The sequence below is a fragment of the Phyllostomus hastatus genome, unplaced genomic scaffold (genome assembly GCF_019186645.2).
Source record: "Phyllostomus hastatus isolate PE091 unplaced genomic scaffold, TTU_PhHast_1.1 phas_contig_40, whole genome shotgun sequence".
NCBI classification, from domain to species: Eukaryota; Metazoa; Chordata; class Mammalia; order Chiroptera; family Phyllostomidae; genus Phyllostomus; species Phyllostomus hastatus.
Window position 1 is genome coordinate 91,606,313 of NW_025333872.1, and position 504,611 is coordinate 92,110,923.

At 46.6% G+C, this 504,611-nt stretch overlaps 4 protein-coding genes and 1 pseudogene across 18 annotated transcripts; 3 read left to right on the forward strand and 2 right to left on the reverse strand.

The window, feature by feature from the left end:
* The first annotated feature begins 18,864 nt into the window (after nt 1-18,864).
* SCAF8 (SR-related CTD associated factor 8) lies at nt 18,865-210,602 on the forward strand. Of its 7 annotated transcripts, XR_006786131.1 has the most exons (24): nt 18,865-19,356; nt 24,988-25,051; nt 52,016-52,099; nt 56,402-56,446; nt 62,361-62,522; nt 64,919-65,072; nt 65,930-66,060; nt 68,963-69,139; nt 70,211-70,290; nt 71,995-72,112; nt 74,350-74,481; nt 74,789-74,901; nt 76,579-76,772; nt 80,299-80,399; nt 83,598-83,711; nt 84,655-84,811; nt 86,641-86,774; nt 88,356-88,500; nt 90,283-90,351; nt 93,075-93,290; nt 94,244-95,708; nt 188,865-188,950; nt 205,735-205,936; nt 209,116-210,602. XR_006786131.1 is itself a non-coding variant. In XM_045842990.1 (21 exons), the coding sequence occupies exons 1-20, from the start codon at nt 19,327-19,329 to the stop codon at nt 95,692-95,694; spliced, it is 3,807 nt and encodes a 1,268-aa protein (XP_045698946.1). In that variant the 5' UTR covers nt 18,866-19,326; the 3' UTR covers nt 95,695-95,708; nt 156,885-157,970. The 7 variants fall into 7 exon arrangements, 2 of the variants coding, with proteins under 2 accessions (XP_045698946.1, XP_045698947.1); XR_006786130.1 differs by lacking the exon at nt 24,988-25,051 and having other exon boundaries at nt 70,214-70,290; XR_006786129.1 differs by lacking the exon at nt 24,988-25,051 and having other exon boundaries at nt 18,866-19,356; nt 205,732-205,936.
* On the reverse strand, nt 40,288-41,095 carry LOC123821539 (annotated as a pseudogene).
* A 3,575-nt stretch (nt 210,603-214,177) lies between the features above and the next one.
* On the forward strand, nt 214,178-416,903 carry TIAM2 (TIAM Rac1 associated GEF 2). Of its 8 annotated transcripts, none has more exons than XM_045842983.1 (27): nt 214,178-214,260; nt 286,174-286,266; nt 315,423-315,532; nt 316,717-317,892; nt 323,285-323,720; nt 329,026-329,198; nt 331,144-331,368; nt 341,459-341,644; nt 342,248-342,394; nt 354,335-354,496; nt 356,117-356,221; nt 356,413-356,491; nt 358,561-358,653; nt 359,279-359,542; nt 380,797-380,900; nt 400,902-401,081; nt 403,597-403,665; nt 404,179-404,304; nt 405,087-405,195; nt 407,886-408,065; nt 409,916-410,034; nt 411,516-411,624; nt 412,227-412,285; nt 412,927-413,032; nt 413,866-413,953; nt 414,299-414,453; nt 415,752-416,903. In XM_045842983.1, exons 4-27 carry the CDS (start codon nt 316,723-316,725, stop codon nt 416,387-416,389), a joined length of 5,082 nt encoding a protein of 1,693 aa, XP_045698939.1. In that variant the 5' UTR covers nt 214,178-214,260; nt 286,174-286,266; nt 315,423-315,532; nt 316,717-316,722; the 3' UTR covers nt 416,390-416,903. The 8 variants fall into 8 exon arrangements, with proteins under 8 accessions (XP_045698939.1, XP_045698937.1, XP_045698940.1 ...); XM_045842981.1 differs by lacking the exon at nt 214,178-214,260 and adding an exon at nt 214,530-214,743; XM_045842984.1 differs by lacking the exon at nt 214,178-214,260 and adding an exon at nt 229,540-229,621.
* On the reverse strand, nt 416,901-473,953 carry TFB1M (transcription factor B1, mitochondrial). Of its 2 annotated transcripts, XM_045842993.1 has the most exons (7): nt 473,765-473,953; nt 470,561-470,712; nt 459,832-459,940; nt 458,280-458,431; nt 449,727-449,846; nt 428,290-428,417; nt 416,901-417,312 (listed from the first exon to the last, which is right to left on the reverse strand). In XM_045842993.1, the coding sequence occupies exons 1-7, from the start codon at nt 473,895-473,897 to the stop codon at nt 417,069-417,071; spliced, it is 1,038 nt and encodes a 345-aa protein (XP_045698949.1). In that variant the 5' UTR covers nt 473,898-473,953; the 3' UTR covers nt 416,901-417,068. The 2 variants fall into 2 exon arrangements, with proteins under 2 accessions (XP_045698949.1, XP_045698950.1); XM_045842994.1 differs by lacking the exon at nt 449,727-449,846.
* On the forward strand, nt 438,140-442,126 carry CLDN20 (claudin 20). Its single transcript, XM_045842995.1, has 2 exons — nt 438,140-438,297; nt 441,179-442,126. The coding sequence occupies exon 2, from the start codon at nt 441,304-441,306 to the stop codon at nt 441,961-441,963; it is 660 nt and encodes a 219-aa protein (XP_045698951.1). The 5' UTR covers nt 438,140-438,297; nt 441,179-441,303; the 3' UTR covers nt 441,964-442,126.
* Nucleotides 473,954-504,611: the final 30,658 nt, after the last annotated feature.

Sequence of the window (504,611 nt, forward strand, 5' to 3'; positions counted from 1 at the left end):
CCCACAGCACTCTCCTTTTAACAAGTGGTGCTGGAATAATGGCCAGGCCCCCAAAATTGAGACCCCCCATAAGAATACACAGGAGAAAATCTTCATGCCTTGGGCTAGGCCAAGAGTTCTTAAACATAATGGCAAAAAATATGATCCATAAAAGAAAAAAATGGACAAATCAGACTTCTGCAAAATTAAAATCTTTTGTGCCTCCACAGATACCTTCAAGGAAAAGACAGACCACTGAGTGGAAGAAAATATTTAAATCACAGATCTGCTAAATCACTAGTATCCATAGTATATAAAAAACATTTACCACTCAATAATATTAAGAAAACAAACAAAGAACACCCAATTGTAAGTGGACCAATCATTTAATTGGATATTTTATCAAAGTAACTATATGAATGACTAATAAACACATGAAAAGATACTCAGCCTCTTTAGTCATTATTTAGTCATTAGGGAAATGCAAGTAAAACCACAATGAGGTATCTCTTCATACAACTATACTCAAAAGATACAAAAACAAGCACTGGCAAGGGTGTGGAAAAGCCGGAGCCCTTGTGCATTGCCGGTAAAAAGTGTTACTGCAACTTTGGAAAACAGTTTGGAAGTTTCTTAAAAAGTTAAACATAATCATGAAAAGGAACTTGCTCCTGGTGCATTACCACGTGGCTAAACTTCAAACACATTAAGCTGGGTGAAAGAAGTTAGATGCAAAAGATTACCTGTTGCATAAGTCTATTTATATAAAATGTGTGGAACAGCACATCTATGGAGAGGAAGCTGTTGCCCGGAGCAGGAGTGGGCAGGACTGAGAATTTACTGCAAATGGTTGAGAGGGATTTTTTTGGAGTGATGAAACTTCTAAAACTGGAGTGTGGTGACAGTTTTACAACGTTGTGACTTTACTAAAAATCATTGACTTTTTTACTTAAGACGAGTGAGTTTCAAAGATATGTAAATCATACCATAAAGTTGTTCATAAAATTATATGGCTTCCAATTTTTAAGGTATCACCCCATATTTTCTAGTATATTCAATATCATCTGAAAAGCCAGTGACAGTCTGATTCATGTTCTTTCAGAATGACCTGGATTGTTCCTTTGCTTTGTTTTAACCTCTGGATATTTGTTTTCTATACTCACTATCCAAAAAATGTATAGACTACGTTTTGCATTTTTAAATACATGTACATTTTAAATACACATCTTAATGTACCACTTTGTAACCTGCTCCCTGCCACAACATTGTATTTGAGAGTTGTCCATGTTGATATATAGTAATTTTAACTATTATGCAACAATCCATTTTTCTATTATAAACAATGTTGCAAAGAATAATCTTGTTTATAGCTCCTTAAGGAAGGTAGCATTTTCTCCAGGGAGTGTATCTACAAATGGATTGTTGAGTCAGTCTGTACGCATCTTCAGAGTGACTAGGAACTGACAAGATGCTCTTCAACGTGATTGTTTCCACACACACTTGCACTGGAGGACAGTGTATGAGAGTTCTGTTTCCTCACCCCCTCACTGTCTCTCTAGACTTTTACATTTGAAAAGAAAAATACATTAGCTGAGTGTGTAGATATGAAAACAATCTCTTTAGCTTCAAGGTTCTGAAACAATGATGCATTTAAGTGTTGGTTTTTGCATTCATTTTGTTGGGCCTCTAACGACCCCTTTAAATCTGAAGAGGTGTATCTTTCAACTCCGGGAAATTCTCATTTCTTCTTCTCTGTTGTTTGTAATCTCTCCCCCCCCCCTTCCTTCCCCCTCCCCCTTCCTCCTCCCCCTCCCCCTCCCCCCTCTCTCTCTCCAAGTCCATGTTGCTTGGCTGTCCCATTGTGAACCGCACAACCTGCACAGTGATAAGCTCACCTGTTGCTGGACCTGCTGAAACCATCCTCTCTGATCCTTATCTTGTTTTTCTGCTCTTTTTGCTCAGCTTCCTAAGAGTTCATTCTCTTTAACTTCCCCCTGCCAGATATTCCATACAATTTTTGTTAGAAATTTTTTCCTTCTTATCTGAGTGTGCTTTTCATCTCAGGATATCCTCTGTTATCCTGAATTCAGGATAGAATTTTAAACAGGCTACTAACTAGAGAAAAACAAAATTATATTCTCTTATGTTCCCTGAGTCATCTGCTTCTTCTCAGGTCAATTTTCCTGCTTGCTATTTTGTGACTCCTCATTCATTTCCATGATCTTTGTTCATCATATCGGAGACAGGAGGACTGGGAAAGTGGGTTGGAAGCTCCCAATTAGGTGAGTTTGTCAACTGGCTGCTTTAGCACGTGTGGACAGGGAGTAAACTGTCCCCAAATGCCAGAATACAAAGCTGCCCTGATTTTACCTAGACTCTTCGTCCTAACTCTCTAGATATGGTCCACTTCATTTAACATATTTTGAAGGAGGGGGGAAATAGTCCTCCATTCTCCTCACACTGATTTCTCTGTTTTCAGCATCACCCACAGTGTCTGGTGTCTGCAAAGTGTGTGTGTGTGTGTCCAAGGCGGTGCACGGGAAATCAACTCTTCTTTTAGCAGGAGCCCTCCGCCGCATGCTGTTTCCAGGTTATAAGTCATCTACTCTGCTTTACGAGCTATTATTTTTTCCCTTATTGTCCACCTTCCCCAAACAAGTTAAAATGATCACCTATGTTTCTTTTCCTTCCTTGTGATGGTTGTATACATTTTTTTCATCATTATACATTTTCAGAGATTCAAAAGGGAAGAGTACAAAAAAAGCATGAACTCCGTTCACCAATTTGAACCAGAATTCTCAAACTTACTTTGAATATTAAAAGGAACTTGGTACCCCAAATTAACGCACTGGGCTATGTTATTTACATAGAATGAAGGTATCATATTGAAACTTGCTCAATTATAATCCATCGTGCACAAGCAAAAATGAATAGTATCTGAACTTTTGTTTGATTTTTTAGAAAATGAAAAGCCAGTAGTGCCTTCAGGAGGGGAACCCTGGAAAAGACACCAGAATTGCTCAGAAAACCGGGGATGGGAAGAAGACAGACAAACTCTCCAACAGCTCCCTTGGGTCTGGTCTCACTGGTTTTCGGTCCTATGGTAATGAGGTCACACTTAGGAAAAATTAGTTTTACATGATTCTGAAGTTTGTTTTTTTTTTTTTGGAAAATATGGAGGTTGCTGAGAACTTACTACTGTTGATTGTCTAATTTCTACTTATTCATAGTATATTTATTGATGACTTAGTATATGCCGAGCCAAGTACAACTGCTCTAGGTACTAAAAACAGTCAGGAAGAAAACTGTCACAGTCTGAACCTGACATTGTTTACAGTCTCATGGTGAAATAGGGAGGTAAACAGACACGTGAACCCAGGAGTATGGAGGGAGGGAGCTCTTCAATTACCTTGAGATGGGGGAGAAGCGCTTATGCTTTAGCTTAGACTTGGAGGCGTAGGAGCGTGCAATAAGCAGGCTGGGCCGGGCACCCCAACCAGCACATGAGAACCACCACGTGCTCAGGGAGTGTGCAGAGACTTACAAGTGCTTTGCTATTTCTGGAGCTCGAAGTGTAAGAAGAGAAGAGTTCTAGGTTGGCACTGCATACAGCACATGCAAATCAGCATGACCTGCACCGTTATGGTCACAAACGTATTTATAAAGAAGGTCGTTACTACATATGCAAAAATACTTTGAAAATAGCAATGAAATGTTTGGCATTTTTTTCTAAGCCAGACTCAAGTTTGAGCTTATTCAAAATCTCATTAGATTGTCTCTTAGCTTCTTCTAACAGATTGCTTCGGGAAGGTTTTCTTCCTCTAGAAATGGACTTTTCTCCCTCCCTTATGTTTAGACAATAAGTTGAAGCGAAAATGAACTCCTCCTACAGCTTTCAGAAGGTCTCGGACGTGTGTCTGCAAATTTCTGGACAGCCCGTTATTTTGTCATTCCAGATCAGATCAATGGTGTATAGAGTAATTAAGCAGAAAACTTTATTTATTCTATTGCAAGTTGGAAAATAAGAGTTATTCACTCCTTTCATATTTTAAGAAACTAGAGATAGCTTCTATCTTATCATTTTCTTCTTCTACAAGGGGCATGTGGATTCGGAAGACAAATGAATTCCCTGAAAGACACCCAGCAGGAAAGTCTTTCAGAGTGAAATGGGAACTCAGGTGGAAGAAGACACATTAGCCATAAATCAATATCTTATCCACTAAACTTTTTGGTTTTGAAACAAAATCGATCATGAAATTTTAAAATGTTTGGCTCTCGTTTCATAGGCCTCATTTTTCATTTCACATTTCCAGCTTACTTAAATATGCATGAAGAATTTTTTATTCTTGATTGTGTTCCAACATCATTGCCTAAATATAGAATCTCTGATGAGTAAGCCCTGAGCCCAGCTTTACCCCTAAACAAGCCAATGTTCCCTTTCTGACTCGTAACATTGAAGTTCCATAATGTATTTGTTCCATTCCTTTCCTAGCCAAATAGAAACATCTTTAAACGAGAAAGTGTTTGTTCTTCATAAGTACTCTTGCTAGGGGCCAGTGTCCCTAATGTGGTGAATCACGTTTAAAAAAACAAAGGTTTGCCAAGGCAACATGCTCACCAGATGATCCATTTATGCAGTGGGAATTTGTAAAGCGTGCACTACCCGCATAATGTGAGGCAGGGAGTCGCAAAGAGAATAAAGATGAATGGGGCCCCTCTACAGCAGGAGCACCATCTTACTGAGGAGAAACACACAGGACACATGTAACAGTAAGAAACCTATTGATGATTACTTAAGCAAAGAGAGCGTGCCGTGTTTGTTTCCCAGACTTTCCGAGCAGAGGTATTGGAGGAGGTTAAGTCTGGGAAGGAATCAAGGAATCTGAATTTACGAGAACCCGGTGTTGATCATTATTAAGATAAAAACAAAAGCACAGTAAACTGGTATGAGCAAGGACTGTTTCATTAAGGAAATGAGCCACCAGCTGAAACTAACAGGATGGAGAGGATTTATTTTGATTTGAGAAGGGGAATGGGTGTGTGTGTGTGTGTGTGTGTGTGTGTGTTATAAAGTATGCTCAATGTTGTCTTTGGCTGGGGACAGAGAACTTGTTTTAGAAGTAGCAAGAATTAGCCCTGACTGGTGTGGCTCAGTTGGTGGGGCGTTGTCCCGCAAAACAGAAGTTTGCCAGGTCGGTTTCTCGTCAGGGCACATACCTGGGTTGTGGGTTCAGTCCCTGGTCAGGGTGCATACAAGAGGCAACTGATGTTTCTTTCCCTGTGTTTCTCCCTCCCTTCTCCTCTCTCTAAAAATTCAACAAGTAAGTATTAAAGAAAAGAAGTAGCAATAATTAAAAGTGATACAGGATTTTATTCAGGCCCAGAAAATGCTCACTTTGTACTCAGTGCAAAGGTATTAGAGCTCAGGTACGACATGATAAAATCAGCTTTTCAGCAGTATGCACCCAGCAGAGGCCTTTAGGATAAAAGTGTGGTGAAAGGCAGGAGACTTAGACTACTCATTCACTCACTCAGCAAGTATGCATTGAGCACCCACATTGTGTGAAATGCCCTGTGTGAAGTAGGTGGAATGCACAGCCATAAGCAGCCACAGCCAGAGGGAAGAACACCAGTCAGGGGAGTCACTTATGCTCAATCTGTTGGGTCACCTCCATGTTTTCTTGTTGCTTGCCTTCATTTAGGACGACCCTAATGGCTTTCAGTGCTGTGTGTATGTGGATTTGCCCAACTGTTTGGAGTTCCTGCATTTGCAATTACATTGTTCTACGTCGTTGTTAGAAAACTACTCTGCAACTGAGATGCACAACAGTTTTATTCCATCCAAAAGGTACTTAAAAGACTGAGAGGGAAAAAATGATTCAAGCCATATTGGTGCATAGCCAGATCCTGAAATATAGACAATGGTTTAAGAAACTGGTTTATTGTTCATGTGTTTATCAGATCAGAGAGGAATCAGGCTGTGTATGTAATAATGAATACTGAAAAAGATGAACAGTTAGAAATATGGTCGATCACAGAGACTTGGGGTCTGGGTTGGTGCTTGGTATATTCGTGTATTTCACTGCAGAACTTTCAGTAAAAGGAAGCACAGCAAGATACCGAAAGTATTATTCATGCTATGAGTTATTGCATCACACACTCCAACCTGAAGAACTAGCAAGTTTATCCATTTTCTCTAAATCAACTTAAATGGCTTTCTGAGAACTCCATCCCACCGAATGATGAACAATTTAATCCAAATTGTCATCTCTGTTCATTGTCAGAAGATATTAAAACCATGTATATAGCAGAGGTCAGAAACTGGGGCCTATTAGCTTGTTCATGTAAGCATATTTTATTGGTCTACAAAGTATATTTTGTAAATAAATATACTTTGTAATGGCTGAAAAGCTATACCAAATTCCTCTGATCTTAGCCTGTAGTCCCCACCTTCCCTTGCAGTTTAAGAAGGCTTAGAGTGTTTTTTTTGCTTCATGTCCAGACAAGGCGGTCTTCAGGGTTCAAAAACAAGTGGTAAGAATGGAACCAAGTTAAAATACATAAAAACCCCTATCTTAAGTTTATTAGAAAACAAATTTTAAAGATTATTCTCAAAATGTGATTAGATAATTTTAAAAGTCATTTAAAATCTATCTGGCCCTGGCTGGTGTCGTTCAGTGGACTGAGTGCAGGCTGTGAACCAAGGGGTTGCCAGTTCGATTCCCAGTCAGGGCACACCCTGGGTTGCAGGCCAGGTCCCAGGTTGCCATGTGAGAGGCAACCACACATTGATGTTTCTCTCCCTTTCTTTCTCCCTCCCTCCCCATCTCTCTAAAAATAAATACATAAAACCTCTAAAATTTATCTGAATTTATTTAAGATTGTATTAAAATAAGAAAGAAGGAGGAAGGGAGGGGAGAGACGCTTGAACAATTTATACTAAAACTGCTTGCCGAAATGAGAAAGATTAAAAAGATTCAGCCTCATTATTGATGCTGACCATTATAGAAGTATGGATTAAATGCTGCTTTTAAAAAAAGGAATTGTCAACACTAAATAGAGTTCAAAACATGATAGAGTAGTATATTCCAATAATGAACACCAAGAAAGTTGATCGAGAACTTTTTGCCAGGCATCGGACGAAGTTCCTGACATGCGTCATCTCTCTCTACTCTCCATAATTGCTTTACGAAGCAGGAACTATGATTATCCCATTTTCCCAGATGAGAAAACTGCAGCTTAAAGGGCATGTTGCACATACACAAACTGATACAGCAAATCATTTGTAGGACAGGAACTAAAAGCCAGATCTGCCTGATTCCAGAGCATGAGCTCATTATGATTCAAATCATATCCTTCTCCCTTCCAAAACATTAGAGAAGCTACAGCAGAGACGACACAGGTCATATGCAAAATTACAGGGAGCAGAACAAAAAATAAAAGGAAGACATAGTCAATCATTTCTTTTCATCAGTATATTTGGGTAAAATTCTCCCGTTAAAAAAGTCAGCAGGCCTGAAACAGATTCTAACTACGTGTTACTTATTGATAAACATATAAAACAAAATGACACAAAATGATTAAAAGGCAACAGTTATGGAAAAAGTATTAGTCGAGTGCAAACCTAACTTTTGTTATCCCTCTGCTGATATCAAAAGATGTACTCTTAAAAAGGGGGCATCGAAAATAAGAATTATTTTCTAAATGGATATATTATTCAATTATAGTATTTATCGAATATATCATGTTATAAAATGGAGACTTTAAGAAAAAATAAAAGTTGTATCCAAATGAAGGTGTCTTTCACAAAAGATTGTAACTTCAGTGAAGTGTTACTAAGTAGCGTTGAATCACAGAGCATAGTATCCATCTAGCTGCAGAGCGACATAGCTGGAAACACTGGGGAAGTCCAGCCCATGCAATGGTGGTTGGAAAATTTAGCAGAGCTTCCTCCCCAGTCTGAGATGGGTGAAAAATAACAAAGAGGATACATTCATTTTTTTTAAAAAGAGGCCTGAAAAAATTATACACATCAATTTAAAAGAACAAATACCCTACAGCAGCAGATTGTATATGCCTTTGAAATATTTACAAAGGGTTATATATTAGGCCAAACAGAGACCCTCACTGTGTAGGCCAAGCTCCCAGTTCCAGAAAAGATGATACAGTAGCTCATCTCTAAGAGCAAATGGAATATTAAAACTAACAATGTAATGAAGACACAGTTTCTAACGCCTTCAGAAACACAGGGGTGGGCAAAAGAAGGTTTTCAGTTGTGAGTCAGCAAAACAGAGGTTATTTCGTATTATTACTTATTAAGTATTATATTATTTATTTGTATTACAATTGCAAACCGACTTTGCCCACCCTGTATATACAAATAGTTGGAAGAATTATAGGGGAAGATTAGATAAATTGACAAACGTAACTGAATATTTTTAACAGATGCTCTCAGAAATATATTGCTAAAGCATGCTAAAAATAAAATACAGAAGCTTTAAGGAATGTGATTAATAAACTCACATAAATAGCTACATAATCAACCAATCAACCAACCAACCAAAAACCAAAAACTGGTTCTCAGCACACATGGAGTGCCCTCAGCAGACTCCTGTCTACCTCTGGCTGTGACTAATCACCCCCACTAGCTGTACAAAGCTTATAAACAAGCATTGGGATTTACCGGCGGCTACTGGAGAGGCAGCAAGGGAGGACGGTATTGGGAATGAAAATGAGTCAGGCAAACTTGACTGTGGGTCACACCTTGGTTCTGTCCTTGTTCTGCTCTACCTTGAATGATCAAGAGCAACCGAATCTAAATATTCAAGTCCCAAGTTTTTCCATTCAAGATTTCAAAGGCATCGCCTGCTTCCAGTGCATTAAAGGTTTATATCTTTCTCTTTCAAGTTCCTCTGCAGTTGTCCTAGTGTTTATTCTGTGAACATTTTTAGCACCTTTATATTTATTTATATTCTTTTGTTCTTCAGTTGAGTGTGACTGTGTCTAGAGTGGGTCTTTTTTTAAAAAAAAGATTTTATTTATTTATTTTTAGAGAGGGAAGGGAGGGAGAAAGAGAGAGAGAGAAACATCAATGTGCGGTTTGCTGGGGGCCGTGGCCTGCAACCCAGGCATGTACCCTGACTGGGAATCAAACCTGCGACACTTTGGTTTGCAGCCCGCGCTCAATCCACTGAGCTATGCCAGCCAGGGCTTAGAGTGGGTCTTTTTAAAAATTTATCCTATTTAGCCCAAGTGAGCCCTTTTAATCTGAAGACTTGAAGTTTTCTTCTATTATTTCTTTCACATTTTCTCCATATTCTTGAGACTTCAATTCCTGGGATAAGTTGACTCCCTTGGGTTGTCTTTCTCTCTTATTTTCTGCTTTACAATTTTGAATCATCTTTTATTCCCTTCTATATCTACTATATCTATAGCCTTTCCACTCAAAGTCTGTTTGTGGCCCAGCAGCACCGGCCTCACCTGGGAGCTTGTTAAAACTGCAGAACTTCGTGCCTCACCTCAAAACTACTGAACTAGAATTGCCATTAATAAGATCCCCAGGCGATTCTCGTGTCCATTAAAGTTTGAAAGGCATTATGGGACTTCCCCGACTTTATCTCTCAGTTCTATTGAAATATTTTTTGTTGTGACATATATATTACCAATTTATAGTAGCCCTTTCTTGTACTTTTTTTAGTCTTTTTTTGTAATGTATATAATATCTTCTTGAGAGAAATTTTATTGTAAACCCTGTCCTGTTTCTTAAATTATCTGTTGACTTTGGGGATTTTTTTCTTGTGTATCTTAGTCTAGCTCTTCCATGTTGCTTCCCCTGTCCCCCAATATATGTGTCGATCCTTGATAGTACCTTTCTATTTAAGAATAAAGAAGCGATGACTTTTTTTTTCATGCAGTTGGAATGAATTTCTCCTATTCCTTCCTGATAAGCTCTTTTCCTAAATAAAGGGTTGTTATATGGACATATTAATGGTGATGTCGTATTTCATCGCTGGTGGCCAAAGAATCAAACCCAGTATTCACCTGGGGAAACTGAGGCCTTCAACACTGTTAAATTTGGGGGGGGGGGGGTGATAAGTTTCTTCTCTTTTGTGGTTCAGCCTCTGGTGGGGCAAGAAAGTTGGGCATGGACTGACACAGCCCTTCTGTTTTTCACCCCACTTTGTACTCCCCCTCTCTCTGATCTGTGGGTTCTGGATGGTATTCCAGAGACACTGCTACCCTACTGAACTATAGTTTGAGTTCCGTCTTATCCATCAACACACATCTGCCCCATTTTGTCTCCCGGAATATGTTTGAAACCTCTTCCCTGCTGACATACGCCCTCAGGATCTACCCTAGCACCACTGTACTTTTCTGTTACTTTTCTCTTCCCGTAGCACCACATCAGAGGAGTCCGAGCAGGGAAGAGAGGCAAACGCACATGCTCCTTCTGCTTTGTGATCTTGAGCCAGGGGCCTCTCAAGCATTTTTGTGGTGCTGGGTTTAAATCATGGAAGTGTGGTCCTTAACTTTAGGCTTAAAGCTATGGTGCCCACCGTGGAGTTGTCCTTTAAGAGGCTTTATGAAAGGAATACTGTAGCACTAATGTAACTGCACTGCAGGATGCTTTTGTAGACAAGCCGGTGCAACGTGGGTGGATTTGTATTCAGCGGAGTAATCAGAAAAGACTGAAGCTGCTCTTTGATGTCAACTTGGGGAAGGACTTTAAAGCTGAAGAGTAGACGCCTCAATAATCAGACCTTTTAAATGGCTATGGATATCATGACATTGAGAGTCTGTTGATTAAACCTTCAGATGAGGTACAGAAAACTAACGGAGTGGATAGAGTCAGGATCAAAGGAGGTACTAGGTTGGAATGATGGGCTTAATCTAAGAGAATGTAGACAGTGTAGTGCTTGATCCAAGAAACCAGGCAGGAGTACAGCTTAAGAGCAGCCAGTGTGATGTGATACAGGAGCTCAAAATAGCAAATGGAATTTTAAGTTATTCAGCTAGAAGTACACTAGAGGCCTCCCTAGGTCTGGTCCTCTCTGGGCTGGGCAGACCTTATCTGTAGTACAACGCTCAGTCAGAGAGCCAACACTTCAGAAGGAAATTACACTCTGGCACAGATCTGAAGACCAGTGAGATGAGCATATGATGAATGATTAGGAGTGGGGAGCAGTGTAGTTGTTCATGTCAAACAGAAAACGTGACAGCTTTTAAAAAATTTTTTTTTTTTTTTGCCCTGGCTGGTGTAGCTCAGTGGATTGAGCTCGGGCCTGCAAACCAAAGATTGCTGGTTCGGTTCCCAGTCAGGGCACATGCCCGGGTTGTGGGCCAGGTCCCCAGTAGGGGGTGTGTGAGACACAGCCACACATTGATGTTTCTCTCCCTCTCTCCTCCCCTTCCCCTTTCTATATAAAAAAAAAAACCTAAAAATAAATAAAACTTAAACAAATGTTTTTTTGAAAGTGTCCTGTGGAGGCGGAGTCAGTTGCACAGCATGGCTCTGGGGCAGGGGCCCAGCACAAGTGGGTGAGATAGAAAGTTACCACTTTCATCTCTTTGATGAAGCCCCTGGTTCCAATCTACTACTTTTTTCTAAATCCTGATTCTGTCTAGTCTATTAGTTTTCTATGTTCACCTCATCTGAAGATTTAATCAGCCTGTTCCCAATGTCATGATATCAATAGCTATTTTTAAAAATGCCCGATTACTAAGGAGTCTGCTCTTCAGCTTTGAAGCCCTTTCCTCAGCGGACGCTGAAGACACCCTCGGTCTTGTCTGGCTACTTCACAGGAGCAGAAACTTTGTCTGACCACTTGTTCGCAGTCCACACAGGACCAAGCATTGATGTCTGCTTACCTTCTCTTCAGCGCTGAGCCTGTATAAACTGTGAGTGAGGAAGAAGGAAATGTAAGCTCGGTGCTTTGGGAAGCTGGAAATGAAAAAAATATCAACTTAGCTATTTCTGAACAGTTGCTCATCAGTGTTCGACAAATCACAGCCTTGTTTTCCGCACAACCTGAACATGTCCTGAACCCTTATGACAGATATTTATATCTGTTATACAGCTATATTTCTGTGCGTTTGATACACAGCTATATGATGGCATACTTCATATTCTAAATTATCTTCTGCCTTACAACTCAATTATTCATTGCTTTTTTGATAGAACTTGGTTTGTTTCTACTAATATAAATAATGCAGCAGCGAACAAATTTAAAGATAATACTTCAAGGTAAAGATTATATTCCATCTTCCACAAATGCAGGTGTATAGATAATATCATACAGACACACACACATTAGAATACACAGGTATCAACATGAATGAATCTTATAAACATTATATTAATGAAAAATGGAGAAATATATTACCTCACTTATATGACATTCAAAATATTGCAAAACCAAAAATAAATTGTATGGGCATACATATTATGTATTATAAATACATAGGGAAAAAGCAAGGGCACGATAAATACTCGTTTATGGCGGCTACTTGGTGGGCACAGGGGAGATGCTTAGGATGCAGAGCAACAGGACTTGGGATGGGTCTGTACAGAGCAGGTCAACAGCAGGCCTGAGACTGCTGGCCTTAGGAAGACCTCCAAGTTTAGACCTTGGCTGGTGTCTGGGAGCTTGGATATGATCTTGGAAGAGCTCCCACCACTGCCTGATAAGCGTGGCTCATCATGCCTAAAATGTTTGCACAAACATTGAGGTTTGTGCCAAACACCTGCTGTCCTTCCGGAAGTCTTGACTTTTCATGTGCGCCTGGCAGAGGGAGCCTGCATGTCCTGCCCCAATAAAACCCCTGGGCGCTGTGTCTCCAGTGAGCTTCCCAGATAGGCAACATTTCATCCGTGTTGTCACAACTCATTGCTGGAAACGTTAAACTCATCCGGGGTGACTCCTGAGGGAGAGGGCTCTTGGAAGCTGGCACCTGGTTTCCTTGTGTCTTTTCCCTTCGCTGATTTTGCTTTGTGTCATTTCACAGAGATAAATCATACTGTGAATATGACTACTTTCTGAGTCTGTGAATCCTCCTAGCTCACTTTGAACCTGGAATTGTCCTTCTGAATCCCTCTCAGAGAAGGCTACACAGGTATTTGTTTTTAATTTTTGTATCATTCTTACACTATAAATATTGTATACATTTATCAGTTAATCAAGAGGAAAACAAACAGATAAATGACTACAAATTATCCAAATAAAATTGAGATGCAATTGTGTAGAAAGCATTCCTGCAAAAAGAAATAGCAAGGCAATGTCTAGAATCAAACAACAGAATATTGCATTTAAGGAACTCAAATTATGGGGGAGGGGAATCAGAGGAAAAGGTGAAACTGAAGAAGCAATCAGAAGTGGCTGTGGCCGTGACCTTCATGAGATGGTGTTCGCCATTACTCCCAACCCCATCCTCTCCCCATGTAAGCTCCTCCTCCTGCTTTCTAACTATGGTGTGCTGCAAGGGTTAGCCACGCCCCCCCCATTGAATTCCCCTTTTTTCTACTGCTATTATTGAAAAGACAGTGAATTACCTTGGCACTGTCGTTGTCGTTGAAAATGAATAAACCATATATGTGTGGGGATATCTATATCTTCCTGGGCTTTCTAGTCTTTTCTATCGACGTTTTATTTATACCCCAACACCACATTGTCCTGAAGCTCTAGCTTTATGATGATATTTTAGATGAGGTGGTATATAAGTCCTTCCAACTTTGTTCAAAGTTGTTGTAGGTATTTGAAATCCTTTTAATCTTCATACAAAATCTGGAGTCAGCCTGTTGTTTTCTACGGGGAAAGAAACACTGCTTACAAAAAAAAATTTCATTGAAACTTTCAGCCAATTGACTTTTTAACAATAATGTCTTCACTCCAGCAATATGGTTATCACTCTTGAGTTGTGATTCAATACAAAGAATACCATATAATCTCTCTAATAAATGGAACAAAGACAAACAAACAAAGAACAAGTTCATAGATACAGAGAACACGTTGCTGGTTGCCAGCAATGAGGCTTGGGGGTTGGGAGAAATGGGTGAAGGGGGTCAAAGGGTCAAAAGAAAAAACAAAACAAAACAGGGCTGTTTGAACACAGAAAAAAAATCAACCATTAATATAGGCAACAGTGTTACAAATAGTAAGCACACAAGGAGTAATTCATGTTTGTATCCACTTGGTTCATTACTTAGGGTTCTTGCCAAGGTTGTTTACCTACTCTGAGACTCCTTTTCATCTTCTTACAAAGGGATGATAATAAGCGCTTCATTTTGTTAGTTGTTTACTGGATACTAGAAACATTTTTTGCAACATATGTAACAGGTAACAGAAATCAGCTCCATACTTACATTGTTACATTTCTTTAGTGTTCTTTCTTTCTTTCTTTCTTTTTGATGAAAGACTATTTAGTTCTTGAAGAATCTGAAAAGAGACCAAACACGGTGAAGACGAAGGGTCGTGGGGATTTGGATTTAGAAGGGAAGAAAATCAATACGGGGGTGGAGGGTGTAGAGAATGCTAGACTGCGGACGCTCTGTGGAGGAGGGCCCACTGTCCATCGAGGGGCAGCTGAGACCCCGATGGACGGGGAGCGCACAGGATCTGTGCCCACCTTCTCTCCCCCTCCCAGTGGCAGGTTTCTCCCGAGGGGTCGCTGTTCCCTCCCATTTGCTCCCTTCCCTTTGGCCGAAGTTTAGTTTTCTAAATCAAATCAATCGAGCTTAATCCCCACATGCCAGATTTTGAAGGGGGAAAAAAAAAAGTGCTCTTAGTATCTCAATAAATGTTTTTTTCATGGTTGGTCCCCTAGGACCAAATGAATACCTCCCAGTTCCATTTTTATGTGGTTTGGGTCAACCACCCTAACAAGCACTTATGTTCCAACCGCTTAGTATCAGTTTGAAAAAAGAATACATAGTAACACGAAGGAAAACTTCCTTTTCAGTCTTAGATGGCGCATTACTTAACCACGGGCACTGAGCAGCTAGCTTCTCCATTCTAGAAATCAGATTGGCCACGTCCGCCCGCATTTCCCGTTCCACAGGGATTTTCCCACAGGCACTTCCTTTTCATCCCAGCAGCACTGCAGGCCCAGCTTGACTGACACAGGCGTGACTGGGTCGGAAGGAATGCGGTGCGACCTAAGGCAGAAGCTGCAAATTCCCTGCGGGCCTTCCTGTGCGCCCTGCGGCGGTGATGTGTTTCCCTGGCTGGCTCAGGTGTCCGTCCTGCGACAGCCCTCTGAGCTCCCCAGCAGCAGTGCTGGCCTCCGGGGCACCTCCGTGCACAGTGTAGGGACCACGGCCGGCCGTGACCCCTTGTTCTCTAACTCATTCCATACTTCTCCTCTCTCCACTCTAAGCCTTTTGAACGAAGTTGTTTGTAAATCTCTGCTCAGCCCACTGCACTCTAAATTTTGCCTGTCACTACACTGAAGCTGTTCTCACCAAAGCCACCAATGGATCCTACTTACTAGATCTAATGGAAACACCTAGACTTCTAACTACCCAATTTTAGGGCAACCGTTAGTACTTTTGATCACCATCTCCTTAATATGCTTTCCTGGCCAAACCTTCACTCTTGGCCTTTCTCTCTTTAGTGTTGCTACTGTGCCTTTTAAAAACACTATTGTCATGTCTTATTCACCGTTTCCCTCCTTTTAAATTAAATTTATTGGAGTTACACTGGTTAAAAAATTATGCAGGTCTCAGGTATACGATTCCACACACACCCTCTGCACACTGTGCTGTGTGCTCAGACCCCAAGTCAAGAAGTCAAGTCTCCTTCCATCACCATTTATCCCCCCTTTACCCTCCTCCACCTCCTTCCACCCGCCCCCTCCTCCAGGTCATCACCTTTGTATGTCCAAAGGTAAGAAGGCATGAAAAGTTGGGCATTTTGCAGGAGCCCAAGGAACATCCTAGAAAACCACTGAAACATCGAATCTCCTCTTCTTGTAAAGACGCCAGTCATGTTGGGTTAGATTCCATCCTAATGAGTTCATTTTTAACTGACTGTCCCTTTCAAGACTTTATCTTCAAATGAGAACCTTGCATTCCTGACTTTGGGTTATAGGGGAAAAACCTGTATTGTAACAGTGAATTCTTTCATGCTTACACGAGCTCGAATGGGTTATGCTGGAAACAGGAATCCTAACCAATATATACATGCATATACTAGAGTATTGGCACTGCTGCATTGTGGAGGTGTGAAGTTGTGCATAAACTATTTGGCCTTTGCTCTGGGAGTCCTGGCTTTCTTTAGCCTCCTCTCACTTTCTCTAATTTTCATCTTGTTTCACTTCCTTGTCACCTTAAGAGTGTGCGTAGGCTGTCCTCTTTTTTCTTTTTCCCTTTCCCCGGTCAACCTATGCCCTCTGCTATCTTTCTGGGTGTGGAAGCTTTACTAAACCAAGTCACATAACCTGTTAACGCCTGATTTTATTTTTTAGCTTGAATTGCATTTGAATTTCCCAGGCTTAAGTAATTCAGTCAACCCTCATTAATGACTGACAGACTGAATAAACAATCCCTCATCTGCCTAAGCAGTGGATGTTGAGAATCTGGCATGAGCAGAACTGAGCAGTGACTTGTGTAAGCCCTAGCATGCTCCTTGAGCAGACTGACCTCCTGCAGGAGGGCAAAAGGATGAGGAGTCAGCTAATGAAAACAACCAAGCGATAGTGCCCCACTGGAGGAAGAGGCACATGCAAGCATCCTCCTAGGTTGGAAAACAAGTTGTCAAGGAACCTAGGAGGCCATGTGGCCAGAATGAGCAAGGGGGAAGACAGTGTGAGCTGAGGTGGCCAGGCTCTGTATGCTAAGAGGTTATGATCGTATCTGAAATACTTTGGGGAAGTTTTGAAGGGATGCAAGCAAGGGATTAAGTCGGTAACCTGTTCTGACTTCTGTCTAAAAATGAAACAAAAAATCCAAAGCCAAACCCCCCAAATTCCTCTGGCTACAGTCTGAAGAATGAACTACAGCCACAAGCCACTTACTGATGGAATCTGTTCTGAGAAAGGTGTTAGGTTCTTTTGTTGGTGCGGGAATGTTGTAGAGAGCACTTACACTAACCTAGATGGTTTAGCCCCCTACCCACCTGGGCTTTGTGGTGTAGCCTGTTGCTCCTAGGCTACAACCTGTAGATCATATGACTATAAAACAACACGAGACTAAGTCAAGCTGAAGAGAAACGATTCATTGAAAACATGCAGCGAACATATGTATGAGGCTGCTGCTGGCAGAACACAGTATACTGTTTTATAAGTAGAAAGAATACACTCTAAAATGATAAAAAGTACAGCAAATAGAAGCCAGTACCATAGTCATTTGTTATTATGTACTGTACATAATTGTACATGCTATAGTTTCATATGACTGGCAGGGTGGTACCTTTTTTTACACCAACATCAACACAATAACACATGAGTAATTCAGTTGTACTACAGTGTTAAGTCCAGCTATGATGTCACTAGGCAATAGGAATTTTTCAGTCTTATGGGACTACTGTGACATATGGTCCTTCGTTAACCAAACAGTCATTAACGTGAGCCATGACTGCATCGGCAGACACACAGGAGACCCATTAGGAGGCGACTGCAATTCCTGGCAAGAGATCATCATGGCTTGGCCTATGAGGATTGGGGGCAAATAGCGATGGAGAACTTTGGGACAGCATTTGAGATTTGAAGGTAGAATTATTAAGTCTTTACTAATGAAGTTACTCTTTTACCTTCTCAGTTGCCAGTCCCAACTTCAAGATGTCAATAAGGTGACTCAAAGACCTTAAAGAGTGAAGGCCTTTGTTTCTGAGTTTCATAGGGCTCTGGGATTCAGCTCTTAGTACCTTGATTCTAACAATCCTCCATGGAACCATTCTACTCTCATTTCCCTCTTTCCTTTGAGTGAATTAAGGAGAAAGGACTGCTGAAAACCACTCTCGAACAAGAGGACAGCAGTGTTTGCGGTTCAATGATACACCTCAACTGTCAATTCTAAATTAAAGTTCACTTTTATTTTGGTACTGGTGATTTTACATTGCACAAAGTGAGAGAGGAGGCATCTTTGCTAGCAGCATCTCCCGTCTCATCGAGGAATATTGTATTCACTCTTACTTCAAACAACCTCGGGCAAAATTCCTCTAGAATAACTCACCTGCCACAAAAATGGGTTCCCTTTCACCTAACCGAAACTTGTGCATCTGAGGCTCCGCTTTCTGGCGCCCAGACAAATGCACCCATTGTCTGTGCCACTCCAGTCCCCGGGATTTTACGAGCTGCACCGCGCTGCTCGCGGGCTGCGAGCGAGCTTCCCCGTCCCTCTGCTCCCGCCCGGCTCCGAGGCTTTTGTTTCTAACGTTTCCTCCCCACGCTATCAAAATGCTTGGGCACATCGTTAGCAAATACATGAATGACTAGGAAGTTTTCTTTCGTCTGCTACCCTCTAAGCCACTGTCCGTTCAAGTTCTCAATAGTAACTAAACCCGGCCACTCTGCGAAAGGGTAAATCCACATGGCAACAAAAAACGTGGACAATGTTATTTCCTAAACTTGAGTTTTTTGGGGGGCGTTTGATTTTTGTTTGGAGCAACGCTTTGCACAGTCCTCCACGGGTCGGCGGGAGGAGCTCCACGGTGTTATTGCGCTCGCCCCCCGCGTGGGCCGGGAGCGGGAAAGGGGCCGGGAGCGGGCGGTCCCGGGGCCGGAGGAGCCGGGCCTCCGGGCGACGACGCTCTGGCCCGCACTCCTCTATGGTTTCCGAGCGGCCGCCCGGGCCTCGCGGTCCAGCCGCCAGGGGGCGCGCTGGCTGGCGCCGCGGATCTCGGAGCTACGCGGCCCGACTCGGTTCCGCCATATTGGATGCCGCAGCCGCTGCTGCCAGCGCTTCCTCCTCCGTCTTCGTCTTGCGCTGCTGGTTCCTGCCGCCCGAGCGGCGGGGAGGTGAAACAGGAGCCTATCGGAGGGAGAGATCGAAGGGGGTGGAGAGTATAGGGGACGGGGCTCTAGCGTGGAAGACTGAGGCGGAGCGGGGCCGAGAAGATAAGGCGCCACGGCCCAGCCCCTCCCCCGCCGCTGCCGACCCGCCCAGGCAGCGCCTGTGTTCCCCAGCCCGGCGCTCCGCCCGCCCCAGCGGCCATGCCCGCGCCTCGCCGCCCCTGAGGGAGCCCTTCCCCGCCAGCGCTTGCCCTTCCACGCCCGACCCGGGGTCGCAGCGGCCCGCTGTCCCGCCAGCGCCGCTTCTCGCAGCTGAGCTGCCGCCTGCGTCTCGCTCTCCCCACCCAGTGCAGTGGCCGCCGCCTCTTCCGCCGCCGGGCTCGGGGCCTCCGCACCGACAACATGGAGGCTGTGAAAATCTTCAACAGCGAGGTTGGTATTGCAGCCTAACCTCCCCTTGTGCCCACTCTCCCCCACCAAACCGGATCCGGGCTTGCAGGGGGAGGGTGGGCACCGGCCTGCAGGGCTTTTCAGAATAGGGCGAGTGGCGGCCTAGCTGTGTCCCCGGTGGGGGGAGGGGTGCCTCTTTGCCCCCGCGCCCCTCCCCCGAATCCGGGGGGGAGGGCGGTCCCAGGGCGGAGGGAGGTTCCGGTGTCTCCTGCGCCCGACTGAGTGGCTGCGGGGTTAGAGGGAGAGCCCCATTGGGCCCCTCCCCCTGAGGCCCCTGGCGGGTCTCTCGGGGTCGGTTCCTCCGAGGCCTGGCCCACCCACCTCTTCCCTGGGCCTGTGGGGTTTGAACTGCACGCTGGGTGGACATTCGCTGCCCAGCCCTCCCCGCGGTCTTTAATGAGTCAGGCGCCGCTGGCGGGTGGTGCAGAAAGAGCCCGGAAGGGGTGCTGATCGCTGCTCACAGTGCACCTAAGTGTGCATAATCGAGATACTGTTGGCTAGGTAACCTGCCAGCTAGGGACTTAGGCTAAGAGGGTGGCTGGCCGGGAAGCGAGGTAATTCGGTGATTTTTTTATTCTTAGCCGACCTCCCTTTCCCTACCTCCCTCACCCCCCATCATCACGACCGAAAGACAGACGGGAGGCAGAGGTCTGTGCTTAGAGACAGGGAAGATGCTGGGGAAGGATTTCCCAAGGGCTCAGTCACGTGTCAGATCGAACGCCACAGTTCTAACCAGCAGGTGTCTAATTTTCACCGTTTAATTGGATTTACTAGTTGGAAGGGAGCTAGGCTTTGATAAAGTATATTTAAAAAACGTTAAAACTCCGACTTAGACGTTAATGCAAACATTAAATAAACACAAGTACTTGCTTACACAACCACAATTATCCTTAACCTGTATGCCTCAGAAAAAAATTTAATGTCATGTTAACTAAATTCACACAAATTCTATGAACTTCCGATGTGGAGGTGCTAATAACCCTGTTCTTTGGTATGATTAACAAAATCTTACTCACCTCTTAAAGTACCAGGCATGTCTTGATAATTTCAAGAGGACAATACCTTTAAAAGTTGCTTTACAGTTTTGTTTCTTTCCTTTCATATTCATCCTCCCTCCCCCTCCCAAGAACTGGCTTTTGGGAAGCAAATTGGCCAGGAGGCTAAAAGTTAGATAACGTTCCTGTGATTTGGACTCTAGGTTAGAGCAGTGACACAGTTGTGTGAAAACAAGCATTTTTTGTACTTTTTTTTTAAAAAAAGTCACTCCTTTATAAATAATTAGCAATAGACTTGAGAATCTTTTCAATTTTATTTATAAATTGATAGCTGATAATTTGGGGCAAATTATAAAATCTGGTTCTACCCCCATAATACAGCGCTTAAAATGTGGAGTAGAAAGTGTTTAATGACACGGTGTCCTAATTTGTTGTTAATAATTGTTTCACACCTGTGCAGGACTGCCCCCCTACCACGCATGTAGCCTTTTCATTTGCTACATAGAGTGCTGCAGCATGAATAGTGTTTATGTTTTTTATTATAAAAAGTCCTTGCTCTTCTACAGTTATTTGATTACCCCACCCCACCACTTTTTGATGGGGTCTCTCATGTTTGTTTAAAAGGTTCTTAATATGTATTCTCTAGGAGGGGTTAAATAGGATCCCTTATGGGGTAGATAAAAACCAGCATCCTGGTTGGTCACAGGAGAGCACAGTGGGAAGACATGTTAGTTGGTTTTTCATTTTAGTATTGACATTAAGTATCAGAGGCCTAACATTTACATGGCATTTAACCTCTTATTTAATCTTTACCAGAACAAGTAGTAGTATTCCCATTTTAACGTGGGTAGCATTCACCTCTCTCCCCTTGTTTCAAATACCTTAAAACATTGTTTTAACTCCCTTGTTACTTAATATGCTCAAATTTCACCATGTTTGAAAGTAGGGTTAGCTAGCCAGCAGGTTGAGGAAAGAAAATACATTTGAAGATTATAAGAATATGCTTAATTTTTTTTTGTTTAAACACAAAATACATGATCTTGTTAGGTTTTTTTTTCTGATTTTGAATATAGTTTCTGTGAATGTCTATAATGCTTGCTGATGTGAAAATTTTGTTGCAAGTAAGCATATACTAGGCAATAGTTTAGTAATAAGTATTTTCTATTAAATTATGTAGTAAAATACAAAAACAAAAAAGTCTGAGTTACAGGATTAGGAGGAAAAGATATTTTAGGTTTACTTATAATGAATTTGGTTTTTAAAAGCATTTATCCTTGGGCTGAGCACTTTGGCACTTTTCTCTGCTACATTTAAACATTTTAGAAGCATTGAATTGTGAAGAAATCCATTTGTTGTCCAGTCCCAGGGGGTCTCACACGCAAGGCAACTGATCTGTGCTTCTCTCCCTCTCGTCTCTCTAAAAAGCATCAATGAGCATGCCATTAAGTGAGGATAAAAAAAAAAAGCTTAAAAAAGAAATGCCATTTGCTTTATGAGGCACCAAAATTCGGTCCTAGGCATAATGATTAAGGTTTGTCAGTGAGGTATTTTGATACTTAAAATATGTAAAATATGAAATGCTTTGCTTCTATGGCTTGCTAATTCTCAGGTGTTTCAAGACTGCCCAGTTGGCTTGAAAACAAGATCATGCTAGAAGTTTTAGTTAAGAATGCAGGTGTTTAGTCTGCACACAACAGATGAGTTCTGGAAACCTGTGACCTTATGCAGGATGTGTTTGCATCATGATTACCCTGCCCCCTTCCCTGTAATTTCTCAAAGGGGTTCTGTGGCCTCCCCAGCTATGTCTTCAAAATCACTGTCAGAAAATCCTTCATGTGGTAAATTCCTCTGAATTAGCATGAGTTAAATGAGATTGAGATTGAGACTCAGGAATTGATATTTAGGTGCCACTGTGCCCGTTGTGTGGGAAAACCTTCATTTCCACTTAAGTGTCATTGTGATGAAAAATTAACCCCACCACCACTATGTTGGTTCTGAAATGAAAGAGAGTTTGTTCAGTTGGGAATGGAAGGATTCCGAAGGGTCAGCTGGGGAATTGTTATCATTAGGAGACACTGTTGTGGCTGCTCTGAGATGGTGGCCTTTCCTTCTTAGGGTTTGGAGTTCTCGCCGCAGTGAAAAGGGTCTCGGTGGTCTGCTTACATCTGTGGACTAGTTTCAAGCTGCAGTTGATGGCTGGATTGCAGCAATTTTATGAGCTGCACAGTTGTGCTATGTCCGGAAGGATGCTGGGGTATTTGGTTATGGTAGAATTTTTGAAAAAAGGGAAGAGAGAATAGCAACGTGTGACCCTTTCTTTAGAAAATTATAACTTAATTGGAGGGGGCACTTTCATAACATAGGAATTCCTAATATATTGAAAATTGTAGAATCTGCTGTGCATTGGTTATGCTTAGATAAGGCGAATGTGGTGGTGGGTTTTCCTTATGTATTGGATAGTATTAATATTTAAAGACTTCACAGAACAGCCCCAATACCATTGTCACACTTCAGAAACTTAGTGACTCTTTAACATAATCAAGTACCAGTCAGTGACCATGTTTTTTTTGAGGTTCTTTGTCTAGCTGGTTGCACTGCCATGGTCGCCCCTACCCTCTGTGGGCCATCCCAGACCCAGTTCTCTTGCTGCTCTGAACAGCTGCGTGGGAAGGGACCAGATGTGTAGGTGTGAGATGTGTCAGGACAATCAGTGCAGTTTAATTTTTGGGTTTACCTTGGTTCATCAATTCTAAGAGGGTTCTAGTACCTTTTATGATTTTTAGGGTACCTGATTTGTTAGTGTTTTTGTGCTCAGGGTCATTCGGTTAGTCAGATAGCTGAACTCTTGAAACGAGTCCGGGATGTAGACTTGCCAGAATCATGGCACAGTTCTCTGTCTTGTCTTGCACACCAGGGGTGAAATCCCATCTTCGTTCTATTCCATTCCCAGTTTTGTATCAAGAATGTTCATGTGCTTAGCTATAGTACTTTGTATATATTCTTTCCACCAATATCTAGTAGTAGACATGGGCTGGTAGAAAAACAGTGGGAAGGAAATAAAAACATGAAAAAAAATTTAATTTGTGCATTTTCCCTTTGCTTATGGTACAGGAAAGGAAATTTATGTGAAGCAGCTATTAAACATTGCATTTTCTTTCATTTTCATCTACCAGGGAATCTTTCTCCTTTTTCTTTCCTGTTTTAACTTTCCAGTGGGAAATTTTGGTTGATTATCCAATCAGGCCACCTTTTCTGTTTCCACCTTGTGAAAATTCCTTGAAGATGTAACATACTAAGTGTTACAGAGGAAGGAAGCCCTCACTAACCCCTCCCTGCCCCCGTGGTCTAGATCAGGCTTTCTCTACTCAGCACTGTTGATAGTTTGGACTGGATAATTATTTGCTGCAAGGAAATTGTTAGGTCGTTAATCAGCAACCCTGGCTTCTGCCCACTGTTGTGACAACCAGAGACGTCTCAAGACATTACCAAATGTCACTTGGAGGGCAAAACTGACCTTGGTTGAGAATCACTGATTTAGGTCTCTTGTCAAACCATCTTAAAGCATTTTGTTCTTTCCCTTCTACTGATTAGTACTACAACTTCAAGTAATTAGTATTTGCTTTTCGCACCAGACCGTAAGTTCCGTGACAGTGACCATGTATTGTCATTGCTTTGTATCTTCGGTACATAGCACAGTGTCCTAATACATAGTGTGCACTAAACACAGATTTCTTGTCTGCATGGGTAGGTGACATACTAGGTAGTTGAGTGACCCTGGACCAGTGTAGGTAACACTTCTGAACATTCGGTTTTCTCCTCTTAAATAAATGACTGATTTGAGATTATATTTAGATTTCCTGTTGGAAGATGCTTAGACCAAATAGAGAATTAATTTTTGAAGGGCTTACTGTGTATAAGCACTATTTTGAAGGTCATTTTATGACACTGTAGGAGTATAGGATGTTGGACGGGAAATTTTAAATCAACTCTGGTGTGTTTATAATTTTCACTTCTTACTAGGGAGACTACTCCATTGAAGCCTCCAGTTAGATTAAAGCCATTCTAAGTTTTATGTTGTAATTATGCTTTTCATTTATTGTTTTTCAGTTTAAAACAACATACAGTAAAAGTTGTGTGTTTTTAAACCAATATTAAAAAAATTTAGATGGATAGTTTTGAGAGTATATGATTTGAGAGTGTTATAGTCTTGATCATTCACGATGAAAAATAAAAATTTGACATGATTGAAATTTATGTGCTATATATAGCTTAACCATTTCTAGGCACGTATTGAGTTTGTTACAGTAATTATGATTGAAATTTAGGGAACATCCATATTGCCCGGTATCTGAATTAGTCATATTTTATGATCACTTGTTCTTATTTTAGAAGTACAGTTGCTTTGAATTAGTGACTGTATTACTACTTGTACATAGAATTTCAGATATCTCTTTCTAGGGCCAATTTTGCTGGTGTTGGACAGCTTCTAACTCATCATGGTATGAGAGAATGTAGTGAACCTTGACCTTGAGCACTGGCTGAGCTCCTAAGCTCTTTAAGTGAGCTCATTTATTCTGGTTTTGTTTTCTCAACATCTTTCTCTACTCCTCTCTCTCAGGATTGTGCCTCTACTTCCTGCTTGTACAGACTGCTTTTCCAGCAGCATGGACACAAGAAGCATAGTAAGATGATTATAATCCGCGTAAGGCAGGCCTTTTGGAAAATAATTAGGTTTAAACTGGTGCTGAAATGATGTCTTGATTATATGGGCCCTATTTGGGACTCAGAAGAAATAGAATATATTAGTAATCTCAAAGAGAACATACAGAGAATAAGATGAATTTCTTCACCAAAAAAATAGGTTTAGAGAAAAAAGTTATTTGCTTTAATAGTGAGCACAAGTTATATATACTCTGGTTGCATTTATTTGCATTCTTCTCCACATAATTTCATTGTATATTTTGTAAAAGAAATATAATACTACCTATTTAATATGAGTAAATTGCAAACCCCTTAATTTGATGGTTGGAAGTAAAATACATCTTATATTTTGAGGAAGTTTTTCAAACTATAAGATGACAAATCATTGACAGATATGCTGTAGGAATGGAGAAACAAAAATGACAAATTTTTATTTTTTAATTATAGAAGAGCAGATTTTGGTGGAGGTACTATTATGAGAAATAAATGCTGATGAGATGTGTTTCTGTAGCCTGTGATTTCTTACCTGAATTAATGCTATCTCAAGTTTGACCGTAAACATGATACATTTGCTCTTTGTGATTTTGATTTTATGCATTTGTCTTTCTAATTCTGCTTTACAAGAGTTTCTGATACACCATATTTTACACTCAGGGAAGGGTATGTGGATGTGTTACGGTATCTATTACTATAGGTTAAGAAATATGTTATGAACTTTGACATTATTTAGTCAGAATGGGGAATATAGGTTGTTGGTTCCTGTTTTTTAAAGGCAGTATGGCTATTAAGTTAACGTATGCCAGATTTGCTTTTTAAATAATTCTGCAACTTAAGGTACTTTATGTGGGCTGACTTGAAAGACCTGGGATTTCATTCTTTCATTCATTTGTTCATTCATTTAACCAGTGCTTAGTGAATGCTAACCAAGTACCAGGCATTCTTCTGTCTGCTGGGGTAGTGGTCAACAAGACAAATGAAAAGCTTTCCCTCTTGGGGCTCTCATTCTTGTAGTCCTTTGTGTGCAGAACCAGTGACTCACGTTGCTTCTTTGCTGGAGATCACTTTGCCTGCCACGCTTCTGTCCAGGCTCACATTTGCCTGGTCTCTTCTCAGCATTTTGCCTTATGAAGTCCGCATTTCTCGTCTGCTATTCCAAATAAAGACTGAGCAACAGATTTATTTAAGGAGCACTGTGATACGATGTTTTCAGCAGTGGTCTAACATGTATTAAAATGCATTTGGCATTTTGGAATCATAACTTAAAAATACAGCTATACTAAGGGCGTTTCGTCAATGAGATATTAGTCTCCACATGCAAATGATTAAAAATACTTTTCTTAAGTGGTGACCAAACCTTTATGAATTTAGAAGGATAAATTAATATTTTTTATCTTTAAAACAAACTTTTCCTTAATTTAAGTGTACACGAGACAATTTGGTCTCTCTCTTTCACATTTTCTGAATTTGATTTGATTCCTCGGGGCTCATTTGAATAGCTTGTAAGTGAAGGATGGAACTGTTTGGATCATGTATTTTACTGTGTAGAACATGGGAAATGATATAAAGATCTTGTTGTGCTGGGTCACAGTTTCTCAAAGTTTGACCTGCGCAGTACACCTGAAACAGATACAGTATTGTTTGTTGGTCATATCTTGACTTTTTAAAAAGTGTTGACCAAGTCCTAGTAAATGGCTTTCTTTAATTTAGTTAATTTTTTGATACTATAAAGTATTTTTTGGCAGAAATAAATATAGTTATTTGAATTTACTGAAATATTTGACATTATATGGCTAAAAAGAATGTTGGAAAAGTTAAAATTTTTACAAACCCAAACATCTCATATAGCAAATGTCTAGTTTCTATAACAGCCATTTGCTGTGCAGAAAAAACTCAGGCACTTTTAAAAATTTTTGGAATAAAAAAACAACTCTGTATTTTTGAAGTACTTTTTCTTTCTCAAACACTTAAAAGTGAGCCACTGTAGCCCTGGCCAGTGTGGCTCAGTTGGTTGGAGTGTTGTCCCATATAAAAGGTTGGGGGTTCAACTCCTAGTCAGGGCACATACCTAGGCTTTGGGTTTGATCCCCAGTTGGGGCGTGTATGAGAGGCACCCCGTCCGTGTTTTTTTCTCTCCCTACCTCCCCCTCTAAGGTCAATAGACATATTTTAAAATTTTTAAGAAAGTTAGCCACTGTAACATAGAGCTTTATAATCTGTGCCTCTTTCCCCCAACCATCATCATATTTTACTGGCTCTTTAGGATAACCTTGTGAGAAAAGTGGGATAGGTGTGATCCCCTTTTCACAAGTGAGGAAACTGAAGCCCATCCTTGCAGTTTTACTCAGGAGCCGCAGCTCTGTGTGTTGGAGCTCAGACTGGAAGGACCTGGGGCTCAAACCCTGGTTGGGATGTTTTTCTTACCCTTCCTGTGTGAAGGAGAACCATTCCTCAGTTTCCCACAGTTCCCTTTTACTAGCATAATGTCCAAATACAGGTTAACTTTATTTTTTCCACTTTGTAAATTTTATTTTACAACTTCAGATTTACAGAAAAATCGAAAGAATGATAAAGAATTTTTTTGTGTACTTCATCCTGATTCCTTTACCTAATTATAACCAAGTTTTCTACACGTGAACTCATGCAAACTTTTTTTTGGAACATTTTAAGAGTAAGTTGCAATTCTTAATACCATTCATTTCTGAATAACTATTTTCTTAAGAGAAGGACGTTCTCTTATATAACCATAATACAATGATCAAAATCAGGAAATTAACACTGATACATTTCCATGGTTGCAGGCCTTATTCAGATTTCACTAATTGTACCAGTAACGTCCATAACAGGAAGTAAATCCTACACTACACCTTGTGCTCACGTGTCTTTAGAGTCCTTCAGTCTGCAGCAGTTGGTTATTACTGTGTCTTTGTGTATTATGACCTTTGAATATATTTGATGACAATAGGCCAGTTATTTTTAGGATTCTCTCAATATGGATTTGCCTGCTGTTGTTTCATGATCAGGTTTAGGTTGTGCATTTTTGGCAGGAGTACTCCAGAAGTGATTGTGTTCTCTAGAAGCACATGATGTCCATTTATTCATTAATGGGGTTGTTAACTTTTTTCCTGCAAGGTTTGTCCGTTGTAAAGTTAGGTTTTCCCCTTGGTAACAAGTATCTTAGGGGGAGATACTTTGGAACTATGCAGATACCTTGTTACTCATCAAACTTGCATCCATTCATAGTTTTTGCCTGAATCAGTTGATTTTTCATTGTTTATGTATCAGTATTAGTTGGTGTTCTTTAAGAGCCTTTCTTTCTTTCCATTTATTTATGTATGTACACATTTTAATTAGTATGAACTTAATGGATTCTTTTTTATCCATTGGGGTTTTGATGCTTAGATTGTCTCTCAGTTTTGACCAGTCCGAGCTCATTCAAGCTGGCTCCTGTGCTTTTTTTTTTTTTAATTTTTAATTTTAATTTTTTTTGACATATGCTCATCGTTTTTTGAGTACCCCATTTCTTGTATGATAAGACATTCCCACTCCATTCCTGGAATCAGCCATTTCTCCAAGGAGCCCTTATAGTTTCTTTTTCTAGTAGATATCTATGAACAGATTGAGCTGGAAATTATATATGTAGGTGAACATGCATATATGTATATATACAGATTTTCATGGTTTTTAAAAATATTTACCTAAAAAGCCATTGAGTTCATCCTGATATTATCAATTCCATTCTAACACCGAAGGGGTCATTCTGGGCTTTCCGCTTTCCTAATCTGTAATTTCTTCCTCTGAGAAAACTGGTTTCTCTTATTCACAATATATTTACTTACTTTGATAAATCCTAAGGTACCCAAGAGTAGTCTCAGAGTTGCTAAACCTTATGGCTGTGAAAACAAACCTTTAACTGGAATTTAGTATTTGTTTATAGTTCATGTTTTATTTAGATTTAAGGTATATAGTGAAAATATTGTATTCAAACATTGCTTGATTAGTTTCTTTTTGTAAATGTAGTTCTATTCATTTAAAATATAATTAAGTTCATTTTTTTCTGTCTGTATTCCATTTTTTTCCTTTTCCTCCATTTTTGTTATTTTTTTTAGTATGCAAAATAGTCTTCAAATCAAATAAGAAGCCAAAAATTCAGAGGTTTAGTTCTAGAGGTCTTAGATTTGTTTCATTTATAGGGGTCAGTAGACTTTTTCTGTAGAGGACGAGATAGTAAATATTTTAGGTTTCGTGGACCATTTAAGGTATTTTTTTTACATGTTCTTGTCTTTCACAAAGTCATTTTGGCTTGGGGACCTACAAGAACAGGGCACAGACCATACTTTGCTGGCCCCTGCTGTAGACTTTAAAACCTAGAACTTGATTTATAGCAAGGATGCTGTTTATAAATCAGAATAAAATTGAGCTGGAAGGTATGTTCCTTATAGGCCTTATTAGGCTTATTTCAACATTAAAAACAAGTAATACAGCTTAAAAGACCAATAGTGAAAATATTAAACAAATATCTTGAGCACGTAACCACCATGTGCAGACACTATTCTAGACTCTAGAAATTTAATAGTGTACAAAACAGATTTAAAAAGCATGCAAAAAAAAAATCTTGTGGCATTTACATTCAGTTTTTGTGGGTGTGTACTGCAAGGGAATGTTTGGTGTGTTTTTTTGTTCATTTAGTGATATTTTATCTACTAAAAGTGTTTTCATGTTAATTGCATAGTGAGCATTCTTTCTTAAAAACTTGAGAAAAATACAGCAAAGGGAGAAAATTTGCTTATTGCTTCCCATTTCCTTTTTTTGTGAAGTGATTTTTATTTGAAAATGATCCACCGTCATGAAGCTTTCAGCGTGCAGCTACACTAACTCGCTAAAAAGGAGGACAATTAAGTAAAACCTCATTAATGGGGACAGAGAACCCAGACTTAATTTCGTGATAAGTACATGTGTATTATAGGATTTTTAAAAAGTATTCAAGTATGTAACAGTAATTCAGCTAATCTTGCCTTAAGTCTTTAATGAATAAAGGAGAATGAGAAGGATTTTCAATACTGTCCATAGTTGAGGACCACTGTGAAAGTAGTTGCTTATGTAGTTTCTTGAAATAGGGAGAAAGAAAATCTCCTGATAATGTTAATATTTATCTAATAAAAGCTCAAAAAGCTATGTGCAGGTTATCTATTTTGTGTAAATATCAACACTGCTGAAAAAAATAATCAAAACGAGTTTTACCATGTTACATGTTTGTTGCTGAAATGACTTTGAGTATTTTTTAAGTGTTTAATAAATGAGTGCCTTTTTATTATTTTTTTTTTGTTAAGCTTTATGGAGATGTGAATAATTTCTTTTGTAAGGATTATTAACATCTTTGGCCTTTTTTTCTTTTTTTAATACTAAGAAAAGTGTTTTTCAGTGCAATAGCAACTAGTGACTGGAAAGAATGCCAGAAAGTATTTGCTGGTGGTTTGAGTTTTATTATTTATGCATTTTTGCCGCCCATCTAGCATTGTGTTCTGCAGAGTGGTTGCCAGCGTTAATTAGATACTGTCTCCTCTTTTTGAGGCAGCTCGTATTCTCACAGGGTGGGGACGGCAGTGGGTCCCCACGGAGTTAGGAGAAGGCGGTGTGACGAATATTATGACACAAAGAATGGCGATACTGCAGTTGTGTACTGTGTGCACACTCTTCTGTGGGTATTGTGATGTACTCAGTGTGCGGGAGGAGGCATTGTGTGAGGCAGAGAATAAAGATCATTTTCTAGGAAGTGTCAGCTTTGGGTAGGGCACAGGACTGGGAGGAGTGACGGAGAATTAGCCAAGGATTTTCCGGTGGAGGGCCTTCATATACTATGCCCAAGACCTCATTTTTAATCAAAAGGGAGTGGAGACTCTGCATGGTTTTACATAAAAGCACAAGTTTTAAATTTGTGTTTTAGAAAGGTGATTAATGTCTCTGTAGTAGCAGGGCAGGGCAATGGAGGGATGGGGTTGTGGGGAGAAGGAAGATATAATTAGTAGAGAAGAGATGAGGGGCTCAATGAGAGTAATAATGGGGAGAAGAGGAAGGGATGGATGCAGGAGAAATTTAATAATAATAGAGAGGTGGGTATGAGGAAGAAGAAGGTGGTGCCAGGGCTGTGGCTAAGTGACCAGGTAGATAAAATGGTATGGCACCAATCACTGAGATGGGCAAACCAGGAGGAGCAAAACATCTTTGAGGAGAAAGAGGGTTGGGTTGGGTGGGGCATAATTTTTCCCACATGGAATAAAAGATCTTAAGCACGGAAGAAGGGTTGAAATCACCCATGTCTCCTTCATCCAGAGACACTTACTGTAGCGTTGTACTGGACTGTTGGGCGTCTGTGGGACGTTACGGTGGAGATACCCCGCTGGATATGTAGGTCAGGCTCGAGATGAAGGTTTAGAAGAGGGGACATTCGTCTGTGGAGGTGATATAGAGAAAGAAGGAAAGAAAGCTTAGAGCAAAATCTTACGGATTATTAAATGTTCTTCAGTTGCTTTTTTTTCTTCCCAGAATCCTTTGGCTCCTTTTTCCTATCATTGTATTTGTGTATACAAGGACATTCAAAAAGCAACTCCGTGAAATATGCTTAACTTTAAATTCTGCTTATACAACCAGGTGTTCTTGTGTGCAAATTAAAATTGCAATAGTAAATTGAATGATCTATATTTATTTTCTATTTTTAACTTATTTTTATTGTTGACACTATTACCGATGCCCCCATTTTCTCCCTCCTAAAATTTTTTTTTGATGTGTGTGTGAGAGAGACAGACAGACATTGATTTGTTGTTCCACCCACTTGGGCATTTGTTGGGTGATTCCTATATGTGCCCTGACTGGGGATTGAACCCGCAACCATGGCACATTGGGATGAAGCTTAAACCAGATGAACTACCCAGCCAGGACTGAATTTTGTTTAATGAGATTTTAATAGGATTTCTTAACATTAAGCCTACTTATATCATTAACATTTTGTTAGCTCCTCATAGTAATGCTTTACCTTAAATCTCTCTATAGTAACCACTTTGTGAACGTGGAATTGTGAATTTAAAGGGTATATCATTAGAAATAGAACCCATATTTATTTGAGAAATTTCAGCTAATGTGGTTTATGGGGATTTGTTACATAGAGGATTTATAAATGAATTATTTTTCCTCTTTTCATTTGGCCATTTGACAGTTACTAGTATTTCTGAAAATAAGGGGAGGTAAATTTTACATGTTTCATTTTGATGTTTGTAAAAGACATAGGTAAGAACTGAAATTAAATAAAGATTATTTTGGACCCCAGGGAAAATTTAAACAGAATAGTTATTTTTATATATGCGTATGTGTGTTTACATGTATGTGTTTTGTTTTCTTATGGAGAATTATTTCAGTTCCTTTTGGTTTCAGAACAGGATAGCTAAAGACCCTTACCAGTTGCATTAGGCGTTGCAGCAATAGGCGTATTTTGAGTTTGTGGTTCCATAGTTGGGTTCCTTGTTTACTTCCATTGCTTTCCAGAAATTACAAATTTTAAATCTGGAAGACGTGTGGATAGTATATCTTTTAACAGACTCAGTTTATGGATGAAGAATCAAGTTTCTGATGAAACTTGTTCAGAATCACAGCTTATCAGAGGCATATGCTCAGCGGCCAAATTAGAAGAAAAATCTGCTCTCTGTGTCTCAGTTCTTTCTCGTTTTCATTTTTTCCATAGGGAATTTTTGAATGATATTTTGGTAGTGTTTACGTGTGTTGGAGGTGGAGGGGGAGTGGGAATTGGTGATTGTTAGTAGATTATAATCATTTCATGCTAACGCTGAGCCAGAATAAGGAGCAAACTACTGTACTGCCACTCCTGTTCATCAAATAGATTGCCCTAGGACAACATACATTCTTTGGCAGGGAGTATTATTGTACAGTGACATTCACTTAGGCAGCAGTTTTCTAACAACTCAGTAAAAACAACCTTTGAGTACAAAGCTTGTGTGTCTTGATCTTTTTTGTAGGAGTGAGTTACTCCATATACTTGTATCCTTAGCATGTTTTTAATATTCACACTGCTATGTGGTGGCTACTTTGTAACTATATCCTTTAGATTTTCATAGATTACTATTAGAATGCTCCTGGTACGGGTATGTTAAAGCATGATAGGGCAACAAAATTAATGTGGTTGCTGTCAAAGTAAGATGTTACAGATTATAGTTGGCAAGAAAGAAGATAGTTGTTTCACCATTTAAAAAATGGGATTAGATAAGATAAGCTCTAGGATGTCTTAAATGTTAACACTAATAATGAACAAGTTTTCCAAAAGTTTTAGTTTACTCATTTTTTAAAAAGAACGTATTTTCATCTGTTTCTGTTTGTTTTTTAAAAATATTTTATTTATTTTTAGAGAGGGAGAGGGAGAAAGAGGGGGAGAGATACCAATGTGTGGTTGCCTCTTGCCCATCTCCTACTGGGGACCTGGCCTGCAACCCAGGCATGTGCCCTAGACTGGGAATGGAATCGGTGGCCCTTTGGTTCACAGGCCAGCACTCGATCCACTGAGCCACACTAACCAGGGCTAATTTACTCATTTTGAAGTTAGGGATAATGATGCCTTCCTTGACTATCTTTCAGAATTGATGTAAGTATTTAAAATAGTGGCTGGTTTTAAAATAATAGAAAAAAATTGGTTGAATACATAAAATTATAAAATAACTTCATAAAGTATTTGGAAAGCTAAAGGATACTAGTTCTAATATCCTTAGCTTTCTAAAATGTTTTTTTTTTCTAAAATGGTTTCCTTAGAGATAACTGAAGAACATGAAGGATAGATAGATAGTTCCCACAACTGGGAACTTTTAGTGTCGTTGTGAAAATCCGTCTCCCTGTAAAGTATCTTCACATTATAACATACTTTATTACTGGATAAAAGTTACGGAGATTATAAGAAAATACTAGGTTATGTTCAGCATATTTTCCAAGTTGGAGAATTTTTTTGAGCAACAGAAAGTAACAAAATACAGACCATGATGTATTTTGGACCAGTGATATTACTGGTTGACATTTATCAGAATTTCATTGTTTTACTAAAGTCAGTAAGACTTTAAGAAAATCAATTTTAAACAGTTATGAGGAGGATAATTTTGCTTCAGAATGTGGAGCTTAAAGTATCTAGTTCATGTGTATACATACATCTACACACATACACATGTATATACACACACATATACACATGTATATACACACCTATATGTATTGTGCATGTGTAGAAATGCTGGAAGGCAGCCTGCCGGCCTTTTTAACAGTGGTTATTTCTTGAGAGAGCAATAGGTGAATAGGGTGCAGTGAATGGGAGCTTTTAATATTTAGAATTTTTCACACTCAGCATTTTATTACCATATTACTTTCGTAATATTTCCCCCAAACCTAAAATACTATGTGTCTTATCTTTTGGGAGAAGGATGGAGTTGGCCTATTTTAATCTTTTGATTGAATTGTTTAGAGAAAGTGAGTTTCTTTATTAAGGGTTGGAAAACTCTGAAACCTGGTTGAGAATTGCTTAAAATTCGTATTTAAATGGAATTTGTTTAGCTGTTACTTGATTAGTAGACATACTGAGCTTCATAATCTGATGTCTTTTGCTTACCGTTCTCTTGGTTATTAACTTGGTTGATGCTGTTAAATGGTGTGTCTCCAGCTGTCTGCTGTCTCACTCCGTGACTCCACTGGGGGTGTGTGTTCAGTTGGTGGCTGGCTGGTGGGCTTTCCTGCCTTGTTTTTGGAAACTGTGTGTCTTGGTAGCCAGAAGAACTGGGTTTGAGACATGGTTTTGTAACTCATTGCAATTTGAATTTAGTTGTCAGCTAAGCTTACACATCTATAAAGTGAGAATAATAAACATTAGTCTTACTGGGCCATTCTGAGGGTAAAAATGGCATAGCATTTATGACAGTACTGAGTAATTGACACTGCTGTAGAGCTGAAAAATAATATTTATTACTCCTTGATCATGCTACTGTGTCTCTCTTTTTAGTCTTCGTATCTTATTTCTGAAATAGTTTTAACCCTAACCCCTAGTAAGCTCTTGTTCTACTTTCTTTCTGGTGTTTGGTTTTCCTTATAGTGGAACCTCAGTTCTTGAACTTAATTCTTTCCAAAAAACTTTGCGAAGCATTTTGAGAACCAAATCTCCTTTGTCTCCTGAGAGCCACGTGACTGATCATATAGGCATCAGCGTGAAAGGGCCGTCAGGTAGAGAGTCGAGACCTGAAGTTTTGTTAGACAACCGAGACGTTTTCTTCTCTGAACAACTTGGTTGAGACCTGAATTGTTTGAGAACCGAGACGTTTGAGACCCGAGGTTTGACTGTTTCATTGTTTCTTCAACTGTCGTCTCTTCAGGAGTGACTTGTTTTTTCGTTTTTCTCTTCTGGGATTCAGTCTCCTGTCTCCTAGGTATTTTGTGTATATGTGCTCATGAAACAGTATTCTAATCACCTCAAATCTTAACTTGTCTTTTTTCCACAAATGTCTTACTTTTAGACTTTCTTTATTGTCAGCAGTAAAGTCGTGTACCCCAAACAGTCAGACTTAAAACTTGTAACTTTCCTGGGTATCTCTCTGTTGTCTATGTATTTTCAGTCACGAAATCCAATGAATTATTTTAAAAAATGTTTTGTATTTTTTCTTTTTTATTCTCAATATTAAAATAATAAAAATAAATGTTAGTGCTTTAGCCTATGTCGAGAGATTTACTGATGAGTGTGTTACAAATGTAAGTGGTGTGAAGGCAGAACCACAGCTGTAACAGGAATGCTGTCTTTTTCCAGCCAGTCCATTTTACTTCCGTTTTCTTGGTTATTAAACCATTATTTGTTTCCAAAGATGCACATTTTATTATATTTGTCTGAATAGCTCCTGCAGAAGCGTTTTTTATTTTGGCACTAAATTATGACATGTGTTCGCTCTGGCCAGGTGGTTCAGTTGGTTGGAGCGTTATTCCATACACCAAAAGGCTACATAAAGGCTACAGGTTTGATTCCCAGTCAGGACAGGTGCCTAGATTGTGGGTTTGATCCCCTGTCGGGCACCTACAGGGAGACAATTGATCAATGTTTTTCTCTCACATTGCTGTTTCTCTCTCTCTCTCTCTTCCCCTCTCCCTCCCTCTCTCCCTTCCTCCCCCTCTCCCCTTACTCGCTCTCTAAAAACAGTGAAAATGTATCCTTGGGTGAGGATTAAAAAAAATTACGATGTGTTCTCGTTTTCATGAGGCCAAGTCTTAAGACCCTCATGGATCGCCCGTGTTTAAGTACCGCTTTAGTATGTTGTTCCTCTGTTAAATGCCACATGGGAACATGAGGGGAGAAAACAGAGACGCTGATCCACTAACAGTTAGGTAAATTGTTCTCCCAAACACCAACTTTTTAATACACACTTGTTTTTGCATTTAATTCTTACATTTATAGTATAAAGTTGTAATTATTGCGTATGTTTTTTATTTGTCATGTAACATATTAGACATTTTCTTTTTTTCTTTTTTTTTTTTAATGGTTTAGAGATGGTGGATACATTTGAGATTTCTGGATTTTTTTTTTTAAGATTTTATTTATTTATTTTTAGAGAGGGAAGGGAGGGAGAGAGAGAGAGAAACATCAATGTGCGGTTGCTGGAACAATGTGCAGAAACATCAATGTGCGGGGCTGTGGCCTGCAACCCAGGCATGTGCCCTAACTGGGAATCAAACCTGTGATGCTTTGGTTCGCAGCCCGCGCTCAATCCACTGAGCTACGCCAGCCAGGGCGACATTTTCTTATTTGTACCTTAGTAATATGTGTATCAGGATAACTATCTCTTAGTATACCTTAAAAAAATCTCTCTTCCTGAACTTTAAAAAAAACTGTCATATAATGTTATATGAAAATAATCATGATTATGAGCACTTGCTTAAAATATTTGAAGTTACTAGAAAAAATTTTATACTTGTGTTTAGCAACATGCTACATTTTTCTTCCAGATACTGTAATTTTTTTCAGTATTGAAAATTTGTTTCAGGGCTAAAATTTTCATTATTTTGGCCATTTCTCTTTTTCTGCTGAAAACTTCTTTGCATTTATTTTAAGGCCTTTTCTCCTTTACTTTATGAGGATGATTGTAACTATAAAGTCTTTGTCTGATAATTCTAACATCAGTGTTGTCTTGGGGTTGGCATTTGTTACCTTTTCCCTTGAACAGTGTGGACAGATTTTCCTGGAGAGAGAGAGAGGGAGAGAGAGGGAGGGAGAGAGGGAGAGAGAAACAAAAACAGAGAGAAAGAAAGAGAGAGGGAGGGGAGATCAAGAAAATTTGGTTTGTCTCCTGGACATTTTTAATTGTAGGACTTGACTAAATCCTCTGAAGAATGTTGACGTTGGGTTTGGCAGGCGATCAGCTTGGTAAGCAGGGTCCAGGATGCAAGTTCTGCCCTGCCTTTTCGTGGTGGTTCCGGTGTCACTTCAGTTTTCAAAGCATTTGTTTTGGTATGTAGGTGTGCGCCCGGCACCTGTGCCACTCCAGGGTTGGTTTCTAGGCACTGGGTTTACACAGGTTTCAGCTCTCAGAGCCTTTGCTGGGCTTCCTGGGGTCTGTTTCCTGAAGGCACCGTTCCAGAAGTGATCCCCGCACTTCAGTTAGTTCACACATGCAATGAGGGCGTCTTCTCCAGCTCTCTCTGGGTTTCCCCACGCTATGTCCAGATCCCAGGGCCTCCTTTGTTTTCTCTTTTTTTTGTTTCTCTGGCCAGAAAGTCTTTTTTTCCAGGTTTAGCCTTCAGAGTGAAGTGGCAAGAGAGAAGAGAGAAAAAAATGCAGACTGCTTATCATGTATTTTTGGATAATTAGGGCCCCTTTTCCTGGTTCCTCTTTCTGGAGGTGGTTCTTCTCTTGGGGTTTTAGGTGCTGTGTGTCAACAGTGGCTGCCCTCCAAGGCTCAGAAGAGCTGGGAAGAGAAGGGAGAGGAGAGGAAAGGAGAGTCCCCTCCCCCACAGCATGAAGGAGCCCTTTTGGCTAGACAAAGGGGGTTTCCTCAAGTGGTTTTGCTTCTTGTATTGGCCAACTGTTCCATTCTGCCAGCTCTGGGATCAAAGCCCAGAGATAATAGAGGAACACAAAACACTATGAAATTTACCTCAACACCCAAACACAGTACCGCCGCATCCCCCCCACCCCTCCCCCAATCACTGGTCTTTATTCAAGTTTGACTCTAGTTTCCAGTTGGCTTGCTGTTTCAGTTTTCAGTCCTCAGGTAGTTAGTTGCTTTTTGTAGTTGGGCGGTTGAGTTGTAATCAGTGAAAGGGAGTCTGTTGTTGGCGGAGTCCGTGTTGGCTCGCTGGAACTCCTGTGTACTTTTCTTTAAAGAATATTTCTTAGCCCCCTTTACTCCAAGCATTTGGAAAAGATGTAAATTTGTGCATTGAATTAGAAGACCATGCAAATAAGTTGGTATGGCTTAAACTTAAGTTTTTAAAATTTCGGGGGGTGGGGGAGAGTCGATTACAATTTTTCTTTGTTATTAACACAATTTTAAACTATAACTTAGATTCTTGAATAATTTCCTTTTTACAGTATTAAAAACTGTAATATTAATCTTAGATACCTGCCATGCTTGAGAAATAGGATATTCTGCTTAATAATAGAAAATGTTAGTTGTTTATGTGCAAAAAACTGCATATAGCCCCCAGGAAAGGGTAATTGGTTATAAAGCAGCTGAATATTTATATTTGTCATAATCTTGTTAGCACTTAACATACATCAAATTCCGGCATCATTTCTTTTTTTTTCTTTCTTTGCCTAGAGAATTTCTTTTTCTTTCCTCAAAACTTGTTATATAGATTTGATCTTACTACACAGATGTTTGCTTACTTCAGATTTATAATTTTAAGAAAACAGACATCATTTCCCCATATATCCTTGTACTTTTAAAGGGGATTCTGGATTTGAGATTCTGAAGATGTACAGTTTTGTGTACTCTTTACCAAATAACATTGTTTATTACCTTCATTGTATACATAACTACATGCTCTGCAAACTATTGGTTTATTACAATGTCATCTGTCTCCAGGAGCACCCCATCTGTTCCGTAACGACGGACACCTATTTGAAATGAGTGATGAATTGTTGGATTATAGAAAATTTTCACTTTCTGTTGTTTGTGCTGTATTGTATTTCCCAATTTTTTGTACTAAAATGTTTTTATAACTAGGAAAAAACTGTATACTCCCCACCCCCCCGAAAAAAGACCGTTATTTCTGTGTTCACTCACTGGTTTTCTTTTAGGTATTATAACACTTCAGATTTTGTGTCCTTTGCGTTTGCAATTATGTATGGCAAGTTTGTTTGTTTGTTTGTTTGTTTGTTTTTGTTCCCCCCCCCCCCAAGAAAATGCATTTGAAACTTTGTTCTGTTTAGTTGGTATAGATTGGGGACTGTGCCTTTGTTAAAAGCCTGATGTGATGTAAGGGGTCCTTGCTGTAACACATCCTTTCGGCCATTGCTCTTTAAAAAGTTGTGATTGCTCAAGAATATTGCTACTTCAGTAGAAGTTAACCCACATTTGTATCTTTAGAGTTTTATTTCAAACATTTTTTACAAAGAAATTTAATTTAAAAGTCTCAGGGAAAAAGTCACTATTATTGTTTCAGAGCAGCAGTCCCCTAACGTTTTCGGTACCAGGGACTGATTTCGTGGAAGACAGTTTTTCCGCGGACTGGGGGTGAAGGGTGGTTTTGGGTTGATTCAGGCACATTACATTTATTGTGCACTTTGTTTCTATTATTATTATGTTGTGATGTATAATGAAATAATCATACAACTCACCATAATGCAGAACAGTGGGAGCCCCGAGCTCGTCTCCCTTCAACGAGGCGGTCCCCCCCTGGAGGTGGTGGGAGGCACGACACCCGAGGGTGCCGCTCCTGCCGGCCCTGCTCTGTGATCTCGTTTGGGCTGGAAATGGGGGTAGGCTTCTCAGTGCTTTTGTGGCAGTCTCGGGGTATTGTGCCTTGACTGACTTATTTATTTACTTATCTTTGCCTGCAACAACCTTTTATTTTAGTTTTTTCCTTTAAGGCTACTGAAAATCTGCATGTAGCCAAGGCAGTTAGTTCTCATAATAAAAGTATCCCCGCCCACATAGCCAAGGTCTCCATCAGAGTCCACGGTAAGCATGCGGTGGGTCACATTCTACTCCACAGGTGCATTTTCTTGTGAGTCTGTGGGTTATGATGAATTCCTCCAGGAAATACTAGCTTCTCGCAGACGGCCTCCTTGACTGGTAAATTCCGTGCTGCTTCACTGGGCTCCATGAAGAAGGAAGGTAGAACATGGGTCAAGTGAGCAGCTTTGCTCTCTCGTGATATATATTCTTGTAGTAATAGGTAGGTCTCGTCGGCCTCATGGTAAAGTCTTGTGTCATTCATTCTGATGAGCACTCCATCAATTCTCATCCCCTCCCCCCCCAAAAAAAGAAAACCCGCAAGAGCAGGAAAAAGCTGTAAGTCATTACTCTAATTTTCACACGTAGATTTGAAACTCCAAGATCATGAAGTTCATCCTCAAAGAGGAGAACCTCAAAGCACTTAATCTGTTCTCTGGCTTTTAATTTCTCTGTATCTCCATGATCTGTTGTAGGTACAACCTTTAACTTGAGTGATCCTCCAAGTAACATTCCCTTTAACCTGTTGTTTAGGTCCAGTCATAGGGTTTATAACCTCCTTGGGGTGTTCCTGCTTTCCTGCCACTCTTCCGCACAGGCTACTTTGAGCATTCCTTGGTAGTTGTTTACCTATCTTAAAGCATCTGTAGCACAGGACGCGATCCCAAAGCCAGAACAGTGCTAGATTCTTAAAACTGTGTTCCCTGACATCATTTTGGGGAGAGATGGCATATGCAACTGATCAGCTAACTTCTCCTTGTCCACCTTGGCAGCCGTCGGCTTCCAGGGCCTGGAGGAGAAGTCCTGGTGACGGACCTGGAAGTTGTGGGTCGTCATGGCTGAGGCAGGGCCCACACGGGCCACACGGGCCAGGATGGGATGGAGCAGCAGTGGGTACTGGCTACCCTGCTCCTGCAGCCCAGCCTTGCCCTAACCCGCGCACCTCCTGCTGTGTGGCCCTGTCCCAACAGGCCAAGGACCACTATAGATGAATGGCCTGGGGTTTAGGGACCCCTTTTTAGAGTGTGCTTTTCTTAATGTTGAATCTGATACAGTTAATTCTGATGTTATTTTCTGGTTACATTTATGTAAAGGGCATCTGATTTTGTATGTTATTTTGTTACATGCTTAGATTGTCCTCTAATAGTTTATATTGTAATCTCCTGCCAAAAATAACGTGGAAGTTGGTGTGATGTGGGAAAGGATAATTTGTATATAATGGAGTGAAAAACTTTGGGTATAGAGAATAGTAACTAGTTTTCGGTTTGTTGAAGTACAATGTGTAATAAGGTGTATTGGTTCTCAGGTACTAAAGTTGGTGAATAATATGGTTTTGTTTTTTTTTTTAAAGAAAGTTGGTTAACATTAATAACAGAATTTTCAGGTGCACAACATTATAACTCGGCATTGCATACTCTGTTGTGTGCTTACCATCTATTACCCTCTGTTTGACCCTCTTTACTCATCCCCCACCTCTTTGTCGCTGGTGACCACCACTCTGTTGTCTGTCTGAGTTTTGGTTTGTTTGTTTGTAATTTTTTGTTTGATATTCCACATAAGAGTGAAATCATGCAGTTTTTGTCCTTTTCCCTCTGACTTATTTCAGTTAAAGTACTACTCTCAAGATTCATCTGTTACTGCAGATGGCAACATTTTATCTTCTTTAGGGCCCAAGGAGTATTCCGCTGTAGAGATACATACTGTCCAGTCATCTGTTGAAGGACATGTAGGTGGTTGCCATGTCTTGGCTGTTGTAACTAATGTAATGAACATGGGCTGCGTGTATCTTTATGAATAAGTGTTTTTTATATTTTTTAGGTGCATATAATATGCTTTTAAAAATTTCTTTATCTGTGAACAAGTCTTATTCCTATATGCAAAATTCTGAATTTCTAGTTCTTTTTAACTTATTTATGAAAAAACAGAGAAATGTTTTTAATATGTTTTATTGATTATGCTATTACAGTTGTCTCATTTCCCCCCTTCACTCCCCTCCTCCCTGCACACCCTCTCCCACCCACATTCCCACCTTTAGTTCATGTCCATGTGTTGTGTGTTCTTTAGCTTCTACATTTCCCATACTATTCTTGCCCTCCCCCTGTCTATTTTCTCCCTACCGTCTATACTACTTATTCTCTGTACCTTTTCCCCCTCTCTCCTCCTCCCACTCCCCTGTTGCTATCCCTCCATGTGATCTCCATTTCTGTGGTTCTCTTCCTGTTCTGGTTGTTTGCTTAGTTTGCTTTTGTTTTAGGTGTGGTTGTTAATAACTGTGAGTTTGTTGTCTTTTTATTGTTCATATTTTTAATTTTCTTTTTCTTAGATAAGTCCCTTTAACATTTCATACAATAAGGGCTTGGTGATGATTAACTCCCTTAACTTGACCTTATCTGAGAAGCACTTTATCTGCCCTTCCATTCTAAATGAACGCTTTGCTGGATAGAGCAATCTGGGATGTAGGTTCTTGCCTTCCATGAGTTGGAATACTTCTTTCCAGTCCCTTCTTGCCTGCAAGGTCTCTTTTGAGAAATCAGCTGACAGTCTGATGGGAACTCTTCTGTAGGTGACTGTCCCCTTATCTCTTGCTAGTTCTAGGATTCTCATCTTCATTTTAATATGGGGTAATGTAATTATGATGTGCCTTGTGTGTTCTTCCTTGGGTCCAACTTCTTTGGGACTCTGAGCTTCCTGGACTTCCTGGAAGTCTCTTTCCTTTGCCAGACTGAGGAAGTTCTCCTTTATTATTTGTTCAAATAAGTTTTCAATTTCTTGCTCTTCCTATTCTCCTTCTGGTTCCGCTATAATTCGGATGTTGGAACACTTCAGGATGTCCTGGAGGTTTCTAAGCCTCTCCTTATTTTTTTTGAATTCTTGTTTCTCCATTCTTTTCTTATTGTATGTCTTTTTCTTCCTTCTGGTCTACTCCATTGATTTGAGACCCAGTTTTCTTTCCATCACTATTGGTTCCCTGTGCATTTTTCTTCATTTCACTTAGGGTAGCCTTCATTTTTTCATCTAATTTGCAACCAAAATCAACCAATTCTGTGAGCATCCTGATTACCAATGCTTTGAAATGTGTGTCTGATAGGTTGGCTATCTCTTGGTCGCTTAAAAGTATTGGCTCTGAAGCTTTGATTTGCTCTTTCATTTGAGCCTTTTTTGGGGGGGGGCGGGGGAGGGGTCTGGTTGCACCTGTTACGTATGAGGGGCAGAGCCTTAGGTGTTCTCCAGGGCAGGGCAGCCAGTTGCTGGGTTGTGATGCTGTATGTGGGGGCAGGATCCGAGAGGAAACAATGGTGTTTGCTCCGCGCTCTCTCCGATTTCAGTTTCCTCTGCAGCTTCCCACAAGCAAATTGGGCCCTTCTGGTGCTGGTTCCCGGGTGGGTGGGCTTGTGTACGTTCTAGGACGCTGTGGGTCTCTCCAGTGAACTCTCCTGTGAGGCTGGGAGTCTCTCCCGGCACCTCAGCCCCCGCAAGTGTTTTCAATCGGTGCTTTTAGGCTTTATTTCCCTGGCTCTGGGGCCCTGGGTAGATCCATCTCTCTTGTTGCCCGTTTTCACCTGGTTTATCTGCACTCGAATGTGTGACTGCGGACAGCCAGCAGCCTTGCGCGCCTCACCGGGTCTGCTCATTGCCTCCCCGAGCCCGTGCCTGGGGTCTGCCACCCGGGTCTGCCAGCCACTGCTCTTTCCTGCGGTGACCCCTCTCCGCTGGCCGCCGACTCTGCCCCTCTTACTGGTCTGGATGAATGGTTGTCGGGACTTCCGTACAGTTCAGTTTTCTGTCTGTTCTGGTTGTTTTTTTGTTCTAAATATTTGTTGTCCTTAATTTTGGTTGTGCGAGGAGGCACAGTGTGTCCACCTACACCTCCATTTTGGCTGCACGTCGAGAAATGTTTTATTTTAAAATTTAATTTCTACTTTGAATTACAAAAATAATTTTCACAGAAGTACTTACGAAAGTTATAAAATCTATATAGTCAGCCCTGGCCGGGTGGCTCAGTTGTTTGGAGTATCTTCCCATACACCGAAAGGTTGTGGGGTTGGTTCCTAGTCAGGGCACACACCTAGGTGGTGGGTGTAATACCCGGTCAGGCTGTGTATGGGAGGCATCCACTCGATGTTTCTCTCTCACACTGATGTTCCTCTCTGTTCCTCTCCCCCTTCCTTTCTCTGTCTAAAATCAATAAACATGTCCCTGGGTGAAGATTAAAATGATAGAGATAATAATAAAAATCTATATAGTCAGGTTAGAAAGTGAAAAATCAGTCGCAGTTTTGTTCTGCTTTATTAGTTTTCTGTTGCCGTGTAATACATTCCCACAAACTTAGCTTGTGGCTTAAAACACCGTATATTTATTTCACCACTTCCATGGGCCAGGATGCAGGCACTGGTTAGCTGGGTCCTCTGCTGATGGTCTCACCAGGCAGCAGAGTATACCCCAGTGGTGCTCTCATTTGAGACATGGGCTTCTCTCCCAAGCTCACTTAGGATGTTCACTGAATACAGTTCTTGGCTGTTGCAGGACTGAGGTCTTTGTTCAGTTTGCTGGCTGTGGCTAGATGTTGCTCGCAGGTCCTAACAGCCACCCTCAGGTCATCGTAGCCATGTGGCTCTTCCCAAATGTGTCCTCACATGGCAGTGAGAGACAGTTTTCTGGTGTCTTTTTTTATATGGACACTAATCCTATGGGTTTGTGTCTCCCCAACTCTTTTTATTATTATTATTATTTTTTTAATTTTTATTTATTTATTTTTTAGAGAGGGAGGGGAGAGAGAGAGAGACACACACACACATCAATGCGCAGTTGCTGGAGGTCATGGCCTGCAACCCAGTCATGTACCCTGACTGGGAATCGAACCTGCGACACTTTGGTTTGCAGCCTGTGCTCAATCCACTGAGCTATGCCAGCCAGGGCTTCCCCAACTCTTATGACCTCATTGAACCTTAATACCTCCATAAAGGCCCTATTTCCAAATAGTCACATTAGGTTTTGGGACTTCTAACATACATTTTGTGGGGAGAGATGTAGAGTAGAGGGCCATTGTTGGCAGCTGGAGTTAGAACAAGATTGTATTAAAATATAATTATGCTTTTTAAAAGATTTTATTCATTTTAGAGAGATGGGGAAGGGAGGGAGAAAGAGAGGGAGTGAAACATCAATGTGTGGTTGCCTCTAGCACACCCCATACTGGGGATATGGCCTGCAACCCAGGCATGTGCCCTGACTGGGAATCAAACTGGTGATGCTTTGGTTCACAGGCCTGTGCTCAATCCACTGAGCTACACCAGGCAGGGCAAAATATAATTATGCTTTTAAAGGTAACAAACACATATAATATGTGTGTACATTTTTTTAAGTACAAAAGATATTTTATTGGGCCCTGACTGGTATGGCTGACTTGGTTGGGCATCATCCTGCAAAGGGAAATTTTGCCAGTTTGATTCCTGGGCAGGCCTCGTAGTCAATCAGCGTTTCTCTCTCACACTGATGTTTCTCTCTCTCTCTCCCCCTCCTTCCCCCTCTCTCTTAAAAAAATGATTTTTATTGTAGGCTCACTCTTCTCATGGTAAAGAGAACAGTGTTTTAGTTCTTCTGATGATTACCTTCATATTATAGTATTAAGCAGGATTTTTACACCAGTTTCTTCAATGGTCCATTTTAACATTAATTATTGAGTTTTTTGCAGTAACAGGCAAAGCATTAACTCACTCGTGTTGGTCATGTCCTCTGTAATACCTTGATTTGAGTGGTGGCCATCTGGAATTCTGCAGGACCAATTCTTTTTCTCTTTGGTTATATCTTCTTTTGTGTGTTAGGTGGCTTAAGTATTCTTTTTTGTTTCATCAGTCACCAATCTTTACCACATTTCTTTTTTTTTTCTGGAAATTTGTGACATTTTGTGTGCTGATTCTACTTTACTCCCCATTCTGCTTTTCATTGTGAGTTGTTATACCTTTTAAAATTTTTATTTATTGTCCTCCCAACAGGAAAGAAAAAGATGTCTGTAGTTAGCGTGCTATCCTGAATGGATAGTGTCAAGATTGTATTGGTTCTAGGAAGTTTTGTGATTTCTGATTTTCTGATTTCTGTGGAGATTTAAGGGATCCTAAGTAGCACTCTCAGGATGCTAAAGGACCATTGTTGGAAAAATGGATTGGGTTGATCACTACTTCAGTTATTTTAGGTTCAACTTGAAAATAGTTCCGTTGTTCATAGAACCAGCAACTTGGAAGGCATAAGACTAGTCTGTAAATGAGAAGATTTCACCCACATTTAATGGTTCTTTGGGGTATGTCAGATATTAAGTTCTTTGTTGGGCTCTTCTAAGGCAATAATAGTATTTATTTAATAGTGCTCAAATGGGGAAAGGCACTGACTTTTTTAAACTGAAGAGTTTACTTGAAGTAACAATCAGTGGAATACATTTTGTTAAGTTTGGGGTAGTGGCCTCACTCAGTACATAGATGAGGGAAGTCATGAGCATGCTTTCCAGGAATAATGAGACTGCAGCATTTATCTCCCCCAGATAGTGCACATTTGTAGAATTGAGAAATATTGCCCAAATTCAGTGCTTGGCCTGCTTTTGTAAAAAAGTTTTCATGGAACACTCCCTGTCCATTTATATACAGCTTGTCCGTGGCTGCTTTCTTGCTGTGGGGGTAGAGATAAGCGGTGTACTGGAGATCACACGGTCTCTGAAGCCTAAAATATTTTCTGTGATGACCTTTGCCTGGTCAGTGATCAACAAACTTAAAAATCTTTATTAGAAATGAAAGTTTTGTTTTTGTTGTTGTTGGAGTAGCTGCCAGCATCTAGTATACCCCAGTTTTAGGTAAAGGATTCCTGAAATCATGATTTGATTTGAAGAAGTTGTTTTCAGATCTAATAATATACATTGGATATCGTGCCTACAAGTGATAGTATAGAAATTTAAAATGTTACTAGTTCAAAGAGCACTTTTCAGTGTATCTTTGGGAAATTGAAACATAAAGGATGTATTAATTAGGCTGAAAACCCAAGCTATTGATTACTATTTTTCCTTTGAATTGGTAAGTCTTGAGTAGCCAGAGGAATGGACAGGTCAAGACTGGGACTTCATTTTGATCACTGGGGTCAGATGTATGTGTTTTTATAAGTAAACATTTGTTCACATGGTATGAGGGGTAAAATCTTGGATTTAGAAAGTAGAGTGTAGACATAGCAGGCACCAGAAGCCCTAGTGAAATTAAAATAGTCTTAATTGAGGGAATAATTTGATGGAAAAAAACTAGCAGGATCAGCAGCCACTTTAGACTCTGGAAAACATGGTAACAGGGATTCAGACTCCGAGACATACTGGTAGATGGAGGGCTTACCGTGTATGTGTGAGAAAACGGAGTATGCAGGAAGCCCAGCCTCGAGAGCAAGCAGCCGTGATCTTCTCACTCAAGCGTAGAGATGAGAGTCATCAGGGAGAGGAAAAGGAAGGTGCCCACATCGACTGTTACTCTTCTCCAGCATTTTCCACTGTAAAACCATGGTGTGTTTTCTGTCCAGATTGAATTTTGAGAATACAGAGAGAATTACATTCCCAGTTCGGGTGGCAGATTGATACATTTGATTAGTATGAAGATGGAATGAAGCTTGGTACTTCCTAATGGCAATGTTGTTGCAGTGTTAATAAGTTATTAGCTGGATAATAATGGTTTATTATTGAACACTGTCTATCAAACGTTCTGTCATGACCTGATTAAACATAATAAGGTCATGTGTCTTTACATTGTATCATGTACAGAGGTTTTTAAAAGCTTTGAAGGGGCTAGAAGCATATATCATCACTATAGTTTTTTTTTCTAAAATACTGAATGTTGTAGTGACATTCATAAAAATTCTCAACAAATAGCCTTTGATGGAGGTCCTAGACGATTTGAGTGTGATGCTGAGGGTTGAGCAACAGTGGAATATATAGAACACTTAAACTTGGATGTGGAACTAGCATAGAGGGAGAACTGGATGACAACACGCTCTCTCTGATGTCATTGCTGGACTCATACTGGTTCATTACATATGTAAATTTATCCTCCACCTACTTCAGAAAGAGCTTGGGGGGGCATCTTAGTAAGGTGAGTCACAGCTGAACACAGGTTTTATTTTTGCATACAACACAGCTAGTTACCTGTTAGTGAAGTAGATGTTAGTAGAGACCTGAGGTGTATATTCGGACTAGTCAACATCAGCAAGGTCCCGACAAGCCGTGCCCTGGAAGGGGAACACGGCACATCATTATTTTTCAATAAAAAATAGACACATGGGAATTAGCTTAGTCATTCTTGTGTTTCTGAATTTAAGGGAAATATATTTTGTGAATTATTAGATAAGGGGCTTTTTTGGGTAGAGATAATTATGTAACAGGTTGGTACAAGATAATTTTTTTAAATCAATCTTTATAAGTTAAGAACTTAATATTAAATTTTAGTTCAGGCATTTGGCAAGGAATTAGATCATCTATGCCTGTATCCTGATGATCAAATTTAATAAAGACATGATACTTCAGGAATCTAGAGAAACTGCGGAAACATATGTATGAAGTGATGCTCTGAAAAGTGCTAAATCATTCAGTATTTCTCTGAGTAGGACCTTAATTTCTACCATAGATGCATTTTTGAAAGGGGTTCTCAGATGAGGGCTGACCTTTCAGACTGTTGAAAATGTTTGACAAGTCTAAATTATATTTTCCCTACCTCATTACCGCCACAACCCTCTGTTTTCCCATTCTCCCCCGCCTGCCCCCCACCCTGCCCCGCTCCCCCGACCAAAAAACGGAAGGCAAGCAAAGCTTTGGTCTTCTAGTGTATGGACTAATGCTTGATTGACACTTCAAGGCTTACTACAGAAAAATGAAAAGTCATGTATTGTCAACCATAGGGAGAACTTGATACATCTTCCTTGCCCTAGTAATATAAGTTACTATAGAGAGGACCTTCAGGTAGCTGTGTGAAGAAATATTTGATCGATTCTTTAATATCATTCATTCAAATAGAGAATACCTACCAAAGAGAAGGATTTTAACAATGGCTAACAGTGCTGAGCTACTTTAGTGTGTTCTAAAAAAGGTTTATATGTAGTGTTTCTGTGAGATCAGTATTATTTTTATTTTGTAGATGAGAATACTAAGCTTCAGGGCTTCAGCAGCTTGTAATAAGATGACTTAGTTGGAATTCAAATCCAGGTCCTACCGCGAAAAACTTGCACAATGCTGTGTCTTGTGTGCATTTGTTCTATTTTAATTTATTCTTAATATCTAATCTCTACACAGAGGATAGTTTGGAGCAAAGGAAACAACCTAAACAGAGGCAAGGTCTTTTTTTTAGAACTTTTTCTCTAGTACAAAGGTGGCAAACACAAGGCCCGAGGGCTGAATCCGGCCCTCCACCTTGTTTCATCCGGCCCAGCACCTTGTTTCTACCCGGCGGCAGTGCCTCGCTTAACGGTTAAGGAGTGGTTACATTTCTACAGTCCTAACATTACATTCGGCCCTTTGAAGACAACCGTAAGGCTGATGTGCCCCTGGTGAAAGTGAGTTTGACCCCCTGCTCTAGTAGAAGAGGGCAGGGTTGGGTCTCCAGTGGGCGGCAGCCTGAGACTAAGAAATTCGTGGCTTTATTTGTGCACCTGGTGAGTAGACTGGCATAAGAGTAGGAAGTGAGGCTGTAGGTATACTAAAATTCCCTGTGAGTTTGACAGAGGTAGCTTCTTAAAGGATCAGATGAGATCCTACCCCTGGTTGGGCGTTATTATCAACAGGTGGACACTTTGTGGACGCTTAAGGGAAGGATGTTTGTATGCTGTACCAGGCTTGATTTCAACTTGGATAACTGTCGGTGTAGAGTTAACCTCTTATTAACTTCAACTGCATTAAGGAACTTACATCCTTTGTCTTTGATTAATACTCAGTCATTAAATCATCACATAAGTAAATTACTGCAGTGAATGCTTTCAAGGTGAGTAACAGTTGAATGAAAGCATGACAAGGAGGTTTTGATTTGGTTGGAGAGGCTAGGGAAGGCTTTCCTCACTCGGGGGTGCTTTAACTGAGAGGGATGAGTGTGCTTTAGCTAGTGAGGCGGTCCTGGTGGGTGGTAGTCCAGATAGAGAACAAACCCTTTTTAAAGGTTTCGTGTTAGGGAACTGGTAAAGATCGGTGTGCCTGGAGCAGAGGGCTGGGAGGGACTCAAGGGGTTAGATGAAACTGGAAAGGCAGGCAGGTGTTAGGTCAGGCAGGGCCTTGTATATGCAGATTGGTGTGTTTTCCCAAAGAATGGGAAGTCATTGACCTTTTTAAGGGGTAGAGAGTGTGGGTGGTGTTAACCACTTAATCAGATTAGTTTCTGTAAAGATAGACAGGCCACATCCATTTAGGTGTTCTCTGTCTGAGAGATGAAGGTAATTTGGAGTTGTGATCATGGTTGGAGGAGGAGAGGAGACAAATATGAAGAAAACTGGGTAAAAATTAATAGAATTCAGTGAAGGATAGGTTATAAGAGGTGCTGGAAGGTTATATAGAAAACTTTGAGATATCTAGTTGATTAACCAACAAATTTGGTTACATTGCTCTTATTGTCTGTACAAGTTGTTCTTGCAGTGTTGTAATGGCCAAAGTTTAGCTTCCTGACTTGTACATAGTATCTTTCAGCATTATTTCAAATTTGAGCATCACTCAATACAATGCAAATTTTAAGCAGTATTCATTTAAGCTTAGTTAATTCTGTTTCCTAATTCCCCACCTTGTCTTTGTTTTCTCTGTAAGCAGTATTATCCTTTGCTCATATAAGAAGCTTCAGAACAAAAAATTTTTTGGTGGGGAGATTATTGTTAAATATTATATCCCTTGATTTCTAAATAGTTTTTTTGAGATGTAATTCACATACCATATAATTAACCAATGTATATAATTCAGTGGTTCTTAGTACAGTTGTACAACCATCACCACATTCAGTTTTAGAATATTTTTTGTTACCCTCAAAAAGAAATGTAGTGCTTATTAGTACTCCTTATTTCTCCCCACCCACCATCCCCCCCTCAGCTGTCAACAGTTACCAATTGATTTGTTTTTTTCTAGACATTTCACATAAGTGTAACCCTGTAACATTTTTTTAATACGGCTTTTTCCTTAAAACTAAGCATAGTATTTTTAAGGTTCCTCTATTTTGTAGCATGTATTACTACATTTCTTTTTCATGACTAATATTTCATTGAATGTTGATAACTTACTGTTTATTCAGTTTTGATCAGTCGATGGACATTTGGGTGATTTTCACTTTTTAAATGAGTTTTTAATAAATAATGTTTTAGTAATCATTTGTGTACATGTTTTTATGTGAACATATATTTACAACTCCTTTGAGTATTATATATCTCATAGTAGAATTGCTGGGCCATGTTATATATTACTGTTTTATTTCTTAAGTAACTGCCAAAGTGTTTTCCTATGCTGCTGTACCATTTTACATTCTCATTAGCAATGTATAAGGGTTCCCCTTTCTCCACATTCTTACTAACACTGTCTTTTGACTATAAGCAAGTGTGACTGATACAATGTTGTTCTGGCTTGCATTTCCCTGGTGGCTAATAATGTTGAACTTGACTTTTAAAAGAAAGCCAGCACTTTGATTTCATTGAGAGTATAAAACTGGAAATGTTTGGTAATTTCATGCAATTGCTTTGAGGCAACTAGCATTGCTGAATTTAAAATTTGGGTTTTTTTTCCCCCATTAGTTATATTCCCTGAATGACTACAAACCACCGATTTCTAAAGCAAAAATGACCCAAATTACTAAGGCAGCCATCAAAGCTATTAAGGTGAGTAATAAATTTTATTCTGGTTTTTAAAAAATAAACTATTTTAATATTTTGTAGTTGGGGCAATTTCTACAGATGGTATGTGTTCTTCCTCTTTACAGAGTTAATGCGTGTTCATGGGGGAAAACACAAAAATAAAAATATGTTACTACGAGCTCTCCTACCTAAAGATAAACACTTAACATTTGGTACACATTCTTCCATAAACTTTGAAGCAGTCATTTTCCCATACTTTTCTCAGGCAGGTAAGATTTTAGATAAAGCCACATTTTGGAGAATATGTTTATTAACACTGCTATTTGGCACACTGACTTTACAGAATCTTGAAATCTTGAATTTAGTAAAATTTCTCTGTTAGTAAAAGTTTTCTAAATAAAAGCTTTTAATGAGTTTTTTCTTATTGGTTATGTTGTAGATTTTAAAATGGGCCGTTATGGAAAACAGTTGAGCCTCGTGTACCCAGGACATTTGAACTGTGGTGAGAGGCTGCAGACGTTGAGCCGTTGCTCTGCCGCGGTGGTCTCGGATGCATGCTGATTCAGGGGTACTAGTGAAAACCTCAGGAGAAAGCCGGACACCCTTTAGAGAAGGGTACAAATCCACTGAATTTCTTGGCTTCGAGGACCTTTTATGCTTAGCCATAGACATCTCTCCAAGGGGGTCCTGTCCCCAAAGCTAAGACTCCCTGGGCTGTTACAATTAAGAACCAGTGCTTCTTTTTAATTATGCAGGTGTTAACCTATGGATGTTTGGTGATGTTCTTTTACTCTGAATAAGGACATCAGCCAGAACCTGAAGCACCTGTTATTTTCATAAATTGTTTCTGAATAAACAGCAGTGTCTACTAATTTAACAAGTTCCTATTTGTTGAGAATTGCCACTAGAGAATATTTATATAATTAGATGATTTTGCAGTGTTCTAGTGGTTAAATCTTAAGTTTTCAGACTAAGATCTGTAGTCATGATCTTAAAGCACCGTAGTTAATATTCTTGTACTTATATGCAGAAAATCGAAGAAGAGACAAGGACAGTCACCAGTGAACACATTTAAGCCAGAGAATTCTTCCAAGTGACTTTTCAGAGCCTGTAATGGGCTTAGTAGAGGGTGTTTAGTATCTTTACTGGTGGTGGTCCGCACTGTGATCCGATTCTTAGGTCCTGGTCCCGAGAGTGTATAGGCCTACATGTTAGTAACTTTCTCCCGTGAACATTAGTAATTGGTGGATTCTACATAATTTCTGTTGAACAGAATATTTTTAAATTACAAAACTCTGTAAAGCATAGGTATTAACATTATTTCCATTTTTTATTATTGGAAGGTCTAAGAGAAATTAAGTAATTTGTAATAGTTGCAATAATACAGTAAAGTTTCTCTCATTCAAGAGTCTAAATATTATGATACACTGTATTTTGTTTTATTGTTAACTGTTTAAAATTTTTAAATTTTGAAAAAATTCAGATTTGTAAAATATTTCTACACGTACTTTTTTTTCACTGAATCGTTTGAGTTTCATGTTTAATTTGTAATCATAGTTTAAATACTTAGATTTGAATTTCCTAAGAACAAAGACATTTTGTAACTAACCTTAACACAGTAATCCCATGAAAGAAATTTCACTTTGATGTACTTTTATCTAATGTGCAGTCCACACTTACATTGACCAGTTGTCTCAGTATTGACTTTAATAGCTGTCCCCTGCGCCCCTGCTTTTTCAGGATTCAGGCAAGATCACATATTATGTTACTTGTCCTGCCACCCACCCTTCCTGTTTTGTTTTTCTTGTTGATGTTTTTGAAGAGTTCAGACTGCTTTTGCAGTACTGTATTATTTTATTTTAAGCACTTTGTTTAATTTTTTATTTCATCCTTACTCGAAGACATGTTTACTGATTTTAGAGAGGGGGGAAGGAAAGGAAAGAGAGGGAGAGAAATATCGATGTGAGAAAGAAACATTGACTAGTTCCCTCTCTTAACATGTCCGGGCCAGGCACCTGATCTGTCAGCCTAGGCGTGCGCCCTGATCAGGAACCAAACCCGTGACCCTTCGGTTTATAGGACAGTAGTGCTCCAACCAGCTGAGCTGCGCTGGCCAGCACTTCAGCACTGCTATAAGAAGGGACGCTCCCAAAGCCCCGGAATTCATTTAAAAAATGTGTGTGTGTATTCTTACATGTTTAAACTTCAGTCACCTTCAAAGTACTCTCCATTTGATGCAACGTACCTATAAGGACATTATTTCCACTGCTCGAACCAGCTTTTGAACTCGTTGATTTTGATGCCTTTTAGTGCTGCTGCTGTTTTTTTGTTTCACCTCTTCCACATCTGCAAAATGTTTCCCTTGGAGGACTTTTTTCACCCGGGAAAACAAAACAGTTGCTTGGGCAAGATTGGGTGAATAGGGAGGGTGGGGCATGGGGTCATGCTGGTTTTGGTCAAGCTGCTAAATACTTAGTGTGGTGTGGGCAGGTGTGCTTATAAATATCCCATCATGAAATGGACAAATGTGTTGACTCTTTGAAAAAATTCTCTGAGGCTGAACACAGCCTCTCACAGCAACGCCAGCTGGAGCACTGATACAGATGGGTTCCTTGAACACTCACCTAGCAGGGGAAGCCTGTGCTACAAGGGGCCACCTGTCCTCCAGAAGATATTTTTAGTGTTTTCGGTTCCCCCTTGTGTTATTTTAAAACTGCACTTAGTACATATATAAATTGAGGTTTGAACTGCTTTTAAATCGTACTTAAATTTAAGGCTGTGTTTTATGTTGAGGTAAGGTGTAATCAGTGTTCAGAGGATTATTTTCATGGGTGCTTCTTAACATGGGACACTCAACAAAACCTCATGGATATTGTGGAAGAAAGACTGTGTGAATTAATATCTTTGAATTATAGTTTAGTAAGTAGTCTTACTCTGAATTACGTACAGTACATAAAGTGACTAGACTCAAGAAGCACTCACTGCTAAGAAAGAAGTTTTCCAGAAGAATTATTACTTAATAAGTATCACTTGGTGAGTAATTATTTAATATTATGTATATTGATTTAAAATTTTTAAGTGCCTAATAGGGCCTAATAACTTTTTAAGTAGTTCTGGTTTTTCACTTAACTTAAATTGCTGCATAAACTATTCTAGTAAGGAAATTTTAGATCTTGATTTGTTGAGTATGAGTAATACTCCAGTACTTTGGAGTTTTATAAATATTGAATTTTATGATGCAGTTTACTTGAATGTTCTTGTCTCTTCAGCCTAAGGGCATATCCCTTAAAAGCATAATTTGTGACAATTCAAAGCATATTTCTATCTTTAAATAGAAATATGTCAGTTATGCAATTGCCATTGAGGTATTAATTACTAAGCAGAAATTCTAGATACTTTTTGTTTAATCTATAATTTCCATTATTTTCCACTTTCAGGTGTATTCATTGTGTTGGTTATAAAACTTAAATCTAAGTTTGCTCATAGTTGATAGTAACCCATTACTAAATTTCAGTCTCTGTGCTCACTTCACGTCTGTTGATTCATTTTGTCTGATCCATTAGAACCTTACACATCTCTAGATATAATTACATATACTTGCAGTTCCATTTTCTAGGAGAAGCAGAGGAGATAATGCAGTTGAAAACAACTCCTTTGCTTACATTCTGTTTTAAAAGATTTTGTTTATTTATTTTTAGAGAGAGGAAGGGAGGGAGAAAGAGAGGTAAAGAAACATCACTGTGTGGTTGCCTCTCACATGACCCCCACTGGGGACCTGGCCCTCAACCCAGGCATGTGCCCTGACTGGGAATTGAACCAGCAACCCCTTGGTTTGCAGCCCATGCTCAATCCTCTGAGCTATACCAGCCAGGCCCCTTGCTTACATTATTCCATTTGTTAACAGTTATTTGATTTTTCTAGTACTGCCCTAATTTAACTGAAAAAATGATGTTATAGGAAATCTTTTCCTTCCACAAAAAATAATACGTATCTGCCAGTGTGCTTATCACAGATACTTTTTGCTGTCATCGCAACTATTTGTGAAAATGTGCTTTCATAAAGGCTGTGACAGTTCTTGTGTATCTTTGTTAATGCGGAACACTTTGGGTATACTGACCACGTACCTACAATACTTCAGGAATCCCTCTATGCATTAGGTATCATAGCTAGTTGTGAAGGTGAGTGACATGAATGGTTGTTTCAGAATTCATGATTAATATTCATTATTTTTATAGATCATTGAAACTATATTAATTCCTTTGTTTAGCAGGAAAATCCTAATCTAAGCAAACAGATTTTAACTCCATGCTTTATTTTTTCTTTTAGTTCTATAAACATGTGGTACAGAGTGTTGAGAAATTCATTCAGAAGGTGAGTATACAGTTTTCCATATATATGCTAAATATAATTATAGATTAATGCCTTGTGCTCTTTTTTAAATTGAATACCAAGTTGACATTGTTTGATGGACTGTTCAAAAATGATTTTCCAGTTAAGAAATAAAATGAAAGTGCTTTTTGGATAATTCTAAGAACAATAGTTTTCAGGCAGATGTTTTTGATAATTCTCATTGCCATCGTGATCATCTGTTCCTTGAAGAAATTGCCATCAGTATGACTGACTTTTTTTTTTCAATCCTTAGCTGAAGATATGTTTAGAGAGGAAGAGAGAGAGAGAGAGACCTTTGTGAAAGAGAAACATTGATCAGTTGTCTTCTGTACACACTCTGACTGGGGATTGAACCCACAACCTTTTGGTGTATGGGACGATGCTCCAACCATCTGAGCCACCTGGCCAGGGCAATATGACTGGGTTCTAATGAAATTTTAAATTCATTCCTTTTTATAGCCTTTAAAGAAATTTTCATTTGTAACTTCAAGCTGAATGCCTAGAGAGCAGCCCTATGTTTAGATTAGGTGGGGATAAAATTACTGCCTACCGGTCACTTCGCCTCTGCTGGTGCATTTGTCTCATCCATTAGGACGTTATTTAGACTTCTCAACATGTCATGATATAGACCAGAAGCCCCATTTTCCAGGGTAAGGAGAGGGAGATAAAGTTGAAAGCTGTATCTTGTGCACATTTGAGGTGACAAGACTATACTTCTTTGCCTTCTTTGTGGTCAGTGTACTATTGGTGTCACAGTTTGGGGCAGGAGTACCTAAGCCTTAAAACTTACAGAAGGATACAATAGGAATTCTGTACTGTCGTTGAATTTAGACTTTCTGCTCCTCCCATGTTCACGTGCCTAGTTCGAAGCAGAGCCAGTTTTGAGCATCAGAGGCATATGGCGTTAAGGTTCAGCAAGGTTGCCGTGTCCTTCTTGAGTGCAAGTAGCCTGGAAAGGGTGCATGGGTCAGAGTGAGAGTCCTGTCACTAGACTGGCTAGGCAACCTAGAGTGAGTGAGTGAGGCAGCCTTTGTGTGGTTTGGTGTTTGCTCTTACAGGTTTTCCAATACTTAAAATATTTTTGTAATGAAATATATTTTGAGATGAACAACTAGTGAATTAAGTCTAAAAATTCACTAGGTAAAAATAAGTATGCTGTGTGTGTTAGGTAAGCCAAAGTATAAAATAAAAATGTTGGCGGTTGGAAACTGTCATCATTCTGAAGCCTTTAAAAGTCTTTTTGAAAAGGTTTGAATGTCTAGAGCAGTGCTGCTTAAACATTTCTGTGCAGAGGAATTACGTAGGGGTTTTACTAAAATGCGGGTTCGGATTCACTAATGTGGGCAGGGGCTGAGATTGCATTTAGGACTGTTCCAAGACAATACCTTTGCTTTCAGTTCTGAAACCCCAGCTTGAGTAGTAAGGGCTTAAAGGATAAATATGAATTTATGGATTAATGTGTTTTGACTGATTTGATTTGCGTTAAGGGCACTTCTAATTAGGTATTTCAGAATCTTAGGAGACCTTGGGTGAGCACAATTATTTTACTCTGAGATAATTATAGAGCCAGTCTGAAGGAGCAAGTCAATATCTGGAAAAAAAAATTTTTTTGAAGTAAAGAAAAGGGGTGGAATTTAATCTTCATTTATAGGACACTGCAACATATGAACTTCCACAGAGAACTAAGAAACCTATTGAGAGGAGCTTTGTATTGTATAATTTGGATCTGTTCAAGTAAAATTTTGTTGGAAAAAATGCTAAAATAACAAACTGTATCCACATTTAAAAAGAGTTTTTAGAGAAGTGGTAAGACAAACTTATACCAAGCATAATACACAGCAAACAAAACTTTATGCCTCAGCTACACAATGTAAAAAGCGTCCTCGGTGGGCCACCCTGAACTTGTAATACGCAACTTTGAGCGGTAGTTTCTGGAACAGCATTTTGATCTTCTTCCTCTAGCAGGGGTGTCCAACCTTTTGGCGTCTCTGGGTCACACTGGAAGAAGAGTTGTCTTGGGCCACACATTAAGTACATAAACGCTAACAAAAACTGATGAGCCAAAAAAAAAAGGTTTTAAGTAAATTTACGATTTTGTGTTGGGCTGTCTGTATTCATAGCCACCCTGGGCTGCGTGTGGCCCCTGGACCACGGGTTGGACTCCCCGCAAGAAATGCTTCTCAGTCCAATATATTTATTATTAATGAGGCTTTACACGCGTTTTCATGGTTTCTACCCCTTTGTAGAGCTTTAATTTTGTCCACACTGCCACATTCTTTTATCATGCTGAGCTTCGCAGTTTCATCTAGTTTGCCAGCAGCCTGAAAGGCATCACTGGAAATGGCACGCAGAATAGTTTCTGTATCCTGCGCAGTTACGGGGCTCCGCTTCAGCAGCAGTTCCGCTGTGCGCAGCCAGCAAGGTGTGCGGTCTGTTCAGCTGTTTCGCCGCCTGTGGAGATGGTGAAGCCCGAACAGCTTCTTTTGCTGTTCTAGAGTTTGCCCTAGAGAGAAGGCCAGAGAGGGGCGACGTTCCTTAGTCATTGTTGGCCAGGGGTGGGGGCGTGGTGGCGGGGATTTAGATGCTTTGTCCCCCTCCCTCCCCATCCCCCCATTTAAATCAGCGATTCAACAGTGAGTTACTGTAACGGTAAATTAGGTTGGAAATGTATATTTTTAGTTAAACTTTGTATTTTGAGATAATTGTAGATTCACATGTAATTTAATCAATAGTAGATTATAGTACAGAGTCTTAGTTAAAGGTTACTTTAAAAATATATTATCCTAATATTACCTGTACTCAAGGAGTTAAAATTGGAACCAGCATCAAAACTTTTTTATCAAGATTTTTTTAGAGTCTTAAGGATGCATCAAATAGAATTTCTATGGTCAAAGGGCAAGAAAGCGTGTAGTGTATTACCAAAACTAAAAAAATATTAGGTTGCTTTATGACTACTGTTGCATTTTTTTTTTCCACAAATTCAGTATATCACATGTAGTTCAGCCTCAGGTATTTTACCAAGCTGTGTATAAAAATTGGAATTGTTCGACTTTGATTCATCAGACACTTTTTTTTTTTTTTTGGCTTGTCATCTCCATTCCCCCGTGGCTGTGCAGCACAGAACGCCGTCACCTCCCATCTCTTCCTCACTGGTGTGACCGAGGTTCTGTGAGCGGGGAGGGGTTAGCGATTCCCCAGTGTCCTCTCCAGCTCCAGTGTTGTGGAAGTAGAATTGCTCCTGTGGGATTTCTGAGGTTCCACACTTTTTGGAAAACTTGAATTGTCTGTGTCTTGAAAATGACATAGAAGTAGTTGAGCTTCAATAGAAAATCCACTTGCTCTTTTCACTTATTTTGTAGTTTTAAGCTACCCAGTTTGATGCTGTTTCTTAAGAAATACCGTATAGATTGGTTCAAAGTTAGCACTGAAGGTCAGTCATCTTGTAGGCTCAGTTAAGAGTATTAGATATGTTTAGTTCTTGTTGAACCTGCCTTCCCAACCAGTGCACCTTTTATTCGCGTGTTAATTGCGTTTCTGAGGATTCCCAGTGCCTGTTGAAGAGCAGTGCCGAGAGGGGCATGCTTACTTGACTGCCAGCCATCCCTGGCCAGAGCGGGCAAACTTCCCGTTTGTCGCTCTTAAGCATCATCTTAGTTGGGTTTTTTATAGAGCCTGTGCCTCTGGGCTGTGAGCTTCACACGTGCTTCTCAGTTTTTCAAAATCCCTCTTCAGTGCAACGGGGTGGCTGGAATGGCTGCAGCCGCACATTTCCTGTCCCCTCACTCTCCCACCCAGGTCACTCGGGCTGGGGTTGAACCCCAGCCGGTGAGGCTCTGGCCAGATAGTTAGTGCAGAGAGCAGGCCTCGTGAAGAACAGAGTGCTGCTGCTGCTGCTGGCTCTCCCAGAACGACTCCCCTTCGGGAAGCACGAGAGGGTTTTCCTCCAGCGTGTGCTGCGAGAACTCGGGAGAGAGCAGGTGTGAGTGCCCCACGATGACAGCTTCTCTCTCTCTCTCCTCACTCGCTGCTGTCAGCCGTCCAGTGCTTTGCAGCCACAGCCGCGGGCTCCTGTTTTTGCCCTTCTAGCTTTGTTTTCTGTAACACAGACTTCTAGTGGCTGAAATGGGCGGTAACAAGTCACTATAGAAAGTTTATTTATATTTTTCAAACTATAGGGTCCAACTCATTTAGAGGATCTTTTGTCAGAAAACTGACTCGTGATGGTATTCAGATAACAACTTGGATAATATCAGAATGAAAGTCACACAAATATGTTTAAAAGTGAATTCTCTCAATTTGTTATTGCTTTCCTCCCTCCAGAAGGGTTATTTCTTTGTCACCTGAGAAATTGGAAATTATTACTATGTAGTCTGAAGGTTGTGTAGCTCAAAATTTAATATGACTTAGCTTTTAAAAAAAATTCTAGGAGTAAAAAAATACCTCATGACATTGGAAAGTCTTAAGAATTCTTGTGTTTTTTCAGTAGTGCTAGAATTGAAGAGAAAATTGAAAAAACATTTTAGGATTTTCTTTACTGAGATGTATTTTTTTGCCCTACTAGGTAGATATTTCTTTGAATATATATTGGTAGTGAAGGGAAATGGCAGTGAAGGGAAAATAGCCTTGGCCAGACACATGAACTGAAGGACAGATATGCTGGATTTGGGGGGAAATTGGGGGCAAACTATTTCAGACTTTGAAAAATGATACATTTCAACAGAGCAGTTATTTCCAAACCTTTATGTAGGTAAAACCTGAGATTTTAATATCCAAATACACAGTCAGACTCTTACAATAGATACTTGTGAGTTGGTGCTAAAGGTCTCTTCCTTTTCTTGATTTAATAAAGACCTTAAGGAGAAAGAAGGTTCTTAAAAAGGATTTGAAGGAACATACGAAATATCCTTTTTTTTTTCAGATTGAAATCACTTATTTTATCAGTTAAATATGCCGTTAGAAATATGTGTTTGTGTGTAGGGGATGGAATGAACATCCTTTTCTTATTGGTATTTGAGTTTCTAAGAAAAGTTTTTCAAGAGCACAATTTTGATTTGGTACCATATGTAATTTCTGGGAAATTACAGTACTTGGGTTGAAATCCCAATTAGACCCAAGAGTCGAACCTTCTCTTTGCAGCCATAATTCTATTTTAATCAACAGTATGTTTGGGAAGCAGGTTTCATTATGCTTCTTGACATGAAGACAAACTAAAAGCAGTGAACATGTTATTAGTAAAAGGTGTCGTTACTGTGCTCACCTAACTAGATAAGCTAGGAAAGCTTCTGGCAAGAAAGGAGGAGACTTTTTTGTTTAGTTTGGGTTGTGGATAAGAAGGTGAGAAACATTTATGATTGGAGTAGCTAAAACAGTGTTTTTGTGGAAGTGTCTTAACAGGTGTGGTATTTGAAAAAGTATGGAAACTTTGGGATCAGTGTATTTATAATGTTATAATTTGCCATTTGGTATTTGTTCTCACGTTAGTACAGAAACCCTTCTGTTACAGGTTTCAAATAAAATCTAAAGCACCTTGGCAATGCTTTTTCTAGAGCTCTTTCCTGGATTTGCTTCTTCCATCCATGTGGTTTTGCAGAATCTTTAAGCAGAATTTTTAATTACAACAGTATCCTATTTATCCTTTTGTTTATTGTTGTTCAAAAGAGTTGTGCAGAACCCTATTTTTGAACTTAGGTGATTGGCAGTTGAATGAGTTTGTAAATTTTAAAGTAGGTACTTTAAAATTACCATTCTAGACAAAGATGGTATGGAATAGTAAATATTTGAATATTCACTACCTCACCATGTTTTGTGTTTGTATAGAATTTGTGATGATTTTCTATCAGGAATTTTACCTTCTCATTTCCTTCCCTTCCCTTCCCACTCTTCTTTTTTTCATCAGTGTAAACCAGAATACAAGGTACCTGGACTTTATGTTATTGACTCCATTGTACGACAATCTCGACATCAGTTTGGTCAAGAAAAGGATGTCTTTGCACCCAGATTTAGTAATAACATCATTAGCACTTTCCAGAATTTATATCGTTGCCCTGGGGATGACAAGGTATGCTTTTTTTTTTTTTTTTTTTAAAGTAGGTAACATTACCCTTTTTGGTCTTAATGAGACTCTTTAGATTATCTTAATTTATAATTGTATGTTTTCTTTACTTTTAGTTATTCCAAATTTGAATATTTAGTTTAGTTACTATACTATCTGTGTTTTTTTTTGTCTTTAGAATCTTCTTAAACAGACTGGAGAGATGTGGTTGATTTTGCTACTTTTTAATTTATTGAAACAATTGGTGTTAAAGAAACTTGCTATCACAAGCTTTTATTCATTCACACACACAACCATTTCAGAATTTATAACATCATTCAGAATTTTGATTATTTGATCTAATTTACCTATTTAGTGTCTGTGAAAAGCAGATTTGTGAAGTGATTAATAGGAAATAACTGTGTGTCAAAATTTTTTGTAATAGTCGTTTATTAGTGCTGGAAACCAGACTACTAGGTCTGCTAGATCTGAATGAGTAAATATTCTGCACCACATAGAATAAAAGGCATTAGACCCTGCAGGAGAATAACAAGGGTTTGTTTACCTTCGTGTATAATCAAAGATATTAGAAGGTTAATTATTTTGGGTGTTGATTTGAAATTTAGTGTGCTCTTCTGACAGGGTTGATTGCAATATAGATTGTGTAGGAAAAGATAAGAATAGATGAAGATTTAATGGTTGCTTTAAAGAAGAACCACAAAACTTAAAAGCTTACCACAAATCTTTTACCTTGTGTAAAGGACAAGACTAGGTAGTTCTTATTTCTAATAATAATAGTCTTTTTTAAAGCATTATTTATTTATTTATTTTTAGAAAGAGGGGAAGGGAAAGAGAAAGAGAGGGAAAGAAACATCAATGTGTGGTTGCTTCTCCCACGCCCCACATTGGGAGCCTGACCCCGACCCACACGCCCAGGCATGCGCCCTGACCAGGAGTGGAACCGGCACCCCTCGGTTCGCAGGCTGACGCTCAGTCTACTGCGCCACACCAGCCAGGGCTGATAATTATAGCCTTTAATTAGAAAAGAACCTTGTTATAATGGATCTGTATGGAGATATTATCATATCATTGTTTTGTAAACTATTCTTGGATATGCTTCTTGAGACAGTTTTTTTTAAAAATTGCTTTGGTACTTTGATAATTCTCTGCAGGCCAAAAGAATGCTAATTTTAAGTTACCTACTAAGTGGTTCTTAAAATAGATACCTTAGAATCCCACTTAAAATAACTCATCTAAAATTTTATGGAAAAATTTTTTAAAGTAAAATACTTCGATTTAGAAATTTCACCAACTTGAACTTGGATTTCTATGTGTGTGATGAACAAATCAGTGTTGAATTTGTAGGCTTCATAATAATAATGTTTCTCATTTATAATAGAGTTTATATGATAGAGGGTTTTTTTAAACCATAGTAGGAAAGATTACATTGATACTGTACTCTCAGTCATAAACTTGAGGCATTGTTTGTATGTAGGTAGATGCATAGAATACTTGTCAGAGACTGGCTAATTTTGAATTACAGGATGAGTGTCTTGGGAACTGGAAGAGTTTTTTCTATAAAGCAAAAAACTGTAAGGTACTTAAAAAGTGCTCACGTCATAGAAAGGACAGTCATTTGAGAAGGTATGAAGCATTCTTTGTGTAATTTTCTGTGCTTCATTTGAAATACAAGAATTTGCATGTTAATTAGTTTGGACATAGTTTGAAATTCATCAGTATAATATTAAAAGGGTTTTGAAGACAAACCAGATGTTTATTCTTAAAATTGCTTCTTTTACTGTTAACAGATATATTTAACAGAAGTCTCTTTTTAATACTTAATCTCAACCTGTCATTTAAATTATTTTCCTAATGGAATAAGTGGTTACAATAGTAACTAACATTTAGTGCTGTTTACAGAACTTTTATATGCTGAACAGTTATGAAAAAATATAAATTTGGTTGAATTCTTCTTTGAGGAACTAACCTTCCCTGTCCTTAGTTTTAAAATGAAACTTGGTCTTGATTTTACTTATTTGTATAAAAGATAAAGTTAAAATTAACTATGACTTGAGTAGTGAAGTGAGTCCTGACCTGCCTCAGCCTCACAGCTCCCCGGCCGGCCACCACCGTGATCCCACTCGACCTCACAGGAAGCTGGAGCCAGGTCCCCATCCCGCCTTCTGCTAAATGTGGCTTTCCTTTACCTCGTGTGTCTGTCGAAGTGAACCTGTTTTTTTCCCTCCCAAGGGAGTTAAGGTTACCAAATGCAAAATTACAGAAATAATTTTAGGGGTGGAAAGCCTGGTAGAAATTATACTAATGTATACTTGCTACCCACTGCCCAAATAGTCTCTATAAAGCGACTGTGCTAAGGTTTGAAAGCAAAAATCAAGATGTCATTTTTCTTTTTTTTCCTCTAGAGTAAAATAGTAAGAGTATTAAACTTATGGCAGAAGAATAACGTATTTAAGAGTGAAATTATTCAGCCTCTTTTGGATATGGCAGCGGGGATCCCACCGCCAGTCGTCACCCCGGTCCTGGCCGGCACCACAGCTGCGATGAGCAACACCCCAGGTACGTGGCTTTGACAGAGACTGGCCGTCCAGGCAGTCCCCGCCTGCCCTCGGGTGATTGATTGTTCCTGTAGACGGGAATGACGGGGCCGGGCAGCAGGATTTACGTTACTGAAAGGGAAAGTGATTTGGAGGAGAAATAAAGTCAGAAATGATATTTGTGTGTAATTTGTTTCTAAAAACTGCGGAGCCGAATACTTTTGGTCCCTAGAAACATAAAGATAAAAGAGTTAGGGAAATTGGTGTGTTAATTAGGTTTTTCCGGATTTAACTGCCTGTAATCCTTTAAACTCACATGCAGATCAACTTGATATTCACAGTATACTAGGGAAACTTAATATTATAAGGAACCTGAAAAAATTATTTAATGGAGCCAAGAATGCTTTAGTGATAATCTCAAAATGTTTCCTCAGTTATTTAATTGACATTTATAATTTTTTTTATCATCCAAGAATTACATTTGGTAACATTTTGGTATGTGTTTAGTTCTTGGTGTGTGTACACACAGATTTTTGAACAAAAAAAGTTTTATACATACTATTTTATAATTTTTCACTGAAGGTTGTATTTTGTGTATTTTCTTATGTCATGAATTTTCTTCTGTAGTAAGATTTGTAGTGATGGCTAAGCCTTGTAGCCACCTTTAAAGTGGTTAATTGAAGACAAGTGTGGATGATCCTTTTGGCACTTTACCCTACCTAATTCTGTAACGGGTTTTCAAAATGGGGACAGTAAAAGGAAAATATTTATGTAAATTTGTATAGATTTTATTAAAGTGGCAGAGCACATTTTTTCTTTTCAAGTGTTTTTTCTTTACTTACATATTTATTGGGGTGGGTGTGATGTCTTTTTAAAAAGGAACTCCTGTGACACCTGTTACTCCAGCCAACGTGGTCCAAGGTTTGCCTGATCCGTGGGTATCCCAGATAGCAAATACAGACACGCTCACAGCTGTGGCTCAGATCTTGCAAAGTCCTCAAGGCCAGCAGGTGAGCAGCTTTTAGTTACGTTGACAATGATTTAGAACTCATTTTTCTAATGGATTGTTTTACCATGTACCACCTAAAGAGTATGTGTTTTTTATTTTATAAAAGTAGTATCACATTATATATTATACTGTGTAATTTGTTTTATTCATTTAGTAATGCATCATGAACACTTTGATCATTAAAGATTGTTTTATGAAAAATTAATTTTATACCAAGATATTGACTTAGTGCACATAGTTTGTGTCAGACATTGTTAGGAGCTACTGTTACTCCAGTAATGAGACAAGGAGCTCTCCTATCTTGGACATGTCTTTCTACTGAGTATCCTTGGGGAAGACTGACAGTGAAAAAGTATAGATAGTAATATATAACTTAAAACAGGGTAAATCTTTAAAAGAACATTTATTTTTTAAATCTTCACCGAGGATATATTTATTGATTTTAGAGAGAGAAGGAGAGAGGGAGATAGAGAAACATTGATGAGAGAGAGACATTGATCAGTTGCCTCTGGTAGGCACCCTAACCAGGGATTGGATTTGCAAGCTAGGTATGTGCCCTGACTAGGGGTTGAACCTGCATCCTTTTGGTGTACGGGATGATGTTCCAACCAACTGAGCCACCTGGCCAGGGCAGGGTAAATCTCGAGAGTAGTAAGCTAGGTTTGGCGGAAAGGGTCAGAATTGTAGAGGGTAGCCAAGATGATGTGTTTTTGAGGAAGTGGCATTTGAATTGGCAGGATATGAGGATAGTTCATCCTTAGCATCTCTTTTTTAACCTTTCCTTTCAAAAGCAAATTAATTATGATCTGTAAAATAAAACTTCTTGAACTCTCTTTTCTTGCATATTCCTGTGATGTAAGGTTTTGTTTAAGTATTACCTCAGTGAGGTCTTCAAACAGCCTTTAAAACTGCAAAATCTACCTTTTATTTCCTTAGGCTCCTTTTCACTATCACCTGCCTTGTTTTTTCCCTTAGTACTTACTACCTTCTGTTACGTTGTATAATTTACTTATTTCGTTTATTCTTTGTCTCTTCCCACTGGAATGTATGCTGTGCGAGGGCAAGGATTTCTAGGGGGGTTTTTTGTTTGTTTTTTTATTTATTTATTTTTGTTCATTGCTGTATCCAGTTTTGAGGGTATAGTAGGTGTTTAGTTTAGTTTAGTTTTGTTTTGTTTTGTAGAATGAATCATGTATATTGGGTATGCAGAAGATACTTTAGGGTTGAGTTGTCTGGAGGATGAGGTGGCCTGTGTATGTCAGTTGTTAGAGACCAAGTTGAAATGGTAGATTCAAGTGGGGGCGGAGCCTGGGCTCACTAGACAGAAATGGAGGAATGAGAAATATAGTATATGCTAAGTAGTGGGGAACTCCAGAGATTTTTATGCAGAATCCACGTAATCTGAACAGTACTTCAGTGAATGGAAGAGGAGAGGAGGTCTGGAGACAGGGAGTATCTTATCTTTCAGTAACAATGATAGTGGAAGGGAAGCAATGACTATGTGAAAAATTGTACAGTTAGGGACTCTCAAAGGACATTTAATCTCAAAAAGGGACTATTCTAGACTTTTAAAAATATAAAAAACAATTTAATTATAGTCATAGATTGGATGCAATTTCTACATTTTTTCAGACGGCTGGGAAACTGAATTGATAACACAAAGTTACTCAGTTACTAATTTTATTTTATAATACTGATATTTTCAAGATAATTCATAAATGTTTCCATTTTTAAAAAATCAATGAAAATAAATATTTAGGCAGGAGAAGGGATTTTCCAGAAGAAAGAGTACATAGAGATCAAGAAGACAGTAATTCGTAGAATATGAAGTTCAGAGTAGAGGAAATGGCAGGATCCTGCAGTGGTTCGAACCTGGGTGACTGGGAAAATAACAGTGCCACTGGGGAACATGGGGGCGTCAGAGGGAGCCGTTAAAATGCATAAGGGAAAGACAAGGCCCTCCCTCCCTCCCTCTCCCCCTCCTTCCTGTCCCCTTTTCCCCCTTTCCCTCCTCCCCCTTCTTCCTCATTCTCCCTGCTTCCGTCCTGTTATGTAGCTAGCTCCCTCAGTGCAGGAACTCAACTATCAAATTTTTAAAAATATTTTCTTTGCTATTAGTAGTTTTTGTTTATAGCTAAACAACTCCTTTGTGTTTTAATGTTGCTATTTTAGATAGGCATGAAATTATTTTACTTACTGTTATCTTGAGTGATGTTTTTACCTTCTTCCACTATAAGTTGTACTTAAAGAGTACAGATGTCTTTTTTAGCAGTAACTTTGCTATTTTTATTTTTCTTTTATTCCAAACCTGATAATTTTTTAGATTTATAACTTGGTTTAGATCTTGATTAGAAAAGTATTAATTACTTCTAAGATGTACTCAGGGTTTACCTAACTATAAAATATCTTCTGTTTTTTAGGAGGGTAGGTGAAGAGAAGGAACAGGGTTTACTTTAAACTCTTGTTGCACTGTTCACCTTTAATTTCTTTAATTTTGAACTCTGCTCCAAGGACAGATTTCAGATGGCAGATCTGAAAGATAGTTGTGGTCGGTGCTTGTTTTTACAGCGATGAAGAAGTTAGTTGAAGAAAGGATGAAAAGCTTAGTGAAAAAGTCCATCTGCTTATGATGAGTTCTTTATCTGGTTTTCATTGAATGGACACTCATTTGTTTAAAATTTTCTGACTTTCCAGAAGCAAGACAGATTTAATAAGGAATGTGCAATCTCTGGCACAGAAAATCTATTTTTTTAAAAATTAACTGTTATTTTGGGTTAGTTCACATTTTTTTTTCAATCTCCAAAGACTAGAATGAGTTTTATGGAGTAGAAGTTTTAGATGGGCATTCTTGTAGATAAAACCCAGCCTCTGTTTGTATTGATTTTCCCTTGTTTCCCTTCCAGTTTCAGCAGTTAATACAGACTTTACAGATACAACAGCAGAAGCCTCAGCCGTCCATTCTGCAGGCCCTGGATGCTGGTCTTGTTGTTCAGCTGCAGGCTCTGACCGCACAGCTCACGGCTGCCGCTGCGGCAGCCAACACCCTCAATCCCTTGGAGCCGGGAGTGTCTTTTAACAAGGTAGGAATGAAGAGACCAAATCTGTTCTATGTGAAGTGTGGGGGTTTATGTATTATCACGTGGGTTCTGATTGCATGCTATCATAGAACTAGTTCCAGATCATATTACCAGTTTTACAAAAGGCTAAACCTTCTGGAAGAAATTGAGTAACTTCATAATTCTGCTCTAAAAACATTTAGAATATTTTTGTTTCTATAAAAATAAAGATTTACCAGCAGTAAAATTGTGAATTCACCATTGAGACAAATTATTATTTTCTGAAATTTTAAATTTCTTTTTTGGATGTTACAACTATATTAATTATGGTGTTCTATAATTTTAACCTGCTATATTCAGACTGTTTAGTGTAAGGTCGAAGAACAGCTTTTCTACAAATTATCAATATTCTATAATACTTTGATAAATTGAAGCCTAATTATATATAGTGTTTTTAAAGTTGAGAACCTTTCATATGTAGTTGTTGGTGTGATACCTTCAGTATTCTTGTTAATTATGGGAATATTAAAATACCTTGGAGGTGTTATCCATATTATTTTTATTTTTGCTACTATTATTTTCAATGGAAAATACTGATTTATTGAGTTACTAGATTTTTTTAGCTAGCAGCCTCCAAGTATAATTTAGTCTGACTTCAAATAGATGACATTAAAATCCTCTAAGTTGATCATTTAGAAAATAGTGGAGAATTCTAAGAAAAGTGTATGAGGAAAAGATCATTGATTATAGTCCTAGATGTTTTTTAATCAAGCTTTATTACCATTGGCAAGCCACTTAATTGTAATTCTAATATTCTCTTATATAGAGTATTAGTGTTTACACTGTGTCATGATTTGTTCTGTTACACAAGGCAGTGTATATCAACATACTTTAAAGAAAAGATTCACTCAAATAAAATGTTTTATTCTAGTGAAACATAAAATGATATGAAACATTTCCATATTGAATGATGCAGATAAATTAGTGGGATGTCATTGACCTTTAAATAAAATAACATTTGTAACATATTTGTGAGAAACACTTTTTAATCTGTCTCTTTTCTCCTTTCACTCTTTTCTCCCCCAACCCCCTTAGAAGTTGATGGATAGGTTTGATTTTGGGGAAGATTCTGAACATAGTGAAGAACCCAAAAAAGAAATTCCAACTTCTCAACTGTGAGTATCATGTTTTTCTTTATAACCATAATTTTTTTCTAATTTTCATAAACATTCGATGGGATGATGCATTCTGAACTACTAGGTATGCTTTGAATAAGTTAGCCTATTATTTCAGAACAGCCTAAATACTTTAACATTTGCTCTAACGTTACGGAATGATGGTAGGGTTGCTGTCTTGTTCTTGTTGCCTTGCTGTATTACTTGTGACTCTCAGATCTTTGCAAATAGTTGGACTACATCAAAAGTCTTTATAGAAATATTGATAGATCTAGTTGTGGTATTCTCTATGTCTGTATTAGCCTTTAAGTTACTTAACTCTTTGTAAGAATATTTGAAATAGTAGGAAAGAAACTTGCTTCTAGTGCTGGGAAGTATACCAGATTGTACGAGTGTATCAGGCTACTCAGAAGTGAGAATTAGGGTTGAGGGATTTTGTTTTTTTTTAAAGAAATTGATTGTATGTTTTTATTTAGATCAGTTATTTTTTTCCCCAAGCAATTCTCCAGAGCCCTAGGTTTTGTTGAGAGTTTGTGAGAGCAGCACTGGAGAGAACTGTCTTGGGGGTGGTGTGGAAGGTGGGGGAAGGGAAGGGGGTGACGAATGGGGAGAGCCTCTGGGAATCTTGTTTCAAATAGGTTATTAGTTTTTTGTATTGAGATAATATATTTAAGGATTTATTTGTATAATATAAAATGCAAATATATTCTTTTGATAAAGAGATCCTACTTGAAAAATTCAAAACTAATATTTTAGATTATTAATTGTGAAGTTAGAAGAAGCATTTGAAATTATGTGTATCAGTTTCTTCCTGGACAATATAAGAGTCATCTTTAACAGTCCTGTTAACAGGGTATTTATCCAGTGTGGTAATGCCTTTCATTCTGAGAGTTTAACTGTGATTGTTATTGTTGTATGTTACTTGATTATTGAATCCTGTTTTGATTTGCTTTCTACACACTCATTTGTTTTGCTTTTTGAAGCAAGGAAACAAATTTGCTTCATTATCTTTTGACATAGCTCTTTAATTTTTGAGGATAGGTGTCATTCTTCCCCTTAGGCTTGTTTGTTCCAGATGCCATACTCTTTTTTTCCAAGACCTCACTGTCCTCATTGTTTTATTTGGGATGTCCTCTTTTTTGTTTGTTTTCCCTGTGGCACACAGAATTCCAGGTGTATTCCAGGTGTGACTTTCCCAGAGCATAGTTAAATTATTTCCTCTTATCTAAATATTGTTTCTGTTAACATACCTAATGTGAACTCTTTTCTAAAGAAGCAAATTTTATGAAGTTTGTGGTCAGTTACAACTGAAGATTTTATATGTACTGATAGAACATTTTCCCCACTACTTCATAGAGAAGTTAAAGTGACAGTGTTTAAACACTGTTTTTAGAAGTGTTTTATTGAACTTTTCTTAAAATATTCTATTGTAAGAAGTACAAATTTATTTATATTTAATAGTGTGAGATAATAATATCAGATCTTCATCCAAGTATCTCTAACATGTCATCTATTGAACTATTGTTGAGTATATTTCTGGTTTAACATACTTCTGAAGTATTCCATTTTCTTGTTAATATTCTAAAAGTAAAAATTATCATAGAGTATATTTCATTTATTTAGCATTGGGGTTTGAATACTCAGTTATTTTTATATTATCTTTACTGGGTTTTAAAATATATTTCCACTTGTTTTCCCTTTTAGTTCTCATGTTTCAGAATCTGTGAACAATTCCATTTTTCATCAGATAGCAGAGCAACTACAGCAGCAAAACCTTGAACATCTCAGGCAGCAGCTCTTGGAACAGCAACAGCCTCAAAAGGTTTGTAACTCCATCTTGTGGTCTTTAGGGGTGTTGCGGTCTACATTCTATAAATGGTTGTGGCTTATGCATGGTGATTTTTTTTTTCTTTCACTATTACTAGGAAGGTCAGTCTTTTTAGGATCTTTACAGTTTTTTCTATAGTCAAAATGTACTCTAGAAACTTATGAATTGATTGAGAACATTGTAGAAATTAATTTCAGTATACTGGAAGTGGAGAACGGAAGACGGAGATGGTGTTTCAGTGCTACAACTTAGTCCCTCTTCATCTAGTTCCCTGTCAAGCGAGGTAATGATGATTTTCCAGTTGTGGATGGTAGTGATGACAGAGTAAATTGCTGCCTTTACTTAGGCTGTTACCATGTGGCAGGAACTTTATTAAGTGTGATTACATTTAATGCTGATGAGATAGGCCTTTTTTTTTAATTTTTAGACTTTATTTATTTATTTTTAGAGAGGGAAGGGAGGGAGAAAGAGAGAGAGAGAGAGAAACATCAATGTGCGGTTGCTGGGGGTTATAGCCTGCAACCCAGGCATGTACCCTGACTGGGAATCGAACCTGCGACACTTTGATTCGCAGCTCGCGCTCAATCCACTGAGCTACACCAGCCAGGAAGATAGGCCTTTTTAACACCCATTTTACACCATAGGAAATTGAAGTTCAGTGAAATGAAACATTTAGTCTGTCTAATATTCAAAACTTTCTGATGAAAATGAATTTAATGTAACATCACAAACATTTAAAAATAAGCATCGTTAGACATATGATATGCACAGAGGTGAACAGAAAAGCGAGACCTCAAGTAACCTTTTCTCTGTTGGGGCACATGTTCCTGTGTGAACGCAGGCAGAATTCTAGTTTCTGTAGCAGGGACAAGTGAAGGACTACGGAAATATGGAGGGGGAGAGTTACTTTAGACCAAAAGGGTAGTAAGCCTTAGGCGCTCGCTGCTCGGGTCTGACCTTGATCTTTTGATGCAAATAGTAAAAATAAAATGACTATTAGTGATACTTGCTAGCCTGGAATGTGTACCTGGAATTATGAGAATGGACTTCCATTCCTTATTTTGCAGAAAAATTCTGATTAGAAGTGTTTGGAGTAGGTACCGTATTTATGTCAGCTACAGATCTGCCTGAGAATTCAGGAAGTTGAAGATAGACAAGAACAACATTTGGATGTTTAAAGAAAAACACAAATTTTAATTCAAGGAAAAGAAACAGGTTGTCAGTGATATACTTTTAAAAAATCACAGCTTTTACAGAGACAAGAGATAGTAGTGATGGAAGGATTTATCCAGACAATTAGGTTTGTTCATGAAAAGGACACTTCTGAATTGCCTCGATTCCACTTTTATTTCACAAGTGTTAGTAGAAGCAGTAAAATCGAGGTAAAACTCATGGCCAGCTTGTAATTAACACCAACGTATTGAAGTGAAAGGTGAAAGTTAATACAAACTTGAGATGAGGAATCTCATTCCACTCCCCCAGACCTCTCAGCTTAGTTAATTGCTCTATACATGATCTCTAAAATTTTAGAAGATAAAGTAATAATACCTCTTGGAAAGGAGTTGGATGTTCTTAAAAGGTCTGTTGTTCAAAAATGAATGATGAAGAGGGAAGTGGTGAGGCAAAACAAGCTTTCTAACGCATCAAATGGATAGTGTTTAAAACAAATTTAGAATTGAGAAGTGTATCCACAGAGCAACAAATTGAATAACTTGTGTAATTGGCTCCACTAATCCAAATGCCCTACTGTATTTAAGATATGGTGAAATAGGCAGAAAAATTAGGCATTTTTACTTACTCGTAAGCTCAATATGGCAGTATAAAAGTTTTTGTGTAGCGTCTTAGGGAAGAGAGGATTTCTTGCGTCACTCTAAACATGGCAGCCCTCACCACACGTGCTGGCTGCCGTTGTGTATCTTGGATGACATAATCCCCTTATTAATTCTTGATCGTTTGTATTTTCCACAACTAGAAATTTATTTGAAGAGCTACTTGATCTTCTCATTCTATTCTAAAATTATAGTCTCACCTTTTATCCTGTTCCATGCTTTAAGCAAATTTGGATTTAAACAGAAGACTAGGGTTAGATTATTGATTATAGAAAAGTAAGCATGGGATTTCTTTATGTGTTGGACTTCTTTTAAAAGATTGTCATTTTTGTGTGCTCTAGTTTTTCTTTGTGATGGTATTCACTGTTTCCCAATGTCTGTGTGCTTGTACGTTCTCAAAAGGCCACCCCTCAGGACAGTCAAGAGGGAACCTTTGGGTCGGAGCACTCCGTGTCCCCGTCGCAGGGGAGCAGTCAGCAGCACTTCCTCGAACCGGAAGCAAATTTGGATGATTCCATAGACATTCAACAGCAGGTAAAAAGTAAATGCTTTTCTGGGCCATAAATTTGTAAACTAATTAGAGAAAAATATTACAGAAGATGCTAATTTTTACTTTAGGTACACTAATTTTTACTTCACTTTACTTTAGGTACTATTTTATTATTTATGTAAAACAATGGTAATGTCTTGAGTGTTTGTCCCCCCCAGCCTGAGCTCTGCACTCCAGCTGTTTTACTGTTAGACATTAATGCTACTGTGGCGACTATTTTGTAAGGCTGAATTGTCACCATGTACTGAATCTCAACCATTTTGTTTGTTTGCCGTTCTTTTGACTTTTCAGGACATGGATATAGATGAAGGGCAAGAGGGAGTGGAAGAGGAGGTCTTTGAACAAGAAGCAAAGAAAGTGGCTGTTCGCTCGAGATCAAGAACGCATTCACGCTCTCGTTCAAGGTTCTACATGATGTTTAAAAATAGTTGTGTGTAAACTTCTAAAATGTTGGCTTTATTTCTTTGCATCAAGATTAAAGGAAATGTTTTTCTTAGAATGACATGTCTCAGAAAAATGATGCAGAAGTAGAAAAACAGAAAATACTTTGTTGGCCCTGGCCAGGTGGCTCAGTTGGTTAGAGCATTGTCCCAGCATGCCAAGGCTGCGGGTTCAGTGCCTAGTCAGGGCACATACAAGAGTCAGCCAATGAATGCATAAATAAGTAGAACAACACTCTTATGTTTCTTTCTTCTCTCTCTCTCTCTCTCTCTCTCTCTCTCTCTCTCTCTCTCAAAACAACAACAATAAAGAGTTCCGTTTTTAATTGGATATATCTGTGGCCATGTATTTGAATAATATACATAAATCACAGCCATATCATGAGACTTTGATTTTGTAGTATACCTGATTGTAGTTAATAATATTTTGATGACCTTCACCTTTTAGGATATTAATGCCTCTGAACCATAGTTAAATCAGGGTATAGAGGAACAGTTTTAGAAATTACTGTACTTCTTACATTCCATTTCATCTCATAACACCAAAAATGATCATAAAGGTAAAACTATATAAATCATTTTTATGAACAGTAAAGCATAATATCAAACTATTATATAACACCCTCCAAATGTTTTTTTGTGTGTATGGGATTTTCAGCATGGCTAAGGCACATTAATGTACATGCTCATTCAAATTTGAGCTGAAGATACTTTGTCTTAACCTGGTACATTTTTGTGTACCAGGTAGGAGACATTGTTTTTGCTGCAAACTATCTTAAAACTGTGTCATTAGTCCTTAACATTTTTTATGCCCTGTGTTTTATACATGGGTACCCTGAAAATACTTACAGTAAATGCTAGAAGAGGAGGCAGTATTTTTTACCACTTCTTCAGTCACTTCCTACTTATTTCAAAATGTTATTTGTATTTACCTCTTATAGATGAGATCCTGTCAATTCAGCTTTCTGTAAATGCACCTCATGTCACTGACTCATCTGGCTAAAGCAGTTACAGTGTCAGTGCTGAAAACTTGGTGGTCGTGTAGCAGCTTCTTTATTTCCTCCTTAGTAATAAGCATTTTGGAGAGAATCAAGTGGCATTTGGTTGACAGGAAAAAAGAAAGACTGTTTCAGTATCACCTTATATTTTAAAGGCAAGCACCATGAAATTTTACGGAAGTCCAAAGCTCATAAGCAGAATTGTATAGTGGCCTGATTCTTTGCTGGAACTACTCTTTGTTTCTTACTTTTAAGAATGTAACATTTTGTCACCTCCTAAAGGATATTTTTATTTTCTTGGGTTTTTCATCCCTGTTTTTGACTCTGAAAAATAAGTTGGAAGACCTAAGAGAACGTGAGCCCTTCCTGGGATCTCACTCTCCTGTTCTTCTTGGTTGTGGATAATAATCCAGACTCAGTAGGGATTATTTAAAAAACAAAACAAAACAATTCATGGCTTGTGTGGCCCTGAGAGCAGGACAGAGATTTGGAAAAATACATATTTGATACTTGATTATACTTAAATCTTTTTTTTTGAGGTAGATAAATGTAAGGCAGTCATTCCCCCCCCCTAAAAAAAGTAAAAATTTGATAGAAAAATAACATCATTAGTCATAACGTTTTTATTTTTTATTTTTTTAAGATCACCCAGAAAACGGAGGTCCAGGTCGCGATCCGGTTCTCGAAAGCGGAAGCACAGAAAGCGGTCGCGCTCGCGCTCGAGAGAGAGAAAGAGGAAGTCCTCGCGCTCGTACTCCAGCGAGAGGAGGGCCCGGGAGCGCGAGAAGGAGCGCCAGAAGAAGGGGCTGCCGCCCATCAGGTCGAAAACGCTGAGTGGTAGGTGACGCACGTGCTTTTAAAAACCGTGGCGGCAGCAGATGCTAAGAAAGTAGTTTTCTGCTTCCGTCTCTACATCTTACTTTAAGACTGAGGGTTTGAAAAGTGTTTTGGCAAATGAGTAATTTTATCCATGGTTTTTATAATGTGATGGGGAGAAAAGAAAAAGGAGCAATTTCTACTTAAATACTAAGGTCAGTGAGAGTTGATTTTTTTTGAAAATGCAAGTTAAACTACAAAATATAAGACTTGAGTAATGATGTATAAAGTGGACCTAGAGCATAGTGCCTAGTACGTGGACACGGTGACTTCTGTGCATAATGTCCTCACTGGTGGACCGTCGGGTTTGTAGGAGTAATTATTATAGGAAGCACATAAATTTTCAGGCTAATTATAAACTTACTGAATCCGTATTGAAGCAGTGATTCCTATTGTATAAACTTCTCCTCCTTTATGTGGTAATCTGTAATACATGATGAAAACAACTTTGATAGTCGTGGGAGTTTATTTTAGGAGAGGGCTGGGGGAGATTCACTTAGTAGGAGTGTGAGGTATAGGAAGGCAGGTTGTAATTAGGGCCAAATTCTGCCCAAAGGATTTGTAGTGGGTTATACGACTTCTGCGGTGAACCAATAGACTGCAGATGGGCAAATTACATAAACTAGAGCAAAGTGTGTTTCTTTGCCAAAAACTGAACATTGATAAGGTTACCTGATTTCCAGAGAGCTCCAAATTCTGTCAAGGAAATAGATAAATAATTGGTATAACTTATAGTAATGCTGAAGCATGTTGGAAGTTCAGGCTTCTAATTAAAGGCAATAAATAAGTAGCCTTCTGCTCACTGAGTTAGGGCACTTTCAGCAAGCTCTGTGGCAATTTTGCCAGAGTCTTATCTGATAATGAGATCCAGTGTTAATCTGATAATGGTGCTCTTCCTCACTCTGAAAGTTTCCGTTTATCTCTCAGGGTGAGGGCCCCTAAAGGACCCCAGGGCGAGACCATAAAATGGACTGTGCCTTGCCCAGAGATTACCGCGAAGACGTTCAGAATCCCCAGTTTTAGGGCTTGGCTTTTACATCCTGTCTCTTTCACTTAGTCCCTCACCTACTTTGTTGTGTTGTTGCTGCCCCCACTTACATAGTTATTGACCATGAGATTTATTTTTCTATTGTTTTATTTTCATGGATAAAACACAATTTTAAAACAACAGAAAGCACATAAAGTATGGTGAAACATTTGTCTGATTTATTACCTCAAAACTCTTCTTACTAAGAGGCAATATTCATTTTATGTGGCTCCGAACACATTTTAAACACACGCAGTAGTGTTTCCCTACCGTTAGTCCTTAGAACACAAGAGTTTTTATGAATCATTCTGGGTATGTGAAACACCCAGCAAACAGTAGCATCCCAGGAGTCAGGTGCCCCCTCCTCATGGGGTGGGAGAGACTCATCATTGCTTTCTGGGAAGAAATGAAGTTATCCATGGGAATGGTTTGCAGAAGGACAACGTTGAAAGAGTATGGGAAACATGGAATAGATTTCGGGGAGATGAAGGCAGCTATGATGTGCAGGACAGAGTAAGAAGAGGTGGGAGCTGTTCAGTGAGAGAGGTCCAGAAAGTTGCTAAGCATTTGTGGAGAGCTGATCAATGGTCCCCCGAAGATGTCCACATCTAAATCACTGTAGCTTGTAAATATGTTATGGTAAAAGGGACTTTGCTGACCTGATTAACAAGCATCTCGATGTGGGGAGACTAACTTGGATTATTCAGGAGGACTCGGTGCAATACATAGATCTTTATAAGCGGGAAACAAGAAGGCCAGAGAGAGAAAGGGTGATGTGAAGATGGAGGGAGAAAGACAGACATTGGTAGATGCTGCGCTGTTGGCTTTGAAGGCGGAGGTCATGACCCAAGGAATGCGGACAGCTTGTAGAAGCTAGCAAAGGCAAAGACACAGATTTTCCCAAGGTGTCTCCAGAAAGAATGCAGCCAGCTCACCCTATTTAGGAACATCAAAACTGTGAAAGTACACATTTTTGTGTGTTTTAAACTAAGTTTCTGGTATTTTGTAATAGTAGCAAAAGAAAACTTGTTCCCTTGAGACTGTTGAATAAATTACATGTGCATAGAGTGAGACTACAAGAGGCAAAGAAGAAATAGTAGGGAAAGAACAATTGCCTGGGATCTTTTAGCTGAACGATTCCCAGACTTTATGCAAACGTGGAAAATGTTTGTGTTCCGACCAGCCAGAGGAGAGACCTGGCTGAAAACACATTCAGTGGGCATCTTATAATAGTTACATTTTCCTGTCGTTCTAAATTAGCTCTAGAGTGAAACCTACTCTAGTCCTGCCCTGTTATAAATCAAAGGTAATCAAAAAGCTGGAAACTTATTCTTTGAAAATGACACTGATGAAAGTTCAAGTGCAGTTTGGTGTTTGACTCTTGTGGGTGTCAGAAGCGCTGACCGCCCCTGCGCCCCGCCCCAGTAGTTGAAAGCCTGCCTGCGACTCGACTGCCTGGAATCTTAGCTACAGTCATCCCTCGGTATCCTTGGGAGATGGGTTCTGTGACCCCCTCAACGACAGTAAACTTCAAGGTCGCTTAAGCCCCTTACATAAAATGACTTAGAACAATGCGTGCATTTGGCTCCCACTTCCTCGAGTTACCCGTGGTGGATTGAAAATACTGTTTTCCGTTTGCGATGGGTTGAATTTTCAGATGTAAAACCTAGGGACATGGAGGGCCGACTTTATGTATTGAGAAAAATTCACATGTAAGCGAACCTGCAGATTTCAAACCCATGTTGTTCAAGGGTCAACTGTACATTAAAACTCTGCAACTGTACTGCCTGTAAATATTTTTAAAGTAAGTGTCTTCAGGAAAAGGAGATGTTAATGGAGGCGGGAACAGTAATAGCTAGCAGTGGTAAGAGGTCTCACGTGTGACGTTTGTTTATTAATGGCATGTGGATTCCATGTCTTTCATTTTAACACTGAAGAAGTTCTAATTCAGCCGTTTACTGTTTGTATCTTCATGCAAATTGTTTTTCTAAGGATAAGATACTGATTTGGGATTTAACTGTTGATTAGGGAGAAATATCCACTAATCTTTCCAGCCTGGAAAAATACTTAAAAGGTATACAGGATTGCAATGAAAAGTGGATTTGAAACTTTGTTGCACATTCAAATTACCCATGGTGTTTTAAAACTCCCAACCCCTACTCCGTTATACTCCATACCATTCACCGTCTTACACAGGGGGGCCCAGGCTCCCACAGGTGATTCAGGTGTGTAGCCAGCTTGAGAACAGGTGACACGACAAAGGTTGACTTGGCATAGATGTGAATGGATGCCTAAGATTTTAGTTGATTTCTAAATATAACAGATAGAAATGTCGTTTAACACCTATTTTAAATATGCTGTCTTAAATTTTAATGTTATTGTTCATAGAGCTTTTTCCTTAGCACCTTGAAAAAAGTAACTGTCAGTGATTTAGGTCATTTGTCTCTTATGTCTTGACAGTCTGCAGTACTACTCTCTGGGTTGGTCAGGTGGACAAGAAGGCAACACAACAGGATTTAACCAACCTTTTTGAAGAGTTTGGACAAATTGAATCCATTAATGTAAGTATCAGTTGTTGAAAAATAAAGTTAAAAAGAATAGGGTTTTCACTCATACAGAGAGTCATTTTGGTTCCTAATTAGTCAGTTGTATCTGCCTTTACTCATCTTTACGAGGATTGTCTGACTTTCTTCAGTTCTGTGTATATTCTGCTGTTGTTTATTGCCTTGCTTAATTAATTTTTAAAATGGAATTCTTAACAAAAATTCCTAGGGGATTTATAGTGGTGTAGTACTTGATTCCTACAAACGTCAAGTGTTTGAGTTGCAGGAACTAGTGTGATCTAGTTTAATTCCTTTTTTAGAAGAAGGAAAGGAGGAAACTAAGCCCCACAGAATTGTACTCCCGTGCACATAAGCATGTAGGTAGTTTGGGGACACAGCTGGACTTGGGGTCCTAGTCTTTGGCCAGCCTCCTCCCTCCGCTTCCGCCCCTCCCTGTCTCTTCCTCTGAAAGCCAGCCTTAGACAGGAGGACCCGTGTGGCCACGGCATCTCCAGTCATTGGAGCTTAACTTTTTCACTCCTCAGCTTAGTTCTTTCAGTGATTCCGCCTCACGTACTGTCCTTTGAGTATTTTCCTCTTCTTGAAAGGTGGTTGTTTTTCCCGGGGGCCAAAACTAAGTAAAGAAATGCTTTTGTATTTGTTTATTTGAGGACACTTAAAATGAACTAACTCTATGATTGTATTTAGTGTTATTATACTATGTCTTGTTATTTACTAGAAAATTAGCTGGTTTTCCTTTCTAGTGTTAGACCCCAACATTCCTTATATGCCCAAACTTGACTTTTCTATATTAATAATAGCATTGTTTATTTTAATTGAGTTTGATCATTTTGTGTTTTGCTTTCAACTGTGTTTGATCTCATAGGAGCCTCACAAGATGTTCGGTTAGTAATTCAAATGTCTTTTAACTTACCAGTGAAGAAACTAAGTGACTTGCCTGAGTTACCCAGATAAGAAGTTGGTGATTGGTTAATAAGTAGGTGATTGGTTGAGTGTTCCAACTAGTTATTTCAGATTCCTCTTTCTACACCATGAGAGGGCTGTAGGTATTTTAAAGTTCACCTGTCAAAACATAACTGTCATTCAGAATCCATGAACATACAACCTCTAAATTTTTTTCTGATTGTTCCCTGCCCTCAAACTAGAGGTTCTCAGCCCTTGCTGCATCTCAGAAAACAAAAAAAACAAAACAAAACAAAACAAAACAGATGCCCATGATCAGTGTCTTTAGAAGCCTATCACAGTGCTGTAAAGCTAGCACCACAGCACTGAACAGATCCTGAATCCAAGTGGCGTTTTGGATTTTCACCTCTTTCGTGGTGTTGGTAGTTTCTTACATCAGCCATTTGGGCATCAGTTTCCCTCCTCTTCTGTGTTACCTTTTAAAAGCATCGTACTGAACTCACCATGTGGTGAAGTTCGGACTAGTCTTACGGAAGATGCAAGGCCACATGGAGCTGGGATAAGCTGTGTAGCCGGGGGCCCTTGCACCCACCAGTCTGCTAACCAACCCCACTGTGGACGAGAGCACCACTGACAGCAGGCGGAGCCAGCTGGCCCCGGTCAGGTGACGTGCACAGTTCCGCTGCAGAGTTGTAAATGGAGTAAAATGGGCCAAGACGCCAGTGAGGGAATAAAGACTCTTAGAAATAAGAGATAATAAACGTGAGCTACATGGAGAAAACATACCAGGTCCACAGGATACCAGGGAGAGCAACTGGACCCTCTGCCTGGTGTGTCTGTCTGTAACAAGCCCAGAGGAAAGTCTGCTTTCTAGGAAGCCTTCCTTGACTACCAGCACTGCTGGGAACCCTCAGTCCTCCAGAGTCCCCTAGATGCATTGACTCGGCACCCCATTTGGCACACGAGGTACTAGCTGGGGCTTACCCAGCAGCTCTCCGTGTACCTCTCGTCTTTCCCAGTTGGAGCCTGGAGGTGGTCAGGGCCTGTCTTCCTTTATTTGTATTTCCCGCCGTGTCAGCAGGAGGACTTTGCTGACTATAGAGACAAAACAAGTATCTGTACATCTGTGTATATATATTTGTACATCTATTATGTTTTGCATATGAATAATAGAACATTTTATATGAAAAAATAAAAGCGTAGGGCTTACAAATAATAGGCACTGAGTTATTTTGTGAACTGAAGTATACCGAATGGCTAGTGATAAAATCTTGGATTTGAAAAATTGATAATAAGATTTAGAAATCTTTTACTTGGTTTTAGGGGAGTTTGAGGACCATTAGGTTTAGCATTTAATAGGTCACTAGAGAGTTTGAAGAAAATACTTTCAGTGGGTTGGTAAGGAGTCGGGTATATATCATAGGAGTTGAAGTATGTAGGGGTTAGGTGGACTTCTCTTTGGAAAGGGTTGGTATTAAAGTGACAGTAGCTTGAAGTGCTAGCAAGACCAAGGGAAAGGTTTTTATTTATTTTGACAAATAGAGCTTATGAGATACTGAGTTATAATAAAGTGATAGAATACCTTTTGAGTTCTTTAAAAGAAATTGAAATGCTGTCTGTTTTTCTGAATTAATACATTAAGGGTATTTTTATGATCTGATAGTCTGTTAAATAGTTAAATGCTTTGTAAATAAAACTCTTAGATCCTTACACTGAGGCTATTTTGGTGTTCATTTTAAAATCTATTTCCAGAAGTACTTGGACAAAATTACGTTTTATAAAATTGAAAGGCTTTATTTTTTATCATTTGTTGTAGATTACAGATTTTGTGTTAGGGATAAGATACCCAAAACAAAAATTCTTCATACATTATTCAATATAACATTTGAAAAAATTGACCTTACACTGTGAATAAATTGTATGCCTTCAAATATGTTGGCCATACAATACTATTTTTCTTTTATTAGGTAGTATTGTATGCAGGTCTTTATACTTTTTAAAATAGTTTTTACTGTGTATCAGAGAAACTTTATAATTTATGTGATTATTTAAAATTTCACATACATCATGGCTTAGAATAAGATCCAACTAATTTTTGAATTTTTGAATTTTTTTAAAACTAAGTAATTAGTTGCACATGAATTGAACCAATAAACAGATAGCTGGAGGAAGAAAAGGGAAAACAATTCAGTATTTGTCAATAGTCAATGTTCTGTTCCATTAAAACCCTAAAATGCCAAAATGAATTGTACTCCATATACCCCTTCTAAAGTAAACTTTTTTTTTAAATAGATGATTCCTCCCCGGGGCTGCGCTTATGTCTGCATGGTTCATCGACAAGATTCCTTTCGGGCGCTTCAGAAGCTTAGTTCTGGGTCGTATAAAATTGGGTCCAAGGTCATTAAGGTGAGGCTGGGGGGGAGGGAAACATGGCTTTCGTTTTATTGGATTATTAGAATGTTTCTGTGTTTAATTCATTTGTTTAATGTTTTGGGCAAACTATGACAAATTTATTATTTCAGTATTGTTGGGTTATAGAAGCAGATATGGTAAAACAATAACCATATTTAGTCAAACAGTTCTTTTAAATCACACGTGGACAGGTCACCATTTTATGAGCAGATCTTTCTAATTTATGTAAGTTTGTCTTTACTTCTCAATGCTCCCTAATCATACCCCTTAATTATAGTATTAATTTCTTCTTCTTAACTTCTTGTCTTATATAACTCAGGCCCTTGTAAAGGGTTTATTTTTATTCTCCTCTTAGTCTTTAAACTGTATTATGTATTTTTCCAATTTTACTTCTATGACTAATTTACACTTCACTTCTATTTGGAGATAATTTATGCCATCAGTGCCTGCAGCTGAATTAGAAACCTTAAGGTAACTGCTTTCAAGGGAGTTAATATGCCCATGCTTTGTCCCTTTATGGCAGAGTCTCTCTTTATAAACTAAAGTGTCTGTCACTGGTCCCTTTCCCGTTTTCTGGAGTACCAACAGCTTATTTAAGTTACAATAACTATTCCAATTATCGGTAATGTAGCTTGACATCTTTATGGTGAAAAGTAGATTTGGATATTGTTTCTGAAAATGTGTTTTAAAGTTACAGTAAGAAGTGGAAATAAATTGCACACCATCGGTGTCTAGTGCAGGACTTATTTTACAGACAAAAGCAGAACATGGAGAAATTTTTCGTGGCTACTGCTCTTTCAGCAGTGATGCTGTACTCGTCCACTGGTTTTTAAAACTAGTTTTATTTGTATTTACATTGTCTACATGTTTTTGAATGTTTTACCTTGTTTTTGCAGTATTTATAAGCTTTCTTTTTTCCTCTTCTCATTCCTGATAGATTGCTTGGGCTTTAAACAAGGGTGTGAAAACAGAATACAAGCAATTCTGGGATGTGGATCTTGGAGTGACATATATACCGTGGGAAAAAGTCAAAGTGGATGACTTGGAAGGTTTTGCAGAAGGAGGCATGATTGACCAGGAAACCGTAAATACTGGTAAGAACCATAAGGGTGCTTTTATTGTTTTAAAAAAGTACACTTAAAAGGTTGTAGTTGATACGAGTTTTTCATGATAGGGCGAATTGTGATTGTTCTAGCTCCTGGATTCTTCCCTCCAAAAGGAGAGAAAAGATGAAACACTACAGTGTTCAATGCACATGCTTGATGGGTTCTGTTTCTTAGTGTCAGCGTGTAGGTGGTGTTTTCAAAGCCTACAAATGTAGCATTTTGCATGCTTGTCTTTTAACAAAATTTTGCTCTCTTAAGAGAGAGTTGCATATTGTATGTATGGAGGTTTTTTTAAACTAAATATTTCAATTCCTTGAGTTTAAATGAGAACTGGAGACTTCAGAAGCTTCTTTGAAAAACTTCCCAGGTTATTTTGATTAGTATCCATGTTGAGAATGGCAGGAATAGACTTTGTTTAGAGAGCTATGGTTCATATGCATGCAATTTGAGAACGCTTATAACAAATGATCTTCTGGCTTGCTCTTTTTAAAAACTTGTCTTTTTTATTTTTAAAAATTTTAGTTAAAAATGATTAGTAATTATAAACAGTAAAAAAACTTAAAAGAATTGAAATATGATACGTTATTTTTTCACATATTTTTAGCATAATGAGCTAATTTTTAGGATATTTTTGTTCTTAGGCCAGTGCATATATTCAGACACTTTTTTTGGTTGTTTTCTTGTCCGTTTCTGTTTTTATTTTGTATGGATGTTCCTCCAGAATATTTATTCACTTAACAAGTATTTTAGTCCTGCTCTTTGCCAGGCATAATTTTAGGGGTTGAGATTACAGCGGCAAGGCGGGCAGGCAGGCAGACGCCCCCTCTCCTGCAGTGCGCACTCGCGCAGAGGGTGGCAGCCTCTGGCCTCCGGGCAGACCTTGCCCGTGTCTGTCCTGTAAGCAGCCGTTTACAGAAACACAGGCGTGCCCACTTGCAGCAGAGGACACACGGCCTGCAAAGTCTAAACTTCTTTAGTGCAGGGCAGTTTGCCAGCCATGCTCTAGTGGAAAGAAAGACCGTGAACAAAAGACATAAACTATACAGCACTTTGTGTTGCCAGGTTTTAGTGAGGTAGAGCAGAGAAGGGGGTAGGCGTTTAGTGTGGAGACAGTTCCGTGTAAGTGGTTGGAGGTCTAATGGAGAGGGCGGTGTTTGAAGGGGTGAGATGTGCAGCCACCTGGGGAAAGAACATCCCGTGTAGTGGTACAGCAAGTGCAAAGTCTATTTAAAAAATCATGAGACCGGCATGGCTTGAGCAAGGTAAGCGAAGAGTTGTGGAAGAGTGTGTGGTAGGAGATGCAGTCAGAGAGAGCGGATGAAGAAGCCGTGTAAAGTCTTGGCCGTCATTATAATGACTCTGCTCCTTTATCTGAGGGAGATGGAGAACCATTGGAGGAACCGTCAAAGCTTCGTTGTTCTAGTTTTGCCTAGCTGTGTATTCAGAAAGATTATTCTGTATCGGGTTAGTATTTGCTACTCTGCCCTTGTGACAAAATATGGAATAAAGTTGGTTCCTCTTGTGTCAGCCAGCCTTTGAGATACATACCTATTAGATTCCTTCTAAGTGTTTTCTCTAGACCAGATATTTCAACATCTTCCATTTTTGGCTTGTGTCATGTTTTGGACTCCTTAGTATCCGAATCAGATTTATCTGGGCAAAACCTAGGTTGGCATCTATAGTTGTGAACACATCTTTAAAGATAGGTGTGCCAGGCAGTTGAAGGAATTAGACAAGCATGGAGTAAATGTATACATAGAAATAAGATTAAAAGTTGCACCTATCTAGAGGAAATCAATTTCAAATGTTTTGTTTAGAGTGGGAAACTGTGAAAAGCTCGGAACCTGTTAAGGAGACCGTCCCGACAACTCAAAGCCCACCTCCAGTTGAGAAGGAGACAGTGGTCACGACCCAGGCAGAGGTTTTTCCTCCACCTGTTGCTATGTTACAGGTTAGTGCTGGGTGTTTTTGTGGTTGAATGTTTTGTTTTACATTTCTGTTTTTACTCATGTATTGACTTTATAAAACTGGGGGCAATTGTCTAAAGTGGAATAAAAATGAGTTACATCAAACATTTCTTTTTTCCAAAAAAATTTTTATAGATGGTCTAATTTATATTTAAGTATTTATTTATTGACTAGATAATTACTAATTGTCTGCTCTGTAACATTTACTGTTTTAGGCACCTGAGATTGGGGTAAATCAGTGGGGGAAAAACAAAATGAAACCCCTGCCCTTTTGGAGCTTTTGTTCTCAAAAAGGGAGACAGAAAATACAAAGTAAATAAAGTTATGAGTTACTATGGAAGGAAAAAGACAGTATAAGGATGATCAGCCTGGGTAGGTGATACAGTCTTAAATCACGTGCTCAAGGTAGATAATTGAGAATGAGACATTTGAGCAACATCTTAAAGTTCCTGAGGGAAGTAACCATTTGGCTATCCAAGGAGAAGGCCCCAGGCCAGGAGCACGCTTGGTGTGTTCCAGGAATAGCAAGTGGGCTGGAGGACAGTGAGTGAGAGGCAGCACTGCAAAAAGGAGACCTAGAAGGACTTTGGTTTTCTCTCTGCCACGTGGAGTCTTTGGAGGGTTTGAAGGAAGAAGTGTCTTGACCTGACTTAAAAGTTTTAAAGGATTTCACTGGATATTGTTTTGCGAATAGGCCAGCGGGCATTGATGAGAGCAGGGCGACCAGTGAAAAGGCAGTCGGAGCAATTCAGATTCGAGGTGGTGATGACTCAGACTGGACTGATAGCGGTGAGGGAATGAGAAGCGGTGGGATATTAGGTGTATTTTGATGGTCTGACCAATGGCATGACTCATGGCAGATTAGATTTTTGAGTTGTGAGAGAAAGCAGAGGCCAGGCTTTTGGTATGAGAAATTGGAAAGAGGGAGTTACTATTATCTGAAAATGGGAAAGTCTGTGGGAAGAGTTCTTTCGGGAAGAACAATTGGGAGTTCAGTTTTGTGTATATCAAGTGTCTTTCAGACAGTGAAGTTAAGATGTTGGATAGACCATTGATACAACAGGAAATTTAGAAGAAAGGTACAACAATAGTGCAGATAAATATTTATTTGGGAATTATTGTACCTAGGATGAGTACAGAGTTTTTATGCCAGTAGTAGAAAATGAATTTATGAGAAATTGGAGTCATTTTAAAGCTGTTATTGACATGCTTCCTGGTGGTAGGTTGCATAACAGTGGTAGGTGTTACAAACTTAGTGGAAAATGGCAATTTAAAATTGAGTCTGATAGGTACTATTGAAATAGGTGCCCATTACTGCACATCACTTGAATGTTAGATTTCACAATTTCTATGTGCACTGTCTGTCAAATAATAATGCCTTTCTTTTACCCCAAGTAGGCTTACTTACAAGTATACAAAAAGGAAAAAGCAAAGCAGCTTAATATAATGGTATTTGTTACCTTCCTAAACAAAAAATAGAAATAATTTACCTTTAGATATTCCAAGATGTAATCATTGCAGATGGATAAAATGATTTATGGACTTTTTATTTTCTACCCACAAAGATTCCAGTAGCACCAGCTGTGCCTACAGTTAGTTTAGTCCCACCAGCATTTCCTGTGTCCATGCCGGTTCCTCCTCCTGGCTTCAGTCCAATCCCTCCACCTCCTTTTCTACGAGCAAGTTTCAACCCTTCACAACCACCTCCTGGTAAGGAAATGTTGTCCTATTAATGGAACTCTATGTAGAATATTACTTAAACTGTTCTTTTTCCAGGCTAAAATGCTGTAGAGCTGTGATTTTCAAACCTAGCTTAGGCTGGAGTCACTTGGAGGGTATGGGAAAGCAGAGATAGCTGGGCCAGCCTCCTTTGCTTCAGTGTGACTAAGGGCGGACAAGACATTGCATTTCTAACAAGCCCACCAGGTGATGCACATTGTCAAAGGACCATACTTTAAGAAGCATTGACAGAGAGAAGAAAAGGAATCTTTAAAATTATTGAAATGCTCTTAAAATAGTATAAACCTTATGTTGAAATTTTTTAAAGTTAATCCTCATACAAGGATATGGTTACTGGTTTCAGTTTTTGTTTTGTTTTTTCTGTTTTGTTTTTTTAGAGACAGAAGGGAAGGGAAAGAGGGGAGAGAGAGAAACAGAAAGAGAAATAAATACATAGATACATACATGCGTGCACGCGCGCACACACACACACACGTGTTTCCTCCCTTACCTGCTGTGACCAGGGATCAAACCTGCAACATTTTGGTGCACAGCACAGTGCTTCAACCAACTGAGCCACCCAGCCAGGGCTAGAAGTAATATCTTAAAATGCTAATTGAATCCATAATACATTTTTTTTATCTAATTGTTGATAAAAGTTGCTTAAATCAGTGTTTCTAGGTAAAAACTATAGTTTATGTAAGTAACATCAATTAAATATAAATAATTGCTTATATAGAATTATTTGCCTATTATAGAAATGAGGTACTATAATTTGATTTTTGTAACTTAAGTTTTTAGCTGTTAAATAGATTTCTTAAAAATATTAACAAGACCAAAAAGTGAATTCATAGTCTGAAAGTGGTTGTAATTTGTCTTATAAAATTTTAAAACTACAGTTTAATATATAACTTGATACAGATTTTAATTAGAACTTTATCTCTGTATATATTACATACTTGATAATTACTCTTGTGAAATGTTTTCTGTATTTGTGATTTTAAAAATAAAAATTTTATTCAGAACATATTTAAATGATTGTTTCAAGCACCATACATACCATGTAGACTTTATAAAGTCATTGTCTAGCATTCAGTTGTTGAAAATCATATATTTTTATTATTTCCTTATTTTCAGCAGCTGTTTCTAATTGGGTTTAATGTTAGCTCCGTACTTTAAAAACGCTAGGAAGCAGGTTTTATAGTTTGAATATTTGATATTTAAAATCATGAAACAGCCAGTATTACATTGAAGATTTATTTTAATCCTGAAAACATAACAACAAAGGTTGATGAAAATATTTGATCTAGTGGGTAAACATCATATATATCAAAGAAATACAATAGCATCTTTTACAGATGATGTTGCATGTAAGATGAGCAAGTAAGATGAGCAACCTGAAATGTAGCATTTAACTCCCCAGGTCATTCACAATGCTAACATATAAGCAGGCTGCCTGGCTTGTATTAATCTTTAATTTTATGGCATTATAGAGAGTGCCACAGCAACAGATGAATGAAAAATAGGATTGCTCAGGATGAGGATCTTTATGCATTACTTAGCTTACTCTGTACTTTACTACGGATCAAATAAGGGAGTATATGTAAAAGTAATTTTTGAAATGGAAGATACCTTCACAAATACGAGGTTGCAGTAATGAAAGACTTTTATAAGGAAGTAGGATTTCACTTAGAGTTATTGAAATCTTTGATTTAAAAGAAGTAACTTTTCCTATACTATTTTATTTGGGGCCTTTTTATTTTTTCAATGTAGGTTTCATGCCGCCTCCAGTCCCGCCACCGGTTGTACCACCACCTACTATCCCACCAGTAGTACCAACACGTGAGTCTTCCGCTTTCGGGTTTTCTTCCTTCCTGGTAGCGTTAATGTGTCATTTCTCATTCTTGTGAATTATTGCTCATTTTTTATGATGAAAGTTTCCATACATGCATTTCTCTTTTTTTGTTAAATTACTCTAGAATGTTAACAGCATCACTTGACAGTCCATGTTCAGATTTACTCTCTTGTCTCAAAATATCTTTTTATGATTAGTTTACTTTAGTCAAAACTCAGAGAAGGGCCTCCCTATCATATGTGTATGCGTGAGCGTGTGTGTGTGTGAAATATCTTAATCTAGAGTAGTACTGCTCAAACCTCTCTTTTTTAATTCTTTAGTTCTTTAACTTGTTGGAGAAACAGTTCACTTCTAATATGCAAGATTCCAAATAATGGGTTTGCTCTTTTTGCTTCTTTGTGGTACTGAATCTGTTCTTCTAACTCTTTGAATTTCCTGTAAATAGGAAGTTTTTAGCACCAAAGACTTGCTTTGATTTCACTTCAACTTTTTTGGTGAGAATTCTTAAAGGTGGGGTACTATCGACCTGATATTACATCATATCAGGAGCTATGCAGTGCCTTCTTTTCCTCCTTAAATGATGTTAAGATGTACCAGAGCATTCAGGTAGTGGAACCTGGTGATTAAAATGTTTCCCTTAAAATTTGCATCTGATGGTTTCATTCATTGATCATTATTACTTGAATCTACTTTTCATTAGTTTCAAAGTGGTCGTTTTTTTATTTTTATAATTCCTTACATATTTCTTAGGTAGAATTTTTCTATAAAGAAAAACTTGCCCTGACTGGTGTGGCTCAGCTGATTGAGCCAGTGGCTTGCGAACCAGAACGTCATAGGTTCGATTCCCAGTCAGGGCACATGCCTAGGTTGCAAGCCAGGTACCCACTTTGGGGCGTGTGAGGGATAGTTGATGGATGTTCCTCTCTCTCTCTTTCTCCCCTCCTTTCCCTCTCTCTAAAAGTAAGTAAATAAAACACACACACACACCTTATTAACCAGTAGTATGTAGTTATCTTGAAATACAGTTGTACAGGTAGATGCTAAATTCTTTCCTGTGAATGCCATTTTTGAGAGCAGTGAGTTAGTTCTAAGGTATTACCAGTCAACAGCTGAGGCTGGGAGAGGGTTCTCTTCTCTTCCTCTTCTCCTTTTCCCTTCACCTCTTTCTCCTTGTTTCCTTTACTGTTGGTAGATTATGCAGTTGCATTCACTTTTCTCTTTGCATTTCAACTTCATCCTTGACTGTGACACATTGTTCTTGTTGCCTCTGTATCTTGTTGAGATGACTACATCAGTTTTTGAGAGTTTCTTAGTGTTTTTAGCCCAATATTGGCCCAGAGGACTTTATTGTAAAAAGGGTGTATATGATAGAGAGTTTCCTTTTTGATAGTACCCATTTTCCTTACATTTTTAAACTGTTTACTCTCCTTTGGTATCTAGAATTCTTTTTTGTTATTGTTGGTTACTACTTAAGTAGGAAGAATTATTTTTTCTAAAAATTGGAAAAGCGTTCACCATTTATAGAGACTCATCCTAGAGCCTCCCTCTCCGTTATTTTTTTCTTAATTTGCTTGTCTTGGGAAATCTGGGATCAATTTAACGGAGAAAGAGAAATGCCACTGTGTTCCAGATACTCTCCTGATACATGGTCCCAGGTGGCTTCACCCCGGCTTTACAGCTTCCTTGTGTGCTCACAGGCTGCCCAGATAGCTGAGAGTTAAATGTGGGGCTAATCCAGTTCCTGAAAATCCCCGAGTAAATGACTTAACAGTTTGTGGTATAAATTGGACTAAAAATCCTAAATATTTAATTGTGATTTTATATTCCTCTAGTTCTATTTTTTAACATGTAAATGATACAGACTTTTCTATATCATTGAGGGGCTTTTCTACCCATTCTTTGAATTTCTAGCCCACTTTATCTCCTCCCATCTGATGATTTCTTACCTGTTTGACAAAAAGTAGTGAATACAAGGACTGTGGTCCATTGTAATTTCAAGGGGATTGGGCAGATTTTTATTCTCGCACATATTTGTCAGTCTGCACAAATTTCTGTATGTTCATACATACATGGACTAGCATCCTTGGAAAACTGGGTTTCGGGGGGGTTTGTATTACTGGGATTTTCTGAAGTTATTGGTCCTTATGTTAGTAAACATCTTTGTGCAAATATTTAAAAAAATTTTGCAGTTTTTTAAAAAGTTTTCTAAATAAAATATATCCTCTTCATGGCGACACATTCATCCTTTTGAGCATCAGTTGTTACACAAAGTGCTGGGTGACACGGAGGTGCTGTAAAATGAAACACTGAGGCTGCTGCTGAAAGTTAGTTTTCATTATAAGTGGAACAGTGGGGTCAGAAGAGAATTCGTATACAGCAGGTCCTCGAATAATGTCGTTGCGTTCAGTGTTGTTTGGTTATAATGTTTCTGAGATGCTGTGGGAACTTAACTCTTATTTATATCAATTAGCCTGTGGTAAAATTGGTTTTGTTGTGCATCATTTTAAAGTCACAGAACCTATCCACAACAGTAGGTGAGGACTTACTGTGTGTCATGTTAATTGAGCAGTCTTAACCAAACACCTGGGGAGAGAGAATAGGAAGTCATTTAAAACTTCGGGAAGGCCATTGTTAGTCATGGTTAATATTAACTTAGCACATGGATTATTAGACAATTGAGTCTGAAAATATTCTCTCCCTCTTTAAACAGCTTTAGTGCAGCCACCATTATCCATGACTCCAGAAACTGTGAAGGAGGTTGGATTTGGTAGCCTAGTTTTACCAGGTGGTCCTGTTGCCGGCAATCTTGCTGCTTCCACTCTGCCAGCCGGAAATGTTTTTAACCCTGCTAAACAAGCAGAGCCTGAAGAAAAAGTACCTCATCTTATAGACCACCAGATTTCTTCTGGTGAAAACACCAGACCAGGTAAATGAAAGTACAAATCCCCACAAATAAATAGTTAAATCATAAGCACTGCTTCTCTGTGGTTGTGTTTTAATTCTGAGGTGCCATGCATTTGTAACCAGTTTAAGGCACAAATGTTGAAATTTGATTTTTCTTTTTTCAACATCCTTACCCAAGGACATGCTTATTGATATTAGAGAGAGAGGGGTCGGGAGGAGGGGGGAGAGGGAGAGAAACACTGATGTGAAAGAGAAACATTGATCAGTTGCCCCTTGTACATGCCCCGACTGGGAACTAAACCTACAACTTAGGCACGAGCCCCGACTGAGAATTAAACCCATGACTGCTCAGTTTATGGGACAGCGCTCCAGCCAGCTGAGCCACACCAGCCATGGTGAAATGTCTGTTAAAAACCAGTTTGGCGTTCTGTTCAGAATGGTGTAGATTTTGACACTTTTCCATTAAGGCCATTCTTCCTCCTTTTTGCTTATTGGGACCGCTTTAATATGTTGTTATCAAAATAAGATTGTACAAACTATTGGATACTTACAGAACAATAAAAATAAACAATTAATAGATATAAATAGCTTCTATAAGGCATTATCTAGCCAGGTCTAGAGATAAATATGGTGTTTAAAAGCAGCAAGTGCCCCCCTTTTTTTTCATGGCACCACTATTAGTAGATTGAGAATTGTGGTTTAGAAAGACTTTTGTGAAAAATGGAGAATCAGTATAAAACCTGGCATTTTCGTTAACTTAAAGATCATGTAAGATTTTAGTCAACACCCCCACTTATGTTTTTATATTTAAATTTCACTGTACACGGTATTGATTTTAGCTTTAATTTTTACTTAATATACTTTGAATCCTGGGAAATAAGTAGCTGATTAATTCTAAGCTAACTATTGGAAATTACAGTGTTAGTTTTCACACCAGAATAATTGTTTTCTCCCCCATCCCCATTTCCATTTTAGTGATTCCAAATGATATTCCAAGTAGCCCTGCGCTTTTAGGGCAGCCGCCAAACATGACAAGCAATGCTGGCATTCTTGGAGTTCAAAGACCAAATGTATCGAGTAATCCTGAAATTCTTGGAGTCCGGCCATCTAACGTTTCCAGTAGTTCTGGGATTATTGGAGTCCAGCCACCAAATATTCTGAATAACTCCGGAATTTTGGGAATACAGCCGCCAAGTGCTTCGAGCAGTTCCGGACTCTTGGGAGTGCTGCCCCCCAGTCTCCCCAACAACTCTGGACTTGTCGGCGTACAGCCACCGAATATCCCCAGCGCGTCTGGACTTTTAGCAACACAGCCACCAGCTGGGCCTCAAAACTTACCCCCTTTGAACCTCTCTAGTCAAAGGATGCCTGTAATGCCCATGTTAGACCTTCGTCCAGGACTGATGCCACAGGCACCTGGACCAAGATTTCCATTGCTACAGCCTGGGATTCCACCCCAGCGAGGAATCCCTCCCCCATCGATACTTGATTCAGCTCTTCATCCACCACCCCGTGGTCCTTTTCCTCCAGGAGATATTTTTAGTCAGCCAGAAAGACCTTTTCTAGTTCCTGGAAGGCAAAGTATAGACAATATTAATAATCCAGAAAAAAGGATACCACTTGGGAATGATAACATTCAACAGGAAGGAGATCGAGATTACCGGTTTCCTCCTATAGAAACCAGGGAAAGCATGAGTAGACCTCCCCCGGTGGATGTTAGGGAGGTGGTTGGACGGCCTGTAGATCCCAGAGAAGGTCCTGGAAGACCCCCACTAGATGGTAGGGATCATTTTGGAAGACCTCCTGTAGATCTTAGAGAAAATCTCGTGAGGCCGGGTCTGGATCATCTTGGTCGAAGAGACCACTTTGGCTTCAATCCGGAGAAACCGTGGGGGCCGAGAGATTTTGATGAGAGAGAGCATCGAGTCCTGCCTGTCTTCACTGGGCCAAAAGGCTTACATGAAGAACGAGCCAGATTCCGGTCGGGAAACTATCGTTTTGACCCCAGAAGTGGTCCTTGGAACAGAGGATTTGGGCAGGAAGTGCACAGAGATTTTGATGACCGCAGAAGACACTGGGAGAGGCAGCGGGACAGGGATGACAGAGATTTTGACTTCTGCAGAGAAATTAACGGAAGTCGTCTTGGAAGAGAACGAATTCAAAACACCTGGGTCCCCCCTCCTCAAGCTCGGGTCTTTGATTTCTTTGAAGGGGCCGCTTCTCAACGAAAAGGGGATAATGTGCCTCAGGTTAATGGTGAAAATGCTGAGAGACATGCTCAACCACCACCTTTGCCGGTGCAGAATGATCCTGAACTTTATGAGAAACTGACATCTTCGAGTGAAATGAACAAGGAGAAGAGTGACACAGTTGCTGATATAGAAAGTGAACCAGTGGTAGAAAGCACAGAAACTGAGGGGACATAATCATCACTCAGTAGGTAAAAGATACCTTTTGTAAAGTTGTCATCTCTCTGTAATAGATTAATGGCTGACTGGACCATAGTTGTTCACTTTTGTCTGCCAGAATTAAGTTAATCTGATGTTCCTGTTCACTTTTCTCTTAAAATAATTGTACAACTGACTTGTATAGACATTGTTCTTAATATGAACATGGTAGGTAAACATTTTTTATTTTTCTGATAAAGTATAAATGTTGCCCCCTGATTCTTTTAACTTCAAGGAAATGAATAACAGCTTGTCAGAGACTTCCTATGGAAGAAAGGAATTTTTAGATACTACCATTAGGTTGGATATGGCAATAGATATATTTCAAAATAGCAAGTCATGGTATATCTTACCCCATATCTTTAGGCTGCTGCAGAATTTTAAGGTAATAGACCAAGCTGTGATATTTTATGCAAAGACTGGCTCTAGGTATTTGAGGAGCACAATACAGAGATTTTAAAAAGTGATTTTGTAAAATCTACACTATGGTCTCTGTTTCTCCAAAGTAAGTGTTTGTGATTTGTTCCTCATACTACAGTGAGTACAAAGAAAAAAGAAAACAACAACGTAAATATTAAAGTACGTTTCAATGTTGGGTGAATTTTGTTTTTAGATGCCAATAAAACTTACTTGTTTGATAACAGTGTTCTAGGAATTGTATTTTTTTAACCTACAAGTTCTTAAACCCTGAATCATTAGCAGCATGTGCTTAGTTGCAAAAGTTTTCTATTACTCTTAATAACAACAAAGAAGAACTGTATGGTGGAAAAAGCATGTACTTTAATATAAAAATCATGCAGTCTCAGTTTGTATGTAATATCTGTGTATATTGTATAAGTCATACAGGGTTTTTGTTTCTCTGTATGTCTATTTTCATTCACATACAGAGAAAAATAGACGTTGATAGTTTAGATAATAAAATATTTTTAAAAACTGGAGAGAAAGGGAAATTTGGCTAATTGATATTGCTCATAGTTAAAGCTCTTAGCCTTTATGAGGGGAAAATAAGAAATACTGTAAATAAATATATTGGCAATTTGGCAATTTTTTTAATGTAGTTAAGCATGAAGCCAGATTGAGTATGGACCCAAACTTCATGTAGATGCTTGCACTGCCTTGTTTTACACTGCATTTACTGTTCTGCATAGATGCGCTAGTACTAAACTTCTTGGCCGGTCACTTGCCTGAAGCGAGCATCTTAATGCACATAGTGAATAGTGGTGTTGATGGATTTAAACACATTAATTTGTATACAAAGTGTCCATCCTGTGTTTCATAGGCTCTGGGGAGCACTCTTCAGATTTATTTCCAAGGTAAACTGAGTAGCAGAAATATTTGGTCTTGGTTTCCTGTTAATTATTTATTTTTATTTTAGTTTTCCTTTATCTGATGTTCACGTCTCCTTTGGGTCTTACATATATACACGTATGTGTAAAACCATTAGTGTTTTTTAATTTCTAACGATGGCTTTCATTTGGTCCTATGAATAGTCATTTAGTTTCCTGTGTATTTCCAACAATGCATCATTTGCTCTATTTATCTAGAATTCTTAAGTTAGATTTGTCCACTCCTTCTCTCTGCATACGGTTATACCATATATTCAAAATGGGAGGCTTTTGCTTACCTTATCTAATGATTTAGAGAGCGCTAGAACTTTGAGGTTCCTGGGCAAAAATAAAGTCTTCTTACAGGTTTTGATAGGAATAGTATGTTCCTTATTTTGTTATTCAGAAAAGTGGGAAGGGGGAATTTGGTGTTTATTTTTAAGGTGATTCAGTTCAGTTCCATAATTGCAGTTGGCTTCTGATCTTTTCCCTAGGGTAACGGGAACGCTGTGACGACAGTGCGGTTTTAACGTCTGGGGAGGGTTTGCCTTGTTTTCAGGGAGATTGTATTGACTACGATTCCTCTCAAACTCTTTTTGTTGCATTTACCATTATTAAAATTACTGGCATTCACTTGGATTAGATAATATGAAAGAATGTGAAACTTTTCACTGACTTTTAATCCCAGGCTTTTTAATCACTCTTTGGGCTTTATGTGCAAACTTGAAAACAAAATATGTTGCAGGTATTGCACTGGTTTAAAGATTGTGGTTGTACGAGTCTCCAAGTGAGATGTCAGCACAGAATCTAGAAACCTATCTTGGAAATGAGTGACACTCCTAGTGTAGCTGAAAAAAAATTGTGTGTACTCGTTCTCATGTTGTCCTTGTTTCGTTGTATAATATTAGAAGGGCTGTTTCATCATTATCATACTGGACTTTCAAAATTGATATTTACATTCATTTTTTAAAATTATGGACAGAAGTGTTGACTGTCTTACTTTTGATAAGTTTGACACAGCACCTCTCACATTTTTGATGCTTTTAATCACAGTGTTGTCACTAGAATGCTGGCAGCTTGAAATAAGCAAGGGGCGCCTTGACCACTTCACTCTAATAACATGATTTAAAGTGCTGCAGGTTAGTATCTGCATTGGACGCTAGGTCACATAGCGTTTTGATTTGTGACTTGTTAGATGATGTGACCGGCAGTCTCAGCAGACTGCAGTATTACTGTACATTCATTGTTAATGTAGAAATGGTTTTTTTATGTCTTCAGACATTTTATCCAACATTGGTTTCTGTTCTTGACACAAGTGCATATTCTGTACTTTGATCATTTATATTATAGATAGAACACATTTTATAGCAAAGTAGTCTTTATCTTGCAGCATACCGTTGGAATGCTCCTTCATTCTGATTTTATATCAGTACATAGGGTGGACAGATACTTAGAAAGCATAGGAAGATGGAATAGTGTAAAATTTTTTGCTTAAAACTCTGGAAATTATATAATAATTAATTGATAAAAGTTGTTATTTACTATATTCTTATCAGAATTGTTTCTTTAGTTCTGGTAATTTAGTTGCTTCATTAAATTTATTGACCATCTTTCACCCATATAAAAGGCTGTAGTTTATGGAACTACACATTTAGGGTTGGTTTGGGTGTGGGGCAGTTGTATTACACTTAAAGAGAAAAAGTTACCTCTTTTAATTGGAAAAAACACTTTTTTATAAACATGTAGTGCACCAGATTTAAGGTGCCATTCAGAATTTTTAAAATGATTCCAGTGTGACATGCCAGTGATTATAAAACCCATCTCTAATTTAGAAATGTCAAGATATAAAAAGTGTCTTATAATCAAAGAATTGTAGTATTCATTATGGAATTTTATAGATGCATTTTAGATGGGCACATCTAAAATTAAGGATAAATTACATTTAGTTAAAATTTCTTACTTTATGTGCCTTTATCATTACTTTATTGGGTGCTATATTAATAAATTGTTTTAAGGGATTTTAACTCAAAGAAAGAAAACATTTTTCTTTTTAAACATTTTACATAATATAGAAAAGGAAAGCATTATCTCTGTATTATTAAGATAGGCAAGATAAAATACTACATTGTGCGTAGCTGCAGTGCGGCAGAGAGTTAGTCTTGTTTTCTTTAATTCATGCTGTGTTTTTGTATAAAACATCTTTTAAAATGTAACCGAAGTTGATTTATACTGAAGAAAAACATCAGGTTACTATAGTTTATAAGAAACTTGAAAGCAAGATACCTTGGCCCAACAAAACTCTCTGGAATTATAATTTAAAATTCTAATTCCCAGATTGTTTTCTTTTGGAGATTGTACTATACAGAGGGGCATGCATGTCAGAAGCTGTTTGAAATACACTATTTCTGTGGTTTCTAGGCAGGAAATATGGAGCTCTTTGAAGATCTGGGGGTTTGGAAGGGCCACCGCAAACACTCTAGTACAGAATCGCCTGGGTGATACATATTTACACACACAGCCCTACCTTCCTGGGTGCGTGTGTGCGTGAACACGCATCCCCCACACACTACCACTGCACATATATTAAAATATGCAAATATTTCCTATTCTGTATACTTGAGATTTGTAAACTACTAAGTAAAATACTTGAGTGATGCACAATTATTTTTAGGGTTTCAATAAAGTAGATACTTATTTATGGCAATTGGTGTTGGAAGATGAATAAAAGAGAAGTACTTTGTCACAGATATTTTGAACTCAAGCATTAATCTAAAAATGAGTTATAGCAAAAAAGGGATGGAAGGAAGCATATGAAATGGTTTCTTTAGGATTTTTTTTTAAGATTTTATTTATTTATTCTTAGAGAGGGAAGGGGGAGAGAGAGAGAGAGAGAGAAACATCAATGTGTGGTTGCTGGGGGTCATGGCCTGCAACCCAGGCATGTGCCCTGACTGGGAATCGAACCTGTGACACTTTGGTTCGCAGCCCGAGCTCAGTCCACTGAGCTACGCCAGCCAGGGCTAGGAATTTTTTTTGACTCAAGTGAAACTTTGTTTAGGATACCTCAGAGAATAATTTGCTTGATAGTGTGTAAATTTTTGATTATAAAAAAAAACCTTTTGGGACGAAATTGAAAACATTGACTTAATCAGGGGCTAGAAGTAGCCTTACTAGTGGTACTACTGAGATGTGCGTTGCACATCAAAAACTAATGCAAACCAGTGTATTGGGCATGAGCTTTGCGCAGACATTTGCTCTCGTGCTACTTAAGTCTTGCCTCTTTCAGGGGACTCTCTTCATCATGTATGTACACTTAGAGCCAACTCTGCCTTGTTGTAATCAAAACAGAGAATAAATGTTCTAAATAATTTTTACACACACACACACACACACACACACACACACGGTGTATCAAGGGGTAGAATTGTGCTCCTAGGCTTAACTTTATGTGGTACAAGAAATATCAGATAGTAGGCTGACCTGTAATGAAGGACGCTGAGAGAGCGCTTATGCACCGAGCTCAATGGTGGGAAAGAGTGAACCTCTGAAACTTGTTTCTTGGAGCCCTGAGAACTAGATGCGTTTAATGAGCATGGCACACTGGCATAACAATAGTGGGTACGCAGCCCTTGGTTGACCTGTGTTGTTGCCCCTGCCCCAGCCCATCACCACCCTGTCCCACCTTGCTCAGCTATCACGGTTTTGTTTTTGCCTTCTCGGAATCTCCTCCTCCTCAGCGTATCACTCCAGCCTTCTTTTTGACCAAGAACTATCCATTGGATTTGTCTGTGTTGAAAGCAGTTTGCTCCCGTTCAGCTTGGGGATTTTTAAGGTTATTTCCAGCATTTAAATACCTTGCATCCATGAGTAAGTTTTCCTTTCTGTAGAAGACCAGTTGAAGGAGCAGGAGAAACAAAGGGAAAGACTGACAATATTGAAACGCTTTATTTTAAAAAATTTTTTAAAAGATTTTATTTATTTACTTTTTAGAGAGGGAAGGGTGGGAGAAAAGAGAGAGAGAGAGAGAGAGAGAGAGAAACATCAATGTGCGGTTGCTGGGGGCCATGGCCTGCAACCCAGGCATGTGCCCTGACTGGGAATCGAACCTGTGACACTTTGGTTTGCAGCCCACGCTCAGTCCACTGAGCTACGCCAGCCAGGGCTGAAACGCTTTTTAAAGAGAGCACAGATTTTACTGCCTTTGGGTTTTCAAAACTGGCTTTTAACATTTGCTAGATGTAACGTCTTTGAACAAAATTACTGCACCTCTAAGCTCTAAGAGTAATCTGCAGGGTTAAATTTTTAAAATTATTGATGAGCTAGTTAATATTCAATGGACATGTGCTATGAGAAGAACTAGAATAATTTTATTATCTGCATAATATAATCCTCATGACAGTCCTGTGAGGTAGTTGTTCTTTTATCTGGTTTGCTAAAGAAAAACCTAAGTCTCAGATTTAAGTGACTTCCTGAGGTCTCATAACTTGTAAATATTTGAGCAAAGATTGACACCCAGGTCTACTAAATTTAAAAATTAGTCCATGCCACCTAATAAGGTGCCAGACATACATCGCAGAGGCTCACCGGCTATTCCTCTTCTCTTTGGAAAAGGCAAATCTGTGCACAAAAGCATAAACTTGAAGAGCCCCCCCAGGCTTTTATCCAAGGCTGCAGTAAACAGCGACGTAAGTTGTGGTTTCGTGGTTGCAAGTGTACGTGGGACTGTCGTCTTTTACTCTGGTGAAACAGTCATTGCAGCTCCATTCTTCTTAGATTCTGTGCTCAGGGTTTGTGTTTCTCCGAAGGTTTTACCATGACATAATATTGTTAACTTTCCTAATAACTTGCCTCTTTAAAGGTATATTTCTGTTGCATTGATATTAAATAAGATTTTTCTTTTTGACTTTTCCCCCAAATTAAATAAGATTTCAAAACTTTTTATCCTTTAAAATTAATACATGTAAAGCAGAGCCAGCGATAGCTTGAAACTTTACATTTTAGGTTGTGGCTTCGGCAGCTTCCTTCCAAAATTTGGGATCTATGCACTGTGTGTCTAGCCAAAACTAGTACCTGTTTTTCTTGTGTATTAAACTCATTTATTAAGAATATTCCATGACATCCATTAAATGAGATATGTAAAGTTACACATAGTGAAAATTCAGTATTAGTCTTTGTTCAGCACTTAGATTTGGAGAGTTCAGAGACTAGCCTTTGTCTTTGGTGGCAGTGGGTAGTTTGCAAGTGTTTACTTTGTTAGAATACATATCCTGAGTCTAGGTTTTCTTTCCTTTCAAATCCTCAGCTAACTAACACATAGGTTTATGGGAGGTTTCATTCACAGCACAGCATGGTCGGCCTCTGATCACCTTTTGCAGAGTCCTTGGACAGATGACTCTAAACATTGTGGCCGTACTGGTGCCTGACCCACACATCAGGGGAACATGCTTATCACATTTGTGAGTTATGTTACTATTTTTCTAATTTTGCCACAGGTAGTTATTATTTTGCTTATGTTATGATCATTACATTAAATAAAATGTTCTTGCATTTGAACAATCATTATTTAATGACATGACTCTTGTTTTTATTACTGAACTTGGGTCAGTGTACACATCAGTAAGAATATTAGTAAAATCAGAATACTTGTATTAAATAAAATATCCTTGAAAATATAACAGGAGAACTTGTTTAAAAATTGATCTTTCCTTCTGTGGTGATGGATATTACATTGAGCCTTTTAGTTGGAGAGGGTAGCACTTCCCACGCCAGAAGGTTCTGAAAAACATCGCCCCTTATGTCACGGTGGTCATACCCAGGTTAAGGATTTAGAGATTTCAGGACTTCATTTATGACTGGATTTTTTAAAAAATAAATAAAATGTATCTAATAATATGTAATATAGCCCTCTCTCTTCAACATACCCCTTTCTGGATTGTTAGAGCGTCTGTGACCACAGGTTGGAAGTTGCCGTCACAGGGAGAGGGGTTTGTGGGTGCAGACACTCAGTGTCTTTTAACCTCTGCGTTACAGACACTTTGCATGATTCATCAGCGTCTTCAGATACCCACTGCTCAGTAGGATTTATCTCTTCTTTGCAAGTGAGAAGCAAACTTGCACTCCATGGTCGCATAGCTTTTGATTCATATAGGCGTTTGAAGCCAGGTTTTGCCGGCTTCAAAGCCATGCTGTACTTAAAAGGTGCTTTTTTGGAAAGATGGATTTTACTGTAAAGTTGGTTTCATCAGTGTCCTAGGTCTGCTGTAACAACATACCAAAAATTGGGTTGCTTGAAACAACAAATGTGTACCCTCTCCCAGTTCCGGAGGCTGGAAGTCTGAAGTCAAGGTGTTGACAGGATCATGCCTTTTCTTAAGGCTCTAGAGGAAGACTCTTCCTTATCCTCCACACTGCTCGCGGTTCTCAGCACTCCGAGGGGTTCTTGGCTTCCAGATGCATCACCTCCGTCTCTGCGTCTGTCATCACACGGCAGTCTCCGTCATGTGTGCTCACGTCACCTTCTCCTCTGTGTCTGTGTCTGAAATTTCCTCCTGTAAGGACACCAGTTATATTTGACCAGTGGTTCACCCCACTTCAGCATGACCTCATCTTAGCTAATGACATCTGCAGTGACCATGTTTCCAAATAAGGTCACATTCTGAGGCTCTGAATATTTTTGGAGAACACCATTCATAACAGCCTGTCCCCTCAAGTTCTGTAACTGTTTAAGAATTAAGTAAATAGACCTTTTACACTTGGGGACACACAGTGGGAAGGTGGTACACATTAGCATGACAGAACACATCTTTACGGAACCCTGTTTTAAATTTGGGCATTACAGCACTCAAATTTGGGTTCCTAACGTTAAGTGTTGTAAACTGTCAAATACAATAGCGCTGCCCAACTTTTTAGAGGAATTGGTAATGCCCATATTCTTAGGTTTTTTGGTAATACTTAAACTAAAGGAATTTTCAAAGGTAATCAATAATATTAGTATTACATAGCAAAGAATCTATTCACTGTTAATTTTCCCTGCATTAAAAAAATAATTCTTTTTTACACGTGGAGGTTTTTTAGACCTTGCTGCCCACAGCTAACCTGAAACAGTGCAACGTGAGTCTTCCCATTTTACTAGCACTGTTTGTCCTTTAAAGTACAAGTGTTAGCGTTTTCCGTTTTGTGTCCTCGTTAGTTTCCTCTTAAGTACGTGCTATGATGATATCATCTTGCCATTTGAATGGTTTATTAGAAGTAGGTTATTTGCCAAGTAAATTACCAGTTCACAATTTATCTAGTATGATTATAACCTTAGTATAGTTCTCTTTTTTATATAGAATTAGCCAGCAAAATCTTTTATGTGATCAAGTAAGCAACAGCCTTGCATCTGACTGAAATTCAAATTACGTGGCTCTATAGACCTTGACTTAAACAGGTGTCTTAACAAGGGCCTCTATAACTTTTATAGACATTTGAACGGAGAATTCTGACTTTTATTTGAAGAGTACCAAAGCACTTAGAACACTGCCTGGCATATAGTACTACACAGATGTCACTATTGATATAATTGTCAATAGTGGGTCATGGTGACTTTTTGGGCGTGCAAATCACTGTTGTATATTAACTGCAAATAATTAAGGGATTATTTGTGAGGATTTGCATGTTAACCCAAACGTGGGGGAGGGAAGAGAAGGGAGCTATGTGGTTCTTGGAGCTTAAGGCATCTTCTCAAGTTTTTCTGCCTCCAGTGCGTAGACAGTTGGAGGTGCCTTGGTGCTTCTGACCCTCAGTGCCACCCTGTAAGCACAGCCATCGGAGCCCCTGGGCTGCTGGCTGCATCCTGCTGGCCCACGGGCTTGCCTGCCTGGACGAATGGTTGATCTAATTTCAGGGAGAACAATTAGAAAGCTTCCTTTGTTAATTATTTATGTCTAATAGTAACAATGTGGTTCTTAAAAATACTATTCCTGATTTTCTTATAGGATGTAGTAGGAACTTAAGTTTTAAGAGTAGGTTGTTTTCCCATGGGACTTGAAAAAAGTTGCTAAGATTTATACTTTGCCCATGTATATATTCATGCTAGAAAAAGTCGTTGCACCAAAATAAACTACTTTCTTGAATGTGTCTGAGTCAAGCCACTGTTTTGGAAACCACGTTTAGAGAAATGATTCAATTTTTTATTAGGCCTTCCTATGTGATACTGAATTTGAGAACATGTACAGAGCCCTTTTATCCCAAAGTACCTAAATCCAATGAAATTTGAGGCCTCAGGAAATTATCTGTTTGGGGAGAGAAGTGAAGTTACTTGACTACTGCTGATTCTGAAATCTCTCTCTGGTCACTCATTGTTGCCACTTTAAGAAGACATAGTAGGGATCTTGGTTCCATTGGAAATCACAAAATGCCCCAATAACCATAGTTATCCGAACTCTCAAATGTAAACCAATGAAAAATAGCAGCTGGATACCTCAGTGGATAATGCAAAATTTAACTGTCACCTTGACTTAAAAAGCTTCATATGAAAGAGGGCCAGTCTTAAACTGTTAAAACTCTGATCTTTCTTTGCCACATCGGTTATTTTAAATGTATGTGTTGGCCTAAAGCTATAGATGTGGGGCTTAATTCGGAGAAGTCTAAGTGCCTAGTATACCTCCGCCCAAACTCACAATTCGAAGCCTGTAATTTAAGCTATGTGTTTATAGTCTTCTTCGTAACCGTTACAGCTTTTATATTCCGGGCAAGTGAAATCAGTAGTCCACATTTTAATCAATGGCAGACTAAGGTTGATTTCTAAACTAATAATCAGCTGTCAAAGGATCAAAAAAGGATCCTCCTCACCCCCAAAGCAGTTCTGCTTAACTGACAGTGGAAGTAGGGAGTGTGGGAATGTTCACGGGGGAAGAACCAGTTCTGCTGGAGTGTTCGCTGGGGAACGGGGAGCAGGGCCCTGGCCGTGCTTCCGTCTGTGAGCTCTGGCCATGTGACGGTCGCTCCAGCTGTCCAGAAGCTGTAGGCAAGGGCATGGCCTGGACTCTTGTTTAAACCACCGAACATAACAGTGAAAATGACTTTAAGAAGATAGAGGAATAGTATAACCAGGTATTAAAAGAAATGCTATATTGGTTCTGAAAATTGAATGAGGCGGACACTTTGTGGCTAGTCCTTTCAGGTGTGATTTATCTGAAATTTTCCAAAGGAATACTTTCCTACTTTCCCTGTATTCTTAGCAGTTGAGACAGCTCTCCATTCCTTTTTGTAGTTCCCCTGGTTGGTGGTCTGGTGTGAAAAGGAAGTGGTTATAGTGCACTCCTTTTTTTCTCAGTTTCTCGTCAAACACCTACTCTGGCGCCTTAAACACAGCACCTGTCCTGGCTGGGCGTGGTTGAGCCAGGTTGGTTTTTCATGTAAACATTTCTCCAGTCGCTTAGTAGTGATCTGACTTCGTGAATTTCGTTTCTCTCTTGGCTATTTCCCTTTTTTTATTTAACATGTCAAAATAGTTTCTAAACCAACACACTCAATTGGAAATACATACGTGTGTGCAAGTGCACATGTATGTGAATGTGTTTGTGTCAGGTACCTTTTTGAAGAACATTCAGCCAGTTTTGGAGATTTTCTTTTGTCCTTTTTATGATGGCACTGTAATATTCTCTCAGGAATAAGACAACTTAAAAGCAATTTTTTTCTCTGTTTGAGTCTATACCTGCTTACCAAGCTTGTATTTAGGTATTAGATCTTTAAAGCCTGATATTTTTCTCATCAGGGCCAGTACAGTCTTCATTACTAAAATGACCCCTTTAAACACTCTAGTGACCAGAAATGAATATGAAATGTGTACTCAGTACGAAATGCATTCTCACAGCATTACGGGTGGGCAAGGGAGAGCTGCCTATAATTTTTAAAGCAGTAATGTTTCTGATCCCTGGCTAAAAAAACGTATTAGCTTCCAATCACTTTGAGTCGACTTTCGTCTTCTCGTGTATCATAGCCTAACAGTACTCTTTACAGTTCCTGTCCAGTGCTCTGAACAGCATCAGCACCGTGTTTCCCTGGGGGGTTTGCTTCAGCTTCTTTCTCTCGAGTGGTTGGGCCCAAAGCTGCCCGAGGTTATCCGGGGCTGACCAGGACCTCAGAGGGCAGACAGATGGGAGCCGGGGCTGAGCGAGGTGCGGTGGACGGGCACGGGCCCCTTGTTGACCTCTGACCGTCTGATAGGCAGTGTTCACGCAAGAAGAAACCTGGCTTTCCTTCTGTGACCTTAAGGTTGGTTTAATGAAATGATCAAACTGATAACTTCAAAGTAAAGTACTTCATTTCATTGAGCCAGAGTGTCTAGGATTGATTCATAGGAATGAAGAGAGAATGGATTATTATATATTAAGAGTACCCATTTGAAGTGCCAAATTTAGGATGATGGTATAAAACATCAAAACACAGACTTTTATCTGGTTTTGGACTTTAGCCCAGGAAAGAAAATCTCTTGGGTGCTCCTGCTCAGATGGACCCCTTTGGGCTGGCCCTCTGCAGCGACTGCTGAGGCCCTAGTACCCTCACTTCTGACTTTCCCGTATCTTCCTGATCTTACAGCTTTCCTGTGTAATTTAAAATCTCTGAAGCCCTAGGAGAAGGACTCACCTATTACAGGGCTTGTTTTCCCTGTAACTTGCACCAAAGAAAGAACCCCAAGCCTGGGGGAAGTGAGCATTGTAATACCCGTGGGTCATAGAATTCCTTGACTTCTTGTGCTACAGAACTCTAGGGCAAGGCTTAAAAATGCGGAAGGTGTACCATCATTTCCCTCCCTTCCCCAAGAGACACGCACACCTGACCCCCACCCCCGTGACAGATACCAGTAGCTGTACCAGAGTCTTTCCTGCCAAGCGCCTGGCTTTCTCCAGGCAGCCACTGCTGGCCACATTTGTTAGCCGATCTGAAACCTCTTCTTCATCCTGGCCCTGAAGCATTTTATCACTTAAAATTGTGTGCCTTTCTTCAGCATTTGTTCCATTGTCCTCCTCCCGTTTTGCATGTACGGTTTTTTAGTTCAGGTGATGATGCCGTTTGTACCGACTCTCCACTGTTGAACACTGTGCTGCTGCAGTCTTTGTCTTCATGGCCTGGAGCTGCAGCCACACACCACCTAATGTAGTCAGCCAAGCGCCTGTTTCCCCGAGTTCTTGTGTTCTTCAAAACAGCGGGACAGACACAGTTACTTACTAGCTCGTAATTTCTGTGAGCTCATAGTTTCATATTTATAATTGACCTTATTTTCAGCCCTTTTTAAAGGGGAAAGGAACCCTAGTGAAGATGTTAAGTGGAGTAATTACTTTGCATTTGCTTTGGGTGACTTGAGCCTTACTGACAAACTTGTTTTGAATCATTATTAGAAACATGAAGGCATGCTGACCTTTGAACCCCACTAATTCTTGTTTCAGATGATGCAAGTTTTACTTTAAAAATAATGTGAAAGGGACAATGATTTGTATTGAACAAGGAAACAAGGGAAAATAACGCAGAAAAAGAGAGGGGGATTAGAACTAGTATCCTTGCATTATTTCTCGAAGAAAATGAAGCAAGAGGCCAATACAAAGATTGTTTAAGAAAAGAGCACCCGCTGTGTAGCATCTAAATATACCAAGATTTCTTTTTGAAGTGAGAAAGTGAAGCTTTATGTGACGTTGCCCCGTTTTTACACCCCGGTGTGTGGGGATAACACAGTCCCAGGTTGTGGGTGGCCGTGGAACTCAGTGCGTGGCCTGCGGACCTTCCGCTGCTCAGTGCCCTGGGAGCGCATCCGTCTGTCTCTGTCAAGGAGAAGGAAAACAGTCTCAGAAGTGACTGTCTTCACTCTGAACCTGACCAAACTCAGGACTTGGAAGTGTCCAGCAGAATCCGATTTGCTTAGCATTGGCTTTGAATGAATTTGCTTTAGTTACTTGCAGCAATAGATACAGAATTGTTTTTCTATCAGTAGCCTAAACTGTGGGCCAGATATTGAAATCCTTAGATTTGCTAACTGTAATTGAATTATTTATGTCTAGACTATTCTTTAACTTTACCTAAATTCTTTGTCTCAGTTCTTATACATTTTAGCAAGTTTCCAGGTCATGTCCAATTTTCATTGCCTTTGGGAGGAAGAGAGACATAATGTAGCAACTTGAGAGATAATCCTGGTTGTGTTGTATGAACCTGTTTTCCTTCAGTAGATTTTTTTTACTCTCTTGGATGTAGGCCAAGGTATTGCTTATAGTCAGCTTTTGGGAAACGTGCGAGGGCTTTTTCTAATGTGCCCATTACCAGAGATCATGTCGAAGCCTCAAGGGTCAGGTTTCAGTTAGAGACATTTGAGTGATGTCACTGTTCGCCTTGGTCTTTAGAATATGGAATTTCAGCTTTTTTTTTTTTTCCTGTCCTTTGATCATTACATGCAGCAGATCTGAATCCAACCTGAATTTTCTTTCTTTGGAAGAGAATTGGTAACATACCCACAGCACTCACTATGCAGTGAACACCTTCGATGGTTGAGGACCCTGCAGGACTTGTGTTGAGCAAGTGAAACTAACCACAGTGCATTTATAACCAGCATTGTGGTTTCTCTCTCATGGGAAAAAGTCCTGTTCTTTTTTTTTTTTTTAGATTTTATTTATTTATTTTTAGAGAGAGGGGAAGGGAGGGAGAAAGAGGGGGAAAGAAACATCAATGTGTGGTTGCCTCTCACGTGGCCCCCTTGGGGATGTGGCCCACAACCCAGGCTTGTACCCTGACTGGGAATTGAACCAGCGACCCTTTAGTTTGCAGGCCCGCACTCAATCCACTGAGCCACACCAGCTGGGGTAATCAAGGGTTGGTTTTAATGGGTATGATTTGTGACAAATAAAATACAGAAACCTTCCTGTTGAAGATGTTACAAAATTAGTAATAAGTTGTATATTTGGGGGTGGGGGGTGGGGAGATCGATTCAGTTTTTACCCTACATTTTTGTTCTGGTAAACAAGAACATGGTTCTTCTAAGAGTAAGAGTGAGAATCTTTTTTTAAGGATGATTCAGTTCCTTAAAATGTTGAGAAAGTTTCGATAGAGACCCTTCCCTGTGTTCCTGCAGCGCAGGCCCTGTAGTGCGCTGTTTCCTAGCGAGCCCGCATTGGGAAAGGCTCCGCCCCTTCAGGCCTAGGAGACTCCGGGTACCCAGGAGGTTAGCTGTCTGCAGTTAGATGCCTCTCCTGTCTCCACGGAAACGTTCCAAAACTTCCTGCTCACCACAAAACACACTGTCTTCTCCCCTCTCGGCAGAGGGCCCTCCTCTTTCTGGCACAACCAGTAGATGCAAGCACTTTGTGTCAGCTGCCTAGCTTACCTCAGATTACCTGGTCTCTGCCTCCAGACCGGTTTTCAGCCAGGGAGATCTGCCCTCCAGCTCCCCCCGAGAGGATATTTGGCGATGTAAGACAGTGTGGTTGTCACGTTTTGGATGGGGTTGGCGGTGCTACTGCGATCCAGTGAGTACTAGGGCCAGGGATGCTGCTGAACCTCCTGTGATGCAGGGCAGCCCCCATGACAAAGAGTTCTGAGTCCCCATGGCTGAGAAGCCTTACTCGAGCTTTAGGAGGGGGTGTGGTTCCTTATCTCTTTCCCGTATTTTTAATCTTTCTCTCTTTGCTGATCCCAGGTTTTCCCATTAAGATGCTTAAGGCTTTCACACTACAGAAAATAAAACATGCCCTTGACCTTTTGTCCTTTTCTAGTTATTGGTCCCTTTATTGCCTTATAGCAAGATCTTTGGGCAGAGTGTTTTCCTTTGTCTTCATTTCTGCTTCCCGCCCCCTCAGTGCGCCGTAGTCTGCGTTTGCCACCACCAATCCACGGAAATTGCTCTTTGTAAAATATCCAGTGACCCGCTGCACTCAGCTCTGTTTCCTTTCCCTGTCTCCTGTCTGATCTCCGCTATAAACATCTCGTGTTCCAGCCGTTTGATAGAACCTGCAGCTCCTCCCGAGTCTTTGACTGCTTGTCTTGCTGTTTCTTCTGCCCGAGATGGGACCCTCATCTTCCCCACAATGCAGACCCCATTGCCTTCAAGACTGCACAAGAGCCCCAGCTGCCGCCCGTTCTGTCCCTGGAAGCAGCATCCTCTCCCCGCTGCACACCCTCACTCGAGTGCCCTGGAGTTACAGTGCAGTCCCTTGCTCTCTGGGGGTCGAGAACACTTCTTATTTATGCTCCTAGTGAAGTGCCTGCCTCATGATGCGTATTTAGGAAACTTTGTTGAATAAGCGAATATTAAAAAAGAAACTAGAACTGCCAACACTCAGTGAGATCTGAAAAACTTCCTCCTTGGCCACACAAAGCCTTAGACCAGCAACTTCATCGTCGCTCGTGGAAGCTTGTTAGAAACCCAGATTTTCCATTTCTAACGCAAAACTGAACCAGGGTCTGCATTTGCAGAAGACCCGCAGGTGCCCGGGAGGAATGACGACATTGGAGAAACAGGTCTCTAGTTCATTTCTCTTTCCCCAGCAAATGTGGGTTTTCCTGTGTTCACATGGGATGTAGACACATAATATTTTCCATATTTGTGAAGATTAGAATAGGTGCTTTTATAAATAGGCTTAAGGGGAAGAAGGAAAAAGGGCAGTACAAATTTCAAGGCAAGGGTCAGTCTAGTAACGCATTCCGTATTCTTTAAAATGACATTTCTCGTCAGACCGCAGCTAGCAGGGGCCCTGTGTGACTCGGGTCTGACCGGGAAGGGGGGCCATTTCTTAACTGGGGGTGCTGCTTGGCATGGCTGAGAGTTTTATTTGATATCGCCTCTGATTATGTTTGTAACAAGAGCCTTGAGTGCATTTTTCATACGAATATTCTTGTTTTGTCTATAGATTGAATTTCATTAAATCTTGAAATGGGGCTATGGATTTGGATTCAGGGGATAAAATCCTAGACTTTTTTTTTTTAATTTAAATTTTTTAAAAGATTTTATTTATTTGTTTTTAGAGAGGGAAGGGAGGGAGAAAGAGAGAGAGAGAGACATCAATGTGCGGTTGCTGGGGGCCATGGCCTGCAACCCAGGCATCTGCTATCACTGGGAATCGAACCTGCGATGCTTTGGTTCGCAGCCCACACTCAATCCACTGAGCTATGCCAGCCAGGGAAAACCCTAGACTTCTTTTGTCCCTTTCTGACTTACGGGGTATATGTCCCAAAGTTTACCTTGGCTTCATTTTACCAGAAAGATACTGGCTCAGTTCCCAAGAGGACTGAATATAATTTAATAAAGTATGAACTTGAAGCTTTTAAAGTTTTAGTAAGCAGGATGACTCAGCTGTGCTTTTAAGATGAACATTTAAAGGTGAATGCTATTTCATGGCACAACTTTTGTGTAATAAATATAGGGTTTGAATTGTAGTATTAAAGTTTCTACAACAATTTCCAAAAATATGGGAAATCTGATTTGTATTGATTCTGGTAAAACTCAAAGTTAACTGTTTTGATCAAACTTTTAAAAAAGTTTTTATTTATTTTTTGAGAGAGAGGGGAAGGGAGGGGGAGAGGGAAACATCAATGTGTGGTTGCCTCTCGTGTACCCCCTACTGGGGACCTGGCCCGCAACCCAGGCGTGTGCCCTGACTGGGAATCGAACCGGCAACCCTTCGGTTCGCAGGCTGATTGATGCTCAGTTCACTGAGCCACATCAGCCAGGGCTGACCAAACATTTACGTTCCAAGTTTCTTGCCAGCTTCTTCGAAACAGTTTATAAAACTTCACTTTGAATTCTTAACTTTAAACTTGGTTTTAAAACTCAAATAGAAATGCTGGCGGGGAGTAGTAAAAATGGGAGAAAACATGTCAACCACATGGGTTTATCACAGGAATGGAGAAGCAAATTCCTAGTAAGTTCAGGAAATACTTATTGAAGGATATATATATATATATATACCCCCCAAGTACTTTGAAAGATAAAAGTTGGTGGTAGGTGATTGAGAAAGATAGTAAGGGATGGACAGTCCCCGCCTTGGAAGAGCTTACCTTTCAGCTGGGAGAGGGCCAGTGTATCATACTGAGATAGAAGCTATATAAACCACTATGTATAAATGTGTGAAAATCAAACCATTCACACATTATTCTGAAATATATAATGTATATTATATGTATTTTATGTATATTATGTGTATTATCAGTGTAATGTGTGAGTGGCTGTAATAGAAGTATATACAAGAAGCTGCTGGAACATAGAGGAAGGGCACTAGCTGCTCCATATCAGTTGTAAGTTGCGTTTTTATTTCAGCAGATTAACTAAGTCTCAACACCCTTACCTATACCATGAAGATTTAAATGTATCTGTCTGGTAGGCTTGTTTTGAGGATCCAGTGAAAATACGTGTACAGTGCTTAGTACAATACCTAAAGCAGACTGCTGCTTAGTAAACGTTAGCGCACTGCTCCTGAGTGGCAGTTACTGCGTGACCGTAGAGAGAGAAGCTTTCCTCTGGCTTTGTGGTTTCTGCTGCCTCCCTTTTTTTCCTTCTTGCATTCATAACCCTGGTTCATGACATGAAGGAAGCCTCTCTAAAATCTTGGAGGGCAGATTTTGATTTCTTTGAGAGTTTATTTTCTCTCATTGTCTCCCCTCCTTCCTCAGTGGGAATAACCCACTTTTTAAGGTTCCCAGAACATTAGTGGTGTGACCATTTAAATTTGTAAAAAATTAAAAAATTCCTTCCTTAATCACACCATCCACACCGAAATGCCCAACGGCCACATTTGGCTTGCGGGTGCCAAAGTGGTCAGCATGGGTGTAGAACATTCAGAAGTCCTGTTCGGTGGCTCTGTTCTAGAACAGTGGCTGCGGAGAGCACGCAGGACCCGGGAGGGGGCTGTGTACCTTAGCAGTTTCCTAGTTCAGCACCCTCTCTTCCCTCGTCACACCTAATGCTTTTTAAATGCTTGTCACCTTTGCTTATTTTCCAGCAAAGAGGTATGGTGCTTGAACGATTTTTGATTCTCATTTTTATAAATATGAACTGGATAGGCCATTGAATTCTCAATATAACACTTCTTTTAAACTATTTGGGTTTTCTTTCCAAAGTACAGCATTTAAAACAACATTTTTAGACAGCCATCTTTAAACTACTATTTCTGATTAGTGATAACAATGTTCGATTGGGTTAAACATATTCAACAAAGTACTATAAATCTCTTCTTGCTCCTTCAGTCTTTTGTATCTTGTATCTGCCCCTGTTTTTTTCCTGAGCGACTCTGCACGTGTCTTCTAAGTACAGTCCTTGTACGGGGCGTCGCATGCTGCCGCCGTCGTTTGCACCCACGTTCCTGTGCACACGCATATGCACTGACAGGTGACTGAGTGAAACAGCAGAAAGAACAAAGGGGTTCTCTACTGCCTCCTGCTGGCAAATCCACAGGGAGCGCAAGTGTTCCGTATACAGACATTTCCAGAGCAGTTCGCCGAGACCCTACGGCCAGTTTCCCCCAGGAGAGTCCTCTCGTGTGCCTCTCGCAGACCTTTTTTAAAAAATTCTATAGCCTTAATATGCCCCTTATTTTCTGGTTTGTTGTAACAAAAACAAATTGGCTTTACAGATGTATGTGTAAATACTAAGTGTTCATACTATAAAATATCACCACGTTACCCAGTTCGATCCATGGGATAGTTTATGATACAAAGCTGTATTCTCGACATTATGTAGAAAGGTCTGTTACAGTGATTGTTCTGAAAGGTTGGCTGTCAGATCAGAGCTGAAGAGTGAGTGGATAACTCCTTAGTGTTTTTACTGTTTTTCATTAATATATGTTTTCAGTCCTCACCCGAGGACACGCTCATTGATCTGAGAGAGAGGGAGAGAAACATCAATGGGTTGCCTCCCATACGCGCCCGTCGATGTGCCAACCAACCCAGCCCCACCAGCCGGTGCACCCCTTACTGTTTGTGAAAAACAAGCTGAAATTACAGCTTGAAAGCACCGTGGAGATCACTGGCTGTAGTTTTATACAAGACAAAGCTTAGATTATGGCTTTACTCACGGCGACGGACCTACGTAGCAATTTTAAATATATGTGTGTGCATACACATGTATTTCATATAAGTTTATATATAATTCACATCGTATTCACAGTTTATAGATCTCCTTAGAAAATTAGTGAACACATTTGAACTCAAGGATTTTAGCGGGCAAGTCAAGTAACTAGCTCTCAGGTTGTGGTGTTCTGTTTTTTTAAACAGAGCTAATTATTGGATCTGACTCAGGTGTTTGCTTTAAGGTCTTAAAAAGTAGTGCATGACACTAATACACGCTACAGTACGGTTAGACCTGGAAAGTAGTATAAGTGAAAGAAGCCAGGCACAGAAGACCACATGTCGTACGGTTTGTGCGCGAGAAATGCCCAGGACAGGCGAGTCCGCAGGGCCGGAAGGAGCCCAGTGGTGGCCGGGGCGGAGGAGAAGGGGGAAGGGAGGGGCCTGCCTACGTGCGCGTTTTCTTTCCCCGGCAGTGGAGACCTTCTGGAATTGCGGGGCGGGGGGTGGGGGCGGGGTTGCGCAGCTTTGTGAACACGCTTGAAACTCCTGAATTGCAGCCTTGGAAAGGGCGCCTTTTGTGGTATGTGAGGTGCACCTCAGTCAGAGAACAAACACCTGTCGTGCGTGTAAAGCACTTAGCAGGCACCTGGTATGTGATTCGCGCTCCAGTAAGATTATATACTACTGTTACTAGGGATGCTTTGTGCATTTTAAGAAACTAATGCAGAAAATCTAGCAAGTGCAACATTCAGTATTTTTTATTTCACCGTCTGAAATTCTCACAAGTTGTTTAACTCCTGAATAGCATATTTTTAGTTATTTTTGTCAACAGTAGCAATGTTTATAATGTGAAAAATGTATTTGCTAACTCTAGTGTCCAAATTCAAATGCTAGCTGTAGCAATTTTTTTTTTTGCTGAGAAGAATCCAGTGTTTTAAGTCGATATTACAGTATCATTTCAGCAGTTTCTAAACAAAAATAAATATCATTAAAATGGTAAATTTTATGATCACATATTTTACCACTATTTAAGAGATAATTAGTACATACCAAATCTAATGGGAGTTGTTCATCCTTAGTCTTTTTTTTAAGATTTTATATATTTATTTTTAGAGAGGGAAGGGAGGGAGAGAGAGAGAGAGAGAGAGAGAAACATCAATGTGCAGTTGCTGGGGGTCATGGCCTTGCAACCCAGGCATGTACCCTGACTGGGAATCGAACCTGCGACACTTTGGTTCACAGCCCACGCTCAATCCACTGAGCTACGCCAGCCAGGGCTCATCCTTAGTCTTTACTTGCCATGTTTCTAGCCCTGTTTATATGTTTATAGTCCTGTCGCTTTACTAATTCAGGAAAGGATACTCATACATTTCTTTCATGATGAGAGGTTGTATGTATTTTCAGTTTGGAGTGTTTAAAATCAAAGTTATTAGCAGCTAACATTTCCTGTTTGTATGTATCAGGTATTGGATAGGGCATACCTTACACTCACCTCACAACGTTAGCAAGATGAGGAGAAGACCCAGTGCTTGGGTCGTGGGTGGGGGAAGGGGAGTGAAGCTCAGGCTTCTCAGTTCAGCTGTAAAATCAGTGTCAGTCACTTAGCAACTAGAAAATTCTCCAGCTTCAGAGTCTGTGATACAGTGCACTACAGAGTGTCATGCAGTGCTGGTAGCAGGGAAAAAAATGATAGTTTTTGTTTTAAGGCTTTACATGAGAGATAGTTGAGGATGAAGACAGTTCACTAGGTGTAGCCCTGGTGCCTAGGAATATATTGCTCCTGATGTATAATGGTTACTCAGATGTTTAATCAATTCCAGGTATTCATTGGGCTACAGTTTGACAATAAATGTATACATTGGGTTAACAACTATTATCAAGCTGATTCACTATGACTAGCGTTTTGTTTGAGCGGGAGTCTTGGTTGGGATGGAGATATCAACAAATACTCAATGTTTTTGTTTGCAAGGAACTCGGGAGGTTATTGGGGGAGGACAGTGTGTGGAGCACCAAGGAACCACGCAGTAGGACCCAGCTGAGTCGAGTCGGGTGCTTCAGTGTTTGGTGAAGACGTGGAATGCTGCAACAGGTAGTTGGAAAGACGACACAGCGGGCACTGAAGTTACGGGGGAAATGAGGTTCAGGGCAGGCCTTGAAGCACTGCCTCAGGTGGAGAGCAGGTGCTAGGCATTCCAGGCGGGGGTGCTGGCCCAGCTCGAGCACAGGAGTAAGCCTGTGAGCCGACCCTTCTGCAGTTGATGAGCTGTGAGGCCCCTCGGGGTGAAGCTGGCAGGGTCGGAGTAAGGCGGCATATGGTTCGATGGCTTATTTTGAGAGCAGGTTCCACAGAACGGAGAATTTTGTATTTCAGCAGGTAGGCAGTGGGGAGCCACTCAGTATGGGTTCTCAAACTGAAAATGGTGTAATGACTTGCTGCCTAAGGAGCGATTCATTTGGTTGTTTTATGCAGGATGGGAGGTGGGGTGGAGAGACCAGTGGGTTTGCTGCGTGGCACCTTTACGTGGGTCGCGTACACGTTCATGTGACACGAAAGTCTGGTTCTTTCTTTTTTTTCCACTTTCTCCTCGCATGTCTCTCTGTTGCTCCCAGTCTCCTCATAGACGCTGGACAATTACAGTGGCTGCTGCTCCTTCAGCTAGTGATTTTGGAGTAATCTCTTTTATTTTACTACGTGGTTTTTGTGAACAGCTTTCCTTCTCAAATTTTTATTAGAGATTCATGATGAAATGGCAGAAAATTCACACTTTGTGAAAGGGAACACCACCTAGTGGAATCACAGTGTGGAAAGGGACCACCTGGAAGGATAGTTCACGTTTTAAGGCCGTGTTTCTCAAAGTGTGGACCGTGTGTGACCTGAATTAGAATTCCCAAAGGGTTTGTTTGAGTGTAGACTGAACCCCTCCCCAAACCTAGTGGGGCTAAAATCTCCGGGCGTAGGTGGGACACTTGCATCTTGAACCAGCAAACCCGGGTCCTCGGCTCATACATGCGTATTCAATTTAGAGAACCGCTGATTAAAGAATTACAGTTTTCGATGGAATTATTCTAGCAAGTAGTCTTAGATTTCATTTCTTGTATTTTAGGTTCGTTCTTAGCAGAACATTTCCAAGTAGACTGATATGTGGCATCTTATGCTCAGGTGGAAGCCAAAAGGAACATTAATTTGGCGGTTTGGGTCCAGTTTTGTTCTTTTCTTACGGTGCAATCGATTTCTTGTTTGTGGTGAAACACAGAGGTCCCTTTGCAGGGTGGGGTGCTGTCAGCACAAGCAGCCCATCCTGTGTCGTTTGTGTCTCTCTAGGTGGGATTCCTTTTCCGAGATCACGGCAGTGTTCCCAGTGCCTGGAGTTGAATGATTCCCGTCCTCCCTGTTAGACTGCTTACTTCACATCCCTTGACATTATTAGGCTCCTCCTTCAAGTGAGACCATTGAAACTGTATTTATAAATTCTAGTAACTAGCCAGCCTTAAAAGGAAAAAAAAAAAGCTGAAACAGGAGTTCCAGAACACTATCTTGGGAGGGCGAAAGGAATTTTCTAAGTAGAGTCTATCGTACTTTTTTGTGTATAATGTGCTCCCAGGTATAATGCATACCCTTGTTTTTGAGCGCATTATACACGGGATTATGATACCCCTGGTGTGTAATCATTATACCCATGTATAATGCTCATCCTTATTTTTCCCTCAAAAATGTGGGCAAAAGGGAGCGTATTATACACGGCAAAAGACAGCACTTCCTGTGTAAAGGTGCAAACACCCCACCTTATAGCCCCCTTTTAGTTGCACCTGGCTTCCCCTTAGCTTCATTGATCTTTGGTCAGTGTTGCCTTTTATCACTTACTTGACTGAGAATTAGCAGATAATTAGGTTTCTTTATATTCATTCCAGGTGGAGTTAGGAGTGGAACCCAGAACTACTCATTTTCCCGTGGCTGTAAACATATAGCATGCTCCCTTTTCATTCCGGTTTCCTGGTAACATTGAAACTGAAACATGTCTTTCTGATGTGTTTAGACTGGTAATCATGCTTAAATATGATTATCATGAAAGAAGTTGTCAAAATATTCATTTGACCAAAAAAAAGTTAGTTACTGTCCTGTTTATTTTTGTTGTTGTTTTGAAAATCACTGATCCCATAATGCCCATTTTCTTCCTACTTTCCACAGAACAGTTGATGTTTTTTTTTTGTCATTCAAAATAGTATTTATCTCGTGATTATTTTTGTGTTATTTTTAAAATAATGCATGTTCATCTAAAAAAATTAATAAGTAGCAGAGGGTATAAAGTAAGAACTTCAAAGCTAGCCAGCCAGCCCGTTCTTGCAGGGGCAGCCGCTGTTAGCAGCCCCGTGTGGGCTTCCAGACACTCCCAGTGCTGCGTGGACGCCTGTGGTTCTTCCTAATCTTGCAGAGCTTCCCACTGCTCGGTGAACCGTGATGTGGTTAGCCCGTCTTCTGCTGGGACGCACTTCCGTGGTTTTCCTGTTTTCTCTTTTATATCCCATTTTGGCAGAGTTCAGATGGTATTTTTGTTTTTTGGGACATTATTTAAGACTACTGCTATGGCTTCAGTATTTACATAGAATTTCTTGCCTTAATGTTTATGGCTTTAAAAGCCACTAGTTTTCTCGGGGAAGTAGAGTTAACTTGTACGAGACTCACTCTGAACGGAGCGAAGCATGGTCCTGTAGGCTGAGAGGAGAGAGGGAGGCAGGCAGGCGAGACCACGGTGCACTCACTCCGGGTCTTTTCTCACTTAGCCCTTCCTACTGTTCCCGGTCTGTTCCATCTGTGGTCCCAGCACATGTTCTGTTGATAACATCTGTTGAAGAGGAGTGTTGTAAAATCTGTTAATATGGACAGGCCTCGAGACAGAAGCCTAATTTTTCCTATCCCATCTCCCCAAATCAGGGCCCTTTAAGTGGCTATAGATATTGTATGGGGTGGGGAGGAGTTGTGCAAAATTTTAGATAGCTTTTTGTGGAAAACTCTGTGTTTGAAGGGCAGATTATTTAAAATGTGTCCTTACAATTATTTGTATAGCAATCCTATTTTCGTTAGCTGCCGATCCCTCAAAAACAAGGGTAGTAGTGCTTTATTCACCCTTTTATTCCTGATCATGCCTTATATATGATACAGTAAATATTGGTTGATAAATTAATACATAGAAATAATGAAGAGAACATGTATTATAGAAATATTTAAATTCCAGTTATCAAAGTTAAATAGAAATATTTTTATTTATCCATTACTTAAGTAATAAGTAACATTTCTTGAAACAACAACTCTATATTTACTCTGTATATATACAGGGTCTGGCAGAAGTAATCCTTACTTGAGTGTGGTTGGTACAGTAATAATATGGGTGTAATAATTATAGTTTTAATTTGAACACTTCACCTAAAATGTCATGTGTGCTTGAGTGCGATATTGTTCTACTACAGAATTACATCCTTATGATTTTGTAATAAAAGCTTTTGTGTCCTGGCTGGTGTGGCTTTAGTGGACTGAGCACCGGCCTGCGATCTGAAAGGCTGCAGGTTCGATTCCCAGTCTAGGGCACGTGCCTGGGTTGTGGGCCAGGGCCCCAGTAGGGGGCGTGCGAGAGGCAACCACACATTGATGTTTCCTTTCCTCCTCCCTCCCTTTCTCTGAAAATACATAAATAAATAAAATCCTTTAAAAAAAACCCTTTTGTAATGAAAAAGGGGCATTATTTGTGCCGGACCCTGTATTTTGTGAAAAACCAACTGACTCACCAATCTGCAACTAGTTTTTATTATGTGTGATTACAAGGAAAGAATATGAGCAAGATTAGAAAGCCGTATTTCCCCATAGTTGAAAGAAATTTGGAGCATTCAGTGAAAAGTATCATTTTGAATTCTTTCCTACTTTATTTTCTGAAGTGGAAAGTTAACGAAAATTAAGTTTCAAGAAAAGTATGTCAGCCTAGAAGAATTAAAATGACACCCACTGGCTTTAGAAAGACGGCTGCTTGGAACTCGGGTGCGTCGCTGCAGCCTCAACCGCATGCGCACGACCGTGCGCAGTGGCGCGCAGGCGCGTGCTGAGGGCGAGCCACGTTTGACTTCTTTCCCACGTGTAGGCAAACTGGGCCCACCGCAAGTTTTTATAAGCTTAATAAACCTATCTACAGCTAATTTTACTTCTGATAACCTTTGAGATTTAAAAGGAAAATAAAAACCAAAGCTGTCTATATTACTTTGAAAACAAGAAAGCAAAACTACTTGTAAGAAAGTGGGCCACTTATATTGGACAACGGAAACTTTCAGAACATTTGAGAATTGTAAACATGTAATTCTGGTTCTGTAGTTGGTGCCTTTAGTAACTTTTGGGGTGTATTAGAGGTATTTCCAAAAAGGTTATTTTTTTATAACAGCTGTGATGCCATGACATATCCTTAGTTCTTGCTGTGACCAGCTGGCTTAAAGTATGTTTAGTTCTTTCCACATTGTGATATTATATATCTGGTCTGTGTTTTAAAAGATTTTATTTATTTGTTTTTAGAGAGAGGGGAAGGGAGGAAGAAAGGTAAAGAAACTTCAATGTGAGAGAGAATCCATTGCCTCTTATAGGTGTTCCAACCAGGGACCCAGGCGTGTCCCCTGATCCTGAATAGAATGGGCGGACGACACCCAACCAGCTGAGCCACACTGGTCAGGGCTATCTGGTCTATTTTAATTGGAATGCTTAATACCTGTGTGTGGGGAGGTTCCATTAAATTTTTTAAAAGATTCCAAAAGAAATGTTCTTAGCGGGGCCTCTGAAAATTCACTTACAGGGAAGATTGCATTTAGGGAATTCTACATTTATACCAGTAGGGGGCACTATGTACCCGTACAGGAAACCCAGTGTTGCTGTCTGGTGGTGGGCTGGCTATCCTAGACCTAGTATTCATCACTGGCATTTCTAGGGACTTAACCAGATTCCTCCCCACCCCAAGGTCACTCACTTGTCATCATCTAAGAGGCATCACTTGTTTTCGTCCATACCTGGAGCACATCCTGCTGGTGTTTAGTGGAGTCACGGCACACCTTCCTATATTGTATTCAGGTGCATGAGTGAACCAGAAATTAACAATTTCACACATAAAATCAGAGAGCTTTATTAGATTCAGCATCTATTATTTTAACATTTAATTTGCTAAATTGAAATAGTCTCTAAGGAATTCTTTTTAGAACAATTTTCTAATTAATAGTGTGGAATTTACTTATTAAAACTGCTTATATCTTTACACCATTGTGGTGTTCATACTACATAGTGTTTTAGTCTTAGAATATATTAGCAAAATATTCATAGGGGAATATTGTTTTAGGAGGTTATCTCCACAGATGTGTCTGCTGATATTAGCAATGGAGTATTCAGGAACTCAACAAATGCTCATTTGTTATAGAACTGCAGTGGTACCCATACCCGATAGTCACAGCTAAGCTGTGACTCTCAAACCAGCTTTGTGCAATGATCCAGGTGATTTTCGAGGTGGATGTCACAGGTACGAGGAGTGCTGTGAAAGGAGCGACCAGGTGGGGATCAGGGAGCACTTCCCCTGACCAGTTGTGGAAGGAGAAGGTGGCGCTGGGTGCTGTGACAGGTTCCTCCCGAGCTAACACCACGGTCCTCGGTGGTCAGCGCACACGGCAGCGGTTAACACTGTGGTCCTGGGGGGTGCGGTGGGATCCTGGCTCTGCCCCACCCTAGTTCTCAGGTTACCTGGTGCTTCCTCTCTCTGTACCTCAGTTTCCTCATCCTTAACATGGCCTTGATAAGCACCTGCAGTATGCACAAAGTACGTAGAATAGCGCCTAGATTCAGTAAGTACAAATCCGCACTGACGCTGCTACTCTTACACACCCTCCCTCTTTCTCAGTAGAACCCACGCTGGGTCATGGTAGCGGAATTCTTAGGTCTTCGTCCATTGTGGACTGCTCCCTGCAGGTTAAAATAGTTTATTCTGTGTTTTCTCTGAATAACCCTCAATTAATGGTCTCTGTGGCAAGGAACTAGATGTGTATATAATTTTTAATGACTTAAGCTTTTTTGTTTTCTTTTTAAAGTTCTTGTATTAATTCAATGACTTTCCTTCTTTTGATCTGATATTTTGCTCTGGAATTTTTCCTGTGGCATATATAATCACACCTCAGTTGCTGTTTTTAATGACTCATATTGACACTGTTTTTTGCATTTGAACGTCCTACTTTCAGTGAAAATCAAAAGAATTTTTTAGCAGAATTTCTAACATTCAAATTTATTAGTGTTTCACATTGAAAATCTATTATGTCATTTATAAGGTATTTGTATTCAATCCAATTAAAATATTTAAAACAGTTATCTGGCTGTTTGTATAAAAGGTCTCTCTATTAACTTTCAAATTCTATATAATAAAAGTTTACTACCTACATACCAGTTCTGCATGAGGGAAACCAATACCCAGCACATAAATATAAAGACACATTTTTAAAGGTATGAATTTGGTCTTGAAAGGTGACACCAGTAAAAACTTTAAATTTTCATTTTCACTATATATTTTTAAGCTCCATGCCCTTAAGCAATTTCCACATAGTCATGGCCTCTTGGTAGGTAGAATAAACCAATTAAAATGAGACATTTTGGTTCCAGTTTGCCACATTCCTTTATGGGTATATGAACTGGGGCCAGTGTGGCGGTGATTATTATCCAAATGTGTTGTGTAATAAACATCTGGCATTTCTTAGGGGAGGGGAGGGAGGCATTCCCTAAAATAGGTAGAGACCACAAACTAGGATGTCTTCTCCTTTGACTTGTAGGGGCCATGTATTTCTTAGGCAAAGGGTTTTTAATAAAAATGTTGACTAAGATATTCCCTAGAAGAATATACTTTATTAACACCCAGATACCTGCACCCAGGCTTTTACATTAGTCATGCATGTAGGTGCCTTTCCCCACCCACAGAGTAAAAAACCATCCTGGTACAGAGCATCGCATAGTACATACACCGACTATTTCTTGTATGCATTTCAACTGTTCTACAAGTCAGCCAGCAGAGGAGGCGGCAGGCCTACTTTCTGCATGTTTCTCCCGCCTGTTTTAGCATCTTCTCTGTGTGATGGATTCGGAATGTTGAATTAATACAATTCATCCCGATGGTCTAATAGCTAGGAGACAGGGAACTTCTACTGGAATATATTACCATCTATTTCGTAAGTCTGAGTTACAGGCTTCTTTCTTTTTTAAGATAAAAGTAATCATTACTTTTCAGTGTTTTCCATGCATTTTACAAGATAGGTGTCTGATAATGTGCTGGTTATGGGATAAAGCCGACAAAAGCTGTAGCTCCTGTTGTGCTGATTCAGAAATAGCATTATTGCACATAAACATGTAAGAAAGGACAGAAAGGAAAAGGGCAGCCCTTCGAGAAGCAACCCAGCAACAAGGACTGGGTGGACAGAGCAATGAGAATGTTCTTTGAGATTGTCAAGGTGCAGAGTTCCAGGCAGAGGTGGGACAAGTCTCCGTGGAGGAGCAGGGGAGGGACGCCCTTGCAGAGGAAGCCAACCTGGCGCTCCAGGAACTGGCTCCAGTGAGGTGGTGCCTTGGAAGCATTTGAGCTGAACCAGCTCCCTGCCTGCGGTCGGACGGGGAAGGCGGTGAGGGATGGCAGGTGACAGACAAGCCCTGACAGGCTCCAGTGGAGTAGACTGTCCGGCAGGGTAAAGTGTAAGGGGCACCAAGCTGTGAGGCTGAGTCTGGGCGTATAGATTCTGCTGGGGGTTTGTGAACAAGTTGGCCTCTGTCATAGATCAAAGAATATGAGAGCCAGAAGGCAGGGGTTATCTAGTCCGTGAATGAGAACTTGGTGCGTCAAATTGGGGAAAGGAGGAGGGAATTTGAAAAGCCCGTTTAAGGTGCTTTGTTCCGTGATGCAAATCAGACCTCCGATCCTCTGGGTTGGGAGAAGGACGTGGTGTGTGACCCGGTGCGAAGGGCTGTGAGGGGCTTAGGTGACGACAGCCCGTGTCCTCTCCGCCGGGGCTTCCCCGTCCACCAGGCAGGAGGGCGGGTTCCAGCTGCTCAGAATGTGCGTCATGGGACATCACGAGGACAGTTCCTTGGGAGTTTGGGGAAACTGAAAAATGGGGTCTCGTAAATGAATGGTGGTGTGGGTTGCACTGCTCGTAGCCACATTCTTAGTCTCTGCGGATGGAAGATGAAACAGAGTCCCCTCGGGCTCCCTTTAGGTGAATTACATGGAGAAGAAAGAGTCCATAGAAATAGAGCAGCCAAGTGCCGGGTTTTGCAAATAAAAATACAGGACACCCGATGGAATTTGAATTTCAGATAAAACAGTGGATGATTTTCTTAATAGAAGTATGTCTGAAATTCAGACCTAACTGGGCCCCCATTTTTGTTGTTGTTGTTGTTGATCTAGAATCTCAGTACAGCCAAGACACTGGCTGATGGCCTGATGGCCTGATGGCCGGGAGTGTGAAGGGGCTTCACCAGTGGTCTTGGCCTCCTTGGCCTTTTCTGTGTACCTAGAAATGATGTCTCCAGCTCTCCTTCCTCTTGCCTCCTTCCTTCTCCTCCTCCCCAGAACGGGGGAGCACACACTTTGAGGGCATCAGTGAGCGCTGTGCGCTTGTCTGTCATTGTAGCATGCTAGTAATGACTGTTCCATATTGGGACATGAATTGTGTATTCCGCGACAATAGGCACTGTTACTGTACTTCCCAGATGAAGTAATTTAGCCTAGTCATGCAGATGATGTGGGCAAAAGAAGAGTTCTAACCGCAGGGCGTCAGATGATAAATCCTGTGCTCTCAACACCCCGCGCTGTGGTTGGGACCGAGGTCTGTAGCCAGCTGCCTGACAGAGTCACTGGGAGCTTGCCTTTCCCTTTGCTGTCTGCGACGTGGCTTTCAGTTTAGAAACCTCGTAGTGTGCTTTCAGGTTCTGTGCTCTGCCACTTTTCAGAGGTAGAGATTTCTTACTTTGCCTAAAATAATATTTTAACTTGCTAATTAAAGTAGTACACTCTGATCCTTTCAGAAATAGATTCCCTCCTCACAGTTGTAGAGTTCAGCGTGAGAAGGATGAATTCCTGGCAGGCGTTACGCGTAACAAAGGCGTATCTGTTCATGAGACACAGCTTTTAAAGTGCGTTATAGCTGGTTAAAGAATGGAAATATATTGTTTGAAAATACTGTATTAAACAAATTATGTTTAAGGGTATTTTATGTTGACTTTGTCACACATGGCTGTCTTTACCTGATTCACTGGGGCCGTGGTCTTAGCCACAGAGACTTTAGGAAGACGACCACGGATTGACTCTGAGTTGTAGAATATTTTTATTCAAGATCATCTGTTTAAGTTGGACAAACAAAAGCGATGTCACGTTTACTCATTTGTGTGATCAGCACCTACCCAGCGAGTTTTTACTCTAGAAAACAGTTCCCCAGTGATGAAGGACTCGGTTCTGGCTCGGCTGAGTCTGCAGGGAGATTTCAGTGGCAGGCACGGGAAGCTCTGTGCGCCCTGGGCCGCGCTCACCGCGTGGGCCCCGTCACCCCGTGGGCCCCGTCACCCCGTCACCCCACACAGCCCTGGCCGGCAGCCCTGTTAGAGGCCCCGAGAGCGCCGTGTGCTCTGTGTCCCGCAAGGCCCCGCCTCTGTCCTCTCGCTCTCTCTGGTCATCTTTCTCGTGTTTTAAGTTGTCTTTGACAGCTGCATGTGACATTTGGATAATTGCTTTCATAATTGCATTTGGGTTTTAGTAGCCAATTTAAATATGTAAGAAAACCACATTAAAAAAAGTATTTTAAGCTGAAGGTATCCATGGGTTCAGTACCTTTTAAATAAGGGAGAAAGTGGGTGAACAGTGACCACAGTAGGGTCCAGGTTTGGGAAGGGTTTTCTGAAGCATTTTGTGCTGAGGGGCCTGGGAAATACCCAAGTGTGGTTCAGCACAGTACTTCAGTATAAACTCAAAATCATAACCATGAGTAGCTGTAAACTTGAATTCTAAGAAATTGAAGTTATGTGCAGTATTTGGTATCGTTTTTGCAGAACCCATTTATACGGGCATTTGTAAGTAGAATGATGTGAACTAATAGTAAATCACTCGTGACAGAAACGATCAGGAGAGGGATTTTGCAAACTAACGGTAGTGGGTCACGTGCAGGAATCCCGCCACGCGCCCTGTCAGTGATTTCGTCAGAGGTTTGCCACGGCCAGACGGGCTTGCTCCTAATGACTTGGCTAGGTAATTCCTACCCGCTGATTACTGTAGGCTCCTGTGTCATTTTGGGAGACTCTTGGAGCCCCTTTTCTCAGTTGGGTTATTGATGTCCACAAACCAGTATTTAGATATTACTGCCACGGAGGTGTGCGACTCTTGGTCTCCAGTGGTCAGGAGAGCGCCCGACCACGTCAGCGTTTGTTGGGTAGAAATTAATGGCTCAGTTGGGGTGCTTACGTTTATTATATCTAACGGAGAAGTGGAAGGATCTTTTCTTCACTGCACTGTATGTATTTCACTGCATACATAGTCCCCTTCCTGTTGAAGAATGTGGGAATAAAAAAATGTGAGGCTCTGAAATATTTCAGTGAACAAGCAAGATAACATTTTTAGAAATACTAATATAATCAGTTGTAAGTAAAGAGGTTTTTTCCTTAAAAAGCATAGAAAACATACTCACCTCTTCATATACAGTCACCTGTAAAAATAAGAAAACAAGGTAAGAGACGTTGGTAAAAAACATAAATGGAGGTATCATAGATATTTAGTTTTTATTCACAAACATATACGTATGTCTATTTTTATCAGTGCCTTTTACATCATTTTCCCATTTTTCTCTGGTGTACTGGTTTTCCGAAACAGGTCTGAGAGAATTCTCTAGGTCGTTTCACGCAGTGTAATGATAAATGTTCTCCCCAGGAGCCCGAACTTTCTGCCATAAAATTTTGCTCTTAAAAGCAAGAACCGTAGAACAGAACTGACTCCGTGCTCCAGCTTCCCTTCGGGCAGCATCATCGGAGGCCACACAGGTGGCGTCTGTCTTCTGGGGCAGGTACCTTGCATCCTCAGGTCCCGTGGCGTAACAGTAAACCCTTGTCCATCCAGCGAAAGACGAGATAAAAGTCATCTCAGCAAACCAGTTTTCTAAATTCCACTCGATCCACGATATTTTTCCAATAAGAGAAATCCCACTTTTATCATTGAAATCAGTTGGGAAAAAATAAATAAAAAGTTGAGGTATAATGGGTTTTGCTAGAATTCATTCCTCTAATAAGAGTTAGACCCATAGAGCAAAATGACAGAACAGGTCCATGCAGTATGCATAAAAACCATGTTGGAAAAGGTGCTTCTGCTCAGAGGTTTTATTTGGTAACTAATAATGTTGAGTACAATTCTCCTGACTTTTTATCTTCCTGTTAATTTAACTGCATTGACGGCACTCCGTGGGGATGATTTTGGCTAAAGGATTCTGGCTCAGGAACCTTGTTTGGTTACTGAGAAAAGTATAAAGTTGTGGGGGATAAATATTGTCATTTAACTCTCTAAAAAATACGGTATACTTCTTACCAGTGCAGATCATTTAATCTGCCAGCATCCCCGTAGCGTAGCAGTGTCCTGAGAGCCTGCCGGTCTCGCTACCTGAAGCATTGGTTCCTGCGATGCTCTAACCCAAACCAGCACAGGCCGCTGCAGTGCCCGTGTTGCACCTGACATCCCTCAGGTCGGTCTGAGGCCCGTGATCTGTAGCTCGAATTCGTTTTGGTTACGTGGAGATGCGTTATCACTCTAGAGGAGCGAGCACATGCCCCAGTGCGCCCCAGTTTGCCCCGGTTCGTGCCTGCTGTCCCGGCGCAGTCATCATCTTGCCTGTTTTCACGCTTGGAAGCGGGTTTCCACGGACAAGAAGTGATGTGGCCATCACGCTTTTAACTAGTGAGATCAGACGAACATGGTACAGCAGTCACAAGTCACACGACCACACACGAAATCTGACTGGGTTAGCACGGAGAGGGGGAGTTGTCGAACTTTGGAAAGGTAGCCTACCACCTGTGAGGTGGAAGGTGGAAAGAGCAACTTTCTGGGGTGTCTGAGAAGGGTCGATGCCAGGTGGCCGATGCCCTGGAATGGGTTTGCACCTCGAGTCAGACGTTTATTGTGACAAACACGTGTCAAGCGCCTACTGTATGCTGATGCCGTGGGCAGCGGTGGGGATACGACAGTGAACGAGAGAGACCTGTCTCCCACGGAACTGGCAGGGATTACCTGGGTTGTCGCTGTGTCCAGCCTGCGTAAACAGGTCACTGGGAAACGTCCCCTTTGCTTTGTGAACTGTGAGCTCTGTATCTGTAGTCGGCAGACTGACTTATGTTCTCCCCAACCTCATACCTTAATGTGCGTCCCTGTCAGGTTCTGAGTTCGGTGTGGTGTTGCGCTGCAGGACCTGTGGCTCGCTGGGTGAGCTCTGCCGTGACACAGACCCGCTTACTAGTATAGCCGTTCCTTCGGAGAGACGGGCCGAGTGTCCGTGGTGGCAGGCCCCTGAGAACAAAGGAAACTGACGGTTTACTTCCCAAACCGTTACATTATCAGGCACTTACAAGGAATCCTGCCATATTTGAGGTTACTTACCTGTGACCTCTCATTGTTCCTTTTTTTAAAGATATATTTTATTGGTTATGCTATTACAGTTGTCCCATTCCCCCCCTTTATTTCCGTCCACCTTGCACACCCCCTCCCACCCGTATCCCCCCATTTAGTTCATGTCCATGGGTTGTACATGTAAGTTCTTTGGCTTCTACATTTCCTATACTATTCTTATCCTCCCCTTGTCTATTTTCTACCTACCATCTATGCTACTTATTCTCCGTACCTTCCCCCCTCTCTCTCTACCCCAATCCCCCACTGATAACCATCCATGCGATCTCCATTTCTGTGGTTCTGTTCCTCTTCTAGTTGTTTGCTTAGGTTTTGTTTTGTTTTGTTTTGTTTTAGGTTCAGTTGTTAATAGCTGTGAGTTTGTTGTCATTTTACTGTTCATATTTTTGGTCTTCTTTTTCTTAGATAAGTCCCTTTAACATTTCATATAATAAAGGCTTGGTGATGATGAACTCCTTTAACTTGACCTTATCTGAGAAGCACTTTATCTTCCCTTCCATTCTAAATGATAGCTTTGCTAGAGAGAGTCATCTTGGATGTAGGTCCTTGCCTTTCATGAGTTCGAATACTTCTTTCCAGCCCCTTCTTGCCTGTAAGGTTTCTTTTGAGAAATCAACTGATATTCTAATGGGAACTCCTTTTTAGGTAACTCTCCTTTCCTCTTGCTGCTTTTAAGATTCTCTCCTCTCTAATCTTGACTAATGTAATTATGAGGTGCCTTGGTGTGTTCCTTATTGGGCCCAACTTATTTGGGACTCTGAGCTTCCTGGGCTTTCTGAAAATCTATTTCCTTTGCCAGATTGGGGAAGTTCTCCTTCATTATTTGTTCAAATGAGTTTTCAATTTCTTGCTCTTCCTATTCTCCTTCTGGCACTCCTATGATTCAGATGTTGGAACATTTAAAGATGTCTTGGAGGTTCCTAATTTTTTAGGAACCATTGTTTCTAATTATTTTAGGAAACATAGAGACCATTGATTTGAGTCCTGGTTTCCTTCCCATCACTGTTGGTTCCCTGTAGATTTTTCTTTTCTTCACGTAATGCAACCTTCATTGCTGCCTGGGTCTTTTTTATGCTGTTGAAGTACCCAGTGAGTTCCTGGAGCATCCTGATAACCAGTGTTTTGAACTGTGCATCTGACAGTTTGGCTATCTCTTTGTAGCTTAGTTGTATTTTTCTGGAGCTCTGAACTGTTCTTTCATTTGGGCCATTTTTTTCTTTCTTTCTTTGGTCTCGGCACACCTGTTACGTAGTAAGGGGCGGAGCCTTAGGTGTTCACCAGGGCGGGGCAACCCACGTGGCTGCGTTGTGATGCCGTGCATGGGGGGAGGGGTCTGAGAGGGAACAGTGCTGCTGCTTCCACTCTCTGCTGGTTTCAGTCCCTTCCCCTGCTTCCCACAAGCAAATTGGGCCCTTCTGGTGCTGATTCCCGGTGGGTGGGCTTGTGTACGTTCTAGGACCCTGTGGGGCTCTCCAGTGAGCTCTCCTGTGAGGCTGGGAGTGCTGCCCCAACCCCCACCGGTGTTTTCAATCAGAGGCTTTGAGGCTTTATTTCCCTGCGCTGGAGCCCTGGGTTGCGAGGTCCTTCTCGCTCCCCAGTTGTTCCTCCCGGTTTATCTGCGTGCAAATGTGGGGTCTCCGCCCCTCCTACCTGTCTGGACGAATGTTTCTTCTTTAACTCCTTGGTTGTCGGGCTTTCAACAGGTTTGATTTTCTGTCAGTCCTGGTTGTTTTTTGTTTTTAAAATTGTCGTTGTCCGTGTTTTGGTTGTGCGAGGAGGCATGGCGTGTCTACCCGCGCCTCCATCTTGGCTGGAAGTCTCATTGTTCGAGAATATCGCTTAGCCATAACCAGGAGGTGAGGATCAGAGGCTCCGGAGTCGCCGAAGCAGTTGTGACACCTCTGTTTGGAGGAAGTGTGCGGGGACTAATGCAGTCGGTCCAGGTGGATGTGGTCGTGCAAGCAGGTGCCAGGTGGTGGTGTTGTCGTTAGGGGCCATCAGGCCCCGTGGGAGTTGGTGGGCGTTCTGTGTGCATTTACAGGCAGACCGAAGGACAGGGTCTGTGGGCCTGGCTTGAATGCGGTTAGGTTTCTCACGAAGCCCGTGAATTCATCAGAGAATCAACTCAGGTTTGTGTCTCTGACCCGCTTGGAGCGTCTTGGTCATCTGGTTTTCTAGTCCACGATGAGAATGGAGATGAGGCTGACCTAGTAGGTACCCTGCAGAGGGAGAAGCTCCCCCATCGCGCCTGGCCCCCAGTCTGGCCTCTGGTGTAGAGCTGGCAGCAGCATGCAGTAACAGCTGGTAGCTTTACGTTGTGAGATAAAGACAGAAACCTTAATAAAGAGCAAGAATAATGAGCCACAGGCCTTGCGTTTTACTGTGTCCAGATGTGCCGCTGCAGATGGAGTTGGATTTATGCTCCGTGTGGCGTCGTAGCTGTGAAAAATTACCTTGTGTGGAACACCCCCTTTCTCGACATTGTACATAACGGATTTAATGGTTCTTGTAGACAACAAGTCATCTGTGTGATTTCCAAGTCAGTCCTTACGTGTAGACAGCTCCGGGAATTCACATCTCACTGTGAAGCCTGATATTTTTTCCTGGTAGATTTTCAGGAAACCTTTTCATTTTTGCTTTTAGGCATGTGAGGGATGTGACCGTGGCCTTGACCTTTTCTGTGCATGTAGGACGTAGAGTACCGTTCTCTTTCCTCTCAGCACCAAATGGCTTTCTGACTGTGCACCGCCTAATCGTCTTTTCCATTTGAAAACACTTTGATGTTCTTCCAGTCTAATTAAGAAAGTTTATTTTTGTTGAATAAAAACAGTAGCCACTCTGTTTTACTTGAAACTAAGTGCAGAGATTGTTTCATGTAAAACAGGCATTATTATGTCATGTTAAAACCGTGGGCCTTTGAGATTGATGGGCTTCCAATCCCGCATGTGCCGTGGATTAGCGCTGAGATGACAGGGAGGACACTTGTCGCCTGAGCCTGGCGCCCCCTGTGTGGAGCAGGCCTGCTCCCCCCACTGAGCGTGTCCCAGGTTTCCCCATGTGGTGTGGTTGCACGAGGTGGTGGAGGTCAGGTCTAGCACAGTGCCTGGTCTGTACCTGAGCACTCATGTCTGTTACTCTTTTCTTCAGATGCTTTTTTCAAAGCCTCCTATACAGAATAGACTTTAAAATCTCTTTAAATAGCCCTGGCCGATGTGACTTGTGGATTGGGTGTCAGCCTGCCAATCAAAGGGTCGCCAGTTCGATTCCCAGTCAGGGCACATGCCTGGGTTGCAGGCCAGGTCCCCAGTAGTAGGGGACATGCGAGAGACAACCACACATTAATGTTTCTCTCCCTCTCTTTCTCCCACCCTTCCCCTCTCTCTAAAAACAAACAAATACAGTCTGTTTTTTTTTTTTAAAAAAAAAAAACCTTTAAATAACATTTTAGGAGACATGCTCCCTCCCTTCCCAGGCACCTTTCACAGCGCGTGCCTACAGGAATCCCCCCCAAGGCTGGCACCACGCCAGAAGTGGGCTGTGACTGAGGGAGGACTAGGGGAGAGTCACCTGTGGGTGTAAGGGGTCTGGCCCACGGGGAAAAGCCGTGGAGTATTTGGGAGAGGTCAGTGATGATAGGAAAAAGCAACGTTTGGCATTACCTGTTCAAGGAAAAGAGCTTGGTTTCTACTTTGGAAGATGATAAACACGAGAGCAAACTTTAATTTCCCCCAAAACGTCGCATCTGACCTCAGGCAAACCTGTCGGGAAGCAGTCACAGGTTCCCCCATCAGTCAGCCTCACACAGCTCTAGCCGACGGTTACTTGGGTGCACGTTTCGTTTTTCCTGTCGTGTCAGCCCCCTGGTGGGTATGTCATGCACGTCCCTGTCTGCGGAGCAAGCAGAGGGCGTCCTGTGCGTTTTGGATTTGATGGCTCTTCGAGAATCTAAAAGGCAACTGGGCGTGGGTTGCATTTTGACCTGCTGCCCTGTCCAAGCGTCCGTGGTCACCAAGCCGGCCGTTCGTGACGGTCATCACTGTCCAGTGGCTGTGCCACGTGCCTCCGCGGGAAGCACCGGGCAGCAACCAGTTTTCCAAAGGCGTGTTTTTGGAAAGCGCTGAACATTCTTTATGTTCTCCGAGGAAATTCTGTCTTGAATCGCCGCTCCTCATTGTATGTAGTTGTAGCTGCAGATACTCCTCACGTGCCATCCCCAGAGCTCAGGCTGCATAGTCACGTGCGTCGGCTGTGTGTGTGCCGTGTCAGGGAGCACCGAGGCAACGCGCGCCTCCCTCTCCTGGAAGTCGCGCTCGGCTGCGGAGGAAGCACTGGGAGGACTGCGTGTTTGTGTTTGGGGGTGGAACGTTTTCTGTTTTTCTAAAAACGGTGTTGCGCCTCCCTTGTGGAATGCAGAAATAGGGCCCAGGGGAGCAGGTTGCAAGGTATGCAGCTGGAGGTACTGAGAAGGAAGGGGTAAAGGGCAGGTAAGGGTGAGGGTCAGCTGTTAGCTGGTGCTGGGGTGGATGCTGCCAGAAGATGCGTAGTGCCTCCTAGTGCCCCTCACCACAGGCGAGGACAGGGTGACGTGCAGCTGAGCAGAGCGGGCGTGTAGGTTCAGAGGTCACTGGGAGAAGGGGAGCGCACAGTGCGATAAAGCCTTGATAGTGCGGGACCGAAGACGGTGGGCACAGGCAGTGGGTGGTTCAATGCTGGTCGGCGGGTTTGTACGTGGCAGTACTGTCTGTGTGTTCTTCCGGCGGAGGGGCCGCGTGGGAAGTGGGGGTGGTGGCGGAGTGACTGAGAATTCTCATTACTGTGTCTGCTTCCCAAATAGTAGTACTTCAGCCACGGTCCCTCTGGTTTGGGGCAAAGAGGTAGTGTGTGAGTTTCCCTAACAGTCAAAAGTAGGGAAGTGGCATTCTGTTTTTTTTTTTTAAGATTTATTTATTTTTCGAGAGGGAAGGGAGGGAGAAAGAGAGAGAGAGAAACATCAATGTGCGGTTGCTGGGGGTCGTGGCCTGCAACCCAGGCATGTACCCTGACTGGGAATCAAACCTGCGACACTGGTTCGCAGCCCGCGCTCAATCCACTGAGCTACGCCAGCCAGGGCCGAAGTGGCATTCTTCGTAACAGACCCAGGTTCTGGATGGCCACTGTGGCTGGGATAGAGTGGAAAGAACATCGGAAGGTTGGGGGGTCCAGTGCCCGGCTCACACACCTGCCTTGGACTGCCCGCATCCCGTGCCTGTTCCTCATACAGAAGGCTACCGTAACACCCGTGTTGCAAAAACGTGAGGATGACAGGTGACCTTGTTCTGGAGTGTGCTCTGCAGTGACCCCCCAGTGGCATCACCTAGGGTGAGGCCATCCTCACCGAGGTTTTGAAACCTAGCCAGCATGTCAGCATTAATCCTCGGCTTGGTGTCATCAGTGTATGACAAGGATGGAACAGCTTTGGCAGCAGAATGAAGAGTACTTCCCTCGTGGCCACCTTAAGTAGCCCCAGAATATTCTAAGTGTTGCGGCCTTAGGAAGAAACCTAGATACTGAGTACCTGCCACGTATTTCAGGCTTTCAGTAAATAGTAGTTCTTCAGTAATGGTAATTAATACACATCCCAACCTAGCGTTCAGGAAGAAGTGAAATTGGCCTAATGATGCCTGTTCAGTACTGGTATGGACGGTGTTAGACAACTTCAGAAACACCAGATCTGGTTAAAAAATGATTACAGTTTTTAACTGCTTGTATATATCTGGCTTCACCCAGTAGCAGTTTCACACTCTTGAGAGCTGTAAACCTCTGGTTGTTGAGTATCCTGGGTACCTGTACCGTCTCCCCACCCATCCTTCCCTCAAGCCACTGCGCTGTTCATGGGGGGCTTGTGGGGGGCCTGCCTGGGTTTGCCAGTAAAAAAGATATACCACTTCCTATTTTTTCTTTCCAAGAGGAAATGCACACACTGTGCTCTTGATTTCCTCTGTATTTCATGGCTTGTACCTGTGCTGATTTTAGTAACAGTCTTTGTGTATACATACATCTCTTTAACTGTGTTTTGTTCTCTCTTCTCCATTCAAGGAAAGTAAAGAACACCCTGCCAGCCTTCTAGCCATTCCCCGAAATGATGACTGGGTGCTTGTACGTGACATTACGCTGGGTGTATAGTTAATAGGGGGTTGAATAAGGCATTAGTTCCATATCCATAAAGCTTCTAATTTTATAGAGCTGATGGTTTGTAAACCAAAAGCTATAGGACAAGGCAGAAGGTGACAGAGTATGAGACTTGCAGTTTTCAAATGAAAAAGTATTAGATTTCCATATTTCCTATTATTTGGAAAAGTACGGAAAAATAGGGAAAAAGTTTTAGCAGTAAAGAATGAGCATGTGTTGGTCATCAGTTTGGCTTGAGGCTCTGTCTTACGTATTTGTTTGCCCAACAGATGGTTGAGTGGCCAGGCACTGTGGTGGGCGCTAGAGAAATTCCATGCTGTCATCCATTTAGAAGCTCCAAGTGTAATAGTAGCAGAAGGCAGGAAAGCATGGAACCCCAGTCTGTGCCCAGTGTTGCACGTGACTCCATGGGACCCGGGTCTGGCAGCTAAGAGGGATTCATCCGAAAGGCTTCCGAAGGAAGGTTGGTCTCATGATTTTTGAAGACGGTAGGGGTGTGCTTTTACAGAAAGACGGCTGGGGGCGGGTGGAGAATTGAAAGCCTAAGAAAACGAAATGAACCTCTTTGGGGGACAGTGAACCTTTGTCAAGTCTGATTCTAAGTTTGCTAAGGGCAAAACACAAGGGAAGTTGCATAATTTTGAGAAAAGGAATGATGTAAATACGATGTGGTGGTGGTTTTCAGTGTTTTTATGGTGGTTTGGAATGTTTTCATCCATTAGGTTCGGAAAGATTAAAGCGTCTCAGTTAAGCTCTTTCGGAAAGTCAAGCAAAACGTTTTTAAAGGCATCTTGTTTATTCACCCTAGATATGAGAGATTTATAAAAGGCAAAAACTATGATGATGCTTCATATAACTAAATCCCAGAAAGTCTTGGCTGTCGTTCTAAAACCTTGAAACAAAATGTTCTCTGGAGCATCCACCGGCAGACAGCGTGCTGTCACGGGATTGTTAGTTTGCAGCAGAAACTCGAAGCTGCCGACACGTGCACCCTGCAGATTTTTAAATCGTGGAATCGCTTCAGCCAGCTGCCAAACCATCGATCTGTATGCTCGTAACTGTTACAGCTGGGGTCTGTGTGTGTAAATAAATGTTCGTAACTGAGCAATAGTGGTCCTCTTTGTCCTGTAAGCTGCAATCATTTGATTTCCGAACTGACTTGCCTTGACTGGAATTAAGCTATTTAAATTAAAGCAGGAGTTTATAAAAAAAAAAAATTCACGTTAGATTCAGTTTTTTAAGAAAAGTTTAGGTTACAGTCCTTGACTTTGCCATGATTAACTTAACCTTGGACAGGTTCCTTAGTGAGCCTGTGAAATGTCCAGGCTCCTTACTGTCACGTTTTCAGATTGTGACTGCAGATCTATCTGTACAGTGCTCACATAGTCAGAATAAGTTGTGCTCACGTAGTTAGTATACGTTGTTACAGTATGTTTGGGAGCGCTCCCCAAGTATTCACAGTAGTGAGTTAACGAATACACTGGGGCATGTGGGCCCAGGCCCCCACTGTCCCTGTGCACAGGAATCACACTGGTTCCCGTGCAGAAGTTGGTTAGGTTGGGGCGGCGAACCGAAGGCCTCGGGAGCCGGGTTCCACTCTAGAGACACCTGCCCGTCACCTCCAAATGGGAGCGCGACGGGAGTGTCGTCACAGACCCCCTGGACCGGGGCGGTGCCGGGGACGGGACCTAAGTTTCTGCAGGCCGCACCCCCCTCCCCAGCCAGCCGACTGGGCCTCTTTAAACAATAAGCAGATGCTTGCATCTCTCCTATTTTTATAATAAAACTCTAGTCATGAAGCCTCTCTATTTTGCAGAACTTCCCTTTTGTGATTTTTTTAAAACTTTGGATAACTATTGTAAAAGAAGAAATAGTTCCTGTCCCGTTAGATAAAATAGGGTTTCAAATATGCAGATTGTTTCTACTTAAAAAACTACAATGAATGCATGCTGTAGAAACAGGTTTCTTAAGTTGCAGGTAAGTGTCATCTGTAGCCCTAAATCTAGGCATTTTTTTTTAATTTTGAAGAATGTGGAAGAATTATTCTGTTTTTCATATAGAATCAAACACTGCAAAGAGGAAGCTTTTTAACTTGAAACTAACACAACGTTATGTCATATATACAGCGTCCTGCAGAAATAAGGCTTGTGTGAGTGTGGTTGGGAGGGGACGTGAATGTCTCGCACGAGACGGACAGCAATTTGAACATTTCACCTAAAATGTCATATTCTGTGCTTGAGTTCGTGATATTGTTATGTTACAGAGTGACATGCTTATGATTTTGTAATAAAAGATTTTGTAATAGACGGGGGCGTTATTTGTGCCAGACCCTGTATATGGATCAAAATGAAAAGTGTGGATCAAAATGAAAAGTTAGGAAAAAGAATGATTACTGTGCACAGACACTGGGAGAGAAGTAGGTAATTGTTCTATTTAAAGAGAGAGAAAGAGTCCTGAACAGTGTTGCTCATTGGCTGGAGTGTTGTCCCGTCAACTGAAAGGTCCAGGGTTCAGTTGCTGGTCTGGGCACATGCCTGGGTTGTGAGTTCGATCCCCTGTGTTTCTCTTCCTTCCTTTTCCTCTCTTGAAGATCAGTAAGCGTGTCCTTGGGCGAGGATAAAAAATAAGTAAGTGAAACTAGAGAGAAAGCGCTTTCCAGAGAGGACGAGACCGTGCAGGGTGGAGGAAGCCACCGATGGGCAGGGCTGGCGTCACCCACGGCTGTGCTTGTTCTGGGTCTGCCGCGTTCTCACGGAGCTGCTTTGGGCTGCAGCGCGGTTACCTCATTTCTCTGAGTGTCTGCACAAGTGAGGGCAATGATGTTTGGTGCAGGTGCGGGTGGGAATTGGCGGCGGAGACATAGTCGAAAATAAGCGGGCAGCTGTTACCGTGGGCACGGGTAACACTAGCCTTGTGTGCTGTAACATTCTTGGAAGACAGGTCTCAAAGGGCTCAGAGATAAATTCTGTGGACAGAGTTTCGGGAAGGGAAGCTAACACTCAAGAGGGATGAGAAACTCAAGAACACGTTCCTGCTGATGTGTGTAAAGTGACACAGAGGTCTCTGTGCAAAACCCTGCTCTGAGAGGGGCCCAACCGGAAGGATGCTCCCAGAAGCGGAAGATGCACAGCCCAGGGGGACTGGAGAAGCAGAGGACAGCACCTCTTTACAAAAGGTTGAAGGTCAAAGGCTAACGGTTGTTTTGAGATGAGGCCTATGTAAAATATTGAAGACAACAGAAGTGTCTTTTTATGAAAAAGAAAGAGGAAGGGGGTAGCCTACTGCATGGGGCCTGTGGCATTCTGTTAACACATTGTTTGCGGGTAGTTTTTATCGAGCGCTCTACTACCAGTCAACATAAAACGTATAAATACGTTTCCCGCATACAATGTGTTAATAGGTAAAGCAGAAACTCTCCATTGGTGGGAATGAGAGCCCAAGAAAGGTGAGAAGCCCAGGAGAAGGCCCTTGTTGTCCTCAGAGGTGCCCTGGCCTTAAAAAATTATGTCCCTGGGAACCAGACGAACTTACAGACTGACCACGTCGGGGGATTGTGGTGTGCAGGACAGGGCTCCTGTGCTTGGAACGAGGCAAGTGTTTTGATCTTCAAGCAAAGAAAAAGGTAGTTTCTTAGAACTGTAGGCTAGTGAACTTGTCGTTATTCCCAGCCTGACGCTGAAAAGAAAGAATTCATTAAAATCCATTAAAACGGGCCTGTCTGCTCCCACAGAAGTGGTATCGGTCCGTGAAGATCAATTCCTGCCAGAAGTAAGGGTGCAGCTTTTAAAGGGGGTTGGTTGCGTGGTGAGTGAAGCCTGGAGATGCCGTGTATCGGGATTGCAGGAAGGTGTTTGAGAAAGGAGCTAAGACTTTCTTGATGAGAGGGATGGAGAAGTGGGGCCCGGGTGGCTGTGCCGCCCGGACAGGGCCGGTTCGTGGGCCAGTGTCGGCCCCGGGAAGTGGGGCTGCGGGGTGGACGGAGGACCCCGCGCATCCTGTGGAGGAGCGGGGCCACACGCTCCCGAATGTGGAGCAGAGGTCAGGGGCCACAGCCCACGTTGTCGGAGGGAGGGAAAAGGAGCCCCAAGACCAGACGAGGGAGGCAAGGGACGAGGACATCCGGGAACCAGGAGTAGCAGGACTGCTGTCCGGGGGCACGCGGATGGGTTCAGAGGTGGCGGCCTTGCCCCAGCGGCTTTCTGTTTGTGCTCAGCTCCTGCAGGTTGCCAGGGGCCCCTTGATCGGGGCCGAAACGGGAGGGAGAAGTTTCTGACCTCGGGCTTGCCTTCTTCCACTCATTTCTTGCTGATTTGAGTGGGCAAATGGATACTGTGTACACTGATTAAATCTCTAGGGGACCCAAAGAAGGAGGAAGAACTAAAATGTTGGCTGAGTGGTGTACCTGGGTCCTGAAAACTTACTTGTTGGGGGCGTGGGGCAGGACATGCTGCTCAGTGGTAGCCAACCCATGAGGCATAGGCCTGGTGTCATTCCAGGCACGTGTGGCTGTCAGTCAGACCCAGGGCAAGCTAAGACCCACAACCGAACGGCGTGGCCCAAGCTGAGATGGGGGCGGTCATCCACACGGCTGTGCTGCTCCCACAGATCAGGGCGCATCTGAAGTTTCCACTCGGTTCCAGTTTCCGTCCACGGAGGAACCCGTTTGGAGTGTGCATGCATGAGACTGACGTGGATTTGGGGAGCCCCGTGGGTGTCAGATGAGGATTTACGTCCTCTCCCTGGACAGCATCTGAGGGGTTTAAGGGCCACCGGCTTAAACTATAAGTGGGGTGCAGTTGAAGGATTGGGCTCACCCTTTGTGGCGGCGGAGGGCATGGATTCAGGCTCCTGGTGCTGCCCAGAAAGAAACGGAAGCTTCCAGAGAAAGGCACCGCCGCAAGAGAGGCTGCCTGGACAAAGGCCACTTTCAGGGAAGTTAGCTCAGGGCGCCAAGTGTCAGCCCGCTTGGACTGGAGACTCTGTGGTTCTCCTCTTCTGCACTCACTCCTGTGTGGCTCTGCTTACCAAAAAGCACCCTGGGCACGTTGGAGTTGCCGCTGTGCAAGGCACACACCCTTGGAGATTGTCTCCTTGTCAGGGGTGTGACTCGGAACTGGAAAGTTGGGGTTGTCCTGTGTGAAAAGGGCATCTATTCCAACCTGCTTCCTTCCGCAGGACCCGGCGTTACCCGGCAGGGTTGAAACGAGAGGCAGGCGCAGAGGGACTGCGGGGCCCCACATGCATGTCCACCCTTCTGGGTGCCAAAGAACAGAGTGATCCTTGGAGGTTGAAGTGAGCAGTGGGTTTTTTCTTAGTTCTTTAAAAAAATGTGTTTGCAGAGAAGCACTGTGTTAAGGATAGACATTTTAGTATATTTTAAAGTTTACTTACTGTAAACTTTATTTCATTTACTTACTGTATATGGAAGAGGAAGTTCTCCCTTCAAACTCAGGTGCAAGCTGCAGGCTCGGTGTCGTCAACTAGGACGGATAGTGATGCCTGGGTTCCTGGTTCTGGTCGGCGCCCTGCGACCACCGCCAGAGGTCAGATCTTCGTCCTGGTCCCTTTCAAGCAGGGAAGGGATTCCGGATCCACGGGACCTTGGTCTCTGACAGGTTCCCGGGTGGAGACAACACCCCACCCACTGCCCCGGTGGGGCGTCCACATCCACATGGTCACTCTGGTCACTCGCTCCTCCCGACTGCAGGTGGATGCGCGGCTGCTGGGAAGGGAGGGCCCTGTGTTCCTGGTCCTGGGGGGCCTTCTTAACACAGCTCCCTGTTGATTCCCCCACGTACGTGGCAGATGGCCGGATGGCCTTAAGTGGAGCGCCATCATCCTTTCTCTCTCTCTCTCTCTCTCACACACACACTTTTCCACACTCCTCATACTCTCACACATTCTCTATGTCATAATTTAGAGAAAGCCTTGAGGAGCAGCTGGTCCACAATAGTGCCCACCCCTAACCCTTGTGACGTTTTCCCACTTGTTGCTTTTATAGCACACTTCCGCCCACTTGTCCATGCCACTCTCACACTCACTTCCGCCCACTTGTTCATGCCAGTCTCTTTCTAAATCAGAGGCAACCCTGTAGTCACCTCTCTGTCTCCAGCTCCTAGAACAGTCCCAGACACACAGCACACTCGCAGTAAGTACCTGAGAAGAGAACTTGTAATGGGGGTATTGCTAAAGTCAGGAAGACGTAGTAAAGGACAAACGCCCTGAAAAACACCTGCAGTTCTCGAGTGCCCGTCGTGCTGGAGAAAGAGGTGAACACAACCCCTCGTGTTAGCTCAGTGTCTCTGAGGCACCCACCTCTGGATTCCCTAGCAGGGGGCTGGGCAGAGCACGGGACGTCCAGTCAGATTGAACTTCAGACACTCACCAAGTAATTTTCAGTATAAGCATGCCCCATGCAGCACTTGGGACATATTTACACTAAAAATTATTTCTTGATTATTTTCATTTGCTAAATTTGGCAACCTTATCCCCCACCCCCTCATTTCCTGATAGATTCCAATTTGCCATGTGTTGGGATGTCTCGACGTTCTCTACATTTGCTGTAAGAGATCAGCTCTCACGCCAGCCCTGCCCCCCCATGCAGAGCACCGCTGGTCAGAGTCAGGGTCCATGCAGAGCCCTCCTTTGGTTGAGATACATACGCAGAGTGACGTAGAAGAAAGAAAGGGAGAGAAACATCAATGTGTGAGAGGCACATTGACTGGCTGCCTCTCATACACCTGCAAGTGGGGACCTGGCCCCGGGCATGTGCTGGATTCAGGCATGTGCCCTGACCGGGAATCGAACCAGCAACCCTTTGGTTTGCAGGCAGGTGCTCAAGCCACTGAACCACACCAGACAGGTGGAGACCTTTGTTTTTGATGGTGCTGGGCCATAGGAGTTCATTTACCTGATCAGTTTACTTCTCAGCCTTCCTCAAATGATAAATGGGACTTACAGCTTAGAGGGTTTTTGCGGCCTATTTATCAGTGTATAGATGATCGGGGAAAGTAGGGAGAGACTTAAAGAGAGAAAACGATTATTTAGAATCAACCATGTTCCTGATATTTTTCCAACACCTAACATGGAATGGAAGAGGTTATTCCCTCTGGGATTATTTCTTGTAAAGTGGATCAAACGTTCCTTTAATACACATAATTTCAGAGAGGAATTTGTTCCCCAGGAGGTATTTCAGCTTCCCAAAATGTGATGCTTCACGTTGACAAGGATCGGACCCTTAAAAGGCCATAAGACATGTTGAAGGGCAATTAGATGCCGATCGAGAAAGTGGCCCCTGAGGCCATGAGAAGAGAGCTTTGTCATGGTGAACTTTGTGAGCGTCCGGGGAAGGTTGCCTTTGCGGTGGCCTCTCTGTGACCTGCTTCATTGAGAGAATGCAAAATCATTTCAGAACAAGCCTTTCCAAACAAAACCCACACGTTAGATCAGTGGGTTTCAAAACGGATCTCTGAGACTGGGGGGTGGGAGCGAGCTGGGTCTCGTGTGGGTCTCGTGTGGGACTGACCGGGCAAACGGGCTTCTGCCCCAGCCGCCCGGCCATCGGGCGCCCTGCACACTGGACTCGCGCGGCTTCAAAGTGGGAGGTGAATTGCAACTCAGTGCTGGGGCCCTCGGTGCCCCTGGCTCCAGCGTGTATGGTTTCAGCGCCTTCCAGCTGCCCCACAGCATGGCAAGGCCTGTCCTCTGGCAAAGGCACAGAGGGCAGCAACCTTGACTGAAAGGCACGTGGGTGGCAGTGTGCCTGCCACTTAGTGGGCGAGTCGGCCCAGTTGACTGCTGTCCTTCATGTGTCTACTTAGCCTTTTTCCACTCATCACCGCATACCTGTTCTTAGGGGGAAATTCCATACTGGAGTGGGATTTGTAGTTCGGGGGTTTGCTCACTCACTTCTGAGATGTGTCCCTCACAAATGTCTGAGATCTGTGAGAGGGCGTGGGGCTCTGGACAGCTGGGTGAGATGCAGGTTTCGTGCCCAGGAGCTCTGAGACGTGTCTCGGGGTGTCCTGTATCAGCTCACGAGTGCGTGAGGACATTCGGGTGGGGTACAGATGGGGTGCCTGTCAGCTCTCAGACACTACAAGTCAAGGGATTTTTCTTACCCCGAAGCCCAGCCAAGGATTCTGAGGATGTGATTACAGGAGGCACCCCATTAAAAAAAAATCATGCCCCGTTCTATAGTGTGCTTTCACATCCACCCCAAGACAGATGTTCCCAAGACAGTGCTGTGTTTGTAGAAAGAGTATCTACTAGTGGTTCATTAACTTGGGTCATGTTTGGAGTTCTCTGTGACCTTGCTAAAATAAGGCACCATGCCTTCCTGAAAACTATTATTCTGTAAAAAAGAAAAGAAAGACATGCAATTCAAGTGGAGTGTGAGTCCCAGACATCAGAGGCATTACTTGGTGTGCTGAGCGACCTCAGTGAAGGCGAGGCAGGTGGCGGCTGCTCGGTGGGCCTCAGTGGGCAGTGTCCCACCTGAGCCCTGTCTGCTCTGTGGTTTAGGAGTAAATACGACCCTGGTCACTGCATCCACTATGACTGCACTGTGCCCGCTGTCGGTGTCACTGTGTGACTGTCCCGATCATTTTGTGAGATCGTGAGAGACTGTGGGAAATGAAGACAAAGGCACGGAACTCAGATAACTTGTCCAAACAGGCTGGACACGTTTACCAGTGACATCCCACCGAACTCACATGAGGAGTGACCGTCTCTCTTTTTTCTTTCAATTTCATGCACTTACCCTCCTGGCTATTCTTTTAAGCAGCCAGTGCCCAGTTTTAAATACTTACTCCAGGTCAGGAAGTGAAGCGCATGCGTACAAAGATCTGATGGAGGCCCGTCTCAGTCCGCCAGGAGGCCAGGCTGGGCCCCGAGCTTCTCTGGCTACCTGTCCCTTCCGACCCTGGGCCTCGCTCCACCCAGGGCTCACTGTCCTGTGGGGTGGGTCTTCCTGTCCAGAGTGCCCCAGTGGTCACCTCTCCTGGGGTTGCATTTTCTGGCATCCAAGATGCGTGGCTTGTCATTTCCTTGACCGAGTCAGGTCAGTTCTCTGCCACTAATTCAGTTTGCACATTCGTTTCTGCAGCTACTTAAAAAAGAAAAAGCATCTGCTCAGCTGAGTGACCATGTCACCCCTCTCCAGTTCAGTTGTGAAGGCAGCGGAGGACACCAGATGGAGTTTACTTTAAGCAAACTGGATATATGAAAATTGAAATTTGAGAAAAAAAAAGGTTTATTTTCGGAAAGGATTTCTTTAAACACCAACTTCTTTCATACTCTAAAAATAAAACATAATTAATGTCCTGGGTTTCTAGAGTGTAATACTTCATGCATGAAGGTGGCATGCCTATAAAAACATTGGAAGTCTGTCAGCGTTGATGTTTAAAATGATCAAAAACCTGTCACCCGATGGGCTCGGTTTGACCGCGTGAATGTTAACCGTTGCAGTGCCTCTTCTTGGAGACCCGGAGCCAGACCTTTTGACCTCTAAGCGAGGAGGGGGACTGCCCACAGCAGGCCGCCCTGTCACATTCCTGAGCACTTGGTGTCCGCCCGCCCCAGCCCCCCGGCCTCTGAGAAGTCGGGGCTCCTGCTGCCAGGGGCACCCGTGTCCCGGGACCGATTTTCATACAGATGGCGTAAAATGATTGCGGGTGTGGCAGGTAGACTTTGCGCCTCCGGGATGACTGTCCAGTGCTACTGCTCTCTCGTTCCTTCGGTCCTTCAGTGAGCGTCCACGGAGAAGCCCCGCAGCAGGGGGTGGGGATTTTGTGAGGGGCAGACCTTGGCTTTGCGCCCTCGGAGCCTGTGGTGTGGTCTGGTCCCCCGTCCAGTTAACGGGGAGGTTGCCTGCTCTTCTCCTTTCTCTTCTGCTTCTCGTCTTCTCTGGCACCACCCCTCCCAGAGTCCAGGGTGTCAGAGTCAGACTTGTCAGGTCCTCTGTGAGTTGTGAACCGAAATTCCTTTTTTTCCTTCTATCTCAACACAGACATAAGCTTTCCCTTGTAAAAATATGTAGAGGCTCTGATGGCTAGTTGCTCGTGGGGATTGTCTCCTGTGACTAGGAATGGCCAAGGCGGGGGTGGGGGGACATTGGAGGTGGAGGCAGCAGGAGTGGGGGGAGTGTGGTTGCTGAGGCTGGGGGGCAGCGTGGAGAAGGGAGGGGTCCTGGCGCCGTGGTGGCCGAGTGGTGTGGAATGTGTGGCAGCAGACTCGCGGATGCCCCGATCCAGAAGGAAGGTGAGGGCTGTGCACTGCTTTCACTCAGGTTTTTAGATCATGGTCCAGGGAAGGAGGGAGAGGGTGATGATGAGACAGGGCTATCTCTGATAGGGGATTGAGGCAGGCTCGTGACTGGGCCTTAGCCATTAGAAAAGGCAGCCATCGAGCAGAGTATTTTCAATGGCCGTCAACACTCTCATCTCAAAGTAGAGAAGAGAGGGGACGGCAAGCCAGGCAGAGGGAACGGCAGACTTCAGCCGTGTTCCTGTAGCCTGAGCATCGATGAGCATCCCTGCCTTGTCTGTGACGGTCACAGCCCTTCTCTCAGTCCCCACAGCTGGCCTGGGCGGTGGGTATTAATTGCCACTTTACAGCTGAGGAAGCTCACAGCAAACGTACCAAGGATTGCACACTCAATCAAGAGCAAAGTCGGAGATGCAGGTCTCAAGGAGTCTGACTGCAGGCTGCACAGCTTTAACCGCTGTGCTGAACTGCTAGCTGTGTTCTACAGGCCCCTGGGCCTCTGGGCCTGCCTCCCCCTGCTCACAGGTGACTGGACTGAAGCACCTGTGAGAACAGCTCAGCCCGTGATGGCCCGGAAGTCCATTATATTTGCGTCATCCAAAAGTCTGTGCTCTATTTGGATCATTCATACCAAATGGCATAATTTTTTCAGGATTTTAATAGCTGAAGTGGTTGAATTAAATGAATAAGGGACATTATAGGACATGCAGTGCAGTGTAGGACAAGATGCCAGATCTTGTAGATTTCCATTCTTGGTGTGCCCATGGGCAGGTGTGAATGCTCCGAGCTTTCGTTTTCCTATGTTTAAAATGAAAATGTTGTGCCCTGTAATTCCTAAGGTGTGTTTTAGCACGAATAAGATTCTTCTTTCCATTCTGTCAGAATGAAGTAGCTCCTTCGGAGAATCTGAGATGGCATGCAGAATCCATGTGTGGTGAGGAAACAGAATTCAATCTCATTTTCACAGAGGAGCCCTCAGTATCCCCCACCATAGAAATAAACTTCCCTAATAGGGAATATTGCCTCTATTCAGTTATCCTTGGTACTTGGGAAGCTCCGACTTCCTAGTGTTGGAATCTAACAGGACGGTGCTCCACACATCCTCAGTGGTTTTTTAACGGTGGAACAATAAATCGGTTAGCAAATGGTGTTGGAACACGTGTGCACACACCAGTCCAGGGTGCTCTACGCCAGCCATCCTGCTCCCCTACGGGCTGACCAAACGGACCAGCTGGGCCAGGCAGATCAGGGTCTGGCAACCGTGAGTCCCTCCAGCACTTCCCTTTCGACGTGGCAGGACCGCTGGCCGAGGCTCAGATCTGAGAGTGCTTGGGAGGCCCTCGTGTTTGGTGCAGCCCCATCACCTCCTTACTTGGCCCACTGGCCATTAACCCCGGAGCGTTAGTGCTGGCACATGCCTCCCCGGGCAGGTTTTCTGTCCGCCAGCCTCACACGTGCCCTCTGAAAGGTTTTCTTAGGCTCCTCCGAGGAAATAAATGCCAATCAGCCACAAAATTAGGCAGTATAGAGCTTTATTTGGGGTTTGTGTGCCCGGGCGAAGTCCCCCACCTCCCCAGTCCACACGGCAGGGGGCCGAGAAAGCCGCGCCCACCGAGCAGGGAAGATGGCAGGGGTTTATTTTGGGTTGGCTCTCCGTGGGAGCTGGGGATTGGTCCATTGTGAACAAAGCAGTGACATATCATTGGTGGTTTCGCTCGTGCCCTGGTTTGACGTCAGCCATCTCTTCCGGGTCGTGGTTCTGCCACCGTGATTGACTGTAGTCCAGAGGGGAGGGGCCAGAGGTCGGCCGTTTCTGGTTCATCAGGGAGGGGCACGTAGGTTTGGGCCTCAATCCAACCTGAAAACGTGTCAACCAAAGTTAAAAGGTAGCGGAATTTTTTGTGGGGAGGTATGTGGGTGAAGTCGATTTGCCAGTCCTGGCCAGGGACATGTCCTTTCACGTGGTGAGTTGGAGACCGGGGTTTAAGGCCTCCCTGGGTTGACGTTTTAGAGCAGACCGAGCATTCAGCATGCACCTGCTTGATGGACCGGAGGATATCTTGGAAGGAGACGAGGGGAGCCAGGAACTTGAACAGAGCCTTGGGGCCCATGTGCAGTGACTGGTGGGTGTCCGAGAGGAGGGGGACAGCCTGCTGCTGGGGAATGGCGAGTTTTCCACTGGGGAAGATTTCACCTCCCCTGCCAGCGTGGCCACCCCGGGCATACAGGAAAGAGTGTTCCTGAGGAGTACAGGAAGGGGGTACCGGGGTGGGCAGGAAGAGTATGGGGGAGGGGGAAGCTCCAGCGGTCAGTCTTCCTGTTGCGCCATTAGCCCGGGCATTGCCCTGGGAGACGGGGTCTCGTGAGGTTTGATGCCCCTTGCAGTGAACAGCTACTTCTGCAGGTAATTCTAAAGCTTGGAGGAGTTCAGAGATTAGAGATGCATGAATGATGCAAGAACCTTTAGATGTGAGAAACCCACGTTCCTTCCAGAGAGTAGAGTGACTGTGAACAATGAGAAAGGCGTATTTGGAGTCTGTGTAGGTGGTTATTTGGTTGTTTTTTGCCAGAGAGAGAGCTCGGGTGAGAGCGATGAGTTTGGCTTTTTTGTGAGGTGGTGCCCTCGGGCAGCGGTTGTGCTTCTAGGGTGGAAGCAAGGACGACCACCGCATAGGCCACCCGCCGCCTTCCGTCAGCCCCACCACAGAACTGCCATCGTCGAACAGAGCGAGGTCAGCACTGGGGAGTGGGATGTCGGACACCCTGTCTAGGGGCTGCCCGAGAACGTCAAGGGCTTCAGGACAAGAGTGAGTGGGTTCAGGGGCGATGGTAGGCGCTGGTAAGAGGGTGACCGGGCTGAGCCGAGGGGAGAGGCGAAGGGATGAAGCGGCACTCTCTATAAACAGAAGGTGCAGCTCTTGGAGGCGTCCAGGGCTCGGGAGTGAGAGGGCCCGGGGTGAGAGCGGGTCAGTCAGGCGGTGGGACGAGAAAACGACCACCGGCCGGCAGAGTCAGCTTGAGGGTGTTCTTGCCTGACTCTGCGGCACTGCCCAGGGCACGGAGACATGGCCGCCACCTCCATGAGGTTGGATCCAGCTGCTTGGAGAGGTAAGCAACCGGACGGTGGGAGGGGCCAACAGGAATAACTTAATTTTCATGACTGGGCTATATGATTAGCTAATTCATAGGCGGTATTAGGTGAAGAGTTAACATGAGCGAAAGGGGTTAAGGGGTAAAATAGAAACATCAGACTGAGGAGTAGCCCCCCTGTGGAGGAGGAGCTTGGGGTCCTCTGCCCGTGCACCGCAGCAGGTGGTGTCATCCCGCCGTCTGAGTCGTCTTCTTTCTGAACAGGAACTTGAGGCCTTCTACCGGCTCACAGGTGCATGTGGGGTCTGGATTCCTCTGCCGGCCGGAGGGGTGATCTGGATCAACAGGAGCCGGCTTTACCCTAGAAATACGAACCCGACCATGCCCAGGAAAGAGTGAAGCTGCCGTTTGGTAGCAGGTGGTGTCAGCTCGGCAATTGTTTTTATTCCTTCTGGTGACAGCTGCCTAGATCCTGGAGTTAAGATGTATCCTAAATAGTTTACTCTCTGCTTGGAAATTTGGGCCTTTTTCTTAGGGACTCGATATCCCCAGCCCCCAAGAAGTTCAGAGTTAGGATAGTGTTGCAGTCGGAGGCTTCCTTCGAGGGGCTACAGGTTAAGATACCGTCTGCATACTGTAAGACTGCTCCTTCTTGCAGCTGTACATCTCTTAGATCCTTCTCTAACACTCCGGCAAATAGATGGGGGCCGTCTCTGAAACCTTGTGGTAGCACCGTCCAGGTATACTGTTGATGGGCCACTGTTTTGGGGTCTGTCCACTCAAATGCAAACAGGTACTGGGAATCTGGGTGGACAGGGATACAAAAGAATGCATCTTTTAGGTCTAAGACTGTTATACCATTGAGTATAGTCCAGCACCTGGGTGAGGATAGTACATGCGTTGGCCACAAGGGGATGTAAGGGGACGACGGCCTCATTAATTAACCTTAAGTCTTGGACTAACCGGTACTCCCCTGTGGGCTTAAGAACGGGGAGGATGGGAGTATTGCAGGGGGATTGACAGGATACCAGCTGCCCGTGTGTAACCAACTTCTCTATGATGGGCTGCAGACCCTCTAAAGCCTCCTGCTCGATGGGATATTGTTTCTTGTGGGGATAAACTACCCCAGGCTTTAGGTGGGTTTGGACTGGTTGGGCAGTGCTGGCCCCGCCAGGAACCCCTTGCGGGTTTTACAAGAGCAGATCTTGTAAAATCTGCTCTCAAATATTATTTTCTTTCTTGTCTTCACAAGCTGGCGTAATTATAAGGACCTTATCTGGGACCTCCTGAAACTGCAAAATAGCTCCTAGTCTGGCTAAGAGGTATCGTCCTAGCAATGGTATAGGGCATTGTGGAATAATCAGAAAATAATGCTTAAAAATTTGGCTTTCACTGACAAGTGATAGGGGGCATGTAAAAACAAGTCTTAGATTTTCCTTCGACTCCCATGATGCTTCTTGAGTTAGAAGAGAGAGGACCAGTGTATGAATTGAGGACAGAGTAAGTGGCCCCAGTATCAACAAGAAAATTAATTTTCTTACCTGCCACATCAGGAGTCACCTGGGGTTCTTCGTTAGAGATGGGGATGCTGGTGTAGGCTGGGGCCAACCTGCTCCACGGGCACCCTCAGTCCTCAAGTGGCCCTAGGAGATGACCCCTTTCCACTCTGGGAATGGGAGCAGTCATCCTTCCAGTGCCAGGGATGAAGGTTTGTTCCTTTGCACTTGGGACATGGCCTTGAGGGTGGCTTAGTGCATTCTTCTGCCCAGTGTCCAGGGCATTTGCACTTAAAGCACATTGGATCCTTGTGCCCTCCACGCCTCTGTGGCTTTCCCAGGTCACCTTGAGGTGGCTGGCTATAGCCAGTGTTGCCACTAAGAGCTAATGCAAGTAGCTTGGCCTGTCTCTTCTCTAAGTCTTGACTGATAAAAATTGAGAAGGCAACATCCATCAGCTGTGCCAAAGTGGTTTGGGGCGCCATTTGTAATTTCTGAAGTTTCTTAGGAATATCAGGGGCTGACTGGGTTATAAAGTGTTGCCCTATTAATACCTGTCCCTCTGGAGATGGCGGGGTCTATATTAGTGTGTTTCTGAAAGGCCTCTATCAGTCTGTTGCGGAAGAGTGCAAGGTTCTCTTCCCTTCCCTGTGTTATTTCCTTAACCTTACCGTAATTCACTGGCTTTTTGATACAGGCCCTCGTTCCAGCCAATAAGCACTGTGTTGTGATGGATTTCCTTCTGTTTCCTCCTGGTGTATCACAGTCCCAGTTGGGCTCGTGATCTGGGACAGCCTCGGCTGCAGGCCTCGCCTTACCGGGGTCTTCAGTGTGCAGCTGACCTGCCTGTTTGCGGGCCCCTTCCCAAATTAGTCGCTTTTCTTCTGGAGAGCAATGCCTAGTTAGAACTATGGAAAGGTCTCTCCAGGCCATAGCAAAGGCAAGGGTTAAAATATGGAAGTTACTGATGAATCGCGAGGGATCCTCAGAAAAGTTCCCTAGCCTTTCCTTGCGCTGCTGCTGGTCAGCTGTTGAGAAAGGTGCGTGTACCTGAACGACACCTTCTGCTCCTGGCACTTCCTGGAGTGGGGGTGGGGGGCCAATACGGGAGTCTGGGGGCTCTGGATTCAGGCGGGAACCAGTATGTGAGCTGACCGGGGAAGAAAGGTCTTCAGAGGGAGGGGGAGAATCCGGTGGGGAGGGGAGGGCCGGGGCTGGAGTAGCCGTTGGCGGGAGCTGATAAGGAGGGGGAGGAGGAGGGGAAGCAAGATCTTCAGGGGAGTCAGAAAAGGAAGAGGGAGGTTCCGGGGCAGAAGGCTTAGGAGGCCAGACGGGTTCAGGGTTCCCTCGGGCGGGGAGAACCTGCGCTGTGGAGCAGTGAGCGCACAGATCCGGGCGGCAGTGCAAAGCCCAAAAGCCCTGAATGTGGGGGACCTCAGACCATTTGCCAGCCCGTCTGCAAAAATGATCTAGGTCAGTAAGGGTAGCAAAATCGAAGGTGCCTTCAGGAGGCCAGGTCTCACGGTTATCGAGCTGATATAACGGCCAGGCCGTAGTGGATAGAAAAATCAGCCGTGTTTGCGTGAGGCCAGGCACCCTAGAGGTGATTCAGGGTCTGGTTTGGACCCCTGACCCCCACCCCGCACTGCATTCCTGGTCCCAAGGACGGAAGATCGGTGACCGAGAATTGGCCGCCCGCAACTCAAGTCACCGACCAAGTGGGACAGAAATGGAGTTCAGGGCGGGGGGACGTCTCCACCCGTTCTTGAATCCCGGAGGGGGGACAGTTTCTCCCGGAAGGGCTACCCCCGACGGAGCGCTACGATTTTCGGCGGGAGAGCAGCCTCTCGGGCGGACGGGGACCGGAGTCGGAGCCCAAGGGCCAGGAAGTTGAGGGACGGCGGCACTCACCCTGGTTCGGTTCCCGGCTCGGACTGGTGGGGTGGCCACGTGGCCGCCTCGGGGATTGGGGAGAGGAGCCGTCTTCAGCAGACAGCAACTCCTCCCGGGTGTCAGCACCACACGAAAGGTTTTCTTAGGCTCCTCCGAGGAAATAAATGCCAACCAGCCACAAGATTAGGCAGTTTCCCCGGTCCGCCCGGTGCAGGGGGCCTGGAAAGCCGTGCAGAGCAGGGGAAATGGCGGGTTCTATTTCGGGTTGGCTCCCCGTGGGAGCTGGGGATTGGTCCCTTGCGAACAAAGCGGCGACATATCATTGGTGGTTCCCCTCACGCCCTGACGTCAGCCCTCTCTTCCGGGTTGTGGTTCCGCCGCCATGATGGGTTGCAGTCCAGCTGCCATCTTGTGCTGCCCCGCCCATCCTGACGCCCCCGCCCTGGGGCCGGTGCCAGCAGGTCAGCTCGGCTGATCCCTGGCAGCTCTGATGACAGGTGCGCTGGGGGGAGGGATGAAGGGGGTCAATTAATTAAAAAGGGATCCAAGCCTCTGTAATCCGGTCTCTCCAGCGTGTCCTCCCTGCCCTGTGTTTCTCACCTGTAATTTAGAAGTGATTCTCCAGGCCGCAGGCAGTTTCTAGCCTGCTAGCAGGTGGTTTGGGAATCAGAACACTTTTACTTAAGGAGGAAAAATGCAAAACAGGTCACAGAAGCCCTTACTCCATGCGGCTGTCCCAACTGGTTGTTTGTCTGAGGAGGCACTGTCTGCCCGGTTCTTATTCCCCCTTCTTCTGTGACCTGTGCAATTAGTGTAGAAACCGGCCACTACTTCTGGAGCCGCGTGTGTGTAAGAAAGGCCATGGCTGCTTTGAAAGCAGTTGGGCCTCCCCCCAGCCCCGGTCTCTGCCAGCCCTCAGCGGCAGGGTCACCGTATGGGGTGGCCGCTTGCATGTCGGGTAGCTCGGGGGTCGCGGGGAACAGCCTGTGACAGGAAAGGCAGATCATTTGGGGGCTCTGGCACACTTAGCCTGAAATCCAGTCTTGACCACGTTCCGGCTGTGTCATCTTGGCTGGGTTATTTAACCTCTTTCAACCTCGTTTTCCTCCTTTGCAACGCGGGATTCATAACTCTCCTTTGCCAGGGCTGTGTGCATGGAGTACGTGAGACCCGTGTGTGTCGGGTACCTGGACCGGGGGCCCCCAGTGAGTTACAGCTGCATAAGGACGGAGTGCCTGTCTCCATGCTGCCTGAGTTTTACCCGTGTTTAAAAAGAATAACTATAACTGCATTTCAAAGTTAAGGACAGTTGCAGCATATATGTCATTTGGCAACTGAAGCTGCCGAAAACTGATTCTAGAACTTTCACAATTACCTCCAGGTATTATTTCCACCTCCAGGCACTGCTACATCTCTGTTATTATTTTTTTTAAGGTCTTATTCTCTGTGCCATGTTCTCCTTGAAAAGTGGGCATTTTGGCCTCCTGCTTTTCATTTCTTATGAAATTATAGCCAGTGTTATGGGGGGCCGGGAGGCACACTGGCACCTGACGACAGAGAGTGATCCCCGAATGACTGATGACAGGGAGTGATCCCCGAAGGAGCGCGGATGTGCTGCTTCCCAAAAACTTTAGCCGTGCAAGGAGTTGGAAGAAGCCACGTTGTCTGGAGTGTCCGCCCAGTGGCAGAGCTCTGCAGCAGGGGGTTTCTTTTCTGACAGTTAAGGTGGGCCTCCGTGGCATGTATGACACTTCTTCTCCGTGGCCCAGCAGCACATACCACAGTGGTGTCCACAGGGGGAGGTGCAGGGGAGGTGAGTTCCAGCTCTGTCATTTGCTGTGGGATGCTGGGTAGAGGGAGGCACGCCTCCAAACCTGAGCTGCTTTGTGGAGACAGTTCTAGTTGTTTCTCAGGGTGCTGGATATCAGGCACCGAATACGTAAGGGGCGGGAGTGATAGTAACAAAACTGTGCGGAACAGATAGGTCATAATAATGAATGATGAATTCACCCCCGTCAGTCTTAGTGGCCACAGGCAGCTTGTGCAGAAGCAAGCAGGCTGGCCCGGGAATCGGAAGACCTGGTCCGCCTTCCCGCTCAGTGCCTCGGCGGCTCGCATACCCGTATGACATGGGACAAGTTGCCGAAGCCCTTCCATCTTTGCTGGCTCGTGTGTAGGCTGGGTCCCCTGTTGGAGGGACCTGAGATTCCTAAATGTGAAGGGGCTTTGAAAACTGAAACTCTCTCCAAATCGAAGCTGTGTGACCATGATGTCCACCTTCTGTGCTGAGTGCTTGATATTTACTGTGAATATCCACCTTCCTCGGTGACGGATCATTTTACGTCCACTGACAGCCCCCCATCAGGATATGCACTAACGTACCCCAGAAAGCCACGGTCACAAAGATGCCTGCCAGAAGTCCACAAGGCGTTTTACTTCCCATTTGTCCATTTCAAGGCCATTTGTCAAGGCAGAAATATTTCTCGTACTTGGCAAGAAAGAAACAAATTTAGTCTGTGTTGGTACACATGGGTGTTCTAGTAGATCATTCTTGGATGTCCCCCACCCCACAATTTGAAAAAATTTGTGTCTTTTTCCTTTTGCTCCGCATTGGGATCTCTGTGCCTTTTGCCACAGGAGCGCTGATTTGCTCTGCACGGCCACCCTGTCCTGTCACATCCGAGCCAGTCCTCTCCAGGTTTCAGAAGGGGGCTCTGTGACTTTAGCGTGAAAGCCGTGGGGTCAGATGACTGAGCTTCTTTGTCGTTTTCTTCTTTGACTGGCTTTTACGTCAGTGTCTGAAGGATGAACTCACTGCAAACACTCATTAGCAAAACGCTTAGATTAATTTAAGCTAATAGATGTTCTCTTGGTGCCAGTTTTGTTTTGTGTGGACCGGCCACACATTTCACCAAGCTGTGTCTCTTCCTTCTGCCAGAACCACAGTCGAAAGATGAAAAAAATTATTCAGCCATTTTACTTGTCATACATCAGAGTCAGGATGCCTTCCAAAATATGTAATATAATACTACTATAGAATAGTATGATATAACAATATAAATAACAAATGGTTATTTTGGGATCATGTAAGTTTTACCAAACACAGAAGCATGGCGATAACATCAAAATTGCTAAATACAGTTTTTCAATTACTGAAGCTTATTATTATATTACTAACGAGAACTAATTGCCCCAAATTTTAAATATTTAACCTAATGTTTGGTTGTACCTTTGGCGGCTGTGAAGGTCACACTAAACTTTCCAGCCCCTATCTGTGGGCAGTTGAACGGGATGTGGTGAGGCAGTGCGGCCCCGTGGTGAGAGCGTCAGTTTCAGGGCCAGAGCCCCTGTTGTCTGGACCCCGCCTGTGCCAGCAGATGTGTGTCTTGGTCAAGTTACTTGGCATGATTACGTAAACTAGTCCAACTAATGGAAGTGTAAGGCTGTGTAGCACGCTCTTACATACTGCTTCCAGGCTCTTCTACCTACTCGTGTGTTTTCAGGTTTTATACAATTATTTCACAATTTAAGAAAACAAGCAAGTACCCAAAAATGCCACACTTAGATCTTAAAACAGTAAAAGATACAGAAATGAGTGTTTTCAGAATTTTACGTCCCTATAACGTCATCACATCATCATTTAAGAAGATTTTAATTGACTTCAGATGCTAATAGATATTTTGAGACTCCCTTGGAAGGTCAGCTGGTTCTAGACGCCAAGCTGAACCGGGACCACAGGCAGCCTGAGCACCGGCTTTGTAAGCTGCACCACTGCCACTGAGGGGGCTGTACCTGGTTGCGCTCTGTAGGGCACTCAGGAGGCAGGACTGCGTGGACCCATAGCGTGGTTGGAGTGGCCTCCCTCTTACGCCTCCTCCACTGAAGTTCCCTTGGCCTCTTGGGAAGGAGCCAAGGCCCAGCGAGGTTAGGTGACATTGTTAGTGCCTGGCGGAATTGCATCTGGAGCCTGGGCATCCTGCCGGCCAGGACAGGGGTCTCTCCTGAACCACTCCAGCACCAGGAGAGAGATGAGCACTGCGTATACTGGAGAAGACGTGGCATTTTAGAGCACAGAAATTCATCAAACATTGAAACATTTGCTGTTGTATTGACACCATCTCTTCTTTAGGAATTATCATGAGAAAAGAAAAAAAAAAAACTAGGAAAAGTTATTCCATTGACCAGTGATGACCAGTTATTGTTCCTTTTGTCAACAGGCAAGATGAATGAAGTTCTGGCAGCTTCCTGTGTCCCAGGCCTTGTAGACATAAGTGAGACGTGCTTCAGAGCTCTAATGTGCACCAGCCACATCGGATCTGGTTTCAGGAAGCGTTAAACGGAACCCGCCGTTGCCTGTGGAGGAGGCTCTGTGCTCTCAGGCATTGTTTCTGCTTGAATCCAGAGGTTGCAAGCATGCCTCCCTATATTACCTGTTGGAGCAGGTTTAATTTTATAAATTTGAAACACAAACTCTATGAGTTTCTAGTTCATAATTGTTCTTTTTGAGGATCCACTCAGATGAACAGTATTGCATCTGTAAGAGATACGCACTTCCACTGGACCAGAATGGATGGGAACGTAATTGGCACCAGACTCCATCTGTATCTGCACCCAGTACCAGTGATGGAAAGGACAGTTTGCAAGGAGACCCCTCCAGGGAAAGAAGGCACATTGTGTTGGAACTACATACGGATTACTAGAACCGTAGCCTTTTTTTTTTTTAACACACCATCCATAGACTGGAGTTCTTGACTGGAGGCTTTCTTCCATTGTTATTTGTTGTCTCCTTGGAGAGTCTCAAATACTGAAAGCCTTAAGCTTTCGTTGAAAAAAAAAATACAGCTTTGAGACAATCCAAGGTTTGCTGTAGTCTTCTGGGTGTGTCACTGCAGCGTCCACATCCTAGTGCGACGCACAGCAGGTACCAGGTGGTGGGGGCGGAAGAGCGCGACAATGAACGGGCATATTGCATTGCGTTGTGAACATACTTTATAAGTACATTTCTTACTGGCTTCTTATTCAGGCAGAGGTCATAAAACTTTGCTCTAAGTATTCAGATCAGGATTTGTGTTTGGGAAATTACCAGTGTCCACAATACCTGCAGGGGAAAAAAAAAACAACTCAAGTATGAGCACTCTTTATACCTAAAAGAATATTTTTATCATTCTTTTGTTTGTTTTGGCTCTGTCACAAATTAAAAGTGCATGGAATGCTGTAGTCTGTGGTCTCTTGACATTCAATCAATGAGAACCTAACACTTTCACAGTATGCTGTCACTTTGGCCATTCATAATAAAAATTGAAACGGACTTTGATTACTAGTCATTTTCTTTGTGCTTCATCTTTGTGTAGCGGCCAAGAAGTCCGCATTGCCGTGCATCTGGGCACAGAGGCGTCCACGGGTCAGGCCTCGCACGGCCTCTTGCCTCGAGTCCCTGTCAGTTTCTGTGTTCGTTATTTTGTTGAAAGGCTGAGATATTTTTGAATGTTACGATCTTTTTTATTATGCATTCTGCAACATGGATAAAATACACCTCCTAAAGATTGCCCCTTAGCTATCTTCATTTTCTGCTTATACTCTGTTTTCTGTTAAATTGAATATAATTCTTTCTGATCATAAGGTTCTTTATTAAATAAGTGGAAGACTGGAGAAAGTCGTGGGTCATGTAGCCACAGCTCTCAGCTTTTCAATGACATCTGTTTCGTTTGACTCTCTGCCCAGTGGGACAGGGTGGTTTTGTGGATTGCACCATATTGTAGTAAGAAATTTAAAAAACTGCAAAGAAATCCAAACATGGGCACCTGTAGGAAACTTAGCCCTTGCTTGACACTCTCACCCCATTTGACATAGAAATAAAAAAGGGTTCTTGCTATTCTTTAGTAACTAAATTGGCATTTGGCAGATTTACAGACGTGACCACTCATCTGACTCCCCCCTCCCACCCCACCTTTTCCCATTCCCCCCGCCCCACCCCCCAAAAAGGAACAGTATAGATCTGAGGATTCACATGGACATCTGGTGTAAAAATGAGCAAATGATTGTGGAACTCTTAAATGAGGGGGGGAAATGGACAGGAGATGCTGGGGTTCTTTTCCATGGATGGGGTGGGAGGAGAAGGAGAAGAGCGAACGAACTTAAGAATAGGACGGTTCCTGCAGAACTGAGTTCCCGGGCAGTCCCCGCACTTCTGATGATCCGGTGCACGGCCTGGGCCCAGCTGGTAGAAGCGTCATCTTTTTAAAAACCCCAAGGCACCGTAGGAAGGGCAGAGGTTGCTGCTTTTGTTCCCTGGGTGCATTCCCCTTTCCGAAGCCTCCACTGCCCTCTGCCCCAGCATCTGGACCAGCTCTTTGTGAAGCAGCATGAATATTTAACAGTCCACACTCCATCGCTGTGGGACAGGAAAGCTTTCTAAAGTCATCGGTCTCTAGGGACTTCCGGCATGTCGAGCTGGTTTTAAAAACAGTATCAGGTGACTTTGACAGACTGAAGCTATTGGGCATTTGCACAATTTGAAAGAATCCTTGATGTGGGCGGTTTGGTCTTGTAAGTAAATTGTGGCCTCTCACTTTGAATTCTAATACTGAGATCTCATTCAAATGAGATGGGTGGCCTTGAGGAATTTTTTTATGTGGTTAATAAATTCTTTAGAGAGGAAGGAAAAAACAAACCCCGAACATCTGCTTCAGAATGGTCTCTGGACGGGAATTGCACGTAGATGACTACTTCTGCCCAAGGCGAGTCATCTTTTGCATGGCTTAGGAGCACGAGCGGTGAAGGAAGCGGCCACGCTGGGTGCTTTAACGGAGAGTCTCTTTCTCCTGGTGACGAGCAGTCACTCTAAATGCGCTATTTCCGAATCCCTGTGTTGAAACGGGCCTGTCGCACACTGTCGTGCAGGCATCAGATCACCGTGGTCACGGCTGGGCTTTCCTTCCCCGGATGGTGGCGTGCCAGGGGCGGGCCTGGCAGGCGGGCTCTAGCTCTGGTTTCGTAGACGCTCCCTGAGCCTTGAGTTTGTGTGCGACATGCTCCGTTTACTCCTGTCGTTCCTCCCAAGGCACACCTCTCTGCCAGGCGGTTTTTAAAACGGCAGAGGGAAAAGGCTCTACCTGTGGCCTACATGGAAGTAAAATGAAGCTCATGTTCACACATTCTTGTGTTATTGCAAAAAGTAAAATTTTTAATCCCCAGATATACAACTAGATCAAACGGCCATTACTATAGACAGTTGAAGAAAGATTATAAACTAGAAACACGTATAGGTACATTTTATTACCTAAACTTGTATATACAAGGTCAAGAACCCAGAAAGATACCATCCATGCGATTCATGCGAATCTTTAGATCCCCCAGAGAAGTCGGTGCGGCTCGCCGACAGCTAAGACGCCGGCTCGCGCACAGTGGGGAAGGAACCTGAGCGTACCTTCGGCCACGTTGCCTGGTTGTCGCGGGCCAGGAGAAGGGTATTACGGAGGAGCAGCGCTTGCCACTCGAAAGATGTTTTTTTTTAATGTATGAAAACTGAGACAAGTTCTGACTTGGTGTCATCAGAAAGGGCCCTCGTGAGGAGGTGCGCTGCCAGGTAGAAGTTCCCGAACGCGCCGTCAGGCAGGCTCAGGAAGGAGGCACAGCAAACACGGGTCCCTCCTCAGAGCTTCCTTCCCGCTCCCAGTGCCGGCAGGGCAGGGAGAAGAAGGGTAAACGAGAAGAAGGAGGGACTTCTTGCCAGAAGCGTCCATGTTTTCGAGAGCTTTATTTTGCCCGTGTAGATGTAAGCACACGCCCGTGCACACACTTCACGGGGCTGGAGTTCATAGCAGAGTGACCAGCATCCACCCAGGTTACAGAGAAGCAAGACTTCCGAAGGTGAGGCCTGGGTGGAGACCCCCACAAAGCAGAGGCCGGCCGGGGGTCCTGCAGTCGGAGCTGGGGCGGGCTGGGCCCCACCTGCGTGCCGTAGGCCTGACTGCAGTCAAAGCCCGTCTCCATGACACCGGTCCCACTCCAGCCCCCAGGTCTGGCTTCTGATGCGAATGTTGTCCATTTGTCTCCAAATACCAATATTCCTCCGTCCAACCCGTATTTATTCACGCTGCTGAGATCAGAGAGGGAGCCGTGGATTAAAATGATGCTTACGCACATCACCGGGGTCTGCATGTTACAGTACACACTGTCTTCAGGTGTGTGTTGCACAGTAAGCAGAGGATGAACTCAAAGGAGGCTCGCACAGGCAGTTAGAAACCAGTTGTTTCCCCAACAACAACTAGTTTTTTGTCAGCTCAGTTTTCCACCAGCTGAAAAAGAAAACCGTTCTTATACAGTGTATCTTTTCTCTTTTCTAGCTAGTGACCAGTTTATTGTGTATTTGGTTTTGAGAATCTAGGGATTCTATTTACTCGACGGGACGAGCCTTTCCTTTTCCAAAGTGTCCTGTTTCCAGGGACTTAATCGGGTTGCTGTCGCCTAGCAGCGAAGTTCCCTGGAGCAGCAGCTCACAAATACCTTCTCCGGGGGGAGCCCCTCTCGGTGGCCCCCTACACAGGACCCCCCTCTTTCTAAGCCCTGAAACTTGGGCAGGGGAACAAGTGCCACCATGAATGCTGCCATTAAATGCAAAGTGAGATGTGACAAGTTTCAGCTGTATGTGGATGGAAGGACAGCCTCGCCCGCTGTCAGGCACAGGGACCTGAGTTTTACAGCCTTTGGAAAATTACCAGTAGAACACGAAGCTACTTCTGCCATTCAACGGCTAGAATTCAAAGTTCCTTGAGAGATCTCTCCTGTTACTTTTTTAAAAATATATGTAATGGAACCAGAATAGACTACAACTCGAGAGCAGGCAGGACACATGGCAAGTTATTCTCAGCTCACATTTTTCCGAAGCGAGTTGTTTAACCTGGTGAAGCTTTGGCTCCCCGTCTCTGGAGGGGAGACAGTCGTGCGGGAGGTCGCCCCTCTGTGCAGCGGAACCGCCCTTGGCGGTCGGCGATTAGGAACAGCGCGTGGAATGCGTTCAGCACGGGAACTGGGGGCCGCCGTTACTTACCTCTAGGCTGAAACACAGCTCAGTCCATTCCTGAGCAAGGACACAGAGCTCGGAGGATTGGGGTGTCAGCTTCGTGAAAGTGAAAACAAGTGGGGTGACTGCCAGGCTTACGGCCCTTGGCAGCCGAATTGTTCCATTCTTGCTGGCTGGTTGGAACCGCGATGGGCCGACACTCAAAGAGATAAGGCCGTTGTGTCCATCTGTTTTCCCAGGGTGGGTGGGGCGGGACGGCCCCGGCTTTGTGACCCGTCCGCTTGGCAGGTCACCCTGAGAAACACTGGCGAGAGCTGGCTTTTGAAAAGGCCAGCTTGACTCCCTGAGCTTGACTCCATGAGCTTGGGGTGGGCACACTTGCCGAGGACAGCTCATCACAGCCGCAAGCACACTCCCAGGGACAGCTGGGACGGGAAGTAAGGGAGTACGGTTGCCGTGGGCTCCCAGGTCCTCTGGCGCATTGGGCTCTGGCACCTGATTATATTTTTAATCCAATAAGTCTCTCCTGCTCCCCCACTCTTTAAAAATGTATCTATTGTTTTGCATGCATCTCAAATAAACAAAAATTAACTTCATTAAGACAAGAAGGTGAAAGTGATCAGAATAGAAAGTCTGTCTTGTTTTGTCCACGGTAGCCCTGGGGGAGTGGTCTTTTATGGAGGAGCGGACATTGGGTGCGAGTTCCCCTCATGATAGAATCACAGAAGGGTAGAACGTCAGGGCTGCAAGGAGCTGGCACAACCCCGGCAACCCCAGGGGTTCTTAACTGGCTGTCAGTATAGGCCACAGCTTAGTGAGTCGAGATGTGCCTTTGATGAGGGCCATGACTTGTCATCATCACATTAGCAAAGAGCTAAGTCACCCTCCAGCACTTACGGACCAACCCTAATTAATAGGGGAGCTGCACAAAGGCGCTGCTCCATGCCCCTAGGCAGGCAGGAGCACAGCGGGGAGGGAAGTCGGGAGGCCACCCTTTCCCCAAGCCCCACTCCCTCAGCTCTGCAGCAAATCTTAAGCATCAACACTGGCTAGGAGCTGTTTAAGCTGTAGGTTCAAGGAACTCGCCCTCTATCCCAGCCCAGGTCAGACCGTGCTGACGTGATACAGAATGCTGTCTCCCGAAGGCACTGAAAGGAAGGTAGAACTGTTGTTCTAGCTGCTGGAAATTCTCAGTATTTTATCCTTTTTATCCTGCACTGGGGAAGCGGCCGCACTCAGGGTCCCAGCGGGAATCCGCAGGCCGGCTCAGGCCCCTCCGTGTGAGAAGCAGGCCTCTCGTCTGCTCGGGCCGCTACCCCAGAAACCCACACCCTGGGAGGCCTACAGACGGCAGACACGTGTGTCCCACAGGCCTGGTGGCCAGGAGGCCCGAGGTCAACGCCCGGACGGTCTGGTGTCTGGTGAGGGCCATCCTCTCCCGGTGTCCACACTTGTGGGAGGGAGGGAAGGCAGCCCTGCGGGGTCTGTTTTGTGAGGACGCCAATCTCGTTCGGGAGGGCTGTGCCCTCGCAACCTCGTTCACTTCCCCAAAGCCTCCAGATGCCATCACAGTGGGGTTAGGGTTTTAGTTTAGGAATTTCCAGGGGATGGGGGCTGGGGGCAGGTGATACAACAAAGGCCTGAAGGAAGAAGGATGCTTTGCATTTTCTTTTTCTTTAGTTTTCACTCGGGCTCTTTGGCCAAACTGGCTTGGCAAAATGAAGGAGTGTGACAGCTCCCTGGGGACTCTCCCCAACGCAGACACCAAGGGTCAGAGGGAAAAGGTCGCCGCCCAGGGCCGCCTGGCTGTCCGAGCTGTGGGTGGAAGGTGTCTGTGGGCTCCATGGCGGGCCCCTCCCAGGAGCAGCACGGCCTGCTGGTTAGCAGGTCAGGCTGTGGAGTCGGCTTGACCTGCACTTAAAGTCCCGGCTCCACCTGGTGCTGGGGCTGGACGGTAGTGCCTTCCTCTGTGGGACTTAGTGTCCCGCCTGTAAAATGGGGACCAGTGTGCCTCCTTCATGCGATTGTTTTCAGGACAACAGGAGACAGTGATTGTGAGTAGATTCTGTACGCAGCGGTTTCACTGGTTGGTTGGGTCAACATCCTCTGCATTGTGACGTCACAGTGTCACTTTCTTTGGCTCTTGTTAAGCACACCGGGAATCAGGCCTGGTCGTTGGAGACCAGAGTCTGTGATGAGGAGAATTCCAGTGCCAGCTTTTCTTTACCTCCCGCTTCAGCCACTGTGTCATACGAGTGGCCTCAGACTTTCCTTTCTTTTTCTGTTTTTTAAGTGCGCAAGTGAGGAAAGAATATATTCTTGTTGTAACTGATTCTAACAGGCATAGAAGTGTATAGGCTAGTTCATATTTCTCTCAGTTACATCAACTTTCTGTGCAAACGGGCCTGGCTGACCCCTCCAGGTGGTAAAACCTAGAAAACGTCTTTGTTGTTCCTTTGCTTTTCCACACGCCCGTCGACCTGGCCTGATGCCCTGGTTTCCAGGTGACACGGGTGTGAGGAGTTTTGCACCAAAGGGGACAGTCATTGTTTTGACAGGAGTATGTACTTGTTCGGGCTGTTTCTGAGCTGCTCTAGCGGTGTTGGGCGCAAGAGGCTGAGCTGGGCGGGAAAGGAAGGCCCTGCCCCACGTGGGGACATGGCAGGAAGGAGAGTGGGGGTTCAGACGGCCCCGGGGCGCGGACTGTCCTCTGGAGGCAGAGGCAGAGAATTCAGTGCTATGGTGCTGGAGACGAGGGGGAGCCCATTCGGGGTGTGTTGCTGGGGACCGAGGCCAGCTGACCCCAGAGAGGACAGGGCTGCTGCTGGCACAGCCTGCACCTTTGTGCAATGGTAGAAGGGGGCCCCCTGGCCTCAGGGGTGCCCGGCGGTGAGAGGAGCACAGCTGGGGCCCAGCCCCTGCACACCCCTCATCGGTGCTCCTGTGTGACAGGCAGCCCGCCCAGCTGTGCCCGGCAGCCCAAGGACAGGCCCGGGAGTTTGACCCCGCGTCCCCAGCCAGGAAGGACAAGGATGGTCCCGAGCAGCCAGGGGCCTGCTACTCTTGCCCTGGCTTCGGAGGGACGGTGGGATGGAGGAGCTGGTGCTGGGAGGCGGAGAGGTTAACGACATTCCTTTTCAGAGCTTGGAGAACATCTCCTTCAAGCTTTTCCAGGGCTCTGTGGCTGGTCTTGGCCTCTCCGATCCCCCTCTCCCCTTCCGACTGGCCGTTCTCTCAAATTCTTCCCCCAGACAGGCTCTGCTCACCTTCCAAGTCCTCCCACTCCCTACCTGCCCCTAGTAACGTGGCTTCAAGGGGCCACAGAGCCAGCTCTCCATGGGTGGGACTGGAAGAAGGTCATCCAGAGGCTGGCACAGGGGACACCACCTCTCAGGCCCTTCTGCCCAGCCTGCTCTGGGCCCTTGGGTATGTGAGGAGTACGTGGAGTTGAGGAACAGTTTGGGGTCCCTCTTGGGGTGCCCGTCTCTGTGTCTGTTCTGTGTGCGTCCCGTTAGTTCCGCAGGGCTGCCTCTGTCCTCACACGGCCACCTCCTCCTCCTCCCTGTGTCTTCCCCCTTCTCTCTGAAGGAGACTTGTCATTAGATTTAGGGCCCACCCAGGATGATTCTAGTTAGAGATCCTTACCTTACGTACGCCTACAGAGACCCCTTTTCCAAATAAGGTCACATTCGCAGGTTTCGGAGTTCAGGACGTGGGTCCACCGTGCAGCCCATACACACGGTGACCCCAAGCCTGAATTACGCCCTAATGTGTTTTTCTGTGTTTCCCTCAGGGTATCCCCGCGGCTTCTTGCCAGCCCTCTGTAGAACAGTAAATACTCTGGAGTATCACTCGAACGATGGTAGGGCACTCTTGTGGGCTGCGGAGCAGACCCTCCGTATCAGAGTCCGTGTAAGGGTCTGTATGAGGGTCCAAGCTGAGGCCCAAGAAGCTGCCTCACGAAAGTCCGGAAGATCCTCCAAATATAGGTGTCCCTCTCACCTCCCTCACGTTCCCCGATTCAGGTGCCCCTTATTTCTTACCTGAGTTATTCCCGAACCTTCCTAACAGGCCCCGCCTTCATGCCTGTCTCCTTCCATGTGCTCTCCACACCCCGTTCCAAAATATAAGTCCGATTGTGCAAACACACGCGTCACACACATCTCGTCCCATCTCTCAAGAAGTAACCCAGAACCCTTACGTGAGCTGCGCAGGCCTGCCGTGCTCTGACTCTGCTGCCTCTCCACCCTCCTCTGCACCCTCCTCTGCACCCTCCTCTCCGCCCTCCTCTCCACCCTCCTCTGCACCCTCCCGCCCTCCAGAACTCAGGCCTCAAAAGTGTTCTCTGGTCCCACTAAGGCGCCATGCCCTGAGGGCTGCAGCAAGCTCTTAGGGGCGTATAGTATTTTTATTTTGAAGACTCCCAACTCATATTCTATCAAATATCATAAAATGCACCCACCTGCCACGTTAAATTTTTTTTTTTTTTGGTGCAGAAGTGTTTTAAAGGTTTTTGTGTTTCAGCATGTGAAGTTATTTGCCAATGAGCACCTCCGTTAAGGGTGCATGTGGTTTCTCAGTCTTCTTCCACGTGCCCGAGGGTCTCGCAGAGGCGGAGCATTGCAACCTGCACGTTTTTAAAAAATATAGGGCAGTATGTGTGGCTCCTAAATCCTGACAGTACAGCTGACAATGTGTCATGTTTTCTTTGAACTGTCTTAAAGAGTAATTTCAGCTTTGCCGTTTCCTTTCGTAGTTTGGAGACAAGATTATTTGTTCAGGACTTAACACTTTTCTCTCATGCGGCCCTCCCAACCCCCGCCCGCCTTAGCCTGGCCAGCTTCCACTCACTCCTCAGGCCTCAACTCCAGTGTGACTGCCCCCGGGAGCCCTCCTGAGCCCTCCTGACCCCTCCTGCCGGGCCAGCCGCTCCTGTCACATCTTGTGGCACTAAGTCACTTTCCCGCAGAGCGCGTCGCCGACTCTGCTTTCAGGACTGTGTGCGTGATGGGTTCCCTTCACCGCTGCGCTTGGGGCCCAAGAGGCCGCCAGCTCCCCGGTCGGAGGCTGCGGCTGGCGATCCCCGCCACCGCCCTCCCAGCACCTCCAGGGAACAGTGGGGGTGCAAAAAGTTGTTGGCAGTGGCTAATGGGATTACCCATTGTAATCTGTTTTGTAATAGATTTGTAAATCTATTAGATTACCCATTGTAATCTAATAGGTTTGTAGCCACAAACCTATTAGTGGCTAATAGGTTTGAAGCGCACAATTTTATAACCTATCGTTTGTACGCTGTATTGTGTGTTCACCAGCCAAAGTCAAGGCTTCCTGCATCACCATGTTTGACCACCTTTCCTTGTGTTTAAACCCAGTCCAGCATTATTCATCATTGTCTCTAGTGACTTCGTCCTAATGGCACGTGATGTGAGAGTCCACGTCAGGGGAATGGGCGACAAGGGACTTACTCGGTCTCAGGTGCCTGGACGTGGACACCTCCTCCGTGGACAGCACTCGTCCCGGTCCTTGCGCTCTCTGCTCTGCGGAGCTCACTGTTTCCCGTCAGTGGTCTCTGTGCCACCTGGACAGTCCCGTCAGGCGGGTGATAGAAGTGGCCATCCTTTGCACAGTTACCTGTGAGGCACACAGCAGGCGCTGCCCGCAGAGCGCACCGCCCGGGCCCCAGACCAGCGAGCATTCGGCGCCCTGCAGCGTTGTTGCTGCCGTGCGGTCAGCGCTGAGACCGTGGGAATGCTGCCGCAGTCTCGGGGCGCGCCCGCTATTCAGTGCCAACCCTGCTCCTGTCACCTGGTACCTCAGGGTCCATGCGCCTCCAGTAAATGCCAGGAGCCTCAGAATGCCACTTTGCCTTTCGATGTGTAACCTGGAGTCTAACCCCATGAAAAATACTGCTCAGCCGTAGACCATTTTGACTGTTTCTAGGAAAAAAAGACAAGACTTAAAAGTGGTTTGGTTAAGTAACCCTGTCCTTGAACCTGGGATGTTCCACGAGGAGTGTCCTGCTCTTCGTCGGAGCTGCGCTCGCCGGTCCTCCCCTGTGGGAGCTGGTGTGCCTGTGCTCTCTTGATTGCGTTCCTTCTGGAAATGTTTATTAAGTTCCTACCCGGCTAACAACCTGCTTGCCACATAAGAGAATGAAACGCTGATGAATAAGGCGCAGGGATCTTGTCCTGGAGATGGTTGGGGAGACCTACATAGAACTTCTATGAGGCAGGATGAGATCGGGGCTTTGACGGAGGGACAGAGAATGCGTGCAGCCCGGAGAAGAGCGGTTCTTCGGAAGGTGGAGGAGAGGCACGGAGCTGGGTTCACAGGGGAGCTGGCCCGCGAGCCGGGCTCGACTATGGATAGGGGGAGTGGCATTCCAAAGTGAGGAAACCCCGGGGCAGAAGCCGCGGGGTGGGGAAATGCGTGGCAGGGGACAGCGAGTAGCTCAAGGCGAGAGGGTGGTGTCCCTGCACGGAAGTCGCAGGAGCTGTGGGTCCGAACCTGAAGGGGCAGGAGCCAAGGAACTTGGGATCCCCCTCTTCTGCCTTCTGTGTCCGTAGCGCAGCATTTTGCTTACTTTAAGGTTTTGACAAATACCTCCATTCATTTAATAGATTACACCTGATATTGGTGGAGCACTGTTTAGTACCAGAAATACAACAATGCGTAGAAAAAAGTCCCTGATTCCATAGATGAGGGGGAAGAAATGGCCAACGTCACTGTAATATCTTGGGTGGTTGCGGGTGCTGCAGAGAGAATGAGGCAGGGTCAGGAGGATAGACTAGAAGGCAGAGGGGACGTGGCTGACATTGTATGTGTCGATGTCGGGGAAGACCTCGCCGAGGAGATGACATTTGCTTGAGTAGAGATCAGAAGGAAGTGAGCCATGGTTGGTTAGTTGAGAATTTAGTGGAAAAATGAGTTGTCTTCTGTTTGACGTGGTCAAGTCAGTTTCAGGGGCTCACGGTAGCACGCCAGTTTTCCTTCCCGTTACCCCAAGATCACCTTACATACATCACTTAGCGTTCAGTCTTTGCGAGGAGGCGGTGCTGGGCTGCAGGAAGCGGTGAGCATGAGTTGCAGGCGTTTCTGGGAAGGCCGTGGCTATCCTGCGAGTCTGGGAGTCTGGAGTCTCTGCACTGACTGGCTCTGTGACCGTGAGCACGTGGTCGACGCTCCTCAAGCCTGCTTTTGCATCTCTACAGTGGAGATAAGTAAGGGGGATACTTATGCAGCGCTCAGCCCGGTGCCTGCCGCAAAGATGTTTTCAACGAATGGTCGGTAATCACGGCAGTCGAAGCGCAGGGAGGGTAGGGCCCAAAGGATGGGCCGTTCTGGTTGTGTTCCTGTCTGGAAGTTTCTCCTTTCCCCACTATTGACCTATGGCCTCTTTCCTTGAATAGATGGTGGCGGTCCCCAAAGGATAATCAATTTTTTAATGGTAACCCTGGATTTCAGTGGTAAAACATCCCTGGCAGGTAGGCCCTGGAAGCATATTTAGCCAAAATGTACCGAGTGGCCAAGCAGAGAGGCAAGGAACAAGCTGCTCTTTGTGATTGACAGCCTCAGCACCCCGCCCCTGCCACTGGCCTGAGTGGGAGTCTTTGCGGCAGAACCGCCAACGTGCGTCTCCCCTTTGACGGTTTTAATTTTCACTTGCATGCAAGGAACGTTGAGATGCTTAGATGAAGGTTGGCGGTCAATGAGAGTTTAAGGCGCCTTATCTTGATGATGATTTTAAAAGCCCCTGAGTCCAGCTCAGGGGCCCTGGACATGAGGGGACAGACGCTGCCTAGCATTACAAGCCCCCCAGCCTGCAGCACGGGGAGGAGAGGGCGCGCGCCGGGCCCCGTGGCTGTGTCTTGAGCGTAGCCTTCAGGGAATCTGAGCGACTGTTCCGTGCCATTGTCCGAACATCTTAGGGTGACGTCCTCTGAGAGTCAGACTGATCGTGTTGCCAAGACTGGGACGAGATTCCGACTGACGGTGAGAGGAACACTGCTCCCTTCTGCACCAGCCAGCAGAACGTCCATAGGAAATGCTGAGCAGAGGCAGTGTTCTCCGTTGTATCGCTGTTTTCCAGCGGGGCGGGGCGGGGGGGGGGAGTGGCTGTGCGGTAGGGTGAATCTGGGGAGCGGCTCCTCCCGCCCCGAAAGTCCCGGTCAGCCCTCTCCTTGCACTGAACAAAGCCTGCTAGTGTGGTAGGGACTGAGGACGGACACGGGTTTGTATAGTCCCTGTGGCATGTTGGAAGACGTTTTAGTCAACATCGAGGAAAAAATGATTCAAACTTTGCATTTTCTTCCTGTATCTACTTACCCTCCAGCGCAGAGAAGGTCTGGGAAGCAGGAAGTGGGCGGAGAGAGCGGGCTGGAACTGTCTGCGCTGGTTCCCTAAGCGCCAGCCAGGCGGCCTTGACGCTTTCTTTGCATGTTTGCTGGGCCCGCACGCACTTGCCTCCCGACAACCTTGACTTAGGAAGTTCCATCTTTAGAGAATCAACATGCTAGGGAGGCAGAGACCGCTGCAGGTTCCAATCCCAAGATGCACATTTAACGCTGCTTTGTTTATGGAGCCAAACTGCTCGAGAGGTCACCCAAGCAAAATCAAGCCCCCCGTCCTCACCCATATCTTTATCAACGGCCTGGGGACAGCAAATGAGGCATGCTGACCAATTCATGGGGACCCTGAGGCTGAGCTCCATGACCCTTCAGAAGACCTTGATAAAATTACAGATGGCCTCCACTAGTTTATAAAATGTTTCCACGAAACCGGAATGAAGTTCTTCGGGTTAAATGCCAGACGGTTGGTGACTTTGAAACAAGGCCCCTCCCTCTCCACTGAGGAAGAGAGCGGGGTAGAGGGTGCAGCTAGAAGGGGACGGTGTTGTGGGGCCACTGAAGGGGACTGAGGTCGACAGAGGACAGCGCCAGGCAAAAACAGGCTCGGGGCCGGAGTTCCCCAGCATCCAGGCTCTTCTGGGCAGCGATGCACCCGCCCCTCCCCCCCCTCCCGCAGGCTTGGCTAGTGACCCCACCCCCCCAGGAATAACTCCTACACTGCGGGGTCCTCTCTAGAAGCCAGGCACCACACCAAGCATTTTAGATATATTTTCTCACTTAATCCTCACAACAGACCTGCAAGGATTCTCTCTCACCTGTGTGGTGGAATTGAGACCCAATGGCAAAGCTAAGCTAATCTAAGTGGTGGGGCTGGAGCTGAACCTGCATCTGTCTGCCGACCTCCCTACCTCCCTATCTGCCAGGATCACCCGGGAAGAGATGGAGAAAGGGCCGGTAAACACGTGCGAGTGTTAGGTGCCCTGCTCACAGCCAGAGGAGGCCAGGAGCCAGGAGAGGGAGAACGGGGCGTTCGTGTGCCCAGGCACGTTCCCGCCGGGCGTTTCGGCGGGCAGTCCAGTGAGGGACGTGATGAATGGGCAGTCGGTAAACATGGCCAAACCCAATGGAGTCATTAGCCGCCCTTGATCGTTCTGTGGCCTCCCACTGCAGGACTGCTGATACCTTGTCACTCCTCTCGTGTCTTGAAGATGCCTTGGCCAGACAGAAGTATGTAGCCCTGGAATTCCTCCCCAGGCTTCAGATGCTGCAGTTCTTGCTCAGGGAGGTGGGAACTGGGAGCCCTAGGTTGCCATCAGGATGTGTGGTCTCAGCCCTCTGGCAGGAGGGCTGTTGGTGGGATGTTTCACTAAAAGCAGGAGAGCTGAAAGGTTGAGGGCAGGATGAGGCAGGTGGGGCAGAATGAAGGGGCAGGGCAAGACCCTTGTACCGGCCAGATCGATCACTCGACCTTCAACCAATAGTCACTGAGACTCGAGGAGGCGGTGATGAGCAAGCCCCTCCCCACCCGGGGCGGGCCGTAGGTTCTGGTGCACGAGGGACATGCAGGGTCTCTCTGTGCTAAGACAGAAAGAGAGCCACCAAAAAATGGCTAAGTAATTCTGGTTGCAGTAAGTACAAGGACCACAGCGAGCGTCCGAAGGCGAGAGTTCGGGGCGGTGGGGAGAGGGAATGACGTGTTGCCAAGGAGAGGCTCTCTCCCAACAGGGGACATTCCAGCTGAGACCAAAATCAGTGTGATGGGCGGCCCCTGAGGAGCCTCACGTGGGGAAAGTTACATTCTGGTCATGCCTCTTCTGCGGCCCCGAGGAGGAAAGAGTGACCGGGGCCCGGTGTGGCGGCAGGGAGACCAGGTCACGGGAGCCGCATGAAGATGAGAGAAGTAGAAGTGAGAGAAGAGGGTGCATGTTTTAGGACACAGCCTCCGTAGGACTTTCTGGGGGGCTGGGTGTGAGGGCGCGTGGGGGAGGGGTCACGGATTTCTGAGTGCATGGCTGTGGTACCATTTTGCTGTCAAACGAAGGGGCACTGCAGTGGTAGTGTGGGGCCTGGAGGAGCCAGGGGGACGAGAGAGCGGGGACACTGTGGGTCCACCAGTCAGGGGTGATGTGGGCGGAAAGCAGAGATGGGAATTCTTGTAAGGGTTAATCCGATGAAGTGTGTTACGTAAAGCCATTAGCACAGTGCTGGGAGCATGGTGGCGACTCAGCACGTGGGAGCTGTCGTTTCCTTAGGACCTGGCCAGATCCCTTGTAGGAGCCAGGACAGGGTAGACCGAGAGGAAAGGACAGGAGTGAGGCATGCGGGGCAAGGCTGGGGGTCCCTATCAGCTATATGTCCTCCGAGGGTCACCCAGGGAAACGTGGGAAGCGCTGTAGGGAGGGAGTGGGTCCCCTGAAAATGCATAGGCATCATTTGGCCCTGGGAGGTTTGTGTGTCCTGCAGGCACAAGGCAGGGGCTGGAAGCTTCTTGATCTCTGCCTCTTGATTTCGACAGCTCCAGCAGCATTGGACCATGGGGCCTTGCCTGGCTCCCTGTGCCCTAGGGCACGTGACCCTTGGCGTTAGCAAACCCGCAAGCAGTTCCCTCCTTCCCAGGGAGGAGAGGGTCCCCTTCAGCCCTTCAGGGGGCTTCTGCTGCTGTCCTCTCCTCTCCTTCCCGACCCCTCCACACTAGCAGTCGGCCAGCCCACCCAGACACAGTGTCGTGAGAATAGCACACGGGGATGCAATGCACAGCTGAGAACTGGGGACCAGCTTTGTGTGTTTCTGTGATCCCAGTTCTTTCCGTACCAAAATATGCACTCAGTTTCTAAATTTGCTTTTTAAAACTTTTTTTAAAAGACTTTATTCATTTATTTATTTTTAGAGAGGGGAAGGGAGGGAGAAAGAGAGAGAGAGAGAAACATCCATGTGTGGTTGCTTCTCACATGGCCCCTACTGGGGACCTGACCTGCAACCCAGGCATGTGCCCTGACTGGGAATTGAACCTGCGACCCTTTGCAGCCTGCACTCAATCCACTGAGCTACACCAGCCAGGACCTGCTTTTTAAAACCTTTAAAGTGAAAGAGGACCTTGATCTGAAGCCGTAACCGTCACATTTGATTTCCACGGACTCTAAGCAGATGTCCGTCCAGAGTAAGCTCGACGGAGTTGACATCACCAGGGAGAAAACTAGTAACAGTAATCGCCATGCCCATCTCCTTAGCAGAAAATCGGGGTCGCTACAGTCACCTGTTCCACAGGACCCGAGCTGGGATGACCGAACGTTCACGGCTTTAAGAAGCAGAACTTGAGGTTTCCTGGCGGGTGCTTTTGAACTGCAGGGCACACACACACAACACACCGTTGTCGCTCCTCATGAGAGGCAGGCCCCCCACAAGCTCCCATGGTCGTCCAGATGCAAGGGCGGCCATGCTGCTGCAGAAACAGAGGTCAGCGTACCAGCTTTAAGCCACATGCTTCTGATTGTCTTTCTTTTTTTTTTTTTTAAGATTTTATTTATTTTTTAGAGAGGGAAGGTGGGGAGAGAGAGAGAGAGAGAGAGAAAGAAACATCAATGTGCGGTTGCTGGGGGCCGTGGCCTGCAACCCAGGCATGTGCCCTGACTGGGAATCGAACCTGCGATGCTTTGATTCGCAGCCCATGCACAATCCACTGAGCTACGCCAGCCAGGGCACGTGCTCCTGATTTTCAAAGCTCCCATGTATCCCCTTCCCTTTTAAGTTTTCCATCTCGGGCATTTCAGGATTAACAAAGATGTCACAGCGAGGCCGTCGGGAACGGCGATGTGCGGCTTCTGTTTTCACAGGCCTTCCCAGGCCTTGGAGCCCTTCCCGCGGGCCCTTCCCAGGCCTTCCCAGGTCCCCGGAGGGAGGTGGGAACCTACACGCTGTCCCTGTCACGGCTCATCCTTCTCAGGAAGGGAAGTCCAGCCCGTCCCTGGGTCCACTCTTCACTCTGCCCTGCTTCCCTGCCAGGCTTCAACGTCGGCCACCTTTAAAGGCTGGGGAACCAGGCTGGGCAGGAGGGTCGGTGGCCTGTCAGGGGAGTCGATCCCCTACAAGGGGCCACAGCTAGAACCTTCCAGAAGGTTCTGCACATCCTCCATGCACATCCATTCCCCAAAGAAAGACTTGCATGTCAGAGGCACCTTGAAGGGTCACCAGGGTGAGCCTGAGAGAGGTTTCACAAAACCATGCCTGGAGCAAGGGGCATTTTCCTAATACTCTTGTACGGCAGCACGTCTTACCTTTTCCCATCTGTGCACCCTTCACGGCAAAGGAGGAAAAGTAAATCCCCACCTGGAGGCCAAGGACATAACACTAGTGAGTCACAAGCACTGAAATGTCTTATTTAATCACCACACTCCTGTTCGAGCATAAAAATGTGTGCAAACTGCACTTTATTCCAACATACAGGTTTGTTGTAATGCGCAAGTCCTAGTTTGTATATCAAACCACTTAGCGCAGTGACTACACCTCCTCCCAGTCTTTAAATACAGTTGAGGCCCTGGGAGGATGCTCAGTGTTTGTCTTAAGGGTCTGGGTGCTCAGACGTCCCCAGTTTGCACTTGTGAAGCCATGGCCCTGTGGCCCAGAGCGAGGTGCTGGCTGCTTGCAAAGTCGTTTCTGCACCAAAGGCTGGGTCTCCCAGGCTCTGACTCCTCCTCCGCCTTCCCAGTCCTCCTCAGCGTTACAGTAATCTGATCTCCAGCACGGAGCTTTTATTATCAGGTGTTTTCCCAGCACCTATTGTTCAGTCTCTTAGAAACTGAGATCATTATCTTTCTGCCTCTCTTTCCTTCTCTTTCTGAAACTATTCAAATCTTACAGACTTTCCTGCTGGGCTTCCAGCTTTGTGAGCTGTTGGAATATGCGGGCAGAGGTGGACATGTAGAACGAGAAAACGAACTAAAACAAATAGACTTGGCACTGATGAAGAAGTTCTCAGCACTGGGGGCCGCGTGTACAAAAAGGCTGGGGCAGAGGGACCGGGAAGCGTCCCTCACGCACTCCAGCGTCGAGTCAGGACGGCAGTCTCCGTGTGTCGGCACCTTTGGGATACGGTGGAAGTCAGGCAGGCGATGTAACCGGCTCTCCACTGACTGACTGTGCCGGTCCAGGTGTCAAACGTACACTGCCTTGTAAACAGTTCAGTTGTTACTGCTTTCGTTTAGCCGACGATGTCTCAAGTAAGGGTGAAAACCCTAGAGACATATTTTTTTCTTAGCTAACAGGGAAAGTGTCCAATAACAAGGGGCCCAAGAAGCATCCTGGTGATTTCTTTCAAAAGCGGTGTCTTGCCCCTCATCTAAGGCCTTATAACTAGAGATGGTGGGAGCACTCCCTGCTAACCTGCATTTCCTGTGGGTTGGGCCCCGTGGCCTCCCCTGCGCAATTCTCTTCGCACTCTCTCAGGTCAGTTCCCTCCTCCCCCTGTTTGGCAGATGCCTTTAGGGGACTGGAAGAATTCCCCAAGGGCACCCATAAGTGGCAGAGTACCCAAGCAAACCCTGTCCCTCTGACTCCAGCCTTGGAGGTCTCCAGCTCCCCCCCCCCGCTGTGGGCCACGCCCCCAGCCACACCCACCACCACGGGGTCTCCGGAGAAAGCTCGCCTCCCTTCCAGAGGAGGAACAGTGTCGGAAAAACTAACAACTCAGACCACAGCTCTGGAACCACTCATCCTTCTGGGCCTTCGCACATTTCCAGCTTTTGTTGTTTTATGTGTGGGGCTTGCATTTAGGGAGGCACTGTTTCCATTTCTGCTAGGTGTCATCTTGTCTTTTAGGGGTTAGAATTACTTCTAAAAAGAAGATAGATTTACATCCATAATTGAGCCAGTATGTCTTCTGGATTCTTTTTTTTTCTTCTCTCTTTTGTTTTAGCTCCTGAAGGGGGAGCTGCTATAATCACTTCACACCAACCCAGTTTCCAACATTTGTATAAAGGCTTCCTCAAGAGGGCACTCCCGGCAAGTCTTAGATTTATTCAGTTTTCTCAGGCCTGAAACTTGGTTTTAAAACATGTTTTCAGAGAATGGATTGCAGGCCTGTGTGAGTAGAGAGGAAACAAAATAGAAGTTCAGGAATTCGCATTCTTAGGATGGAGACCCTGAAGATTCAGGGATTTAGAACGTAAAGAAAAACTTGTCTAATACTTGTAGTGTGTGGAATCATAGTACCAGAAATCTCTTCAGAAGACAGGGAGAATGGTCTTTCCCTATTGATAAGGACTTTGGTGGGGGGGTGGACTGTGGGGGTGGGGGCAGGATTTCGGCCTCCTCCGTAACTGATTACACAGTTTTATGTGCTGATACAGTGTCCTGAAGCAGGGGTGGTAGGTTTTTAAAAATATCTTTGTAAAGGCACATTAGCTCTTCTTTAAAAAATGCATAGAGGCACAGTGAAAAAGGCAGGAGGACTAATTTTAAAAAAATATATTTAATTAGTCCAGAAAAAGGTAAGAGAGGAGGAGCAGAGGAATACAAAGAATAAACAACAAAACACCCAGATGGAACAAACAGAAAACAAATCAGAGTAGCAGACATATATATAACCACATCAATAATTAACATTAAATTTAGACAGACTAAATACTTCAATTTGAAGGTGCAGATTGTTAGACTAAAGAAAAATAAAACTCAAATGGTAGGCTGCCTTTAAATACAAGTACAGGTAGGTCAAAGGTAAAAAAAAATGGATTAAATATGTTGTACGAACAGTACGCTTTAGAAAGCTGGAGTGGCCATATTCACGCGAGATCAAGCAGACTTCAGGATGATGAATGTTACCGGCGATGAAAGAGGCAGTCCTCCCAGAACACATTCATAACAATCTGTATATGCTTAGTAATAGAGCTTAAAACACATGAAGCCAATATTGACAGCATGGAAGGGAGCAACAGGCAAATCTACAGTCATAGCTGGAGATTATAGCATCCGTCTGTCGGTAATTGATAAAACTAGACACAAAGGCATTTCCATTCATCCAGATTGGCCCTCCGCCGGGGACAGAGCTGGTGTCAGCCAATGAGCGCTGTGCTCACGACAGGCTTCTCTTTAATCTTGGCTGATGAAGAAGCAGCTGCCTCAGCAGCCTCTGTTGCCTGAAGGACTCCTGGGAGTGATTGTAATTGCTGGGAGAGAACCCGAGGTCTTCCCCCTGGGGAGGAGGGAGCCGCAGAGGATTCCTCCTTCACTCGCGCACTTGAGATCGACCCTGCCTCGGTCTAGACAGGAGGAGTTTCTAGTGAGCAGAGTAAACTAATTCTGCCCAAATAAGGCGAGGCCTCTTGCTCCGAGGAGCATTTGGCTCCTTCAAGGGCCCTTGTGCTCCAAGTTTGATTCTGTCGACGGGCCCTTGAGCTGGAGATTAGAGTTTTACCTAAGCAAGTAAGTGACGCTCTAATCAAAGACTTTCCGTTACCAGACAGCCGCCTCCGTCCAGGCCAGCTTGTGTTGTGGGAAGAGCTGCTTAACAGGATTGATTCCTGAAGCACGTGGGGCAGCCTTCCCCACCCCGCCACCCAACTTACTGATGATGCCAGGCCTAACCTCCTGCTGAGAGGGGATTTCTCAGGCTCCTCTGGTTTTTCCAGCCTGCAGGAACAATGGGTTTGAAAAGTGTGGATACTTTACTGGGGTAATACAGAATAGTTATTTTGGTCAGAGCATCTTAATGCTTCCATATCAGTTAAGATATGTGTGGTTGTGGAGACCAGACCCTCTGGACTGGTCCAAAAGCAGTTCTTTTTTTAAAAAAAATTTATTTCTTTATTTTTTAGAGAGAGGGGAAGGGAAGAAGAGGGAGAGAAACATCAATGTGTGGCTGCTTCTCATGTGCCCCTTACCGGGGACCTGGCCTGCAACACAGGCATGTGTCCTGACTGGGAATTGAACCTATAACCTTTTGGTTTGCAGGCTGGCCCTCAGTCCACTGAGCCACACCAGCCAGGGCCAAAAGCACTTCTTATTTCTAAGTGAAGAACCTGAAAGAAGGACTTTTTTTTTAAAATATTTTATTTATTTATTTTTTTAGAGAGGGAACGGAGGGAGAAAGAGAGAGAGAGAGAAACATCAATGTGCGGTTGCTGGGGGCCGTGGCCTGCAACCCATGTGCCTGACTGGGAATCGAACCTGCGACACTTTGGTTCGCAGCCCTCGCTCAATCCACTGAGCTACGCCAGCCAGGGCCTGAAAGAAGGACTTTTCACTAAGCTAACTCGTAGTTCAATTTAAGCCTTATTCCCTTATTTTCTAAACTTTAAGAGGAGCTAGAAGATAGATCTACTGCTATACAACTCTAAGAGATGGCATGGGGCATGTGAGCTCATGTTGAACTGAGAGACCAAGTTAAAGACATGCACGTGTTTAGTATTTGGGAGAAAATGTCCAAGATGAAATCATGTATTAAGTTTTCTTGGGCAAAGGGAAGGAGTTCTAAAATGTATTGAATAAATAGGGAGCTGGTTTCCAATGAGCCTTTTTGATCTGCAGACCAGTGACACGTCAAGTCCCACCCAGAGCAGGAGGAGGGCGGAAAGGCAGCAGGGACTAACCCACGGAAAAGAGATAAGACCGGCCCCTCGGGCTCCTCTGTGACTCACTCTGCCCAAAGACGCTGGGGGTGGGGGGGGGCAGTCAGTCTTTTATTTTTAGAGTCAAGACAGCGATGATTACAGTCTTTGTTTCTTTTGTACAGTACGTCTCGCACCTATTGTTCCTTCCATCTGGTTTGCTCTGATAGGTTAGTAACTCTACCTGACGCCAGAGAAAGCCCCTGTGTGTCCCTGAAACCCTCGCTGGTCCCAGCGGCCGGTCCCAGATGGAATGTGGTATTTTTCTGTTCTGTTGGGACATGAAAGAAGGACTTTCGGCTCCAGGCTCCGGAGAGGCCCTACCGTTTCCCCCAAGTTTGATTTCTGCTTAGATCATCAATGGCGGGGGGTATGGTATCATTTCAGAAATAATCCTATGAATCCTCTAAATTAGTTATTTCTCTTCTAATGATTAAACTATATCCTTCAAAGGACAGAAAGACATTTGGAGCCCATTTACTCATATACAAGAGTGAGGAAAAGTAGGTTTGAAGTTGTGATACAAATAAATAATACAATAATGAATAAATGATGATACAAGAATAAACTGTTTCACATACTCACAATTGTAAACCTACTTTTGCCCGTCCCTGTAGAATAATAGATGTAAGACAGGAGAAAAGGGGGAACTTTTTTTTTTACTTTTGCTTTCAAATCGTTTAACAAGTCAGTAAGCATGGCGTTTTCATGGAAGAAAGGGCATAGGACTTGAGTCCAGGAGGGCACTCGTCACTAATTTTGTCACCTCGGCGTCCGAGTGTGTTCTGAGACTGTCTCCTCACCTGCAGACAGGTGAGTCGGGGCCTTCCCTGCATTTGTGTGAGGGGGACACACTGGTACAGGTGAGAGGCCCACGCGGGCGAAGGCTCGGTGGGCGGTGGGGCCGCGGTCAGACAGTCCCGGTTCCAGTGTGTGTCACCCTCCGGAAACCACTACCTTCCCGCCGGGCGGGCCTCCTCCCCGCCTGTGTCCTCGCCCTGGCCTCGGGTGGTTGTTCCCACTAGAGCATCTTCCCGCTTTCATTTTGTCTCTTCCCTGGACTGGCCAGCTCTTCTGTTTTCCATTACTCGCCCTGTCCCCAAGCTTTAAAGAGGAAACATTTGGTCTGTAGTTCTATCTGTAAACATTCCACAATACCTGTTTTAGGGGAGGAGTCCTGGAGCTTCCTTTGCCAGTTTTCTGATCCTTATGTGCCACAGCTTCTTTGTATTTGACCCCGAGAACCAAGGATCTGAGCTCTTGTTTGGGAACTGGATCCGATGGAGACATTGGAAGGCGCTTCTTTCTCCGACCCCCTTTCCCGGGGTCCCTGGTGCCTCCACCCTCGCTCCCCTCCGAGCAGCTTAGCCTGCCTCCTGCCTCCGGCAACAAGCTAATACCCCCTGGACTCCAAAGCTCCCTTTTCGTCACTGTTGTTTTTTAGCTCCCCACGAAAGTCCCTTATTTTAAAGGAATTTTAGGAGCTGACTTGTCAGACATTAAGCTGCAAAGTAGTAGTATCCTGCATTGCTCTTCTACCCGCGTGAGTGAGGGTGGGTGGCCCGGTTCTCCTTCCGAGGATATGTCTCATTGATGTAATTCGAAAACAATTTTAAACCCACAGATGAGGAACATGTGTTTCTTCATGTCCCATGTGAAGAGAGATTTCAACTCATTCTGAAATCTATATTGGAGCATGTCCTAAGGCAACGTCGAGACTCCCCAGCTATATTAGCAGACTACACGAGTCTGCGTGCAGCGACCCGGCGTCAGGCCAGAGGCCCGTCCGACCCCGGACGCCTCCTAACCCTAACCTCCTCCGACAAAGGCCTGAGGGTTTTTGTTGCTGTGCAGGGGAGGGGGGCGGGGGGGGTGCATGTGATAAGGTGGACTGATACGTTTCCCCGCCTCCGCCCCAGAATGTCAGGAATGTTCCTCAGAGGTGGATCTGTCAGCAGGGCCTTTGCGAACCGCTTGGGGAATCCCTTTATATTTTATCAGCTACCTCCTGGGACGCAAGTTTCATATTTCTATTATCTACAGTAGGACAGAACTTCCTCTTTTTGTCCTAAAGTCCCCTCTTTCAAGCTTCAAGGAGTGCCCTCTGTCTGCCTCCAGCATTTGGGAGCGACGATTCCATCCGTATTCGCTGCATTCCGTTCCACTCGAGCCCGGGCTTTGATCGTATCGGCTCAGCCTTTGTGAAGACTAAGAAAGCTAATTTGGGTTGAGAAAATGGAAAGTGTTCAAAGGAGCCTTCCTCCGTGAGAGCCAGACAGTTTTCGAGCCAGGGCGCGGGGGCATCCTTGCGGAACTGCAGGACACACCGTGGTGACCGCTGACAAAGGGTTAAGCAGCACGGACAGCGTCAGTAAAAGCAGAGAACAGGCCCGCTCCAAAACACATAACGTATGCTCCAAAATAAGCCAGGCTCGCCCCTCGTAATGGATCACTGCAGACATGCCAAATTCTACAACCAGGCAATTGTATACATATGGTAAAACTTAGCATACCATTCAGCGTTTGCTGCAATGTGACTTTAATTATGTACAGCTTGGGTACTGGAAGAAAGCGCTGGAATTAAATAGAATAAAGTTAAACACAAGCCCTTTTTATAAACGGCCCTGGCTGAGGTTAGGATGTTTGCAGATGACCACCGAGGCTGTGAGAGGGGTGTGTGGTTTGGGGGGGAGCTCTGGGGGTGGGACAGGACTCGTCTTCAACTGGGGGGCCCCCGTTGTGTATCTGGAAGGGGAGAGTTTACAGAAAGGGAGATTTTGCTCCGTTTGAAGTTGAGGCACGCATGCTGATGCTCTGATGCTGGCCCCTGGCCCCTCCCCTCCTGCCTGGCCCTGGGCAGGGCTGTCCCCGGAAGCCCAGGGCTCACAGGGCAAACACTGCATTCATTGGGCTTGGGGGGCTCCGGGGTCCATACGGCAGGCGGGCAGTTTTGAAACTTTTTTTTTCCCCTAACCAGACTTTATTAGGCCGTGCTCCTTTTTTTTTCCCGAAGTTAATTTTACATAATGACTTTAAAAAGCGGTGCTGTAGACTTCATTCCAGAAAAGAAACAGGGAGCGGCGAGTTTTGCTTCCCAGGGACTGTGGCCGCGCAGGCTCTGGGACAAACTTTTTTCTCAAATGTCCGCAGCACGGCTTTGGTTTGCTCCGTGACTTGCCCCCGGACGGCTGTGCTTTCTGAGTGCCTTCTGGGCGAGCCGCTCTGAATTCCGCTCTCCCCTCTGGGAGATGAAGCTACCCTCCCCAGAGCCACCTCACGGAGGCTGGCCCGAAGGCGTCGGGACGGAGGCCTGGCCAAATGGCAGGCTGCACACGCCGGGCGGGCTGCTGTGGCCTCCCAGGGGACAGGGGATGCAGTTACTGTAATAAGGAGCTGCAGTGACACCTGGGTGTCTGGAGCCTGTCCTGGGATTACTTCAGATCCTTTCAAGGGAGAGGGGAGTGCTAGGAGCTGAATCCAAGGAGCGGGCTGCCGGCTGCGTCAGGCACGGACGGTTTTCCCCCAGTGCCGGTGGAGAAGGCGGCAGAGCGACTGGGGACCCCCGGGTCTTGGGGCATTGGGGTGAGCTGCAGGGTCCCGGTCGGTGGGGAAGAAACCATGCTCCTACCTCTGCTACCTTTGGCTGCGGGGGGGGTGCGGGGCGGCAGCAGTGACTTCCCTCTGCCCTCCAGCCCCTCGGCTGGCCTGGGCAGTGGCCACAGAGGCGGTAAATGCCTGTCCATGTCGCCCAGTCTCTTCGTGTGTGTGAACACTCATGTACAGATGCTCACCTGCAGAGACGCACACGTTGGACTTTGGCTCAGTGATTCTTCTTGGGAAAGTGACCCATTTTAGCCTAGAGAGAGTTATGGGCTAATTAACTAAGGGACTTTGCTCTCGGGGCCTGGTCTTCCCTTGCCGACCTTTACCACTCCCCACGTACTTTCTAACCCAGTTGCGCGCCATGACTCCTCAGCATCCAGGGCTGCCCTCGCTGCAGCAGAAGGCAAGGACCTTGTAACAAGTGAAGCAGGAGGCAAGGGCATTGCAACAAATGAGTGCAGTGCAGTGTAAGAATTTGATACAGCGAAGTATGAAGTGAGACCAGGCACCCCTAAAAAGGGGCACATAATTATACCTGGGAGTGTCGATCGGGGAAGGCCTCACGGGAGTGGGGATACCGGGCAAAGTTTTCAAGGATGGATAGGGACTCGCTGGGCAGGGCTGCAGGAGGATATTCCAAACGCCGGAGATAAAGATACACAGGTATGAAGAACCTGACACATTTGGGGTAGCAAACAGTTCAGCATGGCCGGAATACCAGAAAAACAGGTGAGGGGGCATTTGTGGGACGTGAGACTGATGCACCAGAAGGGGCCACACGGCAGTCACCGCCTCAGTCACACTTATTTATCGGCGTGCCTGTGTCTCCTGCCACAGTGTGTGTGTGTGTGCACACTGAGGTCTGGGAATGGGCTACACTTTCTTTACTCTTCCGGAATCCACCCCGTTTTTAAGAGGGCCCAATGGGTGTCCATGGAGCAGAGGCATGAGCGGATGCTGGTTGGTAGAAAACGTCACGTTAGCCCAGACTGATGATGTGACCGGACTATAAACTGGTCATATGCCACAGCGATGTGTTTGGACTTCATCTGTCTGGGAATATAGAGCCAGTCAAGGTTCTGAAAAGCAGGAGTGATCTAAACTTGTCTGTGTTTGAGGAAGTAATTCTGGCTAGAATGTGGTAGATTGACTGGCTTGGGAGCATGGAAGTGGGAAGGCCAGTTGGAAAACGGGTGTAACGGTCCAGAGGAGGTATGAGAAGGCCCGAGAGGATGGAGACCTGAGGGACAGCTGTGAGGCAGAATAAGAATCCTGCCCAGTTTTCGGTAACCAGTGAAATGGTATGGGGGTTGGGGGGGGAAGAAATCAAAGATCACTATGGACGCAAGTGAAACTAAGTCTGACTTTTCAGGCAGGTTTATCCTCAAAAATTAAGAGGGAAAGAGATCCTAAGCCTTAGGCACTGAACATAATGAATTTATTGATGCTCGTTTAGAATCTTAGCAAATACAAGAATTAACTAACTTACTAATTAACTAACTCAGTTAACTAACTTATTAATTAGCTTATTAACGATAAGACACAGACATATGATAAAAGAAATTGATTTCTGAGTATATAGAATATATAATGTACATATTGCTTTTATAATATACAGAATATGCAGATACACAAATAAAGAGTATATTCTGATGTTACAACGTCGCAGGTTGTACACTGTACAATTCTAGGGGTCGGCACTAATAGTAGCAGTGTCACCCCATAAAACCCCTGTGGGTCCCTCGTATCCACGCAGGTCAGTGTGGGAAGGGACTGTAGAAGGGAGTTTTCCTCCTTCCAAAGGACTCGAGAGGCTGTGCTCTCACACTCCCTTCTGACAGTGATGGGATTGGGGGGAGAGCCCGGCGTTTTGACGGCGGTTCCGTGTTCAGGCTTCCCAGGGCGTAAAGCGCCCCCTGCCGTGGTGCTCGGCGTTTCCGTGTCTCGTTCCAAGCGAGTGATGCAGGATGGTGCGTGGATTTAGCCATTCGAGGAGATGGACTCACAGAAGCCGGTGAGGAAATGCGGCCCCTTGTATTTCACAGCAATCCTACCGATGCTTTGAAATGTATGGGAATTTCGCCCACATGCTTCGGGAGAAGTAGCCTCAACGTGTGACAGCCCGGAAGGGAGGCTTGGCTTGCTCCCAGCTGCGGCCCGACGTGGCCGGGGTTTCAGAATCCGTCACAGCATCCGTCAGTGGCCCCAGACTCAGCGCGGAGGGTGCAGGGGCTCTGCAGGATGCGACAGACAGGGAAGAGCATCTTCCTGCGTGCCGAACTGCCAGGGCCTCGTGGAAGGGAGAGGAGCCTCGCTGGTTTCCCAGCGGCGCAGACAGCTGCTCTGGAGGCCTTCTGCAGCCACTCGGGCCCTGGGGACCCAGTCGCTGCGCCGTGGTCTGGAGTCGGGCCTGGGCGCGGGGCAGGTCGGGCACCGAGCTCCGAGCTGCTCCACACCTCTTCGGCCAGCGGCAGCGCGTCCGGCTGCCTCCTCCAGGGCCGGGCATTTATTTTAAAGAATGTCAGAAAGGAACTGTATGGATTGCCATCTCCCTCCCTCTTTGGGTGTGTTTGTTGTGATTGGACATCCTCCTGGCCCGCGTGGCTGTGGCTCGCCTTTCCCTCTTTGTGCTCCTCTGTTACACGGCCCTCTGTGCCGATGAACAGAAAGGGGCGCGGGTTTTCCTCGGCTGCAGAGAAAGGAGCGAAGCTGGGCTCCGGAGAGCTGGACTCCTGTAACCACGGCCTGTGCCCGTTGAGGTCTGTTCCCACCCCACCCCCCACCCCCGCCCAAGGAGCGAGGCCAGGAGGTATGGTAGAGGCCTCTGCCAGCGCCTGCCCGCGGGAGCACAGCCCACAGCCCCGGGGAGTCTGCAGCAAACGGAGCCGCTGGCCCTGGTGTGTTTGGTGGAATTCACCTGGGGTTCATCTTGACCGTTCCTGTGCGGGGAGGGAATTCTGAGCTGCTCGTAACTCAATTAACAGCTAAAAGCAGAAATAACGCTGAAGAACGTGTGCATTTCGGATGATCATACATTTTAAAATTTAGTCCCAAAGCTAGTAAAGCCTCCATCTGTTGGTACAATAGACTGATTTGCCATGGAAACCGCTTGAGCGCGCACTTAGACGGGCGGAGCCAGAGACTACCTGCGGCCACTCAGTGACAGGAACGGCACCGCCCCACCCCCACCCCGTCCCTGGGCCTGCAGCCCGGCAGAGAGCACTTGGACGGCAAGTGAAGGGGACATGGGCTTTGGTTTTCGTTCTTTTTGTCCAGCTAGACCTGGAAATAACAATTGGTGACTGTACTGTTAGTTCTCTGTTTCAAAGAAAGAATTTTTTTTTCCCCGTGAGAATCTCTTTAGTTTAGTTTAGCCCTGGCTGGTGTGGCTCAGTGGGCTGAGTGCCGGCCTGCGAACCCAAAGGGTTGCTGGTTTGATTCCCAGTCAGGGCACATGTCTGGGTTGTGGGCCAGGTCCCCAGTAGGGGGCACACGAGAGGCGACCACACATTGATGTTTCCCTCTCTTTCTCCCTCCCTTCCCCTCTCTAAAAGCTAAATAAATAAAATCTTAAACAAAAAAGAATCTCTTTAGTTGAAAAGGAAAAAAGCCCTCCAGAGATACAGAAAGCCACACAAATCAAGTGTACAGCTTCATGAATGACTGTAAGGAGAATGCCATTCAAACTGAGAGAGAGAGAGAGAGCTCTGTTACCACCCCTTCCATGGGCCCCGCTCCGATCCGAAGTGTGCGTTACCACCCAACCCTCTGTCCCTAGATTCAAAACTTCAGTCTTGCTCATTTAAAAATGTTTAATGTATCTTTGAATACTTTTAAAAACTGTAGCTACTTTCTCCACCCTTCTATAATTTATCTATTGAACAATCTTTAAGTAGAAATTAAAGTATGTGAATTAAATTCTACCGGCAACACACTCATTTTAGTTACTTTTTCTTGCTGGCTACAATTTTGAGGCTTCTGAGAACAAAGTGGTAGCACCTAATTTTAATTGAAACTTGGTAAAACCTAAAGATAGACATAACTTCAAAGGCTAAGACATTTTTTAAAATCTTCTTTTGAATCTAGACTGGCAGTAGAAAGGATAGTTGTTTTGCTGATGTTCAGGGATAGCTTTTCATTCCGTGATACCCTAGATGTCGTGATGTATGTGCTCAGGATATGTTAACCATCAGATTATGTATAATCATCTACATGCTGGACAAAGAGTAGAAAGCCGCTGGTGGCTCTGTGAGAAAAAGCAACAACCAGACCCACAAGGTAAAATGCAGAGGCCCTGCAGTTACAGGGTCTGCGTGTCTGTTCCGGTTCCCCCGCCGTGTGGTGCTGAGCGAGCCGTTAGCTCCTCTCCTTCCTCCCCTGCACAGTGAATAAGGCCTGTTTATAAAGCAAAGACATCGACTGGAATCTTGACTCAGAAGCCTGAGAAAATATCTCCACGTGGCAGTCTGGTGGATTGCCACAAACCTGACCTGTACCTGTGGTGTTCCAGAACATGTCCGAAGGAAGTGTCATTATTAAAAGAGCAGAAAATGTAACCCTGATTTTATCCCGCTAAGGAGATCACAGTCTGCCATCCCAGAGGAGGTGCCTCTCTCAAGATGAAGGTCGTTTAAAGGGCCCAGGCCTGGCTCCCTGGGTCCTGTTTTCCAGACCCTGCAGGCCGCCCTGAACTCTCAGCAGTGGGACGGTGGGAGTTTGCTGCAGACCCAGCCTTTCTGTTCTTCGTAGACCTACCAGCACCTCCCACACAGCTGGGGACCAGGGCTAGGTTTGAGTTCCATCTTCCTGGGATTTAATCCCCTCTTCTTGAGCCTGTCTTCACTGTGCAAACACAGGAGTGGCGTCACCGCACCTCTCGTGGCTTCACAGGTGCGCACTGTCTTTCCCAGGCTGCAGGAGAAGGGACCCTACTCTTTCCTTCTCTAGTCCCTGAAATTTCATACCGGTTCTTCAGAAGCTCTTTTTAGATGTGAACATTAGGTGCAGGCATCTCATCCTAGAGACCTCTTGTTGGGGAACCCGAAATTGTTTCACTCTGGAGCTAGGTGCTGATTGATTGGTAGACACTCGCTCCTCTTGGCTCTCATCATTTTGTATCAACTTCTAATAGAGCACTTGCCACTTTGTTGTGTAACCGAGAGCTTTCACACTCTTTTGCACCATGACCTACAAAAGGAAATGTATTTTACTTTGCAGACCAGTACCTGCACACTTACATGATTGATACAGGTATATTGACGTATATTGTGAGTTTCCTTGCCTCTGCTGCCTGCAGCTGAGGTTTTCCATTCTGCTCTGTTCTGTTCTACTTTATTGGCTCATTCGTTTATTTGTCACAGTGATCAAGACCCCCTGGCTTGATCTCATGACCTTCTAAGGAGTCACAAGCTTCTGGTTGAACAACACACCACAAATTAATGTGCCTGATGCCCCCTCCCCCACCTCTCACTAGACTGTAGCCTCACTGTGAGCGGGAAGCGAAGCGCACCCATTTCTCCTTTGCATACTGGGCACCCACCTTGTTGCCTGCGTGTAGCAGATGCTCAGATAAAGGTCAGCTGAGCGGAAGAACTCAGCCAAGTCTCCGTGCCCATGCTGGCCTGCGAGTGGCGGTGAGGCCCGCGTGAGATCATGTATTCAGAGCGGAGAACACAGGGCCTGGCACCAGCAGATGCTCGGTGACATACGTTTCTTCGGGTTTCCGAGATCTGGCTCTCCCTTTAATGGACCATCTGCCTGCACTGCAGTTTTTATCAGTGTAATGAGAGGTTTGAACTTCATTAGCCCAAGGCCTCAGCCCGGGCCAGTACTGTAAGACTTTCCACAGTGCTGTGAAGCCAGGGACACATGGATCGCCCTTCAGGGACAGGCTGAAACAGGGGGAGGTCGCCGGGGAGAGTCCTTTTTGTCACACCCTGGCGGGACTCATGTCTCGGGGATGAGTTGAGACTTGAGCTGATTATTAGAATTTCTTTGCAAAAATGAAAATTACTTACACATTTTAAAAAAGATTATAGGATAAGTTTAAAGTCAACATGATATTTAGAGTGTTTGGGGAATCAAAGGTCTTCCTCAGGGCTGTTATTTCAGAAAGAGCCCTGGCTGGTAAACTTCTGATTCCACCAGCAACTGGCCGCTGGATCGAGGTGCTCTATCCTGACGGCATCTCTTTATCTGTGAAAAGAAGAATCCCACCCACCCATCTCCAAAATCCTGTGATCGCAAACAGGCACTCCGGAACCCTTCGTCTTACATTCCCTGGAACAAATTCACCAAAGAGGTCCCTTATCGCAGCTGCAGAGCCTGAATTAAACCCACACCTAAAACCTTTTCTCTCCACAACCTCCCCTTGTAACTGTTCCGCAGACACTTGCCCCGACCCCCGAGAGCCAACGCGAACCGTCAGTCACCTGCGTAGCTGAAGCTTAATCACCTACATAACTAAGTTAACCTCAAAAATGAAGCTTTTGCATGAATCAGCGCAGTCGTTTGTTCTGATTTGTATTTCGTCCTGTCCATGAAATGTGAGCTTTTCGTTTAACGGGGTGTGAGTTGGTAATTCCTCTGTGAGTAGTAGTAACAGGCCCACTTGTTTTTCTCTTCCAGGACAGAACGGTGCCAAAGATGATGGAGCTTCTAAGTCCAGCAGAACCGGAAGCCTTGCCTCCCCAGCTATCCGGATCCAACGTGAGGTCAGTAGTGCGTTCTGTCGGATGCCTGCAGGGCGTCGCCAGTTCTTAAAGAGCGGGCCGGCCTGAAGCGAGCAGGGTCCTTAGGGACGCCTCACCCTGCAACTGCCTGGGTGTGACTTCTGAGATTTTCTTTAGATGCCCAGGAGCAGGCCCGTGCTGGGTGTGGGGAGGTGAGCCGTGCAGCCTTCCGCCACCAGCTCCGTCATGCGGAAGCTTTTCGTTTGCCCCTTCAGGGCACAGCCCCCTGCGGAGATTCTGATGGAAAAGAAAATCAGATGATCCGCGGTTCGGCTTCAAAGGCCAAGCTCCCGCCCTCACACATTAAAAAGCACGCCCTCACCTTTGCTGTTGTCAAAATGAGCATATATTCAGCTACCAGGCAAGGCAGGGGCTGTCACGGCCTGGTGTGTGTGTGGAGAAAAAGAAATTACTGTGATAAATGCTCTTTTTCTGACCCATTTTTTTCTCTCTTGCTCATCTCTCACCCTTTGCATTAACCTCCTGATCCATCTTACGCCTGCCCTGCCGGCGTAAGGCTCTCCCGCCTTCCAGAAAAGAGGCATGTCAAAAAAAAAAAAAAAAAAGCAAAGCCCTGGCCAAGTTGCTCAGTTGGCTGGTTGGACCCTTGTCCTGTTCATCAAAACATTGTGGGTTTGATCCCCAGTCAGGGCACATGCCTAGGTGCCTAGGCTGCGAGTTGCATCCCCGGTCAGGGTGTTTTGGGGAGGCACTGATCGATGTTTCTCTCTCTCTCTCTCTCTCTGCCTCTCTCTCTGTCTCCCCCTTCCTCTCTCTCTCTCAAATCAATAAACATGTCCTGGGGGGGGGATGGGAAGGCGAGGCATGTCTGCCCATGTTGCTTCCCTGGGAATGCTACCCCCATGGCTCCCCATCTCCCTCTGGGTTAAATCCAGCCTCCCAGCCCAGCTTTTGGGGGCTCTGTGGCCCTCCCCAACCGCTGCCTCAGCCTCCCTCTGGATGCCTCCTCCTCTGCCTCGGACCCGTCATCTGTGGGGTCCCTCTGTGTCTTTGCTCCTGCCGTTCTTTGCCTGGCATGGCTCTCTACCCTCCCTCTCGTGTCTCAGCCCCTCTGGGCAGCCTTTCCAGGACCCCCCGCACCAGGCTGCAGGCCTCCCCCGCGTGCCCATGGTCCCTGCACACGCCTCTCCCTGCACTCACCGCATCACATCCATATCGCATGTTTACTCTCCTCTGCCTCCTGCTAGCCTGGGCCCCCTTCTAGGTCAGGGTCTTCCGGGTCTTCCTCATTCTCGAAGCAGTATATAGCACAGTGGTCAGGGGCACAGACCCTAGAGCCTCCTGCCTGGGTTCAAATCCCGGTTCTGTCACTCACAGCCTGTGTTACCTTGGGCCCTATCTTCTCTAATCTCCCTCCCCTATAAAAGGGAGGTAATAAAAGTGCCTACTTTGCAGGGTGTGTGCGTTGAGTTCCTGTGCCTGAAGCACTGCTGACTGCGCCAGGCACATGATCAGAGCTGTCTTGGGTGTTGTTACCTTTAGTGCTCATCTCACCAGGGACCAAGTTCAAGGAAACCAGGCGCCTTTCCCTTGAGGATCAGAGATATGCAAATCACAACAATGATTTGTAGGGAATGGATATTTTCGGGAAAATTTTCATTTCAAGGACATTAGCTGAAGGAAGTTGATTGTAACACTAACACTTCACAAAGTCCTACGGGTTTCTGCAGTCATTCTTGATCAAGTAAAGTCACTCGGCCAGGGAGCCCCACCTCGGTTTTGACCCCAGAGGCTTCCAACCTCGCCCGCCTTTCAGAGGCCTCCGAGGCTCTGGCTACATGGTAGTCTTCCCTGAGGCTGTCCTCATCCGTTCGGGCTGCTGAACAAAAGTACTGGGCCCTGGCTGGCGTAGCTCAGTGGATTGAGCGCGGCCTGCAAACCAAAGCATCGCAGGTTCGATTCCCAGTCAGGGCACACGCCTGGGTTGCAGGCCAAGTCCCCAGGGTGGGGGCTATGTGAGAGGCAACCACACAATGATTCTCTCTCCCTCTCTCCCTCTCTTGCCCTCTCTAAAAATAAAATAAAATAAAAATCTTTAAAAGAAATACTGTAAACTGGGTGGCTTATAAGTAAGATATTTCTCACAGTTCTCGGGGCTAAGTCCAAGGTCACGGCACCGGCAGATTCGGTGTCTGGCACAGCCACTTCTGCATAGGAGGCACCTTCTGGCTGCGTCCTCAGGTGGCAGAAGGGGCAGGCGAGCTCTGCGGGGCGTCTTTCACAAGGGCCATTCACGGGGGCTCCGCCCTCGGGCCCCAGTCACCTCCACCTCCTGGTATGGTCACCTTGGGGGTTAGGATTTCACAATGTGCGTTTGGGGGATTCGTGACCATTCAGACTATGGCAGCTCCCATTCCTGCACCTCTGCAGCATCCATGCCGTGTGAAGACGCAGAGAGGGACCCCACAGCGTCCTCCAGAGTGTGGAGGGGGTCCTGGGGTGGGCAGGCGCCTCTGAGCAGGAGAGCCCTCTAACTCAGGTGGTGGCGGAGTCCGTGTTCCTCACCAGTATTCTCAGCGGAAGCCCTTCGATTCCCCTGGACTCATCCGCGTCCACCCAGAGGTGTGGTCCTCTTGTGGGAAAGCGTGAGGCACACACACAGCCGTTGCCCATCCTGGGATGCGGCTGCTGTGTGCACTGCCCCAGGAGTCCGCAGGCCATCCGCCCTCTGTGCCCAGTCCCCACCGGAGCGCCAGCCTCCCTGGGGCTGCGGGCTGGACCCCAGCACCAGTGTGCGGAGTCCCCGGAAATGCTCCGTGCCCAGGCCTCATGCCCTGCAGCTTCTGCATATGCTCACCAGCAGCAGGTGCTCTCACCGTCGGCTTCCTCGTCTGGGCTCAGCGGGGCTTTGGACACAGAGGAACGGCCCGTCCAGAAATCTGGACCATTTACAGGTGTGCTGCATGGACCTGTCTCCTGGAGAGGAGAGGTGGGGTGCACGCATGCTTCCCATCTGGAGCTTTGATGAGCACGCTCAGCGTGAAGGGTCAGCACAACCGTCCTTAACCCGGCTCCTTGCTGTAGCCAAACGGCCTCCGCAGGCGTCGTCCGCAGCCCCTGTGCCGGGTCCACCCGTTCTTTCTTCTCGTTCTGCCCCCTGCCCCCGGCCTCTGCCCCCACCACTCTGTGAAGCACTGTCTCACTGGCCATCAGTGACCTCCTTTATCTGTGTGGCTATTTTTTGGTATTAAGTCTGTTGAATATCTTCAACAATGCTGCTGTCTGTACGTCCTTCCACAAAAGCGCATTATGGTTCTTCAGTTTATTGCGAACATATCTTTGAAAAGAAAGCCGGCCCCGACGCTGAAGCTGCAGTACAGACGCCTGTTCACTGGCGCTGTGCTGTGACGCCGAGGGAGGAACATCCGCTTCAAACGAGCGCAGGCGTGTGTTGCTCCGGAGCGAGCGCGGCCGCACACGGCCACGGGGGCGGCTTCGCAGCAGATGCCGATTTGCCCGCCTTCAGACGGCAGACGCCGAGTTGCCTGGCCGACCGGCCGCTCCTCGTCGCCCTGGAGAGTCCAGTGGCAGGTGCTGCCGAGAGACCGCCTGGTCACCACCCGGTCACCACCGGGTCTTTGCTCGTGGGCGGCTCCACGGGGTCAGACACCCTCGCCCGTGAGACGCACGGCCCGCGGCAGGCCTCCCCCAAGCCCACCGGATACCAGCGTGCTCTCTGGGACGACTTCTGCTGCCTCTCCCGGCGTGCTGCCGACTTCAGGTGCTGCCGACTTCAGGTGCTGCCTTGCCTTATTTGCTCGTTTCCTAACCTGTCTTTTTGCTCTGTTTACACCTTTTCAACTCTCTTCCCGTCGACCTGCTCACAGCCACTGGGAGCAGCCATCAGCCAGTCGCCCCACCCATCACAGCGCGGGGACCATTGAGCATTTTTTCTGCCGCAGGTCCAGGACTGTGGCCCCAAACACGGTTCCCCCAGGGGTGTCTTCCTGCACGCCCTGTTAGAGCCAGCCCTGTAAGTGAGTCCTCACCCGAGTTCTTGGCGGGGCGGGTCCACGGACGACCTCCTTTAAAGAAGCTGCCGTGGCTTCCCCAGGCCTCAGTCTCCCTCTCCTTTCTCCGAGGCCGTCACTGCTGACGTCCTACTGCCCAGGCCTGACGCCCGCTGGCTTGCCCCCAGCTGGCCTGCCCGAGCCCCGCCCCAGGCCCTTGGCCGCCTTGGTCTGACAGAGCCGCCACACCCGGTGGCTCACCGGATTTCTATTTTTCTTTTCTTTCTTTTTCTTTCTTTCCTCCCTCCCTCCCTCCCTTCCTCCCTCCCTCCCTTCCTCCCTCCCTCCCTTCCTTCCTTTCTGAATTAGCTAGTAGAGTCGAGCAATCACTAGTAATTTTTAATTTATTTTTTAAAGATGTTATTTATTTATTTTTAGAGGGGGGAGGGAGGGAGAAAGAGAGGGAAACATCAATGTGTGGTTGCCTCTCCCGTGGCCCCCACTGGGGACCTGGCCCACAACCCAGGAGTATGCCCTGACTGGGAATCAAACCGGCGACCCTTTGGTTAGCAGCCCGCACTCCATCTATTGTGCTATGCCAGCCAGGGCCGCTGGGTTTCTACTTTTCCTCTGAAGTAGCTCTTCACACTCCCCGCCATGCCCCCCAGGGCCCGCACCTGGAGCGTCTCCCCCAAACCTCCTTGGGTCGTGCACGTGAGCAGAGTGTGTTTGCCCGTGTTCCTCAGTTTTGTAAAGTTTCTTAGAAAATTGAGATATAATTCACTGGTCCAGTTTTTGATTGCTTATGCGTTATATACTGTATTAGTCTGCTGGCGTCGTCACGGACTGGGCAGCTTAAAGAACAGAGATTTGTTTCCTCACGATTCTAGAGGCCAGGAGTGCAAGATCAAGGTGCTGTTGGGGTTGGTTTCTGGTGAGCACGCTCTTCCTGGCCTGTAAACGGCCACCTTCTCATTGTGTCCTCGCCGGGCATCTTCTTGGTGCAGAGAGAGGGAGGGAGAGGGAGAGAGGCGTGTGTGTGAGGGGGATATGTTTCTATAAGGCAGAGAAAGGTGTATGTTTCTTCTCCTCATAAGGATACCAGGTCTGTCAAAGTAAGGCCCCACACCCATCTCCCTACTTCACTTTTATTAAATCTCCTTAAAGCTTCTTCTTTAAATGCAGTCACATTAAGGCTTAGAACTTCATGTATAAATTGGGGGTGGTGCAATTTGGTGCATAACATGTGTATTTTTTTATTAAATTAGTATGTTTGTTTAAAATACCTAAAATATACATTCAAGCACGCCTGGGCACATGCACGCACCATCCTGGAGACTGTGGACCGGGACAATGATGACAGCCTTCTGGTGGCCCCACTGTGGCCCGGCTTCCGCCTCCCCTCCCCTCCCGCTGGCGCGGCCGCTGCGTTAGTCTTTGTGCACCACTGGCTTCTTCTCCCTCCCCAGAAGCCTCTGGTGCTCTGGGTTGCCCAGGAGAGGGCAGGCCGGCCCCCCGCTTGAACTTCAGGGCTCTCTGTGTCCCAACATGACCTCCGCGTCAAGAGTCCTTCCTTCCCTAGGGACCCCTTCCTCTTCCCTGCAGGTGCTGGGCCTCCGCAGCAGCTTCCCTGTCCTGCCGACATGCCCCCCTCTCCCTCCTCGAGGCCCGTCCCATCCTGCAGCAGACGGTCGCCTGCTGCCCCGCAGTGTTACCTGGGCTGCGATGGGTGCCATCTTCTCTCCTCAGCCGAGTTGTGCTCGCCAGGAGCTCGCAGTCCGGGTTTCATGTCCGTGTCCGCGCACAGATTGTGAACCTGTCCGCTGTCCCTGCACCGCCTCTGGGTCCTCCTGCCAGGATGGCGCAGCTGGCTGGGCCCCCTGAGCCCGGTCAGCGGGGGCGGTTGGGCGGAGACGACGGTGGAGGCCTCCGGAGCTCTGTCGGCCGGACTCGCCGACCACGTGTGTGCATGTGTGGGCTGGACGTGCCGGGGGCAGGCCGCCTACGCTGCCGAGCCCCTAAACCTACCGCAGCTCCGCTTCTCGCAAACGGGGTTTCCCAGAAGTTGGTAATATATTCCCCCAGAGGTCTGACAGAAGGACGGTTGGCTGCTTATTGAAAAATACGCTTTCGACTGCCAACTCAGATTACCTTAAGTGAATGTTGATGAATACGAGATTTGTTAGCAAAACATCCATCTCGGGCTGAGGACAGGCGCACGAATCACCGAGATGACCATTTCCCGACCGCGCGCTTGGCATTGAGCTGCCGCAGAGCACTGCGCCTGTCCCCGGACGGCGGAGCCAGGGTGCGGGGGTGACTGGGGGTGATGGACACTCAGGAGCAGAAGGACCCGCGGACACCGAAGTGGCAGCGAGCCTGGCGCTATTTCCGAATCCGAGTTCCCCTGTGGAGCCAGCAGCAGATGCCCACCCGGGAATCTGAGAACGGCGGAGTGAAATGAAGGTGTCCGCTCCCTTCCCGGACTGGAACTCCGCGGCCCTGGGGCTGGGATGCAGCTGAGCAGTTCTCGGGCGCACGTGCGGGGACCAAGCCGCTGTGGGGACCCTCAGCTGAAACCCACTCTTCTTTGTGAGATAAACAGGTGCAGACGGAAAACAAACTTCTCAGTCCACTTTAGGAGGGAATGGTCCAAGAAATTGAATTGTTTAGTATTTAAAATACATATTTTTTTCTTATTTACACGATAGAGTTGGCAGACTCGGTGAATGTCAAAATTGCGTGCAATACCCAGGTCATTTATAGCACATGTTTCAGGTACAATACGGCTCCGTGACCCAAATCAGGATGCCCTTGGCAGCCGCTTTGGGTTTTGCAGTGGCCAAGGCCACCGCCTGACACTGTGGGCCGCTCGGCCCGCACTTCCTCCGCACAGACTATGCAGGTTATGGTCGGGTGGTGTTTTTCAGATTAAGGTGTAATGGCAGCTGCCCTGTGAGGGTTAGTCACGTGTTTTTCTCTGTGTTTCTTCATTCTTTTTCATAGTAACTGGGGACTGAGTTGGAGGGAGGAACAGATGGGAAAAGGCCAGTGCTGTCCCCAGAAATCTCTGCCAGTTGAATGTGTCTTTGAGATTTTTGGTCCTTTTATTTTTACATGAGACCTATAGAGGAAGGGAGGAAAGAAGAGAGGGAGGAAGGGAGGAAGGAAGGAGGGAGGAAGGAGGGAGGGAGGGAGGAAGGAGGGAGGGAGGGGGGAAGGAGGAAGGAGGGAGGGAGGGGGGAAGGAAGGAAGCAGGGAGTAAATCTGCCTGTCCTCGGTCCCACCCAGTTTCCTCTGCGGCCTCCAGGAGCCGAGTTGAGCTCAGGACACACGGCTCCCGCTTCCAGCCTCCACCTTCCACTGTGGCTGTTGGCAGGGGTCCCTGGGACCAGTACAGATGGCACCAGGCAGGGATGCGAGTGCTGGCTTTGACCTCTCTCTTCACGGCGGCCGCCGCCGAGGCCCGTGTGGGGAGCACCCGCGCCGGGTGCCAAGGGAAGCATTTTCGGAGCCTGAGTCACACAGACAGAGCTTGACTCTGTGGACACAGAAGAGGCGAGCAGAGAACAGAAGTGCCCGCCCTGAAAGGCAAGGAAATGGTCACTGTTAAGCGGTGTCCACACACAGGGTGACTCTTCGCGCCGCTGTCTTGTGGTCCTGTTTTGGGGGGAGGGTAATGCAGACTTCTAAGGAGCTGGCAAATATCACCCACTCCAGACTGTTTTCCTTAAACCCTGCTTTGAAGCATAACGGTACAAACCAGTAGGAAGTTTGGAAAGTCTGTGTTCATCCTCAGAGTTTAATTAAAATACACTGAGCCATGCAGAAACTTGTGGTTTCGAGTAATGGAAAATTCAGGAACAGAGACCGATGTGAGGAAGGAGGGTCAGATTTCCTCTCGAGCGCTGGCTGTCTTGCCACCCATTTCCTCCCAGACTTGTCGTTGGTCATTCTCAAACATTTGAGTTGTTATTCTCCTAGTAAAGGATTAGTCCACTTTATAGTTATGAGTATTTGGTATTTATTTATCCAGAGGCATTATCCAAATATTCACACTATTTCATGCCCCTTTGTGTTGGATTCAACCATAAACACATTATCATGCACCTACTACGTGCAAAGCAAGTGTGGGTGCTGGGGATACAACTGTGAGCAAAACTAGACCCTCCTGATCCTTCCAACATGGAGCTCCTTAGGTCTTTGTGGTGCCCCCCTTGGTCTTTCCATCCTGTCAGGAGCATGGCATTTAGCTTGTCTTGAGAGGAGAACTTGATGTTCATAAAGTATCAAAGAGCTAAGAAAACCAAACGATTTCGAATACGGCACTTGTCACCGGCAAGCATAGGTAACCGAAGATGCATTTCAAATGGCGATGACACCACCGCATTCCGCAGGCACGGTGCTCACGCGTCACCTCCACCTGCAGGAGTTCACGCCAAGGACTCCATCTCCAGCGGTGCTGCAGGGAGGCGGGGCTTGCGCTGAGCTAAACGTTTGTTTCTCAGCCTGTACTTTGGGCGTCCAAATCACCTGTTTATGTTGGTAAAAATTCAGATTCCGTAACCTCACTCTACATCAGTAGAGCTAGAATCTCAGGAGTTGAGGTCAAAAATATGCATGTTTAACCTGGCACTGCCTCCAGTCATTTTTGTGAAAAACAGAAATTAAGAACACCATTTTCAGAGTGTTCTGGTCAAAATCAATGCAAAAGCAACCAATTAATGGGTCGAACTCAACAAACCCAACCCCATGTTTGGGGGTGGGCATCTGATACCAGGCGGGTGTATGGTAAGTGTTATTTGGGATCGCGTAGCCCCCCCCCCCCCAGAGGCAGTAGATAATGGTGTGATGTCACTGATGTTCAGAGCCTCTGCCATGGGACCTTAATCAGGCCACTTGGTTTCTAGCTTTCCTCATCCGCACCGTGAGGGGTTGAACCGAACAGCCTTTCAGCGCCTTGTTATTTAACGCGGAGATACTCAGCAGGTCGCTGCAGGAATGGCCACCCTCGCACTCTTTCCTGTCTGGGCCGCCCTCCCACAGGCACACGGCCACCGGCCTGGCGGGGGCTTGGGGCAGAGAGGAAGAAGAAATGGGATTAGAAAACAGAACAAACAGGTCCTAGGTAAATTATACTTTCAGACTCGAATTCTATTTCCTCTTGTCTTTTTCCTTCTGTTGAACAAGGTTCTTCTTTCTTCTGGTACATAGTGATTGAGTTCATCACTTTTAGGTCATCCATTCATGTATTTATTGACTCATTCATTGAACACGCAGGAGTGTCCAGTATGTTTCAGGACAGAACTGGAGACTTGGAAATGTACCAGCAGCTCCAGCTCATTCGGTTTTCCCTCTGCTGCAATCAGTGCATTTTATCCAAGAGTCCGTTCCTGACGCCCTTTTCAGCTCTAGGCAGATCCTCCTGAACGGATGGTGTGGAAAATATTTTAAAAACATAAAGACCAGAAAAAGAGGGCTAGTATTTTTTGTGCCATAGCTAGTTGCTTCCATTTCAAACCTAGCCCTGGCCGGGCTGGGACACTGCCCCACGCACCAAGGGTTGTGGGTTTGATTCCTGGTCAGGGCATATAACCGAGGTTGTGGGTTTGACCCCCGGCTGGGACATGTATCGGAAGCAAGTGATCTATGTTTCTCTCTCACATTGATGTTTATCGCTCTCAAATCAATTTTTTAAAAATTTCAAACTTAAGTTTTTGAAAGACAAATCCTACAACAGTCATATCTTACTCTTGTGCACATGGGTAAAAAAAAAAACAAAAACGAACCACCACCCCCTAAAGAACCCGCCATAACTGTGCCCCATCCTCTCCCACCACCCTTAGTCATGTTTTCTGGTAACAATGTCAAACAGCTGGAAATTTTTCAGTTTTTGAATTTCCAGCAACAGAGGTGCTTGTGCTCATTTTATAACACCTGCTTTATCCCAGGTAATAAATGATTACACTGATTCCTTTCTTATTTTTGTAAGTAACTTTTGAGGATAATAGGGGAGGAAACTTCCTTTCAAAAGATATTTCAAACTACTTCCCCCGTAATCGTACTGGAATGTTCTCAGTGAGGAAACTCACCAGACGGTCATCGTATTTCAGACCCTCTCTCGGCTTGGTCGTGGTTAGATGGAGCTGAGTACGAGGTTACCTGGATTCATGAGTTCCCACCTGTATCTTGGATTGTGGGGGTGGGGGTGGGGGGAGATCTCTGGATTTATCTTCGTGCTCAATTTTATGCTCACAGAGAACGCTGTCACGAGGTTGCTTTGCTTGACTGTTGTTCGTTTCACGTGATTTGAACGTGTTTCTAGTGAAGGCTTACGGGCTGGTCCCCGTGAACACTGCGCAAGCTCACCCTTTTCCCGGAGGAGGCGTCGGCGGAGTCCGCCTGGCTGTGCACCAAGAGGCTGTGGCTGGGTGTGGGCGGCTCTCTGCCCCGCCCCCACGCGTGTGAGGGGCAGGCCTGCGGTGCCCTCCCCCCCCCCAGCCGTCTGAGCCCCCATCACCGAGAGCCTCCTCCGCGGTGACCCCCAGGTTGAAACAGCGAAGACGCTGCTCTCACTTTGTGCGTGTGCGCGGTGACACCCACGGGGCTCCGCGCTGAGCCGGACCAGACCCGAGACAGAGGGGACGGCACGTCCATCTCCCATCCGGCAAGCAGCTCCAGACCTCCCCCGCCCCCCAAGGTCCGCAGGAATGTGCGCCAATAACCCCTTCCTAGGGGGAACTGGGGTGTCTGGGAGGAAGAAACCCCACCGCGGGCACACAACGTAGCATTCGGCCTTCCTGGGCACGGAGCCCCGCGCGGGCGCACAAGGGCCCACTCACGGGCCAGGCTCGCCCACGTTATGACCCACGCTCCCCGTCTCCGGTTTCAGGCCTGTCAGTGAGTTTCCTGCGAAACGGAGATCCTGCCCGACCCTTTCTGCTGCCGTCTTGCTCCAGGGGACACGGCTGATTGCTTATCACTGAGGAAGCTTTTCCCAAGGAAGCTAAAGCTGGACCGCTGGAGAAAGTATACAGACGTGCGGAGGAGATGCATCGGTGTTTAAGGCAGGGAGGCATTTGATTCTCAGAGCGCGCCACACTTCCACGGCGCGAGCTGGGGACCCCGGCGTGCCATGCCCGGCCGCGCAGCTCTTCAAAGCTGGCGCAGCCGGCTTGTTTCTGCGCCAGGGAAACCCCTTCCTGCAGAGCCCCTGAGAATCCTTAAAATTCCTCCTCTACCGTAGATTACAGGTGACACCAATGATCATTTTGGAAGGCTTGCTATTTAAACTGTAATGATGCGAACATATGAAATGCGCGTGTGCCTGTCTCAGGGCACTGTGCTGCATCGCACACAAGTGTGTAATTCTTCACCACGACCCCGTGACGAGGACTGCCCCCCCCCACCCACCACTCGAGGGAACCGAGTCACAGGTAGGCGGAGTGATTCGCCGAAGTCAACGGCTAGGAAGTAGTGGAAGCAGGATTCCCGTCAGCTCCGTTCGACTCCAGAGCTCCTGAGCTTTGGTGTCTATCGACCACCGCCCTGGAAAGGTGCAGACACTCAGCTCTCTTGGTGGTCGACCGTGCAGGTGAGCACGGCTTCCACGCACCGCAGCCCGCATGTTGACTTGGACGGGCACCTTCTGGTGCCGTGTCCAAGTGCCTCTCTTTAGCAAGGACATGAGCAGAGAAGCTAAATGCAGGCCTTTAGTTTGTCCTCTTATTACCTGGAATATTCTCTACTCCTAATGTCTGATTTCCTTGTCCCCGTCTTTCCACAGCCACTGAATTCAACAGCCACATTTGTCCCTTGCACTTAAATAACGTCTATGTATTTTGGGGGGGCGGGGTTATCAGAACACAAAGCTGCACGTTGAAGGTGGTGTTGCAAAATTGGGCTTTGAAACGCAACATAATCTTGTTTCCCTGTGACTGAGGTTATGACTTAGGTGACATCTTACAAAGGATCCCCCTGTCCTTTCTCACGGCGACTCAAACACACCTTCAGATAGAGACGAGCCACTTGGGCGTGAAGTGGAGCTGCATCTGTTCAAAAGCCACCAGGCAGGTGGGGAAGGGGTGACTCCGAACCCCCCGGGCGGGACTTGTTTGCTTTCTTCTTGGCGGGAGGACAGGGGCTCCGCCCCCTCCTGCTCTCAGAGAATGGTCTGGAGTGCAGTTAGCCTTGGCCTCACGGGGGTGCAGACTGGAGCTGCCTCTGAGACAGCAGCCACGCCGGCATGTGCAGGGCCTGTGCTGTGCCTGCACGCTCGGTGCTCGATGAACGAGGAAGAGGTGACTAGGAGACACCGAGCACACGGAAGGTGCAGGGGCTTCTAGCGCTCAGTATCACACTATTTTTGTGAAAATGTCACAGAAGAGTGTTTCAGCTCACAGGCTGGGAACCCACGGGCCAGACTTCCAAGCACAGTCTCCATCAAAGAATTGGAAACTTAGAAGGCTTCCAAGAAAGATTTCTCCATACAAGTAAATTGAAAATGTTGCTTGAATGGGAATCTTTCCAGTGTTTTCCCTGTTACCAAATTCTTGGTACTGTGAGCCGGCCCTGCATCTGTAGCCCTTGCTCTGAAACTGGAGCCCCGGACAGGGGCCACGCTGGGGTGTGTGCCAGACTAGGCGAACTACAGTGCCTGGATGTAAACATGAGGCCTGAATTTCAATGCCGAAGTTTATTGGGCCAGCTTGTCACACTCAAGTGACTCCAGGCCCCATTAGACACATGCAGACGCCGGGAGCTGAGATGGACACCTCTCCCGGACCGGGCAGGCGGGGCGGAACTGGGAAGCAGAGAATGGGTTTGCCCATCGCTGTGTGGGTTTCTGCCCTCTGATTCCTGGGCCTCATCCCTGGGGATGGGGACAAAATAAACAGAGGAGAGTTTGGGGGTTCAGCCCCCAGAGACTTGGGGCCTCTGACAAGCCCTCATCCAGTGAAGCAGCAAAGTGAAAAGAATAGAAAAATCTAATCCAGGGCTGGGCTGAGAAAATGGACAGCTCTCAGGTCCTTCGGACCCCAAGAGCCCAAGTGCAATGGCAGCAATGGACTTCCCAAGTGCAATGGACTTCCAAAGCCTGCCCGTCCCCCAAAGCAAGGCACAGCACTAGGCTGAAGTTGGCCCAGCAGACCGGAAGAAGCCTCCGGGCCGAGATGAGGACACTGCCCACGGTCTGCCTGGCGATGCAGCATTTGCCATAAAGACTAAGGCTGGGGCTCGAGGCCAGGCCAGGTGGACTGAGGGAGGACTGAGGCAACCGCCCACCTGCCGCCCCTCCGGCCAGGCCGGCTGTGCCGTGCTTCTGGTGAGCACCTTGCCTGCCCCCGGCCCGGCCTCCTCCTGGAACTTATCTCATGTCCAGAGAGAGTAAGAAAAGGAGAGGAACAGGGGATGCGGGAGAATCCTAAATTAACAAAGTAAGTGTCCGAAAGAGACTGGAGCTTCAAACTGGATGGAACTGAATTTCTTTGGTGGTGAGATTCAGTATTCCACAGCTCTCAGGGGTTGAATTGTATCTTCTCAAAAGATGCACTGAAGTCCCAACTCCTGTACCTGTGAATATGGCCTCGTTTGGGAATCGGGTCTTTGCGGACGCACTGAGTTCAGATGAAGTCACTAGGTGGGGTCTTATTCCTGTGTGCCTGATGTCCTTATCAGAAGAGACACAGAGACCGGGACCTACAGGAGAGTGCTACGTGACCATGGGGCAGAGATCGGAGGGAGCCGCCTACAAGCTAAGGACGCCGAGGACTGTGGGCAGCCCCTGGAAGCTGAGATGACGGCGTGAAACCTTCTGCCGTGGAGCTGCAGCAGAGATGGGACCCCTGCTCACGCTTGGACTGCAGACCTGCAGACTCCAGAACTATGAGACAGTGCCTTTCTGTAGCTGGAAGCCATCCAGTTCATGGCCGTTGGTGCAGGCAGCCCTAGGACAGGAGTGCAGCCCACCGACCGGAACGGGGGGCTGCCGAGCTGAGCCGGGCCCGACGCTGAGAAAGGAAGACACTGCTGTGCCCGGCCTCACGACGACGTGTGCAGTGCTCTCAGGTTTGAGCCCGTGTTTTCCCCCGGACGCGGTGACCCTCTGCCCTCCGTGTATGGCTCTGCCCCTGCCCAGGTCTGTATCTGCACCAGCGACATTGTCTCATGCACATCGATTCAGCAAGTGGCAGGAGGCTTGTGCTTTTCCTGGTTCTTCTTTCATGGTGCTAGCTAGGCAGGCTTGAATAGTGTTTACAGCCATTTGTACTTTGCAGAAAGAAAACCCCTCGGGCCAAGGTCTCATCAGGCAGGCGGTGACTGAGATTAGCGCCATCGCAATATTTTCTGTGTCCCGTCAGGGCCTGGAAGTCCCCTCCCCGCCCCATCCAAGCTGCACTCGCTGTTTATGAGAGCGCCTGAGATCCCACTGTGTAGTGTGTTCTTTTGGTTCTCAAAGGTGTCATCAGTTTTTCAATTAAAGTGCGAATGTCCCCTGAGAAGGCTCACAGCCTAAGCTCTTAGCGACAGCCAGCTGATGTTTACTGTGTGAGCTCTGTGCTGGGAGCTGCAGGAGACACTGAGGGTGGGCGCCAGGGCCAGCTGCTTCCAGGGTGGCCTGGAGCTGAGTCGTCCTCATCCACAAGCCACATTTGACGAAGGCCCTTGCAGGAGCAGTGACTGTGAACTTGGACATCTCAAACTGTATTTTCAAAACCAGAAAAGCATGCGTTAATAAGGAGTCCTGTCTTCCTGTCCATTCTGAGCCAGCTGGGCACTGGCTCTTGGCCTCGGGCAGGTTGCTTGTCCTTTCTGAGCCTCAGGCTGCTGCTCATCTGTGCAATGAGATGATAGTTACCTCCCTCGTCAGGCGGTTACCAGATACAAACAGGACGCACTGTTGAACGCGCCGAGCCCAGGGCTTGGCACAGAGTGAACAGTACATGTCAGTGTCACCAGTCTGTGAATTTCCTCTCCCTGGGTGAGTGTATGGCCGAATACATCTCTTCACGCAGTGCTGGCTTTGTGCTGAGATCATCTGCGTTGTTCGAGTGAACGCACCTATCAGTCGGTTGCAGAGCAGTAAGACCCTTGTACACAGGGGGGAGAGCCCACACTGTATGCCATGCCGCAAGTGCTCCTCTCTCTAACCACCACCCTGCTGTGAGTGCTCCTCTTTCCAACCAGCACCCTGCACTGTGAGTGCTCCTCTCTCCAACCACCACCCTGCTGTGAGTGCTCCTCTCTCTAACCACCACACTGCTGTGAGTGCTCCTCTCTCCAACCACCACCCTGCACTGTGAGTGCTCCTCTCCAACCACCACCCTGCACTGTGAGTGCTCCTCTCTCCAACCACCACCCTGCTGTGAGTGCTCCTCTCTCTAACCAGCACCCTGCACTGTGAGTGCTCCTCTCCAACCAGCACCCTGCACTGTGAGTGCTCCTCTCTCCAACCACCACCCTGCACTGTGAGTGCTCCTCTCTCCAACCACCACCCTGCAGTGAGTGCTCCTCTCTAACCACCACCCCGCACTGCAAGTGCTCCTCTCTCTCACACACACATGCCTCCCCTTCTGTTAGGGTGACAATCACTTCCTTGGACAGTGTGTGACAGTTGGAGCGCTCTAGACTTTTCCTTGCGTCACCGCCCCTGGAGACGGGTGGCCAGAAGGGGAGGGGACTGGAACTTTGTAAAGTGGAACCTCTGCTAAGAGTGTGACGTTTCTGGGAGGCAGAGCGGGAAAGAGCTGCTGCAGGAAAGAGCCCTGACGAAGGCCCTTCTCCCCCCTGCCCCGCCCCCCAGGAGGGAAGAGCGACCCACAGGGGACAGTGAGGAAGGCTCATCGGTGGCCAGCTCCCAGATGAAATAGCAAAAGAGGAAAAAGGAAATTTTTAGAACCCAGTTACGTTGAACAGGGCCCCAGGGGAGCCTGAGGTGAGAGAGGAAGAAAGAGAAGAGATTCCCACCCCACGGACTGGGTGCTCCCGTGCCGCACCCGGGCAGGGCCTCGCAAAACGCATGCGCCCAGGAGAGATGGACGCGGCTGCGCAGAACACACGGGCGACCCGATCACGTGGCGAGCCAGACTGCCCGTAGTGTTTCAAGTCCTGGGCCAGGCACCGTGATGCCCCGCCCTGCCCGGGGCCCACTGTCTAGTTGGGGAGGGGTGGTGACCTTGAGAGAACACACAGTCGTCTGTACCGCAGCGCAGACCTGGGCCCACCCAGGCAGAGCCCGGGAAGACATTTGCCCACCCAGGCCACTCCTGCAGGTCCCGGGGTCCTGAGGGTTGCCAGGAGGTTGCTGCCCCTGTCCAGGCAGGACTGACGGGAACAGTGGCGGAGAGGAGGAGGTTGGGAACTCCTTAGGAGATAGCGGGGAGAAAGGCTGGGGACCAAGTGGTGGGGGAGCAAAGGTCGCGAGAGACCAAAGGCAGCTCTCAGCAGCTCAGGGAATGGGGATGCTGCTGACTGGGGTGGTGGGAGGGGGGGGCGGTGGTGGGAGAGAGGAGGGGGACAGTATGGGGAGGCATCAGAATGGGGAAGCAAACATGGAGAAAGGTCAAGGTCAGGGGAGTGGGAATCATTCTCATTCTTTCTTGGATTTATTTTTTGTCTTCTCCCCAGGAGTAAGTATTTTTCTACTGATGAAATTGTGTTGGATCGGAACTAAAATAGATGCAAAATGTGACTTTTCTTGGGGGTTGGCAGGTGGGGAGGAGACTGTGGGGTGGGCGGGCCTCTGGGGTGCCCGTCAGCCTCACCTGTTGCTCATTCACTTTTTTTTTTTAGCAGGAGCTGGAACATGGTCAGGCTCACAGCAGGTCCCCGGCCACCACCTGTCAGCCGCCCCTCCCTTCACCCAGCTCTCAGGGCAGTGACGGGGAGGTCCCAAAATGCCTCCAGTGCTTTCTCAGGCGGGCTCGTTTCTCAGGACCTCACTGCAGTGGAAGGAAGATGGACCTCTCCATCCACCCGCTGCTTGCTTCTCCCGGAGGTGAGCGGGGAACCCCTCACCTGGAGGGTTCAGGGTGAGCTAGCCACAGGAGTGCTGCTGGGTGATGATAATCATCAGGGTCAGGTGTGTCACTTCTTTCAATGGCAGGTCCGGGTAGGGCTCCACGCAAAGTAATCCTTTCCCCTTATTATAGAAAATTGTACTTTAACCAGAGATTTTTCTAAAATGTGTGATAAATTGGGTCAACCTCTTTAAAAGGAGCCCAGATTGCTTTATAAATTCTATAAATTCTATCATCGCAGGCTGTGCGCGTGCCGACAGTGCCGACCGAGACTCCTGTTTCTTCCTCCTCGGGGTGGCTGCTGTCAAACCAGCTGTTTTCGTGAGGGGATTCCGCAGGGAAAGTGTGTTTGCCGGCGGCGCTCTCATTCCAGGGCAGGGGACGTCAGACGTGCACACCTGGGCCCCCAGCCCCCTCCGGGGGGGGGGGCGTTGGGAGGGGAGGGGCGCAGGTTATTCCAGAGGCTTCAAGAGTAGCAGCTAATAGCTCAGTTCTTCCCATTCATTCTTTCCCTTTAAAACACGGTAAAATGTATGTCTTTTAAAAACTCAACGCAACAGCAGGGGAAAATTGGGGGCAGCCAGATTCCATTAATCATGTACTTCAGGGAGCCGCTGTAGGTACTGACGGCAGCTTTGTAGGAATCTAGAAGGGAACATTGTAACGTCAAAATGATTTGGAAGTTTCTTATGGGAGCCAATTCTTCACAGCGCAATCATACAAAGCTAACATCTTACAGAAAGGTTTTACTTCTATATAGTCCTGTAGGAAGCTTATCTAATTTAAAAGCCTTAAGGTCCGATTTTAAAGCTTCTGACTGACTTTTGTGTAAAAACCAAACAGTAACTGCGAGTTCAAAGTATTATTGCTCTAACTTGAGATAGGAAAGATCGTTAATTCATGTACCTGCAAATTCAGATAAGTGTTTATATTATGTGTTACATACAAAACTTAAAAATTTTTAAGATTTTTTTCCTTCTGCATGACACCATTTCTATATTCTGTCGCTCACTGAAGTTTGTAAATTCCTTTTTTAAAAATGTAATAGTTCTGCCCCGTCTGGGTAGCTCAGTTAGTTAGAGCGTGGTCCTGATACGCCAAGGTTGTGGGTTCGATTCACGGTCCGGGCACATGCGAGTCAGCCAATGAATGCATGGATAAGTCGAACAACGAGATGGTGTTTCTCACACTTTATCTCTCTCTTTCTCTCTCACAACTCAGTAAATTAAAAAAAAAATTGTTAAAGAAAGGGAGGCCCTGGCCGGATAGCTCAGTTAGTTAAAGTGTCATCCCAACATACCAAGGTTATGGGTTTCATCCTTGGTCAAGGCACCAAAAATAAATATATAAAAAATAACAAAATGTCATAGCACCGCATACAGCTATTAAAAGAATCTGGCAAGTCTATATGCACTGACATTCAATTATATTTATTTTTATGCATGTACATATAAACACGTGAGCCATATGACACACTCAGTGATGATTGCTGTAATCGTTACAGCATACTCTAAGACTCTGTTTTTCTTTCTTTGGAGATATATTGGACTAAGAAGCAATTGGCAAGCATATAAATCCGAGCTCAAGGTCAGGTTTTAGCTCATTTAATACCCCAGCTTTGAAACAGAAACCCCGAAGTTATATATATCACCCAGGCACAACTGTCTCGGGAGGCACGGAACGGTGGACTTGTATCTCTGCTCCCCTGCGCCCAGCCCACCGCGATGAGCATGGCGGCTCCCTGCGTGCGGGGCGAAGGCTGCTGCTTCTGACATCCTGGCCGCGGTCCAGCCTCCACATAATCTAATTTCAGAAATCACTTCCCTCCTGCAGTCCTGTCTCTGCAGCAGATGGCCGCGCGCCAACAGCCCTCAACTGCAAGCGCGGCCTGAGTTATCTTTGTCAGCAGGCAGACGCTGATCTGTTTTTCTCTCCCTTCCTACCCACTTAGAACTGTGACATCCAAACCCCGGAGCTCCATGCTTTCAAGAAGAATAGGCAGCTCAATACTTTCAATAATAATAGGCAGCAGCACTTATGGAACAGAAAGTTCCGGAGACTCTGCCGTCCAGGGCAGAGTGGAAATGACTGAACATCGTGACCAGGGCCGGGAGGAAGTAGAAGGAATCCGGGAAGAGTCCAACCAGAGGGGCGGGGACAAAGTCCAAGAACAAGTTTAATGGGATGAGGGAATTGAAGAAGTGGAACCCAGGGCCATAAAGGGAAATCTGAGAGGAAAGGCGTGCTCATATTTTGCATTTCTGCAAAAATTTATGGGTTTAGCAAACCCATTTCCTACGCGGAGGGCTCCCGCGAAAACAAGTGCTGGCCGCAGAAGCACTGGCCAGCGAGAGCGCACTGGACTCCCTTAAGGCATAGAGCATTGTGATGGGTGCTTTATGTCCCTTCATAAAACATCGACTTTTACGTTTTCAGATATGTTAACCAGACGGACTTTATGGATTATGAAAAAGTGAGAGGGACTTAAAATAACACGAGTTTTGTCAACACAGAACAACCAATGCCACAGGCCGTTGTTTGACGCTCTGTCTTTTGAGGGTGAAGTCCAAGGTTACAGTCTTTCACTGTGCCTTGGAGGGTGTCTGCATCTGGGTTACACGGGAGCCAGCAAGCTGGGCTGCTCCGCTGCAAACGCGCTCTCACAGTTCAGGGCGGCAGGCTTCCAGGGCCCTCCGAGGCCCCTGCCTCCTCCTTGGGGCCGCCTGGAGATGCTTCCCAGCTCAGGGGTGGCGCAGGGCCGGTGTCGCCCCTGACCAAGAGAGTCTCTGTGGGATTAAGCATGGTTCTTAGATCTGCAATCTTGAGCAGTCTTCCAAACAAACATGGACCTTTTATCATCCAGGAGTGATCCTACCAGGCGACCTTTCTTTCACATAGCGTATCCGTCTTCTCCCAAAGACAGATAAGGTGGGCGCCAGGGACTGACCGGTGGGAATGAAAACTGGTCAGATGAATCCAAGGGAAAGAGAGAACCGTCACCCAGGTGCACAGGTGTGTGCTCAGCCTCCAGCTCTACCTGTCACATACACACGTGCAGGTGGTCTGAAGGTGGGTTCAGTGGAGGGGGGATCCGGATGTTTGGGTTGAATGCAGACTTTTGGGATCGTGCTCAGTCCTACCACCTTCTCTCTTTCAGGACTCTGAACAAGGCAGCGAAGTGAATCACGCCAGCCCCTGAGCGGCCCGCTGAGAAACCCGTTCGCATTTGGCTGAGCGGTCTTCAGGAGGGAGAGATGGGGCCTCCCGTGCCAAGGCCATTCCCTGGAGCGATGGCTGGACTTGAGTCACGTGGCCGTCTCCTGGTCGCTAGGTCCCAGGGCGCGGGGAGAGAGCCTGCCTGAGCCGGCGAACGTCACGGGCACGCAGCGATACAAAGGCACTTAGTGGACGTAGCCGTCGCTGGACTCCTGTTCATGCCCGCACAGAGCTGCCCTTGCGCCCGTGGGGACAGGCGTTCCGTAGGCCATTCTGGAGGGACACTGCTATTGTGTGTGTTCCTGGAGTCGTGGGGGATGGGGCCCCGGCCGACTTAATGGGCAGAGTTTACAGGGCAGGAGGAGTCTCTTCTCCCCGGTGCTGGGAAGGAGAGACGAGAGCCACAACTTGAAAAAAAGAATTTTCCAAAAGCAAGAAGGGAATTTTAAGGGACCTCTTTTTCAGGTGGATCTCAGGGTGGCGGGAAGGATGACTTGATTGTCAAAGCCATCAGCTCAATGCCGTGCTACCAGAAGTCCCAGCGAAACACTGCACGGCCCTGCAAAGGTTCTGGAAACAAAATTCAACTCTGGAAACATTGCCGGGCACCTCCTATGTGCCAGGAAATGTGCTGAGTTTCTGGGGGCAGAAAGGTGAAGGCATGATCCTTTCCCTCGAGGAGTTTAGATTTGGGTCATTCTCATAGGAAGATTCTGCAAGAAAATATAACAAAGTGGTTTATTTTATCTCTCATTATTTTTAACTTTTTAGAAGAGAGGAGGGCACTGTAGCTGAACAGTTTTGATGCCTATGCCCCGAGCAGAAATTCCGGTTCATCTTTGGGAGATTTGCTTTCATTGGGCACCTGGTTAGTCAAACAGAGAAGCCAGTCCTCTCTACGGTGAGGGTGACCTGGTGTAACCTCCTGATCATCCCCACGTCCCTGGCTCTCGGTCTCTGTTCCTGTTGCTGACCCACCCCACCTTTCGAGGGTCCTGTCCCTTCTTATTCTACAGTCGTGACCATGGGCGTTTCGGCCATGCTCAGGGCTTGCACATTCTTCCTACACGCCAGTCATGTCTCAGTCTGTCTCTCCGGGTCCAACCTCTGTCCAACCTCTGTTCCGAGCACCAGCTTCCCATATTCTCCCCACACTCTTCCCAGATGTACCCCCCAGTCCATCCTCTGGCCCCCTGGCCAGACTGGTGCTTAAAGCTGCCCAGGGGCTTGGTTCTCTTTGTTCTAAGGATAAAGCCCTCACCGTGCCTGCAGGAGCAGGCATGCCTGGCTCTTGCTTGCTTCTTTGGCCTCATCTCCTGTCACTTCGTTTACTCGTTTTCTTTTGGAAGGGCCCCAAAAGTTCTTTCCCACCTGAGAGCCTCAGATTCACCATTTTATCTGGAATGGTCCAACTCAACTCACCCTCCAGGGCACAGCTCAAATGCTGCTTCCTCTAGGGGATCCTCTCGAGCCCCGGGGCCATGTTAACTGTCGTTGTCATACTCTCTGCATCTTGAGCAGAGACATAAAACAAGAATAACAGTCAGCTGTGGCTGGTGTGGTTCAGTGGCGTGAGCGCCAGCCTGCAAACTGAAAGGTCACCAGATCGATTCCCAGTCAGGGCCCATGCCTGGGTTGCTGGCCAGGTCCCTAGTTGGGGGCGAGCAAGAGGCAACCCATCAATGTTTCTCTTTCACATCGATGTTTCTCTTCTTCTCTTTCTCCCCGCTCTCCTCTCTAAAAATAAATAAATAAAATCTTTAAAACATAACAGTCATGCATTGCCTCACAACGGGGACACGTTCTGAGAAAAGCATCATTCTGGGATTTCATCATTGCGCACACGTCCCGGAGCACCAGCGACACAAACCTAGATGGTCTAGCCCGTGCTAGGCGGGGAGGCACAGCCTGTCGCTCCCAGGCTGAGGCCTGAAGAGCACGTTGCTGTGCCGAACACTGTAAGCAACTGAACGCAGTGGTAAGCGGTGGTGTAAACATGGGAAAGACACAGTCAAAATATGGTATAGAAGATTAAAAATGGCGCACTGTGCAGGGTAGTTAGCAATGAATGGAGCTTGCAGGACTGGAAGTTGCATAAACCATTAACGTAGTTGTTTGTATCATCATCAAGTGTTGTGAGTGTACATGACCAATTGTGTGTGCTGTGTTTGTATACGACAGGCAGCGCAGCAGGCCTGGGGCCACCAGTGTCGCCACAGGCACATGGGTAATGTCTGTGTCACAACATTACAGTGGCTATGACGAGGCTAGGCGAGAGGAATTTTCCACTCCCTTATAATCTATGGGTCCATCGTCACTGACCCAAATGTTACGCAGCAAATGGCTGTATTTGCAAAATCGTTTCTTTACTATCTCCCTCAGGTCATGACAATTAGACAGACTGCATTCCTCCTTCCTGATACAGTGCCAGGTGTGGAGTAGACATTCCACAGATGAATTAATGAATGAGTGAGTTTGTGTGTTGGGAGCTCAATTCCTCCTCCCAAGAAAACGTGAATGTTCATCTCCACCGTAGACAGAGCTGTGTCTCTGCAGGTTATTTTTTTATTTAGTGGAGCGGGACTGAGACTGCAGGTGAGGAGGAACTTTCTCTCTCTTGCTGGACCGTGATGCATTGCAGCCTGGATCTGGGGAGGGCCCTCCGGCTCCCTGTACAGGGCTTGGGCTAAGGAGAGGGACTTCTTGTAGGAAGCCTTGAAGACGGTTTCATGTGCTGGGGACCAACATTTGGTTTTAACTTTTTTCTCTTCTGTGATGCTTTTCTGATTCCCCAAGCCTCCTGTTAGATTGTGTTGCCCCTCACGGCTTGGTTTTAGGGTGCTGGCAGGGACTGGGTAAGGGGAGTCCAGGACTTCACTTGGGCAAAGCTGTGGGTGGGGGTGAGGGGTGGGGAGGGGAGTGCTACGAGACAATTTGCAGTAGGAGTGGCCTTGGGGAGCACAATGGCCGGGGCGGTCAGGGCCAGCAGGGGGAGATTTGTAGGAAAGCTAGTATTCACTTGGAACGTGGAGGTACATCTGGGGAAGGGAACCTGGACAGTGCCTGGACTGGCGGAGGTGACATGCCCTGCCATTCTCAACTCATTGCCAGTCATCTCCGAAGTCACCCTTTGTGCCCTGTCTGTAAAAATGGATCTGAGCCCTTTCTGTCATTCCCTTTGCCAGCTGCCTCCTGTCCAGCTCTGTCAGGAGAGGGCGTGGGGAGATAGTGCAGGGGGACCAGCAAGGTTCTGTCTGTTGGTCGCCATGCTCTGAGTGGGCGGGTGTCCCCAGCGCCGGGACCCTGCAGTGCAGAGCCACCACCGGCCCCCTGTGGCTGTCAGCTTCTCCCGGCACCCAGGTCTTTGGGTGGTATTGCAATGAAGTGCTCCCATGAGATGCTCCCTGTGAGGTGCTCCCCCCACACTCTAGAGGGTAGATTCTCAGCAAGTTCCACTGGCGTGAATTTTCTGCCCCCCCAGGGACGTGGCCATGACCCCCCAGCAGGGTCTGGGGCTCAGCTCGGGGGAGGGGAGGCGGCTCCTTGGGTGCTCCAGCTGGGCCCCGGGGGGCGGCTTCCCTTTACACCCTTATCTCCCTATTTTCTTTTGAGCTCTCTTTACTTACTAGTCAGTCCCTCGTTGCTCCAAATCTCGTAGTTAATTCTTTATATTAAACTTTCCCTGTTTAATTGCTGTGTTGTTTCTCTCTCCTGATTGGACCCAGACTCACACCCATGGGATGGGGGGCTCAGACTAGGGCTATTTGGCTATCAAGGGACCATGTCCCTAGAACACTGGGGACTTGGAGACGTTTGGGCTGTGTTTTTCCAATGTTGTACAATGATCATATTACCTGTGTAATAAGAAAAAAAAACATTTTAGAAGCGTGGAAAAATGCAATACAAGAAGCTGGGGCAATCATAGGAAAAAACCCAGTGTGGTAGGTCTGTGGCAGAAACAGGTAACACGTTAAATGGGAAAGCTACTCAGAGGCGCCCAGGCTTGAACTGAGCATTGAAAGGCTAGAGAAGGGGGAGGCATTCCCGGGGCGGAGCTGAGTGCACCCGCAGATGCAGGGCCAGGGAGAGGCCCCTGACAGGAAGGCACAGTCACCAGCTCGGTGTGCATAGAACCGGTGGCCACGGAAGGTGGGGAGCCAGGCCTGTCTGCTCACAGGAAACCCTGGGGCCTTCATTTAAAAACTGTGTGTGGGGAAATCGATGGCCTGTCTTTTAGACGGGCGGCAGCTGAAGGAATTTTCCTTGCAGATTCCCAATCTTCTCCAGCTCTCTCAGAGCCTAACTGCCCGAGGGCCCTGGCTGCTGCCTCTGAAATTCATCTCCGGGTTTGTGCCCGGGCCACTCTGCCCTCCTGACTGCTCCCAGCCAGTGACTGGCAGAGAGAAACAGACATGGATATGGGGCAGGTGGGTTCCGGGGAGAAGGGGGACCCCTATGAGGGGGAACTTGGACGGCAGGACTGGCAGAGGACCTGCCTTAGGTCAGCCGCAGGTGGGGCCGATTGCTCCCTCCCCCCTTCGCTGGGGGCAGACGTGCAGAAAGCCCGGCTCTGGCCCGGGCTCCCCCCGCGCCCCTCCCACCGAGCTCCACGGCCAGTTCCGCTAAGACAATCCCCACAGCGAGTCCTGCCTTGGCGCCTGCTTCTCGGAGGAGCCGCACGCGCACTGCCTGAGCCTTCCCTTCGCTCTCCCCTCCAGGAAAAGCCTTTGTGGAAGCAAGGGCAGCGGTCCCAGGGACACAGCCCTCGTTCCTGCTCTCCAGGGCCTCCGGGCCCACCTCCGCGCCCCTCCCCGGGCCCGCTGGGTCCCTCAGGTGTCTGCAATAAACCCGCAGCTCCTCCACCTGGAAAGGGCGAATTCTCCAGAACTCTCAGTCTCCACTCAGGTAGCACCTCGACCTCTCTGCGCCGTCTCCTGCCTGCCCACCGGACCTTAGACCCCGCCTGCTTCTGCCCCGGGTGCTCCCCGAGGAAACGTCGTCTCCACTGTGAGCTCTTGGGGGAAGGTCGTGGCTCTGCTTCGCACGCGCGTCCGATGGCAGCAGCAGCAGCAGCGCCCCGCTCAGGGTAGGCGCCGAACCAGTGCTTGCTGAGTTCGTGGCTTTGGTTAGTTGGGATGTCCTGACGAAAACGCAGGAAGCGAGGGTCGGGGGCGCCGGGGGCGCCCCGGGCGCGGCTCCGCGGGCGCGGCGGGGGGCTGGCGCTGGCCGCGGTTGGGGAGGAGGGGGCCCGGGCGAGGTAGCACGGGGTGGGCAGGGCGGAGCGGGGAGGAAGGCGGGCCGAACGGCCGGCCGGGGGGCGGGCTGGGGCCACTCTCGCCGGCACGGGCGCTGCTCGCTGGGCCAGGGGCTGTGTGGCCGCGGTCGCCGGAGGCTCCCCGCGGGCTCCCGAGGCGGACCGAGTGACCCCAGCAACTTCTCCAACTCCGCCCGGGCGCCTCCCACGTTCCATCGGGGCCCCGGCGCTGGGGGCGCGGCGGCGGGGCGGGAGCGGCCGGGTGGCCCGCGGGCGGCGGGTGCCCCGCGCCCGGTGCCCCGCGCGGGAGCGAAGGTAAGGGGCCCAGGGCGTGCGGCGGAGGGCGGGCCCCGGACCTGCCCCGAGCGGGCGCTGCTCCTGCGGCGGCGGCGGCGGCCTCCCCTGCGGGCGGGCCCGGCGCCGGCCGAGTCCCACCTCCTCTCCGCTTTGTTCGCCGCGCTCTCTCCTCCTTTCCTGGGAGGTGCGCGGAGGGTCGCGGCTGCGGAGCGCAGAGCCGGCGCGATCCCCGCGCGGAGTGGCAGCGCCCCGGCGCCTGGCCTGGCGGAGAAGTCGTTTAACACGCGGCGCCCTGCTGCCCACGCCCGCCGGCTCACCCCAGCTCTGCCCCGGCCTCCCGCGTAAGTGGGTCCCCGCCGCCACCCAGGCCGTCGCGGGTGCCGGGGGCGCAGCGCGCGGGGAAGGTGGTCCCGGCCAGGCGGCCGCTCAACTTTCAGAGCCGCGGGGACCCTGCCAAGCCCCCACCCAGCCCGCGGCCCTGCGGGGCGGTGGGACTTTGCGTGGCCCTGGGAAGGGGGAGAAGTCCCGCCGCGGCCGCCCGCCACCGCCCTCCACGGGCCCTGCTGTTGGGGGGTGGGGATGGGGGGCGGTGGTGCCAGGTTTCTGGGAAAGCCGACACGTTGTGTCCCAAATGGATCATATTTACTAAACACAGTTTAGGAAGAAAAGAGTCCATTCTTCCCACCATTGACGGCCGTCGGCCGCCGTCAAGGTGCGGGGGAGTAGGAAGACTGCACCGGGTGGCTTATCTTGAAGAAACGGGGAAACTTAATATGGGTGAGCTTCCCTGCCTCCTCTTTTCATTCAAAGTAGCAAAAACAGGGTGAATTTGCTGAACTGGGGGGAGAGGGGAAGGCGGCGTGGTCTTGAGGATAATGCCATCCACGGGGGATTTTTCCTGCATTTTCTCTGCGGTGGGCCCGGGGACCCTTGTAATCTTCTAGAGAGCCTTGCGTGGGGATGGGACCTTTCTTCACCGTGTGGTGAAGATCTTGGGATTCTCTTCTTACGGTTATTCACCCACCACTCACCTCCTGGTCCTCAGCTGCTGCTGGCATCAGTGTTTTAACGGATCGCACTCAACTGTCTCAATTCCCTCTCCAATAGATTTCAGCCAGACGATGTCTAAAAAAGCGCTTTAAATCGTAAGTCCTCCAGGTTTCTTACAGGTGCAGACCATATGCTCCGTTGGGCCTAGGCTCCGAATACAGGGCGTCAATTACTGCGCTCGTAATTTCAGCATAACCAATAAAACGTGTGTGTATACACGCTTAACGATATTTCCTGACGCTCTTTAAGGTGTTTACTTTCTAAAAGTGCGGTATGGAGATTGGGGTAGGTGTAAAAGCAAACTTCTGTTCTACTAGGAGACGACTTGTTGCTCAGGGGATCAGGTTTTTGTGATTGGAAAATGTGGAAAACGTGGCAAGGCCCGGCTGAAGACCAGTTTGTTATGTACAAAAGAAACACGCCCCCCCCGTGATCTCGGAACCGGGTTCCAACGCCCTCACCTGCGCATGAAATGCTGCTTCATCTGGCCTTGCCTGCCTTTCCAACCCCACTTCCCGAGGCCCCCGGGACGCCCCCCTCCTCTTACCCGTTTGCACAGGCACACACCCGTCAAACGACTTCCAAGCTGTCATTGCCAGACCACTGTCTGGAAGCGAGCGAGCATTCTGCTCACGCTGCTCCTGCTCCACTTGTCCATCTGCCGCCGCGCCGCCCGCCCTTCCTGCGTCAGTCAAATACCTTCCCCAGGCGGCTTGCTTTCCCTACTCTCGGGGCCTTGAAGCGCTCTCCTCCTCTAGTGGTCATTGCCTTTGCTAGAACAGTTTTTTGTTTTTTTTTTTTTTAAACACCTCTGGCCATGCCTCCTTGTACAGTGGTACGAGTTGTTCGCTGCACAAGGTCGTCCTGTCCGATGGAAACGTGGAGGCCGGAATCCACTGGGCACTTTGCTTGCCAAGCCCCTGGTGGCCTCCTCTCCACAGGCGGGGCCCCTTTCCTAATTCACCCAAAGGCATAATGTGGGCTGGAGGTGATCCTGCTGCAGCCTCTCCCCGCAGCTGTGCTCGGCACCCGGCACAGGCTGACAGAGCAGAAACTCATTTGAGCTTCCTTGCATGAGTGAGGAAGGAACTCTGGAGGGAAGCGAGTTTGGAGGCAGAGTCCTCCTGTGTCAGTGTACAGGGATGCGCTGCAGTTTGCTGTGGGCCTGGTGCGTCAGGTGGCTCTCCGATGTCTTCCTGATTGCAGGGGAGAGTCTGGGCGTGCGAATTCCCAGGTGGGCATCGGAGGTGTGCGCCAACAGGTGGTGGGCCTCCTCGCTGATTGCCATGCAGGGCGCTGAGGTTCACCTGTCTCATCGTGATTCGCTGAGGGAGTTGGGGGGGTGCAGGATTCTTGAAAGTAAGGCCATCAAGAGCCTTGCGCACATGGACGTGTGTGAATAAGTTGCTATGTCACATACAAGGCATCCTGGAGTGACATTTCACAGAATTGAAGGAACAGAGGAAGGCTCCGCGTCGGATTCATTTAGGTCCTCCAGTGAGATCAGCATTGAAGATCACGAGTTGTTACACGTGAGAAACGCCGTTATCACGTGGGGGCAATTCGAAAGCTTGATTGGCTGCAAGGTTCTTGCAAATGCTCCAGACTCCTATGTAGTTAAACACATCTGACAATTTGTGGGGGCAATCTGGAGCTATCTTGTTAAGCTACCATCAACATATGGATCATCTCACACAAAATTATAAAGTTGTGATAGAAAATAATATATTGCCATACTTGTGAATGTCAAAGAACTTGCCAGTCATATGAAGTCCTGGAATCCCCAGGATTTGTAACGCACACCAACTTTAAGGATCATGCCAGTTGTCCCATTTTTATGGAAAAGGAGGTTATGTTAGGGGCATAACCAGCACCTCCCAGACCTCCCGGGCCGTAATGCGTTGCTCAGTTTACTCAGGCACCTATGGGAATAGTGTTCTGTATTTTCTGTCGTTGTCCTAAGGTGGGAACTCTTGAAGGGATAGACTGATCATAGTATCTCGGGAGAGGGAAGACTCTTAGCGTCAAACCCAGTGCCCTGTGTGAAGTAAGCCCGTGAAAAAATACTTGCCGAATGCAGACATGAATGAAGGAGCCACTTGATAGCTTACTTATTTAAAGCAATTATTTGATATAGCCCAAACCAAAGTCCTCTGGAGCACATTATGGTGGAATTTGGCCTGTGTGTTTGTATTCCTTAAATGTCATAAAAAGCATAAACTTCATGGGCGAGATGGGTAATTGTGTCCTATAAAAGAAGCCAGAACTCCTCATATGAAGGCATCATAGAGTTAACAGGATTTGGAGTTAACAGGTCTGTCCCCAAACGAGCCCTGATTCTGCAAGACTTAAACATCACCAGCCCCCGTTTCTTCAGGGGGCTGCTTCCTCAAAAGTCTCTGAGTTGCTGGAAGGATCGAATGAGCTCACCTGTGTGAAAGCACCGTGTGAACTCCGGGGACACTGACGGGGGAAACACGGTGTGAGAGACTCTGTGGCAGGAAGTGCATCCCAGGCCCTGGGCAATGCTTGCGCATCACCCCCTGCCTCCCTCTGAACAGAGCCCCACGGCCCTTGTGGAAGGAGGAAGGGACGGAGGCCCCCACAAAGGTCCCTCACCATGGAACAGGTGGTTAGGGAGCCCCTCTGCTGCAGTCAGCACCTCTGATCTCTGAACTTTAGTAAGAGGACTTCGAGGAGAGAAGGCAGGCAAGCGACATAAAAGCATATCGCTTCAGTTTTAGGCAGAGGAGCGATTTGCATTTTAGACCAGCCCCTTTTAGATTGCGGTGGGCGCAGTTAGGAAAGCTAGACTAGCAGAAAGGTCATCAGTGGTAACTTTACAGGTATCGAAGGCTGTGCCGGCAGAGTAGTGGGGACAGGCAAGGGGAAAGGTTCATTTCGGTTTTTTTCCATAACTCCCTAGTAGTGCTTCGTTGTCTTTAACTTCATTCAAAACAATTTTGTTACTGTATTGCGACAGCTGTCATCAGCATGTGTTAAAAAAAAAAAACCCTTATGAAAATTGGTGGACTTTTGTGCAGCCATTTTCATGTTGAAGATGGAAGAAAATATGCAATGTTTTTGGCATATTATACTTTATTATTTCAAGAGAGGTAAAAACACAACTGAAAAGCAAAAAAAAAAAACCCCATGATTTGTGCAGTGGTTAAAGAAGGTGCTGCAACTGATTGAATGTGTCAAATGGTTTGCAAAGTTTCTTGGTACTACTGACATTTTGGGCAAATAATTCTTCTCTGTGGGGCTGTCTCGTGCCCTGGAAGATGTTTAGCAGCAGCCCTGGCCTCTCCCCACTGGAAGCCAATAGCGGGAGATAGGCGACATACTCCAAACACCCAAGTCAAGTTATTGGTGCAAATGGAAACTGTGTCTTTTATTTTATGGAAAAAATTAAACAGACTCTTTGGCCGACCCAATACAGAGGAAGTGGAAAGGACACGGTGAGCGAGAGAATGGGGATGGCAGGGGGGGCTCTGTCCAGTGAAGGATGTTCCCTGACCCCAGCAACAGCGGAGAAGGGTGGGGACCCACGGGAGCCCCTCACCCATTCTCACTCGGTTGTGAGTCCCACAGCGGATGTCAGCCTCAGTTCTTTTTTTTTAAACAAAATATCTGATTTTTTTTATTTTAATTTTTAAAAAAGATTTTATTTATTTATTTTTAGAGAGAGAAGGGAGGGAGAAAGAAAGAGAGGGAGAGAGAGAAACATCAATGTGCGGTTGCTGGGGGTCATGGCCTGCAACCCAGGCATGTGCCCTGACTGGGAATCGAACCTACAACACTTTGGTTCGCAGCCCGCGCTCAGTCCACTTTGGACTCAGTCCTGATTGCACCCTCTGCCCTCCCCTCCGTCCCGTCTCAACTGTTAACACATCTGTAGTTGTAGATGAATCAAGGTTTGTAGTGAAAATCTACAGTTTGAAAGCTTTTACTTTGATGAGCGAGTTCATGATTTTGAGAGATCAAGAAGTACGGGGTCTGAAGCCCCCTTGTGGACCAAGGCCGCGGGGTGGGTGGGGGGCGGCCAGGGACAGGCCGGTGCCCCAGAAGGTTCCCGCCCGCAGAGTGGCATGGGTTTCTTATCTGGGATTCTGTCTGGCCTGGGATCCAGCTTGCTTCTCCACGCCAGGCACTCCACCCAGCTGGGGATCCGTCTGCTTTGTTTCCATTTATGAGGGCTGTAGATTTAGTAACAGGATCTGGTCGGCAGCTTTCATTGTGTTTTCATGGTGTCGGACTACACGGTTTGTCGGACAGCCGTGGTTCGGTTTCTGAATGTGTCTCTCGGACGCGGTCCATCCAGAGTTGCCCTTAGGAAGTGACTCCTGTACACGGGAAACAGGAGGTAAAACGAGAGTGTTGAAGATGCTCCTCTTTAGTAGTTTGGGAAACGGCCCAGGAAATAAGCTTGTAAATCTTCCCTTGGACTGCTCAAAGGTAAGGATTCCCGCTGCCTTTAAAATGGAGGGGCGGGTTTTAGTGCAGTATGTCATGTTGTCATCGTAAAATGCAGGATGGTTTTTGTCCGACACAGAGCACTCTAGGCCTCAGGGTTTTCATCTCGGGAAGGGGGCTGTGACGGCCATGCTTTCCCCAGAGACGATTGTTTGGAGAATCGGAAAAGTAATGAATTAATACCTGCCACAAGGAAAGCATCCGGCAAGTGGTAGTGACGGAGAGTTACCACAGTAACAGATAGTAATCCCATAGGGAGGGACTCTTCCCTCCCGCTCTGTTTGTGATTGGTCTGCTTCAACTTACGTATACAAAGGTGTTCAGCAGGATGGAGCTGTGGGGGGCGGGGGGGAGCAAGATACTCCTTCATTTTTCCCTTCCTTTGCCCTCCGCTCCCTCTGCTGTTCCTTCGCTGGTCCTCCCCCCAGCAGACTCATGGGAGTTTCCTTCCCAGGGCGAGGCCCCCCCTCTGTGCTTCTGGGCCCTCTGTACCTGCACTGTCCCTACCGGTCAGTCACCTGGCACCAGGTGACATCCAGGTGTTGTTGGTGATTTCTGCACCACAGGCAAAGCTTTGTGGGCTGAGCGTGGTGCCTTAGTGAATACTCGTAAACGCTGGCTGGTGGAATGCGTGCAGTATTCACTGACGTTGTTTTCAAAGGCAATATCCTGATTATGAAGTTTGCCAAATATTCAACCCTTGAAGCGGACTCTCAATAATACAATGCCAAGAGTAACATGAAATAAAGGCTTCTCTATCTTGACTAACTGTGAAGTAGTAGCAGGGCCATCGTATTGGGTAGTTATAGAACTGAGTTCTGATCTGAGACATACCTTTTACTCAATTGCCCACCAACTGGAACAATTGAGGGTGTTAGAAAAAGTAAATTTGTTCTGTAACGATTTCCAGGGTCTTCTATAGCTGAGGCATCAACTTCTTATTAACTTCCCTCTTGGGCCTCCTGCTAGGGTGGTGGTTGATAGAATCATGGTCACGCTTACTCTTATCATCCCGGATAACCATGAAGCCGGTTTAACATGGATTTCATTGCGCTTTCAAAAGAGGGCTTTCCTGCGGATGAACAGCAACGGAGGGAAAAAACATCTGGAATGCATTGGAATGAACTAAGTTATCATTTGTGTCAGTGGTGTTTGGAACTGCTGGGATCAGTACCCCCTCTATGAAGACGTGAAGCCTTGATGAACAGTTGCCAGATCAGAAACCAAAATATTTTCCCGCTGCACTGGTGCATCTTGCACTTTCCTCCTGGAAAACCTCAGTCGTTCCACGAAACGGTGGTTTTCAGGAGTAACTCTCCCTGAACAGTTGTCTGTGGAACTCTTTGTGGGAGCGCCCTGCGTGGCACCTGAGCACATAACTGCATTTTACACGGTATTTGGGAGGAAACCAGACATCGCACAGGCTGGACCCGTTCATTTTTGTATACGTCCAGACCCTGCCAGCTGGTCGTTTTCTTTGTGTTCGACGTGAGGGTTCAGTGGTCATGACCGGGAGGTGCTGGTCTCCTCAGCCCTGCAGTCCTCCCTGCAATGCCGTCCTTCCAGAGCTCTGCCGGACCCTTTTCTGACCCCCGTTTTCTCTGGAAAGGGAGCCGTGTCCTCACCGCCGCAGGGCCATCTCCTACACGGCCGTGTGGCCCCTCCGACAGCGTGCCCACCCGGCCCCTCTCCCCCGGACTCCTCCTCCACCACATAAAAGCTGTCCTTCCATGCCGTGCAGTGCTGGCTGTGAGGCTGTGGGCACACGTGACTTCCATCAGCGCCTCTACTCCTCCCGGTTCCGATAGACAGCAGAGGCCGAGCTGTTTGAAAGACACGCGCTTGATTACCTTGTTCTCGGTGTCCGTCTGGTCAGAGGTAGTAGCGACCCAGGCTGGAGCTCTGGCTTTTGGGTGGTTTTTGCCACAAATAGTGGTGTGATCTTGAACGAACGGTGACACTCGCTCTGGGTTTCCGTTTCTTCGTGTGTAACTTCGGTGGTGGATTAAATGGCGTTTGGGGTGTCTTTCAGCTGTGGAGCTCAATGATTCTATGCAGCAATAAGGGTGTAAGAAAGCCAAAGAAAGAACTGTATAAAAATTTAAAGTGCTGTGTTTGGAGTGTGCTGTTGTGCTCAGTGGCTTGTGAGCGTGACTGGGGGACAGGTGACCCTCGTCTGGTGCCAGGCAGGAGGGCGGGGCCGGTGAATGGGCTGGGTTTTGATGAATCCAGATGGAGCAACCAGATATTGCAAGGGGGGGATCTGTGATCTTGGGGGCTGCAGATAATATTATAAACATATAACTAGTGAATGCTAGCAAGGGAAATTTCAGTCAACTTAGAAATAGCTGTTTTGTAATAACTTTTTTTTTTAAACAACTTTATTCTGGACTTGTTCTAATTTTTTTTTAAACATTCTTAAACTGATTTTTTTTAAAGATTTTATTTATTTATTTTTAGAGAGGGAAGGGAGGGAGAAAGAGAGAGAGAGAAACATCAATGTGGGGTTGCTGGGGGTCATGGCCTGCAACCCAGGCATGTACCCTCACTGGGAATTGAACTTGCGACACTTTGGTTCGCAGTCAGCGCTCAATCCACTGAGCTACGCCAGCCAGGGTGTAATAACTTAAAAAAGAAGTCTTTCTAACTCTTTTAACAACAGCCATTTCCTAAGCAATACTCACAGGCCCTTTTTTGCTTTGTTCTGTTACAGCTTTCTGTGTAATTTGCAATTTTAAAATTACCTGTCTTTAAAAATTTAGGGATGTCCCTGAATCCCGCTGTGCCAAGTTCCACCTAATCTCTTGGTCTAAACAGGCAGGGCGAGGAAATTGAGTGCGGAAGGGCGGTTGACAGTTGCAGAAGTCTGGGTGTCTGTTGAGAAGAGGAGGTCACTGCCCTGTGGCGTCTCTGAAGAGCTGTCTGTCACAGAAGCTAGACTCTGAGGGCTCGATAAACCTCATTAGTCAGAAAGTTCCCTAGAGCTTGGCCGGTGCAGACAGAGACGGCAGCCGGCACTTGGCATTCACTGCACATCGATAAGTGGGTAGTTCTGAAAACGGAGGGGCGCACACACATGTTGTTGTCGACATTAAATAACACCGTGTGTAATGTCCTCGTTGTCTAAAGGGAAACCTGTCGGCCTTTATAGAGTGCGTTAAAAATTCTTGATTAACCTCGAGTGCCAAGCGCAGTTAGATTTCTGCGTGCAGGAGATACGACAAACTTTAGAAGGTCTGTGACTGATAGTGGCACGGACGCGAGGGTCTCTGTTCACTCCTACGTGTTCAGAATGCTGTGGCACTGAATCGCAAGCCACGCTCTGTAACTTTAACAGTCGTTATGCATCAGGAAGCATTTTGGAACAGAGTAACCTTTAGAAATCATCTAATTCGACCCATTTTTTTTCAGAAGAGAAGCTTCATGTTTGGGGGAAGGGAAATGACCAGCTCTATTTCCTGTCATAAGAGTTAACAGCAAGCACAGCTAGGACTAGATCCCAGCATCCTTTGCTCTTGACTTTTTTTTCTCTCTCTTGCTTAAAGGGTAGAAAACTATGAGAATCACATCAGAAAGCCAGCAAATGTTTCAGATTTTTCAGTGGGAATGGAAACTAAACCAGTGAATTTTTGGAATTAGCAAAGGCAAGGCCACTTCGCAGCTTGTGGGTGCTGAGAGCTTGCCCCGAGGAAAGCAGGACTTGACGTGCAGACCGTGGGCTGCAAGTGCCGCTTCCCATGTCGGCTAAAGCTGCTGGCGTCCCCTGCCCAGAGACAAATGGGCCTTTTCCGAATTACGTGTGAGTAGGGGGTTGAGGGTACCATATACTGGGTTGGCCAAAAAGTCCATATGCTCTTTTTTTTTCTGTAAAGTAAAAGATAACAGTTTTCATTTTCACCAATAACTTTACTGATTTGGGTATTTTGAGTATGTCAGCTATCTCCCGCTATTGGCTTCTAGTGGGTAGAGGCCAGGGTGCTGCTGAACATCTTCCAGTGCATGAGACAGCCCCACAGCAAAGAGTAATTTGGCCAAAAATGTCAATAGTACCAAGAAACTTCGCAAACCACTTCATTTGACACGTTTGATCAGTCACAGCACCTTCTCCATCCACTACACAAATCTTCCTTTGTGTTTCAGTTGTGTTTTTACCTCTCTTGAAATAATAAAGTGTAATATGCCAAACACATTGCATATTTTCTTCCGTGTTCAACATGAAAATGGCTGCACAAAAATCCACTAATTTTGATAAGGTTTTTTTTAAACACATCCTGATATGATAGCTGTCACAGTAAAATCTAACAAATTGTTTTGATTAAAGTTAAAGACAACTAAGCACTACCAGAACCATCTTACAGAGAAAAAAACCAACAAAACACGACCTTTTAGGCCAACCCAATACACTGTTTGAGCGGAAAAGAATCCTAGAAGCAATCTAGCTCATCCCTTCATTTTGTGTAAGCTTTGTCTTGCCTTTATGTCATAAATATGATGTTTTTGTCAGTAATTGCTTTAAAAAGAAGCAACTGACATCTTCAAAGTCTGTCGACATCTATTAATTATAAACAGAATAATTATAAAGTGAATCTCAAAATACATGTTGTTGTGATTATATCCCAGGCAGCGGAGGTTAGTCACGTGCCCGTAGAGACAGTCATGGGGGCCGTGACTGGGGGTCCGCTGTGAGGCGGTTCTGCGGTGCTCCGCACTGCACCCTCGGTCCTGGGGGCGGCCATGGACGGCCTTGGCAGTGGCAGCAAAGCGACCAAGGAAAGGATGTTTACTGTCTGGTCCTAAAAAAATATCACCCTTCAGCTGCGGTCTGCAGTCTGGTTTTCAAGTTTTGTGTCTTTGTCACTGAATTATGCAGGCTTTTGCAGGTATATGCAAGCAGGTCGGAGCTTGGGTGGGGGGTGGGGGTGATGCTGAGATGAGGAAGGCTTCGCCTACCCAGTTGTCGTTGTCACAGGGTATCCCTCCATCCTCACGCATCCTAAGGGAATGACTGAGCAGAGGCCATGGCCACGTTCACGTTCCCTGCGAGCCACTCACACTACTCACGTTATTCAGTGCAGGAAGTTAGCTAGAAGCTTCTCCCTCATGTGCCCCTCCCACGCCCCACCCCCTTCTCTATCCCTACCCCTGCTTAGGTATATATTTACTTTTCAACATGAAAGTTCACTAGTGAGTGCTTAATAGGGACAGTTTAAAATATTTTACTTCATAAAGGGAAAAAATGCATTGCCAGTTTGGATACATTGATTCAGACAGTAATGCCTCTTAGCTTTAGCTATACAAGCTTGATATTGTCATTGGGCATTCTTTTCTTTCTTTTTCACCCGGGATTCTGGAAACGTGATAAGCTAGCATGAGGCTGAGATGCGGCTTACAGCTAGCAGCTAGCCTGCCTGGGTGGGGCCTCTTCAGTGTTCGCTCTGCAGGTCAGCAAATTCAGCCGTGCAGGTGCCCGACGGGTACCGCCTCCTACCTCACAAAACGGGAGGCGTGGCGGCATTGACCACCGCAGGCTGGAGGGACAAACAGCCGGGGACCTACTTGTTGTTAAGTGTCCAAAGGAGAGGTTTTCCTGGAAGGAGCTGTCTCATAGTTTAATCATCTGCCCACGTTTCCTCTTTGTCTTTTTGTTGCTCTTGGCAGATGATTTTAGTCTCTGACAGTCGGGTGCCAGGATCCTGGGATTCTGGAAGGAAGTTTCAAAGGATGGCTTGTCCATTTGTAGGTTTAATCGCTGAGATATTGGTAAATCCTGTCCTCTGGAATTATTCCTTGAGAACTTGGAAACTTGTATTTGAGCCTTTTGGCCGTGGGTGTTCTTGCTGGGAGAACAGAAATGCATGGATGGCATTACAGCTGGGCCTGCACATCGTCTCCGGGGTCTTCACTGTTTCCGTGGGGGCATCTCTGGCTGGGCTCAGTATTGTGGGGGCACTTGCTTCCTGAGCACCGCAGTGGTGATGTGGGGGCCGGAAGAGGGAGAGCACCATGGGAAAAATAACGGGGATTGTTCCAGAATATAGATTCTCAAAGTTCAGGGCATCAGGATATCCTGGGGGGCTTGTTCAAAGCCAAGGCTCTTGGCCCCACCCCTGCAGGTTCTGATGGACTCTGGGATTGCCTGAGAATTTTTATTTCTGAGACGTTTCTGGGGATGCGTTCCCTATCGGTGAAAGGGCACAATAATGGTAGTTTTCAAACCTTTGAAATGGGAGTTTTTTTTTTTTCCCCAAAACTATATGTCCTATGAAACTTCAAAGTCAAAAGAGATAATAAACTGGGACTGTGCTCGCTAAAGCAGAGGTGCAGGACTAAAGGACTCGTGTCCTTTGTGTTTCTTACTCCCCTGGGGTGGAGATGGGGGAGGTCCCCCTGCCACGCCCCCCTGAAGGACCCAATGCAGTCATGAAGGCAATGGTGGAGATGGTTTCTAAGGCCCCTAGCATTGGTAGCTTTCTCTTTGATTCTGTGCTCTTGAAACTGTTGAAAGAATCTGACCAAAAGACTTCCCTTTCTTTAAAAAAAATTATTTACTTTTAGAGAGAGGGAGTAGGAGAAAGAAAGAGAAACATTGATGTGCAAGAGAAACATCGATCAGTTGCCTCTCACAAGTCCCCAACCGGGGACCTGGCCCGCAACCCCGGCATGCACCCTGACTGGGAATCGATCTGACGAACTTTCGATTCACAGGCCAGCGCTCAACCCACTGAGCCACACCAGCCAGGGCAGTACTTAACTTTTAATATAAAAAACATGTTTAGGATATGTGTGCAGGTAGGAAGTCAATGAGCTTGAGACTTTCATGGTAACATAGAGAATGATAGCACTTTCCAGGCAGAAATGGGAAAACTGTAGGAAGGAAGGAAACTGGGGATGGTTTGGGTGTGCCTTCCTGCCCTGCACTCAGCAGGTGCGCGTAATCGAGTTGCAATAATTTCACCTGTTCTCGCAAGTCTGCTGGTCAAACCTGAGACCGAGTCTCCTAATCCTTCCTGGAATCTTTGTGGGGAAAATGAATCAGAGGGCGGGCGAGCCGGAGGATCAGTGTTTCAGGCAAAGGAATGAAAGATGTCAGTATAAGCCCCACGTGTCCAGACAGTGCCTGCTGGCGGCTCTTGCCTCCTCCTGTCACCGCTTTCAGAAGCCCTGCAATCAGGGAAATTGTAGTTTGCACTTGACTTTGGCACTCAAGGATTCTCCGTTCTGGGTTTTTTGAAAGCTTTAGTTTTGCTCTTCTTTGTTAGCTCACTGTCCTTACAAGGAAACGTCTGAATAGAAGCCACCGAAACACCCATAAACATGGAAGCATCTCTGCGGTATGTCAAGTGAGGAAATTCAGGTGCAGAACATTATTTACTGTGTGCAGCCTTGTGAATAAAGCAGTGCTTTTCAAACTATGAGTCACGGGCAGTGACATCAATTTAGTGGGTCAGGTTAGTGTTTTTTTTGTTCTTAATTCTAGAAGTAGGAAGAAACTTAAAAAATTTAGCTTTTGACTTTTTTTTTTTAACCAAGAACCACACTAAGACACACTCGAGGCAGGCTAGCGGAGCATAACATGGATTAGAGCGCAGGCGGCAAACACATGGCGCGTGCGTGCGCCGAGTCCGGCCCTCCCCCTGTTTATCCGGCCCAGCACCTTGTTTCTACCTGGTGGCAGCACTGAGCTCTCGCTGAACTGTTAAGGAGTGGTTACATTTACACAGTCCTGACATTACATCTGGCCCTTTGAAGGCAACTGCGAGGCTGATGTGGCCCCCGGTGAACATGAGTTTGACACCCCTGGTTTAGAGAGTACCTAAATGTACTGCACGTAGTGAGGATAGTTATTGTTTCTTAAAACTCTTGTTTTCACTTAATACGTATTGATTATATACATATCTCTGAGGTTATGTGTGTATGTGTGTCTATATTGAGTATGGTGTATTAGGGTTCTCCAGAGACAGAGCCAGTTGGATGCGTGGAGGTACAGGAAAAGTTTTTATTACAAGACACTGGCCCGCGTGACTGTGGAGGCTGGCGAGTCCCCTGTCTGCAGTGTGGGCAGACAGCCTCAAGACCCCGGGACAGCGGGTGGCATAGACACGACCTGAAGGCCACCTCCTGGCGACCTCCCTCCCGCTCTGAGCTCAGGCAGGTCCTTTTACTCTGCCCGGGCTTTCAACTGATTTGATGATGCCCGCCTGAGTCTTGGAGGGTGACTTGTTTTACTCAGAGTCCGCTGATTTCCATGTGAATCTCGTCCCCCAAGACCCTCCAAGTTGACAAATGAAATCAGCTACCACAAGAATGCTAAGTTACAAGGCAAAATATGTCTTACATATACATGTGTATCTGTGGATCTGTGTTCCTAGGATGGATGGATGGATGGATAGACACAGACAAACAGACAGACAGACAGACAGATGGCTATCCTGGGATATCTCCCAAGGATACACAAAATGGGCCACAGCCTTAGCTACAGCGGAGGTTCTCCGTCTGGGGAGAGGGGCCCCCTGAGGAGCTTTTCTAAATACGTATGTCTCTGCCCTTCCTTCCTCTTTCCTGCTTCTCCTTCAAGAATGGATTTTACAGCTGGGGGTGGAGGGAGATGGAGAGCAGAGTAGTTTTTGGAAAAGTCTGATGGACCGAAGCAAGAAAAGACAGAAGCTCTGAGCGTGGCATTTGAGGCGTCCGCCAGCGGATGGTGAGCACTGAGCACGTGGGGCCGGTGGGCTTCTCCGAGCTCCTGCGGGGGCACGTGGTACCTGGTGCTCCCGGCAGGGGGCAGACTCTGATGTTTCCTTTGCTCTTCGCCGCACGGAGACCAGCGCCGCTTCACCCACGCTCCACACTTGACCCGGGTGCTGTGATGTGCGTGCTGAGCGATGCAAATCTGTGGGCGCACAGTGCCCGCGGTCGGGGTACCCGACCTGCGCCACGTGCTCCTGGCGCCCCACGACCATCTCTGAAGTTTCACAGATGTGTTTTTTACAAAAGATTTTATTTTTAGAGGGAGAGAAGGGAGGGAGAGGGAGAGGGAGAGGGAGAGAAACATCATCGATGTGAGAGAGAACCACCAATCGGCTGCCTCTCCCACGCATCCCGACCGCGAACCGAGCCCATAACTCAGGCGTGTACCCTGACGGGGAGTGGAACTGGCGACCTTTCACTTTGCGGGATGATGCCCAACCAACCGAGCCACACTGGTTAGGGCTACAAATGTGTTGTTATGACAGATTTGTAAAAATACTATAGACGTGCCCTTTGCATCTCACAGGTGGCCAGCTTTGCTCTGGTGGCATTTTCCTAGAGACAAGGGACTGCTGTGTACATAGTTCAACAGATTGTCCATTTTCTCAAGCCTGGGAGAGAGGTAAAAATTTTTTTTTTGCCCTGGTGGGTAGTCATTTGGTTAGGGCATCATCCCCATACGCCAAGGTTGTGGGTTCAATCCCTAGTCAGGGAACAGACAAGAATCAACCAATGAATGCATAACTAAGTGGAACAGCAAATCGATGTTTCTCTCTCTCCCCCCTCGCCCCTTCCTCTTTCTCTCTAAACTCAATAAATAAAAAAAAATTTTTTAATTTTAAAAATTTAATTTACTTTAAATTAAAAACACCAGCCCTTTTTAATGTTGGGTGAGCACTCTATGTCATGGAGTGACATGAGGAGTGATTCCTTAGATATGTCAGGGAGCCACTTGTAAGGCATGGTTGTCACGAGGAGGGGGGCCGTTGCTCTGCAATTGACATTAGTTACGGGACTTTTGGACAGGTGATCCTTTTGTCTGGGTTTCAGCTTTTGAATGGGAAGCTCTCTCCCTTGGGCCTGCGTCCCAAGAGTGTCTCAAGTTCTAAATCAAACGGACTTGAATGGAGATCATGCGCTCCTCAGAGTTTTACCGTATTAAGATAATTGGGTGTGAAATAATTTACTCTGGACACTGAACACAGCCACTTCCGTTGCTCAGGACTGAACTGAGAAACGCCTTCTCTGTGTCCACTGCCTAGTGACCTGCCCTGCTCCTGGGAGGTGTGTCTGACAGTCGTTTGCTTTATGACGACTATATAATTCAAACATGTGCTCAGCAGAATTTTAGTTCCTTGGGGCTCACCCTCCGTTTTTATGCTTTATCTGGCTCTGAGAGATCCATTTAATTACAGCTATTTTGGTATGCGGCCAACTCACTAAAACCAGTGAACTCTCCCTGGGGAGATAGTAAACTTTTGATGGGCGTACCAGAAAAAAAAATGGAACCGTTTTGCAAATGGACACTTTTTCAGGATTATTCTTGTAATTGCACAGAGACATTGGCAGCCTTTTCAGACGTTTGGAGGGATTCTGGTGGGTACCAAATGGTGCGTAGCTACTGTGTGCTTGGAAAATGTTAACAAGAGGCTCAGCTTCTCTCGATGTGTGTTTTGGCTTTTTGAGATAGCTTCCATGCAGGAAGGGCCTTCTTTTAAAACCAAATGTAGACTCTGGCCCTCTGCCAAGGGAAGTATTGTAAATATATCAAGGCTGATACTGTACCGGATTTCTTTATAGAAAGGAAAAAAGGGGTGGTTAATAAGTAACATACAGTGTTTGAGTGGAGCCTGCACATTCAAAGAGATCACCTTTCCTTCTGGGCAGTTGATCGCAAACTTTTTTTATGTTCAATCCCTGATCTCTCCTGCCCCCTCCCCCACCCCCCACTGCCCAGCACACACATTGTCCGATTCCATTTTACACTGTAGTACACCCCTTCCACTTGGGCCCCGTTTTTCCTTCTGTCCTTTACTCCGAGCTCACTAGAAAGATCAAGTTCACAGAGCAGGAGGAGAAAGATAATCTTTACGTATTTTGGTGGCTCCCCCCTTTTTGAGCTTTTGATGGAATATGATCTTACAAAAATAAAGTCGTTCTACCTTGGTGCTGGGTGGGCGCGAGTGTGGAGAGCAAATGCACCGAGCAAACCCACTGAGCAAAGCCCTTTAAATCACAATTCTGTAATGTACAGAAAGGTATTTCACAGAATTAACCACAGGACAATTTGTGATGCTATTACAGACATACTTTCTCTCACCCAGTTTCTCCTGCCCGCTCAGCACAGACACCACACTAGGGCTTCTGAGTTTCCTTCTGCGGCTCCTCCCACCTCGCTGCCGCCCCTGCCCTGGGTGGGGAGGCCCCCTCCCTCTATACAAACGATGCTTCTCAGGGCACCTGCAGGGCAGCTGGGATTTGAGGTCTGCAGCTTCTTTGGCTTATCTGTGCTTCTGAAGGTGTGTGTGTTTAGGGAACCCAGGGAGCAGGTAAGAAAATTCCTCTCCACTTATTTCTGTGTTTGATGGCCTCTAAACTCCCCTTTTGGCATTGTTGCCTCTGTTGCTTTAAAGGTTTTGCTTTGGAGAACTCTGTATTTGGGAAATGGTGTGCTGGGAGAGGTTGAGGGGCTCAGGGGAAGGGAGGAAAAGCGTGGCTACTGCCATTGACTGCCTTTCAGGTGTCAGCCCTGTGCTAGGTGCTTTTTAAGTGAATGCTCCGCCCTACGACATGGGAAGGGTTTTGGAAATCCGTACTGTAGACAAGGATATTGAGGCAGAGAGTTGGGACTGGATCCCGGTTTGTCTGACTTCACCTCCTTCCTCCCGGCTTTTGCTTGAGAGGGGGCGGGGCGTAAAGCCCTCGCACGCTTTACCAGCCGTCTGGAACCCTGAAGCGCTGCCCGGCCCTGACAGCTGGTTAAATTGTCTGCAGCTCTGCAGCCTGCCATTAGCATGGATGATGGGTCGTTGACACTTCCCATCAGAGGAGGCACGAGTCCCAGTCTGGAGCAGCTCACGGTCTTTCCAAAGTGCTAAGTAACTATGACTGAGCTTGGATCTAACCATTATTGTGAGGCTAGAACACATGAGATACTGTTAGGCAGGCTGTCTTTTTTTTTTTTTTAACAACTTAGGTGGAGCAGAATAATGCATTATTCTGTTTGCCTTGACACATGGCATGTGGGGACCTTTTCCATGTACCAGGGTTCAGAAAATCTGTTTTGACTAACCTCATGCTATTCCTGTTCTGTTTGCATTGACTTTTCTGCCCTTGAAGAGATATTGCTTCATCCCTTATCTTGCTTCCTATAGATGTTTCACCTCTGCAGCCAGTATTTGTACTCCTTGAGGTCATTGACCTTATCTCTTATTTCTTTATTATCTTTCCTCAATTAGGGCAAAGTGTAAACCCTAGGCATCCACTCAGTGTTCATTAAGGAATCATTTTCAGTGTTTCTTCTTCTAGTTCCTGGTTTAAAGAGTTCCTGGAGTATTGTTCCAAGCCGTTTCTGAGTTTCGTCTCTTCCAGTTTTATTTCGTAAGCGAGGTGTAGTTCGCCCTAGTGACTTTTTTCTGTTCTGATGGAACTGGGCTGTCTTGCTGAGCTTTCATGCCAGTGATTTATGAGTATCCGATTTGTGCAGCTCCCTCACGGGGCAGATGTGACCGCAAGACAGTTCTCTGCTGTTTGCATCAGTGGGGGGTGCTTCTGATGGTGGCGGGTGGCGTTCCTGTCCTTCTGTTCATTGTGGTCATTTTGGATATACGTGTACATGTTATCGTAGTTTCTTGTAAGTTTACATTAAGTGATTCACTCATGTGTCCAGTTTTCTTCTATGAACTATTTTTCTTCTTAAAGCTAAGAGGGAAAAAAGGCATTCTTTTGGCAGGGCCAGAGCCGCAGAGAGCATTCCAGGGAACATCTGCTTACTTTTCTTTTTCTTCCCCACACGTTCTCCTGTCGGACAAGCCTCTCCCCGAAGCTGCGGCAGCCAGTGGTGCTCCCGCTGCATTTGGAGCAGGAGGGAGCCGTGGCCGAAAGGCTGGAAAGGCAGGTGGGGACAGAACTGGGAAGGTCTTGAAAGTGTGGTTACGACATATGGGCTCAACGAGGTGTGTAACTGGGAGGTGATGGTGGGTGGGACTGGCAGGGTGGGGGCGTGTGCTGGGGCTGGGGCTGCACCAGGCCATCGCAGGGGTCCTGGTGGTCTGGGGGTGCGGACCGCACCCCGATGGGTATGAGAGAGGCTGGAGAACTACCCAGGCTGGGCAGCTGGGTGGGTGTGGGGGCGAAGTGTAGGGGAGAGTGAATGCTGGCACTGGATGTTCAAACCCGGGTACCTGTGATGAAGGTGATGCTCCTGCCTGAATGGGCGTGGCTCAGCTGGTTGGGCGGCATCCCGTGGAGGAAGAGGTTGCCGGGTTGATTCCAAGCGGGGTCTCCTCGGGGTCTGACACATGCCTGGGTTAAAGGTTCCCTCCTCCTCCTCCTCCCTCCCTTGCCCTCTCTAAAAAGAAATAAATAAAAATCTTTTTAACATAAGGTGGTATTCCTAAGGCTTTGAGCAAGTTAAGAGAAGTTTGGGTTCCATCCTGTTGATTCCTGGTTCTCCGCAGGCTTTTCTGAGAACTGTTGCGTGAAGAGTTAGGCGTCGGGGGCGTGGGGGAGAGGTCTCGGCTGGGCAGACTGGTGTGGCTTCAGCTCCTAGAGCTGATCACTAAACCCTGGGGAAGGATGGAGTTGTCACCGAAGCAGATGCAGAGAGGGAGGGGCAAAGGACCGAGGCACAACTGTCGTTTGCTTAATTTTTGGAAGTAAAAGAAGAAAGACTAGGAGGCAGAGCGGGTGCTCGGGAAAGGGGCTGCCAGAGAAGGGAGTTCATTTCCTGAGTACCACGGAGGGGAGTGGGAGCGGGGGGACGGTTTTCAAAACTTCCCTGTCAGCTTGTCAGCCTGGCGGAAACTTTAGAAGTGACGACAGTGCTTTCTGCTGGCAGGGGCGCTGGGAGGGGCTGCTGTCCTGGCTGGCTGCAGGGCAGCGCCCCGGTGAAAAGAGCGGCTAGTCTATTAAAATGTGAAAGGCACAGAGCCTTTGACCCAGCAATCTGGCCCCTGGGCCTGACCTCACAAAGTGTGTTTGCCCGGGAATATTTATTGCGGCATTGTTGTAGCGGCACAAAACCCGGAACAGAGTGAGCAAGTGCCTTCCACTGGGGAGTGCTTGGGTGGAATGGGGCACAGCCGTTCCCTGAACTTCAGTGCCGCTGGACTTGGAAGGGTTCCCACGAGAAAAGAGGAGGCGGAGAACCGTGGATGCTAGCATCTTGTTTTTATACAATGTAAACTGATAAAAATACAATCTCTGGGTTAATGCTGCCAGGGACAGGGGGCGAGGCATTGGTACTGCTGGAGGAGGCAGATGGGAGGTCAGCGGAACCTGCTTCCAAAAGGACCTGCGCTCCTCTGTCTGCAGACGCAGGGGGAGGGGCGATCTCTAGAATGTGCCAGGTCAGTACGCGGCAGAGTGCGGCGATGCAGCCGACTTCATGGTCTTCCTCATGTCTTTCCTGCATTGGTCGTGAATGAGCAAGAAGAGTCCGTTGCACTGGAAAGTGTTCGGAGAACAGCAGGGAACGGAAGGCCTGTATGGCAAAGTAGACATAAGGAGGACCTGCTTTTTGAAAAGAGGCTCTGAGGGGAAATCTTGGGGAGCCCAAAAGAACAGGGAAATGGTGGCTGAAGACAGGGAAAGGCTCACTCAGTGCAGGGGAAGCTGGGCGAGTTGGGGGGCACAGGAGGACGTGGACAGATCGCGAGGCAGACAGAAGACGCCTGGGGGGTGGGCATGCGGTTCTGTGGGGTCTCCCCGGGCACAGGCGATGGCCCAGGGAAGTGAGACCACCTGAGGCGGGCAGGGGGGCCGGGTGAAGAGAGAGAACAATTTCGGGGTTTAGAGGGAGGGAGTTCAGGGAGCGTGATTTAAATATAATACGAGAGGCAGGATTGTTGGCTGAGCTGACGTGGGCATGTGCGGGAGGTTTGGGATAGCCCCTGCAGGGAGGGATGGGGAAGGATGCCCCAGGAAGAAGAGAAGCTGCAGGGAGGATTCTGGTGAAGGCAGAGAGCTAGAATTCCTGGTCACCCCCCTCCCCCACCCGCCATTAGTAACTCTGACAAGCCATGGGCAGGGGCAGCGGCCAGTCCAGGAGCAGAGATGGAAAGGTGGACTTTGGCATTGACTTCTAATAATAAGGCTTAACCTCAAACACTAAGGGGGCAAGGGGCTTTAGGTCATTAACGATGTCATCGTGGAAGTGGCTGGGCACACATGGTGTCCGGCTGATAGAGGGACACAGGTAGGTCAGAGGGTCGCTCGGTAAAGGGCGGAGGGCTGGTGGGGGAGACCGCAGGAAGGGAATGGAATTAGGGGAGCTGTATCCCTGCGAGTCTGAGATCTTGGAGCCGTAGCTTCCGTGTTCAGTGCTTGACCTGGCCTTACTTCATGCTATTGTCCTAAAATGTCACTGACTTCCTGTGCCCCCCACGCAGATGAAGTCCAAACTTGGCCTGACTTTTTAAAGCCTCTCTCTAGGGTTTCTCATGGAGTCTCTGCTTGCGCCTGATTGGTTTAGTCATTGCCCCTGCAAAAGCCCACTCTGAGTCTGTGCGCCTGGAGACCTGCGTGTGCACATGGGGAGCCACAGGCCACACGTGCCCAGTGCGACTCAGGTGTGCTGATAGTGCAGAATACACACGAGGCAGAAAAACACGAAAAAAACAAATGAACCCACCTTATCAATAGTTTTTTATGTGGTTTACACATTAAAATGATAATCATTTGGACATATTGGCTTAAAACTTATTATTGAAATTAATTTCACTTGTTCCTTTTTTACTTTTCTCAACATAGTTTATTTCTGTTGGGGAGCTCTGTTCTCGAGCTTTGCTGGGGCCGTTTTCTCTGGATCCCTCCTCGGTTTCCATTCATTCATCCACGTCTCATCCCCTTTTAAAGGGGACAGCTCTTCTGCCGTCTGGGACACCTACTGTCTTGACTCTTATCCTTTGTTCCTGGGCTTTGCCTGGAATCACCTTGTCTTGACTCCCTTGCTGGAAGATGAGATTAGCATGGCCCGCCCTCACTAGATTGTAAGCCCCTTGAAGCCAGGACTGAAGCCAGAATGGCTTTTCTCTGGCCTCTGCAGTGTCCCCAAGAGGAGCACAAACGTTTGTTGAATGAATAAATAAACACATGACATATTTGCATGTGCACTGGTCTCAACAAAACATACAGGGCCCGGCAGAAGTAACGCCTGCTTGCATGTGGTTGGCAGGGTAATGAGATGGGTGTAAATAATTCATGGTTTTCATTTGAACATTTCACCTGAAATGTCATCTGGTGTGCTTGAGTGTGATATTAAGTGACAGAATGACATGCTTAAGGTTTTGTAATAAACCAAGGGCGTTATTTGTGCCGGACCCTGTACTCGGAACTCACAAATGGCCCTATTACACTACCTGTATGTTTTCTCTTTCTTCAGCATCCCCTGAATTATGGGGAGTGAAAGCTTACCGAGGTTACCATATGGTGACTGCTTAATCACAGGCTCCCATTAGTGAACATTAGAACGGATGGGGCGTTTTTAGCAAAGCGTTGCCAGGCCTGACTTGTGTGATGTTCTGGGTTTGGTTCTGCAGCTACGGAGATGTACAAAGGGAATTCATTTTCATGCCCATCTTAGGTTTCCTCATGTGGGGCTTCTGTCTTGAAGAAGTGGTTTTTCAAACTAGGGCATTGAGAGGGGAGGAGGAACCCAGTGACCGCCTCCTGCTTTTTTTTTTTCCTGGCAAATGAATTTACTTGATTTTGCAATCTGCCATCCTTTCTTTTTGCTCACGATGTCTGATTGCAACTTGGATCTGCTTACAACCACTTCAGGAAATGGACTCGGGAGCAAACCCGTAGCCAAGGGGACTCTCAGCTACAGACGCTGCCTGTACCTGGCACCTGGCGCAGTCTGGGCCAAGTTTCGGCCTGAAGGAAAATCTGAGGGGCCAAGTTCTGCTGAGATGCAGATTGTTGAGGGGCTTTCATGATCAGAAGCAAAGTTGTTAGGAAAATCTGTAGTTTAACAGCCGAGAGTTTGTCTTTCCACAATGCACCTCTGTCTTCTCGGCTACTTCTGTCCAAGGACCCGTGCTCCGCGAGCGGGAGCTAATGCAGGCTGGCATTGTACCACGTCTGTCCGTGCGTTCTCTGCTGCGTTTGTAGCCCTGAGCTGTTGGGTGGTGTCCTGGCCTGGAACCGGCTGTGAGTGAATGGTCTCAGGTGGCCAAGCAAAGACGAAGAGGTGGTTGAAGTTGTGTAAAGGCAGATGTTATCCATCCTCCTTTGGAGGCTGCTGCTTGTGGACAATGTTGTCATTTCTGTCCACACTCAGCAGTAATGAGGTGGAGCCCCTTCTGCACCAGAATATGTTTGTGCTTTTGTCCATCGCATTTAGAAGTCCTAGCCGGAGCCTTAGAGGAATTGCCGTGCTCCATGAACCACTTACGGAGCTGCAGGTGATTGGGTGGTGCATGGATTTCTCTGGAGAAAGCGTTTCCAGATCCTGCTTCATCATTGGCCATAGCATTATCATCTTGACGCGGAGGAGCCTGCTGACGTCAGGGGCTCTCGCTACCAGGGACTTTCTGAACGCCTCGTTTAACGCTGCGTTTCTCCAGAACCGATTCCCTCTCAGTCTGCAGAGAGGGGCGCAGGGCTCGCGGAGGGAGAGCAGTTCAGCGGTAGAGCTGGGTTTTGACCCAATGTGATTCCAAAGCTCTTCCCCTTTGGACTTCACCACGCTGTTACCTACGGCTTCATGAGTCTGGGAAAAGTACTCATTGCCGCTGTGCTCTGGTTAGAGATAAGCCATTGGAGAACAGAAGTGAATGTTATATCTGCTTTTGGAGAATTGAAAGCAGTCTAGAGTAACTGCTTTTCTAACTGAGATTTAAGTACCGATATCTGAACCAGTGATGATACGAACTAAGAGATTATAAGAGAAGTGAAACAAGAGACGTGATATTTTTAATCTCATGAATTTCCAGACCCCCAAATTTCCTGCAAGAAATTGTGCTTTTCTGAGCATGTCATAGAAGCTGGGGTTAGGCACTGTCTTTTGGTGGCTGATGGACAAATTCTCTTGGATTATTTCAATGTTTTTGCCTTATAGGAAAAGAAGATTCTATTCCTAAACTGCTGTTCTATTTAGGTCTTCAGGGGTGGGATTTTGTAAATTTGCTATTATAGTAGACCAAAACCTATATATAGAGACACTCAAATTAAATGTGGTGTAAATCCATGTCTTAAAAAAAAAAAAAAAGAAAGCAATGACTACGTTTGAAAGCCAAGCTATAAAAAGAAAGTGAAATCATAGGAGAGCCAAGACAGGATTTCATTTTACTAAGCAAATGGCCCACACTTTCCCTTCTGTGTCCGGCAGTGGCAGCATGGGCAATGCAGATGTTTCAAAGTCAGGATCCTAGACATTTCCAGGAGGCCGAACATCGGAGGCCGTCCCTGTAAACGCTCATCCAGTGCAGGAAGGGACAGCTCTGGGAAGGGTGCAGTGTTCGGACACTTGGTGTGTGCTTTGTTAATTGTCATTGTGCTCACTGAGCATCCCATAGAACATGGTTTTTGTTTTTTTTTTTAAGATTTAATGTATTTATTTTTGAAGAGAGGGGAAGGGAGGAGCAAGAGAGGCAGCGAACCATAGATCTGTGAGACAACCATCGATCTGCTGTCCTGGCCTGCCGCCACCCAGGCGTTGCCCTGACTGGGAATCGAACCAGCGATCTTTCGGTCTGTGGGACAATGCCCAACCCACCGAGCCACACCACTCGGGGCTAGAAATCTGGCTTCTTAAAAAGGAGGTTGTTATTCCCTGTGTGCTCATAGGCATTGTGATATTTTCCCTTTAAAGTCAGATTTAATTTTCTTGAAAATGTGCACATATTTGGCCACCAAAGCTAGACGAGTACCCGCCAACTGTGCCGATCACATTTAAAAATTGATTTCCATACACACAACAAAGGCATGTGAGCACCTTCCCCCTCCCCCTGCCCCCACCCATCCCCTCCAGAGCAGAGGAGGAAGGAGAGAACCGGTTTTGGAGCCTGCGGAAGAGTACTTGGCCCTTCCGCTGTGCAGTGGCTGGAAGTGAGCCTGTTCTGGCAGCTCCGAGAGCTACGAACGCGCAGTGTTAACTGGCCCCTACGCCTCCCAGTAACCCCACTGCAGAAATATAATGGGCTCCTTTTACAGTATATATTGCTTGCCCAGAGGTGCCTGGAGCCCTGCGGGAACTCCGATAATGATGGGTTGGATTTCCACGTGGAAACATAAAGCAGCTTCAACCCAGGCAGCTGGTCTCCCGAAAATGCTGCGTGGCTCTGACCGGGTGCAGCACTAGATAAAAACAGAACTTCTCAGGAGAGGAACGTGGAAGACCTGGGTGAGCGGTCACGCCATGAAATGCCAAACAGTATTCCCCTCGGGGCCGTGTTCAGAATTTCAAATGATCAAGGTCTTTGTTTATTCCCCAGCGAATACGAATGACCTTGGTGTTATTTCTGACTCACTTTCCCCAAGTTCTTCCTCCCGAGGTTTCCATGAAGAATCATCCTTGTGCAATGGGAATTGAGTGTTTCTCACTTCCCCCCCGCCCCCTCAGCATGGGGGTAGACTGTTCCAAGGCTGAGCAGTTACTTTTCTTGGCAAAACTCACTGTGGTTAACCGTCGTGCTCCGAAGGGAGCAGAGCGAAGCGCTGGGGGAGGACTGGGGACGCTCTGCTGCAGGCTGGTCGCGGGCTCTGGGAGGGGCTGAGTCATCTGTGACTCAGTGGCAGCCTGTGTGGCCCCTTGGTCCCCGGGCCAGCCTCTGGGTGTGGAGAGGAGGGGCCTGGGCTCTCCCTTGAGAACTTGGACGTTACAATGTACAACTGTGATTCTGACCTGGTTCAAGTGTGGGCTCACTGTGGGTTGGGGACTTGGTGGGAGGCTGTAAGCAACTGACCCACACCTTCTGGCTTTGGTGGCGTCTGTGATTTAGGGGACATGGGAAGCTGTCGACAGAGCAGCGGGCTGGGAAGAAGAAACACCTGGTGGTTCCAACGTCTGTTGTCACTGCGTCCATCTTTTCTCTACTCCCCGGAAATGCCATCTTTGTCGTATTCTAAGTCTCCGTATAACTTGTATCTATTTCTGGACTTTTAATAGTAGCAAACTATTAAACTGTAATTTTTGTGGACTGTTCAGCCATTTGATAGGGTAAATGAACTTTTATTTTTCCTGAAAAAATTACACGTGTATGCGTGTGTGTGTGTGTATTTATTTATTTATGGCTATTCTTTATAAAGTTATTCTTCCAGATGAACTTCAGGATCAGCCTGTCACATTGTTTTAAAAAACCTGTTTGGGACTGAGCTACATGTGCAGCAGCTGAAGGAGAATTGACCTCATATTGATTTCAGTCTTCCTACCAAGTGCCATAGAATGTTTCAGAATTTTTTTTTAGGTCATCTTTATGTCATTTAGTAAAATTTTTATAGTTTTTAAACATAGATATCACACATTATTGTTAATTTCTTCCTATTTAGTATATTTTGCTGGTGATAAAAAGGATTTTTCCTTCAATTTTTTGCATTGGTTATTACTAACATGTAGGAACCTATTGATTTTTGGACGCTCATTATTTGGCCCCATTACTGAATGTGCTTAATAATTTTAACAAATTTTCAGTTGGCTGCCTTTGATTTTCTAAGTGGACATCCTGTCCATTGAAGTAGGAGCAATATTTGTTTCTCGTTTCTTGGTCATTGTATTTGGGTTTGTGAGGTGAATCGGTAAGCTTTTCACCATTTGTCTATACTTGGGAACTACGTGGGGCGCAAAGATTCAAGTGAGGTTTACATTACTTTGCGATAGCCTTCTAAAATCGCAGGGTTTGGGAAAGGAGGGAGAATGAGGGAGTGGAGAGGGGTGAAGGGTCTGGGATGGGAGCGAGGCAGGCCCTGATCCAGAGGGAGAAGGTGACTGTTTTGGAAAGAGGTGGAATGATGCAATCATGTGTGTAAGAGCCTTTGGGGGGTCGGCTGTAATACACGGGTGAAGGGATTATCCAGGGGTGAGCAAAAAGTGCCCCTCCTGCCTCCACCTCCCTGGGGCGGGAACTCCTTTGTCATTAACGCACTTAGCGTGGAGGGGGACGCCCCCTGATTCCTCAGCTACTTCAGGCCAACTTGCCATGTAATTTAGTGCGGGGTTCATCCCCACTCACACCCCACCCACCCCGGAGAAAACAAGAAACAGCTTAGGTTGTTAACGTTAAAACTGGCCTGCCTTCTGTTGTCAGGAACTTGATTTCTAAAAGTCTGGTGATGGCTGCTCACCTTTCGTTACTATAATCCCCTGAAGAGATTCACCTTGAGGAGGAGTGCTAACTAAGGACATGACCGTGGCTAGCTGTAGGAAGAATCAGCGGATGATCCTCTGCTTTTATCCTACTTCAGATCGCCAGGGCCCTGGCATTTCACCCCACTGCTGAGGGGCCGCCCATGAAGCCGCCCAGTGCTGCTGGGAATGCTTGCTGGCCCATGGTTTCCCTGGCTTCCTCACGTCTCTGTAGAAGGAGGTTTTAGTTAAGTTCCCCTTCTGTGGAATAACGCTAGCTTGTCGATCACGAAGAAAGCCGTTTTTCTTTAAGGGTGGACATCTAGTTTCGGATTCTGCCGTTCGCTATACATGTTCTTGATACGTGTGGCCTCTGGGCTTATGTTAGGGCTCATCCAGGGGGATTCCTTGGTTCCAGATCATGAGACTAAACCTCTCATTTGAGCGAGTCCACTGTGTTGGGAGCAAGTTGTCTGCCGCCTCTTGTTAGAAGCCCTGTGAAACGATAGTGAAGAAAGTCTCTGGCTCAGCGATGATGCCTATCAGACTGCTCTAAGCGTTAATACTTTGGGAATGGATTCATGGTTTTTGTAAAAATGGGTCCCCATTTGGGTCATTGTCCTCCATTGCTGTTATTTCTTCTTGTCATACATAGCTAAGAGTTTTTGTGAAATTCCACACAATTGGTGTTCACAGGACACCTAACGTTGAATCCGTTGTCAGTGTGCTGAGAATCCCAATGTGATAATGCCAGAAATACGTCTTGTTGTCAATTAAGTTAGCTGATTAAAAGTGTCACTGAATGGCCCTGTCGATTTTTCTGTTTTTAAAAGGCTAGATACGTATGCGCATTCCTATGTGTTAGGTATATATCAGAATTAGTCAGGTCCAACCCAGGAGTCTTTGTAAGTGATCCAGTCCTCATTGCTGATGTTTTACATAGTGTTTCTCCTATTTTATAGTGTACCTCTATTTTTAAAAATTAGTCATCACAAATTACAAAGGAGTTTGTTTTTGAAAATGAAGAGGCGGTTCATTTGGATATGACTGTGTGTTTTTGGCTTTTAAAACTAAATAAATAGCCCTAGCTGGTGTAGCTCAGTGGACTGAGCACGGGCTGCGAACCAAAGTGTCGCAGGTTTGATTCTCAGTCAGGGCACATGCCTGGGCTGCAGCCCATGACCCCCCAGCAACCACACATTGATGTTTCTCTCTCTCTCTTTCTCCCTCCCTTCCCTCTCTAAAAATAAATAAAAATTAAAAAATCTTTAAAAAAAAACCCCTAAATAAACTGCAGAGCCTATATTAAAATAACTGGAAGTCAATGTGTTGGGAGATTCCTGGGTCATAAACTTACGGATTAAAATGTAATATTATTAATTTGAATGATTTCATTCACTTTTCTTGTATATTTAACCTGAGGGGTCTATGAAAAGTTATTTTAATGCATATTTCGAAGGGGTGTAGGGAGAGACCAGAGGCTATTAATCGAGGTGGGGAAATTCACAGCTCCTGTAAACACTGGAGAAGACAGAAGCGCTTCTCACAACCTCGCACGGACCTTCCGGACTGCAGAGTACGCCGCATGGCAATAGAATGGAAGGTCTGTGAGCGGGAGAAAAGCCGTGTGACTCAGCAGAGAGGCTGCACCCGCGTGAGAAGGGAAACTATGTTTGAGTGGAACCACCTAAGCCATGTTGCCAAAATGTTTTCCTCAGAGCTTCTGTGTGTTGTCTCCTTGGGCATACATACCCTGCCTTCAGCCTGTGCAGCCTTGTTTGTCTGCTAACGGGAATTACAGTTTGCAAAGGTGCCGTATAACCTTTCCCCAGGACCCGCGTGCCACGTGGTGCAGGGAACGGACCGCGCCGTGGGCTTCCTTTGGAAAAAAGACAGACGCGGATAGTGATCTGCATCATTAACCATTAAATCCTTGTTCATACAAGCAAAATGGAATGGAGAAGGGAGGCAGCTGCCGAGATCCTTCCGAGAGAACCCTTGGAGGACGGCGAGGGTCGGTTTTCTTCGTCTCTGCGCTCCGCGCCTCTTCAGTACGCAGGAGGTGGTTAAGTCAAACGTTTCTGTTGTCTGTGGACTAGAGGGATTTCTGGCAAATAAAAGAATTGTTCCCCCTCGTATTTTATGTCTGTACGCAGAAAACAGCTATGTACTAGGTTATCGAAGTTGGGCATTCCAGGGCCCCAGCTCACTTGAATTTCCCGTGTTGGCTGAGTGGGTGCTCGTGCACATGTGACTGTTCAGCTGTATCTGAAATGCACATCTGGCCAAACTGGTTTTGAGTTTCCCTGTTGCCAGGTCTCTGGTTCCCTGCCTGGACATGGGGAATAGGCTACGGCAGGCGGGTCCCCTTTCGAGTATGTGTGTGTTCACTGCCTCAGTAATGGCCTCAGGACCTCTGTAGCCCTGCCGGAGCCCTCAGTGAATGCAGCCCAAAGAGACCAAGTTTTGTGTTGTTACCGCTGGGCCACGTCTGTGGTCTTTCAGGAACCATGGCTAAGTTTTGTGGGACCTTAATTCCCCAAGGGTGGCTGGCTTCTGTCTCTAAGGCAGCAGTTAAGATAAAATACAGCCTTATGCTTTTGAGCAACACTTAATCTGCGGTCTATAACATCTATGGCTTAAAATATCTATTTTACATTATGACATTCCCTAATCTTATAATTGGTGTAGCCCTTTGGTTCTGAAATCCAGAGTAGAAGCAGAGCAAGTGTTTCAGGTTTAAAGATACCCAAGAAGTTTACAAAGAGAAAGGCCTAGCTTTTTATTTAGAAAACAACTGTGCCCGCTTTGAATTACACTCAGAAAAAGAAATGTTGCCCAAGAGATAGTTGCCATGTACATCTTTCTCAGCAGCTCTGCCTGCCTCCTGGAACTTCCTTCTCTTCCTTTCTCCTCCTTGCAGCGTCTGCTGCCATTGGCTTCAGGGCCAGGCCCTTCCTCACAGCTTTCTTCTTCCTTTGCCCGCCATTTCTTTCCTGCTTCACTTTGGGTCCTCCTTTCTCTTCCCACTGTCAAATGATGATGTTCTCCTTGTGGTGCCATCTCAGGTCCTCTTCTGTGGGTGATTGTCTTCTTGCTCCTGCCTTCTACTGCCCTTTATGCATGCCCATTACTGCCCAGGTAATAGCCTTCTACATGGGACCTCTCTTCTGCATCCAGTGTTTTTAGCTTTCAACTGGATGTCTTCATTTAGATGTTTGCTACATTCCTGCAACTCAGTGCATCAGAAAGTGAAAGAGGCCTTTTTGATTCAGAGTTGCTTCTCTTCATGGAGCTTCTGCCTCAGAGCATATGCCTGAAAGTCCAAGAGTCCCATTTTTGAACCCTGACTAGGTTAGTTAACCCCCCTTTTCTTGCCTTATCACATTGGCTAGCACCTTCAAGACGATATTGCCTTGTTCAGTCTTTGCTAGAAAGCATTCAGTTTTCAGCATTAATTATGATGTTAGCCATTAATGTTTTTTGTAGGTGTTCTTTATTATGAAGCTTTTAGTTTAAAAATATTTTATTAGCTAAGTATATATTATTAATATTTTTAATGTTTAGAGGATCACTACTAAAACAGCCAAAACAAGAATCTACCTTAAGTAAAGTTAAGGAAATTTAAAATTGTACTTCAGTGATACTGACTGACATGCATCCAAGAAGTTTTCATAGCCAAAGAGGAAAAGGTAGGAATATGGTTTGAAGGAAATGAGGCTCTTGTTTTGTCTTGTTTAATCATGGTATGTGCTCATTCTTCATCTCCTGGATGGATGTGCATGCGATGTTAATTTGCTTTTGCTAACTTTGTATTCTTAGCATTAACTCTATCTTCCTGCTACTTAAAGTGTTCAGGAGATTCAGAATAATGTTGGAGTTTTGCAAACACCATGTTATTTCTGTGTGTATGTATAATGACCATCATTGTTGAAACTGTAATGCCTAAGCAACTTGGAATTTAATTTAGATTCCCTTTTTCTATAATTAGAAAAATTAAACCTGACTCAGTCCCAGAAATGCCTCTGGAAAAGCCCGAAAGCTCTTGTCCTGATCAGAAAAACATTTGTGAACATCAGAAATTAGTCATGTAAATACAAAGGACCACTTAGTAGACTGTGATTGATTCTGGGACAGGGTCCCACACAGTCCTTGCTTGGTTGATGTAAATGACCCTTGGAAGACTTTGAAGGTAACAGGTTATAACTTGTATTTTATTTATTAAAATTTTGTTTATCTTCACCTGAGGACATACATACTACTTTTAGAGAGAGGGAAAGGGAAGGAGAGGGAGAGAAACATCGATGGGAGAGAGGAACATTGATTGTCGTTCCCATCCCGTCTGATGGCCTCTTGTATGCACCCCAACCAGGGACCAGTGTTCCCTGACCTAGAACCAAACCTGCGACCTTCTGGTTTATGGGACGATGCTCCAACCAGGTGAGTCACACTGGCCAGGGCATAACTCATATTTTTAGATTATATGAACATCTCTATAATTAGACTTTGTTATTTTCTTAGGACTCAGAGCTTGTATTATTCACTTAACTTTATTAGAAATTGTTGACTCATTGCTTTAAAGTAAATATACCCTGGGCAGGTTAAAGGAAAAAAAAAAGAATAACTGAATGCAGATGGAGTATCATTTAGGTCTCTTAGGTAGAAAGCGAAGGGAGATGATTCATTAGAATTTTAAACATGCTTTAGAATATAGTCGTCACTCAGCAAACATTCGTTGACAGAATGTTGAATAAAAAATGAAGGGGGAACATGTCTTCTGTTAAAATATGTTACTGTTTTTTTTCCTCCAAAAATGAGTTGGTCTCAGAGGTCCCCGTTGGCTCTCTAATTCTCACAGTCGGGACATCTACAATCACTAGTTGTTAGGCTCGGGGCTGTGGTCCAGAGGCCTGCCGTCACCGTCGGGCAAGCCTGTCTGCGCAGCTTTCTAGCCCTTCTCGCCTGTTACTTCACAGTTCACCTGTGCTGTTGCCACAGTTCACCTGTGCTGTTGCCACAGTTCACCTGTGCTGTTGTCACAGTTCACTTGTGCTGTTGCCACAGTTTTCCTGTGCTGTTGTCACAGTTTACCTGTCCTGTTGTCACAGTTCACCTGTGCTGCTGTTCCTTCTCCCCAGCTGCCCTGGCTGTCTCGTGGCACATCCTCGGAGGAGCATCATCTTTGGAATTGGGTCTGGTCCAAATGTCTCAGTTAACCATTCATTGTCTAGGGCGGGGCAGGAGTAGATTTATAGTTGTGAGTGCATAAAACTCAGAGTTTATTCTTGTATTCTTATTTATTAATTATGATATTATTTTCCGCAGGAACGACTATAAACTTACCTTTGCCCCACCCTGTATGTACGCCCTTCAGTGCATTTTCTGAGCCTCAACTTGCTCACCCACAGAATGGGCGCAGTGACACACCTGCCTGAGATGAGCCTTAGGTGACGCAAAGAGCTTGGTGCCACTGCCAGCGTACATTAGGTCCTAAGTGAACTGGGACTGTTCCCGCCTTTCCCTTCCCCTGAGTCCAATGGCTCTGCAGTGGTGCTTCTCAAATGATGAAGACGTTGACATTTCTTGGTATCTCAGCTGTTCTGGGAAAAAGGGAAATCACAGCCCACTCCTATCACCCCCAACTAATGCTCTTCCCCCCAGTGCTGTAAGTCAGCACAAATGGGTTTCACTGGGGTCTTCGGGGTTTCTTCCCGGGCTCTTCCTCCTGCTGCGCGTTGCTGTTGTACATCTTTATCGGTGGCTGTGGTTGGCTGGGTCTTTGTTCTTCATCGGATTTTTGCAAAACCTAGCTGACCCTAAGGAATTCCTTGTTTCCCCCATGCTCACTTTTAGGAACTGAAGAGGCAGTCTTTCTCTAGTCATAGGAGAAGAAAAGAGCTTGACTTGGAGAATTTTCTCCCCCGCGGAACTGCCAAATAGGAAGCATTTAAAAAACCTTTTTATTGAACTGGGAGGGGCACACGTCATAGCATGGAGCCTGGAGAATTTTTCTGAACTGAACACACCCCCCTGTAAAAAGGCTCATAGTAAGTTAAAGAAAGTCTCTCACTCCTCCAAGCCTTATTAGGCCTCCTTGCCCACATCACCCTTCAGGTTGCCCACCTGTTGTGAGAGGCATTCAGCCCCCGGATGCCCCCCTGGCCCTCCATCTGCCTAGTGGCTCCGTGCAGACGGACGGGGAGCGGCCTGCCCTGCCTGTCTCTGTCTCTGAGGTGGGAAGCCCGGGGCAACGGAGGCTGGCTCTGTGCTCCCCCTGCCACCTGCATTGGCGTGGGTGGCGCGCAGGGAGACCCAGAATGTCACACTTCCACTTTCCCTTGGGTAGTCTTCCCTTGTGGCTGTGGCTCGAGATGGGATGCGGGATGCTGAGAAAATGCTGACGGAGACACTGACACCGTTTCCTTCGCCTTACCCGCCTCTCCGTTCAGCAAACTAGTGATGGTCTTGAGTAATACAGTGCTGAGAGGAGAAGCTAGTGTGAGAGCACTCCCATGGTGTTCATGATTAAAATTAACAAGTGAAACCGCCTCTGAAGGTGAGTAAATGAAAGAGGCGTGAATGGTGGGAGGGGGCACGTAGGGTCTGCAGAGCGGAGGTCAGAAGGAAGTGGACTTCAGTCAAGGCAGAGGGGTCTTGGTCACATCGTGAAGAACCTCCTCTGGGAGAGGGCGCCGATATATCGATGTATCATCGATGCATCGGAATGTGCGGGTCAGGGTGTTTTGAGTTCTCCCAAGTGGATGGAGGAGTGTGTCCCCAGGAGTCACAAACGTTGGAGAGGACCTCCTTTGATATTAGTACTAAACTATATTTATTATGTAGTTTCCCAGCTGTGATGAAAGACATCAGGAGTTTTCGCTGCCACTTGTTTAATGAGAAGTAATGGATTGTATAGGCATTCTGGTACCGATTAGAGATCTCTCCAGAAGCGGTATGCTACATATTTTCAGACCAAAGGCACGACTTTACGTCCAGCCTCACCACTCAGCAGTTGCGAGAGCACGCGTAAAGGACTGTGGGGCAGACACAGGACGCACGGGGAGAACCTTAGGCATTGCAGAGTGCCGTGCACCTAAGAGCTGTCACACTGCTGGCTGGATTTCCACGTGGACGTGGACCTCACATCTTCTCCACCTTCCGTACAGTGGTTTCCAGGCTGCCTTGTTCCTGGGTGTCCCTTGGGACCCTGCGGAAATCATGTTATTGGTACTCCGCTGTGTGTCCTAGCTCTCAGGGCTTTGCCCGAAGTGGGTAATGCTGCTGAGGTGCAGGGGGGCTCTGGGAGGTGGGAGGTTACATGACCTGAGAGTAAGGAAGCTTGTTGAGAAACTATAGAGTTGGAGGGGGAAGCTAGAGGTAGTGGGACACACAAGCAGGCTGGGAGGGCCCTGCCGGGTGTGGTGAGGGGCATGGGATGCGGCAGGGGGTTGGGCAGAGGGCCACGTCACTGCTGCATGCAACAGCACCTGACCCTCTTGGGAATCGGGACAGAGGCCACCAGCCTACCCCTGTCGTAGGACCGGACATCAGCGTCCTCACTTCTGGATGACGAAGGATATTTCAAAGTCTAAAATGGAAATGTACCCATTACAACACAAGCATTGTGGCTTCATCCTTGTTAAGGTAATTTCTAAAAGTGTTAGTTATCTACTGCTGTGTAATAAATCACCCCAGTACTTGGAGGCTTAAAATGACACACAGTTATTCTCTCACGGTTTCTGTGAGTCAGGAACCTGGGTGCGGCTTACTAGGTACCTCTCGTCCGGGGTGTCACATGAGGTCGCTGTCATCTCGGGGTTTGGCCGGGGGAGAACCTGAGTCTGAGCTCACTCACATGGTTGCCAGTAATTACAGTCATATTGTAAATGATGCAGGAGATCTGTTTGTGTTTAGAAATCCTGATGTAAAGTGGGTACTGGTTTATAATTTTATTTACAGCTGGGCTTTGATACTGGGATTTGCTCAAAGATGGATGTACTTTTAAAGAGATAACTTTTTGGAGGTATATGCATATACTTAAAAAAAATTCTAATTCTGATCGTATTGAGCCAAAGAGAAGGAAAAAAATCTGTGTTCCCAACTGCCTACTCTCATGTGATTATAGCCTTCATTTGTATTGTAGCATTTTTTAGTGTAACAAATTGTCTTAATTGTTAAGCACTTCATATTTGTCATGTTAAATCTTTGAAAGAGTGGCTAACTTTGATGGACAGAGTTTAGAGCACGGATTACCCGAGTGTGCTCTCTGGCGAGGTGTTGCCGAGGGGCCAGAGCGGTTGTTTCCCCCCTTTCTCATGTGCCCACTCACACGTCACATGGTCCCACTTGCTGTCATGTGACACATTAAGGCATTTCATTTACAAGGATGTATATAAAATCTATTATGTATAATGCATATGGCCTATTATATAGTATATGTGGTCTTTATTACACATACCATATATAATCCTCCAGCATATGTAATATATAATTTTACACATAATTGTCTATCATGCAATACAATATGTAATCTTTTAAAAATATTACTGGTGTTTAGAGGCAGAGGAAGGCGGGAGAGAGAGAGAAACATTGATTTGTTGTTCCATTTATTTGTGCCTTCATTGGTCTATTCTTCTATGTGCCCTGTGCCCGGACCGGACATCGAACCCACAACCTTGGCGTGTAGGGACGATGCTCTAACCCACTGAGCTACCTGGCCAGGGCCAATATATAATCTCATTTATATGATCCATTACTTATAATTTATTATGAATAACACTCATTGTATGTATCTTCTATTTACATAAAATCTATCATACTATACATAAAATCTATCACAACCTATTTTATGTGTAATATATATATATAGTCTTCCAGTCAGAAATACAAGCTTATTAAGAGTAGACATCACAAATCGCTTTCATATTCTGAAGTACCTCGTGAAAAGGTTCACAGTCAGCACTCAGCAAACATTGAGAGATTTGCCTGCGGTGGATTACTTTGGTGAACACCGTACTCCGCAGCCATAGGCGACCGGGGAAAACGACAAGTGCAGGCTCTCTGGAAGGTTCTCCTAGGATTAGTGACGCTCAGGAGGAGTGACTGTGGGAAATGCCTGAGTCAGCACGTCTGTGAACTCATTCTGAGGCTCAGTTTGTTGTGACTGGTCTCTGCTCCCAAGTGGGAAGCAGGATACAGTGGGAACCCCCTGCAGCGTCCCGCTCGCTCCCTCTGAGCTTTACGCTCGGATGCAGAAAGATCTGAAAAGCGTGTTCCAGTCATCAGAAGGCCGACCAGGAGCTAGGAAGCCTCGAGGGACCGCAAAGGGTTTGTGCCGTTTGAACTCGCTCTCGACCGTGTTGAATTTAGCCATTTTTTTCAAACTTCAATTTGGCAATAATTTGTCCTGTAATGTAGTATTATAAAATGGCCTTTGACCAAAACCAATTAACTTTAAATTTCTTGCCTGGACTGTTAACGCAATTTCAGAGGCATTTTTTAAAGAAACTGTGTAACATTTCCATGATAATTATGACCTTGAGGTGTTCTCGTGTCCAAGAAGATGCATAATCTGCTTCGGTAATTACTTTCTCGTCTGGGGACCATCCTCTGATTGGTCTTCATATCTGTTCCCTTACTTAGAGGAATACTTCATCCATCAGAGATTAGAACACTCTCATTCCCCGTGGGAATTCCTCTGGGTCACTCCGGCCTTTAATGGAGCTGCTGGGAGCCTTTGCCAATGAGAGCTTCAGTCGGTGACCAGATGGACTCAGCGGCAGGAACTTGGGGGAGGTCAGGCGAGAAGGCGTTTGATGCGGCAGAACACAGGCCGAGGCAGTGATGGTGGGGTCCTGGGTTTCCTGCTGCTTCGTTTTACGTTCAATCACCGCCTACTTCTTCCTACTCCTCCTCCTGCTGTTCCTCCCCCTTCTTGTTGGAGAAATGGAGTTTTCAGAAGTGGAAAAGTGTGTATTTATTGTGCATCATGAAAAGGAAGGTGAAAAAAAAAATCAAAGCATCTGCCACTTGGTTGTGGAGGCTGTTGCGGAACTCATCACGGTGAGGGAGCTCCCTGTTCGCAGCGCCTGGGGCGGCCGGGGCAGGGCCGTTCACTCAGATGCCCCCACCTGGTGCCAAATCCCTGGTTTTCAGATGCGGATTTCAGTGACCGGATTGCCCGTCGTCCAACCCCAGTGGGCTCTGGGAGGCGCTCGCCAAATTCATGGTCACTTCTTGGGCAAAGCCGGAACTGGAATCCCGACTTGAAGGTGGAAAAGCAAGGCCTCAAAACCCATTAAACTCCATTATCCTTCAAGCAGGGTCTTTGTACTATTTCTGGGCAGTTGAATAGTAGAATGTGATTGAAAAAAAATTTAGTTTATTTTTTTCCCCCAGAGATTTGGGGGAAACGTTATAAAACTTGTTCATGTTTGTGTGCAGTGAAGGCTCCTTTGCTTATTTTAGACTTTGGAAAGATGACATGCAATTGAATTCAAAATCTGTTCTTTTAAGCGTGGCAGGCGTTTCCATAGGTTTGAACGTAGCCAAATTGTGTTTGGCTTGATCTGCATGTACTCCAAAGAAAAAGGGTGTGGTGGAAAAAATGATGTTGAGAATGAGTAACACGAGGAGGAATTTTACATTGTTCTGATTTTCTGAGTGTGATTAGTAAAAGAAGGAAGACCTTTTAGAAAGAAGAATGCCAGATTAAAAAGAAAAACAGTTTGTGTATTCGTGTCATAGCTCTGTTTTCAAATGAGTGCCCAAAACTTATAAACGTCATTTCCAGTGGGTACGTGGTACCTAAACACTCTTTAGTCTAAATCCTTGGGACACTTCAGCTAACATATGAACAATTAGGTTTGTTTTAAAATTACTTTCTCCGTACCCTTTCCTTCTTCATCGGAGGTGTTCCCAGTCCCGATGAAGTCAGTTTGGAAATTTTTTATTTTTAGCACGAAAGGAAAATTAGTGGTCTGCTGGCACCGGCTTGCTTTGAAATCCATTAGCAAACAGTCTCAGCTGAAACCGTTTTGTGTTGGGATTTGTTTCCTCGCCCTGGCAGACTGGCCAGGAGCCAGCGTCACAGCTTTATTCTCCTATCCCCTTCGAGTTTTTGTCTGCAGGGCTGGTTCCCTGGGGGAGAGGAAAGCCTTTTCCTGCGGCCTCCTGGTGGGTGTGCCCCCCCCCCCCGTCCTGTTGCTGGCGGCTGCCCTTGCAGGGCTTGGCACTGTGGTATACCCGGCACCCCAACTCACCCCTTAGCAGCCGCCTTGTTAGCAGGTTTAAACTGCAGGCAGGATCCCACCGGCTAACCTATCTCAGCGGGGACCTGAAGATGCCACTGCCCTTTTGATCTCCCTTATCCCTCAGCTGCTTTGTGTACAGAACCGTAATAGTAACAATTACGCTTTGTGGCCACCTACTAAGTGCCTGTTGCCGTAGGCAGGCTCTTCTCTGCTTGCATGATCTTATTTCTGCCTTATGACATTACGGGGGAAGCATCTTCATCCGCATTTACAGGGGAGGAAGGCGAGACTCCACCGTGAGAGACTCACTCCCAGTCACAGGTGCGGGAAGAGGCAGGAGGTCGATTTTTTTTTTTTATAGTAACAATCAGTCTTTTTTAAAAATATTTTATTTATTTATTTTTTTAGAGAGGGAAGGGAGGGAGATAGAGAGAAACATCAATGTGCGGTTGCTGGGGGTTATGGCCTGCAACCCAGGAATGTACCCTGGCTGGGAATCGAACCTAGGACACTTTGGTTCCCAGCCCGCGCTCAATCCATTGAGCTATGCCAGCCGGGGCTAGGAGGTCGATTTAAAGGCAAGTTCTGCGCTCTGCTCTTCCCCTGCACCCCCCCACCCCCGCCTTCCATGGAGCCAGAGGGCCTTTTGGAGAACGTCTCATCCAGAGATATTCTGGACGCATCAACACAGTTGACTACACATTAGTGGCACCTGGGGCATTTACAATGGAGATTTCTCCCTTGGTCTCCTTGCAGGCCAGCCAGTCCGAACCTCTGGCGATGGGGCCCGGGCCCACTAAGTCAGGAGCTCCCCAGGAGATTGAGCTGAGCAGCCAGGGGCCTCCCAGTGGGCTCATCCGACTCCCCAACTTTTCAGAACAGCCTGAAGCCCAGCCCAGCATTCCTCCCAGCACAGTCGGCCAGTTAGTGCCAAGTGGGAAGTTGACCTGGGACCTTCTGATAGAGCCCTTCGGTCTCTCATTATTGCTTTCGGTGCAAATCCTGACAATCGCGTCTAGATACAGGGAACATCACAGGAGATGCTTCTTGGCCCGGAGAACGCGTACCATTATGCACTTCAGTGGTAACAGCTTAGTTTGGAAGGACTATAAAAAATCAGATGGTTGTGACATGGTCCAGTGAGTATCAGCTGATATGCTGGCCCATGTGAAACAATGAATAGGAAGCATACTCAAAATTGTATCTTTGTCTTAATCAGTTCAAGCCGCTATTCCAGAATGCCGTCGATTGGGTGGCTTAACAGTAAACATGTATTTTTCACAGCTCTGGAAGCCAGACGTCTAAGATCGAGGTGCTGGCAGATTGGATGTCTGGTGAGAGCTCACCGCCTGGGCCATAGCTGGCTGCCTTCTTGCTGTGTCTTCACTTAGTGGAGAGAGAGGGAGACGAAGCTCGCTGGCCTCTTCTTGTGAGGGTGCTAACCCCCTTAAGGGGCCCTCGCCCTTATGACCGCATCTGAAACTGATCACTCTCCAAAGGCCCCACTTCCTAATGCCGTCACGGGGTGGTGGTGGGGGGGTAGGGCTTCAACACACGGATTTTGAGGGACACACGCAGTTCTTAACAACCCCTGTATAAGTTACCTAGGAATAATGCTGCTGGTAGCATTTTCTGTCTGTACAACTCTTCTTGCTTGCTAGATGATTGACATTTGTGTTGTTGTCAGCGAAGCCGGGGGAAGTTGCGAGAAGGTGGGCATAGAGGTTGCGTGCCTGCACAATCACACGAGTTGCTCCAGAGCTAAGACCAGAAGCAGGGTGTTCTCGTTCCTGGTTTGGTTCTCGTTCCTGGTTTGGCTCTCATGCCATTGGATCGCACAGCCCCGTCTAGTCTCTGCAGTGCACCCCGAGGCTGGGCTGCGGAGCCCCTTCCCGTGCCGGGAGGGGTGTGGGTGGGGCTGCGCGTGTGTCCCTGGACGGTTTTCATCCGCCGACCTGAGTGCTGTTGGGGCCCTTTCAGCTTGAGGGCTCAGGTCTTTGGTCAGCGGGGGGACACTTTCTTCGTGCTCGGGTTGTTTTCCTTCCCTTTAGTGTCTTGGTTAGCTGCTTCTGAAACTCTTCTTTAAAAAAAAAAACACACTTTTTTTTAATCCTCACCCAACGACATGCTTGTTGATTTTAGAGAGAAGAGAAGGGAGGGAAGGAGAGGAGATGCAGGCATCAGTGGGAGGGAGAAATGTTGATCGGTTGCCTCTACGCGCCCAGGCCAGGGGTTGAACCCACAACCTAGACGAGTGTCCTGACTGGGAATCATGCCCGTGACCTTCTGGCTGGCAGGACAACTCTCCAGCTGACTGACACATCTGCCAGGGCTGGAAGTCCTCTTGGGTGGGCGTCAGACCCCCCCCGTCCCCCCCCCGCCCCGGGCATGTTCTATCCCTGCCTCTCCTTGTTTGGCCCTGTGCTGCTTCTCAATATCCCCTTCCAGCTCTCAGCCCGGATGCTTAACATGGTTCATTTTACCTCTCAGATCCATTGAAGTGTCTTTCTGGCAATTACTTCAAATTTATTTTCCTCTCGTCGAGGGCATTTTTCTCTGAGGGCTGCTTTTATGTAGCTGGCTGATCTTGCTTTGTGCACACAGTATTATTTCAAATCTATCTTGAGATACTTATTAGAATTTTTGTAAAGGTTTCTTTTGTCCCACAAGTTGTGTTTCCTCTGGGGCCAGTTTTTTTTTTCTTGTCGATGATGACCCTTCTCTTGCATATTCTGGGTTTTCCTCAAGTAACTTGGGGCCTCTCTGTTGGGTTGCTATAGCGAATTAACAGCTCCGTTGGTGAGCTGCGAGGGTTGGCTTTGATGTCCTCTGTGGTTGCACGGCTCTCAAAACAGGCCTTTTGTCCACAGCAGGCAGACCCTGCTTCCCTCCATAATGACCAACCAAAGCAGGGGGCGGCCCTAAGAGCACTGAACTGCCTTTTCTGGTGTGGTGGTCCCAGTGACCCTTAACTCTTCTCCCAACACGCATGCTGGGATTTCCCCCAGGTACGGGGCTCATTTCCCGGTTGAGTGAGTGGGTCCCACCCCCTGCTGCAGCTCCCGAAATTAAAGGTGCTGTTTTTGCAGTGGGACAGGGGCTGGGGTGGGCAAGAAGGTCACCGGGGAAGGGCCTGGAGGGCTCAGCGCTTTTGCACGTGCTGGGTGATTCCATCCCCCCTGTGACTGTGGGGGAGGGGGGGCCCTCCTGCGCGTGTCTTTGCCTCCCTGCCTCCAGGCCTCCTGCGGAAAGATGGCTCTCACGTCCAGAAGCACGGAGGGCTTCTTTTCCTCTTGCCAGTGTTGCTGTCTGTTTGATTTCTTTCTTTAAAATAGTATTCCCCTGTCGCTCCAGCACTCCTCCCCGGGGAGGGAGGCAGCCTCTTTGCCATGCTTGCAGCCCAGGGCTGGCAGGTAGACCGACGGGGAGGGTTTGAGGGCAAGGAACCTTCCCACCACTGCTCTTGGGCATTTCCGCCCCCCTGGGAGCTTTCCCCGGACACCGGGCGCCTCTCTGCAGGGTGGGGGGCGCCGGGACCCCCATTACCCACAGCACCTCCCCTCTTCAGTGTCGTGGCCACTCCTCCCAGCAGGTTTGCCACCGGGCAGGTTTGCCACCGGGCCAAATCTGACTTGGATTTGTTGCCGTGGCTTATTCTTGTTGCAGCTGCCTGTGACCCGAGTGATGGCAGCAGGAGTGAGGGGTGTGGGATGCGCCTCTGCAGGTAGTGTTAGTCAGCGTCGCGGGGACGTGTGGGGTGAGGTCAGGAGAAGGAAAGAGGGCAGGAGGATTCTGAGTCTCAGGCTGGTGGTCTGGGGGCCGGGCTCACAGTCTTTCCATTTTCTGTCTGTCCGTCTCTTCGCACGAGCTGCGTGTCCCTCTCTCAGCAATTCCTCACCCACATTCACCCACGAGGCAGCAGTCCCGGGTTGCCCAGCACCCAAAGTCTTTATGCCTGGAACCTGAGCTCAGTGGGGAAGAGAAATCGTTACATTCCACCACCTCTCACTCTTTCTCTCCTTCCTTCTCACGGCCCCCTGAGAAGCCCGTGGAGACGGGAAACTCTCAGTTGAGAGATTCCAGTTAAAGAAAGCACTTTCCCTTCTAAGGCAGAGCGTGGAGGATGTGAGTGAAGACACAGGTTCTCCCACGGTGCTTCCTCTCCAGGTTCGGGGAGGAACACAAAAGCCGCAAACCGGTGAATGTCTCAAGTCAACACACAAACTCATGTTTGGCCTCTGACCCTGCTCATCAGCCAGTGGGGCCGGGCTGAGAGGAATCACTGGCATCAGCATGGCTAAGCCAGGGTGACTGGAACATTCTGATTTTATGATGGGCTACTGTCTTTCGTAGACAGAGCGATTGTTTGCAGGGGACCACACACGGAGAAGAAAACAGCGAGTGAGTGCACAAGAGGGTGGCCATGCGGGGAGAGAGGAGGGGCTCAGAGGAGGGCGCAGGCCAGGACAGCGCAGGCCAGGACAGCGCGTCCTGGGGTACAGCCCTGGGTGGGGGGGCTGGCGGCGTGAGGTCGAGGGGGCCGAGCTGCCCAGACACACTCGGAAGGCCCTGCTGTCTTTGGGAAGGTAGCATGGGCACTGTGGGAGAGTTTTGGCTGGAATGTTCCAGAATGTTTTTATAGCGGGGTAAACAGTGCAACAAACAAATAAACCCAGGGCATGCTGGAACAGAAAGAGATCTCGAAATCCTGCGTCCATGCCAAAGGGAACTTGGCTCCTTGTTCGAGCACAAAAGCAGAGGCTGCTGAACGCACCTACGAACTTGGGACGAGGCCTTGCATCACTTGGACCCGCAGAGATTCTTGTCGCGGAGTCCCGGTGTACCTTGAGTCCCCTTCTTCTGTCTCCCTGTGGAGAGGGACCCACGGGCGACCTGGGCGCCTGGGTGGGAGTGTGTGTTCACCGAAGTTGCTTCACTGGTTGGTTTGCTTCGTGCCTGGATGTTGTTGGGCCTTCGAAAAAATTGCATAATGGAAGGTGGTTTTGTTTACTCTTGGTGTTTTCCTAATTTTTCCCTCCTTAGTTGCTAAGCTTGCTCATTAGCAATGGGTTGTTAGTGCTCTGATAATTGTTACATTTGGCGGCAGCTGGGAGGTTCGTCTGACTTGACCTGCAGCTGAATCCTGGCCTGTCTGTAGCATTAGCCGCTAACCTTACGCTGAGTGTACAGTTTTAACACCTGGTTCTAACTCCAGTTTTACAATCGGTTCACTTATCAGAATGGTTCTAATTTGAAATAGTAGCTGTCATTTCAAAAGAGCATTAATGAAAAAAAATTGGTGTAAAGGTTTGGTTGGAAGGGCAATTAGATGACATGATTTGAGGGCAAGCAAGATCCTTTTCTTTTTAAATTATGAAAAGAAATTTGGTGGCTCGGAAAATGAATGTCGCTTTACAGGGGGAAATGCGTTTTCAATATGCAGGTTCACCGTTGTGGGTGCGTGAGGAGGGCACAGTTGTGTCCTTATATTTCTGTTTATTAACTCGTGTTCTTTTCTGTGTGAAGGGCTGTAAGCCCACCTTTGCTCCACCCTGTGCATCCTGATGGTGGAAATAGTACTGTGATGAGTGTTGGTTTGATTTGGGGAGACGCCGAGTCGTGTTTGACAGTTTTAGTGAGGACACTTTCTCAACCCACAGCTTCCCCTCTGTAGCGGGAAGCAGAAGGTCTCCCGTTGAGATTAAGAGGACTGGAGATGCTGGATGCCACAGACGATGTCTGGGTAGGAGACCCCACCGCAGGCGCAGGTCCACAGCGGGCAGGGAGGCGCCCCGCTGGGCCCCCCTGTCCCGCCCCGCCCCCGTCCCAGGGAGCGGCGCCCACTCAGACCTCTCCCCACTGGTGCCAGTGATGGGGATCAGGCCTCGTTTGTTATTTTTAATCGTTCTCACAATTCCAGTTGGGCTGTATCCTCCAACGTTGTTTTCCTTAGAGAAGGAAAGAATCCGAGGGACCCGCTCAGGGGCAAAAGGCGTTGTGAATAACGAGGGGGCCCCATTCAGACCTGGGTCCAAAGTGCACGTTCTTCCTCCCAGAGCCTTGCGCCGCCCGCCACTCTCCTGGCAGCAGACTTTTGCCCTAAAATGCCCTCTTTTCAGCGATGGTTCTTTTCTATCAGGTGATTTCTGAAATCTCACCTCTTTCAAAGACTTGAGCAAACTGATTTAAAACAAGGTGGCGATTTTCCCCGTACTGTTCTATTTAAAGGTGTAGCTTGCACAGCTCCTTCAGCAGTTGCCACGGAGGGAAGTAGAGTTACTTTTAAAAATGTGACCTGTGGTCTGTCGGGGGGTGTTGGCAGGGGGGTCAGTGGTGGGAAGAGGGGAGGAGGGGGTGGGGGAAGAATGGGCTTACTATATGGTGTTCCTGTACGTGATGAATTAAAATGCAAACACAATGCCGAATGTAATTTAACCCCCTATACTGATTTTACTTTTACCTGTATTATTTTACTTGGGCCATTAAATTAATAATACCAGTGACTGATTTATCTTTCAGGCAGCAAAATAATCTTTCATATTAACATGCTATTTGAAATGATGTACAAGTTACTTGAGCTACTGATTAGTCATAGAAATTGTTGATATTCTAGTTACCCCTTGATTGTGCCTAACACATGTTGACTTTTTGAAGCATTATGAAATTGATAGTATGATATGCAGCATAGGAAAATCTTTATTCTCTATGATCTGATTAGCTATACATTTTATGATCGAAGTAAACCTTAGAAAAAAATATTCTGTAAATTCCGTACTTGCTGGGACCATGTATATTTTGTTGACTGTACATCTAACATCTAGCAGAATGGTGTTTTTAGTATTTGTTGAATAAATGTGTATATAAATGAATGAAATTTACTTCTGAAAACCAGACCCGGAATATATCCTAGTATTACTGCAAGATTATCCCAATCTTGTGTACCTTTTATGGTAAAATAGAATGAGCATGGGTTATTCTCATGACATTGGGTGTACAAGGTACTGAAACATTAAGGAAACGATATTTCAGTTTAGGACGTTCAGATGATGAGCATACAATGTAGTAATCGAGAGCGTCCTCTGACGTCTGTACGTGAAGAGAGCGTGAGAGTGTGCGCCAGTGCGGTTAGGTAGCGCTGCTCGGAAAAACTGGGTCTCTGGGTGGGGGGCAGGTGGGAGTTCTTTCAGTCGGTCTTGCTCCTTTTATGCAGGCTTGAAACCATTTCAAAGCACTTACTACCAACACTTATAACTGTATATTTTGCCATTAGTGAAGCACTAGCAAGTTGGACAGCACTCACAGATGAAAAATTATTCTCATCTTTCTCAGTGACTGAGAAGCAAGGGGAATTCATTGCTCATTAAAAGCTAAAGTATGAAACAGCTCCTAATGGATCAGAGCAGAGAGGTGCAGAAGCACCCGAGAGTGATGGAAAAGCCAATGAGATCGGAGGGTGTAACCTAAGGCTGCTAAGACATCCAGTGAACTTTGAACATTTATGTTTCGTTGGCCATGGGTTGTTGAGGAGGTTGGCTGTATCAGGTCTTGAAGCCTGGTAGCATTGAAATTTCCACTTTATCCATCTAGCCCCCCTTCTTCCGTGTCCAGTTCAGCAAGCCCCCCCCCCCCCCATTATACTTTGTCATCCTGTGTTTGTCTGCTGTGCAAGTCATGCTGATGCAGGGATCCCGCTGTGCTGGAGAGCGACAGTTTTCGTGATCGGTTGCAAGGCTATTGGTCTCCAGGAGGCAGTCCCGCTCTCTGTGTGCTGATGTGACTTGTCCTCTGATCCTTCTCACCTTCTACTTACTGCCTGGTCCTCTGGCCAGTGGGACTTCATCAAGATGATGGGGTGGAAGTCCGTCTGCCTTCCTTGATGATATTCTGATTCTGTTGCTTTTTCCTTTTGACTCATACCACCAAGACTTAATATTCAAGTAAACAATATTAGAAGCCGAGTAATGGGTGTAGACAGCATTCAGATCCACCAGTTTCTCTCTTTTCTTCACTGTAGTGCTATCTGTAGATAGTAGGAAGATAATACACTTGCAAACTGGCCTTGGACAGGCGAAGTCATAGGGCAACCAGCAGAAACAACAACTACGTGAGTTTTACACAGAAAAACAATTTTCTCTGAAGAAAGGCTCATGGTCATAAATTAAAAAGAACATAAGGAAAAAAATCCACTCTGAAGAGGCAAAACAAACAAATAATAATCAGGAGTATTTGTACGGTAAGAACTTAAGATAAAAAAGTTGGAGAGAAATTGTGAAATAAATGTATTAGAGATAATTAAGGTTAAGAATAAAAACAATAGTGCAATGTGAAATGAGACTGGAAAGAGGTGAAAAGGAGCCAAATAAAACTTGTAGAAAAACATTGTACTTATTGCAACTGAAAACACAGAACAGATTAGGCAAAGCTGAAGAAAGAACTGGTAAATGTGAAGATATTGGCTTCGCCAAAAATCCATTAGTTTTTCCAAAAAAATAAAAGATGCATTTTTCATTTTCACCAATAAGTTGATTGCTTTGGGTATTTTGAGTATGTCGGCTATGTCCCGCCATTGGCTTCTAGTGGGGAGAGACCAGGGGTGCTGCTAAACATCTTCCAGTGCATAAGGCAGCCCCACAGCAGAGGATTATTTAGCCAAAATGTCAGTAGCACCAAAAAACTGCACAAACTACTTTTAACATGTTGATCAGTCGCAGCGCCTTCTCCATCCACTGCACAAATCTTTTTTTGCATTTCAGTTGTGATTTTTACCTTTCTTGAAATAATAAAGCATAATATACTGAAAATATCATGTATTTTTTCTGTCTTCAATATTAAAATGGTTACACAGACATTCACCTGTTTTGATCATTTTCTTGCATGCATGCTGCTATGACAGCTGTTACATTGCAGTCTAACAAAGTTGTTTTGAGTGAAGTTAGAGATAAGCAGGCACTACTAGAGCCATCATACAGAAAAAAACTAAATGGACTTTTTGACCAACCCAGTAGATATGAGACAATGACCTCAAGTGTAGCATAGAGCAGTACAGAGACTGAACACCTGTGAGGAATTCAGTGATATTCAGGATAAGATAAGATGGTCCAATATATATAATAGGAGCCTAGAAGAATAGGATAAAATTGTAAAGAGCATTTTCAAAAAGATCATAGCAGATAAACTGATGAAGGACACACCCTTCTATTGGGAGAACCACACTGAATCACGGACAGGAAGTACAAAAGCAAATTCGCCCATAATTCTGTGAAGCCGTAGAACTCCAGAGTGGAAAAACACCTTAAGGGAATCAGCAAAAAAAGATAGGTTACCTCCAAAAACATGTAGTTCTACTGACAACAGATTTACTTGCAATAAAAGAAAGCAGAAATTAATGGAATTATGCTTTCAGCTTCCACGAGGGTAGCTATACCCACTCAAAATTGTCCTTGATCATGAGGGCGAGGCATGTTCAGACTTACAGGACAAGGGAGGGATTGCCATGCACAGCCCTGAAGGAAAGGATGGACTCCAAAGGAAGAGGTGGGGTGCCAGCAGACATGATGAGCATAGACTTTGGGAAACATGTGTACATTTTTATAAGCATCAGATTGTTAGGCTGATTTGGGGATGGTTAAAACCAGATCTCAAATAGTAGGCGGCAATAACATATGGGCCACTGGAATGAAGATACTGGAGCTGAAGTGTCCTAACATCCATGCATAGTTTACGGAAGGGTAAAGATGCAGATTACCTCTGGAGCTTAATCAGTCTGTTGAAATACTGCCTTTCCACGTTATTTTTCTTAGGACATTAATGCTTATTTTTATTTTTATTATTTTTTAAGATTTTATTTTTAGACAGAGGAAGGGAGGGAGAAAAAGAGGGAGAGAAACATCAATGTGTGGTTGCCTCTCACATGCCCCCCACTGGGGACCTGGCCAGCAACCCAGGCATGTGCTCTGACTGGGAATCGAACCACTGATCTTCTGGTTCACAGGCTGTGTTGCTCAATCCACTGAACCACACCAACCAGGGCCCAAGTCCTTTCTCTATGGAATAGTAAGTGTAATGGCTATATTAAGTGAATTTGCTAAATATGACTTTAAGATATTAACAAATCAATGTTAAAATCAAGTTATGATTTACATTTTTTGCGTGTTAAGGTACTATACAAACCCAGCTGTAGCTATATGAACCCAGCTGTAACATGAACAATCACCCTAATTTATCTTATGTTGGGATGTGGATTTTCATGTCCGATCGGTGTATCTTGGCAGTTAGAATACCATAAAAGAGGAAAAATTCATGATCGGTTCTTGATGTCCATCTGGGCATGCTGTGAGGGGGCTACATTCCTGGCAACCCGGGTCTAGAAGGTCTCCAAGGCTTTATTATTATTATTATTTTTTTTATCTCTAGTAACCTACACGTGAAAATACATTTTGTGTGTTTTGCATTTTTAAAAAGCTGTGGCTGTCACCTGGTGCTGCTACTCCTGCTCAGAGACAACCTCAGAAACCAAAGTTAGGCAAGGGGAGAAAAGGAAATTGGGAAGTGTTTTGGAAGTGGCCCACGTAAGTATTGATAGATATAAAAGGCATTTGTATTCCACGAGAGAACAGTGTTTTTTAAATATAACATTGGGATTGTGATATAAAGGATCTGCTGTGGTATCAGCCAATGATTTACTTCACATTGTGTGCAGTTCTTGTAAATGCCTTTTCAGAACACTCCAGAAGCCAGCAGGGCGTTCCTGGTAGCCCGCATGACATTGGTCCAGGTTGGCAGGAATGTGCATGCATCTCAAAGCCTGTGACTTAATCAGAGACACTGGTTTGATTGCTGTGGTCTGGGTACAGACCGAGGAAGGGATGGTGAAGGTTGTTTTCTGCAGTTTTATGTGTGAGGCGGAGGAGAACATTTTGTGACTCCAGGAAGCTCTGGCCCTGGGCCGCTGGCTGAGGAACTGCAGTGCGGGGCCATCTCCTTCGCGAGGGCAGTCATGTTTGGGTGTGTTCCTCATTAGGACAGATCTGTCTGGATCACGGGCCGTCCCAGAACATGTTTTATTAGAACGAGAAAGAAGTGCGCCTTTCTGAGCTGTGTGTGTTTTCTGAACGTTGGCTCATTCCTTTTGTGGCTCAGGCTGAAGGCAAGCTACCTTACTTGAATAGCAGCCTAATCATTCCAAGTTCTGTCATGCGTCAGAAATATTATCATTTTCCCGTGCAGAAGTTTTTCCAAAGAAAACTAACAGGGACATGCTCGTTATCCATGAAGTCCCCGAGGGATCGGTTTTCGGAAGCAAGGTTTTACAAGGCAGAATTAATATACTCGAATACTGTGTTATATGCATCACCAGGTGAGAAAAACAAAACCAGTAAGATACCGGCTTCTTGACTCAAGTTTAGGGGGCCATCTTCCGATATGTGAAAGAGCTTTTGGTTTTATACGTGAGGTTTTTCCCTGCCCATTCTTCCTTAATACACACATTTAATTTGAAAAGGTCTTTTGCACCTGGAGACGGAATAGCTGGGGGTGTTAATGAATGAGCACGTCAGGGAGAGAAGTGTCTGCTGCAGCGTTCGGCCTCTGGAGCAAGAAAAGAATTATTTCTAAATGAACTACTTTCTTCCAGGGCCTGTTTATTTCTCAAAGAGTTTGTTCAGACTCCGTTTTCGTTATTTTTGGGTGCTCTGTGCTCCTGTCGAGCTGGTTCTGATGGATCTCCTTGTTGCTCCTTTCTCGGGTCTCGGGCATCAGTCTTCACGCACACCTTCCCGGGGCGCACGCCTGAGTCGCGCTCTTCTCTGAAACTGTTCGTGACTGTCCAGCACGTCTGCTCGGATTGTTCTCTGAGGACAAGGTAACGGTGGGCCGGCTCTCTCCTCCGCCTAATAACCTCTTTGCTGACCAGTGTTAGAATTATTGCGCAGATCGCGTACACTTCCTGCACAACCCACGCCCAGTTTCCCTGTTGTTAACACCTTATATTACAGTATTGCAACTTTGGTTACAACTACTGGTTGTATCGATATGTTGTTATTCACGATAGCCCTTACCCCATCTAGATTTCTTCTCTTTTTCCTGATGTCTTTTTCCTGTTCCAGGGTCCCATCCAGGGCACCGCGCTACATGTAGTCATCATGTCTCCTCAGCATCCTTTTAGCCGTGACTGTTTTTTCATACTCTTTCTTGTTTTCGATGACCGTGACCGTTTTGCGGAGTAGTGGTCAGACATTTTGTAGACTATCCCACAGTTTTAAAAGATTATTTATTTAGAGGGAGGGAAGTAGGTAGAAAGAGAGGGAGAGAAACACCAGTGTGAGGGAGAAGCAGTGATGGGTTGTTTCTCTCATGTGCCCCAACTGGCCTGCAACCCAGGCATGTGCCCTGACTGAGAATTGAACCAGTGACCTTTCACTTTGTGGGACGATGCCCCGCCAACTGAGCCACGCCGGCCAGGGCTCCCACAGTTTTGATGAGACTGGGCTAATGTGTGTTTGGGAGGGAAACAGCCGCAGCTCAGAGGTGAAGTGCCGTTGTTCTCACATGATATCCAAGGTACGTACCGTCAGTGTGAGTTACCACTGTGGACGTTGTTGACCTTGCAGACCTGGCTGAGGTAGGTTCGTCCGGTTTCTCCACTGGAAAGTTACTCTTTTTGTCTTTGTCTTTCTGTGCTGTGCTCTTTGGAAGAAAGTCACTGCGGATAGCTCTCACTTAAGGAATGGAGTTATGTCCCGCCTCCTGAAATCAAAGAATACATTGGTTATAAATCTGCATGGGAGATTTTTCTATTCTCCCAAATTTACCTGATTATTCAATCCTTTATTTATATCAGTATAGATCCATGAATATTTATTTTGTCCTTTAGGTTATAATCCAGTGCTACTGTATTTACTCTGTTGCTCCAATGATTCCAGCCCTGGCCCCGGGGAGCTCTCCCATTCGGCTCTGGCAGCCCTTTGATGCGCCCCTTGCACGGTGGGTTCTTCCTGCCTCAGTCCTCCAATCAGCCCTGGTTCCTTGCTCTTAGAAGCCAAGATCTGGGGGCTAGGTGTTCTCATTGCCACTGGGATGTCGTTACTTCTGTATACATATATTTTAATGTATATTTTCTGTCCCACTAAGTGGATTAGTGGCTCAACCTGCCACATCTCATACCATCTGAATTTCTGAGGATGAGGCTTGGGCATTAGGACATTGTGAAAGTTCTCCTGGTGATTTTGGTGTGCACACCCAGAAGCAGTTGTAGCCTACAAAGCCCTTGAGAAAAAGGGCTGCTAATACGTGGAGTAGGTATTGGATGACTTTTGTTGATATTAGTAACTTATTAATTCATGTATTTAGCTGACATTTACTGAGTCCTTATTATTTGCCAGTAGCAGCTTTACAAAGCACTGGAATAAAAGGCTTAACCACCTTTATACATTGTTTTATTAAATCCTCCAACAACCCTTTGTCTTATGTCTGTTTTACCCAGTGGGCAAAATGGAAACTCTGAACGATTTAAGTAACTGGCCCAAGGTCACACAGAGAGTCATGGAGTTGGGATTTGAACTGAGATCTGTGAGTCTCCAAACCTCATGACCATAATTGCCCACTCTACTGTCTTCTCAGGAACATCAGTTTGAATGGGAACATAGTTATATTAGAATGGGATACATTTTATTTTAGAGCCCCTGTAGAATGCTAATCAGGGAAAAAACAGTGCAATACTGAATGGGAAGTGCTAAGATAGTAGCACAAAGGAATGGAATCTAACATAACCCAGAGAGAGTGAGTGATCATGGAAGACTTCCTGGAGGAGAAGGCATCTGATCTGTGTTTTAAAAGATTATTAATAGCTGGCTGTGCAACGTGGGGAGAGAGAAGAAATTTCAGGCATCAATACTAGTAATTGAAATACCATTAACTGACTTGCTTTGAGCTTCCCTGCTTCCCCACTAATGTATGTTTTTTGTTCCAAGATCCACTCCGTGATCTGTGTTGCATTTAGTCATAGCTCCTTAGTATTCTCCAACCTGTGACTATTTCTTGGTTTTTCTTTGTCTTTCATGACCTTGACACCTTTTGATGAGTAATGATCAGGAATTTTGTGGAGTTTCCCTCTATTTGTGTTTATCCGATCATTTTTTTATATTGGACTAAGGTTAAGTATTTTTAGGCAGAATAGCATAAAGGTGGGGTGCCCTTCTCTTTGCATCCAATTAGGGGCACAAGATGTCAACATGACTTACTGCTGTGATGATAACTTTGGTCGCGTGGTTACAGTGGGGTCAGCCAGCTTTCTCCACTGTTACAGGTGCTACGTCTCGCTGTCTGTCCTCTCTCAGGAGCAAGTCACCAGGTCCAGCCCACATTCGAGGGAGGGGGTGGATTTAGCTTCAGCTACTGGAGGGAGGACTGTCGAATACTTTGTGGTTATATCTGACAACCAGCACCGTGTTCAGCAAATCCGGGGGATAGTGAACGCTGAGGTGCCACCGATGTCCTGCCTCTGTCGTTTCACCCCCTGAGCTGCTGCTCGTGTGGATCCAGCCCACGGCAGTCGTGACTCTGTGGTCCTCATGACGATTTTCTGTATCGCTCATTCTTTCTACATTTAATCATTGCAGCTCTTTGGTCAGGAAGATTTGTCCCTTATGCTTTATTTGTTTATTCAGTTATTTATTTATAGTGGTATGGACTCACGGCCATTTGTTTTATTATTCTCTGGGTTATAACCAGTGGTATCATGATGTTGCTCAAATTGTTGCATATTTGGCAGTCGGGACCCCTCCCAGTCAGCCCCTGTGTCGCTCTGGCGTCCTGTTGCTGCAGGATGAACCAGGCTCATCTTCAGTGTCTCTGTGCTCCAGCTCCAGAGCCAGCCATTTCTCCAAGGCGCCCTGGACCCTTCCCCATGAGAACGGTACTGAGAAACCCAGGTCTGGGCGCTGGGTGTGCTCAGTGCTGCGGAGCGCTGCTGCTTCCCCAGGCGCTGCCGGTGAGCAGAGAGAGTAGTTGTGTATATGCTAATCCGTGTACGCTCACACCTTTCCTCTTCCTTCTCGCTCTCAAAATACACGTGAGCGCATGCCACGTGAGCGCATGCCGGTATCAGACTCTGCACGCCTATCTGTGTTTCTGTGCCTGTTTACCTGCGTGTGTATTCTTTAGCACCCCAGGATTCATTCTCCCCTTCCTCCCCTCTCTCCCCTTTGTAGCTTCTTTTTTTTCTGACAGTGAAAATCTTGGCTCCCGTTACCTGCAATTTATTTGTGAGTTTGTTCAATCCGAGCATATATGCGAAGTAGTTTCAGATTTGCCAACTTGTCCTCCTGAGAGCAGTAGATGTGCCGACCACAGTACAGTCTTTATGTGCTTTTTGTTACTAGTGTATAGTTAGAGTACTGGGCTCTAAAGTTACTCAGATCAGCTCCTGTGTCCACCCCGCCTCCCCACCACTGCAGTGAAGTATGTCACTCCCTTGTGATGTCGTGACAGTCCTTTCCTATAGTCCGTGTTCCAACCTGAGATCCCCTGACATCCTGGTTGATTTTTTTTTTAATCTGCTTAACAGTTTAGTTCACTCTTTGTGTCGTTCACGTCTGTTGGTTTTGACACACGCATAGAGTCGCGCACCACCACTGCAGTGCCGTACTGGACAGTTCCGTCGTCCAAACGTTTTCTGTGTTGTCTCCTACCTCTGGCACCTTGGCCTTTTCCAGAATGTCATGTAAATGGGGTTATATATAAGATATGTAGCTTTTTTTTTCTTTTTTTCTGATCTCCTTTCAGTTAGCACAATGCATGTAAGATTCATCCAGTTTATTGGATCAATCAACAGATTATTTCTTTCTATTGTTGAGGAGTATTCCTTTGTATGGATATACCACTGTTTGTTAATCATTTGATCATCAAAGGACATCTTGATTATTCCCAATTTTTGGTGATGGTGAATAAACTTTTGTATACAGTATTTTTGTGTGTGAGCATTAAGTGAATTTTATTTCACTTAGATAGATACCTAAGAGTGGGATTGTTAGGTTGTATGGTAGCTGTATGTTTGATTTTATAAGAGACTCTGAAACTGTTTCCCAAAGTGGCTGTATCATTCTGCAAATCCAGCTGTTATTCCGTATCCTCACCATCCTCACCAGCTTTTGTTGTTATCAGTTTTCTTTTTAAATTTAGCCATTTGAATAGCGTATAGTGATCTCTCCTTGTGGTTTTAATTTGCATTTCCCTAGTGACCAATAATGTTGAGCCTCTTTTCATGTGCATATCGGCCATCCATACATCTTCTTTGATGAAGTGTCTGTTCAGATCTTTTGCCCATTTGAAAAGCTGGGTTGTTTATTTTCTTATTGTTGAGTTTTAACAACTTTTTGTGTCTCCTTTGGGTACAAGCCCTTTATTGGATATGTGATTTGCAAATATTTTCTCCCAGCCTGTGACTTGTAACATTTTTTTTAGAAGAAAATAACTGGTTCAGATTTAGTGGTAAGGCAACATGATTTAATAAGAGGGATAGTGACTCAAGACCTAGAAACGCAGTAACAGGATCTCTGCATCAAATTGGAAATGATATACTTTAAATACTTTATTTTTTCCACAGTCGACTAAAAAGCAATGTTTTCACAGTTGATCATATGGCAGTTGAGCCCTCTCCTGTTTATACCACAGCTTTCATGTGACCCCAAGGGTGAAGTGTGCGTGTGCATGCATGTGAGGCTGTGCTGCACACGTGCACAGCCATGAACAATTGTGTGTGCATTTCCTGCAACATAGCTTCATCTGGGGGATAGCTCCATGAGTATATGCACATGTGAAAAGTCATGGAACTGTGTAGTTATGATTTGTGTACTTGATTGCATGTATGTTATAACTGATTAAAAATAATATGCATATGTGGTTGTAAGATGGTGAAGCTTTGGGTAAAGTAATACATAGAAAGAGCAGAAATTATGTAGAAAGAATGGGTGAAAATACATATGGCCAAATAGGCATCTCGAATCCCATTTGAGTGTCCCTCAGAAAACTATGTAGAGAGGCTTGGAAGGCCAGATACAGATGTGTTACAGCTTTGAAAACTGGTTGTTTTCCCTTGGTAAGTGTGAACGAGTAAGTAGCCTAATGTCTTGGATGCAGGGTTTTATTAATGGTCTACCAGTTCTCCTGTAAATTCCTTTTCCGCTCCTTTCCCTGTGTGCTGATTCAGTAGTTACACAGAAGATTTCCTTTCCCAGCGTAGGCATGTGGATGTTGTTGGGGAATGTTAGAATAAAATAATGTGAACGACGATACCTTACTTTGCAGAGCTAGACCTGAAACGTGGCGTCTAGTTTTTACAGCACCAGGACATGCAGATTGTATAACTTGTCGAAAGCAAGGAATCTCATAAACATGGCTGAAAACCTAAAATCCTGATAAGTTGTTGTATCTAGCTTGCTTGTGCTTTAACTGTAAATTGCATCTCCATTTTGGGCCGGAGTTTGAATATTTGACCTCCTCAGAAGTTTGGGTATGGCCCGGGACCAGAGGTAGTATAAGAGCTGGCAGGCGCGGCTGGGAAGCTCTCACCGGAACTGAGTCAGTGAGCCCAGACTCTGTCTCTCTGTGGGGCTGATGCTTTTGAGTGTCTCCAGGTGGAGGCTCAGTAGGACTGGAACATTGAGACTGGATTACATAGTCCTGCTCCATGGCTGGTGTGGCGAAGAGCTGTGTGCAAGCGTATTGAAATAAACAAGGCGTCGTCCTTTGAGGGCAGGCATTCATCTCCAGCTCCAGTTACCACTGTTGTGAAGATGAGTGTCTCCTTCCATCCACCCTTCTCTCCCCTGCCCTCGCCCCATCTTCCTCTCTTCCCTTTCACCTCCTTCCCCTTTCTCCTTTCTCCCTTCTCCTCTGCCCTCCCCTCTCCTCTCCACAGCAGGGTACTGGCAACATTAATTTTTTCCCATATACACACTGTGAAAGCATTTCTTTCTAGTTTTGCTTATATCCACGCAGTGCAAATTCTACTATGAATAAGTCTGTGGAAATCATTGGGCATTTCCTTTCTCCTCGCCTCTCGTGGCCATCTTTGGAAATGAAAATAACCTTTTTTAAAAAATTTGCAACACATAACTTTTTTATGCTCTCATGATTTTTATGAATCAACACAGTGACGAGGTGCAAGGGAGACACAGTTTCTTTTTGGCACGGTGACAGGTGAGAGATCAGGGCGGAAACAGGCCCCGGGGCGACCTGGCTGCCGGTCCTGCTGGGGGTGTGCCCGTCACCCGGGGCTGCAGGCTGACGTGTCCCTCTCGGTATTTCAGAGACGAGGTTTTGGAGGAAGGTCTGACAGTCCTGGCGCTGTTCTTGAGGCCGGGTGGCCTGTACCGTGGGAGCCCCCGGCTGCACCTTGAAGCCGTCTTGGAGCACAGGGCTGGCCGGCACTGCCCGCAGTCACGCTGGGCCCCGCTCCACTTTACAGCGGTCAGTCCCTCCCACCCTCTCCCAGCTCCTGCTCCTGCCCCTGACCCCCAGCCCCTAACCCCCCGCCCACACTTTCAGCATCACTTCCAGGGCTTCTCACTGTCTCTAGTTTTGCGTCTCGGTCAGATTCTTACTTGTTTATCTCATGCCTCATTGATACCTGTCGTCTGATGTTTATGACGCGTGACACGTGAGGCCCCGGGCGGAAAGCAGACCTGTTCCGGGAGTGGGGGGTGGTGTGAGCACAGGCGATTCGGACACCGACGGGGGAGTTTTGCAGCAGGCAGGCTTCGATGTTTTCTGGGGCCTTTGCACCCTGTTTCTGGTGAGTCTTTCCCGTCGGGTCTGAGTTTTCCTTCAGTTTTCAATCCTCGGAAATAGACTTGGGTTTCAGAAATGAGAAGCCCAGCTTTATCAATAAATTAAAAAAAAATGCATTTGCTGAAATTCTTTTTTATAGACTTTCTTGATGTCTGTTACACTGAAATAAAGATGTTTTGATTAGTTCTTGACCGGTATTCCTACTTATGATTTTCCCAACCTGCTGGAGCCGCAGCGATCGGAAAAGGCCCTGCAGAGTGTCCTGGGGACCCCAGGGAGCAGGTCCCTGCAGGCCTGGTGGGCAGTGGGGACTCCCCCTGGACTCGGCAGTGCAGAGGAGGTCAGTTTCTGCCTCGTTGACCTGCTGCGATGTGCTGCTGGGACGTGGAAGGTTATACCCCCCGCCCCCTTCCTAAAGACCCTGGCCCTCCCGCTGCTGGGGATCGCATTGCCACAGGTGCCCAAGGTGCCCAAGGTGCCCAGCCTCGGCTGTGTTACTTCACTTGTCTCTTTCGTAATGTTTGGCATGGAGCTGTCTCCTGGCTCTCTCCATTCCTGGCGTTCTTCTCTGTCAACGGTGGCGAAAGACAAAGGACTCTCTCTTCCTCTAACGTGTGTGTGTGAAAAATCTGGGAGAGGCTTTGAAATTTCTGCCTTTCCCCTCTCCTTCCTTCATCAACCCCTGTAGGTGAAGAGCGGACACGTAGGGATTGCTCTCTGTCCACAGGTGGGAGTTGTTTCCTCTTCAGGAGAGAAGGGCTTGCAGTTAGTCCTGGTTTTAAGTACCATCTGCTCTTCATTCTGCCGTTTTCACTCACGCTGAGGTCCATGTTTCTGACTCGGGTTGTGGGGGATCATTCTTTTAGGGCAGGAACTGGGTTTATTTTTCTTTTTTCTCTGCACAGCCTCAGTGACGGCCTTGTGCGTAATGAACAGTCACTGAATCTTTGTTTAATCCATGAATCTTAAGTAGTAAGAGTGCTTCAAGTTAATAGGTTTGGCTAAACTGAGCTTTGTAAGTAAGCGCCCCATTTTGCCATCTTTCCCTGGTTTCTGATCATCACCTGAAATGGTCTTGAGGGATCTGCAGAAGCTTCAGGATTAGGAAGAGGGTAATACTACTGTCTCACCCAGTTAATTGTCATAAGGCTATTTTTACCTCAGGGTTGACAAGTGTTTTGGATAGAAATATAGTAATATTTGCCTTCCAGTATCTATGGTTTTTGATGCCCTAGAGACAAAAATAATGTTTGGGGATGCATGCCCGAGTTATTAAGTATAGCTAATTATGTTATGAAGCATACAATCTCTTTTCATTGTAGCGCCCCACGATTATTTAAGTAAAGAAAAATGATCAGTAGCGATACTGAAGAAATAAATGGTGTTGCCATTTTTAAGTGGAAATTTGACGGACTTTGGCTGTTTTTTAAGATTCCTATCCCACGTAGTTGATATTTGTTAAAAATGTGCTACTTTAAGCACTTCCTCAGGAATTTCTTTATGGCGAGTTCAACAGGGAAATGATAAATGACTAATGACAAAGGACCCTAAAAAGATTGGGGCAAGTTGATGGTCTGAGTCTTTAAAAGGACAATTTACGTTAGAATGACGATGAGATAGAAGCAGAGGCTCCGTTCCCAAGAAAGCACCTTTATATGTGTTTTCACTGCGGGGCTTGAACACACAAGCATTGTTTTTTAGAAGCGTGTTTCTGCGTTATAGAAACAGAATCGGTACATATTGGCTTTCCAGGCCACGTGGAGGCCTGTCTCTATTAATTTTCATCAAGATAGGAGACACCTGAACCTGAAACAATTTTTGGACTTGTGGATGGTGGAAAGACAGTGGGAGCAGCATTTTAGGGTGGGTGGATTACACATTAGGACCACTGCATTCCGGAACTCGTGCTCACTTATGAAATCACGCATTCACCAAACACTGCCCAGATGGGCTTGCCCCTGCCCCGTGTTAGGGACGCCAAAGGCAGACTCAGAGAACAGCGTGTGTGCCCTAGCGAAGCAGGTGGGCAAAGGAGCAAACCATTTCTGCGTAGCGTGGTGTAAGTGCCCTAAGAGATTTGTACAAGGTGCGGTGATGTGTCTGGAAGGAAAGATGTATTATCCCCCTCATGTGGCACTGGGGAAGACCTCTCAGAAGAAACCATGGGAGTTGGTCTGGAGGATGCGGAGAAAGCTGCTGAGCTGAGAGGAGCCCAGGATGGAGGCGTGGCTGCATCGGGCTACACGGCGGGCTGCGGGCCACAAAGAGTTTGCACTGGTGGCCGGAGGGCCAGGAGCTGGAGGGGTCGGTGGAGGTTTGTATGCCATGCAAAGAAGTGTGGGACTTTTAATTCTAAAGGGTGGGCAATGTGGAAAGGTTTCTGACTGGAGCATAACAGGATCTGATTGGTGTTTTAAAATTTTGCTTTAAAATTTTCCTCTGGCTGTGGTGTGCCAGGGAGATTTGGAGATGGAGAAGGACTGGGAATATTCCAGTAGGAAGCAAGAGAGGCAGCAGTTGGGCCAGCCCTTGGGGCCGGAATGACACAGGGCAGGGAGAGAGAGGGAGGCACCTGGGGAGGAGGTGTGGAGAGGGGATGGAGGATTGGCTGACGCCTGCACCTCACGACCAGGGGGAGGAGAGGTGAGCGTAGGATGATGGGCCAGGTTCTGTCTAGGGAGAGAGGCTGGGTGGAAGGGCCGTTATCCCAGTTTGGGTTCCCAGAACCAGGTGGTCTGGGGGCAGGGTAGGGTCGGAAGCAACTTCAGTTTGAGCCACCTTGGTTTTGAGATGGCACATTCAGTAGGTCGGTAAGTGGGTCTCGAGCTGGGAAGATACCTTTACCTGGAGATGGAGACTTGGTTGTCATCAGGGACACTGAACGTCATGATGCCACCCAGAGAGCAGAGATCAAAGGTGAGGAGACGAGACCAAGCCTGGGGCTGGGGAACCTTCAGAAAGGCGGCAGGGAGCGAAGGAATCCAGTGGAGGGCAGCGGTCTGAGACGTTGCACAGGGAGTAGTTCTTCTTTTAGCCTTTATGGTAGAAGGAAAGTGTTCCTAGAGAAACAACCGTCTACAGTTAGGATTATTGAAATTCATATTTCCTGCAGGGAACGAAGTCAGTTTTATTTTCGGGACCACTTACAAGTTGCTATTTCCCATTCCTAAAATCTGCAGTTTAACGTTAGAAATCAAAGGACAATGAAGACCCTGTGTTAGATTGTGGTGTTGCCCATTCCTAGTTGTCCCTGATCTCTTCCCCGTTTCAGATTGACTAGGTACTTCTGTGGAAGGGCGGACTCCAGAACCAAGCCAAGCCCTGCTTCGTATAATTGCGATATTACACAAATGTTTCCACTTCAGCTGGATTTCCTCTGACTATGAGCAGTGCCACTCATAGGGCCTCTGTGCGCTTCACTGGGACTTACAGAGCCAGACAGGGAGGTTCAAGGTCACACCCACCACGGCAGCTGAGGAGAAATGGGAATCGAAGGGCCTCTGGTCTTTGCTTAGCAGCAGACTGCGCCAACTCTCCGTAATTAAAAGTCTGTCCTAATTCCCACTTCAAACGTAACCGTTTCCTGCCTGCAGTAGACACCAACCTTAGAAGAGGAATTCTGAGCCTTCCCGTCAGTCAGGCTGAGTGGGAGCGCTTCCCCACAAATACTCATTAGCACCTTTCATCCCCAAAGATGAAAGGTCTGTCAGACAGCAGGGATCCCCGCAAACCCCTTTGAGGCTGGTGGGTAGAAGCACACAGTGCGTCTGTGAATCTGGACCGGGGAGGAGACCCGAGGGCGCTTTTTCCCCCGAAGCGGCTGTGAGGGGATCCAAGCGAGAACCGAGATCCTGATTTTATGGTCTGAAAAAAAGACTCACCGCGGGTCCAGCTCTGTGTTGATGACGCGGGTCCTACATAAATCACGTCAACTCGTGCCTGATCAGTAGCGGATACCGGTATCGATTTGCTGATATGGATACAGGGATTCTTACCAAAAGACATATAAAATACATCAACTCAGATGATTTATTTCTGAAGTGAGTTCTTTGCCACATAGTGTACTGGCAGAGAACTACCTATAGTGTAAGGTTTAAGAACTAACTTTGGTGTAAGGCTTAAGCATATTAATCTTATCTAACAAATTGAATATAATGATAAGCTTATTTAGTATATTTTTCAAATTAAACTATTATCAACAGGCCTTTTTGTCCTATGTTCTCCTTGAGGGACTGAGTTCCTCAACCGTGGCACATATGCTTTCTGTGTTCAGAACGAACCCCACTGCTATTTAAAACACAGGGTGGGCGAAGTAAGTTTGCAGCTGCGAGTGCATGAACCACAGAGTTTATTCCTGCAGTAGTAGTATTTGTTGTTGTTTTCCATACGAACAGCGGTGCCCCTACTTTTGCCCTGCCCTGTAGTATTGAGTTGGATGGGGCCACCAGGGTTCCGCTCATGACCAGGGTCTTGGGGAGTTAGAGCATGGAAGGGTGGCTGGAGATGAGTTGGGTGTCAGAGCAGCTCTAGGCACAGACAGCGGGGTGCAGGGTGCAGCTCTGGACGTGGAAGGTGGGGTGCAGGGTGAGACACCAGAAGGCACCAGGTTGGGAATGCGACTTGGGCTCCTCCAGATTGTTCTCTGCATTTCCTGTGGGAAGGGAATTAGTGTTAGGGTGTGAGGGGGTCACTGGGTTGGATTCAGTATTCACACTGACGTGAAAAACAGTTCTCTGGCTAATGAGTACAAAGCAATGACAAAAACATGCTTATTGTCATAGGAATATTTTCAGTGAAGTCAGTTTTGTTATAGAAAAAGGTTAAAGTTAAGCTGCCCTGACAGGTGTGGTTTAGTGGGCTGGGCATCATCGTATTGCAAACCACAGGGTCACAGGTTCGATTCCCCATCAGGGTGGGCACAGGCCTGGGTTGTGGGCCAGGTCCCTGGCTGGGGGTGGGGCATGTGAGAGGTAAGCGATCAGTGTTTCTCCCGCTGGCCTGCCCTTCCTCCCTCCCTCCCCCGTTTCTACAAATAAATAAATAAAATCTTTAAAAAAGTAAAGATAAGCTAAATACAACATAACCCTTTTTGTGTTGCTGCTTTGGGACTAAGGAAAACACAATCCAGCAATTAACTGTTGAAGAAAGCCTTCGCCCTTGGCTTTCTACTGTAGTTATTGTGGGGGCTGAGAATATGACGACTACCTTTCCTTCCTCTGCTGACGGCCACGGGAGAGTTCCCAGGGTTCTGCAGGCAGTGAGAACAAGGCCTGGCAGAGGAATCAGTCTGAAATACCGGGGAAGGAGATAGTACATGTAATTGAGGAGTGGGTACATACAGCAGCGTGATGCTGGATGAGGCTCGGAACCAGCCGGCCAGGTGGGGCAGAGCCTGGGGAGTTCTGACAGCCATTGGGTTGGGCACCAGGCAACAGCATCGAGGGATAGACATACTGGGCTGGTCTAAGAGGTGGAGGGGGCTGGCACATTGTCTCTGGGCCCTGAAATGTTGGCTTGAACTATGTTCATAGCCCACTTCCCTCGACCGCATTTGATGTGCTAAAAACCAGTGAAAAAGCATGCATCACTCCCTGCCCCCTCCTCCTCTCCAGGCACTTTCTAATTGAAGTTTTAGTTACTCGTCCTCCTGAAATACCGGGTAATAAAATGCCCCCGGGAAATAGGCTGCTGAAGTAATTAAAATGAAAGGTCTGCAGTACTTTCCATCTAAGGGAGCTCTGTGATGACAGTTGTTTCGGGATGTGCAAACGATGCAGAGCTAGGAACGGCAACCTGCGTTAATTGGTGCGGTGTCTCTCCAAGAGGTGGAGGCTCCTTGCTGGACGGACCGCCCCAGGAAGAAAGAGCCAAATCCCTATGGAAGTGCGACATGGGGACCCCTTCAGTCGCACCCAGACTTCTCAGTAGTGTTCAAAATTCATCTAGTTCCTTACATTTCTTTTTACGTTGCATACACAGAATTCACCTTTAATAAAGTTGCCGTAATGTATGTTAAGTTTTCAGCAATTCTCCTAGTTTTCTATGCATTGGGCCAAAGGATAGGACGCTGTTTATTCTACAAACTCCTAAAACATGCTTCATACTTTTCGTAGTGGTAGGTAATTTTTCTTCAGAAAATAACAATCTTACAGGCTTCGCTTAGGCAAAATTCAGAAAAAGACCTACAATACCCTGCCCATTCAGAAGGCTCTCTTGCTTGGAGGAGGCCTCGGTGCCCTAATTAATTTAATTGCTATTGATTTTAGAATGTAATGAAAATAGCTTAAAAACATTGCTATATTGCTATATTAAAACAATCTTTAAGTCTAACTGTGCAGGTTTCTCAATTTATATTTTCCCTTGAACATACAGTTTACCTACCTACTCAGTTCCTAGAGAAAAAAATTTTTTTGAGAACCATATTTTTAAGAAACCTTTTACAGCATTTGTTAGTAACGAACATTCAGGCCTTAGCATTACTGAGTATCTTGCTAGCCACGTGCTTGTCAGAAACAACTCAGAGTCCGCATTCGCCCTGGGCACCGTGGGCGAGAGCCTGCATTTCAGGTCAGGGCCCCTGGAAACCAGGGCATGGAGAAGGGAGCTAACATTTATTATTTAGCATTTATTAACGGGGACCTGGCCCTGTGTCAGGTAGTTCAAAGACATTTTCTGTTTTGTGTTCATGCCAGCCTGGGAGGTGGGTGTAATTACATCCATTTTACGTGGAGGGAAGTGTGAGGCTCAGGGAGGCGGGTCGAGGACCCGAGGTCTGGGATCCCCAAGGCATGGAGCAGGGGCGTGCTCTCAGTGCCTCGCCAGGGGCCCCGGCGTTCTCACCAAGGAGCAAATTTTTCTATTTTGCAAAGATACTTACGGACTTGCAGTCAATGTCCATCGTCACTAACAACTTTGCCAGGGATGCTTGTTCAGTGTTGACGGATGGTGGCCGGCGGGTGCCGCTGGGAGGGGCTCATGGACTGCTGGCCGGTGACTCCGGCTTTCAAGGTTGTCTTCTAATGACTGATGCACGAGGGACGGCCTGGACTCGAGGGGCCTCCATCGTGGGCATCCTGACGTGCTTCTCTCTTCCCACTCACTTCATGCCGTGACCTTCACACTTGATGCTTCCCGTGTCGAGTGCGAGTCTCGGGCTTCCTTGGCTCTCTGTCCTCCTTACAAGAATGCGTGGCCTTCCTGGGTCCTCACGTCCAAGTTGGCTCACACCTCGAGGCCCGGTCCACCGGCGAGCCTGTCCTGCTCTGCCCCGCCTGGCGTCACGTCGTCCTTGTCTGAGCACCCCCGGGGCTCCTCCCTGACCCTCGGTGATGCTCTGGCGGGGGTCACTTCTGGGCAGTCCCTCTCCATCCCAGCCTGCTCTTGTGCTGTGGGTGTAGTGTCTGCCTTGATCTCCTCGGAAATAGATTCCCCGAATCTCCCAAGCCCTTGTTTAGAGTTCTATAGTTTGTTCCATTGCAGAGGTTGACGTTAAAACTCTTTAGGTCTGTTTTCTCTTGCCCTTGTAAGCTGGATCCAAACTGTATCTTTTTCCAGTTTAGTTTGATGATCTTAGTGGTTATTGCTCCTGGAAATCTGTTTCAGATAGGTCTACTGGGTCTCCTGTTTTGTGTTTTGGCGGCTTTCTTTTTCTTTTTCTTACCGCGGGCAGTTTCTGCCGTGCTTCACAACGCGTTCCTGCTGTCGTCCCAGACTTGGGTTACAGTGTCTTTCCTCCCCAGCTCTACGCCCTTTCATCAGTCGTGCTGTGCCTGACTCCTTGGGTCGTGCGTTCTTAGTGCCCAGCAATGCCCCTTGCTGTTATTGGGACTAGTGTGTCATTAGATGTACAAGGGGGACCAAAAAAAACCAACCCTGGAATTTATAAAAAATTGTGTATTCGCCCTGGCTGGTGTAGCTCAGTGGATTGAGTGCGGGCTGCGAACCAAAGCATCGCAGGTTCGATTCCCAGTCAGGGCACATGCCTGGGTTGCAGGCCACGGCCCCCAGCAACCACACACTGATGTTTCTCTCTCTCTTTCTCCCTCCCTTCCCTCTCTAAAAATAAATAAATAAAATCTTAAACAAATTAAAATTATTTTAAAAAATTGTGTATTCATTCTTACATGTTTTAACTTTAGTCACCTTCAAAGTGCTCTCCGTTTGATGCAATACACCTACTGAGATTTTTCCCCCCACCTGCTCAGAACAGTTTTTGAACTGGATTTTGATGCCTTTTAGTGCTTCTGCCATTTATGTGTTTCACCTCTTCCACATCTGCAAAATGTTTCCCTTTGAGGCCTTTTTTCATCCAGAGTAACAACAACAACAAAAAAAAGTTGCCTGGGGTGAGATCCAGCGAATAGGGAGTGTGGGCCCGGGGTCATGCTGTTTTTGGTCAAAAACTGCTGAACACTCAGTGCGGTGTGGGCAGGTGTGCTGGTGAATCACCCACCATGAAATGGGCGAACACATTGAAAACACTTTCCAAAAAATCTCACTGCGGCTGAACCCAGCTTCTCACAATGCCAGTTGGTGCACTGATCCAGGTGGGTTCCTAGAACACCCACTGAGTGGGGGAAGCCTGGACTGCAGGGGGCCCACCCTCCAGAAGACAGTTCTGGGGTACTTTGGGTCCCCCTGGTAAAACGACTCCCACATCAGCTGCGGTCAGCGCAGCCAGAGCCTCCCACGGCCGTGGCGTGAAACTGGGCTGCATTGGAATGCACCGGGGCCTTTGCTTCCTTCACAAAGTTCCTGATGTGGGCCTGTTTTTTGCCTGCTTTTGCATTGCTCCAAGACGAAATGAAGCAGCAGCAGCTGTTTGACCTCTGGGAACCCCCCACATGTGCTTCTGTCTGCAGAATGAATTGTTGAACCAAACACCCAAGCAGCCTCCTGCCGAGTGTTTTCCTCACTTTCCCACAGGGCATCACCTGTGCTGTGGCTGCCGCTTCTGTTTGCGTTGTTCACGCCCTGCCCTACCCCTTCCACACTGTCACCCCGAGACTCCCGGGGCGTCTCCGAATGCCGGGGCCTCTTTCCCTCACCGCGCTCCTTGCCAGTGGGAGGACAGCAAAACCTTTGTGAGGCAGTGTGTTTAAAGGAGGTTCTACTCCAAAAGCTACACATTATTTTTAGAAGTAAAATTGCCACATTTTGGGGGGCAGGCATGTGTAAGCACAGGTTGTCTTGTTCCTAAATATCTGACATCCGGCAGAAGTTTGGGTAAACACGACATGGCGTCTTTAAGTGTCAAGTATGGCATCTTTTCAGCCCCGGCGAGGTGGAAGTGTTGCGGAGTCGGCTGCTATAGAGACAGCGTCTGAAATAACGTTTCACAGCCTGACCGACACCCCGGGCTTGGGATCACTGGTTATACTGTCTGTATAAATGAATCATTTGGGTGTTAGCTGGAGACTGGGCTCAGGGCCACTCCTGTGAACTTCCTCAGCGTCTTACCCTCTGGGTCACATCGTCGCCACACGGCGTTGTGACCGATGGCTTGGCGGTCTGTGTGAGACCGTTAGCAGGCTCTTGGCCACCATCGTACTCCCAACTCTTAGCACAGTGCCTTAAGCCCAGTAGAGAGGGGTTCACCAGATACTTCCTGACTTGAACTGAATGAACTGAGTAAATGCCCTGCACGCAGTCTGTACCGTGCCCATGTTCGCATCTGGAGTTTTGTGCCTGGATCCAGGGGCTTCGTGGGAATTCTAAGGAAGACTTCCTCTAGGCAGAAGCCAGCCTAGGGAATACAGCGGCCCACACGGATACACCCTGACCTAGTCCAGCTGTTCAATGAATGTGTGTGTGTGTGTGTGTGTGTTTCACATGTGCTGTTTTAGAACCACAAGGGCCCCGCTGTGCCGTGGTTCATTGTGAGCAATGGACACTGTGCTCCGTGTGTAGAAGCCTATCGTTTGGGGAGGACAGACTGAAACTTCCTATTTTCATTGTAATTAGCCTTTCTTTTATCCCGATTGTCTGACGTTCTGTAGTCTCCCGGGGGACTGGGGAGGCTCCCTTTGTGAAGGGCGGCATCGGATTGCAGCGGTGCTTTGTGCGGGCCAGGGTGTCGGTGGCTGTGAGAGGCCGGGGAAAGCTGTTCTGTGCTGAAGGCGACAGCACGTTGTAGTGACGCCGTCCTACCCGAGGCCCCGGACCGCGCGTCCCAGGGCAGGGTCTGTTCATTCTGTGTCTGAAACCTCCCCATGCCCGAGAGGCTGAGGCAGTCAAGGCTCCACCTGTGAACGGAGACCCTGGGGGGACTCAGCCCGGTGGCGCAGACCCGGGTCGCACGAGGGGTTAAAGGAGACCGGAGTCACATGTCTGCGCCCAGTCCCTTTCTGGCTCTGGGAAAACTTCCCCCTCACTGGATCGTTTTACTGCAGACACTGAGTTGAGTCTCTGATTGATAAGCCGTCTGGGTGATAGCAACGCTGCGGTAAACCCAGATACTCTAAAACATGTTTTGTTTTTTTTCTTTTCAGTGAGGTGGTGACAAAGGGGACTTAAATGGAAGAAGGCGTGGGTGTTAGAAATTTCTCAGTGAGAAGTGCACTCCTTTTACCTGTTTGGAAGGGGGGGCTATTGTAAGGGCACAGGTTCAGGTCGGGGTACCTTTCCCTTCCCCAGCAGTTTCTCCTTGACCCGTGTTCCTAGTTCTGCCGAGTGCTGTGGGCTCTCCCAGGGTCACGGGCAGTTGAAGTGCTGTGAACGCTGGGCCCTCTGAACCTGGTCCAGGGCTTGACAGGAGGCTTCTAGACTGATGATGTAGAGCGTTCTTCAGGTGTGGCCTTCCTTTCCCAACTGGGATGTGGCTGCAGGTCCAATCACATCCAGCTTTCAGGGAAGCCCTGGGGGCCGAAGCTTCAGCATTTGAAGTTGAACAGCTTTTCATCGCAAAACTCAAGGGAGACAATGGAAGGTAGCCCCATCTTTAATTAAAATTATGTCACAGTAGCAGACAAGCTCAGGGGCTCTGGGACGGGCTGGTTTCCAGGCCAAAAAGTGCAGGAGTGAAACCGTGGGTGGATGATTCCGTCCCCACGTGGCACCCGTGTGCTGTCGTAGGTACAAGCACACCCTTGTATAATGACAGAGTTGGTAGAGCTTTATCGGGGGCGTAGTTTACCTTCCACTGCCTTGACTCTCGCAGACGTCAGTAGGCAGCAGGCCCTGGATGACCCCCCTGCAGTCTCGCCTAATAATGCCCAGAGTAGGAGAATAGCTTACCGGTAACGCCCGTGAGAGAGTATCCACGTGCTGAAGGTGGGTCATAGTTCACCCACCAGAAGAGAGTTCCTTGTTTACGTGACCCCGGCACACACATGCAGAGTGGAAAAGGATGTGAAGAGGACACTGGGATCCCGGGGAGAGGACTTTGGCAGCCACTGAGTTGTCACTGGGACAGAAACCACTGTCACCAGTTCTGGAATGGCCGATGTAGTTGTTCAGTGATCAGAGGTTTAGGCCTAGACGTTGGCCACTGTCGATGTGGCGGGACTTTTGTATCCTTTCTGGGCCTCACTTTCTTCATCTGCAAAATGAGCAGGGTTCAAATCAGTGTGCTCTAAATGTGGATGGTCCGTACCCCTGCCTAAAATGGTTTCAATCCAAAGGGATTAGTAGCTGTAGTACTCAGGATTCTCTGGCAGAACCAGAGAAAGGCAGAACCAGCAGGAGCCTGTCTGTCTATTGATGTATCAACTGAGGGATTTTACGGAATTGTGTCCCATTACTGGGGGGCTGGGAAGTGTGAAATCCACAGGGCAGGCCGGCAGACTGGAAGTTCAGATGGAAGTTCGTGCAGCAGCCTGGAGCTCAGGTTCCCCGAGGCAGGAGGAAAGTCAGGTTTCTGTGTGGCCTCCGGCGGCCGAATTCCTTCTTCAAACCTGAGAACAACATCCTGAGAAACCTCCGTGTTTGCCCTTCAGGCCTTCACCTCATTGGCTGAGATCCCCTCCTTCCCTGTGCACCCCCATCCCCCGATAGAGGGTAGTCAGCTTCACTCAGAGTCAGCTGATTTTAAATATTGGTAGCATCCACAAAACGCCTTCCACAGCAACCTCTGGACTGGTGTTTGACTGCACAACTGTGAGCCACAGCCGAGCCAAGTTGGCACATAACATAACCCCTCCCGGTAGTTAAGCTGGAACTCCCGCCTTATTTGTACCGTAAATCACGGTGTTGTGTGTCATGTACATCCTGTGATGGGAAGGCAGCTGGAATAAAGTCATGTCGCACTCGCCATGCGATGCGTCGGGTCTCGTGTGCATCCGTGCGTCCACTCATCGCACGCTTAGGCAGCCCCCACGGGTAAGGCCCTGTGCCACGCATCGGGAAACCAAAGACACGTCAGATAAGCCCTTTCCTGTCAAAGCCCTTAAAATCTGGCTGGAAGACAGACCAGTGAAAAAGAGAGCTGCAGTGCCAGCGCCTGTATTTGGTGGAGGGGTGGGGTGAGGGAGCGAGTGGAAACACTCCGCTCCTTCTCTGTGGGAGGACGGCAGGGGGTCAGGGAAGACCTCACAGACTTACCTGGGTCCTGAGGGATGACGGATGACAGGGGGCTCTGCAGGGAGGCATTCCCAGCAGGGACCGGCACCGGCAGAGGCATGGAGAAGGGAAAACTGTCACCCTCGTGGATGGTGAAATGTTCGGAATGAGTGTTCGGAAAGCTTCCATCACATTATAGGTGCTTGAGCCTTGATATCTGTTATTCTCACTGGAAAAATTCATATGTGGCAGGTCTGATATTTTACATCTGGTTGGTTAGTAAAATACTATCTGTTTTTACTAATCAGTTCGTAAAATACGTCAGCAAAATAGGACAATTCTTGGCTTTTAAAAATGGTCAGGATGAAGGATTTAGACAGAATCCACTGAAGCTTGTTCGGTCGTACATTTTTACCATTTAAGCATGTTTTCTTGTCCAGGCTGGGTTAATCACAAAGTGAGTTAGAGGTCTATGTCTATATAGGATTTAGGATTTATCTCATAAGGCGGGCATTTCTGAGCCCAGTGTGTATCTAACAATGTCCTCTGAACTAGTTACATCGCCTTGGGCCAGTCAGTGTAGCTCTTTTCGCTTTGGATTCTCACCTGCAGTGACAGGGAGTTGGGCTGGAGTGTAAAGGTTAGTCTATGACCCTAGACATGAAAAATGTCTCTGCTGTGCCTAGATCTATAGGTGCATGTCTGTAGCTTGAATCCTTGTGATAAGCAAATATTTCCCAATAGCACCTATTTATAACGAAAGTAATATATCGCTTCTTCGAGCACTTCCTGAACGCTTTATTATTTTATGTGCATTATGTACTAACTACTTAGAATGACCCTGACGAGTCGCCGATATCATTTCCATTTTATAGCCGAGGGAACCAGAGGCTCAGGCCATTTAAATCACCAGGCGGGGCTCACTCACGTGGAAATGGGGGCTGAACCTCGATCTCTGGGCTCTAACGACTGCCTTCTCTATCAAGGCCCTGGCGCCCACGGTGCACGATTATCACCAGAATGTCGTATCTTGTGTCCGTAGCAGAAGTGAAATAGTGTCTTATAAAAAAGACAGGCCTTATTCCCTGAAAGCAGCCTAACATTTGAAACAATTCTGGTATGTGGCTAACGGGGCTGTGATTGTTAACATATCGCTGGAGAGGGTACCAGACAGGAAGAAGGTGGTCTTCTCCACAGGAAGAGAGGATCCAGAAAGCTCCCGCTTAGCGAGGAACAAAACCTGACCCTCCACCTAACCCACTTGCCTTTGGATGCTGTCCCACTGCCCGTGACCCTTGAGCGTGGGTTCTTATCAGGGTCCTGGCTGGTCCCTCTGCTAGGGATCAGAGGTCCCTCTGCTGGGGATCATTTCCCCGACTTTGAAACAGCATTCAGGTCTCAGCCCAGTTGCTGTCTCAGGGAGCTGTGGCCACATGCCACCATCTCATCACCCTGACTCTGCATTGCAGGCATCACTTTAGGGTGTTTTTTTCTTATTTGTTTATTTACCTATTTCAACTGACTCCTCCCTTTTGAATGAAGCTCAGTGAGAGCAGGGATTTTCTTATTCACTGCTGTATCCCCACCTTTGGACTAGTGGTTTGATCAGAGTAGGCTCCGTCTGTGCGTCCGTCCATCCATCCATCCATCCATCCATCCATCTCCATCTCCTCTCTTTCCTCTTCCTTCCTTTCTCCATGTATCTATCTATAAAATGGCTTGGCCATATGAAGTCATAGGATGAAGCAGTAAATTTATTCCAGCTAGGATGTGGGCAGACCCTCCTATTTTCTCTACAGCAGCCTGTGGGCCATGAACCCATATCGGTCCAGACCTGTTAGGACCTGGGCTGCACAGCTGGAGGTGACCTTGGCCACAATGCATTTGAATCATCCTGAAACCATCCCCCTCGACCCCTGGTCTGTGGGAAAATTGTCTTCCACAAAACCAGTCCCTGGTGCCAAAAAAGGTTGGGGACCGCTGCACAGGCAACCCTTGACTTTTCTGTCAGATGCTCCCTCTTGGTATCACACACCAGATGTGGCAGAAGGCTGAGACACTGAGCCTGAGTTACAAAATTCTAATGCTGAGAAGTTGTGTCTCACCCCTTCTGTCTCTGTTTTCTCTTGCCAGGGCTTCGTGCTTGGACTACAAAGACGCCTCTCCAGCCAGCTCATTCGGGATGAGTGAGTGGGTACCCCAGTGCCCTCCACACGTCCTCTAGGGGTAAGTTCCCGGCACTGGCGCGTCTCAAAGGCGGTCACACACGTCAGTCTGTATTTCTTGTGTGTCTGCTTCCCACGTAGCTCTGTCACCTGCCCTGTGTATTTATGTGGCCCTGAGTGGGGAAAGCCAAGACGGGTTCCTCAGGTGCTGGCAACTGAGGTTCCTTCGGGGAATGGGCTGCCAAGGCTGTGTGGCTCATTACAGACGCGCTGTGATCCGGTGATGCTGGGTGATGCCCCCAATGATGTGGACAGTGTGGGAAACCGAGTGCCCGCCCATCCATCCACTCTGGGAGCGGGGGTGAGGAGCAGCAGCCTGAGAAGGGCTCACTTCCATCTCTTAGGTGTTGATTGCCCATAGAGCCCACGCATGAACTCCCAACCCACCAGCACCTCCTGCTAGAGAGCGGGTCTAGAGCCTGTCATTTCTAGCTGGAGCTGTAAGATCAGGCAAGCTCAGGAGGCTTGGACACTAAGAAACCACTGAAGAAGGGTATTGTTTCACCTGCATATTAAGGCTGTCTTGTCCTAACTGAGCCGTTTTTACTTTACGAGTCGCGTGTTGGTGTTGCAGGTTGAGCATTAATGCGGGAAAGCTGGCCAGTTTCCCCCGCCGTGTTTCCCACGCCCCCTGGAAGAGTGTGGGTGTCCGCTGTTCACGCCGGCTTCATTGACACACGGACCCTTGCTTTCGGGCAGTGATCCGACCCGTCTTTCCCGGGCCGCTTCGGGTCCTTTGCTTCTCAACACAGGGTGCTGCTCGCGAGAGACCACCTTGACCACACAAGCTACCGTGGCCATGCAGCCACTGCTACTCCGTCACTGTATTTGAGTTCTCTGCGAAGTGCTGGCTTCTTCCTTGCGTGTGTGTGTCTGCTTGTGGCCTTGACTGGAGCAGACGGGCCACGAGCACGGGATACTTGTCTGCCTCGTTCCCCACGTAGCTCCCCAGCCCAGACCCGTGTCTGATCACAACAGGTATTTCTCCACTGCACGTGTAATGAGTTTAACAGTTAAATGGGGCTGCCATCACGAGTGTAGGCTCATGATGCAGTCTTTCCTCTAAGTCAGCCAGGCAGCGGCTCGGCTGGCTGCCTGCGGAGCAGCCCGGTACCAAGGGATAGACAAGAGCCACACACAATAACTGTGCTCTTCACTCTTCACTCAGCTTTGATTGAGTGCAGGTTCACTCGAAGTAGACCAGCAACATACATTAGTATCCTACTCACGCTCTAACGGTCTAAGAGAAATACAACACACATACACACACAATCAGTGGGGAATAACGGACCCGAGTCCCAGAGTCTCAGTCTGCGGGTCCGGGAGACAGCACAGTGGGCAAGGGAGCTGTCGGTGTCCTGCAAGGAAGGGTCTCTAGAGCCAGGTGGGCAGCAGGGCAGACAAAGTCCTCAGTCCAGCAGGGCAGGGCCTCAGCGGCCGATGCCGAGGGACATCAGCGTGGCGTGGGGCAGCACTCGGGTGTGGAGCTCGGCTGTCCCCGCAGTGTCTGGAGCCTGCCTCAGTTTTATCGTGAAAGTGGTGCACTCCGCCCTTCTGAGTCTTTTTTGATAAATGTCTTGAGCACCCTCTGATGCCAAGTGTAGAATTTGCTGGAAGCCTCATGGGTGGTACATGGCTGTTCTGCTTGACACCCCTGCTGGCAAGTGGGGAATCTCCCCAGGAGCCTAGCTGTGGGTGGTCCCGCTCTGCAGACAGGGCTGCTCTGACCACATGTGCCAGTATCTTAAGTGGGTCTCCTTGCCAGATGTGTCTGCTCTGATTTAAGTAGTTCCCTCTTGAACCAAAGTGTCATAGCTGACTGGGAGTCATCTTGGTTGACATGACTGACTCCACTTTGTTTTATATACTTGATGCTCTCTTGACCAGACCAATGCCATTTTATTGGTCCTGCTCACCACAGAAGCTCACTGTGTAAGATGCTCAGTGTCACATGGTGAGAAATTCACTCACATTGGAGGAATACTGAGGATTCGTTACTTGTTTTAAAATATTTTTCAGGATTTGGTCCCTGGTTGGGGGCGTGGGAGAGGCAACCAATTGCACATCAAGATTTCTCTCCCTCTCTTTCCCCCTCCCTTTCCCACTCTCTATAAAAATAAATAAAACCTTTTTATTGAAAAAAATCAGTTTTCAGGATTTAAGATTTTCCTATTGGCGTTTCATCTGTTTACTAAGTTTTTGAAAATGTGAGTTCCCTCATAGAATTATCAAGTTTAACATTGTGTTCCACATAAAGGGGATGTTTTCTAACATTTCTGGGCTTATCTGCAAATATAGTACATGCTAAAGTTAGAAATTTTGATGACAGTTGTACCTTTGTGTTGACTCACCTCTGTGTCACCTGCATTGGAATATTCAGAAGGAATATCCAGTTAGCCTTGAAAGGGCGAGTCATTTGAACCTTAATGAAGTTCAAAAACCATGACTGAGCTACACCTATTTGAAAAGTCTGAAGTCTAGATTTTTTGGGAGTCAGACTGCCCGAGTTCTTGGAATCCAGTCTCCGTGACACATGCTGGCTCAGGGACCCTCGGGCAGGTTATTTAACCTCTGGTGCCTCAGTTTTTCCTTCTGTAAAATGGGGTCATGAAAGCATTTCCCACACAGAGTAATTGTGATTTTGTTTATATACATGTTATGTAAGTTTGTATTTTATTTAGCATATATTTACATTTTTGTAAAGTAAATGCATCATCTAGGTTTAGAAATAATGTATGGGAAACTGTCAGTAAGGCGGGGACACAGCTTTGAGGATTTGTTTTTGCCTTATCTGGATGCAAACAGTCCACTCCAGAGATCACCGGATGGAATGGACTGGCCTGCGATGATTTATCAGTTTAATAAGTTACAATGATAAAACCTTGTAAATATGCCGTTTCCCACACGTATAGCAATGCTGTTTGTCTCTCTGGCAGCGGACGGACGAGCTTTGGGGTTTCCAGTTGCACTGGTTTTGTGGCCTTCAGCAACCCTGGAGTTTGCTGAGCGTCAGCTCCTTCCTCTGCAAAGCAGCCATGTTCATGCAAATCAGACAGTTGCCTGAGGATTAAATAGGAGAATATATGTAATTGTCCTGGCACAGTGCTTCTTAATCCTGTTCCTGCTTTCTTTCCTTCCAGACCTTAGCTTCAAGAAGGATACTTCTATCCAGAGGAATGTGCTCAAGGTTAGGAGTGTTGGGAGATAGTGTCCTGAGATAATGACGAAGGGAACAAAATATTTAGCATAAAAAGCAGTAAGCTTAGTAGAGGGCCCAGTACCTGTCTTCAAGTACCTGAGAACAGTCACAGTTTTAGGACCAATGAGGAGCAATAAAAGGAAGCCACTTTGCATGGCAGGGAGGACAGTCATAGGTGCTGTGGGAAAATGGGGTGGGTGACTGTGGTAGTGAACTTCCCAGGGCGGATGGCGTGTCCGGAGGCTGGCTGGCTGCCGGTCAGGAGTTCCGTGGGAAGCAGTCTCCCATGCCGCAGGAAGGTGGGTACCGTGGCCCCTTCTGTAGCAAGGGCCCCTCTCCAGAGTCCTGTCTGCACATCCAGTTGTCTGGGCCAAGTTGGTTGTGTAGAGGCTCGTCCCCAGAGACCCGGGATTTAGACTTCAGAAGTCAGGGAGTTGGGACCGCTGATTATTTTCTTTTAAAATACTAGTTAGGATTTCAAATGTTCCTGTGTGCGCTTCATCATAGGCCTCAGAGGTTGCAAACCGGTGGGCTTCTGGCTGGTTCCGGGCTGTGGAGAAGCTTCGTTAGGTGTGCAAATGTGTCCCTTGGAAGCGTTTTAAGGATATCTGGGTTAGGGGTCTTCCTCTAATTGTGGAAAATTTTACATCAAAGCTGTGTTTTCAGTGTGTCTGTGTGTGTGTGTGTTTTTTTTTTTAAGATTTTATTTATTTTAGAGAGGGAAGGGAGGGAGAAAGAGAGAGAGAGAGAGAAACATCAATGTGCGGTTGCTGGGGACCACGGCCTACAACCCAGGCATGTGCCGTGACTAGGAATTGAACCTGCGACACTTTGGTTCGCAGCCTGCACTCAATCCACTGAGCTACGCCAATCAGAGCTCAATGTTTCTTAAAAGTTGTGATTTTCCTGGCAACATAGGGCTCTGCCTTCCCAGGAGGGGCTGGGCGGCTGCTGTCCCCTGGGGACGGCTCACGGACAGTCTGGAGGCTGCAGTCCCCTCCACTTCGTGCAGAGACCACAACACGGAGTTCTTTCACGGACCTAGTTTGTTCTTCTCACAGTGGAGCTAGGAGGAAACCGAAAAAGTTGCATCTACATCTGTATTTGTAGTGGATAAACTAAAGCTGTTTCTGTAGAGCCTCAACTTTCAGGAAAAATAGAACCACGAGGATGTTGTGTGCTGAACACTCGTACAAATTTCATTTGCGAACAAATGGCTTCTGTGTCTTAAGAATACAGAGCTCAGTCCTCCTTCATGTGTCGGTTTAAACAGCCCTGGGGCTTCAGAGTGTGATCCCTACTATGACAGTAAATTTTCTGTGTTCAGGAACATTGTTTTTATTCTAGGCCAGTTTCTCCCTTTCAGCGCCTAAACCCCTGTCCATCCTTAAGATCCGCGGTGGGTGTCCTGGCTCGGTGAAATGGGAACAGTGTGTAATGTGCACACACGTGTGCACTCTCCAGCTGGGTTCCAGTCTAACTGGGGTCCATCCAGTGGACCCCCCATGGTCCCTAGACTTTCTGGCACCAAACAGAGGAGCCTCTGTCACCTCATCTACTCTGAGTGGGAATTCCAGGAGAACCGTGCGTTTAGCCTGCTGGGGCACAGGCCGAAGTCGGAGGAGACTCTGCGCGCGCCGCTGACTTGTGGTGGAGAGCGTGATCCGGTCTCGTGTGTGTGCGGCTTCTGCCTGGCGGGGGTGGTTCTGCCTCCACCCTGAGGATAAACGAAGTGGGGCGGGGGAGGGGTGCGGCACGAGGGCAGGGAAGGACCTGGAAGAAAATGGGCTTCTGTTGTTCGCAGGGCGACGGGCTGATAGAGAGGAGTGGAGTGCGTGTTGATAACATGGGGAGGCTGGACTTAATTAGTGGCAAGGTTTGGGGATGGGGGATCGGAAGCCCCTGATCTGGAGGAGGCCTCCTCCGTTCCACTGTCAGCGGGCCGACAGTGGAATGTGCTCCCGATAGAGCTGGGAACGCCATGGTATCGTGGTGCAGGCAGAGGAGCCAGGCCATCTGCCGGGCTGCGCCGTGGGAGGCTCTCAAACTGGAAGCAAGATGGGGCTGGACGGGTGACCTCTGAGTCTCTTTGAAAACGCAGATTTGATTATTCTGTGCCTTAAACCGATTAGGGACCTTTCAGCTGAAACCGTTTCACTTCAGTCCATGAAAGAAAACATTGTGAGTGGAGTGAGAGGCTGACTATGGCTCTTTCTAGGTACGTTTAGTTCTGGGCAGGAGACTTGTGCGTTCTTGTTAAATGTTCCGATGTCACCCTTCAAAAAGGGTGTGAACGGATGTGTCCAGGGGCAAGGATTTACCGGCCGGGGTTTGACAAGCCTATTTCCTAAACCCTTTTTTTTTCCTACTGAAAATTTTTATTTTACCTTAGGTGAAACTCATTTTGTAGTTTTATTTTTGTTAGCATGATTTTTAATATGAATTTTATCATTATATAAAACTATTACCATTAATTATTATAAATCGCTATTTAATTTCAAAATTTGGTATTTTATACATCGTCAGTAATTGTCAAAATGTGCTTAATGTGGATATAGTGACCTACAGGAAAAAAGTCCCTTTGAAAGAAAACTTTTTAAAAAATATTTTATAAAGTTCCTAAATTTCTTTTTAAAAAATTTTTTAATTTATTTATTTTTAGAGAGGGAAGGGAAGGAGAAAGAGAGAGAGAAACATCAATGTGCAGTTGCTGGGGGCCGTGGCCTGCAACCCAGGCATGTGCTCTGACTGGGAGTCGAACCTGCAATGCTTTGGTTTGCAGCCTGTGCTCAATCCACTGAGCTACGCCAGCCAGGGTGAAAGAAAACTTTTAAGAATTTATTTTAAATCTTCATATTTATGTCCTTTAATACATTCTTGAAAAAGTAGCTGGTCATTTGGGGCTTCCTTGTTATGTAATATAAGGTACCACTTGGACTTTCTAAATATGCCATGAAATCTCTCATTTTCATTAAAAAAAATTTAACACATTCAATGTTTTTGAGGCACTTAGGAAGAGCTTCATGAGCACGCTGTGGAGTTCAGCGCTGCTGTGGCTTCACCGCCGTGCACGCGGTGCCAGTGTTGCGTTTTGCATTACCTTAAACTTGGTGTTGATTTTAAAGATGCACAGCCACGGGCTCTGCCCTCATTTTCTTGAGGCCGAAACACCCTGGCATGGGAACCACGACAGGAGCCCATGGGGATTTTAAGCAGAATCTGTGACAGTTTTGCTCAGTGCTCATCAATAACCCTTGGGGTGGCTGACTTTGAATGAAGGGGCTTCAACACTAAGATGCAGAGTGCAGCAGCCACTGTTCCTCCGCTCACAGTCACCACCACTGCCAATGCCACTGTCATCTGTCGCTCGCTCGCTCACTCACTCACTCACCGGGTGTTTATGGGTCTTTACCACGTGCCAGGTACTGGTTAAAGTAGTAGCTTAATGGTGGACACTTTAAACAAACTCCCTGCCTTATGGAGTTTGCGTTCTCAGGCAGGCCTTGTGTTAAACCGTCTCCCTGTATTATGGTACTTGATTCTTACGACAAACCTGTGGGGCGGATCAAGTGTCCCCATTTTGCAGATTAAGAAACTGAAGAATTCAGTCACTCGTGCGATGTCACATACCAGGGTCTGAGGTCGGGGCACAGGGACTCTTCATGCCTGGCCCCTGAGAACAGTGACTGGGGTGGGGGCGGGGGAGGGCGGAACACTGAATTGCATGTGTCAGTCGTACATCATGTGGGCTTCAGCGTTGCACCTGGGAGGTAAAACCCTCCAACCCTGGCCATTTTCGGTGTGGAGGCCCACCATGCACGCTCACTCTGCGTTCTCGGGGCTAAGTGGGAAGCATCTGGCTGCAGAAACAGACAGGCTGGACACGTGCCTTTTGCTGTGATGGGTGGAACACTCATGCCCCCAGGTCCTGTCCCTGTGGGTTTTAGGAATGCCACAGGAATATTTCTCGTGCTTCATTTTCTTCTGGAACATCTTTCAGTGGTATTGCCCTCAGGTTCCATGTGTTCTGAGCCCACGCTGTCTGAAGTGTTGCCTTTCCGTCAGAAACAGACCAACGCTCTTTCCAGCACAGGTGTGTATTGCTGTCTTTTGCTCGTTTATTACTTCATCGAAGGTGTTCATATTTGTGAGAGATTATTTACTCTTTGGTAATTTTCTTTGGATAAAAGTAATTTATATTTTCAACCTTTATTTGTTCCTTCCTTCCTTCCTTCCCCAAATGAAGCCCTTAGAATTGACTATCAATAAAGAATTATGTCTGGTCAGACATTCTGTCTGTAACTTGCCTATTTGGCCTCAAAAGTGAAGATACATGGGAAGGAGTTGAGCTTGTTGGATTTTAGGCAGAGTGATTATTTCTGACAGCTTATATTACTTCAACTGTATTTTTAATGTCGGTGTTCCTTAGACCTGTTTATAGATTAGTACACTTTTATATTTTTAAGATAGGCATTATTACCACCGATCTCCTTTTACAGTGAAGGTGATGGGATTCAGAAGGCTCCTAAGTTACTAGGAAACAAATTGCTAACGCAGGCCTATTGGTGTGAAGCCTGAGATACCTCCACTACACCTGTGGCCATTTTTAAAATTATGACCCGTGATAGCAGAGTGTGAGATATTCATGTCCTTGGTGACTATCAGGTTAGCCACAATTTTTGCTTGGTCTTTACTAGGTGTGTAGCAAAACATGGTGTTTTTAAAAAATTAGCTTTATTGAGGTATAAAATTATAGACGTTTTAAGTGTACATCATGGAGATTTTATATGTATGTGAGAGCATTTAAGTTCTGTTCTCTTAGCAAATGATATAATAATAGTTTGTCAGCTGTAGCCACCTTGTTTCACATTAGCCCCCAGAGTGCATTCATGTCATAGCTGAAAGCTCCCTTGTGCCAACCTGCCCCTCTTGCGTCCTCCGGGACCTGGCTGCCACTTTCCTGCTCTGTTTCTGTGAGGTCGACTGTGTGTGTGTGTGTGTGTGTTTGTGTGTTCCCCATGTCATTCCTCCCAAAGCTTTTGGTGAGGAAATTTGCAAAAACATAGGAAAGTTGGAGGAATTGTACCATGAATGATAAAGTCACCACTTGAATTTTATCATCCTTAACCGTTTGCTATATTTGTTTTTACACGTGTCCCGTTGCACTGTATGTTTGAGGACAGGATACTTCTGAAGTAGCAATTTACATAATTCTCAGAGGTCATTGCCAAGGAATTTAATTTTAGATGTTAACACGTACGTCCTGTATTATTATCTCAGAATGAAGCATTAGATAAAGTCTAGTTTTACGATTCTGAAATATTCTGGTTTTTGTAATTTTAGGATGGAGTACTAAACTGAGGGCATTTTACTGTAGTTGGGCAAAGGCAAAAGAACTTGAAAAGCCTTGCATGGCTTGAAACCCCAAGTGGCTTTGGGGACTCACAGAACTTGGGTGACCTCAGTGGTGGAGAGCGGGACCAGGCCATGCACACCCCTGCCAGGGTCTGGGGAATGTTGGAGATGATTCCAGCTACAGGCAGTGCTGGAGGAGACATGCGCATGTGAAATGTATCAGAAGGTCAGAATTGCCCTAAAATCTAGAAGCAGGAATAGAACAGGGGCATGCGATGTTTCCATGCAGCCGATTGTTCTCCTGATACTTCTTTTTTTATCTGTAGAAGTCTGTCTCTCGATATTTCCTTCTTCCTTCTGACATAAGTCCTCTCCTCCTTGCATATCAAGGAGTAGCTCTTGGTATATGGAAGAAATACTCTTGTTTTACCCTGGCCGATGTTTTATTTTATTTTTGTCAGTAACGAAAGTGATGTTCCTGGACCTAAAGGAATAGGTGCTCCAATGACTAGAGCATTCTTCCCTCTTCTGTGTTTACCCAGAGTTTTTTTTAAATACCCACGTAGACACACACGTCAGGTTAACATTTTGGGAATTCCCGTGTTTTCTGTTTTGTGACTTGGCTTCCGTGGCAACCTTCTGACTTCAGTCCCGGGGGCTGTGGTTCCTTGGGTGGCATGTCTGGCTTGGCTGCCTGCTGCTGACCAGCTGTGTGACCTCGAGGAAGTCACCTAAGGTCTCTGGTTTCTTACCCATGAAGTGAGAGGATTGGGTTAGGCAGTGTTACAGGTCTATTCCACCAGGACTAAAAAATTCCTTGGTTTTGCATTCACACTGAAATCTTTGTGGAGATGAGGTTAGTTTTTATAATTAGTAGACTGATCTCTTATGGGATGGTTCTTATTATTTGCCAATTAAGATTAGAAAGCATGGCTTCAATCATGTATTAACTACATAGAAACTGTACAGAAAAAAACTTGTGCGGGTGCACACCTATGTGTAGATGTGTGTGTGTGTGTGTGTGTGTGTGTAAGGATTCACTTTCATCAAGACCAGGAATTTAAAGCTTATATGTGTAACGTAGAATCTGATCTTTAACATTAAATAAAAATCTTGTCTGTTGCATATACAGATCCATTCACATTTTTAAAATAATGACAATATTACCTTAAAAAGTTGTCACGTGTTTATTCGGGGCAACTTGAAAACTTCTGCTTAAGCTGTTTTCTTGTATAGAGTATAATTTCAAAAACTGAAACACTGTGGAGATACAATTCTTTCTCTCCCACTCAGCACCTTCTCCCCAATAATGAATGTAACACGATCTGAAAACGTTGCTTTGTCCTTTGGGCAAGCTTTAAACAGACGGTCTTTCATCAAAAGGTGCGGCCAAACTTAAGGACACGTGAACCTCTGGTCTGTCACTTTGTAAAAGGCAACTTCATGCATAGTTTGGATAAACTAGTGGCCCGTTGGGATCATAAGGACTTCCACAGTAGGGCACTGTAGCCCAGCTCACTTAAAAATGGAATAACTCCACCAAGGCACACACAGAGTAAGTGTACACCTGGTATTTCCCAAATCACAAAATTATCCTGGAGGGCTGCTCTTGAGGCAGGCGTTTTCGGACCGTCACATTCCAGCTGTGGTTTTGGAGACAGAATGTTTACTACCGCTTTAAACACGAGGATGGTAGGCGTGTATTCTTACTGCTCAAAGGCTTAAAAAAAAAAAAAAAGGCAGCCGAGGCTCCCTTCAAGTGAGTAAACCTTTATTCGGCGGACTCAGGAGCTGCGTTCCTATGGAACTTCGGTGGTCATGCTGGAATGTGGCTCCAACAGCAGCCCAGTCATGGGCGAGCCTGGCCGCCCTAGGGCCTGGGGGCCGGCACTCCTGGCTACGCGCTGCAGGCAGCCCATGGAAAACCACTTTCTGGTTAAGTCTGCATCATGCCCTTCCACCAATGGAAAAAATTGAACATGATGAGGGTGTGTAGCTAGCAGACAAAAATACATCCAGCCTTGCACAGGGTCTGTTTTTAGCTCCTAACGGCTGAGCGCTGGAAGTGTGAGACGCCGTTTCCTGCCTGACCATGGGCAGACAGAAGAGAGAGTTCATGGATGTGTACAGAGACCTTGACTTGGTGAAACTTTTTCTCCCAATTAAAAGAATCTGAGAAAAACTGGCTCCGTCCAACGGTTTGGCAGAGGTAAGGTGATACGTGTTTATTTCCCTCCTTCTGGAGTTGAGGCCAATTTTTATGTGAGATACGAATGTTTCTTGACACCCCCCTCTCGGCAGTGTTTTCTGGTGCGCTGGTTTTTCTTTGTTTTTTATTATTATTTGGTACTGAGGCTGCACACATTGATGTGTCTAAGGGAGTATGACCTTGAAATTGGAGTGTCTATATGATTTTAAATGCCTGCTGGTGATTTATCGTAGTTGCCCACACCATTTCACTAACCAATTCTCCAAAAGCCGATGACATTGCTTTGTGTGCGTTTATTTTTCCTGGTATCTCAAGAAAGTGTCAGCTCTGAGTCTAATCATGTTCAGACACTAATGACTATGAATGTACTGTGTGCATTTATTTTTTCCTGACGTTTCGTGAAAGTGTCAGCTCTCAGTCTAATCATGTTAAGACATTAAGGGCCATTACCTTATCTTTACCAGGAATGAAGGGAAATGAAAATGTTGGCAGAGTTTGTGTTCTGTAGTTTCCTGGTTGTTACGTAACCTGAGTTTTGAGTTGCGGGAGCTACTTGGTTGCAGTTTCTTTTCAGACGTGTAATCTGAGGTTCACTGTTTGTTAATGTTTGTCCTGAACTACTTTTGTCTCGGACTTTCTGAAGAAAGAAATGGAATCCCTTGTAATATTGAGTTGTGTGCGTGTGTCGGGGGGGGGGGTACTTTGATCAAGTAGTAGCGTGAATGATTGATTCATAACCTAATCCCTCAGAAGCTGCTCATTCATTAGGCATTTGTCTCAACGCGGCGTCTCGGAGTTCAGGAACTTATCGGCGGGGACCGAGGGAGCCTGGCTTGGCACGGTACTGCCTTCGCTTTACTTTTACGTTCATTTGGCCAAGCATGTAATTCTCAGAAAATTGGTAGGTGGAGAGACAGGAATAGGAAGCTTTATTGAAGTCGTTGTAACTTGGAGGGTTATTTATAGAATTTCTGGAAAGTTAAGGGTACAGCCGAACAGCTGCTGGAGGTTTTCCCTAGCACCCTGAGGCATTTCACGGGGTGGCCCTGGAGTGTTCAGCTCCCTTGCAGCAGGAGGAGGGTATGAGTTATTTTGGGGCCGGCAACGCGTGTCCCTCTGCAGTGTCTTCCGGGAGGACACCAGTGTGCTGTGCACCACCGACCCCTCCACGTCCCTCCCAGAAGTGCCCTTTAGGGGTGGAGGAGTAGGAGTGCTGCCCAGGAAGGTTCGAATGAGCAGATCTGTTGGTAACGTTTTCCTTACTGCTTTTCCTTTGGATCTGGAATGTGCCGCTGTAATAGCCGGCGGCCCTCTGGAGCCAGCGCAGAGCAGGCACTGCCTGCCTTCTTAGCTGGTCAGGTTAACACTTGTCAACCTTTGATTTTTCCCAGAGTTCGAAGACAGAGACACTCAAGTCTCTTGAAGGGCGTAATGACTCCGAGCCACGCTGACCAGACCGTGAAGAGTGTTTTGCATGCAAATAGATAACACCTTTGTTACAATAGCTGGCGCAGAAGCAGTGACTTGCAGAGCCCTCTCCTGAGACCAGGCCTACTCCTGGGTGCCTGGATGAGCAAGATAAGGGTCAGGCTCCTGGCCAAGAGATTATGCTTCCAAAGTGGTCCTCCACTTAACCACCAGGTAAAACAGATGAGGCTGTCTTGGTGGTCCAAGATTGTGTTTGAGAAGAGCCACACTTCTTTTTCAGAGATTTAAGCTTAGGGCGGCGGGGGGCATCTTGACAACCTCTTCCAACTGTAGACACCGATTGGATGTGGGAAGAGCGTGGAAGGCAGCCTAGGGGAGCCCGCACGCTGCCACTATCTCCCGGCCCACGTGGCTGTGTCTGCACGTGCCTCTGGGTCTGACCCACTTTGTAAGATTCATTTACGTGGAGGTGATAAGCCACATTAGTAAGACCACTGAACTGTTGGCCTTTTTTTAAAAAAAAATTGTCCTTTTAATGGAATATTTAGAACATATATCTTTTGGACAGTCAAAATAATTTTAAGTGATAATTTGTATTTTTCATTGGACATTAAATGTATCTTAGCTTACAGTCAAGGTAAAAAAGTGGCTTTACTGGTAGGACTTAAAAAATGATTAGGGTCTGGAATTGAAAAGAAATGGCAACATTATTAGATCCAGGAAAACGTAATAATGGTGGCAGAGAAACCCGAATTTCTCACTGGTGGCCCACAAAAGGAGCTAAATGTTGTGTTGATGATCGTTTGAGTTCTGACGGCGATGGGCTGGGGCTGGCTGCCTTTGATGGCTCAGTCCTGTCTGAGACGGGCTGGCAGGCGTCAGGAGGCTTTGACGTCCACACGTGCCCGGGAGATAGTCTGTGCTCGATTTCCAGCTCTGCGTCGACTATGGTATCGCAGAGCTGAAAATGGACCTCAGGCAGCTTCTCAAATGGGAAAACTGAAAAGCTACGGAACCAGAGCGGCTCATCCCAAGTGACTGTGCTGTTCAGTTGTTGATCTGGGATGAGGTACCAGGCACCCTGTTAGCCCTTTCCCAACACTGCCTGTTCTTTCGTTGCAAATACTTTGGCACCTCCTGGTATATCTCTGTAAATGGACAGAGACATGCATGTGTGTACATGTACATGTATGTGTGTACACATGTTCCGGTGTCTGTATGTACACACGTATCTATCCATTTCGTTTCCTCCTTCCCTGCCCTTCCTCCTCCTCCTTTCCTCTACTTACCTACCTACTCACCACACCGGACAGATTTAAACCCCTAATCAGAGACAACACCAAGACTTTCGTTTTTCTTGGATCCTAGTCAAGTTCAAAGCTATGCACCCAGTTGGTGGCCACCCTTCCCCTGGACTGTGGCCAGAGAGCATTCTGGGTGCACGTGTGTTACTCTAACCTCTGGTGATGAGGCCGCTTTGATGATGAGACTTCATCTGCCAATCTGTCCTTGTTTCAGCCTTAGATTAGGAGGTTTATTTGTTTTCCTCTCCACGATCCCATTCCAGTAGAAGACTGTTTAGTTTTCGGTAGTTCCCAGCTTCCTGATAAGAGGTAGGTTATGGAAGGGAACAGAGAAACAGCAGACGGGCTTTTGGTTTTAGTGCCAGGGCAATGTAAGGCGCTTTTGGAAAAATAAACTTCCCATATATAGGGATAGACGGAGTTATCATTTGACTCTAGGAAAGGGGTGTGGTGGGTGCTACAGATAGTGTCAGGAAGAAGTGGATCCAGGGCGTTCCGAGGACTTAAATAAAGGCTTCAAAATCCCGGGTCTCTTTAGGACAACGTTGGAAAGTGAAAAAGATCCTTCCTCTGGTTCCTGACCGTGACACAGCTCCACCGCTGCCGCGCTGTAGTGGGGTTTGCGTAAGGCACGTGTGATGAAGGGCTGTGGAGGAGAGGAGTTCACAGGCTGCGAAAGCCAGAAGTCCATGTGACGGAAGCCAGTTAAAGGAAACTCTGAATGGGCGGAATGAAAACAGACTTGTTTTCAAGCTGCCTGGAGCCACTCCTGAAAGGTGGAAAAAGGCATCACAAAGACAGTTGAAAGGACGCATTACACAGAGACAGCCACAGACCAGGAAAAGCCATCATATTAGGAGGGAAGAGCTTCATGACCAATGTACGTAAATTTATGGAATACATACATGCACTCGTGTATACGTCTATGCATGTATTTCATTGAAAATTGATAGGATAAATAAAAAACAACCACCCAAGTTAAATATAAGACGACAGTAATAGAACCCCAGAAATAACGGGAACCTAGCAAAAACCTCCACTTACCCTTTTATTTTCACATGTGACTTCCAGGGCCAAAACAGAAATTAGGAGAATACACAGTCATGAGCAATTTACTGAGGACTTCCTTGCTGGAGTCGGTCCTGTCTCATGCCTTACCACGTGTGTGTGTTGTCAGTTTCCCCCAAATGTTTCTTCTGAAGTCTCTCTCACAGTGCAGGGTGATTGCTCTCGGGACACTTCTTCCTCACGTGCAAGAGAGTCCTTCCCCCTTGGCTACTCAGGGACAACGCTAGCAGCTGCCCCCTCTTACCTGCCGTGGCGGGTTTTCTCTCCCTGCATTCCCATTGGCACGCTGGGATGTCTGCTGAAGGTTTACACACACAGCAGCAACCACCAACATTTAACAAAATATTCCTTTCTCCTCCCAGCCGTCATCTGACTCCACTGTTCCCGTGTGTAGGGAAACTCCTGGAGCGGGTTGTCTCTGTTCATCATCTTCGCGTTCACTGACCTCACCCTCAGACTCACGCCCGCCCAGCTTCCCCACCCCTGCTCTGCTCTGGTCAAGGTCACAGATAACCTCCAGGGTTCTGTTCTCCGTCTCTCTTGTCTGAACTATCGGCAGCATTTGACTCTTACTGAAAGTTTCCTCTCTGACTTGTTTTTTTTTTTTTTTTTTTTTTGACTGGCTTTAAGGGCAACATGTTCTCTTGGTTATTTTTAATTTATTTTCTGCCTGCTGCTTCTGCCGCCTCGTGTGTTTCTCCTTATTTCTTTGACCTCTTCACGTTGGGGTGCTGCTGCAGCGCTTCTTGGCACCTCTTCTTTGTCCTGGGTTTGCTTGTTCCTGTGGAGAGCTCACCTCATGTATGTTTTAAGGAGCATCTCCCTACGGATTATAGGTTTGTACCGAGGGCCCACCCCTCCTTTCACCTCTAGGTGCCCATGCCTGTATCTACCTGTCCACTCAACGTTGTCTCTGTGACGTCCGACAGACCACTCACACCTGACACGTGCAGAAACCAACTCCTTGTCTCCCCCCCCCCAAGCTGGCTCTGCTTGGCCTCCCCGATTCTCACAGTGGCTTAGACTGCACATGGTGTCACCATCCTTCACCTGTCCCCACACCCTCCCATCCACCTGGGAATCTGGTTGGCTCGCCCTCCAACCCCGTCCAGACTCAGACCACTGGCTGCGCTCCCACCCGACTGCCACCCGCATCACCTCTCACCTGAGTTAGCCTACCAGGCCCCACGGCTCCCGCCTGGCTGCCCACAGTCCAGGCCCACGGGGCAGCCGCAATGAACTCTTTGGAATGTGCCCCGTGATGCGCCGTCTCTAGTCACAGCCCTGTAATCATGACTTTCCATCTCAGTGTGAAAGCCGGAGTCCTTAAAATGTCCCCGAGGGCCGCGCTGTCTGGCTCCCTGTGCCCTCGCTGGCCCCTGCCGCTGCAGCCACGCTGGCTCCCGCCTGTCCTACCTCTCTGGGTGTTCGTGCTTTCTGTCCTCGGTTCGAAGTGCTCTTTCCCCAGAGTCCACATGGTCTGCCCTCCTGCAAGCTCTTGCTTAAGTGTTCCCATTTGGTGAGGCCTTCCTCGAAGTCCCTTCCTAAAATGACAGCGCCCTCCCCTCACATTGCCCATACCTCCCTTCCTTTCCTTATTTTGTTGCTAAAGTAATTATTACTACCATATTTTGCCGTGTATGATGTACACTTTTTTGCCCAAATTTTTGAGGGGGAAATAAGGATGCGCCTTGTACATGGGTGGTACTAATTCCGTATCTCTATATGAATGCTTTTAATTCTTTTATTCATGCTTATGCATTGCAAGTGTAACTCTAGAAGGCAACACTGATATCTGTAATGCAAAACAATGCCCTGAAGTATAATGATCAGTTTTGTTTCTAAATGTAAATAAGTAATTGAATTAAAAAATTAAAATGAAAGATTTTTTTTTCCCCTGAAAGTGGACCAAAAACATGGGTGCACACTATACATGGGAGCGTGTTATACCGGGTAAAATACAGTACTTTCTAACATACTTATTTTCTTTGTTTATTGTTTATCTCCCCCCCCCCCCCCCGCACCCAAGTAATAGAAGCTCCATGAGAGCAGGGATTTTTTGGGGGAGGAGGGTCTTTTTCCTGCTGTATCTCCAGGGCCTGGACCCGTGTATAGCACAGGGTGGCTACTCACTGAACGTGTATTGCATTGATTGGTGAAAGTGTGTCCTATGTCGGACACCGGATGCTGCCACCGGAGCAACCTAATGCAAATGCTGACTCCCACTGGCTGCTGCCTCCAATGGGTAAACCATGTATTTTATAGCGTGTGTGTATCAGGGAAGTGGTTCTTACATTACTTAGCATGAGATACATCGAAGCTTCAGGAAGATGCCCCTTGGCTATTCTGTGTTCTGAGCAACCCCCACCGGGTCGTGGCCATCATGGCTGATGCCCACAGCCTTTGGGAGGTGTACCCTAAGTTATCATTGGTATTTAGGATACTGGCATGAAGCCTAAACTAGCAAGAAAACAAAATTCTCGTTTGGGCAATGTTCTTTGTGCGGCCGTAGGAAAAAAGTGAATACATTTTAATGTGAAGGTCCTTATTAGTTAACAGAAAACTTCAGGGTATTTCATTCTTACTCCCACCCTCTGCGGTGGGAGCCTTTTGCTGGCTGGAAAAAAGACACCTGGAGCGAAGACTTTTTTTCAACTCCTTGTTTACAAAATGGGCACAGGTCACAACTGTTCCACTAAAAGGGGAGCCTAGAAGTTATGCTTTTTTAAAAATATGGAGTAATTTCAGATTAAAAAGCACAGAAAATTTTAAAATTATTTTGATGAACTGTATATGTAAAAGAAAAAAACACCTAGAAAAGAATTCCAGGTTTGAATCTTAGCTTTGCCTGGAGGGATCTTGGTTAAAGCTTCCTTTCCCACGAAACAGGGGTGAGCGTGGACCTTGTGGGTACTTGCGTCCCAGGGCCCTGGACACATCGGCTCAGAATCAGCATCATCCTTCAGTGACTCCTTACCTCTCCCTCCCTCTGCAATGTCCACTGACATTAGGTAGCAATTAAAAAAAATCCTGTAAATGATGAAATTTAAGCTATTCCTACGAATACTTTTATTTTTCTGAAAGTTTCTGTAAAGTGGCTAGCTAGAATCTTAATGAGGTTTGTTGTGAATAATCATGATTTGTGGAAAAATTCAGCAGCGACCAGCTTACTTTTACACGCAGGCCCAACAATAACGTACACTGTTACCTTAAGACAGAGATGCATAGAAATGAACCCTCAAATCGGGCTACCAGCCAAGCCGAGGTAGAAAAGTTATACATTTAGGGGTTCGAGGAAAGCATCTATTTAAAATGAGGGGGAAACGTGTGGTTTAAGCCTGTTCATTTTGTAACTTAAATGGAACAGTGTATAATGCAGAAACATTTTGCCAAGAATAACTTGGTACAATTACCACGGTGCATTGTGGTCGCAGACTGTGAACGGGGTTAGGAGTCCGCGCCTGCCTCTGCTGTGCCTAAGTGTGCGCCCCTACGCCCGGGCCTCCGTGTCCACGGGAAGCTGTGAGGTTGCCGCCTGTGATTCCTGCGGCTCGCAGGGTTCTGGGTTTGCCGTGGGGAGGCGCTGGGGAAGGGCCTACCCATGCCTGGACCCACTTTTTGTGGAATGGCCATGTTCATAAAAGTTAAAAAAAGAGAGGTGATTTAAAAGTCATGCGGACCATTTTGAATCTTGCAAGTCGTTGGTTCCAGCAAGTAGAGCAATTCAAGGTCTATAGAGACCAGGATGTTGGCCAAATTGTGGATGAGACTTGAAACTGGTTTGGGAGAAAAGGGCTGAGTGGGATTGAATATTTGATACATTAAAAAAAAATACATGCTAGGAAGGGGGCGTATAAACGTGTGTGAAATGAATGCACTTTGAGCATTTCTAAAAGAAAAGTAAAATATTTTTATCTTTACCAGGGTTTAAAAATTCTAGACTATCCCCTGGCTGGGTAGCACAATTGGTTAGAGCATCATCTCGATGTGCCAAGGTTGCGAGTTCGATCCCTGGTCAGGACACACACAAGAATCAGCCAATGAGGGTATAAACAAGGAGAACACAAACTGATGTCTGTCTGTCTCTCTCACTCCCCTTCCCTCTCCCCTTCCTCTTCCGCTCCCTCCCTCTCTCCCTTCCTTTCTCTCTCTCATCCTAGACCGTATTAACTGTGTAATTTTGAATGAAAAGGTGATTTAAGAAAACCTGAAATATTTTCAGTTTCTGTGTGATAGCTCAGATATAGCTGGGCCTCTCCACTGCCTGACATTCCAAAAACATACCAGTAATATTTGTGGGATCGTTGGTCTCACCACTCCCCTAAACGCAGTCCTGCTCGGGGTGCCGTGAACTCCCTGTTGATCCTACCAACGCTTTGTGTTCATAATCGCTCCCCGCCTGCGCAGGCTCACTCGCCCTTTGGGGAAGGCATCGCATCATACATCCTGTTTGTTTTCTTGCAGTGTTAGCACACAGGTAGAGGAGGGTCTCCACAAATTCATGTTGGCTTTAGTAAGTGGAACTTACTTCACTCCGGTCCCCCAAGTTTCTGCCAACTTGAAGAAAATTTCCTTCTTTGCCAGCGCCGCCTCCCGCACTGGTCTTTGAGCCATTGGCTACTGTGGATTCCTTCCCAGATGGTATCCCAAAGTGTCCCGAGGAGGGGGGTCACACAGTGGTGCTTCTGAGGACAGCGGGGTGGGGGGGTCATGGGCAAAGGACGGTCCAGGTTCTCCCCGGCCTTCTCTCCCTCACTCTGCCTTCCCCTTCTCCCCCTCCTCTCTAAACTTTGACCCTCCCCCAGGCTCAGCCCCTGCTGCCCTCATCACGTTCCTGAATAAGCGGGGCGGGGGGGGGGGGCTCTCGCCATACAGTTCACGTGTTGATTCAGTCATTCATGGGTTCAGCAGGCGGTATGGAGTGCCATGTCTTTGGACACCCTGTTCCTTGGGAAGGTCCTTCTATCCTTTCTTCGTCTAGCAGAATCCTTCTAATGCATCCTTCAAGATGCAGTTCTCCAGTTAACTTCTTTTGGGGGCTCATTTTTAACTGTCATGGGGAGACTGTGACTGCCCAGTGAGAGTTTCTCTTAGGCTGTAGAACACGAAAGGGTGGGGACCTCCAGCCTCACTGTGGTGCCCAGGCCCGACGTTCTGCCTGTCGCCAGCTGCCGTGTTTGCCCTTGGCAATGAGTTTGAAATGTTCTGAGACTCTCTAGGCTTTGGTTGTCTTCGGGCCTCGTGAGAAAGGATGTGCCATTCTGGTGAAACTGGCGCTTGCGATTTTATGTCATTGCTCTTCAGACTCCTAGGAGCATTGCTCAAGATACGTGCTTTTATTTCACAGCCCAGTCCCAACACAGGCGGATGCATAAACACACACAAGGAGTTGGTGTCATACAACAACGTTTACCCTTACGGGGATGTACTCTTTTCTTTTCTGTTCCATTTTATTATGTTCTGTGCTCTTGTGTTCCTATTCTGTTCTGTTCATTGAAAAATATCGGTACCAAGTCTTTAAGTGAATTTCATGACCCAATAATGGGTCATGACCCGTAGCTGGACAAACACCTCTATAAGCAGTGCTGCTGATGTTCGAGTTCTTCGTAAGACACGTGTGAGTGCTGGGCCCCTGCTTGTGAGAAACGGGCTTACTAAGGTGGTGAACCGTGCAGAAAGCTGGGCTATTGTCTCCCTGGAATTGAGCGCTTCCCCCCTGGAATACCAGCCGTGCCTGCCGCCTGAGCTCCCGTCCCCGGGCATTCCTGGTGCTCGTTTTTACCCATTCCTGTGATAATAAGCGTTTGGAAAGGGTTCTGTGGACTGAAATAGAGCCAATGAGGCTCCACAATGGGTGCCTTGCCTCCCAGGGCCTAGCAGCAGCTTGCTTTCTGCCCACTTTGTGTGTAAGGATTACCCTTCCCGAGCACTGTGCCTGTGGGGAACAGATGTTCTTTCTGCCTGCCTCTTCATACAGACCGGGTTCGAGTCGTCTTCTGATTAGAAACAAGCTCCTCCGAGTCTTGGTATTCAGTTCGTGATTCCGAGTGCAGCTCATGGATGCGAGATGAGAAAAGTGGGCATGGTGACGTTTACAGAGTTGTAAGCTGGGTCCTTGATTTGAATGCTTTCGTAATGGGAAGAGTTGGAGGCACACTTGTTCTGTACCTCAGTGTTTTTAAAGAGACAGGCAACAAAACTGTAAGTCAGGGTGTCTCCACCTCGGTCCTACTGGCACCTGGGGCCAGATGATTATTTGTTGTGGGGGTTGTCCTGGGGGTGACAGAGTTCATCCCTGAACTTGACCCATGGGATGCCAGTAGCATGTCCCCAGTGTGACAACCAAAACATGTACAGGTAGTGCCACGTGTCCCCCGGGGACCACAGTCGCCGTGGTTGAGAATGGCTGCCTTAAGGTGATGCCAGCTGTTCGATTAGCACTTAGGGTATGTTTTTACTTTTTCTAACAGGAGTACCTAATAATACAAGTACAAAGCTGTGTTGTTGTTTTGTTGACATGGTGACTGATGTCTGGCAAGTTAGGTAGTTTTATGTGGCTGTCATAATTTGGGGAATTGATCAAAATCAGACAGGTGCTAACACTGGAACTTGGAAAACCCCACATTTATATTCATACCCACTTATATGTATGTGTACACACATCTGGGGGCCAAAAATAGGTTTACAGTTGTCAGTGCACAAAACACAGTTAATTCTTGTATTATTATTTATTAACTCTAGTATTTTCCATATGAACAACTGTTAATCTACTTTTGTTCCACCCTGGGTATATATAAACATTCAACAATTAATGTAATAGTTAATAAAATGTCTGAAACAATAGACTATTATAAGCTGTAATATTATAGTATATAAAATGGAATTTACAGTTGCAAATTAATAATAGCACTGTAAATTTGTTTTGCATTTCGGTTTTTCTTTTTTGGTTTCACATGCATTTTCACTCTTAAATCTCAATCTATAAGGTAGGTAGGGTAGATATTTTTATCCTCCCATTGCAAATGTGGAAAATGAGATTCAGGTAGTGTGAGTAACTTGCCCAAAGACTCACATGCTGTTTAAACATGGAAGCAGGTCTTAAACCCTGGTTCTCTGACATAAACCAGACTAGGATTCTGAGACTTGTCTCCTTAATGAGTGAAGTTCCCCCCAGCCTCCCACCCGAAAATAAAGGGAGCCTGGTAGATATTGTTATAGCTAATGATGGTTTATCCTATTCTTATCTCTTTCTTGGCTCTTATCGGTATCTGAAAATATTTGCCTTGGACAAGGATGAGGCTTCTACTTCAGTAGAAAACTCCCTGGAATCATGTTAGAAGCCTTGCTGGCATCTCATGATACAGAACTCGAGCTCCCCTCACTGCCTTGCCCGGCCCTAAGTCTGCTTTTGTGCCGGGTCCTCACGTCCTCTGTGCTCCACTCTGTCACCGTGAGCCCCCAGCCCTCCCCGCGGCACCATCTGGGCCTCCAGGGGTTGCCTCCTGTTCCCCTGTGGTCGCTCCATCTGCGCAGCTGGCCCAGGGCCCGAGGCCAGGCAGAGTTGGGGGGATTTCAGAGTCCTTTGCTGTGAACTCCATGCTCCCCGGAAGTGGAGACTTTGGGAACCTGATCCGTCAGTTCAAGGCAACCTGAAGGCACATGGCGAAGAAGGTGACTCGTGAATTTCCTCCTGAAAGACGTGTCGCTCTAGGATTCAGTAGGTTACGGTGGTGGCTGGGACTGTGGTGACGCATTTGCCGAGTCCCTCCACTTCGCAGCACGTTTCTGGGGTGGGTAATTGATGACAATTTAAAAAACCTTCCCTTCTTGTTTATTACTTTAGCTTAAAAAGCTACAGAGCACATTCATATGAATGGGGATTAGAAAGGAATTTGGAGAAGGAAAGACATGGTTTTTTTTTTTTTAGGTTCATGAGATTCCGGTCGATTTTTAAATATTCTAATATTTTATAATTATTCAATAACTTAAAAATAATTATACAATCTTTGCCAAGTATGCATAACCTTAGCACCATATAATGATTTATTTCAGGGAGACTTCACTGGAATTATCTCTGGGTCAGCTCTGGGCTTCTGGGAGCATGAGCATACTTCATGTGTACTATTATTGTAGGTCACTATATCTACTGTGTACATATTTTTTTATATTTAAAGATATGGGAGCTTTGAACTATTTCTTTAAAAAAAAAAAGCCCCCTGGCTGGCATAGCTCAGTGGATTGAGCACGGCCTGCGAACCAAAGTGTCGCAGGTTCGATTCCCAGTCAGGGCACATACCTGGGTTACAGGCCATGGCCCCCAGCAACCGCACATTGATGTTTCTCTCTCTCTTTCTCCCTCCCTTCCCTCTCTAAAAAGAAATAAAAATAAAAATAGCATAATAAAAAAAAAGCTCACAGGAAGTCTGTTGTTTCGATCTTTGTAGCCCCCATCAACAGAAAAAAAAATTAACTTGAATACCATTAAATTCCCTTAGTAAAGGGGTCCAGGGTCATGCATGCTGAAAATCTGACCTGTTCATCATCTTGCTTCCAGACAAAAATCACGGCAGAGGCAGGACAGATAAGTATCAGTTCAACTTGTCAAACTCCTCAGGGACAACGATGGCATCCTTTCCCTCAGAGATGACCCTTCCTGTTAGTCAAGTCCTCATAAATACTCGATACGCTCTTCTTGCCACCGTTCAAGGCTGTTTTCCTTCGGCAGGGCTGGCAGGGATGCCGAACAGCTGGTCAGCATTACCCGTAGGCGAGATGCACCCGGTTATCGCCGCCCCCCCCCCGGCCCCCCCATCACCCCCTTTGCCTTTTCTGGAGGCCGCGCCGTGTTAATCACCAACACCTTTCCCTGTGGGTTTGTCGGTGGGTCTTCCAGGTGGACCCAGGCGGGGCGATTCCTGCCGAAGTCTGTGCCCAAACCGGCCTTCTCACACTCAAGGTGGCTTCCCTTTGGCTCGACAGGTGTTTATTAGATGTGGACGTGAGCCCCCAAGGGGCTGGCCTGCGGTGACCAGTGCCTGACTGCAAAACATAGTCCTGGACCTTATCAGGACTATGTTTTTTGAAGTAAACATAAATTTTAAAAAAAAGATATTAAACTACTTAGTAGTAGTAAAATGAGTTTCGGTTATAACCTGCTGCTGGGGAGGAAGCTTCCAACCCAGAGCCTTCTGTGGCTTTGAATCGGGTCTCTGCGTGTCCCTGAGCGCTGACACACCGACACACCCACACGCTGACACAGCGGGCCGCCCGGGGGCCTTGCACCTTCAGCCTCCCCCCGGGACGTGGTCAGGACAAAGGAACCGACACAGAAAGCCCCTCCGGCCCGCTCATCGGGAGGGGTCTCAATGGCCGCAGCCAAGAGCTCCCGTCCGCTTTCCTTGAGCTCCCCAAGTTCTGAAGTGTGGCTGGGCTCTTGGGGTCAAGCTCACTGTCAGAAATGTCACGGGCCACCTTCTAGAGACGGCTCAGCCGGAGACTTTCCAGTCTATTTTATTTTATGTCTCTTTTTTTTTAAAATGAGGTTATTGGGGTGACACTGGTTCATAAAATCACACAGGCTTCAGGAGCACAGCTCCACGAGGCTTCCTCTGTACACTGTCCTGTGTGTTCACCACCCTGGGGCCAGCCCAGCCTCTCTGGGGTCTGGGAGGGTGGTGGCGGGGCGGGCACCACTGCAGGCCTCGCTAGGTAGCCGCTGGCCTCAGCCTAATGACTCAAATGAGCTGTTAGAGCCCCTGCTGATGCCTAAGTGGGGAATCTCGTGGACATCTTTTTTTTTTTAATTTAAAATGTATGTGTGTGGATAGTCGCAGGCAGACTTGTATTGTTGGCCTCATTGGAGAAACTTGGGTGCGTGCCAGTGTTTCTTTAACCTTCAAACTCACTGAGGACCCCTCCAAAGAAGCTAGCAGGCCGTGAAAAGACGTTCGTGTCACTGATCATCAGGGAAATGCGAATCGAAACCGGGGTAAGATATCACCCCATACCCGGGGGATGGCCGCTTGGAAAAGCAGCCACAGGGAGTAACGTGCGTTGGCGCAGATGCAGACCAAGCAGAACCCGCTGCACTGCTGCCGGGCATGGGAAACGGTGCAGCTGCTGTGGAGACAGCATGGCGGCCCCTCGCAACATGAAAACTAGGACCTGCCGCAGGGCCCGGCAACCCCGCCTCCTCGGGGTGCGTGCTCCAAAGGATGGACAGCACGGTCTCCAAGAGGTTGCACACGCACGTGTAGAGCAGCGTCGCTCGAGATAGCAGGAGGTAGAAGGCGCCCAAGGGTCTGCTGACGGAGGACCGCGTGGCAGATGCATACGATGGCATCTCAGCCAGCCTTTAAAAGCCAGGACATTCCGACCCGTGCGACAACGGGCATGAACCTTGAGGTGAACATCATGCGAAGTGCAATAACCCAGTTCCACAAGCACCAATGATGTACGATTCTACTTGCACGAGGCACCCAGAGCAGGCAAATTCCTGGAGACAGAAAACAGGATGTTGCTGGCCAGGGGCTGGGGGGACGGACGGAGACAGAGGGGCGGGGAGTTGTGTAAGGCAGATGGAGCTTCAGTTTTGCAAGATGAAAAGAGATTTCAAGACCGATCACAAAACAATATGAATGTACGTAACAGTGCTAACTGTACCTTTCAAAACAGTTAAGATCGTACAGTTTATGTGTATTTTACCACAATTGCAAATACTTCTTCAGTTTTATTGTGAAATAACTGATGTACAGCACTGTGTGAGTTTAGCACAAACAGCATGATGATTTGATTATGTGTGTCGTGAAATGATTACCACAGTAATTTCAACTGATGTATCTTCTGAGACACATATACAGTAAAAAGAAAAAAATGAAAAAATTTTATCCTTGTGATGAGGACTCATAGGATTTACTCTTTTAACTTTCCTCTATATCATATGGCACTGTTATAGTCATCACATTGTACATTACAACACAGTACTTATTTATCTTATAACTTGAAGTTTGTACCTTTTGACCATCTTTCTCCAATTTTCCCTCTCCCTACCCTCTGCCTCTGGTAATAAGTCTGATTTCCTTTTCTGTGAGTTTGTATTTTTTTTCCCAGATTCCATATATAAGTGAGATCATACAGTATTGGTCTTTTTTGGACTTAATTCACTTAGCATATGGTCTTCAAGGTTCATCCATATTGTTGCAAATGGTAGGATTTCCTTTTTTTAATGGCTGAGTAATGTTCCGTTGTGTGTGTGTGTGTGTGTGTGTGTGTAACACCTTTATCCATTCATTCGTCAGTGGACACTTAGGTTGTTTCTGTTTCTTGTCTATTGTAAATAATTCTGCTATGAGCGTGGTAGGGCAGGTGTCTTTTCAAGTTAGTGTCTTCATTTCCTCTGGATATACGCCCAGAAGTGGAATTGCTGAATTATATGGTGATTTCATTGTGAATTTTTGAGGATCCTCTGTACCACTTTCCATAGCAGCTGCACCGACTTGCAGTCTCACTAACACTGTACAAGGATTCCCTTGACTCCACACCTGTGCCAGGTATGAGGCGGCTGCTCATCGTGGTTTTAACTTGCATTTCCCTCATGACTAGTGATGTTGACTGAACATCTTCTGTGTATCTGTTGCCCTTTCATATGTCTTTTTGTAGAAGTGTCTGTTCAGGTCTTTTGCCCATTTTTTAATCGGGGTTTTTTTTGGGGGGGTTGTGTGTGTATGTGTTTTTGGATATTGAGCCTATGAGTTCTTCATATATTTTGGATATTAACCCCTTACCAGGAATATAGTTTGCAAATGTTTTCCCCATTCTGTAGGTTGTCTTTTCATTTTGTTGATGGGTTTTCTTGCTGTGCAGAAGTTTTTTAGCTTGATAATGTCCCACTTGTTTATTTTATTTTGTTGCTTGTACTTTTGGTGTCTATCCAAAAAATCATTGTCCAGACCAATGTCAAGGAGCTTCCTACTTATGCTTTCTTCTAGGAATGTCATGGTTTCACATCTTATGTCTTTCATTTTGAGTTTTTGTGATTGGTATAAGATACAGGTCCATTTTTATTCTTTTACATGTGAATATTAATTATTCCAGCACCTTTTATTGAAGACTGTCTTTTCTCCATTGAATATTCTTAGCTACCTTGTCAAATATTAATTGGCCTTACATACCTGGATTCATTTCTGGGCTCCTTGATTCTGTTCCAGTGATTTGTCTGTTTTTATACCAGGATCATATACTAGTTGGTGACTGTAGCTTTATGCTGTACCTTGAAATCAGGAGTTGTGGTGCCTCCTGCCCTGTTCTTCTTTATCAGGATTTCTTTGGTTATTTGGGGTCATTTTTGGTCTCACAGAAATCTCAGGAGTGTTTTTTTCTACTTCTTTAAAAAATGCTGTTGGAATTTTGATAGGGATTGCATCAAATCTATAGATACCTTTTGGTAGTATCAACACTTTAACAATATTAATTCTTCTAGTCCCTGAACACAGGATACCTTTCCATTTACTGGTCTTCATCTATTTCTTTCATCACTGTCTTGTAGTTTTCAGGCTAGAGATCTTCCACTTCTTCAGTGAATTTTATTTTTAAGTATTTTATTGTTTTTGCTGCTATGATAAATTGGATAGATGTCTTCATCTCTTCTTCAGAAAACTTATTAGTGTGTAGAAACACCATGGATTTTTGTATGTAAATTTTGTGTCCTGCAAAATCTAGTAGCTATCTGGTTGAGTCTTTAGGGTTTTCTACGTATGAAATCATGTCATCTGCAAATAGAGACAATTTTACTTCTTCCTTTCCAATTCTGGTCTTTTATTTCTTTTTCTTGCCTGATTGTTTAGCTAGGACTTCTAGCACTCTGTGGAATAGTGGTGGCGAGAGTACCATCTTTTCTTGCTCCTGATCTTAGAGGAAAAACTTCCAGCCATTCACCATTGAGTACGATGTTGGCTGTGGGGTTCTCATATATGGCCCTTATTACGTTGAGACAATATTATTCCTTCTATGCCTAATTTGTTAAGAGTTTTTATCATGAATGGATGTGGAATTTTGTCGAATGCCTTTACTGTGTCTATGGAGATGGTCCCATGGTTCTTGTCTTTTATTCTTTTAATGTGATGTATCACACTGATTGATTTGTATGTGTTGAACCATTCTTTAATCCCAGGGATAATTCTACTTGATTATGGTGTATGATCCTTTTAATGTACTGCCGAGTTTTGTTTGCTAGTATTTTATTAAGAATTTTTGTCCTGGCTGGTGTGGCTCAGTGGATTTGAGTGCTGGCCTGAGAACCAAAGGGTTGCTAGTTTGATTCCCAGTCTGGGCATGTGCCTGGATTGCAGGCCGTGTCCCCAGTGGGGGGGTACTCGAGAGGCAACCACACATTGATGTTTCTCTCCCTTTCTTTCTCCCTCCCTTCCTCCATCTAAAAATAAATAAATGTTAAAAAAAAAGAAATGGTGATTTGAAAAAAAAAAGAACTTTTGCCTCTGTATTATCAAGGATGTTGGCCTGTAGTTGTCTTTTCTAGTTTTTCTGGCTTTGGTATCAGCATAATGCTGGCCTCGTAAAATGAGTTTGGGAATATTCCCTTCTCTTTGACTTTTCTTGGAAGAGTTTGGAAAGGATTGATGTTCATTCTCTTTAAATGCTTGGTAAAATTCACTGGTGAAGCCATCTGGTCCTGGGCTTTTATTTGTTGGAAGATTTTTTCCTACTGATTCAATCTCCTTACTAGTAATTGGTGTATTTCGATTTTCCGTTTCTTCCAGATTCAATCTTGGTAAGTTGTTCATTTCTACAACTTTTCCATTTCTTCCAGGTTGTCCAGTTTGTTGGTGTGTAGTTGTTCCTAATTCCCTTTTTTACTTTAAAGAACAAAAAAATCCACTGTTGAGCCCTCACAGCGCTGCTTTCTATGTGTGCAGAGAAAAGAAAGGCTTTGTGTCCTAGCCGTGATCTCTGCCAGATGGCAGCACCCCCAGCCCGTCCTCTCTCCTCCAAGGCGGGCCTCCTGCCCCTACTCCCTGTGCCGTGTGGCCCAAACATGTGCTCGAGCGAAACTGGTCATCTCATTTATGGGCTCAGCTTCCATAGCGCACGTTATTCTAGCCAAGGACTATTTCTCGGTGTTCCAGCATTCTGGGCTGTGTTTTCACTGCTTCGTCAAATCGAGAACAATGCACTTTCTTGTCATGTTATGACGAAGCTCCCGCGATGTTGTCAGTGCGGTGGTGAGTGTCAGAGTTGTTTTCCTAGCGGTGGTGACAGATGAGCCGTGACTCACCCCAGCGCTTTCACCTGCTCACCCCCGAAACAAAGGCGTGCCTTTCACTGCCGCCCGCGTGCTGAGCTAATGGCCTTTGCAGGATTGGATGGGCCGTTCTGGCTTCCTTTACATCCTCCAAACAACCTGATGAGTTAGGCGGCTCACAGACGTTTCGTTTATTACTTTGACAGTGAATTTGCACACGGCAGTCATTTTCTTTAGGTAACTTACATTAAACCCTTGTTTTTATTTTTTTTTATTTTTGTGGGGGGGAATCTGGTGTAAAATGCTTGACAGAGTTTCTCCTGTTGCTGTTTTTCAGGGTCATTCCATGGACTCACGCCCTGCACCTGTCAACCATGCTGCCTTGCTCTGGGGACCACTCAGAGCCGACTGACCAGTAGCCCCCTCAGAGCACAGACTGGACTGCAGGTAAATCCGGCAGGACGTGTGACGTGGGCTTCGCTGTCCAGCTGCAAGACTGTGACTGAGATAATGACTAAAGGTTTCATGACTTGCTCCAGTTATTATTGTTTTAAAATGTGTTTGGTAGCCACCCGCAAAGACAAGCCAGTCTACTTGACTTTGGTTTTGTGGCTGCATGTGTTCTATATAGAGGAATTAGAATCCTACTACATAGATTTGGAAACATACCCGGAAGCCTCAGCCCCAGCTTTACTAAAGAGGGGGGGACTGTTCGGATCACATTTCACTTTGAGTTTGGCTATACTAATGGACTCATTCAGAAAATCTTTTTTTTAAAGACTTTATTTATTTATTTTTAGAGAGGGAAGGGAGGGAGAGAGAGAGAGAGAAACATCAATGTGCGGTTGCTGGGGGTCATGGCCTGCAACCCAGGCATGTGCCCTGACTGGGAATCGAACCTGCGACACTTTGGTTCGCAGCCCGTGCTCAATCCACTGAGCTACGCCAGCCAGGGCTGAGAAAATCTTTATAGAAGCTTCAGAGATCCGTTTTATTGAAATGTTTTTCTGCCCCAAATGAGAACTTTTATCTCCCGCTCCCTTTTCATCTCAGCCCAGTGTTTGAGGACTTCTAGCCCTTTGTTTTGTGGTATTTCTACTCTGTGGGACATGTGAAAGCTGGAGTTATATTATAAGTGTGATAATTTTTTGGGAGCAGCGATCTCTTATATTGGTATGCAGTATATGCATCATGAAAATCTCTCTCTCTCATCACTGCGAAGTCACTGACAGGGGATAGATATTTCCCCCTCCTATTTCCCTCCAAGAATCATTGATTCAAAACCTCCCAACACCAAGCCTAAATTAGGTCTCTGCTTCATGCTATTTTTTTTTTACGCCAGTTTGATTTCTGGATTAACCTCATACAACAAATTATGTGTCTAAAGTAACTAGCGCATGAGTGAGCGGTTTCGTCTACCTGGCTGACAATGACTTGCGTGTACCACGCAGAGAACCAGTTCAGCGAGTGAGTCTTGCCCCTGCTTCTCTGAGGAGCGTGTCAGGCGCAGGCGGGAGAAGGTGCTGGGTTCCTTCGCAAGGCGGAGATCCTGTTTCTGTTTTTAGAAAGTTCCGTCATCTGGCGTGTGATTTAGGTCATGGCTCCTACTGATGCTGCTGTTCTTAATTTAGGTGGCGATGGGGAACTCCGACAGTCAGTACACATTCCAAGGATCTAAAAGTCATAGCAATACTATTACTGGTGCTAAGCCCAAGCCTTGCTCGCTGAAAATCCGCAGCATCCATGCAAAGGACGACAAGTCGCTGCATGGGTGGGGCCACGGAGGCAGCGGCGCGGGTTACAAGTCCAGGTCCCTGGCCCGTAGCTGCCTTTCTCACTTTAAGACTAACCAGCCTTATGCCGCGAGGCTCGGCGGGCCCTCCTGCAAAGTCTCCAAAGGCAACGCCTACTCCAAGCACAGGACCAACGGCTCAGGAAGTGACTTGCCCGGCACCCACCCCGCATGCTCACCTGAGAACGGGTTCCACTACGTTGGGCAGGAGCGGGCGGAAAGCCACGTGGCCTCGAAGGACTGCAATGGACACCTCCTCAACTGCTACGGGAGGAACGAGAGCATCGCCTCCACGCCCCCGGGCGAGGACCGGAAGAGCCCCAGGGTGCTCATCAGGACGCTGGGGAAGCTGGACGGCTGTCTCCGGGTGGAGTTCCACAACGGCGGGGCCGGCAGCCACGGCAAGGTGGCCCCGGAGGCGGCGGGCGGCCCGGTCCGGCTGCTGCGGTACTCGCCCACCCAGGGCCCGCGCGACCCCTCGCCGCCGCCCAGCCCGCGCCTCTCCCCCGCCGACTCGCGCCCGCGCTCCAGCAAGGGCAGCAGCTCCCTGAGCTCCGAGTCCTCCTGGTACGACTCCCCCTGGGGCCACGCCTGCGAGGGCAGCGAGGCCGAGGGCCCCTTCCCCGCGCCCGGCGCGCTGGACCCCAGCCCGCCCGCCGGCTTCCCGCCCAGGGACACCCCGAAGCCCTTCAACCAAAGCTCTTCCCTGTCCTCGCTCCGGGAGCTCTACCCGGAGGCCCCCCTGGGGAGCCTGGCCCCCTCCGGGATCCGGCTCTCCGACGAGTCCTTCGGGGTCCCCGCCAGCCTCAGCCACCGCGTGTCCTTCGCCTCCGACATGGACGTGCCGTCCAGCGTGGGGCCCAGGGACCCGGGCCAGTACGCGTCCTTCACGCTGCCCTGCAGGAGGTCCAAGGCCCTGACGGAGGACCCTGCGAAGAAGGACACCCTGAAGGCCAGGATGCGCCGCATCAGCGACTGGACCGGGAGCCTCTCCAGAAAGAAACGGAAACTCCAGGTGAGTCCGCCTGGGGGCAGCAGGGAGGTCGCCCCTCGCTCTTCTCCCTGTGAAACGGGAGCGCCGGCAGGAGGGGCTCTGCAGCGGGCTCTGCAGCGGGGTCTGGCCGCGAGGGGCCCGGGCCCCCGCCCCCGCAGTCCTGTTTGCAGCTGTGGGGCGTTGTCTGTCCCCCTCACTTCAGACGTGCGTTTTCACGTGTAACCCACGCCTCCGGTCCCGGAGTCTGCACAGGCTCGCCTCGCGGGCTCTGGTGTGAGCCCACAGCCTCCCCCTGCGTGGTGGCCGCTGGGTCCCTACAAAGTGCAGGCCTGGAGGGAAGGCCACCATGCGATGGGTAACTGAGAATTTTGCTAGGGCGCGTTCTCGAAGCCTGTACAAAAAGGAGGGGTGATCGATTGTTGTTGTTCAGGGAGAAATAACCTTCCTGAATGTGACATTACTCTTCAGAAAATTAAAATTTCTACACTTCAGTTGGTACATCAAAAATTGAAAGGTGATGATCTGTCTATATGTGTATCTCCTTATGGGGATAGCTCACAGTTTTGGAAACATCTTGTCCCTAAGAATGTGTCATAGCAAAAACGTGATCGTGACGATAAAATAAGAATCGCGATGATGAATCGTGTTGCTTTTATCGGTGTGTGAAGTTTGAACAGGGAAACAGAGTGGTTTCACCAGGGAGGAGAAGGTAACAATTTGCCCTTCCAGGTAACCAGTGGCAATTGCTAAGTTTTCAGTTTGTAGCTGTTGTTGGTTTTGTTTTGACTTTCTTTAGAGGAGGGAGAAACTTTTTTCTAAAGGGCTCACTGTAGGTCATTATCGAAGGGAGTTTGGTGGACAGCTGGTCTCTAGAAGAATCCCATTTTAACCATCCTGGACAGATACATGACGATACAATTGTATAGAGCTTTAGGGGAAGAAAATGACATCCCTGCCCCGAGTAGAGGGTTTCAGGTCTGCAACATTGACCACATTTATCGATAGTTATTTCCTCCTTAGGTACAGGTGCCCCCACCCCACGCCTCCCATATTGTTGTACCTTGTCGCTCTTTTGTCCTTTGCAAGGAACGATGGTCACCATCCTGTTACTCACTCGTCATGTCCCTGAATGGAGTCATTTGCTTACTCCTTCATCATTCCCCCTTCAGGCTGAGCCACTTAAGAGTGGAGATGTCTCTGACCTTTCCTCTCAGCTTCCATTTTCCAAACAACTGGCGGCAGTTGGGCATCAGGGGAGAAATAGCGCCCACTTTCTCTGGGGCTGCAGTCCCCTGCAGATAGCCTTCAGGTCTTTCTGAGTCCCGTGTTCTGTCCCCGACTGACATGCTGCTGTTGCCTACTGTGACCCCTAACTGGTACTAGCAGGGAGCCAGTGATCCTGCGTCTCTCATTCGCATAGAGCACGCCCCTCATCTGCACCATGGCCTGGGGTGCACACGGCCCTGCTGTGTCGGGCTCGGTGTCGACTTCAGTTCAGCTGGAAGCAGAACCGCCGTCGCCAGTGTGTGTCGACCCCGCTTGGACCCCGCGAGGGAGAAGGGAGACTCCGTCAGCTCCGTATCACCCCTAGACGTAACTTTGAGTGATTTGTAGGTCTGTGTAGTTGAGCACGGGCTGGTTAGATTCCAAGAATCTGAATTCGAAAGCTAGAAAAGACTCCCCGTCGTTTTAAAAATGAAGACACTAAGATTCAAGGAGCTCAGGGTCCTTCCTGACAACACATGGACAGTGAGGGGAGAAGCTGGGGCCAAAGCCTTAAATTTCAAATGTGTGCTTTTCCCACTCAGCCACGTGACCAATGTGTTTTTTTTGATCCTCACTGGAGGATTTGTTTATTGATCTTTAGAGTGAGAGGAAGGAGGGAGGTAGGGGAGAGAGAGAGAAAGAGAGGTGAGAGAGAAACATCACTTGGTTGATTTCCATACATCCCCCAACCAGGGACTGAGCCCACAACCTAGCTGTGTGCCCTGACCAGGTGTATGGAATGATGCTCCAACCACTTGAGCCACCTGGACAGTGGTCTTGCTGACCGCTAGTAATCACATTAGGTTTACTGAATACTAAGGTAGTAAACTCTTTTTTTGGATTAAGAAAAGTGGCCTACGGAGGCAGCTTTTTAGTTTTGTTTGTGTTCCCGTAACTGATAATCTATAAAGGTGAACAAGACGAACTTTTGGGGGCTAGTATACCACTTCTCTTGGCTGTGCTTTTCTTTTTCTTTCACAATTTAAGGTGAGGAACAAGGTTAGATACTTAAAAGTTAGTGCATTGGAGCAAAGTTTATGGCAATATACTATAGTAAAGCACCCCCCCTCAAAAAAAAGGCATGTTCTCTTACATATAAACTCTTCTGTCTGCTGTAAGGGCTAGGGTTCAGAAAGTCTTCCATGATAGACAAATTTTATTTCTTTAAATGATGAAAATAGAGCAACTCTTTCTTTATAAGGCTTTGCACTACTCTGGGGAGTTGCATCCTGAAAGCAGATTAGTCAGTGAAAACGTGTGCACAACTAGGAGCGGGGGGGGGGGGGAGAGAGAGAGAACAAGAACGACCTTGAAAGGAGTGTGAGCTGAGGCCATAAACCCCCCGCCTCCGTCCTGGGGAGACTTCCAGGTCTGTCCGTCAGGCCAGGCTCCATTATGCTGAGGACACAAAAGGCCCTCCCACCTCTGAGGTTTAGCACAAGACAGGTTTGTCTCTCACCCATGCTGTGATGTGAGCTTCGTCTTCACTGTCCCTCTGGGGCCCCAGGAGCAGTGACTGTCTGGAACATGACCAGCCACTGTGGCCAAGACAGAAGGAAACTCGTGTGTTGGCTCTCAAAGTTCCATTCTGAAGGATCACCTCTTTTCACGTTTAGTGCCTAAAGCAAGTCACGTGACCATGCCTAAGGCGGAGGGAGGGAGTGGGAAGCAGTCCCCCCGACGTGCCCTCGGGAGGGACCGGAAACAGCTGGTGTGCAGCGGGACTGCAGAGCTTGCTGCGGAGGAGATTGGGGGTGCAGACTCTGACTTCTGGACCTCTGAAGTGCAGCCTCTCACGCCCCTTGAGGGCTGCAGTCACTGGGAAAGTCTGCAGAGGCTGGAGAGCCCTCCTCTGTAACGCAGGGAAATGGCATGTGAACCATGACAAGGGGACACTGGTGCTCTTCCCTAGACAGAGAGCGATGGCGATCGGAGTTTTCCTTCGGCTCCCAAGGAGTTGAGTAGCACCTGCAGTCCCTCTCTTCTCTTGGCAGTAGTGCGCTGTGGTCATCGAGTTACGTTATCCATCTTTGAGGGTGGTCTGATGGGGGAAATGGAAGTCAGCCTGCTTGGTGTTCCTGTGTCACATGGCACATCAGTTTCACACCTAAAGCACGTGGTCAGAGAATCCAGCTGAGAGCCTAGTTAGGGACATTCATTCATTCATTCATTCATCCATGCATGCATGCATTCCTATTTGCTGAGAATCAGTCACTGGCTATTAGGATTCTAGATGAAAAGACTCAGAAATGTATTAATAATAAATTTATTAATAAACTGAGAAAGTGTATATCTGGGTATAAGAATCTGTTATAAATACTAAAATGTAATCAATCATTTCCCATTTCTCAAAGAGAAAATTGTGTCTTTGCTACCATCGAACATGTAAAAGTTAACACTACAGCTTAGAGTCCCCCATGAGCTACAGTGTAGAGAAGGTTTGCAGGTTGTGTTTGAGCTTGGCATGGAAGTGCCCTTCTGACACGTGTTGAACTACCCCATTGTAGTTCTTGCGGGGGATCCGAGGCAGCCTCACTGTTCTGGGGCTGTGAGTCAGACAGTCCTATTCACTGCAGGAATCATGTTAATATTGTACGAGCTAAATGCAAAGGATTGCTTCACTTCCGAAGAGTGTTTGCAGAATAACAATGTGACAATTTACCAAGAAATCTTAAACTGTTTTGAAAGTTTCCTAAATGACTCACCGCAGCTGGCTAATTCGCTCTGCTCTTGCATGCGCGTCAGTGTCTAAATAAATGACTGTGGTCCGCAGTGTAAACACAGGCGGGGAATATTTTCTTTAGCGGTAGTTGTGTTTGGGGCTCCGCTGTTTATTGCTCCCGGGTATTTGGAAGTGCTCTTCAGCTGATGATTTTCCTGCAAAAGGGAGCAGGTAACCAGTCGCTCCTTTGCTGCTTGCTTTCTGGGTGGAATTTCGGCAAATAAAACCCCTCTGCACATTGCAATGTTCAAAATAAGGCTGTTAGTTTGTAGTCCCGGATTCAGGTTTCTTTCATTTTTTGTTTTCATGGATAAGGACCTATAGCTGTAAGCCCACTAGCAGATGCGCAGGTGAGTGTGTTTAGCGTCTCCCTGCAGTTACCGTAACCTAAGCTCTAAGTTTGGAATATGAGTATCTTTTGAGTCATAAGTGAACGTCACTCTCTGCTGAAGAATTTAGTTACTGCTATTTACTAATGAATGACCTGTACGGACGACCTTTCTCGCATGACTAGAACTTCTAATCTGGGCTCAAGAGGAAGACACCTTTGTGTTTTTAGCTCTGTGCTGGCCAGTTCGTGTAGTCCTCATAGGGGGTAGCAGTTATTCTAGAAGCACTAATTTTATTTAGAGCTATCTGTCTCTGAGTTTGTGTTGAAGTAAATCTGAAAGCCAAGAGTCATGCGTTGTTACACCAAGTGCCTGGAATAAAACAGATGTTCAAATGAAAGGGCGAGAATGAACGGTGTATTCTTTCCATGAAGGAAATCCCTAAACGAAGTAAAAAATGTTAGTTATGAAGAAAGGGACGGTGACTAGCCACTACCCTCTGTGGATCAGGGATTTCAGGAGCATGGCGTCTCTATCTGAACTGGGGAAATGAGGTGCTAGGGGCCCCCAGCTCCAGACCAGGGCAAGTGGCCAGAAGCAGGAGGCCGTGTTTCCCGTGGGGACAGGCAGAGAAGTCTGCATGTTGCAACACTGAGAATGACTTTCTAATGTAGCTTTAAAGTGTTCAGGAGAAAGAACAGACTGCACGGACATGAGTTTTTTTCACAAGGACTCTGATTCATAGTTAGCAAAAAAAAAAAAAAACAATCAGTCTAGAAGCCTTCACTAATGTGTTTTATATACACTAGTTAATTTCCTGCTGTTAAGCATAAGTTAGGTTGAGGCATGTCCTTGGCATTTTTGTTTATATCTGGAAGCATTGACTCCACTGGCTTTAAATTGGGTTGGGCCACACTATTTCTCCAGTTCTTTCTGGCTTAGAGACTTGATAGTTAAAGATGCACTTTCGTTCAAGGAGTCTTGCTTTGTGGCAACAGTACTAGCAACCAACAATGTCGCACGCACGCAATGTTGGGGGAAGGGGTGATTTGGATGTGCGTGGCCTCTGATGGGTGGTTTTCTACGTTGCCCCCAGGAGCCGAGGCCCAAGGAGGGCAGTGAGTGCTTTGACAGCCGCTCGGACGGACTGAACACAGACATCCAGGGACCCTTCCAGGCGCCTGCCTCACTGTGGTCTGGGGGCTCGGCGCAGCTCCTGTCCCAGCGAAGCGAGTCTGCTCACGCCATCGGCAGCGACCCGCTCCGACAGAACATTTACGAAAACTTCATGCGCGAGCTGGAAATGAGCAGGACCAACACGGAGAACATAGACACGTCCACAGAAACCGCGGAGTCGAGCAGCGAGTCCCTGAGCTCCTTGGAGCAACTGGACCTGCTCTTCGAGAAGGAACAAGGGGTGGTCCGGAAAGCCGGCTGGCTCTTCTTCAAGCCCCTGGTCACTCTGCAGAAGGAGAGGAAGCTGGAGCTGGTGGCTCGGCGGAAGTGGAAGCAGTACTGGGTGACGCTTAAAGGTAAGCAAGCGCCTCGTGGACTGCCGAGGGCCACGGGGGTCTTTGCTCTGCTGGCCCCTTTCCTGGGAATGCCAGTGGGTCCGGCACTAATTTCAGCTCACGTGAAGGGAGCTGACGTAGAATTTACCAGCATGCTTTGGTGCAGTCACTTCCTCAAGCCTGTTTCACGTGGCATATGTGATATTCACATGTATGATTCAGTCTAATTGATTGGCTTTAATAGTGATTGCTTGTTATTTTATAGGCATTTCTGTATCATTCTTTAATACTTTCCCTGCGTGTGGAGGAAAGAAAAAAAAAATACCCCAAGTACGTAAGCAAATGCAGTTTAGTTATTTGCAACGCGGATTCTGAATTTCCTGTTCGGCACACACTCAGAACTCCGAAGAGGTGGAACGAAGAATTTCATCTGGGTTATCTGGCTTGTCGTCGCGCCTTTACGAACTAAGAGGGCCTAATTGTTGTCATCACAAGCAAACGCTTTGTTTCCAACCTCAGGGAAATCGCAGCAAGAATGCGTGAAGATGATGGGAGCTTCCCACCAGTCGTCCTGCTGGGTGTGGGTGGGTAGATTAGAAGGGACCTAAAGGTCCCGAGGAAAAGCGAGGCTCTGTGTCCACACAGTGGTGTTGATTTGTGCAGAGGGAAACAGGAAGAGCAGCTCCGAAGCCCCCCGGCCTTTCCGCTCCGCGGTCCTGTGACTTCTTCGGAGGAGCTGAGTGTGGGGCTCAGAGCCAAACCGCGCATTGCTGGGCGACCCCCTTCCTTGTCACGGGGAGAGCAGACAAGCGGACCGCCTCTGCAGGCGGCGTGCGAGCCTCCACAGGGCTCCTTTCTAGATGTTTTGGGCTCTATTTAGAAATTTGAGCCCTCTGCCTTCCACCTTAGGGTGCTGGTGCCCTTTTATAACGACCCATAAGCCCCCGGGAAAGGTGTGCCCAGAAAGGCCTTTCCTGTTCCGTACCTTTCCCTAGCAAGCTGGAGAGCTTCTGGAGCCCAGGACCCAGCGTCCTACTCATGGCTCCTCTCCTCCCACCCCGGACTTGGGCCCTGTGACGCCCTGGGGCTGAGGAAGGCATCTGGGGAGGCAGGTTCTCCTACCGAGTGACAGAAGGGATTTAGAAAGTTGGAATGATGGGTTGAACCTAGCGAGATAAAACATAAAAGGGATAAGTTATACTTTATGGCTTAATCATCAAAACTCCCTTAGTACGCAGCAGGGAGATGTGGCCGCAAAGTTTGACAAGGGAAGATGATTTGGAGGTTTGATTGGTAGGCCACTCATTGAATGAGTTTCCGTGGGGATGAGGCCAAAGTAAAAGCAAATGTGATTTTTTAAAAATATTTTATTTATTTATTCTTAGGGAAGGGAGGGAGATAGAGAAACATCAATGTGCGGTTGCTGGGGGCCATGGCCTGCAACCCAGGCATGTGCCCTGACTGGGAATCGAACCTGCGACACTTTGGTTCGCAGCCCGTGCTCAATCCACTGAGCTACGCCAGCCAGGGATAGCAAATGTGATTTCAAAGAGTGAAGGGGACGTCTGGCCGCATCATTGGAGATGTCACGTGACCTGCAGCCCTGTTGCCTCTGCTTCCTCTGGCCTGCTCGGAGGTGGTTGTTTCTCTCTCTGGGGCGGGTTCTCTCTTTACTTGTTTGTAAAATGGCTCTCAGAAGGATTCTCCTGCAAGTGGAAGTGGAAAGGAGGGAGCACATGTCCCCTCCAGGGAGCAAGCATCTGGAATTGTTGGTGAATTACAGTCTGAAGCTGCCTCTTATTTGCAAATTTAGAATAGAGGCATTCTGTTTCATAATGTGTCATGTACCTCTTGTTTTTAACGGGAAGTTTGTTTGTTAAAGTTGTTGCCTTGGGAAGTTATTCTCTGCCTGTGTCGTGGCTTTGGAACCCCCTGTCCTGTCTCGCCCCCACCCCCCATGCGTGTCCCAGGGGGTAGTGGCCTGTGATGTGTGTGCATGCGTGTGCGCGTCCATACCCTACTGTGAGAAGCAGGACCTTGGGGGACCCCGGAGGGATTAGAGCTACGCCATATGGAGGATGATGGAAGGATCTTGGAGTATTTAGCTTGGAGGAAAGTGAGCAGCTCTCTCTCAGAGGCGGCACTGAATTTCATTTTTTTCACCAGAGGTCAGGACGGGACTAGTAGATGGAAGACAAGCCGACTCGGAATGTAATGTAAACACCAGCCAAAGGAACAAAAAAACAAGAACAACAACAGGGACTAGGGCTACAGGCAAGTGGAAAGATACCCCCTTCCTGAGTTCCCTGCTGTTGGCAACGTTTGCACAGAGCCCGATTGTCGGAGGCTTCCGGGGTCAGACCCAGGCAGGTGTCATCTCAGGGTTCTTGCATTCCGTCCTGGAAGCGACAGCAGGAGCTTCTGGCTGCTGACTCCAGGGGCAGGGATGGTCCTGAGTCGTCTCGGGTGATTACGAGAGCTGCAGTCCAGCCTGGGCCCGCTGTCTCGGTGCCGGCTTGGGAAACACGTGGAGACCCATGGAGGAAGGGCGCTTTGTAAGTGTGATTGTTATCAAGCGCACATGCCTGCCTTTCCTTTGCAGCCAAGGAAAGTCATGCGATAAAGACATTTTTTCTCCCCAGCATAACCTTTTCTGTGTGGCTTTCTGCATCTCTTTCCTCTGGGAATTCACTAGGTCGAGTTCTGCTTTCTTGGCTTAGAAACCAAATGGTAATATTTGGACTTGAACAATTTGGTTTAATCTTAGTTAAAAAAACATATACATGTGTCTATATGCACATGTGTACACTGAAGCAGAATTTTGAAATTATCTTTGAAGTATGTGAGTACGCAGGTTGGAAACAGTGTTCTGGAAAGAGAAGCTATTAGCCAACCATCTGGTTACCTACCTACATTGAATGTGTAGATGTGCTAAGGGTGCACACATTTTGTGGGGCTTGCAGGATGCAATACATTTTTAACGAGGATGATTCTGCTTCCCATCTGCCTTGTCTGTGGAGTGGATTTTCATGCGGTTCACCAGGGACTTCCTGGGAGAATAGTTAACGCCCCGGCAAGGGCGTTGGTTGAAGACACCCTCGGCACGCACGACAGGTGACTGCGGTCAGCCGAGGGGTCCTCGAGGTGATGATGGGGTGCCAGTGACTCTGCCCCTCGGTGGGTCTGAGCCAAGGAGTGGAGGGATGAGTGTGGGCTGAGAGGATGTCAGCGGAGCGTGGGTGTGGGAGGAGCTGAGAACAGTCGCTCTCCTTCAAAGTGCTGGTGAACGTTTCTGCTAATAGTGTGCCTTCTGTTCTTGTACGTCTGCTGAGGTTCCGGGCTGTTTTCTCCTTCTGCTGCTGTGGCTGGAACTTCCAGGGTCTGCGTGGGGAGCTGACAGCCACAGCGCTGGCGGGGGGTGGGGGTGGGGAGGGGGGCGGGGACCTCACCAACGGCTGGCGGCAGCCCCTTTCCATCCGCCTCAGCACCCAGCATTAGAGACCCAGATTGAGTTAAACTCCATGTGCTAGATTTGCGGTTCATTTCCTGTTCTTTAAATCCGATAGCAACAACCCTCGGCGTATTGTTTTACACCCCGGCCTGGCTCGAAAATGGAACGTCCTGTTTTGGTTTCACGCCGCCACCTCAGGGCTGCATTCTGTCCTCGCTGGGGTGTGAGGTTTGGCAGCAGGCTGGCATCTGCCCAAGGTTGGGTTCGTTTCCCCTGGATGCAGTGATTCCATCACAGCCGCTGGGAGCACAGTGTTGGGGAAACCGGAAAGTCAACGTTAACCCATTGGAAAGAACTTGGACTCGGGGACACCTGGCGTTGTCCTGTCCGTCCCCTTTGTCCTGGTTCCTGGGCCCCAAGGTTACAGCATGTCATACACCACAGTAGTGTCAGACCTGGATGAAAGACTGGGGGGACTGCTTCTCTGTGATTCAGTGGCCGGAGGAAGAGACCTCTTAGCCCTGCAGAAGCGGCTCTGGCCCTGAGCCTCCTGCTACCTCCTCTTGGTCTCAGAGCCCCTGTCGCTTTCGCTTGGCTGAGTTTTGTTTGCCGGGAGAGAAGAGGTTCAGTGCTTCTTGAAATCAGAGCACCGCTGGGGGGCATGGCAGGAGAGGGGTGCTGTTTCCGAGGGCAGAGCGAGAGTGGGCCTCCCGTTCTCCTGCCTTCTGTGCTGCATTATAGACACACATTAAGATTTGTTTTTTAGCCCTGGCTGGTGTAGCTCAGTGGATTGAGCGTGGGCTGTGAACCAGGCATCGCAGGTTTGATTCCCAGTCAGGGCACATGCCTGGGTTGCAGGCCACGGCCCCCAGCAACCACACATTGATGTTTCTCTCTCTCTCTCTCTTTCCCTCTCTCTCTCTCTCTCTCTCTCTCTCTCTCTTCCCTCTCTAAAAATATATAAATAAAATCTTAAAAAAAGATTTGTTTTTAAAGGGAGAAAGACATGACACTGGAGGGGTGAAATAGTTTTTAAATAATAATAATAATTATTATTATTGGACATTCCTCTCTTAATTATCAAAGCAGACCCTTTATAACTTCTACCTATAATACTCGATTATCTTCTTAGGAGAAAGCTATATATTTAGAGGTATATGTGACAGCATTTTTAGAGCGGTGTTTTAAAATTCAGGGATGTTTAGTTTCATTTTTCTCTCAATCTAAATTACCCAGATGATACTAATATTTCCTCTCGCTGTGAAAGAAAAGAATGTATTGAAATTAAGTTATTTTACACAGCATTTGGCACGTTGTCACAAGTAGTGTGAGGTTCCCCGGGTGTACTCGGTTTCACGTTGCCACATGTTCGAGGTGTGGACACTCCCGTAGTTAGCGAATATGGGGTTTCCTTCTGCCTCTTGCAGGTGGCTCTGTCCGGTGCGGTGTTGTGGGTAAGAATGAGGCCCCTGGGGCAGAGGGTCTGGGCTCAGCTGTGGAGCCTGCACAGGTGGCGTGGCCCCGGGTTTCGCATGGGCGGCATGGGTTAGACACACCTGCCTTCTGGGGCTGCTGGGGCAGCTAGGGAGCCTGCGCCTGTGGAGTCCCGAGGGGCGTTCCTGATGGGGAAAAGCAGCAATAAGCAACAATAAATGCGTGATGTCACTCTCACCGATACTTCATTTACACAAACATCTCATTTTCAGTCCCATTGATGCTAATACACCGATGCACGCTTTGGAGACTGGAATTTTCTTTTGTATGTAATAGTTGTCACATTCCATTTTTTTTTCCGTTTAGATGTGCGCCTTCCCTTCTCATTGCTTTCCTAGACCCTGAGCTGGGCCCACATTGGTTTTGCTTCTCTCCTTACAGGATGCACCCTGCTGTTCTACGAGACCTACGGGAAGAACTCCCTGGACCAGAGCGGCGCGCCTCGCTGCGCCCTGTTCGCGGAGGACAGCATCGTGCAGTCCGTGCCGGAGCACCCCAAGAAGGAGAACGTGTTCTGCCTCAGCAACTCCTTCGGAGATGTCTACCTTTTCCAGGTACCGCCGAGCTTTCTGTACGTGGGCTGGAGACCACAGCTCATATACCGGGAGAGGGTGACGGACCCAACTGAGAGGCGCAGCTCAGCCATGACACACAGCCAAAGCTGATCAGGCTTTGGGCTGGGGCCCCCGAGGGCAGTGGCCTCAGTGCAGACCTGTCATTGCTCCAGCAAGCACTTCCTGGGTGCCCATAATGTGCCGCGCTGGCCCATGGGTGCTCCTTATATGAAGGAAAGCTGTGACCCCTGTCCAGAAGCAGGTCGTGATTTAGGGAGTGCAGGGTCTGAAATTCCCAGAGGGGAGGCTCTTTCAACAAAGTCCAGGGAATACGGACGCCAGAGGTTTAGGTTCCTGCTGAGAAGCCCCTTGGCAAGAGGCAGCTTTGGAGAAAGCCCCCCTAGACAAGGGCCGTCAGTAAGGCCTCACCTCCCAGTGGGAGTGGGCTCAGGACGCTAGGACTCAGGTTGTCCGCTGCTAGGATTTTTAGCGGCTTCTTAGCAGATGAGAAGTCACAGAGCGTGGCGGGGCCACGCCACCAGTGTTGGGGGCGGGCGTAGGTGGGAATCCCGGGGCTGTTGCTGAGTACCTGGGTCATCTTCGGGCACTGACTGAACTTTTCTGAGCTTTGGACCCTCCCACCAGGAGGATAAGCATAGCTTCTAGGATTGTTTTGGGTGTAAATGATATAACGTATGTCTGTTAAGTGCTAAAAACTTATTATCATCTAACTATGATTGACTCAAAAAATGTGGGGGTGATACCAAGAAGTAAAACGTGCTTCTCAAATGCCTCCTGACCACACCCCACGATGTGTGTAGATACGGTGTGGACTGTGCCTGGCCGAAGGTTCACGGGAAGCCGCATAGGTCTCGGGTTCAGGTCTCTGATGCACTTGGTCCTGGACGCCCCCAGCAGCTCTGGAGAATGACGTAATGTTCTCTCACTGACCTGGGAGTCTAGAGTTCTTTGAAGTGTTCCCACAATCAGGACCAGGTAAATGCCTTGGTCGCCCACTGCCTTACAAGAGTCAGGGACTGAGATTTGATTTTCCTTTTCTTAACAGAAAGTTGATTCATCTTTCCTAATCTTTAAAGCAAACTAATGAATCGATGTTCCTCTGAATTCCAGGGAAGGTAAATACATCCGATTAAGTCTATAAGGACTTCTTAGGGGCGAGGGTGACATGAATATTTCACTTTGTGATTCAGGCAAAATAAGAGATGAAGAAATGGTCCCAGCAGGCGCACGGGCACGACCCCAGAGAGCGCCGGAGGTGGGCCCGCAGCCCGGAAGAGCGTGGTTATTTCTGGCGAGAGGGCACTGAAGGGCGTCCAGCCTGCTTAGCGCCGTCTCTGCCCGTTCTTGATTCAAACTTTCTTCATTGCTTTTAAAGTGAAGTCTTTTTCTTATCGGACAACGTTAGGGTCTTTGTGTGTGAAGGTACTGAAGGCTAGAGAAAGAAACAATTTTTTTTAACTGACATTTTTCATGATGGAGCCCATCCTACAGATGAAATGACATATCTAGGTTTCAAAATTTCAGTCCTGAGATTTTTCTCATTCTCTTAAAATTAGGATCAGAAGCCACCTTAAGGGAGAGGCCTAACGCACGCTGCGTGGCTGTGCCCTGGTCGTCTCATCACTCCCCGTCGTGGGCGTACAGCTTGGTTCTCGCTTGTCTTCCCGGGGCTGCTAGATGTCTGGGAGTCTGCGGTTCTCTCTGCTCTGCTCTCGACGTTCTCGCAGACCCCTGGGGTCAGAGACGCTTGTGAGCCTGAGTCAAATGGTCGTGTGTGGTTTTGAGATTCAAGTTTCTGAAGTGAAGGCACCCCTTAGGTTTTACTCATCAACGCCCGGCCTGCCACTTGGGGGCGCACTCCGCGGTAAAACAATGCCAACTCGCTTTTTTTTTTTTTTTCCCCTTTACCCTCTCCTACGTTTAGGCCACCAGCCAGACCGACCTGGAAAACTGGGTCACCGCCATACATTCGGCGTGCGCGTCCCTCTTTGCAAAGAAGCGTGGCAAGGAGGACACCGTCCGGCTCCTGAAGAACCAGACCAAAAACCTCGTTCAGAAGATAGACATGGACAGCAAGATGAAGAAGATGGCCGAGCTGCAGCTGTCCGTGGTCAGCGACCCGAAGAACAGGAAGGCCATAGAAAACCAGGTGCTGCTTGTTTGCTTACACGAGTACTTTCTCCCGTGGCTCACGCCGCTCACAGCGCACTCGGGTGGTGCCGGTGGTGTTTCTCCCATCACTGGGGGAACCGTTTCTGCGGCTTCTCATTTCACGTCCTCGGCGGGTGACCTCTTGTGACGTGGGTGATGTCACGTGCTCTCCAGCCTGTGGCTGCTGGGCATGTGCCACGGAATGTTTCCTAATATCGAGCTGCTCCCTCTTGCCTGGCTGATTCCCACATATTGTCAGGACAAAATCTGCACCATGAAACCACTAGAAGGTTGGACAGATAAGACTCTAATACAGAGGATGGCTTTGGTGAGAGCTGTTGGCATGACAGCTGTCCCGGTGTCGGCGGGCCCAAAGACCCCAGCATTTAAAGAAATTGGTTACAGGTGACGTGCTAAGGACAGTGCTCTCTCTGGCCTAATGTCACTTCCGTGTAACAGTCAAACAGGGAGCTTGTGTGCTGCTTGTCTTTTAGAGGAGCAGAAACATCTTTCTGAGCATTTTCTTTGCTCGGACAACCCAACGCTTCGACAAGTGGCAGCGACAGCTGCAGCGTCCCTGTCTTCGTGAGCGCGGTGAAAGCCGCGTCTTTGGCAGATGACCCAGGCAGTGACGTGGAGGGCAGGCTGAAGTGGGACAGTAGCAGGTGGTGACCGGCCCTGCGCTGAACGCTCACAGTTTTGAAGACCTGGGGTGGAGCGACACGGCAGGGGCTTAGTTTATATGGAAAATGAACTTCAGAGCTTTGCTTTCCTCTGCTTTCCTTTCCTCTGCTTTCCTTTCCTATCGTTTCCTTTCCCTTTCCTTTCCCTTTCCTTTCCCTTTCCTTTCCCTTTCCTTTCCTTTCCCTTTCCCTTTCCTTTCCTTTCCTTTCCTTTCCTTTCCTTTTCCTTCTTTTCCCCTTCCTTTTCCCTTTCCCCCCTCCTTTTCCCCTTCCTTTTCCCTTTCTCCCTCCTTTTCCCTTTCCTTTCCTACTTGAAATCTTTTTCTCTGACTCACAAGGCTGTTTTCCAGACATCTTGTCAGCGATGCACCCCGACCTGACACACTCCTGAACTCTCGCGTGTCCAGCAGGCTCAGGGACCTTTCGGCATCTGAGAGAGAGAATTCAGGGAGGGATGCACTATCCCCCCGGAGGTCGGATACTTTAAAGGTTCTCTGAGTCTACAGTTGACTAGTGGACTAACATATAAAATGCTCTTCATCATAAGACTGTCTGATTATATAGGTTAGTAGTAATAAATAATAGTAATTATAATGTCAGGGACACCTTCCCGAGGTGGCATTATTACATATGAAAAATAAAAACTCTCCTTTGGATTCCATGATTCTGGGTTTAAATGTGATTCACTGTTAAATACTTGTGTGATTTTTCCCATATTACCTCAACGCACAGTATGTAATTTCCATAATTTTGTAGAATCTTGAAGATAGTATCCCACATTCCTGAATTGAGCTGTTCCTCAAACAGACTCCGCCACTTATTTAAAGAGTACCTGCCAGCAAACCGCAGACTACAGGACAGTTGTAACAAGGAGCTGAACGGGAAGCCGGAACTGCCTGGGAGCGTGCAGGGAGGGGGAGGGAGTCTGGTGTTTGACTAGAGCACAGACGCTAGACGTGGTGCTGCCAGGGGCTCCGCTGTGTCGTCTCCGCCTGCTTCCGACCTGGGAGCGTGCGGGCCCTCATCTCCTAGCTCGGTCTGTGTGACTTGTAGGATTATGGTGCTAGGTCAAGGTTACGTGATGATTGAAAAGCCAGAGGAGAAGGAGAGAGGGTTATCCTGGAGTTTTCTTGGTACCTTGTCTCACTCGTGGTCCTGAATTTCCAGGATCCAGTATCTTCACTCCGTATCATCAGAGGGGCACTTTGTGAATTCACGTGTCTTGGAGTGTTCAGAATATCACATGGTGCCTTGACCGGCGTGGCTCAGTGGATGGAGTGACGGCCTGTGAACCAAAGGGTCATTGGTTTGATTCCCAGTCAGGGCACATGCCTGGGTTGCAGGCCATGTCCCTGGTTAGGGACGACTGGTTGATGTATCTCTCACACATTGCTGTTTCTCTCCTTCTCTTTCTCCCTCTGTCTGAATAAATCTTTAGGAAAAAATTCTCATAGTGACTGTAATGGGGGAAAGTGTGGTTTTGACTTTTACCGGCTGTCTAAAATGGAACTTCAAAGCCCAACGCCAGTCCCCTGGAAGGGATGCGCAACCTGAAGTTTTCAGATCCTTCTGTATTGGCAACTGTTTAGGTCGAGAGAGAGAAAAGGAGAATTTGGTGATATTGAATGCTCCTGGTTCATTTTTAAATCTTTTTCCCCCTCCCTTTCCCTTTTTATGGCCACAAGACGTCCAAGTCAACATTTGTAGAAATTGAATGTTTTCATTAAATGTCACTTATTCCTTTGCCATAGTTGATAAATACTTCATTCACGATGTCACAATTGGTGGTATTCTCTGAGTGGGAGGTGGGGGGTGACTTTCACATAGACCCCCGCACAAATGCAAGGGTCTGGGGCAGTTGGACAGCCCAAAGAGAAGAAGGTCTTTGGAAGAAGTAGGCTAGTTATCACTTACGGCCCATTATACATGGTTTGACTGAACCATCACTTCAACGATTTTAAGCAACTACTAATTCTTCATTTCAATTCTCCCCGCCCCTCCTTGTTTCCCTCACCCCTCCCACACGTCTCGTGTCAATGCTTGTGAATTTTTGGTAAGAAATAATTTGAGTCGGTCTTCAGAAATTCCACCTGAAAATATTCTCACCACGTTAACAGTTTTTAAGGTGGTGATTTCGTCATGTTTTCCCAGAGGGCTTTGCAGCGGGTAACGTGAACTGTATTTTCTGTGCCCACTGTCTTTAATTCATTTGCAAGCTGGTTGTAAAGAAGCTGTTTGCTCTTTGCTTGCAGACACCAAGTATATGAAACATGAAAGGGGAGCAAGCACATGTTTAGCATTACTTTTACGAGATAGTCTTTGGAGAATATTATGTGACGCCGTGAAGGCACAGGCATTTACGGATCAAGACCAATAAGAACACGATGTCTCGAATATCCCATAAGTATCGTTTTCTCTAAACTACCTTCTGAAAACTCCTTTAAAAGGGCAGTGCTTTACCCACTTACCATGTAAAAATCGCAACTTCACTATATTTTATTTTACATGAAAGAAAATATGGTTTACATAGTGCTTCCCCCCCAAAGACCCCCACGGACCTCAGATAGAGTCAGTCACAGCTGAGTCATCATTGCAGTTTCAGGGCGCTTTATGTCACGCGAGAGAAAAATCTCTGCACAGGTTTGAAGTCCTCGGGTGGAAAAGGTCATTGCCAATGGCTTTTTCGAATAAAAAGACACTGTGACAGCAGTAATGGCTGGACTTCATACTGTTGTTGTCTCATGACCACGGGCCTTCGGGGTCCGGGTGGGGCGGGAGGACGCCGCTCCCATCTGTGCTTGTCCAGCCGGGGGCCGACCACGCGGCCTGTCCCCGGGCCGGCTTCCTTTTGAAGCTCTGAGGCAGGAAGCCCTATGAATTCAGTCCAGTGAGGACTTCATTTTCCTCTCTGTTTATTATTTTAAACAAGCAAACAGGGACACATCCTCACCACCCTTAGGCGGCCGTGGCCTCCTCCCAGATGGTTTTCCCGTCCTTCCCCCACCCCAACCTGCTCTGTGCCCGTCTCCCTGTCCGGTGGGTGCATTGGCCGGGAGGGAGAGGCCGGCGGCGGCGGGGGGCTGATGCAGGCAGAGCTCCAGCACAGTTGGTGGGCTTGCGGCTGCTCTGGGTCAGGGACACGTGGGCGTCATCGTAAATATTTACTTAAGTTTTAAAATCGTGAAGAGATGGGAGTGAATGGATACAGTTGGAAACTGGCGAAGGGAACAAAGTGAACAAAGCCTTGAGGGGAATAGGAGACAGGGTGTGGGGGGCGGGTGAGGACGCAACTCGGGGAGGGGGCGTTGGAGGGTCGGTGAAGGGGAGTGAGGGCGACAGGGCCTGAGTCCAGAGGGGCTGGCCCGCAACCTGGGCCTTGTTCCGGAGGCGGCAGGGCGGTGCTGGGAGGATGGGGGGGGCGGGGGGGGTGACCTTTCAGTTTCACCCAGTGAGTGCTTCTTGACTGCGAACTCTGGGCTGGCCTGGCAAGTGTGGCCAGACGGGGGTCCCCGTCACTGCTCCCGCCACATTGTTTTATAATTACCTCCTGGTGTCAAGGTTGCTCCTTGTATAAAGTATGACCTCCTGAAGGATCCGTAACTTTCCAGGTCTGTCCCCCTGGCACTTGGCTTGAGCTGGCCAGAGAACAGACCTGTGTCTCCTTTCCTCTTGACGGAGCGCTTGGAGTCCTCCTCTGTCCCCGCTCCTCACCAGCTCTGGGCCTCTTCCCAGCACACCTTCCCCGCCGACCTTTCCCGCCTCATTCCCCGCTAATATAACATGTCCTCTGGCTGTGATTGGGGGTGACTTCACAGTAACTCCAGGAGGCAGAGTTGTGTGCCTCGCCCATTTAATCGATGACTAAATAGATTCTTAGAGAGGTTAAGTATTGCATGTTTTCTCACGTCACACAGCTGCTAAGTGTCAGACCTGGGATTCGAACCCTGCTCCTAAACAAAGGGCTCCATTGTGTCTCAGTAAGACTTTTGTGAATCGGGTTGTGTTCTACTAGCAAAGTAACCAGATGATGGCTGGTTTTACATAAAATAGAAATTGATTGTTAATTTACTTGTTTCCAATAACGTGGAGTTCTCAGTTCAGTTTGATGGGAAGTTGTATTTATTATAAAACTGGATTTTATGGCGTGTGAATTAGAAGGAAAAAACAAAACAACGGACTGTCTGAACCTTAGCTGGTTGTTCCAACTGCTCGTTGACCTCATTGTGGACTCTGTCACTGCAGGGGTTCCTCTGGGAAGGGAGGTTGTAGCATTTGGAGAACATTGTGTGGGAGTTTTTCAGCTTAATTCTGTCGAAAAGGAAACCCAACTCAACATGTAGGACAAACCCAGTCGTGGACAAATGACCAAGGACCACAGTCAAATGACCAAATGGTAGAAAATGTTTTTCTGGGAGTGCTGGGTGTGGCGTGCATGTGCCGGTCACCTCTTCTAACGTGTCATTGTCCATCTGCCCTGTTTAGCCTGACCCTTCATGTCCTCCCCCTCCCTGTCCCCAGAGCGAACCCTGACCTCCCGAGCTCATTGAATGAGTGCAGCTCTGTTGGCGAGAAAGAGGAAACTTGTGTGTTGTCTTTGTGCCAGCCGTTAAACATGGGACTGTTCCTCCTTACGTTTGTTAATTTTTCTGTTTACAATGAAAGATAACCTCCTTAGAGTGAGTTTTGTTCTTCCTTGAAATTTGTATGTTTTGTGCATGGACATTAGAAGAAATGAAAACTTAATCTACACAGAAGTCAAGTTTTTATTCTCATGTCCTGAGATTTATCTTAAAAATGAAGAAATGTCTAGAGAGGATTATCAGTTTTTCAGGGATTTTAAAAAGGAAAAAAGAAAAAGAAAACCATGTTGGTATAGGAGAATTGGTTTGGGGCATTTTAATTTTTGATAATGTTAGGGAAAAATCTCCAAAAATCCCTTGATAAATGAGATGTCAGATAACATTACTATTTCAGTGATGATGATGATTCACATTTCCTAAGGTAGAGTAAATAAATAGCTACAAAACTGTCCTCTGCTTCTCCCTTTACCGTTAGAAAATATTGGGTTGGCCAAAGAGTCTGTTTAGTTTTTTCCATATTATAGAGGACACATTTTTTTATTTCCACCAATAACTTTATTGATTTGGATATTCTGAGTATGTTGGCTATCTCCTGCGTAACATTTATTGGTATAAAATAAATGGTATAACATTTACTTTCCTCAATTAGTGTCTCGATTTGATTGCTATCAACTTCAATGTGATCATGGAGCATCGTCCAGCCAGAAATCTCCAGCATGAAACTTCACAAACCACTTTTGACACGTTCGATCCATCCCAGCACCTTCTCCATACACGGCACAAATCTTCTTTTGCATTTCATTTGCATTTTTACCTTTCTTGAAATAATAGAGCATAATATGCCAAAAGTGTTGTGTATCTTCTTCCATCTTCAATATTAAAATGGCTACACAAAAATTCACCGATTTTGGGGTTCTTTAAAAATGCACACTGATACGGCAGCTGTCACAATACAGTCTAACAAAGTTGTTTCAAATGAGGTTCAAGACAACTCAGCGCTACTTAGAGCCATCTCACGGAAAGAAAATGCACTTTTTGGCCAACCCACTATATCTTCACCTCCTTCTTTACCTCATCTTTTGAGGTTTAATCTTAACATATAACTTTACTTTAAATTTGGGCTGAACTTGCACATGGCTGGTAGGAAATTGAAATGCAAAGTGTTCAATATGAATAGGGCATCCAAGTGAGAGCATAGGTAGTCTTATATCCTCTACATATTAGTAGAACATTGGGGATTTGTGGGGAGAAAAAGGTCAATGATTGGATGAAAATGTACGTGGAAGTTGCTGGCGTGGTCCTTGGGCAGGGCACAGCTGCCTGCCTTACGAGTGAACAGACCTGGGACTCGGCTCTGTCACAGTGTTTGGTAGAGGCTCGTCCCCACATACTGTTCACACCAGGATCAGCCTTTGGCCTTTGCTCGCTTGGGAGGGCTAGCCTGCTGTGTGGCCCTGGTCAAGTCACTTCCCTTCTGGGCCTCTGCCTGCCTGCTGAGAAAAAAGGTGTCGTGATGCTGATTCCCCGGCTAACTCTTGGCCTGTGTTGTCAGACCTTCTCATTATAATAAGGCCAGTTTGGAGCTTGTGGGTCCGGCCTTTTTACTGCCCGCTTCCCTCCAAGTGGGCCAAGCCTCCGACTCCGTGTCCTCACCGTGCTGCTACCTGCGTGTTCTCCCAAGTCCTTCTCTGCCACTTCCACGAGTGTCTGGAAAGGAAAATCAACTATTCCATTGTTTCTTATCCAACCACAAATCCTCATTTAGCCTCCATGACTGATTCACTGTATAAAATAAACCATGGCCTTAAAAACAAGGTAATTATTGTCTTTAGATGTGGAATAGAAGTGTGACTAATGGCGGCTTACTGTGCCACAGAGGTCCATGGGAATGAAGGATGTGTTAGTCAGGGTTCCCCAGAGAAACGGAACTAATAGGATCTAGGAAAAAATACATATAAAGAGCTGTATTATAAAGAATTGGTTCCCGTGATTATGGACGCAGGCACGTCCCAAGGTCTGCAGAGTGAGTCAGCCAGCTGGTTACCCAGCAGGGCCGGTTCCCATCTGAAGACTGGCAGGCTCAAGACGGAGGAAGAGCCAGGGTTTCCGTTCAAGTTCAGAGGCAGGACAAAGCCAGCATCCCAGTGTGGAGGCCATCAGGAGGGGTTCCTTCTCACTTGGAGGAAGGGTCAGCCTTCTCGTTCCATTCAGGCCTTCAGCCGATCGGATGAGGCCCACCTACACTTGGGCAATGTGCTTCGCTCCGGCACACCCATTTAAGTGTGGATCACGTGCACAAACACCCTCACGGAAGCACCCAGAAAGAATGACGTTTGACCACTTGGCTGGACACGCCGTGGCCCAGTCAAATCGACGCACAGCGAGCCGTTGCAAAGGCTCGGTCAGAATAAGGACAGGAAGCGCTGTTGGAACGGAGACGCCCTCAGGCCCTGTCTCGTTTGTGTATTTCACTTAATTCAATTTCAAAATTACCTCTACAATGTACAGTATTGGTTGAGATAATTGGTTCCTTGAGACGTAATCACCTGTATTAGCAAACTCCTCGACCTTTCTAAGATCTGCTTGAAGCCCTTGGGATCCCCCAGCCCTGTCTTCCCCCCAGCAAACGTCACTAAGCATCTGAACCCATACTCCTCCCCCGAATTCCCCTGCCTTCTGTCCCAAGTTTTGGGTGGACAGGTCCAGGTGTGCTGGAGATTATCAAAGTGCTTCGGACAGAATTTTATGATTTGCTGTTTAGGGTGGAACTGTCTTCACCTTCCAGTGGTGTTTTGAGGTAGTCACGGAAACACATTAAATGACCTTTAGAAATACTCTGTAAATAAACAGCAGAATTTAGTGAAAATATATGAGACTGTCATCTTCCTTGATTGACAGCGATGGACATGGGCTTGGAATTAATACTTTCGTCTCTTTAATCTGCTGTAGACGGTATGCACTTATCTCCTGGACTTATCTCCTGGCATCCAGCTGTTCCTTAGTTTCCTTTCTCTCCTGCCTCCACCCCCAATGGAACCCCTAGAAAGTATTTCAGAAGCTATTTCACTTGGAAATACAAATGAGGGAGGAGAGGCTTTAATACACTACCCAGTCTAGAAATAGCTGTATGGCATCAGAAGACAGAAGAATGCATCCGTAGTTGTGGGTTTTCAGGGATCAGCTGGAGAAGATATTTGCGAGACACACTGGGAGCATCGTTTCCCCTGCAGCCTTACAGCTTCTGATCAGTGTCAGTCATGGGCACACGCTACCCACCCATCACTTCTGGAGTCTAGCATGCTCTAATATTGCAACCAAGTGGAGACCCTCACTTTCAGCTTGGACGGTCTTGTTAGTCTAGAACAGCAGTCCCCACTAAAGCTGGACACCAGAGTTGCCGGAGGTGGCCTGGAAGTGTAAACGGCCCTGGGCCTCACATCTAATGGGGGAGAACCTTGAGGCATTCCAGCTGGGCATCTTCATTTTGAAAAGCCAACAGGTTGTCCTGGTATTCGCTCAAGGCTGACACCGGTGGGCTGCTACATCACCAATGAGGGGGTTACAGAGTGTTAAATATGAGGGTAAAATCACTATGGAGATTGAGATTTTTGCAGTGCATTCTGGGAATTTGTTGTTTACTGACAAAAAATGATGAATCAATGAATTGTTTAGATCGTGTGGCCATCATATTTCTTTCACGTAGGAAGTTTGTACAGTGACCCTCCTAAGAAATCACGATGGAGAACTTGGGTCTGGGGAAGACCCTGACTGGGTTCTGCTTTTCTCTGGGGAGAGACCGAAGGGCAGGCACCTAGTGTTAAGTGTTGGAGATCATGTGCAGGGGTGTCACGCGCATCCAGGATTAAGGGCCGACCTGGAAAGTTGACTGTGGAAGGTGGGGATCTGAGTGGGCGTTCACCGTGGCAAAACCGGAGACGCAGTGTTGCAAATAAAACAACATGACCCCACTGCCGACTCATTGACAAGCCTTCGCCACAGACCTGCTCCTGAACTTTGGGTTTGCCCTCCACACCGCTGGGAGCCCAGCGCTCCGCTCTCCTGAGTCCCCATGCTGCCGGGTTCCTAGAGCCTTCTCCACCTGTTAGTTTATCTTGAAATGAAGGTCATGCTTACACACGTTTTGCCCTCCTTGGAAGAAGGGAGACCAGCCTCTAGAGTTTGACTGTCTCTTTACCAGCTCATGACCTCACTTTTGAAGAAGTAGATAGAAATTTCTGTTGTGTGCTTTAATTTTATTCCGCTGGCTAGATGGTGATTATTCTCTAAGCTGCTGAAAAGAGGGATAAAAGCTTTATTTGTCCTGATTCCTAAAGCCCATTTGCTTCTTACGATTTTGAGTTACTTACTCAGAATGCACAGAAATGTAAAGCTGCTGCCTCCATCCACTCATCCAGTGTCGGTGTGGTGCGATTCCGTTAACCTGGTTTGAGATCAGAGGCTGTAAATGTGAAGGGAAGTGAAACCAAGTGAAATAACCGACTTACTCTTGTGCACCCTGCCTTGGGCCAGTGGGATTCAGAGCTCTGGCATTCCCCAAAGGTCGTGGCATTTTGGTAAGGTGCCCTATCGGGACCACCAACTTTATTTCGCTTTGGGCCGTCCTGGTGTGGTACTCACAGTCTGACCCGCTGAGCTTTGGCGGGAGGGCTTGGGCTGGGGTGAGCCGTGGAGGCTTATTTCAACCCTGCCACACACCAGAAGCAATAATTTTTTCCTTGAAGTTTGTGAAAGGGATCACATTCTCAGTCTGAGCCCTGAAAACTTCTCCTTCTCACTTCATTTGCCCCTGTTCTTGTGTGAACAGATTCAGCAGTGGGAGCAGAACCTGGAGCGGTTTCACATGGATCTCTTCAGGATGCGCTGCTATCTGGCCAGCCTGCAAGGCGGGGAGCTGCCGAACCCCAAGAGCCTCCTAGCCGCCGCCAGCCGCCCCTCCAAGCTGGCCCTGGGCAGGCTGGGCATCTTGTCAGTTTCCTCTTTCCACGCCCTGGTAAGTGCCCCGGGGAGGATGGTGGCCCTCAGCTCTGCTGTGACTGAGCTCAGTGGCTGACCAGAGCCCCTGGGGCCGAGCTCCCAGGGGTGGAGTGTTAAGATGCTGCATGAAGAGTCCTGGCTTCCTCGCTGCTGCTGCTTCTAAAAATCCAGCCACTAGTAGATGCTTATTAAATATTCACATCTGCATCTGCCTTTCAGTCTGTCCCTCCCTCACGTGGTAGTCACAATGGGGTGAAGAATCAAAGGGCTGGTCGGAGGTCGTTTTACTGGACTTTCTGAAATCACTCCCGGGTGGGCGATTTCCACGGGTGGTGCCGGCTCAGCCCGGGGGAGGGAGGTGTCTGTGGATTGTTTTGCTGACCCTACTGTGCTCCGTGGAGAGATCTGGATGTTGTAACGAGGCCTGTGTTATGCAGATAAGTGAGGTGTCTGTGGCGGATCCAACTGGCGTGTGTCAGCCGTGCAGTGAGTGGCCTCCGTCCTGGGCAGAATGGCCTGCGAGCAGGCAGGGCTTACTTCCATGAGGGCAATATAGTCCGTTCTCTCTGCCGCCCAAATAATACGCTTTCAGACCTTTTAAAACTGTGTTTTGAATTAGGTGTGCTCTAGAGATGACTCTGCTTTCCGGAAGAGGACACTCTCAGTGACCCAGCGAGCGAGAAACAAGAAGGGCCTGTTTTCTTCATTGAAAGGGCTGGACACACTGGCAAGAAAAGGGAAGGAGAAGAGACCTTCTATAACTCAGGTGAGCTCCGCAGGAGAGGGGCCGCAGACCGACCGGGGGATCCTGGGGTTTCTGCCCGCTGCAAAATGTTCCTTGTCCGTTAGGAATGAGGTAAAATTTGGTTCAAAGGCATGCAGTCTGCGCTTGCGCTTTTTTTCCCCAAACAAAACACACAAGTTGCTCTGTCTCCTTCTGGCACGCCCCAAAGAGGGCACCTCGCTCACTCCTGGGTGCTTAGTAACACAAAAGTGAGGGTAATCAGAAAAGAATCCACACGTTTCTTTGTCTTTCGTACTGATAGTTATTTTTCCTATAGATTTCACGTTAAACTAAATGTGTACAGTTAACCATCAGGGAAACTGCAGCTAAATGCTAAAATCTGTGGATAGTGTGGGACACTTTGCTTACTTAATCTTTTTTTTTTTTAAGATTTTACTTATTTATTTATTTATTTTTTAGAGAGGGAAGGGAGGGGAGAGAGAGAGAGAAACATCAATGTGAAGTTGCTGGGGGTCATGGCCTGCAACCCAGGCATGTGCCCTGACTGGGAATTGAACCTGCGACACTTTGGTTCGCAGCCCGCGCTCAATTCACTGAGCTACGCCAGCCAGGGTTGCTTACTTAATCTTTGTAGGCACTTTGTCATCACGTTTTGCAGACGAGGAGCCCGAGGCCTGGAGAGGTTGCGGCACTTTATTGTCCTTGTTCATACCGCACCCGAGGGGCCGGGCCAGGACTGGGCCATCCGGGATCCGAAGCCCTAAACCACTGGCCTGTTGCTGCTGCTGAGTCTCCTTGGGGAGGAAGGGCAGTGTTAACACATTGTGTCAAGCAAAAATAGCTGCAGCACTCACTGTCAAAATGTGGCCCACGTACAGTGAATTGTCTTCAGGGTGTTTTGAGTGTTTTTATCTTCAACAGGTGGTGGTTCTTTGGGATGCGCTTTCAGTGTGACCTGGAAGGAAGAGTCACATTTTATGGAACTTTATTTTCTACTTTGTCTATAGATATTTATTTGATTATGTATGGCAACAGTTCTGTGGGCTAGTGAATAACAGGGATTGTGTCGACTTCTTTGACCTGCTCATAACTTGGGGACAGTGGAGGTGGCGGAGGGTTGATCAGTTGGTTGGACGGCAGCGGAAGCACGTGAAAGCGCTTTCACATAGCCCCTATTTCTGCACGCTCAAGGTCAAAAAGAATGCCGAGTTTCAGAATCGTGGTCCTATTTGCACTGCAACTGTTAGAAGTAATCATTTGTTTAGTTGTGGATGAAAGTACATTTCTTCATGATATAGTGTAGTTAACTAAAAACCGTCGGACCATTTGCTAATGCTGGGCTTATATTTTTAAATTGAACTTCTGTAAAGTTTAAATAATGTTTTGGAGGCAAATTCTCATTTTAATCAAGGTAGTTGATTCTATATAATTAAACAGTAATGATAAATCACTTTATAACTTGCTATTTTGCTTAGGTGTTGACATTTCACTGAGATGTGAGTCCAATATGGCCTTTGCCTCGTTGTATGTGGTGAATGTTCCCAACGTAAGATATCTCGATAAACAACAGCATTTGGTTGAACATTTTTTGTTTTTAAAAGATATGAAACTAATTATAGTGTTGGTATTTAAATAACTGAATGAAGTTGTTGTGTCATAGGTACTGTACCTATAAATATTTAAATGACTTATTCTTTTTTTTTAATAAAGATTTTATTTATTTTTTAGATAGAGGGGAAGGGAAAGAGAAAGAGAGGGAGAGAAATATTAACGTGTGGTTGCCTCTCATGTGCCCCCAACTGGGGACCTGGCCCACAACCCAGGCATGTGCCCTGACTGGGAATCGAACCGGTGACCCTTGGGTTCACAGGCCAGTGCTGAATCCACTAACCTACACCAGCCAGGGCATACTGGCTTATTTTTAATGTTTATTCTATAAAATCTAAAAGATAATTGGAAAAAGTAAAGGAAATTACTCCTAGTTCTTCTATCCAAACACAGTTTTAATATTTAGCCATACTTCTTCCCAATATTTATTTCATGCACATTTAAAAAAAAAGTTATAAGCTTGATTTTGGTAGCTTTGCCAAGTCAAATGTGAGCTCTGCCCCACAACTTTGGAAACGTGTACATCTTGGTTAAAAGCAACATCCAGAAGATCCAAGATGACTTGAATAATAACACCGTAGAAAAGTAGAATGTGTCAGCAGAGGGGAAGGAAGACACACAACTTTTTCAATGTGGAGTGGGAAAGAGTTCCCATTGTGAAGTCATATAAAATGTTATAGAGCTTAGACTTTTAATACTGAAAACGGTTGCTGCCGAATGAACAAGCAGAGCCGTTGCATTAGGACTCTTCCCCGCTCTCTGTCAGATACTCGATTCATGGGGCGGCCATGGTTTCCCGGGACTCAGCTACCTCCAGACGCCTGTCTCTTCAGTAGCTGCCGCCGTAGATAGTAGCTCACTCCTTTCACACAGTGACCCAGGGGCTAAGTTAAGTGGGCAGGGCTAGTTTAGCATCTTTACATGAACCGGTTCCCCGTAAATTTAGAATTAAAATGGCCCCTGGTAAGGTACATAAGAGACATTCTCGAAATGCCAAGTATGTTTGCAGGCATCTACACTCATGATAACTGCATCTTAAAAGTGTCATGACTGGAGTAAAAATGGAAGCTTTTGTGTATTCTTCCCTATTCCTCAGCAATGCTTACCCTCATTTGAGAGTTTGGTGAATTCAAAATTGCATTTGACCCCTGGTCAGGGGTCTTCCCACAGGTCCGGGCTGTGGTTCACGCCTGCGCTGTGGGTCAGCAGCTTTGGGAAACTTTGCCGGTTTCCCCGTGGGGGCTGAGTCCAGGGTCCCCTTTCAGACTCCAGAATCCTTTTTGGCAGAACACGTTCCCCAGAACTGTTTCTGAACGGAGTTCTGGAGTCAGGTGATGATTGTCTGGATGAGCTTATGCCTCGTCCTTTTTTTTAATCCCCACCTGAGGACATTTTCTGGGGCTCAAACCTACAACCTAAGTATGTGCCCTGACGGAAATCGAACCCGCAACCTTTTGGAGTATGGGACACCACCGATTACTCACACCGGCCAGGGATCTTTGTGTCTTATTTTCAATGCCACAGCTTCGCCTTGAAGCTGTGTTTCATATTACTGTTCTGCTACCCTGTCTTGCTCATCAAATTATTTTATCTTGGGTTTTATGTCCAACAAAACTCTACTTGGCAAAATTAAAACCTGATGTGAATATGCTTTTGCAGACGCAGGCAGTGTTACTCATGGATTAATTGGGGTGATTCAGTGAGGAGGGAATTTAGTTTGAAAACGCGAGCAGTAGTGAAGTGTTAGACGCCGTGGTAGGTCCTGGGTCAGGGGCCAGGGGTTGAGTGAGGGCCTTTCTGGTGATGCCAAAGTGCCCAGCGGAGGCCGCCACCTACCCCGCCTTCACGTGAGGCTGGCTCCGACTCTGCGCCCAGGCTGCTCATGCGCCACGGCTATTGCCCAATCGGCCACATGGCGGTAGCATGGTCTGAACCAGGGTAGAAACCTCTGCTCAATCCCTGCCCCCTCCACCTCCCATCCCCAGAGGTCGGGGCGGACAGCGTGGGCGATGAGAGGCCCTGTCACACGCTGGTGTTGCTCCCGTCTGTCCTCGGTTCTCTCCTTTCAGTAAATCCGACCGGTGGTGGGGTGAGCAAGCCACATCCAAACTTCCTTCTTTATAAATCACGCCATCAAATCAGTAGACTTTTCCTAGTAAGTAATTTCCAGTCCCTGCCCCTTTGTTTCTATGCACTTGCAGAGCCTGTTCCAAAATCCAGATCAAATCACACCTTTCTCCAGGCATTTTACTTGGTTTTGTGGTTTTTTTTTTAAAGTGTCGCTCTTAGATGCTCAGTTCTCGCTCTATCTCACCTCTTACTGCCAGGCATCCCGGCGAGTGTCTGTTAGGCCGTGTTTCCCTGGACAAACTCGTCATGAGGACCTGTGTCCAGTATTGCATGTGTAGATCTTCTGATTATATGTATATTCTCACCATATTGCACACTGCCAAGGACGTAGTCTTGCCTAATAAATTTGCCTACTGTCTGTATTAGATGTAGCCCTTTAATGGTTGAGAATTGTTTGATCTGCAATAAAACTCCCTAATTTTGCCCTGGTGTGTTTGGCTCAGTGGATTGAGCACCAGCCTGTGAGCTGAAAGGTCACCGGTTCGATTCCCTGTCAGGGCGCATGCCTGAGTTGCAGGCCAGGTACCCCAGGAGGCAACTGATTGATGTTTCTCTCACACATCAATGTTTCCCTTCCTCTCTTTGACCCTCCCTTCCCCTCTCTCTAAAAATAAATAAAATCTTTTAAAACCCCCATAATTTTAAAATCGTATCTCTTCCTGTATTAAATAATTAAAAATTCTTACTTTGAACGTGTAGATCATCATCAAAGCATTTTCTATGAACAGAACTTATGTTGGACTTGAATATAATTTTGGTAAAATACCCATTAATGATTAGAATTAATTATTGAAGTCGGGCTTAAATTACCAAAAGATCTCGTGATTTAATCCGCAAGTCCCAGTGGTGCTGTAATGGGCAAGAGGAGAGTATTGCAGCATCTGTTCACTTAAAGCCTGTGTATTTAAACAGCTCTCCCTGTTTATTCTAACTAAACATTGCTTCTGACAGAAGGATGATGCTAAAGAAATTCCTTCGCCTTCTAGGGCTGTGTTAATTGTGTATTTACATTTCCGTACTGCAGACTCAGATAACTGGGCTTAAATTGAGCTGCAGATTGAAGTAAAGGCATTTGTTTTTATGTATCTCTGGGACTTAAACTTCTGCCTGTAGCTGGTTGAATAATTAACATTACATCTCACTAGTTTTCCTCCGCTGATCATTCTTGGGGGATAGTTATAACGTGCACAAACCATGCATTTGTATACAGTCAGCATATTATCAGTATGTCCACTATGGTAATACGGAGAGGCAGTCATTCCTGAGCATTGGCGGGGGGTGGGGGGTGGGGGGGTTCGTGGCCGCTGTAAACTATCCCACTCAATGTGGTGCATCATGCAACTGTCCAGCAGTGACTCACCCTGATTGGAAATCTGTTAAGGTTGGAATAAAGCCAGCCCTGTTTGAGCATTTTTTTAGAGGACAGTTTGGCTAGCCCAAAATGAAAGCTTTTTATAGGTACTTTTTAATGAGTAATGGGGAGTCTCAGGGAGTATTTGCAGGGCGGTGTTTGTTGTGGGGATGGTGACAACGGATCTCCCACTGAGGCCAGGACGGGCAGCTACTCTGGAAGCCTCACTGCAGAGACTGTGGAGCCCAGCCTTGGCCTTGGCCCTGGCTCCCGGAACACTGGCCTGAGGTGCCCCAAGGATCCGCAGCATTCAGTGAATGAAGCCTTGTCGTGTTAGTCATCAGCTCCAAACTGGGAAAAAATGACTGATGTTGGTTTTTAAGATGGAAAATAGGAATGAAACCACATACTCTTGATTATAACATAGTAGTTTGTTGAAATAGAGTATTACTATGGAACCCTACATAATGTGCATACGTGTACAGATGGGTGGATGGAAGGGAGGGAGGGAAGGAAGGAAGGAAGAGACATTGGCCATTTTCCTTTCATTTTAACTGCTGTTTCAACATCAACTCCAGAAGGGAATACACACTTTCTCCTCTGCGACATTTTCTTCTTGTTAAGAAAACACAGAAAGCCCTGGCTGGCATAGCTCAGTGGATTGAGCGCGGGCTGCAAACCAAAGCATCGCAGGTTCAATTCCCAGTCAGGGCACATGCCTGGGTTGCAGGCCATGACCCCCAGCAACTGCACATTGATGTTTCTCTCTCTCTCTCTCTCTCTCTCCTTCCCTTCCCTCTCTAAAAATAAATAAATAAAATCTTAAAAAAAAAGAAAAAAAAAAGAAAACAGAGGTGTGAGTCCTCTTGTTTTATCCTCATCTCCCTTGCTAATAGACTTTCCTTTTCCCAGCCACCCAGGCGGTGTGGGCCCCTCCGTGACAGCCCGGCTGTGATTTTGCCACTCCCTTCCCTCCACGATCCAAGTAGCAATTACAAGCTGTTTGATCCGGCAGCATCTGCTGTGAGAACACCCGCAGTTTCTGTGCTCTCTCCTGGAGGCACACCGAGCAGAAGGAATTTGACCTGTGCTTTTTGGGACCATTCATGTAATAATAATAATAATAATAATAATAATAATAATAATAATAATAGCTTCTGTGGAACTTGCCCTACAAGGGGGGGCTAAAGTGGTTTGTAAACCTTAATTAAGTCAGCTCAGATGCCAGGGCTGCCAGTCAGCGACGGCCGGTCAGAGCTGGACTGTGTGGGGATCTGCCCTCAGTGGTCGCCCCAGCCCCCCGGGGTGGTTCCCAGTCAGGTCTTTGTAGTGGCCATCATGGGCTCACAGTGGCTAAACTCATTACACTGTAGTGCTAGTATCCAGGCTGAGCTTTGAAAAAGTTCTTTCACATGGTTGTGGTCCTTCATACAACAAGGCACAGTGTCTGTACCTTCCCGTGCCATTCCTCACACCCGTCCCTGACACCCCCACTCCCACCCCCACCCCCAGAGGCTGCCATTTGCAGCTCCCTTTAAAGGTGAAAAAAAAAAAACCACGGAAGCCCAGAGACCGTAGATAACCAGCCCTGCCAAGGCTGGGATTTGACCCAAGTTGGCTGTTATATTCTTACTGTCTCCGCCTGTCTTCTCCAGGACCTGGAAACCTGAAGTGGGCTAATTGGAAACTAATTTTTAGGGGGAGGGCAAGGCGGAGTAGGAGGGAGCTGGGTGTGCAACAGTGTTGACTGAGGCAGCCAGCCACATGCTTGGGGGCGAGTCATTAAAGACTGAACTGGAAAGGGAGTTTTCCAGATGGCTCCATTCGTTGTGCATATTTTCAGGATCTTCTGTTCCTTTTGTGAAGTAGAATGTAGGAGAGTGCTGTATCTGGCGTACTGAGAATAAAGCGTGTGTGTTTCCAGCATGGATAGCATTGCCCTTTGAGGAAATCAATCTCGTTTGCTGTCCAAAATGGGCAAAATGTACAACCGCCTAGGAGAGCTGTCAGCACCAGGTAGCTTTTGCTTTTTCTTGTTCAAATTAAATTCCACATTCTCGACGCCTCCTTTGAATAACCAGGTTTCGCTTCTGTAACTGCATACACTTCCGGGATATGTGCGTGTATTATACACAGTTAAAAATTAGATATAAATTTTCATTGAGGGATTTTTTAAAAAGATTTTATTTACCTGGCTGGCGTAGCTCAGTGGATTGAGCGCGGGCTGGGAACCAAAGTGTCCCAGGTCCGATTCCCAGCCAGGGTACATTCCTGGGTTGCAGGCCAGAACCCCCAGCAACCGCACATTGATGTTTCTCTCTCTCTCTCTCCCTCCCTCCCTCCCTTCCCTCTCTAAAAATAATAAATAAAATCTTTTTTTTTTAAAGATTTTATTTATTTATTTTTAGAGAGGGAAGGGAGGGAGAGGGAGAAACATCAACGTGCGGTTGCTGGGGGTTATGGCCTGCAACCCAGGCATGTATCCTGACTGGGAATCGAACCTGCGACACTTTGGTTCGCAGCCCATGCTCAATCCACTGAGCTACGCCAGCCAGGGCTTCATTGAGGGACCTTGACAAGTTCTGAGCCCTCCTTGGCTTGGACAGGCAGCTTGTCTTCGGCCATCCACTCCGCCTTAGGTCAAGGGCAGACTTAGGAAATGATTCCTCAGAGCTGTTGCAGGCACAAGACCCTGTTGAATTAAGTAGCATGTGGATATTTATTTTGTTTTTCCTCCCATCTCTGTATTTCCCTGCACACTGTTCTCTCATCCAGGACTTTTCCCCTGCTAGCAATCTGTTAATGTCTCTTCTTGAACTTTTAGGGAAGATTTGAAGAAGGTACTGAGGATAGACAGCTTTTACTTTGCAAGCCTATGCATGACAGTGAATTTCTAGTTGTTTCCAAGTCCACACTCGTGTCAGGGGTGTTCCGAGTGCAGGACGCCCTGTGCTGAGGGCTGAGGAAGGAGACCCAGCCGCCTCTGCTGTGTCTTGCATCTTAACACCTGGGGGTGCCCGAGCAGCCTGCGAATGGCTGTCTCCTGAGCCAGGCTTAGTTCAGTGCTGTCCCAGGGACCCGGGAGACTGGGTACATCTAATTGCGTGGAATTGGGGGAATGAGGGAAGCAAGCAGGAGGCGCTTCATGAGACGGGAGGAGCATTCGAAACTAGGTTGAAGGGTACAAGTGGTTCCCGCCCTAGAGCTGTGTGGAAGGTCATGGACGTGAACGAGGGTCCGGGGGCAGAGACGGCATTCACCCCTTGGTGGGAATGGTGGGTGAGCCCTTTTATTCAGCCGGAATGTGGTGTGTGTTCTATATAATGGAAAGGACTTGGGAAAGGTAGGCTGCATCCTCTTTGCGGGGAGGTGACTGCCAGGCTGATAGTTCTGTACAGTGTCACGGTGGTGAGCACCTGCTCATGCCAGGTTTCCGGGGTTCAAATCCCCACAGTCACAGCTCCCTTTGTGCGCTTGGGCAAGGTTCTGGGATCTTCCAGGCCTCATTTTCCTCACTTGTTAAACAGAGGGTCACGAGGGTGCTGACCTCCGAGGGCTGGGAATGGTGAGTGACTGACAGCAGGTCAAAGCTGATTCCACTGGCCCTGAGTGACAGCCTCTCCTACGGACAGGAGGGATGGGACAGGAGGGCACGAGGGGTGGTAGGTGTGAGTCTGCATCTCTCCTGCCCCTCCCCCACCCGCCCATCCTCAGCGACAGTTTTCCTGTTCGGTTCTAAAAGTGCAGAGCGGAGCTGCTCTGCAGCCGGAATGGGGACCCTGATTTGCTCTGGGTCGGCTGCTGTGTGGTTTCTTACTCCACAGCGACCTCTGCTGGGCTTTTAGTTTGATGCTGGGCAAGCGCGTTCTGCGAGGCCGGGTCTGCGCCTTTAAGGCAGGCCCTGGTTGTCGCTGCCTCACCTGGTTGGGATTGCTGCTTAGGTGCCCAGAAGTGCCTGGGAGATTTTCTAGGGAGTGAAGTGGGATCCTGTGAGATAGGGACCCTTCAGGAGAGAGGGGTGTCCGGGCGGATTCCCTCGTCCTGGGCTCCAAGCACCTGCTCCTCTTCCCCCGTGTCTCTCTCGTTTGGGCACCTGAGGTTCATATGTATCCGAGGCTGCCGTGGTCTGCCCAGGGAAATGTGCAGAAAGTGACGCATCCATGACAGGTCGAGAAAAGCTACTCGGGGCAACGCATTCACAAATGGCAACCCAGAAAGATGGGTCTTTCTTGCTTTGCCTCAACCTGTTTTTTTTTTTAAATTTCTGTATTATATCCATTTTAATTTTTAACCCTACATAAGATCTTTTACTTTTTAATGCATAGAATTCAGAGTATGAGAGGGGGACCCAAGCAATGGAATTTGTTTATAAAAAATTTAGTATTTATTCTTATATGTTTAAACTTCAGTCACCTTCAATGTACTTTCCATTTGATGCAATACACCTATTGAGACATTTTTCTACCACTCAAAAGTTTTTGAACTTGAAGATTTTAAAAATATACTTTATTGATTATGCTATTACAATTGTCCCATTTCCCCCCCTCTATTCCCCTCTCTCCTGCACACCCCCTCCCACCCCCATTCCCCCCATTTAGTTCATGTCCATGTGTCGTATGTTCTTTAGCTTCTACATTTCCTACACTATTCTTAACCTCCCCCTGTCTATTTTCTACCTACCATTTATACTACTAATTCCCTGTACCTTTCCCCCTCTCTCCCTCCTACTCCCCCACTGATAACCCTCCATGTGATCTCCATTTCTGTGATTCTGTTCCTGTTCTAGTTGTTGGCTTAGTTTTTTTTTTTTTTTAGGTTCGGTTGTTAATAGTTGTTAATTTGTTGTCATTTTACTGTTCATATTTTTTATCTTCTTCTTAGATAAGTCCCTTTAACATTTCATATAATAAAGGCTTGGTGGTGATGAACTCCTTTACCTTGACCTTATCTGGGAAGCACTTTATGTGTTCTTCTATTATAAATGATAGCTTTGCTGGAGAGAGTCATCTTGGATGTAGGTCCTTGCCTTTCATGACTTTGGATACTTCTTTGCAGGCCCTTCTTGCCTGTAAGTTTTCTTTTGAGAAATCAGTTGACGGTCTTATGGGAACTCCTTTTCAGGGAACTGTTTCCTTTTCTCTTGTTGCCGTTAAGATTCTCTCCTTATCTTTATCTTGGCTAATGAAATTATGATGTGTCTTGGTGTGTTCCTCCTTGGGTCCAACTTCTTTGGGACTCTCTGAGCTGCCTGAACTTCCTAAAAGTATTTCCTTTGCCAGATTGGGGAAGTTCTCCATTATTTTTTCAAATAAATTTTCAATTTCTTAGTCTTCCTCTTTTCCTTCTGGCACCTTGTGATTCAGATGTTGGAACATTTAAAGATGTCCTGGAGGTTCCTAAGCCTCTCCTCATTTTTTTGAATTCTTGTTTCTTCATTCTGTTCTGGTCGACTGTTTATTTCTTTCTTCTGCTCCAAACTGGTGATTTGAGTCCTGGTTTCCTTCCCATCACTGTTGGTTCCCTGTAGATTTTTCTTTTCTTCACGTAATGCAACCTTCATTGCTGCCTGGGTCTTTGTTATGCTGTTGAAGTACCCAGTGAGTTCCTGGAGCATCCTGATTACCAGTGTTTTGAACTGTGCATCTGGCAGTTTGGCGATCTCTTCATTGCTTAGTTGTATTTTTCCTGGAGCTTTGATCTGTTCTTTCATTTGTGCCTTTTTTTTTTTTTTTTGTCTTGGGCGCCTGTTATGTAGTAAGGGGTGGAGCCTTAGGTATTCACCAGGGTGGGGAAACACACATCGTGGGTGTGTTGTGACACTGTATGTGGGGGAGGAGGGGTCCGAGAGAGAAAAGTGCCACTTTATCTGCTTTTTCTGAACTGGAAGATTTTGATGCCTTTTAGTGCTTCTGCCACCTTTGGTTTCACCTCTTTTGCATGAGCAAAATGTTTTTTGTTTGAGGACTTTTTTCATTTGGGGAAACAAAAAGAAGTCACTCAGGGCGAGATCCTGGGACGAGGGAGGGTGGGGCACGGGAGCCGAGACGTTTTGGGTCAGAAACTGCCGAGCACGCAGCACGGCGTGGGCCGGCGTGGTGCGCTCGCGCCCCACCCGTCGTGAAGTGGGGAGACGTGTTGAGAGAGTCTTCAACAAAGATTCACCGAAGCTGAACTCAGAGACGTGCAGATTAGTGTGAGGATGTTGAGTTGCTGTGGAGAGGAAGTTCAGGAAACTCAGCTTGTTCGGGAAAGGCTTATGCTTGGGATGATTTCTAAAGAATATCTAGACGTGAAATAGAAAAAAAAATTTCTCCAGGATGAAGTGTCAAAATGAGTGAGAAGAAGAGCATGCTTGGCTTAAGTGCGATCCGGGGTTGGGATGCGGGCAGCCATCGGGGCCATGGATGAGAGTGTATCTGAAGACCACCGGGGTCGTGGCGCTGATGTCACGGTGCCTCTTCCCAGCCTTCACCTGGAGACCGCAGAGGGTGGGGACGAAGCGGTCCTCCCACGGACCGCAGGGCTGTCACTGGTTATCAGGATGCTCCAGGAACTCACTGGGTACTTCAACAGCATAACAAAGACCCAGGCAGCAATAAAGGTTGCATTGCACAGGCAGAATGGCAGGGAGGCTAGAGCTCGGGACAGGGGTCAGCTGACTTCTCCTCAGCCTCCCTGGCCAGCAGGTTCGCGGGGGTTTAGGACACGCTGGGCTCGTCTGCCCCCGAGGGTCCCGAGGAGCCAGACACGTAAGGCATGTGAAAGGGCTTACTGTAAAAGGCGCCTTCGATTAAGGGGATATTATTGCGGTAGTTTCTCTCATTTATAAAACATCACCTCTGTCTGCGTTCTCTTTGGGGACCCAAACACAGGTCGATGAGCTGCTGCACACGTACGGTTCGGCGGTGGACGGCGGTGCCCGAGACAGCGCGTGGGAGACCCAGGCGCACGTTCACTTCCAGGACAGTCAGGGCGTCACTGTGACGGTCCGGCCGGAGCACAGGGTGCAAGACGTGCTGGCTTTGGCCTGCCAGGTAACCGAGTTTGCTGCGGACGTACGCTTCTGGAGGAAAAAGAACCTTTCGTGTTGTTTGCGTATGCCTTGTAAATCTGTGTGGTGTTTAAGACCTCACTTTCTACACCAGGGAACATTATTAGTGAGCATAATACTTATTAATTAGCATTCTCCTTCTTCATCTGTTAGAAGTAGGAGTTGTTAGGGCATGGCCCCTTGCCGTCATAAAGCACCTGGGCTATTGTACTGAACTTCTGTGTGCACCTTTCTATCTGGAATACATATGAAGGCTGTTGTTATTTAAGTTACTCGGGGACGGTGCCCTACAAGAAAGCGGCATAAACGTTGAAGTGAGTTTGATTTAATACCAAGTCGTTTTGCCAGGTTTCTCTGGATTGCACAAGCCACTTGATCCCATTGACTGTGGTTTCGTGGAGACTGTTGTGAGACATTCTCTTCATTATTCAAGCTGGGTTTTATTTCTGAAAAGGTAGCTTACGATAAGTCTTAAAGAGAGCCCACTGAAACGGGTGAAGTAGACTCAGCACCGTCAGAGTAGATATTTTAGACCACCAGATGGTGCAGGAGAGCTGAAATATCTTTAAGTTTTCAGAGAAAAGTGCAATCAAATATGTGAAATGGTAAAAAAAAAAAAAAAAAAGGCACGTAGAGTTTGGTAACTCTTCACCGTGTGCACTGAGTAGAGGTGGATAATCCTTCATTTTAGTTCTCCTTTGTCCCTTCGAGTGAAGCCTTAGTATACCAGACATTTATATGTGTAGCTCATACTATTCATTTAATTTCCTTTTACTCCATTATGTAAGGTTTCTATTCAGGCAGTCAACAAAGTTGTTTTACAGCCATGACATCAGTTTTTAACTTGGTAAAGTTTCTAAGTCCTAGAGGGTGTCAGAAGTAGTGGGTCAACTAGACCCAGGTAGAACATGGACGCGAGATGATTTCTCATTGTTGAAAGTGAGAGAGAGGGAGAGAGAGAGAGGCAGAGAGAGAGACACACACGCAGTGAGAGAGAGAGAGAGAGCGCAGGAGAGAGAGAGGGAGGATGCAAGTGTATGAGTGTATACATTGCCCTTTTGAAAACTTTTTAGAGTAGGAAATTCCTAAATCTGAAGTCTGTAGCTTATGGGATTGTTCACATTTCATAAATTTCTCCACCGCAGTGTGGGAAATGAAGTTAGGGACAACCCATATGTGAAGAGAGCATTTGCTGAGAAGAGTATGATACGGGGGTCGACAGGATGGGTTGACAATTGGAGTAGAAATGAATGCTAGAATAACAAAACGAGCGTAAACGCTGTGTTTCAAGTACTTAGAACTGCGAACCCACTTTTACTCATCCTGTTCATTCTGTTGGCACCTTTATGCCCCCAAAACCCCCTAAGAAGGTCTCATGCTTTTCGTGGTAAGCAGTTATCATTTAGAGAAGACCTTCTTGAAAATAATTGCCTTTTCTTGCCTTTCTTGCACATTTAAATTCAATCTTTTTTATATAGGTTTAAACTCAGCAACTTACATATGGCTTTTTTTTTTTTTAGAAATTTCCACTGTGATTTTTAATGAACAATGATGAATTTAGAAAGAATATTTAAAGTCTGAATAGTTGTCTTTTTCCTTATAGATGAGGCAGTTGGAACCCAGCCACCATGGCCTGCAGCTCCGAAAGCTGGTAGATGAAAACATCGAGTACTGTGTCCCCGCACCTCATGAATCCATGCAAGATCAGGTGCGTGCGCCAGCCCCAGGGGCAGAGAGAGAGACGTCAGAACCATTACTCATGGCCTCTTCGTTTTGAAACTAAGTGATCTGGGGGGGAAGTTCTGCTGAACTTTGGCATCTAGCTCGGAAGCAGTCTAAGTACATTTTCAAGACATCGTGACATCAAATCCCTGACTTTGCTGTCTTGACCTTCCGCAGGTTTATGACGAGATAGAAGTCTTCCCCCTCAGTGTCTACGACGTGCGGCTCACGAAGACGGGGAGTGTGTCAGACTTCGGTGAGCGCGGGGGCAGCCTCCTCTCCCCGCTCCCCATTGGCCGCAGGGCCTGCAGACCCAGCGTTCTCCCTTTAAATGGACATTTTCAGAAAAGCTGACAGCAGTGTCTGAACCTCATCTTTCCTCATTTTTATTTACTTAGAGTAGCAGGCTAAAAAGATGTATTAATTATTAGGGAAAGATGCCAAAAACAATGAAAAGGAATAAATATATAAAAGTCGATGAGACATTTGAAATGATGGCGATAACACTTACCGTGGGTTTACTGGGTGCCAGGTGCTGTTCTGAGCTGATTAACTCGTGACGCGTGTGAGTCACGATGCTTTTCATCTCCCTGTCTTCGCTGCCTTTGCTCTGAGCGCACCTTCTCCCCACTGGAGAGCTCCCTTCTCCGCTCCCGCCCCCTTCCTCCTCCCTGCTCCCGATGTGTCAATCAGACCTGCCCTTCGAGAACTAACCGGAGGTCTAATTTGCATGAAGAAGCCTACGTGATTGCTTTAGCCTCAGTTTAACAGTTACAGGTCAATACTACCCAAAGCACTTCGTGATATTTAATGTTTGCATTTCTGTTTATTTGTATTTAAACTTGTCTTTGTCTTTGGGCTCCTTACTGACTGTGTTCATGTGTTAAAATTCACTTCTGTCTTTTACCGTACGAACTCAATAAGTAGATAACCATCAATGAATATCTCCATAGAAAGACTATTCCTTATCTTGTTAAATATATTATTAATATACCAGTAACTATTTTTCTTAAAGCGATTCCAGCTGATCAAATTCTACTCATTGTTTATTGTGTCCAAGTGTCCTTTTTATGATCCGTTCTTTGTTTCTTAATTTCCATAATCCGTTTGACCCAAACGTTATGACGCTTTTTTCTTAAAGCCTTCTTAGCATTTTATCCTTGTGTTGGCCCTCACTCAGCTTCCCATGGTCACCCTTGTGAATCTCCTTTGCACTCGAGTGACGGAAGGGCTGAGTGAAGACAATTGCAAAGATGCTTTCCGGTGACCCCTGTCTGCAGGCTTTGCCCGAGGCCCGGAGCAGACTGGGGTGCATGCCCTTCCTCCCGGCATCAAAGGGCTCCCGGTGTCACGAGACCAGCACATGCAAACAGGTGCCCCGACCGTGGAGCCGGGGGGAGGGCGGTGTCCGAGTCAGGGAGATGTGTTCACCGGGGCTCTGCGTGTGGTCACGTTTAGGGCACGCACTCTCTCCGCCCGAGTGTTTTCCCACCTTCTGAAAATCCCTAGGCCCATGTGGGGTTGTTTCTTGACAAATATTTTATTGAACTGAATTTGATTGATTTCAATAAGTATTTTTTGGTCTTCAACTTAAAAAAAAAAATTTAAATTGTGGTGAAATGCCCAGAGCAAAGTGCATCAATGTTGAACGGTTAAAAATGGCGGCTCAGGGGCATTGAGCACAGTCACACTGTTGTGCCATCATCGCTGCCATCTGTCTCCAGGACTGTTTTCATCTTGCAGAACTGGAACTCGGCACTGATTAAAGAGTAACTCCTATTCTTCCTGCCCCCCGCTCCTGGCAACCCCCATTGTGCCCTCCATCTCTATGCATTTGATTACTCCAGTTAACCTCGTACAGTATCTGATCGTTTGTGCCTGGCTTATTTTCACAGAGCACAATGTCTTTAAGGTTTCTCCATGTTATAGCATGTATCAGAATGCCCTCCTTTTTCAAGAGTGAGTAATATTCCAGTCTATGGACATACCGCAGTGTGTGTATCCATGCCTCTGCGGATGGACAGCTGGGTGGCTCTGGCCTTTTGCCTGCGGGGAATGAGGCTGCTAGGAACATGGGTCTGTGGCCTCTGCTTTCCGATAAGGTTGTGTGTTCATGTTTCCTAAACCTTTAGATCGGACGTGCTTCTCTTTTTCTGACCCTGCTGGATATTTATGCCTTCAAAATAGTTATAACTTAGAATTTGTCCACATACTGTACTTAACAGCAACAGATGTCTGGGAAAACACTTCCGGGCGTGCTGGGGAGATGAGCCGGTGTGACGCGTGTGGACGTGTGATTGATTCCCTTTTATCTTTGTCCCCCAGGGTTCGCAGTGACCGCGCAGGTGGACGAGCACCAGCGTCTCAGCCGGATCTTCATCAGCGACGTCCTCCCTGACGGCCTGGCCTACGGGGAAGGTCCGTGCGGCACAGAATGTCTCTGCTCCCTTGGAATTAGGAACTGTGGGATGCAGTCTGGCTAGTGCACTTTTCTTTTCATAGTGTTGTCAGAAAATGGTTTCTCTGGGAATTGTAAAGAAAGTAAAGTTAATAGTTTAATTTAAAACGTGTGTGTGTGTGTGTATAGAGAGTGTGTGTGTGTGTGTATAGAGAGAGAGAGAGTGTGTGTGTGTGTGTATAGAGAGAGTGTGTGTGTGTTGAGAGAGAGAATGCACACACACACACACAGAGAACATACATGCATATTTTCCAGACAGCCAGGCAGACGGCCCTGTTTTCATCTTGCAAACGAGTGTAATTTCCCAGGGCCCTGAACATCAGATAAATAGAAGAACAATTCGTTTGAATCACTCTCAAACTGTTTCATTTTCAAACCGTCCCTTTTACTCCTCGCCCCGAGAGAGGAGACATGTGTTCCCTTATCATTGGCATCTCAGTACTTTTTTGGTGCTTGCTCTGACGATAGCAACTGCACGGCCCTGAGAGTGCACCGTTTGCATGTGCAGCTCTCTTTTATCTTGAGATCTCCCTCTCGGTCATCTCCGTCTCTTTCTTCTTTCTCTGTCTCTCTCTCTGGTTCTAGGGCTGAGAAAGGGCAATGAAATCATGACCTTAAATGGGGAAGCTGTGTCTGATCTTGACCTGAAGCAGATGGAGGCCCTGTTTTCTGAGAAGAGCGTGGGGCTCACTCTGATCGCCCGGCCGCCGGACACCAAGGGCACCCTGTGCCCTTCGTGGTCGGACAGCGACCTGTTCCAAAGGGGCCAGAAGGGCCTGCTGCCGCCCCCTAACCAGTCCCAGCTTCTGGAGGAGTTCCTGGATAACTTGAAAAAGAATACGGCAAATGGTAAGCTTTGTTTTTTTTTCTTTCTTCTTAACCACTGGTGACCACAGCTAAAAATTGTTTAGGCTGTTGTTTGGCTTACGAGCTTGCGTGATTTAAACTGTTCAAAAGATGTTTTCTCATTTATTAGGAAAAGAACACAGATGCCCACCAAGCACAGCTTTGGTCGAAATTTCATGCGTTCTAGCAATCATAACACTTTCATGGAAATAGAAAATAATTAATTTCGTACGAAGTAACATTCTTTAACATTGCAGAATCTTTTACACCAGTCGCCCATGATATTTAGTGCTGTAATTGCTTTGTGATTGAAGGTAGATGAAAGCCAACAGAAATGCCAAGGTTGATTTTCTATTGGGTTGAATCAAAGGCAAACACATTTTGCAGTAATCTTAGAATAGTCGGCGCAATTCTGTTCTTTACCTCCTTTGTTGAGTACTGCTTTCTTAGTAGACTGCAAACTTTCAATGCAGGTCATGAATTTTAAAATTTGGGATAGGCCTAAAGATGAAAACTTGTTTGCCGGTTTATTTTCCGAAAGGTAAAATTTCTATATGAGATCATCATTTGAAGGTTTAAATTTCTGAGCTTATGCATGCATATTTCAAATGTTGCAGTCAAGTAAATTAGGGGTTCCAGCTAATACTGAAAACCTGTGGCGGTTTCCCTCCCTGTTCCTGGAGGATGCCGGTCAAGCCCCCACAGGAGACCGAGCGCAGGGTCTTTACCCAGCAAGCGCAATGTAATTTTCATACTTAATTACAATCATAGCGGATTTCCAATTCAAATCTCTGCATGATTACCAAGAATGGGTGAAAAACACAAAAGAGAAGTCGTTAGGAAAGATTTAATTATAAAGCGAGTTTATTGGGTCATTTGTGGAAGTACAAAATCAGATGGTGTGATTTGGGACTCAGTAAGGTATGCAGTGCCTTCTTCTCCTCTCTCGAGGCCCCACTCCAGTTTACAATACCATTACGTCGACTGTTTGGTGTAGAAAAGTGGGTGTCATGGAACAAAAATGATGACGGAACTAGTTCATGGCGTGGTTCTGTGAGGGCTGAAACTCGGCCTCCCAGGGCCGTGTTGCAGGCCGAGTGTTCCCCACGCTACACCAGCACGCCCCCTGTCTGCACTCATTGTTCTTGGGGGACCCGTTCCCTGCCTGTTACGTCTCTGTGTTTTATCATCACAAGACATCGCTGCAGTCACAACCCTTTTGGTCCTTGCAGGAATGAGTTTCTGTAGAAAGCAGCAACAGCAGTCCATTTACCCTTTTAGTTAGGTAGTAAGGGTCAAGCAGGTCAGTTAAGCTTGCTTATCACCTTTTGTTTTAAAGACTTTATTTTACTTTTAGAGAGGAGAAGACAGGAAGAAAGAGAAAGAGAGAAACATCAATGTGTGGTTGCCTCTCACGTGCCCCTCACTGGGGACCTGGCCTGCAACCCAGGCATGTGCTCTGACTGGGAATTGAACCAGTGACACTTTGGTTCACAGGCCAGTGCTCAATCCACTGAGCCACACCAGCTGGGGCTTTTTTTTTTTTTAATGCAAGTAAGCAGAATAAAGCAGAGGTCCCGGATATGTTAGCTAGTTATGGCGTGGCTCATCCTAGGGAGCCACACTGATGTCTCAGCCTCCGTGATTTACCTAAGGACCACCATGTCTGTGTGTGCACAGGGCTTAGCTGGTCGGAATGGGCAGTGCTTGTCCACAGCTGTTCTTCACTCAGGTCCCTATGCAGCTGCAGTGCCCACATCTGCGTGTCCCTCCCTTCCCCGGATGGTGCTTCCCCACTGGCCAGGCCAGAGCCACTCCTGGGTTCCTGGCCAGACTATGTGCTGTGGGCCCGCGGCCGCCTCTGCCCGCCTTTGACCGGCCCCTTTCCTGTTCTGTAGAAATGCGCTTGGGCTGGAAGCCAACCAGCCACGGTGGACTGCTTCCCTAGATGCTCCGCACTGTGCAGAATTGGCTTGTTTTCTTTTGGAAGTCGTTGCGCAGCTCGTGAAGGAAGTGAAAGCCCCGTGAGTGAGCATCTCAGGAGGCGGTCTGTCCATTTTTGAGGTTAGGGGGAAAGGAAGTCAGGAGAGGGCAGGTGAGACAATGAAAGATGAAGAGAGAAGTAAGCGTGGGCCTCCCATCTGTGCACAGTATCACGATTACAGGAGAAGCCCGAGTTTGTCGACGCCGAGGAGGGGAGTGGTGTGGCGACATGCATGCAGGCTTTCGGTCAGGCCCGGGTTCGAGTCTTGGCCTGCCTTTCCAGGTTGTGTGACTTTGGGGGCAGCCCTCTGCTAGGGAGGGGTGGGCCTGGGTGAATGCCACCCCGTGTCCTGTCCCCGGCTGGACACTTCTTCAGGTGACCCCTGGAAGTGAGCCCCATTTGCACACGACAACCTCACTTTCACACCTTTTATGAAGACTTTCTACCCTTTAGGGCCCACCTTTCCTACTTTTTCGCTTGGGCTTCTTGGGGTCAGCTCCCAAATAAACGCCTGTACCTGCCTCCTGGGCTCAGACTCTGCCTCCGGGGAGCCCAGAGGAAGATACTGAGCCCTGGGTCCTCACCCAAAAGAGGAGGCTCCCACCCTGCCCTAGTGGGTGGTCCACAGGCTCAGGGGTCGGCATCTGCGCATGCGCAGCCCAGCTCCTTACACGGCAAAAAGTCTGCAAATCTGATTCTCTTCTTCCCTCTCCTGGGCAGCTGAATGGTTCATTAAAAATGACTTGGGTTTGCTTTAGCAATGAATTAGAAAGCAGCAGTCTCATTATCTTACTAAACAATAAAAATTATACAAGTAAAAAATAATTTGAATGACCATGAAAACCAGTTTTGCATACAACTTTGAATTATGCTCAGGAGTGGTCATTTCTGAGTCTGCTTTCCCTAAGTGTCGGGTTCCTGGCCATGCACACCCAGAAGGCAGCCTGGTACAGCTGTCCCTCCGTTTCCATGGGGACTTGTGTCCAGGACCCCTGCAGATACCAAAATCCGAGGGTGCTCCAGCCTCTCATATAAGATGGTGTAGTATTTGCAAATAACCTACGCACATCCTCCCATATGCTTTAAATCACCTCTACATTGCTTACAATATCTAATACAATATAAATAGTTATACTGTATTGTTTAGGGAAGAGCGATAAGAAGAAAAGTCTGTCTGTGTTCAGTACAGATGCAGCCACGTCGGCAGGAACGTGAGTCTCCCCCCCCCCCCACCCCCGTGTGTTCGGTCCAGGGCTGGTCGAGTCTGCAGGTGCACCACCCGCACATACAGGTGGCCGACCGTACTCGGAAAGAAGGAAGCTTTTCCCCATTTTGTCTTCCAGAGAAGCCAGTCTTCTGCCTCTTCATAGAAACCAAACAGCTGGCGCTCTGGCAGGAAAGCCCTGGTTTTCATAGAGGAACTGTAGGAACATCAGCAGATAAGGCAGGAGCCCTAGGCACTTGTTTCGGTGTGTGCGTCTCTCAGCCGTCCAAGTTCAATGTTTCCCGAGGCCCTGGGAACAAGCCATGTGGTGTTCGAGGCTCTTGATCTACTTTTGGTTTTGGCCAGGTATCCAGGAATGTGTATTTGTTACCTTGACTCTCTTAATCAGGTGTGACCAAAAAAACCCTCTCTTATTACTTACACATCTGATTAAAAGACGTCTTGGCCAGCGGGACAGGTCTCAAGGGACCAGGGGGACGATTGTGAGCTGAGTTCAGGTTCTGTGCTTTTTCTAGAAAGGACGCATCCTGCCAGCATCAGGGAAGTGGTTCTCACAGTTCACAGTGCATACAGCTCACCTGATGAGCCTGTGAAAATGCAGATTCCTGGGTCCTGCTAGAGTGCCGCCTTCAGGAGGGCTGGGGTAATGCAAGCTCCCGTTCCACGGAGCTTATTCGTGCTGCCCGTGGCTATTAGTCTCAACTCAAGCGGGTGGGGTGGGTCTGAACTCGAGCATAGGACCTTCTATTTTCTGAATCCCTCTGTGCCAAGGTTTTGACGATTAAACGAGACAGTATGGGTCAAGTTCTCAGGAAATCCTAGCTGTTGTGTGTGTATGCTGCTATTCTCTGAATTAGGGTTTATATGCCCCCAACGTCCACCCCTGGCGCAGCCAGTTGACTTGCTCACTTTGTTCGTTCCTCCGGAGACACTGTCCCTTCCACGTACTGAGTGCACGGAGGAACCAAGAACTTGCAGCGGTCACGGCTTTGCCGTCATACTTCCACGAGACTCTGTGTAGAGCAGGACAAAAAACCATGGAGGATGGATGAGTGTTGAATATTAGGCTCCTTTGTTTCTCTAGGAAATGAATGACCCTTGGATTCTCGCATGTGAGGGTTTATGGAGTCTGCCTTCGTGATTCCCCCGTAGAAAGAGAGCAACTGTCCACAGGCTGTATTTGACTTGAGCGGAAATATCATCTGTGAAGACTCTTTATAGAGAGAATTAACTTTGCCCCTGGAATCCCCTCAAGAGCCTGGTGTTATTTTTAAGCCAACAAGGCGACCATTGAAGGGATTGGACACGCCAGCCCTGTTTATACTGGATTCCCATTAATGCTGTTTTTGTGATTTCGGTAGGAAAATCCCTTTTCCTAGTGTATGCCATCTTTTGAAAAAGTCCAACAGCTTTTAAGAGAGTTTCACTGGGCCCGGAGCTCCTGAACAGAGTCTGTCTGTAAGCACGGGATGTGCCCTGTGGTGTGCACGCATTTCCCGTCTACAAACGGCTATTCCTGTCGCCATTGTTAAAACTGGGGGGTTTACTTAACAGGAGACAAAACAGAAAAGGCCTCTCTGTTCCTTCCCCCGTTTAGACACGATCAACCCAGCGAACTCTTACCGATGATGAAGGTAATTGCAGCCTGAGGTTCTTTTTTTAACCTCCCACCCCGCTTTGAATCACTCCCTTTTTACATTGACGCATGAGTCGTGTGGAGTCTCAGGCTAGCTACCAGAAGCCACTTAGATGCAAATTTGCTCTTTGGAAAGAAATTGCTCCGGGAATGTATGCGTGTGTCTGCTACACACCTTTCCACCGGAGGAAGACTTGCAGCGCCAGCTCTGATGTGGCGAACCCTCTCGTTTCCTGTTTACGACGGCGAGGGCCTTTGCCTTCCAGCGCCGGGTTTGGGATGACTAACAGCAGTTAGCTCAGAGGGTGAAGGCTCTGTCTGTGCACAAAGCTGCAAGTCCGCAGTCTGTGTCTGGCTGACACCCAGATCCCCAGGTGTAAAAACATATTAGCGTTCCTAAAGATGGCTAGTGTATTTAAAAAAAAATTAAATCTGACTGGGAAATACTAGTTTTACCAGGATACAGAGAACTTTGGCCTCAGAATTTAGCGTTTCTTATCATCGTGCCGAAGGTAGTTTTCGGGCTCCTCTGTGGAAGTGAGCACGTGCTCTTCTGTTGGCAATGGGGGGAATCACGGTCCTTGGGTCCCAACTCCCTTATAAAAGTTAGCGTTGTTGGAGAATTTGGTTTTCTTTTTCTCATTCTCAGCCATTCATTTCTTTACTTGTTTAACAAAATAAACAATAACATTTTGTGAAGTGTTGCAGGCACATAAAGATGAATTAGACATCATTTTCTAGAAGTTCATAGTAGAGTGGGAACAGTGAAACACTTGTAAATAGGAATTTGTGATGCACAAACACAACCTTACAATACAGAGAGTAAGAGGTCCAGCATAGAAGTAGAATCCCACTGACTTGTGTGTTTATTTTGAGCCACAGGGGCCGGAAGAGAGGTGTGAGCATCAGAGAGAGAGGTTTCTGGAAAGGTCAGATCGAGAGCATTGGACCTGAGCTACAGATGCACAGGCTGTGGATTGGGAAGTGTGTGGTGGGGCATCAACCAGGGACACAGGTTAGAGGTCACCTGGCTTGTGTGGGAAGATAAAATGGGAATAAAAATTGGAAAGTCTCTCGGGGCCACATTGTGGAAAACTCTGACTTCCAGGAATTTATAACAGGTCATGGCAGGTCCCTAAAAACAGCGAGAACTGCATGATTTCCCCCCACCTTCTATGAAACACAGAAGATTTTTCTGGGCCTTTCGTGACCACTAAAGTGTGGCTTGGATGCTGGCAGGTAGATATCGTGCTCCTGCATATCAGCTCTATTTTTCTGCTCTTGCATCTTTCCTTTGGGGCTTAAGGATTGTTGTTTTCTTCTTCTTTTTTTTTTTTTATTGTTGTTTTCATGGCCAGAAGCACTTTGTAAAATAAATGCTAGGTAAATGTTTGCGGGGGAAGAAGAAATTCCTGCAGGTGCCTTATGAAACCCACACGCCCCTCAGCATTGTGATGCCCTGTCTGTTAACGGTGTGGTTGATCCTCACAAGTCACCTGTCGGTGTGGCAGTCCCTCTGGCCAGGGGCAGGGATGGCCAGTGGGGGGAGACGCTCGGTAGCAGGGAAGACATGGCAATGTGGCAGCTGAGCGCGAAGCTGATAAATAAAGTTTGCCAGCATTTTCAGTAAAAACTCACCCTGTATTCTCTCTCCTACATTAATTGCAAGTACATCTTTCAAGTGAGAGTCTACAGGATTTCTCTGGAGCACACGGCGTGACGTTTCTGTTGGCTATGTCAGTGCTAATAGGCCTCTGAGAGCTCAGGGTGCCTGGGTGAAGTACAGTCACCCGGGCCTGCAGAGTGAGCGAGATCCCGAGGAAGTGGCTGTTCCATGAGGCTTCTATGATCACTGTTGGGAAGAGGACGCTCTATGGCCTGTCACATAAAGCGGGGAACAGAGACATGACTGTTCCTGTGTTACGAGTGCTGATTGCTCGGTGGTGCTTGTCTGCATTTCCATTTCTGTTCCCCTTCTTCTGTAATGGGCTTAAAACCGAATTGCATTCCTGCCTCATTTCTCTCTGGGAAGGAACTGAGACCATCGGGAAAGACCAAGTGTGTGCACATGTCCTTATTAACTCTTACTTCTAGAGACAGCCACATTGTGAGTGTATCTTTGTTCTTTGGGTTGGCAATACATGTACATGGTAGGAAAATGAGCAGTGTAAGAGGTTAAATGGTGATAGGTGAGTCCTGCTAAGCTATAGAGGGAAGTGATGAAGAATGTGGACACTAACCAAGCCAGCTGGGTTCAAGTCCCGGGTCCAGGTTCACCCACTTATTAGCTGTGCGGCACTGGGTGGGCAAGTCCCTTGAGCTCACCATGCTTGATTTTTGCAACTGTACAAAGGTCTAGATTTTTATGGAAAGACTAGATACTTTCTGGGCAGAGTAAAGGCCACACAAGTGTTAAATAAATACAAGAGGTAAATTTTCCTCACCCTGTGCCTAGCCACCCAGTTTCTCTCTCAGAGGTAATCATTCTTCCTAGTTTCTTTTTCATCATGACCTGAAGACTCTTCAATTTTAGGGGAAAACGGTGGGTTATTCTTCTACTTTATTGTTACTGTATTATCTTAGTACATGGCTGTGGTAGGCAAAATAATGCCCATCCCCCAGGAGTGTCCACATTCCTAATCCCAGGACCTGGGAATATGGGAAAAGGGGCTTAAAAGACGTGATTCCATGGAGGATCTTGAGACGGGGAGGTTGTGCTGGTCGGTCTGGCTGGGTACAAGGCAGGGCGATCGTGAAGATGTTTGCAAGAGGAAGGCAGGAGAGTCAGGGAGGGAGATGTCGTGACAGAAGCAGAGGTGGGGCGGGCCCGTGAGCCGAGGAAAGCAGGCAGCCTTGAGCAGTTGGAAAAGGCATGAAAATGGTTTCTCCCTTAGGGCCTCCCAAAGGGGTGCGGCCCTGTTAACCTCATCTTCTGCTCCGCCCCAGCCCGAACTGTGAGATCATACGTGTGTGTGTAAGAGCCGTGTTTGATGGCAGAAATGCAAGAATGAGACCCCCGTCTTCAGGGCGCTACAGTGCGTGCGTGCGTGCGTGCGTGCGTGTGTGTGTGTGTGTGTGTGGTGGGGGGGGCGGGTAGAGGTTCGAACAGACAACAGCCGCTGCTATAGTTCCTCAGTCCCTAAACCTGCTGGGCTCCAGATCCTTTACTGTTAAAAAATAATCAGAGCTGTAGTTATGGGGGTTACATTTATTGGTATTTACTATATTAGAAATTTAACTGAGAAGTTTTGCAAATATTTGTTAACTTATTTTAAAGTAATAATAACGAATCTGCTCTGTGGTGGTACAATAAGCATATTTTTTTTAAAAAGTAGGTCTGTGTACCAAAATGTAAAATAAAAACTAGGGAGCATAGTATTGTTTTACATTGTTTGCACATCTCTTTAATGTGCATCTTAATAGAGAACAACTGGAGTTTTGGCGCCAGCTTCTGCATTCAGTCTGTGGTGGTAAATTGTTTTGATGGAAATAGTTTGAGGAAAATCCAAACTCACAGAGATATACGAGGTCCTTCCAGAAGGTACCCAGCCATATAATATGAAAAATGGGGACATTTACTGAAGAAGATACCAGAAACGTCGTACATCGGACAATGATGCCTCAGTTCCCTGCCACGTGGGCTGGACCACCTGCAAAGGGGGGGTGCTGTCTGTGGGCAGCTGGGGGAGACCCGGTGTTCCTTCTGGGACACCCTGTGTTGAGCTTCTAGATGTATAGTGAATATTCCACCTGCTTCCAAAATGGTTTTGAAATGGCCTATACTGAAAGCCCCTGGACAAAATCCCACAAAATCCATCAAAATTAACAACATCAAGGGAAAGGGAGGAGATCTGAATGACAAATCGCCTCCTTGACAGATTTCCACTCAGGGCGCAAGGCAAAAACACATTTGTTTATGGGAGAAATCAATAACGTTTGAAATACAAGTACAGCAAATCAATTGCTTTCATTTCAAACCTTTCAGTTATGATTTGTTGCATCTTATAAATTTATTTCTGATCCTACAGGTCTCAGCTCTGATTAGCTATTTATAAATTGTCCATTCCCATATAAAGCCTTTCATGTTTTATTCCTTTTTGCTTTTTGGCCATTAGCATCTTTAACATCGTATGGGAGAAGGTGACAGAGTTCAAGTGATCCAATTTCGTTACTTGTGAGTAGCTCTGGAAAAAGGTAGTTGGAAAGAGACGTGAAATTGCCAGCAAGATTATTTTGTGTCCTTCTGCGAGGGGCCCTGGCAGCTGCCCCTGGAGGGTGGACGCACGCTGGGCCATGTGGGGCAGTTTGTGGAACACCCTTCCTTCCCGAGTCTCCCCACAGACTTCCTGGGGAATCGGGAGTTCCCAGGGAAGCTCTCAGAAGCTTCTGAGCAGAAGGACATGCTGTTCTCAACTTTTCTCCGCCTACCTTTCCAACTCCAGTTCTTTACCCCTAAAGCGCCATTTGTGAGTCTAATTCTGACTCTCATGTGTCAGTTGACCAATGGCCACATCACTCTCCTGTGCAGATTGGGCACCTTTGCATGTTAATGCCAACAAAATGGCTGTTTCCTGAATTTCCTCAGTATTATTTTATTAAAAAAAATACTTGAGGAAGGGGGATGACAGGGTTGATGAGAAGCCTCGGTTTCATGAGCTTAATACCTGTGACCTCCGAATGCCGGTCACCAGGTGAGCCCGGCCAGCGCGCCTGTCGCCCCGTGTGGATGGTCTCTGATCCTCTGCAGGTCAGTGTGCGTCCACTGGGGAAGGAGGAACGGAAGATTAAGACATGTATCGAGTGTGTTTGAAAGACGAGGTGCAAGTAGAAATTTTACAGTTTGCTGAGATCTCTGGGAATAGAGGTCTTCACGGAAGCTACAAACTGAATTTTCGCACCTCCCTGTTAGGACCGTGTTGCAAAAGAAGTGGGGGGTGGCTTGCAGGTCACCTCGGAGGGATCGTGGATTCTTCCTCTCTTGAACTCAAACTATTGTGTTTATGTACCTGATATGGAAGGTAAGACTTATTGCCTGGCAACATCACCGTGTGTGTGTTCATCATAGTTCATCTACTAGGTTGAAAACCCCTTGGAAACCAGGGACTTGGAAGAATACAAAGATGTGTAAGACATGGCAGCTGACACGGTTCTTGGTCAAAGCAGGCATTTCACTCAAATACCTAGTAAACAGAAGGACAGTTGTTAGGAGTCTCAACTCAAAGTGAAGGTGGTGGTCTGAGAGGGGTCCTGGGGCGTAAAAAGAACCCTTGGAGCTCCCGGGTCCCTTCTTACAGCTCCGGTTGCAAGGGACTTGTGCGGAGACTGGCTGAGCACCATCCCACCCAGCTCCAGCCTGGCTAGTGTCTTGGGTCGGCGAGCGTGAGGCCCGGCTCACGCCCCTTCTTGGTGTGGCTCTGCCCCTCTCGTGGGCTGGCTGGCCAGTGCCCCTGGCGCAGGGTTATTTTGGCCGGCAGACCCAAACGGCAGCTGAAAAAGAGCAGTAGTTTCTGCATCACCAGTGCAGGGCGGTGCCGGTGTGGGAGGTGCGTTAGGTTTCCTGTGAGAGAGGTGATGTGAGTGAACGCCTGTGGATCTGGAGGAAGGGGACCCTGGATTCTGGCTCTGGGCCTTGTGCTTGACCTTGGGCAGGTTTCTCCAACTCCTATTTCCTTTGCCCTTAAAATGAAGGATTAGAGAAGACAGTTTAGCGTCTTTACTTCCTCTCCCTCAAGTTCAGTCATTTACTATAATTAAAGCCACAATTTACATGGCTATAGGAATGTGCATTTTTTACAGAAGTTTGTGGTGGGGGGGGGGGAGAGTAATGGATCGAGCTTTCCGTTTTGTAACAAATCTCATTACCTCTTTAAATAGAAGCAGGTCCTGACCGCCCTAGAGAAGAGTCAGTCAGGGCTTCGTGATAATAGCAGGCTGTCCAGAACAGAAAGATCCCTGAGAACCGTAAACACATTAATTAGCCCTTACGTCCCCCTGATGGAGCAGGGCTGTTATTATCATTTGACTTTTCACAGCTGGGTAAATCAAGGCACAGCGGACGCATTAAGTTGCTAGTAACTTGGACAAGGTCATGGGGAATGTGGGTAGGGCGAGAACCACGTCATCTTGTTTTTCTTTGCCCAGGGGAAAATGTCTGGATTTTAACCACTTTCTTTCCTTCTAAAGATTTCTCTAATACCACACCTGGAGTAAAATCCAGTAATAATGTGCCCTGCAGTGAAGCAGGTTTTGATGTAACCTGCTTGGTGACGGCTCTGCTGTGAGTTCTTATCTGGGGCCCGGGGGAGGGGGGCAGAAATTTTACAATTTGCTGAGATCTCTGGGAATAGAAGTCTTCACGGACGCTACAAACTGAATTTCCGTACCTCTCTGTTAGGACTGTGTTGCAAAAGAAGTGGGGGGTGGCTTGCAGGTCACCTTGGAGGGATCGTGGATTCTTCCTCTCTTGAACTCAAACTATTGTGTTTATGTACCTGATATGGAAGGTAAGACTTACTGCCTTGCAACATCGCTGTGTGTGTGTGTGTCATAATTTATCTACTAGGAAACCAATACCTTGCAATCATTCCGGGCTTTCTCCGTTGAAGGAAAGGTGGGTTATTTAGCATGGACTCAGTGTCTTTATTCAGGTGTCGTATTTGATAATTCACACGGATTTTCATTAACCTTGCAGTTGTGTGAGCGTGTATTTTGTGTCACTCGATTCTTTGGAAACGTATATAGTTCAGTGATGTTTAGTACCTTCACAGAGTTGTGCGAACGTCACCACTGCCTAATTCCAGAACCTTTTCACCACCTCAGAAAGAAACCCCGTACTCATCAGCAGTCACCCTGAATCCCCCCAACCCCCCAGCCCCTATTAACCTCTGACTTCCCAGCTGCTGCTGGGTCTGCCCGATCTGGGGAGTTGACATGTGCAAACGGAAGCACCCAGCATAGCCTCCTGGGTCTGGCTCCCTTCACTTAGTGTAATGTTTTCTAGGTTCATCAGTGTGGTAGCGTGAATCAGGACTTCCTTATTCCCCTTTACGGCCAAATCATATTTTATTTTACCTCCTCGTCGCCCCACGGGACCACAGCACTTGCCGACAGGAGGTGTCACGCTGGCTTTCCTTTCCTATAGCACAGAAATCTTCCGTGCACTTTTTAAAGAGATTTCTTCTCAGGGTTTTTGAGTAGGATCACAATTAAGCAGTTTGTAAGGGTGTTGAATTTAAATTGTACTTTTATTAAAGTTCTTTAAGTGTCTCCAACACAGGAGTAGCTGTTATAAGCCCCTGGGTGTAGTTAAGTGTGGCATCTGGGTGGTCCTCCTGCCTGTGGTGGGAATCAGTTGCTGGTGGACCAAACCCTTGGCGGAAGATCCCTCTTACCGTTGACCTTGTATTTTTCCTTAGGGACCCTGATCACGTGCAGTGGGAGGCCCTTCGCCAAGCCCTCGCCTGTGTCATAGGCTCACCCCGGGCTCCGCTCACTTCCTTTCCCCGCCTCCCAGGACAGCCCTCCCTGCGCTGGGCTGTAACCAGCAGGGAGGTGGCTCGCATCACTGTCCGACCCTGAAAATACCTGCCACGTTCCCGTCCCTAGAAGCATCCTTTCAGACCCTGAGGGTGTTTATCACAACATAACTGAATCAAATCACAGCAGCGTGCTATCACGAAACACGTACTGCTGGTATTTACACCTCTCTGTTTATCTCCGGAGAGACCGCATTGTCAAGAACATCCCCCATTGGCCGTGACCTCAGGTTAAGTGGACATGGAAGATTTAGGAAGTTTACATTTTTCTGGCAGGGTGTTTGCTGTAATAGAATTTGTTGTGCGTGGGTCACCGGCCAGCAGTGACCACGGAACGCTGTGGATGGCTCGACGATAAACACGTGAGAAAAAACATGCACAGAGACAAACTAGTTTCTGTGGAGAAGTAGGGACGAAATGGCCACCCCTTCTAGTGAGGAGCGCGCCGATTTACAGTCCATACCTGCTTTTATTGGGCTCATGCTACACAATAACTCAGGTAAAGTACAGTACTCATTAGGGGAAGTAAGGAACTATAGAAAACAAAGAACTCTGCCCGTCTATTGAGTTGGGGGTCAAAGAGCTGTAAGGCTGAGGAACAAACTAACTTCCTCCTAAGACCCTTCTCATTCAACTGAGAGCATTCTAAACAAAGAAGGTTTCACAGTAATTTACATGTTCTTTCTTAGGCCTGATCACCCCGGGAAATCCGCACTTCCCAGTACCGAGCTGTACTACCCTGTCATTGTTTTAGGCTTAGGTGGAGCAAGGGAACTAAGGCCACCGAGAGATAAGATTTTCTTCCAGACGCTGAGAACTCAGACTTTGTCAAAGCCGAGGAGTGAGGGTCCATCACCCCCTTTTGCTGCAGCCCCCCCCCCAAGTCCTTCTTTTGGGGGGCCTCCCAAAAGTGATCGTGCCTGGCTTGGGTCGTTCCCCCGTGGGGAATCTTACCCTGTCTTTGGCTAACCGACCAAGCTTTTTGGGGGTTCAGCAGCAGAAGCAGCATTCCTGCCAGGGAGATAAGCTTTTATCTCCTTGCCGGCTCACGGTTCCAAGGGCGTTCCCTTAGCCTTAGCCTAGGCGGGGGTTTCAGCCTCTGATACCAGTCAGGGCGGTTCCCAACAAGAATTTAATTCTCTGCAAGCTTTAACCGTGACATTCGAACCACTGTCTTGAATTCCCCAGACACAAGAATACTAACAAGAAAGAAAAGTAGGTTAATTTTTACATAGGAAGCCACAGAACAGTGATGGTGGTCTCTCGGCGAAGGGTGCAGTTTGGACTTGACAAGCCTTTGAATGCGGTCGACTCAAAGTTATTTGTTTTCTCTCGTCCATCCATTTCTATTATTTCACGTAACCGGCTTTATTTTCGTTTTGCCTCACTGACGGGCGAAGGGCACTCTTTGCCTGGGTGACAGGGCGCAGCAAATGTGCCTAATGGCCGATGTCACCAACCGCTGCGTTTTCTGTAAAAGCCTGAGAAAGATTGAGGGCAATCAGAAATAATTAACAATGATCATTGTTATACACAGTTCGTGGATTTTAAATTTCAGAGATTTTAACCTCGTCTGTGCACATCGGCTCCACACTCAAAGCGCGACCGACACCATGGTGAGCGCGCTGCGAGCACTAGTGCGGGGTTTTATGGTGGTGAAGCTCGGAGAGCCGAAGAGAGTCCTAATCTTGCGTTTGCAAAATGCTGAGTCCTTACATGGGCAGCTTTTTTTAAATAAAGATTTTATTTATTTATTTTTAGAGAGGGAAGGGAGGGAGAAGGAGAGAGAGAGAGAAACATCAATGAGCGGTTGCTGGGGGTCATGGCCTGCAACCCAGGCATGTGCCCTGACTGGGAATCGAACCTGTGACACTTGGGTTCGCAGCCCGCGCTCAATCCACTGAGCTACGCCAGTCAGGGCTACATGGGCAGCTTTGATGTATGAAAATCAACCTTTGCTAATAATTGCATTCAATTTTTTAAAACAAATAATAACAAGGAATTGAATTGGATAATTTCTAACTTCCTTTTCAGATTTAAAATTCATTGATTCTGTATAAGCAGTTCATTTGTGGAATTGCATAGTGGGCATTCTGAGAAAATGAACAGATAAGTTGAATAAATCCAATAGGTTAAGAACAAAATGTAAGTAGATATACAACTATTCAGTGTCAAAGATATACAATTTTTTAAAAGATTTTATTTATTTACTTTTAGAGAGAGGGGAAGGAAAGGAGAAAGAGAGGGAGAGAAACATCAATGTGTGGTTGCCTCTCACGTGGCCCCCAATGGGGACCTGGCCTGCAACCCAGGTACGTGCCCTGACTGGGAGTCAAACCTGAGACCCTTTTGGTTTGCAGCCTGCGCTCAATCCACTGAACCACACCAGCCGGGGATAAAGATGTACAATTCTAAAGCTATAAGTGACTATTAGATTTTTTTTTCTCTCCATAGGAAATTTCTGTAGTTTTCACCTTGGGGGGTGGGGTTCCTAAGGGTTAATGATTTAATCGACTAAGGCATTTGTTTTTTAGATTTTATTTATTTATCTTTAGAGAGGGAAGGGAGGGAGAAAGAGAGAAACATCAATGTGCAGTTGCTGGAGGTCATGGCCTGCAACCCAGGCATGTGCCCTGACTGGGAATCGAACCTGTGACACTTTGGTTTGCAGCCCACGCTCAATCCACTGAGCTACGCCATCCAGGGCTGACTAAGGCATTTCTGAGCCCGAGATACCAGTCCCAGGTAAGTACACTGCACTGTGTATCTGAACACCCTCTTTCTCCTTGCTCTAGTGAGCAAATTTCATTTTCTTCCACAGGCGAAGGAGCTAGTATTCGCTTTGCACTTGCTCTGGGCTGTGGCCTTTTTGGCGTATTTTGCATCCCCCCGATGTCACTGACCCTCCCTGAGGGAAAGGTGAGGTCTTGGCCGCAGATAGAGGCAGAGATGGCTCCCGGCAGCAGGGACACTGCCCACCAGTGATATTTTGGAAGTTCACGAGACTGTATTTGGTTTTCGTAATGAATTGGGGGGAAGTGGCATTTCGTGGTCGGGGACCTGGTTATGGGATGTCCTGCCAGCTCAAGTGGATCGCTCCCACTGCAGAATTGTTCTGCTGGACATTTGTGCAGGTGAAAAACATGTATGTAATTCCTTGAGCCAAAAAGTCTGTTATAAGAATAAACAAATTATTCCCCCACAGCCCCCCACCTCCAGCTATGAGCTACTTAGAATCCTCTAGGAATGCAACAACCCAATATATCTAGAGAAGCTTTCTTCTTCACTTTGTCCAGAACTCTGTCAGGAATATCCACGGTACTGGTGACAATACCCCACATGCGCTTGAACTTTCACCGAGACACGCTGTGGTCGCTCTGTGGTCAGCCCGAAACATTGAACCTGCTCTCTGTGGTGTGGGCATCAGGGGGGGCTTCCCGCAGCTCCTGGAGCGGCTGTGCCCGAGCATTTCCATGCTGAAACATATTTACTTAAACTACCAATAACTTTCCACTTGTTTTTCTTTTTGTGTTGCTATTCATGCTTTTTGTGAAATTAACATATGGAGTGAATTCTCCATACATTAGGAGTGAATTCTGTTTTGGGACAGTAAAAGCATAGGTTGTCAGAGATGGGGCTTTGGATCCGAGAGCCCTGAGGACCTGCGTGCTACCGTGCATGCTTTGCAGCCCAAAAAGGCATAGTTTGGAAAGAATTTCCACCCTCGTTGTCTGCCCTTTCGACTTCAAGGGAGCCCCCAGCTGACACATGGAAGCAGAGTTTTTCCTGGTGCTCCGTCTACCACCATTAATTTATCAGAAAAAGTCTTACTGCACCTCACAGGGGAGAACAAAGGTTCTCTCCTTTCGCCTTCTTGCTTTGGGCCCCCGGACTGATGTTATCTTGAGACTTTTAGCTCAGTTCCTCTTACCGTTACCGTTTATGAGACCACAGCAGGCTTTCTCAGACGCGGGCAGCGGTTCCAGAGGCCCCTTTTCTAGGAACCAGTTGTCTGTGCTCTAGAGGTCGGTCCCGCCCGGGCAGACCCCTCACCCACCCTCTGGCGACCCAGCTGCCTGCGGGCTCTGCCGGCTACCACCCGGCCGGTGTCCGGGGCCTGGGAGGAGCGTGCTGCCCCTTCTCTTGCTACCTGGTTGAGTGTGGCTGGATGAGCTGAACATCGCGACTGCCTGTTGAGCAAGTGAGAGACTTTGAGTCGTAAGTAGCAGGCCAGAGACCAGCCGGGAGACCGCTGCATGCCTGAGCCCTCTCCCAGGCTCTCCAGTGCCCCCCATTTCCAAAGAATCCCCCCTCATACACAGCACAGTCACACCCTGATAGCCTGGTGCTTCATGTGCTGGAGGGTGGGGTTGGTGGGTGGGGTGGGGTGAGCCGCAAAGCCCACACTCCCGCGTGCTAACCAGGCGAGGCTGGCCTTGGAAGTGACATAGATGCAAACTCTGAATTCACATTACGAGCTGTGGTGGGCAAGGCGGCCTTCACTTCAGCATTTCGTGAGGCTCCTATTTTTAAGCTGAAATCCAGGATGTTACTGGAACACAGGCTGTGCCCTTGACTTGCAAAGGGTTTGGGGTTGCAGCCCGCTTGGCTGTGAGTGGCGTGCGTGGGATCTGCACTGACGCCAGAGCAGGAAGACACCGCGGTAGTAGGTGTCTCCTCCCTGCACCCACGTGCCGCCCTCAGCGGCCCTTCAGGAGCTGGGGGTGTGTGGCCATGCAGGGGCGGGGTGGCAGTCATCCACTCCGACAACCTGCCTGGTGTGTCCTCACTCTCCGAACACTGGTTTTGGGTTAAAGGAGAAAGCGGTCCGAGCCCGTTTGCATGGGTGGCACCTGACGTCGGACGGGGCTGGTGGGTGTGCGGTGCTCAGCACGCATCCGAGGGGAGAACAAATAACAGAAGGAGTCGGCCCACGTGGGGAACTGAGCAGGAGCTCTTGTTGGCCACCTGAGATGTCCGATGTTCAAGGTTGCTGGACCTCACCCCAGACTGTTTGTTTCCTCAGGAATAAGATGAGAAAAACCAGAGGGTGTGTTTACGAGATATAAACAGGTATCTTGACTTGCTCTTGTAGTTTTTTTTTTTTTTTGTTGTTTTTTTTTTGCATTACAATCAGACCCGCTAAAGACTCCTAAAGCCGGGCTGGACGTCGGTGGTGGGGCGTGGTGAGCACGGGGTGATTGGGAAGCACACGCTTATCATGCCCCGACGTCTGAAGTGCCCTGACTCACGTCCCAGGGAACACACCTGCCCAGGAGGCGCGCCCCAGGTGGGGAGCCAGTGTTCTGGCTGGAGGCAGGGGAGGATACATTCACTCCCGTGAGCAGCTGGTGCTCAGGACGTGGGCGGAGTATCGGGGGGCTATACATAGGACAAGATGTCAGCACCCGTGTTTTCCCAGCCCACACTTTTTAAAGATGCCTTGCTGTTCCCCTGGAACCTCCTTGGTGCTCATTTCTCCTCTGGAAAGAATGCTGGGGGGACACACTCTCTTTCACGGGGACCAGGGCCTGGGGAATATCGAGGCTCCAGAACCGAAGTCCATGGCCGTGGTCAATGTCGGGCTTAGCTTGCCCTGTGCTTTGTCATCAGTGCATTGCTGGGGGGAGGGGCTGGAAAAGGAGTCGGTCCCCACAGAGACTGTGTGTGAACAGAGCCCCCTTCGGCCTCTGTGGATTGAGGCGCTGGGGCAGCTCTGAGAACGCCCACCTGGGGGCTGAGGAATGGACCACTTGGCGCTGCCTCCTCCCCTCGGATCCCCGGAGCCACCAGCGTCCTGGGCGCTGGTTCCTGGGACCCAGCCCGTCCAGGCCGGGGCCTCTGAGAGGATCCCAGCTGCACCCAGGGGCCCCCGAAGGCCCCAAGGCAGCCTCACCGAGTCACAGTGAGGCCTCTCCTCGCTGGGTGGGCAAGGTGTTGACAGGGAGGGCGTCCAGGTAAACATTTTGCCTTTGGAGGAGGTAAAAAGAGGTTTGGGGGGTTTTCAGCATTTGAATTCCGGCGTCTTGTGAATCTGTGGAATAGATGACGCAGAATCCACCCGACCCCGGCCTTTAACTCCCTGCGGTGTCTGTCCGGGCGTCCATCTGGCTCGTCCAGGCTCCCGAGCTCTGACGCCTGCGCCGTCTCAGGCCTCAGGGGCACTCGGGTCTCCTTCGGCTTTGTGTCGACCCAACTTGGCACCTACCTGGCGAGTAGCAGGTGCTGTAGAAGTCTTCACCGTGAGGCCACACTTCCACGTGGGTCACGTGTCCTGTACTGGGGACACTCTATGGACGTACAGGGGCTTTTCATGTGCAAGGCACAGGCCGCAGCCATGCAAGCGTGATTCCGTCTCGGCGGTGGCGTACTTTGCATGTATGGCCCCCGTGGCATTGCTCTTCTGGATTTCCTCGCACTTCTCTGACGTTACTCCTCTGTGGAGAGAGGGGCGCCTCCCGGGAAGCCATACACTGTGCATGGGCGATTCCAGGGTCCCTTCCGTGTGTCACTCTCTGCATCCTCCCCGGGGGCGCCATCCGTCCCGCGGCTTCCCTGCCAGGGGTGCCGTGAAGACCCCAGTCCGCATCCCTGTGCGTGCGCGGGCCGCCGGGCTCCCGGGTGTTGCCTCTCGGATGGCCCCCGAGCACCTCACACTCAGATCGCCAGAGCTACGTGTGACTCCCACCCTCGTCATGCCCCAGCTGCCCTGTCACCGAAGGCAGATGATACGGCTCTTCTCTGTATCTCCTTGTACGAAATGGGTGGCAAAGAGCAGACCCGTGGCATCCACCCACTGAGAGGCCCTGCGTTCACTTTACCTCTTTCGTGGTCACTCTAGTCTGTGTGCGTTTGGGTCCTTACGCCTCAACCCGCAGTGTTCCTGTGTCTCGTTTTCCTGCCAAGGTCTTGCCCTCTATGTATCCCTCCACCCCCGGGGCCCCTTCCCTCCCTGCCCACTCCTCCTGCTGCCGCAGCCACACTCCACAAGTCCCCGGGTCGTGCTTATACTTCCTACGATGTGCCTTCACTCAGCTGCCTCCATTCAGGGAATTTCCTGTCCCCACTGCGTGTCCTGCCTGGTCACCTTCAGCTTTAAAGACAAATCCCCCTCAGATGTAAAGACTTGGCTCAAGCGTCTCCTTTGCTACGAAGGCTCTTGGGGACCTGGGGAGCATTGACCTCCTTTCCGAGGGTCCCCACCTGTGGACTCCTCTCACGTCATCTGTGACTCTTTGTTGAACTGGTGTGTCCGCCTCTCTCCCTCCCTCACCAGCCGGCCCCCTCCGGACTGGACGCTCACTCTGAGAGTGGGACTGCGTCCCATCTATCTTCGTATCCCCCGCACCCCACGCAGTGCCTGGAACACAGCCGGGTCTCAGAAGGCGCCTAACAGAGGGAGGGCCGGAGGGGTGCGTGCGTGCTGAATGCACCACGCAGTGCAGGCTGTTGTCTTTGGTGCATCCTATCCTTTGGTGTCCCTTCGCCAAAGGAGCACACGGCAGCCTTGGGAGCGTGAGGGAGGATCGCCGTGTGGTTAGGGTCTCATCTTGCTTTCCCCGCGGTTCGCCTGCTGGAGATGGACTGCCTCTGTGGTGTGGGGGTTGGGGCCTGGGAGGGCTGAGTCCAGTACCCCCACCTGTCACTGCTCCCCGAAGGTTCCCCAGGCTGGCTCATGCTTTTGCGATCAGCACTGCCTTACCAGGCTGACTTACTCGACAACCAAAAACGAGGAAGTGTAACTTGGACTCCCTGGTTCTTTTCTGGGTGCGGTTAGGGTGTGGGAAGAAGCAAAAGGAAGGGGAAAATTGGAGCTCCAGAATTCTGCAGACCATTAAGATGTTTTCTTTAAGCGCCCCCTTGTCTCAAAAGCAAGAGCCTGTGTAAGGATTGGTCATATCAGCGTGGATCACGGACCAGTGATTCTCTGCATGAATTCCACCAACCTCCCAGGGTCCCCGTAGCCTCTGGAGGTCTCCCAGAGGCCATCGTCCTTGCTCCCACCACGTGAAGAGTTTGTCAGTGTCTCTCCATGTCTTTTCAGCCTAGACAACAGGTACAAACTTGATGACTTCCTGCTGTAGCTGGCGGGGGTCCCAAACCACCCGATCTCACCTGGGTGAGGGGAAAGCCTGCCAATTACGAGAGTCAGAATGAAAACCTGTGTTATATTTGGGTAGAGGATTGCCTTTCCATCCTTCTTGAATCTCCTAGTTTGAGAACCGCCGGAAAGAATCGTTGAGACGGCATGTGCTCATGGGTTGGAAATCTGCATGCTCGACTTGTCTTTTATGTTAGTCCTTGAACTTCACTCTGGAAGCCAACAAAGTCTGCCGATCCTCTTGGGACTTCCAATTTCAGGTGAAATAGTGTCGATGCCAGAAAAAGAAGAATTACACTTGCAAATGAGCGCGTTGTGGGATGTAATAAGAATCTATGATATCGCCTCGTTGGTTTTCCGAGCCATCGCTGGTGATTTTGCCCTCACTTAGCCCGAAACAGGGCAGTGCCAACCATGGTCACTGCTGTTTGATTCTCGGTCCAAATAAATTATAAGAGGTCAGAGGGTAGCAAAGTACAGTTTGCACACAAATGATAAGAGTGACGAGGCATTTAAGCCTTCGTTTGGATTGGTCGTTGGTCTCCTTTGACCAAGACAGGCAGATGTTGCCTCTTCAATGAGCCAGAGCCCAGACTCGTTCAGACTAGCTGTGTTCATACTGTAAACTTCAGTGTCACTAAGGACCGCTGTGGTCTGCCTCCCAGGTGGGTAGTTGCCTTTTCTTTCCTTCTTTCTCTATCTGAGCCTTTCACCCAGCCGTTACTCTTCTCTGCGGATGGCCAGACTCACCGATGTTTTTGTCACTCTTCCTACAGATTTCAGCAACGTCCCTGACATCACAACTGGCCTGAAGAGGAGTCAGACTGATGGCACGCTGGACCAGGTGTCCCACAGGGAGAAGATGGAGCAGACGTTCAGGGTAAGGTGCCGTCCCGCGTCTCAGACAAGGACCTGGCGGGCAAGCGTTCATCCCCTCCTTTACCTGAGACGGGGAAGAAGGTGGAGTTGTCCTCTTTCTAGGTCCAGCAGCTGTTCCGGACATTGTTTCCCTAAAGACAATCATCTCCTTATTTGTGTGAAACGAAGTACTAACAGGCATCATTGGCTGTAGCCAGACTTCCTTCCAACTCCTGGGGGCCACCGGAGAGCCCCCAGCAGGACCCTCCCTATGTTAGGGTGCTTTTGACCGGAAAGGCGGAGCTCAGGTGTTCTGAGAGCCATGCTAAATTACTATTCTATTCCTTTCCTACACTTCTTTCTTTTTGGCCAAAGATAAATTATTTTTGGAATGTTGTCATTTTGTTGTGCTCAAATATATAAAGTCTAAAATTTGCGATTTTAACCATTTCTGAGCATCCCCTGCAGCGCTGTTAGGGCCACTGGTCCACTCACAATCCTGGGCAACGGCTACCACTGTCCACTTCGCGCACTTTTTTCGTCGTGACGAACAGAAACCTCGTACCCATGGGACAGTAACTCCGCATTCACCCCGGTCCCCTGGTTACTTCTGTTATGCTTTCTGTGTCATTTGCCTCTTCCAGGCACCTCTTATAAGTGGAGCCATACAACATTTATCCACTCATTTCTGGATTATTTGACTTGGCACAGTATTCCCAAGGTTCATCCCTGTGGTACTGCGTCAGAATGCCGTTCTTTATGATGGCTGAGTGATATTCCACGGTGTGGATCTATCTCATTTGTTTATCCATTCACCTGTTGGTGGGCGTCTGGGTTGTTCCCACCATTTGGCTATTGTGAGTCATGCTTTCGTGAACACTGGTGTACCAGTGTCTGTTTGAACCTTCTTTTCGATTCCTGTGGTGGGTATGCTTCTAGGGATGCAGTTGCCAGGTCCTAGGGTGGATCTGTGGTCAGCTTTTTAAGGACTAACCCCACAGTTGGCCGTGGCCCGGCACCACCTTACATCCCACGGGTGGTGCTCGAGAGTTCGGGCTGCCCGCATCCCACCGACACCTGCCGTATCCCACTCTGCCCCTGCCTTGTCAGTGGTGCTCAGCGATCTGTTCAGAAATGGCCCGATGGACACAGTTAATTGTAATGCACGGTCTGGTTTTAGCTGATTTTGAAATTGTCCTTGTATTACACTTCTTGCTTTTGTCTGAACTACAAAATAAGAATGGAGGAAATGTAAGCAATGGCAGCTATTAGATAAAACTTACAGCAGCACCACGCCCCAGTCGTACTGCCAGGAGCCAGTCCCTTGGTGAGTGGCCATGTGGCATGGCCTGTGGGGACTGGTGACATTCACGGTAAGAAGGGCGGATCCGGTCGGAGCCTGCCAGCTTCAGAGCGGATTCGGGCAGCTGCGGGCCCCTGGCCTCCTCTCCGCTCAGCCAGTCCCTCTCTCATCTCCTGTGTGCCTCTCCCATCCTCTGTCCACCTCCTCCAAAACCTGCCTTCTCTCGCCAGTTCCTCACGCCGAGCAGATACTCCACTGGCTGCACTGGCCTGGTCATGCCCCCAGGAGGCAGTTGATTTTCTTTTTCTTTTTTTCTTTTAAGATTTTATTTATTTATTTTTAGAGAGGGAAGGGAGGGAGAAAGAGAGAGAGAGAGAAACATTAATGTGAGGTTGCTGGGGGCCATGGCCTGCAACCCAGGCATGTGTCCTGACTGGGAATCGAACCTGCGACACTTTGGTTCTCAGCCCGTGCTCAGTCCACTGAGCTATGCCAGCCAGGGCCGAGGCAGTTTCTTTACTAAACTGAAATCATCAGTGTTTTTAGTCTTACTATTCTGCTCTATCTCTGGTGAGTTCTTTACTTTTTTTGGAAATCTTGTGTTGTAGCTTGTATTCATCATTTTTTTTGTTGTGTGTTGTTTTGAAGTAATAGGCACTAGAGCATCAAACCAATGTGTTTTGATGGCTTTGTCTTAAATTTTTTTATATAAAGCACACACGTCTGAAATACTCAAGAAGCTGGTCTGTCTTTTTAAAGTAAGTGGGCCTGTGGGCACAGCACAGCGGGGCAGTTTTGGGAAATCACTTAATGCCATTAGGGATAACAATGTCCTCTGTGTTATAATTGGTTTGAGTCACACATTAAAGTTCTTAAGAAAAAAATTAAATTCTTTTCCAAATTTTATTTTAAGATTCAACAAAATAAGTATGCAAAAAACTACCATGTTAAGGCCGTATCCAACTCTTATTTAACAGTACCTATGAGCCCTAGCTGGTGTGGCTCAGTGGATTGAGCATGGGCCTGCGAACCAGAGGGTCCCCAGTTTGATTCCTAGTCATGGAGCATGCCTGGGTTGCAGGCCAGGTCCCCAGTAGCGGGTACATGAGAGGCAACCACACATTGATGTTTCTCTCCTCTTTCTCCTTCCCTTCCCCCTCCCTAAAAATAAATAAATCTTTAAAAAAATACCTATCATAACAAAACCTTTACAAAAGGGACACTGGATTGTTAGTTAGAAATTTAGAAGAGGGGTAAAAGCCGTAGTTCAGCTTGAAAGTGGGGCTGTCTGAGCTTTAATTTTCATTGTTAAAATGATTAAAGGAGTAAATAAGTAAACACCAAAGAACATACTAAAAAATAGCAAAAGGGCCCTGGCTGGGTGGGTCAGTTGCTTAGAGTGCCATCCCATACACCGAGAGGGCTGTGGGTTTGATGCCCCCGCTGGGCGCATACTGGGCTGCTGGTTCTGTCCTCTCTCGGGGCGCCAACATGAGGCAACCGAATGCGGTTCCTCCCTCACGGCCACGTCTCTCTCTCCCTCTCTCTCTCTCTCCCTCCCTCCCTCTCTCTCTCTCCCTCTCTCCCTCCCTCTCTCTCCCTCCCTCCCTCTCTCCCTCCCTCCCTCTCTCCCTCCCTCTCTTTCTCAAATCAATGAGCATATCCTCAGGTGAGAATTTAAAAAAAAATTTTTTTTAAATAGGGGAAGATAACATTAGCATGTTAAGCATTTGCTGTCAAATTCCCCTCAAGTCTAAAGTAGTTATCTCGCCTTTTTCAAGTTCGAAGATCTCTACCTATAATGATGGATTTCTGTACATTGAGAAAACCCTAGGGACTTGCCTGGCAGTTAGTTCCTCAGTCCACACTTTCTTTGTTCCTTGGGGAAAAAAAGGGTTGGCGACCATTGTAAGGAGTAATTGTGATGGATAATAGTGAAAAGGAAATTTTGAATTTAAGAATGAAAAATAACTTTCTGTTCTGTATTATCATCATCATCATCATCCTAGACACGTCAGGTTATATGTAAAAGCAGTCCTTTTCTGTTTTCCAAATGGTGACTTGGGGGTTTATCCCGTGCGCCCAGCAAGTGCTGGGTGTGGATCTTTTGGGGTCCCCCCACCCCCCACCCCGGCGCCGTCTGGTGATGCCCACAGAAGGTGGTCCCCCAACAGGAAGCATCTGCCTCTGTTTCCCGGGCTTCCCGCTCTGGCCCGTCAGGCCTACTACTCAGGGGTCACTAACTCCTTTTCACATTTGAACCTGGGCTCTCCGGGGTATTTTACTAACAGTATTCTAGACTTTAGAATACGGATCTGATTTTCAATTCCCCTTGAAAATCAGATGCAGCCCGGCTTGATGAAGCACAGCTGTAAGTGGGGATTTTGCCAGCCCCACAATTTCTGCAAATGGTTCGTAATTGATTGCCTTCTTTCTCTCCGAGGGTGCCTATTAGTGTCACGGCTCTTTGTGCACCCTGTCAACCTCTCCCGTGTGGGGGAGGCTGCTTTTTTTTTCTTTTTTCTTCCCCGGGATTGTTAGCAATTAGCCTGCACTACGGTTTGGAGTTTGAAAGGAATAAACAGTTTCTCTTTGGGTGAGGGGGTTGGAAGAGTTTCTGGTTTGTCCTGAAAACTTGAGGTGTGTTCAGCGGTCCCCACAGAGATGCCGTTCGAGTTGTGTTTTCTGCCCCCCAAGCCGGCTGTGAAGATGTGGCGCCCAGTGGTTCTGTCATCCCCGCCCGTGCCCTCACCGGGGGCCCTCCCAGAGCCGGCAGGCTCGCAGCGTGGGGGAGAGGGCCAGAGGAAGGGGGTGAGCCTTCCACACCCCGGGTGCTGCCTGGGAGGAAGAGCGTGGTGGCGCTAAGGCTGTCCTTGTGCGTGTGCCTTGGGAGAACATTTGGGATTTTTTTCACTGCCTGGGGACGAGAGCGAGAGAACACATCTTGCTCATTTCCTAGCAGCCGACAGTAGATGTGATCGATTCTCCCCGAGGGAGCAGGTCTCGGAAGTTCTCTTCCCCACGTTCAGCAGGTAAGAACCCGAGAGTGCACATTCTGACCCCGACGTGTAAGGCATGCTTGCACGGCTTTCTTTTCTCTGTCTTGAAAGTTGACTGTTTTGCAGCTGAAAAGATAATGTCTTTCTTTCCTGACATCCTTAAGCACTCTTGATGGCTAAGGATGAGAGGGTTTCTCTTGGATACTGGGTGTTCTGTGGCACGGTCAACTTTTCCTTTCTCATCCCAAGGATACGGAGGTCTTTCGAGTGGTCCCTGAAATCATTTTGTCCCTTTGAAGTAGACAGATAGCAGGAAGCACCAGGGAGATTTCAAATACTGACTCTGCAGACTGTGTATGAAATCATCCCTCTCTCTGGAGACCGTAAATAATTGGATGCTTTGTGACATTTCCTGGGAGCGGTGCAGCACGCACTCGGGCTGGGCTTCCTGCTGCAAAGAAAATGCACAAAAGTGAAGTCGTTTCCCACAAGGTAAGCCGCATTGTTGTGTAGGTATGTCCAATTAAACACTTTTCAGCTCAGGTTGAAGAATTTTATGTAATTCATTAGCGTGGCTTTGGCAGCGATTATTTTGGTCGTTTGTGGGCGTTGTGTTGCTAGCAGACAGTGCAGGCAGGCAATCTGGAGATGTGTGGCGCGGTCGCCGCGAGTGTGCTCTTTGCCACTTAACCACGTCGGAGAGGCGTTTTGTCCTGGGTGTCTTTCCCGGGTAGAACGGAGGGTTATGCACTAACGGTGCTGTCGCAGCGCAAAGCACAGGTGTAACTTGCATCTCGTACTGAACGCGGGCTCACCCGCTTAGCCGAACCTTTGGAGTTTTTCCACGTGAACTGCTTTGTAGTTGAGAAGCTAAAGGGAAAGAAAAAAGATTATTGGGCAGTTTTTTTTCCCCCCAGCATTCTCAAATTATACATCTTTCTGCGAGACGCCTGCATTCTTTCCATATCTGTTTGGCTTTAAGATTTCTTTTTTTTGTGAAGATATAATTTCTTTATAAGTAGTAGCCTTTCTCGCTGCTATTCAGTAGATTAATATAATTGTCATTAAAAAACAAACAAACATGAATTTTCAGATGTGTGGTGTCTGACATAGTCCCTCTGTGGGGGACAGAGAGAGCCTCTTCCACGCAGACCCCTGCCCCTGGAAGCCGACCTGGGACCTGAGGTCCTCGGGGCATCAGACAGCGGTTTCCCACAGTGCTCTGGTGGCAGGCAGCCACTTCCTGTCCTCGCTGGCACCGTGGGAGGCACTCGTGCCCCGATGGTTGGAAACCTGCACCTGTATCCCGGTCCACCAGGCTCTCCCACTGGGTGACCTAGGACCGGGTCCCCAACCTTTCTAAGCCTCTGCGTCCTCATCTGCATGTGAAATTACCGCCACCACCAACCGCAATTGTTCAGAGGATCCGGTGTGCCCAGAGCACAAGCGTAAGAGGTTGTAGGCTAAGAGTACCCCTTCCGCGTGTGTCTCACGGAGACGGGTGTGTCTGAGGGCCTTGCCCTCTGCTCGCTAGGTCATGACCTAACCCCTCAGCTGCCTCCTGGAGGTCGGTGCCGGTGGTCGGGTCCTGCTGAGCTGTCGTGTGAGATGTCGTGTGAGATTGGCAAGGGAGTGCTCTTAGCTGTTTATCGTCTGCACGCAGACAGAGCCTGACACCTTTTAGCTGGTTTTCCTTGTGCCGTGCATTGGTGAGTGGGTGACCTTTGGGAAAGGGTCCCTTCCAAGGACTAGGGAGAAACAGCGCGTGTGAGACAGGCATCACCCACAGCAGCAGTGCGCTGTGCAGGCCGAACTGCTCAGGGGGACACTGCCAGGCCTTGGGGGTGTTTTGCTTTTGGAAGAGAGGGGTCACGTCAGGGGCCAGGCAGGGGCCCAGGACACAGGCCGAATCAAAGCCAAGCTGAGTTTCCCACCAGCTCTCCAGTGCACTGTTCTCCTTTTCCAACACCACAGTTCCCTTTGGGGGGCCTTGGACAGCCTGTGGACTTGTTTAAAGGGACCGTGCTTAGTGTTGCTTAGTGTCTGGAAGGCCGTTTGGTCTCTTTGAGGTGAGTCAGATATTTTTTAATTTCCCCTTGTCAGAGCTTCAGGATATGAGTGCCTCCTCTTTGTGGTCTAGCCTAGATCATTGGGGCCGATGTGTCGGGAGATGCCGGCTCTTTACCGGGTGTGGCAGGAGGGGACATCCCTCTAATGAAGCGCACCGAGTCCTGTCCTCTCTGTTGTCCGGCATCACTGACCCGCAGTGTTCAGCGGGGTGGAGGGGTCACCCAGAGAGCCAAGGAGAAGACGACAGAAAGAGAAAAGCAACTCCGGGTGCAGGGTGTGGGGAGGGCCCATCGTGAGCATTGAGCTGGGAGCGTGGGGGCACCGAGAACTTGGAGCTGAGCACTCGGAGCGGTGGCCGCGGGCCAAGAGGTTCGGGGAGGGAAAGCTTGTCCTGCTGAAGGAGAACAGACAGTGGAATCAACAAGAGGGTAGCGGGAGGGAATCTTTCTACTTCCTCCGAGCCCCGTCCACATGGCTGCAGGGCAAGGTCCTCAGGGCTTGAGTTGGGCCAGGGGCATCCTGGACAGAAGCAAAGGGAAGAGCGGAAGGTGAGCCGTGGCCTCTGGCGGAGCTATTGGCCAAGCGGGACCCAGGCACACCGACCCTGCCAGCAACTGGGGAGTGCTCAGCAGCCCACGCCTTGGCCAGGGCGGCTCTCAGGGCTCCCACACTGGAGGGAGACCAGGCTGGGCTGTGGGGACCACAGGAGGCTGTGAGTTGCCGTGGTTGTGGCACGGGCTTGCTTTGCCCTGTGCCATTACAGAATACATGTGTGTGTAGGCAGCGGAGGCTGCAAACCGGTCTGCAAGGCGCCCTACAAGGTCTCAGCTCTGGGAGGCCCGGGGCCACCACGCCTGTCCCCTCTCCCCTAATCTGTGACCTGGGGATGCCTCTCTGCTGACTCACGTGTGAGGCTGGAAGGATTGAGGAGGTCGCAGAATCCCTTTCTTCCTGTTTCTCCTGGGTAATGGGCTTTCCTGTTCACGGGGCTGGGTCCCTTCTGGCTCTTGCTTCCCTCCTCCCTCTTCCGCCCCTCAGCGCTCTCCTCCGGCCCCTGCGTTCTCATGCGCCTCCAGATGTTCCCTCTCCATCCTGTTTTACTGGGGGAAGGAAAAAGCAAAAGCAAAAGTTGCTATCGAGAGTCATCCTGGGAATCACAAAAGGAAGAAGGAAAAGGAGGAGGTCATGCGGAGGCAGCAGTGGACTCCCCTGAGCTACCTGTGGGCCGGGCTGGGGGTCAGAGCTGTTGGGGAGCAGCGGGCTCTGGAATGAACTAGCGGGGGTGTGGGGGTGGGGGAAGAAGCCCCAGTGCTGATGAACCGTGACACCCCGCTCTTCTCTCTGCTGGGACCATGACTAACAGCAGAGTGGCTGGGACACTCCCCGGAGCCGAGGCCACACAAAGGTTTGACCTTGACCGACCAGAGATGCTTAGGCACATGCCCAGTCTCCAGCTCGGGACTTACTTCCCCCGTTTATTTTGGCGCAGGCCTCCTCTCTCTGGCCCTCTCCTCTGAAGCAGTGGGGGCGTGGTTTTGCTCCCATCTTATCCGAGATGAGACTTCAGGGGGGATGTGTTTGCGGACAAGGGGCTGAGGTCAAAGACGAGCCATCCAGCTACCTGCAAGTTGTGTGGGGGGCAGCATCTCCAGCCCGTGCTCCCTGAAATCTCACCTTTCCTTCGGGCGCATGGCAGCGAGGTCAAGGCGGGGCTGGGCAGCACGCACCTTGGGTTTGATGCTGCTTAAGGAGTGGGCCCCACGCTTTCGGATAGGGTCGTGGGGGAGAAGTCGTGGCATTCCCCCCCCCCCCCCGTCTCGTCCCCACCCTCTGTGGCAGTCAGCTCTCCGCCTTTCTGGGCTTCCTGGGTTGCAGACAGACAGTTACGGAGACCTCAGAATAGTTGTGCTTCTTGGGGGAGAAGGAAGCAGGGAGTCCGAGTCTCTCAGGCCACACCCGGACCCAGCAAATCCTCTGCATATTCCCGGGGAAGCCGTCTGGACGAAGGGTGGTCTCAGAGGAAGATGACATGGGGTGTTGCCCCAAGTCTCGCACTGAAATCCCGTTGTCCCTGGGCAAGTCCCCAGGCTTCTGCGTCTGTGCGGCTGAGGGGCGGGAGCGCCGGTGTGGGGGCCCCTCCTGGCTCCGGCTCCGCTCCTGACCTGTCTTTCTGCCTCATTCCTGACGGGGTTTTGGTCCATGTAGCCTTTTCTCCTCATGGATACGGAGAGCTGCTTAGAAGGAAACCGAATTTCAGAAGAACCCAATCAGATATAGCACTGGTCCTTTATTGTTCTTTAGACGGCTCCTGAAGTCCAAGCCTCTGAAGTTCATGGACGTTTTAAGGTGACGGTAAGCAAAGGTGAGGATGGTGAGATACTTCCCGGTCTTTTCCTCTCTGACCTTGTCCGTGAAAGTATGTAGAGCAGCACAGCGGAGAATCCCGTGCAAGCCGTGGTGACCCTCAGAAAACGGCTCGCGTACGTATGTGAACAGTGGGCTGCAACCCCAGGGTTTCACTCATGTTCGAATGTTTACCCACGGATCTCCTCCTCTGGAGTCCAGGAACGCGAGGTTGTTAGTTCTGACTCCGAGTAAACATCCGAGTGGCCTGGCTCCTGTCCTGACTTAGTGGTGTTGACACCGCAGCGTGAATGATCAGGTGCCTACAGTGGGAAGAGCACTGCGTTGGTTTAGTCCAGTGGCATTTTGACCTTTGTTTTTCTATCAAGTCTAATTGCTTGGGTGGGTTTGGCTATTAATGCTTTATTTATTAATTTTTTTTCATGTGCTAAGAGACATTGAGGAACATTAAATAAATAATAATCCCGCCTTAAGTGGCAAATAAATATTAGGTCGAGACCAGAAGAGACAGTATTAATGGCGGCGGTGAGACATCCCTGGACTGTTGGACGCTAATTGCAACCTTATGTGCTGGTGGTTTAGCAGTTTAAAAAGTTTTATTTTCTGTAATTAGTGGAGAAAGTGATTCTGGGTGGGAGGGCATGCATTTCAGCTTTGATTGCAAAGCAAAATGCTGTAAGACGCCCTTTGGTACGACGAACAGCGGCCCGATGGCCGTGGGGGTGGTTTGCATGCTCGGTGAAGGGTGCGATGTGTGTTCGCCTTCTGAGGGCACCGACCGACAAACGTCACCTTGGCCACAGTGACCTTGGCAAGCGAACTAAGTCTTGGCAGCTGCTCACTGGTTTTGAAGAAATAGTAGCCACGGCTACAGTCTGGTTTTGGGTGGCCACTATTTGGGCGCCGTGAACCTTTCCCACCTTATCTTTAGCATTTTATCGAGAACGGGGGTGGGTGTATGGTCGGCTGTTTGCTCATTCATCCGTCCAGATCCCCTGCACCGCGGCGCTCTCGTTGTCCGCCACCGGCAAGAGGTCTGGAGTAGCCACGCGGGTGCTCTCTTCAGATGTTTGGTGTACTTAGAGATCCCGGTGAAATGAAAACTGGAAACCTGATGTATTTCCGTCTCAGCGGTTGTCAGTGGTTGGTGGTTTTTTTTTTTTTTTTTTTTTTAATGCCTTTCATTACTCATAGCGGATCGTCACCTTTTAATCAAGTCCCAGCCCCACAGTCTGGCTGCTTTGACTTGAAAAAAAAAAAAAAAAGTTGTGAGAAGTTGTTCTGCGTCATATTGCAATTTCCTCTCCCGTCCTTGCTCTGAGCGGACTCGTGCGCCACTCCGTGCTTGGGGCCCGGCGGCCGAGGGAGGCCGGGCCTGGGGAAGCCGCCCAGGAGGGTCTCCCAGGCAGTGTGGCGCCTGCGCCGTCTCACAGACCAGCTTCGGACTGCCCAGAGGGGAGACTGGATTGTGTTGTAAATCGGGCTCCCGCTGTTCTTGCTGTCAGCATGAAGAACAGGGCAACAAAAAGTGTGTTTGTCACTGATGTGGGAGACAGGAGGACGTTGAAGGTAGGTGCTCGAAGCCTGCCCCCTCCCCCATTCAGTCTTTTCTCCTTTTCGTTCTCCCGCTGTTGTCGCGGCCGCCGCAGCCGCCTCCTCCCTTATTTTGTTTGTGCAGCTTCCAGCACGTCCCTCCTCCGCGGCTTACCTTGCTTCACACTCGGGCTCTCTGCCGCCACCTGAATTCCCCTGCGTTTGCAGAAGACAGATGTCAGATGAGGAAGCTCTTAGATGTGCAATTGCTTACAGTTCTGGCCCGGGCCTTGCACAGGCTGGGAGTTTTGTTGCCAACTGCTTAGAAACCACAAGTGTTTCAGAACGTAGCGTCGTCTTCCCACCTCTCAAACTGCTGCTGTGTGCTGGCGTTGGAATTCTCTAGAATCCGTTCCCTTCAGCCACAAGATGATAACCAGAGCAGCGGGCTGGCCCGGCCACGTCCACCTGGTGACTCCCGAGGGCAGGATGGAGCAGGCTGTGTGCCCTGTCTGCCTCTCTGTTGCCCAGTGAGGTCTTGACTACAGTGGTTTTGTAGATGAGTCTCCAAAAGAAAAAATGGGTTATGGAGCCAGCGATCTCAGGCGAGGTTTGAAAACAATTTTCTGTGTCTGATGCCTTAACAAAGGCTCAGCGGACATCCTGCCACGGTCCTGGCGTCTGTGGCATCTTCTGGGTTTTCTTGAGCGTCTGTCTGCCCGCCCGTCGGCGTCCTGCTCCTCGCTCACCCACCGGGCTCGCCCCCAGGGGAGCGTGGTTTCCACCGCTTGGTATTTATTTATTCGTGGGCATTCTCCAGAAGTCTGATAAAAATTGCCAGACCATATATTGGAAAAGAAGTCTTGTCCTGGTTTAAATTTGATTATTTCATTTCTAGTCTTTTTTTTTTTTTTAAAGATTTTATTTATTTATTTTCAGAGAGGAAAGGAGGGAGAAAGAGAGAGAGAGAGAAACATCAATGTGCGGTTGCTGGGGGCCGTGGCCTGCAACCCAGGCATGTGCCCTGACTGGGAATCGAATCTGCGATGCTTTGGTTCGCAGCCTGTGCTCAGTCCCCTGGGCTACGCCAGCCAGGGCTCATTTCTATTCTTGAATCAGGTGTTAGATTTTAGATTGGTTAGTGACGAAGCCTCAGATACCTGGGTGTGAGACAGACATTATATTCCAGCTGAGATGATGGTTCTGAGACCATGTCAGTAAGGAAAAAATGCTGAGGAATGCCACAGGCTGGATTAGCACATGGCTTAGCCATAGCCCCAAACCCCGACAAACCAACACAAACTGAAACTGCGAGCAGACAGGCACGCAGGCTGTCGCCGTGCTTGCTCAAGGCCAGTGGCGCCCAGCCCTGCCCGGGCCTGATTCTCAGTGTTTCACAGCGGTATGACTGTTTTCCTCTGCAAAGCTACAATTTTTTGAAGCCAGATTCTAAGCATGATTTTCAGCTGAACTTTAGAACTGAAAGTCTAGTGATGGGGATGTGGCCAGTTTCAGATAAAGCAGCACCTGGACCTCGTCTTTACCCCGTGTTGTTCTTAAGAAGTGGCTGTGGGGCGTCCTCAGTCCATGACGCCTCGTGGGCCGGCGGTCAGCAGAGGTCAGTGTGGCGGGGAAGCGGGTCACACAGGGGACAGGCTGCGGTGGGGGCCGGGAAGCCACGTGGGCTTGCTGTGCGTTGTGACGGTTCTGTAGAAGTGGCAGCGAGAGTCTGTGGATGGTGAAGCTTCAGTGCTCAGAAAAGTTCCTGGAGAATGCATAACTTACGTGCATCACATTCAGTCAGGGAGACCCTTGGCCCCCTGCAGTTCCCCCGAATTGGAGCGCCGCTCCCGTGTACCTGTCCCAGGTAGGGAGACCGTGGCTGGGTTTGTGCTGGAGAAACTTACAGGGAGAGGCAAGCGCTGGCTGCTGTGTGTCTCCTTCCTCCTGGCTGGGCGTTGCTGTCACCCGGGGTCGACTCCGATGGTCCCCGTGGCCAGGCCTGTGCCTAGTGACACCCTTGCAGTTTATGTTCAGAGAGCGGGGTATGGAAGAGGGCTGACCTAAGACCCCCAAGTAATAGCATCAAGGGCCTGGAGGAGCTTCCTGGGCTGCCTGCTGACTGCTTGCAGGGCTGGGTCCTCGGCCTGCCACCGGAACCAGGTGCTGCCCTACTTTCTGTTTTTCTGGGCTGGGGAGCTGGGTGCCCACCTGGGTTACCACTAGAAAGAACCTACGCTTCTTAGGGAGCCAGAGGGGAGGACAGAGGAGGTGGCAGGGGCACGGTCCGGGCGTAGGTGTCTGGCAGAGGTGCCCTGGTCACAGCTGGATGGGCACAGGCTGTGCCCGTGTTGCACCCCGTGAGCGGCATCTCCCCCCTTCGGGATTGCTGCGTCGTCCTCTGGGTCCTGTTCACAGTGCACCCGGGACCCGCCTGGAAAATCAGTGGCTGACAGAGGTCTGTCAGGGCTCTAGTCTGTCAAGAATCGGATTAGCACTGGTGTTCTTGACACATTTTCTCTTCAAATACAGTGACAAAGATAGAAAAAGAATCTCAGCTCAGTACATTCCAAGACTGTGTTAGTACTTACAGATCTTTCCTGCAAACACAGCTCGGGGATACGTTGCCCATCACCAAGAGTAGAATCTCAGATGTGGCTCTTGGGCAGGACTGCTGTGTCTCAGGAAGCTGGCAGTAAGCGTGGAAACCAGCCGGAATGACAGTGTTAAAGGAAGACATCCACCGCTAAAGGGAGAATTATTGTAAACACACAAGTTTCAGTGAATTTATGGAACCGTCCACACAAGAGTGGGCTGGAGCAAAATGGAAGGAAGAGAGTAGAACAGCGCTGAGACCTGAGATAAATACCTGTGGATGGAAAGGGGATGGAGGGCAGTGTTGATAAGGAAAAGTCCGAGTTCAGCATATTTTCCAAAACAAAAAGTGAATCCAAAGATATGGGTTTAGAGACTTCTTGAACTAGATAAACTAGTTAGAGAACGAAGGTTAAATGATACAAGGTAATCACAGAGAGACTTCAAATATAGGTCTTCACGCCCACGTCCCAGGAAGAGCGAACGGAATCCTCCCAAGCATCCAAAAGCAACACAAAGTAAAAACTGTTAAGAGAACTGGAGTCGTTTTCTGAGTCCTGGAACCGAGCCAGGTGAGCGCGCAGGTGTTCTGGTTTTGGTTTGGCACAGTTGAAAGCGTGCTACGTGAAAGGGTTTCCGTTTTATGTGAAGTAAGATGTCATTTGTAGTCTCTAGAACAAGATGTAAAAGTCATTTTTAAATGTATACTATAACTTACTCACTGAAAATTTTCAGACTAAAGTTGTATAGATTATCCTGAGGTTTAATTTGGACTGAATTTCAAAACAATCTTTTCTTCCCCTCCCCCCACCCCGGCTCATCTCTTTACATCAGAGGTTGGCAAACTTCCTGTCAAAGGCCAGACAGTAAATATTTCGGGCTCTGGCAGCCACCCAGCTTTGCACCGCAGTGCGGAGGCAGCGTGGACAGCGGGCCGAGGAACGAGCATGGCCCAGCGCGGCTAGAACGTGACCTCCCACAGCAGAGGGCAGCCTGGCTTTGGCCCCAGGGTCCTGGTTTGCTGACCCCCGTTCTCATGACCCACCCTTAGCTCACCCGTTTGCTTCGGGTGGGGTTGTTGCAGTCTCTCTCATTCCGGTGGTGGCAGGTCTTTGCATTCAGAAGTCAGGGAAAGGCTCTGGCCCACGCCCACCTTGCTTGATGAGCAGGTCTAACTGCACCTAACAAGTAAGCCTTATCTTTCTTTTTTTTTTTTTTTCTCTTGGGTGAGTGATGGGAGAGGGAAAAGGCAGCACGTGGCACAGGGTCTTGTTGGGAGGAGCTGTGTTGTGTAAATTCCACAAAAATGACATTGCCACACCCGTGACGCTATGGGCAAGAGGCACCTGGCCGTGTAGAATGCGGCCCTAGCCCCGGACGCACCCTTGGCAGAGAGCGCGTGTCTTACTCATTCCTGGATGCAGACCAAACTCCAGTTAAAGAAAGAAGCCGAGCAGACGGCAGGCAGCCGGCCGGTTTCACGCCAGCTCCGGTCGGCTGCTTCCTCTCGAAGAGGGCGCTGTGGCCTGGGAGCCACAGAGATCACAGGGCCCTCCCTCCAGACACGCAGCTCTGGCCTGCCTTCTGGGGGACGGTGCCGGCCGAGCACTGAGTGTTCGCTGCTCACACGTGTGCACAGCGCCACACGGCACCTCCACCCTGGCGACAGCCGCCCTCCCTCCCTCCCTCCCCTGGGCCTCTGCCCAGACCCCCCTGCTGCTCTGTGCCCCGCTCCGCTGCGGCCCGGCCTGCCGGCCCTCCCCGGGCCTCCCCGCGCATTTCCCCCCAGGACCCTGACACACCTGTCTTAGGTACTGTGTGTCCCACTTTCTGTTCTCTGTCCTTGTCACCCCTCTGTCCTCCAGTGTCACGAGCACGAGTTCTTGATGCAGTCTTTCCCATAAGTCAGCCTGGCAGCAGCTCGGCTGCTTGCGGAGCAGCCCGAGGAATAGACAAGGGTCACACAGTAACTATGCTCTTCACTCAGCTTTTATTGAGTGCAGGTGCACTCGACGTAGAACATCAACATACATTAATATCTCACTCACGCTCTAACAGTCTAAGAGAAACACACACACACACACACACACACACACACACACAATCAGTGGGGGATAACGGACCCGAGTCCCAGAGTCTCAGTCTGCGGGTCCGGGAGACAGCACAGTGGGCAAGGGAGCTGTCGGTGTCCTGCAAGGAGGGGTCTCCGGAGCTGGTGGGCAGCAGGGCAGACAAAGTCCTCAGTCCAGCCGGGCAGGGCCTCAGCGGCCGATGCCGAGGGAGATCAGCGTGGCGTGGGGCAGCACTCGGGTGTGGAGCTCGGCTGTCCCCGCAGTGTCTGGAGCCTGCCTCAGTTTTACCGTGAAAGTGGTGCACTCCGCCCTTCTGGGTCTTTTTGATAAATGTCTTGACACCCCTCATGCCGGGTGTGGAATTTGCCCGGGAGCCTATGGGTGGTACGTGGCTGTTCTGCTTGACACCCCTGCTGGCAAGTGGGGAATCTCCCCAGGAGCCTAGCTGTGGGTGGTCCCGCTCTGCAGACAGGGCTGCTCTGACCACATGTGCCAGTATCTTAAGTGGGTCTCCTTGCCAGATGTGTCTGCTCTACTTACGGAATTTACTTTTTGAACCAAAGTGTCATGGCTGACGGACAGCCATTTTGGTTGACTTGGGTGACTCCACTTTGTTTTATATACTCGATGCTACCTTGACCGGACCAATGTGATTTTATCGGTCCTCTCCACATCCAGCTCCTCACCGTACTCTCGTGTGAAGGTCAGGGTCTGTGTCTTTTGCTGCGTCCTCAGCACCTAGAACAAAGCCAGGCACAGAGGAGGTGCTGAATTTAAAAACTGCTGAACGCATGAAATTAGATTTTTCTGGCCTTTCCTTCAGGGAACTTAGAGGAAATTTATTCTTCGACACTTCTAAAAATAACAGGACTTGGAAGATGAAACTCCCTGTACATATTATATATAACTTCTACCAAGCCCGGGCCCGCACTGGGCCCTGGCGCCGTGCCAGGTCTCTTTGCATGTGTTACCTCATTCGCTCCTCCCCAGGACCCGATGCAGCAGGACCCCTGCTCTGCAGGGGCAGGCTGAGCCTGGGAGGTGTTAGTCAAGGCCACACAGCCACGTATCATCACCATGGCCAGGGTTTCACTCCAGGGCCTGTGTGCTCCAATCTCCTGTCAGGGGAAAAGTAACTATTTCATCCCTCAGTGGGCACACCACACTTCCACGGGAGTCACAGAAAGGGGTGCCGCTCAGGTGACAGTCAGGTGGCACCCCAGGAGTCATGTCATCACGACTATGTCCCTTGCCATCACCTGTAAGGTGCGTACCTCCAGGTGGCAGGGACCACCAAGGTGCCATGACCGGTTGCGGCACGAAACCCCACATGGGTCTCTTCTACGCAGCCCCCAGCGCAAGGGCCCTGCCCCTCTCCCCTGCCCCCTCCCCTGCCCCACCTCCCTGCATGACCTGCTCTCCGGTAGAAGCCTAGTGACCTTCAGTTCCTGGCACACTCAGTGCACTGCGGGTAGAGCCAGGACTGGAACTCGGCACTGCTGAATCTCACCTGTGCCTGTCACTCCCCGCCCTCCACCTGAACACGTGCGTGTGAAATAGCCCAACCAAAAGAGTCACTGTTTCTAGAAACTGCTTAGCAGACCCGCCCAGAACCCCACCTTTCCCAGCTCGGTGTTTATAACCGTCACTGGGAACGGAGGGTCTGAAACCCAACCAAGGGACTCCTTCGGATGCCGTCTGAAACCACGCTCACGATTACTCCTTTTAGGGGCCCTGCGTCCTTTTGATCTCACGTAAGCCTCACGGTGTCCCCAGACAACAGCTGACCCGTGCAAGGCGAGGACAGAGGTGGTGTCACACCCCAGCACTTCAGTGTGGGCCTCAGAAAGTACATTTGCTGTATGACACATCTCACCTAACACTGACTCTTCCGAGTTAATCCCACCAGAAGTGTTCGCAAAATGAATTCCGATGTTCTGAAATGGCAAGAAACTTTATTTTAAAATCTCGCTATTTTAACGCTGCATCGCTAGGTGTGATTTCTGACATCGCAGCCTGGCAACGCTGTCATCTCACCAGCTGCTATTGAACTTATGGTGCATTTTGTCAGATCTTATTTTATACAATATATGTGAGTTTAATATAGATGCTATATAGCTCTGGGGACTATTTTTCAGGACTGCAAAATTATGGTGTCTGAGATTGTGGTGCAAAAATTCCAGTGGGGAGATATCAAATAAGTTGAGTTTTGGAGTCTGAGTATTATCATCTTAGGCTCTTTCTCTCATTCAGTGGAGGGCCAGGCCCGAACACCAGGGTCATAGGTATGGTTCTGTCTGCTTCCTCCTGTCTTATGAAGAGCTCAGGCCACACACCGCTGACCTGGCCGTCCTTCGGGGCGGACCCCAGGGACAGGGCGATCTGGCTGGAGCTGGCACTGCTCCTGGGACCCCCAAGCAGAGTGTTCGCTGTGCTGAGGGCTAGACCTGTTGCTGTCACTTGGGCCGCACAAGAGTATCACTTGGGAAATTTAAAAACATGCCCCTACCTGGGACCCCAGAGATTCTGATTCAGTTGATCTGAGCGCGGAACGTTTTAAAGCTCCCAGACGAAGCCGGTGTGTGGCCAGGGTTGACGTGCTCCCCTGGAGAAGAGGCGGATGGGACTCGCAGAGGATCGTTGGGTCACCTAGTGCTCCTTTAGGACGCGGCTCACGTCCGGGGGAGAAGGACGCTGCCTTCTGGCCGCACTGTGCTCTCTGGCGTCTGCACGCGTCACCGGCCTCCAGGGCACGACCGAACAGTGGTGGGATTTCTCCAGTAATGAGTCGTACAATTTGGTTGTTTTCGACGTGAGGAGACGTTTTGATAGCTCAAGTCGCATTCTGTTTGGTGTTTTCTCGTTCTTTGAAAGTGTACCCAGCACGAACGTCCTCTGACAGGCATTTCCAGAAACGTGCTTGTGTTCACGGTTAAGGACAAAACCTAGTGGGTGGTGTGTGCTCGAGGAGAATCCTTAGTACGTGCCTGTGGTTTGAACTTTTGGAGAAGTAAATTCGACGACATGTGTTTCTATGTCTAGTTGGAGGCTAAGTACCTGCATTATGGTCGGTCTAACTTTTGTACCGAGGTTAGTGCGAAAATAAAAGAGAAGCAATCACATTCGCAGAGCCCCCAGGGCCCGGGAGTTCCATTGCCGATGCGTGTGGGGGCCCCGCTCCCACCCCGAGTTGGGCTCCTCACGGGACTCACTTTCCCTCTGCCCCGCTGGCTGCCTCTGCAGGGCTTGCCCTCGGGACGCACTCCTTCCGAGACCGTCTCTTCGCAGGAGCCCTCCCAGGCAGCCCCTTCCACGGCGCCGCTGCCTTCGTCAGTGTCAGCGTGAGTTACACTTCTCACTTGTTGCGCACCAGCTGCCGTGTCTTTCCCGGCTGCCCGGCCGGTCGCCCCTCCTCTTGCAGAAATGGGCTATTTCCCTGGAGACCAATGGTGCCGGTCGAAATGAATGGAAAGACTAGCTCGGAAGATCGGTGTTGAGTTTTACTGTTGGTGCACATTCCCATCAGTTGGAGGCGCTGTGTTGGGAGTGGGGAGGGAGAGCAGAGAGGGAGAGGGGAAGGGCGGGGAAGAGTGTTCCGCTCTGTCTTCCAGGCACTCGAGGTTGTCAGGTGACGGCATTGTGTATTGTGCACACATAACAAGTATGCATCAGGCCACCGAGGGTGACCAGCATGCTGGGGCAGTTGTTCGTGTTCTGAAATATCCCAGCAAAGACAATGAACTAGATGAGTCTGAGGAGGTGCTCTGACGTGTTCAGCTTCGTGCCCGAGACAGAGTGACAGATCGGGCGTGGAGGCAGTGCAACCCGAGACGGTTTTAGCTGAGAGACAGGACGTTGTCAAAGTAGATGGGTATTAGTCATCTCGATGCAACCGAGGCGAACCGAACGCTTGCTGTGAACCAGCCGCTGAGCTGGGCACATGGGAGCCGTGACAGAGAAAGGCGCGGCCCTGACAGGCGTATGGACCGGCAGATGTGCCGATGGGCTGGGCAGGATGGAGAGAAAGAGAAATGGAGACATTCTAAACGTAATCGGATGGCGCTCCAGGCACTGTGGAAGCAGCTCAGAGCCCGTCCGTCTGGGACTTTAGCCTGAGGCAGACGTGCACGGACGGGCCCTCCCCAGGAGGCCTGGCCACACTGGGTGCGCGTCTGAGCAGGAGCGTGCACTGAAGGCCGTTGGTGCCCCCAGACGTTCCTGCTCCTTCTGGCCTCTCCATCTGTGTGATTCTGTTCCCACTGCCTGGAGTGAGACTCCGCTTCCCCCCGTGCCTGGGTGAGTCTGGCACACGGCTGCCCACTGCTCAGGGCCGGCTCGAGGCGCCCCTGTCCGTGAGGTCTCCCACGAGGTTTCTGTGCGGGAGCCCGTTCATCCCTCTCTCCGGCCCTCCCAGGCTCTGCCGTGTGGTCTGCTCCCAGGCGGTGCCCCCACGGGGCTCGGACCCCTTCCGGGCAGGGACCTCATCTTTCCTATACGTCTCCATCGCTGCTCCCATCTCTAGCTTCCATAACAGCTCAACTTTTGCACTCAACTCTGCTACTTGGTGCAAGATTGCAGAGCCTGAATGGTCAGATTTGAGGGCTGCGGCCGAGCCGTCTGAAAGTGGCCACGGTGCCTTGCCATTTCTGGGTCTCCGAGGGCTGCTCTGTCAGGGAGACGGAGCTGTGTCGGGCCCACCACCGAGGGGACAGAGGGGGCTGACTCTCACTGGGCCCTTCCTGGGCCACAGCCATGATTTCGGAGCAGCCTCGACAGTACTGCGCAGGCTGAGCCCCATGCTTTCTTGCCTGGTCTCGGTCCTAAAGCAGCATCTGTCCCACAGCCCTTCTCACCACGGAAACGCATCGGGCGTAGATACCAAAGGAGTGTAAGCTCACGCCTTCCCCGCCGGCATCCTCAACAGTGGAGTGGTTTGTGGTGGATGAAGCCATTCGCCCTAGGTCGTGCACATCCCCAGGGAAAGCGTGCTGGGCAAAGGTGGAGACTGTCGGTGGGTGTCCGTGGTGGCCAGTGGTAATAATGGAGAGTGTCCTATACACTGTCCCCCACCTCTTGTCATCCCTCAGAGTGCTGAACAGATCGCCGAGCTGTGTAGGAGTTTTAACGACGCGCAGACCGACAGCATGGAAGGGCCGAGGGAGAGCCAGGACCCGCCTCCTCGGCCCCTGGCCCGCCACCTGTCCGATGCCGATCGCCTCCGCAAAGTCATCCAGGAGCTGGTGGACACGGAGAAGTCCTATGTGAAGGTGAGGAAGGTGCTGTGCACCGTCCCCAGCTCTCTCTCTCTTTGTGTCCGTGATGGCCAGGGGTATGGCGGCACCTGTGCAGGTTGTGCACCTGCCCAGAGCCCCGCCCTGCACAAGGAGGAGAGCCTGCCCCTTCAAGAAGGGAATCGCTGCAGAGGAGAGGGGGCGGCTGAGAGGGTGGAAGTGCTTAGAGGACTCGGAAAAAATGAGATTCTCAGCTCATTTTGTTACCAAGGTAGCTTTCACTATGGAAACAGATGTTCTGGTTTGTCATTTGCAATCCGTGGGAAGGGAGTCGGTGTGGCGGGGGCGGAGATCGCTTTAGGTGGCGAGGGAAGGGCACCAGTGTTTACGAGTATCTGCAAGGCGGGCCCGGACCCTGCCTGGCAGCGGTCAGTGCCGGAAAGGATCCCACGGCTCATCCGATCGATGGCAGCACACGTGTGCTTCCTACACAGTCACAGGGGCGGCTCTGAGCATCTTCAGAGCCCAAAGAATTCAATTATTTACCTTGGAAGCTTTCCATTAGTGTTTGAGAAACATTCTCCGAAGAGTACAGGGGCCGGGAAGACCGTTCTTTTGCTTTCAGCACTTACTGAGGCTTCGGAGCTATGTGAAGCTCACGTGGTTGGCCGAGTGCTGGACGCAGCAGGGCCCAGGGCGGCGGGTGGGCATCCAGGCGTGCTGCCCCAGTCTGCCCTCGAGACCTGGGGCAGTCCTCTGCAGCCCGCTCCTCTGGGCTCTGAGCCAGGTCTGCCCTTGGAGCCGCAGCGATGCCGTGCACCTGGAATTAAACCTCGGCGTGCGCACACAGGCGCCTATCACCTCCTTTCTCTGCAAGACAGACCTGACCTTCACCTTTGTTCACGTCACTGTCATTTCATCTGGACCGGAGCAATGGCCTTATGCACAGATAGCTCTGGAGAACTACCCCAAACCCCCTCTTTTGGTCCCACAGCTATAGAGATGACACTTAACTTCATTTCCCATTACGTCTCGTCCTGCATCTACTGTGGGGAGAGGAGGCGATATTCCAGGCAGTCCCGTGCACTGTGGGTGTTTGAGGCCTGGGAGCCTTCCTGGCACCCGAGGATGGTCACGGGGCTCTCATCACGGGGCCCGAGTCCCTTAGGACTAGCGTTGCAATATTTTACTGTGAGGCCACCTGGCACTGGGCGGGCTGTGTCTCCCTGGCGCTGCTGCTGGGAGAGCAGGGATGGAGGTTCTGGGTGAAGTGGACAGAAGGGACCTTCTCTCTGCAAGAAACCTGCGCTTTGTTTCCTTAGGCCCCCCGAGTCGCCGCGCCTCGGCCCCCGCGGGTGCTCGCGGACTGCTCGCGGCGTGTAAGTCCCCCTGAGCAGCACTAGCCGGCACGAGGCACGACAACAGCCTGTCACTGTCTCTGCTGCAATAACCAGCACCCGGTGTCTCCTGTGATTCACGCGCACACCAATTTTCACGTGTTAATGCCTCTTTGTTGCTGACATTTAACACGGGATTTTACTCGTTCGTGCATCTAACCTGGATCTCTGCATGCGACTTGGAAATGTGGACATCTGTGTGTCCTTGAGCTAGGATTCAGTCACTTCTCCCACCTCCCTGCTCGGAAGCAGCTGCCCAGGGACGTGGGGACAAGGGAAGGCCAGCCTGGTCTCTCACTGGGAGCCACCAGGAGGCACCACAGGCCTGCACACCTGCTCCCGGGACCTAGGACGAGGCTCTGGAGCCTTCAGGTGGTCCAGAGTTCAAGGTTTCCCCACCGTGAGACCAGGGAGGCTGAGCAGCTGGCTTGGTAGTCAACTACTCCTGATATCTTAGGATCCCAAATTCTTCTGAATAAATGAGACAAGAAAGAGAAATCTTTTCTATTGCCAAATTACTCCCCGGCCTTGGCTTCACATAATTAAATAAAAATACCCTTTCTTTAAAGGGTTCTGTAAATACAGTCAACTCCCACTCTGCCATCCTGCCGGGGCCCTGTGTCCTAGACCCTGCACTGTGGCCTCCATCGTAAACTATGGCTGCTAATGTTTGGATTTCTCCCCTTGCGTTCGGGTACGGGAGTTTGAAATTCTGTTAGTGCTTCCACCCCAAAGCGGAAGAGTTACCCAGATCCGGTCCTGTCCCTCTCAGCTCCTCGCTGGAGCTGTCACTGTGCGCCCCCCCGCCCCCCGCCCCCCCCCCCCCCCGGCCCCCGGGGCCGAGGAGGCCGCCGGGGCGGCCAGCAGGAGGCCGGAGCTGGCAGAGCACCTGGGCAGAACTCAGCCCCCTGCAGGGAGACGCGTGCCCCCGCTGCGGTAGGTGGGCAAGCTCTCGAGAAAAGTGCCGCCCAGCTGCCGAGCGGGTTGTGGTTTTAACCTCTTTGAATGGGGTGAGCGGTCGTAACCACTTTCAGGGTCAAGAGTTTCAGCAAGACGTGAACTTCGTCCTTCCTGAGGGGAGCCCAGAGCTGTGGCCGGAAACTCTCAGGCGTCTCGGAGACTCAAGTGTGAAACACCCCGTTTGTGTCTTTCAGGATCTCAGCTGCCTCTTCGAATTATACCTGGAGCCCCTTCAAAATGAGACGTTTCTGACCCAAGATGAGGTACATAATCCCCTTCCCTCTGTCCTTTAGGAGATTACATCGAGGGAACCCCAAAGCACATCCAAGACTTAAGGGTCTTCAGAGAGGCCTGGGGTGGCCTCCCGCAGAGCCAGAATCGGCCTCCGCGGCATGGAGCAAGGTCGCGGGAGGTTCCCAATGCGGTCTGGGCCTGCCCTTTGTGCAGGAGGTGTGACCAATGATCACTTCTCAATGTGTGGCATCTGAAGGTTAAATCACAGGAATTAGTACCTTTCTACTGACTTCCATTCCCCGCCAATTTGCATTCTGAAAGTTTGACATCCACTTAAGTTATTTTAGAATGATTGGGATCAGAGCTATAAATTCCCCATGCAGAAACGACACCCTGTCACGAACACGCTCTCTTCTACAAAGGATTTACTTCTGTCTGCTTCTCAGGGCAGGACCAGTGGTTTATCTGTGCATCCGGGAGTTAGAGTGGGACCCAGGTCTCGGTTGCTAACACCCTCTTTTTGAATCCCGATTTTCACATAGATGGAGTCACTCTTCGGAAGTTTGCCAGAGATGCTTGAATTTCAAAAGGTGTTTCTGGAGACTCTGGAAGATGGGATATCGGCGTCATCCGACTTCAACATACTTGAAACCCCCTCGCAGTTCAGAGTAAGTATTTTCAGCGTCAGCTTCAAGCGAAGAGTGGTGGACGCAGCGCAGAATTCTCCCTTGAAAAAGAAACTCTTGTCCCTGGGCTACGGACAAGATCAACGAGTGCGTTCCTTGCCCCATTTCCCCCTGGCAGGTGGTGTAAGTGGGGCACGGTTTTGTCCGAGAGTAGCCGTGGTCCGTGCCTGGGTGGTGACCGTGACCCTGCTTTCACGCACGTCTGATGCGGGAGGTGCAGGGTGATGGTGTCTGACTCAGGAGCACCTGCTGCCCCTGTTTCTTTGTCTCCATGGTCACGTGACCCTGGGCTGAAGGCACAGGTGCATTGTTCTGGGAGCGTCTCTCCTACGGAGCCCTGTCTCCACGGTGAGCGCCGCGCCTGGCACGGAGCCCCTGCAGGGAAGGCAGGCCCCAGGGGCCAGGCGAGCTCACAGACAGCACCGTGCACCCCAAGTACAGCCCAGTGGGCGTCATTAGTTAGCCTCTCAGCTCCTGTGTATCCCACTTTGTCAGCTGTGTTTCTGGAGAGCTTTTCCTTGTCCTCTGATTGCTCCTCTGCCAGGAAGTTTTCAATCAAACGCCAGACCCGCTGGGAATGCCCAGCCTCTTCGCCGCCTGCCGTGCCCCTGGGGCAGGCTGCAGCTCAGTTGAGTTGGCGACTTCCCAGGCAGGGTGCTCCGAAAGACAAATGCCCCCAAGACACCAAGGCAGTCAAGAGCCGTGCCGGGGCCAGCGGACCCTGACTAAACCTTGTCTGATGGGACGTCTCCCTCCCTTTCTAGAAATTGCTGTTTTCCCTGGGAGGCTCTTTCCTCTACTACGCCGACCACTTCAAGCTGTACAGCGGGTTCTGCGCCAACCACATTAAAGTGCAGAAGGTTCTAGAGCGAGGTAAGGGGCTCACAACGTTGAACGCTGTGCTTTTTGTATTTTTAATTGTTAACAAAGAATACACGTGTATTTAACAAGTAGGAATAAGCGCAGTTTTAATGGATCGTGTTCCGTTCCTGACCGTGAAACTGACAGACGTGTTAAAGGGAAGGGTTTGGGTTTCAGTCTGTCGGTAAAAGTGAACATGTCCCAGGAGCAGAGGGGGTGCTTTGCCACGTGTCACTTTGCTGTTAAGTTGCAGCTGGGTTCCTTTTAGCCTTTGATCTAAAAGCTTGGAAGCATAAGCCCCTGGGATGGGGTAGGAAATGGACATTGTTTTCTTTCTTTCTTGTAAACTTTATTCTTAAGCCTGAGACATCGTTGCAAAAAACAAACAAACAAACAAACAAACAAAAAACCACCATTGAGCTCATAAGAAGTGAGTTAGATAAAATGAAAGCCTCTTAAAATTAAAAACCTGCTGGGAAAAAAAAACTCACATTTGTTCCAGCTCACATCTTGCCACTGGTACCTTTCATGTCTCCATGCTCTTATCATCTTACTTTATTTTACTGGCTTCAATGGAAGACGTTTACTGTCTTAAGTCCAAGTAGACCCAGGTGGTCAACCCTCATCGCTCCCCCCAACAGCCCCCCGCAAGCATGACCCTGTGGGGCTGAGAGGGGCCTGAGCTTCAGGCCCGGGGTTGCGGTGGGTCCGCTGAGGGCAGAGGGCCAGTGCATCAACCGCGGGCACAGTCAGTAGTGGGCCGGCCGGTCGGTCCGGCCTGGAAAGTGCATTCGAAGATTTGGTGACAGCGATGACCTTCTTCCGGCATGGAAGTATTGGAGGGAGTCCTTATACTGCAGTCACCGTGACTGCATCACCAACTTGACGTTCAGTCTCTTCCTGTAAAGCCCTCTCACCCTGGGGTGCTTCACTGAGGCTGTTCTGTCTGTCACCGAAGGCTGCTCTCGCTCCCTGCAGTCCTCGCCGTCCGGAAGAGGTTCCCTACCCCGTGCTTTGCAGAGCTCCCGTCTGGTAGCAGAGACGGGAGGAGGGAGCCTCCGTGACGCAGGCCCAGGACTTTGGGCTCAGGGCTGCGAGCAGCAGCGAGTCAGTCCTCCCGGAGAACGCGACCCCGGCACAGGTCCTCAGGAGTGGCCTTCCGCTCCGCTCCACACCGGGGAACGACTTAGGAGAACACATGTAACCCCGCTTAGGTTTGCATCTGAACTGTCCCCAGGAAAGGTGGCCGGGCTACCTGTATTCTCTCGAATGTTCTTGGAAATAACATGCAAACCTGCACTGTTATGATGTCGTACACTTCCAGGATAGAAATGACTTCCCCAGGGTTTGAGGGCCTTCTTTGGCATTACGGATGGCCCCCGTCACGACCTGCCACCTCTCTGGCGGAAGCCAGTGGCTGGGCGCTCTCATCCACGGCCATGGCCCACGGTTGAGGAGGGGTCTGTATTTGATTTTTTATTTTTAGTTGTGCCAGCAGAGCATCAGCAGCCAAGCTAATTCCAAGCCTCCTCTTCTGGCATCAAATGCTGGTCACTGGCCTTGTCAGAGGGGATCCCGGGTCTGCTGGTCTGTGTTCCTTTCTCAAAGCCAGGGGGTCTGCTGGGACCTTGTGCTTGATCCTGACACTGAGTTTCCCAGCCCCACGGACCCAGTTCTGTAAATCCAGAGTGTCAGAGTATCCTAGAGCAGGCTCAAGTTTAAAAACACAGCCTGGAGTGCTTCCGGTTCACCAGACCCAGCCGAACTCCGTCTTCCCCAGTTCCCCAGACAGAAATCTGCCTCCACCGGGATCTGCCCCCAGCATCCAATGGTTCACTCAATTCCTCCTCCGTCACGAGGATGAAGAAGGGTCACCTCACCGCACGCTTTGTGGGACAGACCCATGCAAAGTGGTGCTGCATCTCCCAGAAGTTGTAGCTTTTGCCTTTGCAACAAAAACCCCAACAAAGGGTATATTCTTTCAAATTGGGCTGAATTTGGAACAGCTGGTCAACCCCGCGGTGGGGTCCGAGGCAGCCGTTGGTGTGTTCATGGGCATTCTCAAAACCGAAGGCACTCGGGTCCCGGGTGCGGCCTTCGTGACTTCGGACGTGGCCCACACAGGCAGCTCTCGCTGCCCAGGCCTGTCGGGGCGTGGAATCGGGTGGAAGGTTTAGATGTCTTGGAGCTGGGGAGGTGAAGGCTGCAGTGTGTAGCAACTTATTTTGAAGGGAAAAAAGATATTGCTTTAGGAGTAGCCCTTAAGTGCATGGAGTAACACTTGTTGCTAGGAAAGTGGAAAAAATACTGGTTTATTTTTCTCTAAGAATCTTTTGGGGCTTATGGGGTAAGAGCTGGAGGACACCGTGGTGTGGCTGTAGGAGTGTTTGAATCCCACTTTTTAGGTGCCTGTCCCCATCTCCCCCGAGGGTGGGTGTTCCTTTTCGGTGTGTGGATAGTGCTGTTCTCACAGCTCACGAGCTCCCTCTGCCCGAGGGGTGGGTCCCAGCTCCGATGCGGAGTCCGTGTTGGCAGCTGGGCGCCTGCCCCGCGGGTGCGCCGGGGATTTCATTCAAGGATGGCGTTAGGAGGACTACAGAGGTGTGCCCCACGTGAAACCCCACTGAGCACGAGGTGCGGTGGGAGCGGATTCACCCTGCCGTGCTCTCCTAAGGCTCTCTTCTCCGTGTGCACCACTGCAGCCAGAACTGACAAGGCCTTCCGGGCCTTCCTGGACGAGCGGAACCCCACCAAGCAGCACTCCTCCACGCTGGAGTCCTACCTCATCAAGCCCGTGCAGCGAGTGCTCAAGTACCCCCTGCTGCTCCGGGAGCTGGTGTCGCTGACGGACCACGACAGCGAGGAGCACTACCACCTGACAGGTGAGCGCGGAGGGCGCACGGTGCATCGAGGCGGGGGGGGCGGGGGGGCTGCGAGGCCGGCCAGCTCCCCGCTCCCTATTCTAACACGTGTCTCAGCGCTATGGCTGTTCATCGTAGACGGGATTTTAAGATGTGCCACACGCTAGATCTGTGGCTGTCCCTGGAGACGGGCAAAGTACTTGGCCACAGTTGCCTTACTGGAGTGGCCCCAAGCCCCACCTGGAGGGACGATCCCATTTTCACTTCTAAAAGCAGGTCACTGAAGCCCGGAGACGTGAAACGGATTAAACCGGGTCACTTGGTCTGCAGGCAGGGCTGGGAGAGCTGAAAATCAGGCCCGTGTCCTTCCATCTCCGGGCGGTCTAGTGTTTGTGGCACCAAGTGCTGCCGGTGGAATGTGTTGGGCGAGGCTCCACCTGGTGGAGATCTACAGGCAGAGCCCGACTCGGAAACCAAACTCCTCTAACAACGAGGCTGAAGTGTCTGTGGTCACCTCGGGAGTTACTGGCCTAAGATCCAGCTTGTCCAGGACACACAGCCCCTCCGTTTCAGAGCTGCGTTTCAGAGCAGCCCCTGGAGAGATGCTGTGTGGGACTGGAGGGACACGGTGGCGGCTCTCCGCAGGTCAGAACTACGAGGGCCAGTTAAGCTGCGTGTAGTGAAACACCTGGGCGCCGGAAAACTCAGTAAATGCTACTTTTCCTGAATAAACAACACTGAGGAGAGTGCAAATTAAACTGGCTCTTTTGCTATGACAAACATACTTTTATAAGTTATAAAATATTTTTAGTATGGAAGCTAAATTCTATAAGCAAATGAAAACAAATTATGATTAATACTCCAAACACTGTGTGGGAAGTTCATTTTGCATCACGATGACCTTTACAAGGGTCCTGTCAGAAGTCCCACCTTCCAAAACTCCCTCCAGGCTGAGTCCAGATGCTGAGTCAGGAGAACAAAGTATGAGGTGACCTGAAATTTTGTTTTTGAATTTGGACAAAATCATCTTGTCCCTCATAGGCCTGTGTGAAAAGGTACAAATAAACACCATGCATAAATGCAAACAATTTCCCTGGCAAGTAAGCATTTACAGAGGCATCTGTAAGTTCCTGTTAAAAATTGTTACGGATCCAAGCCCTGGCTGGCGTAGCTCAGTGGATTGAGCGCGGGCTGCGAACCAAAGGGTCGCAGGTTCGATTCCCAGTCAGGGCACATGCCTGGGTTGCAGGCCACGGCCCTCAGCAACTGCACATTGATGTTTCTCTCTCTCTCTCTCTATCTCCTTCCCTTCCCTCTCTAAAAATAAATAAAATCTTAAAAAAAAATTGTTACGGATCCAAATTCCGATAACCGGTCCGGGAGGAGAGGCGAGTGTGACAGTGGGTGCCCTGCGGCCAGCCATGGGTGTCAGGGCTGACTCCACCCCATGTGTCCCTCCGCAGAGGTCTGGCAGAATACATCACCCTCCATGCCTCAGTCTTCTCACCTGTAAAACGGGGTTGGTTACGGTTCCTAGAGTCACTGGGTTGTTGTGGAGATTGGTTGAGATGATTCACATCAATTACCTATCCCAGTACGTGCCAGACAGAGGTGCTCAATTAAGGGGGTAGCCATTGTTATGCGTGATACTTTTTCCTTCCTTCTTTCCTTTCTTACTGCCTCATGTCAAAGAGGGTTGGAGTTGGAAGGCAATTCTAGGTTAGAATGGGCCGTCGGAGCACACCCTGGCTAGCGCAGCTGTAAGAACCGGTCCCGAATCCTGGCTTGAATCTTGAGCTTCTTCCTTACTGCTCTTGGAGGATTTGAGACAAGCAAAAATTATAGACTAAACTCAACTTCATGTTTTGCAGAAGCACTGAAGGCAATGGAAAAAGTGGCCAGCCACATCAACGAGATGCAGAAGCTGCACGAGGACTACGGGGCCGTGTTCGACCAGCTGGTGGCAGAGCAGAGCGGGCCCGAGAAGGAGGTCAGTGGGGCGCCGCTGCACCGCGGGACCTCGGGCCTGGGGCTGCAGGTGACCTTGAGACGAGGCCCGCGGTTAGGGCTTTTCCTGCGGGAGAAACCGCCTGCAAGTCTCCTGGGGACCTTAATGCTCCTAATAAGCCAGACACACAGTTTAGGTATAAATGTACCCAATTTCATTCCATTGGTTTAAACACGTAAACTTGTGTCATGTTAACACTACAGTAGAAAACAGGGAAGGTCACGGAGCACCCCCTCCATCCCCGGGGGAGAGAGAGCAGGAGGTGGGAACATCCCAGAGGCGGCACCCACGTGGACAGCGGGCGCCAGCAGGGACGGGGTGGGTGCAGGAAGCAGGAGCCAGCCTGTGCAGAGAACCCGGGGCATTGTCTCTCTCCTATTTTTTTTTAGCGTCAAATATGGGTGGCTACCTCCTTACTTCCAAAAGTAGTTTAAGTGGAATTGACAATTCCTGTATTTTTTTCCAAATGATCACTAAATATAGAATCGTGAGCTTTTCAAAGTTACATATAAGAAGCGATGTAATTTAGGTAGAAAAAGGCAAGAACAGAAAACAGCTGGAGTTTAATTTTTTATCACAGTCAGCTCCAATGCTGGTATTTTTTATCAGCAGGCCGAGTGTAGTGCAGGGATTAGAGGTGGGAGCTGTATACCCGATCCTGGGGGAATGCAGACAAAGGCACCGTGGGCGGCCTGACACCTGTGGGGTTCACGCTGTGGTCCAGAGGCACGTCTCACCTGCAGGGAAGGCAGTCAGACTCGGTTCTCGAACAACTCAGTTCTCAAATAATTCGGTTTTCAGCCAAGTATGTTCATGGAAGAGTGTCTCGATGGTCTAACAAAACTTTGGGTCTCGAGGCTCTACCTGACAACCCTCTCAATGTCGATACCTGTACGATCAGTCACGTGGCTCTCAGGTGACAAAGGAGATTTGGTTTTTGAACAAATTGCTTCTTGAACAGTTTTCTGGAATGAATTAAGTTTGAAAACCGAGGTTCCACTGTGTGTGCACTGAAGCAAAATGCTTTCACATTGTTAGTTTCCAAACAGTCTGATGCCTAGCTTGTGTTTTCACATCCTCCACTGTTTGCGCTGGCCAGGGTGGCTCGGTTGGTTGTCATCCCGTAACGGAAAGGCTGCAGGTGCAATTCCCAGTCAGGGCATAGGCCTAAAGTTGCAGGTCCGATCCCGGTTCGGGCACGTGTGATCCACGGTCCACATGCATACGGGAGGCAACCAATCGATGCTTCATCCTTGCATCGATGTTCCTCTCTCTAGGTGAGGATAAAAAGAAACCTATAAAAAAATCCTCTACTATTTAAGGCACCATGTTCACAGGGACCTTAAAAATCAAACTGAAGGTCCGTGCATGTTAGCCAAGACCATCCACGTGTGACTCGCTCTCCAACACGCACCTGCCCCTGGGGCTCCCGCGTCTCCATCCATCTCCTGTGTTTCATCCAGGTCACAGAACTCTCAATGGGGGAGCTTCTGATGCACTCTACGGTTTCCTGGTTGAACCCGTTTCTGTCCCTGGGAAAAGCCAGGAAGGACCTGGAGCTCACGGTGTTCGGTTAGTATTCCTCTCCCCAGACTGTAAACTAAAAGGGGCGGGCAATAATGGGGCGCTTACTACACCCACCAGTCCAGCTAACTCCCGATTTCCTGCAGGAACTAGAATCGTTTAAGTTTTTGGCTTAACCACTTAAAACTCCATCGCTCTGCATACGCGCTGCCTGGTTCTCCCGTCCGCTGCTTGGCTTAGCGGGTCTCCCCAAATGTTACAGGAAAAGAGCTCCCGAGGCTATTTCGAAACCTGCTGACCCAACAGTTTGCTGCGCTTCGAAATGTCTTAATTCTCACCGAGAGCCGGCACAGCGAGTGTAGACCGTGTTTCTTCTCTGAGACGAACACCATGTTCTCAGGCTTTAATGAAGCAGGAATTTTTTAAAATTCTAAGATCTACATCAGATAATATTTTTAAATAGGCAGGTGCTTCTGCATATTCACATGTGCATGGAAGAAGTACCATTTATTCACTCATGTGCTGGCATACCGAGATCTCGGAGGCTCATGCGTTGGAAGAGTTTCGTTCTATTGAAGTATTCAGTTCTAGCTGAACCTCGGAAGAGTTTGTATACAATAATGAAAGACTTTCTCTTTTCTTTTCCTTAGTTTTTAAGAGAGCTGTCATACTGGTTTATAAAGAAAACTGCAAACTGAAAAAGAAATTGGTAAGACAAGAATGAATTTTAATCAAAGCTACCATTTCATGGCTGTATTTTCCTATTAGCGTTGAACTGAGAAGCCAGCTAAGAACCCGGGCATCACTAACTGATCGTACTTACTGCCAGGGTAATAACCAAATCAAGCACTCCAGATATTTCCTTTTTTCCCTGCAAAAGGTGTCCATTTTCTAAGGAGAGGTAGACAGATACCCATCCTTGACCTACACAGAAAATCAGCTTCCCTGTCTCTGAAAATGGTCCAGGCTTGCTCCACACACATGCGAGTCTGTGTAACTCTGGTTTGTTTTCAGATGACTTTTAACCTTGAACTCCCCTCCCCTCCCCCCCAAAAAGCTAGCTGTGGGTACTGTAAGCCTCCAGTTGACCAATCAGGCTTGGTCATCGTTCTCGCCTGGCAACCTAAAACTCTCTGCTCCCCAAACCACGGCCCCGCCCAGTCCCTGTGCAGCCTGCGAGCCCCTGGAGAACTGGGGGCGTGCCTGAGCCGACTCTTCCCTGCGCCCCGAATACACCCACCAGCTGCGGGGAGCTGGCACCTGGGGGAACTCCCGGCGTCCCCCCCGGTGCATGTGGGCCCCTGGGCGAGAGCCCGCTTTAACCTTTTCTTGGGGACTTTCGTATTACAGCCTTCAAACTCCCGGCCGGCGCACAGCTCCGCCGACTTGGACCCATTTAAGTTCCGCTGGTTGATCCCCATATCCGCGCTCCAGGTCAGGCTGGGCAACACGGCAGGTAGGTGCTTCCCGCGGTGCGACGCCAGAAAACACGTTTTACGAGACTTATTTGGATGGTGGGGAGAACGTGAGAAAGAACCTTGGGGATAATTGCTGGTGTTTTATAGACAAGGAAAATGAGGATGTCTCCTCACAGACTTCTGACGGAAGTAAATGCCGGTGGATGGCTTTTCTTAGGTCCTTATTTTTACTATCAATGCTTTTTCGACATTTTCCTTCCTGCCTAATATCCTAAACTTTGTTAAATTCCTCACAAAGCAGTATCATGAATGATGTAAAAAGAAAAAAGATCTTCAGCCCTGTAAAACGTGGAGAAATCCTTCCACAATGACTGTGTTCTGGTGACAGTGTCACCAGACCCACAAACGTTGGCAAAGCTGTGTTGGTGGGCAGAACCAGCAGGCAGTGACCTTCTAGGCGTCTGTTTAATTTTTGTCAGAGCGCGTATGCTCCCCACAACACGCCTGAATTTGGGCTGCGCCCCTCTCCCCTCGAGAACCCGGGCACTTCTTGCTTATTCTTCCTTCCAAGGAAACGTGGGACCCGTTTAACGCCTTCCCCGGAGAGATGGGACCCAGGGGTAGGGGGGAAGCACTAAAGTGGATGGGAAACTTCTGCAGGAAATGCAAAAAGTAGCTAAAAAGCATTTCAGCCTCGTGGTGGAAGTACTTGTGGAAGTCGTGCACAGAACGCGCCACAGGATGAGAATCGGGGTTGGGCGCACGCGGCGTTTGAAGAAGTGACTAGGTGATGGGTTTCACATTTCCCACGCGTTCGTCACCAGCCTCGCTGGCAAAGCTGTGCACTGTCGTTTCTCTCGCCTTTTGCCAGGGACAGAAAATAATTCCATATGGGAGCTGATCCACACCAAGTCAGAGACGGAAGGGCGGCCAGAGACCATCTTCCAGCTGTGCTGCAGGTACTGCCCACTCCGAGAACGGGAATGAGATAGAATGATGGGCTCTGAAAAGGGGGGTTTACTTTTAGGGCCCTCCTGCGTTTTGATGACGCCGGGATCGCACCACCCGAGGACAGTCGTGGCGCTCGTATAGAGTACACTGACTGAAAATGTGCCAACTCCTAGAGCCCCACGGGCGTCAGTTCTCACTCCTTCTGTGGGGAGACGAGGCGCACAGCGGTTGGGGGCTTGCTGTCAGCCTGTCCTTAGAGCGGCAACGTGCTACAGGAGGACCAGGGGACAGGGACTCGGAGCACGATGACACTGGACACTAATGCTGTTCCTCCCTCTTGCCCCGGCCCCCAGTGACAGCGAAAGCAAAACCAACATCGTCAAGGTGATTCGATCCATTCTGAGGGAGAACTTCAGGCGTCACATCAAGAGTGAATTTCCCCTGGAGAAAACGTGCAAGGATCGCCTGGTGCCCCTGAAGAACCGGGTTCCCGTCTCGGCCAAATTAGGTGAGAACTCTGCTAGCCTCGAGTGCGTTCCCCAGCGCTGAGCTCCCCTGAAAGGAGACAGGCGCTCGTGACGCGGTGGTAAGTCACCACTTCGTGAATTATCCGGGAACCGTAAGCTCTAACCCAGACACCCACACGCACGTGGCAGTGCCAGACAGCAGTGGCAACTTTATTTTCTTTTAAGAAGCCTAAACACACCCCTTGCTCCCCAATCTCCTTTTATACACCACCCCCCCCCCTCAACTCCACACCCCCCGCCTTAGCACCAGCTGACACGGGCTCTGCTCACCACCTGACCTGCCCCCCCACGAGACGGACAGGAGTCCAGGGACTCGGTCCTGCCCACCGCGGCACTCCCAGTGCTCGGAACAGCGCGAGGCATCTAGAAAGTCAGTACTCCACCAGCTAAGATGGAGAAACCTAAACACTCATTCTTACCCAATCAAGAGGTCAGGAGGTAAACATTCCAAATCCCTCTGGTCTTACACTTTCTGCCTGTTTTCAGACTTTGACCTTAAGTTTTCAGACACTTCTTTCTATATTAACTGTTTTAATTATCTTTGATCTTTTTTTAACACTTACAAAATGTATGTATGTCTTTTTTGGTCAGGGTTTGAGCTCTTCAAATTAACTAGATAACTTCTACTTTTCCCCCTCTCTTGCCAAAGTAAGCCGTGGCTGTGAAATCAGGGGCTCGTCTGCACAGACACCACAGCAGAGTTCCACCCCCCAGCCCAAGAGAAACCACAGACACCCCCACACAATGATGAAACGTTCCTATTGAACCTCTGAACGTTGGTTGGAAGTTCCAGCAGAGACAGCTCCCATGAGAGAGAGAGAGCATTTTCCACTTTTAATTAAGCAGCGAGGGAAATAAACAGTGAGAAGCTAGGCCCAGAAAGAGAGTATCGTCTTGGTTATCATATCACCAAGTAAGTTAGTGAAGACAGGGAACCTAAATTTTGTAATGAATTCTTCAATTTATCCATTAGCAAAATGAGAATCCTGGCCCTCAGAAGTTCACAGCTTATTTTTCTATCTAAATAATTGAGCTCCGATGACTGATCATCTGAAAATACCAAATCCCTCAACGTCAAGTTTCAGATAGAATTTCCATACTTTTAGTATCCACATGTTTTGTTTAGTTTTCTGCTGAAGCTCCAGGACACTTGGTGACCGAAGTGAGACGATAAAACCGTGAGAAACCCAGGTGTGGAACCGCACAGCTTCCGGCGCACACAGCGCGCACTGTGGCGCGTTTCTGTGTCCCAAGGGGCCCTGTGCTCTTCTCCCTGCAGCGTCCTCCAGGTCCCTGAAGGTCCTCAAGAACCAGTCCTCCGGCGGCGGCGAGTGGCCCGGCGAGCCCGGCAAGGGCAGCTCGCTGGACTCCGACGACGGCAGCCTGAGCAGCGGCACCCAGGGCAGCGGCTGCCCCCCGGCGGGGGGCGGGCAGGACCCCCTGCCACACCCCGACGCGGGCCTCCCAGACTTCCCAGACGGCCTCATCAAAGAGAGCGACATTCTGAGCGACGAGGACGAGGACTACCACCAGGCCCTGAGGCAGGGCAGCCCCACCAAAGACATCGAGATCCAGTTCCGGAGGCTGAGCATCTCCGAGGACCCGGACCCTGGCCCGGCCGAGCGGGGGCCCGCCACGGAGGGCACGGACGGCCCGCCCGGGGCGCCGCCGCAGCAGCAGCAGCGCAGGCTGGTCCGGGGGCACTTCTGCGCCATTAAGCGGAAGGCCAACAGCACCAAAAGGGACAGGGGGACCCTGCTGAGGGCACAGACGCGGCACCAGTCCCTCGACAGTCAGTCTGAGAACGCCAGCCTGGACCTCAGTTCCGTCCTCGAGCGAGAATTCAGCGTGCAGAGCCTGACGGCGGTGGTCAGCGAGGAGTGTTTTTACGACGCGGGGAGCCACGGGGACTCCTAGTGGGTCCGCCCGGACGTGGGCCACGCTGCTCGCCTCGCCTCTGAACTGGTGGCGAGGTGCAGACTGCAGGAAAACGACTCGTCGCTGGGGTTTGTGCAGTATACATTTTTCCCACAAAATTGCTGTAAAGACTTAAGTTATTTTAATTTATTGTGGATCAGAAAACTAGATTAAACTGGTCAGAATCTGTAAATTAGGTCACATCCCTTTTGAGCAGGAATCAAAATGACTTAGAACTCTTAAAACTGCAGTCTAATTATTTTAATTTATGTGGAAAAAGGTGGGGAAGTTGTGATCAATAGCTTTTTAAAAAAGTCATTTTTTTTTCCAATCCTCTGGGCATTTTCTTCGAGCTGTTAGTTTCTGCTTTATTTAAAGCATATTTAAATTATTTCAGTGTGGGTTAGGGGCACAATGTGCAGACATTTCATTTTTGTAAGGTTGTAATAGATGCTGTTTATACCAAACATGTCATATCTATGCAGTATATATTAAAAGAAAGCTCGTACTGTAACTTGATTATCACGTTTATTTTCTCTACCAAGCTGTGCGGGGCATGGGGAAGGGGCCCCTCTGGTAACTGGCAGTCCCCTCGTTCCGCGGCAGGCAGAGCACACTCACGAGAAGCCCGACCTCGTGACGGGCGGCGCGCGGTGAGCTGCTCGCCCCTGCCCGGCAGCTACAGCCTGGAAATCTCCCTGTCGTCCTCTGGTTCCTGACTTTTGCACTTAGTTCTCTTGCATTCTTCTCTGAAATTGTAAGCGAAGAGGTGTGGGTCTTCGTCACACATTTTCCGGTACACGTCGCAGAGGCTCCCGAAGTGGGAGACGGACAGCTGGGTGGGGCGGAGCGTGGGGTCCACCTCTGCCCCCTGTAGCAGCTTCCCGGTGCTTTCCAAGCGCTGAGCTTCCGGGAATAACATTCTAAGAGGAGGAAAAAGTCAGAATTTTACCTTAGGAATTCTGCAAGCCCGCAAGCCCCTGCGCTTCCTTCTGCCCTTGCTGGAAAAGGACACAGCCCTGACGAGTGGAGCGACCGCCAGGGGCAGCGGAGCCCAGGCGGAGGAGGGCTGCAGGTCCACCGCCAGCCAGCGCCCACAGCAGAGCTCACCTGACCCGCACGGCGTGTGCGCAAGGGAAAAGGTCCCCAAACCTCAGTCAGTACACGCACCTCCAAGGTAAGTTTCAAGTAACTTCTGTTCAGTTGCATTCTTAGAAACAGAAATTTCATTTGCCACATTTTTCAATAGAGAAGTTGTTGATTCTTATGGTGATGTATGATCAGATTTGATTGTTTATAATTTAAACGTAGAGCTTTGGAACTCTTCACCCCAAAAGAATGACCTTTCTTCACAAAGTTAGAAGACATTTGATGGGAAAATGCGAATACTTATTTCCCCTCTTTAAGATACACTGATGAATCTTTAAAATTGATTACATTTCATCTAACGGAGATCATTGTGAACAGCAAAACTGACAGTGAAATACTGTGAAACTTCACCCGAATTTCACTCTCTCCTCTCAGGTCTGAGAGGCCCTCCAGAGCTCCTTCCACAGGGCCGGGCAGGTCACGGCCAGGGCAGCGGTCATGGCCAGGGCAGAGCGTGTTTCCTCGCAGTGACGTGCTCTCAGTGAGAAACTGTGTGTTCCCGCACCCTCGGGGAGCTGGCCGAGACCCACCTGCGGCGTGCCCGCAGGGCGCCAGCAGGTCGGAGCGGGGCTCAGCACTGGCCCTACCTGCAGAGGGACTGCCCCTGTGAAATGAGGGGCCCATCACTCAGCTAGGGAGTGTCCTGGAAATACCAGCTCAGATCAGTTCCAGAATTTCCAAAAGCAGGACATACTTTTTGTGTCCCCCAGACCAGGGCTATCCAGTACAGTGTTCGGGCCACACCCCGCGTGGAGGGTGAGTGGGGCTGCAGCCGCTGGAGCTGTGCCTCCATTCTCACGGGTACCGGGGGCCGGAGGCAGCCCCGTCATTGACCTGCCGCTGCAGCTTGTGCTGGAGAAGCGGTGACTCTCTGGTGAAGTACAGACACTGGTCGAATTAAGGGCAACAAATGGCAGGTTGAAGGTTCAATGTCCATCGTCTCAAATCCTCAGGACTGAGTCGTGGACAGCAATGGGTCTCGGGAGGCAGCTGCCCAGCGGTGCCCCGTGTGATAAAGGTATGGGCCACAGGCCGGAAAGGGGGCGTTAAGGTGGAGCTGCGTGGGGCGGGGTGGGGGAGGTTAGACAAATGAGAACTGTCCCTGTAAAGATTCTCCACTTTAAAGAGCTAAATGCTGACTATGGCAGATGGAACTCTCTTAAAAACACACATTTTCCTGCTTTCTGAATCAGATCGCAGCTGGGCCTAATATTTTCTGGGCCGTCACAGCACGCAGACCACCGCGGTCATGCCGGGGCCTGCTGAGGCACCGGGCTGCAAGCCAGCAGGCTCCACCCAGGTCTTGGAGGGGGCCGCCCGCCCGTGCGGAGCAGGAGCTCGATGCTGAGCAGAAAAGGGCCGCACGCACCCTCTGGGACATTATCCTTGCGCTCAGAAGCTACCCTTGCTGTGCAGTTCTGCATCCTTAAAGAAGAAAGATAGTAACTTGGTGAAAAGAAAACACTTTTTAAAAATAGTGAAAAGAGATACAGGGTGTGGCAGAAGTAGGTTTACAGTTGTTCACATGGAAAACACAAGAATGAACTGTTTCGTGCACTCACAACTGTGAACCTACTTTTGCCCCACCTGGTATATACTTGATCTCCGTGGAGGCTCCTGACACAGCTTCCACAACCGCTGGCATTTCCCGAGGGACACAGGAGACAGCAGCATCTTTCATTTTCCATAACAGGCCCCTTTCAACCAGGGCTGCGTCCGTGCCAATGAGATGCTTCTTGGTGGGCCCCCAGGTAGCTTCAGGATGGGGACAGTGGCCAGAGGAACTGACCGTGGGACGCAGGGCTGGCACTTTCGCCATCACCTCTAGGCCCCCCGAGAGGTGAGGCAGGCTGCCGATCGAACTCGGTCCCCATGGCCAGTAACTTAAATCAGTTGTGCTTATGCAACGGACCCTCCACGGAGACTGCTGGGCGACAGGGTTCCAGGCCAAAGAACCTGGTCAAGGCGCGGACGCCCTGCACACCCTGTGGCCCGCACACCACGCTCTGTGCCTTCCTTCCCTAGGCTGTTCTGCAGTCACACACTTTATAATAAACTGATAGATGAAAGTAAGGCATTTTTCTTGACTTCTGTAAGCCATTCTAGCAAACCACTGAATCCGGAGAAGGGGTTGTGGACAGCCCCAATTAACAGCTAGTCTGTCGGAACTGCAAGTGTTGGCCCAGGGCCTGGGGCCGGCCTCCAAAGTCGGGACAGCCTGGTGGCCCTGGTGCCTCAAGCCTGAGGGATCTACGCTGACACCTTGCACTCACCAGACTGGAACTGTAGGAATCCCTGGCTGGTGTCCGGAAAAAACGCCACTCTGTTGGGAAATCCTACCAGATGGTGGCATAGGGCGACCCCGAAATCACCCAGTCCCATGAACACACCCAAAGGACACCCACATATACAGCGATTCCTCCTGAAAAACAGCCGAGGGCTGACGGAACAGCTTCGGCACGAGAGGGACTGCAGAGAGAAGTTGGGGAACCACACGGACCCTCCAGGACTGGAGATGCTGGCAGGTGTCACTCGGTCACACTCCCCCAACCCCCCCCTCGCCCCGACCTATGCTGTGTGGGTGGGAGCCTGTCCAAGTGCTCTGGTCAACTTGCAGGGCTGCCACAGCACGCCCCGGGCCATCTGTCCCCAAGCCAACCCTGGGCAGCCAGGGTGCCGCCGTAGCCGTGCACCTGGGGTCGCCTCAGCCAGCTGGCCCCACAGGGCATCCCGGGCATCACACAGGCCTGCGCTGGCTCCGGTGGCCTGCAAGACTGCCTGGCGCACACGGCGTGCACAGAGGTTGCTCCTGCACATGGGAGGGGGAGAGAGCTGTTTTGTCCCATTCATAGACATAGACACAAAGTCAAACAAAATGAGAAGACAAGGGAATATGTCCCAAATGAAGGAACAAGAAAGAGCTCTAGTGAAACCAAGACAGTAATTTGCCTGATAAAGAGCAAAGTAATGGTCATTCGGGTGCTGACCAAACTTCAGAGTAGAATCAAGGACTCGGTGAGAACTTCAGAAGGAGCTGGAAGATGGAGTAAGCAATCAGGGCTGAAGAATACAGCAACTGACATGAAAACCACAACAGGGGATCACAGCAGATCAGATCAGCGACTCCCAACCCGTGGGCCGCGAGAATTTTCAAAACACGCAGTGCCGGACTGTTTCGTCAGTGCGCCGACCTCTCTCCCCTTAGACTGTGAAATTTAAAAAAAAAGAAAATCAGCCATCCAATAGCCATCCTGTATAAATGAATCAGAACTATATTTGTTTTATTTTGTGAAAAAATACATTTTAGTAATTAGTTTATATGTGTCACGAGATGAAAAAGGTTGAAGAACGGCTGGTCAGACCCTCTGTGGATAATATAGAAGAGTGCACTCGGGAGCTAAACACTCTCCCAACCTGGAGGGACACCCAGCTCCAGAACGCTGAGTCCCAGACAAGAGCCCAGAGACACCCGTATCAAGACATACTGTAACTAAAATAATGAGGGTTACAGAATCAATCTTGAAGGCAGCAAGAGGAAAACTAGACCTATACAAAGGAAATCCTGTAAGGCTATCAGCTGATTTTTTTTTTTTTTCCAGCAGAAGCTTTACAGGCCAAAAGACAGCAGCAGGATATATTTAAAATGCTGGGAAAAAGGAATCTACAAACCAGAACACTCTATCCAGCAAGGTTATCATTCAGAATTAAATGGGAGTTTCCCAGAGAAGCAAAAGAAGTTCCTTAGTACTGCATCAGCTTTGCAAGACATTAAAGGGTTTTCTTTAAGCAGAAAAAAAAAGGCCATAACCAGAAATAATATAAAGTAAAACTCTCATTGTTAAAGGCAAATGTATAATAAACACAGTGAATGAAGCACTTAAAAAGCCAGTATGAAGGTTAAAAGACAAAAGTAGCAAAATCAACTAAAACGAAACAGCAAGATCTAAAATTTGCTGTCAAAAACAAGGGATGGGGCGAAATAAAAATGTAGCACTTTTAAAATGTGTTCAAACCTGAATGCCCGTCAGCTGAGCACAGTCTGCTACAGCTGCAGATCAATATATAGGGACCTTGTGGCAACCACAAACCTACAAAAGATAGCAAAAAAAGGAGAAAAAGGAACCCAAACAAAAGATGGGAAAAAAAATCAGGAAAAGACAAGGGAAGAGGTGGAGAAGAACAGAGAAAACTACAGAACCGAAACACAACGAACAGAGTGGCAATAACTGCACACCTACCAGTAACCACTTCAGATCTAAATGGAGTAAATACCCCAGTCAGAAGACTCAGGGTCGCTGAGCGGATGAAAGAACAAGACCCACTTATATTCCGCCTAGGAGACACCCCTTCAGAGCAAAAGACACAGGGAATGAAAGGATGCAGAAGATATTCCATGGACACAGGAGTGCTGGGGTAGCATGCACACATCAGACAGAACAGACTTTGAAACGAAGACTATAAAAAGAGACAAAGACATTTTCGTGTAATGATAAAAAGGTCCCTCCCAGAACAGGATGTAACACTGGTGAATATCAGTGCACCCAACACAGGAGCACCTCAATATGTGAAGCAAATGGTAAAAAGACATAAAGGGAGAACTTGATAATATTACAGTAACACAGCTGGGGACTCAAACACCCCCGAACATCGATGGATAGATCGCCCAGTCAGTCACTGAAAGGGAACAATGGCCTTAATGTCACATTAAGCCAGACTGAATTAACAGACATTAAAAAAAAAACACATTTCATCCCCAAACTCAGAATATATTCCATTCAAGTGCAGCACATGCAACATTTACTAGGACAGATTACACGTTAGGACGGGAAAGAAGCTGCAATATATGAAGGACAACTGAAATAATTATCAAGCATTTTTTCTGATGACATAGATACAAAACTGGACACCAAATACAAGAAGAAAATTGGAAAAGACACAAAAACGTGGAGACTAAGCAACATGCTAGCCGACCACCCGTGGATCAAAGAGGAAGTCCAACAGGCAGTGGGAATGGAGACAACTCCCCCGAATGTCTGGGGTGCAGCAGCAGCAGTTCCACGAGAGCAGTGCGTGGTCACGCAAGTCCGCCTTAAGACGTAAACAACCAAAAGTCCCAAATAATGTACTTTTACACCTACGGAAGAACACTCAAAACTGAAGTTAAGTAGAAGGAACAAAATTATAAACATCAGAGCAGAAAGAAATCAAGTAGAGACTGGAAAGCAATAGAAAAGGTGGTGGTAATGAAACTAAAAGGTGGTATTTTAAAAAGATAAACAAAATCGACAAACCTTCAAGCTAGACTCATCCAGGAAAAACAGGGAGAGCCCAAAGAAATAAAATCAGAGTGAAAGAGAAGTTATAACCTGCACCACAGACACACCAGGGTCATAAAAGGGCGCTGTGGATGGGGCTCTCGGCCGGGATGGGGGAGGAGGGGAATGCAGCGCCCAAGGGCTCCCACGACCACATCAAAACTTCCACCAAACCGCAGGAGAGCCATCCTTCAGAAGCACCTGAAACCCAGCTCGGACGTCCTACAACTAGGGATTTAAGAAAGAAGCCACATCAAGACCGGTAGAAGAGGGGGAGGCATGGAACAGGCGGGTACAACACTCAGGAGTAGTGGCTGGAAATCAAGGAACGTCTTGGCTGCGGAGGTCACCCCAGGATCGAGGGGTCCAGTCCCGCAGCAGGTCTCTGCGCCCCAGCCCAGGGGTGCAGTGCCAGGAAGAGAAGTCCTCACAACCAGTGCTGTGAACACCAGTGGGGGCTGCGGCTGCGTGTATTAAAGAACTGCTGGAACCCCGGGCATTCCTCTTAAAGGGCCCACAGATGGACTGACTCAAACGCATGCATTCTGAGCTCCTGTGCTGGGGCAGCCGCTCACGAGGTGCCAGGGACAGAAATGAGGAAATTAGTTAGTCTGGCTTTGGAGCAAAGGTGGGAGGGGCAGCTTTCTCCCGGAGAGAGGTGCTGGCAGAGGTCATTGCTCCTTGCTGAGCCGTCCGCTCACAGGGCCATAATTTGGGACCACATCTCATTCTCCATCAGCCTGGCTAAGGACACACGTAGTTTGTCCCCACCTCAGGTAAGTCGTGAGACTGTGCCCCATCCGGCTTGCTGGCCCACTGAAGCCATTGTCAAAGGCTTTTCCATACAACCAACCTATCCTGGCCAATGTTGTGGGCTTGCCTACATCTCTCCAAGGTCCACAAACACCAGAGAAGCAGCATGTGGCCTCAGTGTGCTCAGTACCTTTTGCTAAGTGGCCCCAGGCCCAGCACTAGCAGCAGCTGGCCTCAGATCACAGCTCGGTGTCCCCCAAGCACCTCTGAGCCCAGCACAAGTAACAGCTGCCTGCAGCTCACTCTAGCTCATGCTGGGTGGCCCCGGGCAGGTCACAGGCAGCAGGTGATCTTGGCTTGCACCACCCAACCACCTCCACAAGTGACACACTCACAGAGGCAGACTCAGTGGGCACCAGCGCCCTGCTGGTGTGAGTCCTGCTCCGTGGGGTCGGCCCCTGCACAGCAGCTCCTCCACTGTAGCTGCAGCCAGTCCTCACAGCCCGTTGGCCTGGGGGTAGACACCTCCCCCTGATGTGCCAACAGCAATCAAGGCTCAACTCCAATAGGAGGGTGCACACAGCCCACATGGGGGGATGCATCTGGAGAGCCCAGCTCTGGTTGTCAGGGAGGCTGTGCCACGGGGCCTACAGGACACCGATGACCACTCTCCCAAGGCTGGGAGACACAGCAGCTCTACCTAACACATGGAGGCTGCCAGGATGAGACAAGGAAACATGGACTAAAGGAAAGTATGGAACAAAACTCCAGAAAAATAAGCTAAACAAAATGGAGACAAGCAATCTACCAGATGCAGAGCTCAAAACACTGGTTATAATGATGCTCAGTGAACTTAGGGAATGAGTACATGAACTCAGAACTTCAGAGAAGAGATAGGAAATGTAACAAAGAGGCAGGCAGAAATAAAGATGACAGTAACTGAAACCTACTGCTGATTCCCTGTAATGCAATCCAAATGGGTCTGACTGCTACAATCAAAAGACACTGAATGGGTAACAAAACAAGACCCTTACACACACAGTCACTCCAGATGGAAGGACACAGACTTAAAGAAATGAAAAAATAGATATTTCATGAAAATGGAAATTAAAAAAGTAAAAGCTTGGGTAGCAGTACTTTGGCAGACACAATAAGCTTTAAAACAAAGGCTGTAGCAAGAGACAATGAAGGACCCAGAAATCCACTTCTGGATATTTACGTGAAGAAACCCAAAACACTAAATCAAAAACACCCACATGTTCACTGCGACATTATCTGCAATGGCCGCGATACGGAAGCCACCTACGTGTCCGTCATCAGACGAACGGATGAAGAAGCGGTGCACGCAGACAACGGAACGTGACCCAGCCAAAAAATCGAGGATGAACCCTCCCTTACCATCTGCAACAACGTGGGTGGGCCTGGAATACTGGGCTCGGTGAAACAAGTCGGAGAAGACAATACCATATGATTTCACTTATACGCAGAATCTACAGAACAAAATAAAGGACCACACAAAACAGAAACAGACTCAGAGATACAGAGACCAGACTGACGGTTGCCAGGTGGGAGGGGGTGGGGGTCTAGATGAAAAAGGTGAATGGGTTAAGCAGTACAAATTAGTAGTTACAGAATGTTCACGGGGACGTAAAGTACAGCATAGGAAATATAGTTAATATTTAATAACTATGCATGGTGTCAGATGGGTACTAGATTTATTGGTGTGATCACTTTTTAAGTTATATAAATGTCTAATCACTGGGTTGTGATTACTATATGATTGTACTAATATATTGTACATTAACTGTCATTGAAACATAAAAAGAAAATATTTTTTAAAAGTCAACTACATAGACCAGTAGCCAGGGCCTGATTTAGACAGAGAGGCGAGACTACAGGACTGAATGATTTCAATGGAATTTGCGGAAATCAACAGCATTTGCCAGTCTTTGGATGGGGAGTACAAGAAGAAAGGAATACTATGAACAATCGTATGGCGACAAATTGAACAACCTAGAAGAAATGGATACATTTCTAGAAACCAACAACCTTCCCAAACCGAACCGGGGAGAAACAGAGAATCTGAACAGTTTGATCACTAGCCACATATTGAAGCAGTAATTAACAAGCTCCCAAGAAAGAAAAGTTCAGGATCAGATAGCTTCATAGGTGAATACTACCAAACATTTAAGAAGAATTAATACCTATCCATTTCAAACTATTATAAAAAAACTGAAGAGGCAGAAATGCTTCCAAACTCCTTCCAAGCCAGTACTACCCGATACCAAAACCAGACAAAAACACTACAAAAAAAGAAAATTATAGGCCAATATCCCTGAATATAGATGCTAAAATTCTCAACAAAATACTAGCATTTCTACACACCAATAACAAGCAATTAGAAGGAGAAATGAAGAGAACAGCCCCATTTACAAATGCATCAAAAAGAGTAAAATTCCTAGGAATAAATTCAACCAAGAAGGTGAAAGAACTGTAGTCTGAAAACGATTGGCACTGAAGAAGGAAACTGATGAGGACACAAATGAACAGAAAGATATATACCATGTTTATATAGCAGATGGATTAATATTGTTAAAATGTCCGTACCATACAAAGCAGTCTATACATTCAATGAACTCCCTTATCAAACTACCAATTGCATTTTTCTCAGGAGTAGAACAAATACTCCTACATATTGGACCCCAAAAGACCCTAAACAGTCAATTTGGAGAATGAAGCAATCTTTTTGAAAATGAACCAGAGTTGGAGGTAACATGCTCCTGGATTTCAGACTCTGTGGCAAAGCTGTAGTAATAAAAACAATACGGTACCGACAAAAAACCAGATACACAGTTTAACAGGACAGAGCTTGAAATAAACCCTTGCTTATTCAGTCACTTAACCCACAACAAAGGATGCAAAAGTATATAATGGAGAAATGATGGTCTTCTTCAATAAGTGGTGTTTGGAAAACTGGACAGATTCATGCAAAAAGAAAAAAAAGAAAAACTGGATCACTTTCTCACACTATATAGAAAAATAAACTCAAATGGATTACAGACTTAAATTAAAAACGGAAACCATAAAAATCCCAGAAGAAAACAGGCAGCAAGCTTTGTGATGTTAGTCTTAGCAATATTTTTTTGGCTATGTCTCCTCAGGCAAGGGAAACAAAACCAAAAAATAAACAAATGGGATTATATCAAACTAAAAAGCTTCTGCACAGTGAAGAAAACCATTAACCAAATAAAAAAAAACAAAACAAAACAAAACAGCCTACTGAGTGGGAGAGGATATTTGCCAATGATACATCTGATAAGGGGTAATATCCAAAATATATAAGGAACTCCTACAAATAATAACAAGAAAACAATCTGATTAAAAAATAGGCAGAGGACCTGAATAAACATTTCTCCCCAAAAGATATACAGATGGGCAGCAGACATATAAAAAGATGCTCCGTATCACTAGTCCTCAGGGAAATACACATTAAAACCACAATGAGATATCGCCTCACACCCGACAGAATGGCTATTATCAAAAAGCCAGCTAACAACAAGTGCTGGCAAGGATGTGGAGAAAAGGGAACTTCTGCACACTGTTGGTGGGATTGTAAATTGGTGTAGCCACTACGGGAAACGGTACGGATATTCCTCAAAAACATTAAAAACAACCACTGTTCAACCAAGAATTCTATTTCTGGGTACTTAGCCAAATAAGCAAAAACACTAATTTAAAAAGATATATGCACCCCACGCTCATTTCAGGATTGTTTACAACACAACAGTGACGATAATGGAAGCCGCCTAGGTGTCCACTGATGAACAGAGAAAAGATATAAATATTACTCAGCCATAAAAAAAAATGAAATCTTACCATTTGCGACAGCATGGATGGACCTAGAGGGTATTATGCCAGGTGAAATAGATCAGACAGAAAAAGACAAATACCGTATGATTTCACTTGCATGTGGAATCTAACAAAACAAATGAACGAATCAAACAGCAGCAGACCCCTAAGGAAAACCCGGTGGCTGCCAGAGGGGGAGGTGGTGGGGGGACGGGTGCAAAGGTGAGGGACAATACACGCTAAGCACTTCCCGACACGAGGTCAGTAAGCCGGAGGGACGCAGCAGCGCATGGCTCAGGAGGTACCGTCAGTGACACAGCCGTCAGTGACACAGCCGTCACTCTGCGCGGGAGCAGGTGGTTATTGCCGCACTGTGGTGATCACAGCGTAAGGTATGCAAATGTCTACTCGTCATGTTGTGCACCTGGAACTAATGCAGTATTGTGTGCCCACTATTCGTTAATAAAATATTTTTAAGACCCCACACACCCACACAGTTAGGGTCGGAAATGTTGAGAGCCCCCAGTTCCAGAGGTGCAGGTCCTGACTGAGAAAGCGTGACCTTCCGAGTGCGGGGTCATGATAAACCGTGACTGTCAGTTTTACGATGTACTTTTGATGAAACAAAACAAAACAAAACCTGAATGTGCATCTCAGGCTACATCGAGGTCTGTCTTCCCTCAGTGGCAGTCAGGGTTTGAGTAACACAGGATTTGAACTGAGAGGAATATTTAGAGAGACCATGAATCATGTTTTTAAAAGTTCCGAATCTCTGAAGAAGTGACTGAGGATTTCATAAGGAACGCTGAGGAGGGGAAGAGAGAGCATTCTTACCCGAGTCCGCGGTGGCAGTACTTCCGCCGGAAGTGGAACGCGCTCTGCACGACCTTCTCCACCAGCTCGAACGGCTGCCGTATCGCGGGCCGCACCAGGGGGGTGAAGTGCACCACGCCCACATCCACCTTCGGGGCAAGCAAACGGGCATCATTTTGCTGCGTGGTGTAACGTTATAAACAACTCGTCTTTGTGCGGCGCAGGAGGAAGGGTGGCCAAGAGCACGGCGCTCACAAACACGCCGTCCGTGGACTGCAGTTTCATCTTCCCTGGGCGCGTAAGCTGCCAGGTTCGCATCTGAGCGGATTCAGAAATCACGGTCGGGTGTGTTAGTGCTATAATGACATCCGCTGGACCTGCGCTTGACGATCACTTAATTTGAAAATGCAGTTTCACAATGGCCTTTAAAATCAGTCCACATAATCATTAAAGTCAGCAGGCAGAAAACAGATAGCACCAGAACGCTTTATTTAGCTTCTGAGTGAGTGAAAAATAAGCTGCGGCAGCAGTTCTGACGGCAGGAAGGGGCTTCAAAACACAGAAGGCAGATGGGCCCCCGGGGGCCACTTAGTGTGAAACTCCCTCCTCCGGAAGTGAGTCAGCTAGGATGCCACTCGTTTTGGGGACAGACACACGATTCATCAGCTGGACAGAACTCATGAGCGTCGTCTGCACGGCCACATAACTTCCTGGTAGCACCTTTAAATGCCCCAGGTGGCACAGGCAGGACCCAGAGAAAAAAGGAAACCGCCAAAAATGTCACTGCTTCCGTGTGAGGCTGCTACCAGCTGTTGAGATTCTTTAATTATCAGAAAATAAAACTTTCCAGGCAAATCCGTTATGAGATTTATAGCCTGACTCATTCTAAAAATGGACTCATGGTGATTCACAAGGATATATTCAAACTAACAAAGGGGAAATGCTGGAGGTACAAAGGGAAAAATGCGAGTTACGCCCCAAAATGCCTGACAGAATCCACGCTCTGGGCCACGGGAGTCTGTTCGGAATACACGGAGGGTTCTGTCTACCGAACTGCTGACCTCGCTCCTGAGAGCATCGCACGGACTCTACAAAGACCAAGACAGTCCAGTGGCTTATGAAGTGTGGGTTGTACCACTGCCTTCTGAAAAGGAATTGTGTTTGTCAAACACTACAGGGGCTATCCAACTCTCTTAGGAGGACTTGCTCCTAAAGAGTCTGTGGCTACACAACTCCTTAAAACTGGCCAGTGTTCCAGGAGGATGGGGACTGGGTTTCTGTTTTCAGGGTGGAGGCCCAATGCTTGCATGACACGAGACCCTCGGGACCGGAGAATAGAAAGGAAGTGCCTGAAGATGTGCCCCCCATCAGGCAGCCGGCGTGGACGTCTGGAGGAGCCCCGGTGTTTGTCCTCGGGGGGTCTGAGCTGCCGCCCCCTCCTTGAACAATCAGCGATCCTGTCCCCGAATGAGCGACAGCCGCACCTGTCTGACATAACTGCCGACAGACAGTGGAGAGCCTGTGGTCGGGATGGCGCGGCTGGCAGGAGGGACGGACGGCTCTGGGCAGGTGACGGAGAGCTGCCGGGAGTGGGGGGGGAGGGCTCTTTCTGCACTGAGAGTGTCCCCTCCTGTCCGCGGCCTGCAGACTGCCTCACTGAAGGTGACACCTCTTTGGTGGAGCAGCAGTTGCTCCACTTCAGAGTGACTGTCTGAAGACAATGTTCAATGTTCTTATTAAATCTGAATCAGAGTTGACAACACCAGTTGTCAACCCGGGTTCTATGCGCTTACTCAGTTCCACCAGGTTTAGTGACAGGCACGCCCTTCGGGACACCGAGGGCTTCGGTTACAAGGCCAGGCCTTCCCTCAGAACCTGAGAAAACCCCGCAGAGCAGTGCCCAGGGGTCTCAGGGAGGCTGGCGATCAGGACGCAGGAGAGAGGGACTGAGGGGGACCGGGCGTGTGGAGGTGACTTCGGGGTGGAAGGAACGGGAGCAGCACCGCAGGCTGGGCAGAAAAGACTGCTTCCTCCCAGAGCACGTCTGAGGGAGGGCGAGCGGAGAGAACAGACAGCTGGGGCGAGGGGGAGGGCAGCCCAGGTCGCACTGTCATGGCGGTGACCGACAGATACTGCTCGCTCCCTCTGAAACGTCCCTTCCACCTGTCCTCCCCACCCCCGATCTGCGGCAGGGAAGTGCAGGCAACCGGCGGGAAGGCTCTCCGCCATCCTTAGACCCTGCCCACCCCTCCACTCTGCAGCTCCCCACGCCACTCCCTGGGACCCCGTCCCCACCTCTGGGCCTGCCACTCCCTGGCACCCGGTCCTCACCTCTGGGCCTGCCACTCCCTGGCACCCGGTCCCCACCTCTGGGCCTGCCACCCCCACCCCCGGCACCCCGTCCCCACCTCTGGGCCTGCCACCCCCCGGCACCCGGTCCCCACCTCTGGGCCTGCCACTCCCTGGCACCCCGTCCCCACCTCTGGGCCTGCCACTCCCTGGCACCCGGTCCCCACCTCTGGGCCGGCCTGCCGTCCTCCACGGCTCCGCCCCTTCGGTCCTGTCACCCCCCTCCTACCTGACCACCCTGAGCTGGTTCCGAAAGGAATCCTTCAGTCCCTGGGTGTCATCCAACGGCCTCCCAGTCTCCAGAGAAAAGAAGCTTTTAGCAAGATACGAGAAAAATTTAAGCCCTACCTACCCCTAAACCCACAAAACATCAAAACTCTACTGTTCAGAGACCGTTAAGACAGAACACACCAATAATGGGGTAGATGATTCTCCTTACAGTGCAGAAACCGCCACTTCCAGCTTCCCTGGATTTAAAACCCTGGCCTCATCTTCATTTGCCTGATGTCATTCCTTTGAGATACAGCTGGTGTTTGCAAACACAGGACAGGAAATGCCTAACATTTGCCTAAATAAGGTTTTACGACCCTGCCCAAACACAGCAGCACTCTGTGTAAACCGTGGCAGTAGACTTCTGAAGTTTGGGTTTTGTTGCCCGGCAGCCTAACAGTGTAACGCAACTAAAATTTCCACTCACAATCAAATACAGTTACAATTAACGGGGGACGCGGTGAAACGCCCTGTAAAGAAAGGCTCTTCCAGTAATGTGTCCTGCCTCTCGGAAAAACCTCCTCTGCCGCCCTCGCCACCAGGGCACTTCTCAGAATTATTCTGAATAATAGGGCCCGTGTTCCCTGAAGCCACAGGAAAGCCCCTCAGTAACTATGGTAACAGACACAAAAAATGCTTTTTCCTTCTAATTGAATGCGTATTTAAAATTACAACCATTTTTCCCTTCCTCGATGTTAAGTCTATTAAAGGGTATGATTACAAAGAAGTCAGTAGACAGGTAACAGGTGCACTTAAAAACTCCCGCTTGATGTTGCCGGCCCTTTTCCAAACCCAGTCTATCAGCACACCAAAATGACTTACTAAAATTTCAAATTAAGGTATTTATAATGAGGTTAAATATTTGTCTCTCAAATCCACTATAATGTCAATGCTTTTGCAAGCTGAGATTATGTTTCTCAACACAGCATCCTTGGACACAAGAGGCTGGAGGCAGAAGTTGCACTTTCCAGGCCAGAGTCTGGGACAAGGTTGACAGGAGCTTGGAGCAGACTGTGGACTCGTAAGAGACCCCAGGGTAGGTAGATACTAAATCTCGAAGCTTAGACAGTGTCAACTCAGATCTCGAACCCACACGATCTGGGCAACACTGAAGATGTATGGCCTGGCTCCTGACCCTGAGATGATCACAATATGCGAAGAAACTGAATAACCACCCCACGCAACAGTACTGGCCACTGCCTAGGAAAGGGTCTTCGACACCCCCCGTGGCGTTCAAGCCACTGGAGAGGAAGACCGATCACAAAGTCAGTTACGGTTTAATCAGCAGAGCTAGAATCGGAACTTGGAGGTGACAGAAGGAATGCGGAGAGAAAAGAATGACGACAGAGAATAACCAACGAGACTTCGGGAACAACAGGAGAGGGACGGCTCACAGCTGGAGGGGTGTCGTGTGCAGTGCAAGGGGTCTGCCGGCTCTGAGGCCTCGGCACTGCCCGACGAGACTCCGGGTCTGGGAGAGCCACGGTCAGTGTCCGGAGAGACGACAGGGGCAGGTGAGTGCACTGGGGGCACTCCTGGCTCCTCCTGCACCACGTCCCCTGCAGGGACCCGCTCGGAGCTGGTTGCGGCCTCCCGTGGCCATCAGACCCCGCAGTGTCGACTTCCCCAGACAAGAGGAGCAAGTCCTCAGTGCCTGTGATGTTACAGTGATGCATTTTGTAGGAAACCAAAAGATTTACGGACATAAATGTAAATCAAATGTCGTATGATTAGTTTATTCTACCTGTAATTCTTGGGCCACGCCCAAGTCAAGGACAGAATTTCAGTTGTACGACCTTAAACCTCAAACACTTTCAAAGCATCCCAGGTATTCCAAACAAGCGTGTTCAACAAGACTGACACCATTAGTACCTGCGTATCTTCCTTTGAAGTTTACAATTTGTTTGTTATTGTAACAATACTAATTTCTACAGAATTTCCTCCCTCTTTTTGCTCCTCCTGTAGAACTTCGAATGGTTTTTCCCCTTCTCAGAGGATGAGCACACAGAGAATGACAGAGGGCTGAGAGCATGATGAGAAGTATGCCTAAGAGATGCCCGGCATGAGGAGGACATGGAGAGAAAGAACGCCTGACTGTGTAAATTACGTATGCATGTATGCAAATCAGGGCAACTAGCAACAACAGTAACAGCGAGATGAGTTGCGGTTCCTTGGTCCCAGGAAAGGAGCGTACACTTAATTCTGAACAAAATGCAAGGAGAACAAAACGAACATTGGTTTAGGATTTTCTGTTCTATCTAACGTGCAGTTTCCAGATGACTGTGGCAAAACACCTTTCTAAAACCTTGACCTTTCCCACAAACCACGGCCTCGGTGTTCGTGGGTCAGCACCTCTGGAGGTGCCCTGCTCCCACTGCAGCTGTGGGTGTGGAAGAGCTGCCCACACAGGCTCGGAGCTGCCCTGCTGGTGGGGGGCGGGAGGGGGGGCAGCCCACTGGGATCGGCAGGCCGAGCCGCTGGTCTCGCAGGTCCGGAGAGACTCCGACCTCTCCCTCCGCATCGCCCAGTTCCTAGGAATGATCCATCTAAGCAAACTCACAAGGCACTCAGTAACTGCTTTTGCTATAAAAAATGTGTTACTATTAAAGACTGATAAACAAACAGGACAGAAATATATCAGTTCCAAATGAGTCAATATACTAATGTGAAATTGCCAGAGAGACTAGAACTGGGCCCACGTGCTGGCAGCACAGACCTGCCCTCCTTTTGCTGAGAGGTATTTCTCCTTTAAAAGTGATCGTGCGGTCCCGCTCTTCCTGTTTCTACCTGGAAAGGAGCCTGCCCTCGTTAAAGATGAGTCTCCAGCTGCTGGATGTTATCTTTCCCGTGGTGATTTTACTAGGTTAACCTCGGAGGTGTGGGGGCCTCACAGTCCTCCCTAGGTGTCATGGGAAATGAGAAACCATGAAAACGGATGCACACTCTCTTGTGTGGCAAGGTGACGAAGTCCACACGAACCCACCCAGGACCCCGTGGGCTGGGAGCCCGAGGCGGGAAACCCAGCCCGGTACAAAGGGAGAATCACAGGGAAGAGAGAAGAAAGGGGAGGGGCCGTGACCGAGAGCTGGACCCGAACTGACGCACGCAGCCCACAATCTCAGGTACGACCAATAAATGACTGTCTTTGTTTGTCTGTTTGTTTGTTTGCTTGCCCTGCTCTTCAAAATAATGTGCAAAGAGAATGCATGCAATGGTAATAAGGCCACAGCAAATTCGTGTTTATGTTACTTATGAGATTAAGTTGGTCTGCAAATGTCACCACGATGCACAGTCTTAGTGTTCCAAACAAATGTGATGAAGACAAAGACAAGCCCTCAAGAGCCTTTCTCGTGGAGACAAACAGGAGTAACAAGACGTTGTAAAAACTCGGTAACAGATAATCGAGCACGACGGAAGCACAGCCCGTACGCAGCCCGACTGGCTGCAGACGCCCTCAGAAACCAGGACGGCCTCGTTAGACATCTGAGCACGCACGTAAACTGAGAAGACTCATCTCCATTTTCACCATTATCCGCTGAACTACAGACTGCCCCCTTTTTTTAAAAGTTAAAGTCCCCACACCGATCTAAAACATTATATTATAACTAAAATGACCATAAAGATTAGGTAAACAATGGGCTACTTGTGTTCTTAGCTGATACTATTCATGTCCAAAGACTGGGTGAGAAGAGAAACATTATTTTAAGATTCAGCCAATCACTTTAAATGTGTGGGCCTGGAACAGGAAACTATTTTATCTTGTTCTGAATTTCATTATTTTCAAGGTTGAACAGAAAGCAACTGCGAAAGGACGCCGTTGTTTTGTAATAAATCAGAGCCCCAACTTCCCACTGCACTGAGGTGGGCGGCGTCCCAGACCAGTGAGATCAGAGCCACGGGGCCAGGTGCTGCGTCCCAGGTGGGGCTCTCCCAAGGCCAGGCGTGCGCGGTCGGAAGCGGTGAGAGGCACCGGTCCGGGGATCAGCCTCGTGCAAAGGTACGGTGCTGTTGTCATTTCTCAGACATGCGGCTACATGACTGATTCTTTCGGAAAGCAAAGAGACGCTTTCCTGGATATCCAGATTGTCATCACTAGGAGAGACACGAAGGCAATCACAGGTCATTTTTCCTTACAAGCAGAAAAATGAAAACATTTGAAAGCCAAAAAGCGATGCACTGCTGAGGCACTGGCCAGGTAGGTACTCCGCAGTCACTTGGCATGAGCGGGAAGTGTGCCCTTGTACCCAAAGCTGCAGAGACGCCGGGGTCCATCTGTTCCAGAGCGGAGCCCGCACCACCCCGGAAGGGGGCGGCTCCTCAAGCTGACACCTGGAAATACTCTGTGTTGCAAGGGGCGGCAGGACGGTGCTCTGAGCGCAGGACGGTGCTCTGAGCGCAGAACGGCTTCAAACCGCACGCCCTCCTGGCCCAGACTCCCACTTACTCGCCTTACAGCTTAGCTGTTTCTCAGCTCCTCTGGAGCTTGGTTTTCTCATCTGTAAAATGAGGGTTCCTGTTATCTCGCAGGCTCCTCTTGAGAAATAAGTACCAAAGTGCCTCAAATAGTATTCAGCATACAGGAAGCAGCTTATAATGGTACATATTATTATTACATCAAAGTGATAAAACTCAGGAGTAGCCTCCTTTGGAAAGGTCAAAATCATACTTTTACTCATGCAAAGGTCATGTGTGGTTTCAGTAATGCTATTTTCTATACTCAAAATCAGTCCCTGAATTCTCCCATTCAATGTTTACGGTACCCTCCCCACAGGCCAGGCACCGCCCCGGCCCAGGCCAAACAGCAGCCCACCAGGCAGGCAGAAGTCCCTGCCCTCGTGAGGGTTACCCTCTTAGAGGCCTTGCAGCAGCAGAGGGCTCTGAGGGGGAGGACTCCTGCTGTCTTCTGAAGTTCGGAAGCAGCAGTGGGCTGGCTGGCTGGACGCCGGGTATGGAATCCAGGGCGGTTTATGCGCCAGGGCGTGCCGAATGGAAGGGTGGGTTTGCCACTAGCCACCGTGGGGAGGCGGCGGGAGCAGGGGGAGACTGCTGTGGGAAGGTCAGGGGTTCGGTCCGGTGCGTGATTGGCCTGTGATGTGTGTCAGGGACGCTGGGTCGGGAGGTGGACACTGAACTGGGGAGAGGGCCGGGAAAGAGACATAAACTGAGGAAAGGACAAACTAGGGTAAGATTCATCTAGGGAAGTCTCTGGACATAAAAGATTGAATGCTCTTTAATCCTGTCCACATTAGAAACAGAAAATAATGTCAATGAACTGTATTTCTCCATATAACTCTACTCTCCAGATCCTTTTGCATAGGAGAGACTCTGCCCGATTAGAGGTCTGTAGTTAATAAAAGTTATTTCAGAGTCTATCTATATTAACTAAAAATAGTTAATATTGAATAAGGATCAAGGCAGAAGAATGATCAAAAACACTTTGAAAGGAGTAATGAACATTAAAGCAAGCTTAGCCATTTATTCTCAGCTGGCGGCATTACGCTGGGGTCAGAGGTGAGGGGCGTGCCCCTCCACCCGCCACGTGTCAGCCTCAGCGCGGGCCAGTCTGCACCAGCGACCACGGCAAGGAGCCCCGCTGGCCAGGACGCTAAAGGGATCCGGGGGGCTTCTTCTGACACAGCAGGAGCAGCACGCTGCTCCCATTCACACCGGAGCTGCCGCTCCAGCTCATCCAGTGTTTACACACGGAACTGATCGTACACCTCCATGAAGTAAAGGAAGTTTCCATAACAAACAACATCCGAATACTATGGCTGAAAAGCAAACCCACAGGCATTAGACGTTTAACATCTTGCTAAATGCCAGACTGACATTAAAAGAAACCAACAAAAAACAGCAATAAAAAAAACTTAGAAAAACCCAGATAACTGAAACATACATTTTATTATTCCTTGCTTTTAAAGAAATGGCTAACCTCTAACAAGGCTATCAACAGTTTAAAATTTTTTAAAAGTCCAATCATAAAATTATCTCCTTTTTTATTAAATACTTTTCTTTTTTTTTTTAAGATTTTATTTATTTATTTTTAGAGAGGGAAGGGAGGGAGATAGAGAGAGAGAAACATTAATGTGCAGTTGCTGGGGGTCATGGCCTGCAACCCAGGCATGTGCCCTGGCTGGGAATCGAACCTGCGATGCTTTGGTTCGCAGCCCGAGCTCAATCCACTGAGCTACGCCAGCCAGGGCAAATTATCTCCCTTTCTATATAGTGGATATGAATTTGTAGTTTGTAGAATTGAAATTACCGAGGAAGAAAAACTGAGAACCCAAAAATAGATGCAGGTGTGATACGTCTGTGCTGCTATTCATGACCTAGAATGTCAGGGCTTGATCTCACTGCTTCATCTGATGGTTCATCACGTCATTTTCATGTAATTTCTTTGTAAGTTTCTAAAAGTGCTAATATTAAATTACACTCCAGAAACCTTCCTCAGCGGAAGGAATCACGGAGGAAAATTCAGGACACCCCCCAAAAAATTTCTGGTAGGTTTACTGATCAAAATTCTAATCAACAGTTGTTCCTGGCTTTTCTCCCATGCAAAGAAAAAAAGTATTTTGAAAACTGTCTTTTGAATGTTTCTTTTGAAAGCCACCAATTTTGTGAATCTTGATTTTAGACAAGTCACAAGCACCAGAATAAAAATACAGTCTCACCCTGGCTAGTGTGGCTCAGTGGATTGAGCACCAGCCTGCAAACCAAAGGGTTACCAGTTCAATTCCTGGTCAGGGCACATGCCTGGGTTGGGGTCGTGGAAGAGGCAACCAGTTGATGTTTCTCTTGCACATTGATGTTTCTCTCCCTCTCTTTCTCCCTCCCTTTCCCTCTAAAAATAAATAAATCAAACCTTAAAAAAAAAAGTCTCAACTATCATTTGCAAAGCACAATCCAGTTAAAAATATTTCAGATCATAAAGACTTGGGGACATCAAATAATAAACTGTGCCTCCCAGCATAGATAAAAATAAATTATAACTAGGGACTAAAACATGATATTACAAGAAAAGAAAGCCTTTGTGTGTGCTCCCAAAGAATCCCTCCTCTGCACACAGTGACACAAAACATTTCAGCTTTCAGGTTTCGACAACTCCTGTTGTAACAACAACTCCCTCCCTTCCCCGCCTCTCCTCTCTCAATTCTCCCACAGTTCAAAAAATGAGATGGAGAACCTGGTATTTATCTTCTAGCCCCATCAGCAGTTTTCACCGCTCACATTTCTGTGCTGCTCTTTATTTGCTATTCGCGCGTGAGCTGGCTGGAGCCGCGTCGGTGATACCCAGCAGCTGTGCAGGCAGCCTCGCGCGTGGGGTGCGTCCTCCCCTCGTCACACCTGCCCGGGGTTCCCGCGGAGACACATGACCGAGCGGACTGAGACAGTGAAGGCCACGGACAAAAGGTATGGAACACGGGAAGCTTCTATGACGCTTAGTGCTCAATGCAGCAGCTCTCCCAGGGCCGCTTAGCTTGAATTTTACGTTGCAAATCTGTTTTTAAATACCAGTTTTGATAGAAATAAATTCTGACTGGAAAACTGACTTTACTCTTGAACGAGATCTATTCCAGACTTTTGGCAGATAGTTCACAAACGTAACACTCGCAGGTCCTGTTCTGCATGCGCTGTGTTTTGGAGCCGTGAGGGAGTTCTCCCCTGAGAACTAAGTTTGCTTACTGCCACGGTATCCCCCCCACCCTGACCACCGCAATCATCTAAACAAAGTATGCCTTTATGGCCTCCCGATAGAAATTTGAGAGAACAGGCCTCACACTGGATCGTGCTCGTGACTGCAGAGGGGAAGAAACAAAAGATTTTGTAGCACTATGGCTAAGATGCCAGGGTGTTTTTACAGAAGAAAGAGAATAGTGACCTTGTTTTGGGAGAACAAATTCTTTCTGCCTAAGTTCTGTAGATAGAAGAAAGCGTTTAAAGTCCAATATTGGACATAAGCGAGCGCTGTGTGAACTGAATGCAATGTCATATTGTTGACGCTGATTTTGGCCGTCTGTAATTTATCACTGCCAGCGCTTGTTAATTAAGATGAACAGGCTGTCTGCAAGTCTGAATTACACTGAAATTTATAAAATGTATTGGCTAATGAGAAAAAAGAGGGTTATAATTGGGAAGCTGAGCATAGAAGGATCAACACATCAAGGTTACTCAACCACAGTAAAAATAAAGAAATGAGATGCTGTCAGGGAATGCTAGCAGCAGTCTGGCTCTGCAAGAATCCCTGCGTGGAAAATGGTTGGGGAAGGCGTAATTTAGAGAGCTGGCTGGAGCTCTCGGCCCAAACCTGCAAACAGCTATTATGAAACTATAAACATGGGCTTTATTTTCTTCTAGAAACTTTAACTTCTGTTCTGTTCTGGCCTCAGTATGTAAAGAAATAAAGAGTATGAGGCAGGCAAAGCCTAGGCCCTCGGATCTTTACAGTAAGTCTGATCCTTAAGAATTCAAAACCTCAGGGAAATCCTCTCCTAAAACTGTAAATTTCACATGTGTAAGACTGCGAACAAAACGGAGCAATGGAATTCAGACAGCCCGGGATTTAGGGAATCACTGTTAGAACTACAGGCGAGTTCGCACTTTCCATATAGGTAGGCATGCATTTCACAAAAAGCAGGCAGCGACCTCCTTGGTGCGTCTCCAAAGCTAAGTCATTTGCCAAACTGACAGCCTCTGGAGGCTTTTTTTGTTTTGTTTTGTTTTTTGGTGGGAAAGGGAGTGAGCGAAGCTGGTAAGTGATGGTACTTTGCGCCTTCAGCCAGAGCGCGTGCCTGGCCTCCCACGGCAAGAAAGCACCCGGGGGAGGATGTCACCAGAAGCACTGGGGTGACGGGAAAGGTGCAGGATGCTGATCTGAAAAAAGTGATGATGTACAGCATCATAGTTACAGTTTCTCTCAGCTCTAAGAGTCTATGCCAATGAATATAATCAGCCTAAAGAGGAGAGAAAAGAAACTGCCGTGGGATATAAAATAAAGATCATAGGGCATTTATTTGTCATAGGATATAAAATAAATAAAAACATTAATAACAATGCCAACCACAATTTACTGGATATTCTCTATGGGGGTAGATATTGTTTTAAGCCCTTAAAATGCACTGACATATGTAACTCCGTGATATAGGTAGTATAATCCTCCCCATTTTCCAGGAGAGGATACCGAGGCACAGAGAGGTTCTGGAAAGCCAAGATTTGACCCACACTGCCTTTTGTCGAGTATATGTGGGTCACGATACAGCCGCTTTAACACATCATTCAAAATTTAGTTCAGAAACACAGAAAAGCCAGGATTGCTGTATTTCAGAAACCCTCACATTTCTCAAAGGAGGCAGCAAGTCCCGCCAGATTAAAACACAGTAAAGCCACAAAGAGCTAGCTTTTCCCTCTTAAAAAAAAAAGAGACAGAAAATAAAGTGTTAAATTATGCTTGGTATCCTTTCACGGACCAGTAACGATGTGGTTATTTCTGTACGTATTTTCAAGCTTTGATGCCCCCACTTCGGAACTGTTTGGAATAACCGGTTTTGCAGCCGACTGCAGCATTTGGGTCAGGGGAGGATTCTGGTCCCAACTAGAAAGGATCTCACGTTCTCGTAGCAAAGGACAGTAGCTTAATTGTTCTGCTCTGAGTACTTTGTGCCTGAAGTGAAGGAAGCGCCACCATAGGTAAGGATGCCGCAAATGTTTATTAACTAGAACCGGGGACAACCATGCAGGTGACTTCTTTCCACTCCTTTCCTCTCCTTAGGGTACCTGGGTCACGTGCTGGTTCGTGGTGGGTGCTTAGTTAAGTGCTTCTGAATACTTGAAACTTTCCCGGTGTATATTCATATTTCATGTTTAAGGGGTAGGTTTAAACTATTCTTCTTTATATCTACAGAGTATTTTACTTAAAACCAAAATGTTTGTTTTAAAAATCAAGTTTTTAAAAACCCATAATGCTGTCAGGTTCTTGAGCAGGTCTTACAGCAGGAGCTTGGCAGGCCTAAGTCTCCTAGCACGGCTACAGGCCCACTTAGCAGACAACTTCAGCACAGCTGGAGCTTTCAAAGGAACATCGTGGGCAGCCCTTTCCTCTCCAGCTTGTCTCCAGCCCCAGCCACCCTGTCTGCCCAGGAGGGCGGGGCCTCCAAGGGCCTGGTGTGAGCTCTGGCCCCGGGCAGCTGCATCCGCTCCCACTGCGGGCCGAGGCCCCGGCTCCCACCGCGCACACACACAAGAAGCCTTTTCATTCCTTTTCTGTCCCTCAACCCGACTTTGTCCCTCTCCCCAGCCTCTGTCACCGGTCCTCCACTGCACGGTCCTCCACTGCACGGGAACAGCTGCGACTCTGACCGGCAGCCACCGTAGTTAAGCGCCAGGATTTCCTTGGCAGACGGAGCCGACGGTGGTCACGTCATGCGCCTGGCACGCGTCCAGCTCCTTGCTTTTGTCCTGGCCTTCTGCGGGGTCTCTGGGGTGCTGGTGGCCACCGTGCTGCCCAACTGGAAGGTGACTGTGGACACGGGCGCCAACATCATCACGGCCATCGTGCAGCTGCAAGGGCTGTGGATGGACTGCACGTGCTACAGCACCGGCATGTTCAGCTGCAGCCTCAAGTACTCCATTCTGTCCCTCCCCACCCACGTGCAGGCCGCGCGGGCCGCCATGGTCCTGGCCTGCGTGCTGTCCGCTTTGGGCATCTGCACTGCCGCCGTGGGGATGCAGTGCACTCGCCTAGGAGGGGACAGAGAGACCAAGTGTCACACTTGTTTTGCCGGGGGCGTCTGCCTCATGTCTGCCGGGGTCTCCGGTCTAATACCGACAGTGTGGTACACAAAGGAGATCATCACCACCTTTCTGGACCTGACAGTTCCCGAAAGCAACAAACATGAACCTGGAGGGGCTGTCTACGTCGGATTCATTTCGGCCGTGCTGCTGCTGACCTCTGGCACCATCTTCTGCACTTCCTGCATGAAGAGGGACCAAGACGCTTGGCTCTCCCCGCCCAAGCAGCCGCACATGCCCACCGCAAAGCTGGAGGGCGACTCCGCATACCACCTGAAGGATTATGTGTGAATCCCTGTGTGATGCACGTGGAATTTTTAGATGCCTGCTGGGACTTTTGTGTTTATTTTAGATTTTATATATATATACACACACACATACACACACACACACCAGAATTATGCTTAACTTTCTCAACAAAGTTTTGAAATGCTTGAAAAAAATAAATTAAAAAAATGGCAAGGTCATTTAAAATGCCAACCAACTCTCATGTACAATTATATCTGTTGTAAGATTATTCTTCCACCCCTATTTTCATGTGTTATCTAAAGGTTTATAACTGAAAGAGGCTCTGACCATATTACTAAGGTAATTAATTGACAGCTTTTTCTTGCTTAAGATAACCTGTTGGTACATTTTCTGAACTGGTACTTAACTGGGCCTCACAAAACACCGAGTGCGAGCAGCGCCTTGCCCAGGTGGGACCCCGGGGATCGCCCGCGCTCGCCATCTGAGTGGCACCACCACGGGCACCTGCTTCTGTCTGCAGCCCCGCCGCAGCGCACCAGGGGCAGAAGAGCTGTCCGCCTCTCCCAGCGTCGCCCAAGCCAGCCACCCCAACTCCCCGCCGTGACCTCCCTGTCCCTTTTCTCACTTTAGAGAAATACCTCCATCCATTCATGAGCGCCGACAACACGACATTCAAAGATGAGGCAGAAGCGAAGGGCAGACCCTGGTAAGTGCCACCACAGCAAAGCAAAAGCAAACCAAACCACGCTCAACTCTCTCCGACTTCTCCGGCACTAGGCACTAGGCACAAGGCACAAGGCAAGAGACGCCGGCACGTTTGTTTGAATGGGCTCGGGAAGGTCCCCCTCCTGCCGCCCGCAAGAGGAGTCTCCGGGTTCACTCACTTACCCAGGACAATTTAGATGTACCCCCAGCTCGTTTAACCTCTCATTCAAAGCTGTCATTTTATGTTCTCGTTGGATCCACATTAACAAACAAATACATTGCTGTTCTCTTATACATGAACGGCTTCAATGAGTTAGTAGATGTGAAAGTAATTTTTAAAGTATAAAGAATGCTTTATAAAAAAGTATAAGAATCTAAGTTAAATTATCTTATGTATTTCAAATATTTAAAAAAGAAAATGAAAATCGGATTCTTTGAGGTGCAGAAGAAACATCGCACACTGTTGTTTCTGGTAATTTAGTTGTTAGTTCGAGCTTAATCATGGCTCACAACGAAATGCGCAGCATTCCTTCGTGCGTTAGTAATTCAGGAGTGGGAAGAAAACTATCTTTCCTGTGAGTAAACAGTGTTCATTTGTCCACGCAGAGGTACAGACTAAAATATTTCATGCCTATTTTACTCAGCAGACCCCCATTCTCTTCTTCAGCAATGTCATTAGCTATTAATGAGCAGCTAAAATGAAAAGGTGCCATCTCATGTATGGATTAGAAAAGGAATCATTTAAATGGGAGTTCAAATGATTATTTAAAGTATGCATTCCTTTTTCATGCTCAAACTATTTTCTAAATGAATGCATTAAAAATAGCTCGAACGCAAAGACTGCTCTAGTGCCGTTCCTGGGAGAGGGCTGCTCTGACACCTGTGTGGTCCTCTCGCTCTGCTCAGGTGACTGGCTCCACCTGTAGTCCATGTACCCTATCATCCTACGCTAAAAGTTATATTCTCTCCGTAAGTCTATATATACTTCAAAATCATGTCTATTTATTTTTAGAACATTTTCTTCCTAAATACATAGGAGTGTTTGAACTCGCAGAGAAGCAGCCACTTGATAAAAATAATGGCCCGATTCTGCCCAGATCGGAAACAGTGAGGACGAAACACCGAGTGCCCTCTGGGACCACCCCTCTGCGTCGCCCCCCGAGCCTCCTCCCACTCACCGCTCGCTCGCCGGCCCACCCTTCCACTCCCCTCTGGGGCCAGCCGGGATCTCCTGTGTGAACTCGACCCCGGCTCCCTGCGGGAGGTTGCTGCCTCCCTTTCTGTGCTCAGAGAAGGCTCTGGTCAACAGATCACGCCTCTACAAGACACCACCTCCCACCTGACTTGGAGGCCAGGTATGTTCCTCACCTCTGTGTTCGCCGTGACTGGCCCCTCGCTGCAAGTGCTCACTAGGACATGCCAGTCCTGACCGAACCCCTCCGCACGCACCGACGGGTGTCAGCTCCTAAGGACGCTAGGGGGCAGGTGCTATTTATTCTTGGCAGCGCACAGGAGACCGAGGCACAGAAAGGGTGTCGGTTACCTAACCTACCCAAGCTCACACAGCTGGTACGCCGGGGAGACGGGATTCAACCTGAGCGGCCCTGGCGCCCGAGGGAAGCCACCGTGTGTACGGTCACACAGGACACCGGTCACCCGGCACACCTCACTCACTCCAAGCCTTTGCTTGCTCAGGTGACGGAGCGGATTTCAGCATCTGCTCAGGGTTGCGAGGGTTAAATGAGGCAAAACACACAAAATGTGCCGAGACATGGTGAGCACGCGGTGACGGCAGCCCAGAGGTTCCTGGTCTAATCCAGTGGTCTCCAACTGGGGGTGGACGTCTGGCAATGTCCAGAGGCATTTTTTGGTGTCATACCCGGGGTAACGGTGCTGGTGGGTGCAGGCCGGGAGTGCTGTTAAACACCCCACAACGCACAGGAGGGCCCAGCAACACAGAACTAGCTGGGCCAAAATGTCAGTAGTGACGAGGCTCAGAAACCCTGGTCTGATCTACTTGAATGCATATAAACATTCCTATTTGTTTGATTAAAAAGTTCCTAAAAGCATACCACTCCCCCCACCAAAAAAACCCCAAAAAACCCAAAATGCCAAAAACTTCCCAGAATATCATGTTTATTTTACCCATAGAGCGGGGGTGTGCGTGTGTGTAAAAAACTGAAGACATCACCTAGTCATTCTGGCAAAAAGGATGAAGACTTCCATTAGGCCAGGAGAATGGATGTGAGAACAGCTAGGTTTAGGAGGCAGGGCGCAGGGGTGTCGGAAGCTGGTAACTGGTGGCTGGCTGTGAGGTTGAGGGTAGGGGGAGGGGTGGGCACTGAAGGTGACCTCGGGGCTAGGCTTGGGCGACCTGAGCAGAGCAGATGAGTCCACGGAGCGGCGGGGGCGGGGGTGGGGGTGGGGAGCAGGCCTGGGGCGGGGGGGGGGGGCGGGGGAGGACAGAAGTAAGCTCTGTCTGGGATATGGATTCGGTGTTTTCTCATTTCTTCATTTCTCAGAGAAGGCTGCCGCAGTAATTTCTTTTATCATCGTGTTTTTCGCTGCGTGCTTTAGCACGCGTCAACTTCTTGGACACTGAGGACGGGGACACAGCCTGTGGTTGTGCAGTGCCCTGCACGAATCCCTTCCCTGCCCCACTGACATTTTTCTTCATTTCACTGTACTTTATACATACAGAAAACTGTCACCTGCAAGATGGCAATTCTGCTTCTTTCTCAGAATTATAATCCTTATTGCTTATCTCATTCTTGAATAGTTAGGAATACATAACTAGAATTAAATTAGAATGTAATAGTAAGCACGCTCATTTTTATTCAACACTTATTTTATCTGATTTTTAAAAAGGACAACTCCTTTACTTCTCTACAATTATAAAACTGACTTTTAGTACGCACATTTATGGTTTTTTTAGGCTCACCAATTTTCAAAAAAATTCAAGGCAACTTACAACAACAATACTGGTACAGTAAGTAGAAAAGTCAATGATAAAAGTGCACGACTGAAGTCACAAAGAAAAGGAAGAGAGGAAGGATGCCATTAAATAGTCCTGCCTGAAGGCTGTTGAAGCAATTAAATATGAAACTTAGTGCAGAACTTCTTCCCAGCAACCAGGGCAGAAAAGGCCGCACAAGGGACCGGAAAGCTTTGTCTATCACCAGGAACCGGCGGGGGCTCCCGCTGGCACCCTGGCCGAGCTCCTGCCTCTGGGCCCTGCACCCACCTCCCAGCTGCCGTGGGTCTGGGGTGCCGACGGCTCCCAGAGTGGGGTCCTTTCACACAGAGGACGAGGCCCCCACAGCTGTGGGTAAGCGTGCCCGAACGCCTCTGCAGTGCTGTCCTCAAAGGTCAGGCTTGGGCGCCCTAAGTCCTGACCTTCCCTTTGGGTCATGGGTATATCGTCATTGATTCACCTAAAATTATACCGACACAATTTATGCTTTGAATCTCCAACACGTTTGGGAGTAACTTGCTCCATATACCATAGTTAATAGGCAAAATCAGATATAAATTATATTTATGTCTGAAAAAATACAATCCACACTGCGGCAAGATATTACAAGTCGGTTCATGAATACTTGTTTCTATTCAAAACAGTAACATCTATCTACCACTGACTGCCTCGTGGTGCCAGAGGCTCATAGTACACACTTTACACTGATTATCTCCAACCTTCAAGGGTGGCATTACCACCGCAATATGATGTATTAAAACTCAACCTATTAACCTGAGCAAGTCCTCACCACTAGGAGCGCTGGAATCCCAACTGTGAGTACTGACTTCACAGTACTTCCAGCTTTTCCACTAGAAAATGCTGCCTCTCTCCTGTCAATCAAAAGAACAGGTCCCAGTCGTCCCGTTACATCTCAGTGACTTTCCTACTGGGCTGGAGGATAGGGCACGGTCAGACGTAACACCTGTCAGTGCTGCGGGAAGGATGTCAGGCTACCAGGCCCATGACCACAATTTATAAAAGAAAAAAAGATGGCAGAATTTTGAGGGAATAGTCAATAGCTCAGTATTTACTGAACTTGAGTAACGGGCAAGCCAGCTGGAAAAAAAAAATTACTGTGGGATCCCAGAAATACATGGGGTTCTCGGGGATCTTTAGGGGTCAGCTTGAGAAACTTAAAAGTTTTATTCTTTGATGGAAGCATTTTCTTTTTTAAAAAGATTTTTATTTATTTATTTTTAGAGAGAGGAGAAGGGAAGGAGAAAGATAGGGAGAGAAACATCAATGTGTGGTTGCCTCTCGCACGCCCCCTACTGGGGACCTGGGCCACAACCCAGGCACGTGCCCTGACTGGGAATGGAACCAGCGACCTTTTTGGTTGTTAGGCCAGCACTCAATCCACTGAGCTACACCAGACAGGGCGGAAGAATTTTCTAGTTCTAATTTCGAACTGAAAAAGGGACATTTTATCTTGTAATACTAATTTTACTAACTAAACAGTAAAATGGAAATACTAAATTTTAAAAATTCTAGTTTAAAATCTGTATGCTATAAACTCTAGTAGTTTAAGAAACACTAGAGTAGACCAATTAATCTGATGTTATGACATTGTGTTCTCTGTAGATAAAAAAGAATTTTGGGTTCCGACTTCAGGGACTGCACTAGAGAAGTTAATGGGAGTGAAAGGTTTGTTAAGAATTTTGTCTGGCTAGCCAGAAGAGAATCGGAACGGTTCCCCGCTAGTGAAAAGCTCCGCCAGTAAAGGTGACTGAGCTGGTTTAATCTAAAGGCTGATGGACAGAAGGGATAAAAGACTCTCACAGGAAAAATCCTAAGGTGGGTGGGAATAAGCCCATCTTTTCACATCACAAAAGAAGTTCTCTCCGTCTAATTCTGAAAGAGTTTTGCCTGAGAGTAAGTATTGAACTTTAGTAAATTCCTTCTGAGCATCTACAGAGAATTAACCTCTCTCTCTCAGCTCCCCGGGAGCCTGCCTACACCTCTGTCTTAGCCCTCTCTGCTCTTCCTTCACCGTGTGTCGTGGTTATTCGACCGTCTCCCTTTGCATACAGAGGGGTTAGCCAGAGGGGCGGCCTTGGACTGTTATTTTAACATCTCTGTAAAAACTCTTGCCCTGTCTTAAGAAAACAAACTTTTCTAAAGATTTGCTCAATGTAACTATTAGCCAAATATTGTCTAGCTTTCTTCAGAGTATTCATAAGCTGCTCTAATGTGGTAAAAGTACTTCAAAGCAACAGAGACTTCTTTAAGAACTAAAATTTAATCCTTTGATTTATTGTTTTCCTTTATCATAATACATTCTCTCTCCTCCTCAATAACTGCTTTCCTAGATTACAAATAAATCCTGCATGTAATATTTTCAATATGATGAAAAGCATGTAAAGAAAATTGTATGTTTACTTTGCCAAAAAGCAAACATATCTCAATAAAGAGAATAAAAACATAGCTAGGTCTTCCCCCCAAATAATAAATTTTCATAAGGCCTTACTCCTAAACTAACAAGGGTACTGTATCCCTAAATCAAAGGAGTTGATAACTTCTAAACACCATCAAATGCCCTCAACATGGTAACCAAAATAAAGGGTTAGAAACTTTCCACGACAAATATTCTAACATCTGCTCTAAGAAACCCTTGGAACAATTAGGTAGCCTAAAGTTTCTGGGTTATGGCAATAACCAAAAGTATAAAAAGCCTAAAGATAAAGATCTTGGTGTCTGATATAATTGGGTCTAGCACCATTCAAAATGTTAGATACACATCTGTACGCATGACAAGAAGCAAGCAAGCAATATAATTACTTGGTTCTCTTCAATACAACAGGCACCTGTTCTAGCATAGGAAATTCCTGGAAGGACAAATGTATTAAATTTGGTGACGACCTACAAGATATCTCAGTCATCAAATTCTGCCTAGGATCTAAAGGGATCTATTATTCAGAAAGAAGTAATTTATAGTGTCTGCAGCCTTGAGCTGCTGCAAGGAGGTGGTACTGAGAGCGAGTTCTCCGAGCTGCTTTAGGAAAAGCTGACCGTGAAGCCCGTCCCGTGAACGGGAGATGGTCTGGACCCGACAGTCACAGGAAACCTCCCCTTGCTGTGGCGGCAGAGGAAGTGGGAGGTGGTAACGAAGAACACCGGTTCTCACCACCTCTCGGACACACTTCAGGGTGCACACTCAGGCCCAGCACCATCAGCGCCCCATTCTGAACCTAAAACCTGTATCCAAACCTAAAAAGCACATCAACGACTTCACTGTGCCATCCACTTGGATGCCAGATGACGCGCGGGGAACTGCGCATCAAGCCTGGAGAAGCCTGCTCCGCACCAGCTGTGGCTCCTGCAGGCAGACCCCGGCGTCCGCCTGACGGGGCCCCGCCCCCGCTGCCTCCCCCACTGTCCGCCGGGCCCAGCGCTTTCGTGCAGATGCTCGATGTCCATTCGAAGCAGAAACAGATGAGTTTTTATGGCACATGTCCTGGGGTGCAGATGCCAGTTTATTGAATTTAATTTTTGGCAGAGAAACTTTATTTCTCTAATTAGCACTTATGTTTCTGTAATTAGTCGTATATAGATGTAACAGTCAAAGTCTAATTTAATATTCAGCTATTTTTCCAGAGATCACTGTAAGTAACATTACCAAAATAAGGTCTCTCAAAAAAAGTGGAAAAAATTTCACGAAAACCAATGTTGGATGTAACATTAGTGAGAAGTCTCCAATAGAAATCACACACACACAAAATACTGATTTCTTTTTTTGAGGAATGGCTGACCATGTAACTTATCTTCCATACTCAGATAATTTAGGTATAAAAGGAATAATAACAATAATAATATCACCACCACCAGGGCAACATGGATAAACATGGGACATTTAATGCTTCTAAATAAGTGGGAGAAAAATTAGACTAAAACCTGTAATCCTTAAATTCATACTGTAATTTTCATGCTTCTTATTCGGGAGCGGTAAAGAAAAACTTACGGTGCGGTTTGCACGTAAGTCCGGACTAGATCCCAGAGATAATTTCCTATGGCACACGCTCCGAGCAGGAAGGACACGGTGAAAAGCCCGGTTCTGGTGCCGTGGAGCACGCAGGGGGAGACTGACCTGCGGTTTGGGCACAAAGGCCCGGCCTGGGATGGTGAAGAGGTGCCGCACGTGGCAGAGGTGCTGGGCCATCACCGAGAGGCGGCTGCGCTGCTTGCTGCCTGTGCTGGCTGCGAGTCTCTGCGGAGAGGGGAGAGGGCGTTACTGGCACGGGATCAGTCCAGTCTGATCGCAGTCAAAAGACAAACAGCCAACAGAAAATATAGGCGTGACTCAGATGAACTATAAACTATGCTCAGCCACACTGCAAATTAGCGACAGGCAAATCAGAGCCATAATGAGATACAGTTTCACATCCACAGAACGAGCAGAGTTTCGGCGGCGCAAGGAAGGACCTGGTAGAAGCTAGTCTCGGTGCCGGCTCGGAGCAGCACCGCGCGTGAGGGGCCGGCCGAGCGGGTCACTGGGGGCCACAGCGGCACCGCACGCGCAGTGGAGCTGAGGTCGAGCACACCCGCGTGAGCCCGCGGGTTCACCCTCAGGACTCGGTCCTGGGGCGCAGCCTGTGCAGTCAGTCACACAAGGAGATGTGCCTGAGAACGCACGTCCGTCGCAACATCATCTGCAACATAAAAAGGGTGTAATTAAGAACATAAAGGTCCATCGCAGGTGACTGAATCAGGGAATTGTGGTCCTTCTGACAATGGAATACTAAGTAACAGTGAAAATGAGTAACAAGGGTTACCAACATAGATCCCCAAAACAGAGTACAAAATAATTCGGTGGAAGAAAATATGTCCAGTATGGCTTCAGTTATATAAAAATTTCAAAAGATTACTTATTTCGTGTGTGTATGTGGATGTATCTATATTTGCAGTGCTAGTGAAAACCATGCACAGAAATGGTGAATACCCGTTTTAACACAGTACAACTCAGGGACGGGAAATCAAGGAAAGGGAAGGCTCCGAACTTATCTACAGGATTTTACTTCTTAAAACAGGTAAGAAAAACGGCAGCATGTTCAGACTGGACAAAGCTGGCTGAGGATAAAAAAATAGGCACCTTCACCTTTCTAAAGTGTGTGTACCCCACCCCCCCGTGTTCTGCGAGTGCACAGGACATTCCGACCCTCTCGCGAGACCCAGGGCCGGCATTCCTTCCCGCAGCGGTGCGGGGGTGCGAGGGGTGCGGGGGCGGGGGGTGCGGGCGGTGCGCCTCGCGGTGAGCAGGCAGTGCCTTTAGACTCGTGTCCACGCGTGGGGGTTCCGCTTTGTTGCCTCACCGTTCTGTGCCGACCTCTGACAGCCCCTTTTACTCTGCTGCTTCTAACCTGGGCACGAGAACCACATCATCTGACAATTCTGCCTTAAGTGCAATTTTAAAAACAGGTTTTAATTTGAGACGCTGAAAAAACTTCCTAAGGCCAAGTTGGCTGTAGATTATGCATAGCATCTGTTTTGTTATTCAAAACCACCCCTCCTCTTCTTTCTTTTTCTTTTAAATTATCTGGCTCTCGTCTGTATTTGGACAGTTAAAATTAGTGGGAAGCTGGGTTTGTGACAAGTGATGCGGTGCTACAGTGTGTCTGACAGAATGTACTCTTCCTCATCTAGATGTGAAACCGAGAACTATACATGCCCGTATTTTGCCGTGTATAACGTGCACTTTCTGCCCAAATTTTTGAGGGAAAAATAAGGATGCGCATTACACATGGGTATGATAATCCCATGCATAATGCCCACAAAAATGTGGGTGCACATTATACACAGGAAAATGCAGTATTCTCAAGCAAACATCCAAAATACAGAGATGAATAATGGAAGTATAGATTTAAGTTAAAAATATAAGCTTATGGATCAAGTAGTCAAAATTATTTCTATTTCTTGATTAAAAAAGAGCTAATTTTACCACTGGTAAACATTAATTGAAAATGCACTGTGCAAACTGGCACAATTCAAAGCAGTTTTGTATAAAACTAACATCTAGCATGAACATAATCACAAAACTAGAAAATAAACCAAAAGGAGTGCCCAGATTTTAAAAATTATTATTTCATCTTGGGTTTTCTTCCAATTTGCCACTTTACATCTGAAACGTATGTTTCCACAGGTGAATGCAAGAGACTGGAAGATTGCGTTAACCAAAAAGCAAACCAGGGAGGCACGGAGGGTGAGCTCTGTCTCACCTGGAGTGCTGCGTGTCCACGCCTGCAGCGGACGGGCTGTCCTGACCTTTAACTCGACCCACCCAGTCTTTGGAGCAAGGGCAGCCACGGTGTGGAAATGAAGACGTGGGAGCCGTACGGCTCAACTTGGAAGACAGCAGCAGCACACACATCCGCCCCAACGCCCTAAGGGAAGGTTCAAGCCACAGACCAGAACGCTCTGCGCAGGACTCCAGTAAAAGCTAGCTTAAGAGGTAAGTGGTCAATCCAGCCCTTGAAGGTGGTTTGGTATTTCGGTGATACGTATATTATGGGAAAAGCTATGAAAATTCAAACTCCACTAGGAGATAGATGACTGCAACAGCAAAAGGTCGAGAAACCAAAGCAGTTAATTTTTCAGTGAAAGGAAATGTCTAACCCTTGAGCTTTTAAAAGCATTCTGAGTCTAAGGGGAAAGATGGGGTCAAAAAATTCACATGCACAGTGTTGCTGAAATACATGTTTTTCCCCCTTACTCATCTAAAATCATTTCAAGCACAAGGAGAAAAAATTGGCTTATACTTGAGAAGTGAAACAGCCACACATTATAGACAAAGAGAACTACATATTAATGAAGAGGTAACTCCCCCTGCCCCCACACTAGGGATGTGACTATTAAACAGTCTGGGTCCCTGGAAATGGTAGGAGGTGAGGAGGCTGATGCTGGACCAGAAAGAAAAGACCTTAGGGCCACATGGAGAAGCTAAACATCATGACATCAGCAGAAAACATATGGCTTGTATTCAAGTTCGGCTTTCCCTGTAACTAGCTCCGTGACCTTTTGGAAAACATTCAATTACTTTGAGCCTCAGTTTCGTCATCTATACAGTGAGGCCAGATAAGATTTGTTAAGGTCTCATTTGCTGCTCCACAGTCTGATTCTATTTTATAGGCTGCAACTTTAAACTGTCTATGTGTCCCTGAAGGCATGTGGGCTGAGTTCATACATTCAGCCCCTGCAGGCCTAGAGAGAAAGAAGAGGGTCGTGTTTATTAGTTTTGTAATTCACTAAGTCAAGCAAAGAAAATGTTTAAAAGTGCTTTCTGCGGCTAAAATACAAAGTCACAAATATGACAGTGTCAAGAGCAGAGAGGAGCTATAAGAAAATGATGTTATTTATTTTCCTGCTGACACTTTTACTTGCGAAATTGGAAAATCAGAGGACCAGTGTTACCCATACTTCTAAAGCCTTTCTTAAATTATAGACTTAGTATAAATTCTTTCCAAAATTCATACTAAAATTTAAGTAAAATCAGCTTTTTTTTTTTTGCTGTTCAAGAGAAGTAATTGCATGTGGTGTGGCAGCAACACTACCATTAATAACCACTACTGACACGCTGAGTCACGGAAATATTATTCCGCCTCCTAAACCTCTGCTCCTTTGTTCTCTCTCCCCAAAGAAGGAGCGTGCACAGTGTTCTGCAACTCCACTGTGGTTTTCAAGGACAGAAACACCATAATAATCATGTCAGCTGCGGAAAACATCCAAGGACCAATCCAAAGGTTGGGAAAACAGAAAGAAAGCGAGCAGCAGGACCTCGGTCCAAACCGACAGAAGAGAGCGCGCGGACTCCCGAGCAGGGCCTGACGCGGGCCTCGGGAAGGTGGGGATGTCGTCGTAAAGGACCTTACGCTGTCGGGATGACGTGACGGCCACGTGCTCGAACGCAGTTTCTCGGGCTCGGCAGTGCTGACGTGTGCGGCTGGGTGACGCTAAGTGGCTCTCTGTTGTGGGGGGCTATCCTGTGCACTGAAGCATGTTTACCAGCACCCCTGGCCTCCACCCACCAGACACCAGAAGCACCCCAGCCTGGTGACAACCAACAACGGCCCTGAGGGTCGTGTGTCAGAACCACTCTGTCAAGAGTCACTGCTGTCAAGGGGAGCAAGGTAAAGAGAGAGGGGTGGACCTGAGAAATAAAACCCGTAGGATCCCCTCATACATCATTTGGGGGGAAGGAACCTAAAGAAGTGGACTAATGCAATCCTATAATCCAGTCTCAAAGGAATTCTGATATTAAAAAGTTTTTTGCAGAAGCAACATGAAGTTGAATAAAACACGTAGAACAACAGTCTTCCTACTGGACAGCAAGCAGCGAGGGCTGTGATCACCGAGAGAGAAAGGAGGTGAGCCGGCCACTGCCCAGCCCGCAGCCGGAGGCTGTTCTCGGGCCGCGGCACGGGGAGGAACCCACGGAGCCCAGGCGTCTCCTTGACTTGAGCGGACAGGCTGTGGCCAGAACTCGTGGGGCAGACGGCTAGGGACAGGGGAACACACACAGGGTGGGAGTGCGGGGTGGGGGCAGAGAAACGGAGAGAGAGGGAGTGAGGGAGGGAGGAAGTGGGCGAGAGCTCCTGCAACAGGCTCTTCGAACACAGACCTGGGAGGGCACGAGGCCAGCTCCTCAGGGCTTGGGACGGCGAGAGGCTGGAGAAAGGAGCGTCGGAAGGCAGGACAAAATGGACTCACAAAGAGCTGAAAACAGTCTGCACCCCAACAGCTCAAGGGCAGAGCCCTAGAATACACGGGGAACTGGGTGGATTCCTCACGAAAGGTGGGGCTTAGCAGCGGGATTTAATTAGCCTCAGATCGATGGCTGCTCTGGGTCAGTCATAACCGAGTTTAAGAGGAAACCTCAACCGATCTGCAAGCAGTTCTCTACGGGCCAGAACCAAGCCCACCGCTCAGCCCCATGCAACAGACCCAGCTCCCACTGAACAACACCGAACACCAAAACCTCACAGTATCTGATGTCCTGTCCAAAGCTGCCAGGCTCACGAAGCAGCAGAAAAATGAGCCCCACAGCAATGAGGGGGTAAAAGTCAGCTGGTGAACAGTACAGAAATGACAGAGGTGATGAAATTAGCAAACAAAGATCTTACAACAGCGCCGTGTGTAATACATATGCACAAATACGCCAAGGAAGGCGTGAACATAAAGTGAGAAAGGGAAGATATAATAAGATCCAAATGGAGCTTCTCGAAATAAAAATACATCTAAAATAAAAAATAAATTGAGCAGAATTAACAACAGCTTAGACACCGCAGAAATGTGTGGTGAATTTGAAGACACAGTAATTGGAATTTATTTTGACATATGGTGAATTATTAAATTTTTCGTAAGAGTTAATGAAGTATGCATGCCTTTGCTAAATGACCTTTTTTTTCTCTGATTTATAATTTGATCAGCACCCAGCACTGAGTCATCTGATTCCGGGCCTTCCGATCTACCCTCGGCCTGCCCCACGCTGGGCCACAGCGCTCTGACTCTCGGAGCTTTACAAGACACTTTAGTGTTTCTCAGGCGAGCCTTCCTTCCCACTCTTCTTTCTGCGATTTCTCACCCGTTCTCACAGGTCCTCTCACCTCACGGTGATCCCTGGAACTGAACTACGTTTCAAGATGTTACATGAACAGTGTATCTCCAAATACTTTTGACTTCTCTTTCCAATAATGACATGTTTTATATACTTCAATCCTTGCTGTAGTTAGTGTTCTGTTTATCACTAATTCAGTCCTAAACTGAATTAGTGATAAACAATGTTCAATATATGCAAACATGATTTTTTAAAAGATTTATTTATTTATTTTTAGAGAGGGAAGGGAGGGAGAAAAAGAGAGAGAGAAACATCAATGTGTGGTTGCTGGGGGCCATGGCCTGCAACCCTGGCATGTGCCCTGGCTGGGAATGAAACCTGCGATACTTTGGTTTGCAGCCTGCGCGCAATCCACTGAGCTACACCAGCCAGGGCTACTTCATCAAATTTTTGATCTGCTGATGTGAACTGAATGCTCTTCCTGAAGATCCCTCCATCTTCGTCAGACCGTCTGCTTCCTAGATTCCACACCCTTCCTTCTTGTGTGTCGAGTCAGACCAGTGCTCACACAGGGTCTGTCGCTATGGCACAGGTGTGGATAAAGATCAGGAGGTCAGTGAAGGGCAGACTTTTCAATAAATAGCGCTAGATTCATCAGCATCATATGATAATAATACCGAAACTGGCTTCTACTTAAACCATCCACAAAATCAACCCCAAGTGGATTATAAACATAAGTTTGAAAGGCAAAACAATAAAGCTTGTAGTAGAGAACACAGAAAAATAGCTTTATGATCTCAGGCTATAAAAGGATTGTTTCAGCAAGACACAAAAAGCACTAACCATAAATTTAAAATTATGAACATCAGCTCTTCACAAGACACTGTAAAAAGACAGCAATGACATGCACAGTGGAATGTCTGCTACACACTTAACTAACGAGAAGAATATGGGAGAACTCCTCCAAGTCACCGAGAAAAAGACAAGCAACCCAACAGAAAACCGAATAAAAGGCACGCACTTCACAAAAGAGTGCTTACCCAAAAGGCCGATAAGCATGTAAAACGGCGCTCAATTTCATTAGAAATCAGCAAAAGACAAAATAAAACCACAATGACACACCACTCTCCCGAGATTAACGAGAAAAGTGCGGATCTGGCAAAAGCAAGCGCTGGCCGGGAGATGGAGCGACGTGCACTGTGGGCGGGAACACAAAACGGGCACAACGACTTGGAGGACAATTAGCATCGTCCGGCGAGGGCGGAGCTCTGCAGCCCGTTCGGTCCAGCGTTCCCACGCGCCTGTCTGCTCCAGCTGACATAGACAGAGGACGCTCACGACCACTTCGTCTGCACTGACAAAATGCTGGAGCTAACTCAGGGTCCCGACACAGGGGAAAGGACAGATAAATTATGACACAGTCAAAGGGTGGGTAGTATCTAGCAATACAAATAAACTACACCTATGGGCAATAAACTACACCTACGGGCAATACGAGTGAATCAGTATAAAAAGGATACATACTGCGTGAACCCATTTGTATAAAGTTCAAAAGTGGGCAAAAACTAAGGTATATTAATTATATATAAGAAGTGGTGGGGGGGGAATGGAGACAGCTATACTTAAACAACAATAAAATATACTACAGAAAAAAGATCTATGTGATAAACTGCAGAGATAATAAATCTCGCATCCATGGTATCGGTTACCTTTGCCATGGGTGGGGGACAGGAGATATAACCTAAATGAGGCGTCCAAGAGAGTGTCGAAGATGTTGGCAATTTAATTAAGTTGACTCGGGTGGTGGAGATTCAGCTGTTCTTTTTGTTAAACCATATATACGAGGTCTGTCCGGAAAAAGTCTAGCCATTGTTAATATAGTAAGAACAGTTTGTACATCAACGTAACCTGGCAGGCAAGCACAGCGGACTGGAATGTGCATGTGTGAACAATGACAACTTCACTGCACTAGTCAGGTGGGGGTGGTAGGTGTCACTGAGTGAACGTATGTACCATGTGGGCATTACATTCAAATGACTGAGCGGGCAGAGCAATGAATCTGAATCATATTTTGCATTATGCTTGAACATTCCTATGTGGAAACCATTTGGATGATTCAGAAGGCCACAGCTATGGGCTACTGGTGACTGGCAGCTTCATCACAACAACATGTCCACTCATGCATCAGGTCTCCTGCAGAGTTTTTTGGCAAAACATCAAATCACCCAGGTGACTCAGCCCCATCACAGCCCAGACTTGGCACCCTGCGGCTTCTGGTTTTACTCAAAACTAAAATCACTTCTGAAAGAAACGAGATTTCAGACCATCGATGAGATTCAGGAAAATATGATGGGGCAGCTGCTGGCGACTGGGAGAACTGTGTGAGATGCCTACTTTTAGGGGACTGAGGTCACTGTCCTGTGTACAATGTTTCTTGTATCTTCTTCAATAAATGTGCCTAGTGTTCGTAGTACATGGCCGGATACCTTCTGGACAGACCTCGTATATACATTATCTCCTCTATTGTACTTGTATGCCATAACAAAAAAATTTAAGAAACACTTACAGCCTGCAGATCCCCTCACCTACCCTTTCCCAGGAGTGAACTGGGAACACAACTGCCGTGGGCCCGCAGGCCTAGCTGGGTGGGGAGTAAGTGAAAGTCTCTCTCAGTAAGGAGACACCAACCCCCTTCCCTTCCTCAGCTCCCCACTGACTGTAACACTCTTGAGCTGCTGCCCCTCTGAGTTCAACACAGCAAGGGCAGCATGCCATGTGCCCATCTTTGCGCATAACGCATCGCAATGTCACACGGGTCCCATCTTTCTCTAACTGCGCTGTGGCCACTTGTCCTGTGTTTACTACTCGGCCTCCGTAGTGGGCAGCACATCACTCGTGCTCAGCACGGAGAGCTGACAGCAGCCACCTCTGTCACCGTCACCACCTCTCACCTGTGTCTGAGCTGTGGCTGGCATTTCTGTGTGTGCACTGGAGTAGTCACTTCGGAAAACAGAGTCCGCGATGAAAATGCAGTGCTATTTTGTTTTGGGACTTGATCACGTGATAGAGTGGCTGGGAAAAATGAACACTTACCTCTGCCACTTCCTGTTGAAAAGTCAGTGTCATCTGGGTTCTGCCATAAGCAAAAGGTCCGTCTTTCTGGGAAACATTTTTAAGCCACTTGATTATCAGTGGAGTTGATACACTAAATGGCAGATTCCCAATAATATGTACATTTGGAGGGTCTGTTGGCAGGAGGAAAAAACAGCTTGAAATGGTTTCATCAATATATTTTCAATACAATTTTACTGAAGAGTAAAGTCAAACTAAATATTAATAGCATCCAATAAAAATATATGAAAAAACTATGGCTGAGTATTTTCTTTATCCTTCAAAAGCAATGTTTTGTCATGATGGGCTCTGAGTTAAGGAAAAAATTCTACCTACTGTGTTTTCAGACTATAGGACACACTCTCCCTAAATTTGGGAGGAAATGGCGGGGGGTGGGGGGGGGTGCATCTTATAGTCTGAACGTAGCTTACCGGGCTCAAGTCGGAGGGGAGGAAGGGGCCGGGGACTATGTTATTTACGTTATTAAATATTTTTCCACATTTTTGCTTTGAAATTCTTTTTCCTATTTTCCTCCTCTAAAACCTAGGTGCATCTTACAGTCTGAAAAATGTGGTAATTAGTATTCAGTCAGTGAAAGTCCTCAGATTTTTGGCTTAGGAAAAAATATGCAACAGATCTGCTCTGAGGAAAAAGATGATTTGCTTCGGACTCGAGGAGGTCCAAGTGCCTGGTGGCACCCGGATGAACCGGCCGGGGGCCAGGGCCCAGGGCCCAGGGAAGGGATGTTGCCTTCCCCTAGGTGTGCAGTGCTCAGTGTCTGCGGTGTGCAGGTGAAGGCGAGACCACAGGAGAGGAGCAATCCAGGCAACTCTGCCGCAGAAAAGAAGATGCCCACGAAGAAAAAACATCTCAGAGACACCATGTGAGAGGTGGGCAAAAAAATAACCACCAGCAAAGAAGAGTTAAGAGAAAGCTGACAGTGACGTCAGTGGACAACAGGAGGGCCTGGTATCAGGGAACTGGACACACAGTAGTACTGGATGGGGTGCACCCGAATCGCTCCTGCGCTTGTCCCGAGGGGTCTGTAGGCAAAAATCCCAGCTGCCTTTCTCTGCGTTCCACAGGGCTGGAGCCCAGGGGCTCTCCGTGCACACGGCCCGCCCGTGAATGCAGAGGCCTTGCCGAGTGTGCGAGACAATGGAAACAAAAGAAAGGTTTGGATGGGGCTTGGTTTACTAAAACCCCCTCTTTTTGTTGTTTACCATTTGGAAAAAGTAACACCTTATAGTTCACCCCATCCTTGTGTGGAATCTTAAAAATGACAAGTTTATCTGAACACAACCCAGAGCATTTGAAAAATAAGACGAATAAATTATAGAATTAAGAAAAAGTAATTAGATTTTATATTTTGGAAGAAAGTGGAAAAGCAGAATAAGATTACAATGCATATTAACTATTCTGCTTAGCTAATTTTGAATATAAATATATAGCATTTATAATAAATATAACATATAAATATTTCTAATATAAATAATTACAAAAAAAATAAGAAAACCGAACCAAAGTCACTTACCATCCTCCCACTGTCTTTTAAGACTTTCTGGAAAAGCCCTTTCTACCTTAAACGTCAACACATCTCCATGGACAATTCTCAGTTTTCCGGGGGCTGCATCAGAAAGCATCTGGTTTACAGAAAGATCAAGAACGTGAGCTCATGCACTTTGCCAAATACTGAAACTAATTTCTTTTACTTCAAATCTGTGCACTATTAAATCTGAAAGGGCAGAGACTACGAGAGACCGTTAATGAACCAACAGTGAACGGTACCCACTGCAACAGACTACGCTGGGGGCTTCCTTCTGCCACATCAGTGATGGGACGGTAACAGACAACAGCATAAAAACAGCTTATAATTTCACCAATGATATAGTAACATAATTTTGACCCTCACAATGACTTGTATTTCTGAGTGGATGTAGCAAAAACTCAACTCCCAGCTCTAAGTTTTTAAATTAGAGACTAGACATCATAATGCAATACTGAGAATTAGGAGTACATCACATGAAAGACGAGGTTAATTCAACTAAATCTTTATAGCCTGAATATACACACAAGGTTCCCTCTGTCACTGAGATCTGTAACTTCATCTGTGGGGACAGCCACGCCAGGGAGGAAGGTGCTGAGCCTGGCCGAGCTGCAGGGGCACCCGGAGGCACTCCCAGACCGCGGCATCCCCAATCCCAATACTTCTTGATCCACAGGCACTTTCAACCGAATGAATTATCCTGCATGTTTTAATAGTGTCGCCCCTGTTGGGAACCACCCTGCCTGGTATCAGAAGCTGTAACCCCCACCTAGGCTAAGGCTAAGGGAACATCCTTTGACCTGTAAGCCAGCAAGGAGACAAAAGCTTATCTCCCTGGCAGGAGCGCTGCTTCTGCTGCTTCATTCATAACTGAACCCCGAAGCTTGGTCGGTTAGCCAAAGACGGGTAAGATTCCCCAAGGGGGGAACGACCTAAGACAGGCACGATCACATGGGAGGCCCCCAAGAAAGGACTTTGGGGGCTACAGCAAAAGGGGGTGATGGACCCTTGCGCCTAGGCTTTGACATTGTCTGAGTTCTCATCGTCTGTGAGAAAATCTCCTTATCTCTTGGCTGCCTTAGTTCCCTTGCTCCACTTGAGCCTGAAACAATGACAGGGTGGTACAGCTCTGTGCTGAAAAGGGCGGGTTCCCCAGGTGATCAGGCCTAAGAAAGAATATGTAAATTACTGTGAAACCTTCTTTGTTTAGAATGCTCTCAGTTGAATGAGAAGGGTCCAAGGAGGAAGTTAGTTTGTTCCCCAAAGTCTTACAGCTCTTTGACCCTGACTCAAAGTAGGCCCTCAGACTTCCTTGCTATCTATGGTTTCTTACTTCCCCTAATGAGTAATGTGCTTTACCTGAATTATTATGCAAAACGAGCCCAGTAAAAGCAGGTTTGGACGGTAAATCGGCGTACTCCCCACTAGAGGGGGGTGGTCATCTCATCCCTACTTCTCCACAGAAACTGGTCTGTCTCTGTGCATGTTTTTTCTCGCGTGTTTTCGACGAGCCATCCGCAGCGTCCCGTGATCACTGCTGGCCGGTGACCCACGCATCACGCCCCTGCCGGTTTCTACCTCCTAATCATGTGCTTCCCTTCCCCTTCCTTCAACCTTTCTGAGTGAAACAGGAAAAGAAAGTGGGGTGGGGAGCAGTGACGTGAAGCACCCTCTCCTTTATTACCTTTCCTCCTTCGCCCCACCCACTGCCTCAGCACACCTTGGGAACGCTCTCACAGCACTACAGTGCGGGCACCTGGCTGGAGAAGCCTCAGAGCTACGCCAGCTGTAAATCTGTATCGTGTTAAGTGCCCCTGTATCCAACACAAAACTTGATTCTTGAAGTCCTTGGTAACTAAAACCGGTGCAGCCCCTGAGCTTATAAAGTTTAAAATACAGGAGTGACTATAATCAGTGAGAACAAACATCACTAAAGTAGATTACAGAGGAAGAGGTGACCATCTTCCATATTAAGTCTCAGCTCAGGGAGCTCAGCACCCCTCGGTCTTGCTTCTCTAGCTGAATCCAGGCTAATTTCTCTCCTCTCTTCTCGCCTAACCCAGGCAACTGGCAGGAAGGATGAAAGAACAATCACCCAAGCCAGAGAGAAGACAGGAGGGGCCGGTTTGTAGATTACGCCGGCCTTGGGGTCAACACTGAGCCTTGCACGTGCTTCTTTGTAGCACTTGCAACGCACTGTATCACACTGATGGGTCTACAGGTTCCCTTCGCGACGACGCTGTGTGTTCCTTCAGGGCAGCACCTGTTCCTTACCTACCTTCATGTCCCCTGAAGTTACAACGGTATAGGGCGGGTGCTTCTTACACATTTGATAAGTGCACGACCAGAGGGCATTCTGTTTTTTGTGAAGCTGGAAACTTCCTCACTTAGCCTGTGAGATTCTGGGTTCCTCAAATTTGTAAGGTCAGTTAACTTACAAAGACTTATTTCACTGATAATTCAGGCAGCATTGTACGAGTAAGTAATGTTTCAGAAATACAGAGCTGAATTGCCTACAATGGTAAGATGCTGAACATTTAAATTTGGGAATCATCTAGGTTGATATATTTAGTTTAGCCATGGTAGTTCAGCAAAAATAACTGCATACCTCTGGTATTACAGTACTTATGGATTATTTTAAATTACCATAATTTGTTAGAACTTAATTTGATGAGTTCCAGACAATAAATCTTAGAAAACACAACAACTGCAATACACTGTAAATAAAGAGGAGATAGCTCTCCATGGGACAGGCGCTCACTACATAAAAACTGTGTATTTAACGAGAGCATTTACCATCAATGAAGAACATTAGAATTTTTCTATAATTATGCTTCACATAATTAGAACAAAACAAATTAGCATACCAAAAACAAAGAGGCAGAACTAAAAGCCCATGTTTCACAATGTCAATATATAGAAAGTAATTAAGTAATTAGTAATTAAGACCAGAACAAAACAATGTAAACTGAGCTCTCTGGCATTAATTTACGTGCCCTGGTAACTCGGCCACATTTGAAATGTTCAAATTTTCCACACTGATGTACACGGCTGTATACAAGAAAACTGACACAACACACATTTATCTTCCTTCCTTGGGTTCAAAGTTACATTTGTATTATATATATTTTGGATTCCCCTTCAGGCTTAAGATCAATGACAAGCCAAACCCTCCCATGCTTTAAAAGGTCTGCCTCTCCCATGACCACTTCTTAGTCTGATCTTCCACCTCCCCACTCCCCAGGCAGGAGGTGCTCAGGGCTGCGTGGGAAGGGTCTGGAGCAACTATGGGGGAAAAGGTGCCCCCCGCGCCAAAATGACAGTATGATTACAGATAATAGCCATGTAAACACCCAACGATACTCAGCAACGACACATGCTTTCTAACTAACCACTTATAGAGAAAAATGTTTTTATCACTATAATACCTGGGGGTGACAGAGGACTGGGAAAGGTCACTATTATGGCCCTTCAAGAATAACACTGGTGCATTGCACTTCAAAGCCCTAGGGGTATTACCTCCTAACGTGCGTGAAGGCACAGAGGCTATGAATGCAGGCACTCGTGCACAGCCAAAGGAGTACGACTATGGACACGCTTAAACTGTTCCAGCATATTTTTAAAGATTTTATTTATTCATTTTCAGAGGGAGGAGAAGGGAAGGAGAAAGAGGGGGAGAAAAATATCAATGTGTGGTCAATTTCCACGCGCCCCCACCCCCACCAGGGACCGAGCCTGCAACCCAGGCGTGTGCCCTGACTGGGAATTGAACCTGCGACTCTTTGGTTGGTAGGCTTGTCCTCAATCCACTGAGCCACATCAGCAGGGCTGTTCTATCATTTTTATTTTAGTTTTCAATCCTACATTCTTCTAAAATGCGAAGTAAGTAAAAGTAAGCGTAGTGTAAAGGCACACATGAAGTAAGGCTGTAAGAAACAGCCAAACCGTGAACAGCAGCACATATGTGTATGTAAATCTTGGGAGCTAATCGCCCTAGAGATGTTAGCGCTCATGACCGATGTACTGAATTATAAAATTCTTACTCTTATTGGAAGAAATCACACCAAATATCCAAGAGAGAAAGTGTTTTCCCCCCCTGCTGTTAGGTTTTGTAAAGGGCACAGGTCACAACATACTGGGGAACAGCTCTACAGAAGAAAACAAAGGCAGAGGTATTCTTCACGTGGTCATTAAAAATCTCTCTCTCTAACAAGTCAAGGTGCTAGTGTACAACTGTTCTATGGGGGCAAGTAACTAGGGTCCACCTAGGACCTTAGGTAGTGTGTTGGTGATCTAAGTAGATGATGAAAGAATTTATGCAATTCTTGGAACGTACACACAATTATAAAGTCCGTGAGAGCAGAAATCTGTATCAAACACCCATCCTGTGTAGCTCAGGCCACCTCCTCATGGGGAGGTGCTCGTGGCAGCCCCCCCCCCGCCGGGGGGCAAGCACTGATCACGCGGCTCAGCAGCGCCCCCTTGGTCCCGACGCAGCAGGAGCGCAACCACTGCTGACGTAAGGGCGGGGCACAACTCTTAGGCAAACCACATGAGAACAAAAAATATCTGTGACAGGGAACATGGCAGGCGGAAAATAAAAATTTTTATTCTTACACAGAATACATAGAAAAGACTAATGCTACTTTTTCAGAAGGAATTCAAGACGTTACAATAGACTTTTCTCAGGTATAGATTACTGCACGATTTCCAAAAGGGAGCTTGCTTTGCTTCTTAAACAGGACCAGAACACGTACAGTAGAAACACATTTACTCAGCCTCAGGAAGGAATTAGATGTCTGATTTAGTGAGTTTTCCATTCAACCATGTTTACTCCTTTAAGTGTTAACATTTCTTAAAAAGACATACATGGAAATCCTTCTACACTTTACTGCACAATTCCCTCCTTAAAGCCAAGTGCAATGAACCCAGTTTCACCCTTTCCTTGATGACGTTTCCATCTCTGCCTGTGGAGTAATGGCCTCAGTGGTTATGACCCTTACTACTGTGCTTTTTCTTCCAGTTTTGGTATTTTGTTTTTATAGCTTTTTCTTTGTAATGCCTCTTGCTATTTTCAATGGGTCTGCTTCTAGCACTGATCTCTATACTTTTAATTTGAGGTGGCCTAGGAAATCACTTGAAAATTTTTTTTATTGATTTTAGAGAGAGGGAGGAGGGGGAAAGGAAGGAGGGAGGGGGAGAGAGGGAGGAGGGCGAGAGGGAGGAGGGCAAGAGGGAGGGAAGGAGAGAGAGAGAGACAGGAGAGGGAGAGAGAGAAATCAATTTTGTTGCCTACTTCCTTATGCATTCTTTGGTTAATTCGTGTATGTGTCCCGACAGGGGATCAAACCCGCAACCTCGGCATACTGGGATGATGCTCTAACCAACTCAGCTCCCCAGCCAGGGCTAGGAAATGACTGTATGTAAGCTATTTTTTGCTTACTTGTTGAGTTTGTCTATGTTATGATTAACTATGGTTATAGCTGTATCAAGTAAGTTACATGCGTAAAATACGATATAATCATGTTATAACAGAAAGTAAGCAATCTTCCTTTTTTAAAGTTTGCTAGAGGTAAGCGAATTTCAAAATATTATCTCTGATTAAAAACAGCTCCTTTTGCTAGGATGTCTAACGTACTTTTCATGTCCCTTTATAAGATGACAGGAAGGGGAATAATTATAAAAGCAACCACAGATTGGCTATTGGCACCACCAGGCTCTTTACATAAACTTCTGTCTATCCTTGCAATAACCACAAAAGATAACCAGTATTCTCAGAGGAGAAAGCTGACACTAAAAGAGTTTCAACGATAAGCTCAAGGTCACAAGGCTAGAGGCATATCTGAGATCTGAATACTAGCCTATTTGATCCTCCATCCTGAGAACTCTCCACTTTGCCTATCAAGCAGAGACAATCACTCCGTTTACCTGTTCTAAAAACCCAGAGGCAATACTAGCAATAACCAACAGCTTACTATCTACAAAATTCCACAAAATAAGTAAATGACTTAAAGGTTAAAAAGAATCCTAGAACTTCTTACTCTGGCCAAGACAGGCTGTCAGGGGCCAGACATACTCTTCTGCCCCACACAAAAAATGGACAAAGTAGTTGAGACGACAATATTCAGACACTGGACAACAGGGAGCGGAGGAAAACCTGCAAATCCAAGATGCGCAGTGAACCCCACGGACAAGAAACATGAAGGAAACGTCACCCGGACACATCACGATGAAACGGCTCAAAGCCGGTGATAAAGAGAAAATTTAAAGGCAGCCAGAGAACAGAGACAGAGGAGCAAAGATAAAGATGACGTATTTCTTGTCAGAAACAACACAAGAAGATAGTGGACAACATCTTCAGAGTACCGAGAGAACACGGCCAGCAGGTTTTTCAGAAAAGGAAGGCCACGTAAAGTGCTTTCAGACACACACGTGCTGAAAGATCCGCTGCCAACAGGTTAGTGCTGCACGAAACGCTAAAGAAAGTCCAAAAATGATACTGGGTGGAAATGCGGGTAAGGAACACCCAAAATGGTAACCATATGAATAAATGCTTAAGAATTTCTGCCTATTTAAATCTCTTTAACACAGAATTGACTCTGCAAACAGAACACACTGTCCTGTGAAATTTATACCATGTGCGGAAGTATGTCCACGAGCACGAAGGCCTGGCAGGGGGAGAAGCAAGCAGACTACTGGGAAGTTTTTATGCTACCACTGAAGGGGTGTGAGACTTGCAGAGGGACCGGGACACGTGAGGACGTGCACTGCACACCCTAGACAAACCACTGAGGTGACAGAACGAAGAGTTACAGGTAATAAGCTGCAGCGGCTGAGTGCTAGCTCCACAGAGATGTCCACACGCTAACCCCCAGGGCCCGGGACCACGTTCCCTTCCATATAAAAGGGACTGTGCCACGTGAGTTAAGATCCTGGGAGGGGCGGTAGCCTCCTAGATCGTCCAGGTGGGCTGCATCATCACGAGGGTCCTTATGAGAGAGAGGCAGAAGAGCAGATCAATAGTGGCAGGTGGGGAGGCAACGGGTGCAGGAGCTAATGAATGCAGGTGGCCTCTAGGGGCTGAAAAAGGCCAAGAGACAAATTCTCTCCTGAAGGCTCCACAAGGAATGAAGCCCCGTTGACCTTGGTTTCAGGCGCTCTGACCCCCAAAACTGTAAGAAAAGAAATTTGTGTCATCTTAAGCTACTGAATTTGTGGTTATTTGTTACAGCAGCAACAGAAAACTAATGCATACGGCAGAGATGGTCAATTAGTGGGAAAAAGCAAGATGCAACTATAAGGTGCCTATGAGAAACCCATTTTAAGTATAAAAACACAAATAGGCAAAAACGATGGAAAGTATGTACCAGGCTAACACTAATCAAAAGAATGCTGGAGTGGCAATATTAATATCAGATAAAATAGATTTCAGAGGAAGGAATATCACCAGTGATCTTGAAAATCATTTCAACCTTTTAAAAACTGAGATATAAATGACATATATAACATTATATTTATTTCAGGAATACAACATTCAATATACCTGCATACCTCATTTTATGGTGCTTCATAAATGTTGCATCCTTTTGTTTGTTTTACAAATTGAAGGCAAAACCCTCCACCAGCAAAAAGATCACAAATCTATTACATACTGGTTTTATCACGGTGGTCTGGAACCCAACCCACGATATCTCCAAGGTCTGCCAGTACCACCTATACATTGAGAAATGATCACTACGATAAGTCTAGTTAACATCACCACACAGTTGCAGATATTTTTCTTGTGATGAGAACTTCTAAGATTCGCCCTCTTAGCAGCTGTCAAGTTAGTAATACACTATATACAGTACTGTGTATTATTAACCACAGTTGCCACGCTGTACATCACATTCCAGGGCTGACTTATTTTATAACTGCAAATTGGTACCTCTTGGACAATTTTACCCCACCCCCGGCAACGACCAATCTGTTCTCTGTATCTATGAGTCACATTATTTATTTATTTTAAAAGAATCAACCTATAGACTAAACATCTGGAAGAAAACACAGACATTCTAAGCCCCAACGCTTCCACGGTAGTGGGGATTTTCTAGCGCTTCAAAGAAATAGCATTACTTTTCTCCTATACCTCTTTCCAGATGAGCAGTCTCCTGACCAACCCGTAACTAACAGAGGTGCACACGCATGGGTTAATAATTTGATTAATGATACCAAACATTGCATTAAGTGCTTACTAAGTAGGAGGTATTCATTTAATCCTCATACAATCTTATGAGCAAGGGGGTGGACAGAGAGAGAAAGCCACCCACCCAAGGTCACACGACTAGCACACAGTCTGACCCTTAGGTCCGAGTTCTTTACCACAAAACTGTACTCTATGCTTTCACGTATTAGACGCATTTTCTTACTTTGCAACATGCTGAGAGTGAAACCTATATGATCACTATTGTCCTTTCCTCTAAGCTGCCTCCTGATCACATTATCAGAATTGAATTAAGCTACAAATGACATACTTTCAGCTAGAAGACATTTTATAAATTATTACAGTTTCTTTAAAAAGTAATTCTATTAGCTTAGAAATCACTAAAATGGAATCCGTAAAATAGATCACTCTCTTTCTGCCTTTACTCAGTTTTATGATTAATTTAGTACCTCTAAAAGAAAGTGGTTTTACATATTGAAACATTCTTTACAGGGAAAAGAAGTCTATTTGCTATTTTAGTACCTAACATTTCTCTTTAAGGCAAATTCCTTTCCTGCATACAAGGCACTAAAAATTTTGCTTCTTCTACCAAAACAGATAAGTCAAATATATATTTCCTACAGAGTAATTTAGCTTGAAATTAACCTCCTAATATTTAGAAGAGCACAAAACTTTTTGATAATCTATGCTGTGTAACATTCACTTTCATTATTAAGTGACACAATTAGTCAGTTAATCAGAGAGCTACATAGACAGTCAGCCTTGTTATTCCCATTTGAGGCATTAGTGAGCACCTGCTATGTGCATGGCACTCTTACAGATGGCAGAAATCCAGCAAGGGACAAGGGAGATATAAGAACACGGAGATAGTGTCAGAGGACGATAAATCTAATGCGACAAACAAAATAAGTCAGATTAGAACTGTAGGGATTGGGAGGAGGGCGGTTGAGATAAGGTGCATCTGTCTTTCAACTACTCTGTCTTCCATGATCTGCAGCTGAGATCAGAGAGGAGAATATGTACATTAAAATGACAATGAACAGAAATGTGATTCACCTCCCTGCCTAATGAGGAAGAACTGCATATAACAGAAGGTGAGATTGAGGGTAAAGAAGTCTTTTCAAGAACAAAAAAAAAATCAGATGGGTATTCTCTATGTCCAGAAAGGGCTAAATGATTAAACCTGAAGGGAATTAAGTAGTGTTATTCAGTTTATTTATACCATCTCATGACCTCACCAAAAATAATATCACCTACTTTCACCTCCAACTGAGATACAGTTCTTAAAATAAGAAAGCAGTTCAAAGCAAAAATCAATGTTAAATTCCACAGTTGATCACAGAATATGTACCATATACTATTCCAAAATAAATGTATAAATCTGAAAACAATTCTGTCACTAGAGACTGGCAAAATTAAATAAAAGTAAATCATATAATTTCTTAAGGCATGAAAACTGATTATAGCGAAAAGAAAAAAATCACTAGGTTTCTTTTAAAAAAATCAGATGCATGCACAGAAATTTTCACACAAATATTCTCAAACTGTTCTGGCAGAAAGTAAACATTTTCCCATCAATATACACATAAGTAAATATTAGAATGTACTCATTTTAAACCAGTCGGTCCTCTTGTGTAACAATAGTGATGCAGGTAATTTGACAATTCTATTGGACGTAAAGGCCCTTTGGCCACAAAGTGCCCCCAGTGAAGAATTCCCATTGCAAGATCCCTGCTGCTCTATCTGCTAATGTTTTAAAAATATACATCCCTTCTTATTTTAAACCCCAATCTGCCTCCCTCGCTTCCCTCCTATTTGTTCTGATTCTTTCGAGAAGAGCAAAGCAAGTTTATTCTCTCCCCGCCACCCTTTGATAGGCGGCTCTGGATTCCCTCCTTCAGGGCTTCCCTCCTCTAGCTGAACCGTGCCCAGTTCCTTTAAACATTTCTCTTACAACAACAGCACCTACTGTTTTAAAGTCGCACATATCAGTTCACTCACACCTCCTCTTGAATCCATTCGTATAGTATCACTGCATTCTTTCAGTTAAAAAATCCTCTTATACAAATGCCTAAGCTTAGCAAATAGTTTCTCAGGTAAGCCAATGCCTGCCTTCCCCACCTTTTGCGTGTAGAAATGATTTTCAGAACGTAAGTGAAGTTCTCAGAAGTCATGCTGAGTCATTATTACCACTATGTGTTTGCACTCCCGTTTGAGGAATGGGCCGTGACGTGCACGGGTATTGGAGTTTTTTTTGGAAGGTGACACTAAACAGTCAGTGTGTTTCGGCATAAATGACCAAAGCAGGTTTATTCGATCCGGGTCAACAGACCACGTGGGGATGCTTGTTGGAAACACAGCTCTCGAGCCCGCTCCAGACGATGAATCAAAATCCCTGGAATGGGGCCTGGGGAGCTGCGCCCTATGTAAGTAATCCTTGGATTCCGAGGGGTTTAGGAGTCATGGCCTAAAGATCGAAATTGGGCTTTTGGAAAGCCACTTCAAGTATCTCACCTGTAATCCGGGAATGAAGCGACTGTCCTTTTCGACCACCAGAAGTTCAGCGACACTGGCATTGAGAATGGATCTTGTGATTCCCCCGGGGCCGGGGCCCACTTCATACACATAAGCATTTGTCAGGTTGCCAGCTTTCCTTACAATTTTATCTGGAGAAAAGAAGGGTATCTTGATTATCTTGGCAAATTTTGTGTATGGAATTAAAAGTGTAATCAATACAAATTCTTATCAGCCATTACTCAATCAACTAATCCTTTACCCACAGTATTAATCCAATTACTTAACTCTCAGCCTAAACAACACATAGTGGCCATTCATCAGCCTACCTCACCGCTGTGGGGAAGTACCAGTTCTTTAGCAAAAATAGGATTATCATGACAGATTTCTTTAACTTAAATTTAGCCAATATTGTATTTACTGTTCCTCCCCCAAACCAATCCATCCCTATGAAGAATGGCCTGGGTAAGCACACCACTTCTCAACAGTTACTAAACATCGAAATTTTTAATGAACAGGACCAGTTTCACGTTCAGAATCTTCAATGTTGCTGTTTAAGAAGTCCAGAAGCAACAAGTGCTGGCAGTCTCCATCTTGACCTCTAGACATCTGGTTGCTCGTCAATATGGCAACGGCAACAAGGTCCTAGATCATAAGACTTGCAGAAATTTGGATTCTTGGTGGTTCTCAGTTAAAAGTTAAATTTAGCAGTGGAGGTTTTTGAGCTTTGCAAACATGCAGGTTGATATGGAGAAATTCTTATTTTTTTAAATTAATCAACTTCTTTCTAAGTTAGGAGACCTTAAGAAGGCATGGAAAAGCAGATTAATGAGGATTCATGCAACCAGTCATCACTCCTGAAAAACCCATACAGTGGGCTGGTCTACTGACTGAGAGATTAAAATCCAAACTGGGCGTCCTTGAGGAGCAGGAATTCAGCCACTGAAAACATAGCAGCACTTTTTGGCAGTGTTCACTGACACTGTGGAGCCCCATTTTTCTTGTTACTGAGAACCTACCTTTGTGGACTTCAAGGAAAAACTGCCTCTCAACATTTCAAAAATAGCTTTGTCTATGAAGGGTGCAGGGAGGGAAGCCACATCCCCCGACCACCTGTTTGCCACAGGTGCTTTAACTGCTTTCTCAGAACAAATCCTTCCAACGCACTATCCCAGTAACTTCTCTGAACTTTGCCTCTGCCTTGACTGTTTTACTTGGGCAAGGTCATCTAGATGGCAAGCGGACCAGAAGGGGCTCCAGCTCGGGTGTAAATTCTACAGCTGATACAGACCAACGCCTCTGATGCATTAAGCACAGGCATTAGGGAGTAAATTTAATATTCTCCTTTTGGAAAGCAGAGAGCTACGATCATAGGCAGGTCAGTGGCTCCGCCCTGGAACAGTTCAGGCACACTCAAGGACACATGCCATCCAGGAGGCACTGCCCATTCACCGAGCTTGGGTTTCAGCCTTGCTCTGCGCCCACCTGAGCTTCTCACCTTGGTCAAGTACCTTCATTTCCCTTCCTTTTGGTTCCTGTGGAAGAGAGTTTAGTATCCAGATTCTAGAACTTACTCCTGAGGGGGAATAAAGGCTCAATGAGAAAATACAGGCCTGGCTGGTGTAGCTCAGTGGATTGAGCGTGGGCTTGTGAACCAAAGGGTCGAGGTTCAGTTCCCAGTCAGGGCACATGCCTGGGTTGCAGGCCAGGTCCCCAGCAGGGGGCACGTGAGTGGCAACCACACATTGATGTTTCTCTCCCTCTCTCTCCTTACCTTCCTCTCTAAAACTAAATAAGCTCTTTAAAAAAAAAGAAAATACACATGAAGGATTTTTTTTTTAAATGTAGATCTGTATTTTCAGTCCTGAAATTGATGCTTTATACCTAGAATGTGGCTAATGAATGGCAAAAAAGCTGCTTCTGCTTAGTACCAGAAGCAAAGAACTTTAGAGGTGGGTAATGTTTTGAACTCTTGTTGTAGGGTGTTCCTCCAAGTAACAAATTAGAAAAAAAAAAAACACCGAAGCAGCCCTGGCTGGGGTGGCTCCATGGACTGAGTGCTGGCCTGCAAACCAAAGGGTTTGATTCCCCAGTCAAGACACGTCTGGATTGGGGGCCTGGTCCTCCAGTGGGGGGTGGTGTATGAGAGGCAACCAGACATTGATATTTCTCCCTTTCTTTCTTACTCTCTTTCCCTCTTTCTAAAAATAAATAATAAAATAAAATAAACCGAAGCAGAGTTAAGCTATTTTACCCAAAATCATATTGCTACTGGCAGAATAAAAGCTCCAAGCAAGTCTAAGAAAAATGAAGCATCTTAGTCCTGCTTTATGGACGGTATTTCATTGAACTGAAAAATGAACTTTTAGGGTGTGATATACTTTTAGCTTTTAAGAGAAGCCAAATAGGAATATGAAAACCTCAAAAATGGTAAGTGCTCTAACAGTGACACATTTGTAATAAATACATCTTACTCTTGCAACCTCGTCTTTTAGAAGGGAACCTCACTAAGAAATGGTGGTAGTGGTTAAATGAATGTATACATTTGCAAAACTCATCAAACTGTGCTCTTCAAACTGGTGATTTTTACTGTGTAGGAGCGGGATTCCGTAAACTTACTAAACTGTAAGCTCCTGGGGGCAGACTTTGCCTTGTTCACTGTGACTTTGCAGCTCCAACCGCAGCACAAAGCTATTCGATGTGCATTTACCGAATGACTACTTGCGCCCACGAGGACGTCTTAGATGCTAATGAATGTAAACGTCTCAATACTGACGTCTACGAGTGACACTCCCTTTCGACAAGTTATTGATACAATCCCTGCACTAATCTAAGTTCGGGTAACTTTAAACTGCGCGGAAAGTAAACCTAGCCAGCACGTGCAACCCCATTTCAGTGGTAACACATGGAATTTCGACCGTCCACAATCGCCTTCCCCAACACGCGCCCCCTCCTGCCCTCGGGTCTGCTGGGCGTCTGCACCGCCACCCGCACGAGCCCTGCAAACGCACGAGCGCGGGATTCCGTGAGCGCACAACGCGTTCCCCACGCCTGCTGGGCGCGGAGTCTTCCGTACAAAGCGGAGGAAGGACGAGACTAAGGGCGGGTTGTGCAGCTGTGCCTGACCACTGGACGCCCGCCCGCAGGGTCCGCGCGCGACCCACGCCCCCGGAGATGCCGGGAAGACTCTGTTAAGCTATCCACCTGTCAGCCTCAAGTCCAGCAGAAAATTCTGGGAGAGCTGCTTCACCGCTTGCAGTCTGAACAACTTAATGATTTCTCGGATCGTGGGCAACGGCGGAAGACGGAAAGTGGTGAGCGCCCTGGAAGTAGCCATGGGCCTCCGCAGGGCCGCCCAGGCGTCACGCGGCCCTTTCCCCGTGTCTGCACGCACCCGTGGAGGAGGAGCCTGGAGTACTAGGGCCCACCTCCGTACCCACCTCATTGGTCGGTAGTATCCTGTCGGAAACGAAGAGTGTGGACAGGAAATCCGGGCGTTCTCAGGGCGCATGCGCTACGTCCCACTAGGGGCGGTGCAGGCTGGGTGTATGTTGTTTTTCTACCGGAGAGGGCAGTGAAGGACCCTGCGGGAGACTACTCCCGTGGGTGGGCGGGGCCTCCCGTGGGTGGGCGGGGCCTCCCATGGGGCGGGGCCTTGCGGATGGGCGGGGCTGACGGGGTCACGTCGGGAACCCGGAGGGGCGGAGCCGAGGATGCGTGGAGCCCAGCAACTAGCCAGGCTTGCAGTACACCTGGCTGAAAGACATTCTTAATGCCCCTCTGTGAACAATTGCTGAAAAGCTAGTGATTAGAGGACTAGAGGCAAAAATTGTTCGCTAACAATTTTCTCATACGCTTAGATGTTTTTAGGACCTCAGCGCTGCAGGGCCGGATAGCAGTTTTCTAACTTCTCTCAGCCTTAGTTTTATCACCTGTTAAGTGGACCGATGCCCGCCTTAAAATTGTGAGCACTAAACGACAGAGGTCATCTGGTGTGCAAATTCAGGACATAGTTCAATGTTTCAAATGTTTCAGCCTCTCCTTGCAGTAACAGGAAAGCCAAGGATGAAAGGGAAGGAACACAGTAATACTAATAGCTAACATTCATTGAGCTTTTCCCAAAGTACCAGCCTTCACAGCTGAGTGCTTTGCAACTATTATCTCATTAACTGTTAGAAAACAAAGTAAGGCTTAGAGAGGTTCAGCAATTTACCCTAGGCTGCACAGCAAACCAGGTGGACTCGGGATTGGAATCCCTAGGTCTGAGTTCAGAGACTTCTTTTTAAGCAGTGCAGTCAATGTAGAGGTTATTTGACTTGCCTAGGTTGTTATATCCAAGTACAGAAAAAAAAGGCTCAAATATGAGTTCAGACTCTCCATTATACCAGAGACAAAAAGCAAAGAAAGATATTAAAATCTCTGATAGAATTTAGTTTTTCTAACCCTGGTTTTTTGCAAATTGCTGTATTGATCACAATTGAATTTAAAAATTTTGTATTTCTCAGAATAGTAAGTCTAAAATAAAGCTAATGGAAAATCAAATACGTAGATATGATATGGAAAATCCACCCACCTTCTGTTATAACTGTCTTAGAAGGGACTGTGAGATAATCTGACACACTTTCTAGCTTTAGAAAATTGGGATGTGACTCCCACAGAGATAAGATGATTTGTCCAAGGTGGCAAGGAAATGTAGGTCGAAAGCCTACACTCTTCACTCAGAACCCTTTTTGTAACTCAAACACACTATATTTAAGAAGGCATTCATTTGTAGTTATATTCATTGTTTCACTTAGTCCTCACAATCCTATGTAGATGAGATTATTATCTTATTTTACTGGGAAGAAGAAGAGATGAGAACGTCTGACTTGTCCACGGATGCACAGCAAAATACAGAGAAGACTGAACCTGATTTCTTGCTTTTCTAAGTTCTGATCTCATGCACCACACCCTCCCAAGTATTACATTTTATGTTATTTAATTAATGTATGTTAATTTTAGTGTTATTTAAATATATAGAACATATATAGAATATAAACCTGAGTATAAACTTAAGCTTAAAGATTTCATATGATAATTTAACTAGAACACAATTACAATAAGTATAGTATATATGCAAAGGTACAAATCCAACACAAACGATGCTTGATGTTACATCACTGCTCTTAATGCAGGTTTGTTTTCTAAAAAGTTCAGTACCCATGTGCATGTGCCATGTAATGACTGGATTTCCTCATCAGTTTTCTGGGTCCAAACTAACACCAAATCTTTGCTCAGAATTTTTGCCATTGTTTCTTGCCTTTCTCTTAGAAGAACACAGAAGCTACTTAATAAGTCTGCTTGCATCTGTTTTCATTAGCCTGAGACACAACTGAAGGTGAATTGCTTGGCACTAATGCCATCATTGGACACACACATTGTATGGCCATTACCAGGAGAATGTTCAGATGACTCAGAATGTGCCCACATGAATTTTTAAGAGATTCACACCAACATAAAAACGAGACAAAATTTTAAAGAGAGCAAAAACACATTTACATGGAGAATTTGTCCCCAGATATAACTAGGAGGATTCTTGTCTTATATCATTGCCATCTTAAATAATCAGCATTTGTGAGGTTGTGGCCTATTCCTTACAAAGCAGTTTCCCATGTCACTTCACTTACTTCTCATTTGAATCCCATCATGCAGGTTTACAAAGACATTCAGTGAGCATGATTATAGTGCTAGTGTGTCCAATTGATACTCAAGCTATGATCTTCTGACTTTATTATTACCTCTGGTATTGTATTAAGTAAATTGTTGAACTGAATAAAAAAAATTCCACCTTAGGAAAAATCTTCCGAGTTTTTAATAGTTCTGGAGATTTAATTTTTATCTTCATAAGTATCTGATTCTCAGTCTTTTAATTTTCAGAAAATTATGCACAACTCCCTGCAAAACCCGTGAAGTCAGCAGGGGGTGTTTCAGTGGTGGATTTCACATATTAATGCAAACGGCTTTATCCCTTAAAAGAGAAGTATGCAGTTTCATCAGTTTTGAAGCTTTGAAGTATCTGCTTCATCTAGATATAGATTTTAATATGCTAAAATATGATAATTAATACAGAAATTACTAGCTCCACCTATCCGTGAAGATGAAGAATTACAAGTCATTCTAAGTGTTACTAAACTAGACTACAAAATTCTAATTTGCACAAATCCCAGAATGGTTATATGAGAAAATCACTTATTATTTTAGTATTTATTTTAATGTAAACGATATGCGACTTTATTTGGTATAAGTAATTTAGTGTCTACTCATAGAAAAAGCGCTACTTCTAAAAGGTGGTGCTTTTACCAGTTTCTTGAAAGAGACATGAAAGCCACAAAGAGTAATATCTTCCTGCCATGTGGGAATTTGCAGAGAAAATTAAATGTGACTTGGAATTGCCAAATTGAACTTTATAAAATGACTATTATGGCATGTAAAGTGCCCTTTCCTGATAGTATTTTATAATTCTGTATAATATGACTCAATGCTCCAGAGAAATACGAGCTGCGTTTTACACATATTTAGTCTTTTTTAAATAGCTGTTTGATGCCACTGTTCAAAAAGGAATCTAGTGACCTACCTAGAGGGAAGAATAAAATACATGATAATTCTGAGCAGACAGACCAAATACTTATTCTGTGGGGATAGAGGCAGGGCAACTTAAGGAAGCAGCGCAGGTTAATTGCTGGAGAGAACCATGTGACGGTTATACTATATTTTAAATATAGTGTTTTTCACTAATCTAGGCAGTATTTGAAAGCCTGATGATGATCCCCAACTGCCTGTGAATTATTGTCAAGTATCCTAACGGGATGATGAGGATGCGCAACCCTTTCTACTCAGGATGAATCGACTTGGGATTTTCGTACAAAACAACGGAAGTCTTTTTGTCGATCAGGGGTGTCAAACTCATTTTCACCGGGGGCCACATCAGCCCCACGGTTGCCTTCAAAGGGCCGAGTGTAATTTTAGGACTGTGTAAACGTAACTACTCCTTAACAGTTAAAGTGAGAGGTTGGTACTGCCGCTGGACAGAAACAAGGTGCCGGGCCGGATAAAACAAGGTGGAGGGCCGGACTCGGCCCTCAGGCCTGAATCCATCCCTTGTGTTTGCCACCTGTGTTCTAGACGAAGAAAAAGTCAGCACCTGCCAAAGTCACTGTAAAAATAAATTAGCCTGTATTATATTAATAGTTTATTAGTTCGTCTCAACATTTAATTGATGAAAGGTTGAGAATACATGAAGCTGTGGAAATGAATACACTTGCATTTGAGGCTCTTTCATGCATTTACAACTGTTTTGTGAATGGGGAGGTTCTGGGTTCAAAAAGTCAATGGGTCTCCCTGGGCATCTTGGTGAGAGCAAAGGGACCATGGGTGGACTACTAAATAAGGCCACGACTATCCCTTCTTTCTCTGCTCTAGGTCGCCTGTCCTTGCCCGTCTCTGCCTCAGTGCCCAAAGACCCAAGGGTGTAGGCGCAGGCCACAGGAGGAGGGCAGTGCTCCTGGGTACACACCCGGCCTGGGATTCACATCGTTCTGTACAAGTTCATGAGCTGAAATTAATACACAGCGACTGTCTGCCTGTTCTTCCAACAGGGAATGGGTGGGGGAAGAAGGATGGGACGGCTTTCCCGGCCTTGAGGAGGAGGGCCAGAGCACATCTGTCAGTACCTCTTGCCTCTCCTGGAGCTCAGCGTCTTCAGACTGCCGTGGGATTCACCACATTCCTCTGTGCTGCTAGACTTCCGCTCCTCCAAACCATCCAAAATTCGTACTCTTCCTCACTATTCTCTGTAGCTCAATTTATACCATTGCTCCCCGAGTGAATTTCAGCTATTGGGTTAAGTGACCTAGAACAAGCACGCTTATTATTTCCCAGAGAGAATTATGTTACTCCACTTTGGGATCCAGGACCAGGCTGACGTCCCAGTCAAAAGTTTGGATTGACAGCTTCCCTCCTTCACCAAGATAAGACTCCAGACCTAGGTAGTTTCTGCTTCAGCATCAGAGTGGCTGCTCCTAAGGAAGGAGGAGGCGGAGCTACTGTTAACCCTCCCGCTGTAGCTGCTGAAGAAGAGGCAGCCATCCTGGAAGGGGTAAGAAAAGAAGAGTTTGTGGTTCCTACCAATCAACGTGACTTCTATTTTAAAAGAAAAGAAAAGAAAAGAAAAGAGAAAAGAAAAGGAGAGAAATCATACGGCTTTGGAGTCAACGGACCTCTTCAGCTCCTGCCCTCTGTCCAGCCCCGCCTTATGGCCGAACTTGTCCAAAGAGTGCCTGCTGCTCTGACGTTCTCATTTCCTTCAGCTCCCTCCATCCTTACTTCTAAAACCACTGTTGGCAAGATTCCCAAGGACCTCCACATTTCCAAATTCAGAAGACAAGATTCTGATCTCTCCTTACTTAACGTGTGAGTGATTAGAATAGGTAGAGTTATCAATGCTTACTACGGGACATGCTGAGTTCTAGGTGCTTTGCCCATATTCATTTCTAAACATGAACAACACATTGTCTCCTTTCACTAATGCAGAAACCGAGCACAGAGAAGCTGAGTGTCCAAGTGCGCACCACTCTACTCACAGCGGAGCTTGAACTTGGGCATCTGACTGCGGCATCCACACACTTCCTCTCTGGGCCCTGGGGACTCACACCGCGGGCTGGCAGTTAACCTCCCTTTGAAGTCCTGTCCTTTCAACTTTGACCACAGCCCCTGTCTTTCTGACTCAGGCGGGCTGCATCTCCTTTACTGTCAGCAGAACCTTAGGGAGACGTGGCCTCAGAGCTTATACAAATGGTGAGACTCTCTTTAAGAAAAAGAATACAAAGCCCTGGCTGGTATAGCTCAGTGGATTGAGTGCGGGCTGCAAACCAAAGCATCGCAGGTTCGATTCCCAGTCAGGGCACATGCCTGGGTTGCAGGCCATGGCCCCCAGCAACCGCACATTGATGTTTCTCTCTCTCTCTCTTTCTCCCTCCCTTCCTTCTCTAAAAATAAAAATAAAATCGTTAAAAGAAAAAGAATACAAATTATGAATACAAAGTTAGATATGAAAGCCAATATTTATTTGGAATAAGGAAAAATCACAGGATGTGACAAATATTTAATGACAAATAACACAAACCTCACAACATACAGAAAAGTAACATATTTTTACTAACTACTTTCAGACTTTGATAATTTTCCCCTACATATTTGGGAAGTGAATTCTTTGTTTGTCTCCTCATGTGATAATAGTTAGCAATTTTTCCATAGAGAGACTGGAAAGATCAGTTTGTTTTTGCACTGCCATGATTGATTACTATTTGGTTTTCATTTTTGATAGATTAGAAATATTTCTGATGGCTTCCCTAATCGTTTTTGTGTATGTCATGTACATTGTTAGGATTGCTGTTGGATTTGGAGAAATCTCTGTTAAGGTTGTTTTTTTTTGCATGTGTGATCTGCATGTTTTTTGGCATTCTAAGTTTCTTGTGCAGTGTTTAATTTTAAATACTTTGAATGAATGACACTCATTAACCAATTTGTCATAGGTGTCCTCATTGTAGTGATGTATTGTGAGTTTATATTATATTAATTGATGTCAGTATTTGGTGTCAAATAATCAAGACACTTAATTTTTTCCAATGTGTGACTCACTCCTCTTTATGAATTGGGTTATCAAACAATCCATAAGCCTATTCATTACTTCTACTCAATTTATTTATTCTTCCTTATAAATTACTGCATTTGGTATGATGGATTTTTTATTGCATTTCACATCTTGGTATAGACATAATTTCTATTGATTTTATTGCTTTATATATCACTCTATTGCTTTTGTTTCTTATCCCATTGCTTTTTAAATCTAATTTTCTCTCAGTTTGTTAAATACATAAAATTTAAAGACAGCAGAAAGCACACTCCATATTTACACAAATCAGGAGTCTAATTTTGCATTGGTTTTACTGGAATGTCCTAAAACATCTTTTCAAATTTCAGTTAAAACTTTCTAACTCAGTTTCCCCCTTCACCAAATCCCCGAAGTGTTCTCCCTAACCCGAATACCACCTGGGGATTCACAATGGTCTTGGCTGCGGTTAGCACGCCTCACGTGGGCCAATGTTACAAAAACATACGGCCAAGTGCGTACGTTTCCGGGGCTCCTCCCCTGCAGGCCCTTGGAAGAGGCTCGTTCCAGAGAAAGTTTGGACGCTTACACTCCCCGGGCTTCATGGTCACTCTGCCCCCGCGCAGGAATAAGGGCCGCACTGCACAAGGGCATCCGGGCGACACTGTAATTGTAATTGCAGGACTGGCCACGCCTCCAAGGCCAAACAAGGGCTTCTCTACAGTGTGAGCGTCACATCCTGCATCGCCTCCAGATCGGATCCCGAGGCAGGGATGTGGATGGTGGTTTGCACGGGAGGGAATCCCACCAAGCACAGATGAGCAGATGGGTAAGGGAGAAAGCCAATGGAATGTGGCTCCAGAGTAATTTAATGTTAGGGTTCTAGGGACACCGAAGCCTCCATCCCACTGAGGACCATGAAAAAGTGAGTGAAACCCAACTCAGAGTTTTCCCACCGGAAGCTGGGGAGGCACCCAAAACCCTCCGCACCGGAGGTTGCAGGGAAGGAGGGAGCTGCTAGTTTGCCCAGAACCACAGCTGCAGGTGCGCTCAGGCTGGGCTCTTGCTGGGCAAGAACCCGCACCCCCGGCTCTGTGTGACCCCCATTCCACTCATGGTTATTTAGAGTGATAAGGGATCTTCCATGTTCCAGACCTTTCTTATTTTAAGACGACCTTGAGGTTAGAGGACAGGGGGTTGAAAGGCAACGTGGTATCATTCCAACTTGCCAAGGATAGTTCTCTAACCCACACGATTAAATTTTGCCATTAAGACATTCTGAGCTAGAGATACAACATTTTCCTTAAGCTAAATGAGAGCATAGGAGGAATTTTTAACTCCCTTTACTTAAAATCATGACCTCTTAAGTATAAAGAAAAGGGGGGAGAGATTTTTGTAGACGCCAACAAGGATCCACTCATTCACAAGAATGAATTTTTTCTTTCTGAGGGCTCCCGGGCTGCGGACTTATCCATTGGGAGGAAGGCAAACGGGACCACTTTATCCTCAGATGCTGCGGTGGTCTCCTGTTAAAGCCTGGAAGTACGATGCTTCCGGCGAGAAACAAGCCGTTTAAAATGAGACTGGTTTAGTGGGAGAGTGGGTGCCAGGCCAAGTGTGGTGCCAACAAGCTCCGTGAAGCTCGAGAAGCCATTTCCCTTCTTTTTTGTGCCTCAATTTCCTCCTCCTTTTGCTAGAAGCCTGAATTGTTTGACTTGGACACTCACTTTCCGCTCTGAGGTTCTGCGATGGAAGAAAGTCAAGGGTGTAGCACGTCAGGAGGCGTGAGTCCTATTGTAGCGTTGTGGGCTTGGCTGAAGGAGTGAACCTGTTTTGACCTTCAGTTTTCCCATCTGAAAAATGTTGGATATTCCTCTGCTGGATGTCATCCAATGGAAAAAATGTGGGGGGAAAAATCTGGAAGGATGCGTCGAAGTAAGCCCAGCCTGGCCACTAGGTGGCGATCTTGTTCCATGTGAAGGAAGATTTTTTTATAGCTTTTACCAATATTGCTCAAGTTTGCATGAACTAAGCACAGTGAAGAAAGATTTTTGAAGGGATACTGAAATAAAATCAGGTCAGCAAAAACCCCAGAATGGTCGAGGGATGACAACAAACAACAATACCAAATAAGAGACGTAAAACTCTCTCGTCAAGGTAGTAAAACGTGGGGCGGGGTGGGTGGGAAATTGTGTTTGGATATTATTTAAAAGAGTATAGGGAGAGGAGTGCAATGTGAACTTCTATAGTTTCCCAAACACCTGGCTTAAAAGTTCACTCTGGCATTTAAAGATTTAACTTGCAGAATAACCGAACACCTTAGAACTGTACCAGAACATCAAAGTCTACACCTGCAAAATCTGAACCAAATCAATGAACGTGCTACTTCTTTTGTCAAATCGAAGGGAAGCATGTAGAGTGATTGCAATCCTGTCCCACTATTTTAACATTAAAGAAAAGGAACCCATGAACAACTTTTGAGCTCTTTTGCACGTCATGGGAGAAAGTGGCCTCCAGCAGGTGACCCAAGCTTACCTTTCGAGTTTAAAGTGCTGGCCCCTGGAGTCCCTGGCCTGCCTGGGTATCTGCAGAGCCTGGAACCCAGGTCCCTCTGTCTGTGGAGATCAACGAGGAATGGGGGGAGGATACAGGCTGTGTGACCACAGCTCTGCCCACCTCTATCTCTAGAAAAGGTTAAAATCCCAAGAAAATGACCATCTCCTCAATACAGCACCCGTGAGTGTAAAGGGGCCACCCAGGGCCTCAAGGAAGAGGGTAATGGCAGAGAAACTGGATGTTAGCCCAAAACCATCACATTCTCCAGTATTGCACGGTAAACCGAAAGCGCGTGGCCGGGGGATGCAGAGGCCTTGGCCTGGCATTTTCCACTGCTGACTCCTGGGCTCGCCTTCCCCAGGCTCTCCTCCCAGTTCCCCCTGACCCTCCCTCCCAGGATGGACACAGGTTTCTTCCGAAGGCCAAAGTGTGGTCCTGCGGCTTCGGTTGCCATGGCTGCTGCTTTTCTCCCCTTTCCTTTGATACTGTTGCCATTAGTTTGCATAATCCTCTCACAGGAGGATGTCTCCGTTCAAAAGGGGGAAAAAAAGTTATATTGCTAAGTAACCTTTAACAATGAATAGCATTCATTATGCATTTGCTTAATGACACAAAGGCATTGTTTGCTCTATTTCAGGTGATAATAGCAAATCAAAGGCACCGAGACCAGAGCGTACTTTGGAAGAGCCAGCAGAGACTGTATGGAAATAATGCTTAGCATTTACGTTGCACTTTATACTCTCAATGGACTCTGTGATTATTAATTAATTATCCCACACAATAGCTCTAGGAGGAAGGTCAGGATCATCAGCTCTGTTTTACAGTTGAAAAATCAGATAGCAGTTAAGCGATCTTCCTCCCTCCCCTCCAACGTGGAAAGACCTCGTGTCGAAGCAGACCTAGGGGTGGGGACTGCAAGTAAATTGTGAGGTGGCTAAAGGATAAACAGGCCAGAGCTGCCCCTTGTGGAGATTCCATTTCCTTTGATCTGTCTTTTGAAAACCCTCCAGACAGAATTACGTTCTGGACTTGCATGCTGACTCCCCCTGAAGCATGCATGGTTCCTCTCGTGTACCTGTCTTTTCTGCATATCCACTGCTTCGTACAGAATGTCGTTGCCTTTTCATTCATTCATGCATGCATGCATGCATTCGATGAACCTTACTAGAGTACTTCATGTAGTTGAAATGGGATATGGAAATGAAAACAAAAGATTTTTCTAATGATTCTTTCCTCCAGGAACTTTATCTGCTAGTACCTCCTAGTACACACACACACACACACACACACACACACACACACAGGGCAGTGGAGGAGGAAGGAGACCAGTCGCCCTTGTGGAGTCAGGAAGGACCACACTGAGCCGGTGAGGCCCAGCCGCCCTCTGCTCCCTGTCTTTCGTCTTTTGTTTAGGCAGCAGGGCTCCCAGAGACCTGGGGCCGAGAAGGTGTAAATAAGGTGTCCTGACGTTGGCTGCTTCTCACTTTTGCCTTAGGCCAGGCCTTCTATGGGCTAATCTGATGAACTCACGTTCTGTACATTTTAGGTGTTTGTGAATGTCTTTCCTTCGTACAGGACTGTAAACAATTTGAAAATGCGAGCTACTTCCTAGCGGTGTGGAAGGGCACCATGTATCCAGTGCCCACTCTGTTCCGTGCAGTGCAACGCTGACCTTGACCTTGCTGACGCCTCCCAACAGCGTTGAGGCAGGTGTTGTCCATATCCTTGTCCTTTTTGACAGTTGAGGAAAGAGAGATTCGGAAAGGTTAAGTCATTCGCTAAAACCACATAGTCCTTTCAGCTGTTAAATGGAAGTGAGTGACCTATGTTTTGCGCTAAGTACAGAGATCCAAACGGTGAGCGAAACAGACATGTTCTCTTCCTATTTTTACCTTCCCGTCCACGGGGGAAGGCAGACATTAATCAAGCGTAACCGTATGTCAACATCTAATTGCAACCTGTGATAAAGTCTCCGGAAGAAAACTGAAAGGTACCATCGAGGAGATGGTAGCGCAATGTGACCTGAGCGGGTCACAGACCAACAGGGCTGGGGACAGATGTGGGGGGGAGGCCAAGGTCAGGAAGCTTGACCTTACCTGGAGGCAGCGTTTTAAAAGATTAACGGGTGTTAAGTAGGCCTTCACGTAGGAGGGAGCTGGGAGTATCTGAGAAGCCGAAAGCAGGTCTGCTGGGCAGAAGAGGGCAGAGGTGTGTTGAGGGGGAGAGATGCCTGGAGAAGGAGGCGGGGCCTGATCTTGAAGGACCTTGCAAGCGAGGGTAGAATTTCACGTGTAGGAACACTAGGTGGTGAAGGGTTTTGAGCAAACGCATGCCTTGATCGGAGGAAACGTCAGCCTGGGTGAGGTGGGGAGACTCCATGGAAGGAGAGCCCGAGTGCAGACAGGGCAACTGGTCAGGCAGGCGCTACAGCAGTCTGGTGTGAGACTGGGTGAGTCCAGGGTGATGGCGGTAGGCGTGGGGAGAAGACACCTTGGTGGGTGAGGTATTTGGAAAATCAAGTGCACAGTTCTTGGTGATGGGTGGGGAGAGGCGGGGTGGGGAGGGAGAGGCAGGTGTGAAGGCTCCTGGCTCGGTTGAGCGAGGGACTGGAGACGTATCCTGGAGGGGACCAAGGGTTTGGGGTGGGTTCTCCAGTAGCTGAAGAGGCAGAATTGGCATCGAAATCTGCTTCTCATCAAAATACGCTCTGTCCCCCGAGGAGAAGCAGAGTTTGCCATCCCAAAATATGTCTTTTTAAGATAGTGATTATATCTAAGAAATGAAAAACCCAAACCTGCTCCCTGTCTGTAAGAATTTTAGGGAGCTGCTCCAGGAAGGGACCTATTATTATAATTAACTATAGTTTAATATAAATTCATGTAATAGGGAGGAACCCAGCAAGACCTGTTTGATGAAAATCCTCCCTGTCCCATTTGTGCACCAAACATTTGCTTTTCCATTCCCATGTGGATTCCCTTGCTGCCCTTGGACGCAGCCCCCAGAGCCTGTGACACCTTGGCTCAAGATGGCATCTAAGCCTTAACTACCCCATAGGGTGCCCCTGTATATATATACACAATATATTTGGTTATTCTCTCCTAGTAATCTGGTTCACATTGATTTAATCACTAGACCAGCTGGAAGAAACTACAAGGGCAGAAGAAAAAATTATTTCCCTCCTCACACCCTACAACAATCCCATGTTTACAGAAATCCAATGTTGAGTTGCACTTCTAGCTGGCTAATAGGATCAGCTTCCATGGCCATTACTGCCATCTTTACCTTTATTGTCTAATCAGTTAGTGACCTCAGTAGAAATGTCCATCAGGCAGGAATGGAAGGGATATCTTTTTGGGGAAAGGGCTGTCTCTGATTCTCCAGACTTTGCTGTTCAGCCGTCAGGCAGGGAGCCTGTGGTTCAGAGTGTCAGGCTTTAAACACTTGCCCGTGACTTGCCGTCTCCGTAAATCTGGGCACGTTCCTTAACCCGTCTGAGCCTCCCTTCCCCTCTGTAAAGAGGGGATTATAATAATACCTTCTCCGTCCCGAGGCCGCAGAAAGAGTGAGGGCTGCGGCTAGGTTACGGGACACCTTCATGTGAATCAGACAAGGTTGCCATGCTCAAGTAAAAAATCTTTTTGAAGTTAGTATATTACATATTTCTCATTAATTACAATGATACAAACATGAAATCGTTCTGATAAGTAATAAAAATCATCAAACATAATACAATATACAATTTGAATTTTTAATCACAATAATTAGAAAATCAAATTTTAAAATAATAGATATGTAACAAGTCAAAAATTTTAATAACAGTTAATTAGGAAATTTCCATAGCAACAAATAAACAAGCCCTCTAATGTAATTACCAGCTCATTAGGTAGTAATCTCTAATTTATGTCAATTTAATTCTTACTTTGTATATTATTAATGCTAAATTAATATTAGTTATTATCAGTTATTTGTATCATAATGAAATTGCCTGTATTTAAAGTAGCTCCTCAGTCCCTCTTAGTACAGAATACAAGTGGCAGAGTATATAACCTACAGTATATTGATGCTGATATACTTTTTTAAAAAGTTAAAGATACTAATCAACCACTACTTTAGTGAGAAAAACAAGCCCTTATTTAGGAACACGGGTTATTTCAAAGGTTGTTAGATCATCAAGATCTTTTAATTAAACATATTCTTTTTTTGTAAATCCAAGCTGAAAGTGATGCACATAACAATTCTATTGAAAAAAGACCTTTTACAGTCACCTGCCACAAAAGCGCCTTAATAAATATACAGTTTGCTCATCTTTGAAGTTAACAAAGTTCTGGTATCAATGCAGAGATGTTTCATAATTGTGAATTGGTGCTGCTGTGACAGTCTCCTCCTCAGACAAGCTACTTTCGTGCAGTGACAACCTAAACCACTGGGTACAGTGACTCTGGGAAGGATTAATAGGAGACATAACGTTAGCTTTTTATTTTAAGTCATTAAACCTACATAGTACGGGAGGGGTTTTAGGGTTACCAAGCGCTTGTCCAAGTCCTGCTTCTTTTTTGATCGGAAGTGGCTGTGCATCGTCCAGGAGGGTATTGCAGTTTAGCGGGCGATGCTCAACTCAGTGGTGCAACAGCTTTCCCAGGTCACACCTCCTCCTGTCTTCGTGGCAGGATTTCAGCAGGCGTCCTTCTGATTCTGGGAGGCGCCGAGCTTTGCTCTCAGCGGGCGTTGATGGCTCCTTCTCGGACCCACTACAGAGCAAAGGCCACACCGTGGTTTGTTTCACCGTTTTTCTCCAGCCCTTTCACGGCAGCAGGCTGCAGAAGGAACCCCAACGCTGACTGCGAACACAGACATAACTGGTTGCCCCAGTGGGCGTTTATATTGGGATATTCAAGGAAAAGAGGCGGGAATCATGTCATCCTTAGAGGTAAATAATATATATATATATATCAATAGAACTTGGCAACATTATTTAAAATGACTTAGGAGAAAAAAAGAGTCAGAGATACGGGATTTTTTTTTTTAGGTAGTCAAGATGGTATTTAGCCCCAAAGCTTCCATTACGATCAGAAGAATGTGAGTGTGTGACCAGAAGAAGGGCCTCAGGAAGTGAAGGGGACGAGAGGGCCACTGATGCGGCAGGCAGCAGTATGGCAGACAAAGGTGAGGACTTTGAGTTGAAGTTCAAGGCTGAAGGCATGGGAATGCGATGAAAGCAGAGAAACAGCTAAGCTGTTGAAGCCGAGCCCGACACCCCTGCACGCTGGCGTGGACGTGGGTGGGGTACGAATGGATTCGGTGCGCAGGGATCCTTTTCCGAAGGAACTTGAAAGGAAAAGTAACTAGTTGAGGGGAGAGACAAAGTTCCGCAATTTTGTTTGGGTTTCTTTTTTTTAAAAAGCTCTTTTGTTTTAAATACCATGCCCCAGTATTTTCAAAGGCTTTTCTTTGCCTTGTAACAGAAAAATACCAAAGCTCTCTCTTTGCCTTTTAAAGAAAAACAGCAATTCCAAGCATCATTAGGTATATGGGGTAAATTATGGACAAATGTTCCTCAGGAAGGTGGGCATGGAAAAGAGGAAGAGAGAGTCTGGGAGATGCAAAGCGAAGGGAGGTAAAGGGTGACCGCTGTGATGGATGAGAAAACGACTGGAGAGAAGCAGCGTGACAGCCAGACAGTGACAAGTCTAAGCTCCGAAGAAGTGACATCACCCAGAGTAGGGACAGTTTTTCTATTATAGACATGAATTTCCAAACTTGTACAGCTGTCATTCTACACCTATAGAATCAAGAATAAGTCAGTCCAGTCATGACAAGCTTTTCCTGTACCTGCAAAGTAGTAAATATGCTGCTACTTCGTAAGTGTTTTAGGCGCTGCGGGCCACACCTCCGCCTCTGCGGATGGAAAGCAGCCTCGGGCAATGCGTGAACACATGAGGGTGTCTGTGTTCCAATAGTATTTTACTTTTGTTATTATTTGTTTTGTTTTCACCTGAGGACATTTTCTTTTCTCCTTTCTTTCTCTTCTCTTTTCTTCTCTTCTCTTCTCTTCTCTTCTCTTCTCTTCTCTTCTCTTCCCTTCTTTTCCTTTCTTTTTTTTCTGTAGAGAGAGGGAGAGAGAGAAGCATCGATGCAAGAGAAGTGCCAGTCAGTGGCCTCCATGCGCACCCACACTGGGAATCCGGGATTGCCCCGGGTCAGGGTCACAAGCCCCTGTGCCCAGATGAGGGGATGAACCCTGCAACCTTTTGGTTACAGGAGGATGGTCCGACCGCAGAGCCACACTGGCCAGGGCAACCAACAGCACTTTATTCACAAAACACGTGTCGGGCAGGATTTGGCTTGTGGCTGCAGTGTGCTGACCCTTGATGTAAGGACTTTAGTCCCCTCGTTTCCAGATGGAAGCGGTGCATCCGGAGACTGTTAGTAAGCCACCCCAAGCAGCACAACTCAGTTGTGGGCGGTACACATTGGTGAACAACAAGTGTTTAGGTGTCTCCTCGTTTTGGAGGGATCCTGATCTTCTGAAGCAAAGTGATACTAAGTTGCACTGAAATGTGGGCTCTCAGGCATGTTTTAAATGCTTCACTCTGGGCAACTGAAGCTCGGAGTAGCTGGGTGGGTTTACGGGCTGTGTCTTTTAAAACAGCATATGGTTTCACGTGTTTGCGAAGAAGAAGGTTCAGTTTGTCATTTAAACTAACTTTAGAGCTAAGAAGCCATAGGTGTTATCTAACCTGTTGAGCCCAGGGAGGTCCCTGTTCACGCCTTCATGGGCGCCTGTCCTGCGCCTGACACCGGCTGGCCAGCCGTTCCCTGGCTGTGAGAGCGCCCGGCCCCCGCAGCACCCCATGCCCCTCCCACGGCCGAAAACCAAGGTGATCCGTGGTGGAGCTGGTCAGAACTAGGCTTCCCATGAGATTCTCCGTGTTTACCTTCTTCTTCCTGACCACCTGCAAGCACTGGACACCTTGCCCTAGCCGCTAGCCTGGTGGAAATTGGAAGCCTCCATCCTGGGTTTGGAATTATCTTCCTAACTCTGATCATTGCTCCTCAGGTCCCTAGCCACATGCATGCCCCAGGAGCCGCTGCCTGCCTGTAAGCCCCAGCACACATACCTGGTCCGGGTCCCTAACTGTTTTCTGTATCCTGTTCAGCTGTTGTGTTCCTCTCCGTTGGGACTGGGGACTACTTCGAACTTGAGCACTCTTGTCGCAGACTGGCCTATCTTTTACCCCTCCTGACCAATCCCTGTCGCCCATCTACCCCTGCAAGATACTGTAAACAAAGCTCTGAGACCAGGATTCTTCCATCGCCTGACTCAACGTCTGGGCACCGCATGTGTCCTTAGGAATAATTTGACACTGGAACTGGACATTAGCCACAAGTTCATTAATTGTCCTGGGAGTTCTGATTTGGACCATTGGCCTAAATCACCTATGTTAGACTCCCAGGCTCAAACCTGCCCGTCTAGACTGCGTCTGAGCCTCTTCCAGGAAGCGTCCCGGGGAAGGCACATCAGCTATTTCTTTTCTTTTTTTTTAAAGATTTATTTATTTATTTATTTTTAGAGAGGGAATGGAGGGAGAGAGAGAGAGAGAGAGAAACATCAGTGTGTGGTTGCTGGGGGTCATGGCCTGCAACCCAGGCATGTACCCTGACTGGGAATCGAACCTGCGACACTTTGGTTCGCAGCCCGTGCTCAATCCACTGAGCTACGCCAGCCAGGGCTCACATCAGCTATTTCAAGGAGCAAATCAGCTCCGTGAGAAGGTCTGCGGGCTTCCCTGTGGAAGGATAGCGCAGCTGTGGGCCAGCGTATCTGACTGCGTGTCCCGGTTTGCCTGGGATCACTCCGCCCTCCCTCGGTGGTCCCAGCGTCCGTATGAATAGTGCCCCGGTCATTGTCTTGCTATAGAGGAAATGTGCCGTGATAACCTTACATTTCTCATCTGAAAAATGAGGGTAATATTTCCATCCTTTCTTTCTTCTAATGTTGTGAAGAGGACCAAACGAGATTATGTTCATATTATAAAAGTGTTTTAAAATGACTCACAGAAAACCTGCCTTGGCCACACGAGGCGGTGGTATTATTTTTTTGTTGTTATTATCTGGTTTGGTTCTCCTGGACTTACTAGTTCAATTTCACTGTCTTGGATATGTTTTGTGTTGTGGAGGTCATGAAACAATTGACCTCCAGATTAGGGAGGTGTTAGTATATATAGGTTCCATTAGCAGTAAAAAAAATCTCATTTTTTTCCAGTTAACACTTCATTTAAAAATAGAATTGAGTTTTACAAAGTAGAAACACTACCAGCATAATTTCCCCCCACGATTCAGGCTGGACTTCTACATGATAAAAAAAAGGAAAAAGATACACAAATAGAATTTTAAGCAAAGAATAAACAATAACACACCCATGGTAGCAATAGCATACACAAACAAAACAAAACAAAACAAAACAAAACAAAACAAAAAGGCCTAACCTGTATGTGTGGTGTGTGCATGTATAATTTTAATATAAACTTGATAACTGTACATTTCCCTGTGTCTTTTTAATACTGAAGTGGGTAAATATTCTAAGTGAGAAAGGAAAAAACTTAGAGCTAGGTAACCAATAAGAGGATGAGTCAGATCCTCAATAACGGAGAGTTGACTGTCTTTTAAGCCGTGACATTTCTCCTTGTTAGCAAAGCGGGCAAACCATCACATCTGCAACTACCCTGTGGTTGTGTCGCTGCAGGAGCCGCTGCTGCCTGTGGGGTAACACTGTGCTTTCTCAGATGCGGAACATGATTGCTTTTCTGATGCTCTTTATTCCTGAATGACCCGGTCTTTTCCTGAACAGGGAGAGAATGTGCTTGTCTGAAATAATCATTTCTTATCCGAAATGAGTCTTTCTTTCGAGGTCTGACCTATTATTTGGTAACATTATCCATTTCTGGGCCCCTGGTGATGCCTCTGGGCGACGAAGGATTTCATCCTCCTCAAACGGACAGGGTGCGTTCTTGGGAGGGAGGAAATCATCTGTGGATTTCACAGGACGATTCTTGGGAGCTTCGAGAGAGCCCCTCACCCCTGCATTCATTGTGATCGTGTTTAACATGGTGCCATGTGACCTGGACTAGAGGCCCCTGAGGTTGAACCCTGGTGGCTGTGTGTTCCGCTGGACCTGCGGCACTAACAGTATTAAAAATAATGAAATCTCATATAGAAATACAGATTTCTGGCTTCTCCCCAAAAATGAAATATTTCATGTCACCAAGTTGGCTGGAAGCTGAGTAGGGACTGGGTGGGGCATTTGCCAATCCCCTGTTATCGAACAGACTTGGTGTCAGAGTTCAAAACTCTTCATCCATATCCCTATTTAACAAATTATAAAGGCCTGTTGTAGGCAAAACTGTATCCAAGGAGCTAAGCCAATATGTACATGGCTCCTTTGCCCAAAGATCATGGGGAGTGTCAGTCCTCTGAGATGTTCCACGGAGAACATTTCGTGGACCCATGAGTTGGAATGGGCTGCGTGTTTCTCTCTTGGAGATGTATAAGGCATATTATCATATTAAAAGTTCTGAAATGCTTTAGTAAAGAAGCTTGTTACATATTGCTTCACCATTCTTTCTTGCCTAAAAATTATTTTTAAACATGACATCTATTACCTTCCCAAGGTCTAGTTCTGGGGAGGAATATAGTTTAAAAAATAGTGACCTGTACTTGGGTCTAAGTGGAAGGCTATTAACATTTACATGCTAATACATGTAGGGAATAAATTAGACACCTAGGAAAATTTCTCGCACACATATTCAAAGGGGAAAAAGAGCTGAAGGAAAGACTATTCATCTATAATCTGAAATAAGATCCATAAGATGGAAAGGTTCATGTGTCTTTTGTGTGTGTGTGTGAAACATTAATATTGGGTGGAGCTTTATACTTTCTCTTTTGTATAAAGAATTTTTCTAAAATTCAGTCAGTATGGTAAGTGGGGAGAATAAATACATGCTGTTTTGAGGGCTGACTCAAGAATACATTCATCTGTTCATTAAACAAAACCAAGTCCTGTGGGTTTTGCTTCCTAAGTGTTCCTGAATGCACACACCCCTCTATACCTCACAGGTCTCCCTAGAGAAGGCACTGCTGGCATTTAGCTCAGGGAGGGTAAAAGGCCTCCTCAATCTAATCCATTTCTTACACTGTACTAGGATGAGCTTTTTAAAATGTGAATCTGGAAACCTTCGAATGGCTTCTAACAGCGCTTGTAGATCAGACTCTGTATGAGGTCTGCAAAGCCCCACCTGCTTTGGGTCCAGCTCTCTCCAGCCTCATCTCACTCAGTCTTGCCACTCTTCTTCTGTGCTACCTTCTCTTAAGCCTTTCAGTTCCTGAATGAGAAGCCTCTCTCCTGCCCCAGGGCCTTTGCACATGCTGTTTATGTTCTTGTCTGCAACCTTCTCCTCTCCATCTTGGTCCCTCCCTTGGGACTTCTGCTAAGTTAATGTCTAGTTATTCAAGTCTCAGCTCAAATAGTACTTCTTTCTTGACTCACCGCCACCACGGTTCTAGAGCTACGTCAGGTTTTCCTGTTTATCCTTTCATGTAGCAACAGCCGTCAAGATTTGTAATTACACACTCTTTTTTAAAAATACATTTTATTGATTATGCTATTACAGTTGTCCCATTCACCACCCCCCTTATTTCCCTTTGCCCTGCACCCCCACCCCAGCATTCCTTCCCTGCCTTTAGTTCATGTCCATGGGCCATACATATAAGTTCTTTGGCTTCTCCATTTCCCATACTATTGTTGACCTCCCCACTGACTATTTTCTACCTACCATTTATACCACTTATTCCCTGTACCTTTACCCCATTCTCCCCCTCCTCCTCCCTGACTGATAACCCTCCATGTGATCTCCATTTCTGTGATTCTGTTCCTGTTCTAGTTGTTTGTTTAGTTCATTTTTTTTTTAGGTTCAGTTGTTGATAGTTGTGAGTTTGTTGTCATTTTTCTCTTCATATTTTTGATCTTCTTTTTCTTAGATGAAAACCTTTTTCTTAGATAACATTTCATATAATAATGGCTTGGTGATGATGCACTCCTTTAACTTGACCCTATCTGGGAAGCACTTTGTCTGCCCTTCCATTCTAATTGATAGCTTTGCTTGATAGAGTAATCTTGGGTGTAGGTCCTTGTCCTTTCATGACTTGGAATACTTCTTTCCAGCCCCTTCTTGCCTGTAAGATTTCTTTTGAGAAATCAGCTGATTGGGAACTCCCTTGTGGGTAACTGTCTTCTTTTCTCTTGCTGCTGTTAAGATTTTCTCCTTCTCTTTAATCTTGAGTAATGTAATTATGATGTGCCTTTGTGGGTGCTTCCTTGGGTCTAACTTCTTTGGGACTCTCTGGGCTTCCTGGACTTCCTGGAAGTCTATTTTCTTTGCCAGATTGGGGAAGTTCTTCTTCATTATTTTTTCAAATAAGTTTTCAATTTCTTTGTCTTCCTCTTCTCTTTCTGGCACCCCTATGATTCAGATGTTGGAACACTTAAAGTTGCCCAATAGGTTCCTAAGCCTCTCTTTTTTTGTGAATTCTTGTTTCTTCAGTCTGTTCTGATTGAATGTTTCTTTCTTCCTTCTGGCCCAAACCATTCATGAGTCCTGGTTTCCTTCCCATCACTGTTGGTTCCCTGCACATTTTCCTTTATTTCACTTTTCATAGCTTTCACTTTGTCCTCTGTTTAGTGACCATACTCAACCATTTCTGTGAGCATCCTGATTACCAGTGTTTTGAACTGTGCATCTGATAGGTTGACTATCTCTTCATTGCTTAGTTGTATTTTTTCTGAAGCTTTGATCTGTTCTTTCACTTGAACCATTTTTTTGTCTTGCCACACCTGTTACATATAATGGGTGGAGACTTAGGTATTTGCCATGGTGGAGCAAACCACGTTGCTGCATTGTGATGCGTGTGTGGGGAGGGGTCTGAGAGGGAACAATGCCATTTGTTTAGCTCTCTGCCTGCTTTCAGTCACTTCCCCAGCTACCCACAGCAAATTGGGCCCCTCTGGTACTGATTCCTGGGTGGGTGGGTTTGTGTATGTTCTAGGACCCTGTGGGTCTCTCCATTGAACTCTCCTGTGAAGCTAGGAGTTTCTCCTGCAGCTGCCTCAACCCCACAGGTGTTTGCAGTCAGAGGTTTTGAGGCTTTACTTCCCTACACTGGAACCCTGGGTTTCAAGGTCTGTCTCGCTCCCCAGTTGTTCCTCCTGGTTTATCCACACTTGAATGTGGGACTGCCCAGTTTGCCAGCTGCCGCCTTGTCCACCCCGGTCCTCCAGCTGTTGCCTTGTGGTGAGTCCTCTCCACCCAGCTGCCTGTCTCCGCCCCTCCTAGTGGCCTGGGTGAATGTTTCTTCTTTAACTCCTTGGTTGTCAGATTTCATACAGTTCACTTTTCTGTCAGTTCTGGTTGATTTTTGTTTTTAAATTTGTTGTTGACTTTCTTTTGGTTGTGTGAGGAGGCACAGTGTATTTATCTATGCCTTCATCTTGGCCGGAAGTCCTAATTACACACTCTTTATGATTATTTAATCAACATTTGCTTTCTTCTTTTGTTTACTAGTTTCTGAGCATCTGCCACAGAGAGGAACAGTCAATAAATATAAATGAAGAGGTGTGTGATGGAAGATAGAATTTTTATGCATATTGGCAAAAGAAGTGACAAAATTAACCTTTTGGGATATTTAAAAACAAGCCAAGATTGTTTATAAACTGGGACCTTGACCCATACATTTTGGTATAAAATTTGTTTGCTGGTGGAGGGCGGTAAGTGAGAGAGGGGAGGCAACTAATATAGCAGCAAAGAAAAACGAAATTTCTTTAGGTGAAATAAATAATGGTTTTCAGGTTGGATAATTCTACACACAGAAAATGATTGATTAAAGCTTCCTGCAAGTTTGGGCTATGCAAATATACCAGGTGTCCATGTATATGCAAGGTTTCAACAGAGTCTTCAATTATTTTTTGGAAAAGTTGCCCCAAGTTGAATGTTGAATCACACTTCCACATCTGTCAGTATGTTCTAGTCACTACCCAAACAAAAATCAGACGTGCCCAGTGAGGCCAAAAAGTAAAAGAAAATAGATAAAAATCGTTGGGCTGCCCAGTAAAGAATGGATGTTCCCATGTACTTATTTCTGTTTTAATGGAGGAAAAATAGGGTGCTCATGAAGCCATCACTGTTGTCTAACAAATTCACAGGAGCCTCCGCAATTATGTGTTTCATTGGCTGAATGGCTGAGCAGATGAGCTAAGCAGGCAGAGCTCTGAGGTCCTACGGCAGGCTTCCTGTGATCCCATGGGGATCTAAGACAACCAAAACCTCTTTTGGCAAATACTTGTTTCATGACATTAAGTGATGCCCTAAGGAGGCATTAAAAAGTTGATGAGAAAAGGGCCACTTTGTTCCGGGGAATGTTTTTCCTTCCAGGTTGGTCAGTGGATCCTCGTTTCTGGTCCATTTCAGCCTAATGCTTTCGGTTTGCAGTATCACTTTTTATAGTCATCTTCTGGTCTGTTCTGCTCCTAGGTCTCGTTAGGAGGCTCCTCCAGAGGCCTGTGGCTCCTCAAAAGTGATTTAGGGCAACAAATTCAACAGTAAAAATTTATTCTGACTCATGATCATGTTATTGCTAAGTTCTTCTTTGTCTTGTACCGCAAAAACAAAACAAAACAAAACAAACCAAAATGAAAACAAAAAACCAAAAAGACCTCACAACTGTGACCATTGAAATAAAAATTGCTGAAAACAGCCAGCAATTAGGATAGAGTCACACATAACTGGCACTGTTTTTTTTTAAATCAAGTTTTTTCATCATTGGTAAAATTTTGAAATTGACATGTATTTATTAAGTACCTCTGATGATTCAAGTTTCCTTCTAATTCCAAGAAAATTTAATTATTCTCTTCTTGCATAAACCATCTTAATTTCTGATTCTGTGACCTTGATTTATATGTGAATCTGTGTTTAAACTCTGCTCAGTTGAAGAGAATAGTAATATCTATTTCTGGTGGCACAAGTTAAGAAAATGAATCACATTACATAAATTAAATAATTATATTCAGTTTAGAAACTGATATTAGTAGTTTGAAATTTGAAAGTTAGGGGTAGTAATAATATCCCACAAGCTCTCTCAACACCTGGATTTCTTCAGATCTGAAGGAAGCAGACATGAAATAAAATCCAGTTATTGTCAAAGAGTGAAGAAATTTGACAATACTTGTGGCAACCTTTGATGATTAATTCCACTAACATGAGTGACTCCTTAAATTCCTACTTAAAATATGTTTCTCAGTTAAAAGTTTTATTTTTAAAAAGGATAAATCTATACTATTTATCTAATGGGTTTCTTGACAATTTCAAATGAAACATGGCTTACTGTGACAATTTTAAATGCATTCATTTAAATGTGCCATACTTAATATGCAACCTGAAAGTCTCTGGGCTGACATCAAAATATATTTGTCCAGCTCTGATTTGCTCTCTTAAAGCTGGGTCATACCTCTCAGTCTTGCTTCTCTGCCTCTCAGGGAACTGATGGAAAATTCCCCAGCTCTTAAGCTCACTTTCTGCAATACAAACTCTGTTCTGAAACCATCCTTTGTAGTTATAGATCTTCAAGCCTGAGATTGATAGACATTTAATTATTTTAAATTATCACTTAGTATCTCCTTAGATTTATCACAGTATGTGTCTTAAAAAGTGGTACCCTTTCAAGGAAAAATGCCTTAAATTTACTAATGGGCTTTGTTAAGTAGGAAGTAGATTGTATTATAAAAGCAATTGAAGGACATGGAGAAAGTTTTTGGGTCCTTGTTCAAGGCCATTTAAATACCTCTAGAATCCTCAGTGTTGATTCTGACTGCTCTAAGTGTAGTATAATTGTGTGTTTGTGTGTGTATCTGTGCACACGCTTATTCCATTCCCTAGTGTGAGATCCTCAAGTCCTGTTTTCTTCAAGCTTTCAAACCCAGCTAACATCTGACTCCTTCAAAGACATCTTGAATGAAGCTAAGGTGTTTCCCTTAATCAGGTGTCGGACTCTACTCCTCAGCCATCCTTACCCCATGACCTCAGTTGTTCTCTTTTTCTGAGGTCATTAGGATGACCTCTAGACTTCTTAAAGTTGATTTTAATGAAAGACAATTCTATTGCCTCACTCAGCAGGCCAAGGTGAAAACAAGGTGTTTTATATAAGCTTTGAAAAGTGGAAAACTTGCCCCATTTCCCTTCCTCACTATGAAAGGGAAACAGGGTCGGGGGGCGACCCCCTGGTGTGGATAACACAATCACGGGGGTTTTATTATTTTTTTTTCTGGCAGGACCAGAGGAGGAAGGGGAGCTTCTACAATGAGCTGGGGATAGTGTCGGGCAATAGAGAATGTCTTTATGTCTTTAGGAGCCATAGATAATATAGGAGGCTCCTGGAGCTCCATCAATTTATTTGTCCATTCATTCACCACTCATTCATTCTTTCATTCATTCATTCCACAAGTATTTTTAGAATGCCTTTTCTGTGTCATGTGGCAGGATATTAAAGGCTGATTTTTGTGCTGTGATTTTTTTTTCCTTCTCCAGGTTAACTAGTTTTGTTTTCTGATTTGTCTTGGTTTCCCTTTAAAGACGCTTGTGTTCTCCCTACCTGTGTCTGCTAGGTTCAAAGTGAGCTTAATAAATCTTCGTTATTGACAATGATGTTTACAACGAGGCTTTTAGCCTCATTTAGTATCTGGAAATTTCTTATATAAGACTTTTTCCTTTGGCAAAATCAGTTGTCTCTTTTTTTCCATGTTCTTTAGTATCATTTAATTTCTTAGATGACTGTTTGTCATTCCTTTTCTTATCACCTGTATCCTCTTGAATTCATATTCTTCCTCGGCTAACTAAATAGAAATGCTTGGAGGACTTTTTTTACCCCAATTTTTAAAATCCCTTTTATCTCTACATGACACTTTTCCCTTTCTGATAGCTCTTTCATTTTGGTGCTTTTTTCTTTTGCCTTTTATTTGGCATTGCTTTTTATTCCTGTGCTCAGTGAAGTCAGGTTTTTTTTTTTAACACATTCTACCGTTTCTTTTCAAGTTAGACTGTATCTGCTCTCAGTTTTTCTCTTTTTTTCTTCTTCTCAGCAAGTCTGTCTTTTTTCTCTCTGATCTTTTCCTCTCTCCACTTCTTATTCTCCTTCCTCATTCTTCAAATTGTCCAATATGTCCTCATCTGTGTGTGTGTGTGTGTGTGTGTGTGTGTGTGTGTGATTTCCTTCTTTTTTCACTTCTTTTATTCCTACGTAGTACATTAGAGAAGACTAATTTGGAACCTTTTAATTTTTTAGCTATTGTCAGGAAAGAGTACATTTTCTGGGCCCGACTCCCCAAGAGCAACACCAACATGGGGAGTCCTGGGTCAGAGACCCCGCCTGGCTTCCCCCAGGCCTGTAATCCGAGCATCTTGAAGGCGGAAGAAGGGACCATGAGCCCCCACCTTAGCCTTTGTGCAATAGTGCTCTTTCATCCCAGGTGCCCAGAAGAGCTGTTCATCCTCTTCTTAAAAATACTCCAGATGACTCTAGAGTTTAATCACCTTTTCACATTCTCAAAGTACCTCTACCTCACGTCATCCCTGGCACACTGAGTGAGGCATGGCGGTCCTCTCCCCTGGGTGGCTGAGGCAGAGTGAGGAGCAGTGTGTTTCCTGGGGCCTCTCGGTCCTGCAGTGGCCGTGCTGGGTCTGGGCAGCACGCAGAGGGTCATGGTTCCAGGCCGTCCCCTCCAGATTCCAGATGGGCGTTTTCAGGACTTCCCCACGGCTCTCCCAGCGAGGGAGTGTCTGTCCCCCTGCTTTGCTCCCCTTTCTGACACCCCTTTTCCCCTTCCTCTCCGTTCTCGAGGACGTGGTCAGTCATTCAGAGGGTTTCGCATCTGTCCACCATGTGGACCAGATGGCATTGCACTTGGTCTCCCTCACTCACTGATTGCAGGCTGGGCCCTTGGCCCGGAACTCTGGCAAAGAGGTTCTTGACTCTGTGGCTGCTGAAGGAGGACCATGTGTTTTACCTTTTTTTTTCTACATTTAAATTTGGATTTTTCAATTATAGTTTACATTCAACATTATTTTGTGTCAGTTTCGGGCATGCAGCATAATGGGTAAACAATCACATACTTTATACAATGCCCCCCCTGATATTTCCAGTGCCTACCTGGCCCCATACAGAGTTATTACAATATGACTGACTGCATTCCCTATGTTCTACTCTACGTTCCCGTGACTGTTTTCTAACTATTTGTACTTCTCAACCCTCTCACCTTTCTTCCCATTCCCCAGCCCCTCTCCCCTCTGGTGGCCATCAGTCCACTCTCTCTGTCTGTGTGTCTGTTTCAAGTTTGTTTGTTTGTTTATTTTGTTTAGATTCCAAGGAGCACGTGTTTTTCAAGTCCTTTCCGGAGGGCCATGTGACTCACCGGTGTCTCATCGCTAATTCTGTGTTGTGCATGCGTGTGCTGGCAATTTCTGAAAGACAAATATACTTTCCTTTTGCTTCTATTTAAATAGATAAATCCTTTTATAGTTTCTGTCCCTGTTTTTCACAAGTAACTATCCATAATCACATATGTTTGGATGTTGATTGTTAACAAGTACCAGCGTTTTCTTGTCTAGGTCCTAACTCAAAATAATACAGATTTCAAGGGGGTTAGAATGAGGAGACCCCATAGATGGGACCTTAATTTGCATTCAAGTCGGAGGGCAGATTCTGAATGTAGTAATGTAAGTGTAGCAATGGTCTAGTTTCAGTTTTAAAAGGGGAACACTTGCCAGTGGTAAGTTATACAGACTATGAAAATTTAATTTTTTGACTCTTGGCAATCATGATATCAACTTAGTGAGTCAATACTGGATGTTTCAAAGGAAACATATTTTGTACATTGCCTAATGACAGGGATATGGCAGTCCCAAATTTTCCCAGGATGGGCCCAGCATGGGGAGAAGAAATAAATGTGCTCCTTCGTGTTCAAAGGGTAAGGGACTCCTCACTGGGACTTACTCCAGACTCAAATTCAGGAACTGGCTGAGGTAGAATTAGAACTCAGGACTTTTGACTCGTACTCGAGTCCTTGTCTCTGCAAAACAGAGCATTGATCTGTTCTTTCACTCAACAGACATTTGCTGAGTGCTACTGTGGGCCAGACAGGTGGGAAATGGACAGGCACCGGAGCCATGTTATTCAACAGAAGTGACTCCCAGCCAGGGGACCCATGGGTGCTATATGGCAAGAGGCTTAGAGGATCCCTGTAAACCTTACAGCTTCTGCTTTTATTGACTACTTATTTCACGTCTATGCTATACTTACAAAATGTGCCCATTTTATATCAGTTTTGTCCAGCTCGTTTGCTTTTAACTGGTGCTATCACATTTTTCTATGATGAATAGTCCTTTTTCTGCTTTCAAACTTCTTACACCAGTTATTGCTCCCCTAGTCTGACCAATATTCAGCAAATGTTTCTTCAGTAATAATGACACGAGGTTTGCTATTCTTCCCCTTTGGTGATAATCTCCACAAATCCCTAGTGACTTTTATTCTGTTTAGAATTTTCTGCTTTTCCAACTTGTGGTCCTTAATAATGTTAGCCAAGATCTTAAAGGTGTGGTGCAGCCCCTCTCACTTTAGGGATCATGTTCTTTCTCAGTTCCCTCATCTGAGCGACTTAAAAACGCATAGGACAGAACTCGGTCTGGGGCTGGCCTTGTCCTCAGCCATAGCGCCTGCTCAGCCATGGGCTCCGTACAAAAGCTCAACCGGCCCAATGTCTCCCTGGAAAGTTTTTCTAAAGTCAAGGAAAGCAATTCAAGTTACTGTTAATTACATGCTTAATATTCATTATAGATAATGTATTACTTTTTAGTCACATTTTCTGACAAGGTAGAGTTGTATTTGTATGCAGTCAGTATACTTAATAATAGGTTAGGGCCCTTTCATAACCATTGTGCATGCTCTTTTTTTTGCTCATTTTACAAGTCCTGGGGCCTAATTTTACTATTTCAAGTAATTATAAAATTTTATAGTGGTAACTTTTCCCTTTATGACATATTGTTGGTTATATCTGTGATTTATTGGATTTGAGTCTTTGGTCAAGAACAAAACTTCTTATTACGTAGTGATAATATGTAATATCACTACGTAGTGATAATACGTAGGGAAAATACACTCTTCCTTACAATGACATGTTGTGTGATGAAGTGTTTCAGGAATGCCTTGTGGCAATGACTGTGGGCACTCAAAGCTGCTTCAGTTCAATGTCCTATCAAGGGCCCCTGAGAAAGAAAAAAAAATTATTATTAGATTAAATAAGCCAACTTAACTTCATTTTTTTGTTTTGTTTTTGAGAGAGAAAGGTTTGTAAATTATTTCTGTTTCTATGCTTTAAGAACAGAGAATCTGACGCCTTATTTATTTCATGTAAGTGATATTGGAATGTGTTGATGCAACGCTATGCCTATGGAAAGGGAGAGGGAGGAGCATGATACAAAAGGGCGAGAGGAGGAGGGATGACTGCAAAGGAATGACGAGAGGTGGCATAGAGGGGAAACATGGAAGAGAGAAAAGGCCCAGAGAGGAAGAGAGAGAAAGGAGGGAGTGTCGCGTCCATAGAATGAAGTAAACTAAACGTAAGACCCTGCTGATCTAAAGATCCTGGAGTGGTTGCCTGAGAACCACATGCACAGACATTGCAGGGCTGCAGGGTTTACCTCCCGGGATCTGGGGTGGGAAGTTCAAGCAGGCATTTTCTGGGATGGAGTCCCGTAGCGGGGGCAGAGGGAGTCAGGCTGCGGGTGGGAGTTGGCCCTGGATCAGTGCGATTCTCACCCTCCTTTCTCAGCAGCGAAGCCACGCATGCAGAACATTGGAACAGACACCAAACCATCAGCACTTGAACTTCTGGAGAGGCTGGACAGGGAGCGTAGCACGAAGGGGCGGCCCTTAGAAGCATGGAGGCATGGCTGGACAGGGCCAGGCTGCAGGAAGTGCAAATGCAATGCAGCTGGGGGAGACACACGGCCTGTACCCGAACAGTTAGTTCCATCCCAGGCTCTCTGGGGTCCTCGGGCACTCAGAAGAGGCGGCCCGCCAACTGGGTGGTCCACCCAATAGAAAGTGAGATGCTGCAATAAGGCACCAGAGCCACCGGGCCGGACCTACATCCGTCATAAACTCAGCTGCTTCTCTGTCTGCTCGTCTTCTCCAGTGGCCATTCTCTTGCAAACTCTTCAACGGGGTAAGAGACCACTGAGAAAAACAAAAATTAAAACTGTTTAATGACAGAAACAAATGCTTGGCACTGAGTCACCAGGCCTCAGGGGCTATTTTTGGCCACCTGGTTCTGGTTAGCTGAAGGCTCTGCCCCCAGACCACCTCTGCCTCCTCCATTTCCTGGGTGTCCTCATCTGACTTCAGAGATTTTTATCTCCTGTCTCAGGTCCAGCTCACGCCAGGCACAACTTTGAGATATTTCACTCGGGTGGTTTCCAGTCGTCTTGAAATCCACTGGACACCACTGGGTTTGTCCTCCCTGGTCCTGGCCTTCCTTCCTCTCCTGGAAACATTTTTCCTGCTCCTATGCAAGGCAGCGTGACCTTCCCATGCACAAGGGCTCAAGGTCACCTTTGAGTCTTCTTGCTCATTCTCATGTCTAGTCAATTTCCAAGTTCTGTCAAGTCTTCCTTGAAAAGCTTCTTTTCTTCTTTTTTCTTTCATTTCTACTGTTAATCCCCCTGGAATTGGGTTATGCTCTACTCTTTATGGTCCCCTTTATAACCTCACCCACTCCATTTTGTCTGACATACTGATGCCAGAATACTATTTGTTAAATACTTAAAAAATTATATCAGAAAATTTGCAAGGACTTTGTCTTGCTAATGGAGTGAAGATTTCACAAGACCACACAGTTCTTTAGGGACAGAGTTATGGCTAGGGCCCAGGATTTTTTAACTTCAGTCCAGATACTTTTTCTACTAAACTATACTGTGTCTTTTGAAGACCAGCATAGAAATGTTTTATCTGTCCTATTTTATCCCTAAAATCTTTAGGGCTTTTTTTCGTATTTTGTTTTAATCTATAAGCTTCCTTGATCCTTTTGGAAGTTAGAGGGACCTTAAAATTTAAGTAAATAAACACAAATACTGGCTCACATAAAAATGATACATAAATAGGTAAAATTACATCAAACAGGAAGAACCCATTTAGGGTTTTTTTTTCCCCCTGTCAGAGACAAATCATGCTGAAAGAATTTGGTTTCGAATGCAATTGGCTACTGATTTCTGATTCAGGACTCCCCCTTCACTGACTTCCTCCGGGGAGTGTATCTGTTCTGATTGCACACGAGAGAGGTAGCCCTTGGTCACCAGACTCTCGCTCTTGTCATGCTGGGCTTCAAGGCTATCTGGATAACTCACTATTTGCACATTGTTCAAATACCATCTCCCCAGGGAATAGAGCTAAAATCTCACTTAAACACAATGTAAATTAAGGTCCGAAGCACCTAACAAAGCTATTTATAGTCTTCTCTAGGTCCAGAGAACTCCTAGGAGGGGCCTGTGGCTGACTTCAGGCCCCAGAGGGTGGAGGGAATTGGTAAACAGAAGCAGAGAACTGCAAGGATCGGGGTTGGGTGTGGTGGGGGGTGGGGGTGGCGGCCTGCAGCTGTAATCTCACAGACACTCTGAATGTGCTTTACTCAAATCCTAGCAAAGCAATACGCTGGACTCAGCCTCCTGAGGTCCAAAGACCCTCCACAGCCCCTCTTGG

Bases quoted from the DNA above. Each gene is read 5' to 3' on its own strand.
- CLDN20 (XM_045842995.1), top strand. From the start codon at position 441,304: ATGCGCCTGGCACGCGTCCAGCTCCTTGCTTTTGTCCTGGCCTTCTGC.
- TFB1M (XM_045842993.1), bottom strand. From the start codon at position 473,897: ATGGCTACTTCCAGGGCGCTCACCACTTTCCGTCTTCCGCCGTTGCCC. The intron at 458,432-459,831 runs GTAAGTGACTTT...TCCTGCCAACAG, and splicing joins TAAAAGACAGTGGGAGGATG to ACCCTCCAAATGTACATATT. The intron at 449,847-458,279 runs GTAAGTGTTCAT...CCCTCTCCGCAG, and splicing joins TTCAACAGGAAGTGGCAGAG to AGACTCGCAGCCAGCACAGG.
- SCAF8 (XM_045842990.1), top strand. From the start codon at position 19,327: ATGGAGGCTGTGAAAATCTTCAACAGCGAG. The intron at 19,357-52,015 runs GTTGGTATTGCA...TTCCCCCATTAG, and splicing joins TGAAAATCTTCAACAGCGAG to TTATATTCCCTGAATGACTA. The intron at 69,140-70,210 runs GTAGGAATGAAG...CAACCCCCTTAG, and splicing joins CGGGAGTGTCTTTTAACAAG to AAGTTGATGGATAGGTTTGA.
- TIAM2 (XM_045842983.1), top strand. From the start codon at position 316,723: ATGGGGAACTCCGACAGTCAGTACACATTCCAAGGATCTAAAAGTCAT. The intron at 403,666-404,178 runs GTACATAATCCC...ATTTTCACATAG, and splicing joins CGTTTCTGACCCAAGATGAG to ATGGAGTCACTCTTCGGAAG. The intron at 414,454-415,751 runs GTGAGAACTCTG...TTCTCCCTGCAG, and splicing joins TCCCGTCTCGGCCAAATTAG to CGTCCTCCAGGTCCCTGAAG.